Source organism: Mus caroli, unplaced genomic scaffold, assembly GCF_978045245.1.
Source record: "Mus caroli unplaced genomic scaffold, Mus_caroli_1 scaffold_16, whole genome shotgun sequence".
Classification (NCBI taxonomy): domain Eukaryota; kingdom Metazoa; phylum Chordata; class Mammalia; order Rodentia; family Muridae; genus Mus; species Mus caroli.
This window is the reverse complement of record NW_028227271.1, coordinates 26,559,804-27,047,390: the sequence shown is the minus strand read 5'-3', so window position 1 is coordinate 27,047,390 and position 487,587 is coordinate 26,559,804. Positions and strand designations below refer to the sequence as shown.

General features: G+C 45.6%; 8 protein-coding genes and 3 pseudogenes across 53 annotated transcripts; 2 read left to right on the top strand and 9 right to left on the bottom strand.

Moving 5' to 3' along the window:
• Positions 1-1,787: 1,787 nt before the first annotated feature.
• Positions 1,788-8,665, bottom strand: Mb (myoglobin). The gene is made up of 3 exons (XM_029470000.2): positions 8,505-8,665; positions 3,916-4,138; positions 1,788-2,378 (listed from the first exon to the last, which is right to left on the bottom strand). The coding sequence occupies exons 1-3, from the start codon at positions 8,597-8,599 to the stop codon at positions 2,232-2,234; spliced, it is 465 nt and encodes a 154-aa protein (XP_029325860.1). The 5' UTR covers positions 8,600-8,665; the 3' UTR covers positions 1,788-2,231.
• A 21,079-nt stretch (positions 8,666-29,744) lies between these two features.
• Positions 29,745-39,419, top strand: LOC110310927 (apolipoprotein L6). Of its 4 annotated transcripts, XM_021184105.3 has the most exons (5): positions 29,870-30,002; positions 30,325-30,418; positions 31,675-31,775; positions 35,259-36,057; positions 38,160-39,419. In XM_021184105.3, exons 3-5 carry the CDS (start codon positions 31,702-31,704, stop codon positions 38,250-38,252), a joined length of 966 nt encoding a protein of 321 aa, XP_021039764.1. In that variant the 5' UTR covers positions 29,870-30,002; positions 30,325-30,418; positions 31,675-31,701; the 3' UTR covers positions 38,253-39,419. The 4 variants fall into 4 exon arrangements, with proteins under 4 accessions (XP_021039763.1, XP_021039762.1, XP_021039764.1 ...); XM_021184104.3 differs by lacking the exons at positions 29,870-30,002; positions 38,160-39,419 and adding an exon at positions 29,745-29,832 and having other exon boundaries at positions 35,259-36,207; XM_021184103.3 differs by lacking the exon at positions 38,160-39,419 and having other exon boundaries at positions 29,868-30,002; positions 35,259-36,207.
• A 21,079-nt stretch (positions 39,420-60,498) lies between these two features.
• Rbfox2 (RNA binding fox-1 homolog 2) lies at positions 60,499-288,102 on the bottom strand. Of its 38 annotated transcripts, none has more exons than XM_029469568.2 (15): positions 287,388-288,096; positions 211,759-211,809; positions 114,477-114,701; positions 98,455-98,598; positions 95,157-95,210; positions 87,162-87,254; positions 84,576-84,636; positions 80,945-80,998; positions 80,744-80,836; positions 79,496-79,640; positions 75,989-76,028; positions 71,357-71,388; positions 67,581-67,669; positions 67,091-67,163; positions 60,499-65,702 (listed from the first exon to the last, which is right to left on the bottom strand). In XM_029469568.2, exons 1-15 carry the CDS (start codon positions 287,565-287,567, stop codon positions 65,648-65,650), a joined length of 1,389 nt encoding a protein of 462 aa, XP_029325428.1. In that variant the 5' UTR covers positions 287,568-288,096; the 3' UTR covers positions 60,499-65,647. The 38 variants fall into 38 exon arrangements, with proteins under 38 accessions (XP_029325428.1, XP_029325430.1, XP_029325427.1 ...); XM_029469570.2 differs by having other exon boundaries at positions 79,496-79,628; positions 287,388-288,093; XM_029469567.2 differs by having other exon boundaries at positions 98,455-98,601; positions 287,388-288,086.
• Positions 288,103-351,143: 63,041 nt separating this feature from the next.
• On the bottom strand, positions 351,144-357,007 carry LOC110310462 (thymosin beta-10 pseudogene; annotated as a pseudogene). Its single transcript, XR_015045523.1, has 2 exons — positions 356,941-357,007; positions 351,144-351,362 (listed from the first exon to the last, which is right to left on the bottom strand). The product of XR_015045523.1 is annotated as a thymosin beta-10 pseudogene (transcript).
• Positions 357,008-366,619: 9,612 nt separating this feature from the next.
• Positions 366,620-377,547, bottom strand: LOC110310202 (apolipoprotein L2-like). 3 transcript variants are annotated; one of them, XM_085832024.1, is made up of 5 exons: positions 376,898-377,547; positions 374,585-374,668; positions 372,047-372,173; positions 371,206-371,310; positions 366,620-368,430 (listed from the first exon to the last, which is right to left on the bottom strand). In XM_085832024.1, the coding sequence occupies exons 2-5, from the start codon at positions 374,595-374,597 to the stop codon at positions 367,398-367,400; spliced, it is 1,278 nt and encodes a 425-aa protein (XP_085688150.1). In that variant the 5' UTR covers positions 374,598-374,668; positions 376,898-377,547; the 3' UTR covers positions 366,620-367,397. The 3 variants fall into 3 exon arrangements, with proteins under 3 accessions (XP_085688150.1, XP_085688149.1, XP_085688151.1); XM_085832023.1 differs by having other exon boundaries at positions 377,265-377,547; XM_085832025.1 differs by lacking the exon at positions 376,898-377,547 and adding an exon at positions 376,650-376,891.
• Positions 377,548-382,143: 4,596 nt separating this feature from the next.
• On the bottom strand, positions 382,144-389,522 carry LOC110310201 (apolipoprotein L2-like). 2 transcript variants are annotated; one of them, XM_021182939.3, is made up of 4 exons: positions 389,383-389,520; positions 384,760-384,906; positions 383,956-384,082; positions 382,144-383,446 (listed from the first exon to the last, which is right to left on the bottom strand). In XM_021182939.3, the coding sequence occupies exons 2-4, from the start codon at positions 384,764-384,766 to the stop codon at positions 382,597-382,599; spliced, it is 984 nt and encodes a 327-aa protein (XP_021038598.1). In that variant the 5' UTR covers positions 384,767-384,906; positions 389,383-389,520; the 3' UTR covers positions 382,144-382,596. The 2 variants fall into 2 exon arrangements, with proteins under 2 accessions (XP_021038598.1, XP_021038599.1); XM_021182940.3 differs by lacking the exon at positions 384,760-384,906 and having other exon boundaries at positions 389,383-389,522.
• A 10,875-nt stretch (positions 389,523-400,397) lies between these two features.
• LOC110310200 (apolipoprotein L2-like) lies at positions 400,398-426,180 on the bottom strand. 2 transcript variants are annotated; one of them, XM_029469847.2, is made up of 5 exons: positions 426,124-426,180; positions 411,717-411,800; positions 409,437-409,563; positions 408,636-408,740; positions 400,398-402,246 (listed from the first exon to the last, which is right to left on the bottom strand). In XM_029469847.2, exons 2-5 carry the CDS (start codon positions 411,727-411,729, stop codon positions 401,382-401,384), a joined length of 1,110 nt encoding a protein of 369 aa, XP_029325707.1. In that variant the 5' UTR covers positions 411,730-411,800; positions 426,124-426,180; the 3' UTR covers positions 400,398-401,381. The 2 variants fall into 2 exon arrangements, with proteins under 2 accessions (XP_029325707.1, XP_021038597.1); XM_021182938.3 differs by lacking the exon at positions 426,124-426,180 and having other exon boundaries at positions 411,717-411,867.
• On the bottom strand, positions 421,813-422,965 carry LOC110310685 (heterogeneous nuclear ribonucleoprotein A3 pseudogene; annotated as a pseudogene).
• On the bottom strand, positions 423,100-423,766 carry LOC110310686 (INO80 complex subunit C pseudogene; annotated as a pseudogene).
• Positions 426,181-467,350: 41,170 nt separating the features above from the next.
• LOC110311061 (apolipoprotein L3-like) lies at positions 467,351-474,304 on the top strand. The gene is made up of 3 exons (XM_021184287.3): positions 467,351-467,432; positions 469,913-470,039; positions 472,920-474,304. Exons 1-3 carry the CDS (start codon positions 467,396-467,398, stop codon positions 473,755-473,757), a joined length of 1,002 nt encoding a protein of 333 aa, XP_021039946.1. The 5' UTR covers positions 467,351-467,395; the 3' UTR covers positions 473,758-474,304.
• A 6,903-nt stretch (positions 474,305-481,207) lies between these two features.
• LOC110310615 (apolipoprotein L2-like) lies at positions 481,208-486,839 on the bottom strand (the record flags this gene model as incomplete). The annotated part of the gene is made up of 4 exons (XM_029469522.2): positions 481,208-482,844; positions 485,262-485,366; positions 486,338-486,460; positions 486,757-486,839. Coding segments are annotated over 4 exons (1,176 nt in total), but the record flags the coding sequence as incomplete, so codon positions are not given.
• Positions 486,840-487,587: the final 748 nt, after the last annotated feature.

The window sequence follows — 487,587 nt, the reverse complement described above, 5'->3', positions numbered from 1 at the left end:
CTGGGACCTGCAGGAGACAGCAGGACTCGGGTGGGTCTGTGGGGTCTCAGTGTGAAGGGAATCTATGCTTCAACCCCAGGAGGGGCCTTCATGAGGAGCTGGGGATATACAGTGGTCTGGAGGACACTACCAGGAGCAGATGGCTGCAATCAGTCTGCCACCTCCACACTCACACACTACGACTCTGAGTGTGGAATTTGCCAGCGCTCGCCTGGGGCTAGAGAGAAACCTTAAATAAACTGAAGTCGAGTATCCGCCTGTTCCTGACATGAGGACTCAGCCCAGACACTCAGCCGTGACAAAAGAGGCAGCTGGCCCACGTGTGCACTGCAGAGCTCTAAGCTCACTTCTATTTTTACCTCCAAGGTTTGTCGAGATTTGCTCGATGAATGCAGGGCAGACGACAAATGCCTAGCCCTCCTCTGCAGCTGGAGCCAGGAGTGTTGCTGACAGGAATCTTGATGAACGCCTAACAGCTGGAGAAGAGCCAGCTCCGCCAGCCCCTAGGAAGACCACATGTCAGGAAGAGCCCATTGTCTGACAGTCAATGACATTTCTATAAGGTAAGGGCAGAACCCCACCTACGAATGAAGGCATCACCACCACCACCACCATTATCATCATCAATCATTATTAGTATTGTGTATTGTGTGTGCATGTGTGGCATGATTTTATATGTGGACACACACACACCCACGCGTGCATCCACGGTGGAAGTCAGAGGACAATTTCATGAAGCCGATGTCTTCTTCTGTCTTCCCGTGGGTCAAACTCAGGTCACCGTGCTTGAAAAGTCATCCCTCCCTTTGGCTATAAGACAAAGGCAACGGACTCCTCCAGATTGTGATCTCATGTCAGGAAGGAACGAGTTGAAATTTGGTCCAGCCAGAGGAGACACTTGTCAACCAGGAAGAGATTTCACATAGTTTGGACATTTGTCAGGCCCCTTATGGAACGGAGGAGAGGGGAGACTACGTCTCAGCTGGTTCTGCTCAGCTATGAATGCCTCTGGCCAGCTCTGCATTTTAACTTCACCTCATGTTAGGACCCTGAAGCTGGGCTGGGGGTGGGGAGCACTGAGCCTCTCTGTCCTCTTTCAGGTGTGGCCACACTGAATAAACCCCTTTCTCTGCTTCTCAGTATTACCTGTCCAGTTGGCCTTCTGAGGACTGGTGGCTGAGTTTTGCTCTGACTGTGTTAGCCTCAGTAACAGGCCTGCTCCGGGTCCTTGGTGAGGCTCACACACTATCTGCAGTCTGCCCTTGGATACGTGGGTTTCTTCCCCTGTCCTACTGTGTTTGGATAGTATCTCCCTGTTGTCTGTCCTCTCCCTGGCCGGAAGGTCAGCAGCTGCTACTGTTGGCCACAGGCTCTGTCCTGGGGTCAGAGACCCAGTTGTCTTGTAGGCCACTGTTTGGCTCTCAGCTTTGCTACATTCTGGCTGGGTGACCTTCTCACATTGCCTCAGCTGTTGGATCCACAGCGAGACATCTCCTCCCTGTCTCCTGCCCTGGGCACCTGGCACTGATCCCCAGACTGCCAAGGTCAGCTGACTCTGTCTGCAGGCCCGCCATCTTGATCAGAGCCCAGGTGGGGGGCCCTTTCTTCCCTGTCCCTGAGCCTAGCCCAGTGTGTGCTTGTCATTGAGAGGTGATTGTAGAAAGGGGGCTGCCTCACATCTTCTGTCTGCCTGCCATCCCAGAATGCACCTTCCCATTTCTTCCAGTGACGTTTGTGGGTGTTTCCCTTACCGGAAGGGATAAAAATATACCGGACGGAGACAAGAATTGAGGACTCACAGGATATTTTATTGAGACAAGGTGGGTCAACGGGAAGCTGAGCAGTGGGAGACTTGATGCTCACTGCCCCGTTTTCACCCTCCACTCCCTCTAAGCAACCATCCATCTCGCCCAAAGGTCAGGGTCTGCTAGTCAGTGACTTGGATTTGGGGTCAAATGTGACAGTGGAAAAGAGATTTTCCCAAAACCAGAAGAAAATGGATTGGGACTTAGGAGACCTGAGCATGACCTGGCAGAGCTGACGAAGCAGAGGCCACTTTGCACCTCTGGGCTCCAGGGTAACACTGCTCAGAGCCCTGTCCCCAAGGGTGTGGGTGGATGCCACACTATGCTCCCCTCTTCTGTTCTCTGCTAACCTAGAGCACTGCACACACTACTTGCTACACAACACTGGGTCCCAGCTTGGTGGGCCGAACAGTGGGAGCCCATGGCTCAGCCCTGGAAGCCCAGCTCCTTGTACTTGGCGGCAATGTCATTCCGGAAGAGCTCCAGGGCCTTGCTCATGGCGCCCTGAGCATCTGCTCCAAAGTCCCCGGAATGTCTCTTCTTCAGGACTTCGATGATGATTTCTGAGATAAACTGCAAGAAAGGGACAAGAGGTTGTAGGTGAGGGGACAGAGCAAGCCATAAGCTAAGGGGGCGTGGACTCACTGCCCTTCTCCTTACCACAGGACTCTTCCTTGCACTCTTACGATGTACCAAGTGCCATTCCATGCAATTACCATGAACCGACTCCTTTAAACCTGACTGCCTGGAGGCAGGCACCACCACCGTCCCTGCTCTGTAAATGGGGAAACTGAGGCAAAGACAGGGATAGCTGTGTGCATGAAGTCACACAGTCAGGGAGGGTCACTCAAACCCAGGGAGCCCCTCTGGGGCCCCTTTCTCACCTCTCGTGTGCCCACACTACTTCAGGATGCAGGCCCAGCAGCTGGCCCATGAAAGCTTGCACGCAGCAGACATGATACCTTGCTCAGCATTGGCTTAACCCACCAGGACTGTCAATCGGGACACCTGGGAAGAGGCTTTTCCCATCATGTGATTTTATCCCTGAACCTGGGACTGAGGAACAGGTACTGACAAGGGGAGAGGGGCCAGGGGAGATCAGGTACCGCCATTGCCTAGATGGGGATCAGGACCACCCAGAATCCAAAGGCTCACGATGAAACTATCATAACACTTACTTATCGTCATTGACTTAGAGTTTTGTCCCGTACAGCTTTGGCTGCTGTATGAAGGGGTGGCAACCTTACTGAAGAGACCACCAAGTGACCAGGCTGAGGTCATGTAGCAGGTAGATAGTAAGCTGAGATTAGACCCAGGGACTGTGAATACACCCCTGCTAGCTCAGGAGTGGGGGTACAGCTGCTCTTTTGGGCTGGGACCCTAATATGCAAGTGACACAGCAGAGATGAGCGTGGGACACAGCAGAAGGGGACACCGAGGGGAACAAGTGCATCCAGAGGCACAGGACATCTTTGCAAACACACCTCTGGGAAATCTGCCTCACAATTCACAGATACAGAAACGTCTGTGGAGCCTGGGTCTGCAGAACGAGCCCTACCTTCAGGGAGGCTGGTTATGTGTCTGGCCCTGCCCTGCTCTGCCCTGCTCTGCCCTGTGACTCCAGTTGCAAAATGAAGACAGACAGGACCCCACTGAGGGCTGCTGGCCTCTCTTTAGGCCACTGTCCAACTGGTGTCTGAACCATCATGGGCTAGGGCAGCAGAGCATCAGAGAAACAAAGCATCCACCGCTCTCTGACAGAACTGATTCACCCTGAGTGGGAATCCTGCCTCAGTGACTTTCCCAAGCTGCCTGTCCCTCAGTTTCCACATCTGTCCAGTCCAGCGGGTCCAACAAGAGCTCCCGCTTCTGAGGAGAAGGCAAGTTGTGTATTAGTCATATTTCATACTAAGGTGCTGGCCCAGCATTTGGGCAAGCCATTAAATTGGATGCTGTGTGGCTCCTCAGCACCCTCAAAGGGAACAGGGCTGGGGTAGGTTGTAGAGGAGAACTGGGGAGAAAGCTTAGTGGGGAGAAAGCAGGCCACTCGTATTGAGTGGCTAAGCTGGGATTTATATCTCTGCCCTGGAGACTTGCTGTGGCCGCCTACCTCCAGGTACTTGACCGGGATCTTGTGCTTGGTGGCGTGTGATTGGGCCAGAGGCTGGATCTCGGCAGCATGTTGTCCCTTCTTCTTCAGGATGGTACCCAGGGCTGTGAGCACGGTGCAACCATGCTTCTTCAGGTCCTCTGAGCCCTTCATATCTTCCTCTGACTTCAGGTTCTTGAACTTGTCAAACTTATCCAGGGTCTCAGGGTGAGTCTTAAACAGACTGTGGGACAAAAAGGGATGAAGTGAGACCCGTGGAGGCCACTAGACTCTGATTATGTCTCTTCCCAGTGGTACTGCCTGGGCCAGTTCTCCACACCTCTCTCTGTGCTTGAGGATCTCCAATGAATGGGAGTGACATGACCTTATCTAATGGGTTAAATGAGGTAACCCATCGGGTGTCTGGCACACTGCAGGATAGACACCTGCTGTTCGTCCATTATGATCAACACCATTACCCTCTTCTTCTCTTGGTTATGGAGAAGATCAAGGGCAGTGATGTCTCTCCACCCTCACCCCATTCTCTCTGTTATCTGGAGAGCAGACAGTGCGGTGTACTGAGGTGGAGCATCTGTGTATCCTGTTCTATGCTGGGCTCACACCTACCTCCAATGTCATTCACACTCTTCCCACTTTATAAACAGGAACAAGACTCAGGATGTGTCCCCAGGAGGATCTCAGAGCTAGTGTGCAGAGAAGGCAGGCAGCCATTGGATCTATATGACTCAGAAGTACCCTCTATTCCTCAAGACATCTGTGTCAGGGATGCCTCTATGGCTTCCTGCCTGAAGATGCTGAAACCTGAAGTTCTAGACCTCCTGACTATCTGTGGCTGTCGTTGAGACCCCTCTACATTAGCATAAACTTCAGCTCTAACCCCAACCACTTTCCACTGGCAATGGTAAATGGACCAACCAAAGGCCACAGCTGCTTCTGCCTGTCACCTCGTGAGCTCTGGCTTTATCCAACCAGGGACCCAAGTCCTGTTCTGGGAAGATAATGAGGGCTACAAGAACCACCAACCTCCCCAGATGAGGCCAGTCCCTGATCCACTTGTGGGCAGATAAAACACCATCAAAGGCAGTTGCTTGGCCGAGGCCACAGCAGGTGGTGTCAGAGCTCAGAACTGGAGCCTGGACAGAACTAGAATTTACACCGGATGCCCCATAGTGCCCCACTCTGACATGTTTATCAGGGTAACCATAGCTATCTAGACTCTACGTGATCCTTATGGCATCACTACGAGCATATACATTTGTGTACCAAGCTGTCTGGGAAGCACTTGGTCCCCCTGGCCTCTGCCCCACAGTCCCGTGGGGAGGACATCCTATGACCAGGACGCTAAGTTGCTTCATCCAATCCAAGAGCTAGGTCTGGCTGCTGAGTTATCTGGCTGCTTCCTCTACAATCCCTTGAGCTTGTGATGTGCTGATGTCTCCAGCTCTTCTCTCGAGCTGACCCAACCCTTTGTGGGGCCAATGGAGCCTGTGTTCATGTGGTGGTCTGGTGTTCCTTCCCTGTTCCATCCCCACTCTAGGACCAGCCTGATTAGGATCCACACTGAGGGACAGGTGGCCTCTGAGTTTTCCACGAGAGAGCATGAACTGTCACCTATAGAGTATTCACAAAGGACATGCATGTCCTTAAAGCAGTTTGCAGGGTAATTTACTGAATCCCCACAGTACACCTGAAGCGAGTTCTGTGATTGCATCCTGTCTCAGAGGAGGAACTAAGAGGTCTAGTGTGCATCCAGCAGAGGGAGTGTGGGAGCCCTGTCTCTCTGCACACGACTAGATTAGTCTCCAGACAGGGCAGGACAAAAAAGGCCACAATGTTCTACAGTGGGGATGGTCTCACCTCACCAGTGGGTGGGGTGCTCGATACAGCCTCTCAGGTCAGCTGCTCTACGCCCCTCTTCCATGTCCATGGTCACTCATCACAGACAAGCCTTCCCACCTCTCAAGCACTTCACTGTGTGTCAGTTATCAGTTCTGTTGACTACAGCTCCCTCCCAAACACCCCACCATGTGCCCATTCCAACTACACAGACTCAGGTTCATACATGGGCTACTTCTTGCTCTGTGATGCCAAGTCACTCCGAGGCAACCATCACTGATCAGAACCCTGCTGAAAGAGCCTCATGCAGCAGACTCCATGTGACAGCTGGAGAAACTGAGGTACAGAAAGCCTGAGTATCCTGCAGGGGTTTAACTAGGCCCTATGGCTTCCCCCTTATCCTCTGGGTGACCACTTGGGCTCTGTCTCTGTCACACAATGGCATCCCATTGTAAATGATAGTATGCAGACCCTCCACCCCCCAACACATGTTCTCAGAAGCACACACACATATGTGTGTATTCTAAGAAGCACATACACACAAACATGCAAGTCTGTTCTTCACGTGGGTGAAGAGCCATGCACACAGGCTGGTGCCATGAAGATTGGTTGGGCCTGTCCCCAGTCCTGGTTATATTACAGAATCAACCCCAGGAGCCTATCCAGAGTTGTGTGCGTCACTGACAGCTTGTCTCTGGTACCTTGTCCAGGGTCCCTGTGCTCCTGACTATTATTATCTAGCGACAATGACCCTTGAGTTCCTGCTGACAGACGGGAGGCCTGACACCCACAGGTGAGCCCAAGGTCACCAGGCTGGATGGGGCCAGAAGAGGGACTCAAGGCTGTAGGCTTTAGAGATACTACACTCTGGTTCTGGGTCGGTCTCCAGGGTCCTGTGGAATGCCGGAACAGACACTCGGCCTTTCTTCGTCTTAGTCACTGAGTGTAAACCAAACTGATTTCCCAGCCTCTAGAAGGGTTACCCTACCCTCACCTTTGCGCAGCACTGGGCAGAATAGCATTAGGATTGCTCACATTATAGGAGGAGAGGTATAGGCCTACAGGCTCCACATAGTCACTTGCTCCCTGAACCCTGAGTTCCACAGATGGAGTCCCGGGTGAGGTCCAGAGCCCGTATCCTGGATTCCCCTGAGCACAACTGATTCAGTCTCTGTTGAAGAGACCAAGGATAGTTTCCCAGGGTTCCTTTCTTCATCATGTTGCCAGGAGACCAGGCAAAGCATATACAGTCTGTCTGGCCAGGGAAGGGAAGATAAGCCTCTCTGCTTATCTTCTAAACAGTTGACCAATCAGACTCCATCTTAGAAGCACACGGGGTGGTAGATAGAAGGGTCACCAAGAGCATGGGCTACAGCCAAGTGGCCTGAGTTTGAATCCTATCCACAGTCGTATTAGCTGTGTGATTTGGGTCAAGTTGCTAAACCTCTCTGTCAGCTGTGATACGTGAGTTCATACTTAAGTTCATTAAGGTGATCCAACACAGGGCTTGCTCTGTGAGACTTCCTCCATTTCCTCTCCACCTTCACCTCCATGATCACCCCTGGGAGCCTTTTTTAGGGGCGGATCATCACTGGCACAGGCTGTTTGTGACTCTGTGAGACAGTTCTCATTGTGTGAAAGGTTGCTGTCAATACCAGTCGTTTCCAAACCTTCACAGCTCCAAAATCCTTTCCCCAACAAAAATGTCATCACGGGGGTTGGGAAGGTGGTTCAGTAAGAGCATCTGCTGTCCATAACAAAAAGAGGGTAGAGGCTCCAAATCTCAGGGCATGAGAGTGGGCAGGTGGCCTCAGATCATGACAAACAGTCCAAGGCAGAAATAGGGCCCAGAGAGGAGAAACAACTTGTCTAAGGTCACATAGGAAATCTGTGGCCTAGGAATGTATGCCAATTTGGGATGGGAGTTAGTCCAGTTAGATGGCTTGTAGGCCCAGCACTTAAGGATTGGGGGGGAGAAAGACAGGCAGGAAGAAGCTGAGAGACGACCCAGGTGTTCCAGAAGCTCGTGAGCCTCCTTCCAGCTCGGCCACCTAAAGGGCTCTGACCTTAGATGACCTTGCTCCCAAGCAGAAGGATTAGAAACAGACTAAGGGAGTATACAGGAACGTGAAGATCAGGGGGAGAACTCACCCTAGATCATAAATAGCAAAAAATTCATTTCCAGACTACAGCTTCACAGACAGTGCAGGGGCTGCTAGCAACAGAGCAATCTCCTCCCCAGAGCCAAGAATTACCAATCATGCATATCCCATCATGCTTCTGAGGCAGCCAAGCCCAGAACCCTGGGAAGAGTCCCAGTCTCTGGGTGAGCAGTGAGGCCCTGTGTATGAGCCTCGCCACCCCTCCACCCCTACCCCCTTGCCCAGGCTCAGAATCTGCAATTTTTCTGGGCATGTCTAGGAATCCTTTGCAGCTGAAGGCAACCACATTACCCAAGCTTTCAGTCCACACTAGTAGACGAGATCTATCACTGCCCTCATTATTCTGACTCTCTGCCATAATAAGATTCATCTGGTGAGCTGTTAGATGCTCAAGCTTGCTTTGGTTGCTGACGTCAGCGGAGAGGGATGGTTCCCCCTTTTTATTTCTCTACTCCAGTCTCCAGCACTTAGAAGCAAGTAAAATCCGACCTCATCATTGCAGCCAACTGGTCTACCCTGCCAGCTTCCACCTTGTCGCCATATGGTGAGCCTCGGCAAACAGGTATTGAGATAAGGGTCTCTTCCTCTTACCCGATGAGGACTTCCTGTCCATGGCCAGCAAGGTCGGCCTCCACCTTCCCCCAGACATTCAGCACCAGCTGCCACTCCCCATCACTGAGCCCCATAGTGGCTTCTAAAGAGGACAAAAGGAGAGAGTGTGGGCTGGCTGTCAGCTGAGGTTTGAGGCCACCTGGTCCTGAAGGGCTTTTATACCTTCCCAGATGCTAGTCTGGCCAGGATCACTGGGTGCCACATGCCCCTCCTGCTACCGTGCTCAACCCTCCAGGGGTCTAATCTCTGCCTTTCTCTGGCCCTCACATGGGCAGCTATTTTGGGGCAAGTGCCATTGTGGGAGCTAGGACAGCTTGGGGCAGTAGGGGGTGGGGAGGGGGAAGCAGCCAGGTCACTGTCTGGACTTGCACAAGCCCAGAGAAAGGGCACCGAAGCCATTGCCAGCAGCTGAAACCCAATTCTCCCCCTGTCTGCTGCCCCACAGGGACTTGTCATGTTTCTAAGCTTGGGTACAGGCATCTTGCTGACCCCTAGAAGTCTCCTCCTCTCACTTTCTGTCTGCTTTTGTTTTTTTTTATTACGTGTGTGTGCGTGTACATGTAAGAGAGAGAGAGAGAGAGAGAGAGAGAGAGAGAGAGAGAGAGAGAGAGAGAGAGAGAGTGCTACAGCATGTTTGTAGAGGTCAGAAGACAAGTTCCAGGCATTGGTTCTTTCCTTTCAAAAAGACCCAGGAATCTTACTCAGATCCTCAGCCATGGTGGCAAGTCTTCATACCCACTGTGCCATCTTGCCACCCTCTTCTTACTTTGCTGATGCCCCAAGCCCAGCTGAAAGTGGTATAAAGGAGCCACAATGGGTCTGTGCTTGTGGCTGAACCAACCAAGACAAGTCTCTGACTTGAAGAATGCCCAGCTCTGAGCTTGCTCCTGGCTTTCTCTGCACGGTTGTGCTCCCATGCTCCATGAAACCCTCAGCTCCTCCCATTCTTTGTGATCTCCTACCCCACTACTTCCCTTGGTGCAGCATGTGGCACTTCCAGCAGGGTGATGACTGCCAATACTCCCGGACTCTGCCAGGCACAGACCCTCATCTCTTTGCCATGTTCTTGCAATCCCCTGAGAAGCCCTTAGGGTAAACACTGACATGGTCCCCAGGATGATAACACATAACACAGATGGTGTTTGACTCTAGTGAGTCTGGACTCAGAGTTCATGCTCTTGAAAACCTCATTTGGGGGCTACAGAGATGGTTCAGTGGGTAAAGGCAGCGGCCTCCAAATCCGAAGGCCTGAGTTCCATCCTCAGGACCCATGTGGTGGAAGAAGAAAGCTGATTCCTGAAAGTTGTTGTCCTCTAAAGTCCATGAGTATGCATGTGTGTGTGTGTGTGTGTGTGTGTGTGTGTGTGTGTGCGTGCATGTGCGTGCACACGTGTGCATATAAAAATAAATTTTAAAATATTATTTTGTATCTTGTGAGGGATAAGAGGGTCTGCTTTATTCATCAGTATATCTTTTGAGCTCCACACAGGGCTCTGTACCTAATTTGAGCTGAAGAAATACTGTTGATAAAAGGTAGACAGCTTTATAAGAAAGAGAATGGACTGAGTTTCCGTCTATCAGTCCACTCTACCCATCCTTCACCTATCCATTAGCCAGTCAGCCAGCAGCCAGCTGTTATCCATCAATCCATCTATGCATTTATTCCCATCCACCAATTATTACCTATCAATCAATCAATCCATTCATCATCCATCTATTTGTCATCCTTCATCCATCCTTCATCCATCTACCCATAGTTTATCTATTATTTATCATCCATCCACCCACTCTCCATCCTTCATCCATGGTCCACCCATCAATTATTCTTTCTCTATAATTATCTCTCATCCATCCACGCTCCCTCTCTCTCCATCTACCCATCCATCACTTACCTACCATCCAGCCAACAGTCACAGAGTGCACAAAGTATGACAGCCACTCTGTCACACGCTGAAACAACACATTAAGGACATCCTGTAGCCAAGAATCTTGTAGCACTCCCCTGGAGGGTGCTCAGTGCTGGGATGGTCATCGCATAGATACTTCTGTGTGTTCAGGACAGTCCAGATTTTGTGTTATCTAACTGTGTGGCCCTGACTGGCTTGGGATTTGCTGTATAGCCCAGGCTGGCATCAAACACAGCAATTTGCCTGCAATTGTCTCCTGAATGCTTGGACTAAAGACATGTGAGACCACACCCAGTGGCTTGTCAGGTTTTAAAGTGTCTCCCTGGCAAGATCCCATCCAACTACCAAGTGAGGAAGGGGGTACCATCCCACTTATAATCTAGCTCAGAAAGAACAGGTCACTTGTGTCTGACTATGTTGGGTCTACTCTGGGTGTGTCAGCAGAGACTAGCCATCCTTCATGACTCAGTGGTTCTCAACCTGTGGGTTGTAATCCCTTTGGGGGTTGAACAACCCTTTCACAGGGGTCAAGTACCAGATACCCTGCATATCAGAGATTGACATTATGATACCTAACAGTAGCAAAGTCACAGTTATGAAGTAGCAACAAAAAGAATAATGAGGAGCTATATTGAAAGGTTTTAGCATTAGGAAGGCTGAGAACCATTGCTCGAGCAAAACATCTTGAGTGGGCCCTGCTGAGGTGACAGCCACATTGTGAGACTACTTAGCTGATCTCTTCAAAATCAGCCACCAATCACAGGGCAGATACCTGACTCAGGGCAGTCAATAGCAGGACTCTACCTGAACAGCTGGTGCTGTTAGCGCCGCCAGTCAGATGTCTCTACAAACTGAGCAGGGCTGTGGATGGAGTCATCCAGGCAGTGGGAAAACACAACAGGAAAATTGTGAGACTCATGCCCAGCCCTGGGAGAGAACAGAGGGCCCAGAGCCCACATCCTCCCTCGGGGATCTGGAGGAGGTCAGGTCCCATGAGCCCCCGCTTCCAGCATGACTCTGTGTCTCCTTCTGGAACATCAGCCAGTTGTGGATGAGTGACAGACAAGAATCACTCCTGTTCATGCCCAGGCTGATGGCCACCAGGGCCCAATGAGAAACATGGGTTCCAGAGGGAATGTTCGTGTTATCATTCGTCTGTCCCATTGTTCAGCCATTCTTCCTATAGCCAGGGGCTGAGGGCCTGGTCAGTGCTTGTTTACAGGAGCTGACCCTCTGCAGCTTCCTCTCCTCCCCCCCCCCCACACACACACTTCTCTGGTCATTGAGAGTATGAGTTCTGGGTACAGGAAGGGAAGACAGAAGGAAAGAGGCCAACTGTCCCAGGATGACCAGACCACTTGGTCCACATGCTGGGGAAGGCACTGGCTCACGCCCTGACAGGTTTGTCACACCAGCAGCTCTAGGTCCTACCTTACAGCACTGGCATTCTGTGCAGAAGTCACACTTTATTGCGCGTCCCTTGGACAGTACCTCCCAGCTCTGTTCTGTCTTCCAGCTTCCCAGAGTTCTCTGGTGGTAACCAAGGTAACGAAGCCCTCATCAGTCCCCCAATGGTATGAGGTATTTACCTAGGAGCTCTCACGGGTTTGGCAGGTGCCCCATGTGCCAGCCTGGCTGGGAAAGTCTGTGGCTTGAAGGTAGATGGACTTTTTAAAAGCTTTACCATGTAAGCTGTCGGGGTGGCAGGGGCAACTGTGTGTACTTACCCTGTCTCTGGGTTGCTATGGAGACCTGGAGCCAGCCCCTGTTTGGTGCCTATTAGTCTCCCTGTGACAGCTGCATCCTGGCCAGGCTAGGAGGCTGCAGACCCACCATGAGGAAGCCTGGTGTGCAAAATTCCCCACAGCCTGGTTTCCACACTCTTGTCACACATGTACACATATGAGTTTGCTAGACACCCACGTAACGGGCTAAATTCCCAAGGTAGCTTGACTCTCTGCCTATCCCAGAGTGCTTTGCATCCCCAAGTGTGAAACTTGTAAAAGCCACCTCAATAGTCTCAAGATCCAGGGGCTGGAGAGATGGCTCAGTGGTTAAGAGCATTGACTGCTCTTATAGAGGTCCTGAGTTCAATTCTCAGCAACCACACCGTGGCTCACAACCATCTGTAACAGGATCTGATGACCTCTTCTGGGGTGTCTGAAGACAGCTACAGTGTATTTGTATAAGTAAATAAATCTTAAATAAAAAAAAGAAGTCTCAAGATCCTTGGATAAAAGTTCTCATGTACCAGAGCCTTCTTGTTTACGTCTCTAGAACCTTGGCTTCTAGATTCCAGGATTGTAAACACCTAGGGATAGAGACTTCTAGAACAACAGGGACATGTCTAGATGCTAAAGAGGCCTCATCCAATTTCCCACTGAACATCTTCTGACAGATCACCCCTTGATATCTGCTTGAATGTGTCTAGGGTCAGTGACCGTTACCCAGAGCTGCACAAATTCTTTCCATTGACCCAGACGTCACCTGCATAGCACCCCCTCTTTGCAAGCAAGGACTTTGCTTGCTGCTGGGGTACAGAGGGCCTGTTGGGTCTCACACAAGCAGGGGTTTGGGGTCCAGACTGCACCTTCTGAGGATTCTGAACACCATTCTGGACAAAGCAAGCCAGGAGCTCAGTCTGCCAGCGCCCACTGGGCAGCTCTGCACCTCGCCTCCCTCAAGGGCCCAGACTTATCTAGTGACTTGGGAGCTTGACAGCCTTGTGGCAGCCAACAGATCTCTCTTGCAAGGTCAAGAGATGACTCCTTTGGACTCTTCTGGAACTTCAGGCCCCGTGGTGGCGGGGAGCTCTTGGTTCCTAAGGCCTGGGTCCCCCCCTTGATCTGAGCGTGGCCTCTGCCTGCTTTCTCCCACCTCCAGCTCGGATGCATCCCTGGCTAAGTCCCACCGCTGGCTGTCTCGGGCCAGGACATATGCACAGCCAACCTGATGTTGGCAGAGCCTGGGAGGCCCTGATGGGGTGGGAGGACCCCCAGGCTTTCTTTGGATCTCTCACAAACTCACCACCCATGGCTGGGCGCGACCCTTCTTAGGGTCGTTGTCATACTAACCAAGCCAACCTTTTCCCCAGATACCCTCAGGAGCCCGAGTCAGTGACCAAGGCTGAGAATAAGGGAGGTGCCTCACAGACGCCAGCAGATGCACAGGGAGCTAAAAATACGGTCCACACGCAGGCTGCTCCTTCCCCAAAGGCCCTTAGGGGCTTGTTGGAAAGACTGGCAGGCACACAGGATCTGCTTGTCCCCGTCAGCAGGTGGCCCAGGGCACTGGCCTCCTTCCCTCTCCCTCTCTATGGCCCCCCTTCCATGTGTCACCTGGATGAGCCAGTTTCACCCCCACCCCTACAGTCCCTCATCCCAGGGGCTGCTCATTCCTCTGCTTTCCTGAGGATAGCCCCTCCTCCACCTTCCAGGCTCCAGTAGAGGCTCTGCCTTCTTACCTCTCTGTTTTGGGGTGTAGCTAGTCTAGATCAGTAGAGCCCCATTTTCACTCTGTGAGAGCCTTAGAAGCAGGATGAGACTCATGGGTGCAAAGCACAGGTCTTACTCCAGAAGCAAGAGACCATTTCCTCTGAGGCAAGCATGAGAGAGCAGTGCTGGAAACAGGGGCTTATATTATACATGCATGTGTGTATACACACACATGTACATATGACACTACACACACACATGTACATATGACACTATATACACACAGGTACATATGACACTATCCACACACATGTACATATGACACTATATACACACATGTACATATGACACTATATACACACAGGTACATATGACACTATCCACACACATGTACATATGACACTACACACACACATGTACATATGACACTATACACACACATGTACATATGACACTATATACACACAGGTACATATGACACTATCCACACACATGTACATATGACACTATTCCCTGTGAAATGGTTATGGGAACTGTTGTTTGTGTGTTTCCTTGGTTTTGTTTGTTTGTTTGTTTGTTGTTTTGTTCTGTTTTGTTTTAAAGATAAGGTCTCAGGCTAGCTCTGAACTACTCTACATACACACTTGTATTTATGACACTATTCCCTGTGGAATGGTTATGGGAACTGTGTGTTTCCTTCTTTGTTTGTTTGTTTGTTTGTTTGTTTGTTTGTTTTAAATGCAGGGCCTCTTGTAGCCCAGGCTAGCTCTGAACTACTCTACGTACACACATTTCCTGTGGAATGGTTATGGGAACTATTTGCCTGTTTCCTTGTTGGTTTTTTGTTGTCGTTTGTTTTTAAGACAGGGTTTCATGTAGCCCAGGCTAGCACAGGGTCTCATGTAGTCCAAGCTCTGAACTCCTCGTGAATCCAAATGCTGAGATTACAAACATCCACCACTACACATGTCCTCTGTGAACTTTTTATAGTTAGACAACAAACTAAAATAATAAGGCACTTAACAAATATAGTGGTGAGGATGGCAGGTAAGGCAGGTTAAGGGGACCCTGGATTTCAAATGCTAGCTGAAAACATTCTTAGATTTGGGGCTGTTGAGAGTGAATGGTTAAACTTGATAGTAGAAAGATAATGATTTTAAATGGTGAGAGACGGGTAAGTAAAGATATGTAGGATAGACCAACATGATGATGGCTTTGGATCGGCAACACTCCAACTCTCCATAACCACGGGGCTCTAACTAATCAGTCAGTCTGTAGAATCTTTCTCATAGAGACCTTACACAGATTCCACAAACACACCCTGCTCACTGCACACCGGAGTGTACCCTCTCCCTCCTCCCAGAGCCCTTCCTCTGGGGCAAGCATTTTTATATAGTCCCCGCTTTTACACATGAAGAAACAGAGGCACAGAAAGGTTAGGGACCTTGTTCAAAGTCAGCCAGCAAGTCCCAATCAGAGCCCAAGCAAGGAGTCGGTGTCCACATCTGTGCTCTGTGGCTCAGAGATGTCTGATCTCAGTTCCTCCCCTCCCCTCCTCATTTTCCTGGCAGCACTAATAAGTACCAGACCTGAGCGTTCTGAAAGCTTATTTCGGTGTTTGGATTCCATCCAGGGTCTCAGGGTCCTGAATGAAATGGTTGCTTTCCCAGCGACTGTCAACTGGGGGACCTGCTGCCATCTAGTGGCATCTGGAAGAAATGCTGCTACCTATGGCGCTGCTTCCACCACTCACAAGCCTGTGTGTCTGTCTGTGCTCACTGCTTCTGGCCCGGAAGACAGGTGATGCTTTCCACATTGTTAAAAGACGAGTCGTCCACACTCCGGCTCCCAGGGTGGCAAAGTCATCCTTGTGAGGCAGAGGTTGTGGAAGGACTGTCAGGCTGTGTCTGGCTTGGGGAGTGGCCTGTGGGCAGAGAGGACAGTTGGCTGAGAGGAGAGTAAGAGGAAGCACGGTGCATGGGTACTGAGGAGGGTGAGGCCTGTGTGGGAGGACTTGAGGGTGCAGAACTGACTGTGTTGGATAGGCCTCCGGTGGCTGAGGAGAGGCATATGACTCCTGGATTTTCTAATGTGGTGGAGGGAGGTCACTTTAGCAGTGTGTGAATGGCTGTGCAGGCAGCTCAGCTGGGGCGTGAGGCTGGCAAGCCACACGGCTGCCTTTGGTGCCATCCTAAACCATTTCTGACTCAAAGAAAGAGAGTGGTTACCTCGTTTCTTCCATTTGTAAATGAGAACTTTTCTATTTGTAAAATGAGAACTTTAAAAGGCATTCTATCTCAAGTGTCATCCTGAATAGTGTGTGTGTGCATGTGTCTATGTGTGTCTATGTGTATATGTGTGTTTATGGGTGTGTCTATATGTATGTGTCTGTGTGACTATGTGTGTTTTTGTGTTTATGTGTATACATGTATATGCATTGGTATGTATGTGTGCCTATGTGTAGTATATGTCTTGTGTATATATTTGTCTATGTGTCTGTGTGTATTTATGTATATGTGTGCATGTATGCGTTTGTGTGTTTCTTTGTGCATGTCTGTATGAGCATGCATGTGTATGTGTATTTGTGTGTGTGTCTATGTGTATGTTCCTGAGTGTATCTATGTGTCTTTGTGTGTATGTCTTTGTGTGTTCATGTCTTTTTGTATGCATGTGTCTACATGTCTATGTGTGTATGTATCTGTGTGTGTATATATGTGTGTATGTCTGTGTGTACCTATATAGATGTCTGTGTGGGCATGTTTGCGTGTGTATGTCTTGTGTCTGTGTGTGCATATCTGTGTGTCTGTGTGAGTGTATGTGCCTGTCTGCAAGCGTGCATGTGACACCCAGAGAAGGACATCCAAAGGGTGACCTGCTCTATCACTCTCCACTTTATCCCTTCAGCTGAGGTCTTTCGCTGAGCCTGGAGCCTGGTGCTTTCCAGTTGGGCTAGGCTGGCTAGCAAGTGCCCACTCTCAGCCTGTCTCTGTAGCCCAGCTCCCATGCCCGGCACTGGGGTCCCGAGCACACACGGCCATGCCTAACTTACCCTAAGTGCTAGGGTTTGGAACGCATGGTCTCACGTTTGTATAACAGCTACGCTTATCTGCAGCACCCCATCACAAGTGCTAAAGCAGGGAGTGGATGTAAACTCGAAGGGCCTGGTATGTAGTAGGTACTCTACAGCACACTGTGATATAAGGTACTGAGAAGTCACGAGAGACTCATCTGTTCCATCAACACATACATAACATGTGCATCATGTATGTAACACGTATGTATGTGGTGTGTGTATCCTATAGGGGGGTCATGCATGTCCTGACCTCCACACAGAGAAACTCTGTGAAGTTAGTTCTCTCCTTCCACCATTGTGTGGGTTCCAGGAAAGGAACTTTGGTCATCAGGCTTCTATGCAAATGCCTTTACCCACTGAGCCATTTTGCTGGCCCAGTTGGAGGTTTTTATGAGCAGAAAGAGAAAAGGATGTGTTAGAAAGAAAATTCTGGAATGTGCTACATTTAGCTATGTGGGCTTGGCGGGTGCAAGGGAGAAGAACAAGAGAATTAATCAGACAAAACCAGAAAGGATCATCTTACAAGCCTGACTGGGCTCTGTGACCCTGCCTTAGATCCTGACAGCTGACCACCAGAGCAGCTTGTCCTATTTATGTCTGAGCTTTCCAGACAGAGTCTAGGCAGATCAGAAGCAAGCACGGACTCCTGATGGATCGCCCCTCACCCACAACTTTCCTCTGTTTGTTCTATCTCCCTAAAGGTACCACAGGTTCACTGTCACCAACACAGCCCCTGCCCCCAAATTCCCCTATAAAAATACCCTTAGCTCTGGGCTCAGCAGACACCGTCCTCTCTGCTGCTGTGAACTGTGGGGACCTGTCCCAGGGTTATATTTCTGGATGGCACCTAAAAAGTCCCAATAAGCCCTGTTATTTCAGATATTTTATTGAAAAGTTTTGACTCACCCACTATCCCCAGCACTAAAACTAAAGCACCTAGGGTTGTGGGTAGGGGCTGGGCTTGGTTGCAGGTGACACCAAACTCAAATAATAGAGTCCCAGAAGATGGTATTAAAGCCAGGCAGTGGTGGCGCACACTTTTAATTCCAGCACCTGGGAGGCAGAGGCAGGCAGATTTCTGAGTTCGAGGCCAGCCTGGTCTACAGAGTGAGTCCAGGGCAGCCAGGGCTACGCAGAGAAACCCTGTCTCGAAAAACCAAAAAAAAAAAAAAAAAAAAAGATGGTATTAATTTCTATTAACTTCTCTTTCATTTAGAAGTGCTATGGGAAAGAGATCTATTGGGTTCTGTGTGTGCATGTGTGCTTGCATGCATGCATGCATGCATGTGTGTGTATGTGTGTGTGATGTGTATGTGTTTGTGTGCATATCTGTATCTGTGCATGAGTGTGTGCATCATGTATGTGGGGGGTGTTTGTGTGTGTGTGCTTGTGTGTATGTGTGTTGAATATGTGTGTGTTGTGTGAATTTGCTTGTTTGTGTATGTGTATGTGTTTCTATGTGTATGTGTGTTGTATATATGTATGTTCTGTGTATGTGCTTGTATATGTGTGGTGTATATATGCTTGTGTGCATGTGTGTTGTGTGTACATGTGGTTTATGTGTACTAGGGTTTATGTATATGTGTGTGTGTGTATATGTGTATGAGTGTGTATTTGTATGTGTGTTGGGGTGTATGTGCGTATGAGTGTGTGTTTGTATGTGTGTGTGTTCACCTGTGCACCTGAGCCCATGCTATCACTCCCCACCCATTTCCCTGTGGCCGAATCTCTCACTGAACACAGTGAGCCTCCTGCCTCCACCTCCACAGAGCTAGGATTATAGGTAAGTCTGTTTATGTTGGTGATGCGTATATGGTTCAATGCTGGCAGCCAGTAAGGAGGCTCACTCTTGTGAGAGGCTAATGCTCCATCCCCAGCAGTCATTATCTGCCTGTAGTTCCTTGTTTAGGGGTGATCCTTGCAAAAATTTCCCCTTTTCATGTTAACATTTCCACTAATATGACCATTGTCTTGATCTTATTTATGGAGCCGTTCCTAGGAGACTCTGGTGCGCCGCAGACTTCTGGTATTCTGCCTCTTACCATCTTCTGCTCCCTCCCCCATGTTCCCATAGATGCAGGAGCTGTGATACAAATGTGGCTTCTGGGACTGGCTTCGCACTGTCTGCTGGTCTCTGCAATGTGACGAGTTGTGGATCTTCTGTGATGGTTTCCACTTGTGACGAGTTGTGGATCTTCTGTGATGGTTTCCACTTGTGATGAGTTGTGGATCTTCTGTGATGGTTTCCACTTGCTGTAAGGGAAGCTTCTTTGATGAGGGACGGTGTGGACACGAGAATAAGACTTAGAATGTAGAACCAGGAGGTGGTGGCGCACACCTTTAATCCCAGCCCTGGGAGGCAGAGGCAAGAGGCTCTCTGAGTTTGAGACCAGTCTGGTTTATAGAGCAAGAGTGAGTTCCAGAACAGCCAGTGCTACACTCAGAAACGCTGACTCAAAAAACAAAAGCAAAAACAACAATGGGGGCGGGGGGAGGGTAGAGGAATGAGAAGGAGGAGGAAAAGAAGAAGAAGAAGAAGAAGAAAGATTTAGAATGTAGAAAGGAATTATGTTCATCTAACAAATTGGTGGTAACAAATTCTCTTCTAAGGTCCTTGGCCTTGGAATCTCTAGGAAAGCTGTCATGAGCCTGAAGTCCAAACAGGGGATTAGTACCCAGGACATACAAAGGGAAAACAGTGTCAAAGAAACAGAGGACAATTTAAATGGGGCTAGGGGTCTAGATAGAGGGTTCTCCACAGAAGAGATAACAATGGCTAAGGAATGCCTCCAAATGTGCCCACCATCCTTAGTAATTAGAGAAACGCAAACTAAAGCAGCTGAGATTTCATCTCACCCGACTCAGAACGGCTGACATCAATCAGCGGCCGACATCACGTGGCAGCAAGATTGTGGATGGTCCTTGTTTAGCGTTGGGGGTGGTGGTAGTGGTGACACACATTAGTGCAACCACTCTGGAAATCAGTGTGGAGAAGCCTCAAAAAGCAAAACTCAATCTACCATGGGACCCAGCTATGGCCGTCCTTGGCATGCGTACAAAGGAGGACACGCTGCTCTACAGATGCTTGCTCAGCCACGGCTATTCCCCCCTGTTCACAACAGCCAGGAAATGGGGGAGGGGAGGGGGGACCCAACCTAAATAAGCACATAAGCAGATGACAAATGTGGCACAGAATACAGTGGCGAAAGGGGGTCCCAGATTCAAAGCCTGCCATAGGCTACTCCATCTATGCGATACTCACATAAGGACCGGCAGCCATCTTTAGAAGGTACCTGGTCCCTAAGTGATGCATGGTTGCAGACATCTATCTGGCTGTCTCCTGTTTAATGCTTTCAGGATGAGAAGCAAGATTTGCATTTTTTTTTTCTCCCCAGTGATGCTCACATCCAAAGACTCACAGACCTGAGGCTGCACTGGGTTTTGTTGAAGCACACACTTGGCTCACCCAAACTATCAAGACACAGTCACTGTCACCACCCCAAAAAGTTTCCTTACATCTGCCTCAGCCTCACCCTTCTATGCACTCTCGTGATTGGTGAGGCATGAGCTCTAGGCCACTGAATTACAGCCAGGGTCTGTTAGTGTTTTCAAACCATGGGTAGATGTGAGCAAGAAAGACATTTCAGGTGCCTGCGGAGGGGATGTGGACGGGGTGGTGGTGATTTGAATGCAGAGGACAACCAAGTATGCATGGTGGGGGTGTGGGGCAGCCTGAGCCGGCCAGCTGAATGGAACGCCAACAGATGGCGTGAGTGATTAGGAACCCCACAGGCCCAGGGCAGCTTGGGAGGAGGCCAGCCTTTCCAGGTCGAGGACTATCTACACATCTATTCAGCCACTGCAAGGGCAGTCGCCTGCCTGCACATCCTGGGCAGAGGCTCCAGGACTGGCAACTTTCACATGGAATGGGGTGCCCTCTTTGCAGGCCTTCTCCTGGGTCCCCAGTTCCTTCACCTTGGGCCTCTGTCCTCTGGAAAACCCAGAGCCTGCATCCAAAGCTCCTCTGTGGGAGGGAAACTCCGAAGGAAAAAGACAAGGCATCCGTGGGTCACCCTGATTTGTGTCTCCAAAGTCAAGCCCACTCCACCATGCAGGGTCCCGAGACACCCACATCCTCCCATAGGCCCAGCTGTGGCAACTCTGATCTTAGGCCCCCACCTTATGCTGTCACCAGATAGGGGTGGTGTGGATTTGTTCTTCTCCTTACTCTAGTTGTACCCCAAAACAGCCAGGGGTTTACCCAGCAATTTGGAGATGCTTCGGCTTGTCCTGTGGAACACAGTTTTGGACTGAAACTGTGTGCTCTGGCCTATCAGTATACAGAGAGGGTGCCAGGGCAAAAAAAAAAAAAAAAGGAAGGCTTTGTCTGAGTTTGTTTTCTCTTCCTGTGATAAACAGAAAGGCAGCTTATCTGGGAAATCGTAGATTTGGCCTACAAGTTAGCATCCATTATCATGAGAAATTGTGGGACGTAAAACTGTGCCAGGAAGAGAAGGCTAAGACCTGGAGGCTCAGGGGCACACACTTGAGGCTTAGGTGTCTCGCAGCTCCCTGACAGACTCCTGACTTGGAACATGTGACATGCTTCTCACATAAAAGAAACATGTCCTATGGTCACATAGGTCCAAAACAGAGTTCTCCATGCTAATGAGGTACCTAGGCCCAGAGGACTTAGCCAATAAACTTCCCTTCCCAGAAGTTCCTCCCTGCAAAAGGTATTTAATCTTGGGCCCGCCCTGAGAAGTGGATATGGTTTTACACATCCATTTTCTGCCATGGCAATAAACTGTTTAGAACCACGGACTGGCTCTTTTCATCAAGATCTGCCTTGGGGAATCAGCCCATGCACCCACATGGGATAAGAGCGCAGTCAAACTCCCTGCATGCTGCCTCCCCAAGCCCTGTGGCAGAGCGAACATGGGCCTCCAAGAAACCAAGGCTGTAACAGAGGTCACAGAGGAACACTGCCCACGGGCTGGTTCAGCCTGCTTTCTTATACAACGCAGGACCACCCACTGTGGGCTCTGCCCTCCACATCAGTTAGTCATCAGGAAAATGCCTCACAGGTTTTATCTTGGTTAGGGTTTTACTGCTGTGAACAGACACCATGACCAAGGCATCTCTTATAAGAACAACATTTAATTGGCACTGGCTTCCAGGTTCAGAGGTTCAATCCAGTATCATCATGGTGGGAGCATGGCAGCATCCAGGCAGGCATGGTGCAGGAGGAGCTGAGAGTTCTATGTCTTCTCATCTGAAGACTGCTAGCAGATAACTGGCATCCAGGCAGTTAGGATGAGGGTCTTAAAGGCCACACCCACATCGACACACCTACTCCAACAAGGCCACACCTTCTAATAGTGCCACTCCCTGGTTTGAGCATTTACAAACCATAACAGGCTTGCATACAGGCCAGTCTATCTGAGAGAGGTAATTTCTCAATTGAGGTCCCCTCATCCCAGATGACTCTAGCTTGACAAAACAAAACTAGCCAGGATAGGCCCTGAGGATGCTGATGTGGAAGAAAAGGGGGAAAGTCGAGAAGAGACTTCCAAGAACCAGGGAGCCTTGGCAGCTTTTTGGGGCAGTCAGAGATGGGTTGATCTGCACTATGAGGACAGGGGAGAGAACCTGGTGGAGATAGGGAGGCCTGCTTCTCAGGCTTTGTGAGAGGAAGCAAGAACCAGAGCAGGCCCCAGGCCCAAGTGGTTCAGGCCTCGTTTACAGTACCATTCAGTCCTAGCGTTGAAGCTCTGCTCAACGTCTCTCAGGGACCTAACTTCCTTCTTGGGGGCCACCAAACACCCCAGGTCTCCTGGATCAAGCCAAAACTGGAAGGAGAGAAGTACTCAGGACCAAGAGAGAGGTTTAGAGACCCCTCTGAGAGAGCCACTATTCACTTTAGCCAGCCAGCTCTGAACACTTTCAGGGAGGACAAAGACAGGCCTCTCTAGGCCAGGAGGGCAAAGCCAGGCAGGACCCGGTGGGTGCACTGCAGCCACGGTCATTGTCTGAGATCAGAAAACATCGGCTTCAACAAATGGCTGTGTTTGGCCAATGTTGGGAGATGGGCAGGGGCAAGTGGAGGGGTGAGTGCCCTGGTCATGCAGGAGGGCTGAAGGATGATAAGAAAAAGCTTGGGGAAGCAGACACACAACACAGAGTGACCTGGAAACTGCAAGACCACCAGGCTGGTCGGGTGGGAAAGTTTGTGAAGTGGGTTGGCCAAGAGTGAGGTTTTAAGTAAGGGTGGGAGCTCACTGGGGGAGATTTTAAACTTGGAGCATTTTGGTGAGTTAGGGGCGGTCCCAGGGCTCGGGCACCAATCAGATGGACAGCTATGATTAGTCCCTCACAGTGTGTGAGCTGTGTGGCTGCCAGCTACAGCCTCAGGGGAATCTTGGACAGGGAGTACTGTGTGGGAGCGGGGCTCTGTGTCCTTCCAAGAACTCAGTTAGGGCTGAGGGTAGCACCCTGGGGCCTCTTTGGCAGTGTAGTGTGTTCTGGCCAGCTTCCTAGTCAGCCTGGAGAGATCCCCTTTTTCTTTGCAGCCCCTCCTTCTCAAGAGGGCCAGGTCACACTAACACGGGTCCTCTCCTTCCTCTTTGTGTCTCAGTTCACTACCACTTTAAACCGAAGGATGACTCAGAAGGTTTAACCCTTTCCTCAGCCCTCCCCATCATATCGAGCTGCAGAGACAGCCCAGTGCAGAGGCTATAACCACTCAGTGACCTTGCTTAGAGTCCTCCCTCCTCCCCTTAGCTCCTCCTTCTCTCCCCTTCTCCCTCCTCCTCCCCCTCCTCACTCCTCTTCCCTCTCTTCCTCTTCCTCCATCCTCAGGAGCATTCAGATCAGAGGATGGGAAGAAGCAGACAATGATGAGGCAGTTCTGGCCATTTCTGCAGGCCCTGTAGTTTCTTAAGTCTCTCCCCAGTCATGTGGCTGTAGGCCTTGATATTTCTTGATATTACACATGCCTTAGACCAGAGGGTGGGCCTGCTTGCTGGTGTGTAGGCTAAGAGAGGCAGTGGCTGGGCCTGATGCATTTCTGCCTTTTCTCCCTCCAACCCTACTTGCTAACAAACAGCCCCGTCGTCGGCTTCTGTCTCTTTCAAGGACACTGCTGTTGGCTTCCTGACTCACACAAGCGCCAAGATGACCTCATCTCCAGAGCTATTTGATTTTTTTTTTCATCCTCAGAGAATGTTTCCAAATATGGTCCCATTGCAAGTCACATGGTCTCAGGCTCGGCTTTGTGGGGGTGGGGGGCTGGGGGGTGGGGATGGTCATTGTTCAGCTGTCTACAGAAGGGAAAATGCAGGCTTGGAGCAGCAGAGATTTACTGCAGATCCCGTGGTCTATCGGGGCAGCCTAGGGAAGCCCTGCCCTGGGGAGGGAGGCCAGGCCAGTGTCTGGATCAGTGTGGTTCCGGTTCTCCACTCTGCAAAAGCATTCATGGAAAAAACATCTGGAGCTCGGGCTGCGCAGGGGAGTCCCCCTAACCACAGTCGCTGGCAGGTTTCCCTGTCTGCTGATTGAGGGGGAGGAGTGCAGTTCCCCCCCCCACCCCCACTCATGAACAGACCATGGACACTCCCAAGTCCCTGCCTCCCACCACAGGGCTGTGGGGAGTGGGGAGAGTCCCGGCCCTGTCTTTCCTGACCTCTGGGTCATTGACTCCCTGGACAGGGTCCCTGCTGTCTGGTGAGAAGCCAGGAACCCAAGGTAGGACTGAAGCCAACAGCTCCAACCCCACCTTCTCAGCTCTCAGAGGCCACGGAGCAAAGGGAAATGGATTTGGCCTGCGAACCCAGCCGCCAGCCCACTCTGCCTTGGTTCTCTGAGACAGGAAGAACTGACTGCTCACTCTTACTGACAGGGTGATAGAGCACAGAGGGTCAGCCTAACTCCATCCCAGACACGGGGCCAAGTAAACCCACTCCCCGGGTCTGTTTCATGGTGGTCCTGTCTTAGCCCAGCCTTTCCTTCAGGTCCATTTGGGGGCTCTCCAGGGCACACCTGCTGAAATGCCTCCAGAGATCACATGCTAATGGCTTGGTGGCCAGCATATGGATGCTGCTGGGGACAACATGACCTTTAAAAAATATTGTTTCATTATTTTTAGTTAGTGAATGTTTATGTGCAGGTATATGCACGTCACTGCAAGTGCCCAAAAAACCAGAGGAGTTGGATGCCATAGAGCTGGATCTACAGGCAGTGTGAACCAACTGAAATGGTTGCTGGGAACTGAACTTGGGCCTTTGGAGGACCATACAGGCTCTTAGCACTCAGGAGGCAGAGGCGGGCAGATTTCTGTTGGGTTTGAGGCCAATCTGGTCTACAAAATGAACTCCTGAACAGCCAGGGCTACACAGAGAAATCCTGTCTAGGAGGAGGAGGAAGAGGAGGAGGAGGAGGAAGAGGAGGAGAAGAGGAGAGAGAGGGAGAGAGAGAGAGAGAGAGAGAGAGAGCGAGGAGGACGGACCTATGCCCTGTCCTCTTCCCCCTTGCCCTCCTTTTTTCTCTCCTCGTATCCTCCCCTTCTCCCTTTCTCCCTCCTCCCTGCTTACCCTACCTCCATGCCTCCTCCCTGGCTGTCCTGAGATGAGTCCTTTCCTCCACTATTGGTTAGGGTGCCTCACCACAGGCCCACGGGGCCAACGGATCAATAACAGAAAGCTCTGAAACTGTGAGCCAAAACAAGTCTTTCTGTTCTGTAGGAAGAGCTCGCTCCCCGGCATTTTGTTCCCGTGACTGCACCTTCCCCCTCTCCCGCAGTCTTCCCGCCCCCCACCCCCACCCCAGAGCACCGTGCCCCTGTGTTAGCGCACAGGCAATTCCACTGGCCCGCTCTCAGGGACCTAAGAGCTGCTTGGGTCATGACCTGCGGCTGCATCCGGGCTCGCCTGGTATGTGCTGCCGATAAAAGGATCCACCGCCCACCCAGCTCTCTGTTCTCAACATTCCATCTCCCTGTTCTCCCTTTTGGAGGACTAGTACCTGGTCCCTCTCTTCTCTCTCTGCCCGCCCTCTCTGTCCCCACAGCTCTGCTCCCCAGTTGTCTGCCTGTCTACTTGTTCCCTCATCTGCCTCCTATCCCTTCCCCAGGTCCTCACGCCTCTCCCCTCCCCCAATAAACCTCTTTTACACCAGATCTGTTGCAAGACCTAATTTCTTAAGGGTGCACCTTGGCATGGACCCGCCAAAGGTATCCCCTCGCCGCACTATATTTCATAACGCCCTCTCCTACCTGCGTTACCCACAGAGGACAGTTGATCCAGCACTGACCCTGCTTCAGACCGCCCGGGAGAATTCCCCCATCTCACCTGACTGGGCACTAATTGCAGAGAGGAAAGGATACAGGATGATATTAGTTTTTAATGTGAGGTGGGATAAAGTGGATGGATACCCCACCCCCAGAGCCTCTCACGGGCCAGACAGATGCCTCAGAGGATAAGTATTTGAGTCCAATCCCTGGGACCCACATGGTGAAATGTTAAGAACCAACTCCTGGAAGCAATCTTCTGAGTTGTACATGATTGCACAGGCCGCATTCGTATACAACTAAAATAAGCAAATGATTTTAAAAAGGAGCAACTCACATCTCCCAAGAGAGTCAAGAACAAAGCACGCGTATAGACATCAGTGCCTTACACAGGTGCACGTAAATGCTTATATGTATGCATACTCACAGGGGACCTGAGTGTGTCAGCCTCTGCTGTAGTCAGGACAATCTGATGTCACCAGGAACCCGGGAAGGGAAGTAAGGGTCAGGGCACAGCTGGAGAAACTACTAGACCTGAAATGTCATGTTCTTAGGATCAAGTTTGTGCCCCTGTTTCTATTCACAACTACCGCTTCTCGGAGGGGAAACTCTGCCCTGAGAGTCCCAGGATCCGAAAGCTGCTTCTAGGCAGAGCCTGGAGGGCAGAGATGGAAACTTTGCTACACTTGGCAAGGAGCAACCTCAGACATCTTTAGCACAAACGTCCTTAGAAACTGAGGCCAGGAAAAGATAATTGTTTCCTGGAATCTGAGAACTGCAGGGTCAGAATGCTCCCCGGGCCCGTCCCCCTGTAGTGGATGTGTTGACAGCCGTGCGTACATGTGTGTACATATTGAAACTGTGATACTCAGAGGAAAAGACTGCAGGTTTCCTCCAGACACCAAGCATCCCCAGCAACCCTGGGGATGCTCAGTTCTCTCAGATAGCATGGCACGGTATTTGCGGAAAGCCCCTGCACCTGCTCCTGTATGATCCTGCTCCTGTCCTCCTGTGACTTACAACACTTAATACAATTTTAATGATATGCAAATAGGTAGTAATTGATAGTAACAGGAAGCATCTATAGGTATTCAGTTCTAGTGAAGTGCTTTCCCAAGCCATAAGGAAAGATAAGGGTCTGAGACACTGTGGCGTTATGGAGCCTGGCTATCCTTAACTTCCTCATCCTCTGGGCGCTGTCTCCTGAGTGCTGGGATTTATGGGAAGTTGTCTCTCTGCCAATCCAATATTGTGGTTTGTGGTTGGTTGACTCCACAGCTGTCGGCGCCCTAGATGTGGCAGGCTGACTGTAGCATGTCCATATGAACCATTCTAGCATAAACTGATAAAGATACGGATATTCCTTTAGAGGACAATTTGATACTCTGTATCTCTCAGAGAAGTTTCTTTGTGCAGGGTGTACTGGCTAGTTTTGTGTCAACTTGACACAGCTGGAGTTATCACAGAGAAAGGAGCTTCAGTTGAAGAAATGCCTCCATGAGATCCAGCTGTGGGGCATTTTCTCAATTAGTGATCAAGGGGGAAAGGCCCCTTGTGGGTGGGACCATCTCTAGGCTGGTAGTCTTAGGTTCTATAAGAGAGCAGACTGAGCAAGCCAGGGGAAGCAAGCCAGTAAGGAACATCCCTCCATGGCTTCTGCATCAGCTCCTGCTTCCTGACCTGCTTGAGTTCCAGTCTTGACTTCCTTGGTGATGGACAGCAATGTGGAAGTGTAAGCTGAATAAACCCTTTCCTCCCCAACTTGCTTTTTCGTCATGATGTTTGTGCAGGAATAGAAACCCTGACTAAGACACAGGGGATGGTGGATAACCCAGAACTCACAACTAGCCAAGGTACCAGTGGCTGAGTGTAGAGTGTTCAGTCACAAATAAGACATCTATGGCATGTCTCCTCTTTGGGCTTCAGGCCAAGTTTTTCCACCAAGTGCATGGGCCAATCGTGTTTAAGTATTCATGTATGTGTGTATGCCTTGGTGCACAGGTGTGTGCGTGCGAGTGTGGAGGCTAGAGTTTGACATGAATATAACCCCCTTCAGTCACCTTCACTTTAGTTTTGAGGCTAGAGTTTGACATGAATAACCCCCTTCAGTCACCTTCACTTTAGTTTTGAGATAGTGTCTCCTACAGAGCCTGACTGGTTGGCAAGTCTCAGGATCCCCCTGGCCCCACCTCCCCAGCTTGGATGATATAGGCACAGTGGCTTTTTACTGTGGCTGCTGAGAATCAAACTCACACCTGCACAGCAAACACTTCACCAACCTGAGCCTTCTACCAAGTGTTGGTCTTTAAAACAGTTTGCATGGAAGGATTTCCGGGGCCAGTTAATAGTTTTGGTGCTGCTTTCCTCGTGGGGTTGTGACCCGGGTCACACATCTGTATCTGATCCAGTGGTGTAGAAGGCACGAGGCCCTTTGTGCTCACAGAGAAGAACAGAGAAGTTTCTCCTAGATAAACCAGGAATCTCATCCATGTAGGCTTTTCACAGCAGGAAGAGTTATACCTATCTCTGTTTTGGATTGGAAGTATTTAATAGCCTGATACAGACCTTTGCTGTCCGCAGAGCTGAATCCCCAGCCTCTTCCCAGACCCCCTGAGCATCCTATCTCAGTCAGTTAGAACCCATTCTTGTGGAGGAGGTCACAGGTACTTTGCCAAAGACATGTTTGTTGCCATGGAGTTTTGATGTGGTCATGCCTTAAGCTTTATTGTGGTAATTGTCACTCGGAAACTTTTTTTCCAAGGTTGTACTATGTTTAGTGATGTCGAAAATAAACTGCTCGGGTCAGATTTCAGAAGTTTGAAGCAGCACAGGCTAACAAGTTGTGTTGAACCGGATTTCTTTCTTGCCTCGTGTGAATCGTTACTCTGCAGGCTGGTAGTGGGTTTGCAGACAACCCCTCACCCCCAACACACACACACACACACACACACACACACACACAAAGACAGCCTGGGACAGGAGGGAACCTAGTGGGTACAGCCACTGTGAGTTTATGGCATTTGGGATGTCTGCTGGGTAACGTAGCACATACTCTGGGGCATCTCACAATGGCTTAAAGATATCAACATTAGAATGGTGTGCACCTTACAGATGGAGAATCAGGCCAAGGGTGGGTTATTCTGATTCACAGTCATGCAAGCATAGATGTCTGTGGCCTTCCAGGTCCTAGCTCAGCAGCAACCGCTTAGTGTGGAGCCTGACACACAGCTGGGAAGAAGCAATGAAGGGTTCTTTAGCAGGGCTGGGGATGGAATTCAGGGTCTGGCACACGCAAGCGCTCTTACCCTGAGCCACGCCAATGGCCAGTCCTCTGTCTATACACCTCACAGTGTGTGTAAAGGAAGAGAGGAAAGTGAAACATTCAAACAGTATACTTCCCAGCAAGGCCCCTATTCTGGGAAATGGTTTTAGAAGCCAGGCTGCAGCTTTATGGAATGATTCGAGGTTAAGTAAACCAGTTTCATAATTCCGCTCCCGCCTCCAAGAGCCACCACATTCCAGCCATTGGCCCAGTTGGTGAATGTTCCCATTCTGCCCTGATACTGGTCACAGTGCCCGCTGGACTGATTGGAGGACTCTTGGAGAGGTGAGGTCTGAGCCTGGAGTCATCCTATCTCTGAGAGACATCGGGGAGGGGAGGGCTGCTTCCGGGACCCTAATCAACAAGGAGAGCAGGAGAATAAGAAGCCAGTCACTGCCGGAGGAAAAAGAGCTGACTGGCTAACAAGGCTGGAAGCTCAGGCAGCTAGGAACTAGGTAGTTGGGCAGGGTCTCGGGTTCAGCTCCTAACATATGACAGCTCACTGGGAACCTCACTGGCTCAGATGTGCCAATGAGAGGCACTAACTTCTTATCTACCCAAGTTCTCTCCTTTGAAAAGACTTTGGTTTGTTTTTGTAGCCTGGGTGTAATTATGAAAAGTCCAGAGATGATGGGTCCTTAGCAAGGAATTCCCTAGCTAGCTGTTCCCCAGACAGAGACGCTTCCAACGGCCAGCTAGATTCTGTGGAATTAAAAGGCCCCTGGGTCTGCTTCTCAGGACTGTGTCTGTAGTACTGAGGTTGTCTCTCTTCTGCAGAGAGGACAGATAGGGCTTCTTCCCTGCCGACCACCCTAGCCACTTGGATCTTGGAAGAGAGCACGGTAATCCTTTCAGACATCGCCGCAGCAAGGTACGTTCTGGTCTGCCAGCGGCGGCGGCTCTTGGCAGTGGAAGGCCATTATGGGTCAAAGGTGGAGGAATAGGGCTGGACACTGAAAAACACCCAGATGGCTGGGGTGGGGTGGCCTCTGTGTCAGAGGGCTCGCTAGAATGTGAGTAGCCTGGGTCACTCCCAACAAAGTGTGCGCAGCGTGGGTGGGGTGGTAATGGTGGTTGGTGTGTGCAGTGGGGGGCACAAAGGCCTGTCGAACATTCTTGAGTATTCTCCTCAGTCAAATTTGTCACCTCTGCTTTCTTCTCCTGAGCCGTGACGCTGGGTGGCTCAGTTGCTGCTTGTCCTCTGTCTTTCTCACCTGGTTTGCAGCTTTAACTGCCCCCTCCAGTCTCTGGCTGGACACTCACTTGTCCCTTGCATACATCCCATCAGCAGGATGGCTTAATGGTGCCTTGAGACCAACCAACAGCCAGCCTCCATCAAGCCCCACAACATACGAGCACCTGGCAGCCTTTGGAATGGTGCAGGGGTGGTCAACAGAACAGTTTCTCACCCCCCAGGCTTAACGTTGCCCTTGGCTCATGTATTCCTCATGTGCACTGGGGGAGTCTAAGGGTCCCAAGAACCCAGTCCAGGCTGTCACCCATTCACTCCAAGGATAGCAATGCTCTTCTTCCTGAAAGCCCTTCTGCTTCCTCTTCACAACTTGAAAACCATCCCTACCATGGTCCGCACACCCAAGGCCGGCGTGTCCCTAATATCTTTGCAAACAAGGGCTCTGGAGACCTTGGATCTGATATCTGGTCTCCGACAGTGGCAAAGGTGGCTGGCACAGAGCTCCTGCTCTTGGGATTTCCTGGGCTCTCCTGAGCATCCCTTTGGGTTTTGCATGTGAGCAACAAAGCCATTGACTGAGCCGGTCCCCAACCCTCTTTCCTCAGCTGGTAAGACAGCTCAGCCGGTGAACGGGTCTGCCACCAAGCTTGAGTGCCACCAAGCTTGGTGATCTGGCTTTGTTCTCCAGGACTCACACAGTCGGAGGAAGGGGAGAACCAGTTCCTACACTGTGCTGAGTGCTTCCTTGGGGGGGGGGGGCGGTGCTTGCTGCAGATGGGCTATACCTTAACTAAAAAGCTGTAGTTTGCAGATATCATGGTTAGTATAAGCCATGGCGTGGTATGATTTCAATTCTGCACAGTCTAAAATCCTTCCTTCCTTGAATTTTACAATGTTGCATGCTATTGGCAGCAAATTTGCTTTCTATATTCCAGTTAGAAGACAAGCTGCCTCATAAGGACATGGCTTTGGTACAAACTCCAACCCCGAGCCATCAGACATGGGAGGACTATGAGGCTGATGCTGAGTTGCTAAGGTAACCCAGGGGGTGGACTTCTTGGGAAGGGCTGGTTGTATTGAAGGCAGCATGTGTTCTCTCAATTAGGAATAACCACTTGTCCTGTCCAGTCCACTGCTCTATTGCTGTGAAAAGGCACCACCACCAAGGCAACTCTTAAAATGGAAAGCGTTTAATTGGGGCCTGCTTGCAGTTTTAGAGGCTAATCCATTACCATCATGGTGGGAGCCTGGCGGTGCCCGTGGCACTGGAGTAGAAGCTGAGAGTTTTACATCCTGATCCACAAGCAGGCAGGCAGAGAGAGATAGAGGCCTGGAGAGAACTCTTGAAACCTCAAAGCCCACCCTCATTGATGTACTTCCTCTAGCAAGGCCACACCCACTCCAGCAAGGCCACACCTCCTAATCCTTCTGATCCTTTTAAACAGTTCCACTCCCTAGTGATTAAGTATTCAAATATATGAGCCTATGGGGCCATTCTCATTCAAACCACCACACACCCCTCCAGGATCACTGTGTGGAAAGAGGGATTTATCTCCAGCACTCAGGAGACAGGGGCAGGCGGATCTCAGTTTGAGGCCAGCCTGGTCTACAGAGTGAGTTCCAAGACAGCTAGGGCTACACAGAGAAACCCTGTCTCAAAAAACCAAACCAAACCAAACCAAACCAACCAACCAACCAAACAAACAAACAAACAAACAAAGTCTCCATTATGCTGAGGCAATGTTGTTTCCTTGAGGAGAAAATACTCCATGAGGTTGACTGTAATATTTTGGAGAGTTAAGTAAACATTTAGTCAAATGTACAGTGTTGGGCTCCAAGGACTATGGCAAATGGAGCAGAGACAATGAATGGGGGGTAGGACGGGGGTGGGGAGCAACAGGAAGGGGGTCGGAAACCCTGTGACTACTTATGGAAATCACACTGGGACCAGCTGTGAGGAGGCAGATCAACTTTACTTGGGGTGCTTCAAGGCTTATATAGTTTTGGGGACAGAGGTCCCCAAATATCCAGGATGGGCTAAGGCTGAAGGCATAAAGAACTGAGTGCCTTCTCATTAATATGGGGAAGCATCCCAGAAACTCAGGTGCTAGCTGGCCAGGTTCTCATCAAGAGAATAGAAGTTAAACCTGTAATCTAAGGCTACCTGACATTCTGCAGATAGAGGCATGGGGTTGAGGGGGGGGGAGGGAGGGTTGAACTTCCCAGACAAGGTCAGAGAAGGGGGAGCCCTGCTAGTAAAGGGAGTCCTCCATTTTGCAAGGAGGCTGGAAGGCTATGTGGACACTGATAGCTTTCAGGCTTAATTAGCAGGGCGACGTGATACATGTGAGACAATTTAGTAGAGAGATGCTTTACTTTTCAATACATTCACGAGTTCAAGGCCAGTCACACATTAGTCCACAGCTGGACCCTAGGATCCTGCTACAGCTTAAGGGAAGGCAACAAGGGAGGTGGAATTTCACAGAACTGAAGTGGGGGCTCATTCTCGGCTGGGGACAGGACTACCCAAGGCAGAGGGTTCTGGACATAGCAGGATACAGCTTCCATTGCCTGAAACCACACAGAAATGAAACATCATAGCCATGTAACATGCACTCTGCAATGGTAGCTCCACATCTATGATGCATGTGATCTACGTCAACCACCTCAGGAGACGTGCCATGTAGACAGGCCCACGATGGCTACGCCTTCACAAACAAATCATCATGGTAGACACAGCTTCTAATGTTCTACAAGACAGTATGTCATCTAGACTCTACAGTCTAAAGGACTGTATTCAAAAGACAGGGGCTGCCGGACAGTGGTGGAATATGCCTTTAACCCTGGCACTTAGGAAGCAGAAGCAAGCAGATCTCTGAGTTCAAGGCCAGCCTGGTCTACTATTTAATGAATTCTAAAACAGCCAGGACTACATAGAGAAGCCCTGCTGGGAAAACCAAAACGCAAACCAAACCAAACCAAACAACAGCAAAACAACAGTCAGGGCCTGCAGGCAGGCTTTATATGTAAATACATAAAAGACCGGGACAGTTTATCCATGGGACTTCAGTACTGGAGGACCTTTATATCTGTGGGGGACCTGGTCATGGCACAGGCTATCCTTTAGTGGGAAATCATGACTCCAGCTGACACTGGCGAGAAACAGCAGGATGCTCAGGGCGACTTAGGTTCTGCCGCATCCTGACCTAGAATGTCAGGCTAGAGGCCCCCATCCTAGCTGCATCCCACTTGCCCTGAGCAGTGTACTGGGGAATCCAATGAGCCCAGCACCCCAATAGCAGCAAGAAAGGAATGTAGTCTAGCGCCTGTGCTTCATCTCCTGGAGTGGAGTCCCTGCATCCCAGTGGCGGACAGCAGACCCACAGTCCCATGAGTGACACTCAGCTTGGAAAGGGGCTTGGAGGAGCCAGCTTTGCCCCTCCCAATGCCCTTCCCTCTGTGGAAGGCAAACTCCTCTGGCGGGCAGGTACTCCTTACCCCTCTATCCTGTAACATGCTGGCTAGGGGAAGAAAGGACTTCCTTGAAGGGCCCACCCCTCTGGCTGAGGGACCGAATGAAGGTGGCCAGGGAGAATAGGCAGAAACTGATTACTGCTCATTATGTTCCCTCTCAAAGTGAGATGTGAAAGGCTCAGCCCCTGCTGCCAAAATCAAAATGGTTGGAGAGCAGCTGGTTATACACTCTGACCTCCTCTTCCTCCTCCTCCTCCTCCTCCTCTCCCTCTTCCTTCTTCTCCTCTTTTTCCTCTTCTTCTTTCTCTTCCTCCTCTTCCTCTCCTCCTCTTCTTCTTTCTCCTTTTCTTCCTCCTTCTCCTCCCTCTCTTCCTCATCTTCTTCCTCCTCCCTCTCCTCTTCTCTCTTCCTCCTCTTCTTTCTCCTCCTTCTCTTCTCCCTTTTCCTTTTCCCCTCTTCTTCCTCCTCTTCTTTCTCTTCCTCCTCTTCCTTCTCTTCTTCCTCCTCTTCTTCCTCTTCCTCCTTTTCTTCCTCCTTCTCCCTCTCTTCCTTTTTCTCTTCTTCTTCCTCCTCCCTCTCTTCTTCTTCCTCCTCTTCCTCCTCCTCCTCCTCTTCCCCCTCTTCTTCTTCCCCTCCTGTGCTCAAAACCTGGCTTCCTCACCTCATCCTTCTCCTTTCCACAGGCCCGTTCCCTCCCTCTCCATCCCCCATGTCAGGACAGTGCATTCTCTCCTTCCCTTCTTCAGACACAGTGCTCTAGTCCCTCTGAGCAGGGCTGGAAATGTCCCTCAGGACCATTCCACCTGCCTCATGTCTCTGAGGAGGGCCGAGGTCATGCCTGGTGTTCTGCCCAGTTGTTCCTCCTCTCCGACTTTATCTCCTTATTACACCAGTTGCTTCCTGCAAAGGTTGAGCTCAGGGGCTTTTTAGGGAGATGTGGAAAGGGTTCAGAGTGAAGCCCACCTGGAGGCCACGTGGGCTGGATGAGCAATTGGGTCTTTCTCCTGGGACATTGAAGCCAAGTGTTAGTTTCCCTCACCCACAGGGACAAGAATGACAGTCCTCTGGATGTTGAAGATGACGTTCTGTTTCTAAAACAGTTCCCGAACTGGAGAAAGAAGGAGAAGAAGCGCATTAGAATGCTCTATGCTATCGCAGACCACATTGACGAAAGCCACCAAAAAGCTACCAAGATCAAAGTGGTGACAACCTCTGCGTCAGTTGCCTCTGGAGTCCTGAGTCTCCTGGGTTTGGCCCTGGCTACAACAACTGCAGGGGGAAGCCTGGTCCTCACTGCCGTTGGGCATGGTTTGGGGGCAGTTGCCGGGGTCACCGACATCGTGACCAATGTGAGGAAAAACTCTCGCAATAAAAGAGTCCTTGCTCAGGTCAACAGCATCATGCCTAACAGCGACCAGGAGCTGGAGGGGGTCAAGGGAGAGAAGACAACCTTTGTCACAGCCGCCGGTGAGCTTGTCTACAAATGTGGGAGCGCCTGGGATAACATCAAAAAGCACCTCCGAGCCCTCCAGCTAACCAGAACCCAACCCCACGTCACCTCAGCTGCCAAAAAGCTCATGACTGCCGGCCAAGTATCAGCTCGAAGCAGCAGGCAGGTGCAAAAGGCCTTTGGGGGCACAGCCCTGGCAATGACCAAAAATGCTCTGAGGATGGGACGTGCAGCTGCTGCCCTCTCCCTTGGCCAGGACATATATACTCTCTGGGAGGACTGGAAGGATCTGAAGGCGGCAAACCCAACAGAGCTTGCAGAAGAGTTAAGAGCACGGGCTGCGGAACGGGAGCGGGTGTTAGCTGAACACACCCGTCGCTATAGAAAGCTGCAGGTGAGGGTCGGGTTCTATCTTTTGTTGTTGCTGTTGTTTTTTGTTTGTTTGTTTGTTTTTCTTCTGGAGCTGAGGACTGAGCCCAGGGCCTTACTCTTGCTAGGCAAGCACTCTACCACTGAGCTAAATCTCTAACTCCCAAGGCCAGGTTTTGAAAGAGGCCTGCCTGGAGGCTTCAGCTGGGATCTGTAGAGCCATGTAGATGTTATCTTGTGAAGTCTGCAGAGATGTCTCGCCACATTTCCGTAGCTGTGATAAAGACTATGATCAAAAGGGTTTATTTGGTTCATATGTCCCCAGTCACATAGGGAAGCCAAGGCAGTGAGAGCCCAACCATACTCCATCTCGGGACTGGCCTCCATCTTACAGAGATAAATAAATAAATAAATAAATAAAGCCTGAGAATGACCTTCTGCAGAGCCCAAGCTGTACCCACAAACCAGGAAGGACCCCACGGCTTGTCCTTGGCCAGAGTTACTCCTAGCTACTTCCTAGCAAAGTTAACCAAAGGTTAGTCTGATTGTTTCAGATGCACTTTCTTTTTTTTTGTTTTTTGGTTTTTCGAGACAGGGTTTCTCTGTGTAGCCCTGGCTGTCCTGGAACTCACTCTGTAGACCAGGCTGGCCTCAAACTCAGAAATCCGCCTGCCTCTGCCTCCCGAGTGCTGGGATTAAAGGTGTGTGCCACCATTGCCCGGCTCAGATGCACTTTCAAACTGTTCATTCACGATTGTATACGGTCTTGCTTCAGAGCACTCACCTGTCAGCATCCGTAACAACAATGGTGACAATGGTGACAACGGGTATGACAGTGATTGCAGGGATCACAGAAAGGCAATGGAGGAGCAGAGAGAGAGAGAGAGAGAGAGAGAGAGAGAGAGAAAGAGAGAGAGAGAGAGAGCTGAGTCCATAATGAGCCGGAGAGGTGAAGCCACAGGCTCTGGTCACTGAGACAGTTCTAGAGGGACATCGTATAGAAAATCCCCAACTTCCTGGACCTGGACGCTCACCACTACAGTGCTAAGGGACCAGGTATCTGGCATGCACAAGAGCACTGACTGACCCTAGAGGGTACCTCCTGCTGCTGCATTCAGCCAAAGATAGCCAGTGCTGACTGCTCAGAGTCCAGGGATTATAAAAGCTTCCTGGTGCTTGGAAGAACTTCTTCTCTACCCAATCTGGCAGAACAAAAGGACTTTAGCTAACTGGCTGTTGGCAGCCTGGATCTGGGCCTGTCTGAAAAGAACTGTCTGTTTTTCTGTGGCATTTTGTTAGAGCAGTCTAGGATGACCAAGGCAGGGAGGGGGCTTATGTGGCTTGCCAAGTGTCTTGGTCTGTCTGTGCTGCTGTGACAGAAGGCTGTAGGCTGAGTCGTTTGTTAAGAACAGTCATCTCTGGTCTTGAGACAGGCGAGCCCACAGGCAAGGCACAGCAAGCCCTGGGTCTGAAGGACTCTCTTTTAGCTCCCCAGGAGCTACCTTCTGCTATGTCCTCATCAGGAGGAAGAGGCAAGCAAGCTCCCTTTCTAGGGCAGCTCTCTCTCCCATTCCTAGCAACTTAGGGGACTCTCAGGAGGCCCCATTTCCTAATTCTGTCACACTGGGGACTAGGTAAATCAAAGCTAGGTCGTGGTAAACTGGGTTCAGTGGCAGACACCTTTAATCCCAGCACTTGAGAGGCAGAGGCAAGTGGACCTCCGTGAGTTTGAGGTCAGCCTGGGCTACGTTATTGAATTCTAAGTCAGTCACAGTGGACCCTCTCTCAAAAGAAATGCTAAGTAATGGTAGCGCCAGGATGGCAAATGCCAAACCTGGCCTGAGGCTCTTCTAAGTTAGAGGTTCTCCTTCCTTGCCTCATCCTCTTCTTCTTCCTTCTGCTCTTCCTCTTCTATGTCTTCAAGACAGGGCTTCACTTACACTGTCTGGGATGGCCTTTAACTCACTATATAGCCCCAAGCTGGCCTTGAACTCTCAGCAATCCTCCTGCCTCAGTCTCATGAGTACTGGATTATATCTTGCACCCCCTGCTCCTGACTCTTCTAAAAGCAAGACTTCGACATCATAATTATGTTGCACTCACTTTTGGTTCTGTTTTTTCCCTCAGAGACTCAGCAAAGAGGCCGCAAGGTCCTCTTTGAAAGGAAACAAGGTGACTCAGCCTCCATCCTCCTCGACTGAGAAAGCAAGACTCCGGTGATGGTGACTGACAGATGAAGAGGAGCCTCAGAGACCTTGAGTCTTTGAGATCAGTGAAGGAAGAACAGGGTGGGGGTGGAAGGCTGATGGGGCAATGCCTGTAACTCACATACAGGGAGGTGCCACGGAGTTCCCTAGGGTGTCAGAAGGGAGAGAGAGCCCTGTCAGCCGCACTCTTGAGCCTCCCTTCTTCTTCCCTCTGACCCAGCCATCACCACCACTCTCCTGGGATCCCCCATCACTCACTGTACAAGCCCCTGCTAAGCTTTAGACTGACACCGCTTCCTGCCAGCTTCCATAGTAATTAGCAATGATAAGCTGTGAGGGTCCCTCCCCCACCTCAACCTCTTTCAGTGCTCTCACTCAGTCTCTCAGTCGAGTGAGAACTGTTGGCTCAGAGCCATGCTTGCACACAAAGGTTGTCACTGGAACCTGCTAGGCCAGATTCCAGGGGAAGGAGAGAGTGAAGCCTGTGCCTCACCCCTTCTGCCTCAAGTCCTGAGCTGATTGACTGCCCTGTCTTAAAAACCCTTTTGTGTGTCTCCATTGCTGGTTTGAAAGTCACTTGTGGGTGCTATAACACTTAAAAAGACAAAACAAAACAAAACAAACCCCCACACAGTCGGGGAAGGAAAGGCTAGGGAAGAATGGCACAGGAGGTTTGGGACTGTGGCCCACCCACACAAGACTTCCTGCGTTCTTTCTTCTCAGGCTGTCCAGGTGCTGGCTGTCCACTGCTGTCATCACCCAGGGACCTCCTTCCTAGTTCACTGTAGAATTGAGCCCCTTATCTCTAACCCTTGATAATTCCTCATTTGCTGGCTGATCTGAATTTCCCGCCCTGCTCTCTGTAGTCCCCAGAGCTGCCCACCCTCACCACTGCCCGTGGAATCTGTTGGCACATAAGAGCCTTGGGCTGAGGGGTACCATTGAGCATACCGAGGTCATAAGTTCCTGTCTCCACCTCAGGGGCAGGTAGGTAGTACCCTTGTGGGCTCTGCAGTATGGAAGAGGACTGGGTAGGAGCTCAGGGTCCCCTGATTGGTCAGGATGAACCCAGAGGGAGGAGAAAGAAGAAAGGGGGCTGTTTGTACTTCCCTCTCCAGAGTGTTGGGGTTGCGACTTTTCTGACCCTCATTGTAGTGAAATAAACACTGGCAGAAGCTTACTTCTTGACTACAGGGCTGCTTCCTTTACAGTCAAGCCCCCTCCATCCCCCCCAATGGGACACCTAAGATAAAGACTCCTCCTTGAAAGGGAGCAGAGGAACCCACAGGGAGACAGAAAATTGCACAGGAGGTTTGGGACTGTGGCCCACCCACACAAGACTTCCTGTGTTCTTTCTTCTCAGGCTGTCCAGGTGCTGGCTGTCCACTTTTTCAACAGAAAAAGTGTGGGGTTTGTGAGTGGGTGCGTGCGTGTGTGTGTGCGCGTGCGTGTACATATGTACTTAGTACTTAGGATGGAAGCAGGGCCTCAAGGATGCTGATGTTTATAAAAGATAAAGGGGGCAAGGTATGGTCTATGGAGGTGTGGGGGAAGGACGTGCCTCTGCAGGTCTATGTTGAGGCATCCCTTCCCCCTGAGGGACCAGCCACACAATGGTATAGTATAGAATAGAGTTTATTCAGGGCATGGAGAGGGGCGTTAAGAGGGTTGAAGAGGCAGAGAAAGGCAGAGAGAGAGAGAGACAGTAGAGAAGTAGAGAGGTAGAGGAATAGAGGCCATGAGCACATGGAGAGAGAGGGGGAAAGGGAAGCAGAGAAAGAACAAGAGAGCAAGAAAGCGAGAACGGGCGAGCAGCCCCTTTTATAGTGGGTCAGGCCTACCTGGCTGTTGCCTGGTAACTGTGGGGCAGAGCTTAGACAGAATGCTCACAGATACCACATCAGTGCTGTATCCTACAGCCCTGGGAGCTATGAGATGACCCTACAGCACTGTGGGGTGGGTGGCTTTGTTTATAAATCCTGAGACCTACAGGGAAGTGGAATTCTAGTGGAATCAGTGTATCTAGGGTCAACATCAGAATGAAAAGGCTGATTTTCAATGTACCTAGGGTAGATATCAGAATGAAGAGTTGTTTTCAGAAGTACTTTGACCCTGAAAGCATCATTATAGAACAGTGCTTGTCTTCCATTATCTATGAAGTTGTTTCCCTGAAGGAGCTTTACAGCCTGTAGGTGACTTTGGTCACAAAACGGAATGTCTTGCATTATTGGGCACTGCAGACAGTGCACAGTAAGGACTGAAGTTGCAGGGGCATGGTGTTTTTCTTCACAAAACATAACAGATCCGATGAGGGGCTTTGGCATGAGAAATGTGTTCCCCTACCCCCCACCAAAAAAAAAACCCAACCAACCAAACAAAAAACTGTGTAACACTCAATGGATGTGTGTCTGTACATCTGTTCCAGGTTCAGTTCATCAAGACTGCTCCTCCCTGCTGCCTCAGAGCCCAATTACACTCTGGAGTGACCCTCTTTCTTTGATCGACCCATGTGACTCAGAACACCCACATATGAGTTTGAAACAATCGATCAAATAAATGAATGAATGAAGCCGGGTGGTGGCAGCACATGCACTCATGAGGCAGAGGCAGGCAGATCGTTTAAGTTTGAGGCCAGCCTAATCTACAGAGTGAATTTCAGGACAGCCAGGGTAACACAGAGAAACCCTGCTGTCTCAAAAAAACATTAAAAAAAAAAAAAAAGCAATGAACTAACAAGATGTAAGGGTGAAGAATGATATCCAAGACTCAGATAATATTCAGGGGTCTACCATTCACCCAGATGGAGAGGCCCAGGTGAACTCACAGGCTCAATTTAAAGCAGATTAGGGAATTCCAGGGAGGGAGTGGGTGACCTTTATCTTGATTGGTTGGTCTGGTCACTAGGGGTATGGGTGTCTTTAGGATTGGCTAGGGCTCTGGGGACAATCCAGAACCGTTGCTGGGGAAACCTGGAAACTGTTGCTGAGGAAGCCTGGAAACTGTTGCTGACTCATTGCTCTTGCCTCAGGCTAAGTAAGTGTCTGGGCAGCCTCTGATTGGCTGCCCAGGGGCTGTGGGTTTTTTTTTTTTTCCAGTAACTGACTTGCCCAAACTTGCCCAATTCTGGGAAACAGAAACTTAGACCTATTCACCTGAACTGCCAGTTTGAAGCCTGTCATGGACTCAGTCTGGCTCAGTCCTTTCAAAATGCAAGCATAAATAAATAAATTGATAGAATCCTGTACTGTGCAGCATTGAGTCTGCTTCAGTTGTTCTTATTCAGTTCCTTCTCAGCTTGTGCTAGCATTTGAAGAGGTGAGCTTGCCACTTCTGGATGCTGCTGTGTCTCCTCACAATAGTGGACCCTGGAACCAGAAACCAAACACCCTTCCTTCCCTGAGTTGACATTTATCACAGCATTAAGAAAGTTTTGCATTCTGCAAAAAACATCTGTTGGGTTTCTGGTAGGTGTTGGCTGAATCTGTCATCTCTTTCGGTAACATTAGCATCTAAACCACTGGCTCTGGACTTTCCTAATGCTGTGACCCTTTAACACAGCTCCTAATGATGTGTGACCCCCAAATATAAAATTATTTCATTGCTACTTCATCACTATGATTTTGCTACTGTACCCCAGGCGGTGGGGGCACATGCCTTTAATCCCAGCACTTGGGAGGCAGAGGCAGGTGGATTTCTGAGTTTGAGGCCAGCCTGGTCTACAAAGTGAGTTCCAGGACAGCTAGAGCTACACAGAGAAACACTGTCTTGGAAAAAAAAAAAAAAAACCAAAAACCAAAAACCAAATGATTCATAGTGTAAATATCTGATAGGAGACCCAGGGAGTTGTGACCTATAGGTTGAGGGCCACTGGTCTAAACACTGTTGAAGCTTCCTGCTGGAGAGCACAGGGCATCTTTTCATCTATAAGTGTTTTCTGTTCTTTCAGTGATGTTTATGGTTTTACAGTATAACTTCTTCACTTTCTTGGGCACCAACAATTTGAATATGACTTCTGCATGCGTCAAGTCTGTCAGTGCCTTTTACAGCTCTGTGACAAATGAAAAGAAAAAAGCAGGGGTGTGAGAAAAGTTCCATTTGCGTTCAGGGTTTCAGAGGATCTCAGTGCACACTTCAGCCAGTTAGAATCCAAGCTTTCCAGCATGGTTGCCAGTTGGGGACCAGACATTCCAAGTACGAGCCTGCGGAGAACACCCCAGATCTAACCACTGACCTACAGGGCAGGCTGTGACTAATGCTGAGGTCTAGAGGAGCTGAGAGAAGGCCGAGAAACTCTGGAAAGGAGAGTGTCTTTTTCCTCAAGTTCCAGTCTGCCAGTATTCTTGACGGCAGTGTAGAGTAGCATTTGGGAAGACCCCAGGTTGAAGTTTGAGCCTATTGTTTGGTGTGTTATTTGGTTTGGTTTGTGGGACACAGCTGTATCTTAGCTTATGATATAAACCCCAGAATTATGCATGCCAAATTAGCACACATTTTGTCCTAGTCCTGAACCCTGAGTGGCTTGAGGAAAAACTATTCGGCTAAGAAACCAAAAATCTTTTTTTTTTTTCTTTAATCTTAAAGGGACAGAGTGTGTTTTTTATTTGGAAATCTGAAATTCATTTTTTTTTTTAAAGTGAGTTTTTGCCTCACATTGGGTTTTAGTGTTTTGTAAAAAACTTTAATCTCAACCCGGGGTTTCTACCCTGCCTTTGACCATGTAGTTCCCAGATAAAAGACATTCAACTTTTATATTTACAATAAGCCTTAACCAGCACTAGAGCTAGGCAAATATCTATCCTCTATACTATTAAAATCTATTTCCTATCGATAATCCTGAGTTGTTACTTATTATGTTTCATCTGGGCTGGTCTTACCTCCGATTGGCCAGCTCACAGGACCATGTTATCTTGACTCTTTTTTTTTTTTTTTTTTTTGAGACAGGGTTTCTCTGTGTAGCCCTGGCCGTCCTGGAACTCACTTTGTAGACCAGGCCGGCCTCGAACTCAGAAATCCGCCTGCCTCTGCCTCCCAAGTGCTAGGATTAAAGGCGTGCGCCACCACTGCCCGGCTTTATCTTGACTCTTAACCCTGGCGGCTTCTCCTCCATTCATCTTCTTCTCCCCCTTGTGGTTCTCCTCTGACCCCCAAGCCCTAAAACCCTAAAACCCTGCCTATGTCTCTTCTGCCCAACTATTGGCTGTTGCCATCTTTATTCACCAATCAGAAATAACCTTGAGGCAAGATCACATTAGCACCACTTGGGTCTACACGTGGATTCTCTCTTCTCTGGGGCAACCAGGTCTGGAGGGACCAGTATTAGCATTAAAATACAAGAACCATCAGGCCAAGCAACTGTAAGTATCTGCTGAATCTCAAGCATTGATTTCCAAGGCGGATGGAGAATGGCTCGAACTAGATTGTCTTAGTTTGGGCTTCATTGCTGTGAACAGACACCATGACCATGGCAACTCTTATAAAGGACAACACTTAATTGGGGCTGGCTTGCAATTTCAGAGTTCAGTCCATTATTGTCATGGCTGCAGACAGACAAACTTGGTGCTTGAGGAGCTGAGAGCTCCACATCTGGATCCCAGGAAGTGACAGCAACACACTTCCTCCAACAAGACCACCTCTATGCCCACAAGACCACACCTCCTAGTAGTGGCATGCCCTGTGAGCCAAGAAGACCATTTTCTTTCAAATCTAGCCTTGGAACTGAGATGCTGGCTCCATTGAAAGCAGCCACATAAAAGGATAAAGCCACACAGCACCAGGCTTGGAGCTCCACAAAGACTTATGCCCAAAGTCCTGAGCAATAGTCTCTGAGTATCATTTGTCATCAGTCCATAAGAAGACATAAGAATTAAGATGGGGACTGGGGAGATGGCTCAGCAGGGAAAGGTGTTGCTGACTGCTTGAGAGGCTGAGTTTGGTCCCTGAGGTTAAACATGGGAGAAGAGGAGGACAAACTCCCACCAGTTCTCACAGGGGTGGAATGGCACATGTGGTCCCCATACACAAAACAGATAAGCAAAACAAAGAATTAAGCAGGGGAGTCAAAAGTTGATCTTCCTTGCTGGCAGAGCCGTCGGAGAGTGAGGTTCTGGCCTGAGTCATGAGCACATCTGGCTTTAGCTGAACTGTGTCCCCTCTCAGGGGTGGGCTCCCCCTGGACTCTCTCTCTCACATCAGGAACAAAAGGCCAAGAGTTCTGCAAGCAGCCAGGACTTAGGGACAGGGAAAGGAGCTGCTGGGCAGCTGGGGCCCCAGCTTGAAACAACTAATGGATAAACTCCTGCCTGTGGATCTGGAGGGGTAGGAGGGAGGTGGCTGTTATAATTTTCTTCATAGGGACACAGAAAAGACATGTCTTAGGCAACATGTAAGCTAAAGGTCACCTTAGACAATTTGTGTGTTCATGTATATGTGTGTGTACATCCATACGTGTGCATGCATGTATATGTGCGTGCATATACATGTATATGTGCATGGGTGCACATATATGTGTGCATGTACATGTGTGCATTCATGTGTGCACCTGTATGACTATGCATGTGTGCATGCATATGTGTGTGTGTGGTGCATTTAGAATCTGTCAACACTGAGTGTCTTCTCCAGTCCCTCTGATGTTTTGGTGGGGATGTGTGGTGGGTGGAGCAGGACAGCGTCTCTCATTGAATCTGCAACTCATTCATTTTAGTAGGCAAGGCCCTGGGAATCCTCCAGGCTCTTCACATGCTGCCACACTTGGCTTTTAAGTGAGTGCGGAGATCTGCGCTCAGGTCCTCATGCTGATGTGGTAGGCACTTTACCCAAGCCTCCACTCAAAATGGTTGTTTGTTTTTGTTTTTCGAGACAGGGTTTCTCTGTGTAGCCCTGGCTGTCCAGGAACTCACTTTGTAGACCAGGCTGGCCTAGAACTCAGAAATCTGCCTGCCTCTGCCTCCCAAGTGCTGGGATTAAAGGCGTGCACCACCACCCCCCTCAAAATGTTTTAATGTCTATCATCTATCCATCTATCTGTCTATCTTCTGTTTGTCTGTCTATCTTTTATCTGTCTACCTGTCTATCTTCTATCTATCTATCTATCTATCTATCTATCTATCTATCTATCTATCTATCTATCTGTATGTGCACACACATATGTGCACGTGGTGTACATGAGAGTGTAGGCATATACACACCATAGTGTGAGTGTGGAAGTCGGAGGACAGTTTTGGATGTCGACATTTGCCTTTTACCTTGTCACAGGGTCTCTTGTTTGCTTCTACATATGACAGACTAACTGACCTTCTGGCTTCTGGGGATTCTCCTGTCTCCATCTACCACCTCCTGGTTACAGTGCTGGGATTACAGATAACGCCACTTAAATGCTCGCCTTTTATGGGGATTTGAACTCAGATTCTTGGCAGGTACTTTTAGCCACTGAACTATCTCCCTGTTAACTATTTTTTAACTGAGTTTGACATTTATAAAAGCTTGTTTGTGTGTGCGTGTATGTTTTTTTTTTTTTTAAAGATTTATTTATTGATTATATGTAAGTACACTGTAGCTGTCTTCAGACACTCCAGAAGAGGGCATCAGATCTCATTACAGATGGTTGTGAGCCACCATGGGGTTGCTGGGATTTGAACTCAGGACCTTCGGGAGAGCAGTTAGTGCTCTTAACCACTGAGCCATCTCTCCAGCCCCGTGTGTGTATGTTTATGTGAGTGTGTGCATGCTGGTATCAGTAGAGGCCAGAAGAGGGCATCATATCCCTGGAAGGGACACAGGTGGTTGGGAGCTGTTTGACAGAGAGGCAGAGAATCAACCATTCTCTGGAACGACAGAGTTCTAGTTATGCTTTGACTGTTGTGAGGAAGGACCATGACCAAGGAGACTTCCAGAGAGAGAGGAGTGTATTTAGGCTTTTGATTTCAGAGAGTTAGTGTCCAAGATGGCAGACTGACGCTGTGGCACCAGGAACAGGAAGCTGAGCACTCACGTCTTGAACTGAACCAGTGACGTATTTCCTCCAGCAAGATAACACTGCCAAACACCGCCACCAACTGGGGACCCCACACGTTGCAAATCCTCTGAGCAGCTGTCACTTCTAGCCCCTTACTTGAGTTTCAGAATATGTGATAGTTTGAATAAGACATGTCCCCTACAGTCTTGGGCACTGGAACACTTGGCTCCCAGTTGATGGTGCTGTTTGGGGAGGCTTAGATGATGCAGCCTTGCTAGAGGAAGTCACTGGGGGTGAGCTTTGAAATGTAAAAGTCTCACCTACTTACAGTTTGCTCTCTCTGTGCTATGCTTTTGGTTCAAGATGTGAGCTCTCAGGCTTCCTGTCCCTGCCTCTATGCCTCCTACCATGACGGGATTCTTAGCTCTGTGGAGCCCTAAGCCAAAATAAACTCTTATGTATATAAGTTGTCTTGGTCATTGTGGGGTTTTTATTTGTTCATTTGTTTGTTTGGTTTGGTTTTTGGTTTTTTTCGAGACAGGGTTTCTCTGTGTAGCCCTGGCTGTCCTGGAACTCACTCTGTAGAACAGGCTGGCCTCGAACTCAGAGATCCACCTGTCCCTGCCTCCTGAGTGCTGGGATTAAAGGTGTGCACCACTACTGCCCTGCTGGCAGTTTATCACAAGAGAAAAGTAACTGATATAGAATATTGAATATACAGTTTAATTCTTACATACTTATTTATTAGGTATGATCAAGGTATGAACTACCACCAGCTTCTGTTGAGTCTCCTGGTCTTGTCTGCAGTCAGCACTCACTGTATTTGTTTTGTATGGTTGTAATAAACAACTGTGAACTTAGCTCCTTAAACAACACCCATGGCGTATGTCACTGTGTTCTGTGCGAAAAGTCCCAGCAGCTCAGCTCCCTGGCAAGCTCGCCTTGGCTTTGAACAAGGCCAAAATCCGGGTGTCGGCTGGCCCAGCTCTTGTCTCACTGCTGGGGGGGGGGGGCAGAAGGCACTTCCATTTCACAACCGTTGTCGGCAGAATTAATTTCCTCCCAGGATTTCCAGAACAGGCCTGTTCACAAGTTCTTTCTCTGTGCCTTCAAGGATTGCCACATCTCTTCCACCTTGCTACATTCTATCTAAACTCCACCCCACCCCATCTTACCTGGCAACAGCCAGGTATGCTCCACCCCACAGTTACCTGCCAACAGTCAGGTAGACTTGACCCACTATAAAAGGGGCTGCTTGTCCCCTCCTCCCTCTCTTGCTCTCTAGTTTCTGTCTTGCCCTCCTGGGCTCTTCCCTTCCTCCCTCCCCTATTCCTTTCCCCTATCTGCACGTGTTCATGGCCAGCCTCTATTTCTCTTTTCTCTTCTCTTCTCTTTCTTCTCTTCTCTTTCTTCTCTTCTCTTCTCTTCTCTTCTCTTCTCTTCTCTTCTCTTCTCTTCTCTTCTCTTCTCTTCACTCCTCTCCTCTCCTCTCCTCTCCTCTCCTCTCCTCTCCTCTCCTCTCCTCTCCTCTCCTCTCCTCTCCTCCCCTCCCCTCCCCTCTTCTCTTCCTCTCTCTCTCTCTCTCTCTCTCTCTCTCTCTCTCTCTCTCTCTCTCTCTCTCTGATTTTCTTTCTCTGTCTCTACTCCCTCAACTCCCCTCCCCATGCCCTGAATAAACTTTATTCTATATTATACCTCATCTGGCCTCTCAGGGGAAAGGGATGCCTCAGCATGGGCTCGCCAAGACATCCCCTTCCCCCATACCTGATTACACATCCATAGACCATATACTATCTCTATCTTTTTGTAAACACATCCCTCGAGACACAGAGAGCTCCCACCCAGGTGACTCTCCTCTCCTGAGGTTACAGATGTAGTTCCATCTTGCCGGGTGTGGTTAGCAGTACCACTCCACATCAGGCTTCTGTGCAGCCAGGCTGGACACTTTCACCACAGCATTGGCTGGGTATTCGACATCTCTGATAAGCACATGGTATAAGCCAGGCTTGTTGTTCCAGGAGCAGAACAGTCCCTTGCACCTAGGCTCAGCTTTTCCTCACACTTCCCCTAGGCACTCTCCGGAGTGTTGGTGGTACATCTGTGCCTTGAAGACAAGCTGTTCCTTACAAATATGGCTGGTCCTCTGTTCCTCAGTTCCATATTGCTTCTTGGGAACAATCTGTCAACCTCTTACCTTCTGATGCTCTGAGGTTGTGGGAGGTGATTTTTTCCCCCCTCTGGCAATTTAAAGAATAAAAAAAGGCAGGAAAAAACCAGGTCTCAGCACTCAGGCAGATATTAGTGAAAGAGAGGCATTTGCAAACACCCGTATGAGCACGCGCGTGCGCACGCGCACACACACACACACACACACACACACACACACACACACACACACACACGGAGCATACAAAGCACACATGACAAAGCACATGAAGAGACAGACTCCCCATGGTGAGGAGGGAACTTAGATATGGTGTTCAAGTTTTCTGGGGAGGGGATTTCTATGTTTGGGGGGATGAGATGAGCCCCCAGTTCCCCAGAGGTTAGAAATGGATGCTTTAGGGACTAAATAACCCAGACAAAGGCAGGGAGGCTGACTGACTCCTGCAGAGACTTGAAAGTTCCACTGAACAGTCACCAGGGATGAGGGGGAGAGGCCAAATCTACTCCATCTTGGGGCCAGCCTCCATCTTCAAAGAAAGAAAAAAAAATGCCTGAGAATTTGACTTGCAGCTGATCCCAAGCTATACCCAAGTAGGAGGAAGGACCCCATTGGTAGTTATGCCTAGCTTCTTCCTAGCAAAGATTAAGTCAAAGATTAACCTGATTGTTTCAGGTGTACTTTCAGACCTTTTGCTTTTCTATACAGTCTTGCTTCAGAGCGCCCGCCTGTCTTGCAATAGTCATTCAATCAGATGCTTGCCAAGATAGACACCACCCCATCTGCTCCCATTTCCTATAAAGCCGTGTCCCAATCCGGTTCTGGGCTGCATCACTAAATATCTTGTGGGTCAGTGGTGAATCAGCCCAAACTTGAGTTTGTAATAGAGACTCTAATGTGATCACATCAGAAACGGCTCCTTGGTGGTCTTTTGGGTTTCATTAATGCTTCCTGGCAGAACAATGGGATCCCTGGGATGGGAGAAGAGGTCCCCACTGAACAGTTCCCTGGGGTTGGGGGAAAACATCTCTCTGAACAGATCCCTGGGGTTTCCAGGAGACTACTAGTCTTTGTCTTAGAAAAGGAAAGGCAGAAGGAAGGAAGGAAGGAAGGAAGGAAGGAAGGAAGGAAGGAAGGAAGGAAGGAAGGAAAGAAGGAGGAAGTCAGCCATTTTAAGTGTTGAAGTGAAAACAGCATGAATTTATCAAGGTCTCTTTTGTCTGTCTGTCTGTCTGTCTGTCTGTCTGTCTGTCTGCCTGTCTGTCTACCAGGGACCAGTCTGAGTCCTAGTCCCTCACTTTCTCTCTTTATTTATGCTTGCAGTCTGGAGACACACCACCTTGGAGAGTTACCCTTCTTGAAATCTGAAGTAACCCATATCTCCTCCTGGCTCCCCTAAGTCGGAGCAGACCCCTCTGCCTTCCATACATTGTTTCCAAAGGTGATTGTAGCTGGGCAGACAGTCCTGCCTTCCTGCATTGTTTCTAATGGTGATTGTGGCTGAGCAGACAGTCCTGCCTTCCATACATTGTTTCTAATGGTGATTGTGGCTGGGCAGACAGCTCTGCCTTCCTATATTGCTTCTAATAGCATTTCTGTCATTTTCCTGGCAGCTTTGAGGCAGAACAGCACTGGCTGCTGTGTGTTAAGTAAGCAAGGATGCTTCTAAACAGAGCCAGGCTTTGTAAGGCTGGTTATCATTGGTGGTGTGGTCAGGAACCCAGAAGTGCCTGCATTGTTCCCTGGTCCTTCCATCCTTCCCCACCATGGTTCCTGTACTAGCCCAGGAGACACAGGGACATAGGAACTGCCTGGCTTGTCTTCTGCCATAGGCAGAACTTACAGGCATTAGACTTGATTGTGTGGCTGAGGTCCCACAGGCCTTCCTATCCTCTAACCCCAGGACTGTGCTGCCCTCTGGCTGGTGGCCTGGAGGTGGACTAGAAAGCGGCCGAGCTGTGTTTTTCTGCTTCCTCATGAGAAAACAAAGAAGAGGGGAGTATGTCAAGTATGCTTCACCCTGGACCCAGAAACTGGCCACTACAGAACACCCTGTAGGTGTCTAGGATCTAACCTCTTCAGAGGAGCAGTGTACCTGGTTTGGGAGACAGAGCTAACCAGAGCAAGAGGGTGGATCTCACTTCTCTCCAGACCAGGCAATGTTCTAAGCATTTCCTGTAGATGAACATAAGGAGGAGGAGGAGGAGGAGGAGGAGGAGGGTGAAGGATTAAGGAATCTGGTGATGTGAGGCTCTTGGCTGGGAACCAGCACAGAGGAAACTTAAACAGCAATGAGTCATGAAGCCACTATGGAGATGTTGCAAGGCAACAATGGCTGTGTGTCACCTCTAACACTGAGCCATCTCATGTCCCAGAATGCTGATGGCACCCAGGGAAAACCCTAGGTGTTCCTGCTGCCATGCCTTCGCCCAACCATCAAGGACAAGTGCTGGAATTAAAGGTGTGCACCACCACCACTGGCAACTGGACAGTAACTAAGATACTCTCCCACCACAGGCCCCTTTATTCTTTATGCTCTTTTACACTTTGTCCAACTGTTCAATAAGCTGATACCCAGCCACAACCTAGATTTGCACTAAGACTATCAATGCTATTAGGCAACTCATTCTATATTTATTGACATCTTAAATATTTTAATTAATTATTATATGTGCATATATATAAATAATATATATTATGTATGTATGTATGTATATATAAAATATATAGCCAGAACTGGGTTCAATGAAAGACTCTGTCTCAAAAAAAGGTGGAACAGGCCACCCCACCATATGGCTCTGGCTTTGGACACCACTATGATGAAGTCACTAAACGTGTGATAAGGATGCTGACGCTGGCCCTCCATGATGACGGCCTCTGCTGGGAACTCGGGGGGAGAACATCTCAGTTGTTTTAAGGGCGGGCTAAGAGTTTAACCATGCTCCAGTGAATTTAAAGATAACACACTTTGGGTTTTCTTTTTTCTCTTTTCCTTTTTTCAAAAATAATTTGGGGGTGGGGCAGACATGGAAGGACTGGGAAAAGAGTGTGATCGGGTTGTATGATATCAAATTCCCAAAGAATCAAGAAAAATATTACATTAAAAAAAAGGTATGAAGTAGCAGTGGAAATTGACCCCCAACTTTCACATGTACACACATGAACTAGCATACCCACACCACATATATACATATGCATACCAAGCACACACACAGACATATGCACACAGACACACACACATATACAGTCTTACACGCACAGATACATACACACATACACATAGTCTTTTTTTTTGTTTGTTTGTTTTTTTTGTTTTTTCGAGACAGAGTTTCTCTGTGTAGCCCTGGCTGTCCTGGAACTCACTTTGTAGACCAGGCTGGCCTCGAACTCAGAAATCCGCCTGCTTCTGCCTCCCAAGTGCTGGGATTAAAGGCGTGCGCCACCACGCCCGGCTCCACATACACATAGTCTTACACACACACAGACACACAGACACACACACACTCACACACACAGATTTAAGATGACGATGATGACGACAACAACAACAGCAACAGACCCAAATAAGAAGCATATCTTACTTTTTTGTTGCTGTGATAAAACACCATGACCAAGGCAACTTCTAGAAGGAAGAGTTTATTTGGGGCTGACAGTTCCAGAGGGATAAGCATCCATCACTCTCATGGTGGGGATCATGACAGCAGGGAAGAACATGGTGCTGAGACAGCTCACATCTCCATTCACAAGCAGGAAGCGCAGAGAGAACCAATTCAAAATGGAGTGAATTTTAAAACCTAAGCCCATCTCCAGGGACATACTTCCTCCAGCAAGGCCACACCTCCTAATCCTCTCCCAAAACCACCAACAGGGTACCAAGTATTCAAATGCCTGAGACATATGGAAGTTGCTCATGCCAAGTGTTTGACCCCCAACAAGAAAAGTAACTTTGTAGCACTCTCTCAGGCCTCTGTTTGCAAAAAGAGTTGAGCAAAAAGGAGAGAGAAAAGTCTCACTCTTGTGAGACCTCAGCAGGAAACTGATTGAAGCCAGCACCATAATCAGGCCCTGGCCTACCGTTGATGGAGCCCTCATCCTCTCTTACTGTCCAGTTCCACCTCCTGGACTTTCTTCTCCCTTCCCAACCCAGGAGAGAGATCTCATGCTGTGATCCAGAGCCCTGGGCTCACCTGTGGATACAAGACCACAGTGCTTGCCTTGTGGGATGGGACTGAACCACACATCAGGTTCTGGAAACTGCACTGGGCTGTTAAATAGGCAGAACCCCACTGCTGTGCTACCCACCTGCTGATCTGATACCCTACCTGCCCCCGACCTCTGGCTGGTTCCTCTCTCCTGCTCCACAGTGCCGGGGGATGCTGGACCCTACTTGAACTGGAGTCGGTGGGTTACTTCCAACCTGTGCACCTCGTGTTCTTGGGAGAGGCAGAGATGGATTTTCCTTCTCCCCTACCCATGCTGGGGCAGCAGACAGGCTCTAGGAAGTGGGAGTCCTGGGCTCTTACCTGAATCCCATCACTGTTTGGGGTGTGATAGGGAGAGCCCCTGCCATGTAGGGTCAATTTACTTCTCTTAAAGGGGCTTGTACTTAGGGACACCATGCTGAGGCTCTGGTTACTCCTCTCTTGGCTGGCCTTGAGGAAGCACCCATGGCTTGAGTCTGCACTGAGATTAGCATTGGGATCTTCTGTACTTGTGGATGGCTCTCTAACACCTATGTATCTATAGCTATCCCGAAGCTCTGCCAGCCAGGAATCAGGCTGCTTGCTGTCTTAGCGTCATAGTTCTGTCCCTAGCTAGCTCTTGGAGTCATTGGCACGCTCAAGGAAGGCCCTAGCACCTGCCGCAGTGGGACTTCTGTGTTCTCAGCAGCTGCTGTCACCAGCATTTTGATAAATGTCTTAGGAAACAGAACTTAGTGGTAAGAATCAAAGCAGAGACTGGTGTCAAAGGATGGCGGTGGAGCCTGAGGCTTCCAGTTAGGGGTGGGACACCGGAGTGTGTGTGATAAACCTGCAGGGGGCACCCAGAGATTCAAAGCCAGCTCTGGCTCAGTGGTGGTCATGGGCCCTTTCTGGAAGGATGGCAAGGTACTGATAGTTAACCACTGACATACCTGCAGGGTTAACCTTTGCTTGGCCAGGTGTGCACAGCCTCCTATGTGGCTGGGAGCCTGGGGAGGAGGGGCAAGAGGGGCATGGGCTGAGAACCTTTGCTGAGGACCCGAGAGAGCGAGAGAGCGAGAGCTAGCTGTCCCCACAGTGCCTGATGCTTTTATTTCTAGACTTTCCTACTTAGAGTAATTTAATATCTACATGGAAATGCTGAAGTAAGAAACCACTACAAGAAAATAAGAATTTCTAGAATCCATCTGACTTTTATAAGGTGATGGAGAATACAACCAGAAGCCAAGGTCACAGCTGGGGATGAAAAAGAGGGGAAGTAAGCCTTTGCCATCCCCTGGCACCGGGTTAAAATGGTCTGGGGGGTGCCTGGACAATTTCTGGTTGATTCTGCTGTGTAACTAAATTTAGGGATCACTGCTTTAGAAAGGTAGGAGATGTGTTCTTTTTCTCCACAGTTTTGAGACTTCTTGAACATATATTTCATTTTCTCTGGAACCAGGGGCGTGTGTGTGTGTGTGTGTGTGTGTGTGTATGTATTCGAGTCTGTATGTGCATGTGGATGCCAGAGGTCAACCTAAGGAGTCATTCCTCAGGTGCTGTCCCCCCCTCCCCCCCCCGCTTTTTAAAGACAGCCTTTCACTGGAGCCCAAAGCTTAGATTAGACACCCCCCCCCCACCAAATGCTTGGATTAAAAAAAAAAAAAAAAGCCTGTATGAGAAATGCTTCACCAACTAAGCCACTAAGCCATCTCCCCAGCCCAGGCTTCTCTTTTGAAGATGGCAAGTCCGGAGGATGCATTACAAACATCTTGCCTGTTATGGATGTCAGCTTGGGCCAGGCTGTGTGCTGAGAACAGGTAAGGTAGGTCTGGAGGAGGGGGAACACCCAGTGAGGAGAGAAGCTGAGTGCCCCCCCCTTCAACTGTGTCACCCACCATTTTGTGCCCCTGGGTCTGTGCCTTGCCACTCTTTCGTCTGCGTTTGCATCCAGATGGACCATTTACTTACTCTGCTATTTATTCAGTGCCCTGGTGACCATGCTGTGCTTCCTGTCAAGCCTGAGAAAAGTAAGACAGGCAAGCATGGTGTGTAGAATGAAGATCTCCCCGCACGGTAACACCCTGGGCTCCAGCAAGCCTGCTGTGGGTCCCGTGTGCTACCCGAGTATGTAAACATGCCCTTTGTCCCAACAGGTAAACTTCCCCTGAACCTGGTTTTAATATCAACATAGATCTCAGCCCAGAAATTTCAGAGCTAGGGAATTTCTACTGCAGCAAGCCAGTGGCCATGAGGACAACAGACATGGCTTGTAGTAATTCTGGGGACACCAAAAAATCTGAAGACTCACCATTATTGTTTGAATGTGAACAGTGTTCTATGGAATCCTCTTTGAACACTTGGTGCCTGGCTAACAGTGCTGTTCTGGGAAGCTAGGGAGAGAGCCTTCCTTCTTCTTCTTCCTCTTTCCTCCTCCTCCTTCTTCTTCTTCCTTCTTTTCCTCTTCTTCCTCCGCCTCCTCCTCCTTTTTTCGAGACAGGGTTTCTCTGTATAGCCCTGGCTGTCCTGGAACTCACTTTGTAGACCAGGCTGGCCTCAAACTCAGAAATCCGCCTGCCTCTGCCTCCTGAGTGCTGGGATTAAAGGAGTGCGCCACTCGGCGCTTGTTTCTACTTTTTATTTGCTGCTACAATGTGGCCATCCTAAGCCTTCACTGTCACAGAATTCACACCAGTCAAATCTTCCTGCAACAATGGATTGCTGCCTGGAACCAAGAGCTAAAATCAACATCTCTTTCCTTAAGCTGTCTCTGTCGGATATTGTTTCAGCAAAAATTAATACATTTGTGGTCATTAAAACAGGTGAGTCACCTGTCATTTCAGCATTCAGTAGCCTGAGGCAGGAGGAATATCATGAGTTTGAAGCCAGTGGAGATCTTATTACAGAAAACCAACTTGGTTTTGCAAACAAACAAACAAACAAACAAACAAAGTCCAAAAAAGCTTTTGCTGGGTAAATATGGGATGTTTCCCAAGTTGCACATGACCCCACAGTACATTTATAATTGCAACGAAAAAAATTAAATCCCACCCCCTGCCACTCCTTAACCTACCCTGTTGTCTCACTGTCTTTGCACCTTTCATGAAAGATCCTGTTGTGTTGTGTACATTGTGTGAAGATTCATTCCTGTATATTCAATAGCTAATTCTACACTGGGGATTTCTAAATACTAGTCATTATCTTGGCATTATTTCTATAGTCCATCACTGGTCTCATATTTTGTAAATAACTTGTTCCTTCCTCACCTGTCTAAGGCAATCTAGAATTGTATATGATTGGCTGATGGCCAATAGTTGCATAGGAAGTTGAAGGCAGATTTGCAGGCAGAGAGAGGGACTCTGGGAGAAGACTTGAGAGGTGAGATTCACCAGCAGACATGGAGGTGGACGAATGGACCAGAGCGGAGCAGAGAGATAGAGCTAGGCACATGGCGGGGCATAGGCCAGGATTAGTCAGGATAGAGTAGTTAGGCAGACTTCCCAGCTAAGGCCTAAGCTTTACAATGTTAGTAAGCCTCTGTGTCCTTATTTATATTGCTGGCAGGTCTAAGAAAGTCCTGTTATATTGTTGGCCAAGCTGAGATGGAGTCTACATTCCCACTGGCTTGGAGTGAGAAGTGGTTTCACTTAAATACTCCATTACTGTTAGCCTCACATCCACATGCTACTAACTGGACTTAGTGAGTTAGTAAGATAGTAAGATGTGAAATAGGTAGGTGTGTGTGTGTGTGTGTGTGTGCACACACTCGAGTCATGACGTAACAGAACAGAACTGATTACAAGATAGATGAAATGACTCTTGGGCAGGGGTCTGCCTGTTGAAGATTGATCTGTATTTATAACTCAGTGTAACACAGAAAAGCTAGCACAGGCTTTGTTCTGCAATGGTTAGTTAGCATGTAATGGTTAGTTAGCATCTCTAACCTGTTGGTGGTGGTTGGTGGTTTGAGTAAGAACGGCCTCCATAGGCTCATGTTTGGAAACTTTGTCGAATAGCTGAAACTGTTTGGGACAGAGTAGGAGGTGTGGCCTTGTTGGAAGACACATGTCACTAGGGGTGGGCTTTGAGGCTTCAAAAGCCCACATCATTCCTGGTGTCTCTCTGCCTTTCGTTTGTGGATCAGATAGAAGCTCTCTGCTAGTGTTCCATTGCCGTGCCTACCAGCCTGCAACCAGGCTCAGACTCTTTGCAACCATGAGTTTCAAACTTTAAAAAAAAACAAAACAAAAAACAAACCAAAACCCCCAAACCAAACAAAAAAACAACCCCCCCAAACCAAACAACAAAAACCCCAAAACAAGTTGATATGCCCTGTTATCAATCTATTTAAAAATCAAATAGATTTCCAATCCCTAAGAGATCCCAACCCTGGAGAGCTTTTCCATGTACTCATGTAAGGGACATGCACCTCAGCACTTCTCTGCTTGGGCTTGGACTATGGGAAATTATAGATTTGGATTCCCAAACCATAATGTCGGATTTGGGATGGGTGACGTCAAGGGTGCTAAGAGCGAATTTCAAGGGGGTGACAACTGCCTTTCCACTTTTGGTGAAACTTTGGATGGATGGAAAAAATGCTGCTGTGCCCCACGAAGCAAGGGCGCAACTTCAGCTTAAAGACTCACCTCCATCCCAGCACCCCAGCGGCAGAGGCAGGCAGATCAATCTCTGAGGTCCAAGCCAGCTTGGTCTACCTTAGTTTCAGGCCTGCCAAGGGTAGAGAGACCCTGTGCCCCAAAACCAAACACTCATACTTACCTGTATGGCACTTCTCCAGTAAACTCACCGGCTTATTTTAAAGTCACTGTGTGCACATCGTGCTTGGCGGGTAGAAGAGTGAATGTAGGGGAAGGCAGTTGAGAATGGAGATGCTGTGGGCTGTACCAGTGAGTGTGCAAGGCTGTGCCACTGTGTGCCAGAAGCAGGAGAAACTTGGTGTGGGAGAAACATTTACGAGAGACAGTTGCTGTCAGCCGACACTGGATCATCAGAGCCTTGTGGACAGTGAATATCAATGCTTGCTCTAAAGACAGCCCTGTCTTATTAGGGAGAAACATTCACTGTGAGTCAAAAGTTCAAAAATAGGGGCTGGAGAGATGGCTCAGCGGTTAAGAACACTGACTGCTCTTCCAGAGGTCCTGTAGGCATTTGACCCCTCTCCCTGAGGATTTGGACTCTTTCAGCACTTTAGATAACCAGTTTGAAAGCTGAGCATGTTGGGACTAGAGAGATGGCTCAGTGGTTAAGAACATTGACTGCCCTTCCAGAGGTCCTGAGTTCAATTCCCAGCAATCACATGGTGGCTCACAACCATCTGTAATGGGATCCAATGCCCTCTTCTGGTGTGTCTGAGGACAGTGGCAGTGTGCTCACATATATAAATCTTAGAAAACAAAACAAACAAAAAACTGGGCACCCACAGTGACCAAACCACAGTGATGCACTTTAAAGACTTTTTATTTATGTGGGTGTACATGCAGGAAGCCAGAAGAGGGTGTCAGATCCCCTGGAGCTAGAATTAGAAGTGGTTGTAAGTTGTCCCATGTGGGTGCTAGGAACCGAATTTGGGTCATCTGGAAGAACAGCTAGTACTCTTAGCCACTGGGCCAGCTCTCCATCTAGGGACACGCCCACTTGCTTTTTGACTTTAATTAATGACTAGCTTACTAACTGCTGTCACAGCCTTGTGAGTCATCTTCATACCTGAGTGCTGACACTGAGCGGAAGCTCAGTGGAAGTGCAGGGAAGGGGGATGGAGAGTTGAGCTAGTTTTGCTGGTAGACTGGTAAATGGATCTTCAAGGAGCTGGATACATGGTTGCTCTTTTAGAAGAAAGCAGGCGAAAGCCTGGCAGCCTGACTGAGAAGCCAGGAAAGCCAGCAGAAGCCTGTGGACACCCTTTTCTCACAACCGAGATAGACACATGTCATGCACCTTCAGAGTATGGGTGCCATGGAAGGGAACCAGGGAGGGTCAAAGGACAGTGCTGGGAAGGGACTGTGCAGATGGGTGGTTAGGTCTTCCCAGAAGGATGCTTAGATCATGACCAAGCTGGAGCTGAGCTTGGTTAAGAACCTAAGATAAGAATGAGCTCAGCTGGGCAGGGCAGAGCCAGGGCCCAGAGGCAGGTAGAGAATAGCAACTCAGAGCTCAGACCTGTCTGGTGATGCTGTCCCCATGGGAGATGCAGGGTAGAGGAGATGAGGATGAAGGGTTTATGAGCGGTGCTGTTAGAATAGGCTTAGTGAAAACTGATCAGGAAGAGAAAGGTATGGGTGATTGAGCAAAATGTTTTATTTCTTTAACAAAGTCTCACTATGTAGACTAGGCTGGCCTTGAACTCAGAGATCCACCCGCTTCTGCCTCCGGATAGCTGTGATTAGTGGTATTCACCATCGCTCCTGGCCAGAATACAGGTTTATGCCACTTTCTAGTGTACCATGTGTTTTGGTCAGCAGCCTCCTTTGGCCTTCCATCTTACCATTAGCCTTCTTTTCCCAAGGGCTTTAGTTACCACACTCACCACTCACTGCTCAGTTCACAGCCCCAGGGAACTGCTGTGGCAGGAATGGCCCCCCATCCTTGATGCTGAAACTCTCATGTCCAGTATCAAGCCCCAGAGAGCCACCTGAATCACCTTTTTACCACACAGAGCTTCTGGTGACTGGATGTGTCCCTAATGGTGAGAAACAAGCTTCCACTGGCAGCTACTCAGTTTATGGGTATAGATTGTTGTTGGATTTAGTGACATTTTGAGATGTACTTAGGGCCAGAAATACACCAGGTAGACAGGATATGAGCTGCCTGGCTGGCCTCTGCCACTTCCCACGTGGTTTAGGACAAGATCCTCACTCCATGACTCAGCTTCAGCGTTCAGTGAGAAGACATGGCCAGGCTCAGTTTCTGTCTCCTCGGAAATGAACACACTATCCTGTCACTGTGTCACGGATGTACAAACACAGCCCGGGTCAGAGTCAAAGGCCTTTAGTGGCAGTGACAGTGTGGGTGGTAAGAGAATCAGCACAGGGGACAGTCCAGTGAGCCGCAGCTCTCCAAGCATGTGTTGCTGCTGCTGTGTTTGGGGAATCTGCCAGTTCTGGGGCCCACAGAGGCAGCCGAGAGGCCAGAGGTCACTGTGCAGGGCAGCACCTGGGACTGACCTGCTGCGCTTACATCATAGCTGATTCCTCATCCAGAAGACCGGGTGGCAGGAGATTGAAGGGCAAGCAGAGGCAGAGGGTAGCAGCTTGGTTGCCATGGAGAAGAGAGCTTGGGATTTTAGTGGGGGAAAAAAAATTAAACAATTTAAGATTGAAAGCCCTAGTCAGGAAAAGGGAAGAGAGGAGACAGGACCCTTAGCTGATAAAATGGGAAGGTTAGGTGCAGAGCACGGGGATGGGGTGGGGTGTGGGGTACCTCACCTGAGAGCTGAAGACCATTTGGGCAGGTAAGGAGAAGGAAGACGCCAAGGTTACATATCTGGGAGCAGAAATCCACTTGGGAGTCTGGGAGGATTTCCATGCTTCCCGTGACTTAGGAAGGCAGTGATCGGGGAAAGTTTAGGTATCTGGGATGTCGGCAGAGAAACTACCAGGGAGTGGTTGACGGCCAGTCTAACAGCAGAGACATTCCCCACAGTGATGGGTCAGGAGACAGGCAGCAGAAGCCAGGGAAGCAGGCACTTACCTAAGGAGTGTTCAGCGGTTCAGTGGAGCTGGCAAATGGTGCCAGGGGCCCTGAAAGTGGCCCTGCAGCTGGAGGGTGAACCTCACCTCCAACGGGTGGAAGCCTGCTGCCAGCAGAGAGCAGCTGAAGGAGCCACCTCTCTTCTAGCTCCTGGCCACCCAGAAGCCTTTCAGGAAGAAGTGCTATGGTTACTCTTCCTCTTGCCAGGCTAGAGCCCGGAGTTCAGGCAAACAAGAAGGAGCCAAAACGCCAGGGGTGGTGTTTCTCTCTTTTATTTAAAAACAGTGCTTCATTACCATTTGCAAAGGCTGAGGCAGGGCCCCTCCTTTGCTAAGAGTTTATAAAAGCCAGCAACATGATCAATAATTTATACACATGGAGAGTAATACAAAAAATAATGAATAAAAGCTAAAGATCTAACTACTCAACCTTCACAATTCCAGCTACTTGATAATAGGAGTAACCCAATGAATACTGTATGGTCTGAAAGCTACTATACAATATGATTCTTAAGGAGGAGGAAGAGGGAGGGAGGGAGTTAGAGACTGTCACAAAGCCCTGGGTGCTTCTCTGGAGTTAGCAGGGAAACAGGACCCTGGGCAAGCAGCTCGGGTGCCCTAGGTGGTGATTCTGGGAGAGGATGGGGGTGGGGAGGAGACACAGCGGGGTGGTCAGCTGGACAAGCATCCGCGTATGCCCCCCATGTCCCAGTGGTGCCTGTCCTGCCATGGGGAAGCCACATGTGCCAGGCAGGCCACTCCCTGCCACAGGTGTGTGGAGAAGAGCGAGGTTCTGTGGTACTTTGAGCCTTGAAAAAGAGAGAGACTCAAAAACTGAGAGCCTCAGTTCACTCTGCAGCTCTAACTTACACGTGTCCGCCCCAGGGTGGCTCTAGCTATTCACAAGCTGAATGCTGACAGAGGGAAAAGTCATGTCTCTTAGGGGAGAAAAAGGATCAGCTCATCACTCGATATATAATGCAGCCAAAACGGGCTGCCCAACAAGCACGCACACAAAAAAATACTGTCAACAGAAAATACAAGAAACCACCTAAGCTAGGAGTCCTGATGGGGACAGACAGCGACTAAAACGCGTCAGTCCCCGGAAAAGACAAACCAAAAGCATTTTCTGAAAAACTCAAAAACTCGCGTGCCCCTGGGAATCTGGCATTGGTAACCGGAAGAGGGAGGGAAGGAAAGAGCATTGCTGTTCCCTTTTTGCCTGCCAGGGTGAAAGCAGCCCCACCCAGCGCTGGCAAGTACAGAGGGCTGCCCCCGAGGTGGGAGGTCTCTGCAAAGGCAAGGGTGAGTTTTGGCTGATGGGCAGTTCTCAGTTACCAATCCCTGCCAGCCAGCACCGCCATGGCTGAACTCATCTACCGTTTTTTCCTGAGTACACTGTAACTGGCTACAGTTTCGGTAACTTGCATAAGAACATGGCTTCCACAGCCAACCACAATACTTCAGGGACCTGTGCCCCCTGACTCACTTCTATTGCCTCGCTGAAGAGTTTGGCAATCTGTGGTAGTTGGTGAGCCTTTCGAAAGGAAAGTTGCCAAGGGACTGTCCTGCACTCAGTAACCTAGAGGGCACATGCTGGCTTAGGACACCCAGAGCCTGCTTGGGATGGGGCCCTGTTTCCCGCTCTAGCCCAGGGATGGCAACTGCCTGGCTGATGAGGAAGCAAGGAGAAAGGAGGTACACAGGAGAGGGGATGGGTGGGAAGAGGCTTCCGGACAGCAACATTTCCAAAAATATAGTGTTTTATGCAACAGAGAATCAAGTGTCACTGGTGTATACTACAAATGATCAGACATTCTCAAGAGCATGACAAAAGAAAACACATGTTTACATTAGATGTTCACCGTGCCCACTATTGTTTCCTATCTGAAAACAGTGCAAACAGGTAACTTATGCTTTAAACACCAAGACCCCTTCCCCACCCCCCAAAGTCCCTTTCCTCCTAATATCTGGGAGAAAAGTCTGCAATTTTGCAAACATTGCCATGCTAGAGGTTTGAGTAGTGGAGAACTGGCTGGGCCAGAGGGGAAGGTTGGCCAGGCAGCTTTCCCCCCCTTCCTGGCACACCCGTGTTCCAGACTGCCCTTGATTGGCCTTGTTCGCCTGGCACAGGGAGGGGCGCACTATGCTCTTCTTGCATAGCCTCACATCCTTCTCATCTCAGTGTCTGGAAGCTACATGACTAGGTACAGGATGGAGGTGGTCTCGGACCTGCCCGCTGTGCCTCAAAGAAAGCACAGACTAAACCAAACAGTTCAGCCCCTGAGGAGTCCATACTTGAGGAAAAGCCACAAGCTCTCCTTAAACTAAGAGCCAAGCGCCAGGCAGTTTCCAAGGGAAGGAAACACGGCTCAGTTCAGACAGCGGCTGCTGCAGGGTGACGGTGGCGGAGGTTCCTGGAAACCTGAGAGCCTTAAAATGACAAGGAGCATGGTGCTTCTGGGCTGAGGTTGAACTAAGTAACACAGAAATTCTAGAAAAGACCTAAGGCAGCTCTCCGGGCTGAAAGAGGAACAGCCAGACATTTTCACTACAAGTCTCCTTAAAGGAATCCAGCTTCTAGTAAGATTCGCAGCATAGAAAGCCCAGGCTACAGAGGCCTGCAAAACTGCAAACACCCTTCTCACACTGCGATTCAGCGTCAGCCAGCTTTTCGAAATCATCACCCAGAATCCTCTAACAGAGTCATAAAATGCCCGTCTCCTCTAGCCTGCTTCCTAAATCAGTCCAACAAGCCAGTACAGTGGCCTAGAGGATCAACCATGAGGCCAATATAGTGAAATCCAGACACTTGGGGGAGCCAACTCTCAGTGCTCACCCTGAAATCCAATGACCTTTGCATACAAAGCCAACTCCATCTAGTCTTCCTTGGAAAAGGGCCTGAGGAAGTGGCATCGGAGAGTGTCCTTATCCATGCAGCAGAGATGCACTGGCAAACAGACTGGCCTTGGAGGCCTCAGCCAGAACCAGCTGAACTGAAGTGCATGAAGGCCCCTCATGCCCCTGCAGCATGGGCCATGGGACTGTCCTCTTCACCCTTTGTGGCCACCCTTACTCCTGTCTAGGAAAGAAGAAGCCTTCTTCAATTCTTTCTCCCTTTCTACCATTTGTGGATACAACTGTCGAGAGACTGGCCTAGTCTCCACTAGGTAAAGGGGCTTGCCTTTCTGTGAGAATGGCCCTTATTAAACAAAGACCCAAAATGTCTGTTCCTTTAGCCAGTAAATTTTCTCAAAAAGAAACAAGAGAAAGAAAAATTCCTCGCCCCCATTCTCTAGAACTCCAAATGGCCCCAGCCCATCCCTTCCCCTTACTAAAATATTTATGTACATACAATGAAAACTGTCCTAACAGCAACAACAAACCAAACTTTGGCTCGGGGGAAGGGAATCCATAAGTGGCCAGCAGGCAGGCAGTCTTGTCTCCTATTCCACATGTTGCCCCAGAACCAGTGACTACACTGAGGTCTCTGGCTTCCATGTTGTTTCCTCAGGTATCATGGGAGATAGGATCTGAGGGCAAGATGGTATATGTCAATTGCAGGTCAAGGCCCTCCCTGCTTACAAAAGGATGCTTGATGAGGTCAAAGGTCAGCCACTTTAATTCAGGGACATGAATCATTTATCAGTCAAAAATGTGTAGAGGCAGAGGCGGCAACAACAACAACAACGACGACAACAACAACAACAGAAGAACCAAACCCCAATAAAATAAAACAGACCCTGACAAAACCAAAACTCACGTCTCTGAACTACTCCCTTTAGCAGCGATCCCTCAGGTGAACTGACCAGGGAGCCAGCTGACATTCCCATTTCCTAATGCCTTCATTTTGGAGCCTCTGTGGGACCCTTGCCTTTCAGATACATCTCAGGTTTGGGGGAGAGAGAAGTCCTTTGGAAACAAATCTGAAGCCAGGTCTCACTGCCACGGCCCTTGCAGAAGGACCCTTGTCATTTTACATCCTCCTTCCAAGGTAGGCTTAAAGTCCATGGCCTGTCTTCTTAACGTTCCCCGAGGGGTCCAGGTGCTTGGCTGTGACTCTGGAGGACACTGTGAAGCTGGATGCAGTGGCCACAAGGGCTGGAGACTCACAGAGGCTCTGGAAGATGGAAATTCCTATGGCTTTGGAGTGAGGACAAACTGCCTCTGCCTGCCCTTACTGGTCCTCATCAGTACACTTGTAGGACAGCCAGCCTAGGGGCTTGGTTCCTTACCCTGCCCCAGCAGAGGCTTTCTGATGCCTTTCTTACTCTGTACTGACTTCGTGCTGCAAGAAAACGAAGGGATCTCAGATTGAACACCCCCCTTTTCTCTTCTACACACTCTTTAATGGCTCTGAACAATTTGTACTTTTAATCCTCATACTGTGCCCAGATACCTGGGGGGAAATCTGGCCACTGACTATTCATTCTTCGGTTCCTGGATCCCAAATCCCTGAATCTTGAGGACATGGGAGCAGCAATGTTAATAAAAGAACAGAGGAGTTGCACAGTGGCTCAATTAAAGGGGCAGCAGCCCAGCAGGAATGCTGAGGTTTCTGAAAAGAAAAGAAACAAGTGTTTTCCTATCCTGGAGCTCACTCCAAGATCATTGTTGTACTGAGGTGTTTCTCATCCACAGTCTGAGAGCGTGCTTGGAAATACCAGCACTGTAATTCCCAAAACCATGCCAACACTCTCAGGCTGTGCCTGTAAATGATTGTAAAAAGAATATGAAGGCAGGAGGGAAGAGGAGAGAAAAGAATCTTTTAAATTCTCCTGTTTTGCAAGCACAAACTCCTACCTAAAGGCATGTGGATTCCAGCCACAGCCAGTCAGAGCCTCCAGCCACAGCCAGGCCAGGAGGGCACACTGCTGCAGAGCTGGCCTCCACTCTGCTTATCCCCCCAGCCATCAGCACCAGATCCACTTTGGTAATTCTGTCTGCTGGCTTCTGATCAAATACATGTATCAGCTCCTTCCTCCTCGACTGTCTCCTCTGTGACCCACAGAATAAGCTAAGTGTGGACATACAGACGTGGAAATGCACTATCTTTTTTTTTTTTTTTAACCACAGTTTTAAAAAAAGCAAAAATAAAAATAACAAAAAAATTCCCAAACAAAAAACAAAACAAAAAACCCCCCCAAAAACCAACCCCCCTCCAAACAAAAACAAAAATTCAAAAACAAAACAAAACAAAACAAAAAAAGCACAATCTTTGGAACAAAAGAATTAAAGGCAGAAATTTAAAGGAAAAAATACATATTCAAAGAACATAGTGAGGTATAAAAAAGTATTCTCTCTTTTTTGTTTGTTTTCCTCTTCATCTTGCTATAGAGTCCTCTACTAGTAAATATTGCAATAGCCAGGCCTCATGAACTGGGGGCTGTCCCATTTGCAGGGGTCTCACGTCACTTCAGTAGGGGGCAAATCGGCTGTAGCCACCTCGGTACAAACTCGCCTGCAGTAAGTAGAGACATAAGAATATTGAAAGGGTGAGACAAGCATGGGAAATGAGGCAAGATGTCCGGAGAGGGCAACTCTCTCTCCTGGCAACCAGACAGTGGAGACATCACAATGGCTGACTTCACGATTGTATGGCTAGGCACAGAAAGTGGACTTGATATGGTTTCTGTATGCCTATCTGTCTTTGTAATGCTGTACAGTCCTGGCTGAAACTGGATTGCTGACCTCCCTTCAAGCACATGACTGTCAGAGTGGGCTACCTTTGACAACTTCTCGGTAGAGGTGGCCACATCCTGTGTTCTGGATGATGCCACATTTAAACCCAAGATAATTTTTCAACTAATGAAACAGATCTCCTCTATAATCTATAAAATACAGTTGTTTCTCTGTATCCATGGGGTACGGATTCAAGAAATGCCCATGGATGCCCAAACTGCAACAACTCTGGTCTCTTGTTAGAAAAGGTTTACTGTTTGCATATAACTAGACCTGTTCTCCTACATGACTCATCTATACAGCACCAGGAAAGACTCACAGAAGGCTTAGTGCTCTGCAAATGGCTGCTACACTGTACTGTTGGAGGCTAACAAGGAGAACAGGTCTACATGTGTTCAATGAAGATAACATCCTGAAACTGTGGCTGCATCGGAGGTATGCGAGTGCTTGCTACTCTGCTTGTTTCCTTACCTTGGTCAACTGACTTTCTCTGGTATCTTATTTCTCTTCACATGAACCTTCCCAGGTCTCTTCTCCTGGGTCTTTGTTTGAGGGTCTGGGATTTTTCATTTAGCCTCACTATGGAGTGGCCTGCCCTTGCAACTATGAATGCCAATCAGTAAGTAGTAAAGGCATCTAAGCCAAAACCAAGAAGGCAGAGTGAGAACATCAGTTCTATGGATTATTCTAGACTTGCTCTATGTACTACTTCCATGCTTCCCGACAACTACTACTAGAACCTGCCTCTGCAGTGTTCACAACACTGGAGTCCCAGTGCTATATACCAGAAGGCAGGAAGGCAGCAGGCACACTGTAAGGCATCAGCAATTACAAACTGAGCACAGCGAGAGCTTGCTGGGAGAGCTGGACACCTTACCACTCCTAAGTCTTTGGTACTATCAAGCACACTATGCTTGCTACCGGATGCACCTGCTAAAGGAACCCATTCCCATTGTTCTCTCCTAAATGATGTCATTACTTGGGAAGATTGTCACCATCAAGCCCTCCTTCCTACTGCCTTTAAGCAAGTGACATAAATTCCCAGGGTCTCATATGGCTTCCACACTTTGGCAATGGGTGAAATTACGATGCATTACTTTCCCAGATCTTTCAAAATTTGCATGTAGAGGAGTAACATGGCTTAAGAAAAAAGGTATATAAACTTACCACAGCGCCAACTCCATAGCTGGCGGCAGGGGCGAGGGCATGGTAGGGGTCAGCTGTGTACACCCTGCCGTAACTGGAAAGGAGAAGCACGGGGGTCAGACAAAAGCAGTTGAGACCAAGACTGAAGGCCCTGTGCTGCAGACCTGGACTATTAATAGGGAAAATGGCAGATGGAAGAAGTCTTCCTATCTCTGTTCCTGAGTGCAGTAACTGGGAAATCCTACTACTATAAAATGGCAAAGAAGGGGTCAAATGGGAAAGAAGACCAACTGTATTCACAGCCAAAGAAGAGACAGAACAAGAAAGCAAGTACAGAAGAGGCTAAGCCTGGGTGCTGTGTGGCAGAAGCCATGAAGGACAGACTCAATAAAGAGCCAGGCTGGCAGGAGCCCAAGGACTCAGGGCAATTCTGGAAATGGTGAAGGGCGAGAGGGATGCTGCAGATAGCACGGTGTGACTCAGGGCCTGCTTGCTCTGGCTCTGTACATACCCGTCGCTGTAAGCGGCTGCAGCGGCTGCAGCAGCTGTGGCTGCGGTTGCAGTAGCAGGCTGTGCATATCTGTAGGCTGCATATCCACCCTACAGGAGAGAAGAGAACTGACTTTACAGCTACCTCTCCCCGAGACAGACACCCCTCCCCCCAGACAGACACACACGTGTAGACACAAGGACAGACACAAACACAGACACACATGGAAAGAGATGTTTCAAACTGCACCAGTTTGCATGTTCCTCCTATGGTAGGAAATCAAGCTTTAGCCAATGTAGAAATTTGCTTTCCAATTTGTGACAGTAAGAAAAATAAAGTACACAGGTACTACCTAGTAATTTTAAGAAATACATATATGATTTTGGATCTTACTTCACAGTGTCTTTTTGGAACTCTTGACATGGAAAATATTCATGAAATGTTAGGAGAATTGAATCAACATTCATGTAACAGTTGAAAGAATTAAAATTTACTACCCCCATCAGTGTCAATGTCAGACTCTCTGTACTGGGATTGGCTTGTCACTAAGAATGCAGCAGGTCACAGGAAGATCTAACCCAGAGCTTAGGTCCATCTGGCAGAGCATGTCTGTCAAGAGCAATACTGAGAAGGAGGAGCCAAGCAGACCAGACATCAGAGAACTGCCTATGAATCAATAAGTCTGCTAGTCAGAGTGGCTGGGACAGAGATTGTAGCCTTAAAAGCTAACCGTTTAACCCTACTTCTCTCCGGGAAAACCTCAACTCTAGCCCACATTCCAGACTTGGGGAAATCAGATTGCAAATGGCTTATGATGAGCTCTGATGAGGTCAGACATGCTTCAGCTGCTTCCTTTTCCCACAGCAACCTTTGGGAGCTTTTTTCCCCAGTGGATCATATACCTTCTTGAGAAGTCCTGAGGAACTCAGAGCCATCGCAGCCTACTACTCCACCTGCATTTTGATGAACTAAACAAAGGCAATTGATGTGTGTATGAACAGAGATGTTCCTTCTGGAAGCACTCAAGGACAGTGAGGCAGGGCGATACAACTGGTATCATTGTATCCTTCTATAACCCACCTACTTTATCTGATTCAGAGATACTTAAAAACAAAACCAACCAAACAAGCAAAGAAAAAAACTCCAAAAACCCAAGACAGGGTTTCTCTGTGTAGCCCTGGCTGTCCTGGAACTTGCTCTGTAGATCAGGTTGCCCTTGAACTCAAGAGATCCACATGCCTCTCTGCTTCCTGAGTGCTGGGATTAAAGGTATGTGCCATTACCACATGGCCAGTTACACATTTTTATTGCCATCCTTTGGCTGTCAAAAATATCTGTTCAGTTGGTCCAATTGACTCAGGTGGTTCAGTCATGAATCACACACAAAACAGTGTTTATTCCTGTAGAAGGCCCACATCCTAGGTCAGCCAAGTATCCCATTCTTCTCCCCCTTTGAATGCTCAGGTCTTTGCTAACTTTGCAAGAGATATTCCACATTTCCCAGTTTTGGGGCCATTTTTTAGGGTTGAAGAGATGTGTGTGTTTTTGTGTGTGTGTGTGCATGTTCGTGCACACAGATTTGCCTAGAGATAGAGCTACCCTAGGCTGTCTGGGAACTTGCTATGTAGAACAGGCTGGCTTTGAACTTACAGAATACCTGCCTCTTCCTCCTGAGTGCTGGGATTAAAGGTATGAGCCACCATGCCTGGCTAAGAAGTATCTTCTAATGGGACCCTTGCTTTTCCATACCTAGCAGTTCTGTGTGGCTTCCCTGATTCCTGATACCTTTCATTGTGAAAAATAATTTTATGAGCTTGTAAGTTTTCTCACCTCATATGGCTCTCCCAGTCTACGCTGTAAGAATTCAGGGTCAGCAGCTTCAAATACACATTTAAAGTGCACTGGCTCTTAGCTGCTACGCAACACTCCTTTGCTGTCACCCTTTCTACAGGTGCAGGGACAGTCTGAGTTACCATTATCAGACCCTGTAATGACATGGCCAAAGTGGAGTGTGGCAGGAAGCATCCTTGTGACTTTCAGCCATATCTACTACAAGAGCAGGCTGGACCCCGACCCCCTCCCCGAAATCCCTCACAATTGGCTCCACAGAGCTAGCTCCAGTCTTTTTGACCTCAGTCCTTAAGCCTTCACAGAGGACATAGGGTGATGAAAACATTGGTTAGAGAACAAAAAGCTCATCGTTATAGCTCAGTCTTTATCTGAACCATGAAGGCTCAGCTGTTCAGTCTATGTAGATATGGTTCCATTTTTCAGAATGGAAGCTGAATCTTTAGTGAGCTGTCTTTGTAATAAAGGTACTTTGATACTATGTTTTCTCTTCAGCATTCCTTCAAACACCAAGATAATCTTCACAATTTTAGAACTTTAAGATAGTGAAAGCAACTACATCTTGGTCTATGCTTAGCTAGGTACAGCATTTACAGGCTGAAGCAGGTTCTTTCTGATGGTTTAGATTCAGGGCTGATCCCAGGGAGCTTGGGAGTTACTGCATGCTGTCTCCAATTGCAGCTCTGAGTCGTGGCTGCTAACAGGGAGGATGGGCTCCTAAGCAAGGCAACTGACAGCAATGGTTCCCTCAGTGGCTTAGGTCCTTCCTTTCAGGAAAGAAATGGGCCTTCGTTATTGCAGTAATTTGCTTTCATGAGCAGGCACTGACTTTGGGGTCTGAAATATTTTATTGACACTGATGGGCTTGGGAGAAAACTGGCAACAATGAGAACAACATTAATGCTTTTGATCAGCAGAGGTCTTTAAACAGAAGTCATTTAAAGGAGGGCTACATGTGGGCTGTAGGGTTATCAAGGCAACCCAGCACTTCACCCACGCCTAAGGGAAAGTGCACTGTGCACCAGGAAGTGATCCCTCTCAGATACATCTTACTCCAGAGGCTTTCTGCTTTTGCTGACATTAGGTATTCTACAGACCCTTACATAAAACTCAGGACAAAATTTACAACAAACAATTGACTTAACTGCATTCTAGGTTTTACAGTGTACAAAGATTCCAGGCTAAGATGTTCCCATCCCCCGATTTGACTTTAACGAGTAAATTTGAAGGCACTTATATACAGAACATGAGAGCAAAGTGCAGTTTGAAACACCAAGATTTTCATTACTGTTTCTTAAAATTTTCAAAAAGAACAAGGTGGGAGTAAGGAGAAGAGGGCTCAGGCGTGGGGGTGGGGGGGTGGCGCCACATTAATATTAATCACATTAAAACTGAGCATGCCGACATCCGGAGCTAAAACAACAGCAAAACCACCACGTCCAGACTGGCACTGGCTAACTCTATCTATCCCAGCATTCTCTTGGGACAGCGGTTTGCCCTAGGCTCTACCACAAGCTCGGTGAAGTACACAGCCTCAATTACTAGAGCGTGCAGCCACAACGACCTGGTATTACGGAAACAGTCAGTCACCACTTGAGTTAACATTCCATACCCTAACAACTGGCCCCTCCCCAGCCCAAAGGAGGAGTAAATCTTGCCCACCCGAGCCCTGGCCCATACCACAATGTTAATAATTATAACAAGCAGTAACCCATCTGTTATATCAGAGAAGGGAACAGAGACTCCACTGAGAGATTTAGAGTGAGATGTTAACATTTCTTCAGCTGACTGCACAAACAAACAAACAAAAAAAGAGGAGAAATAATTCATTTGGAGATATGAAGTCATGAATAGCTGATGTGTATTGCTTTTAACCATGCACTGATGCAAAACTGAAGCAACCATTAATAAAAATTAAAAAGGACATATGTATTTACACACAATCAGACCTGTTTGATCTGAAGCAGTTTGCAGATTCTATCTGTGTGTGATTTGAAATAAAACAAAAAATGGGGATTAGCATGGCCACAGCACACCAGAGTGTAGGAGGGCACACACAGACGGCTTCTGGAACTCAGCTGCTTAAGTCTGGCACGGCTAAGCCTGGCTCAAATCCACACATGCCCCTTGAAAAATGGTTAATTTTCTTTGTAACCTTTCTAAGTAATGCCTGACACTCCCCGTTTGGTGGCCCGAGCCCATTCTTCAACAGAGCTGCTCAGGCGCGCTCTCCGGGAGCAACTGCAGACTCTATCTGTGCTCTTCCAAGACCCCTGTGTCTGAGAATCTCATTCTCTCAGTTACTTGTCACACTCTTGCTCCCACTCCCCAGCTTCTTCTCAAGGCTTAATGCTGCTGCTTTAGACCCCTTTACTAATGACTTTCCACAGTGTTAAAGGAAAGCTGTTCCCCATACCCAGTGCTACCTCTTTGAGGTTTTCTACTTCTTCCCTAAATCAGGTTTATCGTGGGATTGACACTGTACCTCTGGGCTTCTTCTGTAGCATTTCTGCAGGTATGTTTGAAACAAAGCAGAAGTTCTAACCATTGTCCCCTACATGTGACCCTTGTCTGAACACCTAAAGATTCTTATCTTGTCTTGATTTTAACCTTGCCTTTAATTTTACTGTATTTTTGCTTTAGGTTTACATTAAAACAGGACTTTGGTGAGCATGTGATGTCAAGACACCTTCTTTCTACCTGAGAGACAATGACATGTGACACTGAGGAGGAAAGTGTGTAGCTCAAGACCAGCAGACAAATGAAAGCTTGTTATCTCATGTAGTGTGCAGATGGACAGAGCAAGGCAAGTGTGTGCATGTACAGGCACGTGTGTAGGGGCCTGGCAGGCGTGACGATTAACATCACCACCGAGGAGTAGAGATCTGTTCTACTTAGCCAGGGTCTAATGTTTGGCCTCTAAGAACCACTGGATTTGGCCCTGGATGATCCTAATGCCCTCTGTCCCCACGCCAGCTGAGAGCCTCAGCCACAGGAGACAGGGAGTTCATGCAGACACAGCACAGGCTTGAATACAAAATTCATAATTTCTGCTCTGAGTGGACATATCTACATATTCCAAGTGTCACTTAAGTTCCATCTCATCGTCATTTCAATTTGGGGTTAATGAGAGAAGCTGTTATGATCAACTTGATCAGCTTTGACTTACACGATTTATGAGAGATGAAGTTTAATGAATTAAATCTTTCAAATACTTTGGTATTCCTATTTCTCCAAATTAGTTGATTTCTGCAATATCACTGGGTTACATGAAGTAACTGGGTTATTAATTACAGACTATTTTTTTTCCTCTGAGTGTCAAGCTATTGAGAAAACTCTCTAATAAGTGTGCTATTATCCAAACACCGATCTTCTCAGGTGAAAGGAAAGAGGGCACAGGAGCTATGTGTCCCGCATGTGCAGACCTGTAACAACGCCACACTTCTGCAGCAGCACAGTCCATTTCTGACTCTCATTTCACTGGGCAGCTAAACATGGGACTTAACGCCCGCCCTGTGCAGACAGACCTCTGCCTGCTTCCTTTTGCCATCTCTTTCACAGTTAGCACTCTCAGCTGCTAAGGTCTCCAATATAAAAGACTAGTTTAAATAGCACAGGCAACTGTGACTGACAGGCTGAAAGAGGCAGCAGTGGTTAGATCGTGGACCGTACATGTGATGTACCTGTGGCTCATGTGTGCTGAGGGGGCTGGAAGGCTCATTCAGAAGGGAGTGGCATGATGTGTGGATGTGATGTGGGCACTGCTGAGGTAGCAGGGCTTAGATCACACGCTCACAAGTCTTGATTGTCCAAAAAAGCCTCTGTTCCCATCTCTAACGTGGAGCTGGAATGGTTAGTATAATTCAATTTTTTCACTGCAATCCACAATCTGATTGATTGGCAGGTCACACTGGCACTCCTACCTGAGGTATTTTAGCGCTAATGATTGGTTCCTGTAACACTATTCTATAACAGAACACAGGAAGAGCAGTTCAAAAACACAGCTGTGGAAGGAAAACAATCATACAAAGAGCCCACCATGGGCTGCCAGCCTTTTCTTTCCTTTGGATGCAAGCATGCTTTTCACAGGGTGAGAGTCAGGAGCATTTGTTACCCCACTCACAAGGTCAATTAGTGTGAACTTTGGCCTTCTTAATGGGAAAAAGGGAGGCAGCAGGGATGGGGAGTGGACATATCCCTATCCTGGAAGAGAAGGGCTCTTTACAAATGGAGGATGTGATAGCTAGATCAGGACATTTTGTCCCTAATAAGTAAGCCATAAGGAAGCAGAAAGAAAGAAAAGAAAAACAATGGCCCCCAGGAACCACTCTCAGAACAGCAAAGGAAGACTCAGTAGCGCCTGCACTGAAGTACCTCTCTCTCTCTCTCGAGAGACTTCTCCTCATTCTCTGCCTGGGCCGGAGTGGTTTTTGACACACTAAATCCTGCTCTCACCCTACTGTAGTACACACTTCTGAGGAAACTAGCTGCAAAGGCATGGTGATGGGTTTCCAGTGAGGAGATGTACAGAGAGAAGCAGAACAAACGCAGGGAACAGTCAGCTTGTGTGTGCCTTTAAGACCCCTCTCCTCAGCTCCCTCACACCTGCACCATCAGTTTAACAGCTCCAGCTAGAATACTATAGTGCAGTTCTGGTTTGTAGCAGAGGGCTTAGATATGATCTCAGCACTAGTGACCAACTTGTGTCCTCCCAAGGACTCTGTGTTACATGGGAGAGAGGGAGAGGAAGCAGGCAGCAGGGCTCTTACTAGCAGGGGCCACTGGGAAGGGTGTTCTGATTAAGCCACTGGATTACCTATTTAAGATTCTGTAGATCATTCATTTAGATTGAAAAACAAACCAAAAAAAAAATCCTTTTGATGGGCACAGAAAAAATTATTATTCATTAAGATTTTACAATGCAAAATAAGGAAACAGGAGAGCCATAACCAAACATTCAGTTGGCTGGTTTAAGGTAAAAACAGGCAAAACCAGGAATAGAAGCAGGATATGTTTAAAAAAAAATCCCAAATAAAGAAGATATTACATAAAAACCACCACCACCACCAACAAAAAAACCCTCAGCCCAAACCTCAGTTGGGGAAATAAATAACTCAACTATAGTAGATCCCAAAAACATAAATAATCTGTTTATGAAAGTGGGTTTCATGAGAATATAGAGAACATCATATGTAAATATACATATCCACAAATATGTAATGTGCAGTGTGCTGTCAGGTAAGCCAGATTTGCACAGTTTTCAACTGTGAGCACAGGAGGAAAAGTTACTTCTTAAAAATTTGCTGAGCAAGAGTTAGATTTTAATTAAAGTACAAAGAAAGGCAATGAGACGTGGGCAAGGGGGTCTTCAGGCTTGGCTGTGTAAACTATTTCTGAAATTCTAGTAGTCACATCTAAGGGATGGGCCAAGGATCCCTACCTATGGTTCTTTTACAAGGTAGACACACTCTGAAGGCCTACTCTAGATAGCACAGCTAGCTTCACCTGGCCTGAGAAAGCGGTGTCAGTGTCTCTAAATGGCCTGACATCATACTGCTGAGGAAGGAGAGGAGAGGGCAGAGAAAGCGCCTCCTGGACACACTGACCCACCTCAGAGTAACCTCCTACTGCTAAGTCTTCCTTACAGAATTGCCTTAATGATTTGGGTCAGTTGACTATGCTGACATTCAGAAAAAGGCCATTTGGAAGGTACCTAATGATAGTCCTTGAGACTCAAAAGCTTTTCCCATGTCAGCTAGATTCCTTTGAAGTAAGTATGTGACCAACAAATTATGGAACATGGAACTTCACCTCCAGCTAGAAGGACAATGGGTTTAATGTCAATGTGCCTGCATGATAACTGAGCATCAGAGTCCAGGCTGCTACTTACACTCTCTGGTTTCCCTGGCTTGACTCCTAAGGAGGAGACACACTGGCTGTGGACTTCCAGGCAGACAGAAACTGAGTCTCTGTGACCCTCACGTGCTCTACACTTCTCTATAACTACCATGAGACCAGCTGCTGACATCACTTGCATAGACTTATGTTCTTCACGTCATATGAAGTCAGAGAGCACACGGTTCAGAAAACTTCCTGGCCTTACATAAACAAAGCCCTGACCCTTTAAAGACGGTGTAAGATGGAGAGAAAAGCAGAGACAGGAAAGAGCTGGTGTCAGGTAAGCTAGTCCTGTCATTTATGTATGCAGATGATGCGACAACAGACGACTTTAAACCTGCTGATCATCTCACAGGGTAAAAAAATACCCAGAGTGCTCGTGGGTGGGCACAGGCAAGGGAAGAATATGTCCAGCAGACTGAGCCCAGCAACCATCACAAGACCCAAAGACTTAGTTTTTGCACCCAGGGGCAAGCGCAGTGGCAGAGAAGCATGCTTGCATTCTTAAAATATATAAATATATATATATATATCCACAAGGAAAAAGGAAAACAAAAGTTAAATTATATTTTTTAAAAAGGAAACAAAAAATAAAAATAAAAACAAAACAAACTAAAGAAACAGAAAAAAAAGGCTGGCTTGTCAGGGGATGGGGTCAAAAAGGCCCCAGTGTGTGTACTTACATAGAGGTCAGCACCGTAAAATCCGTCCTGGTAAACCACACTGCAGAAATCCACACAAAAACAAAAACAAAAAACAAAAGAACAGAAACACATTCCGGTTATTGAGGACGGCAGCATGCACATGCGCTACACGGGCAGGTGATGTATGAATGTGACCTGGATATGGGGCCGCAGCAAGCTGGTGACAGAGATGTATATGTTCCATGGCTCCAGGACATGTGAGGAGGGCTAAGGGTCTACAAAACTAGATGAAGCACCTGGACCCTGGATACCGCAGACTAGTGACAGAAGCCGAGCTCCTGGCAGGGCCGCAGGTAGCTGCCTGAGATCTGCTGGGTTACACAGACCACCTTTAGCATCTGGAGTCCTTTTAAACATTTGCTATTCTTTAACAGCGTACAAAGGGTAGGGATGGCGAGGGCTTAACTCAGGAGGAGAGTGAACAAGGTGAACCCATCAGGACAGGAGCTCTTTGCTAAGTGTGTTTCAAATGATGCTTAGTAGTTATTTTCATTTTTCAAATTATAGATTTTTTTCCTGTTATCCATACATCACCTGCTTTTTACCCTGCACATTAGACATGCGATAAGATTTGGCTGATCACACAAGCATGCAAAGTATTATTATTCAGCATTTTTAAGAACCAATGCAACACCTTGGAAAAACAAGTCAATCAATTCTGACCAAAGTAAACAGAGAAATGTAATTAAAAAAAAAACCAAAAGAACAAAACAACCAAAAATACCCACAATGCATTGCTTTCACAAGCAGAGGTAATGAGCTCAAGGTTAAGGTGATTGGTCCAAGGATTGAAAGGTGCAGTGGGATCCCAGATAGTAACAACATAATCCAGAGTGGGAAGGAGCAACTGGAAGATTTTAAGGGTTCTTGCCTAACTGAGTATTCAAAGTATTCTGAAACATACAATTGGTGACTGAAGCTTTGGTCATGACTAGGCCTGTCCTTGACGGTGACCCCCAGGAAGCCGATGGCATGGCTCACTCTCCTGTCTGGGAATGGGCTTTGCTAAGCAGGCACTATTAGTTTTCTTAAACAAAAAACTGGAGTAGTAGTATACTATTATTCTTAAAATGTTGACTTTTCTCCAGCCTCATGAAGTGTGCATATGTACATATTTTCCCCCAAGTATTATTTTGGGAGCAAAAGACATTAACAGTGGCAGAGAGAAAAGACTAACTTTTTTCACATTTGTCAGGTTAAGACTTGGCTGTTTTACATATTTCTAAAAATCTGCTTTGGTTTATTAGCTAAATAAAATGGATAATTTCTTTTTTCATTATAATGAATAAGCTAACAAGTAGGGCTGCTAAGTCTTATATCTAAGAGTTGCAAGGTCACACCTTACAATGCACCTAACACTAGACCTCTGTTTTGTGCAGCCGGAGAAGCAGATGAACTTCTGGTGTCTGTAGGCAGGCTTTACCTGCGTTAGTCTCCACGTACTTAGAGTCTGATATTGGGATGAGTTTGCCTTTCCACTTCATTTTCCTAAAAGACTTGCATAGTTGAAGACTGAAGAATGGGGTGTGCAGAAGCTGAGGGGAGTTACTCTTCAATATCAGTGCGGGGCACAGGCAAAGACTACAACACATCCTTCTACAAAGACTGTTGCCATTAGAAACATGGATATATTTTATTGTAAGGCAAATCATTTATTGTGAATATTCACTGGATTCTACAAGAGTTCTGATAATCCCTGTACCCAATGCCGTAAGAGCATAGAGGCTCACAAGCGATTCTAGGAGAGCAATTCTAGGCCATTCCCCAGGAAACACTGGACTTATTCCTTGCCATCTTCCATGTAAACAGATGGTTTAGTTATTAAAAAAAGAATACACAGGAAATTAGCGTTTGTGTACTGATATGATCAGACATAAAGGATAAGATACATTTAAGCAAATATATATATATATATATATATACATATATACATATATCTGACACAGACTTAGGAGAGAATGGGTTATGAAATAGTTCAGGAAGTTACAAAACAGGAAGTTCCATGTGTCTCTGTGGACTCTCCCTCCCTGCATCGTGACAGTCAATGCTTTTGAGTGGAAATGGGAGATACCTTGTGAGAAGTTTTCCTAGTGTGCTAAGCTTGTAAAAGATTCACTTTCATGTTTCAATCAACTATTTCTTAATGAAACACAGCTGTATCTTTATTTTTTTTAAAGAGATGTCAGAGGTTGAAGGTCAAAGGTCAAGTTGAGACAAAAAAAGGATAAAATTAAAAGCAAGTCATGGCAGAAGATGGAGATGATGGAATGCATGGGATTTAATTATCTATAAATTGCAAATGAAAGTTATTTTCTGAAGCAGTTCCCTTGCAGTGTCTTGGAGTCTGCCCACTTCAGCATGCATACTTGCCTTGTCTAATAAAAATGCTTTAATTCTGTAGCATGGAGGACTCCTAATGGTATGTCCATTGGTCTATGAATGAATGAATGTTAAATTAGTATACCTCCTGGTGAAGCCAATTTTGCTATCAGAAAGGGACACTCTCTTCTGTTAGGTTTTAACTAAAAAGCAACTAATTGGCTTTTCTGCAGCTATTTATATTCTTCACAATACAGAAAAAAACAAAAACAAAAAACAACAAAAAACCACCTGTCATAGGCAGAGAAAAGATGAAGAAGAGAAATGTCAACTCTTGGGAAAGTTCTTGGTACAACTGACTTAGAGAAGTTCACTTCATATAAAAACATACGTCAGGCTGACACAGGGAAACAACTAAAAGCCAATCTGCCATCTTCCCTCCTTCTCCCCATTCAAAAACAAAGGATTTGTTTGTTGCTATGGAATCTTCCCACTGCATGAGACACCCTCCACTCCAAACTGAAGGCGAGGGATGCTCAGATATGTCAGCTGCTACCACCTCAGAAGCCAGCTGCGGCTGGATCCCTACTTCTCCCTCTCCTCCTTGATTCAATTGGACTTGTTTTGTCTTTGAATTCACGTCTTTCAATCTGTTTCCTACAAAGAAAGCAAATCCATTGTGGGTAACTAAGCTTTGCTGCTCACTACCCAGGCAGTGCGCCATGGGGTGGGCGCATATGCTGGCCTCTGCCCCAGCATGGGGAGGTGAGACAGGTGAGCAGAGCAGAGCAGACACAGTCTGGCACTATGATCTCCAGCTCCCTCCTCAGTTCTCTGTAGTAGTGTTAATCCACACTCGTGCGCTGCTGAGTGAACTCCATGCCAACACACTGCTAGCAAACACAAGATGGCTCTGGCCACTGTCTTAAGCTGTCACCACGAAGGCTTAAGGTAGCCAAAATGAGTGTTTATATAATGATGACCCTTGGTCAAAATTCTGTATTTTGGTTCTTGCCCTTAGTCCATTAATTTGCAAATATTCACACAGCTTCTAAATGCTGTCAAGCAACATCCTAGGAATCAGGGAGGGCCAGAGCACTCTTTCTTCCCTTCTTTTTGTATCCATTGCTTATTTTAGAAATGGTGATTTTGGAATCTAATGCTTACCCTGGATAGGCGGGGATGGCTGTTGGAGGTACCGCTCGGACTGCACCATACACTGTCCGCCCTCTGCCCCTCAGATGGGCTCCTCGGAAAGCAGCTGCCGTGGTGGCTGCAGTTGGGTAAGGGAAGCCAGGAACTAAAGGGAGACCCAAAATATGACAGAAATTTCAACTGGCATTCAGAAGCTGGTACAAAGCTAGACTGAGAATCAATTATGGAAAAGGTAGAAGATAGGCACCAAATACATACTAATTAACACGGGGCTTTGGGGGAGGGGGGAGGAAGAGAGATACAGGATGACCTAGTGACGACTCCATGCCCCACTTGTTTGTCACAGGTCTTGAGCTTATTCTGTTTCTTCCAGGTTTTTCCAGTCATTGTGAGAACTGATAAGAAACTCTTTACTATTAGTAAGATGCACATGTTTTAATTTCTGTTGCTGATTTAAATCAGGTTAATATAATTTTTTTTAACTGGCCAACTATTAATTTCATTTCTGTTATTATGTAATAATTATTACTCAAAAGGAAACGTCTTTATATTTTTAATGCTCCAAGGCATACAATAGTTTTTAGAGAATTTATTTGTAATTTAATTTCTTTAATATTGATAAATAAACAGGAGTTTTAAAGACAAGGTTTTCTCTGTGCAGCCCTAGCTGTCCTAGAACTAGTTCTATAGACCAGGCTGAGCTCAGACTCACAGAGCTCCACCTGCCTCTGCCTCCTGAGTACTGGGATTAAAGGCTGGTCTCCGCAGGTGCCCTGCACCCTCCACCCTTTAGCGAGACAGGCAAAAGCTGGCTCCAAGTGTTCCTTGCTCTGGAAGCCTCTGTGGAATCTGGTTTATTACACCTCTTGCCAGGGGAAACAGGCCTGGGTAAAAGTGACTTTAGAGACAGCAAGAAAGTGGCCTGTTATGGACACTGGAGATGTCTAAGTGGTACTCCAGAGGAGAGTGGGTGGGATGAGCAGGCGTGAGTGATGCAGGCGAGACACGCTCTTATCTTCTGATTTCCTTATGGTCACATCCAGGTAGGATAGTTACATGTTCATCTGTACACTTTCCCATGATTTTTGTTTTGAGGATGTTTCTAGTATGAGTTACATAAAACAGGGCATTGTGGTATCTATTACTCTGTCAAGAATGGTTCCTTTCCATCAGTTCTGCATTATGCTAGAACAAAAACAGACCAAACTAGCACATGTGGCAACCGTCAAAACCCATGGCAGGTCAGTGTAGGCTACTTACTGATTAGAGGGATGTAAGTGTTGATGCCTCCTCTTCCTGACAAGGGCACAGCCGCCTCATTGCCTAGGGACACATCAGCTTGAAAGCTGGATGCTAAGCGCATTAAAAACAAAACAAAACCCACAAAGGTTACAAAGATGTAGCCACATGAGAAACCACAGAGGTCACTAAGTAGCAGACAGAGAAACAGTGCACTAGTACCTGCATATAACTCAGGACCATACACAGCTCCAACTACTGGGCTTAACTTCCAGCCTGAAACACAAGAGGACAGGAGTGAACTGTGCAGGTCAAGATGGCTTCAGGCACCTCTGGGCTGTTCTTCCTCCCCAGGCCAGAGTTTACATGAAAGGGCAATGGTATATCATCTTTAAGCTACACCCTCTACAGTTTCTGTTGAAAGCTGCCCTGACTTCCCTTGATGATAAAGCAGTGACCCCAAAGTTGCTTTTCATCTGTTTTATCACAGCATCAGACTGTAACTAGAACAGAAAAACAAAAATGGAGGGAGAGAAGATCACTATGGAGTTTGCAGACTGTGCTCAGAACTGTACCCAGATGGCCTGCTCTGAGCTTAGAGGAGGAAAGAAATCTGAGCCCCTCTCATTTGGCACTGCATGGCAACACAGTTCCTGACACGACATCTAAGCACTTTCCACGAGATGCTAACTGAAGGCATCCTCAGGCTGAATTAAAACCTGACCTAGAGCCAAGTGCAGTGGCGCACACACCTTCTATCCCAGCACTCAAAAGGGAGAGGTGGGTGGATCTCTGTGAGTTTGAAGCCAATCTGATCTACAAAGTGGTTCCAGGACAGCCAGGGCTGTTACACAGAGAAACTCTGTCTCAAAAACCAAATCAACCGGGAACTTGATGGCACATTCAGTTATACCGCACAAGTTTTGTGTGTAAACGGAAATATCCCTTCATAGTAAAAATTGGGGTTCACCAAGGAGAGAGGGAAAGACATGCAGTAATGAAATGTGAAGTCCATTGCGATCCTCTGTGCATGGCTTCAGGTTTTAATTTATAATAAACATTTTAATGAGCATGTTATTCAAGACTCTGAAGGATACCAGGCTAGACATTAAGTTCAAGATTTAGAAATGTTGAATTTCCAAATACTTTGTTGGGATTTTTTTTTTCTTTTCTTTTTTTTTGAGACAGTTTCTCTGTGTAGCCCTGGGTATGTCCTACTTCTCTTGAGTACTTCGATTACAGGCATGCACCACCATGGCTCAGCTTCAACATTTTATTTCTTTATATACTGTAAGTATATAATATGTATAAAATATGCCAAATATTTTGTTTGTAAGCAAGCAGTACATGCTACCCCTCTAGTAGTTAATAGAACATCACAAAAGAACTTAAGAAGTAGGGGGCTGGGGCTGGTGAGATGGCTCAGTGGGTAAGAGCACCCGACTGCTCTTCCAAAGGTCCAGAGTTCAAATCCCAGCAACCACATGGTGGCTAACAACCATCCGTAACGAGATCTGGCGCCCTCTTCTGGAGTGTCTGAAGACAGCTACAGTGTACTTATATATAATAAATAAATAAATCTTAAAAAAAAAAAAAAAAGAAGTAGGGGGCTTGTGAGATGGCTCAGTGGTTAAGAGCATTGAACTGCTCTTCTGAAGGTCCTGAGTTCAAATCCCAGCAACCACATGGTGGCTCACAATCATATGTAATGAGATCTGATGCCCTCTTCTGGTGTGTCTGAAGTCAGCTACAGTATACTTATGTATAATAATAAATAAATCTTTGGGCCAGAACAAGCAGGGACTAAGTGAGCAGAGATGAACCGAGCAAGCAGAGGTTCTAAAAACATTCAATTCCCAACAACCACATGAAGGCTCACAACTATCTGTACAGTTACAGTGTACTCACATAAATAAGTAAGAACTTAAGAAGTAGCTACTGACTTTTATATACAAAAAGCAACACACCCTGTGATTCTACTTTCTGGAGGGGCTAGCCCTTCATCCGTTTCTCTCCTAGCCACTGTCATTGCTATGCTATGAATATAGGAATGGGGAGAAGGAAAAGCCAGTTATATCGAAATTACAGATTTCCTTCCCTTTTTTACTCTCTCACACTCTCCCCTCTCCTTCTCCCGTGTGTGTGTGTGTCTGTACATGTGTGTATGTGTACATGTGAGTGTATGTGTGTGTGTGTATGTGTGTATATGTGTGTATGTATGTATGTGTGTGTGTGTGTATGTATGTGTGTATGTGTGTGTCAGTGAGAAGATGACATACAGAGGCTGGCTTTCTCCTTTCACCATGTGGGAATGGAAGAAGGATTCAGGTCATCAGGCTTGGAGTTAATTAAGTGTCTTAATTACTTACTGGGTCCTATCTAGTCCAGGCTATGTGCCCTGGAACTTATTACCCTCCTGTCTTAGCCTTCTTAGAGCCAAGGTTACAGATGTGAGCCACCATTACCTGGCTGAAATAACTCACTCTCAAGCCAATCCTTTATTCTGATAAAATGCTTATGAGGGCCAAGACAATGAATGGTTCAGTGAGTAAAAGCATTTACCACCAAGCCTGTTTGACATCTGGGACCCAAGTGGTGAAAGGAGAGAACAGACTTATGTAGGTTGAGGGTGTCCTCTGACTTACACACTCACCTCCCAGAATGAATAATACGCTCATGTTGTGTGCACTCATGCACACACTCAGCCCCCCAGAGTTAGAGTTACAGGTAGTTCAGAGTTGGGTGCTGGGAACTGATCCTGGATCCTCTGAAAGATCAGTTAACCTGAGCTGTTACTTCAGCTGTAAATTCTACATTTTAGAAAACAATTTAAATTCATTTTGTGTTAAGAGTATGGATGTGTGTATGCTACGGAGGGCAGTGGAGATGAGAAGACAACTTCCTGAAGCCAGTCTTCTCTCTTCCTGTTGCTGAAGTGAGGCCTTTCTTGTTTCTGCCACCGTATGGCATATTTCAGGCTAGCCAGCCCAAACTTTTGCCTAAGGTGCTGGGATTACAGATGTGGACCATCATACATGGCTTTTCACATAGGTTCTGGTTACTGGACTCAAGATTTCAGGCTTGCATGGGCAAGTGCTTTTTCCCTGAGGAGCCACCTTTCCAGTCCATCACTGAAAATTCCATCCTCACAAATGTTTATTACACTCACTATATAACTTGTCATCATGGAATAAAAAGCTACACCCTAAAGCCCTATGGCCATCACCGACAGGTCTTAGGGCAAGCAAGGAATCTAGAATTATAAAAGAGCCTAGGCTTTTCTTCTCACTAATCCAGATCACAGTCCTGTGACGAGGAATCAGTAGGAAGGCACACCTGGGGCTCCAGGGCTATGTGGGCAATTCCCACGTTACAAGGAGCTACAGAGACCAAGGAGCAGGGTGCTTATGGGCTACCTAATCTGCTTTAGCAGGGAGGGTCTTCAAGTGGCATGTACTGTGCAGAAGATGAAAGTTAATGAGAGGGCCGGAGAGATGGCCCAATGGTTGAGAGCACTGGCTGTTCTTCCAGAGGTCCTGAGTTCAATTCCCAGCAACCACATGGTATCTTACAACCATCTGTAATGGGATCTGATGCCCTCTTCTGGTGTGACAGCTACAGTGTACTCATGTAAATAGAAATAAGTAAGTAAATAAATAAAAAGTTAATGAGAACAAAACACCTTTGTAAGTTAAAAATTTAGCTTAATTCTAAGGAAAAATATTAATCTGTAAAGATAAAACATTTTTCTAAGAGGTCAAATGTGAATTGCACTGATGGTCCTAGAAAGTCATGAAAATTTCATCTATCTACACAAGAACAAAGGTTCCCCAAGGCGCTTGTAACTCCTCACCATTTGCATATGGCGTGACCATCTTCTTGTTGGTCATGACCCGTGCTGTAGCATTATTCACCTAAAGATAACGAGCAGACAAGACGGGGAGGAGAGACACATTAGGGGACATAACACTGCTCATTCAGTCACAGAGCATAATTTAAAAAGTACATTTCTGATAGCATTTAGATAATTAACACAGCATCATAAAATATTCATAAATTTTAAGGTGTTTATTAAATGAGGCTAACAAGAGTAAAATGTAGTTTCTTGGTCTCCAAATAGAAAACTGAGGCTGTTCCACCATTCAGCACTGTAGAGAAACCGTGCAGTTAAAGTTCTCTGGACAGCCTTAAGATTTCACTTTACTGAGGACAATTTGGAAAAAAGGAAATCAGGAACAATTATGTCTACAAAAGAACTTTGAAGCTTGTTAATAAAACGGAGGCTTGCCACCTGAGCCATGATGCTGATGTCATATCCTGTCCTGATTTTCTAGATCACAGGGGACACTCACTTAAGATGAAGTTTCTGAGGGCCTTTGGCACAGGGGCTCAGCAGTGAAGAGCGACTGCTTAGCTCTCCTGCCCCGTGGTCCCCTAACCCATAACGAGGCATGTGTGTACGAGGCTTTCTCCATGCTAAGGTGACGAGAAATTGAGGGGAGGGGACCAACTTCAGAGCCTCATCACAAACTCAACCGCAGCTCACCAGAAGCTTGGAGCTTATAGAATATATAAATGTGAAGCTCAGGCTGAGGCTGAGATTTGCTATGTAGCCAGGCTCGCCTCAAATCTGCAAGCCTCCTACCTCGGCCTCCTGAATGTAAGCTTAGATTACAGGTTTGTGCCACCAAGGTCAGCTTACTTCGCCTCTAGGGATATACACTGTACTAGATTTATGTTAAGAAGACCAATTTTGGGTAAAAGTAGAATTTAAAAACATCTGATATGTTTTATGACCCTCTCCCCCTTCCTGTATGAAGACAGCTTGAAACTCCATTTACTCGAGTTTGACCACCAGATAATGTAAACATTTCACATTTACAAAGAAAGAATGGGAGACAACAACGATGAGATTGAGAGCATGCAGTTAAGACACACAAAGAAAAGAAACAACTGGGAAAGAAAGGGAAAGTGAGCAGCAAGGTTGGAATGGAGCAAGGGTTTGAACCAGCTGCTAGAGCAGAAAGCCACCAAGCAATTCAAAGGAAAACCAGCCAGAACCAAGCAGACACTACCAGTCAGCAAGAGACACCCACAGCTCCAGACAGAGAGGGACAGGGAGGAAGAAAGGAAGGGGCAGGAATGGGAAGTCAGGGAAACAACAGAGTGGTAGGGGAGAATAGGAGAGAACATGAGGAGGGTGTCAGCAGGGAAGAGCTGCATGGGCGGAGGCAGGAGGAGCTGGGAAAGGGGGCAGAGTGCATTAATAAAACCAGCCAAACTGGAGTTCAGTAACTCTGAGTAAGATGCGCAAGGGGGAAAAAAATCACCATGAAGTCAGTAACCAAACAGCTCAGACTGCTACAAGACAGGATGTACATCCAAAGTCCAGGCGACACCACCCACAGCAGTGAAAATAAAAGGGCGGGAAGGGAGAGAAGCAAGTCAAACCACATCTGGTAGTGTTAATGTGAGATGGCAGATGGACTTTTTCTCTCTTAATTGTTTTGTGATTACATTTTAAAAAGCTTCTTCTCTAGCACTTTCAATTCACTTACCGCCAACGGGCACCGCCAGCATTGTGTATAGTTACCATGGAAAGAGTGAGGCAAGTGAAGGGCCCTAAATGCTAAACCATTGGAAAGGGGAAAAAAAGCAAAATATGCAGACATCTTACTCAAATGGTGGCTTTTATATTTAATACTTTAAAAACTGGGAAAGGGGAGAGGAGCCAGTTAACCTTCAATCTGTTAGTCACTCTACGCTGGTGAGCCCAGGGCTGACCACAACATCTGTCCATCAGTGCCACCAGCTGCCCCTGAACCCTCTGCTGAGACTGTTATTTGTCACCTTTGGAGTCAAGCCTTGAAGTTCTCGGTATTAAGTAAAATTTAAAATGATCAGAGTTTTGGATTCTGACCCCCCCAACCACTATAATCATCTATCCACACTTATCCAACACACTTGGAGGGGAACTGGCCTCCAAGACACGATGCTACAAGCTAGATGGCTTTTAGACATTTTTAAAATTAGTTTTGCTTAGGCCTCATTATAGGAACTCAGAGTCTTGCAAACTGAAGCAAAGGAAAAAAACTCAAGAGAGCAGAAGGATGAACATTTTGGAAGAGGGAAAAAAGTGAAAAACAGTTAAGCACACATCCCCGCCCCCCAAATTAACCCTCTAACAACCAAGAGCAGGGGAGAAGCCGACAGAATTGTTACTTTTACAGTGTAGTGCAAGAAGATGAAGACAGACACAGACAGGAGTGCACGCACACAGACAGGAGTGCACACAGAGAGAGTGCACACACACAGATAGGAATGCATACATGAACAGGAGTGCACACATGGACAGGACAGGGGTCCAAAGGTGAAGTGAGGCAGTACACAAAGAGAAAAAAAACCATAAACGAGAAATTGAATTATTGAAGACATGCACCTCGATTTTACGGCCCTCTACCACGGTGCCGTGCAATTTCTCCCTGGCCCTGTCTGCATCAGCACTATTCTCGAAAGTTACGAACCCGAATCCCTGCATGCAGCGGGAGAAGGGGGAAAACATGCACATCGTTATATTGTAATACTCATCTCTTGGTAAACAGAAAACATCACAGTATGAAGTGACGCCAGCACAACTAACACCAGCAATTTCTTCCAAAGGCACATTTTTGATCCATGCATATTTCATAAAGAGAAATTTAAACCCAATAAAAGGATAAAGCACTGTAATAATAACAGTAACTTAATTAACTGTAATAACAATAAAATAAAATATAATGTATGTGAGGCCAGACCAAGATTAAGGTAGGAAGTTACTCAGGTCAAACTATTCAACCAAAAATCTGAGCATACAAAATCAAACCAAACCATAAAGCTATTATTATTATTATGTGCACATGTATGCACTGGTGCAGGTGGAGGGCAGGGCAGAGATAGTTGCAATGTCTTTACTGACTGCTCCAACAAGCCATCTCTCTCTAGATGTCGTTGTCCTCGTTGTTGCTGTCGTCGTCGTCATCTTCTTCTTCTTTTTAACTGAGTGCTGAGGATCAAACCCAGGTCCCCATGCTTGCAAGAGAAGTACTTTATAAACTCAGCAATCTTTCTAGATCCTGTTTTTTCTCAACTGACTCTCTGACCCTGAAATCCATACTTCTCTGCTAACTGCTGTGTAAAAACTCACATTCAAGGTTACATAATGAGACGTAAGGGAGTTAGCTCAACCCTGCTTTACCTGGGTCTTACACTACTGTCTTTTGGGGAGTAAGATAACTTAAGACAATAGTGAGGTCTAGTTCTGTGGGTAACAGCTGTGCAAGCAAGCATAACTATCACCGGAAATGGACAACTAGGATTTTGAGACTGGTACTTTATGGAAAACGTGTGTATGGCTGAATTTCAGGAAACGACCTATATCATAGATCTGTTGATGTCTATCTCTGCTGTAAGAGGCAAATTAGTGACTTTTCCCCATGAGGAAAACCAGGAATAGTCAAGTGAGCAGGCATCAGGAGTGAGGAATGTTAGTAACAGTGGTTATCCACTGTTCAATAGGGAAGAAGCCATGAAGGAGGTAATGCGGCAGCTGCCACGTGGGTCAGGATTAGAATAATGTGTCCTGTATCGGATACAAAGACAGCTCACACACAACACGGCCAGGGGCTAACCTACCTTCTGCTCAACTCTGCTATTCCCAGGGACAGCTCACCCACCACAGGACAGCGTGACTATCTCATCAAGTGCCCATCCCCCATAGCGGTCACTTTATGTCACTTCTCTAGCAGTTTACACCTGCCAAGGGGAGCTCTCAGGATCCTCTGAGGAATCACTGAAGCCTAACAGCACAGGTGCCTCCACATATAAAACCCCATCCCAATCAGATTTTACAGAGCCAGGGGCGGTGCTGTGCTCCTTTAATCTCAGCACTCGGGAGACAGAAACAGGCCGATTTCTGAGTTGAGGCCAGTCTGATTACAGAGCGTGTTCCAGGAGAGCCAGGACTATCCAGAGAAACCCTGACTCAATCAAGCAAAAATTAAACCACCACCACCACCACCAACAAAAAAGACCAAAGCAAACCAAACAACAACAACGACAACCCCCCAAACAGATCTTTATAAAAGCAAGGATGTGCTGATCCTCAGCAGGCTAACTGGTCGTGTTGGGTAGGTGGTGTCTGAAAGATTCTAATAGCTTATCTCTGCCCACGCCTGAGTACCACTATAAATACCACAGGAGGGCAGGCTCTGTTGACAGAGGACAAATGAATGTTCACTGTGGTGGAATACTAGGGTAACTACTGGTTGAAAATAGTAATAGGAAAGTATTTTCAGAAACAAATTTAATATTAACATGTTGTACCCACTTTGACAACCCCGAGGTACTAAAGGCAAATTATGAAGGATGCCAGTGTCTTTCTTTTCTTAGAAGATAAACAGACTCTGAGGACAAGGAGCCAATTCTTCTACCCAAGCGTCTCCCACCTGGCAGGCAAGGTAAGCTGGTTTAAGAAGGTCAGGAAGAGCGAGGAGGAGCTTGGGAGGTTTTACTTTTAACTGTGCCTGAGAAGGCAGAGGCAGAGGTCCCTCTGGAGCTGGACTTACAGGAGGGTGTGAGTTGTTTGACTTGAGTTCGAGGAACCAAACCTAGGGCCCTGTGCAAAAGTAACACACACCTGTAACCTGCTGACCCACCTCTCCAGCTCTACTTCCTGAGCTTCTATATCAACCTAAGAAGAATTATAAACTACATTCCAACTGGTTTTTAGAGTCACAACTCTTATGTCTTTGGTTAAGCTAATAAATTATAAGCTGACTCTAAAGTTTATGTGAAAATGCACACTTGGTTCTTACATACTGTGATGGCCTATATGTGCTGTTTACCAACACCCAAACTGTATATACACGTCCTAGTACAACTATGGGGAACAGGGCAGCAAGGGCAGATGGAGTAGATTCATTCTAAAGGGAAAGAGATGATTTCAAATGAGAGGGAAATACCCTCTGACATTCAGTGACTGGTAAGGAAATCAAAACTCAAACTTTGCCAGTCTGTGTGTGGACTCTATTTACTAAGTGACATTATTCTGCAAGTCCTCATTTGTTTTCCAGATCCAACTGAGAAATGTCTCTGATATCTTCTCTTTCGGGATGTGTGAATGAGACACCAGCAACACAGTGACTATGTCAAAAGAACAGACTTGATATCATAGGCACTGACAATTCTCGATCTGCAAATGACAAAGTTTAATGTTTAGTGTCTATGTTAGGTTTCCCAATAATGACTACTTGAGGGAAAACTTGCGTCTTCAACTGTCTGTATTAAAGTGTTTTATAGTCTAAAATGATCAGATGCTAAAGAAAGTGCTAATCAAGATACCACAGACATCAAACCAAACCAGTGTTTCCAGCAAGTCTTCCCTGGTGCGAGGAGGAAGAGGGCCTGTGTGATGGTTGGGGCTCTCTAATAGGAAACAGAGGTAAGATTTCATTTTTTTTGAAGAAAATCAGACCTCGTGCAGGCAGAGTAATGTTCACCTCCCCCAAGTTCCTCACGCCTTAATCCCTGAAGCCGCAGACTATGTTATCTTGCAAGGCAAAAGGGATTTTGTAGATACGATTAGATGAAATGATTTCAAGGTAGGGAGATACGCGTGACAGTTCAGGCCCTCACAGTATTTATAAAGTAAAGGAACACAAGCAAGCCGGACCCCAGAATCCAGTAACAGCAGCTTCTAAAGGCCAGGCTGCTCATGCTGGCCCTGAAAACAGAGGGGGTTGTAGCAGCGGGCATCCTCCGGAGGCCCAGAAGGGCAAGGCAGGGATTACAGCCACAGCTTTTCTGGGCATAAGGGTCACCCACAGGAAAATCTACTCCAGAAAACCAGGCTTTAATGTACCCTATCCTTCAAAAATGAACTGAGAGTAAATTCAATTTGAATCTTTAGTCTTAAGGGGGAAAAAAAATAAAACCATGTCTAAATTCAACACATTTTACCTGAGCAGTTAAAAATGGCCATAAAGTTAATTTTGAAATATTGAGCTGAACCTGCACTAGTCACTAGTATAATAAATACACCATGTAATTTGTAATAAAGGTATTACTCAGAAAATTTTATTTTGTTTGTTTTTGAGACAAGATTACCACCTATGTAGTCCTGCTGTAGAACTCTATGTAAACAAGGCTGTCCTCAGAGCTGTACCTGCCTCTGCCTTCCAGAGTGTTGGGATTAAAGGTGTGTACCACCACACCCAATTTACTATTAAATTCTTAGTTCAAGTGTGTAAGGCAATGATTTTTATTTAACCCCCATTAATAAAAATAGATAACAAAAAGTAAACGTGTTTCTCATTAAGGAAAGATGCCACATTTGCTTACACTAACACTGCCCAACAGAACCACGAGTGCCTCATAGACTTTAAGTCTTGATAGTCACATTAAAATAACAGAAGGAGATTAACAACACATTCAACCTAGTGTATGACACGTTTTATCATCTCAATATGACAGCAATAGGAACACCCCACCCATGCAAGAGGGCCAAGTGTGTGTGTATAGTGCAAATCTCAGCTTAGACTCCTTCATGTCTCCAACCAGTGGTGCCACAGCGCACAGCACAGGCCCATACAGACTTGTTTTAGGGTTCTCAGTCCTGTCAATGTTAACGAAACTGCTAGGGTTGCACCAGCAGCTTCCCAACTGTTTTAGCTGTACTTAACCAGAGCATCGTGTTAGGTGCACGGCTGTGGTCCAACTTCCATCAGAAGAAGAGTGTGTTCCTACCTGCCTTGCCATCCGTTTACCATGACACACAGGAGCTGAGTAACTGTCACCTTTTTGGTCTGGCCTCAGGGTGTAATAAGTAACAATAAGTAACAAGCGATAGGATAAACAGTGTAATATATATGTATATATATTTTAAAATTTTGTATAAATTTTGAATTTTTCCATCTCAGAAGAATGAGAAAGAAAATTTACCATGTAACTTTAAAGGGAGAACTCAAAAGCAGATGGATCTCCTGGGTATGGCCAGAACACAGAAATTAAAAAATAAATGAAAGAAAGAAAAAAACAACTAAAACCCATAAAGTGGTAACAAGAAAAATAAATGAAGCCTTCTGGACATACACATTATTAATTCAGTTTTAAGTACAGTAGAAAACATTTCATGCCATCATTATCTATCAGTTTTACTGACAATCATATAGGCCCACTTAGCATTCTTCAAAGAGAATCTTTTGACCATGTTTGGAAATAATAATTTCTCTTCGTGTGAAATCAAAGCCAAGGCAATGGCTCTTGTGTCTGAGAGGAGGAGAGTGTGCATCTCCCACACTCGGGCCTGTCCTGAGGGATCCACCTGAGAGAGGGAAGGAGAACAGCTCGGGCACAAGTCAACACATACGGCAGCCACCACAGAGACGACTTGGTAGCTGGTGACAGTGAGTGAAGAGAGTGAGAAGCCCCACGCTCAACAATGGGATGAACTCAGGAGAAGGTCCTTGGGCATGGGATGCTGCCAGCACAAACTACTAGCTCAAGGATCCTGGGGCTAAATGGCAGCCATCACTCAAGAGTTCTGAAGAGTCCGTGAGACGCCAGGGTGGGAATAAAAATCAGACTCACGGGTGGGCACTCTCTGGTACGTTTGCTTTTGACTTCTACTTCTCATTAAGAACCTGCTTTTCCTCTAAAAAGATACTTTAAAGAACCCACACGGAGAGTAATACTGTAGTTTATTATTTCAATGAAACATTTTAAGGTAGATGGGTATTACAGATAGCTGTAAGATAACAGGAACAAACTTGGGCTAATCTAACATAAATCATCACCTATCTAGGTTACCTCATGATTATGTTAACATCCTGCTCCCAGCGAAACCTGAGACTCCAGAAAGCTATGTGTACCTCACACTCACTTGTCTAATTCCCGTTGGGGAAATGAGCTCTTTTTTTGGGGACAGGAGTATTCTCATATATTTGATTTACACATTTTTAAAAGGCAAAGACTATCTTTGTTTCAGCTGCTCAGAAATTTTAGACCCAGCTGTTTTTATAGAGAAAAGAATAAAAGGACAATCAACTCACACGGAGTAATTTAAGAAATACTATGTCACAGCCTATTATCCTTTGCATAATTCAAAGGACAGGCAGAGCAAAAGGCAACAGTTAAACAGGAGGCAATCAGTGCTTTGTGGAGTACAGTGAACTCCACAGGAAGTGCTAGCGAGGGTGCAGAGAGCACTGCTCACCATCTTTCCAAATGAACTCACTCTACAGAAGACAGCTTGGAGATGCAGCTCATGGCTGAGTGCTTGCCTAGCAAGCCTACGGTCCTGGGCTCCAGCACAGTGAGGGGCGGGTAGTTTCTCCTCTAGGATAATCTGGTTACACACTGATTTACACGTCACCACTATCACTTATCTCAGACTTATTTATGACTCTTTTTTTCATTACTACCTAAAAATTTTAATAAAGCTAAATTCTGTATAGAAAAGTACTCTGTTTAAAAGCCAGGGGCAGAGCAATTGCTAAAACCTCAGTACCACAATAAAGTCCTTCTGAAATTTTATAGTCAACTCCAAATATATAAAAGAGAAGTCTGGTGTTATAGTGCACGCCTTTAATCCCAGCGCTCTGGGAGGCAGAGGCAGGTGGACCTCAGTGAGCTCAAGGCCAGCCTGGTGTACATAAGGTTCCAGGACAGTCAAGGCTGCATAGTGAAGCCCTGTCTCTCAACAAAACTAAACAACAAAACAAACAGAAACGAAAAAGAAAAAAGAAAGGAAAAGTTTATTCTTCCTTTTAGTTGGATCCCAAAGGAGACATTAGGGATCTGACTCCACAATCACATTTTGGAAAGCTTTGGAGTCAGGTTCAAAGGTCCCATCCAGGGCTTTCCCAGCCCTTGATGCAGGTCCAGGCTGATTCTGAATTCTCTGCTTCACTCTGGATACACCTGACAGTTAGCTGTGTCTATACTGCCACTGCCAAAGACAGCAGGGGCAGTGAAGACGCTGCTTGGAGCTACAGAGGCAACACACAGCTTTAGAGTCCTCGGGGGGTGGGGGGAAGGCAGGCAGGTGCAATTAAGGGAGAGGTAACCGGTTAAGGTGAGATTAAATATTGGTAGCAGGTGAATCCTGAAGTCAGCGAAAAGCCTTCAGAAAGATCAATTTCCTTTGCTTCACAAGATTTCAATCCTTTTTTTTCCTGTAAGGAGCAATTCCTTAGGCCTGGGCACCTGCACTGGCCTTCTGGCTGGGATGGCTTAACAAAGGTTATGTGATGAACACACAACTGTCTCAGTTAACCACTTTGGATGATCAGTGTGGTCGGTGACAGTACTTATCGACTTCACTTTCACCTTCACTCATGTGCTTCAATCTCAGGACTATGGGCTTTCCCACTTGTAGCTAAATGCTTAGTAAACACAAATGTTCAGAAGTACAAGCATTACAAGTTTGAACAGACTCTACTGTAAGATACTTACCAGGTTAAATGCTGGAGGAAGGTCTGTATAGACATATTAATCTTTTTTCTGTTTGTTTTAACTGAAAGCTGGAAGCTTAAAGTATAGTTATCTCTTTAACAATGAATAAATACCAGTTATTAGACACTCTATAAGGGAGGCAAGAATACTGAGGCTTCAGAGAGTGTGCGTGTGTGTGTGTGTGTGTGTGTGTGTGTGTCTGTCCGTGCAGGTGGGCGGGAGGTGAGGGCTAGCAACTACTAAAGCACAGGAATCTGCAGTGGACCGCAAAGGTAAATGCTAACTCATCTACTGCATTCAGCTTTTCCTTAAATTATATCCTAGGGCTTCAATCATGGCCAAGAGCTATTTTGAAAGAAGCAGATATGACCAAATAAAAATTAGTTTTAAATTTACTCTTCAATAAGGAAAATAATTGAGACTGAAATGTCAGCCCTACACAGAACACGGTAGAGACTAGATACAGCAGCTTGCAAAGCAAAACTACTGTCAGCCTTAATATAAAACCTAACTTGTGAGCCCATAGTGGCTGCATCCCGAGGCGCACTCATCTGGATGTGACCTCACTACTCTGGGAGGAGCCTTGACAACATTTATTCCAAAGAGAACAAATGAGCTGGCTAACTGAGAGAAAACCCCTCACTGATTTGTTCTCAGCATCACCTAGGCATTTATTTCCCAAGCTGACTTGTTTCCTGGCGACTCCCTCTTTAAGGCAGGCCAGGCTGGCCGAGGAACCTTGCCTTCTGTCCTTGGAACGACCACACTCCTCTCTAGTTTCTCCTGCTCCCTGAGACCCTTTCAATGTTACCAGCCTCTTTCTGGAGAGCCTAACCCAAGGAAGATACTTGGTAGACCTGTGCAGCATGGGACCCAATTCTGCGCCCTGCTCCAGTGAACCAAGTCTTAGGGGAGCTGAGTGTGGTACAGATACAGGGCTTACCTTGGAGCCGCGCTCATTAAAGATTATTTCCACATCTAGGATTTTGCCAAACTGCTGCAGAGACAAAAACAAAAACATTTATTTAAGGTTAGCCTTTGTCTAGACATTAGTCTTTTTTTTTCCAGAAGGAGACAACTTTTTTCTTTGAACTAGTGCTCATTTAATTGCAAGTTCGTACGTGTCAGGAGACCCAAAGTGAGCTCCGGAAAGTCGCTCCCCCGGGAGGGGGCAGGACTAATGGTTCATCCACCTGTAGAAGCCACTGTCTGACGACCGCACCTGTGTCACCAAGGCCTGGCCCCTTTCTAACTCTGCCTTAATTATTTTGTCTCAATTGTAAAAAAAAAGTTCTATCTTACCAAGCAGAATCAGTACACTGCCAGGGAGGTCTGCCCACATCCCACCTCCCTTAAAAATTATACAAAATTCAGGTAATATAAACACCATGGAAAAAGAAAGCAGAAAGTCAACCACAGCCTTCCATGTTTTTCCTCAAACACACAGATATGGTACCAGATGCATGCCGCACACTGCTTTTGTCTTTTGAAACTGTGGATGACTGACCCCAATAAATATGTATGTTGCAATTTCTATAGGTGACACAATGTTCTGTCATTCTTAAAACATCTGGACATAAGGGATGACTCCACTCACTTGCCATCTTAATAGTTCTGCAACAGATATCAGGAAGATTTTAAAGTAACAATCTGTTCAGTAATTATTTAACTATCTCAGAGCTAAAAGATACAAAGCCACAAAACTCTATTCTACTGCACACCAAGAAAGAGACAATGCCCTTAGGAGGCGCTAGCAGGAGGACTTGCTAAAGCACAGATTGAGGGGAGGCCATGGGGCTCTCTCTGGCAGCACTGCGCCTGACTTGTCCCAGCGTCCCCCCACCCACACTTAACTGCTTCATTTGAATTTCAAACCAAATTGTAAGGTTTGGAGGTTGGAGAAAAAGCTCTGAGAAATAGAATAATATAACCCAGAAATGCTGTTTTCATATTAATGTGTCACTGTCTCAATCAATAAAGCATGCTCAGATTCCGTGCCTAGCCTGTAAGAACTAACATGGAGCGTTAGCATTTTTAAAAACCTTTTCTATTGCACTACCCACCAACCCAGGTTCTCTCTGTGTAGTTCTGGCCTAGCTGCCCTGGAACTTGCTCTGTAGATCAGGCTGTCCTTGAACTAAAGAGATCTGCTGCCTCTGCCTCTTAGGCAATGGGATCAAAGGCATGCCCCGCCTCCATTGCATTTTTATAACATCTTTTTATATAAAAGTTATGCTATGTGTGTGTGTGTGTGTGTGTGTGTTTATGTGTGTGTGTGCATGCCCATATCTGTGTGGGTGCCCCTGAGGACCAGAAGAACTCTTGGGCCTGGAGTCACCGGTGGTTGTGACTCAGCACATGGCACTATGGATCTCAGCAACAGTAGCAAAGGGCTCTCCAGCTGGGCCATTCCCCAGCTCTTTCAGAACAACTTTTTGGAGCAAGGTCTGCCCCCTTTTTATAGTTAAGAACAGAGCTGAGGTAGGTGTGGTGGAAGTTCATAGAGCTAACTGAATGCAGCATGAATTCCTGCTCTTTTCCAGGGTTACTGTTTAAGGATGGGAGTCAACCACGTGGAAGAAAAGAGACACCTAGATGTCTTTTGAAAGAAATGAAAATTCCCAGCCGGGCGTGGTGGCGCACGCCTTTAATCCCAGCACTCGGGAGGCAGAGGCAGGTGGATTTCTGAGTTCGAGGCCAGCCTGGTCTACAAAGTGAGTGCCAGGACAGCCAGGGCTACACAGAGAAACCCTGTCTCGAAAAACCAAAAAAAAAAAAAAAAAAAAAAAAAAAAGAAAATTCCCACTCTATGCTTTAGGAAAAGGTACGTGAGCCATTCTGTGGAATCATTGAAGCCCTAGGTGGCCTTGGAAGGCCACTCTCGCCCTGGCTTAGGAGAAGCTTCTGCCTGCCATTCTCAACACTTAAGACCAGGTCTCTGTGTGTCTTTGTCAGAAGAGCAGCAAGCAACCCATTCGCTCAGGACAGACAGGCCTTCACTCACGTGACCCCAGCCTGGTAGCTGTCCTTTCAATCTTGACTTCTCTCTTCTCTTTGAAGATGGAAAACAGCCTGCACCATGCTATGTGGTGAAACTCATTAAGTACCCCAAGATCTCACCTAAACCTTTTCTTTAGTGGCAAAAGTACATCCAGGTACTCAGCCGTGACAGAACTTGGCTCTGAGCCACCATGAAGTGACATGACCAATACAGAGTAGGGCATCTGCTCTGACAAAGCACCAGTCAGCTGTCCTCATAAATGTTTAGGGAACTATTGACTATTTCTTGTCCCAGGTCAGGTTATTTGCCAAAATAAAAGAGACAGCAACACACAGACTTAGAAAAAATAAGCAGCTACTTACCTTCAACAACATGAATCCGTGCTATTGGAGTTTTGTGCTTGATGGTGATTTGGGAGGATGCTAACAGCTGAAGGAGCTGATGGGTAGGGAACCAGTGTTCCACAGCATATCTTAGATGCTGGCCTTGACACTACTGAGGGGAAGGAATGGAAAGCGAAGCCCTGGGAATCACCTGCCTCTACAGGTGCTACTTCATTTTCTTCTAAACACTCAAGTTAGAGATTTTAAACGAGCCTCCTGCAGACCTGAATTACCCACGCTGCATGTGCCCGGAGACAGTACAGAGGTAGAGAGCGGCACTAGTCATCCTGAACCAGAGACATAATAAGGAGGGCAGTGAGGGCGGGAGGTGCTGACGTCAGGATAACGAGCATGCCATTCTACTGAGAGCCACACAGAATCATGTGAGGATGGCGTACAGTGCGCAGGTTCACACTGCACTCTGGGCCAGCTACAGCACACCTGGGCTGTGCAGTGTTCTTTAGGCTTCACAGAGGATTTCCAAGGTACCCACAGGTTTAGGAATCACGCTATAAAAGACTGGATGTTTGCTCTTCTAGTGAAACCAAGACTACTACGACATGTTTATTAAGGTTGGTGTGTGAAGAAGGTGGCCACCTCAGTGGATGTCACATCTTACAAGAACCACCTCAGTCCTAGACAACAACCGCACGCAGCTTGTGTGTCCATGTGACAACCAGAAATGCAAATGTCTGCGGCAGGTAAGGCGACCAGGAAAGGTTTCCTGACAAACAACAGCAGTGATTCAAGGCTCTCTCTTAACTTCCCTACGGTTTTCCCTTGAATTCCTAATGACTAGTAATACCTCTGGTGGGTTAAATTGTTTTAATTAAATCCATAAAAAATATGAGACTTACCCCAAACATCTGCCGGAGGTCAGGGTCTCGGAAGCGGAAGGGAATATTAGAGACATGTAGTCGCTTGGGCGTAGATTTACTCTCTGAATTTTCACTACTTTGTGTCTGTGACTGTTGTCCGTCTGTCTGTGCTCCACCTTCTGTCTGCTAAAGAAATAAGTAAATACAAGGAACAATGAGACTCTGCAGTGATCTCCTAAGATGATATTAGTGTATGTCTGCTTCACTGTAGTACCTGTCAAACAGAAGACTGCAAGCAAACACTGGAAACTGGCCTTTTAAAGAAGAAAAGGCCCGAGGTGTCACTGATGTTCAAAATGCTTCTAGTCTACAAACAAAATTTGGGTCTTCTGATTATTTTTAGTATATTAGCAAAATGGGGCGCAGGCAGTGGCCCTCTGGTTTGCTGAAGCCCACATGAAGATGTAAAAATAGCTCTTCTTGTCTCAGGCTCTGAGGAGAGCCTTCTATTTTGAGACCTCTCTGTTTTGAAAACAAAGCATCCTTTGTGGTTGGTAGTAGAGGTCACTGACTCTTTAGCTTTATCACCTCAGACTGTCAAGCAAACCAGTAAGGCAGAATTTTAACACTCTATTCTACTCTTATTGGTTTTAGAGTTTATTATGCTGCTGCCAAAAAAAAGTACTGCAATGATATTACTTATTAATGGAGGAAAACATACTGATGACAGTCTATTTGCCTAAAAATTGAGGCAGCTTGTTATTTTGAATTCACCTTTATTTTCATCTCTTTGATTCAATTCCAGATGACTCTGGTATTAGGGACCCTCATGTTTCCACTCTAAGGCTTTATGGGACCCTGGCTATTAGACAACACACTGGTCTGTTTGTTTCCATGGTGACAGAGCATGAACATCATTTTCTTTTAAATTTTACTGTGTCTTTTTGAGTGTATGCACTGGGTTGGGTATGAACCATCTCGCCTGCCTCAGGGAGTAATCAGTTTTAATGAAACATACCAGATACACATCTGATCTAATTTTTCCCACACAAAGTTCTCTAAGTTCCTTAAGTTGATAAACAGCATTTGATAGGTATTTACATTTTATAGACATACTCCTTGTAGTCCTAAATTATCCATTTGGTAATTTAGCCTTATATTTTTATCATTTCATATACAGTGCATGCCAACCCTGACAATCATGCTCTTAAGGACTGATCAGCTGCTCTTGTTGTCCGACTTGAGACAGGCTGAGTGTAGTGATTTTTCTGGGCACAAGGGAAGGCTCTTGGCTTGTGTTTAGGCTGAGAACCCTGAATCAGAGGTGCTTTTTGGGTTCATATGTTAGCAGCCACCTTGAAATGAAGTCAATGACTTAAATATAAAGGATAATCAAGAATTAACTTAGAATGAACATTTGCTTTTTAACTATTTATCTAAAGATGGCAGCTTTGTACTTCTGATTTCATATGGGCCTTGCAGGTGCCTCAAATGTGCAATGGCTTATATGATGTAAAAAAGGGATGGGCTATCAAGCCATGCTTTGCAAAAGTGTAAGGTTTTCAGCTGCCAATGGGAGCACAAGGAAGACTAAAAACAAACTCCATGGAAAGGCGAAACAGCACCATGGGTACCAGCACACAGTCAAAGCAAGAAGCATCAACTGTAACTAAAGCGTATTTAAGCACCTTTCTATTTGCCTCTTCCATCTCACAGCTGGATCATATAAACCTCTTCAAACTTTAAAAGCACTAGATTTAATCTTCAGAAAGCCAATGTGCCACACAAAATTAAAAGATGGGTTCTACAAGCTCTAAGCCAATTTTACATATGACTTACATGTGCCACCCACGTAACCTGTCATGGTGCACACACATGGCAAGGTAAATAGGGAGGAATGGTTACGTCAGAGGATGCTAATGGAGGCTTGTAACTGTTGTTCTTGAGGGCTCTCTTCTGTCTTAAAGACTAATCGTTAGAAGGTTATAAGCTACAGTGCTGATTCTACAGTCTGCAGTGAACACTTACTAGCTCTAGAAAAATGTGACGGCCATTTCCAGAATTTTTAAGTCTTCTAAGGTAATTTAAAATGGAGATTTGCTGGGAAGGCTGTGGTGGTGATGGTACAGGCTTTTTAATCCCAGCACTCACAAGGTAGAGGCAGTTGGATCTCTGAGTTTGAGGTCTGCCTGGTCTAGAGAGTGAGACCCAGTTTCAAAAACACCAACTAAGCAAGCAATTAACTAAAGAAACAACCAAATAAGCAAATAAATATTTAAAATCAGTAAAAATACACAAATCAGGGGCTGGAGAGATGGCTAGTGGTTAAGAGAACTTGTTGCTCTTGCAGAAGATCTGAGTTTGGTTCCCAGCACCCATACTGTGGCTCTCAACTCTCCAGGAACTCATGGAACTCAAGGCCATGGATCCTGATGTTCTCTTCTGGCCTCTGCAGGTACCAGGTGTACTTAGTCACACAGCGAGACACTCAAAGACACTGAAACCATAAGCCCAGGGCTGCATGAATCTTCATCAGAAAATATATTTACAAAGCTATGAAATCAGAGTAAGAAGCAGGGCCCACTCCAGCCCTCAGTCCTTGTCAAAGCCATCACTGTGCTAGTTTGCATACCTGCTTTTCCCTTCCTTAAGGTACCCCACTGCATAATAAACAGAATTTATCTGAGCTGCTGCCTGCTAACAGTAATGTTCCCATGAGCATCTCATCCTGTCTTTTGGTAGTGGTTGCATACACACCCAGGAATGGGCCAGTTAGGTCAGTGTTATATGCGCATATTTAGCCACCCAATCAAAGTGGCTCTACCGTGCTGAACCCGCCCCTGCTGGGCATGTGCTGAAGGCCCATGCCACACAGTTGTTGGAGCTATTTTGGTGTGAAACAATAGCTTCACAGTGAAGCTTTTCATACATTTTTGGGACATAGGTAATTTCCTGTGAGATACTTATACAAATCCTTTATCCATTTTCAACTGGGTCATTGCTTTTGCTTATGATTGTAGGTGTTCTTTATAAAACAAGTAATGAGCCCATAAGTATATGTGCTGCAATGATTTCATTATCTTACTTACTGTGTGTGAGCAGTGTGTGCGTGCTCTGTGTGTGGGTTGCACTTGTCCGTCTCACCAGTGGCCTTCAGGCAGAGACTCCCGCATCCTGAAGGAGCTTCAGGTTGTCCTTCCTCTCCTTAGACCATCTGGCTCCCCCCTCCCCTCTCCTCTTACATCATTTTACTGAAAAACAGAAAGTTCCTACAGGATAGCTCTAACTGTTTCTTGAATGCATACTGGATGTTAGACCTGACATAAGTTTACTAGCTAAGTATTTTAATGTAAAGTTTCAATAAGCTACATAGTAGGTAATTTGTTTTTAACAAACATAGTAGGTGCTATTTTAATACTCATTTTCCTGACAAGGAGTCTGAGGAACTAAAGACTAAGAGGACGGGCGAGAGAATGAGGAGCCAAGGCAGATGTCTAGAGTTAGTATGAGGTGAAGCAGAGCTATCAGGAGAAGCCCAGACAAGCCAGATTGAACCAGTTAGTGTGGAGAGGCCTTTTGGGCAAGAACAGCAGAGCTGAAGCAGCCAGCCAGAGATCAGAACGAGCTAGGAAGGGAAGAAGAGCTTATTCAGCAGTAAGTCTCAAGAGGCTGAAAATATTCTAGGCCTAGATAAGATTGTATGGAGTCTAGAAGCCTCTAAGATGACAATTACGTCAGCTGAATCAAAGGTATTTGCAGAGCTTCAGTCCCTCTCTCTACAGGATAACATACAGTTCCTGGAGGGATGTCTGTTTCTCAGTAAATTCATGGAAGAGGAGAGGGGAGGGGGACAAGGGGGTACAAGGAGAAAGGACAATCTGAAGCCCTTTCGTTCAGGATGCCTGTAGCATTCATTCCCTTGGATGATCTCATGGCTTTATGAAGAACAACACACATGGTTCCTGCACTATGTTTTCAGTGGGCAGAGGGGTCAAGGTTCCATAGGGTCCTTTCCACGGGGTTTTTACAGCCACTGTCGGCAGTACAATGGAAAGGAACTGGTTCTGGACGTGTATGCATAATTCAGTCCAGTCCCAAGACAGGGTTTTCAAGCTGTCCGAGAGGCAGCACTCAGGAGCTACCATGTGAACTGCTTGTTCTTTAGAGGGGTTTCTTTCCAGGCTAGTCTTGAACTCCTGGGATCATGCAGTCCTCCTGCCTCAGCATCCCAAGTAGTTGCCACTACCCTGGCTGAAATTAGGTAATTATCAACAGTTTCTATTTGGGTAGATTCACAATCTGCACAAAAAAACAAACTGCTTTAACTTTTATATTATATTTTAAAACTCATGTTATTTAAATCCAATTTTGAGTTAAGAATGTGAAGTGAGTGTGTGACACAGTAAGCGTGTGCTATGGTGTCTCCTTTACAAGTCTAGGATTGGACTCATTAGGTATACACAGCAAGTTTGATCTCAGCCTTGTGATGAATTTAATGCCAAAGTAAAACCAATTGGAAAGACCACAGCCTTTAAATGCAGGTAAGTGATAACTTTAGATGCATCTATGAATGCACACATGAACACACTGAAAACCACAAAGCAGCATGCCTCTAAGAACGGGTCTGAGGTGCCAGACATCAGCTGGAGTTCTGTGGGAAATCTGGGGACACTAAGCAAAACACAGTCTTGGGGTCCTGGCTTTCTAACCGGTGAACCCATTTTCCCCAACCTTGCATGTCTCACACACATCACCCATTTACCTAGTCATTTCCCCCCTACTCCCCTTTATGAAGTAATACAAAGTTTTGCTATAGCCCAGGCTGGCCTTAAACGCACAAGCCTCCTGTTTCTACCTCTAAAGCACTGGGATTGCTGCAATGCATTTTCATGTATCCATTTTATCTTAAAATCCAGTTTGGAAAAGCCTGTTTTATCAGAATGGACTTTAGGACACAAAATGATGGCGGTTTACTAACTTGCACTGGTAAGTCAGTGTCTTAGTCAGGGTTACTATTGCTGTAACGAAACACCATGACCAAAAAGCAACGTGAAGAGCACAGGACTTATTTCACTCTCAGTTCCATACAACATAGTTCCCCATGTGGTGGTGACCCCCAACCATAACACTACTTCATTGCTACTTCATAACTATAACTTTGTTACTGTTATGAACTGTAATGTAAATATTTGATATGCAGATGGTCTTAGGTGCTTCCCCCCTCCTGTGAAAGAGCTGAGAGCCACTTATACTACAGTTCACCATGTAAAGCAGCAGGGCAGGACCCTGGAGACAGGCACTGATGAGGGGGCCATGAGGGGTGCTGCCTACTGACTGACTTCCCACTGTTTGCTCAGCTGGCTTTCTTATCCAACCCAGGACCACCAGTTCTCTTCTCAGGTGACTTCTCAGGTGACTCCAGCTTGTATCAAGCTGACATAAAACTAGCCAGGACAGTCAGAGACTCATATACAATATCATATACAAACAGTACTTTAGCCAACGTGCTGAGTGCTGTTCTGATAAATCTTTTTTAAAAAGTTCCTAAATATTCATTATAGTCTTATCACCCTTGTGATATGTGAGATGTGGAAGATGGGTTGGTAAGCCACAGCATTGCTGTTTCTAGTAATTTTTTGGCTGGGTCTCTTTAAGTGGCAAGGGCAGGCAAGTGAGGCAGTTATGGTATGCCTAGCAGAGCAGCAGGTATGGAGACAATTCCATAACTGTGTGCCACAATAGTATCTTGGCTCCTACATCGTCTAAAGACATTTTTTCTATTGTCTGAGTGTAGCATTCTGTGGCAACTCTTGATTTTCAAACTAGGAAACGGATACCCTACTCGTCCACACTGAGACAGCCAGACTACTCAGAGGCATCAAAACCCAGAAGGTGAAAGATACAAAACATTCTTGTTATGAGTACACTGACAAAGGATGTGGGTATTTGATGTAAACTTAATGTATTCTACCTACTTTTTAGTTTTTGAGGAAGACAAGACTCATGGGTGCCTGAGAAGTGAAAGTCTCTAATGACAGATCAGGAACATGCTAATGACAGCTATGCTGCAGGCTGAAGGTAAGAGGACCCAGCAACATAAAACATCAAAGAACTGAAGCAGCCCAGCTGACTGGTAAGTGCCACACGTTGGTTGTACTGATAGTAGGCCAACGGCCTGCAAGGCACCATTGAGAGTTATCATTAGATAAAGGCAAGTCCAAGTGTTAGTAAGTCAACCATGAGAAAGTGGCTTTGATTCCAGAGAGATGGTACACAGCAAAGCAAAGGCCCTATGAGGATGGAGGGCAGTAAGAGGGAGGTCTGAGCTCCTATCAGCTAGAGTGTATGCTGAGACTGGGCTAATGTATGAAGAAATGCTATTTCCTCAGTGTTCTACCTTTAACTCACCAGCAACTCTGTGCCATACTCTTATTCATCAGAAAATCAAACTCCAACTTTACAGTGACACATGATCCTGGGCCTTACATCCAGGCCCACTACAGCTGAGTCTCTACCAAGCTCACACTGAGCATGGTTGTTTCAGAAGAGCCTTGTTCACACCAAATACACTGCACTCAGAACATCATGCTGTAACTTTAAGCATGTACCAAGTTTATCATCAACAGAAAGGCTTCGATGTACAATCTTACTTCTACTCTCTATTTTTTAATGACCGGGTCTAGCTGTGCTGTTCAGGCTGGTCTCCAACTTGGTTTTCCTGCACCTGTGTCTTAAGGGCTGGGATTATAAGGACTGCACTACAAGCCTGGTCCCTTTCAACTTTACGTTACAAAGTATATCCTGTGGATTTATACCTATTAGTATTTACCATTGTGAGAAATATTTTAAAACAGAAATTTACATAGAAGTCACAAGCCTACTGTTTTCATTTTTATGAAAAGTTAACTATTTTCCAAAGTAACACTTAGTTAAATATTAGTGATTTCCACAACATGAGCATTTGTTCTGTTTGATACGTTGTTCTGACCCATAGACTGCTGAGAACAGTCCTCTTGGAAAACTGTGGGTTATTATCTTCGATAACATACCCACATTTGACAAAGTGGTGGTTTCTCGCTGGTGATGGACTCCGGGGCCTATCTCACATGCACTAAGGAGGCAAACATTCGACCACTGAGCTAACATGCTCAATAGCAGTCTCTAGAAGGCTGATGGCAATGTCAAACCAGGCCAATAAACTTCTCAGGCTATTTCTTAAGCTACTGTTGACTGGACAACCAAGTAACTCGTGTGCATCTTTCACTCATGCATGATTTTGTAACATTCAATATTTGTAAATGGTGAAAACTTTTGGTTTGCTTATCAGGCAGTATCTATCTATCTATCTATCTATCTATCTATCTATCTATTTAGGTTTTTCAAGACAGGGTTTTTCTGTGTAGCCCTGACTATACAGGAACTCCCTGTCTCCCGAGTGCCAGGACTAAAGGCTTACTAAGTGCAACACTTAGTTAAATATTAGTGACACTGGACATTTCACTACATTACACCTAACCCCCCATCACCTTATTTGCTAATATCTGTACTGATCCCATTGGGAAACTCTTCAAAGTACAGCCAGAGATCCCTAATGACAGGCACACAGAGTGTGGGGCAATTTCATTGCTGTGCAAACATCAAAGCTAGATACAACAGCCCACTGTATACTTAGGCTTTAGAGCAGTCGTTCAACCTTCCTAATGCTGCGACCCTTTAATATATATAGCTCCTCATTTTGTGGTGACCCCCAACCATAAAATTATTTTCATTGCTGCTTCATCACAGTAACTTTGCTACTGTTATTAATTATAATGTAAATATGATATGTAGATGGTTTTAGGTAACCCCTGTGAAAGAGTTGGTCATTGGACCCCTGGAGGGGACGTGACCCACAGGTTGAGAACCTGATCTTTCAGCAGGACTCTGTGGCACCTATGTCACTGGATTAGAGAAATTTTCTGATTCCATTATAATACTCTTTTCTTCTTAAAGATAGGGTCTCATTATATAACCCTGGCTGGTCTGGAACTTGTTATGTAGACCAGGCTTGCTTCAGACACAGAGACCTGCCTGCCCCTGACACACCCAGCCCTGAGATAATATTACAGGACCACGGCCCTCCATCTGGCCCATCACTGACTAGGGTGTTGTCATACTGTTTCTGAGTATACTTAAGATCTATAAAGCTCATGGGGGCATAACATTTTCTGATATTTGTGGGGAAGTTTAAATGTTGCTCATAGCATCTTTGATCAATTTCCTCCTTAAAAAGACGAGTCTACTCATTCTCAAGAGAACGTCTACCACATATTCAAATGAGAGTATTAGTCTGCCCTGCCCACCAGTGGTTCTTGTATGGAAAGACAGCAGTGAGTTCAGTCTGCAGTTCCATCAATGCTCTCGATTGTGGCAAGGAAAGCATTTTGAATAGAAAATAGATGGTATGAACACCTTTCATTCTCCTACAGGGAATATGAAAAGGACCAGTTACCCACTGTTCTCTTTTGTTCTGTGCATGTGTGACATACTGCCACCAGCATGGTTTACTATCACTGTTTGCATTCCTGCTAGGCACTGGTAATTTGACCGACTATCACTTTTGGACTGATGGCAAAAGCCAACAATCGCAGTGAAATGGCAGGTGTTACATTGTAAATGCATGGAAACTGTTTAACCCAGCGGTCCCTCTAAGAAAGTCTTGGGAACTGCCAGTGATCTGTGACCACACACAAATGCCCCATCCTGCATTCTCCTCTAACCCACTGCAGGCTTGTTATCCATCCATCCATCCATCCATCCATCCATCCATCCATCCATCCATCCATCTTTAAATATCAGGTATAGGGGATACAGGACCTGTCTCTTACTCTATATGTGTCTCATGTTCACAGAGGTCAGATGAGATGGAACTAGAACTTAAGTTATGGTGGTTGTGAATCACCAAGTACATACTAGAAATTGAACCTGGGTCCTCTGCAAGAGCAACAAGTGCTCTTAGCTGCTGAGACAACTCTCCAACCCCAATAGTGTATTTCTAAATCTTACTACCAATCAGTCACAGAAGCTAATTATACCGTTAAGGTCTCTCTCATTAAAAGTGTTTTGTTTTTAAAAAGGGTAGACATTAGGCTTTTGAGAAAAATATAATTCAGTAGGTAGAATTTTAAAACCTGACTACTTCATATGCTTTGGCTACTTAAGCTTGCAGATATTTTAGAAATATCTGCAATGTAATAACTGGATTCCTGTCTTCTCTGTAGGCCAGGAGGCAGCTCCTAACTGGCTAGTGCTTTTGCCAGTGCATAACAAGAGACCGATGACCATCAAAACAAACTTAAAACTCTTAAAGGCAGACCAAATTTCTAAAATTCATTTAAAAAACAAACACTCTAGAACTCAGTGCTCAGTTCTTATCTTTAAATGAGAAGCCCTTTCTTTGCAACACAACAGGACCATCCAACCCAACCCAAGCAAGAGCTGGACTCAACAGCACAGCTCATAGCAACAAGCAGCTCAAACACCAGCCAGGCATGGTAGCACACCTCAATCCCAGGACTCAGAGGCCGAGGTGGAAGAATCTTTAGTTTAAGGCCTATCTGGGCTACAAAGTCAGCCTTGCCTCAAAATTCCCATGCTGGGGATGTAACTCACATTTGCCTAGCTATCATATGCAAAGTCCTGGGTTAATTTGTGGCACCGCCCATAATGAGAAGACCTGAAGTGTTCATGAATTTCTAGTTTATGCTGGATGTACTCCAGGTCAGGTGGCTGCACTAGCTTCATTTCACAGAGAAGGAAAGTGAAACCCAGAGATAATGTGATTTACTAAAGACACTCTTTGACCAATACATGGCTAGCTACCTGCCTACTTACTTTACTGGTCCAATTCTGCACTCTTGAACTCATTTTTCTCTACACAGCCACCATGACCTCTAGTGCAAACCACACAGGAATCACTATACCTGTGGCCACTCTCACTCCAGCTCCTGCTGCCTAGGCTGCAAGATCACGTTCTACTCATTTCATATCCTTCCTCAAAATCTCCAAGCCCCCGCTCCCCCAGTCTTATCGCAGTGTCCAAAAGCTCTTACCAACTTGTGCTCAAAGGATTTTTCTCTTACAGGCCTTCATCAACCCCCTGAACTTTGTCCAAATGGGAATCCATGCTTTGGTCTAGACATTTTGATTTCTTCTCTTCAACATTGAACCAAGAACCGATTTCTTTTTTTTTTTTTTTTTTTTTTTTGGTTTTGGTTTTTTTTTGAGACAAGGTTTCCCTGTATAGTCCTGGCTGTCCTGGAACTCACTCTGTAGACCAGGCTGGCCTTGAACTCAGAAATCCGCCTGCCTCTGCCTCCCGAGTGCTGGGATTAAAGGCGTGCGCCACCACCGCCCGGCTCAAGAACCGATTTCTTAATCCTTCATACTACCATCTATTCAGGCCTGAAACTCTACTGCTGATATAAATACAAGGCCCAGATCAATTCGAATCTTTACCAGGAACCCCAGCTTCTCCCTCCTGAGAACATCTGTATCTTGTTGCATCTTTTCTCCAAGAAGCACTGAGTGTCTGACACTGTGAGATGTTATGGGATGCAGAGATGAACAAAGAAAACTTTTTCTTTGCAGGCTTCAGAAAGTCAGGAAGGTTTTCTGGTAACAAGCATACCTATATAGGCTGAGTAGCACGATGCTCACAGTCTGGGAAGATTAATAAATATGCACATAATCTATCTCACTGGGTCTGAGTGGTGAAGGGCATAGATCTATAATTCCCCACTTGGGCTGTTTTACAAGCCACAATCAAACAATTTGAAGAAGCATTTTAAACTGAAAGGTGCTATGCAAACTTAGGTTATGATTAATTAATTTGCTTCCTATCTGCCTCTTGGATTTAATTGGCCATATGAACTGCTAGACTGTTTTATGAGACACATAAGCAGATGGTAAAAGTTTAGTAGAATAAATGTTACATCTAAGTTTTACTACTCTACTTAATCTCTAAGCAACACATCCCCATCTCCTACAAACATGGAAGGAGGAGGGGGAAAACTCACGGCATGGACAGCAACAGGTGGCAAATCAGTAAGACCCCAACAGGACACATTTTGAGCTTGAGGTTATGGTCTAGGATGAGGAGTGGATAAGCCAGATAGCTAAAAGGGAGATCCCAGGGTTGGGGTGTGGTGAGGAGACTACAGAAAGGCTAGGAAAACTCTCCTTTTCCTGGGAGGCTGCAAAATAACAGGTCAGAAGGGGTAAGGGATAGGAAAATAGAAACAATGGAAAGGAAACCCAGGGCAGACTTGTGAATGAGCTGGCTCAACACTGAATGCACCCCTAATGGCCAGGCAGCATCTGCCATCTAGCAAGGGAGGGTAGAGAGAGAGAGGTCAGGAACATTACCAGGCAGAAGCAGTGTCCTTTCAATGTCATTCTACTGTGGACAAACTACATAGTGTGCACATGTATCCTCTCAGAAAAAAACTAAGACAAAGTTACTACTTATAGAAAGTAGGAAACTGCAAAGTATGACCCAGATTCAAAACATTAGCAGTAACTCCCAATGAACCCAGGCCCGGATGCTGGACTGAACATGATGCCAATAAGCATATACAAATAAAGCTAAGGAATTAAAGGATAATATTCACATATATGAATAATGATGACAGGAGCAATTCCAGAGTTAAAAAGTGATATAAATAAATTCACGAGGCCAAGAAACAAGATTGAGTCCACTGTCCTTTAATTCCTCCCCTCTCCTCCCCAGCGAGTGCATGTGCCAGACAGCTTTCTCTGTGTAGCGCTAAATATTCTGGAACTTGCCTGTGCCTCTAAAGTGCTGGGATTAAAGGTGTGTACTACCATTGCCCAGCTTGAAATTAATGAAGTTTTAAGAATGTCTTGAAATAAACCGGGCGTAGTGGCGCACGCCTTTAATCCCAGCGCTCCGGAGGCAGAGGCAGGTGGATCTCTGAGTTCGAGGCCAGCCTGGTCTACAAAGTGAGTTCTAGGACAGCCAGGGCTACACAGAGAAACCCTGTCTTGAAAAACAAAAACAAACAAACAAACAAACAAAACAAACAAAAGAATGTATTGAAATGAAAAATTAGAATAATCTACCTCCTTTTTGGATTCCACTTATAAGGACTTTTATAGGGAAACTTATAGCTTAAACACAGAATGAAGAAACCCTGAAAATCAACTGCCTCAGCTTCCAACTTGAAAAGCTAAAAATGGGCTGGAGACACAGTTCAGTGTGGAGTACTATCGGCTCTTCCAGAACCTGGGTTAGATTCCTAGCACTCACATGGTAGCTCACAACCACCTGTAACTCCAGTCCCAGGGGATCTGAGGCCCTGTCTGGTCTCTGAGGGCACAGCATACATGTGGTGTACAGACCTGCAGGCAGTCACCTGACAAACGAACAGGGAGGAAGACAGTGAAGGTCAGAATGGGACAGTAAGCCTTGAGATTGGGAGACAGCGCAGCTGGGTAGGTGCTTACCTCCTAGTGAGGACCTGAGTTCCATCCCCAGAACTGCCTGCAATCCTAGCTCTGAGGAAACCTGTTGGTCAGCCAGCCTTGCCTGCACAGTGAGCTCCAGGCTAAGGAACAAACAAGAGAGGTGGCTCCCTGGAACCATAGCTGAGTTTGTTTTCCGGTCTCCACGTGCAGGTATACATATGTGTATGGTTCCTATGTGCCTCCACATGAATATACACTCACATACTCACACAAAAACAAATAGAAATGTTAATTTATAGACTGGTCAGAGAAGACATAAGTTATTAAAACTAAGGAGAGCCAGGTGTAACTGAGAGCTTTTCCACCCAGGCACGAGCTCCCTGAAATAACGACTCTGAGACTTCTTAGATGTGAACAAGGGCATAGGCCAACAGCCTTGGCTCTGTCCCCAGCCTGCTCATAACTTCATTACCTGTTATTCTAAGTCATGCCACATGGCTGGTTACCAGGTCTTCAGTTTCATGCAACTTTCTTCTCAGAGTTTGAGGACAATCTTCCCCACACCTGTCTCTATCCCAGAAATTCAATCCTCTATTGCTGGATGTCCCACCTTCTAATTCTGCCTTAGCTCTTTGGCCAAAGACTTTTTAACTGACAGGTGAAACTTCCATACATTGTACAAAAGATCCCAGTACAGCCAGGCATGATGGTAAACACCTTTAATACCAGCATTTGGGAGACAGAGGCAGGTGGATCTCTGAGAGTCCTCAAGGCCAGTTTGGTTTACATAGCAAGTTCCAAGCAAGCTAAGGCTACACGGAGAAATCCTGTCTTTAAAAAAAAAAAAATTAAAAAAAAATCAAAGAAAGAGGCATGTGTGTGTGAAAGAGCCAGGGGAGATGGCATACCCTGTAATCTTGCACATGGGAGGAAGAGACAAGAGTCACTATTAGAAGTTCCCATCCATAGGATGTATAGCACAACTTTGTCTTAAAATATAAGGTGTTACTATGAGCTCTGGGAAATAAAAAGGAACCATCTACTGTTATGATTAAATTGTTTTGAGATCACATATATGAACTAGGGTAGCTGGAATTCCCTAGGCCCCCAGGAACGACCTTCCACTCCTGAGCCTCTGTCCACTTCTGAGCTGGGGTTATAGGTGTGCACCATTATGCCTGGTTTTATGCAGTTCTGAGGAATCAAATCCATGGTGGCTTCATGTGTGTAAGGTAAGTGGTCATAGGCTGATTTATATGCCTAGTAATTTTGTAGTAGTGAAATTATCAACTCAGAGGAAATAGTTTCTCAAAAAGATTACACAAAAGACCAAAATTGTCAAAAAACCAAAACAAACAAAACAACAACAAAAAAATAGAAATGAAGAAACAGCAATTACAAAGATCATTAACTATTCTACAAATAGAGTTTGAAGTTAAAATATCATAAAAAGACTCAGAAATATATTTCCCCCTTTCTTTTTTTTTTTTTAAAGATTTATTTATTTATTACATGTAAGTACACTGTAGCTGTCTTCAGACACTCCAGAAGAGGGAGTCAGATCTTGTTACGGATGGTTGTGAGCCACCATGTGGTTGCTGGGATTTGAACTAAGGACCTTTGGAAGAGCAGTCGGGTGCTCTTACCTGCTGAGCCATCTCACCAGCCCTATTTCCCCTTTTCTATTCCTTTAGTGGAAAGTTGTTATAGGAAGCCTATGAGTTCATTCTTTGAAAGGTGATTGAACATGGCCAACAGAGAGGCCTGGACAGTCCTCATCCAAACAATGCTACAAGAGCCTCTTGTTAATTCTCAGACCCAGACTCTGCCTTAAAACCAGCTGTCCACTACTGCACGTTACTTATGGGTGTAAAACTATGTGTCTACACAGAAGTAACCATCATAGGAAAGATGGCATGTTTTCAAGGAAATAATGTTTTTGGTTTTTTCCCATGGAGGTCTCTAATTGTCTGTGAAAACAAAAAGAAAGCCTTTGCAGGCTCTGTGCACGTGATACAATGGAGAATTTTAGTTTCTAGAAGTGAATCTTTTCCAGATGCTTCAAGTCTGAATAAGGTGCCCTCTGCTACTCTGATACCAAGAGGAAATGGAATCTAAACATGGCCAACAGCTTGATACAGACAACAGAGCATGTCATTTGGAATCAGACTCCACAGATAATTATGATGTGGTGACTGTAGCTATGTGTGAGGTATGTGTCTGGTTAGCTTGAGACACTTTCTTTTCCTTTATTTAGTGGTAAGGGGTGAAGTCAAAGAGGTGGGCAGAGCTGGAGAAAACCAAGTACAAAGTTTGCACTTTTTCCAAATTGTGTTAGGAAATTATTAAAGAGTTGGCAGAGGCACACATAGCATAGACAAGAAAAAAAGATTAAACAAACAAACAAAAACCAAAAACCATTGTGGCTGCTATTGCAGACTAGACAGAAAATTAAAACTCTTAAAACTTGTGATAAGGATGCTGAGGAGTAGCTCTCCACAACTGATGGATCCCGCAGCAGTACAGACCTGAGGGGACTGGCAAGTGAGGGTAACCAGGGTGCATTATGTGAAATTCTCAAATAATCAATAAAAATATTATGCTGGAAACAAACAAACAAACAAACACAAAAAAGAGGCAGAGGTAGTTTGAGTGGTGGAGGGTACATGTTCTGCCACTGAGTTTATCCCTGGCACCTTTATACTTTAAGTTTGAGAAAGGATCTTGCTAATGAATCATGGCTAGCTTTGAATTCTCTTTGTAGCTCCACTAGACCTTAAATTATGGCAGTCCACCTGCCTCAGATTCCTGGGTTGCAAAGATACAAGCCTGTACCATCAGGCCCATCAGAAACTCTTGTAATGTTCTTGATAGCTTTTGAAGTAGGCATTATGACCTTCATTTTCTTGAATTTCAAGGCAAAGGAACATTAAATAACTTGCCTAAACTTCTGAGGCCAGGCTGTCATTTAATCTCTAGTCACCTGAATCAACCCCAAACAGCTGGCAGAAGAGCTAAGCTCTCCCTCTGCCTGGGAGAAGATGAGAGCTGAGCTGTCCACTGCTGCACACTGCTGTGGAACTGTGCTTGCTACACTCCTAATGACTAAAGGTAGAAATGAGGAGTAAGGATGCGGTGATGCCTGGCTTTGGCTTGAGACAGTGAATTGATGGTGTAAGTATGCAGAGAAAGCACCCAGAACACTGCAACATCTGACATCTGAACAAGAGGAGAAGGAACATCACAGCACCCACGGCTGAGCAGGAAAACCAGGAGGGATGGGCAAGTCATTGAAATGGCCCAGAGTTCCAAGGAACAAGGAGGAGGCTGTGTGAGACAGCCTGTGAGACTGTGCAGATGAGGCTGGGTGTGAGGAAGTCATACAATGGAGAGTGCAGGAAGGCTGCTTCCAGACAGCAGTAGCGAGGTTTAGTTCAAACTCCCCATTGTCCAGCCACAAGGCTTAGGAAAGAACAGTCAGTACATGCATGCTGGGCAGTGAATAGAAATGCTAAACTAATTCAAAGCGCTTTCTTTCTGAGAAGGTAAAAATTTCACACGTCCTTCTACCTTGCATCTCCGACTTCACATACCGTGAGAGATCCATTCTGGTTGCTGGGTGAATTGCTACTCTGTTCTCCATGAGGCTGCGTACTCCCGTAGAGGGTCAGGTTATGTTCACTGGTCTGGCCGGCATAGTCCTGAGTGTGTGGCACTCCATATTCTGTGGGAATTCCATTTTGTGGAGGTGGTGGGAACGGGATGGTAGTAAAAGGCTGAACCATTGCGTCAGGAGTTGTTGTTGGCTCCTGGTTACCCTAGAGCAAGCAACAGAAAAGAAAGGGGAGTGAGTGAATAAGTCTTTATCACACAGGACTCTTAGCATGTTCTCTCACTATCCCCCACTCAGGAAGAGACTGCTAGGAGCACCAGATAACTTCATTTTTAAAAAAATATCAACTGATAAACTTAGTTTTATGTGTGCTTTGTCTGTGAGCATTATGGTATGGTGTGGAGTTAGGACAACTTGATTCTACATCCTCCTTCAACATGAGTCCCTGGGATCAAACTCAGATTTGGTGATAAGTACCTTTCTTTACCTGATGAGCCATCTTGATAGCCAAGAGCTTAATATTTAATCATCTCTTCCAAATCATTTGGTGCTCTGCCTGTACCCATAGTTGGCGGCAGAATATACTGCTTCCAAGGTCAAGACTGATTAGCATTTAGACAGGCGTGCAACAGACAAAAAAAATCAAACTAAGGTAGACTAATAGATGAGCAGAGCCTAAGGATTGCCTTTCAGAATTCTTCAGAAAGGGTCTATTAAGAAACATATGAAGCTTTAAAGACACAGTTTCCAAGTTTAGATTAGGACCAAGGAACTTGCCTCTGTCTCTGACGCTGCTCTTCTTGAACTCTTAACTGCCATTCTCCACCCCATCCCTGATGGGAGTGAGACTGTGGTCCACAAGCAAACAGCATCCATCATCCCACAGGGCCATTTCTGCCAGAGCTGGCTCAGTCAACTGAACAAACACATCAACTAGTGGTGGGGATCGGGAGCAGGTAATGCTTCTAGGGTAAACCCATAGTTTAAGCACAGCGAGATGGAGGGTGCAATCCTCCATCAGGGGGCAGGGCTCCTGTTGACTTAGGGAAATGTGACTGATAGCAACACTTACACAGCTGTCCATATGCTAAGTCAACAGACCTGGCCGGGCGGTGGTGGCACACACTTTTAATCCCAGCAATTGGGAGGCAGGGACAGGCAGATTTCTGAGTTCGAGGCCAGCCTGGTCTACAGAGTGAGTTCCAGGGCTACACAGAGAAACCCTAACTCAAAAAAAAAATAAATAAATAAATAAATAAAAAATAAAAAAACCAAAAGCTAAAACCAAACCAAAACCAAAACAAAACAAAAAGACAACAGACCTGGAGTAACGCTTTATGTTTTATAGCAATCACTCTACCACATATATTATGGCTATTGGTTTTTTGTTTTTTTTTTTTTTTGGTCTTTTTGAGACAGGGTTTCTCTGTGTAGTCCTGGCTGTCCTGGAACTCACTTTGTAGACCAGGCTGGCCTCGAACTCAGAAATCCGCCTGCCTCTGCCTCCCGAGTGCTGGGATTAAAGGCGGGTGCCACCACGCCCGGCTGACTATTGTTTTTATTAGAAATATGAAGTCATTTAACATTCTTAATAAAAATAATTTAAGAATGTTTTCTAATCAATTTTCAGTTCACATTTCAAAGTTTTAAGTTGAAAGGGAAATACAATGGTTCCCAGCCAACTTATGACAGTTGATAGGATTGCTTCTACGTCATGAAATGCTTTTAAAATATTTGTATCATTTTTAAAATGTATGTGTATGTATGTATCTGTGTATGTCCTTACAGAAGCCAGAAGAGGGCGCCAGACATTCAGGAGCTGGAGTTACAGGTGGTTGTGAGCTGCTTGGTATGGGTGCTGGGAACTCCCTTCAGATTCTCTGGGAGACCAATGCCTCATACTTCTTTCTATTGCTGGGACCAAAACCAACTCAGGGGAGAAAAGAGTTCATTTCACTTTGCAGTTCATAGTCTGTCATGGAGGCAAGACAGAGCACCTGACTTAATCAAGTGGTAAAGAATATTCTTGACATCAACCTTGGACTTCCACATGAATGTGCACGCATATCCATGTGCACCCACTACATATGAGCACACAGACGCAGGCAGGCAGGCAGGTGTTCACGCATGAGCGTGCGCGCGCGTGCCCCCCCCCCCCCCCCACACACACAGACACACACAGGCATAGGCACACGCACACAGCTCTAAAAGCAATTTCGTTTGTAGGGCTTAAGAAATGGCTCATCAGTTAAACGCAGGTAAGGGCCTGGGGCAGGAACTGATGGAGGAGCATTGCCTACTGGCTTGCTCCTCATTGCTTGTTTGGCCTGCTTTCTTGTACAGCCCAGGGCCACCTACCCAGGGGTGTCACCACGCACAGTGGCCTGGGCTTTCCTACACTAGTGATTAATCAAAAAAATGGCCTACAGTCATGTTTCCGGGTCAGTTTGATAGAGGCAATTCCTCAACTGATACCTCTTCCCACAGAACTCTAGTTTGTGTCAATCTGACAAAGACCAACCAGCAAGTATTCGTTACACACCTCTGGCCCCTATGCTTTATATTCTAGGCTAGGCAGCTAAGCACATAACACCTGGAAAGGTGAATTATTACCATCTTTCTAGGATGAAGTCCATGAGATGTAGAAAAGAGAAGGTATTTTTATTGTTGTCTTTACATTCCTTTCTCAACTTCATTCTAATTTTTCCATTTGGCAATCTTGACTCCAACTTACAGGCATAACCTTAACAGCAGGCTGCAAATTCTAAAGGTACCCCAATCAGACAGTCTCTCAATCACAAAAAGAAGTGCTTGAAAGAATATTCCCCAGTTTAACTAGGATGCCAAAAATATTTCTGCTTTTAAGCATTTTACAAACGTCATTGTTATTCCCTGGGAGCTTAGGTAGGCTCAGATTTCACCTTACTAAAACCAACCAGTCACTGGGAAGATGGTTCAGTTGTTGAAGTACTTGGAGCTGGGCAGGCAGAGGCAGGAGGATCCCTGGAATTGCTGGCCAGCCAGTCTTGCCAAAAGGTGAGCTGCAGGTTTGTACTGGCTAGTTTTGTGTGTCAACTTCACACAGCTGGAGTTATCACAGAGAAAGGAGCTTCAGTTGGGGAAATGCCTCCATGAGATCCAGCTGTAAGGCATTTTCTCAATTAGTGATCAAGGGGGGAGGTCCCCTTGTGGGTAGTGCCATCTCTGGGCTGGTAGTCTTGGTTCTATAAGAGAGTAGGCTGAGCAAGCCAGGGGGAGCAAGCCAGTAAAGAACATCCCTCCATGGCCTCTGCATCAGCTCCTGCTTCCTGACCTGTTTGAGTTCCAGTCCTGACTTCCTTTCCTTTGGTGATGAACAGCAATGTGGAAGAGTAAGCTGAAGAAACCCTTTCCTCCCCAAGTGCTTCTTGGTCATGATGTTTGTGCAGGAATAGGAATAGAAACCCTGACTAAGACAAGGTTCCATTAGAGATCCTGTCTCGAAACTAAGATGGAAAGCAACTGAAGAAGACACTGAACGTCAACTTACAGCCTCCACACGCATTCGCATATACAGAAGAACATCTGTGTGTATGCACCCACAGACATACACACATGCTCACAACGAGCACACGTGTACAGCAAAAAAACATGTATGAAAGCTCTCACCTGGGAGCCTGAGTAACAAGGCCTGTCAGATCTGCTGGCAAAGTGAATTTTGCGTATTTTGCCTATGTCTATGACAACAGGAACAAAGCATGTACATAAATAACTGTTACCAGGGCTGGGGAGATGGCTCACAAGTGTGAGGGTCCATGTGTGGAAACTCAGAACACAGTAATAGTTGTCTGGTGGCTTGAAGGCACAGATGGATCCTAGAGCATGTTGACTAGCCCAACTGACACTGTTTGCCAGGCTTGAGTGTGACCCTACCTTAAAGGATACAGTGGAAAAGCATGTGAAGAAGACTCCTGACATGACCCTCCGATCCTCCTATGCATGTGCACACATGTGCATCCACACAGACATGTGCATCCCCCATATTAACACACACATGTACAATGCATACCACAGACATATATACATGAAAAAGAAAGAAAATCTAGGCTCAATTTAAAAAGTAGCTTGTAAGGCTGAAGAAATAGCTCAGCACTTAAAAGTACTGGCTGTTCTTCTAGTACTAAAAGTACTATATTTACCCCAGTTCAATTCCCAGCACCCACAAGGTAGGTCACACCCATCTGTTAATCCAGTCCCAGGGGATCCAACACCTCTCCTTGCCTTCCACAGGCACCAAGCACTCATGGTGCATACACAGGCAAGACGCCCATACACATAAAATAATTCAAAAGCAGTTTATTGAAGAATGATGAAAAAAATGCAGAGGGGCTGGCGAGATGGCTCAGCGGGTAAGAGCACTGACTGTTCTTCCAAAGATACTGAGTTCAAATCACAGCAACCACATGATGGCTCAAAATGAGCCGTAATGACATCTGATGCCCTCTTCTGGTGTTTATAAAGACAGCTACAGTGTATTTATGTATAATAATAAATGTATCTTTGGGCCAGAGCAATCAGGGACTGAACAAGCGGTGCCGACCAGAGTGAGCAGAAGTCCTAAAAATTCAATCTCCAACAACCACATGAAGGCTCACAACCATCTGTACAGTTACAGTGCAAATCTTTAAAAAAAAAAAAAAAAGGAAATGCAGAGGAGTAAAACAGCTACTTAAACATGGAAGACAGACTCACAGAAAATCAACTCTGGCCTCAGCCACATACTCACATCTACTATGCTACTCTCAAGCCTCTTCAGTATCTGAAATCAGTCAAATTACCTAATATACTCTTCATATTTTATTTATTTTCTTATAACTGCCTGAAAAATCTAGAGGTAGAGACTGCAAGCATGGTTTCCTTGCCAATATTAAAGTTCCACAGCTGATACACGCAGTGGAAGTGGCTGGTGTCTAATTCTAAAATATTTCTGGTAAAGCTTAGAGAAGGGTAATTATTACCCAAAGATGTAAGATATTAGGTAACTTGAAGAGCTTTGGAGGCATACCTAAACACGGTGTCTCCATAAAACTTAATTTTTACATCTGGGTAAAAAGCCCAGTTCTTTTTTTTTTTTTTAAACTTATGTTTTTGTTACTTGGTAAATAAACAGCTAGGCTCCTTAAAAGGCTCACAAGATCAGATGAAATGATTATATAATAAAACGTCTACCAACAGAAAAACCTATTACCACTTAATGGAATTATAATTTAATTTCAACCAAGGATCTTTGCCTGCTGTGGTTATAAGAGTTAGCTAGAACACTGACCCCAGAGGTCAGGAACCAGTGCCACACACATAGCTCTCCACTCCCACCTCTTTCCTGACATCAGGCGTGTCCACAGTTCCTACTCAGAAACTCTGTTCAAAAACCTAGGTTGCCATCCTTCCTGTTAAGGTGCTTTGGTGGGGTGCGGTGGCTAATGTCTTCTGCTGTTCAGAAGCTCTGCTTCAGAGGAGAGAAGGGGACAGCAGCAGCAGCTTCCCCAGAGAGCACTGCCAGCCTTGTGCTTCTAGAGCGATGGCTGTAAGAGGAAGGCGGCAGCAGCTGCAAAAGCACACTGCCTACAAATAGAGGGCCAACTTCTCAATGGTGCCTACAGAGGGAGAGGCACTACCTTTCCCCAAAAGTGCACTAAACAGCAGGCCCAACTGTCTTAGAGAACCAAAGGACTGGACCTAACTAAGGTCAAGTGCTGCTTCCATGTGCATCGCTGAAGGCAGCAGAGCGGTCTCACACACTCGTGCACAGTTACTACAATAAAGATAAACGGGTAACATATTGCATCCTCCTGCCCCCGCCTTTTGACTTACTCCTACAGAAATGACAATACAAACTTCTCCCCCGAGGCTGAGCTTCTATCTCACACACCAATGAATATTTAAACAGTAAAATAAATATTTCAGAATAAAGCTATCTGGACCAATGGTCTCATAGATTTAAAGTGGCACACGCTGTCACAGTTTGAATGTCTCCAAACTCTCAAAAGTTCTCTTCCACCTCCCTTTTCAGCAGCACTCAATATCATGGATCATGCTTTCCATTAGCAACAAGACCATCAACTTTGGTTCTGCTGTTACCTGCTGCTTGGAAACAGAAGCGTCTCCTCCCCCTTTCCTTCTTCGGGTTACAAGTCTAGTCTTGTCAACATGATTGATGGTTTACGAAATCTATATATGATTATCACTTTTTCAAACAAAATTCCCACTACAATTTAGCTTACTATTTTTTTCATGGATAATTAACTTTACATCCTTCATATGTCAAAACTGGAATATTATTAGAAATAGTAACAACTCGTTCAGAATAAAACACTGTGGCAGGCCCTCAGAGTGTCTTCGGAATTATAAAAGAACTATGTTTTATGGGTGGTGCTCTCCTGTAGCCAATTTACTTATGACGAGGAAAAAAATTGTAAGATACATACAAAGTAAGAGGGAAAAATCTTCCCTATTCCTGTCTAGGGAAAAATGCATGTGTCTACAGTCCCAATTCTATTCTGGTTTGGACATTCTCTATTTTGCAAGTGAAGTTTCTAAGTTGGTTAGAAATTAGCTACAGACTTTTTCATTCTAAATTCTCCTTGCACAAGAGGCGGGTGGACACACAGTAGCATTTCTTTAGAGAATGCTTACTAAATTGATCCCTTACTCTGAAGTGCCATCTGTAAAAAAGATAGATGGGCAACTCCTCTTCCCCATCAGCTCAGGAGGGAACAAGTTCTCAGACTCAGTACTTGAGTCGGCATGATCACTGGAAGCTGAGAGCCCTGGAAGTTGTGTTAGGTACCACGGGAGAATGAAAAGAAAAGTGTGAGAGCTAGGAATGTACAGAGCTTGAGGTTAGCCTGGGCTACATGAGACTGTATCAAAAACAGAGGACTAAAGTGAGGAGACGTTAAGAGTACAGAGGATGGAAGAGGACCTGTATCCAGTTACTATACTGGGAAGGTTATAGCTGCTTGTAACTTCTTAGCTTGTAAGCTTTTAGGGACCTCATTGCCATCTTCTAGACTCCATGGGCATGTGTCTGTCTGTCTGTCTGTCTGTCTCTCTCTCAATCTCTCTCTCTCACAAAATTTAATCATAAATGTAAATGCTCTGCCCACTCAGCTCATTCTGACAGTGCCTCTGTCATGAGAGGGACACAGTCTCTGCTGTGGACAACCACCAGTAATTAGCCGCCCACTCCTTGCCCTTGAGTTCACTTTTTAGTAGGCACAGAAAAGTAACTGAAAACAAGCAAAGCAAAGACCAGGTGGACTGCCGGAAGGCAGGTGACAGAGGGACTTCTACCATCTGCAGGAGGCCAGGGACAGTGACATCTGGTCAGGTCTCTTTGGAAATCGAGGTAGCAAGATGTCTGTTTGGATGGAAGAATACTGCAGACAAAGGAAACACGGTACAGATGTCCAGAACAAGAGACCCAGAGGCATGTGACCAGCCTGGAATAGAGAGGCAAGGCACAGTGACAGGTAATGAAGTGATGAAGGTGACAGTGGGAACAAACTGGGAGCTGGGAGGGAGCTGGGGAAGCTGCAGCCAGTCCACCAGCATTCTGGCTTCTGTGGTCTGAGAAAGAGTTCAACACTAAAGGCTTTCTAACTCAGAAAGATCCTTGATAGTGATTTCAAAGGGGTTAGTTGATAAATCATTTTTCCCTTTTTAAGTTTTATTTTTGGGGCTGGATAGATAGCTCAGTGGTTTAAAAGCATTTCTTGTTTGCCAGAGGACCCAAGTGTGGTTGCTTCCATCCACACTAAGTAGCTCACAATTATTTGTTTACTTAATATATATGAGCCCACTGTAGCTGTCTTCTCACACACCAGAATGAAGGGCATTCAATCTCATTACAGATGGTTGTGAGCCACCATGTGGTTGTTGGGAATTGAACTCAGGTCCTCTGGAAGAACAGTCGGTGCTCTTAACCACTGAGCCATCTCTCCAGTCCCTCACAATTGTTTTTAATACTAGATCTAGGATCTGGCTCCTGCACAACACCAGACACAGGCACATACACATAAATAAAAAGCAACAGGACAAAACAAACAAAAGCAAAATCCTCCAACCCTTTATTTTTATTAAATGTGCCCATGCAGGTGACAGCATGTTCAGAGACTTGCAATGAGCAGCAGCTCTATCCCTCCCTCAGTCTTCAGGGGGAGTGGTCCTCTCTCATCATCTCTTAAGAGGCAGAAGTCCTAGGCCGGGGTCTGCAAATGCTCAGGCTGCTCCTAGACTTAGGCAGCCCAACAAGCTACAGTGCACCCCATATCCGGGGCCTGGAGGAAGGAAGGGACAAGTGAGTTTGTTCCATGCAAACTGAACAAATGAGAGGAAACAAAGTAGTGCTTTGTCAGCCTTTGATGAGGTAAGGAGGAAAGACGGAGGTGGGAGGAGCATACATACACACAATAATACATTAAAAAAAAAAAAAAGAATCAAGGAGTTGGGAGACCATTTAGCAGGTAAGAGTATTTATTGCTCTTCCAGAGAATCTGGGTTTGATTCACAGCACCCACATGGCTATTCACAACCATCTATAAGTCCAGTTCCAGGGGATCTAATGCCCCTCTCTGGTCCTTGTGGGTACTGTACAAGTGGTAGACAGACATACACAGGCAAAACCTCTCTCCACACACATCCAAATACAGTTGGATGTGTTGGAACATGCCTTTAATCCCAGCATTCAGGAAGCAGAGGCAAGCAGATCTTTATGGGTTTCAGGCCAGCTTGGACTACGTAGGGAGATCCAGTCTATGTAGTAAGACCCAGTCTCAAAACCAAATGAAACAAAAACACCAACAGACAATAAGAACAACAATAAAATAAGAGTATAGTTAAAATTTCCCCAAACATGTTGATCTGGTTCTTTGGAGAGAAGCAATTGTTTGTTTACCTTCTATACCAAAGAAAGAGGGTGGACCTGTAGGCTGGCGAAGTGCTTGGAGAGGCCTGGGCAGTGCCAAGCAGCTAGCCATCCACACACACAGAACCTTTGGCTGCTTTCCACCTTCATTTTATGCTGGGTGCACTCTCTTCACGAAGGCAGCTTCACAAGTCTGCTGCCAGGCTTTAGCGCCTCCTCCTTTTTAACCTATCTTTTTTTTTTTTTTCATTCTGCATTAATTTTTCCAGAACTCTGTTTAGCCCCCGTTATCAGCTATGCCACGCCCCACATTCTCCTGCTGACTTACACTTTTCCATGTATATTACTAGTGGATCACAACAGATGAGAGGTAACAGAAAGCATTCTAACCCAGAAGCCACGCTTGCGTTATTCAAGACAATCACCATTTTAAGCAAACTTTCAAATCTAGACTCCTCTGTAAGTGAGAAAAACTGGCTCCCTAAAAACAAATCGAGGTTTCAAAGGAAAAGGAATGGTGTTTGCTACAATTCTTGAGACAGCCCTTGTACTTAAGCGTCAGGAAATCTGGCAAACGGGCCAGGGAGACGCTAGTGGGGAAAAGCACTTGCTGTGTAAATGAGTTCAGATCAGTTTAAACTGATCCATGTAAACTCCAGACCTAGTGACGTGTGTCTGTGACCTCAGCGCTTCTACAAGTCACATGGAGGTAGACACAGGAGTCCTCTGGAAGCCTATGAGCCAGCTGGCCTGGGACAGATGCATAGCTCAGTGGCAAACATCAAAAGAGACCTTGCCTCAAACAAGGGAGAAGGTGAACAGTGAGGCTGCCTCTGACCTCCATACAGACAAACATATACAGTCATGTGTTGTGAACACACACCCCAAAGCCAACACTTTAAAGATTAAACTAGGTACAATGAGTCTGTGGAAAGAAAAGGAAAGGAAGTCTGTGGGAAGGAGGAGCAGAGTCAAGTGCATGCTTGTGCTTTAAGTAATGCACTAGCAGTTATTCTAAACTTTTGACAGACATGAAAGACTTGCAAGTATCTAAGCACTCTCAGGCAACAAGAGAAATTCAAGTATTTACTCATTAGAAAGTTTCCCCCTTAATGAATGCAATAGTGGCCTAGACAAGAATTGAGTCCAAAGAGGAAAATTATTTCTGTTGCCTCATTGATCTAACAAATGGATCAATAAGGCATGTCATGGACTCTGATCCTTCAGTCAGGAACAGCCAGGAAATACAAACCAGTGATTGCAAGATTTAATCCTTGTTCACAAGACAAATCAGAGAAGAAACCACCAGCAGGCCGCTTCCCCTGATCAGGGCAGCCTGTGTCCAAGGAAAGGAAGACGTGGACCAGAAAGGAAGGTACACTGGAACCAGTCATGGATTCAATACATCTAAGATGTAAAACACACCCAGATTTTTCTCTATATTTTCTGTGACAATCAAATCAATGCTCAATTTTAAAAGGTGGTGGTGGTGTGTGCACTGTTTCTTCTCCTTACCTGAATTTCACCATCCACATCAAAACTATACAGTTATTACTCAAAAATAAAAATTCAGCTTGGAGATGTAGGTCATTGGGTGGAATACTGACCCAGCATGTGCAAGGCTCTGGGTTTGAATCACCCCGGTACCTCGGGGGGGGGGGGGAAAGCGTATATAAATTATTTTTTAGCAAAGATTGACTGCCGGGGCTGGAGGAGTGATAGCACAATGGTTTAGAGCTCTGGCATTCTTTCCAGAGGACTGGGGTTCATTTCCCAGAACTCATAATGGCTTATAACCATCTAGTTATAACTCTAGTTCTAGGGGCTCATCAGTCACTGTACACACAATACTCAGACAAAAAAGTCATACACATAAAAAATAAATGAAACTAAGAAAAAAAGAGCAAGAAAGGAGCAAGAATACCTCCCTGAAAGTTGGACCATTACAGGTCAGCCATGTGTTAGCCAGCAGGACACACATAAGAGAACATAAGTTCTGGCTTCAGTCCTGCCTCTAGCATGTGCCTGAGCAACCCACAACCTCTCTGGAATGCACTCTGATTTTTCAATGAACTTCACTTGGGATTTAACAGTCTGTAGTTCTGTGATAAGGGGTCTTACTCAGGGAAAGAATCAAGTTTCTAGAAAAAGAAATGTGTTTGGTATATTATCATGTAAAGGTAAGCATTTTCTTTTGTAAGAGTCAGCAAAATGTTATTAAACAATTTATTTGTACCCCAGCTCAAATAGCTACAAGCTATTGCAGAGAGCCAATAAAGTCAGTCCTCCATACCCACAGGCACATCTATTCCCAATATGTAGACAAAGATGAGCCAGTTAAAGATGCACAGACCTTTCCCTTATCGTTATTCTCCAAAGACTGGAGGATAGCAACCGTTCACACTGCTTCAGGGATTATAACCCATGGTTAGTTTGATGGCATGCATAGGTTTTACGTAAACACATCACAGGGGTGGAACCAACTCCATTTCCTAAGTGCTAAGATTACAGGTATGTACACCATACCGTTTTATGTGCACTGGAGATCAAATTCAGGACACTGTGCACACTAACCAAGCACTCTACTGACTAATCCACAGCCAGCCCATGATTCAGTATTCTGAATATTATACTTGACATAATGAGGGGCCATGGTGAAAGGAGGAGGGTAGCAAGACACTGGAGGGACAAATCTAGGTTCAAACCCAGACTCTGGGATCTTGGATAAATCATGTGATCCCTCAATGCTTCGAGCTCTTCATCTGTAAAATATAAAGAGGGATCACTGCCTGGCAATGTACGTGTAAGCACCGAGATCAGGTGTACACAAAACAACATCAAAAAACAAAACAAAACAGGCAGTAAAGTCATTAGTCACTATCACTGTGATTTAAGATAAGACCACATGGCCCAAAACACAAGTCACTGAGCTGGAATCTTCGACTCTTTGTTCTTTTTCCCCATAGACACTGACATTAATAGAAACCTAAGGGAAAGGGGAACCCTATTCTTCTTTACTGAAGACATAAAATGCAGTTATAGAAATTAATCAATGCTCCCTTAGATTACTGCTGTGCTTGCATCTTAGCTATTCTCTCTTAATGCTCCTTGAAATTGTTCAACTGATTTTCATGCATCAGCTAAGAAAACATTAAATGAGACACTACTTTATTTTTATTTAAAAATAATCTCTTTTTGTTTCCAGTCTTGTTACCTCAACCCCCAAATAGATTCAAATATAAAAAACAACAACACTCAAAGTTGCAAAAAGGGCAATGATCCCTCAGATAGGACAGCAGGAAGGTGGGCTGCTCAGCTGCCTTGCTTGCTGCCAGGAAGTGAGAACAGGACAAGAGGTTTGGGGAGCCAGGCCTATTAGAGGTCACTGTCAGTGTCCTGGAGAAGCTAATGCTGTCAAGAGAGTCAAAAGACCACATGTTTTAACAACTGGCTGTCACCTTCATGAGTGGAATATGTGGCTAGGGATAGAAACACCTGAAAGAAACCCACAGAAGAGGGTTAGGGAACTGAGGTGCCAGGGAAAGGACCTGTTCTTGGCCAGAACAGAAAACCCAATGCATCAGTTAGAAATTCCCTGTTTTGCTCTGTAGCAGGGACAATTTGCCAGAGACTAAACATAGTTCTGGTCATGTCTAACAACACTTTAAAACAAGATCAAGAGGACTGTGTTACTTGTAAGAAATGGAGCTGTGTGAAGCTCAAAAATAAAGTTTGAGTATTTATAAAATTAAAAACAACAACACCCACAAGGTAAATACACTATGTCTGGAATCTAACTTTTAAAAAGTTCACGGGCATGCAAAGGAACAGGCAAACACAAGCATGCCACACTGAGACCAGATCTAGACTCAGAACCCATCCAAGGCTAGCAGTGAAGTCAGGAGAAGGCCTATACGCCCCTGTGTTTGAGATGTAGAGAAAAAGCACAGCTCCTTACAGTGAGATGAGAGGCACATCTATTCTAGATGTGGAAACTGATTCGACTAGTCAGTGTACATGATATCATAGGAAGAACTGTAAAGAACTGTAAAACATATGGGGGGCGGGGGAATGTACAACCACGCACCCCAAGAATGGTGAGTCCAAAAAATGATGAGGAACGACCTGAAACATATCTTGGCAGTTTCTTAAAAGTACTAGACAAAAAGGCTCTAGCTCTAAGACACTTCGAATGGTGGGAAGGAGCTGGTTGTGCAGCCTGTCATAGTCACACCCTTACCCTGGGTTGCCACCCCTTAGGCTTCTTTCATGCCTTTCCCTTCCTCTTTCCTTGCTGACTTCTGGGAGCTGAAGGGCCTATCCTACTGAATCTCAGGCTACCCTGGACATGCTCAGCCTTTTACTAGAACATCTACAAGCTCCATGGCCCTCACATATGGAGCAGCACATCTATCTATCTTCCAGCTAAGTAAAGCATCAAGAACATGTAACTGAATCAGAGCTGGAGACAAACATCCTGAAGGAATCCGTCGTGACAGAAGAACCAGACAATATATTCCAGCTATAGAAGTATGTCAGAAGAGTGGCTTGCTGGAGGGATACACAGAGGCCAATGGAGCAGAAAGAGGCACACTGTTGTTAGCCAAGCTTTCTATGCTAGGGGAGCTTTACAGTGATTCTTGAATGACAAAAGTAAAACTGAGGGGAAAGGAACATTCTGGATTAAAATAATGATATATGAAAAGTAATGAAAATGCTGATTCTAGATGAAAAATATTCACATGTGGGGATTAAAGGTCAAGGATTTCCTTTCTGTTAAAGATTATAATTTTAATAATGATAAAAAGGAGAGATCACAATATAATTACATTTCTCCCTTTCCTTTTCTCCCTCCAAACTCTCCCATATATCCATTCTCCTTTAAATTCACGGCCTTTCCCCCCCACTAATTGTTACTGCATACATATTCATACATATATACATTCTTAGACGTAACCTACTCAGTCTGTATACTGTTACTTGTATGTATGTTTTTAGAGCTGACCAGTTGGCACTGGACAACCAATTGGTGTGCTCTTCCCTGGGGAAGACCTCCTTTCCTGCTCCCAGCTTTCTTCTTTGTGTCAGGCTGAGTTTTCGTGAGTGTCTCCCTGTCCACTTTGACATTCACTGGTAGCATCCTTGTTCAGCTCATATTTGGGCACTAATGTTGGTGAGACTCTAAATGGCTTTCTTTTAAAGAGAGAGTCAAAGTGGACTGTCAAACTGCTTAGAACTATATCACTATGATCAATTGACACAGGAAAACCCAACCAATGCTTAGAAACACAGCAAGGGCTCATCCCTCCGTGCTATGGCTGTGGTCCAATGCCTGACCTGCCTCGTGCAGCAAAACATGTGTGGTACCTTGAATGAGAGGGACCTCCACGGCTCACAGATGTGAGTGCTTGGTTCCCAGCTGATGGAACTGTTTGGAGGTGTGGCCTTATTGGAGAAGTTGTGTCACTGAGGGTGGGCTGTGAGTTTTCAAAAGCCTAGGGTATTCCCAGTTAACTCTCTGCCTCGAGGTTGTCTCTCAAGATATGAGTCCACCACCATGCCTGCATGCTGCTCTCTGTATGATGGGCAGATCCTGATTTTATAAGCTGCCTTGGTTAGGGTGTGTTAGCACACCATTAGAAAAGTAACTAAGACAGCAAGCAAACTTTCGTCTTTATAAATAGCTGAACACAGTCCAAAGGAATAACATTTTGCAACATGAAAGTGACATGAAATCCCAATCTTACTGTCCATCTAGTATTATTGAACATATACATACATTCAAGTATTGTCTATGGTTTCCTCAGTGCTTTAGCAACTGAGCTAAACAGGTAAACACAGAGAGGCCTGTAAAGCAAAGAATGATTATTACTAAACATGCCAGGGAAAGCTTTTGGATCAACTTTCAAAGTCGGATCTCCTTTGCTTAAGTATCAGACTGTCTCTCTACAGTGCCTGTCTACAGTAAGTATCAGACTGTCTCTCTACAGTGCCTGTCTACAGTAAGTATCAGACTGTCTCTCTACAGTGCCTGCAAGGAAAACCATCAAGGTGGCTTAGCAGGTAAAGGTGCTTGCCACCAAGCCTGCTGACCTGAGTTTGATGACCGCAATGACAAGGTAGAAGGAGACAACCAAGTCTTCAAGTGTTCCTCCCACTTCCACCTATGTGTCATGGTATGTGAGTGCTCATAGACAGGTATATGCACACACATAGATATAATCAACCAATCAATAGTCTCGATTGCCCATTCAGGAGTTGAAGCAAGGCTCAGAGGCTAAATAATAAATAGTTGCCAGTAAGGTAATGGCATGTTATAAAATGAAACAGAAAAATAATGTAAAATGAGCCAGGACAACAGAGGGAATAAACAGTAGTAACTTCAGTGATTTTTGTTTTGTGGAAAAAAAAAAAAAAAGCAATGAAAACTTAACTCAGGTGCCTTGAGAAGAAGGGAGAGGAAGGGAAGGGAGGGGAGGGGAGAGGGAGAGGAACAAGAGGAAGGAGAGGGAGAAGGAGGAGGAGGGAGAGGGAGAAGGAGAGGAGGAGGAGGAGAGAGAGGAAGAAGGCAACAGCAGAAGCAGACTCAGCTAAGGAAAGTGTGTCTATTTTTCAGCCACCAGCATGGAGGTGGAAGCAGCAGCTTAGAAGCCAGCGATATTATCAAACAGCATAGAAATCTGGAATTAATAGCTCTCAGGTTGAAATCTCTCTGTATTCAAGACTTACTAGGTTGCCTGATCTCTAGAATCTCAATGTTTCATGCAAAAAGGAAGTGGAAAGGTGAGAGACAGATATACAACTACCTCAACAGGTATGGGGTATGTGTGTGTGTGTGTGTGTGAATAACTATTTAAAAGGTGATTGACAAGCAATCACAATTCACTTCTGTAAATGTCGTTTGTATATATCAGTACAAAGTAGGTTTGTAAAATGTAATTATTTTAATGACGGTCTATTGGTGGTACTTAAGAACAAGAATACTGAACATAAACTCTTTGGATTTACTCAAACTTCTGAGTTGTCAAATTCAATGATTTGATTTAGGTAAAGCGCTGAGACTGGTGCTAGATACTGGTATCACATACTTGCACAGGGACTCGCTGCCAGGATGACCGACTGCTCTGGACAAAGGGAAGACTACCTACAAGGTTCCTGACCTCATGGAGCTTAGGAGATGAGGAGAGAGACAATGATGAGCACTAAGACCAGCAGCGAGAGGATGAAAGGAAGGGTGGAGAGCAGAGGCAGGCAGAGGGCTAACTTTGATGGGTGGAGTGTACAGAGGAAGCCTGGTGGCTTAGGTGGGTAGAACACAGCAGGGAGGCAAGAGGAAAGGCCTGGCAGGGGGTGTGAGGTGCTTCAAGGAAACAGCCATGGACCAGGGCAATCAGAGTGGAATCTGGGTGACAGAGATGAGGCTGGACAAACAGGTTCCTGACCATGTAGGGCCTTGGGGGATTGGAATGGACACGTGGTTCTACTTGGGTGTCTGAAAGGTTTAAGCTCAAAACGGACAAAACCTCGAAGTTTTAGGTGAGTAACCCTTGGCTGGGTCCTCTAAGCCTTAGCTGTGTGACTCCAGGGCTCCTGAATTTAATCACTCTAAAGTAACGAAGGACTGCAAGTCTAGAAATGGAGTGACGGCCTCAGTGTAAGGCCGCAGCTGACTGCCTAGAAGATAGCTGAGCCCCCCACCCATCCCAAGTACGAGAATGAAGGTGCTGCCGTCCAAGCAGTAGAGTTTTCCCTAGGAAGCCACTGTGACTGTGAGGGGCAGAGTCCATGCACAACCTGTGTGGTAGAAACGGGCAAGGCAAGAACTGACAGTGGTTTCAGAATGTCAGGGGACACTGAGAGAGGACTTGTGGCTCTACAGTCAAGCATGTGCAGTAGATCCCTAAGACTGAGATCAGTGGATGGGTCTCATCCTGGGTGATTTCCCATGAGACAACCTAAAGAAAGGCATTACATCATGAGAGGTTACTAGCTGAACCACAGGTCAGAGAGAGATGAGACTGTTCCGATGGCCATCGGTACAGATGTGACTATGCAATTTCTTCAGGGAAGAACAAAACCACTGAGGAGGAGGAGGGCTGTCATTACCTTTCAGCATAAGCTGTCTTCTAGCAATGCAAGCTTCAATAGGAAGCTGTCAACCCCCACGCTAGGAGGTATGGGATGGAGACGAACACATTTACAGCATTACAGACATTCAGAGTTCTAACATCCCCATTTATGGAATTCTGAGTGGCTTCCAGGAAAGATAAAGGATTTTGAGAATAGTGATACTGTTTAATAGTCAGTCTTGGTCTTAGTAAGGAAATGGTTAAAACTGAAGATATAGACCAGTGTAGAAGAATTCAGAAAGGAAGACACTGGAAAAAGTAAGGCCTTTTCTTTTTCTTTTTGGTTCATTGTAAAGGAACATAAATTTAGCCTCCAACCCACACCCCCGCCTATCCCCAAACTTCCCCAGAATCCTGTGCAGCCCATAGAAAGTGGAAAGTGTGCCAAAACAAACAGCGTGGGCTCCTCCACTCTGTGTGTGTAGGGGGAGGGGGGGCTGTGTGGAAAGGAGCAAAAAGAGAACGGAATCACTTCAGATGAAGGCCACAAAATGGAGACTCAATGAAGGGCAGGACTCCCAGATTCATAGACATAGGATGTGCTCTGAAAATTCATAGACCAGATCCCAGCACCAGTGATCAGAAAGCACAAACTGAAAGGGGAGGGGAAACCGAGACAAAGCAAACCTACCTGCTATCATATCTGCCTCTAATTAAAGCATAAAACAGCCGCTCCCACTCCTCTCCCCAACTACCCAGGAACTGAGAGGGCACAGCTCAGGTGAAAGACTTCAGTCTCCAGCTACAAAGGGGAGATAGCAGACAATGGAGCTGGTGATTCATTACAAAAGAATACACTCCAGAGGCCTGCTGCCTGCTGCCACTCGGGCTCCCAGCACTATTTAAAGGAACAGCAACCTTCTTCCCAGCCTCCCCTACTCCTAACACCTTCTCTCCTGGTTTTGATGGAAAACAGATTTTGAAGAAAATGCCAGCAAAGCACTGCACTGTCCAGGAAAGGGAGGGCCTGTGCTCCGGGGCCTGGCAGCCTCACCCTGATGCAGAGTCAAGCAAGCATCTGCTTCCAGGTTGTAATGTAAGCTTTCCTTTACTGTAACAGAGTTTGTGTCTTGCTAAGTGGTTTTTAAATTAATTAGGTAAAAATTGTTTTCAGCTTTGTTTTTCTAGTTTACACATATTAGCAGAATGACTTTCCTTTTCTTTTAACCCACCGTGCATATGTAGCTACAGACAGGACAAACACTATCTTTGAGTATGTGAATCAAGTTAAGAGAGACTTCAGCAAAAAACTTCTGTAACATGAAAATGAATAGGAGATAAGGGTATTACTTAAAGTATCACATGAGCACGTCTGGCTACTAATATATGAAAATTTTGCTATTAAAATTCCATTTTTATTAAAAAGCTGAGCTTTCTTTATTGTCAATAATTATGCAGTTTGCTAATACAACGAGAGGCCGTGTAAAATTAGAGTCCATGTAATAACAAAGCTCGGGTGATGATGAGGACTCCTTCCACCCAGTGATGAGGTCAAGGGACAGGAAGGAGGGTCCAAGGCAGAGTCAGTGAGCCATGATGAGACGTGAGCAACGCCATTTGAGTCACTTTTTCATATCCTAGCCAGTAACAAGCCATTGTCCCGCCAACAGCTACCCCTGAGCAGTACAGACAGCTTACACTGAAGAGGCTTAGATGACAGGGCACTATCAAGGGTTTGGATCTGATGTCTGGCTCAAAATGTTCAAACCTATACAACAAAGTGGAAAAACAAGCCCCAGGACAGACCAAAGACTTGATCCTATTTACCATGCTCTTTGAGTTTGTCTTCTAGATTGCAAACAACTAGCCCTATTACTTTCAGAAATCTGGTGTAGACACTGAAACAAACATCCCAATTCTGAAGCCCACAGATCTGACCGTCTTTTCAGTTCTATGGATTCATCATGAGAAAATGAGAAGTCTTTCCTTCAGCACCTAGTACATCTGAAAAAGCACAAAGATTAAACTTATTGATTAGAATCTTTAACCACTAAAAGTCTCTTTCCAGGTTCCACATTTTTCTCTGACCTCCCCCGTACCTCTGATGATTAGGACACAATGCGAAGTATAAACAAGCAGGCAGGGCTTGTCACACTTCAGCATTCCCCACACCAAGGGGCAATGCTCCCGGAGGCCACATCAGTCTGATTTTAACAGCTCCTGTTTAGTTAAGTCCTTCACTGATTTTAAATCATGTACGTGAGAGCTGAGGGCTCTCACTGCCCTCTAACACTGCCCCTCGGTGGAGATGTGTAGACTCAAGGTGAAGCAGCAGCATCTCACAGGCATCAGACCTAGGTCCTCCACCCCCCACCCCCCAGATCCTGAAGAAATAAAATGGTCCATCAAAAACCATTAATTAGAGTCTACAAAGTAGTAAGAAGTATTAGAAAAATTTAAGAGTTTCTCTACTTTCCAAAGGAGGAACTTCTTGACAATTCCTTAACTCAGATTAGGAGAAAACCCTCTTTGGAAGGATTTATCTTTTGAAATTTCCCTCTTCTCTGGGTCAGGATGGACTGATTCATCTCTACAGGTTTCCCTCCTTCCAAACAGCACTGCAGGGCATTATATAACATTTAACTAAACAGTGTTCCAGCACCAAAGGCGATGCCTCTATCTGATAGCTTACTGCCTCTCGCCCTCCGGTGGTGGCTAGTTGAGAAAAAGCGGAGAGAATACATAAAAGGGGCAACCTCCTTAAAAGGAAAGCACTGTCCAGGGAGAGAAGCCTAGGGTGACCTGATCCCAAGTCCGAGACCAAAGGGTTTGAAAATCTATCTTGGAAAAAGCCGTTCTGATAAGTCACAGCCTCACCACTTTCTTCCAAGGCACAGATTTTTAAAAAAAGGGGTGGGGGTGGGTGGGTAAAGGAGCAACTGGAGGGTGGCAACTAAATAGCCCTGCTGGGGGGGGGGGGGATCGGAAGAACATTCACCTTTCCATCTGCCGGCAATGACTTGCTAAAATGCAGGGCAGAGTCTGCTTGACACAACCAGAGGCAGAGCGAGGGGGTGGGGAGAGAAGACAGATGAAGATCTTCCTTCTCCTACTCCATCTCCTTCAAACGTCTTCTAAAGCGGGCAATCGCCACTTACACGGACACATTTATTCTATCAGGGAAAGCAGTACCTGCCTCTGCTACACCAAGATGCTCCGTGGGTTCCTATGGAAAACATCCTTTGCCAACGACAAAGCCACGGAAAGGAAACATTCTTTCCTAGCCTTCATTTTTGATAATCCGTTTAGAAAGAAGGCAGCAAAGTGCCATTCTCCAGGCAAGCCGGAGAAACCCCAGTGAATCAGCTTCCCCAGCCACAAATTCTTCTGCAATTCTTAAAAGGAAGTCACTCCCTCTCCCCTTTCTGGCAGTCTACAAGAATCTCTTCCTACCTCTGCAGTCTCTCTCCCTCCCTCTTCTCAGAACCAAGACAAAGAGGTAGACAAATCCCCACAGGCTCTTTCCTGAGCTACAGCTGCACACTACAGGAAACTGGGATCGGCTATGGAGCCGAGGGAGGGGGAGAAAAGGGCACGATATAGTACACATGCTCAAAGGACCGACACTTCAGCTGATAACAATAAATCTGCCTTTTTAAGAAGACAGCCCTCATTAAAACTTGGCCTACTACACTGCAACCCCAGACCTTTCTGTAGATCCCCGAGACAGAAATGTGTGGAGGACATACAAGTCTTACCTGAGTTACCATTTTCTTTTTCTCCATAAACCAGAAGACGCAGATGATAACCGGTTGGAAGCCGCCGTAGCGGGGGCACACCTCTGTGGCTCTCTGCCACCCCGTCCCCAGCTAGCTGGCGAAGGGCGGGCGACGGGCCTCCCTTTAAACGTTTTCCTGCCTTTCTCTTTCTAGTGTTTCTTCCTTTCTTTTCTCTTCCTCTCTGGCAGTCTCTCCCCCTCCTTCTTTCTCCAGCTCCCTCCCATATCTCAGGCAGATGGCTGAAGGAAGCCCCACCCCTGAATGCCTAAGGTAATTAATCAGAGTAGAGCCCCACCTCTTCCTCCTCCTCCCACCCCTCCCAGCAGGCTGACAGCTCCCAACTCCAGAAGCAGGCCTGCTGGAGAATGGCAGTTTGGCCTGTGCTTTACTGTGCGCACGCGTGTGTGAGTGAGTGTGTGTGTGTGTGTGTGTGTGTGCAAGTGCGTGCGCACATAGGGCAGGAGGGAGAGACTGAGGAGGGGTAGGCACCATGTGCTGGCATATTATAAGGCTGTGATGATGGTATTAATTATATTGCTCTAGAAGCACTTACCACAACTTATTACAGTTAATACAGATTTACGAGATTACAGCCATGAATATCTGATAATAAAGAAGAAATGAAAATTAAGGTTTTTCCCCCCAAGTGATGGACATTTATAGATAAGAGTGGGTCTAATGAGAGGTGTGGAGCGAAAAGCTGCATGGTGACAGGAAGGTTTTCAAGGACAGCAAAGGAATGGTGCTCGACGCCAGAGGCGATGTAATGAGGGCATAGGACTGGGAGAGAAGGGAGGTCAGTTATGTGCCTATTTTTCTCTCCTCTAGAAACCCTAGAGATTCTGAAAAAGGTGTCACCATAAATCTGCCTGCTTGAGGGACACAAGGTGTGCACATCTGGCTGCTGAAGCTCCTCACTTCATTAGCTCAGGCTAATGGGAACTGCTTTCGCTGTGTTTCAGCCTACAGTGAAAAAGGATGCCTTTCTTATATATCCACCCTGGCTATCCACCCGCACGGGTACCTGCGTCATTCCTGCACAGTAGCAGTTACCACAGAGCTCAGAGAACACAGTGGCTCAGGACAATGTTGACTCACCACAAGCCTTCTTTTAAGTCCGCACATTAGAAGGCTCACAGTGGTGAACTGGGCTGGGGTGCTGGTCCCATTCTGTTCTGTACTAATGACCTCAGGAAAAAAAATACTGAATTCTGAACATAATTTCATCATCTCTATATAAAGACTCAATTATGCAAATATTTGATAAATTTAAGCCTTTTGCCACTTTTTCATAAAAGATTTTAAAATGTATTCTGACAAGATCCTATCCTAAAGATTACATATATTAATTCTTCTATACTCATTGAGAGGTAGAAAGGACCAATTGCAAACTTAACTTTAAAACAAACAAACAAACAAACAAACAAACAACCCTCAAACTGTGAGTCAGTAATCCCAGTAGTAGTTTCTTGCTGTCTCCACCAGGTCTGTCTGGCCCAATGTTGAGTCAGGCTTTTAATGTATAACATGTAATACCATTGGTTAGCACTTTGCCATGTTCTCTCACTTACCAGTTATTTTAATAATCCCAAAAAGAATTCAAAGACTATAGAACCATGAACAAGCTCTGGAGACCACAGTCAGATCTGCCCTCGTGTTCTACAGATATGAAGAAATATGTGCAAATGGATGCGCTTGGGCTAGAGAGATGGTTCTATGGTTAAGAGTTGGAACTGTGCTTGCAAAAGATCTGAGTTCAGGTCCCAGCACCTACTCTGGGCAGCACTGGGTGACCTGATACCCTCTTATCCATTCTGCTGGCACCCACACACATTTGCACAGACACACGTGCACTAACACACACACACACACACACACACACTGTTTTTAGGGGGTGGGGTTTTCAAGCACAACAGTAAGCAAACAAAAATGGGAGAGGAGTAGAAGACCATAAAATTAACACCTTTATAAATATGCCAAAGTCTGAAAATCCAGACATCAAAAAATTTATAAGGCAAAGTAAGAAAGAAGAAAGGGTAGGCAAAAGCAGGGCAAGGCAATGCTTCCAATCTTTCCTGTACTTTAAGAAAAAAGTCATATTTATGAAATAATTGTGTTTTCAGCTTGGATATATAGAATAAACCTGCAGGTCCTCGTATAGCATGGGTTTTTGAATCAAACAAAAAGCTTCAAGCACCAGAGAAGCTACTCGAATGCTTGTGTGTCACTTCAGTCCCCTCCTATAAAGACAAGAGGACTTTTTTTTTAATAAAAAGGAAAATGACAGGTTCTCATAAGCAAAAGTGTGGATAACTGATAAAGGTTTCTACAGGCCCAGAAACTTAAACTGCATTTTAATACACAGGATTAATATTTTATACTGCAAATAATAGGCTTAACAATTCATTACCACTAGGGACAATATAAGCTAAAAATAAAATATGCAGAAATGATTTGTATAAAGTGTCTGAACAACAGGATCAATGTGAGCACCAGCCAGTGGTATTCTAACGTGTGTCCCTGACTTTAAAGGCTCCCAGAGAGGACGACTTGCACTTTGGTGCCCAAGAGATAGAAAGGCAAGTCAACAGCATGAGTCTGACCCAGCAAAACAACTCAAGTCCCCGGTGGCTGAATGTACCAAGGAAAAGCTCACTTGACTGTCTTTCTCCTGGAATGGAAAGACAGATGGGGTTGGAGGGATGGGGAGGTGGGCATATGGACAGAGCACAATAGTTAGTTAAAGAAGATCATGGAGTAACCCTGATGGAATAACCTCTGGCTTTCAGCAGTCTGCCTGGACATGGGAGGTACTCAAGAAAGATTTGCTGAACAAACAAAGGACAGGGTACTTTGTGTCTCAGCTTCTTGCTGGTTTCCTTGGCGTTTCAGTCCTCAGAACTCTGCTTCCTTTCTTTTCTGAGCTCAACTGAAATTCATCTCAGTCAGTCAGTTAGGATCTCCAGGTGATGAGCACATTCAACGGACATGTCATGTCTCTCCTGACATTTCTGTGGCATTTGGATTCCTGACTTTGGGAAACTCACCCTTAGCTTCAAATGATGCTTCATCTACTGCCACACTCCCAGCCACCGTCACACAGGAGCCTAGGGACTGTTGTTGCTGGTCCTCAGACTACAGCTGTCCCTTGGCAGCACTCCAGGCAATGAGGCTCCTTCAGCTGTTTACCCGCCTCAGGGGGGGGGGGGCAATATTCCAGTCTTTCCTGATTTTTCTTTCCCTTGTTCATTTCCTCCCTTTCCACCCTCTGAAAGCTGTTACTGCATGGGGTGCCATCCTCTGTTTCGTTTTAGTACAACTAGGAATTTATTCACCCAAAGTTCATAGCTCCTCACAGCAGCACCCCAGTGAAAATGTTTTTTTCTGTGCAGAGGGGAGCCAGGTATTTTCAGATAGGATATGTGTGTGTCTATTTTTTCCCAGCAGTGGACAAGGCAGAGGAGAATATTCCCATGACTTGCATTCTAGCATGCCTGTCGTATTGGTGAAGGGCAGATTTCACAGCAGGCAACAGCTTCTTCTGAAGAACTTACTGTGAGATGGCTTCTGAGCAGGCTCGTTACATCCTCAGGACAATGGTGAGATACTGAAATCTCCTTCGTAGAGATGATAGAAACTCAGCTAGGTGAGAGTAAGCATCTTGTTGATAGGCAAGGAATTTGAAGAAATTAGGGTCAAATTTAAGCCTGCAGGTGGAGGGCTCCTCCTTCCTCCAGGCTGCAGTAAGCCAGAGTAAGTCCTGTTGTGCTTGCCACCTGCGCATCCCATGCTCCTCTACTGGCATCCCTGGTCTGTCCTCCAAGCATCTCACAGTTGCCAGTAACCTGTCTAAACAAGAATCTCATCCTGCCACGTTTCTACAGGAGGAAAAGTACTCTTTGGTTTTGTCAAAATTAGTGTTAACTGTACTCAGTAATGAGCTTCCACATGTGTACCGCCCAGCTAAAAAAATCTCTATATTTGATTTACATTTCTTTGATGGCTGAGAATATTGAAAATTTTCTTGTGTATTTGTTAGCCATTTGTACTTCTTTTGACAACTGTATTTCACTCGTTAGCCCGTTCATTTATTTATTCTATTTCTTTATTTGTAAGATCTGTTTTTTGAAGGCTTAGTGTTTGAGTTGCTCACATATTCTGGTATGGCTCCCCTCGCCAGATGAACAGCTGAAAAGCTCTCCCACTCTGCAGCCCTCTCTTCACTGTGGTGTTTCTCTGCTCTGTGAGGCTCCTTACCTTGAGCCACTCTTCATCCCTGAGTTACCAGGTCCCACTCAGGAAGCCCATGGCTGTGCCTGTATAGGAAATGAAGTCCCTTCTAGTGGTTTCAGAGTCCTAGATCTTGTACTAAAGCCTTTGGGCTATTTGGAAGGGACCTTTCAACAGGGTGAGAGAAAGGGACTCCATTTCTGTTTTCTACCTGTGGATATCCAGGTTACCTAGGCCCATTTGTTGAAGACGCTCGTTTTTCTGCAATGTTTTTGGAATCTCTTTGAGGAATCAATCAGATGGCTACAAGTGTGTGGTTTTATTTCTAGATCCTCTCTTCAGTGCGTGTGCCCTTCTTGTGTTAGAGCCATACTGACTGTGGCTCTTCAGAAGAATCTGAAGTAGGTGCTGTGTTAGCTCCAGTATTACTCTTTTTGATGAGAATTACTTTGGCTATCCAAGGATCTTTGTGCTCCGATATGTATGTTAGGATTTTTTTTTCCCCTGTGAAGAATGTCACTAAATTCTGAGGTAATTTCATTGGTTCCTTTGGATAATATAATTATTTCACTGTATTAATTGTGCTGATCCATCAACATGGTATGTGTCCTTCCATCTTGTAGTATCTCCTTCAATTTCCTTCTCTGGCATCTTATATTTTTGTTGGTTGGGTTTATTAGTGCCTCCTTATTTTTCTTCCTTACAAGGCTAATGTAAATGAGGTCATTTTCCTGGAAAATCCCAACTCTTTAAGTGGGAAGTGAAAGCACCACTTGTTTGCTTTAGCAGACCTGCTAGAGTCCTCCAGTACTCACCATGCCCTGCTACACGGAGCGACTACAGTTAGCGCAACTCGGTTTCTCTTCCTGGAGCCCTGAAGTAGCCTTCTATTCTCCAAGGCTTACTTTAGATATCCTCACTCCTGAAAATTTTCCCAGCCCTATCTGCTTTCCATGTCCCAGTTAGTTGCCCTGTTCCTGTGTGTACACTTTACCTTGGCATCTGTCTCATGGATATAAGTCTGCATGATTCTGATTACACTGTGAGCAGTCTGAGGGTTTTATATCACACCTCAGCTCTTATCGATGCTTGGATGAACTGTGGTGGTGGTGGTGGTGGTGGTGGTATGATATGCTTGTTGAACTTAAAATAATAATGTAATTTGCCTTTAGCCATTTTTTTGGAATACTTTGTAAATAAAATGGAAAGTACTTTGGTAGTTACTGAAGTACTATGAAAGTATTCTAAGAATATACTTGGCAATATTTTCAAATTTATAAGTTTATTTCAATAACTTTCAGAACATTGAACTGAAGAGTTAGGCAAAAAGATAAGGAGAGATAAAGATTTTTTAACCTTTGTTAGGGTACGTGAGATTGTAGATAGAATACCTGCTAACTAAAAACCCACCTCACACACTTTTGCTCTTTATAATTTTATGGCTGTGACTCAACTTCCCTACCTTCAACCCATATACCATTTATGCTATAAAGGTGGTTCCAGAGTCCCTGACTAGAGGCAGGGCTCTCTCATGCTTTCCCAGGCTGTTTTTGAAGAGTAACATTAAAGAGTGAATACTTCCTCCAACAATGAAACCTCGGCCATACAAAAGCCTTCACAGGGCACCCCTGCAATAACTCTTAAGTGTCAATTTACTCCTAATACTGGATACCTTTCCATAAGCTTCCCCTTCCCTCCCCCGTACTGCAGGGGACAATTCAGACAGCGCATTTCAGAATAAAGGGTGAGGGTAGGATCTGAAAATGGTTTTAAACCTTGTGCATTTATATACATACAAAAGCCTCACACTTATTTCTTGTACCTTTGGAAAGATGAAAACATGTACTAACATCATGGTAAGGCCAAATTAAAACATATTACTTCATTAGCTATAATTTTGGATTAGTTAACTTATTCATACCATGTAATATTTCAGCCTTAAACAACCTGAGTCATTTATATAATTGACATGATGTCTACTCTCTTGGTATTCTGAGAAATTTCTCAGATCAATACTAAAAGGGATGCAATGTAAACAAATGTGTCAATCACTAAAGAAAATACACGGTTAAACTGAAAATCAAAATGCATGCTTTTTCTAATACTAAAATATGCCCTGGATCTATTACCAAATTATTAAAGACTATGCTAGCTTGGTTGTCACTGTTTCTCTCGTCTGGCAATGTACTTGGCACATGGTAGGTGCTTTAAAAACTTCAGTAAACTAATTCAGATTGAGAAATTAAGGCCTGAGTGTATGTGTGTGTGCGTCACTGTAGGTCAGAATCATCATTTCTTGGAGAACTACAAAGCAGAGGCACTATTTCATGCTCCGGTACTTTGCAAACCCAAGTGTATGTCAGTATCTTTAGTTTCATTTGCATAGGTAAGTCTAACTCCCCCATACGCCAAGCATCCTTAGGCTGCCCTTGGCTGCCCTAAACCCTTGATCAGTACATTTAGCTATCTCCAATGATTGAAGATCCTGCTTCCCCTTCCTGTAACTGCCTCACTAGTAGTGGGTGACAGGGTAGTAGTCTATAATAGTTCTTCACTAAGTACCAATTCTGGCAATAAACAACACCCTTAATTTGCAACACTAGCTACATTTTAACCAGTCAGTCAGAGGTGGCAGGTGTTTACTATTAGACCACCCACAAGAATTTCAGGGCCTGGCCTGGTCATCCCTAGGGTTAGGGAGGGAGGTTCACTCGGAACCTGGGCTCCAGCCCAGCAGTTTCATAGTGCAATCCTGTATAAAAGAATAAAATAATTAAACGAAGGACAAAGAATTATTTTAGGTAAATTTTCTCTTATTATTTGTGTGTGTGTGTGAGAGAAAAGACCTAAAGCATCTCTTAAACCTTTCTCTAGCAATCCTCTATCTTTTTAACCTACCTGTGTTCTTAATCTGATCTGGTCCAAATTGAATTCTGCATGAATTATAAGTAATAAAATAATAAATTTCAATTGCACGCTCTCCAGCAGGCATTATTTTATTAACATTAAGAGCAATGACAGGTCAGGCACTTTATTACCTTCGGTGAAAAAGGACTCACTTTGTCTCATTATCTCAACATTAGCAATCCTAGAAATACTCAATTAAAAAATAGATACAAATCTTCTCATTAAAAAAACACTATTCAGTCTTGTCCCTAAGCGCGTTCATTGTACAATGCCTTGGTACACAACTCTAGGTATTATGCAATGAGTTCTGAGTAAAACAAGTGTTATGACACAATAGAAACTTCTTAAAAAGCATTCATAATGTAAAAGCATAGAAAACAACTATTGCTCATTTACAAACACAATGAAAACTGTTCCATCAAAATGTAGTAAATAAGTTCATAAAATAGTTCTTAACCTTTCTGTGTAAAACTGTTCTTTCAGTCCATTAATTTACTCCTGGTGTGGCAGAATGGAGAAAGCACCCTTAACTGCAACATCTCAGCCCCTGGGTCCCAGAGCTGCCTTAATTTTAGATGGAATAAAACACTAAACACAGCAAGGCAGGAAAGCATGGTTTAAAATACTAAACACTAAACTCACCAATAATAAATCCGAGTGAATGAAAAGACGGAGAGCACATCAATTCATCTTATCACCAATGAATCAAAGTTTCACTGCCAACGATTTTATTCAATTGTGTCATAGTCTGAAGAGAACTTTTCCACAGAGTGATTTAATGCTTGTGGTTACTGCTAGCTGGTCACAGCTGGGACTTATCAAGACACACCAGTATTTACTTGTAAGAAGATTGGCTTCTAGTCTAGTTTCCTGACACGTCCAGCCTTCGGCTGTAAGAAATACCCCTGATGTCAGTAGAGAAACAGTCCCCAGATAAACAAAGTCCATAAATGCTGCAAACCTCAGCATGGCAAGTGTGGTGTGCACTGCACTTTGGCTGGGAAATCAAAACCCATGGAAGGTTATGTACTGTCCATAAAACAGAGACCAACATGTCAGGACACAGCTAAGGAGACAATCTCCACAGGGTTCCAGGACTGGGGCCTCAAGGCCTGAACAAAAGGAAGTTTACCCACAATGGGTTAAGATCCTGGCCAGCTCTGGTAACCCTGTGCATTTCTGCTCAACCCGAAACTTAGGTGCTAGGTACTAGAATGGAGTCAGAAAGGACAATAATTAAGGATCATGGAACATTTGTAATTCAGAATTCAAAAAATCAATAAAAATGAAGTTATGTGAGCATAGCTGTGTAGAATAACTACCCTAGCTGGAGCCAGAATCCAGGATGCTTCTCCATTTATTCCCCATACTGTTGCCAATTGAAAGGCATTTATACAATGCAATATGCTTTATAATGGCTTAACCTTTTCTGGTTCTGTATTTTAACAACTTAACAATGAAAATGTCACTAATTCTACCACGGAATAATTGGAAATGGTAGGCTAAAACCAGATTAAAATAGTCTAGGCATGGCCTGATTTATGTATTACCTTTCTGAAAAAAAAAAAAACAGTTACATTTGGACACTGCCACCTGAACCTCTCAGTTGCCTCCAGAGATCCTCAAGTTTATTCTCTCATGGAGGCATAAATACATTTATACTGCCCAGCCTATGGTGCATCCACATTCTCTGAAGCGTCAGAATTTCTAATACTGAAAAGCTAACCACTTCTGTCTAGTTATTCAACACTATTAAAATAAAATCTTTTGCTACAGCAAATTAGGAAAAAAAAAAAAATCTCGAGAAGTCCGCCCCAAATGTACAATGTCACATGAGAGGAAACCTGTACTCATAAAGTCATAAAATTTTCACATCAATCAAATATTGTTTGCAAAACGAGTCATAACCCACCTTACCTGAACAAGAGGATACTGATAATCCATGCAGTATACACCATACATAGCAGAGGGAGAGACTCCAGATCTGGATAGCACAGAAAGCACCTCAAGTTTTTGTCTAGTCTGACGTGTCCTGTCCAAGGGAACTAGAAGCACCTTCAAAAAAAAATTCCCCCACTTTCCCTGTCTACAAAGACAGGTGTGCTGGCTCAGCTGGTGAAGTCAGAGGTTAGTTCAGAGCAACGGGATTCAGTAGTACATACAAGAGATGTTAAAAAAAAAAAAAGCAAAATATTCCAACTAAGTTAGCTAGCTGTACACGCTAAAGACAGTGCTAGGGATTAGTTTTTAACTGACAGCTCCACCAGAAAGGCAAGAGGCAGAAGATGATAGCCAGGGAAGAGACCTCTGGCTCCTTAAAGCAACAAACAAGGGCAGAAGCACAAGGCATCCAGAGCTGAAGTAATATAATGTCCCAGGCTGTGTGTCAAAGGGAATGCTCCCAACCTAGGACATTGGAGGCAAATGGGACTGTATTATTTTTCTAGCCCTCCCTTGGGCAGGAATGCGCGTGCGCACACACACACACACACACACACACACACCCTTCCTTCTTACTGTCTCCGGTGGAGACAGGTGTTAGGATTAACAGCATAAAACCCAGCCATAGAAAGAACTGGAAGAAAAAAAAAGTTACACTGATACATGTAGAAAAGGGTCCCTTTCATGACACTGTATGTTTCTGTATCATTTAACACACAGCTCCCTCCTGCTTTAACAGGAGCGAGGACAGCTGGCAGGATCAGCTAGAAAAGAGGAAGGTGGCCCCAACTCTGAGCAACATGAGTACATTGGAGGCCTGCAAATATGCGGGGCGTGCTCTCAGCTGTTCCAGTCAAACTTGGAGGGATTAACTGTGGCTGCCTGTGAGGAGGTGGGGGTGGAGAGGTCGCCACAGAGAAGCAGTTGCTTTTCTCCCTTTAGGAAGCGGCTTTCCCCACCCCACCATTGTTTGCACACACATGTGCATACATATTTCTGTAACCGATATTAAAAGCAGTAACAAACAGAGACAGGTGTGAGGTTAGCTGACAGCCCACAGAAGGCTGGAGTTGGCTTTCATCTACAATCAGAACTAAGTAGTCCTCAGAAGACAACAAACAATGCACAAAAGGTGAAAATAAACAGCTGTAGAGACACACCAGGCAAAACTATCCCTCTTTAAAATCCTCTACTTGGGACAAACATTCAAAGATTCAAAATGATAATTCTAAGTTTGTTTCAGTGTTAGACTTCCTAATCTACTGAGGCAGAGCCAGTACTGCTAGGACATGCTTTCATGGGGTTAGTAGGTTAGTGAGGGCCTGTGCTGGTATGGCTGCCCCCAACCATACCAAGTGCACCCTTTTCCTTCTACAGCCATCGAAATTAAGTGCAAGGGTATTCAGGAGAAACTTTTCTTTAAGGTTGCAATTGGCACTGACATATCTAGAGATGGTCTTCTGGGTACAACCAGACTCAACGGCCATACAGAATGCTAGAGTATCTGTAGCTTGTCAGCACTGATTCTCCAGGAGGATCAAAACAAACAAATCAAAACAAAACAAAACCCAATCCAGTATAATTAAAACAGTTGGATGTGATGGACTATGCTGGTAAACCCCAGCTACTGAAAATCAAAGGCAAGAAGATCAGAGTTCAAGGCCAGCATGGCATAAGACAGCAAGATTACCCAATCCCACACCAAAAGGAAGTTGTTTACACCTACTCAACACAAAGTGCTATGCTAAGTACTAGAGAAAACTAGTAAAAACAGCCTGGTTGTGAAGTACTTCCAGGTCCAGGTGAAGTCAGAGGTGAAATCCTGCCATAGGGCAGATGTAAGAAGCACCGGGAGCATTTACGACACCTGGGTCACCCTTGTTAACATCCGCACAGTGCTTCCCGTCACCAAAGTCTTGCTTCTAACACTTGGTTTGCCTGGTTTGCCAACTCCAAAAGAAGCTCACTAGAGGCTCCTAACATCTTACAGTTACCTGGCCACATCTTAAAGCCTATGGTGTACATTTTAGTTGCCCCCTCTGAAGCTAATAACTAACAGAAAAGGGGTGGAGGTAGGTCTCAGTGGCAAGCAGTTGCCTAGCATGCAGAAGGCCCTGGGTTCTATCCTAAGGTGGCAAGAGAAGGGAGGGGAAGGTCTGCAAAAAAACTTACAAAAATATCCTCTCAAATCAAAGAATTCTACATGGCTTAACTTCACTGCATGTTGTTCAGAGCAGCACTGCATCATTGGGTACATGGGTACCTGTCCATTAGCTCCTAAGTCACTGTTAAATCTTCTGAGATTCTGATTGGTGGCGCAGTGGTGAGCACAGCTGCTCACTAAATCTAAGATTCCTCTTGAAGTGACGACTTGAAAATGATATTGCGACCATAATAATAAACTGACAAACCTAAAGCTTCACCAGTTAGCCCAGTGTGAAACTGACAGAAGATGAAATGCTTGGGTGATATTGTATTTAAGATAGCAGAAGAAGCCTGGAGTAGTGACACACGCCTTTAATGACAGCATTGGGGAGGCAGAGGCAGGTGGATCTCTAAGTCAGAGGCCAGTCTGGTTTATACAGCAAATTTCAGGACAGCCAGGACTACATAGAGAAACCCTGCCTTGAAGAAAAAACAAAACAAACAAACAAACAAAACAAACAAACAAACAAAGAAAAAACTCCCAACAAAGCAGCAACCCAAAATAAAACCCCTAAAACCAAACCAAACTAAAACATAACAGAAGGGTGGAAATGGGTAGAGCGGCACTCAGAGAGAAGGCAAAGAACTGTAAACAGAATCTTAAGGAATCCTGACTTCTAGAGAGCAGAGAGCACAAGATGAAGTGGGGCCCAGGGTCCTCATAAGAGCCGAACACACGAGGCATTTGCTACTTTTCTGTACTCCACATCCCTTAGCGATGCCACTAGCAACATGCAAAGGCTGAAGAGAGTGCAATTTAGGAAAGGTGACTGCACTTCCCAGACAGGAGCTACTTCTCCGTGCTGGTCTGTGACGCTGGTACTAGGTGGATCCCCTAAAACGTAGAAACCACACTTGCATTTAAATCTCACCAAAACTTTCTGCCTTGGGCTCAGGTGGAAAGCACAGGACAGTCACTGGCACAATCAGTGGTCCATCCTTTTCTTTTCCAGGAAAACTTGTCACACAACAGGTTCTTCTCCTCATGTCCAGTAAGGATCATCTGCTGAGTATAATGGCAGGCACTTCCTATGTGAACCTTGGAATACTTGTATTAGATTCTTTGCTTAAGGACCCATCCATTTGTCTTGCACCATTCTCAAAACTGCTGATGTAAGTAGTTGGTGTAAGTCATTGCTACAAGTTTCTGCCATTAAGGCTGAGCCATTCCCACCCCAGCCCCCTCCAGCCAAGACAAACTGCAATCCCTTTCAAATCAAGAGACAGGATAAACCCTTCTTTGCTCACTTGCTCTGCCAGGCATTTTGATCACAGTGAGAAGAAAAGTTTAAGACCTACTACAGCTCACCCACCCTTATTTTCCTCATTCAGTCAATATACATTCACAGCAACACAGCATCCAACATGGTGTAAGTATGAAGGCTCCCAAAGAGCTGACAATGCAGGGGAGAGAAAGTAAGGGACGCTGGATCACATCTGATAAATGCCACATCTAGTTGAATATCTAGCTGGGATAAAGTCAAATACAGCAGCAACCTACTGCTCTCTACTGCCACCCCCTCATTTTCTGGTGTGAGGAAGACTAGGAATAATCCATAGACAATGATTAACTAAATTCGGAAGGCTTAGCAAGTTTGGCAGATAAAACAGGAAGAGTAAGGGATTGAGAGTGGAGCAGTATTCTAAGTGAATAAACACACTGTGAGCAAAGCCCACAGAAGGGAAGATAAACAGCACAGAGCCAAAAGCTTGCACGGCTATCTGCCAGAAGAGCTCTGTTGGCTCTAGCATTAGATGGTTGGGCTTTCTGTACCAAAAGAAAGGCTTCAAATCTTGCTTATCAGAATAGATCACAATGAAAGGTAGAAACACACCTTCACATGACAAATGGGATTAAAAAAAATGGGGGTAGTAACAAAACCTGAGTATGAAACATGGCATTTTGTTCAGGAATGAAAGGCATGGCCAGTCAACTGTAAACCAAGTTGACAGTGCTTTTCTTGGTGTTGTCTTTCTAAATTGGTGTAGTCTGAGAATTCCTGATCCAAAACTAGTAAATTGAAAACCTTTGGTCATTGATACAGACCCAAAAAGTTTCTGATTTAGCATTTTTGGGTCTCAAATTTTTGAATTAGGAATGCATAACCAGTGCGTCTATTAAAGTATTCCAAGGCCTCCAAAGCCTTCTGAAATCTAAAACTCTTCTGGGCCAAAGTATTTTCGCTAAGGGGTATTCAGTCTTACTGTGAGTCAGTAGTAAGTCTGCAATCGCAGCACTGGGGAGGCAGAGGCAGGTGAAGTTCTGCGAACTCAAGGCCAGCCTGCTCTACACAGTGACTTCCAGGACAGCCAGAGCTACATGGTGAGTCCCTGTCTCAAAAGAAAAAAAATAGTAAAATGTATATATAAATGACAATATCATAGTTATTCAAGTTGATAGATGATATAGAAGGATAAATATTTTAAAAAGTAACTTTTAAGGCAAAGAATAACTACAAATTAGCAAAAGAAAAGCAGAGAATTTGACAGGAGCTTCTTCAATGGGGCTATATAAAGGAAGGTGATAGTGAGACCAAATGGAACAAAAATGAGCTGTTCTAGTTGAGACTCCCCAAGACCAAACAACCTGCTCACTGTCAGATATGAAGAGATCATTCCATAGTACTTACGTCCAGCCAATTCATCCCGACTAAAAGCACAAAATCCAATGAACAAACAACTGCCATCATTTTAAGAAAGCAAGCTTGGAAAAGATTTTTTCGTTTGAATATGAAATAGCTCCTCTGGCAAGGGGACAACCACAATGGAGGACTACCTCTGCACTGAACCAATACTCCCTCCTTAAGCTGTTCTCTCAGGTGCACCGTCACAGGATGGAAAGCAGCCGACACAGAAAGAACTGCTGCTGTGGTCAATGCTGAGCACTCCCCTATGTCTTAGCTTTCTTTCCTTTAGATGTTTATTTGACTCACAATTATAGATTAGAATCCATCTCGTGTGTGAGGGGTGTGTGTGTGGGGGGGGGGGGGGGTCAAGGAAGCAGAAACCTAAAGCAGCTAGTCCCATCCACAATCAAAAGCAGAAAGATAATAAATGTATACATACTGTACTCAGCTCACTTTCTCCATTCTTACACAGTCTGTAGGGAATGGAGCCACCTACAATGGTCAAGACTTTACAACTCAATGAACACAATCAAGATAATCCCCACAGACGTGCATAGGCAAACCTATCTAGACAATCCTTCATTGAAAATTTTATCTTACACCAATTCTAGATTGTGTTAAGTTGATAATTAAAAAGTATTCTATCTCAAATACGTAAGCCTTTGAGACTGGTTTATCAAGACATTTAGAAGAGTCTGAAGAAGCGGGCTAGGGATTGGAGAGATGGCTCAGTGGTTAAGTACAATGGCTGTTCATTCAGAGGACCAGAGTTTGATTTCCAGTTTACAACCACATGTCTGTACCTCCAGTTCCAGGGGATTCAATGCCCTCTCTTACGGACATACACACAGGCAAAGCACCCATACATGTAAAATTAAAATCAAAGAAAATAAAGAAGTAGATTAGAGAAATTAGAGAACCATGCTTATTATGCAACTCTCGGTAGGAAGCCAGAAGACAAGGATGCCACAGAAATATGGCCAGAAAAGACTGTGTCCATGTGGTTTTAGATGGCACACCAACTCTCTGGGAACTGGACTAGAGATCACTTATGTTACTTTATCAAAGAGAGACTCTACATTTTGTCTATGTCCTGAGACTTTGTGTGGAAGGCTTGTTTAAAGATTTCAGACTAATCTGGTAGAACAAATTCCAAAGTAGTCCAATATGTAGAGTATTGCATGATTATTGCTAACTGCTTTTAGCTGGGTTCAAATTAAGAATCAGGGATAAAACACAGAGCGCAAGGATTTTCAAAGCTTGTAGTTTGGCCAACACATGAGTCTGCATATCTCAAAAAGTATTTCTGCTGAAGAGATGGAAAATAAACCTGGCACCAGAGCATCAGGAAAGATGCCTCAGAGGCATCTCAAAAATTGGCCAGATCCCACTCATATCACAAGTATAAACATGTGTACATATGTGAAAGACTGGCCTCCTTGAGAGAGCCATGGAGGTCCCCTGTTTACAAAGGACCACTTAGGAAATGTTTCCCAAATTCAGACATCTAAGCATTTAGAAATCTCAGTACTTTGATTCTGGAGTTCTAACTACTACTCAAGCTGGTAGGAGTTTTGCTGTTGTGTGTGTGTTATTGGTTTTGTAAGTGTGTAGAAAGTGTTCTGAGATCATAACGCCCTTTACCAAGATTACAAAAGAAAGCCTAGGGGGCCGCTAAATGTGTGACAAGGTTGGAGTCCCCATAGGACTCCAGCCCCTAAAAGGATGGTATGTGAAGCTATGAGAGTGAAGGAGTGAGTAGATATAATGGAAACCCAGAAGATTAAAGATGACTAAGAATATGAAACCTTTCCCAAAGGAAAAAAGTAGACAGTTAGGAATAGCCAGCCCTAGAGAGGACCTTGAGGTAGCAATGCTGAAGGGACAGGGTTGCCTGCCTCTGACCTTGTATCACAAAAGCTCATGCCCAAGATGCCAAAGGATTCAATGTTTATCCTCATGACAGAGTCTTGACTCTGTCTGATCTTTTCTTGTTACTGTCTTATCCCTCCCTTTTGGAAGAGGATGGTACTGTGTACCAGTGCAGTTTGGAGGAAACAGACCAGTGGAGTGTATCCTTGTAACTGTATCTTATCCCTGCACCCCACCTTCTTCCCATCCCCCTACAAGGTGGGCTGTTTTGTTCCTGTACGAGCTCTCTACCATAGCATTCTACCTATCACAGGTTGGAAGCAATGGAGCCAATGGCTGTGACTTGAAGTCTCTGACACTGTAAGCTAAAATAAGCCCTCCTTCCCTTCCATGTTATTTTAACTATTCCAAATCCTTTGCAGTTCCATAGTAATATTACAATAGGTTTGTCAATTTCTATAAAAATTTGGCTGGTGTTCTGATTGAGATCACGCCCAGTGTACAGATCAGTTTGAACTGGCTTCCTATCCTAGAAGGGAGTCCATGCACAGCTTATTCTTCCAGTGCCTTGAGCTATCCATGCTCTGTACAGGCAGGGATTGTAATTAACTTCCCTCTAGACACTGTGATTCTGATCACTTTTCTCAAGTCTACTAGGCTACACTATACTCAGATCCCTACAAGAATGAATATACTAATGTGGGGTGAGGATGAGGAAAAGAGATCCAGAAACACATCCAGAGCTATAAAGATGATTTGGCGATAGAACAGTTTCAGAATAACTGGAACTGGACATCAGCCACATGTGGTAACAATGAACTGATGTAGACACTTGTACCATGTAGAAAACTAGATCACAGGCCTAAAACACAAAACATGAAAGTACAAACTTCAGGAGTACAATTCCTTGAACTGAGCAAGATTTCATAGTTATGACATAACCTATGAGTGTTGCTTGGAGGGAAGGTGCATGCTTACCATGGTCCAGGCCCTTGGTCTGATCCCTAGCACCAAACAGAATAAAAACAAGCCATAAAAGAACAAACCAACAAATCAGACTACACTAAAAATTTTCATCACCAATGGACACTGAGAGGAAAACAAGTCACAATTTAAAGGTACTATATCTAAAGTATGTATTTGATAAAGAGCTTTGCCTTAGTTTGGGTTTACTGCTGTGAACAGACACCATGACCACGGCAACTCTTATAAAGTACAACACTGAATTGTGGCTGGCTTACAGGTTCAGAATTTCAGTCCATTATATCAAGGCAAGAGCCAGGCAGCATGGTACAAGAAGAACTGAGAGTTCTACATCTTGTTCTGAAGGCAAACAGGAGAAGACTGGCTTCCAGGAACCTAGGACAGGGGTCTTAAAGCCTACACCCACAGTGACACACTTCCTCCAAACAAGGCCACACCTCCCAATAGTGCCATTCCCTGGGCCAAGCATATCCAAACCACCACAGGCTTAAGACAAACTACATAAGAAATTGTACAACTGACCTAGAATCAGTACTTAGTAACTTCTTAAAATATCACATATACCTTTCATATAGCCTACCCAGTCTACTTGCTAGTATTACTATTTACCCAAGAGAAACGAGAACCTATATTCATATACATACCCGAACCCTAGGGTACAAACAACTCACACACCTACCAAGAGACAACACTTACCATACTGCCACAGTCACAAGTGAGCACCATGAGTCATCAGCAAAAATGGATGAGCTTTTAGTGTACCATCATGGTACCAGGTACAACAAGCCCAGACATAGGGCTTTATACTGTAATGGTTACATTTTTGTCAAATTCTAAAAGTACAAACCAATCTATAGTGGTGGAAAGCAAATCACTGGTTACTTGCTAGTGTGCTTGGCAGGGAAGCCGATCAGGACATGAAGAATCCTCTGAAGATCTGTAATCTGCTAGTTATCTCAGCTGTAATAATGACTTCATGTACATACATGTCAAACCTTAACAAACTGTGACTTCGTTGTATATCACTTATTGTGTATTAATTACACCTCAACAAACTGTCAATAGAAGACTTAATTCCAGCCGGGCGGTGGTGGTGCACGCCTTTAATCCCAGCACTTGGGAGGCAGAGGCAGGAGGATTTCTGAGTTCGAGCCCAGTCTGGTCTACAAATTGAGTTCCAGGACAGCCAGGGCTACACAAAGATACCCTGTCTTGAAAAATTAAAAAAAAAAAAAAAGAAGGAGGAGGAGAAGGAGGAGGAGAAGAAGAAGACGACGACTTAATTCCCACCTTCCTCAGTGCTGAGGTCTTAGAAGGTCAGTTATCTGCTTTGAGGGGAAGGAGGAGTGGCAAAGGGAGATGGGAAATCATCAACCTGTCCTCTTGGAAGGAGATAAAGGATATGGTGGAGATTGGGGAAATGTCAAATGTAAGCAGAGGAGAAATGACAGGGTGCTCTGGCTGTGCCACTGGCAGGCAGACCCTCCCTTTGCACTTGCACATGCCCTTTCCATTCTGTTACTCCAATCTTGCGAAGAGAGGGGTATACAGTCTATCCTTCTTCCTCGATATCCCCCACACTCAGCAGAATTTCTGAATGGTCTAAACCAGAGTGTGTGCTGGAGACTGGGGCTATGAGGCCAGACTAGATGGAGTCAAATACTGAAGGGAGGCTCTCAGCCTTATGTTTTAGGAGGCACTGTCTCTCTGCCTCGAATTCTTTCTCTGGAAGAAGAAGGTAACAACAGAAACTCACAGTTGCTGTGCTCTCTAATTTAGTGCACAAACAAGTCCACCACACACTGGTGATCCTCAGCATCACCTCTCATAATTCAGGAAGGAGGGAATATTACCTATATGTGAGCTTAGAGGAAAACATGATTTTTTTTATACCTCTCATTCATCCTTGTAGTACCAAATAAACTAGAAGCACCCCCACCAAGTCCAATATAAAGAGTTAATGGAAAAGGGGACTGTGGTGTGTTGGAAGTACGGCTGCCTCTTCCCAGACTGCATTTATCACTCTGCATCCTACAGTGCATACGAACAATCAGCCATCAGGGCAGCTCTCATTCCCACTGAGAGAGGGGCAGGGCTGACAGCAGCAGTGGGGCGGTGTGGGAACCCTCAGGTTGGCACCAGCCCCTTGCTCTATTCAGACCTGTAATCTCTTCTGACTTTGATTTAATGCAGCAATTACTGGTAATGTGGTTTGAAGGAGATAAATGCCCAGTGTAGCTGTCTGTCGCTTACTCTGCTCATGATGCAAGAACATTTTTAAATTAAAATTCCCTTTATGATAAAGGAGCTGCTTCACTGAATGTTCCTGTGCAGGCGTGATACGGAGCATCCCCAAAGAGGATTAGAAACTAACACCCTCCCTCTGCACAATTACCCTAAACCTAAAGTAGGTCCTTAACCCTAAAGTTTTTCTCATTTATATAATTACAGTCTTCTTTCTACTTTCCAAGATCATGATGTCAGCATTAGAGAATCCACTAAAGATTCAGCTCTCTTTTTGGTAAAGAAATTACCTTAAGTTCCTTTTAAATAAATAAGCAAAGTAAACATTCATGCACACATGCCTAAATGACACTGTAGGCAGGTAAGTGGCTGATCCTCTAACTCTAACTCTTGGGAAGAACACAAGATAAAGGCGAGCTACCTAGTGAGAAGTTGTCCTTAAAAGGGGGCAGGGGGAGGCCCATTGGACTTGCAAACTTTATATGCCCCAGTACAGGGGAACACCAGGGCCAAAAAGTGGGAGTGGGTGGGTGGGAGGGTATGGGGGACTTTTGGGATAGCATTGGAAATGTAAATGAGGAAAATACCTAATAAAAAATATAAAAAAGGGGGGGAGGCAAGGGAAATGACTTAATTCATTGAAAAATAAATAAAGGCTCCCTTGCCCCGACACAGCCAGTTTGCTATGGCATACTTTGTATATATGGAAATCTTAAATCGTAAGATATTCTTAACCCTTAAGTCATGTAAGAACTAAGAATATCTCCTAGGGTTTTTCTACCTACAACATCAAACCACCATCTAACAACATCTCAAAGATTCTGCACTAGACATTCCTGCTGGAAACTGCACACTAGGATAACAAGAAGATTCTGTGGGTGAAGGCACCTGCCACCAAGCCTGCCCTGAGGTGGATCCCCAGGATCTACAAGTGGAAACCATCTTCTGCACATTGTTCTCTGACCTCCATGCAGGTACTGTGGCAGGCTCCTCCCAATTAAAAAAAAACCCTTCATAATGGGGACAAGCTAGTTAAACACAGACACTGGTGCTACTCTGTAGTAACTAGAGTGCAAGCTACCAGAGGGCCTGGGGAGCGCGCACCATTTAGCACACTCAGTAGTTCTTGAGTCAATCATAACACTACTGATCCAATTATGAAAGTTTCTACCTCCCAAATAATATTAATTTGTGGTTGCTTAAAATTTGCCATTTTGATCGCTGGGGTGGACAATAATGATATCCTTTGGAAAAGAAAAAAAAAAAAGTGAACTAGAGAGCATAAGGTTCCGTTCAGTTACAGTCTGCAACGTGAGTACAAAAGCCCCAAGATTAAATGTGTATTTTTGCTTCCTAACATACTCAGTACAATTTCAGCATGAAGGTCAAAAGTCAAGAACTGATTTTCTCTTCCACCACAGGAAAATAGTATCACACTTATAATTAATTCAACTAGTATTTCTAAGAGCCTCTAAAATTTACACACACACATGCATGCATGTGCATGTATACACACACACACACACACACACACACACACACACACACACACACACACACGCCCTTCAGCAAAGTACCACATGCCTTCTAAGGAAATCCAAGATTAAGACTAGAGTCTCTCTCCAGACAAGACCTACTTTAATCCTAGGTATACAAATATAGAACTGACGTCATGATTACAATAGCAATGCCAATGTGGAGACCTGTGAAGGGTTCTGTAGCTCTTCATGAGAAAGCTCAAGTTCTCTTTCAAAGACAGAGAGAGAGAGATGTGGCTGTCTTGGAAAAGTTGTATACACCCCCCACACTCACACACATGCACACATTATGAGCACACAGACACACCCCTGCACACCCATGCACGCACTAGCCCTTTGGGAAAATAGCCTGACATAATTAACAAGATTAAAGAGGACTTAGGATAAATAAGATGAGAAAGTCTGATCCTTACAGGATTAAACCCCAAATCCTAGCATGAATCCAGTGATTTCTAAGATCAACACCATGTAACAGGATTAAATCAATAGCTACTTTTGTTTTTACAATGGAAACAATCACACTTGGCAAATTCAGGCCTACTGCATCTCCTCCTGTGTTAACTAGGAGGCCTGAGGGCTTCTGCTGTGATGAGGCCTACTAATGAGTATACTTCAGGGTCCAAAACCCCTTTCTCCTTATTTCCAAAGTCCAAAAGTCTAGAAAAAAGTTTCTTTTTCATTCTTCTCTTCTACTTTTGTGAGGTGGTAGGTGAGCGATTCATTCAACAACAAATGTGAGATGAATCAACTCAGACATTGTGTGACTATCTAACATAACAACTAAACAAATGACACCCTAGCAGGCATTGAAGCCCTTACCCTCCTAATGCAAGGATCTAGGCAATAGCCCTGGGTGCTTTAAGTAAAGGCTATGGGTCTGTATTTGGTTTCTAAATGTACTACTGTTTTTATTGTTGTTTGGCTGTTTTTGTTGTTTGTTTGTTTGTTTTGATGCAGGTTCCCTCTGTGTAGACCAGGCTGTCCTTGAACTCACAAAGATCCATCCATCTGCTTACCTCTGCCTCTCAAGTACTGAGGACTGGCTCTTTGTTTTTAAGAGACAAGGTCTGTCTTGCTAGGGCTAATCCTAACTCTTGGTGAACTCAAAGGATTTTGGTACTTCCAAGCCCCGGGACCTGGAGGAGCTGTGAGGCTCTGCAAGGATGGTGTTCTCTATCTTACAGATGTAGCAATGGCTTATGTGATGGCATATCCATAAGCAACAACATTCTGGATAACGGTGTTCAATATGAGTGTGGCGACATGTCCAGCTGAAACCAGGGCTTCTCTGCTCTTTCCAGGTCACTCCAGATGAAAAGCAGTAAGGGTTAAGAAAAAGCACTCAAGTTTGGATGGAGACTTAAGTTTTTGGAACTTGCTGCAATCAAAATCGAACAAGCAAAGCTTTTGTAGAATACACCGGGAAAGGTAATACGACTGCTTGATGATGCATGAGCAAGTAAATAGGTATTTGCTGATTACGTGTGGTTTTTCAAAGTTTTAGTTAAAAGAAATTATCACAGAAAGGTTACTGAAAGATACTGTGTGTTCCCTTTATTTCTTTTAGAACATTTGTGTCAATAAGTTGGCTTCTGTATTCATTTATTTATGAGTTAATTTCAAATACCATTTATTTCTCGTGGAACATCTGCATGTTAACTTGTGTGTATATTTCTGGTTTGCAGTATTCAATTAGCAAAGAAAACTACTGATTTCTGTTTCCAGGAAGAAGGTGCATCCACAGTTTCTACTGTGTGTGTGTGTGTGTGTGTGTGTGTGTGTGTGTGTGTGTGTGTGTGTGTAAAATAAGACAAAACCTACCATTAAGATGTAACCATTAATGTGGCTACATCTCTAGCCACAGACTCTTCAAGGCAGAGATGAGAAGGCAAACTAAGTAGTGCTCCTTTGGACAGTGTGGTGAGTCCTCTGACTTCCCTTGTCTTGTAAGCAGACCTGGCAGCTCCAGCACTCAGAAAGACCAGTGGGCACACACAAAGAGTGTTGCCTTTCTAAACCAAAAGAAGGGCAATACACAAAGCACTGAGACTTCTGAAATCCTGCCAAACTGTACCACCTAACAAGCAAATAGTGGGTGCTGTGCCTTGGCCTCTTATTCCCCAGACATCTAAGCGTGTCTGCTGAGGTGTAGTTACAGACATTTATCCCAGAGAAGCTATTGAGAAGAAGGTTGGGGATGGTGCAGAAAATATCCAGGACGAAGACAAGGCAGAGTTGATGGACACCAGAAACATGATCCACAGGTGAAGAATAAACTGTCCTGTATCACAACTAAATTTTTGTTTTGTTCTGCAACGTGAAACAAGAAAATTGACAAAATGGAAGAAAGTATTTGTAGATCATATATCTGAAACATGTAACTATAAGAACTGTCAAAATTCAACACTGGATATCATCCAATTGGAATATGGACAGACACTGACATCTCACCAAAGAGACAATCTGTTAAACAGAAATGGAGATGGACTCAGCATCTTTAGCCAACAGGAAAATGTATGTTAAAACTATAGCAAGATGACTACACACTGACCAGAAAGGCTTAAAAAGAGTAAAGCTATCAAATGTGGAACCTGGGTAAATGGAAGCACTGGTGTACTACTGCTGAGTGAGAACAGTACTTGAGCTCTGGAAACACCTTAGACATTTCCTCTTTAAAAAAAAATACCATGGGGAAACTAGGAAAGGGGATAACATTAAAATGTAAATAAAATATCTAATTAAAAGAAATACCACATAATCCAAAAACTTCATTCACTCTTTAGCACCTATCCAGAGAAATGAAAGTTTATACTCACACAAAAACCTCTGTACAAATGTTTGTAATACCTTTACTCACAAGACGTGAGGAAAGGGAATGGGGAAGAAACAGGAGACGGAGAGAAGAGAAAGATGTCTACTACTATGGTACTAGCTAAGCCATTTCTCCCACCCCTCGATGAACCTTTAATTTTCAAATACTTATAAATTCATGTGCAGTTACCCAAAGTAACTGGGACATCTATGCCACGGAAGGGCCAATGAGCGGTAAAGACAAATAAATGATTGACACCTGCAACACCCTGAAACTCTCCAGAGAGTTTCTGCTGAGCTTAAAACTCCAGTCCCAGAAAGAATCCTACCATCCCTCATTTATAGAGCATGGCTAACAGGAGAAGACTGCAGAGATAAAGAACAGATTGGGGAGCAAAGGGAGTGGCTGCAGATGAGCACCAAGAGGTACCGAGCCATGGTGAGAAAGTCTTAAAAGCATCACCTGGGGAGAGATTACTCTAGTTTTGCATATGGCCATTGGAAAACTGGAGAAGTGGGGCCCACAGGAACTCTCTTACTTTGGGTAACTGTACATGAATTTATAATTATTTGAAAATAAAAGGTTCACCAAGAGGTGGGAGAAATGGCTAGCCAGTAAGCATGAAGACTTGGGTGACAGTACCCAAGAGTCATCTGGGACAGTGGCTCCTGTCTGTAATACTGCACTGACAGACAAAGAATGCGGTCCTTGGCACTGCTCAGCCAGCCTGTCTCAAACAACAAGTTCCACCCTCATTGCAAGACCCTGGCTCAAAAACATGAAAGAGTGATCAAGGAAGGCTCCCAATGTCTGTCTATGGCTTCTACAAGCACTTACCCAACCTGTGCACACACGCACACCACAAACGCACACACAGTCCAATTACAGGAAGAGTCTGCCACTGTCAAGAACACCGCTGGAACAAAGTATTTGCAAACCATGTATCTGCCACTTTATGTCTACTTAAAAAAAAGAACAGATTAAAAAACCACCCAGCTCTAATTAGATTATAGTCTGTCAGTGTGATGACAGTTAATAGTCTGATTCACAAGTTATTAAAATTTAGGAGCAGGATGCTTTTGTTTTAGATATGGAATTACTGGGAACCTTCAAGACGCTTTGCACAGACACAATTTAAAGTTCTGTTTCAGGTAATTTTTAAAAGATGTTAAAACAAGACAAAAGATAAAGAAAAACCTTTTATGGTCAATGGATATATTCATAATCTTGAACAATGTGTTATAAGTATTCACCCTTATCAAACCTCCATCAACATGATACTTCAAGCATGGTCAACGAATTATCTAAGTACAAAACATTTAATAATTATTTAGCATTGAGATCATGAATAAGTTGAGTACACCTGTCTGTACTTTGATGTTTTATGTCTCCCAAAACTTCACAAATGGTCTTTATGATCTGTTTCTATGGAACTAACAAAACATTCTATGAAATCTAAATTACATTCTTTGTGTTCACTGGCTATACAATTGTGGGAATCATATCAGTATGCAGATCCCATAACAACCCTTTGGTTTACTGTTCATGTTTTTAATATATGTCAAATATTGGTAATCCAGAAACTAAAATAAGCCAACTTTCAAGTGTCTGTTGAGAATTTTTAGATTCTTAAAGTCTTCAGATTATGGAGGCTGAAGCAACAAACACCCAGAGTCACAGGAGCTGCATATCTGAAGCCCTCTGGTTCCAAGCCTGCATAAACAGTTTGTCAAACAGGACCTTTTACTACCTTCCTAAGGGCACCTAGAACTCAGGTGGCTTGCTCCATTGATATGTCTCATTATATTTTTAATTAAAAGTCTTTGAAAACTATTTTGAAGGAAAAAATACAAGTATGTTGCCAACTAATTTCAGAGAATTTCATAGATTTAAAATATGTCTCTGGCAGTTGGAGAGATGGCTTAGTGGTTAAGAGCACTTACTGATTGTATCACTTTTGAGGACCTGAGTTGAGTTCTCAGACCCATTCCAGGTAGCTCACAATTACCCAAATTTCCAGGTATACATACCACCTATATGCAGATGTGTGACACATGTTTTTAAAACTTTTGTTTAGGGCTAGGGATATGACTCAATGGCAAAGCACTTACCTAGTATGTGCCGGCCCTGGCTTCCACCACTACATGTGCAATTTGTTACTCTAGGGGACATTTTCATTTAGCTTAAAGACAAAATACTACTATCAGAAGACTCACTTTCAGAAGTAATTATTTCATCAACGATAATATCCAAAACACTTAAGTGGTGGGGCTTGGTTTTGAGTCATTTGAGACAGAATCTCACTTATGCCACTTGGATGGACCAGAGCTTCTTATGTAGACCATCTGAACACCTAAGTGCTGAGACTAAAGGTATGTATCATCACACCTAGCTCCAACCAGTTTTTTAAGACTGGATTTTAGATTATCTAAAAATTTTAAAACTAAAAGGGAAATTTAAGATCGACGAGTCCTGGTTAAAATTAAGGACCAAGAGTAAGATGCAGCATTTTCCTAGAAAGTCTGCATTAATCCCAGTGCTTGCCATTCTTATTTGAGACAGCGCTGGGAAAAGATCTACCACTGACCTTCAAATCATCTTTCTTTTTTGAGCCTCATGAACTGTTACAGGACTGGAGGGATGGCTCAGCGCTTAAGAGCACTGACTGCTCTTCCAAAAGACCTGGGTTCAATTTCCAGCACCCACACGGCAGTTCACAACTATATGGAACTCCAAAATCTGACACAAACATACACACAGGCAAAACATCAATGCATATAAAATAAAAATAAAGTGTACACACACACACACGCTAGAGGCCTGCCTGGGCTACATAGTGAGTTCCAGGACAGCCAGACATACATGGTGAGACCATGTCTCAAAAACCAACAATAACTGAGACAAAACAACAATCAAACAACCCCCTCAACCCTGTTATTCACTATTCCAAACTAAACAATGCATGGAAACCCATCCTTTAATTTTGAAATATTTGTGGAGGCACTTTTCATTTGCTCTTCAGGAACTAGCCTATTATTTATTCGTTTGACTATAAACAGATGTAACTGTCCAGTGTTGTTCTTCTCATTCCAGCCTATTTGTCTTACTCAGCAGGGTAGGGACACATCCTGTCTTCATCAGAGATGTACAAAAGCAGCTCTGTGATGGAGGATAGAGGAATTCAGTATCTGAACCAAACACCTCGACACCCCCAGTATGTGCAATAGTGGCTCTGCACAGTGTGTGCACTAAGTAAATGAAAATGAATGGTATTTGAAAGCCACTGGATGGAGAAGCTGTGAATTTCTAGTGTTCAAGCTCACAAGTCTGGTGTGAACCAAAGTGTCCAACTTCGTAATGGCCTCTGCAATCCCATCTGACATCTACACTACCAAAAAAAAGCTTTTTAAATGACAGAACTCAAGCCAAGCAGTGTGTTCCTCCAATGGGAAGCTTTACAGCACTGAGCGACATCCCTAGTGCTCTGGTGTCACACCCATGTCAGTGTCCTTAGAGTTGTAGCCATTTGCTATTTATTGTCTAATCTTCTGCAGTTCAGTTTCCTTGCAGTATCCTTTTCTTTCCCTTTCTAAAACAGAGTAAGTCATAAGAAAGCTCTGTGGAGGCCCATGGTGAAATCTGCATCACTGATGGGCCTCAGAGCTCCTTAGTCTATCCATTAGAGCACATATATACTCAATCATCTTCAACTAAAAAAAAAAAGTTCTGACTAAAGAGATTTGAAAAGAAGGTAAATTCCTCAAACCCTGCTTCCGAGTACAGTTGTCATGGACACAGATACTTCTGTTCAAGTGTATCTGTATGGCAAGCAATACTGATCATCTTTTAGCCTGCAAATAATTCCTGGGATACCAAGGTTGCTGTATTTTCACTAAATCTAGGCAAAGTGACTGAAGAACTTATGTCTTTAAAAGGATTGGGGGGGGGGGGCTCTACAGGTGATCTCTAAAACCAGGCACAACACTGAAATGTGGAACACATTCTTTCCATCCAGAGCTTTCATTGGATGTCAAGACCACAAATATAGCTTTAAAACAAACAAACAATACACCAGGAAATAAACAAGCTTATAATTCCTTATTCAATGACACATTCTGTTCAAATATTCTTTTTATTTTATTTTTCTGAGAACACATTACTTAGTCACAGAATCCATCTTGTTATACCTCCTGAGTGCAGAGGGTAAAGGTGGGCATCAAACACTATATTTCTAATTTACCACACACTGAGTAGTAATTCTAGTTTGGGTAATTCTTCCAAGTCTACTTTCCAGTGCTACCTCTCCCAATAACCATTGATTTAAAAAAAAAAAAAAAAAAGCTTCTTGGGCTGAAGAGATGGCTCAGAGGTTAAGAGCACTGACTGCTCTTCCGAAGGTTCTGAGTTCAATTCCCAGTAACTACATGGTGGCTCACAACCATCTGTAATATGATCCGATGCCCTCTTCTGGTGTGTCTGAAAACAGCTACAGTGTACTTACATATAATAAATAAATAAATCTTTAAAAAACAAAGCTTCTTGCCTCATTTATAACAGTTGCCTCTGTTCACATCAATTATTAAAGGATAGGCCCAAGATCTAAACCCTAGCCTATCAAGTCATGACTCTTTTAAGGCAGGGACTGACTGAGGAGATAGATTCCAGCTCCTATGCTGCCAGGAGCACCCCACCAAGAAGCCCCTCCTCCCCGGAGCTGGGTAGTTAACAGCATAAACTGATTTGGCTTGAGATCTGCATGTGAAAATGTGGGTCAGGGCTGCATCAGCCCTGGGCTGCGCCTATATTTTACCACGTTATGCCAATCTTGGAGTCAGAACAAGTTCTAATGACATGCTTCTACTGCAGACTTAACCAAAATTGAAATTCTTTTAGTCTGAGAAAATGAAAGCCTCTAAACCAGTGTTTCTTAACCAAATTGAAAGGCCTTGCTTCATAATACCCACTTTATCTTCTGAAGCTTCCAGGGGCCTACAACAGCACGTGCCAGCTATTTTCTGACTATGACCTGCAAGGTTAAACCTCTTCTTTCCACAGGGAGAGTTTGGCTGACTTTGGATTCACATAGATCTGACTGCCTCAGCATCTATGTTAAAACAATGTGCCACCATTTCCTCTTCATTTCTGAACCATAGAGTGTGTGTGTTACCTCCAAGATTCTGGTCTCCATGACCCTTTCATTCCTTCCTGGGACCTTGGCTCTAAACATACAAAAATGTCAGTTCAGACTGGTCTGGCGAGGTGCAGAACAGTAACGCATAGGGAGAGTCAGGCTACCAGAAAACAGCACTGCTGGGCTACATGAGAAACCACCGCCTGGGAGGTTAGTCATAACCCAGCTGGATGATAAACAAGTTTTTATAAGCAAGATATTATTTAAGTGAATAATCATAGCCTGCCAGGAGCTGCACCTATACAACCGACTAGGGATTAGTGACGACAGGACGTGTTCACACTATGGCAAGTGTTTCAGGATCATGCTTGTCACTCTAATAATGAAGACACTTTCAACAAAACAACATTAAAAAACAGCAAAGAAAAAAGAAAACCTGAGGACTTCTAGGTTATCTGAGCTGTGCTGTAAACATGAGGGCTTCACTGTGAATATCAGCTATTTTGTGAGCTGTGCAGCCAGTGTGGGATACATAGCCAGATTCACAGAGCATATGTCTTCTTCTATAAAGGTTGAAAAAGAATTTTTTTTCCCATCCCGTCCTTCAAAAACAGTGGGGTGTATTTTGATTCTGACATCTAGTGATTTAAATTCTAGGGTCTGTTTAGTGATAATAGCATGCAAGAGTTAAACTGTGTTTGTTTAACTTTATGTGCAAAAATGAGTTTTAAAATACAAATCTCGTGCACTTACCAATACTCTGACACAACTATACAGAACATGAAATTTAAGGAAAACAGTTCATTCAATGTTTTTAACCCTTTCAATGCTAAGGAACAACAACACTTCTGGGCATCCTTTATTGCTTCCATACTTCTGAAATTGCTTCTGTTAAAGGCTCACACTTCCCATTCTTACTTCATGTAGCTGGCTTCCCTCCAAAGTCTCCTGGGGGAGCTGGCACAGTGGCTGCCGCCCTTGAAAGAGGTTTCAAAAGGTCACTATATTCAATTGTGCTAATTACCTGGAGGCATGGGTGAAGAAAGGAGAACAGTTTCCAAGGCTACACTCCAAAATATAATTGGGTTTCTCCAAATACTGTGTACTGTGTAGGTAGCCAGGGTAGAAAAAAAACCAAAGACGTGAAAACCAGAGATGGGAAAAGCAGGCAACTGTACAAGTCCAAGAAGAGGGGGAATCGCTCTTCCCACCAAGAGTAGCTTCTGACTGCAACAATGGAATATAGGAAAATGAAAACTATGGGAGCAAGCGCTGTAACAGTGAAATAAAGGCTAGTCAAAGAAGAAACTGAAGACAAACTGCTCTTCCACAGAGAGAAGAGAAGATCCAAATGTGCAAGCCTTAGGAATCAAACTAGCCTCATCTGGGCTGTTCCTTCTTTAAAAAGTTCAGTGTGTGGTGCCCATGAGGCCTCAGCCCTACACAGAGAACTGCAGGCCTCTGAGGAAAGCCGAGAGCAGGAGAAACAGCCTTCCCCAGGGAAGAGCACGCCAACTGCTTATCCAATACCAAATGGTTAGCCCTGAACACACACACACACACCATTCTACAAACGAGCATGAGTTATGTGTTTAGGAATATATATTTATGTATTTAAGACTACAGATATACACTCATATATGTATGTACAAGTAAGGAAAATAAGAGGCCATGAATTTGAAAGATAGCAAGGAAGGGCATATGGGAAGGCCTGGAGAGAAAAAAGGGGGGAATGATATAATTCTCAAAAATAGGGAGGAGGAGGAGGAAGGAAGAAGAAGAACAGGAGGAAGAAGAAGGAAGAAGAGGAGAAAGAAGAGGAAATTCCTCAATTAAAGTGTGTGAAAACACCAGCATCTCCAGCAACCTCTGAACAACATCTGAGAACAATGATGTGAGAAAATATTCTTAGGCAAGGGCAGTCAGCAAGTAACAAGAAAACTAAGTTTGTGCTATAACAACTAAAGTCAAACTCATTTAAAGTAGTTTATGGGTTTTCAGTATGTTAACAGAAAGCTATATGAAATATTCTAATACTGCTTAATCTGTTAAAAGAGCTAATATATAGAGTTAAGTTCTTAGAAACTCTGTCTAATTCATAACAGGAATAGATTGCTTTAGTGTCCCAGGTGCTGGGATTATATTATAGCCATGTACCACCATACCAAACAACAAAGTCCATTTCTTTGTGAATTAAAGTATTATGAACTGTTTGTGTTTCTCTTGCCCCCACATTCACAAAAAGAAGAGGTATGAGCTGAGGTGGTCTGAATAGAAATGGCTCCCATAGACTCGTATGTTTGAATGCTTGGCCCATTTGGAGTGGCACTATGCAGAATGTGGTCTTGTTGGAGGAAGTGTGTCACTGTGGGGGTGGGCTTTACAGTCATATGTGCTCAAGCTACACCCAGTGTGGCACACAGTCCCTTCTGCTGCCTGCGGATCAAACTGTAGAACTCAGCTCCTCCAGCACCATGTCTGTCTGCATGCTGCCATGCTTCCCACCATGATGATAATGGAGTAAACCTCCGAAACTGTAAGCCAGTCCCTATTCAATGTTCTCCTTTATAAGAGTTGCCTTGGTCATGGTGTCTGTTCACCGCACTAAAATCCTAACTAAGAAATGGGCCCAAAAGGTAAACGACAAAATCCTATGAACCATGAGAAAAATCTTGGAATAAAGCAGACCATGCATGCCAGCAGGTCGCTCTCCCCAGGTTGAGTTTCTGTTGGGTTACTAGTCTGTGGGGTTTGGTTTTGTTTTTGTTTTTTTGTTTTTTCTTTTCTTTTTACATTAGTCCTAGTAAGCTGTCAGTAAGCTCTGAAGCATTTAAAAAGGTGATGTTTTAACTTAAAATACAAACAAATGCCTTACCCTCTTTTTCCTTCTCCTTTCTTTTTGTTTATAAGAATGAAAATGTTACCAGAGGGTCACTAGTCATATATATTTTTAGCAAAAATCTAGACAATGTACCTATGCCTGTCTGTGACAGGGGCTTACTTTATAACCCAGAATAGTCTTGAACTTGGGAAGACTGGCCAGGCTTGCTTCAAATCTGTATCTTCCTGTGTCCTCCTGACTTCTAAGTGCTGGGATCACAGGTATGCACGTGGGAGGATTTTACATAAATTCTTTAATGGCACAGCAGAAACTCAGTAAACCTTCACTCAACTAATGAGTTCTTAAAATAGATGAAGCTTTAAAAAGTAATGTATCATTTACTTAGTTCCCAAACATACCAACTGCTCATAAGTAGGGTGTGAGTGGATGGGATGAGACATTGTCTCTCTTCTCTCCCTCTGGTTGTATATATACTGTGCATGCGTGCGTGCGTGCGTGTGTGTGTGTGTGTGTGTGTGTGTGTGTGTGTGTGAGAGAGAGAGAGAGAGAGAGAGAGAGAGAGAGAGAGAGCGCACTCAAGTGCTCCTGCGCATGCATGCACACACATTCATGCCATACAGAATACAATTTTACTAGGTTGGCAAAGTCTTTACTTTTCTGACCAATCTACTTTTCTGACCCCTTCCTTTCTCTTCATATTTTAAAATTTACATTTCATTGGCAAAACAAAGGTGAGGTTTTCGCTAGCTTCAGAAGTCTTCCTAACATCTTTTGTTTAAAGAGATAGCAGACATTCAAGTAAGTAAAATGCTGGCACTTCCAGCGGTCAGGACCTGGAATCACCTAGGAGACAGCCCTCTGACACATCTGTGAGCAAGCTGCCCGCCCAACTCGGTGAGGTGAGGTGGAAGCATCCACTTTACTGCAGGCAGCTCCTCCACCCCATGGGCTGACATCCAGCCCATGTCAACTGTCAGTTCCTCCACTAGGGCCTCAATGCGACCTGTGCCTCGTGCTCTCCCATACCCGCCGACCTTCATGATGGCCTTTATCCCTGAACAGTGAGCAGGAAGAAAGCCTTCCTTCACTGGCCAGGTATTTTTTTCCCCAGATAAGAGATAAGTAATTAAAATAGAGTTTTATTGCTCAATTAAAATATAATTTTTAAAAGGTACTGTAAATTAAAATTTAGCTTCTTATATGAAAGAAGTTAATCTTAGCATTTCAAAGGAAAATGAATGTTACTGAAAAATTACAAACAACCATTAAATCAAAGTATATGGTCTCTCTCTCTCTCACACACACACACACACAAATCCATCAAGAAACGGAGCAGAGTGCTGGGGAGATGGCTCAGCAGTCAAGAAAGTGCTTAATTTAACAAGCTGCTCTTCTAGAGGCCCTGGGTCAGTTCCCAGCACCCACATGACTCACAACCACCTGAAAACTCCAGTTCCAGGCATCTGATGCCCTCTTCTGGCCTCCTAGGGCAATGGGCACACACATGGTATGCAAATATACTTTGAGATGAAGTACTTATACACATTAAAAATAATTTTTAAAATGTCAAGGACCAACTACTATGACAATAGGCAACAGTGTGGCTCACCTTATAGATAAAAGACCATTAAGCCCTCAGAATAAAGCTCTCAAGTACATGTTGAAAGGAGCTTACTTGCACTGTTATAGAATATCTAAAATTCACAAAATAGATCATAGTCTAAAAACATGCTTTTTACTTCAGTTTAGAATACTGAACACATTCAATCACTTGGAGAAAAAAAGCACACCCCATATACATCTAGAGACTGGCCCATAAGAACTACAGACACAATAAAGTGGGGGAGAGAGGAGCTTTGAGACCTGTGAACTATATCAGCAGAAAATAAGACTCAGAAACTCTGTCTCAAACAACAGAAAGAGAGAAAGAGAAAGCAAGCAAGCAAGCAAGCAAGCAAGCAAGCAAGCAAGCAGGAAGCTTCAGATGGTCCTGATGTGGTATATAGGAAATTATTGCACAATCATTCAGGTGGTAGTAGACTAAATTAATCACTTGCTATGGAAGTAAAAGTGTAGAGAGGAGAGAAAGGAGCAGGGTGTTCACAAGGGCTCTAGTGCCTGGCACAGCCTTTAGGTTAAGTTTGTTTGTGGCTTTCCTACTCAATTTTACCTTTGTTTGGATATAGTTTTACCTTTGTTTGTTTCCCAAAACACTTCCTTTTTAAAATATACAAATGCAATTCCAGGTAATCAACTTAAAAGGGGAATTTACTTTATTTTACACATGAAGCAAAAGAAGGGAGGCAAGAAATACCAAGATTCCAACCAAGGGACAGGGAAAAGAAACCTTACTGAAGTACTGCTGAATGGAGTGGAGGGAAGAAACAGTAAGATGCTGGGGCATGAGAGAGTTGGGGAGGAGGGCAGAGGAAGGGGACCCAACACACTACAGTATCCCTAAAGAGGGAAGAAGACAGGTGGTGGAGAGAGTCTACTCAGTCCTGCTACTCAAGAATACAGCTGATAACCCACAGCTGGTTGGGGCTACAACAGTGGTAACCAGCACAGTATTGTCGTCTCCTACACACCAGGCATCCTTTGAGAGCTTTCTGATCCTACAAACGTCTGTCTTCTATGCTGTTGCTATGACTTTATAGTCAAGAAAGTATAATGGTTTGTCAAACACCATTCAAAGCACACCAACCAGAAGTAGGTGTAGTTCCACAGGCTAAGCCACCAGTTACAGAGCAATGAATATTCCACCACTACTTAGTATCTCTTTGTAAAAGAAAGGGTCACAAGTAAGAAATGTCAGGAATTTAGCAACCAGTAAACAAGCCAGACACAGACAGACAGACAGACAGACAGACAGACAGACAGACACACACACACACACACACACACACACACGTCTATGGGACAAAGCGAGGCTGTGATGGTACACGCCTTTAATCTCAGGAGAAGCAGGGAGATTTCTGAGTTCTAGGTTAGCCTGGTCTATAGAGTGAGTTTCAGGATAGCCAGGGCTACACAGAGAAACCCTGTCTTGAAAAACAAACCACCACCACCAACAAAACAAACACACAAACATCTATACAACATGATGAGCAGGGATTTCTTTTTGTCTTGTCTTTCTCTTTCAAGACATTTTACTATATTTAGAAGACATTTGTAATGGAGAATTTGAAAGCTGTAAAGAGACTTATTGAAAGGGCCGTATGTGAGCAGAAGTCTGAGAACACTGAGGAAGTAAGGCACACTGAAAGCAGAAGAAAGAGCACAAAGGGCAAGGCTAGAGAAAGAGCAGCAAGGCCAAAGCATCTGGAGAGTGAGAAATGGGGAGAGACAAGGACGCAAAGGCAAAGGGAGCTAGGGGTCAGCCACTCCAGACCACTCTGGCTTTTGCTCTGAGTGACACACATCAGAGAATTTTGGGCATAATCACATTTACATTTTAAAAGGACTACTTCATATGCTGTGATTGGGATGAATTATTCAGTGCTGGAGGTGAGGAAACCAAGCAAAGAGGCAGGAACAATAACCCATGCAAAGGAGGATGGCTCCCTGAGTCAGGACAGAAATTGTGGCCCTAGTGAAAGGCTCAGACCCACGGAGGTGCTAAGGAACAGGAGCAGCACCAGGGGAAGAGAGAAGACCACAGTCACTGGAGAGCTGTGCTGTCCAACGAGCTGAGCGATGTCATTCCCCAAAAGGAGCACAGTGATGGGCACAAGAGTACAGAAGAAGGCAAATGAAGAGCAGAAGTCACAGGACTAGGAGATGGCCTAAAGCACTTGCCAAGCAAGCCTGACAAATGCTATCCCTAGAATCCAATGGTGGAATCAGAGAACTGACTCCTGCAAGTTATCCTCTGACCTCCTTCAGTACATACACACACGCACGCATGCACACTATTTAAAAATAGGTCAGAAGGTTCAGTTTTAGAAATAAGCTTAAAGTAGCTATTACAAATAGAAATGCTGTGTGAGCACTGAGGCCAAGAGGTGCACATTGAGAGCATCAGCACTCAGACAGGATTCAGCTCTCTCTGTTGTATACCAACAGTCTACAGGGCTTTCTTTTATTCTCTGGGGGAATGAGGTTCTATTTATGAGGATTTACATTTTATAACATTAAAAAAATAAAACTATTCCAAAAATAACCTGAAAAGGTACTTCTAAAACCTGATTCTATTTTACTCTAGACAAAGAACTACATGCAATTAGGGGATTACCAAGAATGGGAAAACAGTCTTTCCCAGGGAAGAGCACATCAATACCAAATGGTCAGTCCTGAAAACACACACATGCGTGCACAGCATTATACAACCGACTGAGCGGGTGGTATTCCTGTACTAGGATGAATGCACTTGTGAGTATGTATGTAACAGCAATTAAAAAAAAGAGGCCATGACTTTGAAAGAGAGCAAGGAGGGCACATAGGAGGGATAGAGGGAGACAAGGGAAGGAGGAAATGATGCAACTATATTACGCCTGCAAAAACTAAAATAATTATTTTTAAAAACTTGACTACTTTGATTACTATACTGCTCTTTGGATCATCTTATTGTTCTGAAATTTTAAGAGTCTATTCTTCCTGCATCACGGAGACACTGATTTTCTGTTATCCTGCACTTCTTAACCACTCTCGTTTGTGTTGAAGGGAAGGCTACAACAACAGATCGACAGTACCCACTGACTCTGAAGCCCTTTGCAAGGTGAGCACGCCCCTCCCAAGAGTCGCTGCAGCTTTCTCATTGCACTGCAAAGCTCTGTGGCATCATCAAGAGAGCATAAAGAAGTCTGAAGACTGTCTTTATAGGTTGCATAGTGTTTTGTTTTGTTTTGTTTTAACACTGACAAACTTAATGTTTTTAGGCTTTTCACCACAACAGTGAAGAGAATAAAATTAACAAAGTACACATTTCACAAATCCTACTGAATAGTAAGATGCAAAGCAAGCAACATTCTAAACTCAGTGGCAATGGATACGCTGGATTATGAGCGAAATCTCAAGGCTGTGAAGAACTGTTCTGTGCTAAGAATCACACTCTAGCTCAGGATGGCTGGGCACTTACTATGTAGCCTAACATAGCCTCAAACTCACAGTAATCTTCCTGCCTCAGCTCCCAAGTGCTGAGATTAAAGGCACGAGCCACCATGTCCCACTCAAACTGATGATCTTTAGAGAATAATATCTTAACAGGTAAATTTTCTAAAGACCTGGATGAAACACACTTAGTTCAGTATCTCTAAGGCCACATCCAACATTCTTCTTTTATCATCTTATCATGTTCTTAGGATAAAACTTCCCCATACAGTCCAGTGTGTTAGATGCAGGGTTATGGTTTGAACATGAAATGTCCCCCAGGCTCATGGTGTGCTATTATGGGAGTCTCTATAAACTTGAGAGCTCAGACTTCTTTCTTCTTCCTATCTACAAAGAGGTAAAATTCTCATTACCATACATATATGCCTGCTGCTACAATGTGGCACTGGCCTAAGAAATACAGTTTGAGCCCACTGAGAGTGTGAACTAAAATAATGTTCCTCCTGCGAGCTGTCTCCATTCTATGTAGAAGTAACTGGTGCGGTGAGACATTCACACAAGGAACAGCCTATGGCCGTTTCAGAACTGGGAACTGGCTTTAGCTGTGCTTAACAGAAACCCTGCCTCAGGTGGCACTGCCACAACAAGATGCAGCTTTTGTCTTTAAAATTAGATTTATTCATTTTATTTGTGTGTGTTTTGTCAACATGAATGTATGTGCACCACATGTGTGATTATTAGTGTTGATGAAAGTTAGAAGAGAGCATGGGATCCTGTGAAACTGGAGTTAGAAGTGGTTGTAAGCCACCAGGGGATTGACGGAATTGAATCTGGGTGTCCTCTCCTGCAAGAGCAACAAGTAGCTTGCTAACCTGTTGCTGGGCCTTCTCTCCAGCCCTGGGCTTCAGCTTTAATACATCTTCACAGATGAAAAAAGAGGCACATTGTATACATTTCAAAGAGTTTGGGTAACCTGTCCTAAGGAAAACCAATGATGCTCTCCCCAGCACTGAATATTCATGGCAGAGCACACCTATAATCCCAATACTGAAGATATGGAGACAGGAGGATCAGGAATTTGAGGCTAACCTAGTCTATGTGAGATCCTGACTTTAATATGCACATATACACATCATAAATAAATATAAAACAAAACAAAACAAAGTGACCTGATACTGTCACAAAACTAAAGAAGGGACAGAAAAATGGGTAAGGTAGCAAGAGTCACAGCTGTAAAAGAATGGCTGGAGGGCAGCTCTTGCAATATTCTACAGTAAGACTGTATTAAGGCAGAGAATGCGTCTATGAGTAAAGTATCACAAGCAAGACCATCTCTCAAACAAGAGAAATGGGCCCACAAGCAACAAAACAGCGGCAGCAACTCTCAGAAAATAAAAAAATTGAAAAGAGAAAGAAAACACAAAATATTGCAAAGTGGAGTTAAAAATACAGAATAAAGACGGAAGATATAGTTGGTGAGAACATGAAATCTTGATTTCCATTTACCACCCCAGACAGAAATATAGCGGAGAGGGGCTCAAATGTGATTTTTAGACATTGTACAGGCAACATACATGAAAAAACTACCTCTCTCTCTCTCTCTCTCTCTCTCTCTCTCTCTCTCTCTCTCTCTCTCTCTTTCTCTCTCTGTGTGTGCTGGCAGAAATGAGAGGGTGGGAGGAGTGTGCGGTCACAGGTGAGAGACCAGCACACTGTATGCAAACCGAAAACTCAGGATCCTGAGGAAAGGCACTGCTGCTGGCTCCAAGTCAACGCACAGTCAGGCCTTAGCGGGGAGCAGGAGATCCTCGGCACACTGTTTGAGTTTCTCACACGTGCTCTTAACACCACAGGAAAGTCTCTCTCCCCACACACCTGGGGTGATTTAGTAGCAAGTGTGGTGTTCTGAACAGACTGCAGCACTTTCTCTGAAATCAATGGGCAGAATGTTTTGAGAAAGGGACATGATAGGTACAAAGGAGCATCTTTTCCCCAGTGATCCCAAAATACAGCAGGGCAGAACTTACAGGCCCTTGGCTCAGTCCCACGGCAGGGAAAAGCTCTCCATGACTCTCACCTCCATTGTCTGAACACTCAGTTCCAACCTCTGAGTCATTCCATCTTTGTGAAAAGTGGCGTGTGTTAACAGCTGAGGCGTTTTTCTCAGCCTGCTTCCTACCAGAAATATAGAAGTATCCAACAGCCTCTTCTCCTGTAAACAGTTTCTTCTTTCCTGTCTCAGACTTGCTGGTGTCCAGCAAACTACTCAGCATGAGAGAAAAAGCAGCTCCTGTGAAAATGCCCGTCAGCCCTTGCTAATACCTTTGGTCTGTGTGAGGCTTGCTGAAAGTTTTCACAGTTGTAGACTTTCTCTTTAGACCATTGGCTAGAACATGTGCCTAAAATTATTACCATTTACCATCTGGAAAGGCACAGAAGTTTCAAAAGCACCATGCTCTGCTCTCCTGTGTGCTAAGCAGTCCTCCCCTCATCTCACCCTGCTCCCTACCATCTTTAAACAGGAAAAACAAGAGCAGGCATCTTCAGTGCTTGGCTTGGCTGCCTCCTTAGCTAGAACTCCCAACTCACCAAACACAGACCCACAAACGACAGTACTACTAAACTCTGCCACTACATAGCAAGGTCCTCCAATTTCATTCCTGACAGCCCTTGTGACAACCTCCTCAAAGTCTTAAATTTCAGAAATCTTTTCAAGTTACAAAAACCTTAAAGTTCACTGCTCTGGGTTAGAGAGATGGCTCAGTGGTTAAGAGCAGTGACTGCTCTTCCAGAGGTACTGAGTTCAATTCCCAGCAACCACATTGTGGCTCACATCCATTTGTATGGGATCTGATGCCCTCTTCTTGTGTGTCTGAAGACAGTGACAGTGTACTCATATAGATAAAATTTAAAAAATCCTAAAAGTAAAGAAGAGAGAAAAGAAAGGAAAAGAAAAGGAAAGAAAAGAAAAGAAAAGAAAAGAAAAGAAAAGAAAAGAAAAGAAAAGAAAAGAAAAGAAAAGAAAAAGAAAAGTTCACCACCCTGTCTCGGAATCATGCCTGCATTTTAGACTTGTGCTGTAAAGTACCTCTTTCTTGATTCCAAAATCCATAGTTCCACATTTCCGTGTAACAAACCCCTCTCATACACAGTGGCTTAAAGCAACAGCATCATCTCACACTTGATATGAACAGGAAATCCAACTGGGTTAGGGGGATGCTTCTGCTCAGGTCTTCCCAGGGCTGCCATCCATGTGTTGACAGTCACCAAGGCTTAATTGAAGCTCACACACCTGGCTGTTGGTCCTGAACATCAGCTCCTTACCACATGGGCTATTCCATGGGACTACTTACAAGACAGCAAGTTGTCCCCCCCCAAAGGACAGACCCAAAGAGAGAACAATGGGAAGGACAAGCTCTAAAGAACAAACTGGTCTCCACACTCACATTTCCTGCTATATCTAGTCCTGCAAAACTAGTAGGTGTGGTTTGCACAAGGCCCTGAATGTGAACAAGTAATTATAATCACCAGGAACATTCCAGACATGATCCATCAATTCTGAAGCACTAGGACTAGGTTTGAATCTTTTTAAAAGATGAGTGCTGTCACAAGACGTATCTCGGCCTTCAGCTTGCCTCCTGAGTGCTGGAGTAGAGGAGTCATGCTTAGCTTAGATCTGAATCTTGCTTCCTCATGCACAGAGAAGACAGTAACAGTTGTGCAAATGGGTGACCTGATACTTCATCTCTAGGAAGCATCTGGAAATATCTATTCCCATTCCCTTCCAATAATCTGCCTGTCACTTCCAATGGTAACTGGTCTCAAGTTTCCCCCAAACTTTGCTTTCTTGCCTCTTTTCAAATGTGCATTATGGCCGGGCAGTGGTGGCGCATGCCTTTAATCCCAGTACTTGGCAGAGGCAGGCGGATTTCTGAGTTCGAGGCCAGCCTGGTCTACAGAGTGAGTTCCAAGACAGCCAGGGCTACACAGAGAAACCCTGTCTTGAAAAACCAAAATCAATGTGCATTATATGGCAGGTACTTTTCTAGGGACAGTAGCTTCATGACAGAAGGATGTCAATTGGTAACAGGCACAGTAGAGAAAATAAAAACAGACTAGAGATGGACAAGGAGGGATGGGCACATACATAGGTGACTCCTTTAGAGATGACATCTGAGTGCCATCTAACAAGAAAGAGAGCCATGCAGATGTCTGAGGGAAAGGCAGTAAAATAGCAAAGTGCTAAGGCCCGGAGCTAACAGTGGCCTTGATATGTTCAAATAATAGATGCTGGTCAGTATGACACTGTGAAGCCCAGAAAAGCTTCTAAGAAATGATGCCCACACTTACACAGTCCAGTGTAAGCTATGTGAGAACAGCAACAGTATATGATGGCTACAGATTACTCTGGGGCTGAGAATATAAATCCGTGGTACAGTGCTTTCCTTGCCGTCCACGAAGATCTGCACTCAATTCCTTGAACTGAAAATAAACCCTACCTCCAACTCTGTCAATTCTTCTGCCTATTGCCAGGATGCTCACCACCGTAAGCTACAGCGCACAGCTAACCACAGCCATCTCTCTAGACCAGTGGTTTTCTATCTGAAGCAACAGCACTGTGGGAAACTTACTACAAATGTGAAGTTTCAGACCCACCCAGATCCAAATCTAAAGCTGGAGGCAGAGCTCAGCCATCTGCCTCTCTTGATGCATGACGACATCTAAGACGGCTGCCCAATAGGGTCATTAATGTTCCTTGTTCCTTGGAGAGATTACCACAAGCCTCCTACCTGGCCCATCTCCTCTTCGTCTCTGTCAGCCAAGTAAACCCAAGCCTTAAGGACAGCTCACCTATACTTATCTACACGTCTGTTCCCAATGCCACCTTCTACTCCCAAGGACTGGATGCCAACACTATCCACAGCACACTGGTCTATAAATCCACTCTCTGCTCTACAATGTGTTCTATCTACCCCTTTGCTTTAAAGAAATCCTGACAGCCCCTGAGAATACGGCTGTTTCTGCAGCAAAAGTTGTTTACCTGCTTTGGCAGAGGCAAGCCTCCTCCTTGCTCCGAGCATACCTTCCAAACCCTACCCTGCTCTCCATCCAAACTGCAGATGTTTAAAAAAAAGGTCCCACTTGCTGACTTCCTAGTCTTAGCCCCATCTCCGTCGCCATTGTTAGTTTTCTTCTGAGGACTTCAGCATCCAAACAGAACCATCATTTGGCCTCCCAGGATTTGTTTTCAATGTTTTTACCATCAAATATATTTCCTCAATCACCTACCTGGACTCATAGATTAACACAACCACCACCTCTAAATTGTGAAGGGCCTAAAGGTTTATCTTCATAACAGAGAGAGTTTGTGTGTGCTGGTTTCCCACTCTAGCAGTTCTTCAACCTTCTTATGCTCTCTGGTCTACAACATGACCCCGCCCCATCTCACTGCCCGAGTTCCTCCTCATGTCCTTTCTTGAGTAGTTCAGGTGTGGCAGGCCCTATCCTCCCCATCCTGCTTTCCAAGAGGTCTGACACCTTTCCTAAGCCTAAGCTGCAGTACTTACCACTCCTTACACTCAGGGTTCAGCAGGGTTCACCAGACATCACAAAGAGAAAGAAGGTAAAACCAGTGCTCCTCAAAACCAGTGTTCCCACCCCACCTAGCTGTACATGCATGCACTTTGCCCCGCTGCCCATTAGACCTCTGTGCTGGGCTGGACAGAGCACACACTGCTCCTGCAACGACCTCTTTCTTTCCATACCCTGTTTCTTCATCTTTACTTGGATCTTTCCAAGTAGATCCAGATGGCTGAGCTCTGCCTCCAGCTTTAGAGTATTTGGATCTGGGTGGGTCTGAAACTTCACATTTGTAGTAAGTTTCCCACAGTGCTGTTGTTTCAGATAGAAAACCACTGGTCTAGAGAGATGGCTGTGGTTAGCTGTGCGCTGTAGCTTACAGTGGTGAGCATATGAGTGAAACATGAGTGAAACATGAGTGAGTGAAACATGCCTAACACTTTGTAAAGGTCCTTCATCCTACACTTCCCAATTTTGTTTTCTGCTCCACAACAGTGTTCCTTGTCTCAACACTGGCGCCGAACAATTAACAACGCAGTTCACTCCTGTATTCTCCAAAACAGCCTTTCCGAGTCACCAACAACAAGCATTTGATCTTATTACCCAGACCCAGCAGCACTTTCTTCTCCAGGCAGATCTGTCCAGTTTTCTTCCCACCCAACCCCATTCTTTTCAGAAACTTTTAGAAATGACTCAGGGTTTTGAGCTCAACCACTGCACTATTACATTTAATTCGAAGGCTTTAAATAGTCACCACTATACCTAATGAACCTCGTCTACCTACAACTCACATCTCTTTTGAGCTCTAGATCCACTCATGTTATCTAACAGATATCTTAAACACACCACACACCTCCCCCAAAACAACAAAAACCAATAATAAAACCAACAACAGAAAAGCCAAGCCATAAAAAACACCTGTGGTGTATGTATGTAGTATATGTTTCTCTTTTCTATTCTAAGAAATGTCCTTTCCATTCTAATTTCTTAAGCCAGCAGCTGAGTCTCCCCAGGTTTCTCCTTCTTTTCAGTACATATCCAAGCCTGCTTGTCGGGTCCTAGCAAGTTGCCCTTCAGACTCCAGATTCTTGCCTAAGACTCTGGCAAGAGCCTCCACTTGCTCTCCCATCTCTCGTCCTAAGAAAGCCACGCTCTTAAGATCTGACAGCACTGGCCATTCTAAACCTGAACAAAGTTCAGATGTCTCCTCCCACAGGCAGTGAACGAGGTGGCTTGCGCAAGCTCTATAGACCATTCCTTTTTTTTTTCTTGTTTGTTCGGTTGGTTTTGAGGATTTTTTTTTTAACCTTCATGATAACCTTCACAGAAATTTAATTTTCTTTGACAGATTTATAAGTATATTTTGGCCATTTTCTCTTTTATATACACACACACACACACACACACACACACACACACACACACACACACACTTCACTCCAGACCATTGCCTTTCTATTCTCTCTACTCCAAGCGAGTCTCAGCTTGTTCCTCCCTAACCTGGCCTTGTGGTCTGTCTTCCTGTAGGCCCCAAGAGGAGCTCTCTTCACTCAGGTCTTGTTTACTGCAGTGCAACCATCCAGGGTCACGTGTTCTTGTTTCCTCGAGTATCTAAGAGTTCCCAAAGCTCCTCTCCTTATGTATTCAACTGCCTTCTCTCACCACTTTAAAACAAGGAAACAAAACCACCTATGGAGAGACATCCACCTTGCTTGGTGCTCTTCTACCACCCACAACACAATAATTTCAGCTAATATACATTAAGGCTTAAGTGTTATTAACATAACAGGCTAAGAGTTTTCTGAACTTTAACTCTTTTAATGTGTGCAGGTGTATGAGAAAAAGAGAGGGAGAGGGAAACAGAAGCAGGGGTGGGGGTGGAGGGTGGGGAGACAAACCCCAGAGCTGTTGTCCCTTTGTTTTAAATAGGGTCTCTCATTGGCCTGGAGATCACCAATTATGTGACTGGGAGGCCAGAGAGTCCCAAGGACCCTCCTGTCTGTCTTGATTCCTAGTGGGAAAACTCTCCATTACCACACCTAGCATTTTCATATAATCATCAAATAGACTGAGCTATCACTCAAATCCAGTTTTCTGGGCATTTGTTTAAGCTGCCATGTTGCGGATTCCAAATCTCTTACCTTGGTTTCCACACCCTGGGCTTATTCCTGAAAAACAGGCTTCCTATTTCCTGCCAGGCTAATTCCGCTCCAACGGGAGTTAAGGTCCTTTCTTGCCTGCAATTTCTCTTCAGGCCATTTCATTTTAAGCATGTGGGTTGTATGACATTTTATGTAATTTCTCACAGATTAAACCTCTATCTTTCCATATTTCCTGGACCTGGGTAGATAGCTATTTACACAGTATTTCCTCTCTGAGCATCTCAAAGTTACTCCAAAATATCAAATCCAAAATCCTATCTATGATCCCCTTCACCTTTCCTCCTACAGAAACCTGTCACTCACCCACATCATGGCAACACCTTGCCTATTGTTACCTCTGGGCTCTCCCAGGGTCCCACTTACACCAGCCCTGTCTCTGAGTCACTTTACTTCTCTGCATTGTTACTCTGCCTTAATTTATATAGATAGCTTTAAAAAATAAAACTATAACTACTATATATTCTATTTCATATACTAATAACCTATTTAAAGTCTCTTTTAACATTTCTTCATTGTCAGGTATCCATTTGTAGTATCTAGCCTTATGTTATCTGAGTGAATGGTTTCTACATTTATATTAACACAACTTAGTAGTGTCTCATTCTCTAGTCCTGTAGACCAGTTAGAATGGTAAGTGATTTCTGGAAAGTGGGGACTTAGCATTCTTCTATTTAGTACCTTCTATTTAAAAGGTGCTATTATTGTTGCCTTATATTTGCTTAGCACAAACTAACTTTGAGAAAACTTTCACAGAAATTACACCAATTGGCTATCCATCCTGTTTTGGAAATGTGGACACTGCTACTCAGAAATGCCACAAACTGATGCACAGCACAAGTAAGGCCAAGGTTTATTCTAAGACACCCAGGCTTCATGGGGAAGGTGGGCTAAGATGGCCGACAGGGATGTTCTTCTAAGAGCTCCATGGACAGTTCCAGAATGTTCCCAAGCACTGTGCCTTCCTTCTACAACCTGCACAGCATGGCTCAAGGAAGCAGTGGTGGTGAGAACAGCCCCCATGCCTGGGTCATCCTAGGTGGCCATGATACCAACAGGAAACAGTGCACAAAGAGGAGAGGTTAGGACTAGAGAAACATGCTTTAGGACACAAACCTAACTGCTGACTCACAACTTTCTGTTTGCTAGTCTGTAAAAAGGGAATGGAGGATGTCCAGGGTTCTTGAGGACTGTGAAGGGGTGTGTGTGTGTGTGTGTGTGTGTGTGTATGTATATATATTTACCCTGACAGACATGTCAGCATTCAATAGGCTATTAAAAACAAACAAACAAACACAGCAGCCTCTTTCCAAAAGATTCTGTGAAAAGAAGTAAAGCCATTCTTTAAGAGATGATGGTGAGTCTCCAAGCATACCATTTGCTAAGTATCATGAACTCTCTCTTCATCTCTTCACTTTCCTCACCTGAGCCGTAGAGTAATGGTAGCAATGTTGTAAGAGGAACATACAACATGTAGTACATAGAAGGACTTTCTTAATTGAATAACATCATGCAACAATCCCCACTGTTGTAACACCCTCCATACAGTATCTGCACTCTTTAAGGCACAAGACATCTCTGACCATCTTTGTATTTGCAACAGCTGGTTCCACTCACTGCAGGCACTCCTTAAAATGGGTGAACTGATTTATTAAGAAGACAGGACTGACTGATGACCAAACAACAGTTCAAGTGAGATCTGGAGGTCCAGTCACACAGCACACAATCCTGTGAGAGCTCCCACGGCCTAGGCAAGCCTAGTTCAGACTGGAGAGTATGGCATGCCTTCTGGGGAGTTTGGAAAGTAAAGTGTAATCTTGTTTACTTGATTTTGAAAATGCATAATCATCGAGCAAACATGTCTGCTCAACACAGGCCCCAGGCCTTTCTGTCTTCTTTGTCTTGTTGTCCTCATCTGAGCTTCTGTAGAGAAGCCAGGGTGAGTAAATGACACAGGGAATCTCCACAGCACTGTCTATACTCCCAAGGTAGCCTAATGAGGGCTCCCACCACCAACACTTCAAATATCAACAAGGGGTGAATATTTCACATAGAACTAATTTGTATTTGTCAAAGTTCTCCTTATGTGAATTCAAGAACACATTTGACACAGTGGAGAAAACATTCAGGGGTGTTTTACAGTCTACTGATGCAAATATTCAAAGCCAAAAAGTTGGCCTGTGCTGAGCAGGATGGAGCATGCCTACAATCTCCACAAATGAAAGCTGAAGTGAAGGGGATCAGGAGTTCCAGGCGAGCTTTGTCAGTTTGAAGCTACCCTGAGCTACATAAACAAACTGCCGAAACAAACAAACAAACAAAATACAAACAGTTGTTGTATGCTAGTTATTTACTGAGCGACTACCTATACCATGTCCTTTGTCTCATAGTCATATCAAATCATGATAATCACATGGTATATATTAATTTCCCTGCACAATCAATGAGGAAACAGGTTTACAGGTTAAGTAACTTGTTCACAGCCATACCACTGGGAAGGCCACAAGTAGCATGTAGAGAAGTCTCACACTTAAGACTCTGGACCAGATTAGGCCACCCACTAACATCCCAAATTCACCAAAGAGGAAAATGGCAAACACTCTCTCTATTGTTCTAAACACATGGGCAAACGAATGAGCTGTACCTAACTGCTAACTACACAAACTGAAACACTTAGATGCTCTGTAACCTTTACCTTTCATCTACAGGTTAGTTGAGTGTCCAGTGCTTTTCAGAGGTACTGACAACTGAACCTAGTGTAACCCTAGAAACAGTGCTGCTGACATATTACTAACACTGAATCAAGCAGACAGGTGGAAATAACATGTGTTGTGTATCTTCATAGTATTCTCAAAATCTCAAAATTCTCAAAGTCAGGGGCATTGCAGACCAGCCCTACTGTCTCATGAGTATGGAATCTGAGGTGTACAGCAGTTGAAGGATTACCCAGTCATGGGAGCTGGTATTCAGTGACTACTCGTGGTCCAGGCTAACCCTAGAGTAAGAGCTTGGATCTTTCCCCCATACAGTAGCTCAGGGATTTCTGCTTAACCCTTGACTACATAGATAACCTCCTTAACATTCAGGTTGGTGCAGGTATGGTTCTGCTGGATGTCTATGGGTTCGACAATGAAGACGGTAAGGTAAATGCACATTTCTGGAGCAGATGACAACACTAAGGTGATTCAGGTGTCACAATACACATAGAACACAGCTTGGGGGGTGGGGACTAGTGTGTGTGCATGAGTGATATGCCAGAGGGTGGCATCAGGGTCTCCTCCTTATCACTTCTCTATCATATGCTTTGACACAGGGTCTCTCACAGAACCTGGTGATCCTGTTTTAACTAAACTAGCAGGCCATTGGACCCCCACAATCTGTCGTCTCCACTCCCCAGTGCTGGGGTTACAAGCATTCACTGCCACAACTAGATTTTCTTTTACATGGGTGCTGGGGATCTGAACCCAGATCTGTATGCATACACAAGTACTTTACCCACGGAGCCACTCTCTAGTTCTGAAAAATAACATTTTGGTTAACAGAGTGTGATGACATACATCTTTAACCCCAGCATTTGAGAGGCAGAGGCAGGAGGATCTCTGTGAATTCAAGCCCAGCCTGATCAACACAGTGAGTTCCAGGACAGCCAGAACTACCTAAAAAGATCCTGTCTGTCACAGACAGACAGACAGACAGACAGACAGACAGATTATGGCACACAGTGGCAGCTGTAGATTCAGATGGTCAACACGACCAAGGAAATCACACGACCCTTTGGCTGTTCCAGTTCTCTTGGCACAATGGCATCTTCAACGCAACATGTGGTATATCAGTTAGCAAGTTGTTCTGGGGCCCTAAGTAAAGGGACTAAGATAAATATATGTGTAACAATAAGAGACACACACAAAAGATAGAATGGAGACAGTCACTGTCAGTTTCAACAAGCCTAAGTAAGCTGAAATGAGATTAACTCAACTCATATCCCTTCACAGTTTGTCTTAGAAACAATCAAAAGATAGACAAGGCCATTTTTCCAGAGGCCGGGATCAATCCTCCACCCAGCAAAAACTACTTAGTGCCCATTAGTGTACCAGCAAACCCGAGTTCTCAGAAACACAGTACTACAAAAACACATCAATAGAGAGGAGGAAATTACATTTCAAGGTCATATTCAAATGTGAAAGAGAAACAGATAAAGAAGGCTCCCCAATACACCATACAGATACGCACTCCAACCCAGTTCCATCTTCACAAACCTCATTAAAATGTTGGCTTCTGGCATTTACAAATGTAGCTTCCCGGAGCCAAGTAGGTTCTTGCAATTCCAGACATCTGGGCTGAAGGGCAAAGGGCAGAGCGAAACTTCCAAAAGCTGGCTAGGAGCCAAAGGCATCACTAGCAGGTTCCCTTAGCAACACAAAACAGCTGTCTGCTCAAGACAGACAGCGCCAGCTTTACAAGGGATTACTGATTTTAGTATTTTTACAACTAAAGGCAAAGAGGGAGAAAAGGGGCTCTGCATCATTTTCCCTGACATTTTCCTTAAAGATTTTATATTTTACCATTTATAAACTTCTCTAACTATAGAACATTCTCTTTACCCATAAATTACAATGCCACAATTACCAGTAAATTGAAATAAAGTAAGGTACATATTAAGTTCTTGATTTACAAATATAAAATGCTTTATAGTGGCTGGTTATTAATTATTATCCCAGTTGCCATAGGCCTTATTTCTAACTATGAGCAAGTCACTTTGTGGCTTAATTACTTCCCTCATATAGGTTTAATAACAACAATGACCTACTTCACAAGACAACTGTGAAGGACATTAGTTATTAGACAAAAACTTACAAAAGCTTATTCCTAATTAAGGACTGTGCCATCTACTGGTGCTCTCTACAGATGTGGCCATATTATCAAGGTCAGTGTTCGCAATACATACCACAAGCCCATCCCGACCCTCAAGGGGGACTGCTACTCCTGAAGCCTCTAGCTCATGTCACCTGCCCACTTGCCTTCTCCAAACCTACCAAGCCCAGGGGACAGCACTGCTCTGGGAGCTCAGCCCTTGTATGAAGTCTAACAAGATAAACAACATTCAGAAAGCAAACACCGACACAGTGATGTGCTAGGCTGGAAGGCCCTCACCTGTGTAAGGAAGGGCCGGGGCCTGTGCTCGAGCCTCTGTGCAGGAGCAGAGCCCCAGCTTTCCACTCCTTATATGTGCAAGTGCGAGCCTCACCACAGCACTCTACTCACCCAGAGGTACATCATGGCAGAGCCGCCGCAGACTCAGCTGGCGTTGAGCCTGGACTGCAAAAAGGCACTTCAGTGAGCCAAAGGAAAAGGGATAGTAGAATGAGGGGCAAGGGATCAAGTGGGGCGAACCCCTCAAATCACTTGAGTTTTAAAAAATCCCCTAAAAAAATCCCTACCAGTTTTCCCCCCTCCTCCCTCCTCTCCGCAGACTGTTCTGTTGTTCTCTCCTCCCTCTCACCCTCCCTCCTCCCCCCCCCCTCGGGAGTTCCCAGCCCAAGTGTCTAAACCGGAGTGTACAGCACACACTCTCTGTATTTGCCTTCAGGAAATCTCTCTGTCATTCTCCTAGAAGCAAGATCGCCACTCACAAAGATTGTTGCAAGAGGCAGGGCCGGGCCGGGCAGGGCTGGTAATGAACAACCAGCACCTGATTCTAGTGTTGGACACAATCAGTCCAAACATGAGTGATGCAACCTAGGCACTCTGCCCTCCAAGATCAAGGCAGAAGCACGGAGCTCGGTCCCATCCCCATTCTTCCAGGTTCCTGGCAGAGGCTGGGCACAACGCAGATCTGCTGGGCTTCTGCATTCGCTTTCCACTGGCCTGGGGCCCACTATGCTTTTTGTCACTTCATCACTGAAAACTATCAATCTGTAAGATTTTAAAATACAGGAAAATTCAGACACACACTTAAAAAGGCTTTTTGTCATTACTAGTTCTTGCTGCTATCACTAGTCCCTACTTAACATAGCCTCCTGTCTGAAAGGACCATCAACCAGGGTTTTAGAGCATGCTACGGACTCTACCTGAACACATGGACACAGTAGGGTCCATATTTCTCAACCATGAAATACAGGTGTTAAACTTTTTGGAGCTGCAATTAGAGAAATGCATACACTGTGTAAGCCTCTGCCACAATCCTGGTCACTACATTTTTTCCTTTCCTCCCCCCCCTCACCCCCCCAGACAGGGTTTCTCTGTGTAGTCCTGGAACTTGCTGTAACCAGGCTGGCCAGAACTCACAGAGATTCACTTGTCTCTGCCTCCCAAGTGTTGGGATTAAAGTCATGTGCTACTACTCCTGGCTGCATTTTCTAATTTTAATTCAATTTAAATACTGTCTTCTGCACGCCAAATCTTCTACCTATTATGACCACTGATGAATAAGTATTATTGAATCACTCATTCTGGTGGCTTTCACTCCAAAACCAGTGAATTTGCCCCTGTATGTCAATCAATGCTCACACTCTGTCTGGCCTCACTGACAACTCAAAGGCACTCCCACTCCAGTCACTCACACGTCAGTAGTAGGAAGATCCTACAGTCTGAGGCTCTCCAGCCAGGCCTTCAAAGTAAAACCCTATCTCAAAACTCCTCATAGGCCTGGAGCATGTAACCCAACATTTGCCACCTCCACAACAGCAGGTATTTCCATACCATTCTTCTCTTCACATCCTTTAGGGTACAGTTTATCTATTTCTGGATCTTGAATCATCTGCATAGTGACTGCCATAGAGCTATACAATATGCTCAAAATGTTGGCTTTGGGGGAGGGGGAATATTCTGCTTGGTTAACTTATTAAAAGAAAATCAAAGCAAAATTGAAAACAAACAAACACAGCCTTTCAGCTGCTTCAGGGTTTATGTTCCCTCCCTGACACGTTTAAACAGCTCCCTCCAGCTTGGGAAATCTCTGAATAAGGGCTGCAAGTCACAGGCAAGGCAAGCTCTCCCTGGCACCTGTGCCGGTTTTCTCTGAGAGTCCGGCCTCTCAGATGCTCTCCCTTCTCTTCCACCCCGAGCACGGCCGGCAGGGAGCCTCCCTAACCAGATTTATCAGGCTTGGTGGGCAGGGCAGGATTCTCCGCTTTAGAGTCTTTTCTGTTCTTCCCACAGAACCTTTCTCTGCTTCCTGAGGACAAAGCTGCCCCCTTTCTAGTATACATGCAGAGTAAGAACTTCTAAGCTTAAAGCCAAGACTGATTTTTGTTTTAATTTTTAAAAAAACAAAAACCTGAGTATTTCTTTGAGACACTCTCCAGCCCTAAGAAAACAAATCTTAATTAAATAAACTGTTTATTTAGAGTCTTTAATATGTACACAGCTAATCAGTACATACAGTTTTCCTGTCTCATGGCCAATGATCTAAATTTAAAGCTACCAGCCCTGACCCTCTCTGAGAAATAAACACATTAACATTACACTAAGAGACTGTAGTTAGGGGGTGGGGGAGTAAGACGTGGTGCCATTACATAGCCCAGGTTACCCTTGAATTCACAGCAATCCTTATGCTTCAGTATCCCAAGATCTACAAGTACCAGTCTACGCCACCTAGCTTAAGACTGTTTTTATAGGATAAGATAAAAAATATAACTGTAGCAATCAAAATGAAGCAAGGAAAGTCTAAATATGTCACAAAAGTGGGAAAACCACCTTTACAATTATCACAGGTAGAACGACTTAGAAACATCTTTGAAAGCATAGGAAAAGTTTTGTTTTAAATGTATGCGATTCTTTCCTGATTGTAACTTTCCAGTTAGGTGGACAGTAAGAAGGCGAACTCTTCTGTGTCCTCCTTCCCAAACAGGAAGGCCACAGCCAGGCGGATGGAGGGAAGCGCCTGTGCTCATGCCCATGCATGCTCACATTCTCTGCCTGAAAACAAAAGAAACAAAGAGCAGGGCAAAGTCTTTCCAATCACCAGAGTCAAATAAGGAAGCTGTGGTTTACAGCCACGGAAGACTCTCTCGTTAAGGAGTTGGGGACACAGCACAGTAAAACTGCTTGGGTAACATGGGACCCTGGGTACCACCACACAAGGACATAATGATTCCACACTATGTGGCTACCTAAAAACCCACACAGACTGTGTGTCTGTACTCCAAATGTTATCAGTCTCTGTATTGATCCAGGGAAGGTCTCAAGAAATCTCTAGCACGCTTGACTCTGGGAAAGAAAGGTACCTGTGATGGTTTGTATATCCTTGAACCAAAGAGTGGCACCATCTGAAGGTGTGGCCTTTTTAGAATAGGTGTGACTTGGTTGGAATGGGTGTGTCACAGTGGGTGTGGGTATAAGATCCTCACCCTAGTTGCCTAGAAGTCAGTCTTCCACTAGCAGCTCTCAGCTCCTCCTTCCTGCGCCATGCCTGCCGGGATACTGCCATGCTCCCACCTTGATGATAATGGACTGAACCTCTGAACCTGTAAGCCAGCCCCAATTAAATGTTGTTTTTTATAAGACTTGCCTTGGTCATGGTGTCTGTTCACAGCAGTAAAACCCTGACGAATACAGTATCCAAAATGGCTTGTGGATGTCGTCTACGAAACTACCGTGGGCCTGCATCGTGACTGCTACTTCCTTCCTACAGTACCAGGAAGTCTGGTGGGTCACATTTTGGATTTTCAAAATTTGTAAGAAACTACTAGTTTTTGTAAGATTCCTGTGACTGCGAAAATCTGAGTTAAAATGTCTACATCTGGAAAGGCAGCATAACTTGTCAAGAACATACCTAAAAAATCAGGTACTGAGATTTAAGAAGTACCTGAGGCAAATATCTATGTGTGTATGTATATATATATGTGTGTGTGTGTGTGTGTGTGTGTGTATATATATATATATATATATGTGTGTGTGTGTGTGTGTGTATACATACACACACATACATTCTTTCACCTGGAGATAATAAACCTCACTACAACAGAGAAAGCTAGATGGCTGGGCACGATGGCATGTACACTTTCAATCCTAGCAATTTAGAGGCAGAGGCCGGGTTTACAGATAAGAGGTTGAGGCCAGCCAGGGCTACAAAAAAGGAGATCCTACCTTCAAAAAGAAAAAAGAAAAAAAAGTAAGCTAGAGATACTGGATTGAAGGTCCAGCTGAATTTGACTTTTAATAAAAGCTCAAAGTGATGTGTCTCTTCTTACCTTATTTCCTCTCAGCTTAAAATAGCAGTTCTGACAGAATACCCATGCTACCCATGACCAACACCCACATCATCACCAAGGAAAAGCTTTTTAGATAAGAAAGGGGATCTGATCATCTCTACAACACCCTTACTTGCTGAAAACTGAAAGACTGACAGCTCAGTGGGATTTTACCCTGGAGTTAGCCTGCATTCTGCCTCTGCCCATTACGGAGACTGAAGACAAAGGCAGAGAGAGAACTGTGACTTGGAATAAACATGCTGAGGCAATGGCCACAGCTGGCAGTAGGTGACAGAAAGGTCCTGAAAGGTGCAGCTATGTTCTAGGACAGCTAAAATAAGCTCTAGCCATATACATAAGAAAAGAGAAATCTTTCTCCAAAGAAGACACAAAAAACCTCGTTATCTCTCCAAGAACCTCCCCAAGTTCTGGCTGTCTCTGGTGTCTTCCCCACCATAGCTGTAGACCTCAAGACGCCCTCCTGCTCCAGCTGCTCTTGCACTACTACCCACTCCAGTTCTGTCTTCCACGGCCTCTGTCCAACTTTGATTCCAGGAACCGTGATTATAACCCCTACCTTGCAAACACCCTCAAGAATTAACTCTCATCACTGCCTGGTTGAATGCAAGGCTCTGTCTCCTCTGAGTGCGCATCACACAACCTGATGTTACAAAGGCAAGCCACACAGCCAATGTCACTGTGTATTCACAACTGCACTGCAAACTGGTGACCCTAAGGCTTCTGCACTCTCTAAGATGACTTTTTTTTTTGGGGGGGGGAGCCTTCATTCTCTCCCTATCACCTACTCTTAGCTGATGCTCTCTACTAATATAGGTCATTTTCAAAGAGAAGAAAGTGTCTTCTCACTATCAAGGCTTCAGCTCTGCCTAAAGATGCACACAAACACGTACATTCCAACACAAGGAAAAGGTCTTTCTCCCATCCTGCACCCACTCGCTGTGGTCCATGTATATACACTGTCCCCTAAGTGCCTAGGTGAGAAGGTGGCTCTCATCCATCCACTCTTTCCTACATCACTACAGGAAACCTCATCTCTTTGTTGATCAGGATCAGATAAGAAACACTTACCTCACCTTCTGAAAAACCTCCCTTTCTGCTCTCGTCACAGATGGGCAATGTGTTAATTTGTCCTGACTTTGGAAGCCAGTCTAGCAATGCCCTGTGAACTGTGAAGTGTCAGCCTGTGGCACCACAAGTGGCCCACCTGAGTACAGACTCCAAGTGTGAGTGGCAGCTTGTTGTATCAATCTCTGTGAGTGGAATGCAGAGTCTCACCCTAAACATCCAGTGACATGTTGGGCTGGACAGGATATGGTCATCAAAGGGTCTCCTTTCATCCTGTCCCTCGCACTCACACAGCCACCCACTTCACAATGAAACTCAAAGAAGTCGTCTGGCTCCATCTCCTCTCTATCTTCCCCTCCTTCCTTCCTCCATCTGATCACTCATTAAGTCAGTCTACCTCTTCCGTGCCATCTAACCCAACCAAGTTGCTAGCTTCTCAGTGGCCGTCAACTAAGCTGACAGATTTCTAAAATGTTCTCCCCTAGTTTCGAACATGCTACAGCATGGGGATTGTGTAATGCTGTTTTGTTTTAACATTATCACTGGTTACTCCTCGGTGACTTTTTGGGGAGTGGGTTTTTTCCTTCATCAGAAAATATTCCTTATTACTCAATCTAAGTTGTTCTCTCCAAATTGCCTCCTCTGTTGCCATCAATCATGCCATTAATGACCAAGTGATGGACCAAGCCCAACTGCCTCCCTTCCCTTGTTCCAGCATCACTACTTGGCTGTCCCACAGGCATGACAAAATATTCCATGCTCTGTTCCTTAACCACCACCACCATCACCACCACCATCACCACCACTGAAATCTAGCATACCACTGCCATTCCCTACCACAGTGAATGGCACAACCTACAAGTGCACAAATAAGAACCCCTTCCTAGATGGCCATGCACCTAACTTCTCTTGATGTCTCTCTCATAACCCAGAGGGTAACATCTATTTCCTGGACCTCATAGTACTTTCCCCATTTCTGTCACTGTTCCCCTTCAAAATATCTACCACGCTGCAGCCACAGGACAATATCATGGCGCGCGTGCGCACACGCGCACACACACACACACACACACACATCTACAATGTTAGCATACACAATGACTTCTTCTATCCAAACTCCTTTAATGTCCTCAACCTCATTTCAAGCCATTATCTCCTCTCCATCACTGCTTTGAATACACTGGGGTCTTATGCCAGTTCTCAATCCAGAAAACTCCATCCCTCTCCCCCAAACTCTAAACCCTTTCATTCCTTCCTCTCCATGATCTCTGTCCATGGCAAGGCTGGCTCCTGTTACCTTTCATGTTTTAAATGCCCTTCCCTGAAATAAGACTCCCTAGCTCTTCCATCTACATGAGACCTTCCCTCCCAACCCTTGGTCCTCTATTCCCATGCCCTGATTCTCTTCTTCCTGATAGCTCTATGAACTCTATAGACAGTTTTTCCTTAACTGTGGTAGTTTCTCATTTAGAAAGCAGCACGTCTTGTGTCAGAAAGACACAAGTGAAACCTTCTACCCCAGAACATTTATTTTATCCCTTGACTTTTTATTAAGCAAGGTCAAAGTTATTCGTAGGCATTTCTGGCACTCAGCAAGTGTTTAACCAAGTCCTATAAATAAAACCAGAGTGCTACTAATTTCCCCCCTACTTACCAAAAGGACAGAAAGCTTTACCATCACTACAAGCCATGAATAAACATCAGCACCAGTGAGTTTAAATATAATAGTTGGAAATAATCATAATACTAGTATCAGAAGCAGCTCCAATTTACTCATTTAAGCTAATTTAATTACCAGGATTCCAAACTGCCTCATTCCAATGCTGTAAATTTATGCAGTATGATAAAAATCACCCAATTGAAGTGGCACTCTAATCAAACTAGGCATGTGCAAGCCCAGACCTCTAGGAGCTGGTCCAATGTGACTATTCAAATTACTCAATTCCCTGGTCACTGATAAGTGCCACACAGGACTGGTAGATATCACCTTGGACATGCAAATCCAAAACATTTTCACCAACAGAGAGCTGTATGGACAGAGCTGTTAGAGAGTGGTAACAACCAAAGCAGAAGGACTCTTCAGTACACAGAAGATGACACTGCTGTGTGTGCCTTTTGAGCGGGAAAGCTCCCAGGGCCTTTTCTCTGAATGCGGCTTTTAGGTTAGAAGAACTTCTGTCCTAGTGATGTGGCTAACTGCACACCAGATTCAAAATGAAGAAAGGAATGTAGGGTGCATACATAGTGAGAAATAAAAACCTGTGCTAGATATAAGGAAGACCCAAAGGGAAAGATCCAAAAGGCAAAGAAGATAGAAACAAAGCAAAACAAAACAAGGGGGAGGGGGAGTACTTAGCATTAGTAAGGAACACGACCCACTGCCACACACACCAACACTGCCAGACATCACCATGCTGACAGTTAGGTTAAAACCCATTTTCAGAAATGCCTACACTCACTGTTGAAAACAGTCAGTCATGTAACACTTTCTTAAAGAACTTACTTTCAATGACTATTCTTAAACATCTTGGTTTCCAAAGGGATTTCCTCTTAGCTAGTTAGGATACTCAACAACAACAACAAAAAAACTATTCTAAAAAATGTTCTGAATGGTTAAATTTAGGACATCAGTTTAACTAATACGAGTGACCGCTGCTTACAAAACAGGCACCTGCAAGAGTAGGGCAAGACCTAAGGACCAACAGAAAAAGTCAAGCATGACAGTTTGTGTCCATAATCCCAGGGCTACAGAGTGAGGGTAGAGACAGGCAGATCCCTCAGGCGTATTGGTCTGCCAGTCTAGTCAAAATGTACACACACACACACACAAAGGGACAACAGGAAGATGCTTGAACTTGAAGTTGACCTCTGGCTTCCACTGAGCAAAAGCACCCCTTATGTATAATGCAAAATAATCCAGAAGATAGGAAGAGAGGTGGGGGAGAGGAGGGGAGGGAAGGGGAAGGTTAGGGAGGTTTGTAGCAACCATCTGGGCTGCATCCACCAGCAGAAAAGAAACAGCAACAATCATGAGGTGTCCTACCAGCCTTGGGCCACCTGTGCTTCAGACTTATAAACCTCTCTTATGTAAGTAGTAGCCTCTCTTATTTGAGAGGTTGTTTGTCTGTGTATGTTTGCAGTGTTTGGTTTGGTTTGGTTAGGTTATTCATAGTCGCTAACTTAAAATTCCACTGAACTTCATTTGGGAGCACAGAAATTTCTATACATAGCAAAAGTGTACAAATGTAATGAATGACTAACCAACTGTCTGTCCAAGAATCTTGAAATGTCTAAATAGGAAATCCTGGCCAAGAAGTCACCTAACCAGTCAATCCCCCTAGCTTCCTCCCCTGAGCGCTCTCACTGAAGAACTAAAACTGAAGTTTAGCATAGCAGTACTGAGTACTGATAAGAGGAAACAGTCAAACATGGGCCAAGGAGGTGGCATGGCAGGCAAAGGCACCTACCTTAGCCTGGTGACCTGAGGTCAATCCAAAGAACCCACACAGTGGAAGGAGAGAACTAACTCCCAAAAGGTCCTCTGACTTCCACATGCACAGCCACACCCACACATAATCTCTCTCTCTCTCTCTGTCTCTGTCTCTCTCTCTCTCTCTCACACACACACACACACCCCTGTATGCCTAGTGTCCAAAGAGGCAAGAAGAGAGCATTAGACCCCTAGAAAGTTGTCTGCTGCCAAGTGTGCTGAGCACCAAACCCTCTGGAAGGGCGTCAAGTGCTCTTAGCCTTCTGAACCATCTTTTTGGCCCCCTTAGAATTTTTCAATTGCTGGTCATATCATTTTTCTTTAGAAAATATTCTTTCAAATTGAAAGGGCCATGTATATGTGTAGCCCTACTCTGTATGTGAGAGCTAAACCAAAAGTCATCTTCGAAGAGGGACATGGGCTCCTCCAACTCAGATCACATATACAGTCTGCTCTGATGATAAACAAATCTTAAATATTTCATTTCAACATTTTGGAATTTTATTCTCAAAACAAAGCTGGCCTAGTTTCTTTTGCATTTCTTATATTCCTTTGAATTGTTTAACATTCCAAGTGTGCTTTACCTCTTTCTCTGAGGCCACTTGTGGTAACTCTTAATCCATATGCACTGAACCAGTGCTGTCTTGTTCAATCTAGTACAGTTTAAAAATATTCTAGGGTCAAATAGCTGAAAATTATACTTTAAGCAATTTTACTATTTGCCCAACTTAAGAACTAATAGGTGTTTTTAACAAAGTTTACATATACTGGTAGGAAGAAAACACACTGCTAAGGGGTGTCAGAGATGAGCTGACAGTGATGAGGCAGATGCCAAAACTGTCACAAATGCTAGCAAAGAGCTGCAATCAGGAAAAGAGGGTTGTGAGAACTGGGCTCCTGACAGTTCCGGTTTTGCTTCTCCAATGGAAGGGCTGGTTTGCGGAGCTTCTGCTCTGAACTGCCATGTGCATCTAGCTTTACAGGGCGAGCTGTTAGGGAGAGAGCTGCCCTGCCTGTCTAGATAAACACAGCTGCCCTGCCTGTCTAGATAAACACAGCACAGCACCAACTCCTGGGTCTGAATGCAGAGGAAGGAGCGGGAGTCTTCTGAGCTAGCAAGAACTGCCTGGAGTTTCTAAGAAGGTAGCTATCTAACTCCATACTAGACAGACTACACTGTTCTATCCCGGATCTAACCAATGGTTTTAACAACAAAGAGTTCCTAAAACTTAGTATAGACCACTAGTTTCAGGCCACGACAATACAACACAAATGAATCCATTGTGATTTATTTTAATTATTTTTGGAAAATGGTTTATTTTTAGTAAATATTGTATCCCCCACATGGGAAGCTACAAACCATGCCAGAAATGTTCTTTGAGGAGATAAAATCCTATTAATAGACCTATCAGTTGCTCCTTACTTAGGTTGTAACATAGTTTCCACTTTAGCTGATATGACCTCTCCTGACTCCTCCGAGCCAGAAGGCTGCTCTCATCTCAAGTCCCCACATTTATCTTTATCTCTAGGTACTTAAGTGAAGCGAGCAAGGCTGAGAGGAGGGAGAAAGAAGCTCCTTTCCCTAGGCCTTCTCCCACAGCAAAGTTTAAGGTAAATTCTGAGAGCTTAAAAGGACTCCTTCCTTTGGAATGCTTTATGGCTGGGAACTAACTCTGTGGATGTTCAACAGTCATTCACAGCAGTGCTCCACGGTAAGCCACTCATGGGGCAATGAAAAGCTACAAGACCTGTAGCGCCTTCATGTATGCTTGAGCTCACCCTACTGTTCCCTAACCTAGGCTAGCTACACTGTGAAGCTGTCTCAAAACAAAAAACCCCATAAGGAAAAATGCCAGCATCTGAGTATAAAGCATAATATATTGTCTAACTTTTTAAAACCAAGGACTAAATGTAAAAGACTAGTGTTTTCCTAAAAACTGTGATCTTAAGAGTTAGGGTTGCCAGCACCTTTACATTCTCACTTTAAAGGTTAAGCGGGGGGGGGGGGGGGGGGGGGGGGGGAATCAGTTGTAGTGACCCATGACATTAGCACCTGCACTGGAGAGGCAGGCAGATTTCTGTGAGTTTGAGATCAGCCTGGTCTACATAGAAAGTTCAGGCTAGCCAGGTCTATATAGTAAGACCATTAAAAAAGTAGGGCTGGATCACAGGGCCCCCAATGGAGGAGCTAGAGAAAGTACCCAAGGAGCTAAAGAGATCTGCAACCCTATAGGTGGAACAACATTATGAACTAACCAGTACCCCAGAGCTCTTGACTCTAGCTGCATATGTATCAAAAGATGGCCTAGTCGGCCATCACTGGAAAGAGAGGCCCATTGGACTGTCAAACTTTATATGCCCCAGTACAGGGGAATGCCAGGGCCAAAAAGTGGGAGTGGGTGGGTAGAGGAGTGGGGGGGGGGGGGAGTATATTGGGGACTTTTTGGATAGCATTGGAAATGTAATTGAGGAAAATACCTAATAAAAAATATATATTTAAAAAAAAAAAGTAGGGCTGGAAATGGCTGCTCTTCCAGAGAACCCAGGCTCAATTCCCAGCACCCACATGACAACTCAGAAAGTCTAATTCCAGTTTCAGGGGATCAAACACTTTTCTCTTCTGGCCTCCACGTGCACCAGGGATGCAAGTGGTAGACGTACATGCAGACAAAACACGTAAAAATAAGTAAAAAAAATTAAAACATACATATATAAAAAAAAAAACTAAGTGGGGTTGGCAAAATGTCTCAGCTGAGTTCAATCCCTGGGTTCCACAGTAGAAGGGAAAAACAACCAACTCCCTCAAATTGTCCTCTGGCCTCCAGACATGCACTATGGTAAGCACATGAACTATCACCCTCCCAGCCTCTGGCAGTACCCATTGCTGCAGCAGCTGCTGCTGCTGCTTAGCTCATGAAGAATGCCTAGAGGACACCAGCCAGCAGAAAGCAATAATGGCTCTTCAAGACAGAACTAAAAGCTAGGAGTTCAAGCGTTCAGCAGTGTACCAGAGTGAAATGGCTAGTAACACATCCAGGACTTTTCCTGCCATCCAATGGAATCTAGTCTGGGCAGTTAGAGCCAGAAGGGCCTTCCTAGTAAAGTGACCTTGGGGAGTCAGTCGAACAGCCTCTCTAGCCTTCAGGTTTCTCATCTATAAAACTGAGTGAGCAGCATTTGCCCTGCTGAGTTGTGAGAATTTTTAAAAGTAAGCTGTTACAGAACAGCCACCTACTATAGGTCAAATGCTTCCCCCGCCAGCCCCCCAATTCTCAGACCCTAGGGATAGATGAAACGCTGGTGGTTTGTACGAGACTATGCCATAATCATCCTCCTATCTTTCTTCCCCCTCTCATTTTGCAGAATAAAGCATCAAACCCAAGAAGGCAAACGAGCTTTCCAAAGGTTCCACTGGTTGGTGATCGAGTATGAGCTGAAGCAGCTCCTTCTCACTCAGTGACTCCACACATCTTGCTCAGAGTCAGTACTGTTGTCCCTTCTGTGATTCAGACACCCAAGGGTTAAACACTCAGCCTTACTAGGTCTTGAGGTGCCAGGCAGGGCCTTATGGGGAGAGGCTGGAAGCACTGAAATCCATTCCTCCTTGTGATTGGTTGATTCCCAAAGGGGTGGGAAGAAGAAGAGAAAAGATTGCCATGGATCCCACAGTAAACAACAGCAGGAGCCTCTATATGCTCAGGTTTTCCAGTAAATCTGTGCCATATTTCTAAATACTTGTGACCACCCAGCTGTGGAAATGGTAACTTCTGACCTTCATCAAAAACTAAAGTTTCTGCTGTTGAAGGACTAAATTCCTAAGAGCACAGTTGGGATGACCGCATGCTTATTAAGGACAGGCTCATGTTTCCACAGTGCCCCACACTCAAGCTCTGGAGCTGAAAGCTGACACCGCCACCATCCCCCTTACTCAGCCTGTTTAACTCTGTTCAATTTTTCCGCTCTGTCATCTTGGAAACCTGACTTGGCTACTCAGTCCCATTCCCTCCTCTGGTTTGTCTCTATTCTTTAAGAAAGATCTTATCAAGAAAGACAGGAAAATAGAAAGGAAAGAAAAAAGAGAAAGGAAATGAAAAAAGAAAGAATAGTAGATAGATAGATAGGTAGGTAGACAGATTGATTTTGAAAGAAATCTAGCTCATTGCAAGTTCTAACTCTGCAATTGTGTTAGGACACACAAGCTGAAGGAAGAGAGAAACCTAATACCATGCTAAATCCTTTGGGAGGTCTGCCCAAGTCCTTAAGCCAGGCAGGGGCCACTTATCTGAATTAGCTGAGGTGGTGCCCTTCAGTCCTGGCTACATTCTCTCCCTAGGAGTTTCTCCGTCCCATTCCAAACTTTACAGGAAGTGTATCTGTTCTCTGACCGGGAACTGGAGCAGCATTTGTTCTGCCTTGCAGCTGACAAGGACTCCACATGCTAACAGCAAGGAGCCACAGAAAACAGCTCTGTGTCCTTTGTACCTACACAGCACCACAAATTCTAAACTGGGGAGGGGGTTGGGGGGAGGGAGTCCTGCTTAGTGGCAGAGCTTGGGAACCTAAATCAAGTCAGTGCAGGAATGAACTTGAGCTTACCTCTGGGTGGCCTCACAACCAGGGCTGGGCCAAATCCTCCTCTGTCCAACCAAACAAACCAGAAATGTTGAACAGCCCTGTCTCTCCAGAAGTGGAGATTAGGGAAGACCTACAATCGTTCTGACCTCAAGGGCAAAAACCCCTTCAACACAGTTAGCTGAGGGACTAAGTGGCAGTCTTCCTACGGCTCCTGTCTGTGCTGGCTCTGAAGCCCACTTACACTATGCTGTTAACGCCCTTTGCAGACACAGGTGCTTCCTGTACACGGCTTAGAGCATTGGTGACCAGGCAGGCTTTTCTCAGGAATGTTCAGCAAATTAACTACTCGGGGCAGACAGAAGCATAGCTGTTAGAAGCACAGGCTAACTCCACAGGGCAGACAGAAGCATAGCTGTTAGAAGCACGGCTGGCTGTCAGGCAGGTCTAAGTTTAAATACCTGCTCCACCATTTTCAGCCTCTAAGACTCAACCTCATTAAAGCTCAGTCTATGTATCTGCAAAGCATAGCTTCTCCAAGTTGCCTTGGAAAGAGAATGATCATTAGGATAATGAGGAGTTGAAGGGATGTGTACATAGGTGTATGTACTTAGTGTGTATCTGATGCATAGTAAGCATTCAATAAATAGTAGCTGCTGCTATAAATTATAATGGAGGACTGTACACCAACTCTGTGAAGGAGTAGCCCTGACAGTTCATAAGCATCCTATTAAAGCATTTCTGCACTTCACCCATGCCATGGTGAGACACAAACATGTGGATGCCATAGACCACTCAAGGGCTAGAATGCAGCACACCATCTCTGCCAGACTCATGAGCAGAAGCCAGAGAAAAGGACATTATGAAGCCAGAGAAAGGGACATCACGAAGCCAGATCGTGAGGTCTCAATATGGAATTAGCTCTCAGCTTACACATCCCACCGTAATGTGCTTCTACAGTGAACAGGCATTTCTGGATCTGTACACCTGAAGAAGAGGGGGTAGAGAGCAGCAAATAAAGACAAGAAGGGGAAGGACTCTGGTCTCCTCTCTTCACATTTTACTAGGAATGGAGCTGACAACATAACCAACATTTTTTAGGCAAGCATTGTAAGATGGCTGCTTGCTAGACAAGGGCAGCAGCACATGTTTTTATCCAATAGAAATAAACTCTCAAGGAACTACAATCATGTCATCACAGATAAAACACTCACGGAGCAGGAGGAGGTCAGTCAATCTGGCTCCTGAGAGTACAACCCAGCGCCGTTGCCTTTGTCATCTCTTGAGCTTTTCATCATCACAACTCTAACCTGACAAACTCACACCCACTCACACCTCAAGGCTGGCAGTGCTGGAGTGGAGCAGGGCAAGGCCAAGCCTTGGTCGTGACAGTACATGTCCGTCAGGAAACTGCTCTGGGGAACGTGCAAACTGATAATAAGGGCCCTCCCTGTATCACAGGCCCAACTCTTTACCAGTTAGAGTCTAGGCATACTGTGGCCTGGGGTAAATTCAAAAACACTCTATGACTTGGTTTCCCCAACTATAGAAGCAGGATGCCATGACTAAACCCAGCTCTGACCTGCAGTGAGCTAAAGATGCTGCTGCTGTTCTTCCCTTGGGCTGTTAGAGAACATGCCAGTGAAGAGCCAGGGCAGCAAGACAAGTAATCATAGCTCAGTCCCTAGAGCAGACTGGTCCAGCAGTTCAGGTCCAGTCAAGACACATCTCTGGAGTATAAAATAAAATCAACTAGCAGAAAACAATAGGACAATGTAAAATCACCCGACACCTGGAAGGGCACTTGTTGGCTTATAAAGGAACACTCCCAAATACCTCAGCTCAGAGGGGCTTACAAGAGCCTGAGCTAGCCTTCACACCCCACATAGAAATGATGACTGCTACATCTGAACGATGGGTTAGGGCCTAAACGAAGGGGCTAACTGCACTAAGGAAATCATATGGTCATAAGCAACCTCACAATTGCCTGCTCTCAGCAAACTGGCAACTCTTTCAAAAAGATGCTCAAGGGACTAGAGTTGCAGGAACCAAGGGAAATGTCTTCAGATTAGATCAGCAAAGGCCTCTCCAGTTCCACACAAAGTGCTGCAGGGATGATGTACTGGCCAACACACAAGATTTACACAATGAGTTCCCTGAAAGTCACACGTGTCAGGTCAGAAACACTGCAGCCCTGCCACAAATGATCCCCAGAGAGGCCCTTGCTAGCATCCTACTTCTTCTGCTGTCAGTCATAGACACTCAAGCAGGCCTAGTGTCTGCTTTACTCAGCAGCTCCCATTACCTAAGAATTAGCAAATGCCTGCTTACTGTCCCACTTCATTTACCTTTCTCTTCCTAGCATAAAACCATGCTTTCCAGAATAACACAGATTTTACATCACAGCCACGCAAAGGAACAGGACTGGGCAACAACAACCCCCCCCCCAATGGAAGGATATGTGAATCTGCAATGCAAGGAGACCAGACTCAAAGGGCCACATACTATCAACACGCAAAGGAAAACGTGTTGGGAAAAGTAGACCTAGTGGCTGGGCACAACTTGAGGCATGGGTGGAATACAGGAATTAGGAGGGGATGACTAAGCAGCTTCGGATGAAGCAATGAGATTGCTCTAAATTAAATCTGATGCTGGGATAGCTGAACAACTCTATGAATGTAAACAAAGTCAGTAGACTTCTCTATGCTAGATGATTCAGCTGTAGAGCATACAAGTTCTATCTCAGAGCTGGTGTTTTTAATGTGCTAAGAAATGGCATCTTTCTTCAGGAAGGTAAGTTGAGGAGACATGAATTTTTCAGCCAGCCATCTGTTTCCAGTGCCTGCCAGCTCCTGCCTATCGCTTCTCTAGCCCCAGCCTCTGTTCCTCGCAGGATCGGGGTCAGGATTCCACCTCCGAGTCCTACAATCATGGGACTCACATCAACTTGATTTGGTCTCACAGTCAGTCAGCCCATGCTCAGTCTTCACTTTAGTGTCCTGCCCCACACATCTAATTGTTCCTTTGTGCAGCAGGGAGTGAAGTCACACAGAGACTGACACTGCCTTGAGAGAGGGCAAGATATGCACTGACCCGCCACCTAAGAGCAAATGAACACATGGGTGCTTCAACTCTTGAGGGCCGAGAGCCAAGCTTGAGTCCTTTTAACACTCACTCCCTTTCAGCTCCCACTTCTGTAAATTGGAAACACCACTGAACACAGTTAATATATGTAGCTATAACAAAAGTTAAACAAGCAACAAAGTCTATGTGAATAATTACTATGGTGTCTATCACCCGAAAGTACTCGATAATAAAATCAATTATAGAAACTGTGCACCCAGTTTTTATGTCGCCTAACCAGCAGGTTAGCCTCCGTGTCGAAAAGCCGGTGATAAAAGCAATTTACTGGCACCAAGCTGCTCATAACCACATCCTAGATGACCCAGCCCAACTTGCTCAGGTGCAGGGGGATGCTGGGTACTACTGGTATGCTCTTCAATTTATTTTCCTATTTTCCAAGTCACTTTTGACCTCAAACATGCTAAAAGAACTGCCTCTCCAACTTCCCATTCCCTCCTCTACCACCCTCTGTATTTACCATCTTAATTATGACACTTCTAAGTCACCCTGAATTACTATTGCCCGGTGCAGCACTGATAATCCTACTCGCCCTAAGTGTACCAGGAAAACTTAAGACTGACTTGGAATTACAGGGGAACTTGATACTCTCACAGAATACTAGGAAGCTATTTTTAAAAATCTGTAGTAGTTAATAACATGAAAAGAAATTTCCCGTAGAGTAGACTTGAGCTGGAAGCCTATTTCAATACAACTGACATTCAGGGAAAAAAATTTTTAAATGTGCATATACACAGAGCAGCTGCATACAAACAAGACCAGAACAATGAATAGAAACATTGAACATGCTAGGGGAACTTTTATTTTATCCTTTTGATCTATTATGTACTGTATATTTTCTTGCTTTTAAAGACTTTAAACTATTAATTCAATGACTCAGCAACTAGCACATGGCTGTGAATCACAAGGACGAGGCTCAGAGCTCTCCCACCACCTACCGTACACAACTGACAAATGAGTACATGTTTCTAGGCTTGGGATCTGTGACTAGAAAGTGAAGGGGAAACTCCTGGCTGAGTACTTGGCAGTGCCCTCCAATAAAGATCAGCCTGTGCTCTGCTATCCCTTCTCCAACAATGGCTGTCTCTCGGTGAGTGTGAGCCAGAATGGCCTGGAGAGCGTGCTGGAATGGGTTGCTGGACCACATCCTCTTAGTTTCTGGTTCAGTAAGCCTGGGAGGCAGGAAGACCATAAGCTCCCAGGTGGTGCTGAAACTGCTGGCCCAAAAGCCACCCACCAAAGACCACTTGACACACAGACTATAAGGGCCTTTTTAGATTGCTGTTATTTCAGGGCTACTTCCTTACTGGATATGAAATAGTGTCTATAACAGATCTAAATAACAGATCTACAGTGTAGGATAAAACACCTCAGGACACTCTAAGAACTGGGTTTCTACTAAAGTGGGCAAGAAACAAAGCCAAACTCTAATGTGGGTAAAAACATCTGAGAATGTTAAGGCAGATCAAAAAGAAAATGCAACTTGCCCAGGGCAAGCAGCTCTGTGCCCCGGTAGTAAATTCACTACAGGCCACTGGCTACAGGGCTCTGGGTGCCCTCTGCTGACAGAACTCACAGAGCCGTCTCACCTTTGCTCCTCCCTTTCCTCCTCCTACCCAGGAGATTTAAGAGTCCACAGTAGATGACTCAGATTGCAAAAGGGTTTCCAGTTAAGAAATTTTCTTCAGCCCACAGTGAGCAGCAGAGTTCTCCTGGCAGCTTTCTTAGGCCCTTTCCATATGTACAGCCCAGCCTTATCTTGTCTCCACATACATTAACTGACCAGCATGTGGTGGAATGGCTTTGTGAGTGCTAAGGCAAACTTGCCCATCACTTCAAAAGTGGCACAGGAGAAAAACTGTTCTCCTAAAGGGCCCAGTATAACGTGAAATGCTGCTAGTTATCTTGAGCACCTCTATTGCAGAGAACTGTACCAGCACTATTCCAGCTAAAAGCAAGAGCTACAAATTGTCTTCATGTCTACCTCCTCCAGTTCTTCATCTGAGAAAACTAATGGGCACCAATGTCAAATAACAAATATGAGCCATGAGAATCAGCAACAAACCCAAGATTCAAGGTCTTTTTGTTATTTAGAACATCGCCCTTTTGTTAGAGAGGGTCTCACTATATGGCCCTGTTTGGCTAGAACTCGGAGAACTAACTCTCTCTCTCTCTCTCTCTCTCTCTCTCTCTCTCTCTCACACACACACACACACACACACACACACACACACACAAAAACAACCTGCCTCTGCTTTCCTGAGTGCTGGAATTCAAGACCTAAGCAGAACACTTCTTTCATGCAGCCTGATGTCTTTGATAAGACAACCACATCTTAACCACCTCTATAAATGGGAATAAGAAGAACTAGCAAACGTGTAGCTATCTCACAGTGGTGGGACTGACTTTTTCTAACATCATGACTAAGCTTTTCTTAACAATGATCTTTCACTGACAGCAATCTGTTTAATTATTTCTCACAGGCCCAAAAGCTAAGCTGCATGGGTTTTTAAAAAGAAATATCTAAATTAGGGGTCAGTTAACTATGGTCTATGGGCCATATCAGCTTGTCATCGCTCTGTCTCTGTCTCTCTCCTTCCTCTTCCCTCCCTTCCCCTTTCCCAGGTGTTCTTGTGTACATATGAATATCTATACGTAGAGACCCAAGGGCTACCTTGTTTTTTAAGACGGTCTCTCACTGGAACCTAGGGTTTGCCAATTAAGATAGGCGGGCTGTCCAGCAAAGCCCAGGGATCTCCCTGTCTCTGCTCCCTGGAGGTAAGACCTAAGAAAGTCTACCCTGTCCAGCTTTTTCCATGTCTGTGGGAGATCAAACTAGGGTCCCTGTGCTTGTGCACCAAGTATTTTGTCAGCTGAGCCAGCTCCCTTACCCCAGTCTTGTATTCTTTCTAAGATATGAAAATAAAAATCAAAACCTCGTGCCTTATTTCTTTACCTATTTTACTTATTGTCTCCTACAGGTCCTGGCACCATTGTGCTCTCCATGTGTTAGTGCCTTCATTACACCATCCTTCACTGGCTACCTGCTTTCTTGAGGTCAGAGCACACCTGCTAAAACTACTGGGGGTGGGGGCAATCATAAAACAACAGAATCACAAAATCCTTAGGCAGTCTATGACCCACATGATGCCAGGAAGCTTGTGAGAATACTGGCTGCGGGTACAATGAGGAACAAGGGGCAGTCCTAATAGGAGACACAGAGGGGACGTTCTACTAATTCAATAAAGTCATTTATTGGGTATTTTAAGAGCCTTCAAAGGCTAGATAAAATGACAGATTTACATTTAATACCCACTTGACCAAAGTCATTAAACTTGTAAGAGGTACTCTCTCACAGAAGATCAGATATCTTGCTTCTTGAGTATTAATTTTTCATAAAGTTCTGGCAAGGCAGAGGCTATGAAATCTGGCAGTCCGACCAAAGCTGTTCGGTTCCCCTCTCTGTTCAAATGTATCAGGTTCTTATCACAGGACTGTATGGGTCATAGCCTTTTAACCATCATTTAATGGCAGTGATAAAGTACGAACAGAAGTGGAAAGCACGTCCTTCGGAGGACAGCAGACACCGAGAATCTACTCCTATGCACACCTATCAGCAAGGCTTCATGGTGGAGGCAGCAACTAATGTGAGCCTTCAGGATGGGCTGATGCAAGCATGGAGGTTCCTGGAGGGAACGCCTTGGAACTGAAACCCATTTCCTTACCTGGCCCTGCTGTAAAGCCGGAATACAGAGAACCTTACATGAGGGAGAGGAGAAGAGGTTGGGGCAGCACGGGAGTGCTCAGCCGAGACATGCTAAGCAGCGTAGTGAGACTCCAGTGAGGCTAGAGCTGTGCGTCAGCACAAATGCTAATTATAGAGAACTTGCTGCAATACAACTCTAGTGGCTCAAACATTTAAAAACTAAAACATTGTTGATTAAAGCAGGTAAGAGTCACAGACAATAGATTAGGTACATCACACAAGTGCAGCAACAGGAAATAGCCAGAAGAAAGTTTCAGTCAGAAAGCCTAGCACAGTATTTATCTTTTAGTCAACAACTAAAAGAGAAGTTGAGCAAATATTGGGAGTAACAGAGATGTCTAAAACTGGAGGGTGGTGATGAGGCCATTCCTCCATAATTTACAAAGTCACTGAATGGAACATTATATTGGATAAACTTCATAGTGTGGAAACTATACATCAATAAAGCTATAAAAAAAACCAATTGTCACGTGCATTTAAGTAGATTCATATTCTACATGTGTGTGTATGTGGATAGATAGATAGATAGATAGATAGATATTAGCACATGGAGAAATAGTATATAAGAAAGGAAATGTAGTCATATTACTTTACCACTTGGCTATAAAAATATTTGCAGTGTGAATGGTACTTCATACAACCTATAAAGCAATGATAAGTAGTGACTTAAGAAATAATGAAGTAGACGGAAGAATGTATGCTTATAAAATGTAACTCCTATCTTCAGCAGCAGAAAGCCAGAGGATATGTACAATGGATAAATAGGAAACAGCAGAATGCAAATTCTACAGATCCATGATGGTAGCAACAGAAAACCCAGCTTGTGAACACCTGAAGACCGAGAGACCTAGGGGCAAAAGCCAAGGCAGAGCCACTCACTTAGCTGAAAACTGCTGCATGTACCTCCCTTGCTCCACTAGAGGGTGCAAGGATGCCACCACACTTAGGGGTGGGGGAGGGGTGGTGAACTGTAAGAAACAGAAGAAATATTTAACTTAGGAACCCAACATTTTAATGTAGCTTCTAGCTGGGGTCAGGGAGAGCTGGGGACTGAATGCACAGGTGGGGCAGTGAATGCTTAAAGCCATGAGCATCCTCATATGCTTTTGTTTGTATTTATGATGAGGTATAAACCCGAGCCTCATGAATGCTAAGCAGCCTTGACATTCCCAGTCCTAAGGTTGAATTTTAAAGGACAACAATGGTTGGAATAATGTTTTCCCAGAATCACAGATTATAATCCATTAGCAAGTCCGGGAAATAATTTCCACCAATGAATTGTTGACCACAACCAACGTTGACCACAACCAACAATTCTTTAATAGAATAGAATAAAATGGAAAAATGTACAATACTTATAGCAGTGCTGTGCAGTAAAACTGAGAAAAAGAGAGAGAGAGAGTGAGAGAGTGAGAGAGTGTTGTGTGTGTGTGTATGCATGCACATGCTGTCTTAGAAACTGAAAGGCACCCTTTACACGGAGCTGTGTCCATTTTTAAGCCTGGAGGCACTAAGCTATGTAACTGAACCCTTCCCCCATCCTCCACCCACCAGACACAGAGCAGCCAGCTTTGTCTGTACAAGCACAAATGACTACAAGAGATGTGTTTGCTTCCCAGTCAAAATAACAAAAGTTCCAAAAAGTTCATGGCAAAACCTGATCTCGGGGGGCTGGAGAGGTAGCTGGGTGATTAAGAGCACTAGCTGCTCTTACAGAGAGGTTCTAGGCTGAGTTCCCAGCACCCACACGGGGACTCACAACCATCTATAACTCCAGTTCCAGGGGACCCTATCCCTTCTTCTGACCTCAAAGGTATCAGACACACACACAATGCTCAGTTATACATATAGGGAAAACACTAAAAATAAGTTATCAAATAGATAAATCTAAAAAACTTTCCGGCTAGTGAATAAAGCGCATCACTCTGCCCACCGTCAGTGGTCAACCACCTTGTACATACAACTGATGTTTATCAGCTCTGAAAATTTCACTCATTTCTGTGAATCACTAAAACACACACACTCAAAGGAACTTTAAAAACAGAAAAAGTCATTCTTCAATCAAATCAAGAGCCTGGTGATATAACAATAATTTTCTCTAATTTTAAAATAAAGAAATAAACTATAGGCCACCAGCCCTTTAAAGCAAGAAAAGAAGAAAACCTGACAGAAACAGAACTTTAGGACATGAGCACTTTGGTCTTCTTTTTATAAAATAGGAACAAGCCTGATTTGGGTGAGCCACTCTAAAACTCAAGTAAGACCCAAAGCTGTAAACCTAAGCCACAACACACTCTACAAACATTTGGTTTTGTAATTTATTGATAATCCTATTTCTACAGAGACTTCAACGCCTAACCCTAAGCCAGTCTATTCTCGGCTCCAATGCTCACTGTGACACCTCATTCACAAACAGTGGGAGTGTGAGACACTGAGATGTGCCTGAATTAAAGCTCTAAAGGACTGCGAGAAGGCAGTCCGCATTAGCCTACCACACTTAGTTTACAAATATCCCACGGAATTGAGCTACTCTGTTCACCTATGTGCCTCTGCTGGCCCTGAAGTGACTCAGGACAGGACACCAAAGCCATTTCAACTACAGTTCCTGGCAGTGTGCTTTCCTCAGATCACTTGCTGGCCACATGTGCAGCCCTTCTGCCAGATAAACCCAGTCACACGTGTGCATTTCTCCCCCAAGCCCTTCTCACAGCCCAGGGCTATGCGCAACCTAGCCACACAAGCTTAAGTTCTTACAGTAGAACTAGCTACTATAGAAACTGATGAAATCAAGGTTAGAGTTTCCTTGCAAACAGTTCACATTTGAATGTTTTGAGAACATTTAAGACATGAGAAATCTTTGCTCAGTCGGATTAGATGCAGGCAAAACAAATGCAAAGAACTACTGAGAGAGAACAAAAACAGACCTCCATGGGGCTACTAGGAATACCATTAATGTCTTGGAGCACACACACTGCCAAGTCTGGTGACATACCTGTGACCCCAGCACTTTGTAGGCTAAGGCAGAAAGATCCAAAATTGGAAGTGAATTTGGAACATACAGGGAAGCTATCTCAAAAGATAAACAAAAATTAACAGACAATGGACATTTTGTGAAGCTAGTTTATGAAACAACCTAGTAGCATTTCTACTAGTAGATCTGTATGCAATTTTAAACAAAAGTTTAAAATTACTTTCCTACTTCAACCATCCTCGGTGGCCTATTAGAGTGTATCATTTAATCACAGCTAAATGAGCCTTTACTCAATGCCACCCAGTTAGTCCAGGCTGTATCAACATAATTGTCAACAGACCTTTCCACTCTCAGAAATGTCCCAACTTGAACAACAGATTAATATAATCCCTTTAACGATAGTAAATGTATAAGTTGTAATACTCAGAGGTGGCAAAGGACCAGTCTTAGGATTCCTGTGTTTCAAGGTTTCCAAGTCAATAATCTTAACAAGTCCTTGAGGCTTTCATAAAGAACTTAGACCTCTTCTAACTGGACTACCATTCCTAAGTCCCTTCTATTCAAGGGACTTCTATACAGTGCTCTCAAGAGCACTGGCTGCTCTTGCAGAGGACTTGATTTGATTCCCAGCACCCACATGGGAGTGCACAACCATCTGTAACTCCAGTGTAGGAGATTAGAGAACTTTTCTGGCCTCCACGGGTACCAGGCACACATACAATGCAGGCAAAACATTCATAGATATGAAATAAATCTTAAAACAACAGCAACAAAAATACTTTGCAATGTATGGTGATGCACACCTTTCTTTAATCTCAGCATTTGAGAGGTAGGGACAGGCAGATCTCTGTGAGTTCTAAGCCAGCCTGCTCTACAAAGAGTTCCAGGGCAGCCAGAGCTAAATAGGAAGACCCTGTCTCAAAAGCAAACCACCACCAAAAAGAAAAAAATGAAACCTTTACTAGTAGACAGGCTTCTTCCTGCTTCTCCTCATGGGTTTTAACATAACTGTGTCCTATCATTTACAACAGGGTGACTGGGCTGCAGTGGAATGCTGGCGTACTAAGTTGATGATGAACTGAGCCAGTGGTCATGCGCTCTTCCTACCTAGATCTATGGCTAAGCATCATAAAGTCCAGGAAACCTCTAAATGGAAGTAAAACCAAGAGCGAGCCAGTGAGTGTCAGTCACCTCCACTTTGAAGAAATGGACACAGGCACAAAAGACGTTCAAGATCTGATTAGGTGCTGACTTCAACTGCAGCCTTAAGGGAACATTTGCATCATCTACTGTAAGAGAAGTCAGAGAGCACTTGGGAGGCAGAGGCAGGCGGATTTCTGAGTTCGAGGCCAGCCTTGTCTACAGAATGAGTTCCAAGACAGCCAGGGCTACCCAGAGAAACCCTGTCGAGAGAAAGAGAGAGAGAGAGGGAGAGAGAGGGAGAGGGAGAGGGAGAGGGAGAGGGAGAGGGAGAGGGAGAGGGAGAGGGAGAGGGAGAGGAGGGAGAGGGAGAGGGAGAGGAGGGAGAAGGAGAGGAGGGAGAAGGAGAGGAGGGAGAAGGAGAGGAGGGAGAGGGAGAGGGAGAGGGAGAGGGAGAGGGAGAGGGAGAGGGAGGAGAGGGAGAGGGAGAGGGAGAGGGAGAGGGAGAGGGAGAGGGAGAGGGAGAGGGAGAGGGAGAGGGAGAGGGAGAGGGAGAGGGAGAGGGAGAGGGAGAGGGAGAGGGAGAGGGAGAGGGAGAGGGAAGGGAGAGGGAGAGGGAGAGGGAGAGGGAGAGGGAGAGGGAGAGGGAGAGGGAGAGGGAGAGGGAGAGGGAGAGGGAGAGGGAGAGGGAGAGACACGAGAACTCAGAGAGGTTGAAATGTGAAGTCACTGATGACAGCATTTCATAACTTGCAGAAGAGCATTAGATGACAATGAAAGTCCTGGGTGGAAATGGTTCTCACGTGTTTAGAGCAGAATACCAAAAGAATAAGGAAAGCAAATAAAGACACAATTAAAATTCATCTCACTACCCTACCCCAACCTCAGCTCCTGGATTTGCTGAGACAAAACCACACTTGGGAGCTGTAAAGATTACAAGTTCAGTTCCTGCCCAGCACAAGTGACCACTGTTTCGCACTGATCAGTGCCTCCCAAATCGCAAGGCACTGAGTGGGAGTTCACAGGGTTAGGTGTATTAATTAGCAGCACTTATTTGGATTCTGTATCCATCCAGTACAACAAGCAGCTATTCGATATTTGCGTATTTGCACTCTTCTAAGATCCCTAATTCAAAGACCCAGCCAGAGTACAAAACAAAGCCCAAGAAAATGAATGGAAATAAACCTTTTACCACTGGAATGTGCCTCAAGTAAAGCCAGCAGCGTTGCCCCACAGCAAAGGGTCTGCACTAGTCTCTAACACAGCAGCACAAGTAACAAAGACCACAGACAGATCCTACAAAGAAGAGCAGTGCAGGGGTGTGGGGCAGACGCTGCTGAAGGAGCTTTAACACAGTCTTACCAAGTCTTCTGCTTAGCTCCTCACTGATCTGCAACCCTCACAGAAACACAAAACTGGACAGTATTCTTCAGAGCCTTGAAATTCAGAATTTTATTTCCCTACAAATACATCAATAAACCTGCCATCTAATCCTCAGAGAGGCCATTTTATAAATAATTAACTATGAGCATTACTATGTAAGATTAAATTAGATTGAATGTAATCTCCTATATGTTAGTTAGCACCCTGGGTGAAGAACAAAGGATAAGTCCTTCTTATAAAGCCGCCCTTAACAATACAGTTCTCACTCTGCATGACAGAACCACCCACAGGGATGTTTAACATTAGAACCACTACACCCAATCTGCAACTGACTCAGTTGGAATCTACAGGGGCTCATCTCCAGGCACCAGCACTTTCTTTCTGATGTATGGCCAAGATACAGAACTGTCAAAGGTCATAAATACCACAGCCAGTAGAAACTCCAGGGCAGGGCTACACTAAAAAGGAAAACACACACGTCACTACCATTCTCTTTAGATTTAGGGCCAGTGACCCTATCTTTCTTTCTTTCACTTACTATTCAATGTATGTGAATATACTGTAATGCAGCTGTCTTCAGACACACCAGAAGAGGGCAGCAGATCTCATAATAGAATGCTGTGAGCCACCATGTGGTTGGCTGGGAATTAAACTCAGAGCAGGATTGGTATACAGCAGAGACAAGGAAATCCACTATCCCTAACTACTGATTGGTAGGATAACTTGGCACACATGTTCGTGGATGTCAAGAACTAAAAAAACTATAGGATCCTGGCTCGAGCTAGTTCCTGAGTCTGGTCTGCAGCCCCATCAGTCTTTAGGTGTTTCATTCAATAATATTCCTGTTTGACTGAGATTACTGAAATTGGGGTCTGAGTTGTTTGTATGGTAATTCCCAGGCCCCAACAGCCAGTTGCACTGAGGCTGTCTTGTAGGAAGCACTTCTGCCCAGGCTTTGAGAGAGCTTAGGACCAACAACCCTACAACAAAGGCAACAGAAACTGCTTTTTCTCAAGTAAGCCTTCCCGTATAAAACCCACATGGCTAAGAAAACCCCAGAGAGAAGAATGGAATTGTCTTGCTGCAGATTATTGCAAAGATTAAAAAAAAAAAATCTGTGCAAACAGAAGCCAAGTGATTGAAAATAAAAAGATAAGTCCAGTATTAAGAACTAGGAGGTCTGCTGGGTGGTGGTGGCACACATCTTTAATCCCAGCACTCAGGAAGCAGAGATAGGTGGTCTCTGAGTACAAGCACAGCCTGGTCTACACAGTGAGTTCCAAGCTAGCTAAGGCTACACAGAGAAATCCTGTCTCAAAATGCTCCCCCTCAAAAAAACAAACAAAAAATAAAGCAAAACAAACAAACAAACAAAAGAACTAGGAGGTACCAAGAAAGTGAGGTTAAAAACTCATAGCCTAGAGATGAAAAGCATCAGAGCGGATGTACTGCTAAGAGATTGTTTCTCCTGTAAGAGCCATACTTTAAATAACATGACTATAATACCTTCAGGATTAAGAAGTGTACTTAATTCATAATATCTAAAAGCAAATTCATTGGTAAAACAAATTATACTACCTTCAAAAATGTAATTTCAGGAGAAGTTCTTTCAGAGCATACTAATAGGATTAGAAGCATAGACACATACCTGGCCATCCCTTGCTGGGAATCCATGATAACCCGGGGTCAGTGGCTCGTTCTAAGACAAAATAATAATAATAATAAAACTTTAAAAGAAAATGTTAAGAATCAAAATCATTCAAACTAATCAAATATGAATTTTGTCTCAAGTTTCCAAAATTTGCCATTTTTAGAATCTACCTTCCTTACTATAAGCTCTCTCCAGCTAAATACTACAATGCCATAAACACAAACACACTATAGACAAATCCTAGTTTCTTTCTCTTTATGCAGGTAAACGGTTTCCTTCTCTGTGTACCTCAAGCTGAGTACTACAGAGACACGGAAGAGGAAGTCCTAACTTTGTTCCCCCTGGAGTTTGAGCAGATCCAGAGGCTGACACAGAACAGAGTTCCACACATTTCCATGTGTTTCACCCTGTTGAGAAATGCTTTCAATCTGGAGAGTGTCAGTTCCTTTATCAGTTCTGTTAGCCCAGATGCAGCTCCACTTCTGTTCAGGTCTCCCTTACCAACTCACTCACCAACTGGGTCACAGTGACTCCTCGAACGCATACACATTAGTGTCACTTACATTACTTGCACTGTTCACTTTCCACGTCATCTATTAATTTCTTCCTTTTGGAATTCACATTTAGTGTGTCTCATTTTCATACCAGACAGTTAAATCAAGATCCCTGAGGGCAGAGGTGCCTGGCCAACAGAAGCTACGCCACTAACTCAGCAGCACAGCGTACACATCATGAGTACCCACCTTGGCTGACTGGACCCACTTGATCATCCAGGCAATAGATATTGGGTACTAAAATTCCAATTAACATTAAATGGCTAAAGACATGAGAAAGGTAAGCAAACGATGCCCCCTCCCAGGAAACTTTAGGAGATAGTGCACACACAAAGGACAAACAGCACATAATTTCTTTGTAATTTCTAAGAATTCGATGTAGTTACTTAATAGCCTAGTTCTCTTCTGGGTACTTGGATGTTCATTCATACTAAAGAAAAGAGGAATGTTCATTGATGGGGCTTCATGGAAAAAGAATAAAATTTCCACTTAATGGCAGCCACATCAAAGATATAATTACATTCAAAAGCATGGTCATGTATTCACACAGAGTCAAAGTTTATACTCCCTCCAAAACAATGAGAAGTAGGGTCAATTTAAGCTTATACAGGACCATTGTCTCTTGTCCATCATACCCCATTCCCTCCCAAGATCTAGCATACTGACTAACACATGGTAGGCACCTAAAAGAATATTTAAGCAAGGGGCTGGAGAGATGGCTCAGCAGTTGAGAGCACTGACTGCTCTTCCAGAGGTCCTGAGTTCAATTCCCAGCAATCACATGGTGGCTCACAACCATCTGTAATGGAACTCAATGCCCTCTCTGGTGTGTCTGAAGACAGTACAATGTATTCATATACATTAAATAAATAAATAAATAAATAAATAAATCTTTTTAAAAAGTATTTAAGCAAATGAATGGAATTGATCTTACATAAGCTGGTGATTCTAAGTTATTTTCTGTACCTATAATTCTTTGGACACTTAAATATTTAGTCTCCTCAAAAAAAAAAAATACCCTCTAGTCAGTATTAGAGATGCCTCAAAAGTTATGGATATCAAAAACAAAAATCTTGGTAAAGGGTGAAGAGTGAGATTTCCAAGGGAGTGTGACACTAGCCTCAGGTCAGGCGCGTCTGCTTCTCTATAAGGATGAATTATCCTTCCTCTGAGTCCATTTCTGTGTGTATGTGTGCTGCTGGGAAGTAACCCAAGGCCTTACATGTATTAGGCAAGCATTCTACCACTGAGCTATATCCAGCCCATTTACATTTATTTAAATAAAACCTCTAGATTCCAAGAGAGAGTGGGGCAAGGACTAGACATGTGGGTCAATAAAGTATAGCTAAAGGTGTGTGTGTGTGTGTATGTATAAAAGCCTCACAATTATAACTAAATAATGTTTTTAAAGGATGCTAAGAGTGTCAAGGGCAGAAAGAATAGCCATTTTAAGAAATGCTGATGAAACAATTGGATATCCACATGTAGAAAGAGCTAAAGGTCCGTGCCATATACTAAGTTAACTCCAGCTAAATTGACCTAAAAGTATAAAGCTTATGAAGGAAACCGTCAGTACCTCTGGGCAAGCAGTAGTTTCTTCACGAGGACACCAGAAGCATGGGGGGACAAGAAAGGAGGTCAAACCCTACAACTTTTGTCCTTCAGCGTCGCCCAGAAACAAAGGTAATCTACACCAGGAAGAGCACTCTGGACATCACATTTGATAAGGAAACAGTGTTCAAAGGATATAACGCACTCTTACAACTCAGCAGTGGGCGGGGGACTGGGGACCTTTAAAATGAAATGAGAGTTTGAAACTCTCCAAAAGCTATGGAAGATGGCAGGTAAGAGAAGTGCCTGTGCAGTGTCATCAGCCACGGGCACAACCCACAATCAAATGTCTGAGCAGAGCAAGCTGAGGTCAGAAAAAGAAATGAAGATTCTGCACAGCGCTGGTGGGATGGAAAGCAGCACCACCGCCTTACTCACTGGGTGGTCCCCCAAGACGTCACAGACAAGGCTAGGTGACAGTCAGATGGCTCTGCGGGAAAGGACAGACTGCTCTGGCAGAAGAACTGAGTTTCATTCCCAACACCCAAGTCAGAGGGCTCGAAAGTGCCTGGAACTCCAGCTTTGAGGCATTTGATGCCTGTAGCACGCGTGGGCCCCTGCACTGCACTCACATGTACATACTCACAACTTTGCACACACAATGAAAAATAACACAAAATAAAGTTAAACACACTGCTACTACATGGCCCAGAAATACCACAACAGGGAATATCGCCAAGGAAACAGAACGCACATGCACTCAGGCAGGCCATCGTGTTGAGAACAGCCTAATTTCACAGGGCCCAGAGAGTACAGCAGTGAACAACAGAACCATTAGACACAGGACACTAAATGTGGTTAAATCATGAAGATATCACAGCAAGCAAAAAAGACCAGAGAGAAAATGGCCAGAAACTTCATTGTTCTATTTATAGGAAATGTCCAACCCTAACAAGTCCATGGTGACAGAAAACAGCTGAGCGGTTTCTGAGGCAGAGGGTAAAAAATGAGCAGTAACCAGCAGTAACCAGCAGTAACCAGCAGCAGGTTCTACTGCAGTGATGACATGGTTTGAAATTGGGTACTGGTGACAGACGCACAGCTTGGGTGTTATACAAAACCACCTGAAGAGGTGAGATTACTAGCGGAGGAGCACCTCACTCTGTCTCTTCCTTTAAAATAATAGTCAGGGGCTGGCAAGGTGGCTCCGCCCGCCTGTGACCAAGCCTGAGGACCCGAAGTCAGTCTCTCAGACCGCATAGGAGGAGGCAAGGAGGTGACTCTGACCTCCACACATGCACTGTGGCATGTGTCTGTATATATGTACACACGTACACAAACACATTTTTAAATGTAAAAGGTATTAAAATAAAAATGACAATTAAAGGCAATGTTGACTCTCTTTCACACTAACAATTACAGGAAAGAACTATACTTAAATTATTTATAAAAATGGAGAGGAGGGGCAGGGCAGGAAGACTAGGCAGGAGAGGCGAGAGAACAGGAATCCTGATGTCCACATGCACCTCACTTGTTCTCAATTCTGTAGATTTACTGCAATGCTATACCCTAACAGTGACGGTGACAAAGAAAGCCCTCAGATCTTGAGCAGTCCAAGCAGCATGACTAAAGGATGGGAAGAAGGAGGAAGAAAAGGAAACAAAGAGGGGGATGACACAGGAATGTGTAAAGGAGTGTCCTGTCTTTGGGAGAAACTGCTGCCCTTGGCTGGCGGAACCTGGTTCAGGGACCCTGTTTTTCCCACTTTTCAGGTTCTCATCTCAACAATCATCCTATTTCACCCTTTAAAACTATAAAGATTTCAACATTTTCTCGGGAGTTATATCTGATTAAGAAAGTAGTCAAAAAGACCAAGTGCTTGCTAACAAGGACTCATACCCCCCAAACAACAATCCACTTATGCATCCTATGTCCTGACATCCTAGAGACCAACAGTACAGAAAACTGTTTAATTTGAGGGAGACAGAGTAAGAGCAAGCACATGCATAATCCTGGGAGCTCATGTCGTCTAAAACACTAGAAGCAAAGATGGAACAAGACCAACATCTGTTGTACCACAAGACTAAGGCTACTGGGAACTCTTCTGTGTGTTGGAGAGCTTTGTCTCAGAATGGCCTAAACTAAATGAAGAAGCATGGTTTTCCTTTTCAATTGTACCTGTACACCCATCTCTAACAATGCATTAGCTTCGCAGTATGTGTTTCCTAGCAACTCGCTCAATTCTGTGTGGGGCTCATTTCCACTTAGTGCACCCTGATACATCCACGCATTCTCAGTGCTGCTCTAGTACAGTATCCTAAATGCCAATGGGTATTTCCACCCTACGTTCTTGGTGAATACTGAAATTCCTCTCCCTCATTCTCCCTGCTTACTAACACACAGCTTGTGGGCATCCTTTTAGAATTGAGATACCACTTCCCATCCATGAAATCAGCAAAAAGCAAATGAAACTAACTGTCAAGACTGCACAAACAGGGATCATCATATCTAATGTAGGAACATAGCATACAGGGACCACTGACAAGCAATGGGGCAAAAATACCTAGTGCACACTCCACCTTAGAACTCTCCATTCTCTCTACTCTAGAGACTCACCAGTACACGTGCTCAGGAAGCTTCCTAGGAGGAGCTTCCGTCTCCCTCACAATGGGGAAATGTTATCGTTTATATAGCTTCAACATCCTGTGTGCCAGTTTAAAAATAAAGAGAACTCTCTAAGAACTATCTAAACTCATATATTTCAGCTTGCATGGCATGCACTTTAGACACTGAAGATATCTTGCTGGCTCGGTGTTGAGTTTTTAATCAGTGTTTAAACAGAGGAGGAAGCAAATACCACAGCACCGAACATAAGTCTAAGTTCCATGTGCCAATCCATGCAAACTGAATCACAACAAATACCTAAGCAACCATCAGTTATTACTCTGGTTCCAAATCACAGGGTTCAAAGTACTCAGAGACAGGATGAAGGTTTCTAAGGAGTACAGATCTAGTAGGTCCAGCCTGCTCCCAGCTTAAGGTTCAATTGCTAACTGGTAACCTAAGGTTCACACAATCCACTGCACTTCCTGATCTGCATAGTGGATAATAGCTGTTAGACTCACCTACACTCTCCTACCTTGCTGGGTGTGATGGTTTGTATATGCTCAGTCCAGGGAGTAGCACTATTAGGTGTGGCCCTGTTGGATTCGGTATGTTACGGTGGGCGTGATAAGACCCTTATCCTAGCTGCCTGGAAGCCAGTATTCTAGCAACCTCCAGATGAAGATGGAGAACTCTCAGTTCCTCCTGCACCATGCCTGCCTGGATGCTGCCATGCGCCTGTCTTGATAACACTGGACTGAACCTCTGAACCTGTAAGCCAGCTCCAATTTCCACGGCAGTTGTAGCATCTGTCTTACATTCCTATCAGCGATGATACACAAGGATTTCGACTTCTCCCCCATCCTCACAAACACCTGCTTATCTTGTCTCTTTTTTTCTTTAGTAACAGCTATCCTGTGAGTAGAAGTGGTTTCTATTGATAGCTTTAACCTTCTTTTTCTTATGATAGTGAACTAAGCATTCTTTCAGTTCTTCCTGGTCATTAATAAATGTTTATAGAACTATCTTGACAGTCTATTAAAATATTTTGCTCAATTGAGCTGTGGAAGATTATTCTGCTCTTCGGTTCAGTTGCTGGCTTGTGTTTTAGATATCAATCACTTAGTAGATACATGATTTGCACATTTTTTCCTATTACTGAGTTGCACTTCATTCTGATACTAGTGTCCTTTGCTGAATAAACTGCTGTTTAACTCTTCTCTGGGTTTTTGGGTTTGCCTTTTTGGATAGGACCTTGCTATGTAGCCCTGGCTGACCTCAAACTCTGAGCAATTCTGCTTCAGCTTCCCAAGTACTGACATGGCAGGCATGAGATGCCACACCCACCTAAAGATTTTAATTTTCATAAGGTCAAACACTGGTTTCCTCCTTCTGTATTCTGTGCTTTTAGTGTTATGCCCAAGAGTCCATAGCTAACCCCAGGGGCATGAAGATTCACCCTAGATGTTCTCTGATCATTCCAAAATCTCACCTCTTGCCTCCACCCTGAGCAGAGCTTGGACAGCACCTGAGGACCCGACTTCTTTGCATTTTTAAAGGTCCCTTGGGTCTCCACCTATCACCATCTTCTTCAGTTCTGAGAAAATGAAATTACATACTCATTCTATTTATCTGCACAGATTTCTATCTCCAAACTGTCTTTTCTTCTGGGCCCTTTTATCTGCTTTGCTAGCATTCATGGTGTCAGTAGAGGGCACGGCAGAGACACCATAAGAGGAAAAGTCCTTGCTTCCAAGTCCTAGCCTCTCTTATATGAAAAGCAGTTTTCCTTCCATCCAGCCCCTGCACAGCAGCCAACAGCTGGAAGCATCCCCAGAGCCCTTTACTGCTGATACATATGAAAAGAGTAAATCTCCAGCATCCTGAAGAGTGAACTTCTGATAATTCGGCATGAGACTTCATTCTCTGCCATCTAGAATTATAGCCATGCCTCTCTAACATAGTCCAGATTTGGTCTGGAGGGTGAAAAGCATGGAAGCCAGCTCTTAGGTGTCCTACTTAATGAGTAGGTGCTAGTATAAAAGTGACACTATCTTGTTTGGCCTCAGTGGGAGAGGATGTGCCTAGTCCCGAAACAACTTGGTGTGAAGGGGTGGAGAGTAGAATTGGGGAGTAGGGTTGGGGGACTCACACCCAGAGGGGGATTCCCCTTCTAAGGGGAATGAGGAGGACTTACATGAGATTGTACTGGGAGAAGAGGAAGAGCTAATATCAGGTTGTAAAGTGAATAAGTAAATTAATTTAAAGAGTTACACTATGTTTTATCACATATCAATCATATTAGTATATTACATCTACTTTTATGTATCCCATTGTTTAGATTTTATCTGAATTAACATATGGCAATCCTGCATTGCATTTATCAAGTTTCTTATCCACATTCTAGCAGTCTCTCTCCTGAACAGGCCCAGACTGATACAAGCAAAATAAGGTGAAACATTAAAAGCTGCTTACTAGTACAGAATAAATGTATTTAATGTCTTAACATATTACTTCGCTAAAGTCCTGATATGTCATTCTATAGTAAGAAACAGACTCAGAAAAACCATGTAACTTCCTTACAGTATTACAAATCCAAGTCCATTTAGTGCTCCAATTTTTGCTGGTTATCTACTGTTATCTATGTTTCTTCACAGAGCCTAGAAACCCATCTATGCACAGAATGTAGCAAGTCCCACTACTACCCTTTGAGTGAGCTTGGAGTCTAGGAACTTAGATCTGGACAGGGCTCTTTTTCAGAACCAGTCAGAGTGGCTCCTATCAGTTGATGCTTGCTTTCCTACTGAGAGTCTGAAATTTGGGATCACGATACCCCCTATGTAAACAGCCCCCTCCCAGCCCCCATCTAATTGCGCTTCCCCAGCAGACAGCACTGTCACAGCTCACTGTGACAAATTCTGTCCTCAGCAACTCCACTGAAAAACAGAGCCTGGTCTTCCTTAGACCTGGGGCTTCTTGCATCCTCTTCTTCAGCTGTGCCACTCTCAATCCATTTTGTCTTACAAAGCTGCAGCATTACTGTATGCAGTGCTGTAGGCCTGAGATAGCCTGGGAGGCCCCAGAACAAGCCCCTGGCATCTACTCACTTTGTTAAACTGAATAGACAGAGAAATAGGTCCTTTGCCCTCAAGAAACTTCACAGGCTATTTAAATTCCCCTTCCTTCACTTCTCTAGTCTTCACTCCTTAATCTGTGCAGCACTTAAATGGATTAGATATATTTCCCTGAGCTAAATTTCATTCTTAGTGCTGAAGTGATGGTAAATAAATATTTAATAAGTCCATCAGACAAAAACCTGAGATACAGAGCTCTAATAAACTCAAAAGAACACACACACAGTTTTCTACCTTCCCCATCTTAGTGTGTTCTTCATTAATAATAAATTTATAAACCCTTGAGCATTCCTGGTGGGGATGTAAAAGATCAGCTGTTATGGAAGACAACTTGCCAGTTCCTTGGGAAGTTAAATGAAGAGCTGCCATATGGCCCAGCCATTTCACTCCTAGGCACGTAAATCAAACATAGACCAGGTACTCAAACAAAGTGTAGATGCAGCACTCCCCAGTTCCATTGTCAACTGTAACCCGAACATCAGTACACGAAGGTAAAGAGTGACTGATGTAAACAAAGGATTGCTATTTGGCTATTGAAAGATGTTTGCAAAGCTGGCCTGTGTTGCCTTATAGCAACTTATCAGTACACTGCACCAACGGAGAAAGCCAGTCACACAATGACAGAAAGTATGGAGAACAGTCAAACTCCTAGAAATGGAAAATGGGCCGGGGGCTGCTAACAGGAAATAAAGGGTCAGATCTCTATTGGGGTCATGAAAAATGCCTGAATAGTATGGAGGCCCTGACAATGTACTATATGCCACCAAAATTTTCATTTTAAGAAGTTAATCTTGGGGCTGGAGAGATGGCTCATCAGGAGCACTGGTTGCTCATCCAGAGAATGTAGCTTTGATTCCCATCACCCACACAGCAACTCACTTCTGTAATTCTAGCTACAAGGGATCTAAGAACCTCTTCTGGCCTCCACAGGCACTGCCTGTACATGGTGTACAGACTTACACAAAGGCAAAATGCCCACTTACACTTACATAGGAAAGCCAAAGCAGGTTTTAAGATGCCTTTCCTATGGTTACACAGCTGAGAAGAGGGAGGACTTGCTGCTGCGGAGCGTCTTACTAGAAACTGTCCGGTGGACAGGTAACACTAAGCTATGCTCCCAACTCCCATATCCTTAACTTCAGCCATCTGTGGGTTCATCTGACCAGACAGAAAACACTCAGGAAGCAGTAGGGAGAACTGTCTGTATTGAACACAGACATACATCTTTCATGTCAATACTCCCTAAACAACACAGAATAATATTTGCACAGCACTGATACTGTGTTTGTAAATTAATAGAGATTATTTAAAGTATATATGTGCATGTGTGACATTTAAAAAAAAAAAACATTTTATATGAGATATGTGAGCCAATCTGAGTGTCTAAGTGCATCCTGAAACTAATCCCTGCAGACACTGATGAACAACGATATTCCTTCCCTTTGGCTGGTAACAGAAATTCAAGTTCCGATTGGCTGAGGCTAAAGGACATGCCCTAGGGCTCATGGGCAGTCAATAACAAAGTGGCCTGGAACACAAGTTTTCTAGCTACAGATCTGGGGTTCTTTTATCTGAAACTTCGAACTCCCTAAGAAGATGAAATTTGTTTTGCGAAATAATTGATAATCATCTGCATCTGGATTTGAATGGAACAGCAGACGTGATTACAATACTTATTATGACTAAATATGCCAACTGATACCCATCAACAAATTAGTGTGTTGTTGTGATACTCAATTCAGACTGATACTCACTGAGCCCAAGGCTTTGGCACTTTAAAAAAAAAAAAAAAAAAGATGCCAGGCCTGGAGGCATACAACTTTAATCCCAGCACTCTGGAGGCAGAGGCAGTTGGATTTCTGTGAGTTCAAGGCCAACCTGGTCTATAAAGCAAGTCCAGGACAGACAGGACTGGCTACACTGAGAAACCCAGTCTCAAAGAAACAAACAAAGATACTTCTGAATTAGTTTCTGAGTGCAAATGAAATATCCAAAACGATCATTCTGTAATATTCATATTGTCTCTATGAGACAGGCTAACATGTTGAATATCATACTATATTTAAATTAGTAATTGTACCCAAAAGTCAATATGGACAAAACAGTAGGGTTTCTTTTGGGGGGGGGTGTCCCATATTGACTGTTTGAATTTAGCTTTTATTGCTATCCTCTTTCTTTCTTTCTTTTTTTCTTTTTTCTTTTCTTTTTTCCCCAGACAGGGTTTCTCTGTGTAGCCCTGACTGTCCTGGAACTCACTTTGTAGACCAGGCTGGCCTCGACCTCAGAAATCTGCCTGCCTCTGCCTCCCAAGTGCTGATATTAAAGGCCTGTGCCACCACGCCTGGCTTCTATACCTATCTTTTGACTCACGCTGCTATTCAACATGTCGGACCAGCTCTATTGCTTACTGGCATGGAGACTGACAGCAACCCTTCTAGGCATCTGTTTTCTGATCTGTAACATGTATGTAATTATTCCTGTACTGTACACGGATGTTAAGATTCAGCATAATGCAGAGAAGCACCTGCAGGTCAACCTACTTTACAGAGAAAAGCCTAGCCATTGGTACGTTGAGCTTTGCCCTCCCAATCCCAGCACCCTTCCTCTCCAGCCCCTAAGATCTGTGTGACTAAGGACAAAGCCTTTCTTATTTCCCACACCAGTGTCACTCACTCCCAGTGCCAACACCCTGCTCTCTCTCTCTTGGGGTCCCTAGAGTGACTCCCCAAACTTCCTCTCACTGTGGTGACTCCCTGTTCAGGAAGAAGACAGGACTCACTGCTAATAATTCAATGGTCAGCTGATAACTGCCATGCTAAATCATATTTTGTATATGAGTGTTTTGCTTGAATATATGTAAATGTATTACATAGGCATGCCTGGTGCCCATGGAAGCTAGAAGAAGCAGCAGCTAGAATCCCTAGAACTGGAATTAAGGATGGGAAATTATACACCTCCAAACAGATGTTAAGAATTAAACCCAGGTCCTCTCTGAGAGTAGTGAGTACTCTTAGCTGCTGAGCCATCTTTCCATCCCAGCACACTAATTCTTGCATGGGACCAGTCAAGGAAACCTCAAACAAAACCACCTAAGAATTTGATTTGGGCAAGTGGAGGTGGGGGTGTGTATACACAATTTCCTCATTCACAAATTACAGTCAAGTTTCCCTAATTTGGAGAATTTGCAGGGGTCAGCACATCCAAAATGCAATGGAGAAACATCTTCATGACCGTGGTACCTTCCCTGACAGACAATCCTTTTTCTTTCAAGATTAAGATCTAAAAACAAACAAACTTCTTTTTCTTAAACTTGTGATCAACTATCAGGAATTCATAGAGCTGTCTCGTCAGCTCTCCTCTTCAAACACTTGAACCCTGTGTCCATTCAACTATTCAGCTCCTGCAGCTCCTTCCCGAACAGCCCTTCTTGGGAAGAATAAATACTTGATGGAAGGTATTTTGAAGGGAAAATCTATTTGTAGTTTTCTGTGTATATAATTAAAATACTCGAGATAGCTAAGGGGCAGGTTAAGTAGCAAGGAACCTACAGAGATGAGATATTGAGACTCAAAAAGGGGCCCTTCTGAGAAACAGGACTCCTAGACATATCTACCAATAAAAGGCTGAAGAAGAGATGAAAGGGAAAGGCCATAACTTTTACATACAGCATAAGGTGCTATACAGTTCATACATGTTAGGCCATAATTAGGTATCATGTCCACTATCAAATGAGGACAGTGAATCTCAGAAAGATTAACTGGGCCAACAAACAGCTACTTATGGTTGAACCACAGCCACAACTGTAAATGTTCTATCACATGTTAAACACGGACTTAGTGCAGAAGAGCCTTGTTCTCTACACACTGACAAGAACAGGATGTTCTGGATACTGGCTTAGCAAACTGATTCTCTTCTGGCAGTGGAGAAAACCAGTTATTACCAATGGTACCTCTTACACTTTAATGTAAAGATAGGTCAGGCTCTGGAAATCAGATCTGATCTGAGTGTCACCTGCAACTATTATATCTCCTAGATGATAAAGCTTAGGTCCCTGGTCCTAAATAAGTTACTCTTAGTGGTTCTCAATACTACATGATAATTGGGCAAGCATTTAAAAACTATTGAGCTCTGGGCCCCTTGCTAATGGGCCCCCTGTTATGTAGAAAAGATCCCAGATTGATTCTAATACCAAACTGGGACCACCAGGCTATACTATCCCAGGTAACATCTTCCTCAAAGTTCTTCAAGAAATACCTTTCTTGTTTGGTGTATATGTATGCGTTTGCCGTGTGTGAATGCATATATGTAGTAGAGACAAGTTAGCTAGTGCATGTGGAAGACTGGAGCTGATGGAGTTGTCTTCCTCAATCTCTACATGTTTTTTAAAGCAGGGTCTCTTGCTGAACCCAGAGTTCACAAACTGTGGCCAGTGAAGACAGCCAGCTTGCTGTGGGGATCTTGTCTCAGCCTCCTACGCTAGGAACACAGGCAGCCACAGCTGCTTTTACATGGTGCTAAGGATCCAAATTCCAGTACTCACCTGCACAGCCAACACTTTTATCTTTTATCTGAGAAGCTATCTTCTCAGTTCTTATTTGGTCTTAATCTTTTTCAAGCAACATTTTATTTGTTTAGTTAGTTGGGGGTATGGGAGGCATGCCACAGCATGCATATGGAGGTCAGAGGACAGTTTGTGGAAGTCAGTCTGCTCCTCCCACCGCGTAGGTTACAGAGATCAAACTCTGGTCATCGGGCTTGACAGCCTTACCACTGATTCATCTCACTGACCCATTTTGGTTTATGATATAAGACCTCTGAATGTAGCCCAAACTGTCCTTGAACTCATAACTTTCCTGCCTTAGCTTCCCCTGTGCTTCCATTCTAAGAATGTCCTTTCATACTGGCCTAAGGAATATGCATTCTTATTAATGATCAGTCAGAAAGCACAGAGAACACACAGAGTGTGGAAATGCTTTCCATATTGGCTTGCTTAATCCTCTAGCTGCACTTTGAAGCTGGCTCTTACACCACAGCTTAGTTATCTATGAGGAAAACAGTGCAGCAAGAAACAGTCACTCGTTCAAGGTCAGCTAGAGCAGATCAGAGCCCAGGGTCAGACTTGAGCCAATCTGTTCCCAGCATCTCCAGGTTCTCATACAAACCTCCAAACCCTGCAATGACCAGTGGCACATTTGAACAAATAAACCCAAGTGGGTCACCTCAGAGATGCCACCCAGAGAAAGCTAATGCTCTTATTCTCACATGCTACCATCATTTAGAACATCACCGCTGAACTACAGCATACAGCAGTTCTTGTTCAAAATAAAAAAAAAAAAAATGCCTTCAGAACCAACACATACTTGAAACTGGGATAAAAGCTCGTTTTAGGTAAGCATGGATTCGATTTTAACACAATGAGATCACAAAGAGCCAATTCTGACTACGTTTGGGGGTGGGGGGGGGCAGGTAGGGGGTGGGAGTGGAAAATCCAGAGTTAGATATGGAAAATGTTTTCCTCCTCACTGGTCTCTGAAGCTGACTCAAGCCAGAGCCTAGGTGACTGACTGTTTGAAGGACAGCCCTCCTCCAGATGCACAGATTCAGTTACATTTCTTTCTTTTAAAAATCACCTTTTTAATCACATGTAGACAAATACATTTGTCCTTGACTAGCAATATAAACATGCAAGTGCTCACAACCGTCTTGAAGCATAGTTTTCCTCTCTGTTGAAAGCAATGCTTTGATTCATAATTTTTAATTCAGGATTTATTTACCCTCATGCATAGAAAAATAAGTGCCATAATCAGGCATTAACGAATCATTTACTTGCATGTAACACCATAAAAGGAATTGTGCAATGGTAACTAACAACATATCTAAAATACCCTCACATACAAGGGAGAAAGGCATACACAAATACTATAGGGATTTAGCTATAAAAAGATACTACATTTTTATATCTGATGAGCTCCTTTGTGGAAGAAATAGGTCCTTTTTCAACAAAGAAAATAGTCTGCTAATTCGGAAATGATTTACAGAATTTTTCCTCAAAATCAGACATTAATGCAGCTCAGCACAATTCCAGACAACCAACCTCTCGGCTTCAACTGGACTCCTCACACCTTACTGAGGCCACTGCTCCCCTCTTCAAACTCCCACTCCACCCCCACCCCACACACACCCAACGCCCCACCAACCTCGCAGGGGTTCCTGGGCTGGTCCATGGAATCTGATGACATCACTCTCTCTTCCTTCCTGGAATTCTAAACCCTGCTGCTCTCCCCTTGCACACAGCTACCATCTCCATGGCAACCTCACCTCCTCCTGCTTCCCTATTGGCTTCATGGAGCAGGATACACAAAAAGGTTTTCCGTTCTGCCCCCACTGCCTGCCGCAAAAATGATGCTTTCAACAGGAACCTGAGCTAAATTTAGCTACTTGCGATTCTGTGTCTTATGACTAAGAAAACATAGAAATATACTCATTCCTATATTCCACCCCTCCTAAACCACACCCCAAAGTGTTTGTTTCTTCTTCTCTCTGACCCCTAACTCAAACACAAGCAGCAGGAAGTGCCGAGTCTTAAAATCAACTGAATCGCCTGCCCCAGAAACAGGACTAGCCCAGAGAACATTCCCCATTCACCTCCTCCCATCAGGAAAGGAAAAAACAAAACAAAACAAAACAGAACAACAAAAGCATGCAGAACATGCTTGGGGCATTCCATGTGGGAACATCAGCCTCTGCTACCTCCTTCCACCCTGATCCAAGGAGAGAAAAACCATGCTTAGAGCATCTGCCCTCTGATGGAACTTTCTCCATCACAGGAGGAAGGAGTGGATAGGTGAGGTAGAAAGCCCACTCACTGCAAACTCTGCATCCAAGTGCTCGCCTCATGGACTGACCTACTATGGAAACTGGAGCAGTTCCCACACATAGGGATGCTCTCAGAACTGCTGACAAAAGCAGTAAGAAGGAGCAGGTCCCTGAGCCAGAGGACAGAGCAATGAGTGCAGTAGCACGAGGATCAGCAAAGTGCCTGCAGAAATAACGTCCAAAACTACCACAGAAGACCATGCACTTACAGAATACCACTTTACAACCATAGACATGCATAAAATACAATCTATAATCTCTCAAACCCTTCACTCTCCACTTCTGGAAACGCCTACAATATGTCAGAGTGAGCTGGTCTGTGCCTAATGCTCATCTGGAGCTGATCCTTCAGCAAAATTCTAACTCTAAAGCAGCACCCACTCGCCTCCCTAAACAACAGGTCAATATAAACCAAGGCTTTGCTTCTCAACCCAGCTGTCCACTTCCCGCCTAGGAAGAAATTCTTTAAGAAAGAACCTACTTGATTGATTCGGTAGTTACTGTATCCTGCATGACTCTGAAACACAAAGCATAAGCTGTAACTAAACTGGAAAGGCACCAAGCAGCTCAAGGCCTTCTATCAGAAATGGGGGTAGGTAAAAATAAGGCACACCCAGGAAATGTGTGGGTTTGGTGTATGGCAGAAACAGCACCAAGGCACCTGTTTTCCAGGGGTTAAAAAAGGAAAGAAAAAAGAAAAAAACATGAAAATGGCATAATTCTGCACAGCAAAGGATAGTATTCCCAAACTAATACAAGAAACATCCAGAATGTGCTTCAAAAGCAGGGTGAAAGCTGCTGCTGGGTGCAATACGCAGTAATAAACCATCCAGGTTCTCGGCCCAGCAGTGAGGCACAGGTGATTAGCCTCGTGGAGGGAGATGCTCTCACCACTCTCACACACACTGCCACTGAGGTGGCTCTGTCGGCTGTGAGAGCACAACTCTTAACACTAACAGATGGTCACCTTATTATCTATGGGAAGACCCAAGCGGCCTCTGAGACTGCCCATTGTATCCGCTACTGAACCCTTTACTATAAAAGTGTTTAAAATAAGAAGAAGAAGAAAAAAAAAAACCAATAGTGAGGTGTATATATCATACCTCCACTCTGCAAATGGAAAACAAAACTCAAAATGTCAAGGTGTCTAGTATGTACTTCAGGTCTGCCTGAACTCCAGAGCCTATGCAGTTTTTCTACTCCCATTCACACACAGTCACAGTTCTAAAGAAATGCCTGAATTGTTATTTTGTGTCTATGTTCTCTTATACCAATTATATCAATAAAATATATGTTGTTGGATATCAAAGTCAATGTTAAACTTCTGATGTATTAATAACCACAGTTAACTGTAAGTGGGCATGCAATACTTACTAATTTATTATCCTAATCCTATTATTCTAAACTTCTGAACAAATGGCAATGATTCCACTCGGATCTTTTAAAATTTAGATTAGCTTGAGAAATTACATGCTGAACTGAAATGACAAAACTTCAGATAATGGTCTAAATTTTAATTTTCTTAGATTTGAGATTAAAAAAAGTTATCAGTCTTAATGACTACAACTGACCTAGTCTCAGTGTCACCAAACTGCCTGTGTAGTGTCATTTGCTCGTTCTGTCTGGTGGGGAGCAGCTGTGAATGTGGTTTTGGTGCTTGAAATGGAGCCCAGGGCCTAACACATGCTAAATATGAGCAGCTCGCCATGGACTGAGCTACTCCCCAGCCCCTCACCCATCAGCTTTAAACCAGAAACCCTAATGTAGTCAGGTTCCATATTAAATTTATAATTTCCTCATTCTACATTCACAATCAAAGTATTTCTGCAGGGATTCCACTAAAATTAAATCAGGTGATTAGAGGACCATGCTAAAGAGGCCAAGATCACATGTCTGACTTACGGGATCCAGTCGGCATAACTCTATCCTACTGCCACACACAATTAATGATAAACACATAATGATAAACACTTTTTTACCAAAAAGTAATGTAGCCTAGTACATTCTCTGGAAGCAAATTCAAAGCATGCATCTTACAATACTACATAATATCATCAGCTTTTATCCTTTAGAAAACAGATACTGACTTTCAATATTCATTAAACACCACAAGCAAGTCACAAGCCTCAAGAGAAAAGAAAAAGGCTTTAGGCAAATAAACACACCAATGCCCGACACGCCTGACACTCCAACAACGAGAGTACACAACTTACAGGGGAAATAAACACGATGGCTAGCACCAGAGGGTACATGAAGCATGGACCAGCAGGACTCCTTTAGGGAAAGAATGAAGATAAGGCATTCTAGGGACGGAGAACAGAGAAGGTGGGGAGCAAAGCAGCACAGCAGACATGGAGAACTTCCGGGAACATTGTAAGAGGCCAGGCTGAAAGCTGAGAGACATGACCTATTAACAGAAGGCACAGCAATCTCTCTCAACCCTCCACAGCAGATTGAGTTTGCCTAGAATGTCTTTTTCTGTAGACCTCCAAAAGGTAATGGATCAAAATATTTTAATATCATGTGGATAGTTCTTAGTTTTTAAATTTTCTATGGTGAAAGTAAAGGTCAAAACAAAGTCCCTAATAGCTAAGAACACTCGTGAAGAGTGTTCCATCCAGAGAACAAGTCCAAATTCTGCCAATGACAGTGAACATTTTCTTACTGTTCTCATAGAAATAGGAGTTTATTTTATCATGTCTCTTTTCGTATGTCTCTTTTAAAAGATTAGTAGCACGTTGAATATTTGACAAGGAAATTATAATTTTAAAAAGTCCCTTCATTCGCACGCAGTACTCTTAACTCATAAATATATGTGCATACACACATCCAACCAGCTGAGCGGGCAACATATAGGTCATCTGAGGGACCAGCTATCTATCAGCTGCAGCAATCAGAAGATGAATTACATAAACTCTTTGCTAATTATTTATAAACATATATATTCAAAACTCCCATGAATACAATGTAATCCATTCTCACAAAGTAAACCCACCCCAGGAGAAATACAGCACCAAGACGGAGAGAAAGGGCACAGTATTGCACCCTCGAAGCCCGTCCTGTGCCTCTGCAAAGTCACTCTCAGCTGCTCACTAACAGTAACAGACACCACAGATTGACTGTGCTATGATTTGTATATAAATGATCATATGCCGTGCTCCCTTCTGTACTGGCTTTCTCTGTGAAGCACTGTACTCAATAACACTTGTGAATGTTAAATATCCTATTTACAAATAAAGTACAACATCCTGGAAGGCCAAAGTACAACATTTGGAATGGCGAAAAACATCCCTATTGTTTCCAGCTTGGGCTATGCACAAGTTTTCTTTTCTTGTGGTTATGACCAAACACCTAACAAGAATAAATTTAAAGAAGAGGGCGTTTGTTGTGGCTCAGTTTAAGAGTAGAGTCCATCATGACAAGGGACGTGTGGTGGCTGGATACTGTTCATATCTGGGTAGATCAGGTAGCAGAGAGAGATGAATACTAGTACTCAGCTGGCTTTCTCATTTTGTCTTTTTAAATTCAGTCTAGACCCTGAGCACGGGTTGGTACTGGCCACATCCAGGGTGGGTCTCCTTCCTCAAAGGACAAGCAATACCATGAGATGTGTCTCTAGGTAATTCCAAATCCAGCCAAGTTGGTGGTAACGAAGACTCAATATCACAAGTTTCACCAAAAAGTGCTACAGTGTACATCCTTATACACTCTCTTGGTGATCATATGTACACACTCCACGTCTCTACTGCTGCAAGCAGTGGGAAGCTTTGGGAGATACCACCAACTACTAGTCCAAAGCTACGCTACACTTTCCTTCATGAGGGCTCAGGGAGCTGAATGTCTGCCTTCCTCAGTCAGGCAGGCAGGAGGCAGGGTAACAGAGCCCCACTGTGGCCATCTGCTTTACCTTGAAGAGTAATCGTGTAGCCACTTTTTACAGCTGACCCAGAGACGCTAAGTAACAAGGAGGGCTAACGGGGATGTATCAATCTCCCTGGAAAGGGGAAACAGAATAGACATTGCAGGTAGACAGAGTTGGAGTGAGGACCAGAACAGGAAGGATCAGGTAGGGGAGGATAGAGGGAGAAGACACTGAGAGACTACTGGAATTGGGGGGATATCTTGGGGATGAACTAAAAGTCTAATGCAATGGAAACTCCCAGGAATCTATAAGGGTGACCCTAGCTAACATTTCTAGCAATGGAGGATACAGAGCCTGAACTGGCCATCTTCTGCAACCAGACAAGACTTCCAATAGAGAGATTGGGACACCAACCCAGCCACAAAACCTTTGACCTACAATTCATCCTGCCTACAAGATGTGCTGGGATAAATGTGGTATAGAAATTGTGGGAGTGGCCAACCAATGGTCCAGTTTGAGACCCATGCCATATGAGGGAGCCCACCTCTGACACTGCCTGGAGTGCCAGGATCCAGAGGCTGGATAGCCCAGAGATCTAAGATAGAACCAAACACTGTTTTGTTTTGTTTTGTTTAAAAAAAAAAAAGCAATGAACTGATTCCTAATGATATTCTGCTATACTATATGAGTATAGATTGGTGCCTAGCCCAATAGTCATCAGAAAGGCTTCACCCAGCAACTGATGGAAACAGATGCAGTGGAGACCCACAGCCAAACATTAGGCAGAGCTCAGAAACTCTGCGGAAGAAGGGGAAGAATGATTGTAAAAGCCAGAGTGGTCAAGGATGCAAGAAAACCCACAGAGTCAACTAACCTGAGCTCACAGGGCCTCAGAGAGACTGAACTGCCAACCAAGGAGCCTGGATGGGGCTGACCTAGGCCCTCTGCACATATGTTACAGTTGTGTTCCTTGGTCTTCTTGTGAGACTCCGAACAATGGGGGCAGGGGCTATCCCTGACTCTTTCATCTGCTTTTGGGACCCTTTCTTCATACTGGGTTGCCTTGTCCAGCCTTACTATGAGGGGAGGTGCCTAGATTTGCTGCACATTGATATGCCATGATTGGTTGGTATCCATGAGAGGCCTGCCCTTTTCTGAAGAGAAGGAGGGGTTGGAGGGAAGGACAGACTGGGAGCAAAGAAGGGAGAGAAAATTGTGGTCAGGGTGTAATATATGAGAGAATACATAAAGAAAATAAATAAGATTCCTAGGCATATTAATATCATATAAATATTCCTAGGCATATTTATGTATACATAAAATACATAAATGAAGTTTCTTCTACCATGTAGGTCAAACAGTTTGAACTTTATCCAGGACCCAGGGGGGGAGTCATCTGCCACAAGACAATGTAGCTAAAGGTCCTCTCCGCTAGGAGTACCATGCAGCTTGGGCTTCTAGCCTCCGAAACTTTATCCATTTCTAATCTGAAATGCTTCATTACAGGAACAAAAACAAGCTAACAGCATGTCTCAAACATTAGTTGTGTTGAGCAGGATTCTGACATCAGAGCCCAAAATAATTAATAATTCTCCATCATCCTCAGCTCTGAGCAATTTCTACTTCAACAAAGAACAAGAGGGGAAAGTCACTACTTTATTACTGCAACTGTCTCTTCAATTCACATGTCTAAAATCCACATCATTTAACACTTTTCTTAAATGTGTAAGAAAGATCTTTAAGGGGGAAGTTATGAGTTCAATGTTTTCTAAAACACTGAAAATAGTAGACTAAAAATAACAGACTCCACAAATTATGCAATGTTTTCCACAATGTAAAAAACAAAACAAACAAACTAACCAGGTCATTCTAGCCAAAGAGCGGAGACGGGAAACTGTGTGTGCACAATGGTGCCACACACCCAGCAAGTCTAATCCTCTTCCCAAACGCCTTCTAGTCCTCTGGCTCAGATCTGCTGATCTCTTTCTGTTTGGTCTCCCCCAGTGATGGTTTTAAAAAAGAGGACTGGTAAACCAGAGATTCTACACACACAAACACAGTCTCTTGGGCACATGTGTGAGCCCTTTTCATAAAACAAAAATTTACAGATCAATTCAAGATGGAACGTTAGAGGGACTACATAAAAGAACAGTAGACCAATCCTGTTAGATGAGTAGAATTTGTAGAGCAGTTACTGGATCCTCTTTCTCCCCCATTTATGATATGACTCAAAATAGAATTTGTGCTCTTCTAAAACATATGCAACATGGGGAAGAACAAGTCTGCTAATTTCAGAGGCTACGATGAGCAAGATGCTTCCCACCTGGCTTCTAGGCTGTAAGCTCATCTTCTGACCCAGCCAGAGCCCACTGGTGGACTTGAATGTTCAGGAGAATAACAACTGTCAGACACCCTCCTACCCATCCCTCCCTTTCCAAAGTGAGTAGGTTTGGATCTACAGCCTCACTTGTGAGGACTCTACTGTTCAGCTCATCACTGGGCTATATCTCCAGCCTTCTAATTTATTTTAAAATAGGTCTAACCTGCCCAAGCTAGCCTTGAACTTTTGATTTTCCTTATTCTTCCACATAGCTGAGGATTGCAAGTCTGTACCACAAGACCTAGCTCAATAAAACTTGCAAAGTCAGCTCCCTGACCCCAAATAACAGCCAAAGGCTTGACCGGAACCCAATTAACAAGCACCATGAACCATGCCTGAGAAGCAGACCCAGCGTCTGGCCCCCTCAAGTTCAGTCAGGTGAAGACAGAAGGCATTACACTATGTAAATCATTAAAAGCCCCTACAAAGCACAAGAGAAATGTCTAAGACGACTTTGGAGTGAGCCGCCCACCCCACTGATCTCAACTGTTTCATGACTGACTGCTGTATTCCACCTGACCTAGCCTCACATTCTCAATACTGTCTCTGCTCAGGCAAATCAGTAAAATTTCAGGGTAGAGGCTGAGTTTGGAGCTATACACTAGGTACCTCTCACAGCACAGCACTTCAGAGTATTTGACCAGTGCACCTCCTAAAGTGGTACCCCAAAACCCCTCATATACTCTCCCTGAACAGCACCTTGGTGTCTGTCAAGGTCAGAACCTCTGCTCTCTTTCGACTTCAAAGTCATTTTCTATTCAAATATGTGTCACTCTAATAGTGCTGAACATTTTTGCAACTAAAAAGAATGGTACCTTTTGGAGACCTAAGTCTCTCTATAAACAATGGCTAAATAACTTGCCTCTTTCTCTAGTATTAGTATTTTATATATCTGAGGCAGGAACCAAACCTAACAAGAAAAGGTGATGAAAATGAGAAACTAATCTTGAGATTTGTTTTTTTGTCTTGTAAGTCACTGCATCCTTTTGGAGGAGTTTCTGAGAAAGACTTAGTAGGAGAATGGATACAGAGCATGAGAGTTAAGCCAGTCTCTCTGATACCTGTTAGCTCTGCGACAACAGTGAACCAAGTTTTCTATGTGAAGGGGGAATTAAGGTTGCCTACCTGGCAGTTCTAATGAGAGAGAGATAATAGGAGCCTGCTACTAGACAAAGGGCAGCTATTCCAAAGGTGCACGCCTTGGCTGCCTTTTTTTATTCGCAGGTAACAATAATAAAGAAAAGAAGATCCTACTGGTCAACTGAGACTGTTACAAGAAGTGGGTGTTTAATGACAGGTATCTCGTTCAGAAGCAAAGCTAGGATTCAGTCATACTGAAGGTGACCGCACCACCTGCCTTAGGCCATCCCACTGCAAGTACTCCGACATATCACAAACACCAAAACAGTCCAGATATTCAACTTCACTCCTCAGAAATAGTGTAAGAATTCATCAGACAATACACTTCATGTCTGGCTCAAGAAACCACCGAAGGGAAGGCCACAGGGATGGCTCCATGAGTACAGGCACTCGCCACCAAATCTAATGACCCGAGTTCAATCACCGGAACCCACACGATGCATGGATAAACAGCTCCTATCTGTTATCCTCTGACTAGACTGGCATGTAGCTGCAGAGGCCCAAGTGAATCCCAGGGATGGCAGAGTCTCTGCATTCATCAGCTAGAGCCAGAAAAGTACGAGCTGATACCAGCACACCCTCAGTCACTAGGCACTTGAAACAAAATAAAAGTTAAGTATATACATAAAATAAATTCCTGATGTTGTCTAGAAGGCCCCAAATCATAACTCACAGAGCCTGCAGCAGAGCATCACAGAATCTTCCTGTAGGCTGTGCAGGGGCTGGGAGGACAGCCAAACCCAAGCCAGTGTCACATGCAGCAGGCACACTCCCTTGGCAGCAATGCTGCACAGGGTCTGAATACAGAACACCGTCCTCTGGGTTCAAGGTCATGCTCACCCTTCAGCAAATCACAGCTTACCATACTCAGTGTACAGTGTGAATAAACCATCACACATGGTATTCTGAACTATTCAGGAAACGTGCCAGGATTTTTTTTTTTTAATTAAAAATAACGATTGCCTTGGTTTTCCCAGTCTCATTTACATGCCAACCAACTCCCCTCAGGTCCAGAAAGGAAAAAAAACAAACAAAAAAGCCTTTTCTAATCATCAAAATTAGAAAAGTGCCGTTATTTGACCACTCTTTTCTTCTCTGCTCTCATCCATAAGAAATATGTGAGTATTTTAATGTCCCCAGAAAACAATGCAGAAGAGCTTAGTGAAGACACCAGGCAAGAGGATAGGGTGGTTCAGAGAATGGGGCACAAATAAAGGACACCAACATGGCTGCTCTGGGTGCAAGCAGTTAAGGCTGTTTCTTATTAGGTGAGTACAATTGGAGAGCTGCTCAGGAAGTACTCAGGGGCCTCGTGGTCAGCCCTAGCCAAACACACTGAAAACCTTTGTACTCTAGCAAGCCCATCTGGAATCAGTTAGGACCAGAGGCCTATAGTTGGCCTTCTGAGAAGAGAAGAGAAGAGAAGAGAAGAGAAGAGAAGAGAAGAGAAGAGAAGAGAAGAGAAGAGAAGAGGGGGGAGGGGGAGAGGGGAAGGGGGGAAGGGGGGAAGGGGAGGGGAGAAGGGGGAAGGGAAAGGGGGAAGGGGGAGGGGGGGAGGAAAGGGGGAGGGGAGAGGAGGAAGGGGGAAGGGGGAGTGGGGGAGGGGAGAGGGGGTAGGGGAGAGGGGAGAGGGGAGAGGGGAAAGGGGAAAGGGGAAAGGGGAGAGGGGAAAGGGGAAAGGGGAGGGGAGGGGAAATAACTTGAGAGCCAGTTTCTCCATCTTTTCCTGGGAGCCACAATCAGGAAACCCATATGATTAGTGGTTACCATCCTCTCCAGGCCCAGGGACCCCAAGAAAATTTTAGCATGCATGCAAACAAAATCCCTTTTTAACAATTAGCACTTTTAAATGCTATATTCAGAAATCCAAATATTGTTCCACTTTTTTTTAAGCTGTAAATGAAGCATATCTTTTGTGAAACTTTTGGCTTCTAAATTGTGCAAAAAGTACAAAAAAGAAAAAAAGAAACTGGCACAGGTGTCCTAGCATTCAAAAGGAACATGAATTTCCCCACTCGCAATCCTTAGTTCATTGTTAATACTTGTTTCTCCAGTAGGTCCATTTTTATTGACGTTTTCTACTAAAAAATGGGATCTTGGTAGAGCAAACCTGGGACTCAGCTTGGGAAATGTGTGTCTTGACATTTGGAAGCCGTTCATTGGCTGATACTTAACTTTCTCATCGCTATCTTTAACCCTTTAAAATGTGCATAGTCATCTCTCCCAGCACCCACTGAAACCCTCCAATTCCACATACTTAATAAAACAGAAGCACAGGTGGAAACCTTCACTTCAAGGCCGTCTCTTATCCCCTCCAAATCAGAGAGTTAGTGTATTGTGGGAGAACAGACGCTGCCTGCCTGTCAGTAAAGCTGTACTAGTCGCCATCATGGTTAGAGACCAGCAAACAAGGCAAGTGGGTAGTGTGAAAGGAAGAGGAGGTGTATAAACTCCCTGGACCCAGCAATTATCAGAGAAGTACAGCACCAAGACCAGAAGAGCTAAGTTTACAAGTAAGCTGTAGAAAGAACTCCATCCTTTGTTCACAGTTTAAAAGCCTCTTATATAACAGAATCAATCACTTAAGGGTTGAATAGACCAAGACTAGACTCAGAAGAAAGGCGACTAAGAAACAGCCCTACACCTCAGGAGGCTGCAGACTACAGGAGTGGCACAGGTGTTGGAAGGAATTTTAGTTCACACTGTTCATTAGTTAGTTAGTCTTCCATAGTCACAGGTTCCACAGCTGCATCAACTGGAAATATCTGAGGGGAACAAAACCAAAACAACAACAACAAAAAAAGATCTGCTATGAAGATATACAGATTTTCTGTCATTATTTCCTAAACAATATAGTGTAGTCACTATTTATACTGCATGGCAATGTACTAGAAATCATTAAGTGATCTAGAGACAGTGAAGAGATATAGAAGATACCCAGGTTAACATTAACCACTGTGCATTTAAACAAGGGATTCTGGGACCTGTGTATGAGGCAGGGAAAGGAGCCCCTGAGTACCATGAGATATCTGTGTTGTGTACAATGATCAATACTTATTGCAGTCCTGTGACTCATGCTCCCCAAAGCCTTCTTTAAAGGGTACTTTTCAGAGTGTTTTTTTTTTTAATCTACATTCTGTTATGAGGGTTTAACAAACCTGAAATCTTTCACCATGAGATATGCAGGCTGGCACTATAAACTGTCTAACTGTCCCATTGAGCCAATGAATGCTAAACAGGTAGGTCTTTCTCCACATAGCAGGGCAGGGCTAAGTTAAGCCACATTAGGCAAGAGACTTAGTAGATCACTGAAACTGTGGCCCCAAGGGCACCAGTTACACCTAAGCAGCCAGGAGCCGGCTCCCAACCTCAGGCTGAGTGCTAGGGCTTCGGATAAGACAGCAACTAAACTTTGGGGATTAAATTGCCATTTGCTGGAAGCCTTGCCTTCAGACACACTAAGATGGCAGAGATTGCCGCAGATCGAATGTAAATGTTTTGCCAAGGAGGTCCATCTACACATACAACACCTGCCCTCATCTCTAGTCAATGTGCAAGATGTTTTCCTCACAACAAAAACTGACCTAGCTCCTAGAGCGTCTAGAAGTAGAGAAAGCCAACCTGTACAGTCCCAGGGCACACTGCTTAGGCTCATGTCCTGAGTAACAGGTGGGATGAGTAATTCCTCCACAGCCGCTGCAGAGAGGTCTCTAAAACACCTCAGTAACTTACCATCTGTAGTGAGAATTATGGAAGTTTAGTTTATTTAAAAACACAGAAATATTGTAAGGATGTGTTTTCGTTCTAATCCCAGGTGTGGGATATATGGGGCTGCTTTGGCCTCAAATATTTGCCTCAAATATTTCTGCAATTGTGTGATGTGTGGAAGTCTGGGAGCTTTTGGGGGGGTATATAAATGCTAGGGCCCCAAGAGGTGGGGCTGTTTGCGGTTTGCTGGTAGTTGTGTTCAAAGAAGAAACAAAAAGAAAGATTCAAGGATCTCCTTCTCTCCCAGCCCCCCACCCCTGCATCCTTATTTCTCTCCTTTTTAGTGATAGAAGGAGTAGTAGGGGGAGGGAGAGATAAAGGGTGAGGGGAAAAAAGAACCCACAAAGTAGCAAAGACCGGCTACAAACCTTCTTCATCCCAGTGCTGGCACAACTTGAGAAATTCAGAAAGAATCCATGAGGCACAGAGGAGGTGCAGGAAAGGGTGTTCCAAAAATAGCAGTCACACTCCCTGGTGCACAGTGGGAGGCTGAACAGTAGGGGGCGCGTCTGCTGGGTCCAACCCTCCCTGAAACATTCTATACTTCAAATTAAATCCAGAGACTTGGCTGCTGGGCTGTCTCCCAAACCACCTCAAAAAAAAAAAAAAAAAAAAAAAAAAAACTGGACTGGTTGGGATTCCTCTGGCAAACAGCAGGAGAAGGGGCCAATCAAAACTCTTGGCTCTGCCAAAGAGCTGCAGCTTTTTCCTTAAAGGGAAACACTTTTAGGGTGTGTGTGTGTGTGTGTGTGTGTGTTCATGTGTGATCCTTCTGAACGTCATTTCTATGACTTTCTTCTCCTACATTTGGTCCTTTTTGCATCACTGCCAGGCTGAGTGTAATAAGAGACAAGTCTACAGAAAGACAGGAAGCCAGACATTACTGAGCACAGAAGGTGGGGCATCCTTCACCTTGCTGCCTTTGCTGAAGGCTATGCTGCACATTCTTCCCTCATCCTCACATCTCCCCTTCTGCCTCTCCTGATCTCTGATCTCTCTCCCCAGCCACTCAATCAAGAGTCAGTGTAAAACTCCGCTGAAGCAGGTGTCTACAACTGGGTCACAGCAAGGCCAGCAGAGCTTCTCAGACCAACTGTAAAAAGCAACCTTTTCTTTTTAGGGTTCTAACCATCAGTGAAATAGCATTTTTGTTTGTTTGCTTGCTTAAAATCCACTAAAATGTATTACTAGACGTGTGAAATTAAATTAAAAAAAAAAAAACAAAGATGTACATCTCAGCCTTATTGGATGACACACTCAGGAAATTACAGTCAAACTGCCTTGAGTTTCTAAGTGCTTTCAATTTCTGCACCTATCTTATATGAACTGATAATAAACAGTGAGTGAAATAATACAAGCCTACAAACGACACCTTAATTAACACTGGCACAACAGAGAGAAGGCATGCTGAGATACCTCAGAATCCTCAGGGTGAACCTCAGCTCAGCCACTTCCTGGTCATACGAACTTGGCCACATCATCTAGTTTCTCTGAATCCCAGTGTTGGCATTTATAAATAGAAATGTAATGTCACAAAGCACTCCTCATTGTTATGAAGGGTTAGGGAAATGTAGAGGCAAGGAGCCCAGCCCCTCGCCTGAATCAGGCTCCAGAGCACCCACCACTGTCAGGTTTCCCAGGTCCTTCCTCAGTGTGGTGCTCTCTGTAATCCACAGACTGCAACAACCCCTCACCTTGGGAGTCTGTGTCTTCACAGCCAGTTATAACTAGCATAATCCAGACCTACGACCTCTGCACCTATCCTTCTCAGGAAAAACAAAACTAATTCCCTTGCTTGCCAACATGGATTCTCATTTGATCTCTTACAGCTTCTGTTTGACCCAAGATAAATCACAATTTCATTTCTAGTCAAAAACGTCCCAGCTCAGTCTCGAACTCCACCACTGTGCTTTATTATTATTGCTATTTACTAAAGAAACTAAGTCAACGCAGGATAGTTTTAAAACAACAGAACTATGTATTTAATATTCTAGATTTTCTCTTACCCACCCTGCTTCATAGGATGAGGAGAGTCTTCAAACTGCTGTCCAAACTTAGCCAGGCCATGACTCACCTGATCTCCAAAAGGCTCCATCCCCTCCTAAGGCCAAGTCTTGGCTACCAAATGAAGAGGTTGTTAAAATTCCCTACAGCTCGCCATAGGAGCTGGTCTAGGCTCAATGCTTTATCCAGCCCTGCTCTTCTGTTTTGAACAGTTTTAGAGACCTTCCTCGTACCACGGCATTTAGCATCCTAAGCCTACCACCTCAGACTCTCTGGTCACCACTTTCCTTTCCTTTCCCTTCCTAGGCACTAAGGAGAAGCAGTTCTTCTGGATCCCCTAAGATCTCCACCTCTGCAAAAAATTCTCCAACAAATATGCATTTCCCTCATGGAATCACAGCATACAGGCTGTATGGAAAGCCCCAAAGAATCCACTCCAACACTTCTGTGTACAGAAAAATTTTAAAAGCTACATTTTGCCAGGCAGTGGTAGTGCATACTTTAAATCCCAGCACTCAGGAGGCAGGGGAAGGTGGATCTCTGAGAGTTCCAGGCTAGCCTGGTCTACAGAGCAAGTTCCAGAGCGGCCAGGGCTACACAGAGAAACCCTGTGCACATATGGAGGTTGGGGGTACATTTTTACTTAAGACTAATAACAAAATGTTGCCAATGCACATGATCTACATGAAAGGGGCACTTGTTTCTCAAGGTGACGAAGCGCATGGCAGGGCCCCTCAAGGGAGGGCTACTTTGTCCGCAGGCAGATTCAAGGGATTACATCCCACCAGTCTTTCCTTGCATAAAAGGCACAGTGATTCAAGTGACAGTCTGGAGGGGATAGAAAGCAAGGCTACCAGTCACATAGTACTGTGACAGACATGATGGAAAATGGAAAGGACTGGAACCATGACTGGGTCATATTTTCTTTTTCTTTTTTTTTAAATACAAAATTATTTACTTTATGTATATGAGTACACTGTAGCTGTCTTCAGACACACCAGAAGAGGGCATTGGACTCCATTACAGATGGTTGGTTGTGAGCCACCATGTGATTGCTAGAAATTGAACTCAGGACCTCTGGAGGAGCAGTCTGTGCTCTTAACCACTGAGCTGTCTCTCCAGCCCCTCATATTTTCAAAGGTGACCTAACTCCACATTTCCTCAAGGCTCCTTAACATCCCAAAACAGCACAGCCAGCCTCAGATCACATGTTCAAATTCGTGAGCCTGTGGGGGAACCCATAACTGGTAACAAAGATAAAGGACTTTCTAAACAAATTCAGAAAGACAAAAAAATCAGGGCTAGAAAGGTGGCTCAACAGTTAAAAGCACTGGCTGCTCTTCTTGAGGTCCTGAATTCAATTCTCAGCACCGACATGATGGTTTACAAAAACATCTATAATCAGTCTCATGGGATCCAATGCCCTCTGCTGGTGTGCAGACATATATGCAGACAAAATACCCACCTACATAAAATATATAAATAAATCATTTTAAATTAAAAGAAAAAAAGAAAATTAAGGGCCAGAATTGTAGATTTAGTGGTATAGCATGCACAAAACCCTGGGTTCCATCCCTAGTCAGCAAGGGGAAAAAGAAAAGGCAAAAGATTTACAAGATCCATCAAAGAAGTTCAGAAGACAGAGATACAATGAAAAACACCCAGCACTACTGGTACAAATTAAAACCACAAAGATGAACCACTGCACGCCTCCTAGAATGACTCTGGATCAAAAATACTAGGTAGTGGAAAGAAGACGTGTACTCCTTGTTGATGGAAATCCAAAGGAGCCCAAAGGAACACTGGATGTATTTTGATGGTGGCAATGGCTATATGACTAAGTGTGTCAAATTTCATAAAAATAAAATCTTACTCACATATTTGTACTCATTGATAAGTGGATATTAGCCCAGAAACTTAGAACACCCAAGACACAAGATACAATTTGCAAAACGCATGAAACTCAAGAAGAACGAAGACCAAAGTGTGAACACTTTGCCCCTTCTTAGAACTGGGAACAAAACACCCATAGAAGGAGTTACAGAGACAAAGTTTGGAGCTGAGACGAAAGGATGGACCATCTAGAGACTGCCACACATGGGGATCCATCCCATAATCAGCCTCCAAACACTGACACCATTGCATGTGCCAGCAATATTTTGCTGAAAGGACCCTGATATAGCTGTCTCTTGTGAGGCTATGCTGGTGCCTGGCAAACACAGAAGTGGATGCTCACAGTCAGCTATTGGATGGAACACAGGGCCCCCAATAGAGGAACTAGAGAAAGTACCCAAGGAGCTAAAGGGGTCTGCAACCCTATAGGTGGAACAACATTATGAACTAACCAGTACCCCTGGAGCTCGTGTCTCTAGCTGCATATGTAGCAGAAGATGGCCTAGTTGGCCATCATTGGAAAGAGAGACCCATCGGTCTTGCAAACTTTATATGCCTCAGTACAGGGGAACGCCAGGGCCAAGAAGTGGGAGTGGGTGGGTAGTGAGTGGGTGAGGGACTTTTAGGATATCATTTGAAATGTAAATGAAGAAAATACCTAATAAAAAATTAGATATAAAAAAATAAAATCTTAAAGGATGAATTTCACTGCATGTAAAATACACCTAATTATACATGATGTGTGTGTGTGTGTGTGTGTGTGTGTGTATAAAACCTTTCCTTCCTTCCTCAAGAAATTTGTAAGAAAGCACCCTTTCCTGTCCTTCATTGGGTAGTAAGTAACTAAGGACACAGATGAAACGTTGAGTTGAGGAATGCCCACCCCAGCAGACCCATGCCAAGATATGGGAACAGTGAGAGTTAGGGAACTAGTGACAAAGTTCATGGGCAACAGTCCATGACTGGGTACTCTAGGCATGAAACCAGGTTTCAGGGGTGGAAAAGATAGTCACAGTGACTAGTGTTCCACACTCAATGTATTCCACTGAGCAAGTAACTAACTAAACTAAGGCTGAGGGAGCCAAGTTCCTCCCTGCTGGAGAAGATATTTATAAAACTGAAAGGAATAAAGTAAGCATTAAATAGAATTATTTGTATAAACTCACGGTTTTATAATATAAAATGCATGGTTTATCATTTATATATAAAAACACTGGTCATGCATAGAACACAAAGATATAAAGATATACACTGCAGTGGTCTGAATAGGTATGGCCCCCATAGACTCATGTGTTTGAATACTTAGCTCACAGGGAATAAGGAGGTATGGCCTTGTTGGAATAGGTGTGGCCTTGTTGGAGCAAGTGTCACTGTGGGGGCAGGTTTGAGGTGTTCTATGCTTAAGCCCCACCCAGTGTGAAATCAGTCTCCTGGCTGTCTTTGGATCAAGATGTAGAAATCTCAGCTCCTTCTCTAGCACCATGTCTGCCTGGATGCTGCCATGCTTCCTGCCATGATGATAATGGACTGAACCTTTGAACCTGCAGCCAGCCTCAATTTTTTTTTATAGAGTTGCCTTGGTCATGCTGTCTCTTTACAACAATAAAACCCTGACTAAAACAGATGTTGGTAGTAGGAGTAGGATATTGCCATGATAGGCTTGACCATGTTTTTGTTTGGAGGAATGTGAATTTTGAGACTTTAATCTGGAAGGCAGTGGAATGCTTTAAGTAGAGTTTAATAGGCCACCCTAGTAGGAATATGGAAGACACTGTTGCTGAGGGTCATTTGAACTCTGGGGGCCTGGCTCAAGTGATTTCAGAGAAGAATTTTAGTATGTTGCCTAGAAATCGTTCTTATGATACTTTGGTGAAGAATGTGGCTCTTTTCTGCCCTTGTCTGAAGAGTCTGCCTGAGGCTACAATGAACAGATTTGGAAATGGACTGAGAAAGGGAATCTCAAAAAAGCAGAGCATAGACTCTGTCCTGTGGTTCGCTCTTATGAAGAGTGTTTTGATCAAGCATAGCAAGCTTAGAAAGGAAAAATACCAGATATATGGTTCAAGTATTAGAGGGGCACCAGGAAGTGGAATGGAGCTAACTCCTGTGTTCAAGAAGATAAACAGATTAAGAGAGTAGGGACCTTGGGGTCAAATCCCACCCAGCTAAGCTTCCATCACAAGAAAATGATGTTGGAAAGGGATTTTGCCTCCCATTCTAAATTTTCCATGTGTTTGTGGTCATGTGAGGGGCAAATATATCATGTTAGGCATTATTATGACCAGGTTATTGTTTTCATTTAGACTTAAGGAGATATGATTGTCTGTCAAGGTGACATGGAATGAATTGTGATAGCTATTCTCTATACTTGACTATGTCTGGAATGAACAATCCAGAAATGGAGGGCACACCTGTGCTCTGGATCTTGAGGCAGAAAGAGAACATACCTTTAATTCAGGCACTGTGGCATGCTTATAATGAAGAGGAACTTTTTAAAAAGCTTAGGTCCAGGCATGGTGGTACACACCTTTAATCTTAGGAGACAGAAGTAAGCAGATCTCTGAATTCATGGCCACCGTGGTACAAAGCAAGTTCCAGGTAAAGAAAAGCTTAGGTCCAGGAATAGTACACGCCTTTAATCTCTGCACTCAGGAGACAGGCATGCAGATCTCTGAGGTCAAAGTCAGTCCATAGAGAGCAAATTCCAGGATAGCCCTGCTTAGGCAGTGAAGGAAATCACCAAAAACAGAAAGTTGGTGAAGATATAATAAAACAAAGGGGCCATGTTCCAGCCCCAGCAAGCAGCAGCTACTGCCACATACCTCTAGCTTTAGAGTCAAGAATAGAAGAGGTTACTGGTACAATTGATGCTGGTTAGCTGGAGCTAAGAAATTAGTGGTGATTAAGAAGAGACCAGCATCACTGAGGTGAAATCTTCTGGCAAGTGTTTTCTGAGAGCACAAAGAAGCTGTGTTCCAGAGAAAAACATCGTGCTGGCAGCCGGGCTTGGTAATGTGTAAGAGTCACCCAGGTGGGCTGGTTTTGAAGACATGACGAGGTCACAGAGAGCAGCTGAGGCTTGGCACTGTGAGAGGCCAGGAGAGACCATTGGTGAAGTTGCAGCCTCAGTGTCAGTTGAAGGCCCAGGACTGAAGGGGTGATGAAAAGAAGTTGAAGCTTGGCACCATAAACAGAGGCTATGAAAGGCTATTGGTGAAAGTGCAGCCCAGTTGTAGCATCATTTCAGAGATGCTAGTACTGTGGGATGAACAATACGAACAGCAGCAGCAGCAGAATCTGTATCCTAAAAGCTGTGCAAACAAACTATGGATTGCCTTGGAGACCTTAAGAGGTTATAGAGATGCCAGAGTCATGGGACACCTGGCAAAGAAAGTTGCTAACAGGGAGTAGAATCAGCCCAAGATAAGGAGTTATGTTGTAGTCAACAAAACAGAAAGGAGTTGGACATCAGACATAGAGATACAGAGTGGGAGTTTGCCCAGCTGGCTTTTGGTCTTGCTTTGGTCCAGTATTCCCTTACCATGATGTTGTAGAATGGTAATGTATATAACTGTGATGTTGGAAGTATGTGATCCTGATTTTTTATTTTGATTTAGTAAGTGATTAGTTAAGTGATTGCATGAATCTCAGAAGAGACTTTGAACTTTGGACTTTTAAACATTGTTGAGATTGTGATAGGCTATGGGGACTTTTGAAGTTGGACTAAATGCATTTTGCATTATGTTATAGCTACAAGCCTATGGGAGCCACTCCTATGAGAATGGATTGCAATGGTTTAAATAGGTTTGGCTCCCATAGATTCATGTGTTTGAATGTTTAGCTCACAGGGAATGGTACTATAGGAGGTGTGGCCTTGTTGGAGAAAGTATCACTGTGGGGGTAGGTTTGGGGTCTCCTATGCTTAAGTTCTGCCCAGGGTGGAATCAGTCTCCTGCCTGCCTTCAGATCAAGAAGTAGAACTCTCAGCTCCTCCAGCACAATGTCTCCCTGTAGGCTGCCAAGCTTCCTGCCATGATGATAGACTGAGTCTCTGAAACTGTAGGCAACCTCAATGAAATGTCTTCCTTTATAAGAGTTGCCTTGGTCAGTGTGTCTCTCGACAGCAATAAACCCTAACTCCGACATACATGTATGCAGTGTCTGTAGCATTTACTGTCTGCTGAGAGCACGAGGCAATGATCAACCAGGCAATACGCACACCTGCCGCCAAACCTTAGCTTCTAACTACCATCCCTCACACGCTGGCTTCCAACTACCATTCTTCATATGAAAGAACAGGAGCTCCTTGGAAATAGCTTATTCCAGGGCTTGGACAAGAATAAAACAAAACAACATGGAAAGATCTTACAAGAGGAAGCAAGGAGCTGTCTCATGAGTGACAGAGACAAGCCAAAGGGCAAAGAAGCTTAACTTCTGCTACTCAAATGCAAGTTGAGTAGCAGAATTATATAACAGCATTATAACCCACTGAAAAAGATATACAGAAAAATCAATGAGAACAGTCCTTCTATAACAGAACAGCACTGATAAACACAAACTGTGAGAAACAGGATCACTTCATCACTCAACTAGCACAGAAGGGCCAGCCCAGGCAGGAACTGCCAAGAGTACTAAAGTAGAGACTGAGGCTGTAACTCAGTGACACAACACTCAAGTCCCAGTTCAATCCCCAGCACTGCAGACATCACAACACAAAAAACCTAAGGCCCTCAGGTAACAGTCTGTTGTAGAACATGATAATGTGTGTGTGTGATCTCAAAATACCTTTACACACACACACACAACTATAAGAGAGAAAATAATGAGCTTACATGAAAACACTTGGCAGTTATCAACATTACAAGGTAATCCTAATGATGTTATTATTGGTGGGGGGGGGGGGGCACAGGGAGACAAGGCTCAAAGGCAGCGAGAAGAACGCAGAACCATCTCTTCCCTATTCCTGACAAAATAAACTAACTATCCTCAGGAAGAATGTGAGGAGCTCAAATCTAGATTCTTCAAAAATATCAAGGACATCGGCCAATGAGATGGCTCAGTGGGTGAGAGACCTGCTACCAAGCCTAACGGACCGGAGCTGAATCCTCAAGATTCATTTAGTAGGAGGGAACCAACCCCTGCAACTTATCATCTGACCTCCACACTTGTACTGCGGCAGGTGGACCCTGGGGCTTACTGGCCAGTCAGCCTAGCCTCATTGGGGAGCTCCTGGCCAATGAGAATCTACGGCTAAAAAAGGCAATGTGGACAGCCCAGAGAAACAATACTCAAGGCTGACCTCGGTCCTCCATATGCATGCACACACATATACACGCACCCACCTACACACACACAGGAGAGAGGAAGAGGGAAGGAGAGGGAGGGAGAGGGAGAGACAGTGACAGAGACAGACAGACAGACAGAGACAGCCTGACTGGAATATCCATCCTCTTGCTCTATCCTCCTCAGAGTTATTTTCAGACCTGACAGGCTGCTTGGATTCCACTAACAAATCTCTCCCCTAAATATTCAATTCCTTCATATTTAACACTTTTAAATCCCAAACATTCACCAAAGTTAATTTGGCTCCATTTGGAGGCAGATCCATCAGTAAAATCTAATATATTTGTTTTTATGTTTTCAACAATGTGGGCTGTAAAAATGCAACATTTTTCTCTTCTTCCAGGAGTCCCAGAAGATTAGGGAGCAGCAGCAGACAGCCCACAGAGTTCACTGTATATTGTGCAGCACATAACACTTCAGCATCCATTTTATCTGGCAGCAGGAAGAGATATAAGTTAGGGCCCTACAATTATCCCTGTGAGAGGTACACCGAAGGGAATGTAGGCATAGCAGCTACAATAATGGCAACACAAATAGCCATCGTACTTAGAGCCAAGCATGCCAAGAGCTTTTAAACACCCACATCCCTAATGCTACCCTCTCCCTCCATGCAGGTGGGCCAATTCCATTCCATTCTTTTCCAGCCCACATAAGTTCAAAGGAACAGACAATCTGCTGCCAAGAACAAGAAGCAAAGAAAGCCTGTGTATTTCTGAACACAAAAGACCGAAAAGCAAAGGTTCTAAGTCTCCAGCCGAATGAGCTGCCATTTCCCACCCCCCAGCCCCTTTCTGACATCTACCCTGCCCCTGGATGCCTTAGAAACCCCCTTCTCCATTTCCCCAGATACTTAGTTCTTCACTGCTGTGTGACCACACTGGCATCCCCACTCTAATAGACCTGCTGAGGACAGGGCTTTCCCCCTCCTCCACCCCAAGATCCTTACAAGCACATGGTGCTAAGGGCAACAGTACAAAATAAAGATGGACTAGCTCAATACAAAATAAAGACGGCTAGCTCAATACAAAATAAAGAGTGCTGAATAAACAGGAAAATGTGTTGTGGAAAAGAAAATGGTTGGTAGTAATCTGAGGTGCTAGGGTACAGGACTATCAGCACAGAAACCATGCTAACTCGAGTCTACACAGAAAAAATTGTTGTGGTGAGCATATTTATATAGGAAAATCAGCTCTTAACAGTCTTTAACAGAGAACTTTAGAATAAAGATAAACTTAAAAGCATCACTTAGTTGAAAAAAAATCACTACTCATATTAAGTGTTCTATTCTCAAGCACAAAGCAGAAGTGTGCAGCCTACGAGATGACAGCCCTGCCATCCAGCTCCGGTCCCAGCAGCTCCTCACGGGACCCCCTCGCCCTCACCAACAGCACCTGGCCTGCGGTGCTACCTGCAAAGAGCTGTCCCTACTACTGCCAGTTCTGAACTCCAAGCCACCCTGGACAACCTTCCCTACTGACAACACTGGTCAAAATCAAACTCAGCATGTTGTATAGAGTACTGCAGGCAAAGCAATCTCCAGGTCCTGAGGCTGCCTCTGTTTGCATCCTCAGCCACACTGCTGCTTAAGATGCTTTTTCTTCCAAACAAAAACACAGCAATTACTTTGTCTTTACCAAATTTTAGGTAACAGGGCGTCAGAGATAAAAGCAACCTCAGAAATAGCTTTCCCCAACCTCGAACAACAGATGGCAAACAGTTCACAGGAGTCAAAGACTACACACAGCAGTTACACTAAGTCAGAAATGACAAAGCTGTGTCTGATTTGACCCAGCAGTGCTCAGCCCAACATGCACTGAGCCAGATGAGCACAAACAGTCATGGGAAAGCTGCAGCCGCGACCCACAACATTCTGCTTCAATATCTAGGCATACTGCTTCATCTCTGCTCCAGCCTTGAGTTTCCAGCCTGTCTTTCTTCTAACCACTCTAAAAACTATGTAATGTTAAGCTAGCTTAAAAAATACCCCTCTCCCATCAACTGGGGTGGGGGTGGCTTGGAATGAATCAGTGGAGAGGAAAGGGGTTGAAGTAAATACAGTCCTCTTATGAAATCCTTTAAAAATAGCATTGAAATTTTAATTTTAAATTAAAACATCTCTCTTTGTCCACTCAAGTCCCTTCCAATCGTTCTTTTAAATTAACCAATCTTCTGGAATTCCTCCTCAGAGTAACTAAGAAGACCGTCCTGAAGCCTGAGCCTCCCCTTCCCCTGTGTGTGGCCTCATAAGCTAACGGCACCATAAAACCCAGCCAAGTTTTGAAAATGCATATTCCTAAGGCCCACGCAAACCATCCTGGTTGTATTGGTCTGGTGAGGTATTGCTAGCCTAAGGCCTGGAGTTTTTAAGGTCCTAAGGAGGTTCTAATGCACAGCCAGCAAAGGCGGAATCCCTCCACTGACACCTCAGAAGTCCACCATTTAGTCAATATACTCTTCACGTCACCACTTGTTCTGCACGTGTACACTGCTAGACTACTGCACTAAGGAGAGCAGCTCCAGACAGAAGGCCCCCTGGACACACCGCCTTGCTGCACTCAGACAAGTCTGTCTGTAGAGTTCCAAAGCTCGGGGACAACAAACGGCCAGCATTTCACCAAACTAACAGAACACAGAAGGAGAAAGGGCTGCAAAGGAGGTTTTTTTACTCAAACATTTAGTTTTTCTTTTTCTTTTTTTTAAACCAAGAACCCAGATGGTCTTTCTGTATCAAAATAGCTTCCTGTGGTACAAGTACAAACCCAAACCCAACAAGGCACAAGAATACACCATGCATTTTCATGTGTTCTCCTGCGCATGCTAACTCCTCTCTGGAATAGCTTTACCTTGTCCCCAAACTATCTGTCTTTCAAACCCCCTTCAAACACTACCTTTAAGTGATTCATTCAACAACCACTGAGATTCTGCGACATGGAAGGTATGAACTGAAGTTTAAAACTGCACCCAGATTGGTATAGAAACAGATACACTGATCAACAGAATTGAATCGAAGACCCAGAAATAACCCCACATACCTATGGACATTTGATTTTTTTGTTAAAGAAGCCAAAACCGCTTTGTGGTGGTGGCACACACCTTTAATCCCAGCACTGGGAGGCAGAGGCAGGAGGATTTCTGAGTTCAAGGTCAGCCTGGTCTACAGAGTGAGTTCCAGGACAGCCAGGGCTACACAGAGAAACCCTGTCTCAAAAAAAAAAAAAAGCCAAAACCATACAATGGGGAGAAAAAAGCACCTTCAACAAATGGTGCTGGTCTAACTGGATATCTGCATGCAGAAGATTGCAAATAGATTCATATTTATCACCTGCACAAAACTCAAGTTCAAGTGGATCAAAGACCTCAGTGTAAAACCAGATACAGTAAATATAATAGAGAAGAAAGTGGGGAATAGCCTTGAACTCACTGGTACAGGAGACAACTTCCTGAACAGAACACTAGTGACTCAGGCTCTCAGATCAACAACTGATACATGGGACCTCATGAAACTGAAAAGCTTCTGTAAGGCAAAGGACAAAACAGATTGGGAAAGGATCTTCACCAACTCTACATCTGACAGAGGGCTAATATCCAACATTTATAAAGAACTCAAGAAGTTGAACACCAACAGCCTAAATTAAATAACCCAGTTAAAAAATGGAGCACAGAGCTAAACAGAAAATTCTCAACCGAGGAATCTGGAATAGCCAAGAAGCACTTTAAAAGATGTTCAAAGTCTTTAATCATCAGAAAAAAATTCAAATCAAAACAACTCTAAGATTCCATCTTATACTGGTCAGAATGGCTGAGATAAAAAACTCAAGTGACAGCAGATGCTGGCAAGGATGTGGAGCAAGAGGAACACTCCTCCACTGCTGGTGGGAGTGCAAACTTATACAACCACTTTGGAAATCAATTTGGCTGTTTCTCAGAAAACTGAAATTAGTTCTACTTCAAGACTCAGCCACACCACTCCTGGGCATATTCCCAAAAGATGCTCTACCATTCCACAAGGACACTTGCTCAACTATGTTCATAGCAGCTTTATTCATAATAGCCAGAAACTGGAAACAATCTAGATGTCTCTCAATTGAAGGACTGCCTGCCTGGGTAAAGACAGGCAGACAGGCAGACAGGCAGACAGACCTGGAACTTACTATGTATGTAGAACAGGCTGGCTTCGAGTTCACAGATCTTAATGTCTCTGTCCTCCAAGCGCTGGGACTAAAGGAGTGCACCACCAGGCCTGGATCATCACTACTTTTTAATAAATTAAATTTTAAAATATAGAAGAGAAAGTAAAAACGTCCTAATTGGTAGCAGTAATCACAACCCCAGCAAAAGCCAAGAACAATGAAGCAGAGTTGTTCCTGTCACCTATGGGATTGTGGGCAAATCCTTTGTCTATGAGACAGACAGACCAAACTGGGCAGGAATCACAGAGGTACTATGAAGTGCACAGATAGGGACTTCACAAAACCTAAGTTAAAGGTTGCTGTCTATACTGCTACAGACTGTCCCACATAAGAATGGGAACCACTCGGGGTGGAGAAGACAAGAAGTGCAATTTCACCAGGCATGGAACACACCTTTAATCTCAGCATTCAGTGGGTGAAGACAAGAGTAACAGGAGTTTCAGGGCCAGCCTCAGATACATAATGAATTCAAGACCAGCCTGGGCTATATGAGACCCTACCTTAAATGTCCTTGCTATATTCCATGTGAGGTGTGTATGTCTGTGCACAGACACACAGACACACACACACACAGACACATAGACACACACACACTCACACACACGCAATCGGAATTTCACATGAGCTTTCCCCAAGTATTTTAATGACAAATCCAATGTCTTCAAAATAGTAGGTGAGGCTGTGGCTGAGTTGATAGAGTGTTCCTCTAGCATGTGATGTGTGTGGCCCTGAGCTTAATCCACAACACTATGTAAATGTGGTCTGGTAATAATGCCAACACTCAGGAAGTGGAGGCAGGAAGATGAGAATTTCAAGGTAATCCTCGGGAACTAGCTACACGAGTTCAAACTAATCATGGCCTGCATGAGACCTATCCTAAAAGAAAAACAAACAAACAAAAGCAGTTAGTCAAACACAGTCTCCCATGCAGGAGTCAATCTACTGCTATACAGCTTGCCTGCCCCTCTAGCCTAGATCATCCCTAAATTCCTTCTAGTACTAAGAGTCCAAGCTCTACACAGGTTCTCAACAAAAAACAACAACAAAGAGGTAACAGGGCTATAGAACAAAAATCAACAACCCCCTCTCAAATGTCCGATGAGACCCCAGGAAAATCATTATCACTGCTCAATAGGCAGCAAAGAAACTCTAACATGGACTGCTCCAATTTTACCTACCTGAACTTAACATGCACCTAGCCTAGGTAATCAGGTACACAACCCATGTACACAGACACACGTACCACACAGGACAATGGAGAAATCAATTACACTTAAGACTGGCAAGATGCCCCGAAGGCACAGCAGGAATATGGTATGAACAGTGGGATGGAGAAGAATAGTAATTCAGCCTCCTGATTCACTTAACCAAGTCCCGTCATGACAAGCTGAGCCCCATGGCTTGTGTGAGCTCCCTCAGCTGAAAGCCACAGAGCTGCTGTCTAATGGACAACCAACTGTAGTTGCTTCGGGAGTGGGAGAAGTTTAGTTTTCTGAGTGCTAACTCAGCACAAATGACCAAACCTGAATGTAAGAAGCGTTGCCATCCTGTGGTTTAAAAAGGAAAGAATATGTGTACTTTATTCACATCCATCTTCTAAGAATGCCTCTAGGGGGCATCTGTCTTCATACCTAGCACAGCAGAGACAGAGATGCAATCGGATCTGAGTTCAAGTCCAACCACGGTAAAATAGTAATACCATCTCAAAAAACAAAACAACCAAACAGCCAAACCACAAAAGAAACATCAGCCAAAGGGCTAAAAGGAGAGGCACTCCTCCTTTTAGTACAAAGGGTCACTTCCCACTATCAAAAGGCACAAACAAGGTACTAACATTAACACCTATCTGCAAGCTGGCAATGCCCACCTCTGGCTCATGGGCACCCCAACCATTGTTAACCCAAACCCCCAGGCCTGTTGAGAAAACAGATCCAGTTACAGCTGGAGCATTAGTCAGCCATCAACCATCGTTAGCTCTTAGACTGGTGGGTGGGGTGTTAGGTGAAAATTTAAAAAACAAAAACCTACTACATAAATAACAGTGGGCAGAAAAGTAGTGAGCAGTCCATTTTCACATGTCTGTCATCACTTTGGCATCTTTCAGTTTTGTTTGTTAATGACAACAGGGGACTATTCAAAATGGTTCAAGTGCTTCAACTACTCAAAACTGTAATACTGATAGATGCAGATAACTTCATCTTGCCAATGTGAAATGCTATTTGTAAACAACATATCAAGCACATTTTGGTGCCGCAACAATCAAGGATGAACCTGGGTGCACTTCAAATCCTGAGACTCTAAAGAGACAAAGTTCTATAGCAAAGGGCAGAACCTAACTACCACACTAGCCAAGAGACAAGAAATGTATTTTGTCAAGCAATTAATGCCACAAATAAACATACTTAGTGTGAGCTCATCCTTTGAGAAACCATTGTGAAAATAAATCAGATTCCCCAAAGTTATCAACGGCCATAAAGAACTTCTCAAAATTCAAAGACTGACAGGGAAATATTTCAGCCTAAAAGCAAAGCAGAACATTAAAATGGAAAAGAAATGAAATAAAACCTGCTTCTTCTGATGATAACAAACGGGCCTATTTACATCCAGCCGGCCTCTAGGGAATGAATCTGCCAGTCCATTAGACAGAGTATGTAACACACAGCAGCGACTCAACCCTCAGAGCCCTTAGAGAAGACGGAAGGTGGAAACTTGTTCAGATCAACATCCAGGATCGACAAAGCAACGTCCCAAGAGCCACACACAGAAAAGAGCCCCAAATTTCCAGATGCTTAATGGCTACTGCACCTAGAAATGAGAGAAAGCAGTCTTGCCTGCTCTTTCAGGGAAACAAAAACAAAAACAAAACCACTGGTGACGACTTCTAATACACAAAAAAGTGGGTGGCAGCCTTCATAAAACTGATTCTGCCATTCATGTGGTGACATTGGGACAAAAGTTTGGTTTTGTTTTTTAAAGAAAACAAAGATATCATGTAGGCCAGGGTAGCCTCAAATGTAACCCTGGCTGTCCTGGAACTCAATTTGTAGGCCAGGTTGGCCTCAAAGTCATAAAGATCAGCCTGCCTCTGTTGTGTCACCCAGCCCAGCAGTACCTGTTTTAAAGCTCCTTATACAACACTAATAAGCCCTCCCATTTTGAGAAATTTTGGTCAAAAAACAAACCTTAAAGCAAACTAGTCGTCAATAGAAACAAGGTGCCAGAGGTGAGCGTTAATAGGCAGTGTTGGGCCTTTGACTCTGAACTGATTATCTCTAGCACAGGAACCAAAAACAACGTTATCATTTGCCCCCAAAATCTGGGATGGGATGTGTTCTATACAATAGGAATTCTTGTCTACACAACCATTAGCTATTTCATTAGATACAGGGTTTACTGTTTGCCAGGTGCTGTGCTGGATACAAGGGGAAAGGATCAAGCAGGAGACCTACCTTGAGGAAATCAATGTGGACTATATTAAAATATATATGCATTTTATGGCATAGTCTGCTCTAGCTTAGATCTTAAATGTCCCCAAGTCACTTGGTCCCTGGTAAGGAGCACTACTGGAAGGTGCTAGAACTGGCCCTAGTGGAAGGTCACTGGGACTGAGTGCCTTTGACATGGATAGAAGGACCTTGGGCTGCCTTTCTCTCTTCATCTTCCCATTGCCATGAGTGAACAGGCCTCTAATACCATACACTCTCAGCACAATGTTCTGGCTACCACATGCCCAAAGCAGCAGGGCCAAGGACCATGAATTGAAGTATCTATAACCTTTTCTCCTTTGATAGCTGATTGTCTTGGGTAATTTGCCTCCATAACAGAAAGCTGACTCCAAGGCAAGAGGTGTGACCACACCAATCAAGAGTTCCCAGCTTCCTTGGCCACTCAGCGCTGAGAAGGCCCAATGAGGACTAGTCCATAAACCACAGTCGTAGGAAACAGAGTCAGTCATGGAAGGCAGAAGAACCTCCAGAGAGAGTCGGAAGCAATCCGTGTGTGCGGGCCAGAGGAGGTACATCACCACAGTCACCACAGAAACAATAGGGCTGGGGAGTGATCACGGCTCTGTTTCACAAGAGTCACTCAACAGCACTACAGTGCAATGACAGGGAATAAAAGCATCAGTTAGGAAGCTACAAGCAGTGGCTACAAACTGAGCAAATAGTGGGTGGCACAGGTCGCTGAGTCACACGCTGGTAGGGTTCTGCCATTGAAAACAGATGAGAAGCATCTAGATCTACAATGCCAGATCTGCAGTGGCCACAAAGTAATGAAGAACAGATATTAGTACACAGGACACAGGCAAGCCAACACACACACACACACAACAACAACAACAACGTAGAAACTGTTGTCATACAGATAAATAAAGCTATACATAGAAATGTTTGCCCAAGCAGAACATATGTAAGAATGCAGAGTGAAAGGCCTGGCAAAGACCTTTTCCTGAGAGAACTGAAAAGGTGAAATGGCAGGCAGAGATTGAACATTTCAAAGGACAGTGCCAGAGCAGCCAGTGGAACCAAGGTACCACAAGGACAAAATGGCAGGCAGAATGGGAAATTCACTAGAATTAGACAGTGATACTGGAAGAAAACAGTAGTAGCTGAGATTAAAAAAAAAAAAAAAAAAAAAAACAAAGAAACCGACTGTAGCAGCCACATGGTGGTGGTACATGCCTTTAATCCCAGCAGAGGGACCTCGTTCTGTAATTTTGAGACCAACTTGGTCTCCAAGGCTACACAGAGAAACCCTGTCTCAAAATTAAACAAGTTCCAACGGGCAAACAACTATTGCAAGAAAGTGAAGGAGGTGTCTGTAGGAGGGAGAAGAGTGGGAAGAGCTGGAAGTAACAAGGAAACATGCTGGATTTTATCCATTCTGTTCATGAAACAGAAAGTCAGGTCAAAATCCAGGAGACCTAGGAGCATTTGCTACAGGAGAAATGGGCACAAAGGAGGAAGGCAGGACACATTTGTAAGCTGAGAGGTAGGTTCAAGGACAAGAATCCAAAACCTAAGATCCAAGTAAAAAGGGACAAAACAGAGGACTTGTGGTCTAGGAAAGGCTGGAAACCCTCAGGGCAGAAAGCAAGTGGACATATGCTCTGGGCTGCATTTGCAAGGAGATGACCAAAGAGCTGTGTAAGCAAAGAGCAACGACTGGCAATGTGAACATGCTAGAGAGGGGTGTTTCTCAGCAACACTGGAGGCATGATGGCTGCTGGGGTTGGCTGTGAGTATCTGAACTCAAGACTAGGCAGACTTAATGGAAGGACTCTGTAACCTTTTCAGAAATGAAGTAGCTCTAGCCTGACAAAGCCAGGCCTTAAAATAGGTGTGAGAGACTATGGTCAGTAAGAAGTTAAACCTTCCCAGAGGCACTGGAGACTTCTAAAATAACAGCCCAAGCCCAAGAGCTACAAGTTGTGCTTTAAGTGGGGAAGGGGTTGGTAAGACAAACAAGTGACAGAGTGTGAGACATCTGGGACTCTGCCTCAGGGTAGAGGGCTCAGGAACGTTTAGTGGAAAAGAAGGGCGAGGGGAAGAACCCCACCTCCCTTGATCGAAGCACCCACTGCCAGGACAGGACCCTCTGAAAGAAACTGGGTTTAGTTAAAGAGGAGTGGGACTGAGTCAGTGAAGAGACTCCCACTACGCAACAGGAAAGTGGACAGAGCCACGGAAGATTAGAAAAGTCTGAGAAGGGAGCCTGGACCAGGCCTGCTGTAGGCTGGCAGGAGCCCACAGAGCTATGCCGTGGGCCACTACAAGGTCCTTAAGGATTGTCCTACGTGGTTTTCCCCCTCTATTTGGTCAAATCAAACACATGGAGTCACTTATGGCCTAATAACACCTAGGCTTCTGACACCTCCAGCAGCAATGAGTAACCAGTAAATATCAGGTAAACAGGCTTTATTACTTCATGACTCAAAAGCTTTGATGCCTTTAATGAATAATAAAGTAAATTAGTCAATGTTGCCAACCTAACAATATGCAGAGATCCTCTGTACCACCTGCTGTACCTGTCACCTTTAATTTTCACAGGCCTAAGAAGCACTGGAAGGAGGGAGAAGGCACTGAGCATGAAGTCAAAGAACTTGCCTGCCATCCACCATTCTTCAGGAGCCAAGCCAGGTGGCTCTAAACTTCAGAGTCTTTGTTTGGTTGTTGTTTGCTTGAGACAGGGTTTCTCTGTGTAGCCCTGGCTGTCCTGGAACTCACTCTGTAGATCATGCGCACTGCCCCAGCAACTTCAGACTCTTCAAAATGGAGCTCTGCCTGTCACTCACTAAACTGCATGAATGTCTGCAGCCATCCATGTTCTTAATGCAAATTACCCCTTACCTTTCAATTCAAAGCACAGCTACCAGGGAGAACAAATAAATCTAAGGCATTAGTGCAAGAAAATAAAATCTGAGGAGAGTGACCAGATAACGACTAAAGGGCTAGAGATGCACAGAGTGTCTGACTGACACATGGCAGCACCACATAGGCCAGGCCTGTGATCTCTGCACTTAGTAGGTAGCAACAAGGTCAGCAGTTGAAGACCACATTCACTTCACAGAAAGCTGGAAGCCAGCCTGAGCTGGGTGAGACCATCTCTAAATTGAAAAGAAGAAAGTGGGCATGCAAAACTCAATCTTAGTAGCAAAACAGGAACAGAAATAACAAGGACACAGAGGACCCTCAGGTTAACAGTTTCTTAATTCTCATCCAAGATAGCAAACTTACACAGTCCACTAGGAATTCTTTAGGAAATTCCTGGTTAAAGCAAGGTACAGTAGAAAATACATAAAGCCAACTGGTTTGAACTGAATCTTGGACCTATCCTAACCTAACCACTTCCCCCTGTCTCCCCACCCCTCATCCCCACACTCCTATTAACCTTGTACTAAAGCTCTTTTTCTGACCCAAGCAGACAACAATCTGTTCTGAAGACTGCATCTCCTAGGCCACTTAACCTTTAGCTCTTGCCTCAATGTAAGCTTCAGAAGTTTGGGGCTGAGTCCAAAACAAACAGCTACTAGAAGAGGAAGCACACATGACCCACCTTGGGATACAACTACAACTGTGTCTCTCTGCCTTACCTGCTTCTATATTCTGCACCTAGCTTGACTCAGCTTCACATGGAAATGAACACACCTCATCTCCCCAGCTGCAACATAGAAAGTAGGATATCCTGCTGTATTTTCAAAGACCATGAATCTCATTTTACAGAAATGTGACACACAAGCAAACAGCTCACAGGCACTTTAAACACACTTCCTGTGCAAAGCCCCAGCAGTACTTCTGCCCTCCTAAGCCTCAGCTGAGGCCCTGGGAAGATATCACGCATGTGCATATGTGATGGTGGAGCTAAATTCACCTTTGCCCTTCCATCTAAAGATCCGTTTTTATTATTTGAGAGCCCTAAGTAAACAATTATTCCAAGTAATCTTGCTGACCTGACAGGTGAGGGTGGAGTGGGTTTCAGCAACTTCACTGACCATAATCAGCACCCAGTGAAGTCCAGGCAGGCTTTAAACCACATTACAAATATCTGCTACTAGATCCACTCAAGAAGTGGTGTCCATTCTCTTCCCACCAGGAGGAGCTAGACTTACTTCTAACAGCACGGGGCATACTCAGAAGCAAATACACTCTTTGTTGCAGACTGAGATTCAGTCAACTGAAGGCCTAACTACTACAAACTTGTGAGTGGAAAAAACTTGTTTGAAGTCAGTGAGTATGGGTGCCATTTGCTGTGCACCAACAAACAGCTGATACCATAGTTAGGAATCCCAAACCATTAAGAAAGGTTCTGGATCTTGGGGCCACTGTCTGTACTATAGTATCTTCCATCAAAGAAAGGGCTTTCAAATACCACGGGAGCCAGAAATGAGGCATCTATGCAAGTCGCCTTTTTCTAGCAACCACATTTAAAAGATAAAAAAAAAGATGAAATTGATTTAACAATATATCTTATTAATACCCTAATATGTCTAGAATGTTAGAATTTCACATGTTAATATAAAAACATGGCATTTTTAAAGCATAATGAAATATTTCACATAATTTTTGTAGTAGTTTTTCAAAGCCTATATTTAATAAATCTGCAGTGCAAACCAGCCAATTCAGGTCCTTGGCAGTGAGATGTGGCTGGTGGCTCCAGCATGGTGTCTTCTCTGCAGCTTGTTTCCCCTGCAGAAAGTGGCATAGTACATGAAATACCAAACACCCAAAGGACTCAGATACCTCATTACACAGGTTCCTAAGCTGAAGAAGACAGTGCTTACCTACCTACTGCCAGGAAAAGGAAGGACCGATGGGGGGGGGGGGGGGGGGACGGATTCTTCCTACAAGCACCAAAACCAAGGGCATAAGTCACTGCCTGAGTTTATTAACTGGTGCTTCCCTCAGCCATCACTCACTGAAGGAAGCAAAGGGGTAAAAAGCGGAGGAAGCCAGGCATGGTGGCTTTAATCACACCTTTAATCCCAGCACTTGGGAGGCAGAGGTACCCAGTGGATCTCTGTGAGTTTCGAGGCTAGTCTGGTCTACATCTAGTTTATAAAGTGTTCCAGGACAGCCAGGACTATGCAGAGAGACTCTGTCTTAAATAAAAAGTGGGGCCCGGAGTTGAGAGCACTTGCTACCCTTCCAGACCACCAAAATGATTGACAGCTATTCTTAACTCCTATTCCAGGGGAAATGCTGCACGTTCTCTGGCCTTCCAGGTACTGCATACACGTGGTTCATAAACATACAGGCAAAATATCCACACATAGAAAAAACATTCAAAGATAGATAAATCAGACAAATGTGGACAGGGAAAAAGCAGAGGAGACACATCTGGGTTTCTCCAATTGGCTCCTTTGTCTCCCCTCCTACCAATGAATGCTACCTCTTAGATCCTCAATTTAAAGAAAGACCAACAAACCTGAAGAGGCAATGACCCCCACTAAAAAATAAACTCTGGTGTACCCAACTCACCCTTTGCCTCCTCCTCCTCCATCGTTTCTACATTCAGACCATGCAGGAACAAGCCCAGCTGTGTTAGTCACTGCAGTCATCCCAAGGGCCCTGGGCAAAATGCAGAAGCCAGCTGGAAACAGCTGCAGTGAGATCAACTGCAGTGAGAGCTGGAGGAGGGGGTAAATTCAGTGTGTCACCCATGATCCCATCTGGTGAGAGCGGGAGGAGGAGGTGAATTCAGTGCATCACCCATGATCCCATCTGGTGAGAGCGGGAGGAGGAGGTGAATTCAGTGCATCACCCATGATCCCATCTGGTGAGAGCGGGAGGAAGGGGTGAATTCAGTGTGTCACCCATGATCCCATCTGGTGAGAGCGGGAGGAAGGGGTGAATTCAGTGTGTCACCCATGATCCCATCTGGTGAGAGCGGGAGGAGGAGGTGAATTCAGTGTGTCACCCATGATCCCATCTGGCCTCAGAAAAGCTGCTTCTGATTTTTTCTTCTCCCAAACAATGTTTCTTCTTCCTTTTTGATTCTTTTCTTAATGAACGATGATAGATTCACAACCACAGTCCCCACAAAAGTACTAACCAATATGTGAGAGAGAGCACAGCCACTGTAGCAGACCAGAACCCACCAAGTAAGAAAAGAACGTTTTAATAGTATCTGCTAAAGTCAAACACCTCTGACTTAAATAAAACTTCAAAAAGAAAAATGTCCAACCAGAGAAGTGTAAGGACCTGAATTAGAGTTCCCAGAACCCACACAGAGCAGGGTGTGGTAACACAAGAATGTAATCCTAGTACTTCTATTGGCAAGACAGGATGCTAGAGACAGGGGAGTCCCCCAGAAGCATGTGGACCCACTAGCCTGGCTTTAGCAATAGCAAAAAAAAAAAAAAAATCACCAAAGAGGCCCTATCTCAAACAAGGTGGACAGGGAGGACTGATATGCAAGGCACTGACCACATGCACACTGTGGCACACACTCAGCCTACAGCCACACACATGAATGCACATACAGCTTACACCAAAAAAATAGGCCAGGGGCAGGAAAAGAGCCTAAAGAGAAGACACCCACCAAAAACTACAAGGCTACTGAAACCCAGAGAATTATTAGCTCTAGAGCAGAGAGGCCCTTCTCTTAGACCTCAAATGACAAAGATCTTACAAACACTGCTGATTAAAAAAGAAGACTCAAGTAGGTTTTGGGTGTTTTGTTTTGTTTTGACAAATCCAAGCCAGCTAGCCTCAGTCCTTATTGGTCAACTTTCCACTGTGGCCAGAAACTGGTCACACAGCAATTCCAGAAGTCAATCCTAGAAGGAAAAGTGGCTGAGCACAGGTCCTGCTACAGTACCAAAATGAACAGCAGTGCTCCAAAGAGGAGAATATCTCAGTGACTGACAAGAAAGAGATCAGACGTCTCCTGGCATCATGCAAACTCAGTGACTTGTGGGTACCAGTTCATGAGACCTGAGAACTACTGAGCAGTCACTTCCACTGGCTCTCTTTATACCCAGATGGCGGCCATCCTTCAAAACCTCTGGCTTACAGCTCGATAAATTTGACCCACACACTCCTTAGGTGGTTAGCCTGACATTCTTCAGCCACTACAGTCACATGATAGAGGCAGCCAAACCCGAGACAGCAGCCAAACCATTACGAGAATGGAAGGAAGGCTGCCTTCAAATGAGGCATAGAGACATTATTAAAATCCAACAAAGCCAGATGTGGTGGCACACACCTTAACCTAGGAAGGAGAAGCAAGAGGATGTCTGTAAGGTCAAGACCAGTTGCATCTACATAGCCAGCCAAGGCTATCTCAAAAAACAAACAACCAAAAAAATAAAAAGCCAGGGAAAAAACCCATTCTCTCCCACCACCTGCCATCGGTAACACTATCCCTAAGCAAGACACAAGATTTTTTTTTCTCTACAAATTTTTATTTCTTCCGAAAATGTTATTCGTACATGGCATTATTTTATGAAACATTTTGCAGTAACAGAGTCAAGGAGATTCTGCAAGCAGTGGGTGGCAAGTAGAGAGGAGGGAGACCAGACAGAGGGGCTGTGTCCAGGGCAAGACCAAGTTAGATAGGACACAATTACTGACAGCTGCACGGAAGACTAACAGCTATTCTGACATGCCACCGCTGCATGCCTATAATCCCAACACCTTAGAAGTAGAGGGTCAGCAGTACAAAGTCATCTTTGGCTATCTAGTGAGTCTGAGGCCAACCTGGTCTTCATAAGAAGACCCTGTCTCAAAACAAAACAAGTCACAAGAATTCTTTTAATGGCATTAGGTAACATTCTACATCTTTCCTCCCTTCTTGTGTTTCTCCATTTCCCAGTAAGTGTCAGTCAAGCTAAAACTATTTGTTAAATTACAGTTCAATTTTATGTCATATAATCATATCTTTCTCATCAACAAAACAGCAATTTAGGACCCTACATCATACATCCCCCAACTTCAACTGATAGTTAAATAAAGGATGAGTTTTTGTACTGTCACCAACTACATCTTGAGCCCTCAGGGAACCTTAACCATTTCCCATACAATCTTGCACACAGCAGAGCCTCAAGTAACACCTCTGACTGGTTATACTTCACACCTGAGTGCAGAGCTGAGATAAGAGATTGAATCTAAACTACACAAAATGAGGGATGGATGAAAGTAGGTCATACTCCAGTGGTGGAGGAGAAAGCTTCTGACCAATCATGGAAGCTGCAGTGGGGAAGGGGCGGTCTCTCTAACTGACATGACAATCAAAGGACCAGTACCAGTTAAGGAGTCACAGCCCGACAACTGCCATCCTGCCTCCTTCCTTATGCATTTCTGATGATGACAGAAAATTCCTTCAATTAGGCTGGAAGAATCAATGCTGCAGTAACAAAAAAATCATTTTAATATATCTAATCATGTTTTCAAGGACAACGTGAGAGAGCCAACAAATGAGGGCAGCCCAGGCCAGTTCCAGAGGGGTCTGCAGGGTTGGAAAAGTAAGGAGAGTTTGTGAGAAGAAATTCCCATTAGCTGAGAGGTCAGAGTACACAGCTCAAGTGCACATACCTTTTTCTACAACTTTTTATTTTAGTTTTCAGCCAAGATAACAACAAGGTAGTCATAATCAGAATCTAAGAGCAAGGTACAGATTAACCTTCTTTAAAGCAGGTGATTTTTTCCCTTATTTACTCTACTGGGTATGTATTCAAGAGGCTAGTGCCGCCGGGCGTGGTGGCGCGCGCCTTTAATCCCAGCACTTGGGAGGCAGAGGCAGGCGAATTTCTGAGTTCGAGGCCAGCCTGGTCTACAGAGTGAGTTCCAGGACAGCCAGGACTATAAAGAGAAACCCTGTCTCGAAAAACCAAAAAGAGGCTAGTGCCCACAGAGATCAGAAAGGCACTACATCTCCCAGAACTGGAGTAAGAGATGATTGTGTGCCACCACGTGGGTGATAGGAACCGAACTCAGGTCTTCTGCAAGACCAGCCAGTGCTCTAAGTCACTGAGGCACTCTATGCCTCAAGCTGACCTTTTAAAAAGAACTGATACAAAAACATCAAAACTTGAGACATGTCCAACCCAAGGCCTACATGCAAAGATAGTCGAAGATGCAGCCCAGACTCATAAACGTACTAACACATGAAATTTTGTCCTTTTTCTTGTAAGCCAATTGCACAGTTCTCAAGTGTGACCTCTGTAAATAACAACATTATGTCACAATGATCAAAAGGATAAGACATCCATGTGAGGAATTTGCCTTCAGTACTGTGAGGCCCACAGTTCCTCCGTGCTCAGTACAACAGTGAGCAGGTATCATCCGTGCTCACAGCCTCACAGGGCAGGCACTCACAAGACAATGGCACATGTGAAACACCACACATACATAAAGACATTATTAATTTCACAGTACCTAAAAGGAAGACATGTAAAAGTCATAGTTCCAAGGAAAATAACAAAATGTCTGCCTATATTTAAACAGATCTATAGAACTGGAAACAATAAATCAACAGAATAACAACCCCAAGACATGCACACAAGGACTTCAAAGACCTGGCTTTAAATAAATGCTATGTCTACCAAGAGGAAGACTTGAAGCTCTAACTTCAGCACTCATGATGCTTATCTGGAACCTCTGCCTTACACTTAACCTTAAAGATCAGAAGGAAGGAAAGGATGGGAGGAGAGAAGGCAAGAGGCAGGAACTGGGGCAATGGCTGAATAAAGGTGAACAAAGTGTTTTCATTACCTACAAAGCTCCCTGGCTCATGCCTATAATCCCAGAATTTCAGAGAATACACCAAGACGATCACTAGGAGTTCGAGACCAGCCTGGGCTACTCAGTGAAACTGTCTCCAAGGAAGGTACATATCTCCATGTTTACTGTTCTCCAGAACGAGAGAGCCACGGACATCCATCATGTCAGTGCTCAAAAAACGTTTCTGGACTCTTTTTGGGCTCCCTAGGATTACCAGGAGTTCTAGGTTAGCCTGGGCTAGTGAAACTATGTCAAAAAGGAAAGAAAACAGAAAAATTCCTTGATCTCAGCACTCAGGAGGTGGAAGCAGGTGGCTGCCACCAGTCCAGTCTACAGAACGAGTTCCAGGATGGCCAGGGATACACAGAAAAACTCTGTCTCAGCCAACCAACCAACCAACCAACCAACCAACCAACCAACAAACGAAGACTAGGAAAGAAAGGAAACGTAGAAGGCAACTGTCTCACATCCAGCTACACAAGCCAACCGCTAACACTGGGCAACTCTAACTGAAGGAGGTGGTCACTGGCTTTGCATCTTAGAGTGTGTGTGTGTGTGTGTGTGTGTGTGTGTGTAAGAAATATTTGTAAGAACAAATTTACATGTTAATTTTAAATTATAAACAAACTTTAAAGGCCAGGTATGGGGGTGTATGCCTGTAATCCTAGCACTCAGGAGGCTAAGCCAGGAGGATCATAAGTCCAATACCAGTCTAAACTACAAAGCAGGATTCTTTAAAAAAAAAAAAAAAAAAAAAAAAAAATGGCCCGGCGTGGTGGCGCATGCCTTTAATCCCAGCACTCGGGAGGCAGAGGCAGGCGGATTTCTGAGTTCGAGGCCAGCCTGGTCTACAAAGTGAGTTCCAGGACAGCCAGGGCTACACAGAGAAACCCTGTCTCGAAAAACCAAAAGAAAAAAAAAAATGTTTAAATTAAATTAAAAAGAAATAAAAGTAAAAAAGCTTCAAGAAAGTAATAATAATAATAAAGTGATGTCTAGTTAATTTACTGTCCTTACGTGTGAAGAGCACAGTGCCCAGCTGTAACTGGAGCTCCACACTGTCAGCAGATATGACAAGGTTTACAGAGAAGAATGGAAAACAAGAAAATCATATTTTATAAATTACTATCTCAATTCAACAAGTGTTCTGTAAGTCAGCACAGCTTAAACTTCCAAACTGCAGGTCAATCCATCGCTGTGGGACTGGGACTGGACTAGCTGCGATGTCATGCAGCATTCTGCACTGTATCCACTAGATGTAAGCATCTCTACAACTAGAAGTCCAATGATCGCCTCCAGCCAAGAACAAATGATTCTCAGCCCCTCCATCCCCTTCACCTCTCAGCCTCCGATTTATGAAGCATTCCACTGACAACTTGCCCAGTGATTTCAATGCTTAGTCTTGTTTTTTCAACACTCAAACTGATGGACATAGTCACATTCTAAACTCAAGTTCTTATTTCCAGTGGTCACCTTCATAGTCACCCTCAGACCCTAAGATCACAAACTCCTTCCTGTCCTCTTCTCTAGACCTTTTAGTCTAATCCAAACCTACCTGCTTCATGAGCCGATCAATGCTCAGTCCTGAGTAATGGCATGAGGCTACACTCATGAACTTTTAAGTCTGTCTGACAACTTAAGAAGCCTGGGGCTGGCAAGATGGCCCAGAGAGAAGGGAGCCGACCATGCGGGCCGAGCCTCCTCAGCTTGATCCCTAGAGTCACATAATGGTGTAAGGGAAGAACCAATTCCACAAAGCTCTCGTAACCAACCGAGGGCACACCACACAATGTATATCTACACGTTTGTATCATTTGCATATATACAAATTATTTATATACAAAGTGAAAATTTGGAAAAGAGATTGTTTTTAAGCTACCCAGGCTGCCTGACTCTAAAACAGAGAGCCCTTCCGTACCCTTACTACGCAAGAGGCTGTTCATTTGTCTTGTTCTGGTTGGGGTTTTTCTTTGTTGCTGCTGCTTCTGTTTTAATTTTTTAATTAGCATACAGAGGGTTAGATAGAATTATGACATTTCAAACAAGTATGTTTTAGAAGATCCTCCTCTCACATCTACAACTCCCGGATCGCCTTATCCCCTTATAACCTCCCTACCCTGTCTCTCTTTCATGTCATAAAAACACTCAGCCAGCACTCGGGAGGCAGAGGCAGGCGGATTTCTGAGTTCGAGGCCAGCCTGGTCTACAAAGTGAGTTCCAGGACAGCCAGGGCTATACAGAAAAACCCTGTCTCGAAAAAAAAAAAAAAAAAAAAAACACTCAGCACAGAGCCCAGAGATGCTCACTGCTAAGAGCACTCATCTTCTAGCACCCACACAGTGACTCACAACTACCTACAAGTCCAGTCCCAGAGGACCCTTGCCCTTTTCTGGCCTCCACAGACACCAGGCATACAAGTAGTACAAAGACATACATGCAGGCAAAACACCATAAACATAAATACAAATTTAAAACATATGGTAAGGTTCACAAGTTAGCATGTTACTCCTGAGGAGGTCATGCTGGCCTTCTCTGCATAGTTCCCATTTCAGTGTTATATGCTGCCCACACACACACTGCTCTTACTTTTCTGAGATGGGGTCTCACTATATATCCCTGTACTCATAACGATCCACCTGCTTTACTCTCTCAAGTATAGGGTTATATGTGTCTGTCCACCACCGCTCAGGATGGAGAGCAGCTACTTCTAGGATCTCTCTCCTACCCAGCAAAAGCAGTTGGCATCTACTCTGCTCCCTTCCCCCAACCTCACATTAACAAGGCACTAAAATTACTTAATTAATTAATTAATTTAATTTAATCTGGGCCAGCCTGGATTACCTGAGTGCCCAAAACCAAACAGGCAAAAAACAAACAAACAAACAAACAAAAACAAGAAAAAAGAGTCACTTGACGCCTACTGAATCCAAGACAGACACTTTTTTTTTACTACCCTTTGTCTCCTGAGGTAATTATGGGGCTAGGCAGCCTGGCAAAAAAAAAATAGCAAATTAAAGCCAAATCCTTTTTAAAATGTGTTCTAAACTTTTTCTTGACCTAAAAGCTTAGACAAGTGTCTTAAAGCAGTTCTAGTGGGCCATTTTTGGTAACATGTGAGCAAAATTATTTTTAGCTGGAAAAGTTGATTTCAATCCCTCTCTCATAACTCAGAGGCTCTGACCAGGTTCAGCTCAAGCTTTGTTGTCCAGAATAGTCTGTCTCGGAGTGGATTCAAAGCATGGAACGTTCAGCTCCAAAGGAACAGATTTCCCTAAAAGGGGCAGACAGTCACTGGGATGTATCACACGATGTATTGCCCAGGGCTCACGGACGCACCACTTGCCTAGCAGCACCTACTTGGTTCTACATCGATGAAGCACTCAGCTCTCAGGAGCATCTCAAGGTTTCTCAGGATAAACCCAGCTGTAGCATCCAGGGATATGAAGTGCAAAACCTATACCTGCATGGGAGCAAGGGCTTCACGTGAATTAAGTAAAACATGGCAAAGTTCAAGCTGTTTCTACATAGCCAACTGATTCCAAACTGATGGAAAGTTTCTTCTATGACAATGACCGCTGAGAAAAATGAAAATGGGTGAGTCTGCTGGAGGTCTCACAAGAACACCCACCATCAGCACCAGATACAGTGCAGGGGGCAAAATCCGGGCCTTGGAAGTGCTAGGCAAGTGTTTTACTACTGAGCTCCACAGCCAGCCCTAGCTTTCTATTAATAACCTACAAATAGCCCCACTACAGAACACACTCCTTGAGGGATAGGACAGGACAACCACATGCAGTCAGCTTTGTGAACACTGGCACACAATGTGGTCAGAGGAAGACTGTCTTGGGGATGCCTAGAACATGGTGAAAAAACCCCACTCTCAGCCCCAACCCCAGCCTTGCGAGTCCTATCCATAAACATGCCATTGCTTCTGCCTGGGATGGACTGCTCCTTGCTCTCCCTGTCAATGCTCAGTAACAGCTCCAGCAGAACGCTCTTGAGAACTCTCCACCCCACTCCTGTAGGCACTGTGATCTCTCTCTCCTGTCAGGTCGCAGAAGCTCCTCTATCTACCATCAGGTCAGCTTCAGGAACAAAAGGCTGCTCCCAAGTCCATCTGCTCATAAATGCCAACAAGAAAACCAACCAATGAAAATACAGATGCCTGCAGAGGTTTATGCATTGGTTCTGAATTACCTGGTTTCTTCTCCACCCACTTCCTGATCTGCACTTGGCCTTTTATAACTGTTAAATGACTCACTTGCATGCACATTCAATTTTCTAGCATTATTTTCTATTTTAATCCTCTCTGCCTTTGTCCATCCCTCTACATAAGTACTTCAACAATAAATGACATTAACAATATATACAAAAATATGCATAAGAGCATACAGACCATAAATATGCAAAATAAGCAATGAAAATACTCCATGGTCTCACAAAACTTTTATTAATCAAAATTAAATTGACTGTATGACACCAAACACTGCAAGTGCCATTCTTGACTGTCCTGGCAGAGCTGGCATGCCTCTGCTCCAATGCATCACACAATGCTTCACTTATTTCTGTAGCATGCACAGGTTTACAGATCAAGTCCTGAAATTAGTCCTATAGGATTTTAATAAATTTTCTTTTTTGCAGTGCTGGGATGAACCTCATATATGCTACATAAATAAGAATGGCCCACCCTCAGCTCCTATGTTTGAATACTTAGTCTGCAGTGAGTGGAACAATTTGGGAAGGATTAGAAGGTGGAAGGTGTGGCCTTGTTGGAATAGGTGTGTCTCTGGCTGCAGGCTTTAAGGTTTCAAAAGACTATTGCCATTCTCAGTATGTTCTCTGCCTCCTGCATAAGGATCCAGATGTGAGCTCTCAATTGTTCCTGCAACTATGTCTTTGTTCTACCATCATAAACTTAAACCCTCTAAAACCATAAGCCCAATTAAACCCTATCTTTTTTAACTTGCTTTGGTTGTGTTGTCACAGCAACAGAAACCACCTATCTGAGATAGTCAAATGTTCTTCTACCTTAACCGTGAACCTCTCAAATGGTGGTCTTCCAACTTGTGGTACTGCATGAGTGAATGTGGAGGCCATGGTCATGAAGAAATGATGCCAGCAACAGCAGGTGTTTAAATACGTGAACCAAAAGATGAACTCAAAATCCAACATGCAATAAACAAAGTGTCTACGGTGTCCATCCACATCACTGCAGCCTTGGCTCTGAGTACTCAGGCACATGTACATGCCTGTCAACAGACCCTGCCAGAAATACCTCAGTTCAGACGGAAGCTGTTTTATGTTATAAATGGTAGTGTTTTTACTGCTCTGATAGAAATGAAATGGCTTAATCATGGAGACTTAAAAGTTCCCTATCATCATTCTTTAGCATATATCAAATTAATACATCTCTGGATTATACAGTTAGAATGTTTGATATTTTTAAATTGCTACTTGAACTGCTGATATTTCGTTTTTAAAAGTCATTCAATGAGCTGGTACACACCGTTAATCCCAGCACTCAGGAGGCAGAGGCAGGAGAGTCTCTGAGTTCCAGGACAGCCAGGGCTACATAGTAAAACCCTGTCTCAAAAGACAACAATACCAACAACAACAACAATTCAATGATTTTTGTCTTAGAATGAAGGCTAATTTTTCAACAATTTCTGAAATGGCCCTAACATCTTTCAGCCATTGCCACACTGTATATTTATATGAACCGGTGTCCTCAACACTGATAATTACAAAATAAAAATGTGTACGACCTCTGGACAGCAGTGGCAATGATCTATACCAGGAGGCTCAGGAGCCAATGTTTGATTTTACATAGAAATAAGTGCATCTACCTCATGCAGAGGTTTCCATCTTTAATAGGCTGTGAAATGTATACTGAAAAAAAACTTTAAAATGAACAATATTTTTTTATTATTCATTTCACTCTGTATGTATAAGTGTTTTGTCTGCACAGTCTGTGTACCATATGCACACCTGGTATCTGCAGTGTCTGTCTCAGAATATAGAGACAGAGCCCCTGAAACTGGAGTCAGAAATGGTTGTGACCACCTAGGGGTGCTGAGAATAGATCCTGAGTCCTATGCAAGAGCAATGAGAGCTCTTAACCATTGAAGCATCTCTCCTAAAAGAAACCTCTTTATGATTTATTACCAGTAAATGTTTTTATCGTATACAAATTTTATACACCTAAAACCCAGAGTTGTATGAAAAATTCTGGGGCAACCAGAACTAGGAGATAAGATGTAAACAAGCTAAAGAGAGCTGGAACTTCCTGATGCCTAGCACTCAAACCACCAGAAGGTGTGAAGAGGGACATAGCCCTGGGGGAGAATGGGTATCATTATATGAACCAAAAGGCAAGCCTACTAGGCAAGATATGAGCACCCACTCCGTCATGTGCAATAGCAGTTTGACTATGGTGTGGGGTAACCAACCTCTGCCTAGATGTGAAGTGCACTCCATAAGGAGGAAGGAAAGGAACATGACAATGTCTGATACAGCAAGCCCAGCTAACAACCTATATCTGAGAAGGCTCAATTGAGGAACTTATCGTAGACATTTAACTAAGCTGCCGTGACAGCAAACTGCCCTCCAAATATTTGTTCTTATACCCACAGGCAACAGCCTTAATCAGAGAAGCCTCTCCTTATAATTACGAGTGGTGAATGCAGAGACTCATGGCTACCCAAGATGCACATGAGCAACACTAAACAAGATATTTATAACACCCCCTCTAAGGCCCAGGAAACACTATGGAAGAGGGGGTGGGAAATCTGTAAGAGCCAAAAGACAGGGTGAAGGGCTGCAAAATATTGTTCTCTAGAACTGATAGGACCATTACAATCATTCATTTGCAACAAATGTAATTACCAAAGAGAGGCCCAATCGATAACTAATCAAGGAAAGGGAAGGGGCTTACTAGCCCTACCCTTTACCTCTGAACTACTGCCTTTTGACAGATTCTGAGAGAGGACAAAATCACTGTCTTCAGTTGTGCATCTTCTGCTAAGTCCATCAGATCCAATGGGTAGCTCCAAACCCATGGTCACATGCACAGACATGAGTGTGAAGAAGATCTGTGGGGAAAGTTCGGGGATAAGAGTAGTTGGTGTGCACTGCATAATATATGAAATTCTCTAAAAACAAATTTAGGACCAGTGAAATGGCTCAGTGGGTAAGAATACTTGCCACCAAACCTGACAACCTGAGTTCAATCCCTGGGACACATGAATGCTTACATCCTCCAACCTCTACGTGTATGTCATTCGTATTTACACTTAATAGGTTTTCTTCCTTTTTAATTTTTATTTCATGTGTATCAGTATTTCACCTGCTTATATGTCTGTGGACTATATTTGTACACTGCCTATAGAGGTCAGAAGAGGGCGTCAGATCCTCTAGGACTGAAGATAGAGACACCATAAAGTTGTGAGCCACCATGTGGATGGTAGGGATTGAGCCCCAGTCCTCTAGAAGAACAGCTACTGTTCTTAACTGCTGACCATCTCTACAACCTAAATAATGTTTTTAATTTTCTTATTTAAACTCTAAAATTCTAGGGCAAAAAGAGGTTATATATAGAAAAGGAACTTAAGTCTGTCCTTCAAAAGCTTCCATGAGACTCCACAAAACTGTGGCTCCTGCTCTGAAAGAATCACAGGACACAAAGTGCACCCACCCATCAACACTCCACACTGCCCTGAAAACACTGGCACCCCACCTACCCCCACGCTACCCTGTACTCAGTCACAGCAATGCTTCACTCTCTTGTTTCTGGATAATCTGTCAGTAACACAGAAACTCAGCTCTGCACACCGGTCAGCTGTGCTAGCTATGGTCACCTGCAGCACTAGTCACCCACAACTCATTTAACCCAATCACCTGTGAGTCAGGAACATCTTCAGTTTACAAATGAAAAACTAAAACCAGAAGTAACTTGCCCATAAGACACTGAGATAAGTAATTAGAGACAGCATTTCAACCCAGCATGAGTCCTCTGGTCTTAGGATTTTAATACAATGTAATATTGTTCAGATGCAGAAATACATTGTGTCAGCAAAGCATTACCTCCATCAGGAGTCTATGTACATGCTCCTGTCCCACGAAAAATTCAAGCTACTATGCCCAGCACTTCATACTTCAAATAAATTCTGCCGCTGGATTTAGGTTAAAGGGTAAACAATTTTAAAGTAATAGTCCTGTCCCTTAGGTCTGCACATTCCTTCTTGGTAGTCTACTCATGGATGCCACATTCTCTGGAAGGTAAGATAGAGATGTGTGCTGCTTCCCTAGAGGTAATGACTAGATCTTCCTAACTGGGGGACATTCTACAGGTCCTGCAGAGGCTCACATCACTTTTCCCAGTGGAGACAACACTGGCAGCTTATCCCCCACCCCCAGCAACCACCAACCTAGATCGATGGCTCTTATCAAGATCCAGAGTAACCTGAGTCTCCAGCCAGCCCATCTCTAGACTGCTACAGCAAGCGCTTTCCGCTATCAGCTTGCACAAACGCCTGGAAACCTTACACTGGGTGTGAAGGAAAGAGCAATACGCGAAACCACAGAGCATCTGGTGCTCCGTCTGCTTTCATTCACTGTTCAGGCAAAAGACTCAGGACATTAAGACAGAGCAAACCTGATTCACCCATTGAGCTTTGGGGGTCACAATGACTGTGTGATGAGCCTGGGCTAACAAGAGCTGGACATCCATCTAGACAGGAAGGCATACCTCCACAGGCCTCATTTTCATTTCCCAGGTATCTGTGATACTGACCCTCTATGCATTCTTCCTCATGGGAACACAGTCTACTAAAGAAGCCAACTCTAAAAACAGCTCCAGTATGGTGCAGCAGCATACGCTCTTAATCCCAGCACTCAGGAGGCAGAAGCAGGTGAATCTGTGAGTTAAGGCTAGCCTGGTCTACACAGTGAGTTCCAGGACCGCACAGAGAAACCTTGTCTCTAAACAAAGAATAAAGTCATTCTTTCACATCTTCAACTGCATTAGTCTGCAAAGGTAACTGAGCTAGACTCAAGCCTAAGTTTGAAATCTAATCCTCTACCATCCAGAAAATAGAAATATTTCCTGTGTATTGAATCGTATTTTCTTCCCATCAGGCCTCAGTTACAGGGAGCCCATAGTCTAGGAAAAGAACATCAACCTGGGGCTTTCCACAAACACAGGGGTTACAAGTTGCTAATGGCAATTATGACTGCTGAGATAACAAACACCTACTATCAATTAAGCCCTCCTTTTCTCACGAGTCAACAACGGATTTTGTTCACTGCATGGCAGTGACATTCAATCATAATAAAGCTGGTCACATGGAAGATGTCTGATCTACAAGAGATGTCATATGAAATAAAAATCACTGCAGTCAAATAGCATGTGCAGTGACTCAAGGCAGATCCTGAGGACCATGGAACTACTCAATGACAAACAGGCTATCTGACCCACAGCTCGTCCCACTAGTACAGATAAGCAACCTGGAGCAGCAGGCGGGTCAGGGGAAAGCTGACGGTACTTGTCTTTTACTCCAACAACTGTGGATATCACCAGTCAAGGATTTGTAGCGTACTCATGTCAAAGAATAAAGACGCAGTGTAGGTCCCTGGCCTTATGTTTCTGGTTCTATGAAGAACATGGCAGTGTACCACATGAGGCCCAGAACTAACCACTCATCCACAGAGAACCAAAACAAAATAATCTTAATTCTAGAAAGCTACTGAATAGAAAGGGGAGGGGGGGGGACCAAACTGACAGGAGAAGACACCCAAATAGAGAAAAGCAGTAGACAGAAACGTTGTTAAAGAGGTAGGGAAATGTACAGGAACTGTCTCTGTAGTGCAGAACCCACAAGCACCATCACACACGGTTAGCCCAGGAGAGAATGGAAAGGGCAGAAGGCAGACTTTCTATTCCTTAATCTCTGTGTATTCTGAATATTAACCATATGAATATACTGTAAGTTTTAAAATAAATGTAAAACCAGTATATAGGCACCCACCTTTAGTCTCATTACCCAGTGGTCCAGAGGCAGATAGATCTCTGAGTTCCAGGCCAGCCTGGTCTACATAGTGAATTCCAGGCTATCTAGGGCTACATAATGAGACTTTGCCCTAAAGTTAATTTTTAAGTACATCAACCACTCCCCCTAACTAAAGCCAAGGGCTGAAAAGAAAGCTACCTTCTAGATGCCTCTAGCCTTGACAATTTTATTTTGCCTTCATGATCAATCTGATTGATATGGTGTTAATTAATCATTAGTTGACAACAAAATTAAAAATGAGATAATTCTGAGACAAAACAACAACACAAAACAAGCAAAAGGCCAGCCTATCATACGTACCACAACCAGTGATTTCATGTAGCCCCCATAAATCTAAACCACAGGAAACCAAGATAAACACACAAAGCCCTGATATGTTTGGCTCTTGGACATACTCTGGTTATATCCAAATAACTTAAGGTACTGGAGTTCAGTGCTGGAACTTCAAATACTAAAGAAAGCAACACCACTGGAAATGTTTGAGAGCCAGGCTTGGTGGACACACCCTTAATCCCAGCATTTGGGAATCTGAAGCAAGAGGGAGGAATGCTTTCGATATAAGTGTTGTATGGCATTCAAGGACAATGAAGTACCTATGTGTTCCATTTTCATCGGTCATACCAGTAATTCCTAAGGAAGAACGAACTTAAAAGGCCTTGATAAAGAGCCCCTAGATTGGGGGAAAGAGTCTCAGTTTTACGCTCACTAGTCCCACATTTTAGAACTGTTGTAGGGACTGGCTGAGGCCTGTGGGAAGCCGCTTACAGACACTCAATGAGCTTCATGGCCATTGCAGGCTTCTATAGGCAGCATGCTTCAGATTCAGAGATGTGATCACTGGGAGATGTTTAGAGATATACAGTTTTACCTGTTTTCCATAAACATGTACTGAGTCATGACTATTCCCCGACACTGGGAAGTGCAAGCATATGGCAGAGGGAGAAAGCTCAGTCACCAGCTAAAGACAGTGTGGGGCCCAGTCTGAGAAAGGCATCTGTGAGCATCACACTCCTCAGACCATTAGTGAACACCTTCACTGTCGTATAAAAGCACTTACACTCTGGTAGAGTAAAAGAAAATGCAGAACAAGTGTGCGCGTATCTATTTTGAGGTGTATGATGCTCAGAGGTGCTTTTCTCAGTCCCTCATTTCAAAACTAGACCTGATCTCACATAGTCCTTAGCAGATGGGACTCACCATGAGAGGGGGGCATTTCATTAAATATGAAAAATTAACTTAGAAGCAGAAAACCTGGGCACAAATCCAGATTCAGTTAAGCTAGTTTGGAAATGCTATGTAAGACTTCACAGTCACTTGGGAGGCAGAGGCCGAGGCCAAGGCCAAGGCAGGTGGATCTCTGAGTTTGAGGCCAGTCAGGTCTACAGAAGACATTCCAGGATAGACAGGGCTGCACAGAGAGACCCTGACTCAAAACAAACAAACAAACAAACAAACAAACCACACATACACACACACACAAAAAAAGGACTTCACAATTGCAGCATTTACAATGGAACTGTTTTAAATTTTTGTTTCAACTCTAACTCCCAAATGATTTGACTCTTCTTTTTTCAGAATGATATTTATTATGTTTCTCAAAGATCAACAAAATACAACTTAGGATACTACAAATTAAACAATTTGCTTTGCTTAAAACAATGTTAAACCAGACAAAACTCTGGAAAGATATTGTTAAAATCAAGTTAAGTTTTTACAAACTGTCTAAAACTAACACTAAAGCTAAAATGCAAGAGACGTGGGGCTGCAGAGATGGCTCAGTGGTCAAGAGCACTGACTGCTCTTCCAGAGATCCTGAGTTCAAATCCCAGCAACCACATGGTGGCTCACAACCATCTGTAATGGGATCCAATGCCCTCTTCTGGTGTGTCTGAAGACAGTGACAGTGTACTCATATACATAAAACAAATAAATCTTAAAAGGAGGAGGAGGAAGAAGAAGAGGAGAAGAAAATGAGCCCACCACTAAACCCAAGAATATCAAAGGAATTCTTAAAATAGGCTTTAAAACTAAACCTAGAGTGACATAAAGTTAACAGGGCCACAAACAGACACAAGGTCATCTGCCATCACAGCATTGTTAGTCAGTTGACAAAAATCATGAATGGTCCCTAATAAGCATCTTTCTGAATGACTGCTGCCACATGAAGTAACACCTTAAAACTTAAAGCCTGAAGGCAAGTGTGCCAAGTAAACCAACTGGTCTCTAACACTATAAAACAGCCAGCACACGGCCACACTGCTACAGCAAACAGACCTACCTACCTAGTATTACAGGAAGCAGCTACAGACCTATGCACAAGAGCCAAAAGATGTTTACAATAGGCAGTGGGTAACATGGGGCAGGGGTGGTCAAAATGTTAGTATCTAAGGCACAGGAGGTAGCTCAGGTGGTATAGTGCTTGCCTAGCAAGCACAAAGTCCTCGGTTCAATACCCAGCACTGACTAAATGGAACATAGTGGTGTGTGTGCTTATTATCCCAGCATTCTGGAGGCAGGAAGATCCAAGGTTCAAGTTTATCCTTGGCTACACACTGGTTTTGGGTCACAAGAGACCTTGTGCCCACCACCCACCCCCAAAAAATGACTACCTAAAGCCAGATGCAAAACCTGAACATGACCAGCAATACCTACCTCACAGTCTCCACTGCTATTAAACTGGCTTATTAGGAGAATCAGCCTATGGTTTCAAGTCCCAGTACACCATATAAAATACACAGTAAAGCCCATAAGTACAGCAAACACAGGATCTATGAAACCTGCCTAGCACTCCACCCTATTCTGGTAGCCAGTGCTTCTCTACCTCTCTCCTGGAGAGATGTGCAATACAAAACCTGGTGGTACTTTCAAGAGAAGTCTTACTAATTCCCAACCAGCTCTGCCAAAGCTCCCCGTGTGAGAAGCAACCACTGTGGAGATCCCCAAGGTTGCAACAGAGTCCTGGTCAAGCCGGCTCTGCCCACCACTGACAGAGACAGTGTTCTTGTTAGTTTCCATGGTGCAAGCCAATGAGTTAAGCTGTGTGCTGCTGAGATCCACCACAATTTTGCCAGACTGCTTTCAAGTCACACGATCCTTCCATCCCATCCTATCCCACCCCATAGAAATCAAGTTGTAGCAGGTAAAAGCTGTCAAAGATACATATTCCGCCTATTTGGGGGGTCCCTTAGCCCTAATGGTGCATTTGCACAGGAGATGGGAAGTTGGAAAAGGAGAAGCTAAGCAAAGGCCTACAAACCCTATCTTCCACCAAGATTATTTCCAACCCTCTAAAGAATTTCTATGGAGCATGCTGAACTGCACAAAGAAAACTGAGAGATAAAGAAAGCAAACTTAAGGCTGAAAGCATGAGTGTAAAAGTCCCTGGAGGTGGTGATCTCTGCAACCAGCTCCATGCATCGGGCAGCTGCTTTTCTGCGGGCCTCAGCATCTGACTCAAAGGAGGCCCATCACAAAACCCACCAAGTTTCTGGGAAACAGAACCAAAGTCCTCTTGTCTAGGCTCATCCCCAGAAACTAATCCCTAAATGAGATCCATATAGGCCTGCTTTGAAAAAACATCCTGACTGTCAGCAATTAATGTCCCCTCCTCCAAACAGCTGCCAATATGCAGAGGAAAAAGCTCTCAAAATAAAGCAGTTGGAAGAACTTCCCATGAGCCTCTCTGTTCCTTAAGTGTTCCAACTTAAGCTGTGGCTGGAGGCCACAGTGGGTCCCCATAGCCCTGTCTGTAGTTCCTTTAACTCTGCTAGTACCAGTTCTGTCCCCTGTTCTGCCCACAGCCACAACCACCTCCAGAGCAAGACGCCACCAACCCATCCCTCAAAAATGAACACATTTTGCTTGTGGTGCTTCCAATTAGGATGGGGGGAGTCAATGCAGCCAAAAAGAAAAATAAACAGAATGTCTCCTTTAAAAGCCAAATTGCGGACTGGAGAGATGGCTCAGTGGTTAAGAGCACTGACTGCTCTTACTGCTCTTCCGAGGGTCCTGAGTTCAAGTCCCAGCAACCATATGGTGGCTCCCAACCACCCTAATGAGATCTCACGCCCTCTTCTGGTGTATCTGAAGACAGCTACAGTGTACTTACATATAATAAATAAATAAATCTAAAAATAAATCTAAAAAAAAAAAGCCAAATTGCCAGCCAGGCAGTGGTGACACATGTCATTAATCCCAGCACTCAGGAGGCAGAGGCAGAAATGTCTGTGAGTTCAAGCCCAACTTGGTCTATAGAGAGTGAGCTTCAGGACAGCAAGAGCTACACAAAGAAACCCTGTCTCCAACAACAACACCACCACCACCATATTGCCTGAGCCACAAATTGTAGCACAAGCCTTAGTCCTAGCACCCAGGAGGTAAAGAGACAAGTGGACCTCTGTAAGCTTGAGCCCAGCCAGGTCTACAGAGAGAGTTCCAGGACAGTCAGGCCTATAGAGAGGGAGACCCTATCTCAAAAACAAACAAAAAACAGTCATATGCCTAGAATAAAACCTAATATACAAAGGAAAGTGCTTTTCTTCAACAAATGAGAAACCAAGGAAACAGTCACATATAAGAATGTTAATAGATACTTGGGTCCTTTTTTTTCAAAAAACGTAAATTGGTTTAACATACCCATCTTAAAAACTCAGTTTCCTCCCTTGGAAAACCAGTTTCTAAATAGTCAATCACTATCTTAACTGAAGAATACTAGCAACGTCGTGATGGTGTTTATCACGGATACTCAACTGAAATTTCTAGATGCCACACAGTACAAGACAAGCCACAGGGGGTTCTGTGGCTGCCCTCCCTCCTCCTCCTCTTAGAACTCGCTGCATCGATGCAGGAAGTCCCCACTACACTAACCGGGGAAGGCTGGAAGTGGGAAAGCAGGCTAAGGTTATACAGGAACCAGAACAAGTAGCTCCAAGTAAAAGCAGAGGGGAGAACAAAGGCCAGAGAGGGAAATGTTTGTAAAATTCATTGATGAATCTATCTCCAAAGCTGAGATTTCAAAGAACTGTGTCAAACTTCCTCACTTGCAAACATACCCAACATGAGTGATCTGAGAAACAAGCACACACTGCATAAAATGTCTCTGCTTACTAATCTTCCTAACCCCTTATGTTAGCTGATGAAACTCACTGGTAGAGGAAAAGGTTAAGGTCCATAACTGATCAGGTAATTCTAGTGGTAATGGTGCTGATGTTGCTCAGCGACAACCCTCCAGACTCTCTGGGCAGCATGGTTAAAAAAAAAAACAAAAAAAAAAACAGGCCAACTGGCTGATAAAATGAACCCAGCACATTAGTTCCAAAAGCTCTTCTCACTGGTGTGGCTCCTGTTTTCCTTAATGTACTATTACAAAGGCGCTTTTACACATACACACGTGCAGTCAATTAGTATCTGAGCACAGGAAACCAAGTATCAGGTTGCTGTGCCCACCCGACACATTTGGCAGTTCAATTCCATCCCAACTTGTGCTCTCAGAAAGCCTTTCCTCACCTCTAACCCTGATACCAAGAGAGATCCAGTAACACATAGAGCATGCAACACCCAGCCTTCACAGGAGCTGCAAGGCAGACCAAGGGCCAGATCCTCAGGGAAAGTCTGGGGAAACAATTAAAGCCATCTGTGATCCACACTGAGAAACAAGACAAATATTAACTCCTACAAGAACACAATTGCTTGGCTGCTTGAGGCAGATACAGTATTAAATCATATGGACCCCCAAGGACTTCTCAGTCTAGGCAGGACGGGGGGTGGGGGGGGTGGGGGGGGTGGGGGGGGTGGGGGGGTTGGAGGGGGGACATTGATCAAATGTTAATCTAGAAAGTCCTATAACAAGGGCTGGAAAGATGGCTCAGTGGGTAAAGTGCTTGCCACAAGTGTGAGGCCTAGAGTTCAGATCTCTAGAACCCAAGTAAATGCCAGTGGGTGTGGTAGCCAGCCTGTAATCTGAGTTTGAGGGAGGCAGAGATAGAGAACTGGACCCCAGCAAGCTCACTAATTAGACTAGCAGAAAAGGCAAGTTCTGGGTTCAGCAAAAGACCTACCTCAGTATATAAAATGGACAGTGACCGTGGGAGACCACAGACATCAATTTCAGAATTCTAAACCTGCATGTACACCACTGAGCATACAGATGTGCCAACACACACACACATACACGTATGCATAACAAGAAAACACAAATACAAAAACCATAGACACTGGGTGGATGATACAATCAACAACTCAAGCAAGTCTTTTTTTTTTTTTTTTAATTATTTTATGTGAGTTTACTGTCAGTCTCTTCAGACATGCCAGGAGGCTTTGGATCCCATTACAGATGGTTGTGAGCCACCATGTGGTTGCAGGACCTCTGGAAGTGCAGTCAGTGCTCTTAACCACTGAGCCATCTCTCCAGCCCTCAAGCAATTTCTTGAAGGCTGGACCTTACAAATAAGGAGTAAGGAGCAGGAGCAAAGACACAGAAAGAGGCAGGAGTTTCCTGAAATAGAACAGAAACAACGAGGAGGAACACTGTAGTCAGAAACCGCAAGTCTCTAAACATGGACATGGAGACAGAGTGTAGAAAAAAGAAGAGGCTGGAACTCGGGTAGGTGTCAGGCCAGAAGGACCTGGTAGGCCCAACAGGGGAATGGACTTAAGCCTGGGTCAAGCACAGGTTCCAGCAATATTTTAAGCTGAGTTAACAGAAGATTCGCTTTTGAGGAAACACTCCTATCAACAGTAGGAAGCTGGTTTGAAGGCACCAAGAAAACAGAGGAAACCCTGTTCAATTCCACAGACCCAAGTGGTAACAAAATAAACAAGACAGCAATCAATCTACTTAGTGCAACATAGTTATCCAACAAACACATTTTCACTGACCCCAGGTTGTCTGAAGAACGGCAGCTCACCCGCCTCCCAGGAAGGCTTCCCCTAGATGCTACAGACTAGCTACACTACCTCCGCACTAGCAAGAACCAGGTATTTCTGTAGCTTTTGCTTGTTAAAAAGAATGAAGCCTCCTCCCCGTCACAGGAGACCTCAGCCAGGTTCGTTCTCTTCCTCCCCTGGATACAGAGCAAATGAGGCTTCCCACTTTAACACACCACTCATCTCTAACAGTCCCCAACTCTGGCACTTAATCAATCGGAAGCACATTAAGCACTCCATGCTGATCAAGCAGTGAGCAGGAACTTACTGAGTGCTGTGGAACAGCACATAAGGAGAGCTGGGAACCAACATTTAGCACTGTTAGGCATTTTAAATAATCTCAGTTACTCATTGTAGTAGCTCATAAGCATCAATTCTCCCAGGTCACAGACGTGTGTGCAAGAACTCAAGACCTTGCCAAGAATTGGTAAATGGAGAAGTCAGGACTCAGGGGAAACTCTGAATGGCATTTACTACACCACCTGTAGAGTATATAGATAACAAACGTTTATACAAGTTTGATGGTAACAGGCTCTCCCCCTTCAAAGAAGAGGTAACCCTTTAAAGTCTCAGATAAGGGATCACTCAGAAAGGTCAGACCCAACTAGATGATAACAAACAGAACCCCTAAATGCTGCAAAAAGATCACTCCTGAACATTAATACTCAAACATTCAGGTTCAGGAACTAAGACAACTCAGAAGTTAAGAGCACTGGCTGCTCTTGTAGAGGGCTGGAGTTCCATTTCTAGCACCAATATTGTGGCTCACAACCATATTTAACCCCAGTTCCAGGAGACCCAACAGACATATGTGTAGTATGAATACAGGTGTAACAAACATTCACACACATAAAAATAAATAAACCTTTTAAAAAAAATTTTTTTTAAAGTTCAGGCTCAAATAATCAAAACAACTTGGCCATACTACATAGAAATCCCCCCCCCCATACACACTCCCCTCCAAAGATGTTTGGGTAGGAAATGCCCTGCTGTCCCCTCCCTCTCTCAGTCGATATCCATAGCAGTTCTGATCCGATTTGTCCCAATCCTGGCTCAAGCAGCTTTGCACTACCCTCCTAACTAGATCAGCATCAGCCAATGGACTTATTCAAGCTCATCTGTGATGGATTAGATAATGAAACCTTAGCCATGTAAGCTGCCCGCTCCTGCTGGGGCAGCAGGGGAAAAGAGTAAGAAACTCAATACCTACAGGGCCACCTAAACACCACATGCGCTGGGCGTGCCTCTCTCCATCTGTCTGCCCATGCTCCAGGAGCCACTGCGTCCTTCCCAACAACTCCATGGCTCTTCCCTTCCTATCTCTAAAGGAAGTTTACATGTACCCCAGAAGAAAGGTGTTTATGATGTTGTGTAAAACACGTAACAGAAACTCAAACAAATCCACTTACTAAACAATTGTTTCTGAAATTAAAGCCCAACACACATTAAAGGCCTGAGAGACATCAGACTACCACGTCACTAGCACCATTACAATGCATGTTTACTCGGAAGGATCCTACTTTCTTTCCCCCATCCTGTAATCTTGAGGCCTGTCTGCACTAGTCTGCTTCATAACAAAATGAAAGCTCAATCTCTCGTTAGTTTTGGGTTGCAGTTACATGTCAGTGCGATAGAGAAAAGAATCACTAAGTGGTTAGAAGAGGGGCGAGAGCTAAGGCACAGTCCCCTCAGCCTGAGCCGACCAGAAGAATAATTCTAATTCTACTTGTGAATCAAATACATCCCCGGGTTTTTATTTATGGGTTCCCATGTCATATGTTAAAATATTTTTTTTTTAATTCTGTGATTTTTTTTCTATGCCTCCTCAGTTTTCTCCACCTAAAAATGTCCTCTCAAAACTCAGTGGATGTGGCAGACAATGGTGGCACGGCTTTAATCCCAGCACTCGGCAGGCAGGCAGAATGAGTTCTAGGACAGCCAGAGCTACATAGAGAAACTCTATCCTGAAAAACAAAACAAAACAAAAAATCAGTGGACACTGTAGCGCCCGATGAGACAGCATTTGGAGATGGAGTCTTTGGAAAGTATGAGGATTTGATGAGGTTGTGAGGGTGGGGCCGCTGAGATCGAACGATTACATAGTTCTCACTTTCTCCACCCTTAATGCAATGGCCACTTCGGCAGACAGCCAGAGGGTATTATCTGCAAGCAAAAAAGCAGACCCTCACCAGGTCTCAAGCACTCTGGCACCATCTTGGACCTTCACAGCTGTGAGGTATAAATGCCTGCTATTTAGCCACCAGTCCGTGGCATTTGGCTATGGCAGCCTGAGTAAACTAAGGCAACTAGAAATCAGGTTTAAGTCATTTAAGTGAGATACTGCCCATGAAATTACCTGTACGGAAAGCATCTTATTGAGGAACTTTACTGAAAGTAGCACAATGCCCAGCTTCAGAACCAAAAACCCAAATGAGGGTCCAAATACCTACCTAGAAGGAAATCAACCCAAAAATAAGCAAACAGGAAGACAGATACCAAATTCCACAGGATACCTAGAATCCCTTCCCTGAGACCTCCCTACTACTAGAGTCACTAAAAAGTGAGCTACATCTGATGGCCAAGATCTACGAGGCTGACAAGACAGCAGGCTGCCTGGGCCCCAGTGTAAGTTCAAGGCCAGCCCAGGCAAAGTAGTAAGATACTATCTCAAAGAACAGAGTAAAAATAGGGCTGGGGATATAGCTCAGTGGCAGAATGCTTGCCTAGCATGCGCAAGGGTTTGAATCTCCAGGACTGGAAACAAAACAAAAAGGAGCAACACAACTCTCATGCAGCCCAGATGAGGCTCGAAGTTCACTCTCCAGCGTGTGCATGTTTACACACATACTAACACACACGTACATGTACATGCTTGTTCACACTGCTGAACTCACTTAGCGACGCTAGGTTGATAACTATGGTCAGAAGCAGTTACTAAGCCACAAAATCACCACATACCAACTTTTCACTGCCGTAGAGACTTTTGCTGAACGTTCTAGGTAATAATTAAGACTCATCTTACCTTATACAGCAGTCTGCTGGTATATTTACTTGTACTTATGCCTCATCTTTTATTGTCATTAGAGGCTTTATTGTGCCTACTTCCTTAGACTCTAAGCTTCCACAAAGAAGAAAGTGTATTTCCTTTATTTAGTCTTTGTAATACCTGGCGGGGAAGACTTAAAGGACCAAGCTATGACTTCAGAAAAACCCCAGCTGTCTTCAGAGATGAGGAAAAAAAATACATGTTTTAAGACCAATCCATTCGAGGCCAACCTGGTCTACACAGTGAGTTCCAGGACAGCCAGGACTACACAGAAACCTGTCTAAAAAAAAAAAGAAAAGAAAAGAGAAGAAAAAAAGACCAAGCCACAAAAAGCCTATATGAAGATAAGCTAGCTCCGTCAAGCCACCAGGCCCTTTTATCTTGCTGCTGTTATCTCCTGAGAAGACCCATGCCTGCATATTGTGACCCAGCTACCTTGGCCTCTAGGTCAGCACACCAAGCTACTTGTCTCCCAATGCCTCAACTCTCTTGGTTCCCCTTCCCTAAACCCTCCAGAAGACCCACATCTTCACTTCAAAGGTCACCTACAGAGAGAGAGAGAGAGAGCTTCCTGAGCCATCTCTAAGCTTCTGTATCCCTTCCACTGCTTAATTTTCTCCCATGCTACCAAAGACTGCTGACTTGTCTCTGTCTATAGAATAATATCCAATAAAAGTAGGGTTTCTTTATATATCCCATAGGGTTAAAACAGTGTATAAACACCACCAGAAGCAGAAGCAGAGCTCTGAGAGTTCAAAGCTACCCTGGTCTGCATAACAAGCTCTAAGACAGCCAGGACTAAACAGAGAGATTCTGTCTCAAAACCAACCAAACAAAAAGCAGTAGCCTAAGAGTGTCACAGCTGCTTGATAAACGTCACTTAAATAAGTTTTAAACACCCTCAGGTTTTTTGTTTTAACTTTTCATTCATTTGTCTCCATGCCCAGGTCACATGCAAAGGGAACTTGGCTTACATTTCTAAGAAAACAACCTAAGAATTGTTTTATACAAATACTTTTCTAATTAAGAAAACAGAGATTTCCAAATATGGGTTTTCCCCAGGATAATACACCTAGGGCTTAAAACAGAGGACTAAGTCAATGATATTAATACCTGTGTGGCATGGAGTAAGAAACCTACAGTAATGAGCTGGGCATGGTAATCTCAGAACTCTACTGGGAAGGTAGAAACAGGGAGATCAGGAGTCCAAGAGTTCAAGGTAATCCTCAGCTACTACAGGGAGTCAGTCCAACCTGGACTACAAATAAGACCATGTCTCAAACAACAACAACAAAAAGTACCATCCTAAGAATGTACAAAGGTAAATGTAAAGACTATCCACAAATATACAGAGTAAAAGAATTCTCCGTGGGATAGTTCTAAGTTATCCAATTGCACCCAAAGGACCCAATTCTGTCCTTCCTCTGCACATCCCAAGGTCCCTACGCGCTATTCCATTTCCAAGTATCACTATCCTTAGCCAATGTGAAGACAGTCAACAAATAAAAGGCCCCAGGCAAAAGAAAGGGAAAGCAATCAGAACACACTATTAACTAAGATTGACATAGGGAAAAAAAGACCAGATGTGTGCACACTCCAAGTGAACACACTCACCAGCATCTCTATCCAGTGGTCCCCCTTTACCATCCAGTGCTAAACCACTAAGTCCTCCCATTCTTCTATGGCTTTCAGATTGACCTAATGATCCCTCTGCCTGACAGACTTCTTCTAAGGGAAATAAAAGCCAGCAAACAAAAGGATTCAAAAATAAACGCCCAGGAAATCCCTTTTGCCCAAATCAACAGAGGTAACAGGGTGGCTTCTGCAAAGGAGACAAGAGGCACACAGCAAACATGCCAGGCTTTTAAGTGCAGCTCCTTCCCTGCCACAGGAAGTCAAGGCAGAGCACGGAAAGTCTCCTAGTACTGCAGAGATTTCCAAGAGTGGTGTAATGGAGAGAGCACAGGAATAGAAATCAGAACCAGCTAACTGGGTGGCTTTAGGCAAGTCACTAGTTTTCTCTGGACTTCTAACTCCCTATCAATAACAATGAGGCAGTTAAAATACGCTGAAACTTGAACACTCCCCCCCAAAAATACAAAGTATTGATTCAGTGCACATAAGCCATTCTGCATAACTCTTCCGAGTGCATTAGACTGAGAACTGATGGAAAAGATGATGGCGTTTCTAGTCCCTTCCATCTCTAACATTCTACGATTCTAAAAGAATTAGAAAGCATCCCGTTGCTGCTGTGAGCCTCCCCATTTCGTAGCCAATATTTTCTAAACAGTGAACAAATCCTAAAGCCCTTAAGGATGCATTACCTTCTTCAAACTAAGTAGTAACCGCCAGTACCAATATCTTTGTCATTTCCCACCCTCAACAATCAAGCTAACACTTGAGGCCACAACTCAGAAACCAGTCTCCTAACAGCCCTATAAATTTTCTTTTCTACCTCAGGATACTAAGGAGCTTAGCAATGGGTAAAGTACAGGAGGGACCTGCCCGGTGTCTCTCTCCAGACTTAATAACATGCTGCACAAAACTGAGACAGAGCATCACACTACCAAACTCCGCGGACTTCTCAAGACTGTTCGAGTAACTGATTGAACCCACAAGCTAAGCCACATCCCCTTTCGGGCTCTCTCTCCAGGAGTTGGCTGGCTTTTCAGTCTGTCCTCCACATGCCGCTCCCCCTTTCCTCATCCCAGTGTGTGCCCAGGGTAAACCAAAAGGCGCCCTTCTTCTCGGGAGCTTTCCCACCACCAGCTTCCCTCGCTCTCAGCTCGGCCCAACAGCTCTCCTCTGGACAAATAGACCCAAGAACCCTCAACTTCTCAAGAAACTGAGCACAGGCTTAAGAAATGGACTGCATCCCGATCCTGTTCAATCCCAACTCCAAAAGGAAAAAAGAAAAAAAAAAATCCCACTCCCTCGCGCTGCCTCCGGGGCCCCTCCAGCCCCTGCACCGGGCCCCAAGCCCACTCTCCAGCCAGGCCCACCCGGCGCCCGGAGGCCCGAGCCCGCCGCGGCCCTCCGTAACCGGGCGCCCGTCCCGCGCGGTCACCTGCATCCCGCCGTCGGCTGCCTCCTCTGTGCGTGGCCGCTTGCTCAGGCCGGGCTCGGGTCCGTCTGCCCCCGCTCCGGGCACCGGCAACTCCACCTCCGACTCCCGCTTCATGCCCCGGGCGGCAGCGCCGGGCCCGAGCTGAGGCGGCTGCTGCTGCGCCTGGCCGCCTTCCGCCATCCGCCCGCGCCCCCTTCGCCACCGGGAGCCGGGCGACCCGCGACAGGCCACCTCCCCCTGGGCCTCGGTGCCGACAGTCGCGACAGGCGGGCGCGCGCCGGCCCCGCCCCCCGCGTGCGTGTGTGCGTGCGCGTCGGTCCGGAGCCCGGCTTCGGCTTCGGCTTCACTACCGCTCCGACTCAGGTTATGGCTCCGGCTTCGGCCCCGGCTCCGGCTTCTGCTCCGGGTTCGCGCCGGCCGCTCGCTCGCTCACTCGCTCACTCGCACGCGCGTGCGCCGATCCCTCGGTCCCTTGGTCCTTCAGTCCCGCGCTCCCTCACCACTCGCCAGCCGTGCGGGGAAGGGGACGGCCTGGGCTCCCAGCTTGGGGAGGGCTGTTTATTTGGGAGGAGGAGGAGCGCGAGGCCGCCGCGAGCTGACTGGTCGGGATCCTCCGTCCCGCCACTGTGGCAGCGCCGGGAAGGCGGGGAGAGAGAAAGGAGAGAAGGAGGGAGGAACCTGGATGTGTGGGACTCGGGCCGCCCGCGCGAGAGGAGGCTGTAGTGAGGGGGCGTGGCTACGCCCCTCGGCAATCTCCGTCGCCTCCGCGCGGGCTGCCCGCGGGAGGCCGGGAAGGACTCGGAAAAGCTCGGGAAGCTCCGGGATGCTCTGGGAAGCATGGAGAGAGAAGGGGCCGCCTCTTTTAAGGCGGTGGCCGGGGGGCGGAGCTTGAAGGGCCGGAGTTCGGGGGAGCAACTCTGGCTAGTTGCACTAGTGAGAAATGATGACCTGATCTCTCTCATCTGGCTTCCTGGGATTTAGGGAAGCAGAGGGGCGCTCTGCGAGAGGAAGGTCCCTCTCCAGCCCAAGACCTGGGAAGTCCAGGAGTGATGGCTCCCATATAAACTTTTCTGAGAAATGTTGCTATGAAGCGAATAATAATTGCATCTCTAATGATGTCAATTTTTCTGATGTTGCCAGGCATGGCGGTGGTGCACACCTTTAGTCCTAGGAATTAGGAAGCAAAGACAGGAGTATCTCTGAGTTCGAAGCCAATCTGGTCTATCCGCATAGTGAGTTCCAGGATAGCCCTACACAGAAAAACTGTCTCTAATAATAATAATAATAATAATAATAATAATAATAATAATAATAATAAATAACGCCTGGTGTTTTTAAGAGCTTTACATTTACACAATGCATTTACGGAACCATTTTGAACCTGACAGTAGAAAACATGGTTTTAATCCAATGGATGGACCTGAATTTGTTCAAGTCCTGAAGCAGAAATATGTGGCCAGTCAAGATGGCAATCTCTTGGTTTTACTCCTTGCTGCCTGAGTAGCCCTTCCTAGCTTATCAGCTTTGTGCAGTTAGGTCTGTCCAGTAGGTTTTCTCTGCCTGATTGTAAATAGAAACTGCTTCTACCTCTCAGGGTTCCATACTGTGACATGGAAAGGGATATTGTGCAAAAACCTAGCTTCTAGCCTTACCCTTGCTTGCTACTTTAAACAAGTGAGTTTTTCTCTTTGGATCCCAACTGCAGTACCTGTGAAATAATCCTTTGGATCAGTGGTTCCCAGCCAGGGAAAGCTTCAGACCCTTTCAGCATCTCCCACTTCCATATTTGTCATATGGTAAATTTTGTTCTTCACAAATGGAGACTATACCGCCAGGTACTGAATAGAAGCTTTGAATGTTATTCAGAACTCTATGGTGCATAGAACAATCCCTGCAAGGAGACTTGTCCACACCAGAATGCCAATAGTTCAGAGACTGAGAAACCCCAGGTCAGGTGATGTCTAAGGTTACTTGCAACCAGTCTGTGACTTGACCTTTGAACTTGAGTTAAGCACCTAAAAATGGACAGAGGGATGAAGATCTCTGCTTCAGAGCCAGACCAGCCCCAGGGAGGCCTTACCACTCCTGCCCATGTAATGCTGGACCATTGGTGGCTAAGAGTTCCTTCAGAGAGGGCAGAGAAGGGCTTGCAGGCTAGTTGGAAAAGATGGCACAACTTGCCTTGGAGCTGGGTTTTCCTACTGAGTATTTGTATGTTTGTAAGTGGCAATAGCTTAGCCATTTACAAGCCTTGACACCTTATGGAAGGGAGTTAATTAACAGCTCTTGTCCCTCAGCTTAGCTCTGACACCTAAAATTAGCATAATAATACTATTTTAAAAATAATTATTATGAAGATCAAGTGAGTTATCAACATTAAGAACTTTGATCATGTTATGACTTGAATCGAAAAAGTCCCCCAGAGGCTCATACGGTAACAGCTGACAGACTTAGGGCAAGTGTTTGGATCCTGAGAACCTAATTGCTGAGCCCAGTCACCTATGCAGCCGATTAGTGCACTAATTCATGATTGGGGGATGGTAAAAAAAAAACAAAAACCTGGAAGGTGAGGACAGATGGGAGGAAGTGGGCTGCTAGGGGCTTGGTCTGAAAGTGTCTCTCTCGTCCCCAGCCTCTTCCTTCCTCCATCTGCCACTTCCAGTCTACCTGGAGGTGAGTTTGCCCCACCACATAATCCTTGCTGTGGTGGTAATCATGCCTAGCCTCCTCACTCAGACTCTGGAGCCACGGAGTGACTTTGACTTGAAATCAAGAGCTAAGACAAACCCTTCCTTCCTCTCTTACATCGATTTCTGAGGTGCTTTGTCCTAGAGACAGAAAGACTGACCAACAGGAGCAAGATGGCCTGTCTAAGCAAGTGTTAGTTATTAACATTATTGCCATCGTGAGGTTTGGTTGTTTTGTTTTGTTTTTCTTTTTCTTTTCTTTTTTTTTTTTTTGAGACAGGGTTTCTCTGTGTATCCCTGGCTGTCCTGGAACTTACTTTGTAGACCAGGCTGGCCTTGAACTCAGAAATCCACCTGCCTCTGCCTCCCAAATGCTGGGATTAAAGGTGTGTGGCGCCACCGCCCGGCTTTTTTTTTTTTTTTTTTTTAAATTCCTGTATTTGTGTGTGTGTTCCCACAGGCCTGTGTGTAAGTAGGCTTGTGAATGTAGGCATCTACACACCATAGCACACATGTGTCAGTCCAGAGACGACATTCAGGAGTTGGTTCACTTCTTCCACTACAGGTTCCCGGGATCAAATTCAGGTCATCAGGATTTCACAGCCAGCAGCTTTACCCACTAAGCCATCTCACTGGCTCAGTCACCATGACTTGACCAAATAAATGTCTTTTATCAAAGATCAAAATCAAAACCTGCCATTATCACTGTTTGTCTTAGTCAGGGTTTTAATTCCTACACAAAACATCAGGACCAAGAAGCAAGTTGTAGAAGGATAGGGTTTATCTAGCTAACACTTCCACATTGCTGTTTATCACCAAAGGAAGTCAGGACAGGAACTCACACAGGGCAGAACTTGGAGGCAGGAGCTGATGCAGAGGCCATGGAGGGGTGCTGCTTACTGGCTTGCTTCTCCTGACTTGCTCAGCTTGCTTTCTTATAGAGCCCAGGACTACCAGCCCAGGGATGGCCCCACCCACAATGGACTGGGCCCTCCCCACTAGATCACTAATTGAGAAAATGTCTGACAGCTGGATCTCATGGAGGCATTTCCTCAAGTGAGGCTCCTCTCCGTGATTAACTGCAGCTTGTGTCAAGTTGACACACAAAACCAACTAGTACACTATTGTTTTAGGGTTTTTAAGTGTTTTGTGTGCAACGAGTTATCATGATCTCTTTTTATTGGGTAGTTTGTCTTGAATAATCCATTCAAGAAAGGGCACGTAATCCAACCCAATAAACCTACCTACATCCTTTCTGTACTGACAGAATCATTGCTGGCTCACGCTTAGCCAGTATTTCTGGGCCTGACTGTGGCAGTTTGAGCAGGCAGAGCAAGAGTGAGAAGCCTGACTGAAATCTCAAGGGTGACTCCAGAACCTCTGTAACTCATCGTGCCTTCAGAGGTCCAGGGAAAGAAAAGGGTTAATAGTTATTGTTGAAGTTGCTATAAAAGGTAGCTTGGATGTGGCTACTACATAAGATTCAGGTGGGATGGGCAAAGCCTCACAAGTCACCCAAGGGTGTAACCACTAATGTTAAGTCAATTATTCATTTTTACTAAGCCTTACACTCCTCCTTTGTAGGATGACAATAATAATAGTTATGGTGTTTCTTTCTGAGCATTAAACGAAAGCACTTGACAAGATGCCTAACTTAGTAACTCCTTAATAGGCAGTAATTATTTGTCATCTAATTTATACAGTGCCAGTAAGCTACTGGCCAGGAGCTCATGGGGCTGGGAATGGAAACCCAGACATTTCTTTCTATTATTGTTTGCACCAGCAAAGTGGGAGCCCACCTGCCTACCAGCTTAATATGCAAAAAACTAGAGCCTCCCTTACGTCAGGGGTCTCCCACTGGCAGTATCCTACAATGAACAGATGGAACCTGATCCTGTCCACCCAACCATGATAGCTTGAAAGAAAATCCAGAGTCTCTGGGGCTGACCTATGGAGCAACAATAACTTTCTTCTCAAACCTAAGCACAGAAATAGCTAAGGATTTTTAGGGTTTTTTTTAATAGTCTTTTTCCCGCTAAGCTGGTATCTTTTGAACAATTATCCCTTCCCTACCTGCTTTGCTGAAATTCTGTCATCTAAACGATGTCAGATCCTTGAGAAAGAAGATTTTGAGAACAGAGCTGCTTGTCACTCAAATTATAGCTACCTGAGTAGTACTGGCGTCCCTGAGAAGTAGAGCAGTGTAGTGCAGGAGTGTTTGGATGGTTTGAAACAAAGAGAAACAGGACCATGCTTTGTAAAAAGACATAAAGCATTTATGGAACAAAAAGAGACTAGAAAGGGCTGGAGAGAAGCTCAGAAGTGAACATCACTTGCTGCTCTTGGAGAGGACCCAGGGTTCATCTTCAGCCCTCACGTGGCAGCTCACAGCTGTCTGTAATTCTAATTTCAGGAAATACAACCCTTTCTGATCCCGTAGGACAATACACATACTTGGTACACAGACATGTATGCAGACAAAAACACCTATATAAATAAAATGAAAATAAACATAAGAGGAGGAGGAGGAGACTAGTGAATATATCAAGCACAGCCATCAAACACAGCCAGAACTGCAAAAAGACAGCTCTCTCTACATTTCTTACAATCTGAAGCTACTTGTCTGAGATAGATACATTGTGTAACAGTCTCCTCTGAATGTACACATTTCATCCTGGAGGATCAAAACCTAGGAAGACACAACTTCCAGGTCTCAGGAAGTTCCTGAAACTTAAAGGATTCACGATGCCCCCTCCTCCAAGGCTATATAAGCAATAGGAGCTCTGGAGATAAACTGACCAGTGGAACAGCCTATAAACCCTGCCGTGAACTCAAGGGATGCAGTTTTTTGTGAGTCATCATCACTCATGCTAGAAGAGGGTTTTTTCTTTGATGCGACGGCCTTTGAGTTGTCTGAGTTGCTGACGCTAACTCCTCATCCACACTGCTGCGACTACCCTTACTTATAAACTTATAAACCTGCTGGCTCACAAGCTAGACCTGAGTGAAATTGTTTCTTTGCTCCATCATTGGTGTGCTGTCTGGGGTGAATGCACATTTATTCATGTCACCCAGGAAAAGTCACAAAACAAAGCATGCAATAGTATAGAAGAAAATGATATTGAAGAATGTTTTCAAGATGGGGAGATGGCTCCATGGGTAAAATGCCAGCTGCACTAGCTTTAGGACAAGAATTCAGATCTGAGCATGGCAGTCCACCAGTAAGTCCAGCACTGCAGAGGCAAAGTCGGGAGTTACCTGGATGAACCTAGCCAGTGACTCTGGATTCTACTGAAACAATGTCATTCATTCTACTGGGGCTCCTGCCACAATGAATGAGGTGTGGAGTGACTGAGGAACTCTCTCAAGCCTCCTCACACACACACCCACACACACACATACATTTACACATAAAAATGCTCACATACCAAACACACATATGTATGCATGGGGAGGAGAACATTTTTATTATATTTAATATTAATATCAAATTTTTAATTTAGTTAAGTAATTTAATTAACATTAGTAATATAATAATATATTTAATAAATATATTTAACACATTTGGCCTTTCTGCTAATATCAAGTGTCCTGATACTTTTTTTTTTTTTTCCGAGACAGGGTTTCTCTGTGTAGCCTTGGCTGCCCTGGAACTCACTTTGTAGACCAGGCTGGCCTCGAACTCAGAAATCTGCCTGCCTCTGCCTCCCGAGTGCTGGGATTAAAGGCATGCGCCACCATGCCCGGCTGTCCTGATACTTATTTTATTATCTAGTGCACCCTCTGAGGACAAAGAGCCTACATTGTAAGAGTGGTATTGGAGAGCCACCAGATCCACACAGGCCCATCTACCTGTAATTCATTGTTATTTGAGAAAAGGAAGCTCCCAGTTGGCTAAGCCACCGTGGATAGGTTTCAACATGCAGCCAGCCCAACTCAACCCTAACTGATATAATCTATAAAGGATAAAGGTTGTATCTCTCCTGGGGTTCTTTTGAGCCTTAAATAATGCATGTAAGGCAGTGAGCATGACACCTGGTTCACAGATACTTGGCCAGCATGCGGTGCGGTACGGAAGACCTTTGTACTACAGTCGCTACAGCTCTCGTCCTTGTTAACATGATTGTATGCGTCCAAACCAAGAGGGCTGCAGAGGGAGATGCTACTCCTTCTGTCTAGAAGACACAGAACAGTTTTCATCCAGAATGCTACATTTAACCTGTGTCTTTAAGGATGACCAATTTTCCAGGCTATGGTTGGGTTTTGTTGTTGTTGTTGTTCTGTTTTTGCTTTGTTTCTTACACTTATATGTTCATTTGGGGGACAGGGTCAAAAGACAACTTGTCAGCTACAGGTCTTGTTTTGTTTTGTTGTTTTGTTTTTTTGTTTTGTTTTGTTCTAGTTTTTTTTTTTTACATTTTGTCTGTCTGGGTTTTTTGTTTGTTTGTTTTTTAAACAATTTGTTTATTTCATGTCTTCAGACACACCAGAAGAGGGCATCAGATCCCATTACAGATGGTTATGAGCCACCATGTGGTTACTGGGAATTGAACCCAGGACCTCTGGAAGAGCAGTAAGTGCTCTTAACCACTGAGCCACCTCTCTAGCCCTTTTTGGCTTTTGTTTTTGTTTTCAGTCTGTGGGTAGGCCCAGGGCACCAAACTTAGGTTATCAGGCTTGAAGACAGTCCTTAACTCACTTAGCCAACCTGCTAGCCCCAGGCTGTGGTTTCCCCATGAAAGAGAAGTAAATTCCTGTGTGTGCTTTTCCTCAGCAGGAAATCAGACGCTATCAGTTTGGCTCAGGAGCAATGGCAGCGGTCTTCAAATAAACAAAGACTATGAGAAGCAAGTAGCCTTCCTATCTGGAAGTGGGGACCAGAGCACCCATCCACAAGACGTCTAGGAGATCAAAAGAGATCTCAGGAAAAGACAAGTCCAAGCCAGTTAACCCAGTGCCTCTGCTATGCTTGCAGTTCACAAGCTGCTGCTGTTGCTTTGTAAGATCTTAGTGTACATTAGAGCTTGACTTAGTAACTTCTATTTTCCTGTGTCCCTCGACTTTGTCCCTTCTTGTTTCCTGTGTCCCTAGCACCTAGCAGGGACACAAGATGTAGGTTTTGTGAGGTTGCCACGAAAAATAGCACTTTCTTTCTTTCTTTCTTCTTCTTCTTCTTCTTCTTCTTCTTCTTCTTCTTCTTCTTCTTCTTCTTCTTCTTCTTCTCCTTCTCCTTCTCCTTCTCCTTCTCCTTCTCCTTCTCCTTCTCCTTCTCCTTCTCCTCCTCCTCCTCCTCCTCCTCCTCCTCCTCCTCCTCCTCCTCCTTCTTCTTCTTCGTTTGTTTGAGACAGGGTTTCTCTGTATATCTCTGGCTGTCCTGGAACTCACTTTGTAGACCAGGCTGGCCTTGAACTCAGAAATCCACCTTCCTCTGCCTCCCAAGTGCTGGAATTAAAGGTCTGTGCCATCACTGCTCCACGAAAAATAGTACTTTTGACAATAGTTAAGATATTTAAAAGGGGGGCCAGAGCAAGTGGGACCGGAGCAAGCGGGGACCAGAGTGAGCGGGGTTGGAGGGAGCAGGGCCGGAGCAAGAGGGAGAAGGGAAGGGGAGGGGAGATATTAAAAAGGACAGTTATGCTCAGTAAGTATTCCACTACCAAACTCCACGGACTTTTGGTTCAATGGCTTGAACCCACAAGCTAAGCCACATCACCTTTCAGGCTAGTAGTTGGCTGGCTTTTCAGTTTGTCCTCCGCATGCCACTCCTCGAGTCTAAGATCCCCCCCCCCTGCCGCCCAAGAACAGATGGAGACCCCCAGCAGAGCAGCAGCCCCTAGACTGCAGCCCCAACAGTACACCCCTTTAAACAGAGTTCTCCGAGCCTAGTCCACCCTATCCCCAAAACCGACTATCTTTCAAATCAGAGACAGAAGGGACTCTGTACATATAAATAGAAGAAACTGCTGCTTTCTAAGCCAAAGCTTTCTGTTTTCAAAAAAAAAAAAAAAGAAAAGAAAAAGAAAAAGGAAGGGAAGGGAAGGGAAGGGAAGGGAAGGGAAGGGAAGGGAAGGGAAGGGAAGGGAAGGGAAGGGAAGGGAAGGGAAGGGAAGGGAAGGGAAGGGAAGGGAAGGGAAGGGAAGGGAAGGGAAGGGAAGGGAAGGGAAGGGAGAGAAGAATACCCTTGGTAATTCAGAGGCTAGAGGAAATGGAAACAACTCCCGCATGTGGCTGGCAGATCCCAGAGCAGATATAGAGTCTAATCAGAAACTGAGTTCAGGGGACAAAAAAAAAAAAAAAAAAGGGCAAGAGATGCTTAAGCCTCCTCAGAACGGTAAAAGCAGCCATCGGAACACAAGCCCTGCTATTGACTCTGACCTTGCTTCCCTAAGTCCTCTGTGCCTGTGGCATTATTGAACCTGGGTTTTTCCTATAGGCCGGGACCTTGCCAGCCCTTTCGCCCTTCACATAATGTGTTTGTCTGGCTTCTATTTCTGTAGTTTGATGCAGGATGATAGCAGGGTATTGAGCTGTTGTCTTTCATTTAGTGCAGTCTCCGCCCTCACCCTGCCCCCTGCCCCTACCCTGCTCTTAAGCCATGTTTTCATTGTCTGATTTGTGCCTGGCCCTCGGTTTTTATTGCTTCCTCACAGAATGGAGGGAAGCCTTATTTTATTCCCTTTTCCAGGCACAGCTATACATAGCCTCATGGACCCGTCCCTCCTGAAGAGAATTACGGGGTTTCAATACTGGCAATGACCTCAGAAGGGGAGGGCAGGGAGGCTTGGATATTCACTGAGCCCTTCATGGATAGCAGCCCTGAACTAGTTTTGTGCTAGGTTTTGTTTGCCGCCTTCTTCTTCTTCTTCTTCTTCTTCTTCTTCTTCTTCTTCTTCTTCTTCTTCTTCTTCCTCTTCCTCTTCCTCTTCCTCTTCCTCTTCCTCTTCCTCTTCCTCTTCCTCTTCCTCTTCCTCTTCCTCTCCTCCTCCTCCTCCTCCTCCTCCTTCTTCCCCTCTCCCTCTCCCTCTTCTTCTTTTTCTCCTTCTCCTCCTCCTCCTTCTTCTTCTAGCTTTTAATTCTCACAAAGGTTCATGAAGCAGGCAGCTTTATATCACCTTTTATAAATGAAGAAATGGAGACCCAGAGAGATGAAGTGACCTGTTCAAGGCCACATGGGATAATAAATGACAAAGACACTCCTGTCCCTTTACTTCATTTCTGTCCCTTCCATTGCAGCCCTGTCTTTGTGTGTGTAGTATGGGCAAGGATATGCAAGTGTGTGCATGAAAGTGTGGAGGTCAGAGGTAAATCTTGACTTCAATTCCTCAAACATAGTATACTATTTTTTGTTGTTTTGTTTGTTTGTTTGTTTTTAATGAGACAGAGTCATATTACTATATAACCTTAGTTGGCTAGAACTTGCTACAAGAATCAGGCTTGCCCCAAACTCACTCTGCTACCAGGCCCCACCCAGACCTTGCCAAATATGCCCATACCCACAAGTGGTAGGATTGTTAAATGTGTCCTCGTGCTCAACCCATGTCTGGCTTTTGTTTGTTTGGTTGGTTGGTTGATTGGTTGGTTAGTTTTTCAAGACAGGGTTTCTCTGTGTTGCCCTGTCTGTCCTGGAACTCACTCTGTAGACCAGGCTGGCCTCAAACTCAGAAATCCACCTGCCTCTGCCTCCCAAGTGCTGGGATTAAAGGCATGTGCCACCACCACACCGCAGGTCCTCTGCAAACCCCTCTTGAAGGACCTTTTAGTGTGTTTTTTTTAGTGTGTTTTCATTTGAGCAGGTTTAAATCTTACATGGAAAGTGAGAGAGAGAGAGAGAGAGAGAGAGAGAGAACCAAAACGGCTTAACGTATAACTTGCAGATACAGAATGTTCGTGTCTTTATCAAGCTTTGAGCTGGTGGTGTGGGCTTCTGCTCTTTTGAGCCAAGGCATGATGTCTTTGTTGTCTTTGCCATTCCTGCTGGCTCTGCTCAGATGTCTTCTCTGGGTTCCTGTCTGGCTGTCAGTATCAATCCCATCAGCCTTCATCGAGCCGCCTATTTGATCGTCTGTCCTTGATCCATGCAGGTTGCCTCAGTTGAGGGCACAAAAAAACATGGCCTCCCCCACAGGCTCTGGGGCATCGGGACTCCAAGCTGCAAGCCCTATTATGAAGACAATTAGGCATCTCTGCTCCCAACACCTTGTTAGAGTAGAACTGCTAAGCAGCTGACCCCAGGACTCCAAGAAGGAAGAGGACTCCTCTGGCACACACCTGGAGTGCTGGATCTCCCTCTGGCCTCCCTGAGGCTCCACGTAGGAGGGAGGACCCAGGCATCAGAGTCCTCCTGACATTCTCACCAGCCCTGGCCCCAGTTCCCTGCAGCCCCAGCTGCGCTTGCCTCTTTTGAGTGGGATGTCAGACTGGTCCAGCTGATTCTACTCTTTTGAACCTCTGCTCCCCCCCCCACCCCCGCCCCCAGAGCATAGACTTCACTTCCAGAGTCATACAGGGTTGGGTTGGCCGATGAAAATGACCAGGCGTTTCCAAAACAGAGATTTTTTTTTTCCTTTCATGAATCATTTCAAAAGTGTATTTTGAGATCCAAAAGCTAGGTCCTGAATATTTTTCTTTGCATTCCCATTGTATTGACTGTGTGTACCTGTGTGATACGTATGTGTGTATTCATGTATGTACTTGTGTGTGCTTGTGTGATGGTCAGATGTTAATGTCGGGGTCCCCCTCAATCACTCTCCAACTTACTTGGTTGTTTGGTTGGTTGGTTGAGACAGGGTCCCTTACTGAACCTGGAAATCATCAATTTAGCTACCCTGCTAGGCCATCAACTGCCACCATAGGGTGCTCCTGTCTCCGCCACCCTAGATCTGGGGTTATGGGTGCATTCTACCATGCCTGACTTTTTCCTTGGTTACTGAGGATCCAAACTTAGGTCCTTACACTTGCTTCCAGTCTGCATTTTTCCTACTGAACCATCTCTGCAAACGTAGCAGTTTTACTGGCGAAAAGTGGGAGTGTGGGAAAGACAAACGATGCCTAGGAAAGAGAGGAAGAACTGAAGTTAGCGCTACTGTGGTCAAGGCAATTCTGGGTCTGTCCTCCTAATACCAGGTGACAATCTCAGCTTGCCCTGGAGTCAGGAAGGGGATGTGTGACAACTCTGGCCGATAGAGTGTAGATAAAATGATGGAGGCCATTTCCAGATCTCCCTCCCAGCCCTCTTGCCTTCTCTCTTCCTTCCATGGTTGCTGGGGAGACCTGGATCTGAAGACAGGAACACCACAAGAGGAAGGGACCCAGGCCTTAGTCATCAAATGGAGGGAGCTCTGGATGATGGGAGTAAGCAAGACATAAGCTCTTACTTGGTTAAACTGCTGAAGTCTAACTTATAGAAATAGATGTATTTATTTTTAATTTTTACTTATTTTTAAGTGCGTATATATGTGTGTATATGGGTATGGGAATGTGAGTGCATGTTCCTTCAGAGGACAGAGGCATTGAATTGCTCATAGCTGAAGTTATAAGTGGTTCTGCGCTGCCCAGTGTGGGTGAAGGTAACTGAACTGGCATTCTCTGGAAGAAGGGTTAGTTCTTTCCATAGGTGAGCTAGCTCCCTAGCCCCCAAGATATATTTACTTTTATTTGCATGTATGTGTGTCTTATCTGCATGTATGCCTGTGCACCAAACATGTACAGTGCCATCAGACACCAGAAGAGAAAGTTGAAACACTGGAACTGGAGTGACAGATGGTTGTGAGCAGCCATGTGGATGCTGGGAATCAAACCCAGGACCCTCTGGAAGGGGAGTGTCCTTAACCTCTAAGTCATCTTTCCAGCCCAGAAGTTTGTTTGCTCCTTTGTTTGTCTTTATTTATTTTATATATGATGAACACACTCTTGCTATCTTCAGACACACCAGAAGAGAGCACTGGATCCCATTACTGATGGTTGTGAGCCACCATATGTTTGCTGGGAATTGAACTCAGGACCTCTGGAAGAGCAGTCAGTGCTCTTAACCACTGAGCCATCTCTCCCAGAAGTTTGGGTTTTATTGTTTTATTTTATACCAGTTTACATTGTCCACCAGCAAAATATTTAAATATTGTTCTATTTACAATGCATCAAAGATGAGGAACCAGAAGTTGACTATTTTCTGTTTTTTGTTTGTATGTTTGTTTGTTTTTCAAAACAGGTTTCTCTGTGTAGTCCTTACTGCCTTGGAGCTCACTTTGTAGACAAGGCAGGCTTTGAACTTAGTGATCTACCTGCCTCTGTCTCCCAAGTGGTGGCACTTGGAAGATTGAAGAAGGGAGATTGTCCAAAATTCAAGGCCAGCCTGGGTATGTAATAAAACCCTATCATCAAAACAACAGAGAGGCCTGCTGCCATCGTTGTGTGACCTACCTGTAGCCTGAGTCAGCAGAGCTGAACACATGTGGGTGCTGAGGAACAACCAGAGGTGAGCAGCCTGTGTTGTCACCTGATACCATGGTGGTGTCCTGGCCTGTGCTGCCATAGAGGGCTGTGTCTGGGTCTGTGACCCTGCAGCAGCAGGGATCTGTGTTGATGTCCATGGCCTATGTTACCACCCAAAGCCAGTCAGACATTCCTGGTGTGGGTTGCCTCCTGGGGCCATGTTGATGTCCAGGGCTCGGCATGCCCCTCACCAGCTGCAGCATTTGGGAGAGTAGGCCGTGAATCTCACCTGGGCAGCACAGTAGAGCTGGCACTGGTGGCAGGGGCTCAGCTGAGCCAGCCCCAGAGGCATAAGGAAGGGAGAGCTGGCCTTGCCTCTCACCTGGGAAAAGCAGGAAAGCTGGCAGGGTGACCAACTCAGCCTCCATCCAGGCCCAGATTCAGGGATCTGAGTCTGCCCATGCCAACATCTACCCCATCTATGAATCGCTGGAGCACATGACAGGGCCAGTCTTACAGAACCAAGGCTGAAGGATCTCCAGACACAGAGCAACAACAGGATATGGAGAGGAGTCTTGGCAAGTAATGATAGCGTTGCAGCAGCCAGAGAGGCCTTGAACCAGACTGATGACTCGTGGCAACGAATGGGCAAAGCTGTTACGGCAAAGGGGTACACTGTACGACACACCGCAGCTTCCACGGCAAGATGGGGTTTGGTTTATTTGGCTGGCTGGTCTTTTATTATATTATTTTATTTTATTTTACATTACTTTGGGGGTAGATTTCAAGGGTATAGGACAGACGTGAAGGGGCAGTAAGATAACTGATATTGGGGCATATGATATGGAATTCACAAGGATCAATAAAAAGTAAACAACAACAAGAAACAAACAAACGAAACCCACTCAGGAGATTTTGGAAGATTGAAGGAATTCCATACATACTTCCCTTCCATGTTACATCAGGAACTGCCTTAGACTGCCACAGAGGAGGAGAGAGGAAATCAGAACAATCCAATGTGTTATGAATACACAGTGGGGATAAGTTCTTGGTAGTTAGACTGAGTGTATAACCAAATAGAATAGCTAGGACCTCCAACTAAACAGACCCAACCACCAACCTGTTGGCACAGCTGGGGGACTTGCAAGCTGTCCCCAACAGAGACAGGTCCCTTACAGCAGAGCAAAATGCTAACCAGAATTTCCCATCTTCGGTGTCACATAGACTTGAAGAAAAGAGTCAAGAAGGTGCTGTGCCTGGCCCTGTCTAGTTTCTTCTTCCAAAGTCAGAAATCAAATAATCCACTGTTGCTGTGCACCAAAGAGCAGTAGCAGCAACTGGAAGCCTCTAAGGCTCCTCGTTTCCATGGGCACTGTGATGGGCTGTCTGACATCTTCACTCAAGTCTCATGACAGGAGACACTATGATTCTGCCTTATTCCTCTGGCCCATTCTGCCTTCTATGGAGTGGGGCATGTGGTGGTTTGAATAGGTATAGTTCCCACAGACTCAGGTGTTTGAATGCTTGGCCATAGGGAACAGCACTGTTAGGAGGTGTGGTCTTGTTGGAGTGGGTGTGGCCTTGTTGGAGGAAGTGTGTCACTGTGGAGGTAGGCTTTGAGGTCATATAAACTCAAGCTCTGCACAGTGTAGAACACAGTCTCCTCCCTGGCTACCTGGAGATCAGGGTGTAGAACTCTCAGCTCCTTCTCCACCACCATATCTGCCTGCAAGCTGCCTTGCTTCCCATCGTGAGGATAATGGACTAAGGCTCTGAAACTGTAAGCCAATCCCAATGAAATGTTGTTCTTGACAAGAGCTGCTTTAGTCATGATGTTCCTTCATAGCAATAAAATGGAAACCGAAGCCAGGCGTGGTGGTGCACGCCTTTAATCCCAGCACTTGGGAGGCAGAGGCAGGCAGATTTCTAAGTTCGAGGCCAGCCTGGTCTACAGAGTGAGTTCCAGGCCAGCCAGGGCTACACAGAGAAACCCTGTCTCAAACAAACAAACAAACAAACAAACAAACAAAAAACAAAACAAAACAAAACAAAAAAACCAACAGAAACAGAGGCAGGCTGTTTAGTTCTTCTGAGGGGACAAGCTTACACACCTTTTCTCCTGGATGGGTTGAGGAATAATAAGATGTGGCTTGCTTCTCCCAATCCATAACTGGAAGGCCAAGGAGACACAACAGCTGGTCTTGTGACACACACACACACACACACACACACACCCTCTAGCCCTCCTGTGATGTCCCCTGCTGTTCTGTAGGCAATACCCACATGCTCCACACATGTCATTTGCTGCCATAACCTGGCAAAGCTGTGACTGCAAGGGCCTGCTGGGGATGTGTGCTGGCGTGACCCATGCCGGCAGCCATGCTGGACCACATGCAGGAGGAGTCCTGAATGAAGTTCTCAGCTCCTTCCCTCCACGCTTAGGACCATTGTGAGGAGTTTCTGGGTGTGTAAATGGCTCATATTGGAAATGGTTTCTCCTTCCTCCTCTCCCTTCCACCTTCCTGCTCCACGGGTCTACCTCCAAATAAACCACAGCCGCCATCTTGTTGACTCCGGGGCAGTTTTAAAGAAACCTAGCTCAACAAGGAAGGATGCTTCCTAGCTCCTGACAAAAGGAAGAAGAAAGTGGAGTGTTGGAGGTTCCTCTGAAAACTAAAAACAGAATTACTACAGAGCCTGCTAATAACGCTCCTGAGCATATTCCAAAAGGGCTCCTCCCACAGAGACACTTACACAGCCATGTCTATTGATGCCCTACTCACAGTAGCAAATATGCGGAAGCAGCCCAGATGTCATCGGCAGACGAGGGGGTGATGAAGTGCCACACAGTCACCCAGAGAAATCGTGTTCCTCTGCGAGGAAATGAAGCTATGGAATCGAAAACAGAATAGTCAACAACTGGAAAAACTATGTTATATGAAGTGACTGAGGCTCAGAAAGATAGACACTGGATATTCTTTTGTATTCAGACCTTGCTTCTCATTTTAAGTATGTGTCTTTGACTGTGGGTAGATGTCAAGAAACTAGAAAGGGGCCCAGGAGACAGGAACCTCTTAAGAGGTGGGTGTCGAGCCGGTGATAAACAGATGACATACAAGAGGAAGGAGAATATTGGGGGAGTGGATTTCAAGTGGGGAAGAGGGAATGGGAAGATGGGAGAGGAACGGGGATGGGCGGAGTCAACCCAAACTAAGTGTAATTATGTATAAAAATGCCACAGGGAAACCTACTGTTCTGAATGCTGACTGAAAACACAAGAAACAGTATGTCAGGTATACCTGTCCCCCTGTTTTAGTGAATTAATTTTTTTAAAAGATTTATTTATTTATTTATTCTATGTGAGTACACTGTAGCTGTCTTCAGACACTCCAGAAGAGGGCGTCAGATCTCAACACGGATGGTTGTGAGCCACCATGTGGTTGCTGGGATTTGAACTCCGGACCTTCGCGGAAGAGCAGTCGGGTGCTCTTACCCACTGAGCCATCTCACCAGCCCCTGTGAATTAATTTTTATTTTATGTGTCTGAGTGTCTTGCCAGCATGCAAGTACGTGTGCCATGTTCACACAATGACTGCAGAGGCAGATGAGGGCGTCAGATCTCTTTGTGTATGTGTCTCTGTGTCTGTGTGCTGGGAACTCAATCCAGGACCTCTGAAAGAGCAGCCGGTTCTCTTACCTCCTAAGCCATCTCCCCAGTCTCATGCCTGGCTCTACCCACCCCACCTCATACTCAGGGATTCTCTGGGTACCCCTGGCTGTCCTGGAACTCACTCTGTAGACCAGGCTGGTCTCAAACTCAGAAATCTGCCAACCTCTGCTTCCTGAGTGCTAGGATCAAAGGTGTGTGCCACCTCTGACAGGCTCCTGTCTCTTTTAAGAAAGAAAGAAATCGAGCCAGGCATGGTGGCGCACGCTTTTAATCCCAGCACTTGAGAGGCAGAGGCAGGCAGATTTCTGAGTTCTAGACCAGCCTTGTCTACAGAGTGAGTTTCAGGCCAGCCAGGGGGACACAGAGAAACCCTGTCTCGAAAAACCAAAAGAAAAAGAGAAGAAAAGAAAAAAGAAAAAAAAAAGAAATCCTACCTCTTAAACTGAATGGATCAATCTGGAAGGCACTGTGTTGAGTGAAGCAAGTCCGTCACGGGGAGACTAGGAGCACTCAGAATCTAAAACTTGGGACTAGCAGAGTGCAAAATGCTGGCTTCTAGGGGGCCGAGCAGGTGGACCAGAGGTTGGTCTCAGGGCTGAGAGTTTGAGGTAGATTGGAGGAGTGAGTCTAGAGATCTTCTGAACAGCATCGTGTGGTTATACTGTCTCAGGCACTTGAAAATTGCTCACAAAACAGATTTTAAGTGTTCATCACACACACACACACACACACACAAGTAGTAGAGGAATATATGTTAATTAGCTTGATCTAATCATTTTCCAATATACACACATATCAAAACACCATACTGTATACCATACGTATGTATAATTTTATCTGTTCATTTAAAAAATAAATATAAACTTTTTAAAAACCCATTTTATTCAACAGGGCAGGAACTCTTCTGTCTGGTTGGCCATGTGCTCCTGACCCTGATCTTTGTAGCTAAGGAGCGTCTGATTCCAGTCCACTCTGGACACTCTTGAGAAAACGTCTGGCTCCCTGTGACCTCGTAGCCATTCGTGCGGGTGCCAGCCAGCCTTGCCTTAAACGTCCTGCGTCCCTTCTTTCTTTCCAGCCTGAAATCTAGGATTTGTCAACTGTCCCTTCGTATCCTTTCAGCCGATGTCCAGTGGGTGCTCACTGGGAACCTGACCATGAAGGAGAAAGAGGCCCTGCTCTCAGGAGAGTGGTAACACAGGCGTAAAGTCCAGGCGAGGACTACTCAGGGCTAGGATGGGCTGGAAGACTGGAGGAAATTGGCCGGTTTTGGATGGGAAGCCCTCAGAAGGATTCTTTGTGAGCACCACCTTTAAGAGAAAGCAGAAGACAAGCCAGTGTTCACGATTGCAAAACAGAGAGGGGGAAACAGTCCACAAAGAGAAAGCCCCACGCTGGAAGGCTCAGGGAGGTACCTGGAGCCTTTACAGGAGACGGAACCACTCTTCCTTGTCCCTCTTTTAGGAAAATGCTGAACACATAAAGGTATGCAGAGAAATGCAGACTGAAGGGCTTCTTTAGAGTATGCACAGTATACAATCTTTGTTATTCACACACCTCCCATGCCTCCTTGGGTTGGAGAGGTGGCTCAGGGGTTAAGAGCACGGACTGCCCTTCTGGAGGTCCTAAGTTCAATTCCCAGCAACCATAGGGTTGGTGGCTCACAACCATCTGTAATGGGATCCGATGCCCTCTTCTGGGGTGTCTGAAGACAGCTACAGTGTAGTCATACTAAAAACAAAAACAAAAACCATGCCTCCTCTCTGTACAGCAAAGGCCAGACGGAGGAAAGGCCATCCGATGGGGTACGTGTAACACAGGAAGGAAACTGGATGACAACAGCCAATTCTCATCTACAAAGCTGGATTTGTGTGTGCATGAAATCTCCAGCTACTGAAGTGTTAGCATTACACAAGGGGTGTGAGAAAGACGTTACAATTAGTTAAGTACTTTCAAGGGTTAAGTGTGCCCTCCAGTTAGTTTGTTTTCTGTTGCTTCATCAAAACAAGTGCTGGGTCAAAATAAAGAAAAGGCGATTGTTTCCCTCACGATTTGGAATTTCTAACATTTATTTGGGGTCTTTGGGGGGAGGGGCTGTGGGGGAGGTGGTGCGGGAGCATGTGTCCTGGGGTCAGAGGACAGCTTGTGGAAGCCTGCTCCTTCCTCCCACCCAGCCGGCTCTGGAATTGAACTCGGGCGATGAGCCTTGGCGGCAAGCACATTTTCCTCCTGAGCCATCTGGCAAGCCTGCATCTCACAGTTTGTAAAGAAGCTGAAACATAAGATCTCTTGTGAGCACACGGTGGCAGATGCCTTCAAAATGGCGAGGGATCGCCCGGCAAGATGGCAGCCACTCATCTTGCCCCTTTAATTACCACCACTCATGAAGATGCTGGCATGAATGCCATTCTGGGGCAGCACCTGCAATGAACCTTCCATAAAGGGTTCACCACCTCACACTGCTGCCCTGGGGACCTGGCTACCAGCACATAAACCCTTCGGGGACAGATTGCATCTAAACCACATCCAACCCACAGACCTCGTTTTACAGTAGCACTCTCAGCGTCTGCCTTAGTTACTTTTGGGTTGCTGTGATCAAATGCTCCAACAGAGACATCTTAGGAAAGAAAAAAGCTTATCCTAGCGCATGAGTCCATCACAGCAGGGAAGGCACGCGATGGTCAGGAAAAGCATGGCGGGAGGCGGGGGGGGGGGGGGGGGGGGCGGGGACGGGGGTGGGGGTGGGGAGCAGAAGCAAGCTGACCATGCTTTCTTCCTCACACAGGAAGCAGAGAGGGAAGAAGGCGAGCCAGGCTATAAACCCTCAAGTCCATCCCCAGGGACACCCTGCCTTTAGCAAACCCCACCTCCTAAAAGTCCCATACCCTTCCCCCAAAATGACCACCGTGTATGGACCTAGTATTCAAATACATGAGCCTATGAAGAGCACTTCTCACTCAAAGCACCACAGGATGTCACATAATGAGTGGGAGGCCATAGCTGCTGAACATTATTTGGTAAATGAAAGGATGAATGAATATTTAAAAAAAAAAAAAAAGGAACATATCTCACTCACTAAAATGAGTCTCAACTAGCTTATCTCAATAGCATTTAAGACTTAAATCAGCACCATTTGGCCAAGTTTGGGTTTCCAATGGGACAGAGCAGGGGCTTTGTTGTCTGTCCAAGATTTTGCGACAAGGTTCAGTGTTTTCTTCATGATGCCGCTGTCTCATATGACTTGAGTGCCCCCAGGGTGGGGTGGGGGGGGTGAGGGGCGGGGTTCTGATCAGGAGATCAAATGTCTCCAAAACTGACTAATTTCCCCAGGAGGCTCAGCTGGATCAAGCTGTAATGAGACAGACTTGTCTTGGCTAAGTGTTACACTGTTGGCGCCGCTAGAACTGTAGACGATGTACCCAGGAAACTGTCTGTCACCAAGGGACTAAAATCTAGCATGTAGCTTTAATTAGCGGAAGAGGAAACTGACTGACGGGAGACCTTCCTAAGGCCTTCTGACTCTTGGACCTGTGTAGGTTCTCTTTCTCCATCTCTCAGTGGGAGCCCCATGAGCACATCTCTAGCTCATAAAGCAGAGACTGGTCTTTGTAAGAGGCATATATAAACCGGGCGTGGTGGCACACGCCTTTAATCCCAGCACTTGGGAGGCAGAGGCAGGCAGATTTCTGAGTTTGAGGCCAGCCTGGTCTACAAAGTAAGTTCCAGGACAGCCAGGGCTATACAGAGAAACCCTGTCTCCAAAATCAAAAAAAAAAAAAAAGGCACATATATATATATATATATATATATATATATATATATATATGTGTGTGTGTGTGTGTGTGTGTGTGTGTGTGTGTGTGTGTGTGTGTGTATGTGTGTGTATCACAAAGCCTCCCAGATGGGAACAGTGAAGCCTGGCTGTAGGGTCAGTTGTCTTCTTTCATCTTGATATTATATGGGTTTGGGGCCTCTAACTCAGGTTGTCTGACTCATGCGGCCGTACGTCTACCAGCTGAGCCATCACTAGCCTTTAGGCTGTAGACTCTGTACTAACAGCAGACCTAAGGCCCTGAAAGGGTTTCTCTAGAAACAGAATTTGAACACAAATATGGTCATCCTTGATGTCCCTAGTTCTCTGACTCTACAGGGACATGCAAACGCAAGGGGCTCTTGAGCCCCTTACACAGAAGACAATGTGACAGCGTCTTGTATAATGCTGGCTGGCAACCCTTCTGCTTCAGAATGCTGGAATTTAAGGTATGCACCACCCTGTCCAGCTCCTCCCATACACTTCCAGTCTTCTCTGCTAACCAGCACTGCCTAGTGCCAAGTAAATGATGTGTACATGGCTGTTATACTGGGTTATTTAGGGAGGCAGCGGCGGGGGTGGGGTGGGGTGCATACGTGTTCATGCAATCTTTAATTCAGATATTTTAAATTAATGGTTGACTAAATCCACAGATGAAGAGAACTAGGAAGGAAGGGAGGCCTGTCCTACTGTTCTCTACCAGGGATCCCAGAGGGTGTCTATGGGATGTGAGTTGGGTGTGTGTGTGGGGGGGGGTATCTTCTCTATGTGAGAAACATCTATAAGACCTGGCATAGGGCTTCCGGTGCCCACCACGAGCCAGGCATTGGTCTGAGCAATGGCTCTCAGAGTATTGTCCAGGTCCTAGGAAGAGTTTTTAAGACTTTTTCAGGGGGTTGTTGAGATGAAAGGTTTTTTGTTTGTTTGTTTGTTTGTTTGTTTGTTAGAGCAATGCCAGACTTTGCCAGTCTTTTGTATCTTTATCTCCTGAGTCACAGCAGAACTTCTGAAAGCCACAAGACACTTGATAGCTAAGAGGGAGTTGACAAAACAGATCACAGACTGTGTGTCTGTGAGCCTTTGCTTCCCAAGACTGCATTTTGTTTTATTTTGGTTTTGTTTTTCTTTTCTTCTTCTTCTTCTTTTTTTTTTTTTTTAGCTTTTAAGGATTTTCAAATTATTATTTCATTATTTTATGTGTATGGATGGGTTGCTTGTTTGTTTGTTTGTTTGTTTGTTTGAGACAGGGTTTCTCTGTGTAGCCATGAACTCACTCTGTAGACCAGGCTGGCCCCAGTGGTGCTGGAATTAAAGACGTGCGCCACCACCACTGCCTGGCCTGTGTATGGATGTTTTGTCTGCATGTATTTCTGCACCACATGCATGCCTGGTACCCTGAGAAGCCAGAAGAGGGCATCAGATCCTCTGGAACTGGAGTTACAGATTGTCATGAGCCACCACGTGGGTGCTGAGAAACGAACTCAGGTCCTCTGCAAGAGCAGCCAGGGCTTTTAACTGCGGAGTCAACTCTTCAGCCCTCCTACCAATGATTTTCGTTACATTCATTTACTTTGAGTATATATACATTACGGCTTTGGGCACACGTGTGTCACAGCGTGTATGGAAATCAGAGGACGATTTGAGGAAGTTGGTTCTCTCCTTCCACCACGCGGGTCCCAGGAACGAAGCTCTTGTCCGGCTTGGCCGGAAGTGCTTAGCTGGTTCTCTCCCTTCACCTCGCGGTTCCCAGGAGTGACGCTCTTGTTGTCGGGCTTGGCCGGAAGTGCCTTTACTTGCTGAGCATCTCACTGGCTTTCAGAAAACACTATTTATTTATTTTTAAGATAAGGCTCCATTCACTTTAATTTACTCCCCCAGCCTCCTGACTGCAGGGATTACAAGTGAGAGCCTCAGGCTCAGCTGGCTTTATTTCCAAACCCTGGTAAATAGCCACAGATAAGAACCCCCGTAATGAATTCTTTATAGCTTTCAATCAGGTTTAAGAACATAATGTGTTTTGGGCAGCTAAAACTTTGAGATCCTTGTTATTGTAGATGCTGTAAGAAGTTAAGAAGCATGAGAAGATGGAGAAGAGAAAGAGAAGGGCTGCAGGGGCCGTGTAGGACAGAGGAGAAGCTGTGTACAGTATTAAATAAGGATCTACCTATCTAACTATATATTGAATAAGACCATAGAGATGGTTCAGTGGTTAAGAGCACAGGCTGCTCTTCCTGAGGACCTGAGTTCGATTCCCAGCACCCACATCGGGTGGCTTAGAACTGCCTGTAACCCCAACTCCAGGGGGATCTGACATCTTGGACCTCTCTGGGTGCTTGCATTCAGGTGCATATACCCCCACACATACACAGAATAAAAATAATAGAAGTAAATCTCTAGAAAAAGAAATTATGGGTTGTTGAGATGGTTCAGTGGATAAGAGCACAGGCTGCTCTTCCAAAGGTCCTGAGTTCAAATCCCAGCAACCACATGGTGGCTCACAACCATCAGTAACGAAATCAAAATCTGATGCCCTCTTCTGGAGTGTCTGAAGACAGCTACAGGGTACTTACATATAATAAATAAATAAACAAATAAATAAATAAATAAATAAATATTAAAAAAAGAAATTATAAGCTGTGAAGGTGGCACATGCCTTTAGTTGTGGCACTTGGGTGGCAGAGGCAGGTGGATGTCTGAGTTTGAGGCCAGCCTGGTCTAGGTTAAGTTTCAAACCCTGGGTAAGGTGCCTATTTAATGTATCAAAGTGGAGCTGGCTGTCAGGTTTTCTCAGCATTTTTTAGTCCCTACCTGTTACAGGTTAAAGGTATGGCTAGGATAGCCTTTGCTCTCCCTCAAACTCTTCAGCTCAGGCTGGGCTATCCTTCTCTCAGAGGCTCTTCCCTGTACAATCCAGAGATTTCCCTTACCCGGCTCTCTTTTCACCCTTTGCCCTCTTGGATGCTGCACCTGGTTTCCATCTCCCCCCTCTCTTTTCCCCTCCCTCTCCTCACACGGCCCAGGGTCATGTCCACTGTATTCTCTCCCAGATGTCCCTGCCTCTAATTATGTTCTCCCTTTTAGCTACAATAAACTTTCTCCTCCACCATACCTACGAGTAGTTATGCCCTTCCTTTTTACTTTTATTTTTTTCAGTCTCCAGAGTGAGTTCCAGGTTAGTCAGCATTACACAGAGAAACCCCCACGTGGAAAAAAAAAACGATAAAAAAGTAAGCATAAATCAAATATCTGATATTTCTGAGTTGCTACTTAAAATTCTTTCTATGCCCTATAAATATTTATATGTCAGTTAAACTTAAAATGAAAAAAAATGAAGAAAAAAGTTAAAATGTTCTCATTCGTCCTAAATTATCATGTTTTATTGTGATTTATGTATAAATGTATAAGAATATATCATTTAAAGAAATGAGAAAGAAAAGTTCTTCCAACTCTCTGAAATTCTACTTAGAATTTCATCTTCCGCCTCTACAAAACGAACCTCTGTTCTGACTCTTTTAAAGGACGTTCCTCTCCGCGCGGCTCTGGGAGTGGAAATGGGGTCCTCCCATCTGCTAACGCTGCCGAGCCAAGCTGCCGCCCTCCGTTCTGATGCTCCAGTTCGCTTCCCCCAACACCGTGTTGTGGTTTTACCATCTACAAGAGTCTCCAGAAATGACACACTTCTTTTTTAGTTCTGGAAAACCAAGAAGCCATCTATCTGCACCTGTGATGAGAGAGTGGCAACTTGGGTACAACAAATAAATGAAGTCACCTAGCAGAGTGGGCACGGCTACAGGCTGGCTCAGCTGCTCTGGACCTGCTTCCAGGAATGTCCAAAGGACCAGGCAGCTGGAGAGCGAGGCACCGACCACGCTCTTGGATGAATACGGAAGTTCCTGTTTCGCTGACTTGTTTGCTTTGCTTCCTAGCTCAGTGCCTACCTATCTCCCGGCCACAAGGTAGGACAGAGCTGAAGTGTGCTGACTTAGGCAGAAGAGGGCCTCCAGGAGCTCCTGCCCCAGGCTAGCTGGACCAGGATGGGCCAGTACGCTCTTCTGCACAGTGTCTTCTTCCTCAAGCTAGGATCCTGAGATAACAACCAAACCCGCGTCCACCTGTAGACGCACAGACCTCTGGATTAGGTGGATGGCTTGTCTGCTCTGGACAACCAGGCAAAACTGTCATTCTTGAGCCACAGCTCTGTACTGTCTTTGTCCAAACATTTTGCAAATGATTTTTCTCAGACATTAAAAGGCATAGTGCAGCGCCATTCCGGAGTGTTATCTGGTGTCTGACATGAGCTTGTTTCAGTTTTCTGTTTTTCTCTCTGGTTGCTTGTAGAACCCTCCTCCTCTTCTTCCTCCTCCTCTTCTTCCTCCTCCTCTTCTTTCTCCTCCTCTTCCTCCTCCTTCCCTTCCTTCTCTTTTTCCTTCTCTGCCTTCTCCCCTCCTTCTCACTCCTCATCTCCCTCCCTCTTCATTCCTCAGGCCTTCATGTGAACTAGTTTTTACCCATCATGCTCAGCCCTCGTTGGACTCCAGTTTGCAGGGTTTTGTATTGTTTTGTTTTTCTGTTTGTTTGTTTGTTTATTTAACCAATGGTCCTCTCAGGTCTTCTGCTCACTTCTAGAATGCCGATGACCTACTATCATGTCCCCTCAGCTGGACTGCACTTCCTCTCCTCCCCTACTTGCAGTCTCTGGGTTTTTCACTCCTTTCCCCACTCGGTTTGATCTTCCTTTAAAGTGATCAGGCCTGCCTCTCTCCTTTCCTCTCTCTCTCTTTTTTTTTAAGTAGGGTCTTTCTTGATCTTGAACTCCTGATCTTCCTGCTCATATCCCGTACTTTTGGAATTACAGAGCTGTACCCCACACCCTGCTCAGATCTTTACTTTTTTCAGAGGCAGGGGAGCACAGCAGGTTTCACTGTGTAGCCCTGGTTAGCCAGGAATTCAACATGTGGCTCAGGCTGGCTTTGAACATATAGAGATCTGCCCACCTCCGCCTTCTGTGTGCTGGGACTAGAGACAAAAGCTTTGTGCACACACACACAAACACACACGCACACACACTTAGCCTCACACTCACTCACACACACACATTCTTTTTCACACACACACACATACTCTCTTCCCCCCCACACTTTCTCACACAATATATACACATACATACTCTCTCTCACACACGCACATACATGTAGACACACACACATACTTTCTTACACACACACATATATACACACATACTCTCTCTCTCTCTCTCACACACACACACACACAAACACACACACACACACACACACACACACCCCTCCCAGTACCTCATCCATTTCTTCCAGGTTGCCTATTGTTTTTTGTTCTGGTCTCTCTTTGGCTCTCGGGTTTCCCCAGGCTGTGAAGTGTTCCCTGATTCTCTCCTCAGGGCAGTGCCTAGAGACTTTCTGGCAGCTCTGAGCACACATGGGCTGTCCACTTAGAGCTTTACCACAGGGTGGTCTGGGTGGCTGGCTATTTGCTGGGAACCAGAGTATGCCAGTGTTTTTATGTGTTTTCATTAAGCTGGCCACCCTCCACTGCCCTCCCTGCAAGGCGGGGTGGGGGGTGGGGTCACCCTGAGTAACGGCAAGGACTGGGGCAATTCGAATGTCCTGTTTTCTTGTTCAGCTCTTAGAACACCTTGCTTCTGCCTTCCTATTTTCCTAATTTAATCTTATGTATATGTGAGGGTGCCTGCACGTATGTGTGTGCATTACATGCATGTCCGGGAGCCTCAGAGGACAGAAAAGGACACTGGGGTCTCTGAAACTGGAGTTATAGGCAGTTGTGAACTTCTAGGTGGATGCTACAAGGAACCCAAACCCAAGTCCTCTATTAGAACAGCAAGTGCTCTTACCTGCTAACCCATCTCTCCAGCCTCTGTTTCCTCTTTAATTTGTTTTGTTTTTTTTTTTTTAGGGGTTTTTTAGATAGGGTTCTATGATATAGTTCAAAGTAGCCTCGAATTCACAGCAATCCCCCTGCCTCGGTTTCTCAAGGGCTCAGATTCCAGATCCAGTTCATTCTTTTTCTTTTTCTTTGTTTTTATTATTTTTAAACTTTGGGGTAGGGGTTCGTTTTGTTTGTTTTTGAGACAGGGTCTCGCTGTGTCGCCCAGGTTAGCTTCCTGCTCCCACCTGCTCAGTCACTGGGATTACAGCAATATCTTCAACGGTACCTCATGCTTCCCAGGCCAGAGATTAATTTTACAGTTGTCTTATAGAACAGGAGGGTGGGGTGGGTAATGGGAGAGAAACTTAGGCATCTGACTGGTTCCTGCCTAGCTCCCCTGCCAGGCCTGGCAGCCACCCACTTTGTCTCTGGCAGACTCCACTGTGTAAGTCGCTGTCGCTCAGCCTTCACATCACCGCCCTGGACTTGGCTTCCCCTGCATCCAGCTTAGTCACCACCAGCCCTCTCATGGCTGTGGCTTCCCATCCTGTTTTTCTCAACGCTGCTTTTTTTTTTTTTTTTTTTCCTTCTAGAAATTCTGGGGAGCTTTCTGGAGAAAGCAAAACCTGATGCCCATTCTGTTGAGGTTTGGTGTTTTACTGTCTATTGTAACACTAAGTGCAGGCCCCCCAAAACCTAGAGTCTACTCATAGCCCCAAGAACTTGCCCCCAAGTTAATTCTGATTGGTGAATAAAGATGCCGACAGCCAATAGTTGGGGAGAAGAGACAAAGGCGGGGTTTATGTTTCCTAGGGATTGAGACCATGAGGAGAGGAGAGAAGGGGAGGGGAGGAGGAGGAGGAGGAGGAGGAGGAAGAGGAGGAGGTATGATAGTTCAGTATTTTCCAGAGAATCGGTGTTGTAAGTCCATGCATGTGTCAAACTTCAATTCAAGGGCTGGAAAGATGGCTCAGTGGTTAAGAGCACTGACTGCTCTTCCAAAGGTCCTGAGTTCAATTCCCAGCAACCACATGGTGGCTCTCAACCACCATCTGTAATGAGATCTGACTCCCTCTTCTGGAGTGTCTGAAGACAGCTACAGTGTACTTACATATAATAAATAAGTCTTAAAAAAACAACTTCAATTCAAAAAAGCAAAATAAGTGGACCATGTAGTACACTAAGAAAAATGTCATTGAATCCATATTCCACATTGCAATTAGTCTTTAAGAAACTACCGCTTGGGGGTCTGGAGAGATGGCTCAGCAGTTAAGAACACTGGCTGCTTCTTCATGTCTCAGGTTCAATATCCAGTGACCCAGTGGCCCATATGGTGCTCACACTTGCCTGTGATTCTAGTCTCAGGGGATCCAAAATCCTCTTCTGGTCTCCTTGGGCATAAGGCATGTGTGTGATACACAGACAAACATGTAGGCAAAACACCCATAAACATACATATAAATACACAGACATTAATAAATAAATAAGCCTTACCACGGGAGGCTAGAGAGATGGCTCAGTGGTTAAGAACACTGACTGCTTTGGCAAAGGACCCGGGTTCTATTCCCAGCACCTACAAAGCAACTCACAACTAACTGAGGAAACCCAAGTGTCAAGGGCTCTGACGCCTTCTTCCGGTTTTCAGAGGTACCAGGAACACGGCACACGGATACATGCAGGCAAGACACATATATAAACAGTTAAGACAAATGTAAGCAAGGAAGAAGCCGCCACGTGTTGAGTTCTGGTGAAATGGAAGACTGTTTACAGTGACCTGGGAGGTTTTTAAAGCCTTCTGTATTAAACAACAACCACCGCAACAAAACAAACAAACAGAACAAAACAAAAAACCCAAACCCCAAACCAACCAAAAAAAAAAAAAGCCCACTACCAACAACAGACAAAACAAACAAAATAAAACAAAACTCAAACCCCTCCTTCCTTCTAGTCGCTTAAGCTAAGTACATCTCATCATCCTCTGCCACGCCCCCACCTTCTCTACCACCTTCTCCCTGCTCCATCTCCTCAGTCTTCCCAACCTTGTTGACCCTTGACCATGCTACTCTCTGCCACCTCAGGGCCTTCACACAGGCTGCCCCTCCTTGTAGGCAGCTCCCCGCCCCCTTCCTCATCTACACTGTTTATCTGCCCACTTGTTTTTTGATCTTTGCCCAGAAGCATCCTTATCTGAGAGACCTCCCCGAAGCCCAAAGATACCATTGCTTCCTGCATCTCTGCCACCCCCTTCCTGTGCTGTAAACCCTGACCACCAAGAGGTGTATTCCAGAGCATCCTCTGTCTGCCTTCATCTTCCCTCCAGCCATGTATACACAAACTCTTTGAGAGCAGAGATGGTTGAAGTCTGGATCCCCCACGGCTACAAGGGGACCTTAGCCCACAGGAGACATACCATGTTTGTTTGCTCATCAGATGGGCAAATGTTTGAGACCTGAGTGGTTCTCTTCCAGGGTAGTGTCTGTGTATGGTACAATCCTGGACAGCATAGATACAGCAGCTAGCATGTCCTGAGCTATTCCTGTCCACGGCCCTTAGCGGATTTCACATATTCTCTCCTGACCTTTCTAGGAACTTAGGAAGCAGGCCCCATTGTCTCCATTTTACAGACAAAAACACTGAAGCCAGGAGAGGTTAAATCATTTGCCCAGGATTCAGCATCTAGCGGTGTCAAAACAAGAGTTCGGGGCTGGTGAGATGGCTCAGTGGGTAAGAGCACCCGATTGCTCTTCTGAAGGTCCAGAGTTCAAATCCCAGCAACCACATGGTGGCTCACAACCATCTGTAACGAGATCTGGCGCCCTCTTCTGGAGTGTCTGAGGACAGCTACAGTGTACTTACATATAATAAATAAATAAATCTTTAAAAAACAAAACAAAAAAAACCAAGAGTTCGAACTTGGCCCCACAGGCCACGTTCTAAGTCCTTTGTCACAATGAAGAAATATGAGAGGTTTCTGAAGGCCTTGAGCAACCAGCTCTGTAGGGTCTAGAGCTCAAAGTTTTATCTGTATACAAATTAACTGACTGTGAATTCATTCATCCAGCAAATATTTCTTGGCTGGTTGTTGCAGACTAGTCCCATGCTAGAAATTCCCACCCACCTCCTTTTCCTAAGGAATTGTTTTCCTTGGGCTCAGGTGACTGTCACCTTAGTTCCCCAGAGTAAGGAGCAGGGACTTGAGGAAAACCGAGATAATTCTCCTTGGCCCTGATTCTGGAAGACATTCAAAGAGTGGGACTCACCTGTAGTTTCAGAAGTTAGCTGAACCACTGATGGAGGAAGGTGGGTGAGGTGAGGCTCTCAGTAGCCCAGGCTGGCTTCAAACTTACATTAACTAAAGCTGATCACAAATTATTCCTACTTATTTATTTATTTTTGGCCTCAAATTTCTGATCCTTTGGCCTCAGCCTCGAGAGCTCTGGAATTACAGGTGTACACTACCATCCCTGGTTTATTTTGGTGCTGGGGACAGAACCCTGGGTTGAGCACGCGGTAGGCAAGCTTTCTAGTAACTGAGCCATGACCCAAGCCCTGAAGGTTTGGTTTCCTTCAATATTTTTATATTTTATGTGTATGAATATTTGTCTTCCTGTATATCAGCACACCACATATACGTGTGCACGCTGCCTGTGGAGGCTGGAAGAAGATGTTGAGTTCCCTGGAACTTGAGTTAAAGATGGTGGTGAGGCCTCACACGGGTGCTGGGAGCTGAACTCAGATCCTCTGCAAGAGCAAGCCCATCTTGTAACGAGGAGACTGAGGGTCATGGAACTGGCATTATTCAAGGTCACGAAGGCACTCGTAGAAACAGGATTGGAGACCTGGTTTCATTCCTGCTTGCTTCCGGGACTCCGGTTCCATTCCTGATCCTGGCCTGCTTCTTTTCTAGCTAGAAAGAGACCTCTGGAGGATTTGTGTGTGCGAGGTTCCCATTGCTTTTAAGAGTCCAGGATGAGAGCAGCCTCATCTGTGCCCACGCAGGGCTCAGAGTCCAAGGGTACCAGCTTTGGTTCAGACGCCTGGCTGGGGAGTCTTAACCAAAGCTCCTTTGCTTTAGCCTCTTCCTTCCTTTAGCCTGCTGTGCCAAAGGTCAGCCACTGAAGCATCTAACAACGACCTGCATGCTCCCACCGCCTACAGACTCTAAAAGACCCCCTGCCTGTCCTGCATCTCTGTGTGGTCTGCTGAGTTAAAGGAACGCTCCTGGGTTACAGCAGGGAAAAGGCAACAGACACATTCAAATAGATCAAAAACGTAAGCCTGGGTCATCCAGGGACCTAAGAGAAACCAGCTGGGCTCCAAGAAATCCAGGCTGGCCCGTAAAGCAGACAGGCCACGTGATGGGTGTCCCCCAATCTGGCAGTGCTAATGGAGTTACAGGCGCAGTGTTACCCGGGATTGCAAATGCTTGCGGTCCCCACCCATTTCGTGGCAGGAAGTCCACTGTTTTCCAAGGGTTTTCCAAGAACGCCCATAAACCCGCTAGGGCGAGCCGCGCCTCCGGCCCGCGACCGCAGCAGAAGCTCTATTGCGCCCCCTGGAGGCGGCTCTCTGCTGGTTCCTGCCTGCTGGTGCGAGAGTGGTGGCCTGCCTCCACCTCTGTTTTGAGACCGTGGTGATACATCACAAGTATCCCTTAACTGATGGAGAAAAGAAACCTTCTGCCTGCTCTGCAAAGCCGTACAGCAAAGCGACTAGGGTTCCCAAAGAGGAACGCCTTCATGCCTTCTTGCTTCTTCTTTTCCTCTAGGGGGCGCGCGCAAGCCCAGGACCGCTTTCCTAGTGAGGAGCTCAGGGTAGCAAAGTCGTACAACCAGCTTGTGTTGTCTAGTTTCAAGCCCCTTTCACGTTCTTGTCCCTTTGATTCCCATCATAGCAGTCCCACAGACGGCACTGTAACTATCTCCGTTTCTCAGTCGGCAAAACTGAGGCATAGCGAGTTCACCAAGATGGAACAGCATTGCAAGGCCAGCAGAGCAGATCCAAACGGTTGGCAGTTCGTCTAGGCTCCGCCCAAACCCAGGACTTCTGTGGTACCCCAGGCTCCTCCCAACACGGTGTTGGCCTACGCCACTCCAGGGGCCTGTGTTAGGCATGAAGTCGGCTAGGCTGCAGTCTCCACACGCCCAGGCTTTAGGCATTGTCTCTGTTACTCTGGGGGTACCAGCGGGCATTGTTCTTGGCTTATGGCTCTTTTACTTTAAGACACCTAATACCTGGGTGGGTCTCAGTTCTTCAGTGGAAGAGTCATCTAAGAATAGCTGAGACTCTTGGAAGCAGCGGGAATTCTGCTGTGAACAGCAGCACTGGCGTGTGCTCACTCTTTCCAGCTCTTCCATTCCCCGCCCTGCAGATTTTGAATTTACCCAGTCTGCCCTGATAAACACAGAAACCCATTTCTTGCAGTAATCTCACTCATGTGTATGCCCCACCCCCGACCCCCCAAGTTCCCCTGTCCTACCAACGGGACCTGGACCAACCACCGTATTCTCTTTCCTCTGGTCATCTCCTTAAAACATAAAATTAAACCGAACCCACGTTTTTAGTAGGGGTTGAAGCTATCAAGGCCAGCAGGACTTCCTCTGGTGAGGCAGTGATATGACGATGATGCTTGGACTCAGAATGAGCAGCCCCAGCATGGAGGCCGTTGCACCGGGCAGTTCCGACTTTTTTCCTCATGAGATTCTCCCTGGATTCTGAGACTCACTGCTCTCTCAGAGCATGTTTGGCTGTGTCCTTTGTGATCACTACTAGCCCCTTCTAGGTTTCTGTAGCATCCCTGCTCTCCAGGGGTCTGCCCACATTTCTCCCTAGCCAGCCCTTCCTTAGCCTTTTACTGTGTGAACAAATGAGACTAGGGGTAGCTTATTTCTGGACCAGTGCATGGTCACTGTGTGTGACAACCATCATCACCATCACCATCATCACCATCACCACCACCTCCATGCTAGCAACAAGGTAGGCTTGGGTAGCATCCACAAGGTGTCCTTGATGAGCATCACCAGGAGGTGGCAGCTATGATCACACTGGGCCTCTGCCTCACTGAAACAAAATGATGTGGGTACCAGAGCCTCTGAGGGCTGTCTAGGGAAAGCAAGCGGAGCTTATAAAAGAAGTGTCACATACATAGACTGACTTAATGAGCCTGAGTGCTAGGCTCCCTGCCCCACAGAGGAAATGCAGGAATCTGAGCCTGTGCTCAGCCCTTCTGCTGCCCTGTCTCCCACAGGGTGACACTCTCTGACCACATCCTCCAGGCCTGACTGGCTCTGCCAACCCTCTGGCTCCCAGTTCATCCCTCCCCTGACACTCCCTTTAGTCTCCTGCACCTCAGGGAGTCCTCAGCTCCCTGCTTTTGCTCCCTACCTTGCCGCTCAGGTCTGACCTCATTCTAGAAGCTTCAGCTGTTCCTTCTCCGAGGTCAGAGGTCAGGTCTGACTTCACCCTAGAAGCCTTTCCTGCCCCAGACACGAAACCCAGGAGGCATGAAGTGTGTGGTTCACGCCTCTTCTTCCACCCTCTGTGGACTCTGACCTATGTGAGGCAGGGCGCTGAGCACCCCTGGCTCCTACTGCCAATCTGTCAATATTTACTGTGCTTCTTCTGCATGCACACCCACCATCACTCAAGGCCCCGCTGGAGACTTTTGCAAAACAAAAAACTAAGAATCATCAGAACAAAGGCCTCCGAGAAGGGGCTGGTTAGTCCTGGGCACACACGCCCTGCCCCTGCCCCTGCCCCTGCGTCTCAGTTCTCAATGTGGCAGCCAGATTAAAGTACAGGATTCTCAGCTAACTTTGAATTTCAGGCAAATACTTTTTGAGTGCTAGCATGTTCCATACAATACATAGGACATTACATAAACAGGCCAGGGATTTGGCTCAGAGGGCAGCATGCTTACCTAGCATGTACAGCCCTGGGTTTGGTCCTTAGCACCACAGAAAGGCCGCCGTGTTGATGCACACCTGTAACTCTAGCATTTGGGAGATGAAAGCGAGATGAGAAGTTTAACGTTATCCATCAGCTTGGGAGATCCGTCTCAAAAAAAAAAAAAAAAAAGTAAACAATATATCCTAAGCGCTGTGTTATTTGACCCACTTGCTGGACCCTCCTTGGAACTGAGACTCTGATCCTAATTCCTGGAACATCTGGTGTGATTTGTGAAGCTTCGCAGGAAAATACACAGATCTGGCCTTCCGCAGGAATGGCTGTGGCCTCCGCTGAAGTAGCTGTCTCGTTCATCTCAGCAACATTGCTCCTTTTTGTTGTTGTTTGAGGTCTCTGTAACCTGAGCTGGCTTTCAGCTCTTGTTCCTTCTACTTTGGTCTCCCACATGCTGGGATTTCTGGTGTGATCGCCAGGCTGAGCTGACACCCACATTTATAGCACTGGTCCATACTTTAAAAAGTATATATCTGTCTTAGAATGTGGCTAAAGATGATCAGACAAGCACATGTTTTTCTTGCTACTCCTGTCTCCTCTACTTTGTAACAAGGACAGAAAAGAGATACTGTAAAACAATAGACTCACACACAAGTCTGGAAAACAGAGAGGAATATCACCAGAGAGAGAAAGAGATTCCTGAAGGAGATACACACAGAAACATGGAGAAGACTGGGGCTTAGACTATGTACAGGAGGGCCTGGCTAGGAACCAGGGGAGTCCCTGGAGTTTTCCAAATCCCCCAGCATATCTGAGGGGTAGGGAGGGCTTGAGGTTACCAAGAAGACAGTTGTTTGAGATATAACATCTCAACTTGTTAATCCCTTCTGTTCTCCTCTCTGCAAGGAAGCAGTGAGCAGCAGCACCAGACCCTAGAGGCAAATCTCAGGGGCAAATCTCAGAGGAAGATGGGAGAAATAGGAAATGAGACTGTGCCTGGCAGCTGAGGGACAACCATTGTCCCCAAGGCAGCCTTGAGAGTAGAGTGCCACACTCTGTCTCATCCTCTCCCTGGCTCCAGGCAAATGACAAAAGCCTCTGAAAGCAATAAAAGACAAAACCATTAGAGAGAAGCCAGCATCAGGCTCCATAACATATGGGTCAGCACTTAAGGAAAGAGGAAGGACCATAATGGGGTCATTAACTATCCTCAGAGGCGTGTGAGACAACCATGAAGCCATTAATTCAATTGTATAGATCCCTTGCTCATGAATCCTCGCCTAAAACCACTCTGGTTCACAGTGACGCCACTCCAACCGGAAGTCAACGTTATTTCTTTACTTGAATTTTTTTTTCCTCATTCATCTCCAGGGTTCTGTTTACCAACTGTGTACCTGTCTGATGTATCAAAGAAACTAACACGTCCTCTTCTGGAAGTGGCCCTCAGCCAGTGGTGGACAGGACCTGGAATAGACACCTCGGTTCTCCCACACCTTGGCTGGAATGAGTCTGAGCTCTTGCTCTACCCTGGCATTTCCCAGCATGGTTGACTGACAGGCTGTTGCCTTGACAACACATACTTCCTTGGTGCCTCTCTTCCTCTTCTTACTGCCCTGGTTGCCCTGCAGGTATTGCCTGGTATCAGGTTCCAAATGCTCTCTTGCGCAGAAATAGTTTTTAAAGCCTTGTTTATTAAAGACCTCAACTAAGCTTGAGTAACAGGCAGGTGTGAGAAAGGAATTCAGTCAAACAGACTGAATAGCATGATGGGCATAGTCGCAAAGGGGTGGGGGAAGAGGGCTACAGAGATGGCTCAGTGGGTAAGAGCATTGAATTGCTCTTCCGAAGGTCCTGAGTTCAAATCCCAGCAACCACATGGTGGCTCACAACCATCCTTAATGAGATCTGATGCCCTCTTCTGGTGTGTCTGAAGACAGCTTAGATATAATAGTAAATAATTAGTACTTAGATATAATAGTAAATAATTTTTTTTAAAAAGAAGCAAATATAGAAAACAGTAAAGTTACATGACATCAAGTCACCAGGTTAGTCTGACTACCATATATCCCAATGCTTGCCTAAAAGGACAAGTATTCTTATTTTCTTCTGTTATTTCTTAGATGATTTCTTCCTTTAAATTCTTTGTTCTCTGAGGCAGGCATTGTTCTTCTGATGGAATTCATGAGCATCCAGGGAGGAAAGACTGTCTCTTCAAAGTTCTCTTAGACATATTTGGAACTTAAAATTCTATGCCTAATCAAAAACAGTATTCGAGGAGGTAAATAAAGGCATTTAGAAATACGTGAGGGCCTAGGCTGGACTCCGTTTTCAATCATGATTTTTTTTTTTTTTTTTTTTTTGGTTTTTTCGAGACAGGGTTTCTCTGTATAGCCTTGGCTGTCCTGGCACTCACTTTGTAGACCAGGCTGGCCTCGAACTCAGAAATCCGCCTGCCTCTGCCTCCCGAGTGCTGGGATTAAAGGCGTGCGCCACCACGCCCGGCTCAATCATGATTTTAAAATGCCTTCAACAGCAAAGCTTTCTACAAAGAGCAGCTGTCCAAGTTTTAGCCTTCCCTTGGGCTGCACAGATGATAGACGTTCGAGAACAAGGGCTGTACCTCCTACACAGTCAAATATCCACCACGCTTTAAAACAATCAAGTCCCCCTCTTCTCAGAACGCGATAGTGTGGTGAGCTAAACCATCTTCTGCCCCAAGTAAGTTATGCTACGCCAGGGGTTCCGAGCCTTCCTAATACAGTTCCTCGTGTTATGGTGACCTCCAACCATAAAATTATTTCCTTGTTACTTTATAACTGTAATTTTGCTACTGCTATAAATCATAACATTTACTGTTATGGCCGGGTGTGGTGGCACACGCCTTTAATCCCAGCACTTGGGAGGCAGGCAGATTTCTGAGTTCAAGGCCAGCCTGGTCTACAGAGTGAGTTCCAGGACAGCCAGTGCTACACAGAAAAACTCTGTCTCGAAACAAGCAAACAAACAAACAAACAACACACCAAAAAAACCAAAAACATTTACAGTTGTAAATTATTTACTGCTATAAATATCTGCTATGCAGGATGTCTGAGATGGGACCTCTGTGAAAGTGTCCTTGGACCCCAAGGAGGTTGGGACTCACTGGTTGAGAAACCACGCCTCTATCTAAGACTCTACCCCCTTTTGAGAGTTGCCCACAGGCAGAGTACCCCCTGCTAGACTCCCACGGTTTCTCTTGCCATCCCTCCCCTGTCCCACCCTTGGCTCATTGACCTAAGTGGGTTTCCCAATGGTCCTCTCTACTCTTCTCCTGATTGGTACCATTAAACCCAGGAACCCTGATGATATCATTGGAAAGTGGTGGGAACTAAGAGGCTGTGTCTAGTTGTGATTCTGGAAGGAATCACTGGGGACGCGCCCTAGCAAGGGGTATCTTACACCCATCCACTTTCTTTTGGGCTTTTTCAGCATCCTGACTGACCATCAGGAAGTCCATCATTGTACCCTCCCGTGATGTTCTCTGCTCTGCATAGGCAGAAGCAACGGAGCCAGCAAACCAAGGCCTGAGACCTCAGAAGCTCCCAACCTCCATTCCCCTGTCCAGTCTGTGTCTCCCCTCCCCCTACATCCTGTCCCAAGTCCTCTGCTCTCCTCCTCCCACCTGGTGCTGCAATTCAGACCACAAAGGAGAAAGTCGGAGACGCAGGATGGGAATTAGCTGGGGACATCGGAGACACTTTGGAAGACGAAGTAGAAAGTGATGTGAGGTATGTGGCCATAGAGTTTACAGAGTGCATGTGTGATGCCCGTGCTCACAGAGTTTACAGTGGATGTCCGCATCTATTTTACATATTACATTGTCCTGGCAGCGATATTTTGAGGAAGACTGGAAGGGAATCTTTTTCTTTTTCCCCTCCCCATTTTATAGTTGTGAAGTCTGAGATTCAGAGAGGTTAAGTTACTTGCTTAAGGTCACACAGCCAAGGGCAGGGCAGGCATTCAATCCCTTTTGCTCCTTGACTCCGGGCGTTTATAACTTGAGCATACCGTACTGAGTGGAACAGCAAAGGCCAGTCAGCGCTTCAGCGATGCCGGTCAACAGTAGCGACAAAACGTGTTCCTATTAATACCTCCATTGTCTTCTCTACAGAGACCCATTGTATGTCTGTCTAGGGACTTCCTGTCCTGATGGGGGCAAATCCAGTCAGTCAATCCTGTACATGCAGTTGTTTGCCTTTCTTGCTGGGGCCACATTTGGAGCGGATAAGGGACACGAGAAGAAATGAAGGAAGGCGCACAAGAAGAGCCTGGAGATGGAGCTGCTTTGCTGTTCCACGCTGCAGGGGTAACGGGTCTCCCCTCAGTATCCCACGGCCATGATATTCTCTGCCTCTCCTCGGCTCCTGGGCTTCAGCCTGTCAAGGTGGGGCTTTCAGAGAGCATGGTAAGAGCTAAGCTGACACTGGAACCATAGAGAGGCGGTGGGGGAAACAGTGGACTGCAACCTGCTGGAGTTTGCAGGCACCCCAAGCACACCTCAGCGTCGTTCCTCTTCTGGGTATGCGGCAAGGATCCCACAAAAGGAAAGCGGTGGGTGAGGCTGGAACCACAGGAGAGAATCCAGCACAGGAGAGAATCCAGCAGGGGGCGCTCTGCCAGCGGACCTGCCCAGCTTCCCTTGCCTGGATCTCCCTCTGACCCTGTAGGAGGCGGAGCTGCCCAGCTTCCCTTGCCGGGAGACCGTGTAGGAAGTGCCTTCTATCAGGGTTTCCTGAGCAGATGACACTTGCCCCTCTCTTGATGGGTAGCCTCATAGCTTTTTCTTGCCCCTAATGTGGTCAGATGTTCTCCCTAGGTCGCGTGGAGACACCGCAAGAAGGTCTGGGGCTCAGGAAACCATGTCAGGGCTCTGAGCTGTCCTGGCTTTGTGCCTGAACAAATAAATCACTTGACTTTCTTAGGTCTTGGCTCCCTTTCTGTGATATGGGGAGCCTGTCAAGATATCTCAGGGTGGCTGAGGGGATGGGACAGCTGCTCACTGGCTAGTAGCCACCCTAATTGTCACTGTTACCAGCATAAAGAAAAGGCTTCTGGAGACAAAATAGCTGGAGCCTAAGGGCCCAGAGGGAGGGAAGAAAGGGTTAAGGGAGCAGAGGATACCCTCTCCACGCTTCCCTCTCTGTACCTGAGAACCAAAGGAAAGATCGGGAAGGTGTGAAAGGGCAGGGAAGCCAGACACGCTCAGAGAATGTAGGCTGGGTCTGGAAGAGCCTGCCCTTCTTCTCTGGACCCACCCCTTCCATCTCTGTCCAGGCCTGCAGCTTCCTACTAGGCTGTGCTATTGTGGCAGTGAGCATGTTTCTTTTTCAGTGTGTTTGGGAGGCAGGATCAAGGTGGAGAATCTCCAGTTACCAGCATTCCTGAAACAGGTCCAAAAGAGGTGGGCCTGACAGAAGGCAGAGACTACACCCATGGGAAGGGAGAGGGGCTAAAGGGGCTGGAGGACGGAACTGGGCCAGCCTCCTTGGTCCAGTTTTATAGTTGTTCCCAGGTCTTCTCTAATGTCACCAAAATGGAGTAGAGCCATGGTCTTCTCTGGGCTCAAGTTTGAGGACAAAGGTTAGAGATCAGGGTGTGACCCCAGCCTTTCCGCGTGTGTGCTCACATCCTGAGCCCTAGGTTGGGTGGGCCTTTCAAAAGGCTTGTGTGGCCCTGTCACCTACAGAAGGGCAGGAGAGCTAAGGCTCTGCTTCTCCATGTGTGTGAGAGTATGCACAAAGCTGGGTCATGTACTGCTTCTATCCAGCCTGGAGGACCCCAGGCAGCTGTGAGTCGTCTGTTAGACTAAGGACAGTGTGGCTCTAGGGCACATGGAATACATTATGGTCCCCATTTTTCCAATGAAGACATCGAGGGTCAGAGAGGCCAAGCGACCTCACTGAGGTCGCAGACACAGTTGACTGGCACTCTGGGACCCTGATCCTCTCTCTGGCTCAGGGAGTTCCTCTCAGGTTTGCAGGGCTCTGACCTTATAGATTTTGCTGCCTTTGAAAACAGCTCAAATCCCAGCCGCCCCAGGGAATGTCACTTCCCAGATGCAGGCACAGCATTGGTGGCTTGCCTTGAATTCTGGCTGCCTCTTTATGTCTTGGCTGTGCCCAAGTAGATCAGTTAGTTAAATTGATGGGTTTGGGTGATAGACTCAGGCTCTGGGCTAGGTTTGAATCCTGTTATCTCAGCTATCGGCGAGATCAGTTAAGAATTCAAGTATGGAAAAAAAAAGATGGTAAGTATGAGTGTGTGTGTGTGTGTACGTGTGTGAATGTGAGTGTAAATGTGTGTGTGGGTATATGAGTGAGTGTGAGTGTGTATGTGTGTATGAGTGTGTCTGTGTCTGTGTGTGTATGAATGTGTGTGAGTGTGAATGTGAGTGTGCATGAGTGTGTAAGTGTATATGAATGAGTGTGTGTGAGTGTGAATGTGTATATGTGTGTATGAGTAAGTGTGAATGTATGTGTATGTATGTGTATGAGTTTGTGAACAGGTGTGAGTGTGTATATGTGTGTATGAGTGAGTTTGAGTGTGTATGTATGTATGTGAGTGTGTGTAAATGTGTATATGTGGGCATGAGTGAGTGTGAGTGTGAATGTGAGTATGTATATGAGTAAATGTGTATGATTGTGAGTGTGTGTCTGAGTGTGAGTGTATTTATAAGTATGAATGTGTGTATGAGTGTGTGAGTGTAAGTGTGTGTATGAGTGTGTGTGAGTGTGAATGTGTATATGTGCGAATGTATGTGTATGAGTGTGTGTATGAGTGTGTGAGTATATGAATGTATGAGTGAGTGTGAGTGTGTGTATGTGTGTATGAATGAGTGTGAGTGTGTGTATGTATGAGTGTGAGAGTGTGTGTAAGAGTGAATGTGTATATGTGTATATGAATGCGTGTGAGTGTGTATATGTGTGTATATGAATGCGTGTGAGTGTGTATATGTGTATATGAATACATGTGATTGTGTGTGTATGAGTGAGTGTGTATATGTGCATATGAATGCGTGTGAGTGTGTGTATGTATGTGTGAGTGAGTGTGTGTGTGTGTGTGTGTGTGTGAGTATATGTTTTCTAGATTTCCCCTGGTCGGAAATGATCCACAAGGATGGTGCTCACCCTGCCGCAGCAGCCTGTGATCTCCAGTTTGGGCTCCACAGACTGTCCTGAGCTTTGTTCTGTCTCTCCCAGTTGTGAAAAAGTATCAGCTCCTCTCTTCAGCCCTTGAGTTTAGGCACCACTGTCTCAGGCAGCTCACAATGTGCCACAGGCCAAGCAGCTGAAAGGACACGGATGGGATGCAGTTCTCAGAACTCTGAAGGCAGACAAGCCAGGTCAAGGAGCTGGCCAATTTGGTTCCTGAAAGAATGAAGCGAAGGCCTCCTTTTGCTTCTTGCTTTAACCTCACAGGGCTAAGGGAGAGGTCACCGCTCCGGCGCCTCTCTAAAGAGCACTAATTAACCCACAGGAGAGACTCTGCCTCAGCAAGTAAAATGGAATCAATCAAGGAAGACACCAGACATTAACCTCTAGCCTCCAAATGAATGGACACACACACACACACACAAACAATCATACATATAACCACTCCACACACCCATACAAATGCAAAAATAAAAAAATTGTATACATAATATAAAAAAATAGTTAAAAAAAATAATGCAGGATACTCCTATGTAGATACTACTGGTGTGAGAAAAAATTTCAATATCCTTAAATTGTATTTATATGCTTATTTTATTCATGTGCATGTATGTGTTCTTGCATAATTTTACGTGTGCCATGTGTTTATGTGTCCACGGTGGGCAGAGGGTGTCAGATCCCCTGGAACTGAAGTTATAGGCAGTGGTACGCCACCCTGTGGGTGCTGGGAACCAAGCCTGTGTCCTCTGTAAGGCCAGTAAGTGCTTTTAACCGTAGCCCCTCTCTTCAGCCTTCAGTGTTTTGATATCTTAAGTGAGTCACATGCCTCTCCATCACGACTCCACCCACTCACTCTGCATGGCTGTGCCAACATCTCTTTGCTTTATATTAATTTTTCTTATCTGCCTTTGATGTAGCGCCATCTATGTAATGAGCAGTCTATGGCTCATGACTGTTTTCAGTTCATATAAATAGCCTATTCACTTTATCTAGTTCTACATTTGGTTACTAGAGGCTATTTGGATTGTATCCATACATGTGTATACTTATGTATGTGTGTGTGTATATGTATGTGTTGTATATGTGGTGGTACTTGGGCATGTAGGTGCTGATAGAGCCCAGAGGTCAATGGTGATCTCTTCCATGGCTCTCACTCTTGTTTTCTGAGACAGGATCTCTCACTGAACCTGGAGATGGGCAGGCTGAGCATCGAGCCTCCGACATCCTCTGTCTCCCTTTCTTCACTGCTAGAGTTACAGACACATGCTGCACCCAGATTTTTATGTAAGTTTTAGGAATCTAAACTCAGGCCACCATGCCTGCACAGCAAGGGCTTTATCTACTGGGTCATCTCCCCGGTCCCTTTGATGGTTTCTGACTTTTCATGTGGATGATCATATTACAGATACGTCGTCCGTATTCCCTTGTGCATTTCCTAGGGCTCTGTATTAGCCACTCTTGTTGCTGTGGTAAAACACCAGGACCAAAATCAACTTATGGAAGAGAGAGTTTACTTTGGTTTGTGGGTCCACAGGGCAAGTCCATTATAGTGGGGGCGGGGTGGGGGAGCATGGCAGCAATACGGTGGGAAGCTGGGTGATCACTTCAATCATGTGCAAAAAAAAAAAAAAAAAAACAGAACAGACTGGAAGTAGGGTAAATTATGGAGTCTCAAAGCCCACCCCCAGTGACGCACTTCCTCCAGCAAGACTCCACCTCCAGCAAGGTAATAATGTTCCTGAAACAGCACAGGCAACTGGGGACCAAGTGTTCAAACACTTTTGAGCCGTGAGGGACACTTCTCAGACAAGCCATCTCAGGTTTGCAGGACTTGAACGGACAAGTCACAGAGCACATTTCCAGGCGTGTGGTACCAATGTGTACTCCTAGCAGCCTCTGGGAACTGCTATCACTCTACATACTGGTAGAGTATAGAGTTGGGCTTCTTAACTTTTGCCTGCCTTAGTGAGGTAGTGGTGCCTGCCTTCGTGAGGTAGTTTTGTAGGGTGGTGCTAATGTGTTTGTTGGGGCTGCTCTGGGCTGGGTCAGCCTCTGTTAAACACACAGCTCCAGCAGGGTTTTCTTACTGCTGTCTGCCTGTGCTGGAAGCCACTGGGGTTGGTTCACCCGAAGGATGTTTTCTCTACCCTTCCCTAGAAGGCTAGCTTAAACAATGGTTTCCACGCCCTCCCCTGAAGATGTTGCCGCGAGAGGAAAGAGCCACGTCCTGAACACCTCCTGAGCAAATGCTATGTGTGCACTGTGTACCGGTGGCATTTATTAACGTGCCACAGAAGCGTGTATACTTGTTGAGGGCTGCCCTGGTGCTGTTTGTATTTTGATGCTAATTCTGCTTCTCCACGAGGGTTTGCCTGGATGAGGAGTGAATCACATACTCAGGTGTCTTCTTGTGAACCTTTTGCCCATTTTAACTTGTAAAATAAAGGCTAGAGCTGGTGATTGGGCAGTGGAAGGGAAGGTGGAACTGAAAAATTTGGGGGGAGAAGGAGGAGGGGAGAAGAAGAAAGGATGACAGAGGAAGAGGAAGAGGTGGAAGGAAAATGAAGCAGAAGCACTTGGCCTGGAGAAACCACAAGTTATAAGGGATCTCCTAGCTGGAGAATAGAGTAGTGTGGTGGTAGACCTGCTCAATCTAGGCGCGCAGCTTGTATTCATATTAATTGAGCTGTGTTTTCTTTGCACAGGCTTATTTGGGTTGGAGATTTATTGCAACATTACACTAAGTAGATCACACACTAAAATGTTCTGTATTATCAGCGTTGTACACTACAGTTTTGAATGTAAGTGAATTGTTTTGTTTTGTTTTGTTTTGTTTTCAAGACAGGGTTCCTCTGTGTAGCGCTGGCTGTCCTGGAACTCACTCTGTAGACCAGGCTGGCCTCAAACTCACAGAGATCCACCTGCCTCTCTCTGCCTTCCAATTACAGGTGTTAAAAGTCAGGAAGCTAAGAAACTTACATCCAAGCGGCAGAGCACTGTGGTTGAATAAGAGCTACTAAGAGCCGGGCGTGGTGGCACACGACTTTAATCCCAGCACTCGGGAGGCAGAGGCAGGCGGATTTCTGAGTTCGAGGCCAGCCTGCTCTACAAAGTGAGTTCCAGGACAGCCAGGGCTATACAGAGAAACCCTGTCTCGAAAAACCAAAAAAAAAAAAAAAAAAAAAAATAGATACACAAACAAGCAAGCAAGCAAGCAAGCAAGCAAATGAAGTTCTAGCCCAGGTCTGGAGGCTGAGGCAAGAGGATGGTGAGTTCAAGGCCAGTCTGGAACACTCAGGGAGATCTTTTCTCAACAATAACAACAACACAACCCATAAAGAAAAGTGCCAAGAAGTCCTTCCCTGTCCCAAGGTCAGGCCACAGAATCATTACTTTCCATTGTTTTTCGTCTAGGAGGCTACAGGGTTTGTCTTTCAGGTTTCTGCCCAGAACGGGCTTGTACAGTGTGAGACAGAGAATCTGCTCCCGTTTTCCCCTTTGGAGCCGCATTTAGCAGGTTGACAAATACGCTTAAGTTAGAGATCAGGGTACGCTGTGACACAGGCTTTAGTGACAACCTGTTCAGGGGAGGGGTTACTCAAAAAATGAGCATGGTCCAGGTATAGTGTCCCACCACACACACTTGATCAAACATTAGGTTTGATCAAGCAGGAGAGAACCCTTGGGTGAGGCTGCAGGGCTGGAAGAGGGGCCTTATTAAGGAAAGGGATGTTTGTTTGGTAACCATGGTGATCTCCTATAGGCGCACAGCTGATGAATTGAGCTTCTTTCCAAAGGAGGCCTGAAATTGGACTGGACAATGACTGGGGGCTGAGCAGGGACCCAAGCTCTCTTCTGCCAGCTCTCATTGAAGCCTAGCCTTGCCCTTGGCTCCACAAGCCTGCCTCCTCAATGCCCTGAGCTACTCAGACTGCTCAGAGGACTTCTTTCATCCCCGACCCCCAGAACCACTCAGTGCATTAGCTGTAGCCAGGGGCAGAAGAGGATCTGACAAGAGGACCCATCAGAGCTGGCAGCTTGGGGGAGTGTCACTTCGTATAGGATCAAGCACAGACCGGACCGCCCCGCCCACTGAGGTGGCGTTAGACCATGGCCCGATGCTGGGATGACTGCTCTGCTCTGACTCTACTAAGGTGTGCTCCAGGAGAACTGACTTCAGCTCTAGCCTTCACCACAAGTGAGATTCTAATGACAGGCAGTTGCTGTGAGTTCAAGAGGTATCGAAGTGGATGGTGTCCGTACAGGGACAAAATTCTTCATTTGCATCAAGCTGTGGAGCAGAGCCTCGAAGCCACAGCATCTCCCATCAACTGGCTTTCCTGCAGCACACTCCCCCACTTCAGCTGTGCAGTCACTCCCCTGTGCAGCAGCCATGTTCTCCTGGGGGTCTGGTTTAGTACGTAGAGCCAATGATAAGCTGAGTGTGATGGAGCCTTTAAGCAGAAGGCGCGCTGCAGGACCAGATGAAAATAAAAAATACAGTCGGGCAGTGGTGGCGCATGCCTTTAATCCCAGTCCTTGGGAGGCAGAAGCAGGCAGATTTCTGAGTTGGAAACCAGCCTGGTACCTTTGGGATGAGGCAGGGCGCAGTAGCAGTATAAAGTAGATGCTTTGATGCTATCCTTAAGAGAATATTTCTCAACACATGCACACACACACACACACACACACACACACACACTTGCACATGTACACACGCATGCAAACATGCCCAAACACATGTGCACACACACACATGCTCATGCATATCACATGCACATGTACACATGACCAAACACACATATACACCCACATATGGTCCTGCCCATGCACGTGCACACGCACATGTGCACACACACACACACACACACACACACACAGAGCTTGTTTCCTGTAAGGCTCCAAGAGAGCTGCCAACGCTGACTGCCTTTGAGCCCACCGCAGTGAATGTGTTCCTCTTTTGATGAACTGTCTGTGGCATTGACATTCCTGGCAAACCCTGACCTGGTGCTGTTCTGCGCTGGTCCTGGCTTCCAGTGGTTCCTGCAGGTGGGGGTCAGGGGAGCTCTGCTTCCCACGCCCTCTCAGCCTCAGCAGGCTCTGCTCCTCTCCCCACTGCTCAGGCAAGGCACAGAGGTTGGACAACCTGCCTGAAGACACCTGCCAAGTAAGGAGGGGGCTGAGACTTTAATGCAAGCAGGGGAGGTCTCCTTTAACTAGCACACAGCACTGCCTCTCTTATTTCAATTTTATTGATTAATTAATTTATTTACTTTACATCCTGATCGAAGCTCCCCGTCCCTCTTCTCCCAGTCCCTCCCCCTTATCTCCCCTCCCCCACCCTTCTCCATTTCTCCTCAGAGAAGGGAGGCCTCCCATGGATATCAACCTGCCTTGGCACATCAAGTTCACTGCCTCTCTTCATATATTTAATAATCAACAGACATTTTCTTACAGGCTGTTTTTAGCTTCACTCCTTTCTATGCTCTGTGTGTGTGTGTAAATAAAAGCAAAATCAACAAATGGCTTGTAATTAATGATCCCATTGTCTGAGCTTCTTATTGTCTGCTGGTAGTTTTCACCTCTCCCTTATCAAGGCTTGATGGAATGTCCCCATAAGGGAAGAATGCGACTTTGGCAGTCTGGAGACCATTCTCACCTAGGCCTTCACTGATGACAATATGACCTTCCTCCCCTGACCTTCCTCTCCCCGGCTTCAGCTTCCATCTGCAGAGGTAGGACAGTGCCGGAGCCCATAGGCTCTGTGGGCCCTCCTGCACAAGGAGTCTCTGGTTCTCTCTGATCTATTTTTGTCTGATACCTCTCCCGGGGGCCTGTGGGCTGAGCTAATTTCTCTGGCTGGCCCTGATCCAAGCAGCTCAGGTGGAGAGTTCTAAGCTAATGAGGCCAAGGTCATGGGCCAGTTAGCATCCCTTGGAGGAAAGTGGCTTTGCAGCCGGACTGTGGACTGCAGCTCTGGCCACCCATCTCCGGGCTGAGGCGCAGGCAGCCATGGAGGGAGGGAGGAGAGTGAAGCCAGCCCCTGCAAGTCACCACATTCAGTAGGAGTCACTGGAAGGTCCAGGTCCCAGGTACACCTTCGGCTTCAGGGTGGTACATCCGTAACACCAGAGGGACGAGAGTATGGGAGGCGAGGGTGGGCAGAGGGAGGACCAGATGGCCCATTATATTCATCCCTTGACAGCCAGTCAAGCTGAGAAGAGGAGGGCCAGTTCTGCCTCTGAGAAACTGAAGCAAAGGACATGACCATGTGCCCCCAAGGTCACCACAGTAGGGCTTGCTTGTTGCTGGCAGCAGACTTCATCTGTGAACACAGCCACTCTGGCAGCCTGGAACCAGGGCTGGGAAATAGAAGGCCTTCCTCCTCGGTATCCATCCTGCCAGGAGGGCAGGGTTTGGAGGAGGCCTCTGCTTTCTTCTCTGCTGCCTCCCTGGCACCTAGACCAACACCTGGCATACGTACAATAGGCACTCAATAACTATTGTTCCAGCCCATCCCGTCCCCATTGTCCCTGAGAGAGGCTGTGACTGCGTCTGAATGGATGCAGAACCACCAATGGGTTCTGCTGTGTTGTTTTCAAATATTTGTATTTCAATGAGTCTGGGGAGCATTATTCAGGAACAAATCCTATGACGGCTCCAGAAGAAAAGAATAATTTCCTTTAGAGTGTGGCACCGCTCCCCGATCTGAACATTTTGCAAGTTTGGACTTTTCTCATCTCAGACTTGCCCATTCAGTCCAGCGCATGCATAGTATTTAATCATAATTAATAATTGTGAATTACGTCCTGACTGTAAGGCAGGCTGTGAACTAAACGCAGACCATGTGCTGATTCGTTTAATGATCATGACAGCCATATAAGAAGGGTGCTTCCGGGCCGGGCGTGGTGGCGCACGCCTTTAATCCCAGCACTTGGGAGGCAGAGGCAGGCGGATTTCTGAGTTCGAGGCCAGCCTGGGCTACAGAGTGAGTTCCAGGACAGCCACGACCACACAGAGAAACCCTGTCTCGAAAAACAAAACAAAACAAAACAAAACAAACAAAAAAAAGAAGGGTGCTTCCTCCATCTCCCTGTCCCCACTTTACAAGTGAAACAAACGGATGGAAACGGCAGAGGCAGGCGGATTTCTGAGTTCGAGGCCAGCCTGGGCTACAGAGTGAGTTCCAGGACAGCCACGACCACACAGAGAAACCCTGTCTCGAAAAACAAAACAAAACAAAACAAAACAAAAAAAAAAAAGAAGGGTGCTTCCTCCATCTCCCTGTCCCCACTTTACAAGTGAAACAAACGGATGGAAACGGCATCCTCTGCTCGCTCTCACCTGGATGTTGAGCTCAGGGGTTTCCTAGTCCAGAGCCCACTCTCCAAGTCATAGTCTCTGTATACCAGTATCTGTGTATAAGGCACTGCCCAGTGAAAGGTGAAAGCCGCCCCCCCCCCCCCCCCCCCCCCCCGTCTCAGGCCATCTGCATCTCTGACCGTGAGTACGAGACGAGCTATGAGAGCTTGAATGAGTCTGCGGATGATTGTGCTGAGCATAAAAAGCCAGTCCCCAAGGTTACTGGCGTGGTCTCTCACACCTCTCATATAACCGTCCTGGAAGAAAAGAGTGTAGAAAGGAAGATGGTGAGAGTTAAGAAGGTGGGGTGGGAAGGGAGTGGGTGTGGTTATGTAGCTCTAGGTGGGGAGATGGATGGCTCAGGGGCAGAGCTGCTGGCTGCCAGGCTTGTCTTCTTAGTTCCATTCCCGGAACCCACGTGGTAGAAGGAAAGAACTGACTTGTGCAAAGTGTCCTCTGTGCCAATGATAATCATGCTTTCTCTCTTCCCTTCCCCCCTTCCTCTTTTTCCCCCTCCCCCCTCCCTCCTCAACAAGAGTAGGAGAGCACAGACAGGGTTACAGAGCTGGAAAGGCAGATGGGGGGATCCCAGGGGCTCACTGGCCAGCCCACGTAGCTAAATGAAGATCTGACTAAAGAGACTGCACAGCTCCTAGGCCGGATCATCGTAATCTCTGGCGTCCATATCCATCCACCCACCCACCTCCCTGATGCAGCAAGAATGTGGTATGTGCTCTCGCCCCCGCTGGGCTCAGGTCTGGAGATGACACTCAATTCTACCCCGCACAGCAGCGGTGACAGAGAAGAGTCCTGCCTGGTGGAGGAGGGAGGACAGTGGGGTACAGTACAGTAGGGGAAAACAGCACTGTAGGCTGCTGGGCCTCACGCCTAGGTAGGGAGGGCCTCATGCCTAGGTAGGGAGGATGGTGTAGGGAGGATGGTGTAGGGAGGACGGTGTCAAGCCGGCCATGTGGCTTCTTTCCTCAGAGTCAGGAACATGCCTGAAGACCTGGGACCGTTCACTCTGCTATGCAACCAAATGCATAATGCAACCGGCTTCCCAGCTTGTTCAGAGCAATTTCAAGTGACAGAGAAAATGATCCCTTTGAGTTTTTCTCAAACCCGTGCTGCTGGAGGCAGCTTATTTGGTAAAACACCTAATCAGAGAACATGAGTGAGGCTTCCCGCTCGACGAGCAAGCGAGTGAGCGTCTCTGGTCCGTGCTCCCAGATCACCTTTCACATTCAATTCGTTCCTAGCGCTGATGTTGATACTGATGTTTCTCCTGTTAAAAATTAATTTCTTTAAAAACTATTTGCGGGGGCTGGTGAGATGGCTCAGTGGGTAAGAGCACCCGACTGCTCTTCCAAAGGCCCGAAGTTCAAATCCCAGCAACCACATGGTGGCTCACAACCACCCGTAATGAGATCTGATGCCCTCTTCTGGTGCAAAAGACAGACAGCTACAGTGTACTTACATATAATAAATAAATAAATCTTAAAAAAAAAAAAAACTATTTGCGGGCTGGTGAGATGGCTCAGTGGGTAAGAGCACCCGACTGTTCTTCCGAAGGTCCAGAGTTCAAATCCCAGCAACCACATGGTGGCTCACAACCATCTGTAACGAGATCTGGCGCCCTCTTCTGGAGTGTCTGAAGACAGCTACAGTGTACTTACATATAATAAATAAATAAATAAATAAATCTTTAAAAAAAAACCAAAAAACGATTTGCTTCTCTTTTTTCCCCCTTGGAATGCCTAGCCCAGCTTTGTGTAAAAAGAGTGATAGGAAGAAAGTGTTGAAACGGGAAGCTTCTATATTCAAATTGTTATCTGGGTATACTAGCTACTGCCATGACCTCCAGCTATGCTTTAGCCTTAGTCTCTGAGCCCTGCGATGAGATTGCTAATACAGGACAGGATGATGACACAAATCCATAGGGCTGTGGAAAGGACTAATGAGAAACCACCTGCCAAAAAGCCCAGTGTCACTCCTGACACATAGTCATCAAGTGGTTCTCATTATTGTTTATAATTCTAGCTAATGTAAGGAGACACGCCTTCATGGCCCTCTGCAAGTATCCCGATGAGTTTGTTTGCACCAGTCAGGAGAGTGGAGGTTATGCTGCTGTAACAAAGAGTCCCGCTGGGCGTGGTAGCGCACGCCTTTAATCCCAGCACTCGGGAGGCAGAGGCAGGCGGATTTCTGAGTTCGAGGCCAGCCTGGTCTACAAAGTGAGTGCCAGGACAGCCAGGGCTATACAGAGAAACCCTGTCTCGAAAAACCAAAAAAAAAAAAAAAAAAAAAAAAAAAAACAAAGAGTCCCCACAGAGTCCTTGTTCAGGCTGCATGTCCATTATGATTTGTCTCATTTTTTTGGACCCAGGGTAATGGAGCAGCTAGTGTCTAGGACACCGCAGATTGTCATGATCCAGAGAAAGCTGATCTATCAGCATTAAGTGCTTGGCTTAGAAACTCATACTCTCATTCAAAACTCCTTGGGCAGAGTTGGCTATACGTACTTGTGGGACTATATGTGCACACATGGAGGCCAGAGGTAAATATCGGGGGGGGGGTATTCCTCCATCGTTCTCTACTTTTTTTTTTTTTTATTGATTATATGTAAGTACACTGTAGCTGTCTTCAGACACTCCAGAAGAGGGCGCCAGATCTCGTTACGGATGGTTGTGAGCCACCATGTGGTTGCTGGGATTTGAACTCTGGACCTTCGGAAGAGCAGTCGGGTGCTCTTACCCACTGAGCCATCTCACCAGCCCCGTTCTCTACCTTTTATTGATTTATTTATTTAGAGACAGGGTTCTCACTAAATGTGCTGCTCACCCACTTCACTAGACTGTCTGGCCAGCTTGCCGCAGGGATCTGTCTGTCTGCACCTGCCCAGTGCTGGGATTTCAGGTGCACAGCTTTTTATAGGGGTGGTGAGAATTTGAACTCAGGCCCTCATGCCTTTGCTGCAAGCACGTGTCACACCTCCGGTTGTCTATTCTTACCTGATGTCAAGAAATCAGAAAGAGGGGGCTGGTGAGATGGCTCAGTGGGTAAGAGCACCCGACTGCTTTTCCGAAGGTCCGAAGTTCAAATCCCAGCAACCACATGGTGGCTCACAACCATCCGTAACGAGATCTGACTCCCTCTTCTGGAGTGTCTGAAGACAGCTACAGTGTACTTACATGTAATAAATAAATAAATCTTTAAAAAAAAAAAAAGAAATCAGAAAGAAAGAAATCCTACCACATTCAGAAAGGAGGAAGGCTGGAAGAACGAGGCCCGCAGTCCTAACAACTACCACGGTGGTTTCGAAAATGGCTGCCTAGGCCAGAGATATGGGGGCTCAGCTAGACAGTAGGGAAAAGGACGGTAGCGAGGAGGATGAGGAGCACAAAGGTTCAACCTCCTGGACTACAGGGCAGGGCAGGGCGGGGCAGGGCAGGGCAGGGCAGGACGGGGCGGGGCAAGGCAGGGCAGGGCAGGGCGGGGCTTAAGCGTGGGAACACCGGGTGCCTGTCTCAGATGGGCCTGAACCCCAAAAGCCCAGGGACCTATTTTTCCCCCCTCCGGCACAGCAGCTGGTCCTGATGGAAGCAGGGCACCGGATTGTCCACACTGATGGGAAAGCGTCATAGAACCCGTGTTTTCCGGGCCCTTCAGCGCACACAACAGCCTCTCCCGCTCCGTTGGATGCCAGAACCTAGTCAATTCTTTCTGGTGTGTTTTCAATTTAGAGCCTCCCCCTTCTTCCTGGCCACGGCCCCTCACAGATCCTCGGGCTTTGTACCTCTCCTGTTACTGCTGACGTCGGCAGCCGCTCCTCCGCGGGTGCGGGCTTCCAGGTCCCCAGGCCTGCTGAGGCGTAGTTCCAACTGAGGTCGAGTGTGCCGACAGTGCCACCTGCTGTCCTTACTCAAGCTATGCAGGCTTCCATTGTCCCAGATCCCACACAGCTTTGGCCAGAGGATTCAGGGAAGTCTCTGTACTGCCTGGTAACCCCGTGTCTAGCTCACTTTTCTTTCAGACCTCTGCGGGTCGTGCTTACATTCTGGATTTCTCCCTGACCACGGGTCTTTTGGGATGCAGCCTGCTGCCCAGAGCACCTCCGGCTCGCTTTCCTTCAGGTTTCTGTCCCTTTGTCAATCTTCAGGGTGAGGTTCCAGCATCACTGCCGAGGGCGCTGTCAGCTGTCTTTGGCTCTTTGGATGAAGTGCAATCCTGGAGGCTCTGGAAGAAAGACCAAAAGCATCTTCAAGGGGCAAATGATGCCTTCCTATTGGCGGCAACTGTGACCTTTCTTTTTTTTTTTTTTTTTTTTTAAAGATTTATTTTTCTGAGAGAGATGCAAACTTGCTCAGCATGATGGATGACCTTTTACTGAGAGTTTTCTAGTTTTCTTTTGTCTTAATCTGTTGCTGTAGATGGTCCAGAGAGGAATCTTCTCCCATATTCTCTCTTTGCCAAGGACAGCTCCCAGCTTCCTTGTATCCAGGAAAATGTTGCTCTTCTAGTCACAGAAGGCCTTGACCCCAGCATCCTTCAGTAGCTCAGGGAACAGAACCTACACTGGAATCCTGGAGAGATGACTCAGCAGTTCAAAGCACTGGCTAGTCTTCCAGAGGACCAGAGTTCAATTCCCAGTCTCCATGTGGCAGCTCACACCTGCCCACAACTCCAGTTCCGAGGGAATTTGACACCCATATCCACACGTACACGCAGGCAAAACACCAGTGCACATAAAAATAAATAAAATTTAAAAGTTAAAAAAAGAAAGAAGATTGCCATCGGAGACCGTGGGTACAATTTAGCCGCCCCAGCGCTGTTAAGTTTTGAGACGTCTCTGGGATGAGTTTTCACACAGACATCTGTGTAGACCCAGTGCCTTTCTTTCTCTGTTCTCTTGCTTTTCAAGGATTCAGTGGTTCAATGACTCAGGATCAGCTGTGATCTGAAAATTATTAAATGAAAAATTCCAGAAATGACATGACTCTGAAGGCTTCTTTAAATTTTATTTTTTAAAAATACTTATTTATATCTTATGTGAGTGGGTGTTTTGTCTGCGTGTGTGCATGTGTAAAATAGGTACATGCCTGGTGCCCATAGAGGCCGGAAGAAGGCACCCGATCCTGGCGGTTGTGAGCTACCATGTGGATGCTGGAAACTGAACCCAAATCCTTTGTATGAACGACTAGTGATGGTTTTTGTTTCTTGGTTTTGGTTTTTCGAGACAGGGTTTCTCTGTGTAGCCCTGGCTGTCCTGGAACTCACTCTGTAGCCCAGGCTGGCCTCGAACTCAGAAATCCGCCTGCCTCTGCCTCCCGAGTGCTGGGATTAAAGGCATGCACCACCACTGCCCGGCTTTAATATTTTTTTAAAGATTTATTTTTATTTTATGTATGTGAGTACACTGTAACTTTCTTCAGACACACCAGAAGAGGGCATCAGATCCCATTGCAGTTGGTTGTGAATCACCAGGTGGTTGCTGGGATTTGAACTCAGGACTTCTGGAAGAGCAGACAGTGCTCTTAACTGCTGAGCCATCTCTCCAGTTCCCTCGGCATCTATTTTTCAATAATAGTTTGATTTTTCTCCTGGTAGAAGCAGAGCGGCATCACCTTTGACACAGTTTCCAGTTCTGTGTTTCACAGGAACTGTGCTTGCTTGTGTTACTCTGTGCACCAAATAAAGTGTAGACTTGTGGGTCCTGCTATATCCTTCAGCCTAAGCTTCTCTCTCTCCCCGTCTCTCTGCCTCTGTCTCTCCCTCTCCCTTTCTCTTTCCCTCTCCCCCACCCCCATATTCACCAGGCATGCAGGGTACCCCCTGGGACCTGCAGACACCACAGACCTTTCTATTTCAGCTGTGCCACTGAAGCTGTGCTGCACTGTAACCCCTGACAGCAAGGTCGCATCAAAGGGACCCATTGAGGGGGAACTCTGCAGGCTCTGCAGGTATTCTTCTGTCTGGGTCTATAGTGGCTGCTGGGGACTGGAGCCACCCGCTGCGTTGATAGAAAATACTCAAAGAGAGTCCTTCGAAACCCTAGGGAAGCTAGAAGACACTGGCCTGGCTTCATTAACAGGTTGGGGAAAGCCTGTCAGCTCAAAATCCTATATTTAGAAGAAAATTATCTTTCAGAAATGAAAACAGGCGAGTGGTAGATACTAGCACATTTGATCCTCAGCAATGCACACACTGGGCAACATAGGCCTTAATTAGCACTTGGGAGCTAAAGGCAGGAAAATCAGGAGTTCAAGGCAGTCCTCAGCTGCATAGTTAGGTCAAGGCTAGCCTGGGCTACAGGAGATCCTGTCTTAAACGAACAGACGAAACCATGATGACAATGGGACTTCTGGTTAAAGAAGAGCTGGACATCAGGATGGGGCCGGAGCGCGGTTCATCAGTCTGGCCGCCCTTGCAGAGAGGACCTAGGTTTAGTTCTTAGCACCCATCCGGTGGCTCACAAACATTTGGTAACTACAGTCCCAGGGGTTCTGACACCCCTGTCTGACCTCTGGCACCAGACAAAACATTCTTGAGCATGGAAGGAAGGAAGGGAGGGAGGGAGGGAGGGAAGGAGAGAGAGCAAAGAGGTCACCATCTTCAGAAATGTATGCCTATTTGCAGAAACAAACCCCTCAGGCCAAAGTTAAATGACACCAACAGGAGAGTCAATTCTCCAGAATCAGGCAGACATCAGAAATTATAAATAAATACGCATGTGTGCCTGTAATCCCACCCACAGGGGAAGCTAAGGCAGGACTGTGGATTCAAGGTCAGCCTGGGCTACATAGCAAGACCTGTTTCCAAAGGGGAAAACAGAAACTATTAGTAACTGAAGGACTAAAAATAACTGAAAAGTCTTTCTTTCTTTTTTTTTTTTTTTTTTGAGACAGGGTTTCTCTGTGTAGTCCTGGCTGTCCTGGAACTCACTCTGTAGACCAAGCTGGCCTCGAACTCAGAAATCCACCTGCCTCTGCCTCCCAAGTGCTGGGATTAAAGGCATGCACCACCACTGCCTGGCTTTCTTTCTCTTTTAAAAATATGTATTGCTGGGGGCTCAGCAGCTCAGAGCACTTGTTGCTTTTGCAGGGGACCAGGGTTTGGTTTCCAGAGCCCACATGGCAGCTTACAACCATCTGTGACTCCAGATCCAGGGGGGACACTCTTCAGGTCTTCTCCGGCACCAGGCAGGCATGTGGTACACATACATACATGCAGGCAAGACATTCATACACATGAAATTTAAAAAAAAAAAGAAAGAAAGAAAAAGAAAAGAAAAGAAAGAATTCTGAGATACATGTTGCATTGATGAAAATGGCAACATTCTTGTGAGGTTTATATTATGGGCGTGCCTGGTAACAGTAACAGGAAGGGTAGAGGGTGGAAGACTTAGCTTCGCAGCTGCAAGGCCCCTGTGCTTTACAAGACTGGTGATTAGGAGCTACCAAACGGTCAGAGGGAGCCTGGGGGGGTGATGGGAGCCTAGAGAAGCATCAGTCACACGGAGGGGCCAGGCAGATCCCTGGAGGAACTCACTCCCTGCTGTGTGTGTTAGGAAGAGCAAGAGGAGCCAGATGTGCAAGGTGTGGGGGTGGGGGGAGTCCAGAAAAAAAACCTAGGAGTATGTGGGGGTGGGTGGGTGGGGTGGGACTAGAACTTAAGTGCTGTTGGAGAAATATGAGTAAGACCTTCGTGAAAGCCTGCATGTCCCAGTGCATACTCTTTGTGTCTGTGTGTGTACACCATCTTACCTTTGAGCTACAAAGAAAAAAAGACTCTGCCTGACTCATCTTTATCTTCTTAGAGCCTAGAAAGTACCCGGTATTATCTATGGAGGTTTGATGGATGGATAGGTAGGTAGATGCATGAATGAATGAATGAATGAATGAATGAGCGAGTGAATGAATGAGGTGGGATTCCTCTCAGTGCTGTTTCTCTACCTCATTCTGTCTTTAAGTTATTTGAGGGGGGTGTGTGGGGGTGCTGCGACACTTTCTTCGGGTCCTTTCTGTCACTTGCTACACTTCAGCTTTGTGACCTTGGAGTCAGCCCGTGCTGGTGGGTGAGAAGCAGATCCCGAGTGGACCTTTTAAATATTCATGGAGGAGAAGCAATCCCAGCTAGACCTTTTAAATATTCATAAGAGTAGGGGCTCTGGCAGGCTGGACGAATATGAGCAGAATTTGGAAAGGCCTTGTGCAGTGGACGTGCTGAATTAAAGATGAAGCTGTGGTGGGCTGTCTGAGGGGTGCGATTGAAATGAGGAGACCCAGGCAACCTTCCTCTGCTCCTTCCCGGAGTCTGGTGCCCTTGGACTATCAATTTCAGGCTCTGGGAAATGCGTGCGGCTTTGGTGGCGGCTGGATTGCTCCTCCCTACCACCCCAGTTCAACTGCCACCACCGTGGGGTCGTCTTCCTTCTCAAAGCTGGGCAGGGCTGGCATGGGTTTCTGGATCGCAGGCTCTGGTTGTTTCCCCTGTTCTAAGTCTCTGGAGTCTGTCTTGCAGAGACTACCATCCCGAGAGACGTAGAACCAAGAAGCACGGATCTGCAGAAGTTCTCACTGTGGAAAATACACAGCACCTCCACCCACTTCCCAGAGTGGCTGACTCATAGGCTAGGTCTCCTCCCACCAGCCAACATCTAATTTGGGTTTGAACTCCACCCATGGTTCCCTTGTCTGAGCATTTGAATGTGTCTTTCCTGGACCTGTTTTTTTCTTTCTTGGTGTGTGTGTGTGTGTGTGTGTGTGTGTAGTTAGTTGGGTACCTGTGTATGTGTGTCCATGCATGTGGAAGATAGAGGTCAGCCTTGGGTGCTGTCTCCCAGGAGCTGTCCACATTGATTGTTTTTTTTAGGCATAGGTCTCTCATTGGCCTGGAGATTATCAATGGTAGGCTAGGCTGACTGGCCAGTAAGCACCAGGGTGCCTGTCCCTGCCTCCCCAGCTCTGGATTTACGGATATCTTCTACCATCTGCTACCACGGCTGGCTTTTTTCTTTTTTTAAGAATTTTTTTAAAATCTGGGTGTCGCCGGGCAGTAGTGGCACATGCCTTTAATCCTAGCACTTGGGAAGCAGAGGCAGGTGGATTTCTGAGTTTGAGGCCAGCCTGGTCTACAGAGTGAGTTCCAGGACAGCCAGGGTGACACAGAGAAACCCTGTCTCGAAAAAGAAAGAAAGAAAGAAAGACAGAAAGAAACAAACAAACAAACAAACAAACAAACAGAAAGGAGTGTTGGGGATTGAACTTGGGCCCTCATAGCTGTGTAGTATGCACCTTTTCACTACTTCCTAACTCATGTTTTCCTTTTGGTCCCATCCCTGCATCCCCCTGATTCTAAAATAAGGGCGGTTCCTTATTTTACTTATCTCCCTGAGTCTCCTCATACTCGAGTCTCCTCAGACTCTAGAACTAACTCTTCTCAAAGCTCTGCCCTGATTTGCCCAGGTCTTACGTGTTCTCCTGTGGTTGTTATGGTAGCTCTGTCTCCTTTAGAAAGTGCCACTTGCTCCCACGGCTTGCTCAGCCTGTTTTCTTCTAGAACCCAGGACCACTTGCCTAGTGGTGGCACAAACGACAGTGACCAGGTCTCTGCCATATTAGTCATTAATGGTGAAAATTCTCCAGTGGCTGCCGCTGCCACCATTGCTGCCACCACCACCACCACCTCCACCACCAAAAACCCAGACCAAACCACCCTCCCCCCCAAACCCAATCCAAACAAACAAACAAACAAACAAACCAGAACACCCAGCAATTCCCACTGCTAACAGTGGAAAGCCCTCAACCTCATACCTGAGTGGCCCTTCATTCTCAATCACAGTCAAAAGATTTTGAAATTATTTATGTATTTATTTTTTTTAAACAGTGTACTAGTAATAGGTTCCCTTCTGGCATTTCCAAACATGATTTGTTTTTACTAAGGTTCCCCCTCTCCCCATCCCCCCATCTTGTTCTTGTACCCTTCCACCTTGGGAGTCTCTTTCCTGTTTTAATGTCACATGCATTCTATTACCCCCTCACCCCGAGAAAATATACTCCCCCTCATGGTTCCCTTTCTAGTTTCATGCCCTATGCTCTCATTCATATCTATATATGTACACACATGTATATAGCTATGCATGGACACACATGCGCGTGCACTTGTATTAATAACGAGGATCTGCCTATGAGAGACATCATGTGGTATTTGTCTTTCTGAGGCTGAATTACCTCACTTATTATAATAATTTCCAGATCCATCCGTTTTCCTGGAAATGTAAAAATAGAACCATCCTATGACCCAGATATTCCACTCCCGGGCATGTACCCAGAGGGCTCCACACCCTGCCGCAGGGACACTTGCACGATCAGGCTTATTGCTGCTCTTCTTACAGAAGTCAGGAAATGGAAGCAATCTGGATGCTCCTGCAGCAGCAGAGGTCTCACAGAACAGAAAAGGCCAGTGAGCGAGAGACAGTTGTTACACTTACTAACTCCGCCCCCCCGCCCCCCCCGCCCCCCCCGCCCCCCCCCCGCCCCCCCCGCCCCCCCCCCCCAAGCCTGAGTATCAGTAGTATCTTTCCCAGCACAGCTCGGAGAGCTGAACAGAGCAGTCTCTTTCCAGCAGCCTCAAACTTTTGCCTTGTCTCAATATCCACAGCTACAGCCCCCACGTGAATGCTGGTGTCCCCACATTGTCCCGTGGTCCTATTGTCTGGTCTGTGTGTGTGTGCTTGTGTGTATGTGTGTGTGTGCATGCCTTCTCAGCACACAAGTTACTCCAATGCAGGGAGGGAGGCTCTGAATACAGCTGTGCTCCCCAAATTCTGCCCTGCGCCCCTCCTGTGTCTTGGGCTTCTTGTGGCAATCAACAGGCACAGAGGATGAAGTGGGCTCAGATTGACCAGTGTTAGGAAACTTCATCTGGGACTGTCTGTAATCCCACTACAGACAGTGGAGGTTGAAGCAGGAGGATTATGAACTCAAGACTGGTCTGGGCTACAGAATGAGTTCAAGACCAGCTTGGGCAATTTAGTCAGTCTTAAAATAGAGATGGGCATGGGCATGGGGATGGGAATAGGGAAGGGGGGGGGAAGAGAGAGAGAGAGAGAGAGAGAGAGAGAGAGAGAGAGAGAGAGAGAGAGAGAGAGAGAGAGAGAGAAAAGAAGGAAAGACTGAAGACAGTTTAGTGAATTTCTGTCTCCAGCCCAGTGCAGAAACCCTTTGGTGTTTGGTCCTGCCGCAGACACTGGCCTTGGAGCTTGGGGAGGCTCTCCCTGCGTCTCCTGGTAGCAGTGTCGTTGGCTCCAAGAAGCCATGTGGTAACCAGTTTAAACATTCGGCCAGCTCCTCCTCCACCCGCCTTCTGCCAGATGCTAATGGAAAACTGAACCAGGCGTCTAGGGGTGGGGGTGGGGTGGAAGCCGGGAGGAATTGGGAAGAACGAGCCAAGAAGCTTGAAGTCCTTGACACAGAAGAGGAAGGCTTTGACTGATGTGTGAGATCGTTAGGAGGAGGCCACAGCTCCAGAGCTCAGTCGCCTTGCCTGGACAGTGAATACAGCCACCCAGCTGGCCCAGAGGCGGGCAGTTCCTGTCCTGTGGGAGGACGTGACAAAGTCAGTACCAGAGGGAGCAATGTCGGATTTCTCAACTAGTACAATGGGATGAGGAGGAAGCCCTCCGAAAGGCTCAGGTTTATGCCTGCCTGCTCAACTCATCTTTCTACTATGTCTACTGTGTCTCCTAGCCATGAGCCATGGCTCTAAGACCCCTTACGGGTAACTGAATCTCTCCCTAGCAAACAAGAAAACCAACAAGGAAATCCTCAGAGGGAGAAGGCTGTGGAGCGAAGACCCGGAGGGAGGCTCAGCCCTGCCCTGCAGATTCCTGGTACCTCTGGGGACCGGCTTGAGCCAAAGCATCTTTTAAAAAGTGTGTGGGCGCCCTCGTGTGGACATTCTGTTAATACTACAAGCTTGCTTTCTAGCTCTTTTTTTTTTTTTTTTTTTTTTTTGAGACAGGGTTTTTCTGTGTGGCCCTAGCTGTCCTGGAACTCAACTCGAGACCAGGCTGGCCTCGAACTCAGAAATTCCCCTGCCTCCTGCCTCCCTCAACCTCCCAAGTGCTGGGATTAAAGGCGTGCGCCACCACCGCCAGGCCTCTAGCTCATTTTACTCCAGCTCAAAACTGTGATTTCCAAGCTTGGTAGGCAGAACCTTTCCGGGGGTGGGGCCTAGCTGGCAAAGGCAAGTCACCTGGGTGGACCTTTGAAGGCTATGCCCGCCCTTTCCTCCTGGGCTGCAGTTCCCTCTAATGTTTCATTCTTTTGGCTTCTCTAACTTCCTGATGTCTCCATTTCACTCCGACCGCTTCCCTGGTCTCTCCTCTTAGGGGCTGCAGGAAGGGAATCTCACTCTGTCACCATCTCTGGCCCTCTGGGCCTCCCTTTGAAACATGAAAGTTCCTATGAGCCCGTAACTCTTCTGTTTTCTGTGTGTGCAAACCCAGCATCATATGGTTGATGTGTAGCTGGGTGTCCTTAAACCACGGCTGCACTGGCCTCCAAGTGCCAGCCAGGGAAACTTTACACAGCAGATGAATCTTTAAGTGGCCCCAGGGAAGCAATGTGCGGTGAGGGTGCGGGGCAGAAGGTGCTGTTCATATGTTCTCACAGGTGTGGGCACTTCTCTTCTTAAAATGGAGTCCAAAACTGCTTGTAAAATGAAGTCTCCCAGCCGGGTGTGGTGGTGGCGCACGCCTTTAATCCCAGCACTTGGGAGGCAGAGACAGGTGGATTTCTGAGTTTGAGGCCAGCCTGGTCTACAAAGTGAGTTCCAGGACAGCCAGGGCTATACAGAGAAACCCTGTCTCAAAACAAAACAAAACAAAAACAAAACAAAACAAAAACCAAAACCAAACAAAACAAAAAAATGAGGGGAAATAACATATTGTTTTAAATAACAATATGGAATACTTTAATCATTGGACAGCCTGTTCTTAACACTCAATCTCCTTGTGCCACTAGGCTGGGCTAAGACATGCACCTATTTTTGGATGTCATTTTTCACTTTGGTACAGATTGTCTATAGAAGAATTTCAAAAGGCAGGTTGGAGATGGCTCAATGGTTCAGAGGATCTAGCTTCTCTTCCTAACACCCACATGACAGCTCAAAACCACCTGTAATTCCAGTTCCAGGGGATATGGTGCCTTCTTCTGGTCTCCAATGGCACTAGGCAAGTGTGTGGTGCACAGATATATATCTAGGCAAAACACCCAAACATATAAAATGAAATTAAGTAGAAAAGCCAGGCATGATGATGCATGCCTACAATCCTGCACTCAGGAGGCAGAGGCAGAAGCAGAGGCAGGCAGAGCTCTGTGGGTTCGAGACCAGCCTGGTCTACATAGTGAGTTCCAGGACAGCCAGGGGTGTTAGACAGAAACCCTGTCTCAAACCAAACCAAACCAACCAACCAATCAAACAAAAAAAAAAAAAAAAAAAAAAATTAAAATTTTTTTTCAATAGGGATATCTGAGGGAATTTGTTGAATCCCACCCAAATCTGAACAAAAAAATCTAAGGGCTCTTTGGATGTGTAGCCTTTGCTAGAGGAAATACTACTCAAGGAACATAAGGGCCCAGGCACTTTTTTTCGTGCAGCCAGATGAATAAGACTGGAAACCAGGGCTCCTCTCATTAACCAGGGGGGGGGGGGGGGGGGGATGCAGACTAGAAAGGCCAGAGACGCCAGAGAAGCACTGTTGGAGCGCCCCCGTGTGGACACGACGTGCGTGAGCGGCATCTAAGGTTGATCAACAAGGGAAGGGCATACTGTGGTTGTGGCTGGCCTCAGCTGACAGTGTTTGCACGGGCAGCTGTGGCTCTGACTGCTGAGAACGGGCCCTGCGGCTGGCAACCAAAGGCAGGCCACCTCCCCGTGACAACAAAAGCCAGACAGACTTTGTATGAATTGGAAAGGGAATGGGGAGAAAATGAGATGGAGCAAGAACGAGGAAGAAAAAACAGGTGGGAGGAAAAAACAGCAAGAGGAAGAAGCAGGCAAAGAAGAAACGAAGGGGGTGGGGGTTGGGAAGAGGAGAAAATGCCTTGAGGGCAACAGGACTGTTAGAGTTAGGTTCCCAGGGAGTTGGGTTCCTCGGGACTTCTGCCACTTCTGTTCTTGCCTGGGCAAAGAATAAATAAATAAATAAGTAGGAACCCCGCTGAATAGGATGAGGGCGGGTCCACTTTAGGGTCAGGGATCAGAAAGCAGGGATCAGGGATCAGGACCGGAGAAGGACTATGAAGCTTGGACAAGGATGCTTGCGGTCCGTTTATCTTGGCCCCGCTACAGCTGACCTTTGCCCACACCTGAGCACAGGCCCTCCAAGCAAAGTCTCTGCTTAGCGACAGGTAAAGACCGCAGCTGTGTTTACTCCAGCCAGACATGCGTGAACTCCACCCTCTGTCCCAGCGAGGCCTGAGGTGACAGAATCTGAAAGAAATGCCTGGGTGGAGGGGCAGCGACTGCACTGGAAGAACAGGAAGGACTTGCTGCCTGACACCCCACAGGAACTCAGCTGCCCAGGGGAGCCAGTCAAAGGCAGCATAGGCTCAGTGAGCCAGTGCAGGGGTCCAGGTTGGTTGCAGTCATCTTGAGTCACAACCGGCAGGGGCATCTGTGAGAAATCTTTCCCTGCATGACTCCCCTGTCCTTAGAGTGACATGTGGACCTTTAAAACAAGACCCCAGTGCTGTCAGAGTTAGAGATGCGGCCGGTATCCCTGGTGTCAGCTGAGGTAAGCGGACACGTTTGTCTCTGGTGAATGTCACCATTTTCCTGCTTGGCATCCAACCCACGTGGCAGGCCTTCAGGCCTCCTGCTTCCCTTGGCCACACAATGGCCATAGCTTCTGCATGAGTTATCTTCCTATTGCCAGGATAAAACACCATGACCAAGACCATTTATATGAGACTTTATTTGGGCTTGTGGATCCAGAGTTTGTCATGTCTGGGAAGCCTGGCAGCATGCAGCAGGCCTGGCGGCTGAAGCAGAAGCCGAGGGCTCACATCCTGAACTACAAGTATGAAGGAAGCAGAGAGTGAACTAGAAGTTAAAAGAGTGTTTACATTCTTTTTTTTTATTTTATTTTTATTTTATTTATTTATTTATTTTTTTTGGTTTTTCGAGACAGGGTTTCTCTGTATAGCTCTGGCTGTCCTGGAACTCACTTTGTAGACCAGGCTGGCCTCGAACTCAGAAATCCACCTGCCTCTGCCTCCCAAGTGCTGGGATTAAAGGCGTGCGCCACCACCGCCCGGCTTCTTTTTTTTTTTAAAGAACACTTTAAAAAAAAAATTATTTACTTATTATATGTAAGTACACTGTAGTTGTCTTCAGACACACCAGAAGAGGGCGTCAGATCTCGTTTACAGATGGTTGTGAGCCACCATGTGGTTGCTGGGATTTGAACTCTGGACCTTCGGAAGAGCAGTCGGGTGCTCTTACCCACTGAGCCATCTCACCAGCCCACGAGGTGTGTTTTATCTTCATCAATCATACAAATAATTTTCTATACTATCCCAGGGCAAACCGGTGAAATTTGGCAGTCCAATTCGTGGAGGGATCCCCTTCAGAGACCCGCGGGCCAGTGGCATTAGCTCTGAGTGCCCGGGTTCACAGTACAGCTTGTGTCCATCTTGCAGGTGGCTCTTCCTCCACATCACGAGGGAGTCTTGGAGCTGACGGGACGGGGCGGGGCGGGGCGGGGCGGGGCGGGGCGGGGCAAGGCAATCTTCCTAGGCTTTTTAGGAGATTTCACTCGTTCTTTCCTGTTCGATGGTCTCTTTGGTCGGCAGGGTGTTATTCTCCTGCGTCTCGGTTTTCTTCAGCTTGGCCTTATCGAAGCTGGCGGTTTCCCGCATGTCCCGCTTGCCTGCCATTTTCTTACAACACGGGGATTCTCTTTCCGAGCTCGCGCTCCAGGTGCTCCCACTCGCATTGCTGCAGCGAGAGACCGAATCCTTACATTCTTAAAGCCCACCTCCAATGACACGGTTCCTTCAACAAGGCCATTTTAAGTCTCACTGTTGGCTATTGACACCTCTCCAGAGGTGGGCAAAGCCTTCCCTGTTGGACTCCCTGTGTAAACTGTAAACTTCATATACTTTGTAAACCCTCAAGACAGGAAAGTGGCCAGGCCTCTGCCTGAGGGGCTGGAGCAGCCGGTAACCTCCCCCATATCTCCCTAACTGTTGTAACAGGTTTCCAGCCTCTTTAACGGTCACAGAGAACATGGTCACAGAGAACATCTCTAGTTCCTTTGCAGGCGCTCTCTAGATTATGCTAATTTTAGGTGGAACTGCTGAACAGGAAAACCCACCAATCCCTGAGATCATTCAAACTCAGGTCTTGAAAACCCACCAATCCTCACCCTAGAAATCTCCGCTCGTAGAAAGCTCCACCCACTACGGGATCCTATATAAAGGCTGTGTCTTGCTCAGCTCCCTGCTGTCTGTTCCCTGGAGCAGAGGTAGCCACCCCTAGATTTATCCCTCCGCACCCTGGATCCTCCCTCTTAATCTCTTTTATGAGATTTGCTGCCTGCTCCTGAGCTCTTGAGCTCAGCTGGGGATACCCTCCCCAGGGGGCTGCAAATGCTCTGCGGAGGAGGCTTCCTCTCAGAGCTGTGTGGTTCCTGGGCCCCCATGTCTCAGGATGCCTTTCCGTTGGGATACCGTCCTCCCTCAGAGCTGTTTGATTCCTGAGATTCCCGAGTCCCAGGACACCTTCCCACCCCAGCAGGGGGGCCAGCGTTTTGGTTCCGTGACCCAGATAGGCTCTCCGGGTGTTTGTGCCCCCGTCGTGGTCTGAGCAGCACTAGGACCCTATCCTTCATCTCCAGTTGGCCTGTAGCAGACTCACCTTCAGGCTCACCCCATCCACCAGCAACGGTTAGGTAAGCTTCCCCTCCTGGTCGGTGTAAATGCTTCCCTGAGTCTAAGGAAGTGACCACTGAGTGTCCGACACCCCTCTAGTACTCTGGGATGTGGAGGTCTTTAAGGCTACAGCTGGCCCGCTTCATCTGACCCCATTGGTGCTGCAATCCGGCTGTTCCCTTAGGCCCTGCTGGGCCATCCTGCCCCTTTCTGCCCTCTTAACCTGACCCCATCCCAGCACCCTGGGAGCTGCAGCCCTGCAGGTTAGTTAGGCCCAACTAGGTTATTGTACCCTTTCTTGCCCTCCTCTCACCGTCTCTTCCAAGCTGCTTATAATGCCACAGCTTCTCTAGGCCCTCATGGCTTCTGTGACCCCTTTCCTTCACCTTTTCCTGTGGACGAGACCCCATTCCTAGCGACTCAGTTCTCTGTCTCTAGGTTCCGCTCTGGGCTTAGCCAGGCTAAGCTCTGATCCCCACTGAGTGTGTGAGGATATGAACATGATTGTGTCACTTATACACTTTCCCGCTCCATCTCTCATCCATGGGAATGGAGTCTTCTATATCCTCGCATTCACCCTTGGGATGCCTTTTAGAAAAACTATAGCCTCTCTACCTGGCATCCGACCTGAAGGGCTCAAAATTTATTTACCTTTGCAATCAAAGTTGCTTGTTTCTGCTTTGAGAAAGGGCCTCCTTTACCTCCTTGTACTGAGCCTAAACCAGCCATGGCTTTGTGTGAAGTTGTGGATGGATGCCCTCAGATGTCTTAACTGTGGCCTTCAAGGTATTAAAAAAAGATAGGAAAAAGCCCCCAAACAAAAATGATGCTATCTATGTAAGACCTTATGGCCTGCATTAGCAACCTCCCAAGCTCCCAAGTCTCCAAAGCTTGAGAACCCCCAGCTCCCTGTCTTAAATGTGGTCAGGAAGGTCACTGGGTCCAGGCCTGTCTGGGGCCTCATTAGCTATTCTGACTATGTCCAAGGTGCCATCAAGAGGGACGTTGGGCTACTGATGGTCATGTCCGTCAAGGTATGAGGGCATCAGACCCAGAAGCCCCTCCATCTGACATGGACAATTGAAGGGGTCTGGCTCCCTTGGCCTGACCACCATCATCTCCAACAGGGAGGCTTGGGTAGTCATGATGATATCAGGGTGTTTAGTGTCTTCCTTCTGGATGCTGGGGCCATCTACTCAGTCCTGACAGAGTTCTAGGGACCCATCTCTCCTTCCTGTTTCCCTATTGACAGCTTAACCAAATTCACCAAATGCTACCACTTAGCTGTATAGTTAGGGGTGTCTCCCTTACCCATTCATTCCTCCCTAGTGGCACCAACCTGTTCCCATATCCTTGCTAGGAAGAAACCTTGAAGTGGAAATTTCTGGTTTCTTCGGAGACTTAGTTGTGTTATGTGATATTTTTCGTGGAAGCTGTTTTGTGAGAGGACATTGATGTTTAGAAAGAGTATAAGCCGGGCGTGGTGGCGCACGCCTTTAATCCCAGCACTCGGGAGGCAGAGGCAGGCAGATTTCTGAGTTCGAGGACAGCCTGGTCTACAAAGTGAGTGCCAGGACAGCCAGGGCTACACAGTGAAACCCTGTCTCGAAAAACAAAAAACAAAAAACAAACAAAAAAGAATCAAAAGAGTATAAATGGCAACTCCACAAACAGTGAGAGGATGCTCTTGCCTTGCTGTGCCTTGCAACGCTTTTTTGGTCTTCACTTCATAGAGAGAAGCACGCCAAAGAATGTCTCGTGGTATTCCAGCCGATTCTTCCCACTTCCAATGGGTTAAGCCACTGCTACGGATTCGCGTTTGGTGTTTGCTATTGGAATGAACCTGCTGATATCCTGACCATGAAGCTTAGAGTCGATCTAAAGAACTACTTCTAAACAGATCCACAACGCCCTCATCCTAGTAACCGTCTCTCTCCCCTACCTCTGGTCGGTGCTCTAGAAGGGAGCTTGATGCATTGAAGAACCCCAAATAAAATAGGCTTTGAAAAATCAGCCTGCAGGACATTCTAGCCAGAATGGAAGCCTCTACTCCTTTTCTCCCCACATGTGCTTGATCTCAGCCTTTCCAGCCATCTCTCTTCTTCCCTCCTTCTCTTCCAGACTATTCAACCGGAAACACCTTCTTCCTCACCAGCTTCCTCCATGGGGCCCCAGGGTTGGGGCCCAAACCCTTTATAGCCAAACACTATCCTCCTCTTGTCATTCAGTGGATGGTCAGTCCTGCCTCCTGGCTGCATGTCCCAACCATTACCTCTCCCTGATCGCCTCCTCTGTCACGATATCTTTGCATGCACCCCCACCACTACTTGCTTCAGCCTCATCCTGATCTCCTTTCCTCCTCAGTCAACATCGGGACTTGGTCCTCCTCTCTTCTCCTAGTCACAACCCCCAATAGACAGGCCTCTTCAGGGTCATTCTTACTATCCCAACTGCAGCTAAACCCGATGGCTTCCCTTACTGGATTCACCCTTCTCATCAAGGCCCTTTATACCGTGACCTCAAGGCAATCCTCTTTTTTACATCTCAACCCCAACAGGACCTCACACTATTAAGTTTCAGAAGAGAGCAAGGTGGAACAGCTTGCCTCCAATCTCAGTAGAATGAGGCCTCATCCATCTATTGAGACCCAAGCTGACTCTTTCGGGTTATGTCCTACCTCTTTTCCGTCTCTTTCCTCTGGCTCACTCCCATCAGCAGTGAGCTTTACATATGGAGATGTGAGGTTCAGGAAACCTATACTCAAGGATTCGACCAGACCATGCATGTGATACGGCTGGAGAACGCTCACCAGCATCACCAGCAGAGCGCCAAAAGGAGATGCTAATCCCCATGTCACCTGAGTTGATTTCTAAGACGCCTTTCCTCTAGGCTTGCTTTCTCTATATTCAAACTGGGGATTACTGTCGATGTTGGCCAGAGACTTATGGAGGCTGTTCTTATTGGTCCTATGGGAGACATGACACACATTCAGGAAAGCATACTGCCTTCTATACAGAATGGGGAATATTTATATCCAAACTGAGGACCTGTGGCACCCCACAAGGACAGGAGTCACAGGTAAAGTTTATTATAGTATTCATTACAGCTGTCCATCAGGCACGATCAAAATGCAGAGGATATACACCTCAGGGTATAGACACAGTAAAGGAAGTGGTCCAACATTCCTCACATCTCTAACTTCACTCCCCTTATACCATACTAATCCCACCTGTCACACCATCTCCTATTTCAGACCTTAACCTCTGTGAAACAGTTATTGGATCTGCCTGTTATTGGATAATGCTCTGCCTGACCACTTTGAAGAACACTGGTTGTGTGTCTTCCCTGGGTCAAACTCACAACCGCCGTTCAAGGCCTCACCAATTAACTTATTAGACTCACCTCAATGCTCACTAATTGTTCTAAGCCAAACATCACCACCGTATATCTCCCCTACACCTCTCTCCTTGGCATGGCAGACTGCTCTAACTCCTCAGGGGCATACATTGTAGGCACACTGGATCCTGCAGACCACAATGATGCTTTAACCTTTGACACTACCACTCAGCCCCTATGCCCAAGTGTTCACAATGACTCAGTTCTCTGGGGCACTCACTGAGTGGTCTGGGACGTGTGCCCTGGTCTTCCTCTTTCCAAAGCCTAGAGGTGGTACCTGGTGAAGAATGTTTGCTAGTTCCCATCATAGGCTGTGTAGCAGCGAGGCATAACAAATGAGCAGCCTGTATTCCCTCGCAATCCTGGGTGTAACAGCTGGTATTGCCTCTGGAGCAACAGGAGCACTTCTCTAGCCATTTACCATCGTTTTCCCTTCCCGTTCATTCAGGATCTCCAGTGAGTGGCTCAGATCATCACTCTCTAGGACCAAATAGACTCTGCACTGGATGCTGTAGTGCTACAAAATTGACAGGAGTTAGCCTTGCTAACGGCAGAGAGAGGTGGTCTTTGTCTCTTCTTTGGGGAGGAATGTTGCTTTTATATCAAGCAGTCAGGCATAGTAAACGATCGGATCCCACAGCTCCAGATGGATCTCCAAAAATGTAGAAAACAGCTTGATGCTGCTTCTGGCCATTAGCATCCACTGATCATTGACGGTATGATACGGAATTGGACACTACCCTTCCTGTCTCCTCTTTTCTTTTTCCTAATCTTACTAACCATATCCTGCCTCACACACCTCTTGTCTAGGTTTCTTCAACAACAGATCTAAAAGATGTCTAATCAGACTTTTACTCAGTTGTTATTGTAGGACTACTGGCCCTCAGTTCTGAAGTCAGTGAAAAGGCCAGCTCAGGAACTCTGGGCTACAGGAGTCGCTCAGGGAAAGCAGAGAAAAGAGACAGTAAAGGTCTAGTGTGCATACTGCAAGGAGAGAGGCCACTGGGCTCGAGAGTGCCCTAACAAATGGAAGCCGGGAGCAGGAAGTCCCAGGCCTTGGGAAAAGTGCCCCCAAAAGGCAAAGGTCTTAGCAGCCCTGGGTGAAGACAGTGATTAGGGGAGACAGGATTTGGATCCCCTCCCTGAACCCAGGATAAAACTCTGAGAGTGGAGGGGAAACCCACTCAATTCTTGGTGGACACAGGGGCTCAACCATCAGTCCTCCAAGCTGATGGGCCACAACTAACCTGCTGAAATCCGAGGCTACCTGGTTTACAGACTGGAGCAGTTTTCTCCACGAAGGTCAGAGATGAGTGGGTGTTGCTTTGGTGGACTGCACAAATGTCATCTGGGCAGAGCCTCTACCCCTTGGCACCTCTACCCCTTGGCACCTCAGTCAATGCAGAGAGTGCAGCCAGTTGTCCTCGCCAAGGCCTTGGAACTTGGAGCCAGCAAGAAAATTAACATCTGCTCGAATAGCAGGTATGCCTTTGCCACAGCCCACGTCCACAGGGCTATATGCCAAGAGAGAGGACTGCTCACATCAGAGCAAACAAACAGGAAACCTTGGACCTCTTAGATGCCATAATGAAGCTGGCAACTGTGAGTATTATTCACTGTCCAGGACATCAGAGAAGAGACTCAGTGGCCCCGGGCAATAACCAGGCAAATCAAGTGGCTCCAGAAGTGGCTATCTATGCAGGATCCTATCCCGGTTATAGGACTGGACTAAGGGATGGCTTCACTTAAAATATATGGAAGAAGAAAGGACTCAGATTGCTAGCCACCCTACCAACTATTACCTAGAGAAGGAAGGACAATGGCACACACAAGAAGGGAGAACTATACTTCCCAGAAAGCAAGCAAAAAGACTTACTAGGACAAATGCACCGATGGACTCACTTAGGGGATAAAAAGCTAGTCCAAGCAGTTAAGGAACCTAAAGTATATATAACCGACCTCAGGTTCTGGGCCAGAGAGATAGTAGAACAGTGTAAGGTATGCCAGCAAGTAAATGCTTATGCGGCCAAGAGTAAACAGGGCAAAAGACCTAGGGGAGAACAGCCTGGAGTTTATTGAGAGGTTGATTTTACAGAAGTTAGGCCAGGAAAATATGGTTACAAATACCTTCTAGTGTTCGTGGATGCTTTCTCTGGATGGGTTGAGGCTTTCCCCACCAAGCAGGAAACAGCTACTGTGGTAGCTAAAAAAAAAAAATATATATATATTAGAGGAAAATTTCCCGATGTTTGGAGTGCCCAAGGTAATTGGACCAGACAATGGTTCTGCTTTTGTCTCTAAGGTAAGCCAGGGATTGGCAGAGATATTGGGGACTAATTGGAAGTTCCATTGGGCATACCATCCCTAGAGCTCAGGGTAGGTAGAGAAAATGAACAGCACCCTATGAGAGAACTTAACTAAATTGACCGTGGAGACCAGCTCAGAATGGGTGGTACCCCTCCCCTTGGCCCTGTTCTGAGCCCTACCATTTTAACCTGATCCCTTTTGAGATCCTGTTTGGTACCCTAACTCCCTTGGTGTTCACTGGGCCCTCCCAGTAGGTATCCCACAACATGAGATTTGGCCTAACCTGTCTGCCTTAAATGCTCCAGGGATGCCAGAGACCCCTCACCTCTTCCGGACTGGTGATTATGTAAGGAGGCTTTGGGGACAGTCGCTGGAACCCCGATAGAAGGAACCCTTCCTGGTTCTGCTAACCACTCCCACAGCCCGCAAGGTGGACAGTATTGTGGCCTGGGTGCACGCTTCTCATGTGAAACCTGTAGACACCCCACTCCCCAGGGACCCCTGCTGGATGGTACAGAAGATGGACAATCTGCTCAAGTTCAAGATCACTCGACCTTGATCATGACCCCCTGGTGGTACCTTTAGATTCTGGTTCCTTCCCCCATCCTATGTGCCCGTCTGCCAAACCTGTTAGAGCACTCACTGTCTCCCTTCTGTTGAGGTTGGGGATGGCCAAGGCAGCCACTGGGACCTCTGCTTTGGTCTTACAAGGGGAAAATTATGACAGTCTGAAGGCTGCCATTGATTTAGATGTAGAGAGAATAGAAACTTCCACCAGTCACCTTCAAGAATCACTGACTTCATCATCAGAAGTGATACTGCAGAATAGGAGGGGATTAGACTTAACTTTTCCTCCAGCAAGGAGGGCTAGGTGCTGCCTTAGCTGAGGAGTGTTGCTTTTATGTAGACCATTCTGGGGTTGTTAACCCTGTTAGGACCCCTAATTGTTCTCAAGCTATAGTTGACTTTTAGCCTCTACATTTTGGACCGCTTGGTCCCTGCTGTTAAGGAACACATAGGTCCAGTACAGCGTAAAGCTGAGATACAAAGAACTAGATACAGAAGACCAGAAGTATGAGCTATCAGAACACCATCAATAGCTTCAGGATTGAAGCATGCACAAAGAAAAGGGGGAATGAAAAGCTCAGGAACTTTGGAAAGGTCATGGAATATTTTCCCCTTCGGAAGGGAGAGGCTAATTAACATTCCTCAGACCACAGCGGGGGCAGGAAGGTGGGTAGATGACCTGCAGGTGGGCACAGACAAGGGAAGTCCTTACCACTTCATTCTCTAAAGACAAGTCAGTTTAAAAGTCACACTGTTCTGCCAATCACATTGTGCCTAATGGTGGCAGCCCTGAGAACTGTATGGATGGGCTGTGCGTGGTTGCTCGCTCCCCATGTGCAAGGTGACCCCAGCATGCTGGATTAAATAAAATTCCTCTTGCTTTTGCATCGATTCCCATCTCCATGTTGTTCACTCAGGCGTCTCCAGAAAGTTAAGGCTTGCCAGAATCTTACACCAGAGGCCTGCAACTCCCAGTGATGCCCTGATAGAGAAGATGGAACTTGTCCCACGGACCAAAGTCTACACAGCAATGGGAGGATGGGACCTATATGCCTACATTCAGCAGGAAGTCAGTGATCACATTGCCAGCCTTCCCAAGCCCTGACTGTGGTAAACAGAAAAGGGGGAGTGTTGGCTATTCACACCACTTAAGGCTTTCCCTGCCATGGACTCTCTTTGTAAACTCAAGGCAGGAAAGTGGCCAGACCATCATCTGAGGAGCTCCAGCAGCCAGGCTCCTCCTTCAGACTTCCCTAATGGCTACAACAGGTGCTTCCAGCCTCTGTAACTGCCAAAAATGTCATCTCCAGCTCTTTGGCAGGAGCCTCCCTGGATTATGCTAATTTTAGGTGAAAAGTCTGAATGGGAAAACCCACCCAAATCCTGACCCCTTCCAAACTCAGGACTTGAATTCCTACCAATCTTCACCCTGAAATGTCTGTCGATAGAAAGCTTTGCCTACTAAGGGATCCTATATAAAGGCTGTGTCTGCTCAGTTCCCTGCTGTCTGCTTCCTGGAGCAGAGGCAGCCACCCCTGGATTCATCCCTCCATACCTTGGATCCTCTCAATAAATCTCTTTTAAGAGATTTGCTGCCTGGTGTGACTCATCAGAATAAGCCAAAAAGCAATGAAGAGAAGGGAGGAAGGGAGAAGTGGAGCGGGGCTGAGGCTCCTGAATTCCTGAGCTCAGCTGGGCATACCTCCCCTGGGAGCTGCAAAGCCTCTGTGGAGGAGGCTTCCTCTCAGAGCTGTGTGGTTCCTGGGCCCCCTAGGCTCGAGTCACAGGATGCTCTTCTATTGATATACCTTAATCTCAAGTGGTGTGGTTCCTAGGCTTCCGAGTCCTAGGACACCTGACCATTTGAGCAGGAAGACCGAAAACAGCAACAATACACAGTGGCCATTACTCAGTAGCTATCACACAGTGACCATCACAGAGTGTCCATCACAGAGTGACCACCACACAGTGGCCATCACACAGTGACTATCACACAGTAGCTATCACAAAGTGGCCATCACAGAGTGACTCCCCATTAATTGCAGTCAGTGGCATCCTGACACTTCCTGCTTATTTCCTGGTTCTATGCCACCTTCTTTTGTGACATCATTTCATATTCAAGTTTTGCCAATCAAGTAATGTTTATTGAATCCGAGTCTACAGAACAGTAGACAGGCAGAGCCAGGTGCTCTGAAACTTCATCTTACCCAGCACCTCCTGAGAGGAATTTGAGGCCCATAACCTCAGGACTCCTCATGGTTTAATGTCACCAAACCATAAATTGACTTTTTACTCAAATCTAGCTTTGCCCCTCCCCCATCCTTCAATCAAACACTGTCTCAGCAAAGCATATGGAAATTCAATTTAATTGCATTGGGTCTTCATGTCATCCTGTCCCCTTGGGGGATTGGACTGGACTTGCCCAAAGCTCCATCTACTTTGTGGTGACCACCACTCGTCTCCACATCAGCAGCATCAGCACCATGAGCATCACTGCTGTCATCCGGAAGTCTTTGCTTGGAAGGCACAAGGGGGAGTTGGTGCTGAGGATACTGGGAAGGGCTGCGTTCCATAGGGCATTGTCCTATGAGGAGGGATGTGGTGGTCCACCGTGTCTCCTCTGTATCTAGAACTAATTCTTGCCTTTCTCCTAGTTTTAGTTACTCGGTTTTCCTGCCTTCTCATTGCCTGTTCCTGTACAGCCCTTCCAGTTCATACCCACCATGATTTAATCCCGTGTTGGGGATTGGGTCTAATGCTTTGATTTGATCAGGAACCTGCATTGCCAAACACTGAAGGTCCTCATCCCCAATTGGTTTATGATCAATCAATAAAGATGCCAGTGGCCAATGCTTGGGAAAAGTGAGACATGGTCGGGCCATTAGATTTTCATGGGCTAGGAAGCAAGAGAGGAGGAGGAGGGAGGGAGGGAGAGAGAGAAGGAGGGAGAGAGAGAGAGGGAGGGAGGGAGGGAGGGAGGGAAAGAGAGAGAGAGAGAGAGAGAGAGAGAGAGAGAGAGAGAGAGAGAGAATGTGACCATGACTTGGGAGAGAAGGATGGGATGTAGGAGCTGCAGGAGAGAAAGCCAACCAGCCATGTGAGAATTCTGGCCACTTTCCCAATTGGGCCTGGGGTAGCAGGGGAAGGGTTTAGGAGTGCCCAGCTTTTCAAGGCATTTTAAAATTAACTGGTGTGTGTGTGTGTGTGTGTGTGTTCCTCTCATGAATCCAGATAATTCCTGGGTGGGTGTGCACATGTGACCCACAGCCTGAGCTAGCCAGACTCTCGCCGGGGTGGGAACCACTCAGCACCTTCTTCCCCTGCCCCCTTTCCCTTTGGCCCTGGGGCAGACTGAGCCACCCCCAAGACTCATTCCCAGCCATTCTCAGCTCTTCTGCGATGTCCAATGACATCCTGCAATGCCCAAGAGCTAGAACCTGTCATCCCTGGACTCCGTGAGGCCCAGGGACCCTGGACTGCTCCTTCTTTACCCCTTTGGACTGGGCTTCCCACAGCCAGATGCCCACCCGGGCAGTATGAAGAACACGAGTCAGTCCCCATGTCTGCCTGCCCAGAGCCCCGGAACTCTGGCGGGACTCCGGTCATCTCTCCTACCCCTTTTATTTCCCCACGAGCGGCGCCTCATGAGGCTATGCAGTGGCAGGGGTCATTATCGATGTCTGTGACTCGTATTATCACTAGAGAACATGGGGATGTCCCTGGTCAGGGTAGCCACCTAGATGTCCAGGGGCTGTGCAGAAATGGCTCTGCCCATTACTAGATGTGGTGCTTTGGAGAGCTGGCCCCATCTCTTACTGTTGGCAGCACTCTGGAGAGCAAGCACTGTGCCTTGCTCAGGCAGCTCAATGGACTTGACCCCGATGGCAGGCAGTCCCCCCGCCCCCCGTGTGTGTGTGTGTGTGTCTGTTTGTGTGTGTGTGTGTGCGCGCGCGCATGTGCTAGTCCCAAGGGCATGAATGTGGGAGATCTGACCCTACCACACTTCTACCGTGGGGTGGCATGGGCATAGAGGTCATCACCACCACCTCTAGCAGTTGAGAAAGCTGCCCACAGGGTCATGAGCTCAGAAGAGCTACCCCTAGCCCCTACTGGCTGCAGGACTCAGGAGAGTGGGCCCTATATTTCGCTTGAGTGGTACAGTGGAGCTGGCTGTGATGGCAAAGGAACAACTGTGCCAGCCCAAGGGTGTGAGAACAGGAGAGCTAGCCCAGCCCCTCACAGCCTGCAGCACTTGCTGGAGAGGGCCCTGTGTCTTGACTGGGCAGCACAGTGGACCTTGCTCTGGTGGTGTGGGTGTGAGTGGGCCAGTTCCAAGGGCTTGAGAGTAGGAGACTGCCTGACTCTGCCTCCTGCTGATGGTGACATTGGGTGGCCTAGCCAGAGCAGTGCTGGAGAGCTTGCCCTGGTGGTGTGAATAAGGGAAAGCCAGTGGGCTAACCAGCTCTGCTCCCAGCTAGACCCAGATCCAGGGCTCTGAGATGGTTCACCCCAAAGTCTATATCATCTGAGAATGTTGGGATGTGTGAAAAGGCCAGTGCTGCTGATCCAAAGCTGCAGGATCTCCATGACACAGGGCAGCAACAGGATAACTGGGAGGAGTCCTGATGAGGATCCAATATCAATGGTGTCACAGAAGCCAGAGATCTTGGACCAGACCAGTGGCTCATTGCAATGAACACTCAGAAGTGAAGATGCATGGATAGCATGGGACACGCTGTGACACACTACAGCTTTCTCAATGAGGTGTTTCCATGCTGTGTTGTTGTTGGTTTTGTGTGTGTGAGTGTGTGTGTGTGTTTGTGTGTGTGTGTGAGTATGTGTTATTTGGGGCAGGGAGTTTGAAAGGCCAAAGGGCAGATATGAAGGGATGGGATTGCGGTATAAGATGTGAAACAAAGAATAAAAAGCTAAAAAAAAAGTTCATGGGTGTTAGGCCTCCTTTTTTCTGATTAAAAGTCTCCATTTGTAACTTCTCAAAGAATTTCTATTTATGAACATGTCTGGATTCTCAACCTTCCTCTAAATCAGAATTCTCAACCTTCCTAATGCTATGACCCTTTAACACAGTTTGTCATGTTGTGGTAATCCTGACCCATACAATTATTTTTGTGACTTCATAACTGTAATTTTCCTACTGTTATGAATTGTAAATATCTGATATGCAGGATATCTAACTTGTGACCCCCGTGGAAGGGTCATCCAATCCCCCAAGGAGTTGTGTCCCACAGGTTGTGAAGCATTGCTCTAAATGATGTTTAAGAATTTTCCCCAAATCATTAGTTAACAACATACAGCTTCTTGCCCTGAGCTGACCAGGTGTACTAGCTGGTTTTGTGAGTCAACTTGAAACAAGCTGGAGAAAGGAGCCTTGTGGAAATGCCTCCATGAGATCCAACTGTAGTGATCAAGGGTGGGAGGGCCCATTGTGGGTGGTGCCATCCCTGGGCTGGTAGTCTTGGGTTCTATAAGAGAGCAGGCTGAGCAAGCCAGGGGAAGCAAGCCAGTAACATCCCTCCATGGCCTCTGAATCAGCTTCTGCTTCCTGACCTGCTTGAGTTCCAGTCCTGACTTCCTTTGGTGATGAACAACAATGTGGAAGTATAAGCTGAATAAACCCTTTCCTCCCCAATTTGCTTCTTGGTCATGATTGTTGGTGCAGAAATAGAAACCCTGACTAAGACACCAGGTGACTGATGCTTGGCTCTGTTTCCTGCGCATCTCACAACTGTTACCCCATTTGAGGTCTTCTTGGGAATGGCATCATTGTCCGCCTGCACACAGTACCCTCTGGGTGGGTGATGGGAACAGTCATTCCCCTTGGTTTTGTATTATTCTTTCCTTCACTGTCTTCTAGACAACGATGGAACGAGGCCATCACCACACTCTAGCCAGTGATGGAGAAGGAGGATATCAACTCTATGAATTCACCCGCAAAGTTTTCAGGGTTCTTTAAAAAGCTTCTACATTTTTTTTCCTTGCATAGCTCTGAACAAGTCATAGAGAAAGGAAGGGCAGCAGGCAGAAGGGAAGTCACTGCGATTGTCCACTTGGCTGAACTGCAAGGCCATATGACAACTAGTAGAGCTTGCCTCTGGCTGTGTCTGAGTTTGCAGAGATGGCCTTGGGAGGCCCCTGACTTGATGACTGGATTTCCTTATTGAATGAGTAAATTTCTGAGTAGTCCATTTGGAAGTGGGGTTTACTACAGACAGGGGGTCACTGGGAGTGCACATCTTAGCTGTGTCTCTTTTCTCTTACTCCCTGTTGCTTCTTAGCTACAAGTGTCATTCCTTTGCCATGCCTGCCCAATGAGCTTGACCACAGAACACACCAAAATTCCACTGGCTTTGTCGGCACTCATTTCCGTGTGTCTGCAGTCGTCCCTGATTATGTACCACAGTTGTGGGTTCATAGAATCACTGTGACAATCAAGGTAAAGATTTTCCTATCCCCACAAAGTGACACTCTGTGGTTAACTTTTCAGGGTCCTGTGCCTTCTCTAAACCCAAGGCAACCACCCAATGTCCTAAAGCATCCACACTTTTTCCATTTCAATAGTTTGTTTCATAACAAGAATCATAGATGTAACAGCCCGTTAAAGTTGGCTCTGTTTTGACTAAGCACATGTCATTCTCAGCCACCTGCAATGCTGTGCACACTTTATTACTTCCCTTTAGGAGGCTGAGGTGTCACAGCTCATTGTGAGGACCCCCACAGTCTCTCACACAGGTCAGGACCCTCAAAAACCCTGAGGTGAATGCGGTACCCGTTCAGGGGTAGTGGCTGCAGACACAACCTTTGTTGCCTGTCACTTGTGTTCATCAGTGACAGACCTGGTCACAGCTGCTTCTCCCCTGCACTCACTTCCCTTTCACCCTGGCCATCTCTTCTGTCTCTCTCAGGGGCCGCTATTCATCTCTGAGCTTCTCCTGGTCTCTCTCCATAGCCTTTATTCTTGTTAAGAGCATTTAAAAATTGAGATACGTTATTACATAACTTAAATTCCTTTTATGTTCTTTTAAAATGTACCTGTTTTGAAAATATTGAACCTCTTACTAGAATACTTTCATCACCCTTCCAGTAATGCTGTATCTATGAGAAATAACATGGGCAGCCTCGATTGTGAGGCTGCCCACCCCCACCATGGCTTGCATCCTCTTCTTTGAGAAGGAAGGTGTGTTCCCTGGGTGGCAGACCTATGGAGGTGAGGTGGCCCTGAACTGCAAGCCTAAGGGAAGCGATCTGGATCCTGGACAAGGAAGTGGTTACTCACTAGAAGGGCTGTGGTGTAGAGGTTTGTGGGGCATGAGAGCCTTGGGGAGCTCAGTGACAAAGGCTCAGGGTTTCAAGTAACCAATGTCCCAAAGGGCCAGACTGAGAGAGTCTGGAGAGAGAACAGGGTCAAGGTCCAGGAAGGGGTGGAGTCTGGTGATAGCTCTTGGGTTAGTCAATGGACAGATGCTGAATAGCTGACACAGGGGTCACTAGAATCACACATGGGCTAAACAGGAGGGAGGACTCAGTGAACTTGGACCCTGAGGTGCAGCTGCTAGGCAGCTCATGGTGTAGGTGGCTCTCTACTCAGTCCATCCAGGAGGCCATCTTGTTCCTACTCTGCACCATAGGAGAGGCTAACTCCATATCAAGCTCACCTTTAGCCACACAATCCAGCCCAAAGGGAGGACAGACGGACTGTCGAACACAAGAGTGTCCTCTAATGGGCAAGACCTAGAAACTGCCCAGGTCATCTCTTACTCTCCATTGGTCAGAACATAGGAAGAAGACCACCTGAGCTGCCATGGTGCAGGGGACACTGCGCACTGTCAGGGGAGACTCAGCAGTTAGAAGAGAAGTGCAACAAGAAGAGGGAAAGGACCCATGTGGAAATCTCAAACATTCCTCTTAAACCACAATAAAGAAAACACTCTTTAAAAGAGATGATAAAAACCAGAAGGAAATTATCACTTGTCTATAGTCAACAACCCAGAAAATATGATATTGTTTTCAAAAAGCACGCAAAGCATGTCTAGGTCAATTTTCACAAATTTATTCTACGAAAATTATGGACCAAGTGTAGCTCTTCTTGTTCATCTTGGCAGATCTCATCCAATTACAGCAGATTTTAAACATCAATAGGCATTAAAGATTGTGATTTTCCCTGGAGTCTGGTAGCAGAGAGAAGAACTCACCAGTCATACAATGTCACCTCTCCTTTCCTTAGCATCCACAGTGGCATGGAAGGCCAAGAACTTATGATGATTGGACAGGTGGTATTCCCAGCATCCTCTCTTTCTAGTCTTGAGCATTTCACCAACAACACCCATGTAACTCAAAACCAAGAACAGGAAATGACGTTCACAACCAGAGTCTGATTGTAAGATTGAGACATATTTGGAAAAACACACAATGAGGCAGAAGAAGAAAAGATGAGAAGGTCTCTGTTGCCACCAATCACAAAGCAGTGGGAAGATTGACAGCTCAGTGGGTGGTGAGGCTGGTGAGCCTCAGATGGGAGCAGTGCAGTGGGCACAGCTCAGGAGCAGCCATGCTGTAGCTCATCAGGACATGGATGTGCTCCCCAGCTTGGGAAGCTGGTTCTTAGTTGGGAGGTTGATGGATCTAAGAGCTGGAGTCTGGTAAGAGGTCATGAGATTGTCCCATCTCTGTTCCGGCTTCCTGTATCTTAACGTGCCCTCTCCCTTGAGCAGGCACTGCTGTGAAGGGGTACAGTCAGGGGCTCCCGTGTGTTCATGGCTCTGTCCAGCACACTCCCTCCCCAGTCATCTGAGCTGCATGGAAGAGGAAGAGGTCACTTAGTCAGGCTGTCATGAACCTCTTTGAGCTCCCGTAACTTCTGCTCCAGGTCCTGAGCTTGCTTCCTCAGCTCTGCAGCACACTCTGACTTAGCACCCTCATGCAAATGCTTTGAGTCTTTCACAAGGCTGATCACATCCAGCAAGAGGAAGAAACCTGTGGTGGCTGCACCCATGATTCGGACTCCTTTGGTCATTGCCAGAGTGGTACCTCCAAAGGCTTTCTGCACCTGTTTAGTGTTTCGGGCAGATATCTTCCCTGTGGTCATGAGACGTTTGGCATTATTTGCTAGGCGAGTGTTGGCTTTGGCCAGCGGAATGGCATTAATGCATTTCTGAATGCCTTGCAATCTCTGGATGGTATTTGTAGATACAGAAAGAAGTCTGGGGCCACTCTGACCCAAAACTTCATTCAGGACCTTCATTGTGTCTTTGTTAGTTTGCACCAGCTTGCTGGCTTCATCTTCAGTAGACACCACACTTACCTTTTCCACAATGCTTGTGGACACACTAGTGACAGCTGCTGCTGCCCCCAGCCCCAAGCCAGTGGCTGACAATGCCAGACTGACTCCTGCTGTCACAGGTGCCAGAGCCAGACCAAGGATGGTCAGGACTCCAGACACAGCACTGCTGGAGCTGGCCACCACCTGTGAGATGGTGCAGTCCCTGTGCACCTTGTCAACCTTGTCTGCCAGGGCGTGGAGCTTCCTGATGCGATCCTCAAGCTCCAGTTTCACCCGAGGATATGCATTCAAGAACCTTTCCTTGTGCCACAGATCATTTTGGATCTCCTCTTCATCTTCCGTATCACTATCTTCACCTTCTGTATTTCTATCTTCATCTTCTATATCATTATCTTCATCTTCTGTATCACTACCTTCATCTTCTCTATTACTATTTTCATCTTTTATATCTCTATCTTCATCTTCTGCATCACTATCTTCATCTTCTGCATCACCATCTTCATCTTCTACATCAGTATCAGCTACACGCTCACCAAGATCTTCACTCAAGGAATCTTCCTCTTTCCTGTAACAGGAGAGACAGCTAAGAGATGAAGACAGCTTGTAAAGTAAGATCTGTCCTGTGGGAACCACAGATCATCATTTACTGTGAAGCAGAGGAGAATGTTACAGCTGTATAAACTCTTTCTTACCGTGATGAGCATGCTTGACAAATCACACCATTCTTAGTTCCTAAGGACACAGTAAGTTCAAAATCTTCTATAATTGTCCTTTTAATATTTTTAAGATTATGTTTTTATTTATTTTATGTGTATGAGTATACTCTCATGGTCTTTAGATACACCAGAAGAGGGCATCTGATCCCATTACAAATGGTTGTGAGCCACCATGTGGTTGCTGGGATTTGAACTCAGGACCTCTGGAAGAGCAGTCAGTGCTCTTAACCACTGAGCCATTTCTCTAGCCCTGTCCTTTTAATTTATCTTATGTGTATGAGTGCTTCATCTGCATGTTTGTCTGGGTACCACATTCACTCCTGAGGCCCGTGGAGGGCAGAGGACAGAAGGCATCAGATTCCTGGAACTGGAATTCCAACAGTCCTGGGCCATCATGAGGGGGCTGGGCACTGATGGACTCAGTCATCTGGAGGAGCAGCCTATGCTCCTCATCGCTGAGCCACCTGTCCCGTCAGCCAGCCCACCCTTCTATTGCTAGACATTTAATAAGGGAGCCTTCCCCTCAGGGTCAATGTCCTCACTACCAAAACAGTTCTCCATAGGCACTCTAAACAAAAAGAGAGAAGTTAGAGAAAACAAAATAATCCTTTCATTTAGGGAACGTTAGTGTTCACTGAAGGGTTTACTTCCCTCAAGAACAGCAGTCTCCTGGCCACAGCTGCTGGAATATGTCCTGTCTGCCCTACATTGTCCTGCTGGCCAGGAATGTCCATGTTTGCCTGGAGCCTTGTGCTGTGAGACTCTGCAAGTTGCACATCCCTAAGAAAGAAACATACATAGGACCTTCTTTGAAGCTTGAGGTCTTTTTTTGTACTGCAGTGGTGTGTACTGAACTGATGGGATAACTCAGAGCTATGATCTGTCCACTCAAAACACAGCTCATAGATTTCCCTTCCAGCTGTGAGTGAAGGTAAAGAAACATGAGTGGATTCCATATTCATATGTGGGGAATCCCCATTCACATGGGCTCCTTCCCTAAGGCATCTCACTGTGCTTCTGTAAGAGTTTAAGTAACAGGGAGTTGAGAATTCAAAACACACAGGTTCCTAAGCACTTCCATTAAGGAATTCTCAGCTTGAGAAAGGTGAGGTGTGACAGGGATTTTGCTGTTACCTCTGACCCCAGAGGAAGGAGACACTGAATGCAGGGACTTCCAGGAGGGAGGGAGACCCCAGTCACTTGTGGGGACGGTGTATTTGATGAAGGCCCAGCAAACTTCTAGACACCGAAGTTAGGTTGGCAACATTTCTGTTCCTTGAGAAAACTTTAAGTCTTGTAAACTGTTTCCCCAGTATGGATGGACCTAGGCTTTCTATGCTCTTCCTGTGCATCTTGTGCTTGCCCTGCACAGACTTGGCAGAATCCTACGTCAGGTTGGGCGAACACGCTACCTTTCATGCTTAAGCTCCATCAGGTTCCCATGTTCAGCCGTTGGTGGGTTTGCCCATGGCTTTCCTCAGGAGGAGTCCCCCAAGGTCAGCTTCACAATGCCCCTACTCTCTGCTCTCTACTGCCTGTCACTCAGCTCATCTGCTGTAAGTCTCCAGCTGAAGGAACTGACAGACTTGTTGTGTCTTTTGTCTTAGAGCAGCCGTCCTGAACAGTGCCTTCCTGCCTGTGGTAACGTGTATCAGATTAACTGTTCTTTCCCATGGGAGCTTTCTTGGTATGTGACACTCCATGTGACCTTGCCCATGAGGCACTGTGTCCTGAGGACAACAGAAGATTCTGCTTAAAACCTTTGAAGGAGCCAGGCAGTGGTGGCACATGCCTGTAATCTCAGCACTTGGGAGGCAGAGGCAGTCGGATTTCTGAGTTTAGGCCGGCCTGTTGTACAGAGTGAGTTCCAGGACAGCCAGGACTGCACAGAGAAACCCTATTTCGAAAAACCATCCAACCAACCAACCAACCAACCCCCCCCCCAAAAAAAAAAAAAAACCTTTGAAGGAACCTGAGGATGTGGCTAAGTTGGTGCAGCGTTTGTCACACAAACAGGAGGACCCGAGTTCAGTCTTCCAGAGGCCACATAGGAAAGCCAGGTTCAGGGCCTGGGCCTGTCATCCCTGCTTGGGGATGCAAGGTCAGGAGGGTCCTCATGCTCTCTGGTCAGCCAATCTGGTCACAGTGATGAGTTCCAGGTAAGTAAAGGCACGTGTTATTGTAATGGGCTGGAGAGAGAGTTTCTTTATTCAGATGCATGGTTCTCTTGCAGACCAAGTGAGTTCAGGTCCCAGCAGCTACACTTAGTGGCTCACAACTGTAGGGGTCTCGAGTCCTCTTGGGCCTTGATGTACTATGAACTTGTCTGTACTGCGGGTTAGGGAGCCTAACACACCCTCACTTAATTTCAGTACTGTGTGTCCTTAAATCCTCCATCTCCAAACACCGTCTCCAGGGTTATGGCTTTTACCACTGAGTTTAGGGACACAACTCAGTCCCTAACACTAGTGACATCATTGAAATAGGCCTTGTGGCAGGTGTTCAGGCACACACTTAATCAGCTTGTCCCTGAATATTCAATATCCTGTGCATGGTCCTCTAATCATGTCCCCCCCCTTCCTATCTAGAGAGAAAAGGGCTTCATTGGATCTTTGGCTGAGTACCTCTGGTTCTTGTCTTGCAGGTCATTTTGGAGCTCATCTTTATCTTCTCCATCAGGATCTGCAAAGATCTCAGCAAGAGACTCTCGCAAGGCAGCTTCCTCTTCCCTGTAATAGGAGAGACCGACTGATACAGGAAGACTGCTTGTAAAACAAACTCACTGACATGGAAAAACCACACATGCACAATGCACATGTACACACACACACACACATACACACACACACACACACACACACACACACACAGAGAGAGAGAGAGAGAGAGAGAGAGAGAGAGAGAGAGAGAGAGAGAGACTTTTTTTTGTTTTTTCGAGACACGGTTTCTCTGTATAGCTCTGGCTGTCCTGGAACTCACTCTGTAGACCAGACTGGCCTTGAACTCAGAAATCCACCTGCCTCTGCCTCCCGAGTGCTGGGATTAAAGGCATTTGCCACCACGCCCGGCTGAGAGAGAGAGAGACTTTAAAAGCTATCTTTTGATGAACACCTACTGCGTGCAGGCTGCCTACTGTGTACTGAACATATGTTGGGCTCTCCACATGCATTATCTTATTATTGTCACAGTGCCAGTCAACAGTAACCAAATAACGAAGAAGGTAATAAACTAACTTCCCGTGGTCACAGGAATGCCAATGGCAGGAATAGTTTTGTCCCCTGTGGCTGCTGCCATCTCCCCCCAGGCAGAGGCTCTTTCCTGGTAGAGAATATGGTGAGGGAAATATTTGCTGAGAAGAGACACCCTGAACCCTAACTACTTGGTCCGTCTGGGAGAGTATTCCTGCCCAGAACAAGCCAACCAGGCCTGAACCCTGGTACTGCAGGCATCCCATGGGGAGGTGACCTGGACAAATCAACTTCTGCCACAAAGTGTTTCCAGGTTTCCTCTTCTGTCAGCAGGAGCCGCAGGTCCTCTGTGCTTATCACATCCAGGAGGTAGTTAACCACACTCTCAACAAAGCATTCTCTGTCTAGATGAGAAGGAAGTGTATATGGTTAGAGGACAGTGCACAAGAGTTTGAATGGGTTAGGGGCATGCTGGGTAATTGCTTGTCTGAGCCCTTGTCACATGGAATATTTTAATGGTGTCACTAGTGTTAGGGACTGAGTGTGTCCTTAAACTCATTTGTAAAAGCTAACCCTGGTGACTCTATTTAGAGACAGAATCTTTAAGGACACATAATATTGAAATTAAGTGAGGGTGTGTGTGTGAGCTCCTGTTAGCACCCTTACAGAAACAGGAAGAAACTGCCCTCCCTTCTCCCTCCTTCTCTCTCTGTCCCTCTGTCTAGGTACACAGACAGAAAATGGGAACTCTCTGCCAAGCAGGAAGAGAGTACTGTCCAGGGCCAACCTGCTGCACTTTGGTTGTGGGTGTCAGAGTCCAGAACACTGAGAGAAGAGAGCTTTTCTTGATAAGCCACCTGCCCAGTGACCTTTTCGATGACATCCTGAGGAGGCTAATGCACCTGGGAGGTGTCCTGGTACTTTGCAGGGATTTGAGTCTCTTTCAGGTGAGAACAATGAGGACGTAAGCCAGTCAGCCCCAGTGATGGCTTCCTTTTACTGTGTGCCTGGTGTTGGCTCTTGAATGTGGATTCATATCTTTCTCCTCATATTTTTTTGTATATATAAATGTTTGCCTGCGTTTATGTGTGTGCACCATGTGTGTGCACGGTGCCCATGGAGGCCATTGGATCCTATGTAGTTGCAGTTTACAGACTGTGAGCCTGATGTGGATATTGGGAACTAAACCCAGGTCCTCTGCAGGAGCAGCAAGTGCCCTTAACCACTGAGCCATTCTCCAGCCCCAAATGTGACCTTCAGCACAGGAATGGTCAGTTTTTAATCCCGAGTTTCAACAGCACTGGATTAATAAATATCTAGGAGTTCAGTAGCTCCTTATCTGGGGGCTGTGAGGGGGCTTCTCCATCTAATCAGAGCGTAAAGTCTGAGCTAATGAGAGGCTCACAGACTGAGTGGAGGCACCATGGCAAGTGGGCCATGCTGGCGTCTGGAGGGCGCTGAGTTGGGGTGATGGCCAATGTCTTGTTTTGTCTGTTTTTGTCACTGCTCTGTCTGTTTCTGCTTTATGTCTGCCAGGAAGTGAACTGATAACGTTTCCTCCTGCCTTTTTGCATCCCTGGAATTACCAAATCATACAACATTGTAAGCATAATAAATCGATTCTTATTAGTCACAACAATGATAAAGGCAAGTGACACCAGCTTTAAAAACAATGAATGGGGGGTGGGTTAAGAGCACTGACTGCTCTTCTGAAGGTCCTGAGTTCAAATCCCAGCAACCACACACTTGCTTACAACCATCTGTAATGGGATCAAATGCCCTCTTCTGGGATGTCTGAAGACAGAGACCGTGTACACATACAATAAATAAATAAATATATCTTTAAAAACTCTGAATGTATGGTTGAATGAATGAATGAATGAATGGTCTATAGAGCCAACAGAAGAATTTTAAACATGACATGGAGCCTGGCATAGTGGTTCATCTTTTAATTCAGCAGTTGGGAGGCTGGAGCAGGGGGATCTCTGTGAGTCTGAGGCCAGGCTTCCCATCAGAATGAGCTCCGTCACACCCATCAACCTCAGAGACACCCCCAGCGAATTCATGAGTCCAGCAGGCCCACTTGCCATGGTGCCTCCACTCAGTCTGTGAACCTCTCATTAGCGCAAGCATTTAAGCTCTGATTAGATGGAGAGGCCCCCTCCCAACCCCCAGCTCAGGACTACAGAACTCCTAGACATCTATTAATCCAGTGCTGTTGATACTTAGGGTTAAAAACTGACCATTCCCGTATTGAAGGCCCCACTTAAGACTGAAGAATGGCTCAGGCTGGAGACGGGTAGGAGGCCCCCTCAAGGACTGTGCCCCAGGCTCAGCTGATAGGAAGCCACCTTGAGAGGAGTAGAGCTGTCTGCCTGTAATTTGGCTCCCTCCCTCCCTCTTTCTCCTCCTGGCTGCCATTTTTCAGGCTGGGTATTGAGGAGGCGACTCAGAATTTACAGAGGACGAAGTGAGGAAGGAGAGCTACTGTGACCTAGGACTGGGAAACTCTCTGCGCTCCCCTTGGGCTTCTCATCTGTATCTTTTTTTTTTTTTTTTTTTTTTTTTTTTTTTTTTTTAGTGTTTTTGAGACAGGGTTTCTCTGTATAGCCCTGACTGTCCTGGAACTCACTTTGTAGACCAGGCTGGCCTCGAACTCAGAAATCCACCTGCCTCTGCCTCCCAAGTGCTGGGATTAAAGGCGTGTGACACCACGCCCAGCTTCATCTGTATCTTTGACTCCACAGCAGGCTCTCAGCACAGAGGCTCTGGCAGTAGTAGGTCATGTGCAGGAGTTGGGCACAAGACCGCTTACCTGGGGTGCCCATGACAGCTGCTGGGTCTAGGTGTCAGGCAGAGGACTTGACAGGTGTTCCTTACAGCTCACCAGGTGTCCAGGCTACAGGAGGAAAAAGCAATTCCCACAGCTTAGTGATCTGGGACCCACAGTTCTCGCAAGGGTGGCTCCCAAGGACCAAAAAACCTAGTTTTCTGTTTCCCTGGGCTTTGTCTTATTATGAAGCCTCCCTTGGGCTCACTGGCCCCGAGGATTGAGACCAGGAGAATTGCCATGTAATGGGGCAGGAAGAGAAAGAGAGAATGGGCATGCTTGCAGAGAAAGAAGAGAAGGAGAAGAAGAGCTCTGTCACTGTGATTTAATGAAGTCGATCTGTGGCTTCAGCCCTGCTGCCTTCTTCCCCAGTCAAGTCAGAGGACCCCTGTCCGGTTGGGGACACTGGAGAAGGCTTCAGTTTAGGACAAAGGACTGACTCTGCACACAAAAAGAGAGATGGAGAGGAATGTTCCGGTAGCCATCTGCAGGAGGAAACTGTGTATTTATTAATGGTTACTTTGTATACTCATTGTTGGGAAGAGATATCACCGCCAGGACAAGGCGGCCAGGACAAGGCTTTAAGCCGGGCAGTGGTGGCACACGCCTTTAGTCCCAGCACTTGGGAGGCAGAGGCAGGCAGATTTCTGAGTTCGAGGCCAGCTTGGTCTACAGAGTGAGTTCCAGGACAGCCGGGGCTACACAGAGAAACCCTGTCAACAAAACAAAACAAAAACAAACAAAAAAAAGAAAGCATTTAGCAGAGGCTTGCTTACAGCTTCAGAGGTTTATCATCATGGCGGGGAACATGGCGGCCTGGAGGCAGACAGAGGTGTTAGGGAAGTTGAGAGTTGTAATCCGTATCCACAGGTAGCAGGAAGAGAGAGACACTGGACCTGGCCTGGGCTTTTGAAAGCTCAAAGCCCACCTCTAGTGACAAACTCCAACAAGACCACCCTTCCTAACTCCTCCCAAGTATCTCCACACCCTAATGACCAAGCATCAGATATATTAGCCCATGGTAGCCCTTCCTAGTCAAGCCACCATCCTTACTCTCTGTGATGCTCTGGGCTCCTTACTCTTAGGTAATGAAGTTCTTACATTTAGCTGATGTGAGTGACTATTCCGTGTTGACAGAGTGAGGCCTTGAACCTGGGACTTTCTAATCCATATCCGACTTTCAGATGAGCAAGCTCGACTGTCTAAAAATACAGCACATTCCCCTCTGTTCACATTACACGTGTGCGGTGCAGTGTGTGTGTATAAACGGCTCTTCTGTATCCACAGCGCTGCCTTGTGCCAAGTACCAGGTCCTCGGTTTAGCAAATTCACTGGGGTCACCTGTGGCTTCTCAGGGACCACACCCTCCTTGCTTCTGTGATATCCTTGTCCTATCAGATCCTGGAGTCCTGCCTGGTCCCTGCCGGGCCGTGGGCTGCCCTGGACTCCTGCTTGTCTCCATGACTCCTGGGCCTTATCATATGTAAATACTACTACAGAGAACGTCCTCATTCCTGTCAGTGCCTGCATTTGAGATTATCCTTATGCTATTTGTATAAGTGAATGACTGGGTTAAAGGACGTTCACATCTAAACACAGGCCGAGTGTGAGAGTGTTCACTCCTTCGTTCTCACCGGTGATCAGGTGATTTTGCAGAGGGGTGGACCTCATAAAAACAGAAACAGAAACTGCACTGAGATTGCCTTGGGAGCTAAGGAAGAAGGAAAGAAACTGCGGTTAGCAGTATAGGGAGAAGGTGCCAGCCCCTCCTCCTGGGACCTGACTGAACTGAGAGTGAATGTACGTGTTGCTATGGTGAGAGCTGAAGCCAGTGGTGACTCAGCCTCAGAACCACTCTCCACCCTTCTAACCCATAACTCCCTTTTCTTGCCAAAGCTCTCCAAGTGTCCATGTAGCCTCGTCTGACTTCACATGCACTGTGTAGGCTGAGAGAACCTTGAACTCCTAATCTTAGGCCTGCACCACCCAAGTGCCAGGGTAGCAGCTGTGTCCCCCGACCCCCACCTCGCTCAAGCTTTCCCATACTCACATGAAGTCAAAAGATGATAGGAAGAGAATCTTTTAAGAAACGGAAGAACAGGTCAGAGTCTGAGACATGGCATGTGTTCTGAAGTCCCCTCCCCAAAGGGAAACCAAAGTCAGCTCCTGAGGCCCAGACTCCTGTTCAGTGCTGCTAACAGGGACTTGGGACTTTAGGGGACAGGGGTGGAGTCATCTCATCATTCGCAAGTAAAAAAAGAAAATCATATAAATACAAAGATGCACTTTAAAGCTCACCCAGTGGCCAAAGAATTTACATGTCGGGAAGATGTCTATTGATCGTGCTCTTGGGGCACATCTCCGCTGTAGCTGTCAGGTTGTAGGATGTGGAGTTTTATAGGACAGTCACAACACCCTGCCAGGCCTGTAGGATGCCCAGGTGGGGCCACACATCCACATCTCAAGCAGGCAGCAGAGTGAGCAGAGGAAACCATGTGCCGGGGTGTGAACATAGCTCAGACTAGCTCACTGTAAGGCCAGAGTGGGGTAGGGGGAACTGACCATCTGTCCTCATCAGGGTTCTCTAGAGCAACAGAGCTTACAGAAGGCATCTCTCTCTGTATATAGAATCATTAATATAGATTCATGAATTAGAATGACTCACAGGCTCTGGTTTAGCTAGTCCAACAAAGGCTGTCTATGCATGGCAGGTTGGAGACTCCCGTAGCTGCTCAGTCCACAGGGCTGGATGTCTCAGCTGGTTTTCAGTACACTCTGGAATCCAAGTGCCATAGTAGAAACGGACTTGCTAGTGAGGTGCGGCAGGCCGGCAAGAGCAAAAGCTTCCTTCTTCCAGTCTTTATGTAAGCTTCCAGCAGGCGTAGCCCAGATTAGAGGCTGGACTTACCTTCTCAGTTGGTCTGTCCTAACAGCCATCAAAGCACCGAAACAGAGTCCACAGCACACATGGGTGCTGCGCCACCTAGAGGCAAAAACTGTTAGGACACAAACACTTTTGGAAATGTGTGTGATGAACTTTGAAATACACAGCTGTATGGAGCTAAGTGTGATCGGGAACTGTGTGTGCGCCTGCGTATAGGTTCACTGTGTTAGTATGTTGTTTAAACTGGTTCAAGGAATACCGAATGGCTGAGAAGCACCTGAAAAAATGTTCAACATCCTTAATCATCAGGGAAATGCAAATCAAAACAACCCTGAGATTCCACCTCACACCAGTCAGAATGGCTAAGATCAAATATTCAGGTGACAACAGATGCTGGCGAGGATGTGGAGAAAGAGGAACACTCCTCTATTGTTGGTGGGATTGCAAGCTTGTACAACCACTCTGGAAATCAGTCTGGCGGTTCCTCAGAAAATTGGACATGGTACTACCAGAGGATCTCGTAATACCTCTCCTGGGTATATATCCAGAAGATGTCCCAACCGGTAAGAAGGACACATGCTCCACTATGTTCACAGCAGCCTTATTTATAATAGCCAGAAGCTGGAAAGAACCCAGATGCCCCTCAACAAAGGAATGAATACAGAAAATGTGGTACATTTACACAATGGAGTACTACTCAGTTATTAAAAAGAATGAATTTATGAAATTCCTAGGCAAATGGATGGACCTGGAGGGCATCATCCTGAGTGAGGTAACCCAATCACAAAAGAACTCACACAATATGTACTCACTGATAAGTGGATATTAGCCCAGAAACTTAGGATACCCAAGATATAAGATACAATTTGCTAAATGCATGAAACTCAAGAAGAACGAAGACCAAGTGTGGACACTTTGCCCTTCTTAGAATTGGGAACAAAACACCCATGGAAGGAGTTACAGAGACAAAGTTTGGAGCTGTGACGAAAGGATGGACCATCTAGAGACTGCCATATACGGGGATCCATCCCATAACCAGCCTCCAAATGCTGACACCATTGCATACACTAGCAACATTTTGCTGAAGGGACCCAGATAGAGCTGTCTCTTGTGAGACTATGCCGGGGCCTAGCAAACACAGAAGTGGATGCTCACAGTCAGCTATTGGATGGAACACAGGGCCCCCAATGGAGGAGCTAGAGAAAATACTCAAGGAGCTAAAGGGATCTGCAACCCTATAGGTGGAACAACAATATGAACTAACCAGTACCCCGGAGCTCGTGTCTCTAGCTGCATATGAATCAGAAGATGGCCTAGTCAGCCATCAGTGGAAAGAGAGGCCCATTGGTCATGCAAACTTTATATGCCTTAGTACAGGGGAACAACAGGGCCAAGAAGTGGGAGTGGGTGGGTGGGTGAGTGGGTGGGGGACTTTTGGGATAGCATTGGAAATGTAAATGTAAATGAAATAAATACCCAATTAAAAAAAGACAGATGTGAAAAAAATTATTTCCACGATCTATACTCCAAGTGCTCCATAGTTGTGGGATCAGAATGAGTGGCCTGGCTTCTTCCCTCTGAGCACCTCCAGGATCAGAGGTGAGCACAGGTTTCCTGGGACCTAGTTTCCCTTGGACTCTGGCATGCGTGTGACAGCCGAAGAGAGCAGACACCGGCTAGCGATGAGCAGGGCAGCCAGGCTGAACTTTATTTATCAGAGGGTAAAGGGATATTCCAAGAGGAAAATGACAGTACATAATGCCACAGCTCTGATTTTGACTTTAAAGGGAAAAATGTTATTTTCCAGTAGTCCAAATTTTCTAGAATATTCTTTTCTTGTACAGGCACATAGGTGGCCCCTACCTTCCTTCCTTCCTTCCTTCCTTTCTTTCTTTCTTTCTTTCTTTCTTTCTTTCTTTCTTTCTTTCTTTCTTTCTTTCTTTCTTTCTTTCTTTCTTTCTTTCTCTCTCTCTTTCTTTCTTCTTTCTCTCTCTCTCTCTCCCTCCCTCCCTCCCTCCCTCCCCTCCTTCCTTCCTTCCTTGTTTTTTTTTTTTCTTTCTAGATTTAGTTATTTACTATACATAGGTACACTGTAGCTGTCTTCAGACAGACCAGAAGAGGGCACCAGATCTTAATACAGATGCTTGTGAACTCAGGACCTCTAGAAGAGCAGTCAGTGTTCTTAACCACTGAGCCTTCTCTCCGGCACGCCGTTTGTTCTTTCAAACATACCACAGCTCTGGTCACAGGACTGTGCCCCTCCTCCCTGTCCCCACACTGACAGTCGTTCCCACCCAGACACTCAGAACACCCTCTGCCTCCCTTCTACAGCCCCACAGACGGAAGAGAGGCTCTCTAAGGTCAGGGGTGAAGGCTTGACATCCACCTACTTAGCTTCCTTTAGTTTTTTCTGGGCCTCAGTTTCCCCCATGGAACCTGGCATACAGACACAAACTCAATGAGAGAATTGGTCCAAGCTCTGGGTTCCTGGAGTCTCACGAGGCCACGTGTGCCACCATGCTATTTTTCACCCCGTTTATAGTCTTCAAATCCTCCATCCCCAGAGGGCACCCAGAACAGCCACATTCCCTCCGAGGTTCCCTAGCAATATATGAGGCAGTCTGGAACTAAGTTGAACTCCTTGGTGGTCCCATGGGGTTTCCTGCACTTTCTTTTGCTTGGGGATGAGGAAGGGAAAACCTAACCGGATTCAGGGTTATGACCAGATGCAAATTCATCTCTAGGCTGCTGAACCTGTGACCTGGGCCAATGCCTAAGACTCCTTCCTTTTTAGAGTAGCTGTGAGCATGGGCAGAATTATCTAGTTATGGGAGAATCTTTTCTGGCGGAGGTAGATGGAACACAGTGGTCCTTAGCAGTATGTTCTGTTCCAGGTGTGCACCGGAATTGCAAGCAGAGGTAAGCTCTGGACTGATATCTCAGCCCATAAAGGCAAGTGAGAGTCACCCCTGATGAGCAGCTGAGGACCCAGAGGACACCCCAGACTACTCTCTGGCACCCCGCTCAGTAGAGCCCTCATTAGCGTCAGAGGAGTGACCTCTTATTGCTGGATGCACCTCTGTGGTCTCAGCTGCACTGACTGTGGGACTCTGTGGATCACTTCCCAGCTCTCCTGGGCTTGGTCCCTCTTCCATACACAAGCCATTGCCCGTGCCCTCACCTGGCTTCTTGGTGCAGAGACCTTGACTCAGAGTTCAGGAACAAATGTGGATGATGCAGATAACAGTTTCCAGAAGGGATCCCCTACTGAGCTTCCCAAGAGGCTCATAAGCTGATTAGAACGTCAATAACTGGAGAGGTTGGAGTGTTGCAGATCAAGAGCCTAATTACCGTTGTTTCTGATCATCTTTATTGCCCTGAATAGCCATTCCTTGCTACCTCTGAATTGACCTTAACATCCAGAGACTAACAGATAAAAATCTTTTGTGATCTATTAACTTTGTGTGTGTGTGTCATAACTTTAATGGTGTTACTTCTTTATATAAAACAAAATGTATCACCCACTCCTCTGAAATGTTACCGTACAATAACATTAATTGAAAAATTAGTCATTTATGAGAGGTCGGTCCTGGTGGGGAAGGACATTCTTGGGCTTTTCAGAGACCCTGATCGATCTACACAGAAGAAATATGTCTCCATGTGTGAAACCAGGAACTTTTTTGGCAAGCATATAATGGCCCGGGGTCAGGGCTTTTGGATGTCCCTGCTAAGGACTGTGGTTTTCAGTCCCAGTGCTTCTGTTTTTGGTCTACCCTGCATTTAAATATCCTGTGATTTCTTTGTATCATATTAATTTATTAGCTTCCTCTTGATGTCATTCATTTGTCCCGCAAACTGCATGCAAGATACTCGTCTTAATAAACGTGCTGACTTGATTTGTGTGCTCATGCAAAATCCCTGATCCTAGCTTTCCATCTTCTTTTATTTCTTCGTGATGTATTAACTTATCAGACCCCTAGGTTTACCAGCCACAAGCTAACCATGTCATCAGCTGGCATCTGAGGCCTGTAGCTGGGATTTACCTCTGCTTGGCTGTAACTGTCTCTGATGTCTCCACAAGTGTATCAGAAAAGGGCTCTGATTGATAACATGCCTTGTTCCCTTACTACAAAAGCACCATGAAATGGTTAGTTACTATGTTGGAACACGGACTTCGGGACAACCTAAATCTGCCTTCCGGGTCTGTGATCACTCCCGATTGGCTCCAAAATAAGTTCTGTCTTATCCCCATTGAGCTGAGAGTTGTGTTTCTGTGTTGACAGTGGTAATGAGCAGCTGGCTCTGACCCTAGACTTGAGACTTGCTGTCAGTTCTTGTGTTTTTCAGTTACTGCCCCAGGGGTGGAGGAGGGGGTTCAGGCACACTGTCCATCCGGGCTCCATAATCCACAGGAACAAAATACTGAAGAGAAAGGTGGGAGGGGAGGAGTGCCCATCCACACAGACATGGAACCTCCCGAGAGAGCTTTGCCATGGTGTCCTAGAGCTTCCATGGGAGGGGGCAGTACTGCATCTGGTGCTCTTGTAAAGGCCCCAGGCTGGCTGCCAGCACCTACAGGCAATGCTGAGAGTCTCAAGGACCCCTGTTGATGTTTCCAGGTTCTCATGCCCCAGGACAAAGAACCGAGTCAGACACATGGTGAGGAACAACAGAAACGGTTTATTTAGGGGACCATGACATGCCTGAGGATGGGTGTGGGCTGGGGAGCTGGGGAGAAGCAGAGGCTCTACAGCACAGGGATGGGGCTCATGATGTGTTTACAGAGCACACACCTTTCTCTCTGGTTTGCCTTTTGTGGGGTCCTGTTTGCAGTAGCTCAGACAGGGAGGGCTTTCTAGTCCTTCTCTTAACTGGCTTCTTCTGTGTTTAGTCCAGAGTTCAATCTTTCCAGTCCCTCTCACAGCACATCCTTTGGTCCCTCGTCTCAGGAACCGGGGCGGGGGGGGGGGAGTCTCACCTGATTGTGCTGTGTTCAGCAGCAGGCCTGCACACTTGGTCCCTCAGACCTGGCTGCAGTCTTGCTCTCCTCTGTCCAGGTCCTCTCCCCTGACCTCTGCATGTCTTGGGGATGGGGTGACTGACTGGGGCCTGATCAGATTATCTTGTAGAATTCCATGAGCCGCTCTAGCTTCTCCTCCAGCTCTCGAGCCAGCTTCCTCAGTGCTTCAGCCGACTCTGATGCAGACCCTTCGTACAAATGCTTTGACCCTTTGACAAGGCTGTCCACGTCACTCCAGAGGGCGGCACCTGCGGTGGTGGCACGTTGGATCCGAGCTTCATTGCTCATTGCCAGAGGGGTTCCTTTCAGACTGGCCCGCACCTGCATAGCCCGTTGGGCAGAGATGCTTCCTGTGGTGGCAAGGATCCTGGCATCTTCTTCTAAACGAGGGTTGGCTCTAACCAGCCTGAGGGCATTCATGTGCTGCTCAAGGGCTTCCAGGTCTCTGGTGATGTCTCTGGTAGCCTGAGGGACCTTGCTGGTAATCCTAGCCACACTTGTGCCAGCCTCCCCCAGCATGTGCGTGCCAGTTGGAGCAGCTTCAACTTCATCCAAAACCCTGCTTGTTTCCTCCACGATTGAGGTAGCAACATTAGTCACAGTAGCTGCTACCCCCAGCCCCAAGCCAGTTGCTGAGAGCACCAGACTCCCCTCTGCTGTCACAGGTGCCAGAAAGAGACCAAGGAGGCCCAGGATGTCAGAGGCAGCACTGAAGGAGTCAGCCACCACGTTGGAGATGGTGCAGCCCCTGTGTAGTTTCTCAGCGTGGTCAGCCAGGGCATGGAGCTGACTGATGTGCCCCACCAGCTCTGCTTTCAAGCGAGGAAAGACTTTCAAAAACTTCTCCTTGCCTTTCAGGCCTTTTTGAAGTCTGCCTCTGTCTGCTATGGCCAAGAGTGCTGCCAGTTCCCTCAGAGCTTTGTGGAGGGCCACTGCCCTTTCCCTGTAAGAGCAGAGGTCAACAGTGTGTGAGAGATGGCTTGTGTCTATGTAAAACAGGCTGTGTAAAAGCAATCCACCCCACAATGGTCTCTATTATCACAGCCCAGGAAGGATTCTAGAGTTGTGCAGAAGTTCCCCTTTGGTGAGGGATGTTAGGTATTTTAAATAGGTTTTATGGTCTTTAATGGTGTGCCAGTCATCTTAAGACTGGGGAGACAGTCAGCTGTGGAAGTGCTCACCCCATATGCATGCAAACCGGAGTGCCATCCCTCAAACCCAAGTCAAAACAGCTGGGCCCGGGTGGCATGGTTTTATAATCTCAGTGCTGGGATAGGTAGAGACAGGTGGATCCTTGGGACCCACTGACTAACGTGTTAGAATATTTTCCAAGGGCTATTGAGGAGTGCCTCTAATGCCATTAACTGGGACTGTCTGGAGTGGGTGTGCCTTCCCCGAGAGAACCAGTCATACAGGGGTTAAGGGCCGTGCTGGGCATCCCATAGTAGTGACCTGGACAACTTGGCCTTGGATACAAACGCCTGCCAGGCTCCATCTTCAGCCAGCAGGCTATACAGGTATCCACTGCTTGCCATGTTCTGGAGATACCCAGTGGCTCCCTGGATGGTGTGTCTGCTCTCTACAAGGAAAGAAGGATGTAGTCAGAGCCAGGGGGCATCAGGTTCTTAGTGTCATGTCGTGAGTGTTTATCCCAAGGAGTGCTGGTGATGTATTGGTTACCAGTGTTGTCACCAGCTGAACTGTGTCCTTTGCTTCCCGTGTTCTGGCCCCCAGGCCTGTTATCTATATTTACAGATAAAGTCTCCATGGAAGTGAAATAATTATGATAAACAATATAAACATGGGTCCCTAATCCACAGTCCTGGTGGAGGGACTCACACTCTCTCCCCTTCCTTCTCCCTCTCTTCCCTCTTTCTTCATGCAAAACCCCCAGCAGAGGTATTGGGAAGGCACAATGCGCCTGCTCTCTCTGCACACCAGGACTGTCGCCCTCACCATAACTGACTTAGTCAGGGTTTCTATTCCTGTGCACACATCATGACCAGGAAGCGAGTTGGGGAGCTAAGAGGTGCTGCTTACTGACTTGCTTCCCCTGGCTCCTCAGCCTCCTTTCTTATAGAACCCAGGACCACCACCCCACAGTGGGCTGGGCCCTTTTCCATTAAACACTGATTGAGAAAATGCCTTACAGCTGGATCTCATGGAGGCATTTCCTCAAGGGAGGCTCCTCTCTCTGTGATAACTCCAGCTTGTTGACACACAAAACCAGCCGGTGCAGTAACCAACCTAACTCACCTTCCATACAGACATCAGCATCCAGAGCTGAGGGAAAAGACAGACCGTGTCCGAGCCCTCACCCTGTGGTGTTGTGGGATTGGAGCCAAGACGACTCATGCACTGGGAGATACCACATTGCTTTGCAGGGATATGAACTGTTTTCACCTTAGAGCAAACAGAGAGTAAAGACTGTGCACAGAGAATAGGGAAAAACTCAGCACTGGTTTACATCCACCGCAGACATCCAGCATCTCAGACACTGTTTTCAGACACTGTGATCAGACACTGTGGTGCTGGGGTTTGCATCCACCACAGACATCCGGCACATCAGACACTGTGGTGCCCACACCCTCACGTGTGACTTGCAGCCTATCTAGTTCTAACCTGTTTTTTTGTTTTTTTGCTCAAGAAGAACATTCAGAGAGGAAATTGAATTGATATCAGAGTATGTTGAGCACAGTAAGGCTGGATATTGTTTTTGTATCATAGTCACAGTGCAAGGCTCTATGTAGATTTACAGAGCCCCAAATTGCCCTCTTTGGACCAGATTCCAAGAGAAGTCTTTCTTCCTCACCGGAAGCTTTACAGTCTTTAGATTCTCACAAATAACGCAGGGCAGTCATGGATCTCCACTGACTTTGGGAGCTGTGACTATGCCACGTGGCCTGCTGTCTTCCATGTCCTCAGGGTCTTCTGGTCACACCAAAGAGGACAAGGTAAAGGGGAAGTTGCCCCTTGTATGCCCCAGATTGGGCTACGAGGTGGATCCCTACAGACTCAGGATCAGGGCACTGGCTTTGGTCCTTGGTGGCCTCATCCTTGTCTGCTGTGGCGGCTGCCAGGTCTATTCTGAGAGCAGCACACAGGTAAGGTACAGAGCTATGGCTGCCTCGAGAGGCCGTGAAAGCTTCTGGATCCTTGGTCCAGGCACAGAATCTTTGAGAGGTTTTCCTTAAAGCTAGCCAGGTGCTCAGACTGTATGGAAGAAGAAACACAGAGTGGGGTAAAGTGGGGACCCCTGTAGCAAAGGCAGGCAGGCGGCCATGAATCTGGTTGTTCCAAGGCTCCCTCCAGGCTGGCTGCCAAGACTCTAAAGGACTTAATTCACAGGGCCCAGTCTTTTCCTGAGCCCTGCAGCTGCTTCCTAACGAGATCAATCACCCAGCTCCATTCTGTCTCCCTCACCCCAGCCAGGGCAGTGCCCCCGTGCCCTGTGGTGTCCAAGGTGAGCGTGAGAAACTGAGGACGCAGCTGTGAAAAAGAATCAAAGTCAACACATGAAAGCGAGAGATGGGAAGAAGGTTCTGGTGGCTCCCTGGGGATGGGAACTGTGTTTGAGGAATAACAGCTAAGTATCAACTGAGCTCCTAGGCTGCACTCCTAGGCTGCATGCGGATGAGGTCTCTGAGAAGAGGGGGGCAAGCATGAAGCCTGCTTGCTTGCTCTGTTTCGCTCTGTGAGGACATCTTGTTGTGCACAAAGATCTTACCCAAAGGTAAAGTTAGTACCTGAGCCATGCTCTGAGGTCTCCCAGTCTCCTGTGATGAGTTCTGTGAATATTTCCCTTTGCAAACTGCAGGTCATGTGTTATAGCCCCAAGATCTTATGGAACCACCATGCAACAGTAACCAAGAGTGAAGTCCCTCCCTTGCTTTTCTGAAAACAGTACACCATGGTGGGGTCCTTTCTTGGCTTTCTTTCTCTTTAGACAGAAGGATAGAGAAATTCCGTGGACATGGCTAGCCCACATTTTGTGCAGCACACATCTAGACTCCCCCAGACCTCCCTCTCATAGCCCTGATCTTTCACCAATCTGCCTCTTGCCTTGGGTCTCCATGGTGAGTCTTCCCCAACACTGAGAATAGCCACCTCAGGTTCACCTTCTCATAGGAACCCCTCTGGAACTTTGGGCTGGTGGACACCAACAGCACAGAAACACTTTGCTTCCATGCCTTTGAAGAGAGCTATGATGTGCCCTGCCCAGACACCCAAAGGTTGGCTTCTCTATTAAGCCATTGCAGTCAGGCTGTTTCCAGGAAGATGACATCTTGTTAACCTAGCGGCCTCATCTCAAGACGATAATGGCTCTGATGACACCAGATGTCAGGCTACTCTGTGCAGAATCCAGGACCACCACCCTGCCTCACTGTTCTCCACCTGAAATTTGCTTTTCTCAGTCATGAAGGCACTAGTCCAGTGACTGAGGGACCCAGTCTTGACCAACAAGCACAGGAAGAAGGTTGCCGAGGCCTTCTGGGGGATGAGGCACAGGTGTGAAGGAGAGCTAGCTTCACCCTCCCCTTACTTCCTTCCCCCCCCCCCCAACTTCATCTCCCTTCCTTTTTGCCTCACAGGTCACAGCCTTCAATTATCAGGTAGGCAAGCTGGTATCTCAGGCGACACTACATTTTGGTAAAGTGTCTGTGCCATACGTCTTAGAGTTCGCTGTGAGTCTGTGCAGAGGAGAAGACTCATGGCAGGGCTCTTGCCAAGCATACACTTGGCCATGGATTCGATTTTCAGTACCATAAAAACATGTATCATTTTGTCTTTCTCTACCTTCGTTGAGTCCTGCTTCTAGCCAGCTAGACAGTGGGCCTTCTTGAAGGAAGGACTCTGTGGACGTGGCCCTGGAGGTGTGCAGATGATGCTGTCCTTCTCTGCTCATGGCCACCTGAAGTCCCAGGCTGGGGGCCTCCCTTCTCCATCCGTGCACATGCTCTCCAAACACTGTAGCACAGGGGTCCCAGCACACCCTCTTCTGGTGGCTCCCTCACATTTCCTTCACTAGACCAGTCAGAGGTCAGGGCCCCAAGCTCCTCCCCCAGAATCTGTAATTCTCTCCCAGGTTCAGGCTCGGGACCTTGCACCCAGCACAGAGAGTCCCCCTGCTATTGGGGTTTGGTCTGTTGCTATGCATTGTAAAGTTGAATGCCGGGCCTGGTTGTGTAGAATCACCAAGTGCAACAAGCAATGCTATGTGACCTTGCTCCTTGATTTAAAACCATTGATGGAATAAAGATGTCGCCAGCCTATTGCTGGGCAGAAGAGAGGTATGTAGGGTTTCAGTTCCCAGGCTTGGGGTCAGGAGAATCACAAGGAAAGATAGAGAAGGTGGAGAGAGGAGAAGATGCCATAGGGTAGGTGAGTCATGAAAACATTGCAATGAGGTCTGGCCAATTGGAGCTAAGAGTGGTCTGGATAGAACATGGCAGCTTGCTACTCAGGGTTATTGATAAGGAAGTAGACACAATGGCATAGAGGGTAGGTATGTGCCCTACTCTCACGCTTTAAAGGCTTATTATAAATATAAATATTTTGTGCCTTTTATCTGGGCCCGAATGATCAAAGGTGGGGTTTAATCTTAATCCCCTGATTGAGCTTAATTAACCCGACAACATGCACAGCCTGCTGCAGCCCCTCTAACCTTATCCCATAACCAATGTCTTAGGCTTTGTCTGGGCTCTTCCCTCCCTACAAAAGGCCTCCCTCCTCCATCCATGTGAAATCTCACACACTGCCTCTTTCTGGCTGGCTTCTACATTCCCTCCCAGGACTAAATATCGTGATTTCCTGGGACAATTTCTCTGGGCCACCAGTGTCTGCCATGGTCCCAGGAGTAGCCCAGTGTCTGTGCTAGAACCAACTAAGTTGGTCTTGTCCTCCTGGGCCTAAAGTGCTCCTGACATGGGCTCTGGGAGACATTTATTGGACATAGAATCACCAATCTCTGAGGATACAATCTCGTTAAGGAAAAAAAAGTGATTGCTTTAAATTTTTTTTCCTCCCTCCCACTCTCTATTTTCTCCCCAAGTTTCTAGAACATTCTTTGCTTCTGCAGGCACAGAAGACTAACACCCCCATCCACACAAACCCCGTCCACACAAACCATTGACCTCATGATTGACAAACAGGTCGTGGGCTGTTTATATGATCGTTCACATTTCCCTCCCTGCCCCCATGCTGATACCCTTCCCCTCTGAATTCACAGGGACCCCTTTCCCTCTTCTCTATCCCCACAGACTGGACAGAAGGCCAGCAGAGGCCCAAAGGAGGCAGGCCTTGGCCCACCGCTCAGCCTCTTTCACAGATTCCTCAGCACAACACAGCCCCTAGTCTTCAGTTGCCCTGGGCATGGTAAAGACACTCACAGAGACAGTTCTCGGCATAATATATGGGCTTCTTTTATCTGCCAGTCAACATTTATTCCAACCTTGTCTTGGCAGCAATAATACTGGCCCAATGTCAGGATGCTCATAAAAACTGATGGTTTCTGAGCCTCTTGTTCTCCTCCACATCCTTTAGTTTCTGTATTTCCCCAAGCAGGGGACTCCCATAAATCTGTTTTTTGTTTGGGGCCTGCTGTTCAGATCATAGGCATCCTGCACCTGAGCTGAGCCCCAGAGCACTTGGTGATCCCATCAGAGGGATTGCTCATCCTGTCTTGTGTTTAGTGCAGAGGGAGAGAAACAGCCAAACACCAACTTTGCAGACAAACGGCAAGGCCAGTTTGTCTGAACTCAGGGCTGTGGAAGACATCTACCTTCCCTGAGTTGATCCTTAGAATGAGGCAGCTATCCCTCTTCCTCGAGGTAACATTGTGGGGATGAAGAGGCAGAGGAGCGAAGAGGCTCAACTTACCGAACAGGACCCAGACGGCCTTGGCGGCGCAGATGCAGTTGGCAGCTGCACCTCTGAGTCACAAGGAAAAGCAGCCTCTGGCCTTATGTTCCCAACTGGGAAATGGAAACTGAAAGTCTCACCTCCCGGGCAGCCATGGACCAGTCAACACACTGGAATGATCATGTGTAGGGTGCCACCCAGAATAACACCCACTTTGCCAACTCAAAAGAGTGACCTCAGGTCAACATTCCAAATCCTGCTTGGGCCAAGCCATTTTGGGCGGGGCTTTCATGGTGGGGAGACCCACCAGCACTAACTGTGGAGCTCTCCCCTGATCACGTCCAGCACCACCTGCTCTGCCAAGCCCCAAAGTCCCCTAGCACTCCTCCATCCCACCCTCGTGCACTTCAGGAAAACCTCTCTGTCCCTGTTGGTTGATGAGGCCAGAGCTGATGCTGAGGGCGGCAGACAGTGTTGACACTTGCCTATGTGCATCCTTCTGCCTCAGGTTCCTGCTCTGTGTTGAGACCCATGATGCATTGACTAACCTGAGAACCCCTGGCATCTTCCACTGCAGACTCCCTGCTCCCTGGTTGGCTCTAGGACTCCTGGAGTAGAGGAGACAGAGCCGCTTGCTGACAGAAGTCTCAAATCTACAAACTCAGGCAACCTAGTGGCCGTGGAATAGCTCAGCTTTGCTCTAGGAAGCAGGTGATTTCTGGACCTCAGTGGCCAAGTCTTCTTATATCAGGGCAGGTTCCACTCCACGCATGCGTCTTGGGCCTTGGTGGCCATCCCTACTCAGCTTTTGAGAGAAGAACAGCAGATGACATGGGATCTTTCACACTATTGTGGCCAACACACTTTAACATTTGGGAGAGGCAATGGCTTAGACCTCAGGATTCCTGGACTTGCCAAGACCCAAAGTATGACTCAGCATTGGACCTTAGACTTGTGACCGTACTTTGTTTGATGGTGGGTAGGTAGTTCAGTTCCCAGCACCCATATCAAGTGGGTCGTAACCTCCTGTAACTTCAGCTCCAGGGGATTTGATGCCGTTATGATCTCTGTAGCTACTGTAAGCAACTGGAGCACACATAGACAACCAGGCACGTTCATGCACTGGCATGAGAGCACACACACACACACACACACACACACACACACACACACACGTCACTGATATTTAAAGAACCAGTAATATTTATGAAATTTAAAGTTATTTCTGTTTTTCTGTCTCTCCAAAATCCCTTGCTCTGTCTCTTTTCTTCGTCAACATGGGTTTAGTTAGACAGTGAACAAATCCACAAGAAGATGCAGAACCATTAAAATATCCGCAAAAGCTGAGAGGCCACCTTACAGGGGACTCAGAGAAAAGCATAGCACGAACTGGTACAGCCATGCAGTACTGAATAGACACAGGGTAGGGCATCAGGACCCTGCTGCATCTTTACCTTAAGGAGAGAAATAAGGGTCTCGGCCTCCAGGTACACAAGTGGAGCCCATCTTAATTGGACACCCTGAAGGTCTGCTAAAGGACAGCTTGGTTGACCAGTGACATGGCAAGAAATATCACCCCGGGTGGCTGCCACTTTAGAGGTGGGAATTCTGAAACCTATGCGACCTTGTAATGGCTTAGGAATCAGAGGGTGAGCACCATCGCCACCTAGTGGAACTTTGGTGACGACGTCAGAGGCATTTTGCTACTCTGGTTTTTATATCTGTCCAGTCCACGTCATGGAGAGTACACTCAATGTAAATATACCCAACACTGTACTAGGTCCCCCGAAACATGAAGGCATCTCTCTACTGGTTTGTCTCTCTTTCTCTAAAACCATCACATTGTAGGGACAGGGATCTTCCAGCTAACCATGTGATAGAGGGCTTCTGAAGTCACTCAAGAGACAAATATTGCAGGCTGCAAATCACAGGGAAGTGTGTGTAACCCATGCCCACAGCTCTGGATGACCATCTGAGAGTAGAAGAGGAAGTCACTGCCTCAACCACTGCAGTCTAGCCCACAGCCTGGTTCCAAGCACAATCCTATATGCCTTTGCTCAGATCCAGGGTCCAAAGAACAAGGAGGACCACAGAGGAACAGTGTATAGAGGATGGAACGTGACTCCCAGTTATCATATTTGTGACAAGATGCAGATAACTCACCTTCAGCCTGACACATAAGAGGGTCAGGAATTCCAGATGCCTTTGCAGAGGGAACACAGCATCCCTGTGATTCCAGTTTAGACAGGGTCCAGTGATTGACACAGAGCCTGTGTGTGGCTCACCTTGTAGACTCCCTGCTGAGTACTGAGGATGTAGCCAGTGAGCTTTAAATAGGTCAGGGATCCAGCCTCAAGAGTGACTGTTCCAAACTAGCAGGGGGTTGAGATTCAGGAGTCCAAGGAGAGCACAGGAGAGTCATCCCATCAGGCAGTTCTGCAGAATGGACAAGGATACCACTCATTCCTTGTTCACCACAGAAGGTTGGTTGGTCACTGTCATAGCAATATACGTCCAATATCTCAGTATTTTCGTCTAGGTTCCACTTAGTCTGTTGTAGTAAACATAGGGAGGTGGGTGTTGCTGGGTTTCCAATGACTGCGGCCTATGATGGAAACTGTTCAATATATTGAAAAGCCACTGCCCACAGCCTGATAAGAACACCAACTGCAATGTTGACATTACAATCTACCAGGCAGCAATTGTAGGTTGTAGCCTCTGCTTCACACACACACACACACACACACACACATGAACATGGACATTGTACTAAACTTGGAGCCCGGCTTTCTGACCTGACCTTGAGATTCAGAAAGAGAGGAGAGTTTGTGGCTGTTCCACCATCTTGCGGGTATTGCTGTGGTCTTTGGCTTTGGGAATCTGATAGGTTGTGAAGTTATTTGTCTGTATGAGGATGATGGCATGAGTGGCTGCAGCTCAGGATGTGTCTATATAGAGTAATTTCACAATCACATTCTACCTGACGTGAGATTCCCTTCAGGGAACATCTCTATCATCTATTGCCCTCCTCATCTCCTGGCTGACTGGTCCAAGATCCACTCACCTCAGTTAATCTATTGTGTGTCTCCTGAGAGTTTGCAGTTGTAATGGCTGGCATTAGAAGTTAAGGTATTTGGACCTAATTCACCTGATGGCAGAGCCCTGGTAGAGTGTCCTGGTGTTGGATCTGGGTCCTCACATCTGGGACCAGAGTGGATGTTGTTCTTTTCCATCTTCTAAATGTACCAGTTCCCTTCAATGGATGTTCTTCTTGTTCAAACCATCCACCATTCTCTCACTTTTCACCCAAAGATCTTCAATGCACAGTTATTACGAAAGGAGTCCAGTGGTCCAGGCACAAGGGAAACTTCAGCACTTGATATCTGATGCACCTGGCGCCCAGGGGACATCTCAGAAAGAATGTAGTGTAAGAAACAGGTGATAATTGGCCAAGAAGTGAAACACGTTATTCAGATGAGAGGCTAAAAGGTGACCATGGCTCTGGACTTCTTCAGGACACTGAGAGTCTATTGCAGGCCACCCGAGAACATGGGCCGACGGACAGGGACACTGTGAGGAGCCTTCAGCAGGGTATCAGACACTCAAGGACTCACTGAGCACTGCCGGCTCCTTGGGAGGACAGAGGGATAGGGATCAGTTTGCAGACCGGAAGCTCTTGCTCCTGGGTAGTGAGGGCTTCCACTCAGATGCCCCGTGGGTGAATGGAGAATTGAACTCACACAGAGCTTCCTCATAACTGGCCTCAGAGTCTCCATAACTGGAAACTCTGAGGCCAGTCTCTGAAGGTCTCCGCAGAAGGTTCTGGCAGGATTAACCTATCACTCGAGCAGTGGAATGGAGAACGTGTCATTTTTATCCACCGTTGCTCATCCCTCTCTCATTCCTCACAGTCAGGAAGCGTGCTACAGACCAGTTCCTTAGTAAGCCACATGTGAGGCCGTTACTGCTGGAGGTGCCGTCGCCGGGCATCACTGGGTTCAGCACTCAGATTAAGCACTAAACTGTGGGACTTTGTCTAAAGGCAACGGAAGCCTTCAGGAAGCTGAAAGCAGTATTTAACCAAACCTGTACTCTCAAGGGCCAAGAAAGCCCCCATTGGAACAGGTGCAGGGTCAGTGCCACGGGGAGAGATTTCTGGAAGCTCTTGTATGAGTCAAGGGGAGTCCCACAGCAGACTGGGGGAGGATCTGTCTCTCATTGTCCCTCTGCAGCTGGCCCTTACATAATACCTGTATAGAGTTCCCTGAGCCTAGCTAATCTTGGCCTTGCATGATGGCTGAGGAATGCCCCTGTGCCCAGCCAGGCCAGACAGGCATGGGTTGCAACCATGTACCAGTGTGGTCTGTAGATGGCAGAGACCGAAGGGAGAGCCTGACTGAGGGAGAGAGAGTGAGCGCACAGGAGGCCATGGAGGACTCGGTTCCCTCGTTATACATCATCGTTGCAGGTTCACAGTGAAGGGAAGTCACACATCTGGTACTCAGGGAACCAGTCAGCTGACACAACACAGGCTCAGTGTGTCATGGCAGGGATCCAGCTTGGCTAGGCTGCAGGAATCTTGAGATGCAGCCTTCAGGAGTGGCCATTAGTTGTCCCTCCCTGCTCTCCCTGCCCAGGCTCCCTGCCATTTCCATGGCACATGGAACCTTACGACAGGACCTTGTGCTGTCAGTATTCAACACACACCTGACATCCTCAGGGTCAGTGAGTCAGCAGCAGCCATTTTTGGTTCTGGTGATTGTCACCGTTATCCTGCTCACCACACAGCCCCTCCCTCTAACTCCTGGCAGGCCACCAGGCTTCCTGCTTCCCTTGCCCTCACTTCATCCATAGCTCCCCATTGAAGACTGTCGTGCCGGGCATCCCTTCACTTTCCGTACATTCCTTTTGTCCCATGCCACCTTCTGTTAGGTGGTTGATTGTTTCATCCATTTTTCCTGAAGAGTCAGGAGTATTTATTCAACCCAGGTCTATAGAACAGCAGACAGGCAGAGCCAGGTGACCTAAGACATCATCTGGGGCAGCAACCTTGTTCCCAACTCTGGAAGGATCTGGAAGTGCATGGGCTGTGACTCTTCCCTTCAGTTTGAAATAACCATAGCATCTTTGAATAATGATGTCTACTTACATTTACTCTCTCAGTGTGTTCACACGGGTTTGGTAGGGAGCTGTGTGGCTGCCATGGCCGACTTAGCGTTGTCAGAGAGCAGCTTGAGGAAGTCAGGCCTCACCTTCCACCACAGGTTCCCCAGGATCAAATCCACATCATCACGTTTGGTATCAAGAACCTTCATCCTTTGAGCCACTGTGCCCAGGCCAAAGATGGAGCTCGTGATTGCAAATTGGTTGGCATACTCACCTCAATATGTTTGGCTTCTGATAAAAGTCAGTCTGCACCCACTCCCCTGAAATGTGCTGCTGAGTAAAACCTGGCCAGCATAGGATCAGGCCACACACGGAGAGCTGGAGGGCCCAGGTTCATCTCATGCTCTCTGGCCTGGACCTGGCTAGTGCAAAGTGCAGCCCCAACTTGGACTGTTCTTCCAAGCTGACAGCCATGCTGAATTTGTTCCCTGTGCAGCCGCCTGCAGAGGGCGCTGCTGGGCAAAGTTCCACCGAGTTAGGTGTGTTTACAGAAGCAGGTTCCAGCAGCTTCTGCACTTTCTGCTTTAAGATGTAGCTTTTCCCAATGCTATTATCCCTTGGCAGTTGGGGAGGGGGAGTGAGGGTGTGTAGTGTGTGTGTGTGTGTGTGTGTGTGTGTGTGTGGGGTCACTTGAAGCAAACAGGAACCCAGAAGCTGAAGTTAGATTTTCTCCTGAGACTGTTAGAACACAATTGTAGTTCATTTTGTTTCTACATGATCCTAGCGCCCCGAGGGAGGAATTACAAGTTAAGCTTCCACAGTGTAGAGAGCAGTTTGACCACTAGGTGCACATTAAAAGCAATACATACATAACCAGAAATTCTTTCTCACCGTCGCCGCTACTGTCCCAGGGATGCACTTTAATTCCATTGGTCCTTTAGATGGCCTGACCCTTGGCAAGGTCTCCACCCACCGTCCTGTCACCACCAATGCCAGCCTCAACAGCATCACCAGCTCTGTCACTACCTGGAATTCACTTAGTAATAAACAAAGGGTGAGCTGGTCCTGTTGCTGCAGGAGAGGAAGGGCCATGGCCGCAGCCCACAGCGCCCATGGGGAAGGAGAGGGAGGAGCCGCTGTGTCTTCTCCATATTCAAAACCCTCTCTCTGGCTTTCACCCATTATCAGTGCCTCAGTTTCCCCAGACATCTCATTGCTCCCTCCTGCAGAGTGCAGCCTGTGTGCTTCCAGGCCCCTTTCCCTATCCTCTAGCCTTCTCTGCCCCCACCCCCCTTCAGACTCTCGCTGCTGGCTTCTCTGCCCCCACCCCCCTTCAGACTCTCGCTGCTGGCTTCTCTTTGACCCACATTAACCTTGTTCTCAGCCACAGAAACACAAACTCCTCAGTGTTCAGTCCACAGACTTGCTCTCACCTGCTTCCCCTCTAACAAAATACCCCCACTCTTGCCCACTGTGTCCACGCCATCGTCCTTGACCCCTGTGCTGCTTAGGGACGGGTGTCCCTGAAGCAATCTTACTGCAGTCTTGTGGGTTTGGATGAGTTCTGCAGACACAACTCACCTGCCGTCCTATTGCTTCAGCAGCCCTGACGTTTGTCTCATTGTGTGGATGCGTTTTGAGCCTGCTACAAGGATATACACGTCCAGTGCAAGGAAGGTGACCCCAGAGGCTGCCCTCTTCATTGACTAAGCAGGACCTTCAGTGGCTTTCCACACCTGACCAGACACCGGGCAGGGAATTTAACAGTGAAGATCCTCCTGGTCATCCTGGCTGCACAGACATGTTGTCCAATTGCTTTCAGAGCCCTGTTGATACCTTTCATTGCTGTAGAGATCCTTCTAGAGGCCTTGGCCTTAGCTAGGGTCACTGAAGTTACATTCATTATGTCCCTGGCCATTGAAACCAGGTGTCTGAGTTCAGTTTCGTCTGACAACTTGCTTGCTTTAACCACAGCCACATTGGTAGCAGAGATGGCAGTAGCTGCTACTCACAGCCCTGGTTCAACTCCTAAGACCTGCAGACTGCCCCCTATGTGAACGGGGCCTGAATTAGACTGGCCACCACGTTGGAGATGGCACAACCCTGCGCATCTTTCATCTTGTCACCCTGGGCTCAGCGCTTCCTGATGGTCACTGTGAGCTTCCTTTTCAGATGAAGGAAACCGTCTAAAACCTCTTCCTGTGCTACTGTTTTTGAAGGCTGTCGCTGTCGCCCACAGCCTTGTTTGCTCCGTGCTTCATGAGACGTCATGTAGCACAGCTCCTGCTCCTGTGATAGGTGAGGCAAAGCACCTGCGCCTCGCTGAACACGTGAAAACCACGCACAAAGACTCAAGAGCATGTGCGACCCAGCTGTAGTAAGTGCCAGGCCAGAAGTTGAATTACCCCTGAATTTGGATGGTGTAACCTGGGAATTTCTCTTGAGGATAAGGACCCTGGCCATCCTCAGTCTCCAGTCATGCAAGCTGTCTTCTGACCACGCTGACTTTGGAAGCTGTCTCACGCTTCCTGATATTCAGGGAGCTCTGAGTAGAACAGAGATGAGTCCCAAATGCTACCTGAGAACTCTGCGGCAAAGACTGTGTGTGGAGCGCAAACTCAAGCAAATCCCTGCCCACCCTTGGATGATGTCAGAGCAGGGGTGAAGAGGTACCCTCCTCCCCTGCTGGGCCTCTGCTTTGTGCCTTCAACCCCTCCCTCTCCTTCTAGCCCTGCTGTCCTGTCTTCCATCTATGCCTCCAGTCCAGGGTCACTCACAGTCTCTCCTGACCCCTGGCTGTGACCCTGGTCCTGGTCTCTCTGGGTTTTGGGAAGGATGCTGGCACTTGGTTTTCCATCCCTGATGTGTTGCACATCCCAGTCTGTCATCACATCCTCTGAGAGAGAACTCCCTTTCCCACGGAATGGGGCTTAACAAGGACGCTTAGGATTAAACCCAGCTCCGTGCAGCTGCACCACAGGCTCTCTGCCTTCTAAACCCACAGAAGGATCCTGCTGTTGTTACAGCTCCTCAGATGGGAGGAAAGTGACTGAGCCAGAACCTGGATCACAGGTTGATTTTGTCTACACTTTTCTGACTTGTCCTAAAACAAGGTTCTTGAGTCCTCTCTCCTACAAGGAGAAATTTGACTCTAATTTCTTTGCACTAGGATTTCAAATGCAACTTTTCAGAGTACCTACAATGCACTCTCTCTCTCTCTCTCTCTCTCTCTCTCTCTCTCTCTCTATATATATATATATATATATATATATATATATATATAAAATCATTGCTCTCTTCAGACACACCAGAAGAGGGCATCAGATCCCATTACAGATGGTTATGAACCACCATGTGGTTGCTGGGAATTGAACTCAGGACCTCTGGAAGAACAGTCAGTGCTCTTAACCACTGAGCCATCTCTCCAGCCTGCACTGACCATATTTTAAGCTCTCCGTGTATATTATGACCCTATTTTTTTTTCTTACAGTAAACCTCAATGTCGATAACACTAAGTCAGGAAGTGGTAACTGACTTGCCTGTGTCACGTAACTCACAGATGTGGTCCTGCTACCTATAGGCATCAGAAGGAAGGCAGTGTCCTCCTGTCCTGTCAGAGTCCTAGTGAAAGGTGATCAGCTGAAGATGCAGCCAAGAGAAGGGATTGAATGGGCACCTGGGAGAGATAAGGAGCATGGTCTGGCATCTGAAGGTGGGAACTGGGTGTAGCAACAGTAACAGCTAATATCAATTGTGAATATGGTACATGGGTATGGACTTTTGTCAAAAGCCATCTTTGACAGGTCAGGGGAAACTGAGGCAAGGGCATAGAGTTGGTGATTCCTCACTCAGTAGACTTTTCTCTGAGGGAATAAAGCCCACACTCCCTGTGCCTGGGAAGAAGCCTCTGAAGTCTTTGGGGACTGGTGAGGTAGAAAAATAAAAAGGGGGAGAAGGAATCCTGCACACACACTCACACACACACATACACACACACACATGCAGACACACATACACACATACATGCAGACACACATACACAGACATACATACAGGCATACACACACTCATATACATATTCACACACATGCAGACACAAACATGCAGACACACAGAGATACAGAAATGCACACACATACATATACTTACACACTCATACACACAGCACAGTTGGTAGGTGAAGCAAAACAAGCTCCAGCACTTTATTTTTTTTCCACATCTTATATATCCAAGCAAAATCTTTCAAACAACCTAAAAATTACAATGTGCGCTGTGCGTGGTGGTGCACGCCTTTAATCCCAGCACTTGGGAGGCAGAGGCAGGTGAATTTCTGAGTTCGAGGCCAGCCTGGTCTACAGAGTGAGTTCCAGGACAGCCAGGGCTACACAGAGAAACCCTGTCTCAAACCCTCCCCCCTCAAAAAAAATTAAAAAAATAAAATTACGATGTGACTATATTCTATTAGTCTTTTAACAAATGATTATTAAAAAAACCAGTATGTTCCCAAATACCTTTTTTGAGAAAAACATTTTATATATCACAGGTGAAGAAAAAAGCAAATTATTCCCAAGAATCTACAACATTTGTAACTAAGCAACTTGTTATAGGTTAACAATGTGTAAGCAAGCAAGATAATTTTCTCAGGCAGTTTGTCTTTCCTGGAAGGCTACAATTTGCAGTTAGAAAGCAAGAATCAGTTATTTTTTTTATTTTTCTTAAAAGACAATCTTATAAAAATCTTAACAGAATCACAAATCTAAACATTTATAATTTTTAAAAAATGAGTCATTTCTATCTTAAATTCTCAGTGCATTAATAATCTACTAATTATCATTTTTTAAATTAAATTATATCAGGAAGCCGAGGGCAAAAAATGGGTATAGGAAGTCAACTATCACCTTGATCACAAGCCCAGTTGATACCACAAAGAGTAGTACCAGCCAGTCTTTTATTGCTCTTGTTTCCTGACATTAAAAAATCCCTAGTCAACCATTAAAAGGGTGCCTTTCTGAACTTCAAATTGTTTTCTAGGATTTTCTATATCACAGTTACTAGCAAAAACATCTTTTTAAAAATATGTATTTATTTATTCTTTGTATGTGAGTACATTGTCACTCTTCAGACACACCAGAAGAGGGCATTGGATCCCATTACAGATGGCTGTGAGCCACCATGTGGTTGTTGGGAATTGAACTCAGGACCTCTGGAAGAGCAGTCAGTGCTCTTAACTACTGAGCTATCTCTCCAGACCCCTAACATGAACATCTTAACCTAATGTCTCAATCTCCAAACTCTAAGTGTGGTGGTCATTGCTGACAATCTACATTTCTAAGTTCTTTTTGAGGGTGGTGATTGTTGCTCCAGTACCAATGTTAGAAAAAGATGAAACATTATTGTTGTGAGCACCCATGATACTGCTCAGTGAGGGGCTGGAAGCCCCCTTAGAATCTTCACACAAGACATAGATTAGGAAGGACGTGAAGACTTCAAAAACAGCAAGCAGAGTGATGCTTCATAACAGCAAGAAGTCCTCAGGACTCTGCCTCTCCAAGGCACACCAATCATGGTTGTGCTAACTGTTACATGAGTTCTAACACCTTTTGATGCTCCTCTAGCACCGACCTCTACAAGCTTCCATGCTAGGGTTCATGGCTCTGTGAGCAGGAGACCCAGAATCTGTGCATACGCTCTGTCTACATACAGCATCCTGTCCTGAGATGACCAAGTGATCGATGCTTGGATCTGTTTCCTGAGGATCTCACAACTGTTACCCCACTTGAGGTCTTCCCTGGGAGTGGCATCGCTGTCAGCCTGCACACAGTACCCTCAGGGTGGGTGATGGGAACAGCCACTTCCCTTGGTTTTGTATTATTCTATTGTAGTTCGTCAAAAGACCCTCACTCACAAAGACCACAAGACCACCATCATTACTGCAAACTGCATGAGGATTTTTATTGATCCAACATGTTGGGGACTCCCCTCTCAACACACAGGCCAGAGGAGAGACCCAGAACAAAGAAAGAACACAATTTTATATATCTTTGTAAGGGGCAGATTTGAGCAACAGGGCAGCTGTCTTATTTTCATTGCTATAGCAAGTAACCCTTTCAGGCATTGATTGGTTTGTATAGTGACTAAGTAACTCTTTGGCCTCGTCCCTCACTTTGCTTGCCCCCATGGTGGGTTATTATGATTTGGTCAGCAAAGTAATAATACATTTTGAACTTATGGGTCAGCTATTAACATCACAGCTATTAACGTCAGGGAAATTCTTGCAACAAGGTCAGGGTGGTTCGTGGTCTTTGTCAGAATTCAGTGTGGGGCGGGGTAGGGGGATTCCTCTGGGAGCTGCTATCTTGTTATGGTTATTTCGCTGAGAATAGCTAATATTGTTTTGGCAGCTTGTAGGCTCAGTCATTTTGACTGCTAAAACTATGTTTTTGCATTTGTTTAGTCAGCCAGCTTCCTTATATGGCTTGGCACTTAGCTTGCTAGTGTCGTTTGGGAAGTCCTTTTTGAAGGGGGAAGGTACTGGGTGGTCTTGAATTCATTTTGGATATTACAATTCTTCCCTTCACCATCTTCTGGACAGCAAAGGAACAAGGCCATCCCTACACTCAAGCCAGTGATGGAGAAGGAGAAGGTTAACTCTATGAACCCACCCACAAAGTTTCCAGAGTTCTTAAAAAAATCTACATTTTTTTCCTTGCATAGCTCTGAATGAGTCATAGGCAAAAGAAGGGCAGCAGGCAGAAGGGAGGCGTGAACGGTCACTGCGATTGTCCACTTGGCTGAACTGCAAGGCTGTATAGAGCCTAGAAGGGATACAGTCAGGGGCTCCCATGCGTTCATGGCTCTGTCCAGCACACTCCCTCCCCCAGTCCTCCGTGCTACACTGAAGGGGGAAATGGTCACTGAATCAGGCTGTCATGGACCCGAATGAGCTCCTGTAACTTCTGCTCTAGGTCCTGAGCCTGATGCCGCAGCTCTGCAGCAGACTCAGCCTTTGCTCCTTCATGCAAATGCTTTGAGTCTCCTACAAGGCTAACTATGTCCAGCAGGAGGAAGAAACCTGTGGTGGCTGCACCCATGATCCGGGCTCCTTTGGTCATTGCCAGAGCGGTACCTCCAAAGGCTTCCTTCACTTGTTTAGTGGTTTCTGTTGATGTCTTTCCTGTGGTCATGAGGCGCTTGGCATTAATTACTAGGCTAGGGTTGGCTTTGGACAGTTTGATGGCATGAATATTATTCTTGATGTTTTTCAGTTTCTTGAAGGAATTCATGGATAAGAAAAGAAGTCTGGGGCCACTCTGATCCAAAACTTCATTCAGGACCTTCATTGTGTCTTTGTTGGTTTGCACCAGCTTGCTGGCTTTAGCTTCAGCAGATACCACACTTACCTTTTCCACAATGCTTGTGGAAACACTAGTCACAGCCGCTGCTGCCCCCAGCCCCAAGCCAGTGGCTGACAATGCCAGACTGACTCCTGCTGTCACAGGTGCCAGAGCCAGACCAAGGATGGTCAGGACTCCAGACACAGCACTGCTGGAGCTGGCCACCACCCTAGAGATGGTGCAGTCCCTGTGCACCTTGTCAACCTTGTCTGCCAGGGCGTGGAGCTTCCTGATGCTCTCCTCAAGCTCCAGTTTCACCCAAGGATAAGCATTCAAGAACCTTTCCTGGTGCCACAGGTCATTTTGGATCTCCTCTTCATCTTCTGCATCAGGATCAGCTACAGTTTCACCCAGGGCTTCACTCAAGGCATCTTCCTTTTTTCTGTAAGAGAAGAGACACTTGTAAAGTAAGATCTGTCCTGTGGGAGTCACAGAGCATTCACTGTGAAGCACAGGAGAACGTTACAGCTCTGTAAGCTTTTTTACCGGGATGAGTACACTTGATAAATCACACCGTCTTTAGTTCTTAAGGACACAATGAATTGAAAATCTACCTATAATTATCCTTTTAATTTTTTATCTTATGTGTAAGAGTGCTTCTCCTGCATGTGTGTCTGCATACCATATTCACTTCTGGGGCCCATGGAGGGGAGAGGATGGAAGGCATCAGATCCCTAGAACTGCAGTTCCACACAGTTGTGAGCTATCACAGGTTGCTAGGAACTGACTGAAGTCATCTGAAAGAACAGCCTGTGTTCCTCATCACTGAGTCCTCTAGTCCTCCAGCCCACCCTTCTATTGATAGACATTTAATAAGGGAGCCTTCCCCTCAGGGTCAATGTCCTCACTACCAAAACACTTCTCCCTAGGAACTCTAAACAAAGAAAGGTGAGGTTAGAGAAAAGAAATAGCCCCATATTTTATAGAACGTTAGTGTTTGCTGAAGAGGGCACTCTCCTATGAACAGTCATTCCTTGGCCTGAGCTGCCGAAATAACTTGCCTGCTCTACATTGTCCTGCTGGCCAGGAGAGTCCACGTTTGCCTAGAGCCTTGTGCTGTGAGACTGCAAGTTGCACATCCCTAAGAGAGAAACTTTAGATAGGACATTCTTTGAAACTTTAGGTCTTTTTTTGTACTGCAGTGGTGTGTACTCTTGAGCTAATGGGGCAGCTCACAGTTAAGATCCATCCATTCAAAACACAGTGCACAGATTTACCCTTCAGCTGTGAGTGAAGATAAAGAAAGAGGAGTGGCTTTCCCATTCACATTTGGGGAATTCCCCATTCACGTGTGGTCCCATTTCCACTAAGTGTTCCAGTAGGAGGCAAAATTCAGGAGTCAGAACACACAGGTTCCTAAGCACTTCCTTTAAGGAATTCTCAGCCCGAGAAAGGCGATGTGTGGTGGGGATTTTACTGTCACCTCTGATCCCAGAGGAAGGAGACACTGAAGTCATGGACTTCCAGGAGGGAGGGAGACCCCAGTCACTCATGCTGATGATGTATTTGATTAAGGCACAGAAAACTGGACACTGAAGTTAGGTTTCCATGTTCAGCTGTTGATGTGTTTGGCCTTGGCTTCCTCAGGAGGAGTCCCATGAGGTCAGCTTCACAATGCCCCTACTCTCTGCTCTCTACTGCCTGTCACTCAGCTCATCTGCTGTGAGTCTCCAGCTGAAGGAACTGACAGACTTGTTCTGTCTTTTGTCTTAGAGTAGCCGTCCTGAACAGTGCCTTCCTGCCTGTGGTAACGTGTATCAGATTAACTGTTCTTTCCCATGGGAGCTTTCTTGGTGTGTGACACTCCATGTGACCTCTCACACAAGGCACTGTGTCCTGAGGACAACAGAAGATTCTTCTTAAAGCCTTAGAAGGGACCTGAGGATGTGGCTAAGTTGGTGCAGCGTTTGTCACACAAACAGGAGGACCCGAGTTCAGTCTTCCAGAGGCCACATAGGAAAGCCAGGTTCAGGGCCTGGGCCTGTCATCCCTGCTTGGGGATGCAAGGTCAGGAGGGTCCTCATGCTCTCTGGTCAGCCAATCTGGTCACAGTGATGAGTTCCAGGTAAGTAAAGGCACTTGTTATTGTAATGGGCTGGAGAGAGAGTTTCTTTATTCAGATGCATGGTTCTCTTGCAGACCAAGTGAGTTCAGGTCCCAGACCCTACACTTAGTGGCTCACAGTTGTACGGGTCTTGCGTCCTCTTGGGCCTTGATGCACTATGAACTTGACTGTACTGTGTGTCCTTAAATCCTCCATCTCCAAACACAGTCCCCAGGGTCAGGGTTTTTACCACTGAGTTTAGGGATACAACTCAGTCCCTAACACGAGTGGCATCATCAAAATAGGTCTTGTCAGTTATAATTACTACTGTATTGAGTAGTTTGATTTACTATGTCTTCTCAAGAGACAGGGCCCTAGATAAAAACTTACAAGCCTTAGAAAAAGGGTTAGAGGAAACATTAGAAGAGATGCAGAATTTCATAGATCAGACTGACCAGCAAAGAGGTAGTAATAAAATTTGGAAGCAGAGTCTAGAGGAGAGTTTATTCGTAAATCCAAATAATGTAGAGGCTACAATACCAGAATTACAATGAAGAAAGCCGTTAAAATCATGGAAGCAGGGTCTAGAGCAGAAGCTACAGGAATCTACAGAGCAGCAGAAACAGCAGAGAGGGAAGTTTAAGACCCAGAAACATGGCCAAGAGGAAACATTGGAACTGAAGGTAGAGGGATTTAAGGGCAAGATAAGGGAAAGAGAGAGAATGAAGGTCACAGTCAGGAGCTGGAAAAGGCTGTAGAACAAAAGATGCAGCAGCTCATAGATCAGACTGAGTGGCAGAGAGAGAACATGATGAGAATTGGAAGCAAGGCTTGGAGGAGAACGTTTTAAAATTCATCAATCAAAATAAATATTAGACAGCAGAACATCAGAATTATAATATGATGAAAAAAATTAAAATGTGGAAGCAGAACCTTGAACAGAGAGTACAGGAACTTATGGAAAAGGAGGAGAAGCAACTGGGGAAAATACTCAGGTAGAGACAGAAGATAAGATTAGAGAAAGCCATATGCAGGTTGTTAGAAAACAAACTTTAGTTTACTGGGAAAGTATACAAAGAAGACCACCAGATGATGATCACCCACAGAGCTATATAATAAATAAATAAATCAATCAATCAATCAATCAATCAATCAATCAATCAATCAATCTTAAAAAAAAATAAGAAAGACACTAATCGAGTTTTTAGTTTTCTAACATTCGAATGTTGAATGCAAAGAAGTAATCAGACCACTGAGGGCAAGGTAAGTATCAATAGACGAGTGGATTAGATATACTCTTGATTTAGATCTCATTCACCTGATTTGACCTTAATATGAGAAGCTGGCACCAGAGGCCTTGAGATGACCCAAAATTTCAGATGTCTTCATTGGGGTGAGCAGGGTCATTTTAGAACAAAGTGCAGAGAAAACAAAATCAGTCCCAAGTCCATGCCTCCTGGAATATGTAAAAGATGTGGCAAAGGCTGACATTGGACTAGGGAATGTGGGGCAACAACAAACAAATGGGGCCACACTTTACCAAAAACTCCCAGTGGGGCCTCTTCCAGGGCCCAATGCCAGACAGGGAGAGCTCTCTTCCTCAAAACAATTAAACACTACTGCTCTAAAAACAGACTTTGTGAGACCAGATAACAAGGCCAAGGTAAATTCTACAGACAATATAAAGAACTTAAAAGAACAACAACAAATATTTTGGCAAACTTCTATAGAAGATCAAAGACCCAGGCTTACAGTCTTAGTAAACAATGTTGAGATTGAAGGAAAGGTTGACACTGGAGCAGAGGTCACCATCATCTCTCCAAAATCTCTGCCTTCAGATTGGCCACTCAAGAAGTAGACATCTAGTTTCAAGGAGTTGGGACTTTATCCAAAATAAAGCAAAGCACCAGATGGTTTAAATGTACAGGGCCTGAGGGTCAGATGGAAAACTAAGGCTATATGTTGTTGCTGTAATTTTAAAAACACACTTGGTCCTTTGCCCAGGGCTAGGCTCTGGCCTTAGTTCTGAGATCAGTCTCTGCCAGCCTGAGCTCCCGATTTAGCTCCACCAACAGCCAGTTGGCCATTTTGCTGGGGAACTGTGATTGCTCCACCAGCCTCTCATGGCTAACTTTGCCAAGCTGCTAACACCTGCCCCCCCCCCCCAATTAGATGTCCACTTTCTCCTCCTGTCCACCTTAGCACAGTGGATGGAAAATACTAGACACTTTTATGATTTTAAAACTAGCCAGATAACTCAATGGCTGGGTGAGGAATTTCCTGCCCTAATCTTATCAACTAGTTCCCTCCATCTTCCTTGGCCCCTGCTGGAGGCTAAGTCTACAAACTCTAGGGGTTCCAAGACCTACACGTCTGTATTTTCTTCCTTTCTCCACAACCTGGTCTGAAAACTTTTTTTTTTTTTTTTCGAGACAGGGTTTCTCTGTATAGCTCTGGCTGTCCTGGAACTCACTTTGTAGACCAGGCTGGCCTCGAACTCAGAATTCTGCCTGCCTCTGGCTCCTGAGTACTGGGATTAAAGGCATGTGCCACCATGCCCAGCCTGAAAACCTTTTTCTGCATTTCTCTCTTCCTCTTAGGACCTGGAAGTCCCACCTTTTTCACTTTACCCAGCAACTGGCTCCCACCTCCTTTATTGACATAATCAAGAACCAGTTTGACAATCGACACCTCCCTCTACAATATGTGGCTGATATAACCATAAACTTATGGGGAAAAGATCTGTTACAACAGTGGAAAACACAAATTAATATCCATTCAGTTTCACAGGCTGGCCACAAAGCCAGTCAGGCTCCTAATAAAAAAAAATCAAATTCGTTAAAGAATGTTATCAAAGACAGTTATGGACTGTCCAGGCTATCCATAAACAAGATACAGCAGGGGCTGATAATTCAGCTTTACATTGAGGAAACACTGCTGTTAAAACACCAACAGTCTTAGCACTAAGGTGGTTAATGGACCAACCCATTGGGGTGATCAACGATCTATGACAAAAGAAGAACAGCTAGTCCGGGAACAGCTGGAGGCTGAGGGTATAGAGGAGTCCACCAGCCCTTGGAATTCTCCGGTATTTGTCATTTAAAAAAAGTCTGGCAAATGGAGGATGTTGAGGGATCTCAGAGCAATTAATAAGATTATTTAGCCAATGGGTTGCCTGCAGCCTGGAATCCCATTGCCTTCCTTGTTGCCTAAGGAATGGCCTATCATAGTGATTGATCTGAAAGATTCTTTTTTCACAATTCCTCTACATGAATGTGATAAGGAAAGGTTTGCTTTCTCAGTACCAACCTTCAAAAGATGTCATTGGAAGGTTCTGCCACAAGGAGTTGTTTTTTTGTTTTTTGTTTTTTTGGTTTTTCAAGATAGGGTTTCTCTGTGTAGCTCTGGCTGTCCTGGAACTCACTTTGTAGATCAGGCTGGCCTCGAACTCAGAAATTCGCCTGCCTCTGCCTCCCAAGTGCTGGGATTAAAGGCATACGCCCAGCTGCCACAAGGAGTTTTAAATAGCCCTACCTGTGTCAATACTTTGTACAATAGTCATTGGAGATGATTTGCAAACAATTTCCTCAATCCAATATTTATCATTATATGGATGATATCATATTGATGCTATTGGCTGATTCAGATATAAATATCCTGGAAAGAATACTTGGTGAAGTAAAACAAACAAGCAAGCAAGCAAGCAAGCAAGCAAGCAAGCAAACAAACAAACACCTACCAAGAGGGGATTCTGTTAATTATCTAGGATATAGAATAAGTCTACAAAAGGTTATGCCTTAAAAGGTGCAAATTAGAAGAAACCAATTGAGGACTCTTAATGACTTTCAGAAGCTACTAGGAGATATTAGTTAATTAGCTGTGGTCGGCAGGTGGCTTAGCTACTCAAGAGCTAAGTAATTTATTTCAAACAAGCAGTTGGTCAGGTACTCAGGTGATATCATGTGAATCTTTCACCCATTTTTACTGGTTAAATAAAGGCTAGAGCCTGTGATTGGGCAGAAGTAAAAGGTGGGATGGAAATTCTAGAGAGAAGAGGAAGAGAAGATGGAACTGAACCCCATGGTCGGGAGAAATTGCAAGTAGCAAGGGTACCATAATTGAGGGATGTGTGGTGATAGAACTGCCCAATCTAGGGCTATAATAACTGGAGTGTATGTTTTTATAAGGGTTTATTGGGAGTGAAAATTACTGCTCATGCTCTCCGGTCATCCAGTCTAGTCACAGTGATGAGTTCTAGGTAAATATAGTAATTGTCATTGTATTGGGGATGGAGAGATAGCTTGTTCATTCAGAATGCATGGTTCTCTTGCAGAACAAATGAGTTTAGCTCCCAGTACCCACACTTGGTGTCTCACAGCTGTAGGGGTCTCGTGTCCTCTTGGACTTTGATGTACTATGGACTTGACTGTGCTATGGGTTAGGGAGCTCACACCTGCCCTCACTTAATTTCAATACTGTGTGTTCTTAAATCCTCCATCTCCAAACACAGTCACCAGAGTTAAGACATTTACCAATGAGATTAGGGACCCAACTCTGTCCCCAATATGAGTAACATCATTAATATAGGTCCTGTGGCAGGCACTCAGACACACACTTAACCAGCTTGTCTCTGAATATTCAATCTCTTATGCATGATCCTCTAACACTGTTCTTTTCCCTTCCTATCAAGGAAAAAAAAAGGCTTCATTGGGTCTTTGGCTGAGTACCTCTCGTTCTTGTCCTGCAGGTCATTTTGGAGCTCATCTTCATCTTCTCCATCAGGATCTGCAAAGATCTCTGCAAGAGCTTCTCGCAAGGCAGTTTCCTCTTCCCTGTAATAGGGGAGACTGATATAAGAAGAATGCTTGTAAAATAAACTCATCCACATGCAAAAACCACACACCCACACACTACTTTAACAGCTAACTTTTGGGGCTGGAGAGATGGCTCAGTGGGTAAGAGCCCTGACTGCCCTTCCAAAGTTCCTAAGTTCAAATCCCAGCAACCACATGGTGGCTTACGACCATCTGTAATGAGATCTGACACCCTCTTCTGGTGTGTCTGAAGACAGCTGCAGTGTACTTACACACACACACACACACACACACACACACATATATATATATATATAATAATAAAATCTTTTTTAAAAAAGATAACTTATGATGGACACCTACTGTGTGTAAGCTGCCTACTGTGTACTGGCCATGTGCTGGGCTCTCCACATGCATTTATCTTATTATTTTTACAATGCCAGTCAATAGGGACGGAATAATGAAGAAGGTAATGAACTGACTTCCCGTGGTCACAGGAATGCCAATGGCAGGAATAGTTTTGTCCCCTGTGGCTGCTGCCATCTCCCCCAAGGCAGAGGCTCTTTCCTGGTAGAGAATATGGTGAGGGAAATATTTGCTGAGAAGAGACACCCTGAACCCTAACTACTTGGTCTGTCTGAGAGAGTATTCCTGCCCAGAACAAACCAACCAGGCCTGAACCCTGGTACTGCAGGCATCCCATGGGGAGGTGACCTGGACAAATCAACTTCTGCCACAAAGTGTTTCCAGGTTTCCTCTTCTGTCAGCAGGAGCTGCAGGTCCTCTGTGCTTATCACATCCAGGAGGTACTCAGCCACAGTCTCAATGAAGCATTCTCTGTCTAGATGAGAAGGAAACATATATGGTTAGAGGACAGTGCACAAGAGTTTGAATGGGTCAGGGACACACTGGTTAATTGTGTGTCTGAGCAATTGCCACATGGAGGATTTTAATGGTGTCACTAGTGATAGGACTGAGTGTGTCCTTAAACTCATTTGTAAAAGCCCTAACCCTGGTGACTGTATTTGGAGACAGAATCTTTAAGGACACATAATATTGAAATTAAGTGAGGGTATGTGAGCTCCTGTTAGCACCCTTACAGAAACAGGAAGAAACTGCCCTTTCTTCCCGCTCCTTGTCTTTCTTCCTCCTGTCTGTTTTCTCTTTTCCTGCCCCTGTCCCTCTGTCTAGGTACACAGACAGGACATGGGAACTCTCTGCCAAGCAGGAAGAGAGTACTGTCCAGGGCCAACTGCTGCACTTTGGTAGTGTCAGAGTTCAGAGCACTGAGAAGAGATCTTTTCTTTCTAAGCCACCTGCACAGTGACCTTTTCGATGACATCCTGAGGAGGCTAATGCACCTGGGAGGTGTCCTGGTACTTTGCAGGGATTTGAGTCTCTTTCAGTTGAGAACAATGAGGACGTGAGCCCGTCAGCCCCAGGAAGAGGGGAAGTCCCAGTGATGGCTTCGTTTTACTGTGTGCCTGGTGTTGGCTCTTGAATGTGGATTCACATCTTCCTCCTTATTTTTATTTTGTACATATGAATGTTTGCCAGAGTTTATGTGTGTGTACCATGTGTATGCCTGGTGCTTATGGAGGCCATTAGATCCTGTGGAGTTGCAGTTTACAGACTGTGAGTCGGATGTGGATATTGGGAACTGAACCCAGGTCCTCTGCAGGAGTAGCAAGTACGCTTAACCACTGAGCCATTCTCCAGCCCCAAATGTGACCTTCAGCACAGGAATGGTCAGTTTTTAATCCTGAGTTTCAACAGCACTGGATTAATAAATATCTAGGAGTTCAGTAGCTCCTTATCTGGGGGCTGTGAGGGGGCTTCTCCATCTAATCAGAGTGTAAAGCCTGAGCTAATGAGAGGCTCACAGACTGAGTGGAGGCACCATGGGAAGAGGGCCCTGCTCTTGTTAGGAGTGCTCTGGGGGGTCTCTGGGGTTGATGGGGGTCCTCTTGTCTTGGCTGTTTTTTTCACTGCTTTGTTTATTTTTTTTTGTCTGCCATGATGTGAATGGCCCATCCTTCCTTCCTGCCTCTCTGCATCCCTGGATGGAGCAATTATGTTACATAGTAAGCGAAATAAATCTGTCTTCATCAGTTACAACAATGATAGATGTGAGGAATACAAGCTTTAAAAAGTAATTACAGTGAATGAATGAGTGAATGAATGATGGGTCTATAGAGCTAGTGCTGCAAGGTGGTGCATGCCTTTAATCCCAGTGCTTGGGATGCTGAGGCAGGAGGATTGCTGTGAGTTTGAAGATAGGCTGGTCATCAGAGTGAGTTTGAGGACACAAGGATCTGGAGCAGGTTGCTTCCCGTCTACATATGGTGGTTTGAATATACTTGGTCCATGGAAAGAAGTACTATTAGAAAATGTGACCTTGTTGGAGTAGGCATGGCCTTGTTGGAGGCACTGAGTCACTGTGTAGGTGGGCTCTGATGTCCTATGCTCACTCTCCAGCCTAGTATGGAAGGGAGCCTCCTCCTGGGTGGCTGTGGAAGACAGAGTCTTCTCCTGGCTGCCTTCAGATCAAGACGTAGAACTCTCAGCCCCTTCGGCACCATGTCTCTCTGGATGCTGCCATGCTTTTTGCTATGATGATAATGGACTAAAAGCCTAAAACTGTAAGTCATCCCCAGCCCCAAATAAATGTACTTTATAAGCTTTGCCTTGGTCACAGTTGTCTCTTCACAGCAGTGGAAACCCTAAGACACCATCCCCCCTGCCTCTTATTCCTTCCATACTCCCTTCTTCTCCTCCTGGCTTCCATTTTTCAGGCTGGGCATTGAGGAGGTGACTCCTGAGAATTTACCCAAGACAAAGCGAGGAAGGGGAGTCACTGTAACCCAGGACTGGGAAACTCTCTGCGCTCCCCTTGGGGTTCTCATCTGTGTCTTTGACTCCCCAGCAGGCACTCAGCACAGAGGCTCTGGCAGTTGTAGGCCATGTGCAGGAGTGGGGTTCAAGACTGCTTACCTGGGGTGCCCATGGCAGCTGCTAGATCTAGGTGTCAGGCAGAGGACTTGACAGCTGTTCCTTTCAGCTCACCAGGTGACCAGGCTACAGGAGGAAAAGGTATCTGTGAGACAGAATGGGGACAGCTAGGTGATCAGGGATCTGGGACACAGTTCTGCTAAGTGGCAACAGTGCTAAGACAACAGTGGCTGCTAAGGATCAGAAGAACTTGACCGGCAGTTCTTCTGTTTCCTCGGGCTCTGTCACTGCTATGTAATGAATAAGGTCTGGTGACCTCATCCCTGCTGCTCTCTCCCTAATAAGGCAAAGGACAGCTGTCCTGTTGGGGACACTGGAGAAGGCATCAGCTGAGGACACAGCTGTGGAGAAAGAACAGACTTTGCAGACAGAGAGATAGAGAAGAATGTTCCGGTAGCCATCTGCAGGGGAAACTGTATTTATTAATGGTTACTTTGTATACTTCCTGTCTCAGTCGCTTTTTCATTGTTGGGAAGAGACACCATGGCCAGGGTAAGGCTTTAAAAGAAAGCATTTAGCAGAGGCTTGCTTACAGCTTCAGAGGTTTATCATCATGGTGGGGAACATGGCGGCCTGGAGGCAGACAGGGGTGTTAGGGAAGTTGATAGTTGTAATCCGTATCCACAGGCAGCAGGAAGAGAGAGACACTGGACCTGGCCTGGGCTTTTGAAAGCTCAAAGCCCACCTCTAGTGACAAACTCCAACAAGTCCACCCTTCCTAACTCCTCCCAAGTATCTCCACACCCTAATGACCAAGCATCAAATATATTAGCCCATGGTAGCCTTTCCTAGTCAAGCCACCATCCTTACTCTCTGTGATGCTCTGGGCTCCTTACTCTTAGGTAATGAAGTTCTTACATTTAGCTGATGTGAGTGACTATTCCGTGTTGACAGAGTGAGGCCTTGAACCTGGGACTTTCTAATCCATATCCCACTTTCAGATGAGCAAGCCCCACTGTCTAAAAATAAGGCACATTCCCCCTTGTTCATATTACACGTGTGCGGTGTAGTGTGTGTGCTATAAACGGCTCTTCTGTATCTACAGTGCTGCCTTGTGCCAAGTACCAGGTTCTCAGTTTAGCAAATTCATTGGGGTCACCTGTGGCTTCTCAGGGACCACACCCTCCTTGCTTCTGTGATATCCTTGTCCCATCAGATCCTGGAGTCCTGCCTGGTCCCTGCCTTGCCGTGGGCTGCCCTTGATTCCTGCTCGTCTCTATGAATTCTGGGATTTATGTTGTTGCTAATCATATGTAAATACTAATGCAGAGAACGTCCTCATTCCTGCAGTGCCTGCATTTGAGATTATCCTTATGCTATTTGTATAAGTGAATGACTGGGTTAAAGGACATTCACATCTAAACACAGGCCGCGTGTGAGAGTGTTCACTCCTTTGTTCTCACTGGTGATCAGGTGATTTTGCAGAGGGGTGGACCTCATAAAAACAGAAACAGAAACTACACTCAGATTGCCTTGGAAGTTAAGGAAGGAAAGAAACTGCGTGCATGCGTTTAGCAGTGTGAGGAGAAGGCACCAGCCCCTCCTCCTGGGGCCTGACTAAATTGAGTCAATGTACTTGTTGCTATGGTGAGAGCTGAAGGCAATGCCTGCTCTCCCTCAGGACTGCTCTCCACTCTCATCACTGAGGCACTTGTTTTAAACCTTCTCAGGGTGAGCTACTCTTGTTCCTGTTCACAGGTGAGGCAAACAGATCTGAAGTGACCCACCCGGGGTCCCAGATTTAGAAAGGGGTGAAGACTGGTTCACATGTAACCTCTGAGACACAAGATCTTGCTCGCTTCTACTCCCTGGCTGCTAAGGTAACCTGGGAAGCCCCGATTAGCAACTCTAAGATTTCAAAGTGTGAACTATAGAAAGAAAGCTAACTAAGCCGGACTGCAGTGAGAGGCTGTCTAGAGAACAGAAAGATGGAAGACTGCCTGGAGGAATGGCCTGCTAGGTGGACTCTCAGAGAGGGAGATGGGGAGGACAGCTAGGGAGGCTTACGATCGATCCCCGTGCCTTGAGGGGTATTCATAGCAGCTTGAGAGTGGATGAAAAAAATCAAAGAACACATGATTGAACTAAAATGCCTCAGAAATGATACCTGTCTTCTGGTGTGACTTTAGTCTTTCTACTTAGGAGGAACGTGAATGGGCAGTGTAGGATTTCATAAAGGAGAGACGCTCAGAGGAGGAGTCCCTGAGATATGCCAGAGACGGCTCTAGTAGAAACAGGGAACTTGACAAGAGACTGTGATTTAAACAGACAGACAGACAGATACACAACTCAAGCTGAGTGATGGTGCAGGCAGTGCACTCAGTAGGCAGATGCAGATGAATCTCTATGAGTCCATCTAATGCAAAAGCCACTGCTGTCCCCCCCATAGATGGGTCATACACCTTCATGTTACTCAGTGTGGGTGTGTCTCAGTCATTATGCATTTACCTAGTGTGTATGATATGATGATATGGATACACACACACACACACACAGGGGAGGGGGATATTGAGAGGAGGGAGTGGGGCTGGGAAGACGGCTCAATCAATACAGAACACAAGGACCTGCATTTGCATTACCAGCAGGCATGTAAAAGGCCAGGCAAGGTGGCACACGCTAAGGAAATAGGAAGAGGAGGATCCTTGGAGGCAGCTGGTCAGCCAGTCTAGTAGAACCGGTAAATTCCAGGACCATGAGAGACCCCGTCTCAAAAAATAATTGGAGTGCAATTGATGAAGCATCTTATACTTTTCTCTGGGTTTTACATGTACACATACGCCACACACACACACACACGCCACACAAACACACACGCACTCTCTCACACACAGACATGTACATACACATGCACACACACACAGGAACACACACAAATGCATACACCCTTGGACACAGGCACATGCACACACATTCACGCACATGTATGCACACATACATGTGCACACACATACATACATACATGCACACACACAAAACACACATCCTCCTCCCATTGTCATCCTTTGTCTTGCTGTGTACTGTGAACCTTCCTGCTTGCTGGTCAGTCACACGCGAGCTCCTCTGGTGAGCTGCCTGCCCCCCCCCACCCATAAGAAGTATAGATGAGTCCTGTCCTCCCTGCTCCTTACCAGCTGAAAGCCTAGGCAGGAACGTTCCTTCCTGAGGTCTCTAAATGTGGCAGAGGGGAGCTTTTCAGCAAACCCTCACCCTTTCAGAGGCTGCATGACACCTTCCCTGGGCAAGGAGCCCAGGGCTCAGGACTGCAAGATCCTCCCTTGAATCTCTAAATTCCTCCCTTTCATCCAGCATATCCCTCCTACTGCTGTGCCCCTCCATCTTCACCACTCCCACTCCAGCTTCCACCACAAGCACCTTCTAGTGCTCCAGGTCAGTGCTCCAGGCAGCTCCGGAACGCAGCCCTCATCCCCAAGAGAGGCCCCCACAGGCCACCTCCTCCCAGCTGGCTTCTCCAGTCTAGCTTATGAAGTCAGTGTAGTCGGAGCCATGGGCCCTTGGTGACAGAAAGCAAACCCATGCTCAGCCAGGAGGAAAGGCAGGGCTATGCCCTCAGACTGCTGGCTCTGTCAGATTTCTGAGAGTGCCTAGTAATTTCTGTGCCCATCACTCGCAGATTCTTCCATCGTTCCCCTCTCCTGCTCCCCTCAACCATGTTGTTTCATATAGCCCAGGCTGGCCTCAAACTCACTATGTAACTGTGATGGTTTGTATATGCTTGGCCCAGGGAGAGGCACTATTAGGAGGTGTGGGCTTGTTGGAGTAGGTGTGTCACTGTGAGCATGGACTTTAAGACTCTCATCCTAACTGCCTGGAAGTCTGTCTTCCACTAACAGCCTTCAGATGAAGATGTAGAACTCTCAGCTCTGCCTGCACCATGCCTGCCTAGATGCTATCCTGCTCCCACCTTGATGATAATTGGCTGAACCTCTGAACCTGTAAGCCAGCCTCAATTAAATGTTGTCCTTTACAAGAGTTGCCTTGGTCATGGTGTCTGTTCACAGCAGTAAAACCCTAAGACAGAAGTTGGTACCAGAAGTGGGGTATTGCTGTGACAGGCCTGACCATGCTTTTGTTTGGAAGAATGTGGACTTTTAGGACTTATTTGGAAAGCCATGGAATGCTTTAAGTGGGGCTTAATAAGCCATCCTAGTACAAATATAGAAGACTTTGTTACTGAGAGTGATTTGAATTGTGCGGACCTGGTCCAAGAGGTTTCAGTGGAGAATTTCACCATGTGGCCTAGAGACTGTTTTTGTGGTATTTTGGTGAAGAATGTAGCTTCTTTTTGCCTTTGTCTGAAAAATCTACCTGAGCCTAAAGTGAAGAGATTTATATTAATTGCATTGACAAAGGAAGTCTCAAAAACACCCAGCAGAGACTTTGTTCCCTGGTTAAGTCTCATGAAGAGCATTTTGAACCAGCATAGCAAGCTTAGAAAGGAAAAATATAAAATATATGATTCAAGATTAAAGGGGCACCAGGAAGTGAAATGGAACCAAATCCTGTGTTCTAGGAGAAAGCAGATTAAGGGAGTGAGACTTTGAGGCAAGATCCTACCCAGCTAAATTTAGATCAAAGCATGGAGGCACACACCTTTAATTTCAGGAGACAGGCATGTGGATCTCTGAGTCAAGGTCAATCTACAGAGCAAGATCCAGGACAGCAAAACTTAGGCAGTGAACAAGTTGGAAAATAGAAAGCTGGTTATAATGTAATAGAACAAGGGGGCCATGTTCTAGCTCCTGGAAACAGCAGAACTTGGCAGCTTCAGCCACGTGTCTCTGGGTTTAGAGTGGAAAATAGAAGGGACTACTGGGACAACTGATGCTGGTTAGCTGGAGCTAAGAAACGGGTGGTGATTAAGAAGAGACCAGTATCACTGAGGTGAAATTATTTGAGAAGTGTTTTCTGAAAGCACAAAGAAGCCGTGTTCCAGAGATAGCCAAGGTTGTACCTCAGGCTGCAGCCGGACTTGGTAATGTGTAAGAGTCACCCAGGTGGTACTGAAAGAAAGATGAAATTTCAAGACCTGTAAGTCATATAAAGTACTCAGAAATTGCTGGTTGTTTGTGAGCCTAGAGGCTGCCTGGGGCTGAGAAAAAAGAAAAACCCGGGCATGCCCCATAGTTAAAGCATTCCTGGGAACAGCTTGACCATAAAGATAAAGAAGAATGTGAGGACATAACAGGGCTTTCTGAACTGAGTCAAACTGACCAGATACTCTGCTAGCATTGATAAACGTCCAACTCACAGAACTCCTGCACGTATTCTTTCTGCTGATGTTTGAATAAGCCAATAGTGTGTCGCTATGCTGAATTCCACACCCCTAAGTCCCTTACCCCATAAAAACCCCTAGCTTTTGAGCCTCGTGGCCGACATCCATTATCTCCTGTGTGGGATACATGTTGGTCTGGAGCTCTGTCATTAAACTACCTCGTGTATTTACATCAATATGGTCTTTTCGTGAGTTTTTGGGTACACACCAGATCGGGAATTGAGTGGGGGTTTCCCCACTAGGTTCTATCAGTACTGATTTTGAAGGCATGATTGGGTCATGAAGAGCAGCTAAGGCTTGGCACTGTGAGAGGCCATGGAAGGCCATTGGTGAAGGTGCAGCCTCAGTCGCAGTTGATTCCAATCAGATGCAAATTTATCTCTAGGTTGCTGAACTTGTAACCTGGACCAATGCCTAAGTCACATCCTTAAAGTGGGAGTATAATCCTTCCTTTTTAGAGTGGCTGTGAGCATGGGCAGAATTATCTACTTATGGAAGAATCTTTTCTGGCTAAGTTGGATCAGACACAACAGTCCTGTTCCAGGTGTGCACCCGAGTCACAACCAGCTCTGAACCGATACTCTCAGCCCATAAAGGCAAGGGAGAGTCACCCCTGTGAGGGTCCAGAGGACATCCCAGATAAACTGAAAGATCCTAACAGAATGTAAAAGGTCACAGAAGCCCTGAAATTGGCAAGATAGATTTCATTGTTAGCAGAACTAGCTTCACTGATTTAGAAAAATAGAGGTGCACAATGCTCTGGCCACTCCTTGAACCCGTGTGTCTGCCAATGTTTTGACCGTTCCTTGAACCCATATGTGTGACCACTGATGAAGCCCATTGCCAGGTGTTTGTGATATTGGTTGCTGGGAAAGAGTCGGAAAATCTCCCCAGCAACCACAGCCGGGCCAATCCTGAGTTGCTACACCTGCACCAGACTCTTTCCTTGTACCCCTCCCATACCCATTTCTTGAGAATAGACATTGTTTAGATCTAGAAATCCCCTACTCTCCCCTTATCCTTTCCCCCCTGAGGGCCTATAAAAACTGGGACCCTTTTCCCCTCGTGGTCGACTCCTCTACCCCTGTGTGGGATATGAGTCATCCTCAGAGCTCTGGCTTTCCCTGAATAAAGCCTCATGTGGTTTGCATCAAGCTTGGTCTCTCGTAGTTCTTGGGGGGTCTGCTATTGTCCTGACGCCTGAGCGATGGCTCCTCTTGGAGTCTTTCAAAACCACACCCTGGGTCCACCCTCAGTCTAGCTCTCTTCATGTACCCACTCAGAGGAGCAACCTCAGACCCTTCTCATCTCTGTGCTGGATGTACCTCTGTGGTCTCAGCTTCACTGACTGTGGGACTCTGTGGATCACTTCCCAGCTCTCCTGAACCTAGTTCCTCTTCTGTATTAGTTAGGGTTCTCTAGAGTCACAGAACTTATGGATAAAGGAAATTATTGATGACTTACAGTCTGTAGTCCAATTCCCAACAATGGTTCAGTAGTAGCTGTGAATGGAAGTCCAAGGATCAACAGTTACTCAGTCCCACACGGCAAGCAGGCGAGGGAGCAAGAGTGAGACTCCCTTCTTCCAATGTCCTTATATTGTCTCCAGATGAAAGGTGTAGCCCAGATTAAAGGTGTGTTCCACCAGAACTTGAACTCGGAGATTTAATCTTCCGGAATCCATAGCCACTATGCCTCAAGATCTCCACACCAAGATCCAGATCAGAAACTTCTATCTCCAAGCCTCCAGATAAGGGTCACTGGTGAGCCTTCCAATTCTGGATTGTAGTTCATTCCAAATATAGTCAAGTTGACAACTAGGAATAGCCACTACATCTTCATATACAAGCCACTGCCCATGCCCTCACCTGGCTTCTTGGTGCACGGCCTGTGACTTAGAGTTCAGGAACACATATGGATGGTGTAGATAATGGTTTCCAGAAGGAATCCCCTACTGAACCTTACAAGAGGCTCACTAGCCGATTAGAACTTGAACAGCTGGAGAGGTTGGAATGTCAAGAGCCTAATTCTATTTATCTCTGACCATCTTTAGTGCCCTGAATAGTCATTTTTTTCAACACCTCTCTGTTGGCCTTAACATCCCCTGAGTAACAGATACAAACTTTCAGGTGTAATAACATAGATCACTAGCTTCCACTAACCCGTTTGTTAAGTACGTCACCAGACAGCATCTGTGGTCTGTAACAGAGATGCTTCTGTTTTCCTGTAGTCTCTCTGATGTTTTCAGAAATATATTGGTTAAGTGGGTTGATATATGACTTTGTTCTCTTGCTATGAAAGCTTCCTGAAATGGTTACTGTGTTTAAAGATAGACTTTGGGGTAACCCAAATCTGTATCCCTGGGCCTTGGCAGCTCCTGTTTGTTTCTAGAATGAACTATGTCTCATCCCCTTTGAGGGGAGAGTTGTATTTCTGTGTTGACCATGGTAACAACCATCTGTCTCCCTACTCTACCTAGCCCAGGCTTGGACTTGCTGCATTCATGTGTTCTTTGCCCCAGCATCGATTCAGCTACTGTCCCAAGGGTGGAGGAGAGGGCTCAGGCCAGCTGTTCACCCTGGCTGTGTGTCTCCTGTCTGTGAGGTTGGACTTAGCTCATCTCAGTAAAACACAGGGACCCATGGTCAAAACTGTAAACATGGCTCTGGTTCAAATATAGCAGGCTAACTGCTTCTCCCCACTCTCTCCCTAGTCTCCTAGGACCATATGTAAGGCATTATTCTTTAAGGTGTGTGTCCGGCCAAGGCATCCATTTTCCTAGACTTAACCCTGTCCTGACCTGACACTGCCAATAGCTTAAAGTGAGTCATGCATGGGTCTTGATATTCTCTATTGGTAAATTTACTACATTTGTGGAATATTTTTTTAAAGGTTTATTTATTTCATGTATGTGAGTACACTGCTGCTATCTTCAGACACATCAGAAGAGGACTTTGGATCCCATTACGTATGGGTGTGAGCCACCATATGGTTGCTGGGAATTGAACTCAGGACCTCTGGAAGAGCAGTCAGTGCTCTTAACCACTGAGCCATCTCTCCAGCCCCATTTATGGCTTATTTTAATGTTTATTTTAAAGATCTGATTAACTCTTTAACTCAAACTTTATGGCTCAAACTGAGCAGGGATAAAGCTGTAAATCTTAATATTATAAAGCTTTATTAACGTTGTAAGCTGTTAAACATAATTGCGACATGAAAATTAATAAGTCACCTTACAAATAATCAAAATCTTTAATGTGTTCCAAGCTATACTTATAACCCTGATTAATTATAGAAATAGGCTTTCTTTAGCCATCCATATGTGGTTTTTCGAGTTTAAACCTAATAAGGTAGACTTAATGAATACTTAAGTCTTCAAACTCTTCAGAGAACTGCTGAATATGGAGTTTAAAATGTTAAAAAAAAAAACCTCCCCACAATAAACAGTGACACCTCCTAAAAAGAAAATGTGAAGGTCTCCAAAGAAAATAGATGGGACATCACACTGACAACTTTACCTGGACTGTGGTGACCCTAACCATTGATTGAACTGCCCATGCCTCACCTGCCGCCAGGAACCTGCATAAACTACAGATGCTTTGGGTTCACTGTTGTACTCTGCCTGGTCAAACTAAGGACAAGTTTCCCAAGTTCCTCCTCTACAGGAAAAATTCCTCAGACCTGGGTGTGACGGCTGAGGGCCCGCTGCTCTGTGGGACACCTGAAGATTAAATGCTGTTCTCCTCTGACAAGTGAAGACCGGCTGCTTCTGCAATGAACCTCGTGAGCCTCAACCGACTAAGTGAGGTTCTGACAGTTTAATGGGTACAAAAGCCATTAATTAGACTTCCTACTCAAATTAATCCTTCACAGACCTCTGAGGACATTGATGACTAACTAACTGTAGCTTTTACGAGAGCCAACAGTCTGGTCTGTTTCATATGTACAGTTCGCCTTGTGACAGGTTTCACGCTGAGGAAGGTTAAGAGTTCATGCAGGTCTAATAAAGTAATTTAAGGTATATAATCACTAATCCAAGAAATAATTCAGGACCAGTCTAAAAGTCCCTCTCAGTTCCTATGGGGTCAGCTCCCCTTCTCTCAATGCACATCAAAGAAGCTCTTATTAATCTCCAGCCCCACACCCCCTACCCTCAGCCAGCCTCCAAGGCCTCACATCCTTCATTCAGTTCCTTTTATATAAACGGCTTCTACCTCTCAGCTCCTCTCCCTTATTAGCAGTCAGAACCCACTGGAACCTTGTCTTTGACCCCAGATCTTCCCTCCATTGCTGTTGCTCCTCCATATCCAGCAGTCTCTAACCCTTAGACTGTCCTTTCCATTAGCCCTGACAACACCACTCGCTTTTCAGTTATAAATCTTTTTGTTTTTCTTTAAATTCCTTAATTTTTTATTCCTGGTACCACTACCACAATTTACATCATTACATGATGTAATGAAAAGAAAAAGAAAATGACAAAGCTACAACAGATAAAAGACCTCAGGAATTTACATATAATTGACACTACATTGCATTAATCAACAGCTGCACGTTTTGCAAACTGTGGCTATGACAGCCCTGAACTGTCATAGAAGGGTTTCCTGTTTAAGCTGCAGTAACTTTTCTGACTATGGATCATCGTTCCTTCTGTGGCAGATTTTTACAGTTCCTCTAATGCATTTGGGACGACTGTGTCAAAGTAACCTGCAGCTTTCCTGACAACTCCTCCCTCTCTCTAAGAACTCCCTCTCTCCTGATAAGAACTGTAGTCATTTCTGTTTTATTTTAAAACCTTCTGCTACCATATCCACCACTTCTACCTCCAGACCCATAGCCACCACCATAGGGACTGCCTGAGCTTCTTCCATCAAAACTGCCCACCCCCCTTTCATGGGTCCATAATTTGATTGTTGCTACCCACTATAATTTCCAAAGTCATTATAGTTCCCACCACCACCATAGTTACCTCCACCAAAATTTCCTCCTTCATTGTAACCATCATAGCCTCCTCCTCCACCACCACATCCACCGCCCTGGTTTCCATAGCCTGGTCCACCACCTCCATAACCTCCTCTACTACTGGACCAGGACCACCGCCATAGTTGCCACCATCACCTCCAAATCCATTATATCCACCATCACCACCTCCATAACTACCTCTGCTGCCACCACCTCCACCACCATAGCCACCTCTTCCACCAAAGTTTCCTCCATGACCAAAGTTTCTTCCACCGCCTCCAAAGTGTCCTCCACAACCCATAAAGCTGCCAGATCCACCTCCACGACCTCTCTGTGATCCAGCAGACTGCATCTCTTGTTTAGAAAGGGCCTTTTTCACTTCACAATTATGCCCATTAATAGTGTGGTATTTTTGAACAGCAATTTTATCAACTGTGTCATGATCATCAAAGGTTACAAAAGCAAATCCTCTCTTTTTCCTACTCTGCCTGTCTTCCATAACCTCTATGGTTTCAATCTTGCCATACTTTTCAAAGTAGTCTCTCAGGTTATATTCTTCCGTATCCTCTTTAATACCACCAACAAAAATTTTCTTCATCATTAAATGGGCACCAGACTTTACAGAATCCTCTCTAGAAACAGCTCTCTTTGGTTCCACCACACGCCCATCAACCTTGTGTGGCCGAGCACACATTGCAGCATCCACCTCTTCAACACAAAGAGTAGGTCACAAAACCAAAGCCTCTGGAATGTTTTGTTTGGGGATCTCTCATGACCACTCAGTCTGTAAGTGTGCCACATTTCTCAAAATGTTCTCTTAAGCTCTCATCTGTGGTTTCAAAGTCCAGACCACCAATAAACAGCTTCCTCAGCTGCTCTGGTTCCTGTGGATCATGGCCCTCCTCCCCCCAGCAGTGGTGGCGATGGCCGGAGTCAGGCTGGGGGCGACTGGATGGCGGTTTTACCTCCATTTTGAGACTGGACCTTTTTTGAATTTTCTTATCAAACAATTTTTACTTGAGGCAACAACTGAAGTATGATTTAATTCAACTAGGAAGGTCTCACTTTGCGGGGAAGAAAACAAACTGAAAACTCCTCACAGGAAAGCCAAAGCCCAGAGCTGATGTTTTCAGATTGACAGCAGAAATGTTTGTTTCCATGAAACAAAGTCACAAGTGCAGTCTGTTTTTCGAGGCCATTCCCACTTCATCTCTACTTCTGTGGCTCAGGGAACAATGCTTGTGGCCTTTCTCAGGGCCAGGTAGCCAGTCTTCGAATGTAGGAGAATTCCTCAATAGTGCTGAACTGCAGCTTGCTCTGAGGGTCTGTATAGTTGGCAAGAAGGCCTGAAACATCAGAATACTTCTTAGTTGGCTTAAAGGACGAAGGAGCACCAACAATAAAGTAGTTAGGATCCTTTAGTTGTCATGGCAATGGACTTTCAGCAGCGAGGATCTGTTTGAGGTTCTTCCAAGTTCTATTCTTCTTGCCAGTTACTGCGCAGCCATGACGGGAGTGCACAAAGTTGGGATCCTTAAATGGCAAAGGCTTGGCAGCTTTCTCCACAGTCCCTGAGCTTAACTCTGAGGACGCCATTTTACTCACACGTGGCTTCAATGCTGACACCCTGAGCAAAGCCAGAGGCAGATAGCTTTTTCTTCTTACTAGCACCATATCCCCCTCCGCTGCTGTTGTGAGAAGGGCTAGCTGGCCTCTTCTTGCTGTTCCTAGCTACGGAGGAGGTAGAAGTGGTAGCCACAATTGGAATTTGAGCAGCCATTCTGCCCACAGTCCACCTGTGACTCCCCACCCTCACCCCTTCCAAGACCTAATTGTCTAAATCCTAAAGACAATTTCTTCTTGATACTCCTGGATGCCACTCCCAAGGCCTTTTGACTTTACATCGATGGAACCTGACACTCAATAGTCCCAACCCTGACCAGGACTGTCCCCCCTGGTTCAGTGTATAGATGCCCCACCTCCTTTGCAGGCCTTCTTTCTTTGCTAGCCAACCCGACTCTGCCTCATTCCTAAATCTCCTTAGTTCCAGAAGTCACCAGATCTCTCCTTGCAAAGCTCAACTCTCCTCTCCCCAGGTCACCGATCTAGGAGTCTCTCTCATGCCAACCCTTAAGCACACCACTTTATAGCACCTTGCCCTTCTCCACTCCTGACCGCTACCCTCATAGCTAATTTCCTCCACACGGGTCCCTAAATACTCATTCCCTGTACCAAGCCACTTCTGAATCTCTTCATGACCACCTTCCTCCCACCCACAAACAATTCCTTAAACTTAAAACATTCTCCTTCCTGCCCCAGCTCTCCACCTCCCAAATCTATGCAGACCCTTCCATTCTTATACTTCCAAACACATAAACACTTCCTAGAGTGACCTTTGCCCCTGTCGCCTCCTCTCCAAGAGTCTACACAGGGGCATGCACAACTGGCTTCCTTGTCTACTCTCTCACTGAAGCCTCTTTGCTCACAACCTAATGGACACACTCTGGGGTCCCCTCACAGTCTATTCCTACCCCTCTCTCCCCCAACTCCTAACTTACAAAGGACCCCAGTCCCTTCCCCTGTATTGGATTCTCTCCCTACAAAGTTCTCTTACTGAAAAGTCATCACTCACTGTCCTGACCTGTCCTCCCTCTGGTGCATTAGTCAGGGTTTTCTAGAGTTACAGAACTTACGGGTAGTCTCTATATAGTAAGGGAATTTATTGATGACTTACAGTCTGTAGTCCAACTCCCCAGCATTGGTCAGCTGTGAATGGGAAGTTCAAGGATCTAGCAGTTGCTCAGTCCCACAAGGCAAGCAAGCAAAGAAGAGAGAATCTTCCCTCTTCTAATGTCCTCATGTAGGTCTCCAGCAGAAGGTGTGACCCAGATTAAAGGTGTGTACCACCACGCCTGGGGGACTTGCTTTGTCCCAGATGACCTTGAACTCAGAGATCTCCTTGCCTTAGTCTCCTGGGATTCATAGCCACTATGCCTCAAGATCTCCTTGCCAAGATCCAGGTTGGAAACTTGTATCTTCCAGCCTCAAGATCAGGATTGCAAGTGAGCCTTCCAATTGTAGTTCATTCCAGATATAGTCAGCTTGACAACCAGGAACCAGCCACTACACTCCGGTCTCTACACTTACCTCTTTGCCTCAGTGTCCCCCAGACCCCCTACACTGCATCTAAACCTCTCAGCGGCCTCCCACCCCACCCTCTCCTCCCCATGAGGTTCCCCTAGCTGCTTCTGCATACACTTTCATACAAATGGCAGCTCCTTCCTGTCAGAGGCCACATCGACAGACCCCTCCATTATCAGTAAAGACGTGGACAGAACAGCTCTTCCAGCTGCCTTTTCATCCCTCACAACTCACCTCACTTCCCTCCAGGCTCCCGTACTCCATGGCCCAGGTAGCAACACACCTAGGCTTTCCTCAACATAGGATTCTCTCTAACCTCTATTCTGTGTATTCATCCTCACTCTCTGCTCCTGGTCCCTCAAGGTCACCAGGGTCCCACAATCTCCTCTCTCTTCTCTCACCCCTACTTTTCCTTTGCCAAAATATTTGCCAAACATCCACTGACTCCCCTAAATTCATTAACTGTTCTTAGACATCAAACACTCTGAATAACACCCCCCATTCCCAATTACAATAGCTAAACCCAAGCCAATACCTCTCTGACATACACACACACTCCCACATGCATATTCTTTCTGTATCTTTCTCTGTCTCTGTGTCTGTCTCTCTCCTTCCCCTTCCCATGTCCCCAAACTCTATGCTATACAATATCCATCATGGAACCTTGGGGAGAAAGGATGCCTTATCATGGGCCTGCAGAGGCACCCCTCCCACCTTACCATACCTGGCTCTATAAAACATATCCTTAGCTGGGCGGTGGTGGCGCACGCCTTTAATCCCAGCACTTGGGAGGCAGAGGCAGGCGGATTTCTGAGTTCGAGGCCAGCCTGGTCTACAAAGTGAGTTCCAGGACAGCCAGGACTATACAGAGAAACCCTGTCTCGAAAAACCAAAAAAAAAAAAAAAAAAAAAAAAAATCCTTTTCATAAAATACAACATAAAATACAACACTATGGGGGTATGCAGGTGGGAGAGCTTAGACATTCCCCAACTTACCAGGAGTCTTCAACAGGTGGTCCTCAGCTGTGTGGACCCAGTGACTGTGCATCCAATGCATAACAAAATACTGTCCCCTGCTTATATACCCAGAGCAGAAAATGAAAGAGAAAGCCCCACTTACAGGAACTCACCACCAAAACAACACAGGAAACTTGTGGCTTGCTGGATGTGGCTACATCTTTATCCCACGCTCCCTGCTGACCTACTCAAAGGAGTGCCCTTTGACCTGTCATTCTAGGTTCCCCTTGGCCCATTTCAAATGGGGGTCTCTGTAGTCTGGAGGGAAAAGACCTGCCTCTACAGACTAGGGGACCCTCCACAGATCACTTCCTGTACCTCCTGGGCTCTGTTCAGTCCCTCCTTCCTCGCCTGCAGTCTTGGCACCTCCCCAACTCTTAGATCCTTTTGATCATGGTGCTACCCCAGGATGCCATGCACAATGTCTGGACATCTGCTTTTATGGGTTCTCCTACCAGGGGCTCTGAACTTGGAACCACTGAATATCATATCCTCTCACGTAATAGGCTCCTAGACCTTAGTAGGCCCTCAGAACTAAGCATAGCTAACTCCATAGTTGAAGTACCATTCAGGCTGTAAACTTCAGCACATAGACAGCACCTCATAAAAAATGAAAACACAGACCTAGTCCATCAATGTCCATAGTTCTGGGAAATTATCTAAATGTACTAACCTTGCTTTTTTTTTTTTAAAGATTTACTTATTTATTTTATGTATATGAGTACACTGTCGCTGTCTTCAGACACACAGGAAGAGGGCACAGGTTCCCATAACAAATGGTTATAAGCCACCATGTGGTTGCTGGGATGACCAAGCCCAGTCAGTCAGTCAACAGGTTCTCCAGCCCGGGAGTGAGGATTAAAAAGAAAAAAGACAGTTAGACTGAAAGACTCCTAGAGGAGCCCCTCGCTCAGGCCTCAGGACAATAGCGGACCCCCAAGAACTCACAAGAGACCAAGCTTGATGCAAACCACATGAGGCTTTATTCGGGGAAAGCCAGAGCTCTGAGGACAACTCATATCCCACGCAGGGGTAGAGGAGTCGACCACGAGGGGAAAAGGGTCCCAGTTTTTATAGGCCCTCAGGGGGGAAAGGATAAGGGGAGAGTAGGGGATTTCTAGATCTAAACAATGTCTATTCTCAAGAAATGGGTATGGGAGGGGTACAAGGAAAGAGTCTGGTGCAGGTGTAGCAACTCAGGATTGGCCCAGCTGTGGTTGCTGGGGAGATTTTCCGACTCTTTCCCAGCAACCAATATCACAAACACCTGGCAATGGGCTTCATCAGTGGGCACACACATGGGTTCAAGGAACGGTCAAAACATTGGCAGACACACGGGTTCAAGGAGTGGCCAGAGCATTGTGCACCTCTATTTTTCTAAATTAGTGAAGCTAGTTCTGCTAACAATGAAATCTATCGTGTCAATTTCAGGGCTTCTGTGACCTTTTACATTCTGTCAGGATTTTTCAAGACAACATTGTAGCATGACCCCAGTCAATTCTGAGACTGAAGGAAAATTTAATTTTCCAATCCACTTTTATACCATTTTAATTACATGCAAGTATTTTGGGAGAGCAGTACAATAAGGAACTAACAAAGCAGTAAGTCCTGTGATTACTCCTGTGACAGTTGTTTAAAAGAGTTTGTCATAATGACCAAAATACTTGAACCCACTTCCTTGTCCAAGCCCAAAGACTTACCTGAAGCTTAATTCTTCTGTTCCACCTTGAGACTAAAATTCTTGCCTTACCCTACTTCTCTATTACAGTCTAAAGTTAGATTCTTCCCAAAACTTACTTCCTTATTATGCCCTAATGTCAGATTCCTGCCTAAAGTCCATTTCTTTATCCTTGGCCAATGTCAGACTCATGCCAAGCAGTAACCCAGAAGGCTTTCCACACTGCGACTTGAACTCAGGACCTTAGGAAGAGCAGTCAGTGCTCTTATCCACTGAGCCATCTTTTCAGTCCCTAATCTTGTTTTTGGGCTTTTATAGTTCCATTTCTGGCTAACTGTTCTTGGTAACAGAAGTGTGTCGGTTGGAGTTTGCCAAAAGACCCTCACTCCTAAAGACCACAGAGATCGAGATCGCTGCAAACTGCAAGAGGTTTACTGATCTAACGTATTGGGGCCCCTCAGCACTCAGGCAACAGGACACCCTGAACAAACAAAGAATACACTTTTTATACCTTGTAAGGGGCAGATTTAGACAACAGGGCTAGCTGGCTTATTCTAATTGGTATAGCAAGTAACCCTTTCAGGCATTGGTTGGTTTGCATGGGGTGACTATCTCTGGCCTGGTCTCTCACTCCACCTGCCCTTATGTTTTTTGTTTTTTTTCAGAATTGTTTAGTTGGCCAGCTTCTTTATCTGGCTCTGCATCTGACCTGCTAGTATAGTTTGGAAAGTCCCTTCAGAGGGGGAAGGGGCTGGGTGGTCTTGAATTTATTTTGGATTCTACATTCCCCCCTTTTTCTATGGTGCATTTCAATCCTGAAATGATGTCTCACTTTGTTGCAGCTGTTGATATTGTTGTCTGAGCATCAAAACTTGTACTTATGCATTCTCGAATAAAAACTATTAAGCGATTAAGGATGCATGGGCCAAAGGTTAAGAGCAGAAGCAGGATAAGAAGGGGTAGTAAGCAGGACTAGGTAGGGAGCCTTCCAGTGAGGCTCAAGGGTCAGGGCGCCATGCCAGGACACGTAAACCGGATCTCTGACCTGGAATTGATGGGATGTCTTTAGGATACCGAGCTTGTTCGCTGCAGCCAGTTGTGACCAGACTTCCTTCTGCACCACCTGCAAGACTTTTAACTTAGCATATAGATTATTATTACTACAACATGTGGGTTCAATCACATCATTTAAGACAGTGAGGGGCTCGGGAGCCCCATAAAGGATCTTAAAAGGAGTAAAATTGAATTGAGAGGGAGTATTTCTGGCTGTAAATAGGGCGAGGGGGAGGAGCACCACCCAGTCTGCGCCAGTCTCCATGGTTAATTTTGTCAAGGTCTCTTTTAGGGTTCTATTCATCCTTTTTACCTGTTCTGAGTTTTGAGGTCTGTATACACAGTGTAATTTCCATTCGACCTCTAAATACTTGGCCAACCCCTGACTTACCTGGGCAACAAAGGCAGGGCCATTATCCGACCCTATTGCTTTTGGCACTCCAAACCTTGGAAAATTTTCTTCAATAATCTTGACGACCATCTGAGCAGTCTCATTCTTACAATGAAAAGCTTCTAATCACCTCGAGAACATATCCACAATAACCAGACGGTATTTATACCCATATCCAGGTCTTACCTCAATAAAGTCTACCTCCCAGTAGATGCTAGGTCTGTCTCCTTGGTACCTCTCTCCTGGATCCATTGTGGTGCATCAGACACTGTGCACCACCTGCTCCACAAGGTGTTTTAACCCTGATACATGGTACTTAGTCTTGGAGAATGTCTGAATGAGCTTGCTTACCCCTAAGTGAGTCCACTGATGCATCTGTTTGATCATAGCCTCTGCTTGTCTTTGTGGCAGGATTTTCTTTTCCCTGGTGGTATACCACAGTCTCTTATTTTTGTTGAACTGGTGACTGGAATCGTTGGAAATGAGAGCTAAGTCCTCTGCTGTGTAGGTAAACTTGGGGACTGGTTTTTTGAGCTCTGTTGCCAGGATCACGGGCAGGGCCATGGCTGCAACCACTCATGCCTCTTGGACCTCCATGTTGTTGCCCCTTGCTATCACAGTATCTCCCTTCTGGTGACTAGGACAATGGATGATGCTTACCTTGGCAGGGTCATGGAGGGCCTTCAGTAGAGCCAATATTTCTTCTTTGTTTTTAATTTCTTTTCCTCCCAATGTCAGTAGACCCCTATGTTGATATATGGCCCCATGGACATGGGCTGTGGCAAAGGCATACCTGCTATCCATGTAGATGTTGAGTCTTCTTCCTTTTCCTAATTCCAAGGCCTTAGTAAGGGTGATCAGTTCTGCCTTTTGAGCCAGTGGGCCCTCCGGTAGGGCCTGTGCCCAGATAACTTGGTGTCTGTCTACCACAGCTGCTCCAGCATGTCTCCTCCCTTCTTTGAGGTAGCTGCTTCCATCTGTAAACCAGGTAAGTCTGCGCCCTCTAGTGGCTGGTCTGTCAGATCTTTAAGCCACCCATGTGCCTCGGCAAGAACTTGCTGACAGTCATGGACAGGGGGCTCTAAGTCTGGGTCTGGGAGCAGGGTAGCTGGGTTCAGACTTTCGAAGTGGGGGCAAAAGTGACTCTATCGGAGTTGAGCAACAGAGTCTGGTAATAGGCCATGCAGACATTGGTCAACTATCGATCTGGGGGCTGGTGGATCATGCTCTCCAGGGTGTGAGGGGCTGACACTACCAGATCCTGTCCCATTGTCAACTTGTCCGCATCTCTGACCAACACTGCAACAGCCACCATGATCCACAAGTAGGCAGGCCACCCTCCTGCTACTGTATCTAGCTTCTTTGACAGGTAGGCCACCGACCTCTTCCAAGGACCCAGCTTCTGTGTTAGCATCCCTTTTTGCTATCCCTTTACTCTCAGTCACGATCAGGTGGAAGGGTTTGGTCTTGAGGGGCCCCTCTTCTTCTTGGGGCAGTCTCTTGCCCAGTGCCCTTTTTCTTTCCTTTTTAAAAATAAGATATTTTCTTCATTTACATTTCAAATGCTATCCTGAAAGTCCCCTATACCCTTCCCTGGATCTATTCCCAACCCAACCACTTCTGCTTCCTCTCCCTAGCATTCCCCTGTACTGGGGCATATGATCTTCGCAAGACCGAGGGCCTCTCCTCCCATTGATGGCTGACTAGGCCATCATCTGCTACATATGCAACTAGAGACACAGTTCTGGGGGTGGGGTTAGTTCATATTGTTGAAGTTCCTATAGGGTTGCCAACCCCTTTAGCTCCTTGGGTATTTTCTCTAGCTCCTTCTTTAGGGGCCCTGTGTTCCATCCAATAGATGACTGTGAGCATCCACTTCTGTATTTTCCAGGCACTGGCATAGCCTCACAAGAGATAGCTATATCAGGGTCCTGTCAGCAAAAACTTGCTGGCATATGTAATAGTGTCTGGGTTTGGTGGTTGTATATGGGATGGATCCCGGGTGGGACAGTCTCTGGATGGTCCTTTCTTCTGTCTCAGCTCCAAACTTTGTCTCTGTAACTCATTCCATGGGTATTTTGTTCCCCATTCTAAGAAGTATTGAAGTATCCACTCTTTGGTTTTCCTTGAGTTTCATGTGTTTTGCAAATTTTATCTTGGGTAGTCTAAGTTTCTGGGTTAATATCCACTTATCAGTGAGTGCATATCATGTGTGTTCTATTGTGATTGGGTTACTTCACTCAGGATGATATCCTCCAGATCCATCCATTTGCCTAAGAATTTCATATATTCATTGTTTTTAATTGCTGAGTAGTACTCTATTGTGTAAATGTACCACATTTTTTTTATCCATTCCTCTGTTGTGGGACATCTGGGTTCTTTCCAGCTTCTGGCTATTATAAATAAGGCTGCTATAAACATAGTGGAGCATGTGTCCTTATTAAAATTTGGAACATCTTCTGGGTATATGCCCAGGAGAGGTATTGCTGGATCTTTCAGTAGTATTATGTCCAAAAGTCTGAGGAACCACCAGACAGATTTCCAGAGTGGTTGTACCAGCTTGCAATCCCACCAACAATGAAGGAGTGTTCCTCTTTCTCCACATCCTCACCAGTATCTGCTGTCACCTGACTTTTTGATCTTAGCCATTCTGACTGATGTGAGGTGGAATCTCAGGGTTGTTTTGATTTGCATTTCCCTGATGATTAAGGATGTTGAACATTTTTTCAGGTGTTTCTCAGCCATTTGGTATTCCTCAGTTGAGAATTCTTTGTTTAGTTCTGTACCCCATTTTTAATAGGGTTATTTGATTTTCTGGAGTCCATGTTCTTGAGTTCCTTATATGTATTGGATATTAGTCCCCTATGTGATTTAGGATAGGTAAAGATCCTCTCCCAATCTGTTGGTGGCCTTTTGACAGTGTCTTTTGTCTTACAGAAGCTTTGCAATTTTATGAGGTCCCATTTGTTGATTCTCGATCTTACAGAACAAGCCATTGCTATTCTGTTCAGGAATTTTTCCCCTGTGCCCATATCTTCGAGGCTTTCCCCCACTTTCTCCTGTATAAGTTTCAGAGTCTCTGGTTTTATGTGGAGTTCCTTGATCCACTTAGACTTGAGCTTTGTACAAGGAGGTAAGAATGGATCGGTTTGCATTCTTCTACATGATAAGTGCCAGTTGTGCCAGCACCATTTGTTGAAAATGCTGTCTTTTTTTCCATTGGATGGTTTTAGCTCTCTTGTCAAAGATCAAGTGACCATGGGTGTGTGGGTTCATTTCTGCGTCTTAAGTTCTATTCCATTGATCTACCCATCTGTCGCTGTACCAGTACCATGCAGTTTTTATCACAATTGCTCTGTAGTACAGCTTGAGGTCAGGCATGGTGATTCCCCCAGAGGTTCTTTTGTTGTTGAGAATAATTTTTGCTATCCCCTATGAATTTGCAAATTGCCCTTTCTAACTCAGTGAAGAATTAATTGAGTGGGGATTTTGATAGGGATTGCACTGAATTTGTAGATTGCTTTCAGCAAGATAGCTATTTTGACTATGTTAATCCTGCCAATCCATGAGAATGGGAGATCTTTCCATCTTCTGAGATCTTCTTCAACTTTTTTCTTCAGCGACTTGAAGTTCTTATCATACAGATCTTTCACTTCCTTAGTTAGAGTCACACCAAGGTATTTTATATTATTTGTGATTATTGTGAAGGGTGTTGTTTCCCTAATTTCTTTCTCAGCCTGTTTATCCTTTGTGAAAAGAAAGGCCACTGATTTGTTTGAGTTAATTTTATATCCAGCTACTTCACTTAAGCTATTTATCAGGTTTAGGAGTTCCCTGGTGGAATTTTTAGGGTCACTTATATATACTATCATATCATCTGCAAATAGTGACATTTGACTTCTTCTTTTCCAATTTGTATTCCCTTGATCTCCTTTTGTTGTCTAATTGCTCTGGCTAGACTTCAAGTACTATATTGAATAGGTAGGGAGAAAGTGGGCAGCCTTGTCTAGTCCCTGATTTTAGTGGGATTGCTTCAAGTTTCTCTCCATTTAGTTTGATGTTGTCTAGTTGCTTTCAGTATATTGCTTTTTTAATGTTTATATATGGGTCTTGGGTTACTGATCTTTCCAAGACTTTTATCATGAATGGGTGTTGGATTTTGTCAAATGCTCTCTCATCATCTAACGAGATGATCATATGGTTTTTGTCTTTGAGTTTGTTTATATAGTGGATTATGTTGATGGATTTCCATATATTAACCATCCCTGCATCCCTGGAATGAAGCCTACTTGATCATGATGAATGTATTCATAAGGGAAATTGGTCTGAAGTTCTCTTTCTGCATTGGGTCTTTTTGTGGTTTAGGCATCAGAGTAACTGTGGCTTCATAGAATGAATTCTGTAGAGTACCTTTTGTTTCTATTTTAGGCAATAGTTTGAGGAGAATTGGAATTAGGTATTTTTTGAAGGATTGATAGAACTCTGCACTAAACCCATCTGGTCCTGGGCTTTTTTTGGGTGGGAGACTATTAATGACTGCTTCTATTTCTTTAGGGGATATGGGACTGTTAAGATCAGTAAATCTGGTCTTGATTTAATTTTGGTTCTTGTTATCTGTCTAGGAATTTGTCCATTTCATCCTGGTTTTACAGTTTTGTTGAGTATTGCCCTTTGAGTAGGATCTGATGATGTTTTGGATTTCCTCATGTTCTGTTGTTATGTCTCCCTTTTCATTTCTGATTTTGTTAATTAGGATACTGCCCCTGTGCCCTCTAGTTAGTCTGGCTAAGGGTTTATGTATCTTGTTGATTTTCTCAAAGAACCAGCTCCTGGTTTGGTTGATTCTTTGAATAGTTCTTTTTGTTTCCACTTGGTTGATTTCGCCCCTGAGTTTGGTTATTTCCTGCTGTCTATGCCTCTTGGTGTATTTGCTTCCTCTTGTTCTAGAGCTTTCAGGTGCACTGTCAAGCTGCTAGTGTATGCTCTCTCTAGTTTCTTTTTGGAGGTACTCAGAGCTATGAGTTTTCCTCTTCTTAGGACTGTTTTCATTGTGTCCCATAAGTTTGGGTATGTTGTGGCTTCATTTTCATTAAACTCTAAAAAGTTTCATTAAACTCTTTAATTTCTTTCTTTCTTTCTTTCTTTCTTTCTTTCTTTCTTTCTTTCTTTCTTTCTTTCTTTCTTTCTTTCTTTCTTTCTTTCTTCCTTGACCAAGGTATCATTGAGTAGAGTGTTGTTCAGCTTCCACCTGAATGTTGGCTTTCTATTATTTATGTTGTTATTGAAGATCAGCCTTAGTCTGTGGTGATCTGATAGGATGCATGAGATAATTTCAATATTTTTGTATCTTTTGAGGACTGTTTTGTGACCGATTATATGGTCAATTTTGGAGAAGGTACCATGAGGTGCTGAGAAAAAGGTATATTCTTTTGTTTTATGATAAAATGTTCTATAGATATCTATTAAATCCATTTTTTCATAACTTCTATTAGTTTCAATGTGTCTCTGTTTAGTTTCTGTTTCCAGGATCTGTCCATTGATGAGACTGGGGTGTTGAAGTCTCCCACTATTATTGTGTGAAGTACAATTTGTGCCTTGAGCTTTAATAAAGTTTCTTTAATGAATGTCGCTACCCTTGCTTTTGGAGCATAGATATTCAGAATTGAGAGTTCATCTTGTAAGATTATATCTTTGATGAGTATGATGTGCCCCTCCTTGTCTTTTTTGATAACTTTGGGATGGAAGTTGATTTTATTCAATATTAGAATGGCTACTCCAGCTCGTTTCTTTGGACTATTTGTTTGGAAAATTGTTTTCCAGCCTTTCACTTTGAGGTAGTGTCTGTCTTTTTCCCTGAGGTGGGTTTCTTGTAAGCAGCAAAATGTTGAGTCCTGTTTGTGTAGCCAGTCTGTTAGTCTATGTATTTTTATTGGGGAATTGAGTCCATTGATATGAAGAGATATTAAGGAAAAGTAATTGCTGCTTCCTGTTATTTTTGTTGTAAGAGTTGGGATTCTGTTCTTGTGGCTGTCTTCTTTTAGGTTTGTTGAAGGATTACTTTCTTGCTTTTTCTAGGGTGTAATTTCTGTCCTTGTGTTGGTGTTTTGCATTTATTATCCTTTGAAGGGCTGGATTCATGGAAAGATACTGTGTGAATTTGGCTTTGTCATGGAATACTTTAATTTCTCCATCTATGGTAATTGAGAGTTTTGCTGGGTATAGTAGCCTGAGCTGGCATTTGTGTTCTCTTAGGGTTTGTATAACATCAGCCCAGAATCTTCTGGCTTTCATAGTCTCTGGTGAGAAGTCTGGTGCAATTCTAAAAGGTCTACCATTATATGTTACTTGACCTTGTTCCCTTACTGTTTTTAATATTCTATCTTATTTAGTACATTTGTTGTCCTCATTATTATGTGTTGGGAGGAATTTCTTTTCTGGTCCAGTCTATTTGGAGTTCTGTAGGCTTCTTGTATGTTCATGGGAATCTCCTTCTTTGGGTTAGGGGAGTTTTCTTCTATAATTTTGTTGAAGATATTTATTGGCTGTTTAAGTTGAAAATCTTCATTCTCATTTACTTTTATTATCTGTAGGTTTGATCTTCTCATTGTGTCCTGGATTTCCTGGATGTTTTGACTCAGGATCTTTTTGCATTTTGCATTTTCTTTCATTGTTGTGTCCATGTTCTCTATGGAATCTTCTGCATTTGAGGTTTCTTTTCCATCTCTTGTATTCTGTTGCTGATGTTCGCATCTATGGTTCCTGATTTCTTTCCTAGGGTTTCTATCTTCAGAGTTGTCTCCTTTTGTGTTTTCTTTATTGTTTCTACTTCCATTTTTAGATCTTGGATGGTTATGTTCAATTCCATTACCCATTTGGTTCTGTTTTTCTCTAATTCTTTAAGGGATGTTTGTGTTTCTTCTTTAAGGACTTCTACCTGTTTAGCAGTGTTTTCCTGTAATTCTTTAAGAGATTTTTGTACTTCCTCTTTAAGCCTTTCTACCTGTTTAGCTGTGTTCTCATGTATTTCTTTAAGTGAGTTATTAATGTCCTTCTTAAAATCCGCTACCAGCATTATGAGATATGATTTTAAATCCGAATCTTGCTTTTCAGGTGTGTTGGGGGTATCCAGGACACGCTGTGGTGGGAGTGCTGGGTTCTGATAATGCTGAGTGGTCTTGGTTTCTGTTTGTAAGATTCTTACGTTTGCCTTTTGCCATCTGGTAATCTCTGGCATTAGTTGTTATAGCTGTCTCTGGATGGAGCGTGTTCCTCCTGTGATTGTGTTAGCCTCTGTCAGCACTCCTGGGAGTCAAACTCTCTCCTGAGTCTCAGTTGTCAGAGTACTCTCTGCAGACAAGTGCACAGAGGTCTGGAGCTCAGCTCTGCCTCCTGGCTGAAGATGAAGGCTCAAAAGGGACCCTGTCCCAGAATCTATGTTGCTTCTGCTGCCTGTGTGCTCTCCTGCGCCGACTGGTCTCTTTGGGACACGGGATAAAAAGTGGTGTTCTCACCTGGTCCCATGGTCAGAGTCCTCCCTGAGGCCGCCTCTCCTCTGGTGGGGAAAGTGTGCAGAGGTCTGACCAGGGCCCTTTTTCTTTACAGTAAGTTCATTGATCTTTAACAAAAGGCTCTCTGCAGTTGCCTGGTAATGTCTTACTAGGCTCTCTGGTTTCCCCAACTACTGTGGCCAGTATCTTATACAAGTTTTCCTCTTGTCTCATATCTCTTTTTAATTCCCTGGCTTCCTGTTCCTTCAGCTTTCTTTTTTCTTTCTACTCCTGTGTACTTTCTCAGCAACCTGCACTAACTCTCTTACCAACTTACTCTGCAATGCTTCTAACTTCTGTAATTTTCTCTTAATATCTTTATAAGACTGATCTATAAATGCCATAATTACTGTAGCTTTGTATTCCTCAGCACTTGGGCCATGGGGGTAAAGTGGTGGAAAGCCTCCATAAATCTCTCCAGGAACATGGAGGGAGACTCATCTGGGGCCTGGATGACCTCTCTTACCTTATTCAGATTGGTGGGGCGCTGGACAGTTACAAGTGGCCCTCAAATGAGGGGACTGAACACTGGGGATGGGGGTGGGTCAACTGAGAAATGCTATCTTGGTGTAGCTCCACAAAAAATGGAAAAAGTTACAGTATCCTGCACTTTGTTAAGCAACAAACAGCATTAGTGCTAGCCATCGATTTTATTTTTTTGGAGGCTGTTGTTGTAGGAGGTGCATTGAAGAGAGGATACAAACGAGGCTGAGACAGTGTCAACCAACTGCTGATCTCATCTAGGATTGTGACAGTGCAATTGGGACAGGGGAATTCTATATAGGCATTTGTCTGCAGCCAAGAGCTGCATCAGGTGAGAGAAGGAGGGTTTAAAAATAAAGAGGAAAAAAAAAACCAAAACAACAAAAACCCCCAGATGTTAAGAAAAATTGTTAGTTCAAGTAGATTAATGCTGTGCACAGTAGGAATGATAAATATACAAATGACTTGAGAAAGAGAGAGAGAGAATAAGTTTTAGAAAAGCAGTTGTCCCCAGTGCAGGATGTGTCAGCAAAAAAAGAAGGAAAATGGATTTCAGAGCTCTCCTAGGGATAGGAGGAAATGAGGAGACATCCTGCTTTTTCTCTGGCTCCTTCTGGAGATATCCTTAGTTCTAGTTACGTCACATTCTCTTCCCTCTCTGTCTATTGTCTCTCTTTGGTGCACCAATCTGTCCATGTGTCAATATATGTCTGTTTTGTTTTGTTGTTTGAATGATTGTTGTTCTGTGTTTCATGTTGAAAAGAAAAAAAAATGGTTAAAATTTATCTGCTGGCTATCCATCCCTTGATTTAGTTTAACTTGTTTAGTGGGCAGTCTCAGTTTGCACAGCAGAAACTGATAAGTTGCCCTGCTCTGTACTGGGAGTCAAGCATAGTTAGAGAAAAGTTGCTTTTAAAGGGGCCAGCAGCTTCTCAAGTTCTATGGTAAATAAGCTGATAGTTGTTTTTTCCTAAAAAATCTCTGCAATTGTGTTTATTGGATTCAACAAGTGAGAAGATGCTTTTTTTTTTTCTTCTTGAAAATATAGCTAGAAAAGGTAAAATTTTTGTTTGGTCTAAATATATAAGATGTGTGTAGCCATTTAATTTTTGTTTCTGACTGGTTTTAAAGTTATAAATATGTTCTGCACGTCTTAGTCATAGAATATTGGCTTATAAGTTATTGGGTATGATTAGAAAATTGTAACATTGGTAACAAGGAAGTTAGTTTAAAACTAGTAACTCAGGGTTGGAGTCATTTTAAACAACAACATGTGGCATGAGCCAACCCAGGAAAACAGGTCTCTAAAGATACTTCTTAATTAGGATAATATTTTATGTAATTCTTATCCTAGAAACTAGACTTATAAAGGATAGGATTTAAAGCCATGTCTCTTTAATGAGGTACTAAAAGTTACCCTGTCATGCATTCATATATAAGAGCTGGCAGCCAAAAACTTTGTAACATGAAAGTAGTGCTCTTGGAATTGATTTTCAAAGAGAATGGATTGTTTACACTGTTAAAAATTGAGTTTTGCTTTCAAAGTTATGGTAATGCTTTAATATTGCAAAAGAAACTTAAAAATTATAGTTAAACTGCCAGTGTTCCATTGGCTGTAGTTTGCAGTTTGATCACAGGCTCAGGATACAGGCCTGCTTCCCCTTTTAAAGCAGATCTCAGTGGGCATTTATCTAACAGGGTCCCAAGGAACTGCAAAAAGCAGCTGGTAGAATTTTTGGAGCCTCATACAATCAGGGTCTGATTATGGCTGCTGCCTTGTGGGAGATTACTGTAAACATTCACATTTGAGTTAATGCAAAGCTCAGAGCAGCTTGTCTTGGGTGGCACTCCTTTTGTCTTGCAAACTCTGCCTACAGGAGTTTTGGTGCCCTTGCCTTTAGGGACCTGGAGATTACATTTAGGCCGAAGCAGCATTATTATAAAAGGATAAAAATTATGGCTGCTTTCCCCCATGACTGTACCTGCTAACCCTAAAATACTAATTGAAGAAAAAGGACTTTGAAGGATTAATAGACAGTGGACTCACTCACCACCAAGGGATTGGTTTATTCCAATAATCCAAAATATTTCAAACTTAACAATTTATGAAAGTCTAATGAAACTAGGAACTTATGAAAGCATTACAACTTTGCTTGCTTACTCCAGCTGCCATTCAGGAAATGCATATAGAATTATTAAGGATTTGGAAGATTGTTTTTATACTGCTCCTTTGCATCCTGATAATTGTAAAGGGTTTGTTTTTAGAGAGCTTGTAATTTTGAATAACCTATGAGCAATATCATTGGAAAGTTTTGCTTCAAGGAATAGCTACAAGCCTTACATTATATATAAAAAAATTTGTCTCTGCTTCAATACATGAAGTAAGGACTTTGATTCATTCAGTGTATATTATTCATTACATGGACGGTATTCTATTAGCTGATTCCTCTGAAAGCCTTTTTACTACAAGCCTTTGCTCTTATACAACTAGCTTTAAATTTTGGGGGAGTAGTTGTTCCAGAAAAGATTCAAAGACAATATTCTTTTCAATATTTGGGATATCAGTTAGATCCTAAACAAACTGTGACACAGAAAATTCAAATAAGAAAAGATAGTTTACTTACTTTGAAAAGCTTTTAGGAGAAGTTAATTGGCTAAGACCTCACCTTCAGCTCACCACAGTAGGACTTAAGCCTCTGTTTGATGTTCTCAAGGGGGATTCAAATTAACTGGTGAGAGACAAAGAGCTGTGCAGAAAGTAGAGGAAGCTACTATAATCACTTGTTGGCTGTTTGCATTATTGCTACTCATGTGTGCACAGCAATTCTTTGGAAAAGGGTTCATTAATGTGGATTCATCTTTCTTCATCTCCAAGTAAAGTTTAAATACCCTATTATGAAGCTCTTGCTGTGTTAATTAAGAATTGTAGGATAGAATCTTGAAAGTATTTTGGAAAGAATGTCTTAAGAACCTGATGAACCTGGTGTGGTGGCATATGCCTTTAATCCTAGCACTCGGGAGGCAGAGGCAGGCAGATTTCTGAGTTCGAGGCCAGCCTGGTCTACAAAGTGAGTTCCAGGACAGCCAGGGATATACAGAGAAACCCTGTCTTGAAAAACAAAAACCAAAAAAAAAAAAAAAAAACAAAACCAAAAACCAAAAACCAAAAAAACAAAAACCTGATGAAACATTTATTCCTTATTTCAAACAGCAATTAAATTGGTTATTGCAGAATACTGATATTTGGCCTATTGCATAGCAAACATTTTAGGCAAAATTGATAACCATTATCCAAAGATAAGTTGTTACAATTTGCCTCTATGCATGCTTTTGTATTTCCTGTAAATTTACACATTCAGCAGATAAAGAATTCATTACTATATTTATAAACAACTTATCTAAGGGGAGAGAAATATATCTAATTAGATCATATGCTTATTCTTTTGAGTTTCCCCCTGCTTCAGCACAGATTATTGAATTATGCATTGTAGCCACTATTTTTGAAATGTTGGAAAGTCAAGCTTTTAATTTGTATCCTGATAGCCAATATATAGCTTATGTTTTGCAATTGCTTGAAATTGTTCCTTTTTTAGATATTGTTAATTCTCAAAATTTGCAATTATTTATGTAAATACAACTCAAGTTAAGAGAAAGTTAAGAAACTGTTCCTTTAAAGGACTATCTTTAGACATTTAAGAGCTCATATTGGATTGCCTGGACAGTCCCCTTAGGGCAATGCCATAGCAGATTTGTATTACAGGCAGATTATAGGCCTTACACAGAAGCAACTGGCCATACAATCTCATTCTTTACATCATCAAAATAGCAATAGTTTGAGACAATAATTTGGTATTTTTAGAGAATGTGCATGTTAAATTGTAAAGACTTGTCCTCACTGTTCTCAATTTCTACCTGTAACACATGATGGTGTTAATCCTGGAGGATTTATACCTAATCAATTATTGCAAATGGATGTTACTCATATTTATGATTTTGGAAAAATAAAATATGTACATGTGACTATTGACATCTTGTCAGGCTTTCTAGTTGCAACTGCTTTAACAGGAGAAGCAACTAAAAATGTAATTAGTCATTGCCTGCATTATTTTTCTATGCTTGATGTTCCAAATCAGATTAAAACAGATAATGGAACTGGCTATCACAATCAAGTATTTGAGATGTTTTGTAGACAATTTTAATATTACCCATATTATTGGGATTCCTTATTATCCTAAAGGACAAGGTAATGTGGTACAGGCCCATAGAACTTTAAAACAGTATCTTCATAAAAAATAAAAAAGGGGAAAGTATATCCGTATACACATTATTTAAATTATGCCTTTTATTTTAAAAATTTAAAATTTGGATGCCAAGGAACTCTCTGCTGAGTGTCTATGGTATCCTACAACTAGGCATACTTATGTCTAGGTGAAATGGAAGGATCCACTTACTGGTATATGGCATGATCCTGATCAGGTATTTAATATGTGGAAGAGGGCATATTTGTGTTTTTTTTTTTTTCTGCAGGATACTGCAGGAGCATGCTATCTGCCAGAGTGATTGGTGAGACATACTGATGCTGGGACAAAGAATGATGCTGACCTGTGAGTTTGCTGAGTGCCCGGACAATGGTGATAGGAAAGCTGTATTGGACATATGTTCTTGACCAAACTTTGCTTGCCTATGTCCCAGATTGGACAAGCTGCCTTGCTTCAAGATTTTAGACCTTGTGGGACAGAGAACATGGAGACTGTGGAAACTGACTTAGAAAAATTAATCAAAAGGAGAAGTTATAATGACTCTTTTCTTTCCTTTAAGGTGATCAGTTATTCTGATCTGGACTGAATCATGGACTGTTCTAGAAATCAATACAATCTTGGAAATACCAGTGATGAAGACAGATCAAAATCCCTATTAGCCAGCTGAGTTAATCTGGAGTGTAGTCTCTACTCTTCATGGAGAGTAAGTGTTTTCTATCAGTTTTCAAAGCCACCCCCCCCCCCCCCATACACCTTGTGGCCAGACTTTGTGTTTGATCTTTGCCAATTAGCAGCCGAACTGAATACCTGGGACATTCCTTTTTTTTTTTTTTTTTTTTTTTTTTTTTTTTTTTTTGAGACAGGGTTTCTCTGTATATCCCTGGCTGTCCTAGAACTCACTCTGTAGACCAGGCTGGCCTCGAACTCAGAAATCCGCCTGCCTCTGCCTCCCAAGTGCTGGGACTAAAAGGGTGCACCACCACAGCCTGGCACCTGGGACATTCCTGTAGACAACTTTAATCTTGTTGCTTTTAACTTTTGAAAACAGATTGGTTGCCTCCACACAGGAATGCTTTCAGCAAACTCAGCTATTCACCATGACAGTTATTCATTGCTATGGAGAAATGCACTGAGTGCATATTCATATGTCCTTTGGGGCTTTGATCTGAATGGGAAAGAGTGTGCTTTTGAAGGCTGATGGCCTGAGATGGGTAACTGAGTTCTTGAGCTCCTATTGTCCTAAGACAGAGACAAACACCAAAAGTCTGTGTTTGTCCTCTATGAAGGGTAAGAAGGAGCAATATAGACACGGGCCTAAGATAGGCATGGCTGCCTAACCACTCTATTCTCTAGATGGATTTATGGGAAACAAATAAATCTTGTGCCTGTGTTCAGATCATCTTTAATAAACAAAAAAAGGGGATCATGCCCTTCCCCCAGCCTTGAGTAGGCTAAACAAATGCCTGATGGTTTTACAACCTAGCTGGAGTCACTGCCTGGCCTCCCTGCATTTGCAACTTCCTATCTGAGCTTTGAGGAGTTGACTGCCTGCTGTGCTTGCTTTGCAACTCAATACAACTGAAACAAAGGATGGGTCTGTGGGTTTTCCCTATATAAATGCAGAGCTGAAAGTTAAACTTTGAGCCTTGACCAGAAACCTTTGTCTTGGCTTGATCCTCCTCTTGCCCTCCTGTCCTTTTTTACTTCTAGCCTCCCTTTCAGGTACCCAGTTCAACCAAAGTTGCTAGACAGCTACACCTGGACATCCTGAAGATCTGCTCTAGGACATCTCAGCTAGACCAGTGTCATGACAAGAAAGACCACTCAGGTAGTTGTCACTTAAGAGTTGGGGATGATCTATAGGTCATTTAAGCCCAAGGAAATGTGACCCTGATACAGTGGAAAGCATTAGCAGAAGGAGCTTTAGAAGAGGTTGTGTGCATTCTGGCATCTCCTAGTGGAGGGGTCAGTAGCCAAGGGGTGGCCATCATGGTCATTTTGTCACAGTTCACACATTGAAAAGGAGGCCTGGCTCTAGAACTGTCTGATCATCCCTTTTTCTAGGGGCTGAGATCTTCCAAATGAGCATGGGACTTGGTGGATTCTGAAATTGTCTACATGGCCAGGATAGACAAACATCACAGGACTGAAAAGCACAGGGAAGAGATTCCTGAGTGGGAGAGGGGAAAAGAGGCAGGTGGTTAGGGATGGGTTATAAAATCACATCACAAGGCAGATGTGAAGCATATGTTAAAGGTACAACTGGTCTTCCCACTTATACCCCTTGAGTTAGTAGACATGAGAGAGTTGGCAGGTGTCACAGTTAAGCAAGCCATGCAGACAGCCCTGGGTGACTTTCTGGGTGTGAAGGACAGCTACTGCTCCCAGATAATCAACATCTGGTCACATGTCTTTGCTCACTGGGGGAAAAAACCATGCCCTAGGTAAAAATTGTCTTGTTTTAAGAAGGTTCCAAGTTTTAGAGCCAAGCATAGATATTACTTCTTGGTGTTTGGCCCCTAACCAATTGTAGAGCTGCACACAATGATGGCAGAATCCAACCCATGAGTGTAATATTTTTGAGTTTAAGCACAGACAGGACAACTTTGTCCTCAGTTTGCTGCATGGATAATCATCAAATACATTGCACACATTTGCTTCATGAACATAGTAGCTTTGGGATGGCAGTTTAAAATGAGATGAGTGATTGATTTAGAAACACTGGATATCACACTGAAGACTTTCTGCTGATGATTGCAGAAGTAGCCAACAAAGCTCAGCCAGAGAGAGAATGCAGTATTGTGTTCAGCAGATTCCTGAGTGGAAAAGGGGAGAAGAGGCAGGTGGTTAGGGATGGGTTATAAAAATCACATCACAAGGCAGATCTGCAGTATGTGTTAAAGGTACAACTGGTCTACCCACCTATACCCCCCTGAGTTAGAAGACATGAGAGAGTTGGCAGGTGTCAGTTATATCTCAGTAGAGTCTTGAAATACACCACATCTGGCTTCTGCAACCAGTGTGGAGGATCACCCCAGATATACAAATGTCCTGTGTGCTCCAGCCAACACACCTGAGTAAATGCATAAAAAAGTGAAAACAGACACAGGCAGATGTTTGTTCTCCCACATTCATAGCCACTTCATTGAGAACAGTCAAAGAAACAGCCTGGATCTGTCTCAGCATTGAATAGACAGGAAATTCTGACCTTACCCCCAACCCGAGGAAGCCTAGGGACATTAGCATAAATTAAATAAGCGGGATGCACAAAGACAAACCCTGTATATCCTCCTAGTGAGGACTACACAAAGCAGCAGAAAGTGGAGTTTCCAAAGGTTGTAGAGAGGAATTACCACATCAGGGTAATTACCACACAAGGTCACCCACAAGATGGAAAGAGTTCTTATCTAGATGGTGGAGATGTTGCTCACGAAACAGAAATGCTGCTGAGCTACACATACCACAGTGGTCACAGGAGGAGGCCTCATGAGTATTTTACCTTTAGAGCTTTAAAACTCTCTAATTTTTTCTTTTACAATACATCTGTAACATAGCCTTCCCCTAATCCCCTTCTCTCCACTGCCCTCCCCACCTCCCCTTTCCCCTCTATCTACTGTTCCTCGGTTTCACTTCAGAAAAGAGCAGGCCTCCCAGTGATATAAACTGAATGTGGATAATATGATGCAGTAAGATTAGGCACACACATACCAAGGCTAGGCAAGGCAACTTAATAGAAGGAAATGGGTCCCACCATCAGGCAAGAGTTGTAGACTCCCCCTAGTCCCACTGTTAGGGGCCCCACAAAACTTCCAAGCTAAACAACCACAGCATGTATGCAGGGTTTGCCCTTTCAGTCTCTGTGAGTCCCAGTGAGCCCTGCTTAGTTGATTATGTGGGCTGTGTTCTGATGTCCTTAAAAACTCTGGTTCCTCCAATCCTTCCTAACCCTCTTTTGTGGGTGTCCTCAAGCTCTGCCTAATGTTTGGGTGTGGATCTCTGCATCTGCTCCCATCAGTTGACAGAGGAAACTTCTCTGATAATGACTGGGCTAGGCATTGATCTATGAGTATAGCAGAATATTGGTAAGAATCAGTTCATTGATTCACTTCTGATTGTAACCTAGGTTCCTGGCCATCCAGGAAGTGCATGGGCTCCCTCTGGTGTCTTGGGCTTCAAGGTAGACCAGTCATTGCTTGGCCACAACCACAAGCCCTACCCCATTGCCTCAGCACATTTTGCCAGCAGGGCAGAGCAGGTTGTGGGTTGAAGATTTTGTGGCTAGGTTTGTGTCCCAGTCCCACCACTGGAAGCCTTACATGGTTGCAAAAGATGGCTGGTTCAGGCTCTATACTCTCTATTACTAGGAGTCCTCCCTAATGTCATCCTCATAGATTCCACAGTTTCCATATTACCCTACCAACACATCCCAGTCTCTCCCAGTATACTCTCTCCCTTTGCCCCTCTCTCCCCACCTTGTCCCTTCTGTTCCCATTCTCAGTTGCCTTTCAGTTCACCCACAACACTATCCCAATTCCTCTTCCCACGGAGATCCATGTTTCCCCTAGAATCCTTCTAGTGCCTTAGCCTCTCTCTGTCTGTGTATTGTAGTGTGAATATTCTTTACATAACAGCTAATATCCACTTTTTAAAAAGAAGGTTTTATTTATATATTATGTATACAATGTTCTACCTGCATGTATGCCTGCAGGCCAGAAGAGGGCACCAGATCTCATTATAGGTGGTTATGAGCCACCATGTGATTGTTGGGAATTGAACTCAGGACCTCTGGGAGAATAGACAGTGCTCTTAACCTCTGAGCCATCTCTCCAGCTCTAATATCCACTTATAAGTGAATACATATTGTGTTTGCCTTTCTGGTTCTGCATTGCTTTGCTCAGGAGCATCTTTCTTTTCCCATCCATTTGCCTGCAAATTTCATGATGCCATTGCTTTTAACAGCTGAATAACAACACTCCATTGTAACACCACATTTTCTTCGTTTATTTTTCTTCAGTTGAGGGACGTGTAGGTTGTTTCCAGTTTCTGGCTATTATGAATAAAGCTGCTATCAATAGAGTTGAGCAAGTCTAATATTTTTCAAAATCCAAAATTCTCTGTGAAAAAAAGATAGCAAAAGGGGGCTGGAGAGATGGCTCAGATTAAAGCAGCTGCCATTCACCACTGCTGTTCTTGTCAAGAACCAGGGTCCAAATCCCAGCACTCACATGTTGGCTTACAAACATCCTTAACTCCATTCCAGAGGATCCAGAAACCTCTTCTGGCCTCATGGGAAACCAGACATGCATGCAACGCAAACACAAACATGCAGGGAAAACACCCACTCATATAAAATATCAAAAAGAAATCTTAAAAATTAAAGAAAAGGAGTTTTCAGTGTACACCCTTCAGAGGCTGTCCTGATATGCTTGCAGTCACATCTACTGCTTATATACTGCTTTGCTTGAAAAATGACAAAACCAAGCTTATTCATGACATTGCTGGGGTTACATCCAGGAGAGATTCCTGGTTTGTTTGGTTTTCCATTCTAAACCACTCTTACTCTGCAAAGGGAGAGAAATTCAAACTGCCAACCTGTACTGGCTAGTTTTGTGTCAACTTGACACAGCTGGAGTTATCACAGAGAAAGGAGCTTCAGTGAGGAAATGCCTCCATGAGATCCAACTGTAAGGCATTTTCTCAATTAGTGATCAATGGGGAAAGGCCCCTTGTGGGTGGGACCATCTCTGGGCTGGTAGTCTTGGGTTCTATAAGAGAGCAGGCTGAGCAAGCCAGGTGAGGCAAGCCAGTAAAGAACATTCCTCCATGGCCTCTGCATCAGCTCCTGCTCACTGACCTGTTTGAGTCCCAGTCCTGACTTCCTTTGGTGATGAACAGCAGCATGGAAGTGTAAGCCGAATAAGCCCTTTCCTCCCCAACTGGCTTCTTGGTCATGATGTTTGTGCAGGAATAGAAACCCTGACTAAGACACAACGGTTCTGAGAATGTGATTTTCACCCCTGCATTTTCCCTGGGGTCTAAGATGAGTCATGATACCTCAAATACCTCAATATCATTGCCCGGTCCCCCACCAGGCCTTGATAGTGGACATAGAAAGATCCGTCTGGCTGGGTCCCCCATGAGCAATTGCCACTGCTGCCAACTGTCCACATGTTTCTCTAGCTTTTTGCCTTGAATTATGGGGTAAGGTTTTCTGAAATGTTTGAAGCACAGGGTGTGTGTCAATCACCCATCCCTTGGCATGATGATTCCAGAATTGCTTCACCTGACCATGTTCTGAGAGTTTCAAATTGTTTTGTGAGTCTTCCTGGGGAGATGTGAACAAATGCCTATTTATACCAGATAAGGCAAGTTGCTGGTGACAGACCAAAGAAATGATGCTACCTGAGACTAGCTTAGTATAACCAAATGAGTATTCGGGTAACTTAGAGGAGCATACATAAGGGGCTGCATATAGGAGTGTGGGTGACTTAAAGATAACTCTTACAGAACATTCACCATAGCATAGATGACAATTCATAAAACCTGTGTCTCTGGAGATCACTGCGCAATTTTGAGAGGGGCAACTTCATGATTGTTTAAATCTGGAAAACATCATCTATAGATATAAACACAAATCCATCAGAATGTTAGATTTATGCTCTCCCTGAGGCAGATCCATGCTGGCCATCCCTCTTTTCCCAGAAAGGATCATCTAAGGATGCTCTCAGAAAGCCTTGGTGGCCTCATCTCCTGTGTGAATAGTGAAATGGAGAACACACCCATTTTCTTTGCTCTTTTTTTCTGCCACTCCTCCTAATAGTCCCACCCATAGTCAGCTCCTCTGCATGGCTACACCTCTGAGCACTGCTGGATACAACAGGCACCTGTGGGCAGTGTGAAATCTTTATCCTAAGGGTAACGAAACCCATCAGAGAACAACAACTCAGCAGTTCATCAGAGACAGTTTGAAGGGCCATTCTGTTCTGTATGCAAGTTGGGCAGGGGCACCATGAAGGACCATCCTTAAGGCTCTCCTGGGAATTGAGAAGTAAACAAGAAGACATCTTGGAAAAGAATGATGTGTCTAGGTGCTTGTCTTGCCTCTCTACAGCTGAGTCTCATAGAGCAATGTCAGTGATGCATGGGGCTTTACAACTGCATCTCAGTGCTGTGACCATTAGAGATGTGCTAGGCATCCTTGCTGTCAGCCGAGACGAGATCAGGTGCATTCAGCCTCCCATGAATGTCTCCCTTATCCTGCTCAGTGTACAACCCCTCCCTCTGCGCCAAGTGGCTGGGCCATCAGGCTTCCTGCCTCCCTGGGTCATCCTGTTGTCTCTCTCTTTGCATTCTCTCTTCCTCTCCCAACATAACATCCTCAGGAAAAAAAAAGGAGAAGATCATGTCCCCAATAGATGTTCTGGCTCAGGAGGGTGGAAGAGGAGGCTGGTGAAGGAGCACCTATCATCCCAAACCACTCAGCTGGGCTGATGAAACAGGTGACCTGGCAGAGATGTGTCATTGGCATGGTGATGGCAGGGATGTGTAGAGGGCACCTCTGATTGGTCACTCCATCCTTTTCCATGCTCCTCTCACTGCTTGGGAACCCTATATCAACAGAACTAGTCTTCCCAGATTGCTACATTCCATTTTGTCAAGTGTGGCAGTTTGAATAGTTATGGCCACATAGACTCATGTGTTTGAATGCTTGGCCACAGGGAGTGGCACTACTAGGATATGTGGCCTTGTTGGAGGAAGTGGCACTGTGGGGGTGGTCTTTGAGTTCTGTGTGTACCTGCCTTCCTTCTTTTCTTATCTATCCTCTCTGGCTCAAGAAAAGTTAATGAACTCTGAGTCTTATATCTGGTCAGCAAGAAGCCTGAGTCAGTGAGTAACTAAATTTCTTTTCTTTTCTTTTTTTTTAAAGATTTATTTATTTATTATATGTAAGTACACTGTAGCTGTCTTCAGACACTCCAGAAGAGGGAGCCAGATCTCGTTACGGATGGTTGTGAGCCACCATGTGGTTGCTGGGATTTGAACTCCGGACCTTCGGAAGAGCAGTCGGGTGCTCTTACCCACTGAGCCATCTCACCAGCCCCTAAATTTCTTTTCTTAAATCCTCTGCTGGTATCAGCAGGAGTTAATTGCCAAAGCCATCAGCTTTTGGCCCCTGAATAGAAAGAGAGAATTAAATTTCCAAAACTCATTCAATTTTGGCCCCAATTGCCAAAACCACCCTCACTGACTTTCCTGGGAACCCAAATGCCCAGTGAGGCTTCAGCAGTGAACCACCTCTTGTATCAATATGATATAAAGAATGTTCCTCAATTTTCTTTGATTGGTTAATAAAAAACTGAACAGCCAATAACTGGGCACAGGAGATAAGAAAGCTGGACTTCTGATCTCAGACAGGGATTCCAGGATGAAGGAGAAAGGCTAAAGTGGAAACTTCTGGCTTCTTTGCAAAGTTAGATATGTCAAAGGATGTTTTTCTGTAGCACACACAGGTGGATGGATGTTTTGCTAAAACAGGCATGTGAAAGAAGAAGTAGGTGATAGGATGTTTTGCTAAAGCAAAAATGTGAAAGGATGCATGATGTTAAGAAGGACCCAACAGAGACTAGATAATGCTGGGTGGTGTTGGTACACCTTATCATTGTTCCTTGGCTATTGTTTGTCCTGACTCCATAAGAAACTTCTGGTGGTGTGCTGGCAGCTTCTTGTTGCTTCCATGGACTCAGACTGATTGACAGAGTGATGCCAAATGATAGACTCATGTGGAGTTTTGCTAAGACAGACTCACTTGGTGCGGCAAGACCCAGGAGAGGACATGTGATGTTTGGGCAGAGCATAAACAGGATTCAATGGACAGTGATGGGCTTGCACAGCTATCTTTGCAACGCTTCTTGGACTCTGGTCTTTATCTTTACTGATCTTTGCTTCATTGAGAGAGGCATGACAGAGAACTTCTCCTGGTGTCCCTGCTGGTTCTGGATAACTCCTGAGGAGGCCTGGCTGTTTCTGCTAGGTCGTGCCACCTCTGCTGGTTTGTGTTTGCTATCCTGACACTACTGAACTGGACTGCTGGTGTGTTCGTGAAGTGTTTGCAAGTGGACTGAGCTGCAGCTGCTGACTCCTGTGAACTGAACTGCTGATTTCCTGACAACACAGATTTGATTTGCTCCAAAGAACAATACCTAAGCAGGTCCACTTCCCCTGTATCCTAATAACCTTCCTTTTGCACTACCTCTGGTGGGTGGAGGGCTAGAAGGGAGGTTAAAGCACTTAAGAACCCATATTAAAAGTAGGTTTTGAAATAAAGCAAAGCTACAAGAGGCCACAGCAACAGCTACACTTGGCTTGTTACCTAATTGCTGAGATCCAAATTCAAGTCCTCATGTGTATACAGCAAGTACTTTACCATTGGTTGGTCCATCATCCAACTAGTTTCTCTATTTTTGTTTGTTTAATTTTTTTTAAAAGACAGTCTCACTAAATAGCCCTGGCGGGACTAGAATTTGCTATATAGATCAGGCTCACAGATTTGAATTTTTTGCTATATAGATTTGAACTCACAGAGATCTTCTGCCTCCTGAGTGTTTGGAGTAATGGCCCATGTCACCAAAGCCTAGCCTTGTTTTGTTTTGAGACAAAGCCTGTTTATAAAGTTCAGACAGGTATTGATCTAAGATGTCCTCCTACCTCATTATCCTAGCAGCTGATGACAGAGTGCAACTCTATGTGCAGTTGGAAAATCCATTTTAATGTACTGGCCATACACGTAGATTCTTCATCCTTGAGAAGCCTAGCACCTTGGCTGTTTTATTTCTCTCTCTCTCTCTCTCTCTCTCTCTCTCTCTCTCTCTCTCTCTCCCTCTCTCCCTGTCCTCCCCTTCCTCCTCACCTCTCCCCCCTCTTTCTGTGTGTGTGAGTGTGTGTGTATATGTGATGTATATGTGTGTGATGTGTGGTGTGTGTGTCTGCTTGCCGACATGAGCAGCATGTCCATACAGTATTAGTGGAGACTAGAAGAGGGTGTCAAGTCCCCTGGAACTGTAGTTATGGGCAGTTGTGTGCTACCATGTGGTTGCTGGGAATCAAAGCTAGGTCCTCTGAAGCACAGCCCGTGAGTGCTCTTACCCATGAGCCACCTCTCCAGCACACACCTGAGTGTTCTGTGTGCAGGATGATTTTACCTGTGGTCAAACCTATCTGACACCCTCAGGAGACAGGCTTTTCCTGCCTCCTGTGGAGCTGGGGCCCTAACCCATGTCCTGTCCTAATGGAGTTGTTTCTGTATCTGACTCATTCATTGTCTTTCCCCCCACCCCCAGCACCCTACTCATATGTACTTGCCACACATTTTGAAGTCCGCACTAGCATCCCAGCCCTTCTCACCTCCTCTCCTCTTTCAAACTCCTCCAGCTCAAGGCTTCCCTCTCCCCAGCTACTCCTCCTCCTCATAACTGCTCCTCTCTCTCCCCTTCTCACTTCCTCTTGCTCTTTCTCTCTCTGCCTCTTGCTCTCCATTTGCCTGCTCTCACACATTTATTCTGACTCTCTTACCCTTTTCTCACTATCTTCCACTATCTGTCTCCTGCTGTATTGGGATCTCCACTCTTCTCTTCTGCTACCCTAGGCATGGCCAGTCCAGTCTGATGGCCATGCTCATCCTATTTCTTTCTCTCCCTGCTCTGGACTTTTTCCAGATGCCTCTGGCTGTTTCTTTCTTTCTTTCTCATATCTACAATAAAAATCTTAACCATACCATGGAGTGGTCTTCTTGGCAATTTCTTTGCAGCACTTCCACCTCCTATATACTGTTTGATGATTCTCTCAAGCAGATGAGGAAGGGTCATGGTATACAAGGGAAAGGAGAGTAGATGTGTTGTGATTGCCTCACAACACAAACAAACACCAATTTCAGTCAGTCTGGGGTAATTTATTGAGCAGTAGTCCCAGGACTGATTGATCAGGGCCGTAACCAGACTCAGGAGCTGATTGTGATATTAAGTCAGAATCCTACAGACCTCTTAAGCATGAAATCCACAAACATCTGTGCCAAGCCATTCCACCAATCAGGATTTAGGAATAGGAGATTTCCTTAGGAACACTTCTTTGTTGCACATTTATTCTGCTCCCATTGGTTGGGGTATTCAACTGTGGCAGAAAACTTGCCTTGCTTAACATTCATGTCTTAACTTGCCAACCAGGATGTCTGTTACCCACATACATGTCTCTTTCTGTTAAATAGGATGTCAGTTCCCAGGAAGGTCATGGAAACTTAAGACATTACTCAACTTCTACTCACAATGGAAGTTTTATTCCAAATAGCTTCTTATATTGGTGCAGGTGTCTCTCTTATGCTGGGGTTCATCCCAGGGGCAAAACTATAAAAGCTTATACATAGGTGTAGAAAATGCTGCTGGGAAATTGGTTTGGGTCCAAGCTTATTGAGGCTAACTATACAGAGCAGTTCTAAATGACCTGTATTGTGACCGGTTTCCAAGATCACCAAAACACAGGGCATAACAGAATAGAAATCAACTTGGGGCATGAGAAAATTTCCTATAACATTAGTAATGTCACAAAATGGCTTGTTAGACAGGTAACAGATGAGTCCTGAAATTGTCCTGGAAGGAGATTCCAGGTGTTTGTGCAAGGAGGGAACACATTAGAACCTTTGGTACCCCCAAGCTGAGGACAAAGGCTAGAACCGAGAGAAGCTAGAATTCACAAAACAGAGAACAGGACAGGGAGAGAACCCAGGAGTCTGCAGAAGCTCTGCTGTGAGTGGAGTACATGCTGACACAGGATAGATGGAGGAGGCTAGCCCAGGCTGGAGGATCAGACATTTGGAAGTACTGGGGTTCAGTATCTTCTGAGCCATGGAGGATGAAGGAAAAGGGGGGAGGTCCTACATGCCAAAGTGAGAAAATTTCCTCATTCAGTGAGCACTGAGGAGTGGGTAAATGAAAAAATAATAGAAATAAAAAAGGAAAGGCCATAACTGCTTCTCGGTATGGTGGAGGAAACCATTTACTGTAGGTAAAAGGGAGAGCAAAGCCACAGGTGGGACATCTGGGAGAGGCCAGAGTGGACATCACCCTGATGGAGTAGGCAGTGTGGGCTGAGGGGAGAGTTAACAGAGAGGAGAGAGGGGAACCAGCTGCAGGGGCCAGGAGGCCCAATGTACAAAAGGAGTGGGTAACCAAAATGGCTGGACTATATAAGGAAGAGCCTGTGGGGAGAGGGCAGCTCAGTCCCTGTGCTAGAGAGTTGGGATAGAGGGCAGAGTATGCCAGCCATATCCTGTAAAGGGTAGGGAATGAATGATGTGTGGTGGGCTGGTTCAACAGGTTTGACTCCACATGTGCACAGAGAGGTCCTTAATTCCCCTACTACAAAAGCATTCTCTATTCTAGTCCAGTTAGTACCATGGATAACCTATTATTCAGAAGGAGTGGTACTGAAAAGGGCATGTTGGGGGGACCTCATCAGACCTAGAGGGTCCCTATTATTCTAAATTTGGCTGTAATTCTGGAAGCAGTGCTAGCTGGGGCAGGCACTGGAATAGCTGTCCTAATATTGCAGGAGAAGAACTATAACAGCCTGAAAGCAGACATAGATCAAGACATCCAGTACCTAGAAAAATCCATCTCCTACTTAGAGCACAATGTAGACTCCACAGCTGAGGTAGTTCTGCAAAACAGATGAGGGTTAGACTTGGTGTTCCTGCAACAGGGAGGATTGTGTGCTGCGCTGCATGAAGAATGCTGTTTTTATGTCAACCATTCTGAAGTTATCAGAGAGTCACTAGCTAAAGTTAGAAAAAAAAAAACAGATGGACACCAAAGAGAAGAGGAAAACTCTAAAAGTTGGTGTCATTCATTGTTTGATACTTCTCCATGGCTAACCACCCTTATTTGCACAATTTTGTGGTCCCTGATTATTCTCTTACTGTGGCTCACTTTTTGGCCATGCATAATTAATAAGCTTTTACAGTATATAGAGCAGAGATTGGAGACCATCCAACTAATAGTGATGAGATCCCAATATCAACCTGCCAGCACAGAAGATCGGTAGAGTCCATGATTGGCCTCTGAAGTTACCAACAAAAAGGGGGGGGGGGGATGAAGTGCACAGGTGGCTTGCTTCTGCACTCTCCTGCAAAAGTCCCTTCTCCCCACCCTAGGCTCTCTCCCACAGCAAGCGTGGTGGGTCATGCAATCTGCTTGCCTCTGTGATTTCCCTCAGAAGTTCTGCTTTCCCGACCCCTGCTCCTCCCTGCATCAAACGAAGGGAATCTTCCCCACTTCCTGGCCACACCGAGAGGACTCAATGAGCCACAGCTTGAGTGAGATAAATGACAAACGCCCCAGCTCCAGTGGTGCCAAGACTAGCGTTGCAATGGGCTGGCCTCAGTTGGTCCCTTGGCCTGGGGGAGAAATCAGGGTCCTGATACTCAGGTGGGCAAGGAGTGACGAACAGACATGAACACATGAGAGTGTTGGATCTGAATGTAATTTCTCAAAGTGAGCATCAGACTTATATTACAGGAGAAAACCAGGAAGTTAGGTGATACATTAGCCAAGATGATGTCATCTGATGCATAATGACACAATACAGAGAAATGCATACATAAAGACTAGCAAGAACCAGGCAGTGATTACAACTGAGATAAAAGCAGCCCTATCTAAAGTCAGTTATTCTAGGAGCCAGGTGAGGCTTTCACACCCTAGTCACAAGGGTCCTTTAGCAAACCTAACTATGCCATTCCTCTGAGCCTTGTGAAAACTTGCACCAGGGGGTTCTGCTCTTGCTGACCTTTTCATGAATAATACAATACTCTAGTTCCTCCTTAAACCACAACCATCTTTCTTTCTAGACCATTGTAAATTCCTGCATATGGGAGTGATTTGGCTGTTATTTTAAATATCCGTAGGGAACCTCCATTTGTCAGAGGAACTCACCAATTTTCTTCTAATATGTAATGCAGTCTTCCATACCTGACTGTAATGAGAATTCTAAGTTTACTTTGTAGAACTAGCCTTGAGATTTCTAGCTCTTATGCAGTAAAATACTGAAAGCACACAACACCCTCCACCTATTGCAAGGACAAATCTGGACTACATCCATACTAAGGGATGCCAAGGCCTCCAGGAGACCAGTTTCTGTGAAACTTTTTGCCTCAGGACTGCGGCCAAGCTTTTGGACTCGTCATTTAGACTCCACTGGAGTGGGTGTGGCATAGCACTCTTCCTGATAACCAGCTGGGCTCTTCCCTGGTGCCTGTTCTTGGAATGAGGAGATTAGGGTCCCTCTTTTTAATCATAGAAGAAAGGTAATTAGAGATCACAGACTGTTATGGCCGGCCATAAAACCAGTTCCTGATAGCACCATAAAAGAGAATCCTTAGATCAGAAGAATCAGCCTGGTGATTACACCCTACCAAATGGTATTGTGTCTGAATTATGACTTACTTCACCCACCTTCCCTACCCTTCACCCTAAGCATTTAAAGATTTTCTAACTATGCTGCATATAAGTGCCCAGACACCGAAGCTTGAGGTTGCACTCCTGTCCTACACTATGGGAAGTGTCTGAGTCTGACTTGTAATGAAGACTCTTATGCAAGACTGCAGTGGACTATGCAGTTCTTGAGCTCTCCTGGGTTTCTTGCGGAATTGGGGCCTAAGAAGGTGTGCCCTCCATTTCAGGTTTGAGTTAATTCCAGATGTAGTCAACTTGACACTCCAGAATAGCCATCACACTGGGCTTCAATTTCCAGACAGTAACGGGGAAAGGAACAAACAACCTGTCCTTTTCTGACCTCTGATTGGCTCCATTTCTGGGTGGAGGGGGCAACTCTAGTTTTTCTATCACAGAGATAACCAAACTTCTCCCCTTCCATTCCTTCTGATTGGTACATCAGAAAGACACACTAAGGATGTCCTTAAACCTGATCAGTGGACCTTTGGTCTGATTAATTTTATCTCTAGAGAAGACCTGATAGGCTGTTGGTTGCCAAGGACCAGCCTCAGCTTGGAGAGAGGTTCTGAGGTAACACTGACTTGAAGACAAATCATGAGTACAAGCTGACAGCTTTCCGAAAATCACCAGACAGTTCAACTCTCACAAGCCAACTCCAGTCTTTTATTCACTGATCAGTTCAATTGTCCAACCCGGTTTCTCTTTTTCCCACCAATCAGCACTTTCTTACCCTTCATTGATAAATTGGCAAAGCCACAGAATATACAGAACCAAAAATCCAGCCAAGAAGTGACCTGCATGGAGAATCACGCGAGCAACTTCATCTGTTACTACGCATCCCTCCCCCACTCAACCCCTGCCATTGCCCTAAGATGAGGTCTCAATGTGAAGCCCAGTGGTAGCACCACATTAAGGAATCTTGCCCTCAAGCTGGTCATGGTGGCACACACCTTTAATCCAAGCATTTGGGAGGCAGAGGCAGGTGGACTTTTGAGTTTAAAGCCAGCCTGACCTACAAAGCAAGTCCAGGACAGCCAGGACTAGTTACACACAGAAACCCTGTCTCTGAAAACAAGCAAGCAAGCAAGCAAGCAAGCAAGCAAGCAAGCAAGCAAGCAAGCAACCAAGCAAGCAAGCAAGCAAGCAACCAAGCAAGCAAGCAACCAAGCAAGCAAGGAAGCAAACAAACAAACCAAATCTTGCCTTCAGAGTCAACTAAACCAAGAGGAAGTCCCATTTTAAACTATCTACTTCTCTCTCTGTATCTTACAGCTGCCTCTGTCTGTTGTCCCTTGTCTGATGCCTGCGTGTCCCTAAGAAAGGCCTCTGCTCCTTATGTATTCAATAGTACATGCACAGTATCAGACAGGAATGAGGGATCAGTGTTTACAGAAAATTCTGGGAGTTTTACAAGGTGTCTTAGCTAATATTTTCTTGCTGTGAGAAGACACCATGAAGAGGGCAACTTCTAAAAGCATTGATTGGGGGCTTGTTTACCTTTCAGTAGGTTTGTCCATTGCCATCATGTCAGCAAGCATGGCAGCAGGCAGGCATGGTGCTGGAGAAGTAATTGAAAGCTCATTTGTGATCCAAACAGTTCACATTTCAGACACACACACACACACACACACACACACACACACACACACACGTATATATATTGACTTACTTCACCCAGTAAGTCAAGTATATATATGGAGAGAGAGAGAGAGAGAGAGATTGAGAGAGACTAGGACTGGCCCACAAATGTATAAAGTCCCACGTTTATTCCCTATCCACAAATCCACCTGAAACAAGGTCCCTCATTTAGAGACCAAGCATCTGTTGCCATCTGAGTAATGAAAGTTCCTTTTTTGTGGAATTGAAGCTTAGCTCAAACTTTATCATTGACTTTCATTCTTGGCTCTGTTTCTATCTATCCAGGCCAGAGAAGGTGTTGCTACATCAGTTCCTTTCCATGGTAGATCAGCAGGGTGGTACCTGGCAGGCATCATGCCCAGTGGATTGTTTTATTATGAGGAGACACAAACCAGAAAATTTTCTTTCACTTTCATGCATTGGGTATATCAGGCCAAGAGCTTGTGTCTGGTTGTGTCTCAGACATGCAGCTGTTGACTGGATCCACACAGCTAAGGACAGCAGGGTTCCTTGGTGAGTCGGGGACCATGCTTGTCCCACTTGCTCTGGAGGAGAAGGTTACAGCCCCATGGATGGGTGAGCTCAGGGAAGATGAACAATTGTCACAGGCTCAGCAGATGGAGGGCTGGACTTTCAGTAAAATGAGGTCTGCCTGCTCCTCTCTCCTCCTCTACCCTGTGCATAGAAGAGGAGATAGAATCCCTCAGATGGGATCACCACACTGCCTGGGCCTGACCCTCCTTGTAGGGCTGCCTAAGACATGATTAGAGGTCCCAGGCAGGAAGACAGCTCTCTGTCTGTGCTCAGACATTTTAGATAGCTCCAAAACAGAACGAGGAAGTGGAGGAGGCTTGAACACAGAGCCATCAACCATGCTGTGTTCTGTGACCCACAAAGATTCCCCTACCCACCCAACCACAGGCCAACCTGTCTTCCTTCTCAATCCTTCATAGGCTGGGCAGAGAAGAGTAAATGCCAGAGGAAGCAAGCCTGCCACCTGCCTACCCAGCCTGCTTCACAGCATCCTCGACAAGACTCAGGTTTTCCATGAGCTCACATAGACTCATGCTCAGAGTCAGAGTCTCACAGCTCCTGGGCATCTTGCAATCACAAGTCATTTTTTGTCCCAGCTAAACTATCCAGGGCCAACCTCAGGGTATACAGGGCACATGACCGGCAGGGTCTAGAGAGTGTTGAACCACAACAGTCACCTTCCCCTCTGAGCCTGCTACCTAGGTTTCCGGCATTCTGGCACTTGAGCAGAGCCCTGGGAAGCTTGGTGATGTCATGTGAGAGGACTTTATCCTTCCTTGTGGTTATTGAAAAGAAAAGTATTGGCTCAGGACCCCAAGACCAATTCTCTGCACAGCGGAGATTTATTTGTCTTACGGGGATGGAGGGCAGGAATAAGAGATAAAAGAAGGACATAGAGGATGAGGGAGAATGGGAAAGGATCAAGGGAGAGGGGGAAGGAGAGTTTGTCCTAAGTTGGGAAAAAAGACTCCTTTTGGACTTTGAGGAGACAGACATGGACAAATGGTGGTTCATAAAGGTGTAGGGGGAACCCTGTGTTAGCATGAGGTGGTTAATTTTGATTGGGCATGTTAATTAGGTGAGCCAAGGGAGGATTTTGATTGCTGGACTTCAATACTTTGATAGCTGGACCTTGGCTGTCAGCCTCAAGAGGAGGAATTAGCTCTCTAAGGGAATAGACTTTGGGGACTTTCTTCAGGAATGCAATCTAATGGGTTTTTTTTTTTTTTTAGCAAGAAGCAGGTATTGGGGAGACAGGCAAGGACTAATAGAGCCAGGCTTACCATGCTCAAACTGGTCAGGTCCCTTGCAGAGAGGGAGAGAGGAACACCATGAGCACAACATGGTTGCAGGTCTGGACTGTATCCTGGGCTGATGTCTGACCTTGATCATCTTCATCTTCAAGAATTGTAGGGAAGATGAACAGGTAGGGGAGCTTAAGAGGTCCCTAATGTACAAAGAAATCTTCCTGTGGCTGAGCTGCAAAGGAACACAGCCATCCCTCCTGTGTGCATCTTGTCACCAACTATACATCAGGATCCCAGTTAGAAGCAGCTGCCTGCCCATTATACTCAGCTACTGAAAGTTAAAGTCCCACCTTCTGGAGCAATGTCAGACTGTCAGTGTGACACAACAGAATGGCCACCTCTAGGGAACCACCACATCCCACCCTCCTGGGTGACCCGCATGAAGGAACAATCCTAGCTCCCCATCCTAAATCTTTCTTAGTTAATGACACTTTGGAGTTCTCTGTGGACCGAGGAAGAAAGACCTTTATCATAGATTGAGGGACACTCCATAGATCACCCCCTAAGTGTCCCAGATCTGCCCACTCACAATGTCCAGCGGGAAGCTTCTCCCTCTTCCATTTCCACTGCTCCTCCTCATCTTGCATCTTGTGCAGACAGTGGTGCTGTTGTGTCCACCATGTCTGGCACCTGGATTTCTGCCTCCATGGTTTCTTTTGCCTCAAGCTCATGTTTTGCATCTGGGAACAGCAAGCACTGCTCCTCTCAGATGACCCCAGCATCCTCTACAACACAGTCCTCTGGTCCATTCTTGTCTCTTACAGCACTTGGGGTCAAATTCCAACTTCTGGCCAAAGTCTCCTGTCCATAAGCTCGGTGGCTGTAGAGTCTCGATGGCTGTAGAGTAGTTCTGCTTTGCTCCAGGCAGAAGCAACTTTAAGCAAGGCTGAAACAAATTGTCTGCAGGAATGGATGCACTGGGAGGTAATGGCTTTCTTACCACAGCTCAGGAACCAGTTGAGACTCAAGCCAAGATCCACATTCAGACAGTAGACACTTGGGACCTCAATTGATTGTTTAAAGATTTTTCATCTATATTCTTTCTTGTTCTCAGTTCTTCCCTCTGTTATCCCATAACCTTATTTCTGCAGTTCCAGGACACCACCGTGAGACACAGAACCATGACTATGTCCATGAATGCTGTGGGGTTGTCCATGATGGAGATGTAGTGATCAGGGCATAGCACGAACGGCAACATTAATGCACTCCTGCACAGACTCGGGGTGTGGCCTCAGTGTCCTGCTGCAGATTCAGCTGAAATTGAAAAATAAGGGTCTCAGCCTCCATGTACAATAGAGCCCATCCCACCTGGGCATCCTGAAGATCTGCTTGAGAAAGGCGTGGGTGAACAGTGACAATTAGATCTTCTATAATTAGATCCAGAGACTCCAACACCACCTCTGGCTTCCACAGCACTGCGTGCACGAGTCACACAGACAGACGTCCTGACAAAACAATACACATAAAATAAAAATTCTTGACTTCTAAAAAACCATATTTGAGAAATAAGAAATTGGACTGGCTGTGACAGTGTGCTTGCTAGCATGCTTTGCTTTCTGTCACTCCTTAAAAGAGGATTGCATTGCTGAGCTACCTTCTCCTTGGTCTCCTGTTTCATTGTAAGCACAAAAGGTCTCCTTGGTTGGTAACTGTTTATTGAAAGCAGACAACAGGTTGATAACAATCTTGAAAATAAGTATCCACTATTAATGTTGGAAGCATGACGTGGCTAGAGTCTGCTGACAGGCTTGGAGTTCTGTGTCCTTTTCTGGGTCACTGGTGAGAGAGGAAAATCATTGTTTTCCTTTGTGTGGGGGTTTGAAGGAGAATGGCCCACATAGGTTCAGGTTTGAATGTCTGGTCCCCAGTTAGTGAAACTCTTTGGAAGGATTAGGAGGTGTGGCCTTATTGAAGAATCGAACAAAAGATGTCACTAGGGGAGGGTTTAGAGGTTTTAAAAAGTTATGCCAGTCCTAATCTCAATCAATCTCTCTCTCTCTCTCTCTCTCTCTTTATGACTTCCTGAAATGTTTGGATCAGAAATGAGCTGTCAGTTACTTCTCCAGCACCATGTTTGCCGGATGCCATGCTCCCTGCCATGATGGTAACAGACAAACCTTCTGAAACTGTAAGCAAGCCCCCAATCAAATGCTTTTAGAAGTTGTCTTCTTTGTGGTATCTTCTCACAGCAAGAAAATATTAGCTAAGACACCTTATAAAACTCCCAGAATTTTCTGTAAACACTGATTTCTCATTCCTGTCTGATACTGTGCATGTCCTACGGAATACATAAGGAGCAAAGACCTTTCTTACGTATACACAGACATGAGAGAAGGGGAAGATATAGAGAGTGAGAAGTATATTATTCAAGTGGGGCTTCCTCTTTGTTTAATTGAGCCGTGGGCAAGATTTTTTTCCCTATCTTTCCCTTCCCTTCCCTTCCTTTCCCTTGCCTTGCCTTGCCTTGCCTTGCCTTGCCTTGCCTTGCCTTGCCTTGCCTTGCCTTGCCTTGCCTTTCTGTCCTTCCTTTCTGTTCTTTCTTTCTGTTCTTTCTTTCTTTCTTTCTTTCTTTCTTTCTTTCTTTCTTTCTTTCTTTCTTTCTTTCTTTCTTTCTTTCCTTCATTTGTAGAGACATGGTTTCTCTTTGGAAAAACCCCTGACTGTCCTAGACTTACTTTGTAGACCAGGTTGGTCCTAAACTCCTAAATATCTGTCTCTCTCTGCCTCTGCCTCTGCCTCTGCCTCTGCCTCTGCCTCTGCCTCTGCCTCTGCCTCTGCCTCTGCCTCTGCCTCTGCCTCTGCCTCTGCCTCTGCCTCCTGTGTGCTGGGATTAAAGGCATGTGCCATCGTCCCCAGCTTGAGAGCAAGATTCTTTAATTTGGTGCTACCACAGGGCTACATCCCTTGTCTTTAAGGCAGTGTGTGTGGTGGTTGGAGGATAACAGATGAATCTACCATAGTTTCACTCCCTGCTGGTCATTTCTTGGATGGATTTTTGTTTTCATATTTTCCAAAGCTTTGCCAGTTCATCAGAAAAAGCTGATAAATGTTTCAGATGAATGGAAAGTACCTCTGGCCCTCAACAGCTTCAGCTGAGGGAGTGAAAGGGCATCCTTCGAATTTTTCAGATCAGACAACTATTGTTTCTGTAATTAATGATGGATCTGTGGATAAAGACATCTGCCACCAAGGCTGATGGTTTGAACTCTATTACTGGGTTCCCCATGGAGGAAGAACAGAACCAAGTCCTGGAAGTTATCCTCTGACCTACACACGCATGCGCGCGCGCGCACACACGCGCGCACACACACACGCAAATACACACACAAACACACACACTATGTCTCATGTCTTAACCAGAAACACTGATAAAATTAAATCTTGAAAAGCATTAAATGAATTTTATCTTGAGAGTAGGACAGAACTGCTAAAATTTCCTGAAATGGCTCTAAATATGTTTGCCAGTTTGTATTAATTATTTTTATGCAAAGTGACAATGTCAATGCTGATGGAGTAAAATCAAGATATAGATCAACTCAAGAATATTGAAGATGCCCAGGGTCCGACAGTATAAAATATTCTGGCATTTAATCCTTAATATAAAAACCAGCAAGCAAATGATCTCAGTAGTATGCAAATTTGCTTTTGCCTTTAATCAATGGTAAGATTACATGTTGTATGATAGGTTTTATCCATCTGACATGATCCTAGACATCTCTAGGAAAAGGGCACCTCAACTGAGGAATTACCTCCTTCAGACTAGCCTGTAGGTATTTCTATGGGACATTTTTTTCATGATTGATGTGGGATAGCCCAGTCTTCTGTGGTTGGTGCCACCCCTGGAGAGATAGATGGTCCTGGGCTATATAAGAGGCTGAATACATGGTGAACAAGCCAGTAAGCACCATTCTTCCATGGTCTGTGCTTTGGTTCCTGCTTCTGGGTTCCTGCTTGAGTTCCTGCCTTGACTTCCCTTGTGCAATCCAAATAAACCCTTTCCTCCCCAGACTACCTTACTCAGTGTTTTATTACAGTGACAGAGACAAAAAACAAGATAGAAATACACTCAAGAATGGTTTTTAAATAACTGTATCATTTTTATTAGTATTGGATTTATACACCTACTTTTATATGTCTCTCTTTCTAGGAACTCCTAAAAATTTCTCACATAGGGCTGGAGAAATGGCTCATGGGTTAAGAGCACAGGCTCCTCTCTGGAGGACCTGATTTTGATCCCCAGCTTTTACATGGCAGCTCACAAGCCTCTATACTTCCAGTTCCAGAGGATCCAACACCATTTTCTGGTCTCTTCAGTCTCCACGCATAACATAGTACATAATACACTCAAGCAAAACATCCGTACACATGAGATAAAAAAACATCCTTTAAGTTTTGTATTTAATTGCTCATGTTTTAAAATGGGTCACAAGGAGAAGAGGTTTAAGAAGGCTTAGTTTTTTGTTCTTTTGTTTTGTTTTGTTTTGTTGTCTTTGTAACAGGGTCTCACTATGTAGTTCTTGTTGGCCGGAACTTGATACATAGACCAGGCTGGCCTAGAACTCAGAGATCCCCTGTTGCTTCCTGCTGCCTCTGGATTCTGGGATTCGAGGTCTGTGCCACTATGCCTATGAGCCACTGTGACAAAGCTGTGATCTTGAGATTGATTGGGGGAGACTGAGACTGGCTCATGAATGTAGAAAGTCCCAAGTTTATTCTCTATCCAATTACCCATGTAAAACGAGGTCCCCCTTTTTTAGACAAAGTGTCTGTTGCCATCTCAGTAATGAATGTGTTTCTTGGAAATTGAAGCTTAGCTCAAGCTTCATCATTGACCTTCATTCTTGGCTCTGTTTCTATCTATCCAGACCAGAGAAGCTCTTGACACATCAGCTCCTGTCCATAGCTGATGAGCAGGGTGGTACCTGGCAGGCATCATGACTGGTGGGTGGTTTTATCATAAGGAGACACAAACCAGAAATTTTACTTTCACTTTCATGCACTGGGTATATCAGGCTAGAGCTTGTGTCTGGTGTACCTCAGATGTGCAGCTGGTGACTGGATCCACACGGCTAAGGACAGTGTGGACACATTGGAACGTGGCTGCAGGAAGATTCCTTGGTGAGTTGGGGACCATGCTTTCCCCACATGTTCATCCTCTCGATGGCTCTGGAGGAGAAGGGTTATGGCTACAAGGATGGGTGAGCTCAGGGAAGATGAACAATGGTCACAGGCTCAGCAGATGGAGGGCTGGATGTTCAGTCAAATGAGGTCTGCCTGCTCCTCTCTCCTCCTCTACCCTGTGCATAGAAGAGGAGATAGCATCCCTCAGATGGGATCGCCACACTGCCTGGGCCTGACCCTCCTTGTAGGGCTGCCTAAGACATGATTAGAGGTCTCAGGTGGGAAGACAACTCTCTGTCTGTGCTCAGTCATTTTAGATAGCTCCAAAACAGAAAGAGGAAGTGGAGGAGGCCTGAACACAGAGCCATCAACCATGCTGGCTTGGGCTGCTCTCCCTGACCAAAGAGAATGAGGCTTTGAGTAAGATGGACAAAGTACTCGGTTTCAGCACAGCTTTGCTTGGCTATGCAGTGTGAGCACTGAGGAAAACTGAGGCACAACAGACAGTGACTATTCTGAGGTGCAACAAGGAGGCTGAACAGATAGGTGAGAGGCGACATTCCTTGGTTCTCACCTAGCCTCTTTCTCCCGTATGGAGGACAGAGGATAAAGCCAAGGCTGTCTTGTGTGCTCAGGTGTGGAAGGGAAGCAGGTAATGGACATAGAATGTGCTCTGCACAGTCCCCAGGACCATTGCACAGTGCTTACCTAACATGAGGGCCGACTGCTGTAGAGTGGGCTCTCGTGCAGCAAAGGGAGAAAGAAGTGTGAAATCCCCAGCGTTAGTCTTCCATCCAGAGACAGGGCTCTTTTTTCCTTTACCTCTCTGTTCTGAGTGATATATTACATAGGGTTTGTCACCCTTCGCTAGACCTCTGTTTTGTTCCCTGATGGATGGAGCTAGGGTTGCCTGCACTGCTGAGAGACCCAAGAGACTGCTTTCCACTTGTGGTGTCCTGGAAGGCTGTGCAATGGTAGAGACACCAAGGAGTCCCTCAGATGCCACAAGTGTGAAGAGAGAATGAAGGAGCAGTGTTGTGTCTTATAAAAGAAAGTGAAGAAGAGGTATGTTTCATGAATGTGCAGTCAGGTGTGGGGGGAGGGGATGCCTCTGTGGGCCCATGCTGAGACATCCCTTCCCCCTGAAGGACCAGCCACAGGATGAAGGTATAGTGTAGAACAGTTTATTCAGGACATAGGGAAGGGTGTTGAGTGAAATGTAGAGAGAGAAAGCAAGCAGAGGAGTAGAGAAATAGAGGCCAGCCATGAGCACATGGAGAGAGTACGGAGAGGGGAATGAGGAGAGAGGGGGGTAAGGAGCTGGAGCAAGGGCAAGAGAGGAAGAGAGAGAGGTGGGGGCAAGCAGTCCCTTTTATAGTGAGTCAGGCATACCTTGGCTGTTGCCAAGTAATTGTTGGGCGGAGCCTAGACTAAATGCCAACAACCAGAGAGAGCAAGTCACTGGTTGGGAGGCTGGGAAGGTACTCCAGTAAAAGTCCAGGCTTGCCTAGCCCAGTAGGTGAGGTGAACAGGGGAAAATGGCATACACTTTAAGGCCATTGAACAAATAGTGTGTGTTATGCTTCATGAAGACCGAGAGTAGCCAGCGTTCAGAGTGTAAGAGCCCCAACACCTCTAGCTGTCACCATGTGCTTTCACTGTCCTTGCAACTGAGAGCTGTTAAATGTCCCTCTGTTGCCTGACAGGCTCTGAACACACTCACTGGCATTCCCTAGCTCTGAAAGGAATGTAATCACCAGGGAACTTGAAGTCTGCACACAAACTGGTTGTCTTGTCTGTTTGCATCAGTAGGGATTGTGCCCAAGCTTTGTACACTGAGGGGCTTTCTAACAAGGAACTGCAGCCCTCACCACACACCACAAACTTCACTCCTGATGTTTGATTTCAGTTGGATCTAGGGTCTGCTTGTGAAGCCTCAGCTTCCACCCTCAGCCTCTCTCTCCACTGCTGAGGTTCCCCAATGTGCAGGTCAGATCAGCTGTCTATTGAAGGCTGCATTGTAAATCTAGGGAGAATACCCATAACTCACTGCCAGTGTGAGCTTAGGTTCACACAATTTGTTTCATGCACAGTGAACCTCAGTCTCTGGCTGTCATATGGGGAGAACAGGAGATGCTGATGTAGGCTTGATAGAGTAGAAAATCGTATCTAAAATATGGAGTAACCTTCATAACACTTTGGGTCAAGTCCCTGGTGTAGCAATACTGTCAAATTTGCAAAATTTATAGTCAAATCCTCTACATTACAGTGAGGCTCATGGGAGTTCTCATCTCATAAACGATGCTGGTCCCTAATAAGTTGTGTATGAGAAGCTCTGTGTGTCACAGACACACAGAAATTATTTACTATTTTCATAAATTGTGTGTATTCCCAATTAGTAACTGGCAGAACATCTCTTACCATCTCTCCTGTGGGTAGATTATATATAGTTTTTTCCTTCATAGCCATGTCTCTAGCAGGTGACATCCCCCATGGATACTAGCAGGACAGGAGGGCTCTGACTTGGCCAGGATGAGGGGAGAGGGGAGAGCCAGATGACTGCCACCTCTAAGTAGAAGTGCAGGGCCCCCTGGAGGAACATCTGACTGTCACCTTTACTTTATAGCTCACTTCTCTGCAGGGATCCATGGCAATGCATTATGGCTTTGTTTATTTGTTTGTTTTGTTTTCCCCACTCCAGCCTGCACACCTGGAGAGCAGTAAGAAGGAACTTGTCAAAATCCAATGGATTGGAATGAGATCTCAGAGGACATTAAGAAAGGTATTCGATTTCTCCTTCTCTGTGTGTTTCCATTTCACCAGGGTTCCAAGGAAAGAGGAGATGCTGCAACTTTTCCTTGTCCTAACCAGGTCCTTTCATCTTAGTGATCCACCCATGGGTGGTTATTGTGCGTATCTTGAGTTTAGGATGCCCACAGAGGCTCATGCACTTGAACACTTGGACTCCAGTTGGTGTTGCTATCTGGGGACATCATAGAACTCACAGGACATTGAGGCTCCCTGGAGGACGTCCCTGGTGTGGGACTTTAGAGTATATGGCCCTGCTGTGTGTGGTGTGCAAACTTGGTAGCACTTGCTAGGCTGCAGTAGGTGTACTGTTGAGAGTTTCAGGTGATCCTGGTCTACATAGTGATTTCCAGGCCAACCAGGGCTACATAATGAGACCTCGTCTCAATCATAAAATAAAGCTAAATAAAGAAAGAGTTGACAGTCTTGCCCCTTCCAGTACCTTCTATACTTCTTCATTGCCGCTGAGGTGTGATCCCTCAGTTTCCATCACCTGCTTCTCTCTCTTCACTACCACTATGGACATTCATCCTTGTAGAGCTCTGTAAAAACCTGACATTCTCTCTATCTGCACACACACACACACACACACACACACACACACACACACAAATGGTAGACATTTGCTGCTGTCTTAGGGTTTTACTGCTGTGAAGAGACACCATGTCCAAGGCAACTCTTATAAGGACATTTAATTGGGGCTGACTTACAGGTTTAAGGTTCAGTCCATTATCATCAAGGCTGTAGTATGGCAGTGTCTAGACATGCATGGCACAGGAGGAGCTGAGAGTTCTACATCTTCATCCAAAGGAAGCCTAGGAGCAGACTGCCTTCCAGGAAGCTAGAAGGAGGGTCTCAAAGCCCACAGCCTCATTGACAGACTTCCTCCAGCAAAGCCACACCCCCTAATACCACCACTCCTTGGGCCAAGCATATTCAAACCACTACAGCTGCTTTTATATAAAAAGAGAATAGGGAAAGGAGCGGTGGAATACACATCTATGGGTGGAATGTGGAAGACTTTGAAACTTAGAACTAGAAATGCAGTTGAATACAGTCAGCAGATCCCAAAGGGTTGATGTAGCAGACCTCTGGACATCAACAAGTTGCCTATTATTTCTCAGCAATGGACACCGATGCCTGTGATGAACATATAGAAAGTTGATGCCAGTGAGCACCACTTTCTGGTGTGTGGAGGGAGCAGGGTCACTCCTCTGCTCATGATGTCCCCTCTGCATGTGTGGAGCAGGGTTGCAGTAAACAATGGAAGCAAGGGGAGGCAGACACACAGAGACAGGTGTGTACATGTGACAGACAATGAAATGACAGATAGATGACAGAAGACAGACATCTGGAATCTCATTGCCATGAGAACCCCAGTCTCACTGAGTAGTGCCTTATATTTATGGCATCGTTTGGTCTTCACTACTTAACTTCTGTAAAGTTCCTGTTTCCAAATATGCTTGCTGAGTCTAAGACCCTTTACTTATGCATTTGGGGGTCATAACGGAACCTTTAACCCTGGATTTCTTGGATGTTTTGTGTGAGGGATCTTTTAGATTTAGTTTTTTTTAAACCAATGTATCAATTTCTTTTATCGTATCTTCTATGCCTGAGATTCTCTCTTCCATCTCTTGCATTCAAATGATGATCCTTGTGTCTGTTGTTCCTGTTCTCTCCTTGGGCTTTCCATCTTTAGGATTCCTTCAGTTTGTGTTTTCTATATCGCTTCTGTTTTGATTTTCAGGTCTTGAACAGTTTTATTTATTTCCTTTACCTTTTAAGTGCATTTTCCTGTATTTTGTTAGGAGGTTTGTTTGTTTCCTCTTTAAAGACCTGTACGTGTTTGGTTGTATTTTCCTATATTACTTTAAGAGATTTATCATTTCCTCTTTAAAGGTCTCTATCATCTTTATAAAACTGGATTTGAGATAATTTTTCTCTTTTTGCTTGTGCTAGGGTATCCAGAGCTTGCTGTAGTAGGACAGCAGTGCTCTGAAGGTGTCATATGGCCCTGGCTTTGTTGATTGTGTTCTTGCTCTGGCCTTAAGCTACCTGGTTGCCCCTGGAATTTTCTGCTGTAGCAGTTATTGAAAGCTGGATGTAACCTCACGGTTCCTGGTGCAGCAGGATTCTGCTGGGTAGCCTTGGGTTAGACAATGGAACTCAGGGGTCAGTGCAAGTCTCCCAGAAGTTGGCACTGGGAGGAAGGGAGAGGCAGACAAAGAAATGGTGGAACAATGTAGCTAGGGGAAGGGAGATATCACAGAAGTCCAGAAAGCTGGACATGCCTCAGAGTACTCTGTGGGCAGGGAAATGGGTGCAGGGAAGGACTCTAACCTGTATGCTTCCAGATCAGCAGGTCTATTGAAGGTGAGTGGAGAGCTGGCCAGTCAATAGAGTTTCATGGGACCCCATACTGTCATCTGACCTCATTACTATTCTGATCAATAGTGGAACGTCGCATTGTTGAAAAAGTCATTGATGACTTCACGGAAAAGTTCTTAAGAACAGATCTGAGGAGCCTTATAACCGAAGAAGGAGCCTGGAATGGATTTGTGGAAGCAGCAGAGTTGACAAGGTGACCTGCAGGGTGCACTCAGTGCTGCCCTGCCCCCCCCAGGCCAGGAGAATGAGGGTTATTTCCTATTCAGGCATACCCACTCTAGGCAGTCCCAAGGGTTGGCATTGTGGACCCTCATTCTCAACTATCCAAGAGGAGTGTTTACAACGTGTTATTCCGGCTGGAAATCACCTCAGGTTGTTTGAAGATGTTGCTCAAGGTGCCAGGGCGATTTCTGCCATCTACTCTTTATGTGACTTTGACAAGTTAGTTACCACTTCCTGATCCCCACCACCATGAACCAGTAGAGTGAGAAGATAAGATCATGCATGTGGCGTTCTTAGCATGAGGCCAGTACATAGTGGGGTGCTCAGCATTGGACCAGCACACAGTGGGGGCTCCTGAACGTCAGCTTTGCAAGGTAATTTTGAAAATGAGAGGAGACAAGGTCCAAAGGTCTCCTGTAGGACTGAGGAATCAAGGATAAATTTTTAGACATGTGAGAAAAATATACATTAAACTAGTCATCTTCCAAGTTTTGTCTCAGTCCTTTCTTCCCATCTGAGGAGCTGTAACAATATCAGGATCCTTCTGTGGGCTGAGGAGGTAGAAAGCCAACGGTGCAGAGGCTCAGAGCTGGGTTGGACCCTGACTGTTCTCATATCCAGAGCCCTGAGTTGTTTCAAAGGAATGAGAGTTCAGTCTAATGGGATGTGTGATCCTCTGGGATAAGCATCATATCAAGGTTGGAAAACCAAGTGCCAGCATCCTTCCCAAAGCCCAGAGAGACCAGGACCAGGGTCACAGCCAGGGGTCAGGAGAGACTGTGAGTGACCCTGGACTGGAGGTGTAGGTAGAAGGCTAGACCAGCTGGGCTGGAAGGAGAGGGAGAGTTCAAGGCATAGAAAGAAGGATCAGGGGCCCAGCAGAAGAAACAATACAGGGAGAAGGGGCATTTCCCCTGCTCTGTTCTGATGCCTCATGTGTGTGTAGGGCTTTTCATGAGTGTGTCCTCCATACACTGTCTGTAAAGACTGCAGAGTTCTTAGGAGTTTTTTTTTTTTGGAATTTCTTCTGTTTTACACACAGCTCCCTGAATATTGGGAGAACACTTGGCTACAGAAGTGTGTTTGGAGGATGATTAGCATACGTCAAGATCTGAGTAGACCCCATGTCAACGAACCAGAGCAAAATGCTTCCCCTTTTGTCTTGAACAAATTCAGGGCATTTCTGTCCTTCCAATTACTACAGATGATCTCCAGGCCCCTTGCATCTTTGCACATGGCCTTGTGGTGTTCCAAAGAGACACTGACATCAGCTATGGTGTCTGTTATCCCTGTAATCTCTTTCTCCAAGAATCTGCCATGTTGAGAGTCAGGAACTAGTGAGGAGTGGCAGTCAGGGTGGAGCTAAGATTGGTAGCAGCTGTCCTGTCCCAGTCACTTCAGGCTGCCACTGTCCTTGTGAGCTTCAGCCTGGAAGGGGACAACTTTGGGGATCTGCAGAGAGCCGGCAGCAGGCTAATCAATCTGGAGGGTCTCATGGCTCTAAAGGGATTGGCTTGGGTTTTATTATTAAATTCTCAGAAACAGCTAAATGACGATGACTGAGAAAGGAGTCTCAGTGAGCCTTCCTTCTTATTTGATACCAGCTATGAATGAAAGACTACTCTAAGCCAACTATAGGATTAGGAAAATTTAAAAACAACTCAGAACTCACATAGATGATTGTCATCACATAGCACAGGCGGTTAAAATGAGCCAATGGAGACAGGCACCAGCCAGATCTGAGAGAGCTTCCAGCTTCAGATTTCTTGTCCTCAGGATGAAATATCCTGCATTGAGTATGTGATCATTCAAATGATTTCTGCACAGAAGAAAGCCCACCCTAAGAAAAATATTCATCCCGAAACAGCTTCCAACAGCCAGGAGAACACTGCTCAGGACTGTTGTCCCAGGAGAGATGGAGCCACTCTGTACACACAAGGGGTTGGGGACTTAGGGCCAGCTTGTAGTGACAGCAAAAGAAAGCCTATTCCTTAAAGGGACACCAAGAACAGATCAATCCAGGAACATGGGCCTTATGGGAATCTTCCTAAGTTCCCTGACTTAGGCTCCCAGTTCCCCTGGAGGTCAGAAATGACACCAAATTCCTCATCACACTCACAGCTCTAAGGTTGAGCACCTTTATAGGAAATTCTTGGGAAGAGTGTATCTCGGCCCCTTCATTTTCCTGGTTGAAATAATTAAGGATATTGAGTAACTTGCAGATGGGACCCAAATCTAACACTACTGCTGACCCTGTGTGCAGCAGAGGCAGGTGGTCTGTGAAAAGCTTTAAAGCAAGTATACTGTCACTGTGTACTGTCTCCTGAGGCCAAACAGGGATGTGGAGCCTTTCAGATGGAGGAATCCACTCTAGCATGCTCAGTCTGTATATCCTGCTGCAGGGCTCCCCAGGCAAGCTCAGGCATTCCTGCAGGCTGGATGCTGCAGGGAATGCAGATGATTTCCCAGCATCCAAAGGGAGAGGGGAGACTCTTGGGACAGGTGCATTCATCACAGCCCACACAGTTCTCAGGGTAAAGAGGATTTGCTCTGATCCCACATCCCTGTGCTCTTCATGGTGTTCCCACAGGAGTGATGGCACTGACCTTGAGTGGCGGCATTTTATTAAGTGCCTCTGTCTATGGTGTCTTGACTATACATTACACACTGATGCTTAAGGACTAAGGATGGTGGGCATGCAGGATGTACCAAATGTTCATAGTAGAATGGAAAACTTTGGATCTCTGTAAAATTATATCCTGATGGGTGTGTAGTATAACGTTAAAGACTGAATAAGCTTTTATCTTAAAAAAAAATGCTGTTTTCCATATGCATTTGACTTCTGTCACAGCGAGGAGGGAGAAGCACTGCGTGATGCTCTGAAGGAACGTTTAGCACAGGATCCCACAGATGAAAATGACAGACCTCAAAGGGAGCAGCAGAAAGAGCGGCTTCTGCGAGAGTTTCCTAAGTTGAAGAAGAAACTTGAGGACCACATTAGGAAGCTCCGAGAGCTGGCTGACAAATTTGACCAGGTGCACAAGGACTGCACCGTCTCCAATGTGGTGTCCACTTCTGTTAGTGCTGCCTCCGGAGTCCTGGCCCTCCTTGGTTTGGTTCTGTCAATCCCTACAGCAGGGGTCAGTCTGGCACTTTCAGCATCTTCTGTGGCTCTGGGAGCAACATCATCTGTGAGTAGTTTTACGACCACAGCTGTGGAAGAATCAATGAGACTGTCATATGAATCTGAAGCCAGATACCTGATTGGAGCCAGCATGAATGTTCTTGAAGAGATTTTAAAGATCATGCCTAAGATCACAGACAAGTTTTGTAATACAGTTGCAGATTTAGTCGAAGCCTTTAAAACCCTCAAGGGTCAGATCCAAACCATCAGGAGAGCCAGGTCCATCTCTCACCCGGGAACACAGGCCAGGAACCTCACATCCACTGGAAGAAGCTCTGGGCAGGGTGTCCCCCAGATGACCAGAGGGGCCAGGTTTCAAGGAGTGTTTAAGAGTGTGCTCCTTGTGTGGGATGTGTATGACATTGTGAACCAATCAAAGGATCTGTATTATGGGGCAAAAACAAAGTCAGGTGGAGCACTGAGGGACCTGGCTCACAAGCTGGAGGAGAACCTTCAGAAATTTGAGCAGAAGTACAAGGCTCTGCAGTCAGACCTGCCTCAGTGACGCCCTCCGCTAAGCAGCTTAGAGTTCAGGGGAGATGATGCTTACAGGGGTGGGGGAACTTTTTTCAAACATTAATGTCAGAAATATTTATTTTCTAGAAGATCACACAAAGGGTGGTAGGAAGGGAGAAGGTAAAGTGTCTTACATGAAACCTGGGTTAAGGGCAGAGCAGCCTAAAGAAATGGTGGCTGGAGCATACCCGAGGGACACCGGGACTGGAGAGGGCAGCCCAGGCCTGCACAGCGACACACACCCATGCTGCAACATGCTATAACAAGGGAAACAGCCTGAGGTCAAGTCCATGGAGGAGATTGTTGAGGAGTTTGGATTTCTCTGGCTGAGCAGAGTGAGGTCAATGTAGATGGCCAGAGATCCCAGGAGAAGAGGAACCTGGAGTCTTAAAGGGGATCCGACTTCCGGCAGAGTGGAGACTCTGCAGACAAGTCAGCACTCATCACTATAACAACACCTGCTGCATCTGAACATCTGTGGGGTCTCCTCGAGGTCTTGTGCTGGACTTGCTGATGCTTAGCTGTCTGAGAAATGATATTGCTTTAGTGGGTTTGCTTTGCTGTACTTTTTTCATAGATTTTTGGGGGAGGTTGGGGAGCAGATTCAAATTAGGGAAGCAGGAAGTATTTTTATAGATTTTTAAAAATTGATTATGGCTTTATCATGTAGCTGGCCTGGAATTTCTAGGTGGATCAGAAACTTGTAATGGTCTTCCTAAGTGTTGGGATTTCCATGCCTATAACACAGTACTGACATATCATTGACTTGTGCTAAACAATATCTGTTGATGCTGACAAGTGCTTCGTGTGCATTTGAAATCATATAGTAGGCTACCTTTCAGATAGACTTTGACCTAGCAACATGCATGTGAGAAATAAAAATAAATAAATAAAAAGTGTGGATCAGAGTGGCCTAGAGTGTAGGGAATGGGAGTGAACATGGTGGGTGTGGCCAGGGAGGGCTGCACAGGACAAGCAATGAGAGGTCAGGAAGCCTGGGGAGCAGAAAATGGGAGAGAGCCAGAGTGAGAGTCGAGGCAGATTACAGAAGGTGTCATACAATGTCTGGAATGCAGATGAAGTCAACATGTTTGTGACAGGAGACTGGGCATATGGCTCTCAGGTACTTCTCAATCTGTGGAGGCTTGCTGGCCAGGGTGATGTCTCGGATCAATGGTGTCTCTTGCCCTCTTATATTCTATAGGTTGTGTTCAGTAAATCTCAACTGTCTGGCTTCAAAAATGGAGTAAAAGCAATCACTTGCAGCCTCTGGACTATTGGTATTGGCAGAGTCCTGAGCACTGAGGTGGCAACCATTTGCCTGACTTTCTTATGTTGTCACAGAACATGCTGAGCAGTTTTCTAGCAGATCTTCTTAATGTACAAGTGGGATGGGCTCGACTTCTGACCCTGGATTTAGAGAGAGACACATGGGGGGTGTCCTAGTCCCTGCCACCCCGACTGTTCAGGGGTCTATGAATGTTCCAGCCCATTCCTCAGTCTGATCAAAGGAATCCATTATGGTGGGCCTGTGGCTCAGCAGACATTTACATGGTCCTGTCATGGTGGGCCTGTGGCTGATAGCGAGAAAATCCACAGGAAGAGGCAGAACCATTAAAGTGTCCACCAAAGCTGAGAGGCGATCTTGAAGGGGACTCTCAGCACAAAGCATAGATGGGATTGGAACATTAATACCCTCCTGAAATAAAGCAGGGTGGGGCAGCAGGACCCTGCTGCAGAGTCACCTGAAAGAGAGAACTAAGGGTCTCAACCTCCAGGGACACAAGCAGAGCCCACCCCACCTGCACATCCTGAAGATTTGCTAAGAATGACTCCATTGGCTAGTGACATGGCAAGAAATGTCACTCTGGGTATTACCACGTTAGAGGTGGGATGCTGAAAAGCCGTTTGGTCCAGAGACAATTGCAGCCAATAGGAAAGTGACTTAATGCAATGGGAAGCAACTGGGTAGTGCTTTAGGAAGCAGAGGCTGAACACCAGCGCCAGGTAGTGGAATTCGGGAGAATCAGCAGCCACGGCATTTTGCCACCCTGGTTATATCATCCATCCAGTCCATACCATGGAGAGTATACTCAATGCTTAAACATGCTGGACACTGCAGTAGGTGCTGTAAAGCATGGGTCCATCCATCTTCCTCTAGGAACATCATAGAGTAGGGACAGGGATCTTCCAGCTAACCATGTGATAGAGGGCTTCTGAAGTCACTCAAGAGACAAATATTGCAGGCTGCAAATCACAGGGAAATGTGTGTACTCCACACCCACAGCTCTGGGTTGCCATCTGAGAGTAGAAGAGGGAGCCAATGCCTCAGCCACTGAAGTCTAGCCTACAGCCTGAATCCAAATACAATCCTATATGCCTTTGCTTAGATCCAGGGTCCAAAGAACAAGTGCTGACATCATCGAGGACCACAGAGGAACAGTGTATAGAGGATGGAATGTGACTTCCAGTTATCATGTGTGACAAGATGCAGATAACTCACCTTCAGCCTGACACATATGAGGGTCAGGAATTCCAGATGCCTTTGCAGAGGGAACACAGCATCCCTGTGATTCCAGTTTAGACAGGGTCCAGTGATTGACACAGAGCCTGTGTGTGGCTCACCTTGTAGACTCCCTGCTGAGTACTGAGGATGTAGCCAGTGAGCTTTAAATAGGTCAGGGATCCAGCCTCAAGAGTGACTGTTCCAAACTATCAGGGGGTTGAGATTCAGGAGTCTGAGGAGGGCACAGGAGAGTCATCCCATCAGGCAGTTCTGCAGAATGGACAAGGATACCACTGATTCCTTGTTCACCACAGAAGGTTGGCTGGTCACTGCCGTAGCAATATACGTCCAATATCTCAGTATTTTCGTCTAGGTTCCACTTAGGCTGTTGTAGTAGACATAGTGAGATGGGTGTGGCTGGGTCCCCAGTACCACTGCCTTTGATGCAAGCTGTTCAATATTCAAAAGCCACTGCCCACAGCCTGATAGGAACACCAACTGCAATGTTGACATTACAGTCTACCAAACAACAATTGCAGGTTGTGGCCTCTACTGTACACTCTGCTTCACACACACACACACACACATGCACACAGATGGAAGTGGATATCATACTAAACTGGGAGCCCTGATCTCTGACCTGACTTTGAGATGCAGACAGAATGGAGAGTTTGTGGCTGTTTCATCATCTTGGGACATGCTGTGGGCATTGATCTTGTCTTGGGCTTTCAGAATCTATGGGAGGTTCTGAAGTTTTTAGACTGTTTGAGGAGAACATGAAGTGCTACAGCTAAGCACGTGACTGTGTAGAGTAATTGCACATTCATATTCTGCCTGACTTGAGATTCCCTCCAGGGGGCTCCCCACTGCTCTCTGTATCCTCTGACAAGATGGTTCACGACCCACTCACCTACTGCCCTGCTAATTAAGGTCAAAGTCTACCACTGACTGGATAAACTTCTGAGCTCAGCACTACATGGAGAGCTCCCTTCAGTAGCAGGGCTTTCCTTTCTTTCTCTGACCCTCTCTGGGGAGTTTAAAACGCTCACACATCTCTACCTGCAGAGTGCCAAGAAGGAAAACAGGTTCAACTTCCTTTCTCCTGGGATTCCTGAAATGCCTCCCCAAGGTAAGGAAGCATTTGGGTAACAGAAGCCTTCAGCCAATGACCTCTGCCTATCCTGGATAGTCTGACCCCTGTCCCCAAAATTATATAAGCATCCCAAGTAAAGTTGATCTGCTTCCCTGAAGCTGGTCCCTGTGTGTTGCCATTACTGAAAGTACTCACAGAGCTTTTGATCCTCCCACCCCCCCCCCCTTACCCCATCCATCATCTCTCCACCCTTTGCCCTCATGGACCAATCTAGGCTGATGATGCCCGAGAAGAGGGAGAGTCACACTCACTTCACTCACCCTGTTGTGTCTCCTGAGACTGTGATGGGGGATCATTAGACAAGGTGATTGGACCTAAGCCATCTGATGGTAGATCCCTGGGGCAGCGTCCATATGTTCCTTCAGTTGGATCTGGGTCCTCATGTCTGGGACCAGAGTGGATGTTGTTCCTTTCCATCTTCTGAATGTACTGATTCGCTTCAATAGATGTTCTTTTTGTCCAAATCAGCCAGACTCCCACTTCTGGCGTTTACCACCCAAAGACTCTCAATGCACAGTTATCATGAAGGGAGGGAGTTCAGTGGTCCAGGCACAAGAGAAACTTCAGCACTGTAGTAGATTTGGCTTAATGCTGCTTGTATTTTAATATGAATTTGGGTCCCTCAAAACTGTTTGCATGAGAGAGTCTACAATAAGACACTGAGGGACCCCGCCCCCAGTTATTGCTGATTGGCAGAAAAAGATGCCAGCAGTCAATAGCTGGGGAGAAGAGAATAGTTTTAGGTTTCCCAGGTTTGGGACCATGAGGAAGGAGCAGGAAGCAGGTGTCATGACTTAGAAGTGTGTACAGGATAGAGAAGCAGGGAGAGTGCCCTAGGCTTGGGCTAAGCAGATGAGGCCCAGAGCGATGACTAATTGCAGTTAAGAGCAGCCAAGATGGAAAATAGAAATTAGTAAGTGGAAACTCGGAGTTATGGGTAGGAGGTGCATTCTAACAGCAAGGAGGGTAGCCGATTACCCAGATATCATGCTACATAAGACATATTAAAATATAAAGGTTGTGTGTGTCTTTCATCTGGGAACATAAATGGCCAAAAGTGGGGAGGAACCCCACACTAGATTTATTAAAATATTCATACTACACAGCAGTTGGTGTCTGATGCACCTGGCACCCAGGGGACATCTCAGAAAGAATGTAGTGTAGGAAACAGGTGACAATTGGACAAGAAGTGAAACACGTTATTCAGATGAGAGGCTAAAAGGTGACCATGGCTCTGGGCTTCAGGACACTGAGAGTCTATTGTAGGCCACCCGGGAACATGGGCTGATGGACAGGGACATAGTGAGGAGCCTTCAGCAAGGTGTCAGGCACTCAAGGACTCACTGAGCACTGCCGGCTCCTTGGGAGGACAGAGGGATAAGGATCAGTTTGCAGACCAGAAGCTCTTGCATGAGTCAAGGGGAGTCCCACAGCAGACTGGAGAAGGATCTGTCTCTCATTGTCCCTCTGCAGCTGGCCCTTACATAAACCTGTATAGAGTCCCCTGAGTCTAGCCAGTCCTGGCCTTGCATGATGGCTGAGGAATGCCCCTGTGCCCAGCCAGGCCAGACAGGCATGGGTTGCAACCATTGTACCAGTGTGGTCTGTAGATGGCAGAGACTGAAGGGAGTGCCTGACTGAGGGAGGGAGGGAGAGAGAGAGAGAGAGAGAGAGAACAGGAGGCCATGGAGGACTCAGTTCCCTGACATCCTGGATGCAGGTTCACAGTGAAGGGAAGTCATACATCTGGTACTCAGGGAGCCAGTCAGCTGACACAACACAGGCTCAGTGTGTCACTGTGGGGATCCAGCTTGGCTTGACTGCAGGAAACTTGAGATGCAGCCATCAAGAATAGCCATTAGATGTCCCTCCCTGCTCTTTCTGCCCAGGCTCCCTGCCATTTCAGTGGCACATGGAACCTTACGACAGGACCCTGTGCTGTCAGTATTAGACATACACCTGACATCCTTAAGTCCAGTGAGACAGTAGCTGCCAATTTCTGCCTCTTCATCCTTTGAGCAGTCCTTCCAAGCCAAAGATGTGGCTCTTGACCCCAAATTGGTTGAAGCTGCTGACCACAATATGTTTGGCTTCTGAAAAAGTCAGTCTGTACCCACTCCCCTGAAATGTGCTGTTGAGTAAAACCTGGCCAGCAAAGGAACAGGCCATACACGGAGAGTTGGAGGGCCCAGGATCATCTCATGCTCTCTGACCTGGACCTGTTTAGTGCTTTGCAAAGTGCAGTCCCAACTTGGACTGTTCTTCCAAGCTGACAGCCATGCTGAATTTGTTCCCTACGCAGCCGCCTGCAGAGGGCGCTGCTGGGCAAAGTTCCACTGAGCTAGGCTAGCTTACAGAAGCAGGGCTTACAAGGTTCCAGCAGCTTCTGCAATGTGTGCTCCCTCCTGCTTCCCTGTCCACTGGAGGAGGGAGGCGTGAGGGGGCGGTAGGGGTTCACCTGAAGCAAACAGGAATCCAGAAGCTGAAGTTAGATTTTATCCTGAGACGTTAGAGTAAAATTGTAGTTCATTTTGTTTCTACATGATCCTAGCGCCCCGAGGGAGAAATTACAAGTTAAGCTTCCACAGTGTAGAGAGCAGTTTGACCACTAGGTGCACATTAAAAGCATATTACCAAAAATTAAATTCTTACCTTCACACTACTGTCCCTGTACCCCACAGGGATCCACTTGAATTTCGTTGGTCCTTTAGATGGCCTGACCCCTGGCAAGGGCTCCACTCACTCTCCTGTCACCACCAATGCCAGCCTCAACAGCATCACCAGCTCTGTCACTACCCTGAAGTCACTTGGTAATAGACAAAGGGTGAGCTGGTCCTGTTGCTGCAGGAGAGGAAGGGCCATGGCCGCAGCCCACAGCGCCCATGGGGAAGGAGAGGGAGGAGCCGCTGTGTCTTCTCCATATTCAAAACCCTCTCTCTGGCTTTTACCCATTATTAGTGCCTCAGTTTCCCCAGACATCTCATTGCTCCCTCCTGCAGAGTGCAGCCTGTGTGTTTCCAGGCCCCTTCACCATCCTCTAGTCTTCTCTGCCCCTCCCTTCAGACTCTCCTGCTGGCTTCTCTTTGACCCACATTAACCTCGTTCTCAGCCACAGAAACACAAACTCCTCAGTGTTCAGTTCACAGACTTGCTCTCACCTGCTTCCCCTCCAACAAAATACCCCCACTGTTGCCCACTGTGCCCACGCCATCGTCCTTGACCCCTGTGCTGCTTATGGACGGGTGTCCCTGAAGCAATCTTACTGCACTCTTGTCGATTTAGATGAATTCCACTAGACAGACCATGGTGTAGGTGACTTTCTACCCAGCCCATCCAGGACACCATCTTGTCCCTGCTCTGCACCATAGGAGAGGCTGACTCCATATCAAGCTTGCTGCACAATCTAGCCCAAAGAGAGGACAGCCGGACTGTGGAACACAAGAGTGTCCTCTAGTGGGCAAGACCTAGAAACTGCACAGGTCATCTCTTACTCTCCATTGGTCAGAACATGGGAAGAAGGCCACCTGAGCTGCCATGGTGCAGGGGACACTGCGCATTGCACTACGGCCTCAGGGGAGCCTCAGCCATCAGAAGAGAAGCACAACAAGCAGGAACAAGAGGCCCATGTGGAAATCTCAGGCATTCCTCTTAAACCACAATAAAGAAAACACTCTTTAAAAGAGGAAATCTTAAAAGTTGGGAGGGAATTATCAATTATCTATAGTTAATAACCCAGAAAATATACAATCCTTTGCAAAGAGCACGCAAAACATGTCTAGGTCCGTTTTTACAAATTTATTCTTCAAAAATTATGGAGCAAGTGTAGCCCATCCTATTCATCTTGCCAGATCTCATCCAATTACAGCAGATTTTAGCTTGCAATAGGCATTAAAGCTTTTGATTTTCCCAGGAGTCTGGGCAGAGAGAAGGGTTCACCAGTCATACCCTGTCACCTCTCCTTCTGTTAGCGTCCACAGTGGCATGTAGGGAAAAGAACTTGTGATGACTGGACAGGTGGTATTACCAGTGTCCTCTCTTTCTAGCCTTGAGCATTTTACCAATGGCACTCATGTGACTACCCAAAACCAAGAACAGGAAATGACTTTCACAACCAGAGTCTGACTGTAAGATTGAGAAATATTTGTATAAACACACAATGAGGCAGAAGAAGAAAAGAGGAGAAGGTCTCTGTGCCATCAATAACAAAGCCATGGAAAGATTGACAGCTCAGTGGACCTGGAGAGCCTGAGCTGGGAGCAGTGCAGTGGGCACAGCTCAGGAGCAGCCATGCTGTGGCTTAGTCAGGACATGGATGCGCTCCTCAGCTTGGGAAGGCGGATCTTCGTTGGGAGGTTGATGGATCTAAGAGCTGGAGTCTGGTAAGAGGTCATGAGATTGTCCCATCTCTGTTCTGGCTTCTTGTATCTTAACGTGCCCTCTCTCTTTAGCAGGCACTGCTGTGAAGGGGTACAGTCAGAGGCTCCCATGTGTTCATGGCTCTGTCCAGCACACTCCCTCCTCAGTCATCTGAGCTGCACGGAAGAGAAAGAGGTCACTGAATCAGGCTGTCATGAACCTTTTTGAGCTCCCGTAACTTCTGCTCCAGGTCCTGAGCTTGCTTCCTCAGCTCTGCAGCAGACTGTGACTTAGCACCCTCATGCAAATGCTTCGAGTCTTCCACAAGGCTGATCACATCCAGCAAGAGGAAGAAACCTGTGGTGGCTGCACCCATGATTCGGACTCCTTTGGTCATTGCCAGAGTGGTACCTCCAAAGGCTTTCTGCACCTGTTTAGTGGTTTCGGTTGATGTCTTTCCTATGGTCATGAGACGCTTGGCATTATTTTCTAGGCTAGTGTTGGCTTTGGCCAACTGAATGGCATTAATGCATTTTTGGATGCCTTGTATGTTCTGGATGGTATTTGTAGATACAGAAAGAAGTCTGGGGCCACTTTGATCCAAAACTTCTATCATGCCCTTCATTGTGTCTTTGTTGGTTGTCTCCAGGTTGCTGGCTTTAGCTTCAGCAGACACCACACTTATGTTTTCCACAATGCTTGTGGAAACACTAGTCACAGCCGCCGCTGCCCCCAGCCCCAAGCCAGTGGCTGACAATGCCAGACTGACTCCTGCTGTCACAGGTGCCAGAGCCAGACCAAGGATGGTCAGGACTCCAGACACAGCACTGCTGGAGCTGGCCACCACCTGTGAGATGGTGCAGTCCCTGTGTACCTTGTCAACCTTGTCTGCCAGGGCGTGGAGCTTCCTGATGCTCTCCTCAAGCTCCAGTTTCACCCGAGGATAAGCATCCAAGAACCTTTCCTTGTGCCACAGATCATTTTGGATCTCCTCTTTATCTTCTGCATCAGGATCAGCTACGGTCTCATCCAGGGCTTCACTCAAGGCATCTTCCTCTTTTCTGTAAGAGGAGAGAAAGCTGAACAAGGAAGACACTTGTAAAGTAAGATCTGTCCTGTGAATACGGCAGAACATTCACTGTGAAGCACAGGAGAATGTTACAGCTCTGTAAGCTTTCTTACCAGGATGAGCACGCTTGATAAATGACACCATCTTTAGTTCTTCAGGACATTATGAATTCAAAACCATTTATATGTGTCCTTCTTTTTATTTTATTTTATTTTATTTTAAATGTATGAGTACTTCTCCTGCATGTGTCTGTGTTCCATGTGCTCAGATGGTGCCAGTGGAGGACAGAGGAAGGAATTGGATCCCTAGAACTGCATAGTCGTGAGCCACCATGAGAGGGCTGGGCACTGTGTTAGTCATCTAGAAGAGCTGCTATCACCAAACTGCCTCTCTCGCCCCCAGCACAGCCTTCTATTGCTAAACAAAGAGAGGTGAGGTTAGGTCAAAAAATTGCTATCCTTACCAGAGTGAACTCTTCATGGAACACTAATGTTCCGTAAATTAAAGGGTTATTTCTTTTCTCTAACCTCACCTCTCTTTGTTTAGCGTGCCTAGGGAGAAGTGTTTTGGTAGTGAGGACATTGACCCTGAGGGGAAGGCTCCCTTATTAAATGTCTAGCAATAGAAGGGTGGGCTGTAGGATACGATGTCCTGGTGGCCAGGAGTGTCCATGTTTGCCTGGAGCCTTGTGCTGTGAGACTCTGCAAGTTGCACATCTCTAAGAGAGAAACCTGATATAGGACATTCTTTGAAGCTGGAGGTCTTTTTTGCAATGCAGTGGTGTGTACTCCTGAACTGATGGGATAGCTCACAGTTAAGATCTGTTCACTCAACACACAGCTCATAGATTTCCCTTCCAGCTGTGAGTGAAGGTAAAGAAACATGAGTGGATTCCACATTTACATGTGGGGAATCCCCATTCACATGTAGGGAATCCGTGTTCACATGTGGGGCATCCTCACTCACATGGGCTCCTTCCCTAAGGCATCTCACTGTGCCTCTGTAAAAGATTAAGTAACAGGGAGTTGAGAATTCAAAACACACAGGTTCCTAAGCACTTCCATTAAGGAATTCTCAGCCTGAGAAAGGTAAGGTGTGGTGGGGATTTTGCTGTCACCTCTGACCCCAGAGGAAGGGGACACTGAAGGTACAGTCTTCCAGGAGGGAGGGAGACCCCAGTCACTTGTGGGAATGGTGTATTTGATGAAGGCCCAGCAAACTTCTAGACACTGAAGTCAGATTGACAACATTTCTGTTCCTTGAGAAAGCGTTAAGTCTTGTAAACTGTTTCCCCAGTATGGATGGACCTAGGCTTTCTATGCTCTTCCTGTGCATCTTGTGCTTGCCCTGCACAGACTTGGCAGAATCCTACGTCAGGTTGGGCGAACACGCTACCTTTCATGCTTAAGCTCCATCAGGTTCCCATGTTCAGCCGTTGGTGGATTTGGCCGTGGCTTTCCTCAGGAGGAGTCCCACGAGGTCAGCTTCACAATGTCCCTAATCTCTGCTCTCTACTGCCTGTCACTCAGCTCATCTGCTGTGAGTCTCAAGCTGAAGGAACTGACAGACTTGTTCTTTTGTCTTTTGCCTTAGAGAAGCCGTCCTAAACAATGCCTTCCTGCCTGTGGTAACGTCTATCAGATTAACTGTTCTTTCCTATGGTAGCTTTCTTGGTGTGTGACACTCCATGTGACCTTGCCCATGAGGCACTGTGTCCTGAGGACAACAGAAGATTCTGCTTAAAGCCTTAGAAGGGACCTGAAGATGTGGCTAAGTTGCTGCAATGTTTGTCACACATCGGGAGGACCAGAGTTCAGTCTTCCAGAGGCCACATAGGAAAGCCAGGTTCAGGGCCTGGGCCTGTCATCCCTGCTTGGGGATGCAGAGTCAGGAGGGTCCTCATGCTCTCTGGTCAGCCAATCTGGTCACCGTGATGAGTTCCAGGTAAGTAAAGGCACTTGTTATTGTAATGGGCTGGAGAGAGAGTTTCTTTATTCAGATGCATGGTTCTCTTGCAGACCAAGTGAGTTCAGGTCCCAGCAGCTACACTTGGTGGCTCACAGCTGTAGGGGTCTTGAGTCCTCTTGGGCCTTGATGTACTCTGAACTTGACTGTACTGTGGGTTAGGGAGCTCACACAACCCTCACTTAATTTTAGTACTGTGGGTCCTTAAATCCTCCATCTCCAAACACAGTCACCAGGGTTAGGGCTTTTACCAATGAGTTTAGGGACACAACTCAGTCCTTAACATGAATGACATTATTAAAATAGGTCCTGTGGCAGGTGCTCAGGCACACACTTAACCAGCTTGTCCCTGATCCATTCAAACTTATGCATGGTCCTCTAACCCTGTCCTTTTCCCTTCCTATCTAGAGAGAAAAGGGCTTCATTGGGTCTTTGGCTGAGTACCTCTCATTCTTGTCCTGCAGGTCAATTTGGAGCTCATCTTCATCTTTTCCATCAGGATCTGCAAAGATCTCTGCAAGAGACACTCGCAAGGCAGCTTCCTCTTCCCTGTAATAGTAGAGTGACTGATACAGGAAGACTGCTTATAAAATAAACTCATTGACATGGAAAAACCATACACACACACATACACACACACACACACACACACACACACACACACTAAATAAAGTTTTTTTAAAAAGCTACCTTTCATTGAACACCTACTGTGTGCTGGACGCCTACTGCCTACTGGAGTTATGCTGAGCCCCCCACAGACATCATCTTATTTTTCTTACACAGGAATGATGGGGGTGAGGGTTCATCTACTGCTGCTATGTATTGAAATTCTAAATTCTGTAGCCCAAGATCTAGCTGCCCCTACACAAGGGAATTCCCACCATACCAGCATTTGTTGTGTAAACTTTGCTCCCAAATGTAAAACTTATAGTTAACAACAAAAAACTGGTGACAGCCAATTCCTGGGGAGAATAGAAGGTTGGAGTTACTGGGCAGGCAGTCAAAGGGGAAGGCTAGTGAGAGGGAGAGAGAAGGAAGGGGGAGGGAGAAGACAGAGATCAGGAGATCTCCATTAGCCGTGGAATACCAGGGCCTCCCAGAACAGACTTTGGAGTGGAAGTAATCCAGGAAGAACCAAACAGCAAGTATTTGGGGGAAACACAGTTGGGCCAGTTTATCCATTAGAGATAGAGATTAGAGGTAATCCCCTGGCAATCAATCAATCAATCAATCGATCAATCATAGTCTGTGTCTCATTCATTTGGAAGCTAGCCAGGGATAGAAATAATTCAATCCATCTACACAGGAGCAGCAATGTCAGGAACAATCTTGTCACCTGTGGCTGCTGCCCTCTCCCTTCAAGCAGAGGCTGCTCTCTGACAGGGAGTAAGGAGGAAATGGTTGCTGAGAACGGACACCTGAACCCTAACTCCTTGGTCTGCCTGGAGAGAGTAGTCCTGCCTGTGAAAAGCCAACCATGCACGGGCTCTGGTAGTGCTAGTGTCCCCTAGGGAGATGACCTGGACAAATCAACTTCTGCCACAAACTGTTTCCAGGTTTCCTCTTCAGTCAGCAGGAGCTGCAGGACCTCTAGGCTCTTCCTGTCCAAGAGGTGCTGAGCCACAGTGGGAATGAAGCGCTTTCTCTCCAGATGGGAAGGAAACACATAAGGTTAGAGGGCTGTGCACAGGAGTTGGAGTGAGTTCCAGTGTGTGTCTGAGCACCTACCACATGGAATAGTCTAATGGTGTCATTAGTGGCAGGGGCTGAATGTACCCTTAAACTAATTGTTAAAAGCCCTAACCCTGGTGACTCTATTTGGAGACAGAACACACATAATATTGAAATTAAGTGAGGGTGTGTGTGAGCTCCTGACCCATCCTGTTAGCACCCTTAGAGTTGTAGGTCATGTGCAGGAGTGGGGCACAAGACCGCTTACCTGGGGTGCTCATGACAGCTGCCAGGTCTAGGTGTCAGGTAGAGGACTAATAGGTGTACCTTCCAGCTCACCAGGTGACCAGGCTACAGGAAGAAAAGGTACCTGTGAGACAGAATGGGGACAGCTAGGTGATCAGGGATCTGGGACACACATTTCTTTCAACAGTGGCTTCCAGTGACCAAAAGAACTTGACCCTTCTTCTGTTTCACTGGGCTCTGTCACTGCTATTTAATGACAGTCCTGTGACCCCCAGACTTGCTGCTCTCTCAACAGCAAGGTGGAGGGTTGCAGTCCTGTTGGAGACACTGGAGAAGGCTTCAGCTGAGAACACAGCTGTGGAGAAAGAACAGATTTTTCACACAGAAAGGGAGATGGAGAAAAATATTCAGCTAGCCAGCTGCAGGTGGAAACTGTCTCACATGCGCGCGCGCACACACACACACACACACACACACACACACACACACACGCATGCACACACACAGAGAGACAAGGGTAAACCCACACTTGGGTAAAGGACACCAGGCAAACTCTCTCTTCTCCACTTTCCTGATTGGTCCATCAGTTCCCACACCCTTTCCCTGAGCCTCTTTTCCAAGCTGTCTGTTAGCTGCGGTCCCTCTTGCCTCTAATACCCCAGTTGCCAGGCCCCACCCCCACTACTGACTGCTTGTCCCCTTAACCATCCAAGCCCCTCTTTGGGAACCAAAGCCAATCTCTCTCAGCCTTTCCTCACCAACCCCAGAAGCCTGTTGCCGACTGTCCCTCTAGCAGTTTGTTGAGAGACTCCGCAGTCATCCTCTCTTGGCCCCCCTATTTCTCGTGGGTCTC

Bases quoted from the DNA above. Each gene is read 5' to 3' on its own strand.
- Mb (XM_029470000.2), bottom strand. From the start codon at position 8,599: ATGGGGCTCAGTGATGGGGAGTGGCAGCTGGTGCTGAATGTCTGGGGG. The intron at 4,139-8,504 runs GTAAGAGGAAGA...TTTGTCCCACAG, and splicing joins GGACAGGAAGTCCTCATCGG to TCTGTTTAAGACTCACCCTG. The intron at 2,379-3,915 runs GTAGGCGGCCAC...CCTTTCTTGCAG, and splicing joins TCCCGGTCAAGTACCTGGAG to TTTATCTCAGAAATCATCAT.
- Rbfox2 (XM_029469567.2), bottom strand. From the start codon at position 287,567: ATGGCGGAAGGCGGCCAGGCGCAGCAGCAGCCGCCTCAGCTCGGGCCC. The intron at 114,702-211,758 runs GTATGTGTCTAT...TGCTTGCTCTAG, and splicing joins TCCCAGCAAGGGATGGCCAG to GGTAACCAGGAGCCAACAAC. The intron at 87,255-95,156 runs GTAAGCCCTGTA...CGCTGCATGCAG, and splicing joins TTAATGAGCGCGGCTCCAAG to GGATTCGGGTTCGTAACTTT.
- LOC110310927 (XM_021184104.3), top strand. From the start codon at position 31,702: ATGGCTTTGGTACAAACTCCAACCCCGAGCCATCAGACATGGGAGGAC. The intron at 31,776-35,258 runs GTAACCCAGGGG...CCTCACCCACAG, and splicing joins GCTGATGCTGAGTTGCTAAG to GGACAAGAATGACAGTCCTC.
- LOC110310201 (XM_021182939.3), bottom strand. The intron at 383,447-383,955 runs GTCACTACTATG...CTGCTCTTACAG, and splicing joins TCCAAGGCCAAGTTGTCCAG to GGAAAGGGCAGTGGCCCTCC.
- LOC110311061 (XM_021184287.3), top strand. From the start codon at position 467,396: ATGGATTGGAATGAGATCTCAGAGGACATTAAGAAAG. The intron at 467,433-469,912 runs GTATTCGATTTC...TCTGATCAATAG, and splicing joins CTCAGAGGACATTAAGAAAG to TGGAACGTCGCATTGTTGAA. The intron at 470,040-472,919 runs GTGACCTGCAGG...CTTCTGTCACAG, and splicing joins GAAGCAGCAGAGTTGACAAG to CGAGGAGGGAGAAGCACTGC.
- LOC110310200 (XM_029469847.2), bottom strand. The intron at 408,741-409,436 runs GTCACCTCCCCA...CCCCTATTACAG, and splicing joins GCAGAAGTTGATTTGTCCAG to GGAAGAGGAAACTGCCTTGC. The intron at 402,247-408,635 runs GTACTCAGCCAA...CTTCTCTTACAG, and splicing joins CTGCAGGACAAGAACGAGAG to AAAAAAGGAAGATGCCTTGA.
- LOC110310202 (XM_085832024.1), bottom strand. The intron at 371,311-372,046 runs GTCACCTCCCCA...CTCCTATTACAG, and splicing joins GCAGAAGTTGATTTGTCCAG to GGAAGAGGAAGCTGCCTTGC. The intron at 368,431-371,205 runs GTACTCAGCCAA...CTCCTGTTACAG, and splicing joins CTGCAAGACAAGAACCAGAG to GAAAGAGGAAGATTCCTTGA.